This window comes from Triturus cristatus, chromosome 6 (genome assembly GCF_964204655.1).
Source record: "Triturus cristatus chromosome 6, aTriCri1.1, whole genome shotgun sequence".
Taxonomy (NCBI): Eukaryota; Metazoa; Chordata; class Amphibia; order Caudata; family Salamandridae; genus Triturus; species Triturus cristatus.
Genome location: NC_140589.1, coordinates 1,814,637,368 through 1,815,214,083, shown reverse-complemented (window position 1 = coordinate 1,815,214,083; position 576,716 = coordinate 1,814,637,368). Strand labels below are relative to the sequence as shown.

The 576,716-nt window shown below is 45.6% G+C and overlaps 1 protein-coding gene across 1 annotated transcript; it reads right to left on the bottom strand.

Annotated features, from left to right (window-relative positions):
• Positions 1 to 176,252: 176,252 nt before the first annotated feature.
• SELENOI (selenoprotein I) lies at positions 176,253 to 485,626 on the bottom strand. The gene is made up of 10 exons (XM_085613176.1): positions 485,430 to 485,626; positions 373,557 to 373,625; positions 370,357 to 370,465; positions 366,039 to 366,113; positions 364,089 to 364,351; positions 328,264 to 328,372; positions 321,411 to 321,459; positions 284,009 to 284,189; positions 225,951 to 226,133; positions 176,253 to 179,830 (listed from the first exon to the last, which is right to left on the bottom strand). The coding sequence occupies exons 1-10, from the start codon at positions 485,487 to 485,489 to the stop codon at positions 179,711 to 179,713; spliced, it is 1,218 nt and encodes a 405-aa protein (XP_085469302.1). The 5' UTR covers positions 485,490 to 485,626; the 3' UTR covers positions 176,253 to 179,710.
• Positions 485,627 to 576,716: the final 91,090 nt, after the last annotated feature.

Genomic DNA, 576,716 nt, shown 5'->3' with positions numbered 1-576,716 from the left:
CGCTTGCTGTAGGTCCCCAAGAGATTGCCAGACTGACTGTGCCCACCGGACTGCGCTCACGCAGACGGCCCTCGGAGTGCACACCACATCTACCCTTCATGACGGAGTACCGGGAGAAGGCACCCCTGGAGTGGCGTGTGAACCAGCGAATAAATGACGAAAAAACGGACGTCGACAAATATCAGCCCCGGACAATCAAGGGGATGAGGCAAGTCCAGACCAACAAGATAGATTGCTATACCCTCCCAAAGGGCTCGCCAACGGATCCGCGCCACGCCCTTACGGTGGGGGGGATTCCACAAGCCACACTTCGGACTTGACCTTACACGATGTCATGGCGGCTATAGATGGGGTCAAGTCATCCCTAGGGCAGAAAATGGAGTCGCTAGAACATAAACTGGACACGGTTTCCATAGAAGTGAACCTCATTAGAGCGGATCTTACGAAGGTCAATGAAAGGTCAAATCCCTAGACATAAAAACGGCCAGTCTGACTGACGATGTTTCACAGCTTCAACAGGAAGTACGTGATCTCAAGTCTTTTTATGAAGTGGCCGAACGTAAGTTGGACGACTACGAAGGGAGGTCCAGGCGTAACAATGTCCGCATTCTGGGAGTGCCGGAAAAATTGGAGGGTCTTGCCCCTGATCTGTTCGTAGAGGAACTTATTCTGCAACACCTCAAGCCCAAGGGACTGGGGAAATTCTTCACTATTGAACGTGCACACAGAATCCCAGGTGGGCGACCAAAGCCCGGGGCGCCCACGCGCCCGATGATTGCACGAGTCCTAAACTTTAGAGACAGAGGTGCGATCCTGCAGGCGGCCCGAATGGGTCCCCTAAAGATATTTAAAGACTGAACGCACACAGTCAGGTAGAGGGGTGATAGAACCCACGGTTGGACACAAGACTCTCTCCATACTAATGAGTTAAAGTGATCTTTAAGGGACGATTTGTTTGTGTTAAAATGGGTTTGGGGGAGGGGCTGGGCGCTGGCTTTCCTCATTTCTATACCTTTAGTTATCTAGTAGTTTTAGTGTGTAGGGCGACAGGCACTCTGGCAGTTGGAATGGGCGTACGCCCCGATCAGGGGTGCAGGGAGGGGGGGAGTTGGGAGGGATGTGAACTGTTTTTTAATTTTGAGTTCAAATTGTTTGTAACCTTAAGTTCTTCGACACCATCAGAGAAGGAAGCAGCGCTAGAACGACTTCTACAGAGACAAAATGATGAGCGATAGGCAGGGGTCGGGGTTCAGAGTGCTTAGTTGGAATGTGAATGGGCTGGGGGATAAACTAAAGCGGGACATGGTTAACCAATTTATCAGAAGACATGCACCAGAAGTGATCCTTTTATAGGAAACTCACCTGATCGGAAACAAATGCATGACTTTGCATAGGGGAGGGTATAAACTGGTAGCACATGCGGGGTTTACCTCAGGATCACGAGGGGTGGGCATACTCATCAAAAATTAATTCCCTTTCACAATACAGCCCACATGGACAGACAAACGGGGCAGGTACATAGGGGTTTCGGGGCAATGGGAAGGGAAGGTAGCTACGTTCGTCTCAGTATATGTCCCACCGGGCCTACAGACGGAAACGTTTCGAGACCTGGGCGCGATTTTCTTGACACTACTACTGGGAGTCCTGATATTGGGAGGTGACTTTAATGCAGTGATGGTCGGGGAATTAGACCAGCATCCCCCTCGTGCGATCAGACCCGCTTAGAGGTGGCTGACTGACTTTGTAAGTGGTAAATAAAACAGATTATCGCACTCCTGGGTGAGAAAGGGTCTCACAGGTAAATGGGTCAGTGGTGCAATTGGGTGAATCCTCCTGAGCGTGAGGAAGTAATAAAGTATTGACTGCAATCCTTAAAAGTAAGGAATGTCTCCCTTTTGCACTCGTAAGAGGTGTAATAATGATTCAACAGGCTTTCTTGTTGGGTTAATCCTTTGTTTAATTGTACGTTTCAATCCATTAATTATTCATGGTTAAATCGTTGAAGAAAACTTTCATTGTGTTCAAAAAAACGTATAACTTGATGCATTTTTGTGCTGCCCAATGCATTTCGGGCTTATGAGCCCTTCATCAGGGGCTGTTCAAGCTGAAAAATGAGGAAACAGGAAATCAGGCATTAATTGCGTGTGCCCACTCTGCGTTTTTCTACAATCGCGGGTGCCCACCCCGCTTATTTTCATATTCAAATTGCGGGTGCCCAGCCCGCGTTTTTCTACAATCACGGGTGCCCACCCCGCTTATTCCGATGTTTGTATGGTGGGTGCCCACCCCACATGACTGCCTTGTGCTTATTTCTTGAGGACGGGTGCCCACCCTGCCTCGATGTGCCTTTGGGAACCCCGCATAATGCCGCAGACGAGGAGAGGGGGGTAAGCGGAAGTCAGGCGAAGTTGCCTGGCATTGGGTGGGCCATGTACAGGAAGTCCTTCCCGCTCCCGGGTCCCAGGAGGGGGCCCAGGTGAAGGCAGGGAAGTGTTGTGGTGGTAGCAGCCAAGGGCTCCAGAGAAAAGAAGTGAAGCCCCGTGGACAGGAGAAGCAGCCCAGATCGCCGTGACCGGAGGAGGCACAGCCGCATTGAGACTCCGGTGAGTGGGGGCTGATTGGGAGCCCTCGCAGTGCTCCTTCGTATCCTTTGCCTCCCTATCCTTTGTTGTTATTTCAGCTGCCCCGCTTGCAGAGGGCAGCTGCACCGAGGGGGCAGTTCTTATTTAATTATAGGCTCGCTTTGGGTACAGTGTGGGGGACAGAGCGGTCCCGCCGTTGCAGGCCTCTCCACCGTTGGGCCTGATTACTTTAATAGCCACGTGTGGCTCCAGCATGGGGGCAAGTTTGTTTAAAACCCCCATGGGGGTCCTGAGTGCACCGTAGTGCCGGGCCCCTTTGAAGAGGTGTTTACAGTTACCCCGCTTGCCAGTGGGCAACTGCAACGATTGGGCAGCATTTTTGGTACAGAGTCCCAGAGAGGGACTCCGGCGGCACCATGGTGCCAGTTCGGATTTCTTGATTCTCAGCTGCACCGCACCAGCGCGGGCAGCTGCAATGTTTTGTGCATGTTTCGTCCAAGTGCACATTGAGAGCCCAGGCCTACAGTTGATCTTCCCAGCTGCCCAGCAAGTAGTCCGCAGCTGCGCCGTTTAGGCCATTCTGTCTTTGGGGCATGGTTGTTGAGTTAGGAGTATGATGCACTCCTCTGCCCCAGTACTTTCCCAGCTGCGTAGCACCTAGTGCCAGCTGCAATGTTTAGGTCAGCGCAATTGCGCACTCTTGACTTCTGCCTCCTTGGCAGCCGCCCTGACTTTTGGACATAGGGCATTTGAGCCCCTTTGAGAAGGCCAGTTGGCCAGGGGGACTGTTAGGATTGTAGGGCGCCAGGCCCTAAGGAGATTTATGTGGTGCTAGGAAATGTGATTTATATAGTGTATATAGTGTAATTGACACACCCTGTTTTATACCTTTAAATGTGGTTTTTATGATTATGAGGTTGTTTGCACATTATGGTTTATGCTAGTGAGATTACGTTCCACTGAGTTTATTTCCTAAGGTGAGTTATACTTAGGAGGTTGTGGTTTAATATGTTTAGGCTTATGTGGTTGGCGCAGAATATAATTCACGCCTAATGTGATACTGTACCTAATATGTTTTATGTTACAGGATGATGCTGAGTATAGTGTTTGCCATAAATTACTGGTTGTGCTCTAAGGTTATTATATGTCTACATTTATTATCTTTACTAAGTGATGATTCTGACAGTGGCCCATGTGGCCCTGTCATGTGAATATAATCCCCTGTTAATATTGCCCAGTGCCAGTTGGCTCAGTGTATATTGTGTGATTACTATCCTAATGGTGTTTTATTATTATACAAAGGCTATTGTTATATATAACCTTGTGTGGAGTTCCTTTTGTGGTGTGCCTAGTATGTTGTTGCTGTGTGTGTGTTGGGCAAATGCTTTACACATTGCCAATAGGATAGGCCTGACTGCTCGTGCCAAGCTACCAAGGGGGTGAGCAGGCGTTTTATTTGGCGTGTAACTCCCTTGCCCTGACTAGAGTGCTGGTCTCTGCCTGGCTTTGGCGCAAGCCTTAGCCAACCAGAGATCCCATTTCTAACAGCAACCATCTTGGAAAACAGGAATATAAATACAGCGCACTCTTATTTAGCCCTTCCGTGACTTTAAAAACTCACCTCGATTAGACCCCGCCCTACGTCTGCTGCAAAACAGAAGTTTCCTGGGAAGAAAACAACACTTATCAGATCTAGTAGGGGTCCCTTGTCCTTGCTATGCCTTGACCAGTGGGCTCTTGACTCCTGCTACACCGGCATTCCTCACAACTTCTCTCGACAACACTGTAGGAAGCTGGTTCCGTATATACTATACCAAAGCAAGGTATAGTGTGCACAGAGTCTAGTGGATCCCCAAAGGTAGACAGAGGTAAAAGTAGATAATACCTTACTCTGTATTTGTGGTAATGTGGGCGAGCAGTAAGGCTTTATCACAGGGTAGTGCTAAGCATTTATTACTGAGAACATTGATGAGCAAGGGCTGCCGGCTCTGCGATTACAAACACGAGTCACTGGCTCACCTCCTATTTTGCTGCCCCGCCCTGCGCACAGCCCGCAGTCTCTATCTACGGCCAATTTTATTACAACTGGGTACCCGCACAGCCAAGGAGGCGATTCATAAATTGTACACATTGAACACAGTAAAAGACACAGTAAAAGATATGGCCTCGTTTGGCAAATTCATGCAACAGACTCGAACCCTGCTGACGACTCCACCACTTGGAGCCTCAGTCAACTGCAAGCCTGCCTGATGCCCATGGACTTTTAACTATTGTCTTCTTTTATTAGCTGATATTTTCTGTTTTATGCTAAAGTTTTATGTTATGGTTTTAAGTAACCAGCAATAAATACTCATTCATTCATTCATTCATTCATTCATTCATTCTAAGCATTTATTATACACACTCAGACAAGAAATTATGTCACACACTCAAAGAATGAACTCAGACCAATTTGTTTGTATAAAAAAATTATTACTTAGTTATATTTTATTTTCTAGAACCAGGCCAAGCCTGGTACAGGTAAATTGTAGTACTTTGCGCAAATAATGCAATTGAATATGGTTGAAACGTAGTAGAATGCAATGGTTTGGTTATAGAGCAGGTACTTACAAATAGTCGGAATTACTTTTTAGTTACTTTTCTTACACATACAGGTATCTCTAGATACCAGGCTGGTACATTTCCTAGGAGAAAGGAAAATGAGATAATGCGTTTTGCAATATAAGTACAGTTTTGTAATATTACTCACTATACACACTTAGTCCTGGGAGAACAGAACTCAGTTTAGGGGGCCGTGAGTAGGATTCGGTCAGATGGACACTCGAGTCGCACTGCCAGCAGCACAGAGACGGTCGGGTGCAGAGTGTGGGGACCACACATTAGCCAACGGGCTAAGCACAGTCGTGGCTTGGGGACAGCAGCGAGCAGGCCACCAGGTTGGGAAAACAAAAGCTACTGGGGTTGAGGTCAACACTGTAGGGCCCAATAACCAACACAAGAACTACACCCCAGGAACAATCACCAGAACACTCTAGTTGTAAGAAGTGCACTAAGAGTTGTACTTTGAGTGCTTCATCAGATACTTGTCGCTCTTGCTTTAAAGTCCTGCTTTTTCAAGGCTTAAACTCCAACCGCCATGTTACAATGACAGCAGTTGTAGTTTAAACTGGCTGGTCAAACCAACTGGCTGCCTACAGGCTCAAGGAGCCCATCAGCCAGTAGGAAGCCGCATATAATCCAGAACGGACAGCGTTTCCACCATCAGGATTATGATGCCGGTTTCCGACAGGCTTTCCATGTTGGAGTTTGCGACATGGAAAGCTTGTCGGAAATCAACTTTGGGGGCCCCTAGCAGGGCCCTCTTCCCTCCACAGCCTATGGTTGTTGGCCTGGGGGTGCTTAGGTGCCCCCCTGAAAATTCCTGCACCGTGAGGTGCCTGCCACAAAGTGCAGGGATTTACACAAACTGCCATTTCTCTATGGGCGCTTGTGCTGTGGGCGGTTTCCGCCTGCACCACAAGCTTCCATACAGAAATGGGTGTTTGCGACTGCCCCATGTGTGGTCGCATTGTAATAGGGTGTTCGGAACCGCCAACCTACGCTCGGCCGGTTCCAACACCGAGATGATGTCAGTCAGAGGCAACTTCAACCGACATTGTAATAGGGCCCATAGTGTCTGCAGGAGTCCAGTGTCTGTTTCGCCGCAAAGGAGGCTTCGTACTCAGTCCACCTTCAGTCCTGCCCACAATCTCTATCATTGGTTGTGGAAGATTTTCTAAAAAGGAGATAGAAACATTAGGTTGTAGGCAACAAAGATGTAATCACTGCTGCATGGAGTCTGAGCAAGGCTCACAGAATATTGGTACAGTTATCTAACAATAGTTCTTCCCGTCTGTGCAACTTGACAACCAATAAGAACAGACCCGGTATTTGCACTGCCCCTTTCCTCACATACATTCCATGGGTCACTTAGTGATGACATGTTGCTCAGATAGCTGAACACAGCCAAAGAGGCATACCTCTGTGTAACTGTGTTTAACATTCTCGATCATATTTACCATTTACAACTTGCTTGCGGTCTAACAGGTCTCCTTTGCTCACATTGTGCCCCATTGTTGAACAGTGAAGCTTTTGTAATCTCCACATCCTTATCCATCTGTTCATGCTGATAACAAAACCTTATTTTTAAGTTGTTCAAGGAATAAGTCTGAGGGCATCAGCACTTAACTATTCTGCTGATCTAAAGCGAAGACATCTTCTGTGTTTAAGACACATAACCTAAGCAATGCAAGAACTGTGCTTTTATGAGTAAATATAATCAAGAATAAGCTTCCTTAATACATATAAGGGAACGACCGAACATCTACTTTTTGGAATTTGGGTCTAAAGGCTTTTAGGTATGCCCTGTGCTGGTTAGAGGGTTAAAAATCAGGCCTGGTCAGTGGGTTAAAAATCAGGCTTGAATAAAAAAAAGTCATAAATCATACAATTCTATCCATGTTTTCATTAGAGCATGTAGACTATAGTCTTTGGTAGAGTATTGGACAACATACACCAATATCAGTTGAGGACTTTCTTCCCAAGGCACATTCTTCTGTTGGTCTTGGGAGGAAGATTCTGGTCTTAGCGGGTAAGCGGCGGCTTCTCCTTTCATCTCAAAGTAACTGTCTCTCACGAGATGCTACCATAGAGATAGAACTACCATACTCAGTAATTCCAAGAATGACCATTACACATCCCCCTTACTACGGAGCATTTAACTGAGTCTACCCCAAAGAATCTTGCAGGTACTGCTTTTGTATTTTTACTGTTGATGTTGCATCCTGCACTACCTACAAGCATTAATGGAACGCTGCAGATAATACTCTTCTTCATTACTGCTCATATTGCTTCATATTTTTCTTCTGCGCTCAAGTTCTAACTCTTATCTGCATCTTTGTTAACACCGCCTTATCTACATTTGTGAACGCGTTCACTCTATTATACAGCATTATTTTTTGGGAAACTCCTTTCTTTTTAATGCATCTTTATTTGGTTACAAGCAATATTGACAATATTGATATGGCAGCTACCTCAATGAACCAACCTCCTTAATTCCTTTGAGAAAAGGGTCAACCAATTTTGCCATGGAAGAGATGGAAATTGTTATTTGATTCATACCTGGTAGCTATAGGAGGTGAAAAATTCTCGGCTCATAGGAGACAAACAATTCTTCTTCATAATCTCGGAATAGAAGGGTGCAACATATATGAGTGTATTGATGAAATTCCTGTTGGTGAAGGTGACGGAGAACCTTCTGATGTCTTTGAGATGTCCATAAAGATGCTGGAAATTTATTTTGGGCCTCGCATCAATGTTGTCTTAGAGAGGCACACATTTTTTATGAGAGTCTAAGAACCCAACGAGAAGGTTGGTAACTATATAGCTTCTCTAAATATACTGGCACGCATCTGTGAGTTTGGTGATCTTACGGACTCGTTGATACGAGATCAACTGGTCAGGTGCACCAACAGTCCAAGAGTTCAAGAAAAACGTTTGTCAAGAAATCTATCCCTCAAGGATGCAGTAGCCATCGTAGAGGGTATGGAAAATACCTCTGGTTGGGTTAAAGAGATTAAAACCCATAAAGCTATAACAGACGATGCTCCTACTCCCAGTAGCATCCATGAGTTGATCCAAAAGGATACACCCCAAGACTCTGTTGACAGTGTCTCCAAAAGTATGCGAGGAACCAAAGCCAACCCTTCCACAGAATGAAGTGTAACAGATGCGGAAGCACCAATCATTCCTCCAACTGCCCCAACTGCTATGCGAAAAATACAACCTGCCACAAATGTGGGATCAAGGTCACTATGCCAGAGTATGCAAGTCTGGTGGCAGAGTGCGCACTGTAGAGAATGTTGAGACCTGTGACACCTCAAGAACTGTGATGCTAAGTGTGCGAGATGATGGCATGGTTGATGCTGATCTCATCAGCATACTGGAATGTGAGGTGATGATTGGTGACAAGTTAGTTGTGGTTTTAGCAGACTCTGGCTCTCCTTTCACCATGCTAGGGAATGAACTGTGGGACAAAACTTTTCCTGAGTCACAACTTTCTGCCCCTGACATTAGCCCAGTCAGTTATGGTGGCTCACATATTTATGTAATTGGGTTTGCCATCACGAAGATTCATTTTAAGGGCAGAGAGACCATTGGGAAGATTTATTTCGCCAAACGTTGTGATAATCTCCTTTTGTGGAGACATCAGAGAGACTTGGGGATAATTCTTAACACGAATGCTCGTTTTCCATCTGAGCAAGTCATGTTGGTTGACCAATCAGCAACCTCCAGTAAGTTTTTGAAGGAGTTTCCACAAGTTTCCTCCGACAACCTTGGTCTTCTTAAAAACTTTGAACACCATATTGTGCTCAAGGAAAATGCAACACCTGTAGTACACAAGGTCAGAAAGGTTCCCGACATGATGCTTGAACCTCTCAGAGATTAACTCAAGAGACTGGTATTTCTGGGTGTGATTGAGGAAATCGAATCCTCTGAATGGTTGGCCCCAGTGGTTTTGGCCCCAAGGATGGAGGGAAAAGTATTAGGATGTGTGTGGACTTGAGGAGCTTGAACAAGTGGATTTGGGTTGACCGCCAACTCCTTCCAAAAATCTCCGAGTCAATTACCATGCTCGACGGTGCTAAGGTTTTCAGCGTGTTAGACTTATCCTCGGCTTACCACCAGGTACCCCTCCATCCAGAGTCCATACATTTAACATATTTTGTGACACCACTGGAGGGCTTTCTGTTTTATTTGGATGCCATTCGGGTTAGCCTCTGCGGCTGCCTGCTTTCAACGCATCATGAAGAGGATACTAGGTGAAATTTCCAACGTCATGTTCTTCCAGGACGACATCTTGGTCTACGGGAATGATGATTTGAAACATGACAGAATTTTGAGAACTGTCTTACAAAGACTAACTGAGAAAGGATTGACTGTGTATAGACTGAAGTGTAAGATTGGTATGTCTTCCGTCACTTATTTGGGACATGTTATCTCTGGGGAGGGTATTCGTCCAAAACTAGATCTGGCTAGAAGTATTGTGGATGCCCCTGCCCCAACTGATAAAGAACAGGTCAGGTCCTTCCTTGGCCTTGCAGAGTTTTACTCTAAGTTTGTTCAAGGTTTTGCTTCCACTGTTGAACCCATCAGAGCCTTCCTTAGGAAAGGAGGAAAAGGTGGTTGCATTTGCCTCAAGGGCATTGAAGAAACCGGAGCAGCAGTATTCATGCATTGTATGGGAGGCTTTGGCTAATGTCTGGGCAAGTAAACATTTTAAGTTTTACCTTTGGGGAATTCCTTTCTCTGTCAGGTCTGATCATCGTCCCTCAGTTCAAAGCTTCTTGTGTGCAGAGAGTGAAAGACTCACCCCTAGACTTAAGCGTTGGAGTGAGGGGTTGGAAGATTACAATTTTCAAGTGCAGTATCTTCCGGGTTCCTCCAATAAGGCAGCAGATTGCCTATCAAGACTCCCCATTGACTGTTGTAGTGATACATTAGACGGTCATTCTGTTAGCGTTTGCTGGGTCAAGGAACCTGCTATACAAGAACTAGAATGGGAACGGGCCTCAATGGATGATGTGTTGCTTCCCGTTGTAATTGATTTGTTGTTAAAGGGTGGCCTGATAGCAAGAAATTTGATTCACACTTATTACCTTACTGGTCCATCAGAAATGAACTCACTCTATGTCAAGGGCAACTCATGCGAGGTGAGAGAGTGATACCCCCTGATGCTTTGAGACCTAAATTGGTGAATCTCGCTCATGAGGCGCACTTAGGGAGAAATCTTACCTGTCTCCGAGAGAGGTATTGGTGGCCTAAGATGGATAGCCATGTTGAGGAAGTGGATAAGGAGTGTTGTCAGTGGGCTTCCAGTGATAAATCCCAAGTCACTAGTACTGCTCCCCTGTCACCGGTTGAAGTTCCACATGAGCCCTGGATCAAGCTTGGTTTGGACCTTATGGGTCCCTTTGAGCTCTTAGGTCCTTCAGAGCGCTTTGTAATTCTGTTGGGGGACTATTCATCTAAATGGGTATCCACCAGGTGTGTGAGCTCTATCAGCACCAGGGTGGTTATTGATTTTCTCAAAGATGAATTTGCGTGTGAGGGCATACCTAGATTCTTCATCACTGATAATGGGGTGCAGTTCATCTCGCCGGAGATGCAGGACTTTTTGAGGGACTATGGCATTACTCATCAGAAAACCGTGCTCTATGCGCCGCAAGCCAATGGACTTGCTGAACGCATGAACAGGGTAGTAAAGGCGTGTGTGCAGAGAACTATTGATAGAAAGATTCCTCTCAAGGGTGTCCTAAGGGATACTTGGTGGGCACATCGTACTGCTCTAAATGCTGTGCTACAAAAGTCTCCCTTTCAGATGTTGAGAGGGAGAATTGCTTTCTCCAAGCTCAATCCTGGGTGGCTACCTGTGATTGAAGGTCCAATTCTGAATAAGGAGGAGGTGAGTGCTAAAGTTAGGTCATACCACGACAAGTACAAGGAGAGGTTTGATTATAAGAATTCAACCAAAGCCACAACATGGAATGTGGGTGACTGGGTACTTATAAAAAAGCCACGGTGGCATAAGAAGGATGTCACAGAGTTTATGAGTCCTTTTGTTATTACTTCTGTTTACAAGAATGTAGTCCCTGTTCATAATGGATCCAAATGGAGCATGTCTCACCTGGTGAGATTCCGCGGTGACAGGTCTTCATTTTCTTTATGTTCAGACAATTTACCTAGTCCGAATTTGCCAAAGTGAGTCCCTCCTTTGAGCGTTCATTCGCGAGGCCTTTCTTCAAGGTCTCGCTGTCCTCCCAAACGTTATGAAGACTATGAAATGTATTAACTTCGCTGTGATGTTTTGAAGATTATAAAATGTTTTGATTTCTCTGTGATGTTTTCTCTGCTCCTTTTCGCTATGACTTCTTTGCTGCATTTTATTATTCTTATTCTTCCTTTGATCTTTTCTTCTTCCTTGTTCTCTTTTCTTTCTTTTTCTTTGTATTTTTAGTAAGGGGGATGTGTTATGGTCATTCTTAGAATTACTGAGTATGGTAGTTCTACCTCTATGGTAGCGTCTTGTGAGAGACTGTTACTTTGAGATGAACTAGACAAGCTGACAACTGGAGTTGGTGGCTCTTCTGTAAAAGTAATGAAAGACTTTATGACTTACCAAAGAGTGTCTTCTCAACACACTACCAGTTATTTCTCTCGTCTAAACATTCTTTAGTATATGAGATGGGGTGCAGAGCATGTACCATAGACATATCATAATCAAGATTCCTTTTATTTTTCTTCTACAATTAGTACAAAGGTTTTGTATGATTCATGAGACATTGAAAATAGCAAGTTCTTTACCTTTGGTAATACTCTTTCAAGTGGATACTCTAACTACAGGTTCCCCACCTTTAGAATATTCTCCAGCATCCAAACTGGATTCTGAAACTCTTCATTTACGTGATCCCACCACAAGGTGGTGCTGTGCAGCAAAATATTGGTTTTGTGCGCCCCAAGGTGACAGCGCAGGGCTGCATATAATCTCCACACCTGCACGCCAACGTTATGTTCTTGCTGGGCTCTTTCTTCGCCCTTACCCATGGAGCACATAACAATTGGAGGTACCCTGTGCAGATCTCTAATTTGAGACATTTTTAGATGGTAAGAAGAGACCATACCACAGAACAAGGGGGAGGGAAGGCAGTGAGGGATCTGCAGTTATACACAATATTCACCAGAAAGAGCATTACTGAAGGTAAGAAACTTGTTCTTCTGAAGGATACTTTCAACCACAGATTTGTCACCTTTAGAATAGATACCTGTTGGAGTGGGTTCTGGGTTGGGCTCGAGATTTATTTGGCTCTAGGTCCGACATTGGGGTCAACATCAGATCCTCTCTGGCAACGTCAGGACCATTGTCAATGAAAGAGGTACTGGCACAGGTATTACAGTCAGAATAAAGTAGGCACCAAAGTCTGTGAAGAATTTGAGATGGGTTTGAGGGGCTCAGTTGGTGCTGAGGAAAGATCCACTGGCAGTAACCTGACTGAAGGCTGCAGCAGATCCTGGGGGCCTGAAGGCGTTTCAGAGGGAGAGTGCCAAAGTCCACAGCATGGAGTCCTTAAAGGCCTTGCTCTGTGGCGGCGGCACTGGCGTCTCAGAGTGCTTCAGGATCAATTGTGGAATTGTCTCTTTAATTAGGTATTGGGAGCAAGATCGAGTGTCACCTTGATGTCCCTTGTGACTTCTCTTTAAATAGAGTGGCAGGATGATGTGATGACCGTCTTTGCCTTCTTATTTTTTGTCTTAGATTTTGACTTGAACGTAATGAATTACTGCCGCCGCGAAGAAGACATGCCTCATGATTAACCTCACAAGTTGGAGCAAGTCTACACCCTTGACTTGGAGTGGGAGTGGACTTATGAAAAATCTGTTACTTCTTCCTTTCTTCAGTGACATACAAGTTCACTTCATGGTCCAGGATCAACTTAGGGTGCAGGAGGGAACACGTATAGCACGACTTGGAATCGTGCCGGAGGCCAAACACCAAAGGCACACCCTGTGTGGCTGTGTTACTGATATCTATTTTTGGCAGTTCCAGCATGGTTTGAACCCTATAGTTTTAGGCGGCACATTGGTTTCTTGCACACTGCATTTCCATTCAAAAAATAGTAAATACTCGAATCTGTCTCTTTTATCCTGGAATGTGGGGGACTTAATAATCCTATAGTGTAGCAAATGTAAACATGTGCTACACTATCTCCAACGGCATAAGGTAGACATTGCCTTCCTGCAAGAAATTCATTTATCCAGGTCTGATTCAACACATTTTGCGAAAGGATGGGGTACGCACAGATTCTTTTCTAACTACAGCACCTATGCCCAGGGCACAGCGATTTTAATACATAAAAGACTCTCATTCTCCTCGACTTGCTGCCACACAGGTCGAGAGGTTTGGTACACAATAGTGGTGGGCAGACTGATGGGTCACACTGTTACTCTTGTATGCGTTTACGCCCCGAATACTGAAAGCCCTGAATTTTTCCAAGAGGTTGACGCTGCACTTTTCTGTATGGGCACAGGTAGTGCACTGATGGGTGGGGACTTCAACATACTTTTAGACCACGCTATGGGCTGCTCCTCTAGGGTGGTGGTTTCCAAGCCCAGGGCTCGTCAGGTGTTGTTGGACACGTGCAAGTCATTCCACCTTGCTGATATTTGCAGAGTCTGCTATCCGGCTAACCTGGGATACGCACATTATTCATCACAACACAACATCTGGACTAGAATAGATTTCTGGTTGCTAGCCCCGATCCCACACACATGGAATAGAGGTATTATGATTCTCCCCTGGATTTACTCTGATCATGCTCCCGTCCTGTTAAAATTATGCATTCCCAGACCGGAGGGACATGAGCGCCTGTGGTGGTTCCCGGGCAGGGCGTTAAATGATGACCTATTTGACACTGAAATTAGGGAAGCGATTGAAGATTATTTTGAATTAAATACGGGGTCAGCGAATACATGGGCTATGTTGTGGGAGGCCTTCAAGGCATACATTCGGGGCATTGCCATCTCAAAACATGTGGGGGTACTGAAAGATCTAAGGAATACCCTAGCAAATATTGAGCAGCAACTGACCGCTTTGGCCGTAAATTCCCGGACCGATTTGGGGATGTTACTCACGTACCCCAACAGGGCTATGGCAGGTGTAGGGTCCATGTCAGATCCAACCATGTCTTCCAGTGTGTACAAAATGTCAGACCAGAACCTGCCAATCTTGTGACAAGTCCAAGCCAGATGCACAAAATCCGCATGTGGAGCCTTGTATTTGGGGCAGCAAAGCGGTCTATCAGGGTCTAGTTTGTGTGACATCTCTGGTGTAATGTAAACTCTACGTAAGAATTTGAAGTGTATAAGCTTATGGCGGCTGTTCATTGAAACTTTAGTCTGTAAACAAAATGCAGCCCACTGGTCATCAGTTATTGGATGACCTAGATCTGCCTCCCAGGTGGCCCATATCCTGGCGTCCTGGACTGGAATTATCTCCACACAAGCCTTGTATAACTTCGAGACAAGGTGGACCCCCGTGCTGCTATCTATAACCGTGGACAGAGGGATAAGAGGGTCCAGTTCAATAGAGAAAATCCTCACTTCATAATAAAACACCATTAAAGTGTCATTAATAAAACAAAATGTGGAATACTACATATTTGGATTAGTATGCCCTCAAGGCGTATGATTATTTAGAACCTGTTTTCACTGTGTAGATGAATCTACATTTTCAGGCTCAGGTCTAGGTGTATATAAAATCCTTATTTTATATCTCGTTTTCAGATAATATCAGACAAATTATTTAAAGTTATTTTTTATTTAGTTTAAAAAATATAACTAACTTGTGAAAGTAAAGTTTTCTGTACTTTGTGTTGCCTGAGTGTAACTTGGTTTATGACTAGTTTGCTTCTCAGCCTTACTCCAGACATTCAATACACATTCCTGGCTGAGAGTTAGTAACTACCAGAAGAAAATGGCGTGGCTTCATTCCTGGCTGAGAGTTATCAACTCTCAGAAGACAATGACGTGGCTCCTGGCGCACGAAGGCAGGGATAATGTTCATAAGAGACCATTTAACAGGCATTTGCCACCTGGAAAGGGGACAAGAATGGTTAGCAGAACAAAGGACAACTTTAACACATCTTCCTTTGACTTGGTGATAGCAAGTGGGGCTTGAAAGGACAGGTCTCATTAATTCCCAGGGCAAACTCAGCAGGCAGTAAGCCAGTTTTGCGGTCTGACAGACGGAAGAATACCTCATCTGTGGTTACTAGAGTCCCAGAGCACTCCAAATGGATGAAGGGGAATGCATTCTTGGAATTAGGGCTTCTGGAAATGTTATTCAACAAACCAAATAGAAAGTGATGACAGGGAAGAAGGGAACTTGTGAGAAATAACTGGATTGGGTAAAGGAATTCTCCAATCATTGGCTATTGTACAGAAGTAGACTGGCACTTCCTTGGAGTAGCTAGAGCGGTTTGCTCCACTGCTCATTTTCTGGGTGGGGCGGTGAAGACTGAAACCGCATTGCAAGTGGGCTGAGCCCATAAAAAAGACTCATCAGCAGATGCAGCTACTTAAATCTTGAGTTCAAACTGGCAGAAGAAGTATTACAATTGTACAAAAAAAGGGGGTTTCCCTGTCAATGGATATGTTCCTAAATCAGGGAATAAAGAGCAATTGTATGTATAGTTACTTAGGCAACTGTTGAGAAAGTGGGCCAACAAATGGGCAAGCGAAAACCACGATCAAGATCTATATTAGGAAACTATTTATTAATATCAAAAAGGCTGAACAAACAAAAAACAAGATCAATTTATATCAAATAATTGCATAATCCCAAATAATGTTTTCAATATTTTCAATATTTTAAAAAGAGCAGTGTGTTCTTCCATCTGAAAGGTGATGGAACAAGCCTATGTATTTAATCACACTTCCACACTCATCCTTCTAATGTAAATATATAAGGGTTCATTAATTATTATAAAGAACACACCTATGGAGTGTGCATATACATCTACGTTCTTAAGTAAACAGTGATGGATACCAATGTCATATCTGATAAATTTGATTTTTATGGCCCAATTGAGATCACATTTATTTCATTTTATATCACAATATTTTCGGGCCGAACATTATAGTTCTTCATGGCTTGGAATTATAGATTATGACCGATAGTGACCTATGCGCATTTTCGGCTATACAGCCTTCATCAGGAAGCCATGATGAATGACACTTCAAAAACAATTATAGAACATGATCTGGGTTAGGGTATCTATGTCCTATATAGTAAGGTTAGATAGACAGGTTAGTCAATGTGTCACAAGGAGACATGAAGGGTCACAATTTATGGCCTGAGGAAAATATACTAAGAAATGAAGATGTGGGTAGCACCCAAAAAAACTATATAGGCCAAACAGGGCACATGGTCCAGTGCAGCCCAGTGATTATGAATTGTCGTTTGCTCACATGCACCATAGACCCGGGATAATTTCAAAGATCCCAAGTGGCCTCACCAAGAAAGTAAAGACAAGAAACCCTTCAGACAACGATAGTAAAAGCATCTCAAGTGTGAGAGGTGAGGACATCGCAAAAAAGAAGAAGAGAAAGATGTGCAAAACATACGAACCGCTGCTTTGTGATGATAGTATAGTGAAGCAGTAGAGAGGACTATAAATAGCTACCTTGAAACTCCCATGGTGGCATAGAGTTATGACGGTAGTTACTTTAGTTTATGCACAATTTACTGAGGCAGGATGGGCAGGAAATGCCATAGTCATCTCCTTCTAAAGGCATTCTGGAAGAAACAGATGAAAAATGTGAAGAGACCACAAATGCTACCAGCCTTCTAAAAAGCAGAGCATGTGTTGCATTAAATGTATACTTACATGTAGTGTTGATAGGCAGAGAATACTCGGAACAGAGTATATTTGTAGAATTAAAAATTATAGGGAAAAGATGAAGAGAGACACGTGTATTAGAAGCTAAGATCAAAAGTAAAGGTGTCCCTACAATATAACCATTATTGGCTACGCTTACCTTTATATTGTTGATGCTATACATAAAGAAGAATTCTTTTGTTGAATGAGTAGAAGATCTGGGGATTATGAGACAGTCCTAGGGTGTAAGCGATATTGTGGTGTCGTCCCAGTGGTATCCGGTGAAGACACCGCACTTTCCGCAAAGATTTCCCCGGAGCTCGGTCCCTGGGTCCCAGGGGAATATAAGGCGGTCCCGTGAAGTATTACAGACAGAGTCCAGTGAAGCACGTCAGGACAGGAGAGACAACAGGCCGGAACTGAGCCGAGGCACAGATGTTGACCAGGCACAGTGGATATCAGTGATGAAAGCGCTCCATGTGGTAGATAACCCAGATGGAAGATGAGCTGAGTGAGCGATTGCAGTGGGACACAGAGAAAAGGGGTGAGTGGGTTTTGGAGGCAGTGATGGCAAATGACAGCAACTCACTTAAGGAAGATAACACGTATTCAAAAGGCAAAAGTAAACAGGCTGCGGCAGTGGCACTGCAGGCACCGAGCGGCCCGTAACAGGCCTAATGAGATAATCAATCACTAAAACAAAAGGTGACTCAATAGAGGCCTATATGAAGCAGACACAGGCCTTGAACCCTGCTAAAACAGCCTTTAAAGCCAAAACCAATATTTATTAACGTTACTAGATCACTTGTAACTTACACAGGTGACATACTATAGCAAAGACACTAACAGCAAATATTGGAATTTGAGAAGGGACCAGAATAGAATAGAATTCCAGTCAGAAGAATACCATAACAAAAAAAAGGAAATACAAAAAGGAGGGGGGAGGTTTCCCTTCCTCTCTGGATCACTCACCCCTAACCTCCACACAGCTATTACCCCCAAATGACGTCACCTAGATAACAAAGCAGAGAAAGAAGTTCCCAACAAGAAGCAGAACAAATTTCCTAAGCAGACAAAGACAAAGCAATGTAAGGAAATCACCAAAGTACAAATGATAAATACACAAAAGGTCAGCATCAACTCCCTGACACTGAAAGAAATAGAACTATCCAAAGCAATAGGCATACAAACATTCTGACCTCAACAAATTTGCAGACCTTTTCACCCTCCTCAAAAAACATGTACACGACCCTCATCCTATCTTGATCCCTCAACACCCTCTGGCGCCACCCGACCCCCTCCCTCGCTCAGCTTTATGCAGCCCTACGGGAAAGGACAATAGCCTCCCACTTAGTCACTCTAAAGACCATACAGCTCTCCCCCGCCCACCCCCACCCCCTCCAAGGGGGCGGGCCAGAACAACCAAACCCGGGCCGTTCCCCACTCCAAACGCTTCTCGAGATTATGTCTCCCTTATCTCTGTTAGGGATTCTCCTCCCACTCCTACACTCCCTCCACCATCTCTCAAGGAGATCCTGCCAACCCCCCTCCTCCACCCAGTGTTCATACCCCACCTACACTGTGTCTCATATGCTAGACACCTGCAGGATAATAAACACCCGCCCCAACGATCCCCCGACCAACCCGCTAAGCATGCCTAGCCACCCACAAACCACCCCTCTAAGGGTTCACAACACAGGTCAACCTAGCCTCACTACCATACAACCAGTGCTTGCCAATAGAATCGCTCACAAACCATTGGCCTCCTGCCTGCAAGCAGGGCCGGACTGGCCGTAGCGGGCACCGGGCAATCCCCTGGTGCGCCGCACAGGTGAGGGCCAGTTTTGGGCCCCTGAGGGCCGTTTTTGTTACAGGGCCGTTTTTGCAGCATAGCTGCAAAATCGGCCCTGTATCAAAATCGGCCGAAAACCGGTCCTGGCAAAGAGCTCGGCGGCACCCCCAAGCCCCGGGGGGCTGGCCGAGCACTTTGCCAGGGCCGGTTTTGGTTCCCAGTCCGGCCCTGCCTGCAAGCTCTTCCCTCTGACTTGGAGATTAAAACTCTTTCAAGGGCCTAAAACACAGGTCGACCAAGCCCCTCTACAACACCACCAGCATTTGCCATTAGAATTGAGCCCGATCCACCAACCTCCTGACCACAAGGATTTTCCTCTTATATGGATATTGAAACTCTGCACCACAGAGCAGCCAAACTAACTCAGAGCATCCATACCTCCATTCTGGAACTAAAGAACTTCCTTCACCTCACTGAACTCTCCTTCTCAAATTTCAAGCTCCCGCAGAACTCCACTTCGCCCCCTCCCTCCGAGCCCCCCCATTTTCATGATTCTGCCACGTCAGTTTCCTGGTACACCTTGTCTAGCACCTGTTTACTGTTTTCTATTGTTTTTACCAATGCTTGTTGTGACTTTGCCACTTGTCTGTGTCAGTGCTTGTTGCAGACTATGATGTTATCTGTTTACTGTTTTCTATTGTTTTTGCCAATGCTTGTGATTTTGCCACTTGTCTGTGCCAATGCTTGTTGCAGACTATGATGTTATTAAGGTCTATAGTCCGTTCTCAGCTCCAGTAGTTTACCTGTAACTGGAATCTGTAAGCTCATATGAACCACACCCTGTTCTGGAAGCTTCTTCCTGAGCCCTATAAATAGGGGCCACACCCTGTTCTTATTGCTGGTTATTGAGAACCCTGAGCCTGAGCAGTAGCTGTTCCTGTTCTCCAGTTGCTGAAAGAAGATTCCGGTTGCAGCAAGAAGACTTCTATTTTCTTTTCCCTGGTTGTAGATCCCCTATCAGCTACAATCAGGTAGGATCGTTCCTTTCTTAACCAACAGCATCGTGAAAGAAACTACATGCCGTTTTTGTTATTTTGCGTTTTGAAAGGAAGTTGCATATCGTGCTGAAGTGCTTTTTGAGCAGTTACATGTTTGGTAATTTTGGCACTGTTGTACATCGCGCTGAAATGCACTTTAGTCATTTACATGTTTGGTAATTTTGGCACTGTTGTACATTGTGCTGAAGCGCTCTTTAGTTATTTACATGTTTGGTAATTTTAGCAACTTGGCATATCGCGCTGAAGCACTCTTTGGACATTTACATATTGATGACTCTGGCATTTTGGGCACATCCCGCTAAAGCGCTCTTGGGGGCATTTGCATGCCTGATGACTTTGGCATTGTGTCACAGGGCACTGTAGCGATTCCTGGACATTTGCATATTTTGAACTCTGATACATAGCGCGGATGCTCTCCTTTGGGCGTTTGAATATTAATCTGCCTCATTAGCATATGTAACGTGTTGTGTATTGCAAAAAGGTTGTTGGAAGCACCACTGTGATATTTAACAGTGGTTAAAGCACATAATTACGGAAACATTGTGTCTAAAAGCCAAGTGGCTTTTTATATGAATGTGTGCTTGGTTTTGAAACATGGTTGTTTAGCCATAACATTGTATCCTTGAGAATTATTGGAACCAAAATTGCCAGTGAAGCCTGAGAAGACGTACACAATGACTGTTCTATGCATAACCTGCTTTACTTTTACAGGAATGTTGTCATTGCTTAACCCATGTTAAATACAGTCAAAGAGTTTACGAAGCACGAAAGGAAAGTTAATCAAGGACAAGGCTCATTCCAGGTCTCCCTTACGCAGTACCCACCCTAATTCCCTTCCCCTGTCTAGCCACTTTGATACTCAGTGCAGTTAAGCTTGAGTCAAGGCTGCTGGAAGGTGGGCTTCTTGAGGGTACTGCTCCTGAGGAACCCAACAGAATTTTACCAGTTCTAACAGAATAACCAGCCCACGAAATTGGCTCCTCCTGAGCAGTATCTTCGGGATGGCCACCTTGGAAGATTTGCGTTTTATGTTGTGAACCATGCAGAAAGAACTGTCAGCTGCTAGGCAGGAAACTGCGGCATTAGCTAATAGGGTCACTCATTTACAGACGCAACTAGAGCCGTCTCATCCTCCTGAGGTAGTTGCTGCCAGTAGCACAAATCCATCTACAGTATCGGTAATGGTTCATGTGGTAGATGGCAAACAATTAACATCTGGACTGATTGCTCATTCTACTATTAAAGTAACCATGACATGTTTTACTCAGGGTCAAACGCACGTGGAGGAAATATCCTTTGATATCATTGATGCTCCCCAATTTGGTGTCATCCTCTGGATGCCTTGGTTGACCGACCATAATCCCACAATAGACTGGTCTAAGAGAAGTGTTACTTTTCAGTCAGAATGGTGTCAACAGGAATGTTTATACCCACAAGAAAATACATCCAAACTCTTAGTTCAAGATCATACCAAGTCTACTGCTCATTATATCGCTACAGCTGCGAAGCACGACATAGAATTACCTGCAGTGTATGAAGAGTTCCGAGATGTATTCTGTGAGAAAAGTTCTGAGATCCTTCTCCCCTCACAGAACATATGACTGAAATAGACCTTGTACCTGGTGCCAAGATTCCCTAAAGCAGGATCTATGCACTTACTAAACAAGAGAACCAACATCTTAGAGACTACCTAGACACATTTTTGAAGAATGGTTTCATTCGCCCTTCCAAGTCTCCGGCCTCGTCCCCTCTGTTTTTTGTGACCAAATGTAATAGGGAATTACGTACGTGCATAGACCATCGCGCTTTAAATAACATCATGGTTAAAAAATGAGATATCCTTTGCCACTTATCCCCATTCTTTTCGACCAGGTAAGATCAGCAACTATTTACACCAAGTTGGATCTGAGAGAGGCATACCATCTCGTACGTGTCCAAGCCGGAGACGAGTGGCAGACCGTTTTTCAAACTCGTTTTGGCTTGTTCGCATATTGCGTAATGCCCTTTGGCTTATGCAACGCCCCTGCGGCGTTTCAATTTTTTATAAATGATGTCTTACGAGATTTTCTTGACAGGTTCGTCATCGCTTACATTGATGATTTGTTGATCTATTCACAGTCTGTCTCGGAACATGAGAAACATGTAAAACTTGTATTAAACACCATGGCCTGTTCTGTAAACTATCTAAGTGCAAATTCCACACCTACAAAGTGGAATTCTTAGATTTCATATTGTCACCTCAAGGGATCACAATGGCACCCAGAAAAGTTCAGGCAATATTAGACTGGCCAGAACCAACCTCAGTGAAAGATATCCAGCGATTTCTAGGATTCGCAAATTTTTATCGCCGCTTCATCAAGCAGTTTTCCAGCAAAGCAAGTCCTTTAACAAAATTGCTAAGGAAACATTTTCCGTTCCAATGGACGCCAGAAACCAAATCTGCCTTTCAAACCCTTAAAACTGCATTTACAACAGCCCCTGTTTTAAATCATCCAGACTTCGATCAGCCTTTCATAATTGAAGCAGATGCTTCAGACACTGCAATTGGGGCAATTCTATCTCAAAAGGATGAACAAACTAACCAATTACATCCCATTGCAATCCTATCCATAAATGTTTTACCTGCTGAGATGAACTATACAGTGGCAGAAAAAGAACTGTTGGCTTTTTGTCTCGCCTTTAAAGAACGGCACCATTATCTTCTAGGTGCAAAACATACGGTGACTGTGACCATCGTAATCTCCAATTTTTACGATGTGCTCAAGCTTTGACACCTCCAAAGTTACGTTGGACCTTATTCTTTGCAGAATTAAATTTTTTTATAACGTTCAGACCTGGCTAAATAAATAACAAAGCAGGTGCTTTATCTTGATGTGAAACAGCAGCAGAAAAAATTAAAAAGGCAATTACACCTCCATCCATAATTCCAAAACAACAAATTATCGGAGTTACCATGTCTGAACAATTTTTTCAAGACATAATAAAAAGTATGCAGTTAAAACAGATCTTAATTTGGCAACAAAAAGACAAAGAGAGAACTATTATTCAAGGATTACCGTTTCAAAAAACACTCCTATACATTCTATCAAAATCATAAAGAAAACAAGTCTTACAATGGCGTCACATAGAACCATTAGGTGGACATCCAAGGAATAGAAAAAACCCAAGAGCTTGTCCAAAGACATTTCTGTTGGCCTATCTGGAGACAAGATGTTATCCAATATGTAACTCAATGTGACATTTGTGCTCATGCTAAAGGAGATCATAGCGCAAAAAAAAAGGATTATTGCAGCCCCTTCCTACTCCAACGCGGCTCTGGGAAGATATATCAATGGACTTTATTACGGACTTACCCAAGGATCAAGGTCAAACCACCATTTTAGTGGTGGTCGACAGACTGTCACAGATGGCTCACTTTATTGCTTGTGAGAAAATGCCAACAGCAACTCAGTTAGTAACCTTACTGGTTCAAAACATAGCAATATGGCTTGCCTCGCACTATTACTCCCGATCGAGGGGCGCAAATGTACTTCAAAAGTATGGAAAGCTTGGTGCGACACTTTACAGATACAAAGAAACTTGTCCACAAGTTTCCATCCGGAATCGGATGGCTAAACAGAGCGAGTGAACCAGGTATTAAAACAATATCTACAATGCTATTTATTTAAACAATAAGGCTCATGGGTGAATCTCCTCTGGGAAGCTGAATTCGCCTACATTAATTTAAAGCACACTTTCACGAACATGTCACCATTTTTTGCAAATCATGGCTGCCATCCACATTACGCTTCATTGCTGTTAGCACAACCTCACACTAATATACCAGCTTTGGACTCTAGATTACAAAGAATGACTGCTATTGTAAAACATTTACAAAGAAACGTACAGAAAGCAAAAACATATAACTATAAAAGATTTGCTGATAGAAAAAGACAAATAGGACCAAAGTTCAAGACTTGTGAATTCGTCTGGCTCTCTACAAGAAATTTTCAGTTAAAAAAGAAATATAAATTCCATCCACGATTTATTGGACCATTTGAGATCGAGAAATGTGTAAATCAAGTAGCATTTAAATTAAAATTACTAAGTTCCATGAAAATCTATCCTGTGTTTCACACTTCGTTGTTAAATCCAGCAAAGACCAAATGACAAGCTGGTCTACCACCTCTCCTCGTTGGAGATCATAAAGAATATGAAGTACACAGTATAAAGGATAGTAAACGCATAAAAAGAAAATTGTGGTAATGGGTTTCATGGAAAGGCTGTGATCCAGACGAAGACTCATAGGAACCAAGTGATGCTATCCATGCACCACTTTTGATACGTAAATTTCACAGACAGCATCCAGAGGCTCCCATGTGACTGGCGGTGTGAGCACTTTTGATGGGGTGGACTGTCATGATTCTGCCACGTCGTCCTGGTGCACCTTGTCTGGCACCTGTTTACTGTTTTCTATTGTTTTTGCCAATGCTTGTTGTGACTTTGCCACTTGTCTGTGTCAATTCCTGTTGCAGACTATTATGTTATCGATTTACTGTTTTCTACTGTTATTGCCAATGCTTATTGTGACTTTGCCACTTGTCTGTGCCAATGCTTGTTGCAGACTATGATGTTATCAACACCTATAGTCCCTTTTCAGCTCCAGTAGTTTACCTGTGAGCTGGAATCTGGAAGCTAATAGGGATCACATCCTGTTCTGGAAGCTTCTTCCTGAGCCCTTTAAATAGGGGCCACACCCTGTTCTCATTGCTGGTTATTGAGAACCCTGAGCTTGAGCAGCAGCTGTTCCTGTTCTTCCGGCTGTTAAAAGAAGATTCCAGTTGCAGCAAGAAGACTTCTGATTTCTTTTCCCAGGTTGTAGATCCTCTCTCAGCTACAATCAGGTGGGATCGTTCCTTTCTTAACCAACAGCATCGTGAAAGGATCTACGTGCTGTTTTTGTTATTTTGCATTTTGAAAGAAAGTTGCATATAGCGCTGAAGTGCTTTTTGAGCATTTACATGTTTGTACATGTTGTACATCGCGCTGAAATGCTCTTTAGTCATTTACACGTTTGGTAATTTTGGCACTGTTGTACATCGCGCTGAAGCGCTTTTTAGTCATTTACATGTTTGGTAATTTTGGCACTGTTTTACATGTTTGGTGATTTTGGCATTTTTGTACATCGCGCTGAAGCGCTCTTTGGACATTTACATATTGATGACTCTGGCATTTTGGGCACATCGCGCTAAAGCGCTCTTGGGGGCATTTGCACACCTGATGACTTTGGCATTGTGTCACATTGCGCTGAAGCGCTTGCTGGACATTTGCATAGCGCTGAAGCGCTCCCTTGGGCGTTTAAATATTAATCTGCATCATTAGCATATGTAACATGTTGTGTATTGCAAAAAGGTTGTTGGAAGTACCACTGTGATATTTAACAGTGGTTAAAGCACATCATTACGGAAACATTGTGTCTAAAAGCCAAGTGGCTTTTTATATGAATGTGTGTTTCATTTTGAAACATGGTTGTTTAGCCATAACATTGTAAACTTGAGAATTATAGGAACAGTAATTGCCATCGAAGCCTGAGAAGACGTACACAACGACTGTTCTACGCATAACCTGCTTTTCTTTTACAGGTATGTTGTCATTGCTTAACCCATGTTAAATATAGTCAAAGAGTTTATGAAGCACGAAAGGAAAGTTAATCAAGGACAACTTCTCTTTCCAGGTCTCCCTCCCCGCAGTACCCTCCCTAATTCCCTTCCCCACGTCTAGCCACTTTGATACTCAGTGCAGTTAAGCTTGAGTCAAGGCTGCTGGAAGGTGGGCTTTTTGAGGGTACTGCTCCTGAGGAACCCAACAGAATTTTACCAGTTCTGACACCCATCATCCTTTATCGCTATCCTTGAGACACCTTCGCCCTCGCAAGCAGCACTGCCACCTCACAGAGAAGGACATTCTAGCTCTCCCCCTCTCCTACAACCCTTCCACTGTAACCCCAAGTCAATTAGACTTCACAGAAGAGGAAATTCTAGCCATCCTCCTCACCTACAGTTCTGCCCCAGTAACCCCTAGTCCACCAGACGTGAATGTCGAACATGCTATCCACACGGTCGCGATCAATCCCAACAGATCAACTACCCTCTGCAACAGAGGTGTGGTTGATAGCAACCTAGCACTAGTACCCCTGTCTGCCCCAACTCACATCACTCTCTCTGACCCCCCTTTATCTGGCCTCTTAATTAACGGCCGCTCGGCAGTTAAGCATGCCGCTGACATCGCAGATCTCATCCTGAGCCAAAAGCTTGACTTAGCAATTCTGACCGAATAGTGGCTCAATGAATCCTCATCTTCCTGCCTCGACCTCTTAGTCCCTCCCAACTATAACATTGCAAGGCTGGACAGGCAATCTAAAAAAAAAAGGGGGAGGTATTGCCTGTATCTACCACTTTAACCTTCTCGTCACTGAACTCCTGGCAGATTCTACAGACTCCTGCAAATACCTTACACTTTCCATATGCAACACCGCCACCCAACTGTGCAGCCTGCGCATCTTTTACCACTATCCAGGCATGAGTGACACCATCGCTGACCACCTCATGGAAGTCATCACAGCCAAGGCTTCCTCCAACTCTAAAGACATTTTCCTTGGTGACTTCAATCTGCACTCGAACCACCTCAAGGATCCTCAGGTTAACGCCATCAAAGACCTCCTGGCCGACCAAGCCCTTACCCAAGCCTGCTCACCCCCAACACACTCAAAAGGCACCATTGTAGACTGGATCATCGCTAAGGAATCAGCAGTCAAGCTTATCTCTATAGACCCATGCGACTGGTCTGACCACCACGCTATCACTTTCCTATTACCTGGTACCCACAAGACAAGGGCACCGCAACCGGTGATTCCTAAACATTGGATCAGAGACACCAAGAACCTTGATCACAGGGAATTGGCGGCTCGCTGCAAGTCTGACCTTCCCCCCTCATATCACAACGGTCAATGGCCTCAACGATCATTACTCCACGACTATAACTAACATTCTTGATGATATTGCCCCACTTAAATTCAAAAGAACCCAAATCAAAGACAGAAACGGGTCCCTCAACAGTGAGAGGAGATCCCTCCGGCACACAGAAAGAAACTGGAGACAGCACCCTTCAGCCACACATTTAAAACTTCTCCGCCAGTCCAGAAATGCCTATAATAGGAACATCCTCACTCAAAAAAATTATTCTTCCGTTCGGAACTCGCGAACGCCAAGAACAGACCTCGCAAGCTTTTCAAAATCGTCAAACACCAATCTAACAAAATTGTCAGGATCCATAGACAGCGCACCGCCGGCCGTAAACGGGTAACGAACCAAGTGCGAGACAATCGCCAGAACTACAACTCCCGACGGGCGTTGCGTGAGACGCATCACGCGACTCACGCTACGCCCGTCGTGGACGTAAAAAGGGGAAGGGTTGACTCCCTCGGAGCCGATAATTCCTGAACCTGAGACGCGCCGAGGAAGCGTTGTGATATCGAGAAGGAGCACGAAGGGAGAATCAGGCAGGTCGCGGACCGCAAAGACCCCGGAATCATTTGTACCGAGGTAGGCGTGTTGTGGCATACTTCTCTACTCGGCTCCCCCCCTAGAACAGAGTTCGGAGACTCAGTCTCAACAGACACGAAAAGTTGAGGGAATCTCCTTGGAACTCGTACGAAGGAACGCCCCTCTGTTGGAGAGACCGGCCGGTCTCATTCAGAGGAGCGACAGTGTATTGTTGGCCTGGCTATCCCTGCAGGGCATGATTAAACCCCGTTCTGTCTCTCGAGGTGAGAGAGCCTATTGACTTGGAAACCTGCAGGGGGTAAAGATCATCTTTTGTGTTCACTGTTTGTAGTGGCGGATCAGTGTCGCCCAGCCACGGGTGTGCATCCCCGCATAAGGGATTGTCCGTGAAGTGTAATCCGTTGTTTCTGGCAGGAGCAAGCCGTGCTAAAAGGCACGACTCAGTAGCCAGTCCTCATTATTGTTTCTTATATTCCTCAGACATAAGAGACAGCCTCGTCAGGAAGGGGTGGAACCAACACCGGTGGCTTGGAACTAGAAAGGCAGTATACAATTGCCTGAGACCACTGACCACTGCCTATAGCTCTCCCATATATGTCTTGACGTACCTTCTTTACTTTACAGGTGAGGGGGCGGGCTAGATAAGAAAGCACTACATTTAACGGTAAAACAAGGGTAACGTGAGGTATATATATAGAACCAGGGTCTCATACGGTGTCTTGTCGTCTTTTGTCTTGCAGGTCTCCCTCCCTGCAGTCCCCACCCTTTCCTTCCCCCGCTCGATCACCCCAAAAGTCCGTGGTTACACTCAAGCCGGACTTGGGGTCATCCAGAGGTGGGCCCCCTTAGAGCATCAACACAGCCCCGGGGGCATCGGAACGGAGGAACCTGACAAAAATGGCCAAAACCTATAAAAAAAAACCCAAATCCCTTATATCTTCGAAGGAATTCTCCTCCTTCTTCTCCGACAAAATCACTGACCTGGGAAACAAACTTAGATCCGCCACCTACTCCAGTCCCAACCCCTTCCGGATCTGCCTCCTCCCTCCGCGCTGCTCCCCCAGGCATCACCCAAAAACCAAGCGCACTGGACCAACTTCAAAGTGTATGACGAACACTCTGTCTCAAAAATTTGATCGTCCTTAAACCCGAACAATCGCTTTAATGACCCACTCCCCTCTAACTGCCTAGCTGCCGCCGCTCAATCGATCATTCCTGGATGTTGGACTGCAATAATTAATGCCTCCTTTCTACAGGGGTCGATACCTGACTCTCTGAAAGCCGGCCAAGTCCTCCCCATCCTGAAAAAACACATCGCTGGATCCTGCTTCCCCTGACAACTTTAGACCTATATGTAATATCATACTCTTAGCTAAAGTCCTGGAGAAATGTGTGCAACAGCAGCTGAGTCAACACATCACCAACGTCCACCTACTAGATGACTTCCAATCTGGATTCAGGCCTGGCCACAGCACTGAAACCACCATTCTCCACATCGTGGATGATGCCCTCCAAGCCCTTGACCAAGGCAAAACCTGTCTCCTAGATCTATCCTCGGCTTTCAATACGGTCAACCATGAAAAACTACTTGAATGCCTGCCTCAAACTTAGGGTGGGACTGGATGGCCCTGTTCTTGAATGGTTTAGGTCCTTCCTCCAAAACTGGTCACAGAGATTCCTAATCAATGGTAACCTGTCCGCTCCCTCTCCGATCACTGTTGGAGTCTCCCAAGGATCAACCCTGTCCCCAACCCTCTTCAACCTTTACCTCGAACCGCTAGCCAAAGTACTACGCACTGCAAATATCTCCTATCACATGTATGCTGACAACACCCAGATCTACATCAAAATCTCTTCTCCTGAGGAGATTCTCTCCCTGAATGAGGCCTTGAAATTGACTGTCCAACGGCTCGCCTCTAACCAGCTCAAACTCAACGCAAAAAAACCGAATTTCTCCTAATCTCCCCACCCAAAACCAACACTGACATTCAGGAATGGATTAAGGCGATCACAGCTTTAAACTGCCCACCCACCATAGTGGACTCTGCCAAATCCCTTGGAATAACCCTTGACTGCAGCCTGAACATGCGTGACCACATCAACTAAATGGCCAAATCAGCCAGATTTCACCTGTGCTACCTTAGGAAACTGAAACCTTCCCTCAACACTACCGACCTAAAAATGGCAGTTCAGGCACTAGTCATCTCTAGACTGGAGTATGGTTGCTCTACCCTCTCGGGTTTACCCAAGACCTCCCTGGCCCCATTAAAACCCTGCCTCAACGAGGCCGCCAGACTTCTAACAGGCTCAAGGAAATTCAACCACATCTCACCACACCTGAAAGCTCTGAACTAGCTTCCTCTTGAGGCCAGAATCCAACTTAAATTGGCATGTATCACGCACAAGGCTCTATACTCAAACTCCCCTGCATTTCTTGCCCAAAACTCATGGTATCCGGAGGAGCCAGAAACTCCTGTTCCGCCAGAGACCTTTTGCTCCAACCAGCACACTTGTGGAAAAAAACAACTTATAGGGCCTTCTCTGGGGCCGCCCCAACAATATGGAACTCACTCCCGCCCGCCATTAGAAGAATTCCATCTTTGGCACGCTTTTAAAAGGATGCCAAACCCTTCCTAATGGGCAAATTCCTCTCATAAATTTTGCCTTGAAATCACCTCAACGACCTTGTCCTGCTTCCGTTTACTGCTTCTCATTGGTCTATCCAGATGCTATCCACCCGGCACCTCCGGGCATCCCACCCTGGGATTTGGGACCTCCTGTTTCTCGTAAATGGTTTTACTTGTGTTTATCCAAAATTTATCCACCCCCCCTCTTAGTCTATTGTATACAACCTGTGAATCCTGTATAATGCTCTTATACCCTAACGGGTCAAGTTTACTTGTGTTTATACCAAATATATCCAGCCCCGCTAAATCTCTTGTATACAACTTGTGAATCCTGTAAAGTGCTCTGATACCCTAATGGGTCAAGTTTGCACTCTATAAAACACAAATAAGTAAAAATATATATGTATATCATGCAAGGTGCTAGAATCCAAAATAAAAGATCTTACACCTTTTCGATGCTCCTGAAACGGTATGGCACTCTGTAGACAAAAGAAAATGCCTTCAACCTATTAACGACCAATGCAATCACCCTAGGCAAGAATTGCAGCAGCTTAACGGGAACAAATGACCCAAAAGACAGCGATTAAGGAATAGACGCAATACTAAATAGCAATCAGTGGAACTGTCAGAATCACAAAGAAAATACAGTCCTCAGACTCTGAAAGATAGAAATTCAACGAAAAGACAAGAAATGGCAATAGATTGAATGCTGGGAACGAGGCATCAACAATAGTAGAACCAGTTCAATCTGCGATCAAAAACGTAAGGACAGAGATAATTATCAGTAAGCTATAGCCAGGACTCTCAGTGGAGATACTTTCACATAATGATGATAAGAAGTTCTCAAGAACATGGTTAAAAAGGATGGACTGGTTGAACATCTACACTACCAATAGATGTTATCGAAGGGAACAGTTTTAGGCCCATATAGTAAGGAAAGATGTGGTTCTAGGACATGCCCATCTCAACATCTTCTGTCCTTAGCACCTACCTTACAGAGGTGAGCACCTTCCTTACAGGTAATATTTGACTGACTGTAAGAAACATGTTAATGGTTTTAGTGTTAACATATGGGATATGGGTGGGCAACAGACACGTTAAGCATTGTGGGGTAGTTCTTAAACTCACAGCAAAAAAGGTCCTGAGGGGAGGGGTTACAGGAGAGTGAATACACAAGGGTTAAACTATATAAAGTTAAATACAGAAGGTCACATAGGCAGATACACATTATAATACACAACAAAACCTGTGGCTGAGAATAGTTTTGTACTTGTACCTGTGTGAGTGCCTCACGCTGGCCTGTCCTACCTGCACTGCTTGTCTGGGTGCTTAGCATTTAAAACGCATCAGCCTACAGCAAATAAAACTGAGTTTAAAAAAAACACATCCCTGCTTTAACCATGCATTCTGCTTGGCTACTTATTTATTTATTTATTTAGTGTTTTCTATAGCGCGAACAAGACCCAATCCTGGGTGTCAGACAGCTTTACAATTCAATAGCATTCAGTTTCGTTCGTAGTTTAAAAATGTACAACTAATAAACATATTAAGTCTTACTAGGCGACAACTCGGGTTATAGTAGTACATGTCATGACATACTTGCATATAAAATGTGATATAAAATGTAATATCCTTTAAAAAAAAACATGGATTCAGAACTGGATAGACAGTTACAAGAACAGACCAATAACCATGTGTGTTGATAGATGTGCCTTTATTAGCGATCGTTATCTTGCGTATGGACTTGGGTATCCAAACAGGTTTGACTGAGGTCCATAGGTGAGGCTCGATGAAAACACACTGACTTATGCTATCCCAGGAGTCATTACTCCAATTTTACCAGTACAATCATCCTGTTTATCTCCACCTATTAGCACATCTGAAAATAGTAGATTCCGGGATGACTAAAGCTCTCAAAGGAGCCGCAAGAGGACCGTAGTTATACGGGAGGAATTTAATCATGAATTGAATTTGAATTGCGAAACAGAGGTGATTTCTCTGATATTCGGTGGAAGCGCATTCCAAATTCTTGAAGCAGCTCCCGAGAGTGCTCTATCGTAGGTTCTCTTCTTACGGAAAATTGCTGGTTTCAGTAAGAAATCTGTGCCCCCCTTATATATCTAAGGCCTCCAGAAATCGTAATTTTCTGAGCAAGGTAAAGCAGTGTTTTGTAGTGTACAGCTTTGTGTGTAATACACACATCTTTAGCTGAATTATTGCCTCCTACGGTAGCCATTTGGGCACATTCAGATGTGGAGTGATGTGGTAAAATTTTCTTGTACCCGTTACGAGTCTCGCTGCAGCATTAAGCAGGCTTTAGTGGGGCTGTTGAAATCTTAGGAAGCCCAGCTAGAGTTGTGCAACCATGCTCAATCCTTGAGATAACCAATGCTTGGACATCCGTTTTCAGGTCAGCAGGGTCTATGAACAGTTTCAATTTTCTGAGATAGCTCAGATGGAATTGGGCTGTTTTTGCCATAGTGTTGATGTGAGCTTGCATGTTTAAATCCTTATCCAGCGTGATTCCAAGAGACTTGTTAGAATCAACTAGAATCGGAGTACCATTTAGTGCTGTGATCAATTTGGTCCTTTCCTTGATCATCGTGGAGGATTTAGGGGGGGAGATCAGAAAGAATTCTGTTTTCTGTGAGTTGAGTTTAAGATGATTGCTAGAAAGCCAATGGACTGTCTTTTGTAGTGCTTGGTTCATTATGTTGATCTCTTCAAGCGATGTGATCTTCATATACAGCTGAGCGTTGTCTGCATACATGTGGAAGGAGATGTTAGCCTGCTGCAGTATATCAGTGAGTGTCTCAATGTACAGATTGAATAGGGATGGGGATAGAGTTGAGCCTTGAGGGACTTCAGTATGACTTGGGGATAGAAGGGATAGATTGGGGTTCACCAAGAATCTTGGCAATCTGTTCTCTAAGAAGTAATAAAACCATTTTAGGACTGTCCCCGAGAAACCCATCCTATTCTCCAATCGGTCTAATAATTTGCCATGATTTACGGTGTCAAATGCTGAAGATAGGTCGAGGAGGACTAGAAGACAGGTTTTGTTACATTTTTCCAACACCTTAGCCAGTAAGGGAATGTTTGTTACCGGCCTAAAGTTGTTTGGATCTGAAGGATTCTCAGTAGGTTTTGTCAGTAGAGGGATGACCTGTCCTGTTTTTAGGCAGTCAGGAAAGGAACCTTGGGAAAGCGAGGCATTAATTATTTTAGTCCAGCTAGGGATGACCATGTGATTGACCGTAGACCAACATTTTGCGGGAAGAGGATCGTTGTAATGGTTGTTTTAAGGCCAATAAGGTTTTAGCAATGTCTTCCTGATCATAAAGTTTGAAGGTTGACTAATGGGCATTATTTTTCGGCACTGTTTGAGCAGGCTGGGTTGGCTGCTTCGCTTGAGTGCTCTTTTGAGTCATTAATTTATCAGCAGTAACCTTGAGTTCACTCTCCAAGGAGCTAGGTTTGGTAGTAAAAATGCTGAAAAATCTTCAGAGCTCAGAACTGATTGAGCTGTTAGTTGAGAGGATTTGGCCAATTTGTTCGACTGATCCGTTAGTAGATTGAAGCGTTTTCTCAGTCTGTTCTTAGTATTATCAAGTTAATTTCTAAAAAAGTCTTTTTTTGACTGAAGTACGCTTTAATTGTAGGCTTTCCTAATCTTTCTTAGCTGATTTAGATGTGGGGATGATGGGATCTTTCTCCATTTTCTTTCTGTGAGTCTGAGTTTCCGTCTTTCTTCATTCAAAGAACCGTTGAACCATGGGTTTTTATCTCTGACTTGAATTCTTTTGAATTTTAAAGGGGCTATGTTTTGGATTATTTTAGACATCGTACTGTTGTAATGATCCATAAGCTCGCTGACGTCCACCACTTCAGGGGGAGGTTGCAGTTCGTTCTCGCAACTTGCTGTTAGCGACTCCATGTTCAGGCATTTAGGGGCCTATTAGGATGGCGGTCGGAAAACCACCACGACCGCCATGGAAGCAGAAAACAACCGACCACCGGCAATGTAGAAATACCAGTTGCCAAATTAGGATCATCCTCCAAAAAACACCGACCACAGCAGAACGGGGCCAAGAAAAACCGCCCATAGCGGGCGGTGATTGCCAAAATCCATCCGCGGCAATCGGGTACGTGGCGGAAAAACACCAACCCGCCGCAAGCATAGCAGAGACACCGCACAGGAATTTAGGATATCCCCGACGGTCCCGCGGGACATACCGCTGTTTCCGACCGTCGCGGTCGCACACTGGGATGAATGGGAGAGCCAGCGGATGAGCTGCAGCACAGCCCCCGCTGCGGATGATCCGTGAAAAATATGGCGGACAAAGCAAAGAAACCACAATAAGTCAAAAAAGTGCACACAGCAAACTAACCATGCCCCCCAAATACACAAAACACACCCCAATGACACAACCACATGGCAAAAAGAAAAAAACATTTCCCAGGACAACACACACACCACACCTGACAGCAATACCCCATTTGGACACACCCACATAGCTGAGTATAAAACCAATCCCATTCACTGGCCACAATACTTTGCAATACTCCAGGAGAGAAGGGACACACACCCCAGCTTAAAGGAGAGGCAAAGAACACAACACCACTAGCCACACCACACACAGCACCACCACCATCACTTCCACACCTGCACCACTAACCCCCCTGCACATCACACACCATACACATCACAACCACACCCACCACTCACACACCTACACCCACAACCACTTTGCACCACACACACCATGGCAACACATAAAATGCCCAAATTCACTGAGAGTGAGTTGACAGTCATGGTAGATGAGATAGTCAGAGTGGAACCACAACTGTTTGGTAGCCTGGTCCTACAGACACCATTAGCCACAAGGACACAAATGTGGGCAAGGATAGTCCAAAGGGTCAAAGCAGTAGGGATCACCCCAAGATCCAAAAAGAAGATCATGAAGCGGTGGCATGATCTGAAGAGGATTGTCAAAGAGAGGAGAAGCAAGAACCGTGAGCTGGCTCAGAGGACTGGCTGGGGTCCTCCCATTCCACCAAAACCATTCACACCATGGGAGGAGAAGGTGCTTGCCATACTGCATCCAGAGAGTCTCACAGGAGTAGCCGGGGAGTGAAGGCTGGTAAGTACAAACAAATGACTACCACCACACTAATATGTACTGTCTTGCACAACTATAAAACTACACCACCTAGGACAAATTCCATTCATCTGCACCACACACTCACAAAAACATGTCTCACAGATCCAACATTCACCCACTCTCATTCACCCCAAACATAGCTACCAACATTACCATGGGGGCATGTGTACAGGCAGACAGCACTACAACTCCCACCATGCCCCCTGGCCCACACCTCAGCAGGATGGAGCCCTCCCCCCCAGAAGCAAGTGTCAGCCATTACATTACCCTCATCAAACTTACAGGTAGGTAGCCATCTTCCCTGGGAGGGTATTTGTGGGCGGGAGGCCTTTACCACTACTCCCACCATGCCCCAACCCCACCCAGAAGCAGTTGGACGCCATTGCAGTACACCAAACAAACTTACAGGTAGGTAGCCATCTTCCATGGGAGGGTGTTTGTTGGTGGGAGACCTGTACCACTACTCCTACCTTGCCCCCTGTCCAGCACTTCAGCAGGATGGAGCACTTCCCCCACCGCACCCAGAAGCAGTTGGAAGCCCTTGCAGTACATTAAACAAACTTACAGGTAGGTAGCCATCTTCCCTGGGAGAGTGCTTGTTGGTGGGAGGCCTGTACCACTACTCCCACCATGCCCCCTGTCCCACACCTCAGCAGGATGGAGCCCTCCCCCACCACGCCCAGAAGCAGTTGGAAGCCATTGCAGTACACCAAACAACCTTACAGGTAGGTAGCCATCTTCCCTAGGAGGGTTTTTTGTGGGTGGGAGGCCTGTACCACTACTCCCACCATGCCCCCTGTCCCACACCTGATCAGAATGGAGCACTTCCCCACCCAGAAGCAATTAGAAGCCATTGCAGTGCACCAAACAAACTTACAGGTAGGTAGCCATCTTCCCTGGGAGGGTGTTTGTGGGTGGGAGGCCTGTACCACTACTCCCACCATGCCCCCTGTCCCACACCTCAGCAGGATGGAGCCCTCCTCCACCCCACCCAGAAGCAGTTGGAAGCCATTGCAGTATACCAAACAAACTTACAGGTAGGTAGCCATCTTCCCTGGGAGGGTGTTTGTGGGCGGGAGGCCTGTACCACTACTCCCACCGTGCCCCCTGTCCCGTACCTGAGCAGGATGGAGCCCTCCCCCCACCCCACCCAGAAGCAGTTGGAAGCCATTGCAGTACACCAAACAAACTTACAGGTAGGTAGCCATCTTCCCTGGGAGGGTGTTTGTGGGTGGAAAGCCTGTACCACTACTCCCACCATGCCCCCCTGTCCCACACCTGAGCAGGATGGAGCACTCCCCCACCCAGAAGCAGTTGGAAGCCATTGCAGTACACCAAACAAACTTACAGGTAGGTAGCCATCTTCCATGGGAGGGTGTTTGTGGGTGGGAGGCCTGTACCACTACTCCCACCATGCCCCCTGTCCCACACCTCAGCAGGATGGAGCCCTCCCCCCACCCCACCCAGAAGCAGTTGGAAGCCATTGCAGTACACCAAACAAACTTACAGGTAGGTAGCCATCTTCCCTGGAAGGGTGTTTGTGGGTGGGAGGCCTGTACCACTATTCCCACCATGCCCCCTGTCCCACACCTCAGCAGGATGGAGCCCTCCCCCCACCCAACCGAGAAGCAAGTGTCAGCCATTACATTACCCTCATCAAACTTACAGGTAGGTAGCCATCTTCCATGGGAGGGTGTTTGTGGGTGGGAGGCCTGTACCACTACTCCCACCATGCCCCTTGTCCCACACCTCAGCAGGATGGAGCACTCCCCCACCCAGAAGCAGTTGGAAGCCATTGCAGTACACCAAACTAACTTACAGGTAGGTAGTCATCTTCCATTGAAGTGTGTTTGTGGGCGGGAGGCCTGTACCACCACTCCCATCATGCCCCCTGGCCCACACCTCAGCAGGATGGAGCACTCCCCCACCCCACCCAGAAGCAGTTGGAAGCCATTGCAGTACACCAAACAAACTTACAGGTAGGTAGACATATTATTCTGTCTTGTGACCCCACTGAGCAGGATGTAAGCCTCCACCACGCACACACAGATGCGTCACATAACAAAGCCAAATGTGAGCACATTACAGGTAAGTAGCCTGTACGTGCACCCACACATTCGTCGCAAAAGAAATGGTGCCATATGACAACACCAGCCCTCTCATTGCACAAATATGCACACCTACCCCATTGCCATGCACAGTGTGCACACAGGTAAGCTAAGGAAACTGTCTCAGCTACCAAAGTGTGACACACCAATGCACATGTAGAAGAAAGTCTGGGCACAATCATGCACAGCACCTATTGACATGTGCATCGCCATGGGGCAAGTGCAACATGGACAATTCAAAAAATATGAAAGCATGTGTGGTGATACAAATCAAGATATGCACATGACAGGAGAAAGGTATGCAGGAGCTGACAATGGCCAGTCCATGGCCAGTCCATGGCCAGATGTGACGCCTGCCAGGTCAGACAAATCAACATAGAATCCTCAATGAAAAACATGTTGTGCCAGTTCCTAGATGGCAACAGGTCCCTGTAATCATGAATTATGCATGTGTCACATGGTATGCCTTGACACCTCACACCGTGGACAAGTAATGCATGTACCACTGCATCATGGACCCGGCAGTGTGTCACCAGAACCCCCATTCACACAAGTGTGGTAGTGAAAGGCATGGAGATATGGGGAAATGGCGGTTGGCATGCTCTGCCATCTATATCACAGTAGCTACCACCTGGCCCCGGCGGTGTGTCACCAGCACCCCCATTCACACAAGTCCGTTAGTGATAGGCATGGAGACATGGAAAAATGGCAGTTGGCATGCTCTGCCGCCAAAATTGCGGTAGCGCACGCCAGGTCCCTGCGGTGTGTCACTGCCATGGAGCTTGCCTTAGAACCAATGGGAACCTTGATAGCGGTGGCATGATGCAATTTTGAATATCGCGGTAGGCGTGGTCCGCTACCGCGGAGGCGGTCATTGGATGCATTTGAAAGATGCACCATTGCGGTAGCGCGCACCGGGCCCCAGCGGTGTGTCACCACCATGGAGCATGCCCTTACAGCCAATGGAAACCTTGATTGCGGTGGCATGATGAATTTTTGAAAATCGTGGTAGGCGTTCTCCGCCACCGCAGTGGCGGTCATTGGATGCATTTAAAAGATGCACCATCGCACTAGCGCACACTGGGCCCCTGCAGTGTGTCACCACCATGGAGCTTGCCCTAGAGCCAATGGGAACCTTGATAGCGGTGGCATGATGCAATTTTGAAGATCGCGGTAGGCGTGCTCCGCCACCGCGGAGGCGGTCATTGGATGCATTTGAAAGAGGCAGACCTGGACCACCAATTGCTGCAGCTTGGCACCTTTGAAACGAACCCAGGGGGCTATATATGTGTGGGAGTGAGCCTCACATTTCCACTGCTCCCAGAGCCTGATGCCAGAGACCCCTCACCTGCTGCTGCCTCCAGGGACTGTTGCCATACACCCCTCACCTGCTGCTGCCTCCAGGGACTGCTGCCTGCAACCCCTCACCTGCTGCCTGCTGCTGCCTCCAGGGACTGCTGCCTGAGACCCCTCACCTGCCGCTGCCTCCAGGGACTGCTGCCAGAGACCCCTCACCTGCTGCCTGCTGCTGCCTCCAGGGACTGCTGCCAGAGACCCCTCACCTGCTGCCTGCTGCTACCTCCAGGGACTGCTGCCTGAGACCTCTCACCTGCTGCTGCCTCCAGGGACTGCTGCCTGAGACCCCTCACCTCCTGCTGCCTCCAGGGACTGCTGCCAGAGACCCCTCACCTGCTGCTGCCTCCAGGGACTGCTGCCTGATACCCCTCACCTGCTGCCTGCTGCTGCCTCCAGGGACTGCTGCCTGAGACCCCTCCCCTGCTGCTGCCTCCAGGGACTAATGCCAGAGACTCCTCACCTGCTGCCTGCTGCTGCCTCCAGGGACTGCTGCCAGAGACCCCTCACCTGCTGCCTGCTGCTGCCTCCAGGGACTGCTGCCTGAGACCTCTCACCTGCTGCTGCCTCCAGGGACTGCTGCCTGAGACCCCTCACCTGCTGCTGCCTCCAGGGACTGCTGCCAGACACCCCTCACCTGCTGCCTGCTGCTGCCTCCAAAGACTGCTGCCTGAGTACCCTCACCACCCAATTCCACCGCTGTTGTCTCATGTCCACAGTGATGGCAAGGATAGAGAAGATCTGTGCCAGTCCCTTCACGAGTGAGGAGCTGGAGGTCCTGGTGAACGAGGTGCTCACACAGTACCCAAGGCTATATGGTGCCCCAAATATCGTGGTAAGTCCTCAACAGTGGGGAGGGGAGGGCAGGGGGAGCACACATGTAGTTGGACTGATGCAGTATGTGCCTGGGAGTGTGGGGTTGTGTCATGCACTGCCTGACATGCTGTCTCCAGGGGGAAGGTGTGTGTACCGAATGCCACAGGTTTGCCTGCCTGCACATGTATGTATGAGTGACCTTTGTTGTGTTGTCACCCATACAGTGACGCAGAAGGTTGTTCATGCAGGAGTCAGGACAGTGTTTGCTTGGCTGAATGGCTTTGGGCGCCCCTGTAATCCATCTCGGTGTGAGCCCAGCTGGCCAGCACAGTCCCCGCCCACAAAGACAAGGATACATCACTTCACTTACAGAGTATTACAGCAGTCTTTTCACATTGCACTCCAGCTATGGGCCATCGCAGCACTGTAGATTGCACACGACCGTGAAGAGGATTTTCCATTTGTGAGATCATGTCCCTCAATGTGACAACCATGACACAGTCATCTATTCACAGGGCAGGGACATTGAGGGCTGCGCAGTCTTGGACACAGTGAGTCTACCCCCAAACACAGGTTGACATGTGATGTATGTGTTGCTCAAGCCAACAATGGACTGGAGATGTGGGCAGGCTACATAGGTGTTTCAGTGCTGGCATCCTGCATGTGTGTGAGATGTGCAGGGACTGTTCCCCCTCACACCTGCATGCTTTTACATCAGCTTTTCCCATGCAGATGTACCATGTGAGATGTACTCTAGTCTCTGATAGACATATCGTTGGATATGTGATGCGTTTGTATCTTTCTGCTATACTGATAGATGTCAGTACATGACACTGTGTCACTGATCATTTCCACCTCTTGTCTCCCATGCCTGCAGCTCAAGGTACACCAGCATAAGGCCGTGTAGAGGGCCATTGCAGCGAAGGTGCGAGCTCTGGGGGTCTCAAACCGATGGCGCACCCACTGCCACAAGAGATGGGACGACTTCAGCCGGCTGGCAAAGAACGTGGCGGAGTTGATCTTGGGGCTGCTTCCTCGCACTGGGCATTTGGCACGGCGCAGCATGACACCACTAATGGGGCGCATCTTGGCGGTGACACAGCCTGAGCTGGATGCACGTTTGAAGGAGCATTAGCAGCAAGCCAGGGGTGAGCATTTGGGGAGGGTGACTTTGGCTGGGAGTGGCTGCATGTGTACTGAGCCTGTGCCAGCGCTGGCCTATGTGATGTTGGTAGTGTGATGCAGTGTCATGTAAGTGGCTGCTGGGCTGGGTGCCAGTGTCATGCATTTGTCCTACCTGTACTTACAAAGGTGATTTGGATGCTGTGCATTCACATTGCATTTTGAGTTGTGCTCTTCAGGTTTCTTCTGCATTGGGGTAGTCTTGGGAATCCCATGGGAGGGAACGGCAGTGTGCCCGATCTGACTATGCCTTCATCAATGCGTTCATTGCATGCACCCAGATTGGGGAGGCCTAGACATCTGACAACAATGTGCACCAGTCTTTTGTCCACAAAATACAACATGGTGGGTGGCATGGGCTAATGGGCTAATGGCCATTGTGGACTGTCATGTTGTAGTCTGTGTCTGTGTTGTCCCCTCCTGTTCCATCCAGATCTGTCATTGGCAACAAGTAGTGTGCCCCCATCATGTCCCTAGGTGTTGGACTTGGCCCGTTTCCCTGAATTTTTTCGCTTTCATGGGAAGCAACATGTTATGTGAATGCATGTTAAAAGCAAATGTTAAATGCTGTACAATGGTGTGCACACCTTTATCTCCCCCATGGTAGAGAAATGTATAGGCCATGTGTGGTGTGAGATGCCATGAGACGTGCTGTGCAATGGCGTGCGCAGACTGACTTTCAGTATTTACACATGTCACTTTTAAAATGGACGCCATTGCTGAGTGCTTGTGCCTGTCTGCAGAAGCTGGGTTGCCAGTCTAGTTGTTCGCTTCCCAGCAGCCCCAGCTTTTGGAGGGAAACCTAGCAGACAGGGTGCTGGATACCTCCCCCTAGGCCAGTTAGAACCAGTTTCCCCAAATGCTTCTAGAAGCTTCTGGCACTATCTGGTAGGTGGGGTGAGGGGCATATAAAAAGCGGAGCTGGGCTGCCATGTGCTCAGTCAGAGCGTGGACCTGAGAGAGAAGGGACCTGCTGCCAGGGGGTACCGCCACATGGGCCTATGTGCTGGGCCCTGAGCTTATCTGCACCCCTCTGCTGTCCACAGGGCCAGGGAGAGCCATAGCTAGGGCACCACTGGACCAGGGGAACCTCTGCCGGAGTATAGGCGGTTGGAGCTAGAAGGAGACTACACTACTGTGGCTGACTGAGCTGAGGCTCTGCTGTCCCCAAGATAGCTGAGTAATCCGGCCTGCCTGTCTGACCTTGCCCAGTGTGAGGGAAACCAGGGAGACCAACTCCCGAGTGCCTGCTGCTCTGCAGACTAGCGCCTGAGGAAGAAGAGCGCTATACTGGACTGGCCTGTGCTCCCTGCCTGCACCCTTGCGCCTCGTGGGACCCTGACTGCGTGCCCTGCGTAAGGTGAGTGCCATATTTGGTGGGCGCTGCACTTGGAGTGACTGTATCCTGCCTGCTATCTAGCGCTTCGTGTGGGCGCCGCTATGTGCTGAGTGCCCAGGAGGAGAGGAGCACTACCTTTTGCCCCTGAAGCTGGTGGGGCTGCCTAGCGCCTGGTGAGCGATGAGCTTAATGACCCAGTAGCGCTGTGTGGCCAGGAAGAACTGTTTCATACTTAAAAGCGCCGCGGGAGCCAACCCCGTGTAACGACGGCGCTTTGCTGACTGCCACGGGTGCCCACCCCGCGTGATTGCCGCCTGGAGAAATCACCGCGTTGCAAGGGAAAGCGGGTGCCCACCCCGCAGTATTGCCGCCCTTTTGCCGATTTAAAACTATAGCGGGAGCATACCCCGCGTGTGGATGCTGTGCTGTTTTAAACTTACAGCGGGTGCCTACCCCGCTTCATGCATATTTGATGAGCGGGTGCATACCCCGTGGTTTTTATGCTGATTTGGAGGGAGCCTCCTCGCCGGCTGGGATCACTGCTGCCGCCCGGGCGCTGCTGTGGAGGAAGGTGCTGGGCTCCTGATCGCCGCGGCGGCCCCCTGAGTGAGGGGAGGGCCGTCGCGGTTGGAATTAAGGCCGCGCTGGCATGGAGTGCGCAGGAAGCGTTTGCCCGGCAACAGGAGCACCAGCCGCGTCATCAGCTGCGCCCCCGCAAAAGCCGCGCATCGATTGGCTGCCGGCCGGCAGGAAGCCCGGAAGTAGACGGAGACTTCGCTCCGTGATGGGGGCCCTCCGGAGGCGGAGGAGAGCCCCAAGTGCAGCGGGAGCCCCGCCGGCTCCATTACAAAGTCCCGGGCCCCAGGAGAGGGACCCAGGTGAAGAGCGACATCGGGACGAGCCGAGAACAGGACCGGAGGAAGTCTGGCGGCAGAGAGGAAGCGGCGCGAGGAGTCCCCAGGAGCTCCGGTGAGTGTGGAGCTCCCCGGGTGCAGCGTCGGTGTTCCCGGGGGCATAGGGACACCAAGCCAGGTTGCTTTTGGCACCATTGAGCTACGCAGGCGGTGGACTCACCTGCCCAGCCCCCAAGGAGTGGTGAGTGGGGCTGGGCTCAGACTAGTGCAGCACTGGGGGATTTCAGAGTCCTGGAGGGGACTCCAACACTACGGGAACTCGCTGCACTTTGCACAGCTGCCCCGCAGGACAGTGGGCAGCTGCAATGGTTTGGGGGCATTCTGTATTGCCACGCCCTAGAGGAGGGAGCGCCAGGGTGTGCCAGTGGCCCTTTGTTATTGCCCGGAAGGGGGCCACTTTGATGGATAGAGTCCCAGAGTAGGGGGCTTCCAGGCACAGTGGCGCCAGTGGTTATTCTGCAAGTTTGGGGCAATTACTTCAGGTGGGACTACGTGTGCACCACTGGTTGTGTTTCTGCCTTATGATCAAATGATTCATGCCTGATATATTTTGGTATACCTATTGTTGCCTCACTGCTGTTGATTTTGGGCATAGGGGGCTGGATGCTATTATGATTATGCCTGCCTCATGTTTCATGCATAATGATGAACTGCATAATGTGCTTTTATGCCTAGGGAAATGCCCCACGCTAAATGTGATCTACGCCTAATGCAGAGTATGCTCACCTGATTATGCCCATGGTATTCATGTTCCAGGTCCCCTGTGATGGCCGGCATAAGGTGCTAATTCAGGTAGTATGCCTGACCACTGTGTGTTTGATGCCTAATGGTTCCAGCCTACTTTGTTTATGCCCACAGGTGGATGCCTGATGTTTTTCCCTTACAGCTTTCCTGCCTCAGGGGTTATTCATATCGTTTATGCATATGGTGATGCCATGATGTTTCATTGCAGGTGTTCCGGCCTAATGCCTAATGTTACGCCCTGATGTGTTTTTATTGCAGGAATTGAGGCCTTATCGTCATTTTCTTTGTATGTCGCAATGGTTCTGGCAGGGGTCCGATTGGCCCTGCCATGTATATACTCTCCCCTGTAAATATTGACCTGGCGCTGTTTGGCGCAGTATAGAGATTACTGAAATTACCTTGTGTTTCTACAATACAAAAGTTATTCTTACACAATCTTGTGTAGCGTCTCTTTTTGGGGTGTGCCTTGTGTGTCGCCTGTGTGTACTGCGTGGATGCTTTGCACATTTCCTCTGGAGTTTGGCCCATCCGCTCTGCACCACGCTACCCGTTTCCAACACTAGGCGTGCTCAGAACTAGTTGTGTGTCTGGTTGAACAGAGCCACAAGCAGGGTGTTGTGCTGTGTGGTCATCACATGACTCACTCATGCCTGAGTTTCCAGTTTCCACGCACTGCTTGAGTCTATATTGTGAGCTGGCACGATGTGATTGCGCAGGGTGGTGTGCAACATGTAGATTTGGTCATCTTTTGTCATGCATTGCTTGCATATGTTTGTTCTGTTGCTGCCACTGACCTGACCCTACATCTCTCTCTCTCAGGCAGCATCTCCTGTGGTCACAGAGGGACAGGAGACGGACACCAGTGGGGGTGAAACCAGCACAACAGGTGCACAGGAGCCCAGTGACACCGATGTCACCAGCGCCTCAGAGGGGGACAGGAGTCTGCTGGAGGAATCCCAGCCTGAGACGCAAAGCACCACATCATCTGATGCCAGCGGGTATGCATCCATGTTGGCGGGCACAGGGAACGGGGACTCTGCATCGTCTTCCACCACACAGCGGCCAGTGCCCACCCTCCCAGCCACTTCCTCTGGTGCTGCCTGTGTCCGCTCAGTAAGAGGGGAAGAGTGTCCTTCACCCCTAGCACCACTGCCCCTGCCCCTACTCCTGTCCCCCCTGCTGCCATCAGTGCTGAGTCTGTGGACATTTTGCGCCAGCTGTGTGTAGGCCAAACAGCTCTCCTCAATGCCTTCATTGACCAAGACAAAAAATTGGCCCAGGTGGTTTCTTTCATGGAGGGCATACATTCAGACGTGAGTGGGCTGCACCGGACTGTCCAGGCTTTGTCCTTAACAGTGACGTCTGCCCTTCAACAGGCTCATACTCACAGTCCAGCTCCGGTCCCTTTGTCCACCCCCTGGTAGTGGCCACGTCTGACCATAGTGACCACGGTCCACATACATCAAAGTCACGATACGGCACACGAAGCACACAGCAGCAGCAACGCAAGCGGTCCCGGGCGCAGACGCCATCCCCACAGAAGACCAAAGTCACCCCAGAGCACAGAGAGAAAAGCCCGTCAGGTGACACCAGGGGACAAAAAGCAAAGCAGCAGACCTCAGGCACACATGTCTCAGAGGCGTCCCCATCCAAGGACTCTCCTGCCCCTAAAGCATCTTGCAAAGAGATGCATACAGTGTCTGTGCCCACCAAGGAGGTGGTGCATGACAAGGGTTCACCTAGTAAGGGCTCCAAGGCAGATTCACCCACCACCTCGACTTCCATTCCAAGCCCAGTGAAGCAGGGAAAGGAGGGCACTGTAGGGATGACACCTAGTTAACAGGGGAAGGGGTGGCAGAGGCAAAGCCAGGCAAAGCGTTCCGCTGGGTCCAGCACATCACCAGAGGGGATGCCAGCATCTGCACCTGATGCAGCTTTGGTGGTGAGTGTTCCTGTTGTGTCCACACCACTTCCCATTGATCCAAAGTCGGTCAAGCCATTTAGGATCACAAAGAAGTGGAAAGGCACCCCTCCACAATCTCCCAGCCACACCATGTCTCCCGTCTGCATGACTCCATCTCCATGTGCCACTACACCACCTGGTCCAAGAAGCCCTCCAGCTTGCCAAGCCACTGATAGCTCTACCTCAGCTGTTCCATTCTCTCCCCGTTCAAGTGCCCTGACAGTCCCCGAGACACAGCCAGCTCCTAGTCTGCCCGACAGCCAAGTCTGAGCGTTGGTCACCCTCACACACCTGTCTCTCACACACATAGGCCAGTACTGCACATTGTTACCCACTGACTGTGTTGCTGACCATGGAAAGGTACAGTCGCACACATTCCCTGTGCAGCTTCTCATGGACCTACTCTGCACTTTGCCCTGGCCACTGGCCTTGCTGTTCTGCCCTTGCCTGTGCAGCTTCTCATGGACATACTCTGCACTCTTCCCTGGCCACTGGCCTTGTTGTTTTGCCCTTGCCTGTGCAGCTTCTCATGGACCTACTCTGCACTTTGCCCTAACCAGTGACCTTGCTGTTCTGCCCTTGCCTGTGCAGCTTCTTATGGACATACTCTGCACTCCGCCCTGGCCACTGGCCTTGTTGTTTTGCCCTTGCCTGTGCAGCTTCTCATGGACCTACTCTGCACTTTGCCCTGCCCACTGGCCTTGCTGTTCTGCCCTTGCCTGTGCAGCTTCTCATGGACCTACTCTGCACTTTGCCCTGGCCACTGGCCTTGTTGTTTTGCCCTTGCCTGTGCAGCTTCTCATGGACCTACTCTGCACTTTGCCCTGCCCACTGGCCTTGCTGTTCTGCCCTTGCCTGTGCAGCTTCTCATGGACATACTCTGCACTCTGCCCTGGCCACTGGCCTTGCTGGTTTGCCCTTGTCTGTGCAGCGTCTCATGGACCTACTCTGCACTTTGCCCTGCCCACTGGCCTTGCTGTTTTTCCCTTGCCTGTGCAGCTTCTCATGGACCTACACTGCACTTTGCCCTGCCCACTGGCCTTGCTGTTCTGCCCTTGCCTGTGCAGCTTCTCATGGACCTACTCTGCACTCTGCCCTGGCAACTAGCCTTGCTGTTTTGCCCTTGCCTGTGCAGCTTCTCATAGACATACTCTGCCCTGGCCACTGGCCTTGTTATTTTGCCTTTGCGGATTCTCATGGACCTACTCGGCACTTTGCCCTGCCCACTGGCCTTGCTGTTCTGCCTTTGCCTGTGTAGCTTCTCATGGACATACTCTGCACTCTGTCAGGTTGGGAGGCACTGCCAGCACAGAGTGGGTTTCTACACACAGTATTGCAGGCTTGCAGGCAGGCTGGCCAGGGTCATCATGTATATGTGTTCTTCCTTTATGTGTGCCCAGTGGTGTATGTGTGTGGTCATCTTGTGATGGCCAGTCAACCTGGTCCCATGGCTTACTTTCCATTTGTGCTCTTGGATGGTCAGGTAGTGTGCAGTGTGAAGGGGGTGAGTTTGTGGGGAGTGTTGATGTGTGCATGCCCCTGCATTGTCAACTACACACGTGTCACCCAGGAGTTGTATGCCTATTGTTTTGATTGTTCAGCCCTGTGGATGTGATTGTATGCACATGTGTGAGTTGTATGTTGTGCACTGTGCAGGGTGTTGGTGTGTCCTTGCAGTTCTGTCGGACTCCTACTTGTTGTTTTTGTCACTTGTGAGTATGCAGAGTGTGTGACTGGCAAGTCAGTGTTGTGTTTTGTTGCACATCCATGTGTCTTGTTGCTGTTTGTGGAGACTGTGCAGACCTGCTGTTCCACACTGCCATTGTGGTTGTATTTTCTCATTGATGTACCATGGTGCCTTCTTGCCTCCAGTGTGGCATGTTGTGTGTGTTGTCATACCATCCCCATCTGTGCTTCAGATGCCTACCCATTGTGGATCTGCACTCCCTCTCTTTGTGTATGGTACACTCCTGCCATGTCCCCTACTGACATGCAGTACACTTCACTTTGGTGTCAGCTGTCCCCTTGTTTTACATGTGTGTGTGCCTCCCCATCACTTCATTTGTGACACTGTGCTTTGTGGTGCAGTTCTTTGGCCAGGGTCAATGTGTCACTCAGGGCATTTCACCAATGGGTTCTATGTGATGTTCTGGTGCTGTTTGTCAGTCATAGTTGCTCCTATGCAGTTCAACTGTGTGTGCTGCCCAGTCCTCTGGTCAAGTTGTTTCCACCTTTGTGTCCCAGACTTGTGCATCTGTTGGTGTTGTGTTTGATGTATGTGTGTTGGCTGTGTTATTGCTTCACTTCCTGGGTGTGATGTTGTCTTTGTGCTGTGATGTATGGTGTTGTGTGGGGTGCTGTTCTGTCACTGATGTCTGTGTGTGGCTGGTATGCTTGGTGTGCACACACTGCTTGTTGTGCATGCAGTGCTGTGTGTCTATGTTGCCTTGTCATTGCCTGGTGTGCATCCCTTGATGTCCAGCTGTGTTTGCTATGTGATTTTTGTGCCTGTGCATCTGTTTGTTTGATGTGGCTGTGTTGTTCTGTGATGGTGCACTTCTTGTGTGTGGTGTGGTATGTTGTCTGTGCATTGTTCCTGGGTGATGAGATTGTGCACTCCTGTTGTGTCTGTGCTCCCATTGCCTTTCCACAGTTTGGCTGGACAGGGCATGTCTGTTCTTGTTGTGGTTCTGTGTGTGTTTCTGTTGGGTTATGTGTTTGTCTGTTGTTTTTGTGCAGACGTGTGTGTGTGTGTGTGTGTGTGTGTGTGTTGTGTGTGTGAGAGAGAGAGAGAGAGAGAGAGAGAGAGAGAGAGAGAGAGAGAGAGAGAGAGAGAGAGAGAGAGAGAGAGAGAGAGAGAGAGAGAGAGAGAGAGAGAGAGAGAGAGAGAGAGAGAGAGAGAGAGAGAGAGAGAGAGAGAGAGAGATATGTTTGTGGCTACCCCCAGGGTGTGTGATTGTGTGTGTATTGACTGTCAAGTTTTGCCAGCCTTCAGTGTGTTTGGCACTGGTGTTGTGTGCTGCTGGTGTGAGGGGGGTATGTGTGTAGATTCCTACTGGTGTTTGTCAGTCATGGAGTGTGTCAATGGGCCCTGTGTGTGGTGCTGCTGGTGTACTCCTGTGAAATAGTTGTATAAATGTGTGGCTGTTCTGTTTGACTTCAGGGCCTTTCTTTCATCCTTGTGCCTATACATGGTTTGCCTTGCTGTCTCCCTGTGTTGTTGCACTGTGATGTCTGTGGTTTGACCTCACTGACTGTACCAGGCATGTGTGCTTTGATGGTGTGAGGGTGTTGTTCTCTGTTCCTTGTATTGCATGTGATGTACAGATGCTTGTTGTGTGTCTCCATGGCCTTCCATTTGTGTGCAGCCCACTTTGGTTTTCCTATTTGTTGTGCTCCATTGCTGTTGGCATGTGGGGTGTGTATGTGTGTCAGTCTGTGGTAGGTATGTGTGACTATGCAGGCTGTGTGTCCATTTGGATGTTAATTCCTTGTATGTGTTCATTTGGTGCATGTCCTCATTTTTGTTTCCCTGAGTGTGGTGTTGTGGTGGTATGTGTGTTTCCCTGGCCATGTGCTACTGTGCTGTGTGTTATGTGTTCCGGTGCAGCCACCCCTGCAGTGTCTGTCTCCCTGATTGCTTGTTGTGTGGTGCAGGGTGTGTATTTACCTGGCTTGTTGTTGTGCATGGGGTGCACAGGAGGGGCACATGGCATGTGCCTTCATGGGGTATGCTAGTGTGTGGTGGGAGGGGGTGTGGCCCTGTGGTGTTTGTGCCCTGCCCATGCCTGGCACTGGCCCTGCCTTCTGCATTGTGCACTTGTATTCCCTTGTGTTCACCGCTGTGGTGACGTGACCGGGTCATTGCTGCATGGTGGCGGTAGCTGTGTGTCCAGGATGCAGAGGGGTGACTTGGTGGCAGGTGGGTGATGTATGGGTGCCCTTGTGGATGTGTCCCTGTCCCCACCAAGGTGTCTGATGTGGATCTGGACCCTGTGTCTGCCCATGTGTTATGTGTTGTGTTTGTGTTATTGCGTACCTGCGGCGGGATCTGCGGCGGTCCATTAGATCCTGGTGATGTAGCAGGTACAGCACCGGAAAGACGTGTAGAGCTGGATCCATGGCGGTCCTGACCGGGTGGTGTGGACCGGGACTCTGGTTTCACGCTCCGCTGTCGAGCTTCCACCGTCTCTGGTTGGGCGGTATCTCTGCTGCGGTGCGTCTGCTTGTTTGGGTCATCCTAATTTGTGGAGCAGGGCGGAAGTCATTGCGCACGGTGGAGGGTCTCCACTGGCTCGCACCACCATGGTAGCGGGCGCACTTTGATGGCGGTGCGCGTCGCACCGCAGCGGCCGGTAAATGGGCTATGTTTGGCCATACTAATATGGTGGACGTGAGGACCGCTGCTCGCGGACGGAAAAAAGCATTTTTCCGCACCGCCAGCACTGCGGTGGTGCCACCGCCCGATATCCTAATGGACCCCTTTGTCTCTTTGACCCATTGCTTAGGCTTGACTGCTTATGTGGCACTTTTCTTCTTTAAGGATGCAATTTAGAAGGTGATGATGTGGTGATCCGACCAGTCGCAGGGTACAATAGCGATTGAATCTACCTCGTTTTCTTTGGAGATGATCCAGTCTAATGTAGCCCCTTTTGAGTGAGTTGGAAGATCACAAGCCTGCACTAGAGAATGGTCTGCTAGGACGTTTTGGGAAATATTTAACCTGATTATCTATGAGGTCCTTCCAATGTAGATTGAAGTCCCCTAGAAAGATATTGTTGGAATGTGGATCAGAATTTGCTGTAATAATTTCCATTAGTTGATCTACGAATATTGCGTTTTTACCTTGGGGTTGGTAGAAAGCGTGTAGTTTAAAGTGTTGATTATCAGAGAGACGCAGAGAGAGCCCCAGGTATTCACAGGACTCAAGAGGGTCAGAGTGGGCTTTAGAGATGGAGATGTTTGATCTGTGGATACAGGCCACTCCTCCAACTGTTTTGTTTAGCCTGTCTAGTCTCACAATATTGTAGTTTGGTGGAACCAATAGGTCTAGACATGGGGACGATGCATTATTGAGCCACGTTTCAGTTAGAATAGCTACGTCAATGCCCTGGTTCAGGATTAGGTCGGCAATGTCCGCTGTATGTTTCATTGCTGATCGTCAATTCAGTAGTAAGGACAAAAGTGGTATCGGAGGGGTATTTAGAATCAAGTCTTGCCCTAACTTCCACCTTGACAACCAACTGGACCCCAGCACGACATCCCTCCTGGACAACCTACACAACATTGGACCCCGCCAGATTGTGACCGAACCTATGCACTCAGCAGGACACACCCTCGACCCCCTCTTCACAACAGGAAACTCCATCACCTTCAGCCACACCATCGAACTCCCATGGACTGACCATCAATGCGTCCACTTCACCTTCAGAACACCCACCATCCACAGACACCAGCACCTGCTCCCACAAAGAAATTGGACCAGAATCACCGACGACCAGCTAACCTCATCACTCAGCAACTCCACCCCAACCATCGCGGAAAACGAGGACGCCAACACCGCAGCCCGAACCATGCACAGATGGATCTCCAACAGTGCCAACACCATAGCCCCCCACAATGGTTTACCACCGAACTTCGAGAGTCCAGACGCACTTGCCGCCGCCTCGAAAAGGCTTGGAGGAACACCAAATCCACAGAAGTCTACAACAACTTCAGAGCCACCACCAACGCCCACCACCAACTCATCAGAAAAACGAGGAAAAAAGCGATTGAAGACAGAATCTCCACTCATGCACACAACAGAAAATAACTCTTCAACATCATCAAGGTGTTCGCCCAACCCACCAACGAGTCCACCGACATCCCTCCCTCACAAGACCTCTGCGAGAAACTCAGCAACTTTTTCCACACAAAATCAAGAGCGTCTACGACAACTTTGACGAAGACAACCAACACACTGAACCCTCACCAACCACCCCGACACTCTGAAGCCAGCGATCAACAACTGGCCAGCCCTCACCACCGAAGACACACTAAAGACGATGAAGTCAATCCACTCCAGGGCCCCCACGGACCTCAGTCCCCACCACATTTTCAACAGAGCCATTGACACCATTGCACCCATGCTCTGCCACACCATCAACCGCTCCCTGGCAACCGCCTCGTTCCCTGACGACTGGAAACACGCTGAGATTAACCCCCTCCTGAAGAAACCCTCGGCAGACCCCACGTCCTCAAAAACTACAGACCCATCTCCCTGCTCCCAGCAAAAGTCATCGAGAAAGCCGTCAACAGCCAATACGCCACATTCATCGAAGAGCACAACATCCTCGACTCCTCCCAATCCGGCTTCAGAAAAAAACACAGTACGGAAACCGCCCTCCTCGCCACAACAGACAACATCCGTACCGTAGTGGACAAAGGAGAAACAGCAGCCCTCATCCTCCTCGACCTCTCAGGGATGTTCGACACAGTCTCTCACCTCACACGAATATGCAGACTCCACGACCCAGGGATCCAAAACAAGGCCCTCGACTGGATACGCTCCTTCCTCTCTGGCAGAACGCAGTGGGTCAGACTCCCCCTTTCCTCTCGGACCCTACACCTCCCACCTGCGGAGTCCCCCAGGGGTCCTCCCTCAGCCCTACGCTCTTAAACGTCCACATGGCTCCGCTTGACCCCATCGTCAGAACCTACGGACTCAACATTGTGTCATACGCAGACGACACCCAACTCATCCTCTCTCTATCCTAGGAACCCAACACAGCCAGACACAGCTTTCGAGAAGGCAGGGAAACCATTGCCAAATGGATGAAAAACAGCTGCCTACAACTAAACACCAACAAAACGGAAGTACTCATCATGGGCCCAAACCCAGACGCCTGGAACGACACCTGGTGGCCCCCTGCCCTCGGAAGCCCGCCCACCCCCACGGACCATGCACGCAATCTGGGAATCATCCTGGACTCAGAGCTCAAAATGGACCGCCAGATCAACTCCATCTCGTCCTCCTGCTTCCACACCCTCCACCTCCTACGTAAGACCTTCAAATGGATCCCCCTTGAACACAGAAAGACCGTCAATCATGCCATGGTCACCAGCAGGCTCGACTACAGCAACGCACTCTATGCTGGAATAAACAAAAACCTCAGCCGCAAGCTACAGAACATCCAAAACGCCAACGCAAGACTGGTCCTCAACCTGCCAAGACACTGTCACATCTCCCAGCACCTGCGCACACTCCACTGGCTCCCCATCGAAGCTAGAGTCACCTTCAAGATGCTAACCCACGCTCACAAGGCCGTCCACGATACCGGACCACGCACCCCAAAGGACGCTACGATCAGCCCAGCTCTCCTACGCCGTGGTCCCCCGCACCAGAAAGACCAGATCGGGAGGCCGCTCCTCCTTCTGCGCGGCCAGAGCCTGGAACGACCTTCCGCTCCACCTCAGACAGATAAAATTGCTCCCCATCTTCGCAAGAAACCTCAAAACCTGGCTCTTCGACAGACCCCCTCCTTGATGGACTGGAACATGCGAACCCTCCCCACACCCTCCAGCGCCTTGAGACCCTTACAGGTTAGTAGTCGCGCTTAACAAACACCTGATTTGATTTGATTTGAATGTTATTTCTTTCAGGTTGTTAGCATTTAGCTTTTTAGGATTCACTTGTGTTTAAATTGATCGGAACTGCTCTAATTTGTTGATCATTTCTCTTAGGGGTGGGCCTGGATGACAACTCATATGATTGAAATAAGGATTGTGTTTCGGAGTCTGTCATATAACTTAGAATTTTGCGAGGATGTGGAATCCTATTTGACAGGGGCAATGGGGTTGTGTTAATCTTGTCAAGTTTGTTGTGTAATGAGTGTACAGATTTTTGAATCTGGATGATTTTAGAGAGATAGCTTTCTGAGAGAAGTAAAATATTCGTCATGTTTCTGAGGGCGTTTTGCATGTCTATTGCTATCCTATCAGTCTGGGCATTGAGTGATTCGAGTTCAGTTCGTGGGGGAGGGGAGAGAAGTGAAAGTTGCAGCTTGTGTGCAGTCATGGAGTTTTGAACGCTAGATGTATCTAGTTCCGCATGATTGTGGCTATTTACGGTTTCTCCCTGATAATTTTTCCTTTCACTGAAGGGATAAATCAGAACTAGTGTAGTGATCTAACCTAATGAAGTTCTGACCGTAGGAAGTTGCATCCGAGTGAGCCTGGCTACGCAAAGTATTAGATGTATTCGCCCGAAGTGTGTGAGGGATGGACAATGGGCTAGATTTTAGCTGGTTTGCTACTATGGGGTTATTGCTAACTGCTTTGGGTATGTCCAAAGACCGCTTGGAGGCTAACCTGCACGTCTTAGCACTGAATCTTGTGCTGCAGGTTAAAATATGGGGGCTATTAACTTGGAGTAGTGATACTGTCTCCCTGTGCTGTATCCTGTTGTTACTAGTTTCAGAGTTGCTAAGCAAAGATTTAGGCTCCTGGCTATCAATGTCAGTCCCATTTTCATTAATCGCCAATGTACTTCGTGATGTATAGGTGTTAGTATTTTCGGTGTGGTATTTCTGGTGTATTGAGTTAAGGTTATCCTTTAGCTTGCCAAAATAGTCATCAAATAGTTCCAGATCTAGTTGGCTGCCTGGATGAGTACAATGCCATTTTTGTAATATGCTATGTTTAGTGTGGCTCTCAAATGTTTCGAGGTTAATTTTAGCATCTTATATCCATAAGGGATGTTTCTTGACTCTTGGATGCTGAGAAATGTACCCACAGGGGTGCGCCATTTAGCCAGAGCTCTATTGAAGAAAAGTAAGTCATTGATAATTATGCCGTTTTTGGGCTGCAGGAGGGATCTGAGATAAGTGTTTCAGGGTTTTTTCTGATCAGGTTGTGTTTCAAGGTTTTGTTTGCATTCCTGGAAAGATTGAGCGGGTAGACTATAGAGTATGAATTAAAACCTGCTGGTATCAGATTAGCTCCTTTCATCTTGAGGGGCATAGGTGTAACTCGTGCTATATAATTTCCCGCCACCCTATCTAGGTTAAGGTCTAAGGCAATTGATTAGCGAGAAGTGATACTAATCAGGTCTTGATTGAGACTTGTACAGCTAAAGATCCCACACCGTGTAAATTAAATGCAACCAATGGGCCTGCAGCGTGGCACCCACTCAAGTAGCACTTTCAAGCATGTGCGAGGCTTTTCATTGCAGCCTGAATGCAGTTTTAAACTGCTGTGTCGACTTGGCATTTAAACCCCCTTGCCAAGCCCTAAACTCCAGTTTTACTACATACCAGTCACCAATAAGGTAGGCCCTAGGTATCCCATAGGGCAGGGTGCTGTGTAATTAAACACCGGATATGGACTTTTAAGCTTTACATGTCATGTATGTGAAAAACTCCAAAATAAAATGTTCACTACTGTGAGGCCTTACCCTCCTAAAGGATAACAATGGGGATTCCTTATGACATTTAGTAAGCTGTAATTCCTAATTGATAGCAGGTAGATATGTCATTATTGGTACCTATGAGGTTGCAATGATAAACTCACTTTAATGGTAACGAAGTATATTTCATCCCAATTTTGAGAATGCGACTTTTAGAAAGTTGAAATCACAGAAAGGTGTCAAGGGACGTTTATTTTAAATATTTGCGTTCAACCCGAGACCACTAATTCTGAGGTTTTTGAGCATTTATTCTGCTTAGTTTTGATAATTCAAAAAGACATTCATAAATCAATTGGACATGTCTTTTAAAAGGAAACACCACATTAGTAAATCACACAATTGCAACACATTTATATGGGTGATTTAGAACCATTTCTTTTGTGAGACAATATATACAACACATACATAATACCAAACGTTATTTATGACAAAAATATATACAGCAAACCAATGATCACAAGACAAACATCGATAAATTATGTGTGCCAGCCTGAAATTAAACGAGTCCTGCATTTGCACTGAAAACACAAGGCGGACAATTGCTCATTCAAAGACACATATCTACTGTCCTGCCTGTAGAAGGGTGGGGATGCATATCCTGCTTCAGGGTGCTCACCCCATGCCTTTGACCCAGCCAGAGTAATTCCTGCACCCCCAAGATGTGTCCCATCAGTCCCAAACCCTTGGTTGTGGTGCTTAAGGTACCCAGATGACCAAAAACCCAAACCGAGGACTTAAACAAATGTTGTCCCAAAAGTGCCCAGCAAACCAGGAGGAGACTCGGACCAACCTGCTTGTCTATACTCCTGAGGTGCAGTGCCGATTGGATTGACTTTGCGGCTTCTCCCACTACATTTGTCTCCGCAGCAGCAAATTATTTTCAGCGGTCCCTCACCAAAGAGGTACCCGACCTCATGGAACGGTCTTCGGCTACAGCCCTCTGTCTCGTACCATTGGAGATTTTGAACTTCCATTTCGGCACGTAAGCCCGAACGTACAAATCTTTATCTCAGCTTCCTTCCAAGGCCATTTGACAATACCGTTTCCTCCTCAGACACCTCCTGCAGCCTTGCCCCGATTAACTTTACCTTCTCAGACACTTTTTCTCAGAATTTCTTTTAAGTCCAAAGGTAAGCGCTGAATGGGCCCAATCCATTTCTTTTGTTTTTAAACAATCTTTATTGGTATTTCAGTGATTAATCCAACACTGTGTTTCACATGGTATATGTATTATCAGTAGTAGTCCTATCTTATCTAGTTCCAACGAAATGGGTTCTTGTATCCGAACTGTGCTCCATCACGGTTGGCCATATTTTTCAACTTTGATCGAGTCTTGAGTGACTAGATGTCCGTAGTTGGTGCTTTGATCTTTTAGGTTTTAATTTTGAGTGTAAACTTTAAAAATGCATAACTCAGGTTCTAGTGATTGGATTGTTGTAATTTTGTTGTCAAAGAATTTATTAAAATGTACTTTATTTTCCTTAATTGGTATGGAATTTTTCTTGTGTTGTGTTTTCTCCTGATTACTGTTTGTGTGCTGCATAAATACTTTACACATTGCCTCTAAGTTAAGCCTAACTACTTTTTGTGCCAAGCTACCCAAGGTTAATTACACGTTAATTTGGTAACTTTTTGTGGTTCACTTTGCAAGGGATTGCGGCTGTTGCTTCACCAGGGCTCACACCCCAGTCAACCAAAATCCCAAATTCTCACAACGTGGTTGTGCCCCAAAACATTTTTTTAAATGGGGTACAGAAATACATGGAATGACCACCTACGGTGATTGTCAAACTACTGTATGGGAGTCAGAGATATGATTGAACAATTGACTAAATTGGGAAGGGACAAGGAATTTTTCAAATAGATAATATGCCTAGTCCCTTAAGTTAGAAAAAGTGTCATGACTAAGGCTGCATTTAATGATTACATACAATGAATAACTAAGTGGGTAATTATTAGATGGATCTCTGTTTAATATCTTGACAATGACATGATAATTGTGTAATCATTACCCAGGAGTTAATAAAATGTTAAAACAAAGAAAGACTGACTCCATGCTCACACCTCCTCAGAACAGTTGTAGCTGGGAAGAACATATCGGGAAGAAGACTCTGTTGGAATAAAAAGACTCAAGGACTCATGAACACTGATTACACCCTGTTACATCCATGCCAAGATGAGATTTGAGGCTATGCATGGGATGGAGAGGAAGGAGCATTACTCATCTTATCAAGCAGTGTGTTCTGAGATGCTGCAGTCAGTTAGTGGCTGAGTGTCCGTGCAGCTAGAACTGCCCTGCTAGGTCCATGCTTGCAGCCACCCACAGTGGTATTCCATTTGATATTCAGGAAAGAAACTGCAGCAGCAGGAATGCAGAAAGCAGCGTTGGGAGGAAGCAGCCCTGGAAATCATCAAATCTTCATGGTTTCCAGGAAGTGGGTGACCAAACTAACAAGCCATCCTTCCAGGATGATGGTCTAAAGGATTAAATGAAGGTAATTCTAATGGAAGGAGGTGTTGCAACATATTTTTCCACATATTTTTCGCCTTGTTCTTCATTATTTGCTTCCATTTTTGTCCCTTAGTTTTGCTTCTGACAGCTTGATCTGCTGGTCTGTTCACTTGATATTTGGCATGGCTCTTTTCTCCTTCCTGAGCCTTCAGTGAAAGTTTGGTGTTTGCCAATTTTCACATTGCTATTCAATTTCTTCAATCAAGTTTCATAAGCTTGACAAAGAGATTTTTCACCCTTTTTGTGTTTTCCTACTAGTCGGGACATGGCTTCTGACAGGATTCTCTTTTTCTTCAGGCAGTCTAGAAGTGGACTCCGACCATTCAAACATCCAGTGTTTGTGACTCCAAGAGCTAATTAAATTTTGTAACTATAGATCCTTCTCATGACTCAAGGGTTGCAACAATTGTGCCTGGAGAATTCAGTGCTAAAGCAGACTTTGAAAGTACAGCTATTGGATACTCCTCTAAGCTCTTCAAGTGCCACAGGTTTTTCTGGGTATCCTTTGAATTTAAAGACGCAGAATTGTCAAGACTAATCTAAATGGGCTTTTTGATTGGAGTTCTTACCGCATCTACCATGGTCTAGACCAGGGTTCTACAGTGTCGGTCCTGGAGGACCGGATCCAAGTCAGATTTTTAAGATGACTACATTTATCTAAATGTGGAAAATCTATCTGGCATGGATCCGGCCCTCTCGGACTGACATCAGGGAACCCTGGTCTAGGCCTTGGCTAATACTGTTGCTTGCTTGCTGTCCTATGATGTCTTACAAGCTAGAACTCTGTCGAGTAATTGCATAGTAAGCAGTGGTGTTTATCAAAAAGGTGTAATAGATGGTTTGCTGTATCTGGCACATTGTTATCAAATGAGAGTTGAAACAACCTGGGTAGAGAGAATTCAGACAACTTTTTCAAAGTCGTTTGAAAGAGGCAATCAAGGATGAGTTGATATTCTGAATTTATTAGTTTGGTGCAGTTAATGGAACATATATTACAAGAAATATTGAAGGACATGAAGTTTCAAGGAAGTTATTTTAATTTTTTGGATTGATCAGAAGTGAGCAAACACAAGGAGATGATGGACGGAGTGCCACAACTTTTCAGACACTCCCCCCTCAGTCACAGATCTGGTTTGAATTCATCATTGTTCTTTAACTCACTTCACCACCCCAGTTTGTACCCAGCCATATGCAAATCAGTCTGTACCCTGTGCCTCATGGGAACACTCCAGCCCAAACTGCCAAAACCAGGACCTCCATGGACCAGAAACAAGCATCCTGGGACTGGTTTTGGCATAACATCCCTCATCAGCCAGGCTAGCTTGAATCCAGTGGCAAAGTAAGCAAGAATAATGACGGATTCAACCCAGATCTGTGACTCGGGGTGAGTGTCTGAAAGGTTTCAGTGCTCCGTCCATCATCTCCTTGTGTTTGCTTTGATCAGAAGTCACACTGGACTCTTCGTCTCAAGAAGTCCTATTCAAGTAGGAGTTCAGAGGGTTCCTTTGAATAAAGGCGAAATGAAGCACAAAGCTGGATTGTTGTCTATTTTCTAGCAATGCTGGACATGTGATTCAAACTTGCGCTAAAAAGCCATATTGGCAGAGTGCCTGAATTCAGTTTTCTTCAGAGAAAAATTTAGGAAACATGCCAGTTTCCCTGTGGAGTTATATCTGTTAACCAACATGATAGTCAGTTACTTCTATTAACAACTGTTATCAAGAAAGGAGATGGGAGGATTGTCAATACTTTTGCTTGTTGATTAGAGATATGTGATAAGTTCGTTGATCAGGAATGGGCCACAATGATTATATTCCTAGGAGAGCCAAGAGGACTTCTGATGAAATTTGAATTGTGGATAATTCACCACTAACTTCTGTTCTAATAAGAGAAGCCTCTTTGCCACTTCAAATCTTTTTTTGGGAGACCACAAAACAATATTATCTATTGACATTATTGCCTTTCCCTTTTCTGCAATAATATTTGGAATCCTTTGGTTGGAGAGGCATATGAATTGGTCTACACAAACACTTTCTTTATCATAACAATTTTGTCACAATTGGTGTGCTTAGGAAGTTAATGTTCTCACAGTGTTGACATAAATTACTCTACATCTAAGTTAATAGCAGCTAATCCATCTTTAGCACTGCTGCATTATTACGCTTTTCAATAGTTTTTGCCAAGCCTAAGATACGCTTGAGAGTACGACTGTGCTATAGCAATTAACTCTGAAGCAGGTTGTTTCTGTTGGACAAATTTACTCTTGAGTAAGGAAGAGAGAAATACTGAGGGACGATTTACAAGCAAATTTACAGAATGGGTTGCTTGATCCAAATTCCTGGTCTCTGCATTTTTTTTTGGGACCCAGTAAAGATCGAGATCTTCGACCCTACATTGATTATGGAAGTTTGAATCAGATTACCGTCACAGATGTATATCCTTTGCATCTTATGAAGGATACATTGGAGTCAGTTCATGGAGCGCAAGTCTTTACAAATTTTGAGTTTCAAAGTACTTACCATTTGCTATACATAAAGGAACACAATGAGTGTAAAACAATTTTGGTCACTTTTAATATTGTTTATGCTCTTTATGAAATCCATCTTTTCAAACTCTGCATCAATGTTTACTGCTTTATTTGAATGTTAATCTAGTGCTTTCAAAAACTCTTGCAAAACACCAAGAATATGTGACTCTTGTACTGACTCAACCACATAATGTGACTTGTAAGTGTAAGAAAGTGCCTCTTTTTGTATGATGACCCCCAACCCTCATATTTTTGGACTGAGGCTTCTGATGTTTTGACTCTGAAGTGCAATAAGCCCTGGCCTGGTCACTGTGCATGTGCTGTGACCCCTCACATTGTATATATAATTGCCTAATCCCTGAGTGGCATATTTAACTTACCTATAAGTGCCTACTATATGGTGCAGAGTGTTACCAGGCCTAGTATTTTAAATGTCACTAGTGGGCTGCAGCACTTATTGTGCCACCTCTGCAGTGACAAAGTAAAAACATGTCTCAAGGTCTGCCATTGCAACCTAGTTAGGCAGCATTTAAACTGCCAACTCAACACAGCAAAGTAAACCCATTGTGCAAAGTCCAAACCTTCCTTTTTAATATTTATATGTCAACCCTTGGGAAGGGCTTAGTAGTTCACAAGGCAGGGTGCTAAATATTAAAAAGCAGGATGTGTCTTTTGTGATTTACATGTCTGGGCAGTGAAAACTCAGATTTGTCGTTTTCACTGTAATAAGGCTGGTAGTCCAGTTTGCTAACATGGAGTTTCACTAGTTGAACAGCTGCATGCAACTTCCGTTTGGGACTACCAAATAGAATACTCCAAGCTATCAAATACACTGTTACATTAAACTCGACTCATTGCTGTAGTCGGATTTAAAGTACCTTTAAAAAGTCACTACATTTTTGGACTGAAGCCCTGGTAGCCCTTGCTGATTAACTAAAGCAGTGAGTGCCCGCCTGCCAGGAGGTGAGAAGCACTCCAAAGAAGGGGGAAAAGGAGTCTGCTGGGGCAGGTGGTGCGATCCCCTCCTGACTGGATGGCCCAAGAGTGGGGGGCACAGAAGGCCAAGCTTCAAAGGGGATACTGTCTCTCAAAGACAAATGCAAGTCATACCCTAGCTTGCCTATTCCTTTGTGTAGGTAGACAGGCTGGCATCTCTTACAAAGGGTGCTGCCCATAGATCCGACCAGAAGAAGAACAGTATCGACATTTTTGATTTGGGCGGAGATACACTGTGGGACTATTTAGTGCCAACCCCACTGGAAATACTGTCAGGGCATAGGATTGCCATGTTGGAATTTTAGCTCCATTCACTAAGGAGTCCTCCAGCCTCAGAACACTGTTGGACTCCGAAAGAACAGAAGAAGTACTGCACATGCTGAACTTGTGGATCTCAGCAAGAACCAAGACAGGACTTCAGAAAGAGAAAGGGCACTTCTACTATCAACTTTGTGGCGAGACTCCATGGGCTGGACATGCCCCCACTTGTACCAAGGATTTCAGAGACACAAAAGCTAAAAAAGCCTGCACCTGCAAAATACATAGCTGACCAGTAGCCACTGGACTTGCCCTGGACTCCACTGGAATAGACTGTGAGATCAAACCTCAGCCCCCTCATGCTGCCTCTCAGGTCCTGGCCCTTAGCTAGTGATATAATGTATTCTTTGTATGCACAGAGCTGCAGCTTGAAAGCCAAAGGCAAAGGAGAACTGTCTTTAGGTACAGTCAGAGGCTCATAGACTGCTGCTACTTGCCAGTTCTTGGGTAGCCTAGAAAAGCGTCAAGAACTAAGCTCTTCATCGGACTGCTGGATGGCGACTGTTTATCTATGTGGATCAAAACATCAGCTTCAAGCTGCAGAATCACAGCTGAACTTACTGTCGAAAAGAAAAAGAACCAAAAACAAGTCTACGTTCGAAGGTAAAAATCCAATGAGTATACAATGATTGTGCTTCGGAAGTAACACTATCATCAACAAAATATTATGCAGTGAATAATACCACAATTATGGGGCGTGACTTGGAGTGCGAGGAAGATGGCGCCATGAACCTGCAGCTCCGATTCAGGGAGGTAAATAAACTCTTCACACTAATCCCGTGAACAAGGGCGACAAAAATGAGCTCTAAACATCACTGGGATTAAATCGATATTGTTAAGGTCATATATTTTACCACTGGGGACAGTGCTAGCTACTTTCCACGTGGAAGGGATAGCAGAGAACTTTGGCGAACCCTATGGATTCCTAAATACAGAAACATTTTGGCAAAGACAATATAACAAAAAGTAAGTTTCCCAATACTAACTGCTCTATGCTAGATGAAGAGATCTGCACAGCAATCTATCCAGAACATAATGTCCGCAACGCCACATTACTTGCCTGACCCCAAAATGGCAGTTGATTAACAATGTACGGCTAACTCTCCATATAACGCGATCCAACCCTCATTCTACCAGCGATCACCCCTACTGCAACTGTGACCTGTTTTGTTACGATCACTGTATCACTGCAGCCATTATGCTGGTATGCTTTTCCAAGTGATACCCCAGATGTGAGCTACTGCCCATGTGGTCAGAAGAGCAGAGACCTTCAGCTAAGTACAACTAGACACAAAAAACACTTGGATCACTCCATAAATCAATAAGTGAAGGCAGCGATGCTACCTGCTGGTACTGGGTGAAACGATCTGCCAGCAACTTAACCAGAATATAATATCAGCAATGCCACAGTCCGCGTCTGACCCCAAAATGGCAGCCAATTAACAGTGCGAGTATAAGTATCCTGATGCAAGCGGAGACTATATCCTAATCAAGTTTAGCATCTGATTTGGGTTCGAGCTCAAATAAACCCACAGTAGCTCTGTATTGCCACAACTACTGCAAGTGTTATTCTTGATATGAGCAGGCCATGCCAGTACCATACGACAACCATAAGATAATATCCGACTCTGCTTCAGCCTCAAACATCCCTGTCAATAACTGTCAACGCAACGGTCCCTCTAAAAATGGTCACTGATATAGCTAATAGATAATACCAAAAGATGGTAAACATCCCTTGCTCCCAAACAACTATAGGCCAATCTCAATAATCAATCTAGATTGTAAAATATATACCATGATGGTATTTAGTCGACTACAAAAATATATATCCAAACGTATTCACCCCTCCCGAGTGGGATTCTTGAAAAACAGACTATGCAGCGATAGTAGAATTTTATGCCATATCCTAGAGAAAGCAAAAATAGTAAAATCTCTCACAGTAGCGATTACAATGGACACAGAAAAAGCGTTAGATAAGGTTGACTGGACATACTTAAACCTAGCCTTGGAGAAATTCAACTAAGGCAAACCTCTGATGTGCATGATTATGGCCCTCTACCATAAACCAGTAGCTAAGGTCAGAGCGAGTGATACTATTTCCTCTTCCCTCCAGTTGAAACAGGTAACCAAACAAGGTTGACCCCTCTCATCACATCCATTTTTCTTAGTACTGGAACCTAACTTATACCACCTGAGAGAGGAACAAAACATACCCGGCATCACATTTGGTAAAACCACAATTAAATTTGCCACCAATGAGGACGACATCTTATTTGCCTCTGAAAAGGCTCCCTCCATCATAACTGCCATATTGTCATCAATCCAGGAATTCTCCAAGATCTCCGGATACACTCTTAATAAAGACGAGTCCGAAGTTAAACTTCTTAACCGTGGTGGGGTCATATACACAAGCAACGGCGATAAATATCGCTAAGCGCGTTTAGTACTACTTCAGTTATCGCCGGCTATAGCTGGATGTTATCGCCCGGATAACTCGTTATCAACAATGCGTTTCTCCAGGGCGATAAAAAATCCAGCAAAAGCGGCGATGTGCTGGAAATCCAGCGATATTCCTGCAGCGATAGGGGAAAGCTTGATGATAGCCCCTGGTGGTTTTAGCCCACCAATCCACCCCCCATTACAAATATAGCTAAGTCTAAATTTAAGCAGACGTAAGCTTACGGCGATAACCGCGGTTAGCGTGGGTTTTAATATCGCCATAGGTGTCAGGGCACAGGCTTGTTAATACCGCGATGTGCATTTAGCGACTTTTTCCATGTTGTATTCCACAGGCATGCCTACTTTGCATCTCATTAGAGATGCGATGCAGGGAGTTAGGAAAAGCAATGCTAAGACAAGGAAACACGCGCTAGCGTGTCCTTGCTAATACTGCGATGCCATTATCGCCGCTTTTTGGCCAAAAACGGCCGCAAAAGCGGCGGTAATGGGCTTGATAATATGCCCCTTGGTAACAAAGACATACTAGGGAACTCTGGGTTGACATGGCACCCGGACTGTAATAAATATCTAGAAATAGAATTCACCAATGATCTTATGTCTAACCTGCAGATTAACAAAACCTCTTTACTTAAAAACATTAATACATTTCTGGAAGGATGGTCACCTAAATTCCTGTCATGGTGGGGAAGAGTTGAAACATTAAAATGAGGATTACACACCTGGTTAACTACCCCATCAGTATGCTACCTATGATGCTATCTGACAACTTCTTAAAAAAGATCGACAATACTTTTAACACATTTTTTTTGTAAGCGAAGAAGCCTAGCATCTTGCTTAAAAAACACAGACTGTCTAAAGACAGGTGGACTAGGCCTTCCCAACTTTAGAAACTACCAAACAACCTATCTCTTTCAACAGGGCACCAATTGGTTTGTTAATGACACAGGATGTCAACAAGTTTGGGTAGCGGTGGAAAAATCACTCATAATAGACATGCCCCTTACTGCAATCCTGACAATGCACACCTCCCAACTCCACTACTCTAAGTACATCACAAAGAATACAAAAAAAAGCTCTTTTGAAAATAGACTACCTTTCACAGATCAAAAAGTGTAACTTCAACATGGTATCCATAAGGCATAACCCCAAACTCCAAATTGATGGGCAGCTAATATATTGTCCGGACTGGGCAAATAAAGGTATCAATCTAATCAAGGACATTTCTGAGGGTAAGCTACTGCAGCCCTTCTCCACTCTCCAAGTATGATTCAGTCTAGATAACATAGACTTCTATAAATTCTTGAAACTGAGATTACAGATCACAAAGCATCCAATACAATCTGTTAGCCCCTCATTCCCCACTACCTAAATCTGGGCGCATTTTGTCTAAACCATATAAACTCTTCCTACCGAACCCGTAAGGCTCACACTCTAAACGAACAAAAGTGGGAAGAAGAGCTGAACAGCAACAATATTACATTTGACTGGAAATACATACATAGGACTCCACTTATAAATAAGATTTCACCTTTTCTATCCCAAACCAAATATGTGATTATTAATAGGGCATACTGGACCCCATCTAAACTCTACAAAAGTAACCTTAGTCAAGATCCTAAATGTTGGAACTGCGACTTACATGATGATGATTTGGCCCACATGCTCTTTTACTAACCTATCCTACAAGCTTTCTGGGATAAAATCTTCAATTGCATAAAACACACTTTCAATATTAAACCCACCAAGGAATTCTCATACGTAATACTGGGCTACCAGGACACTCAACTGAACACTGAAAATGATCAATGTTTACTAAACTTAATGCACACTCTTGCCTGAAATTTGATTCTTAACAACTGGAAAAATGTCAACATAATTTCTTTCCGGATCTGGCAAGAATGGCTCACCTTTCTTTTTGGCTCTCACCCTGGCACCCACCGAACCAGCCTATGTGGGACTTGCTTGATGCCACTTCCCTTAACTTTGATCCCCCTTGAACTCAGAGACATCTACTACAGTTGAAGTATTTTGACCCACATCCACACTATCTCGAATCACTATATGGTTACAATTCCCCTTATTGGCCCCTCCAGAGATTCAAGCACAACCCTGACACTCACCCCATTACCTGTGTGCTGATAGTTGTTTTTCTTGTGCAGTCATAACCGTGATATGTTATCTGATACACCTCTGTAAAAAAGTACTCAATGTATAAATCATGTTATTACAATGGAAATACATACATGTTGTTAAATACAGACAAGATACGTAACCAAAACAACAGATGACAGAATTTAATCTTGGTGTACAAATATGCACAATCTTGACCTCCCCCCTTCTTTTCTATACCCCTTATGTTTACGTGCATATTGATGCAAGCTATGTATACAACACACTCCCTAATGTAGACCTACGCTATTTTGTTTAATTCATTTCTGGCACTGTCTTTAAGTTTGTTATTCTTTCCAATAAAATCAATTAAAAAAACTACTTGAGCAAAAAAAAAAATACCACAATTACATTTTAGTCAACAGTTAAATAAATATTTTTTCCTTATATGAGATAAATAGAACTTCAGTTAAATCCTTCCTTGTTTTCATCATCAATAATCATTCTTTAATTACAGACAAACAAATTCATTAAACTTCATAGTTCAAAGGTCATTTATTTCTAATTATTTGTCTTGTTTCCAAATAGTGCAACTTGCACCTCATTAAAGATGTCATATATATATATATATATAATCCATTGGCCCCAAATAGAAAGCTTTATAATTTAAGTTTCACATCCTGTTCCATGGTCCGGTTCATATTATAATCACTTTGCAATTATATGTCAAATCCATAGTGTAAGTATGCTCAAAAATGACATATTACATGTTTTACGTTTATTTTTTAAATTGATATTTATAAATCTTTTACAACACCGGGAATCAAAAACAGTCCCCAAATTAAACACCTATTTGGATCTTAAACTAAGAATCCTCTAAACCAAGTGTTAAAAGTGTTTTTTTTTTCATAACAAACATGGTTAAAGGAAACCAAATTCTAAAAGAATATTTTAAAAAGCCATGATTAAAGACACAATTACACAATTATACTTTATGATAGGAGTATCCTGTTTTAAGTACTTTGCAGAAGCCGGTTTCCTATACCAAATGCATTCAGGTGATGTAAAGACTGCAAGAGTCAGTCGTTCAGTTCCTTTCACTGTGTACTGAAGAAAATGTTAAACAATAATGAAAATGTGGCAAAAAAAAGGAAGAAAAAAGAGAAAGGAAGGAAGAGAGAAAAAAGGAAAGAATAAAGACTAAGAATAATTACCTCTTATCTAATCTTAAAAGTCAGCAGCTCCAATATAGTATATATCCCTAAAATGAAAATCAATTAATAACTGTCTAGGATCAAAGTGAGTGAGTGATTGCAGATAAGTGCATGGCTAATGGTGACATGACTCAATAGGGCTATCATCAGCAACATAAAGAACTCATGTGTCAAAAGTTTTAAAATCCTCTGGATTACAAAAAAAAGTCCATTCTTACCTTTTCAGGTCGAGCCTAGGCAGGGCATGCGCTGTCTCTCTGAGACATGCTGTAATCAGTATGTTTGTTGACACCCTGCCTATTGGCTTTATATTGGTTTGTTTGCTAGTCTTGTTAAAATCTCTTTGTTCGTAGTGGTTAATCTGTGTTACAGTCCCTCCTTTTAGTACTTTAGTAATGCCTATACAGCACTGCCTGACTACCATTAACTTTCCACCAGTGGGATGAAGTATTTGGTTTCAAACTATGTCATTTTTGGTTGCTTCTTTTGAACATGCATGTAGCTTATTTTTTAACTGGCGGGATGAAGTATTTGGTTCCTGCATTGCCAATATTTATTTGTTGAAAGGAACATGCTTTTATTTTGTTAAACTGGTGTTTTTAATGAATGCTTGCAAAAATTACCGAGCGTGGTGGATAATTAGATATATTAAAGTGAAAATTTTAATAATGAGTTTTTATATTGTGTCATATTTAGAATAATCTGGTGAACGTGAATGCATCTTTTTTTGCTTATGTTGCCCTTAGTCTTGTTTCTTAACTGTACTGTTGAAATTGTAAAAGACGCCATATTTGTAATTGTATATGCAAAGTGGAGAGGATGGACACGTAGATACTTTAAAGGGCATTGTTTAAAAGAACACTGTTGTATTGTAGCGCATCTACAATAACATATTAAATGTTTATGCAGTTTATTTTTGCTTGGGACTACAATTTAACATTTGGTTGTGTGTTGCCGATTTTTTTTGGTGGAAGGAAAGAATTTGGATAAAATTGTGTGTAATGAAAGGACGTTTTTTTTGTAAACATTATGGAGTATGGTGGCTAATTAGATATATTAAATGGAGTTTTGAAAGAAAGCGCTTTTATATTGTGTCATATTCACAATAATTTGTGAACAGTGTATGCTGCTTTTTTTTTGTTTATTTAGTTTATAGCTTCGTGGGACAAGTTAAATAGCTATTTTAAAGGGAACCTTAAATGAAAGCTTTGTTATATTGTAGCATATTTATAATAATAACGTTTTGCAGAAAGTTTTAAGAATGATTTTTTTTTGCTGCTCTTTCTTTTAGGAATACATTTTAACACTAGTAGTTTAGACTGTTTAGTTTCATCCTAGGTTTGGAAGAGTTAATTTATTATTGGAACAGAGCGTGTGGGCACGTATTTTGTGAAGTTAATTTAAGAACGCTACAATGTAGCAGCTTTTTATTTATATCTGGATTGTAGTTGTGAAGGGAACCGAAAATAAATTGCTACCATATTATAGCATAGATGTATTAAATACTAAAACAAATAGCCACTGTGCCCTGTTTTGTATATAGATTCAGTCTTCCAGAGCACTTTTTTGTCCAACCATTGTAATACTCTAGTTAAAAACACTTTTTCATACTAATTCATTCTTTTGATTATATTCTAATGTTTGATAATAATTTCTGTGTCGTTTTTTTTTTAATAACACATTTTATTGATTTTTCGTGATACCAGCTGGGCAGACGCCCTACATACATACATTGGCACCAAGATAATCCGGATGTTCACAGTTGGTATACATTATTAACTGCAGTAGACATATAAAACAACGAAAACTTAGCGCAGACAGTTCCCAAACCCATACATGTAAGAAGGTGTAGATGAGTACTCAGACATGCAGTAATGGTACCTTGTGTGCGGTCTGGAATGGTCAGGAGAGTGAATTTTAGTGTAGTTTACGTTATTTTGTTTCCATTTACTATTGTATCTGTAATGATCTCTCTAAATGTCTTGGCAGCTTCAGCAGTGATCTACAGTCTGTTTGGGAACTCTGACATCCTGCTGTTTCTGGTAATTCAGCCAATGTGTATCCCAGAGATGCCATAGACAGAAAGATAACAATCTTTACTACAAGCCTCATTTGCGTTTGATTATCCCGTCCCTGTTTCCTTTCACAACACATCTACAAAACATGCTAATGTATCACACTCCTGCAAACTTTCAGGCACACTTTTTCCTTTTTTTCAAAGAAGTGTGAATACCTTACAATTCGCTTATACTGTAAAAGCAATCTTTATATTTTTAAAAAGCTTCTTTCGAGAAAGTGATGTTATTTTATATTTGGGTGGAGGGACTTGTGTTTGTGCATATAATTTATTTACTTACTTCGTTTTCAAATATAAGTACAAATTAAGTTTCTGGAAATTAAATAATAAAAAAAAACTTTGCATTTTAATTTTGTGGTGGAGAAAGCGAACACAGGATATTTAATTCCTTAACATAGGACTTGCTGAAAGCTTCACCTGCCAAAAGGAAATAAAGCAGCTGTGTACAAAACACACAATGCTGCTTGTTATTTAATTCACATATATATTTGGCTCTTCTAAGGTTAATTTATTTTTAAATTAGTGTCTGTGTGGACACAGTTTCACTATCTATTGAAGGTGCGCAACAATATAAAAAAGATTTATTGTGGAGTTATTATATTTTATATGTCTTCAAACAGAGAACACAATACTTTGCAGTTTAAATATTGCATTATAGAAAGCATAGCTCATAAACGTTTGCACTCCCAAGCACCTTCAAAAAATTGCACACAAAACACAGCTATTAACTATCCAAATCTGACATATTAATTGTGCTTTAAAGCGAGCAGTAAACATATGGCTTCAATGGTACAGCACAGATCTGCTCAGCAGGCAAATGCACCATACATTATTCAAAATCATAACTGTGACCTGCCCCGGTATATATATATCAGGATGCTCACCCACACACAGCCGTCCCCAGCCCTAAGCGCAGCTTGTTAAAACAGCCTAAAGGCAACATCACGCATTTTTATAATTAAAAGCTTAGTTCAACAAACTGGTGTTGCTTTATTTATGGAGGGTACTCACGCTTGTGCAATCAATCAATCAAGTATTTGTGGAGCTAGGGGGGAGCTGCTACTGCTCAAACAGTCAGTTCTTGAGAAGTCTCCTAAAGGTCAGCAGGTCCTGGATCTGTCGCATGTGGATGGTGGATGGTGTTCCATGTCTTGGCGGCGAGGTTGGTGATGGATCTGCCGCCGGTGGTCTTTCGGTGTATGCCTGGAACGGTGCCGAGGTCAGCGGAGCGAAGTTGGCGGTTGTGAGTGTAGAAGGTGACTCGTTTGTTGAGGTATATAGGTCCTGCTTTGTGGAGTGCTTTGTAAGTGTGGGTGAGGAGCTTGAAGGTGATCCTCTTTTTGACGGGGAGCCAGTGCAGGTCTCTCAGGTGGGCAGTGATGTGGCTGTGGCGGGGATGTCGAGGACTAGGCGTGCAGAGGCGTTCTGTATGCATTGAAGTCTTTTTGGGAGTTTGGCTGTGGTTCCCGCGTAGAGGGCGTTGCCGTAGTCTAGCCTGCTGGTGACAAGGGCCTGGGTGACCGTCTTTCTGGTACCAGTGGGGATCCATCTGTAGATCTTGCGAAGCATGCGGAGGGTGTTGAAGCAGGAGGAGGAGACGGTGTTAACGTGCTGGGTCATTGACAGTGATGAGTCCAGGATGAACCCCAGGTTGTATGCGTGGTCGTGCATACAATTCATTTACTTGTACAAATAATTTTTGGGGAAATTAAACGCAGCGCTATTTTCAACTAAAGTATTTACCAATTGCGAAACACTTTACTGGTATATACAAAGCAGAATCGCAATCTTTAGCATATTTTATATAGGTATAACAGTTTTCTGACATGCTTTACTGTCATTAAAAAGGGTGAGTGCTCTCTATTTAAGGTATGTTTTTGGGGACTGAAGGTTTAATTTCTATTGTAAACCGAGCATCACAACACATACTTTTATTATTTAGCTCTCTGTATGCAACCATATAGCAGTTTGCAGTAGTACTTTACCTTCCAACATTGTCTTACAAATGCCAGTATGGAAAGCGTGTATAGTAGCCTTTTGCCCCATCCTTCCTCTCCACAAAACTCTAACATCAAACACAGCTATTACCTATGCATTACAAAGCACTGAAAGAGTAACCGTAGCCTAAAGGCAACATTACATTTTGAGCCAATTGAAATGCACCATTAAACAGTACTCACTTCTTATTCAGTACCTGCCCGTAGCCATTGTTAAAGTGTTATTACTTAAGACCTTATTTAAGCACAAACCAGATCACACAAAATAAACAACACTTCTTCCTTCGACTACATAGTGAAACTGAATATCTGGCACAGTACATTCTGTCATACTTCAAAACTTTGGAGAGCAAATCAAATTTGTATTTTTTTCCAAGATTTTGTGACGATTGTTACATGTATGCAAGACTGCATTTGACTAGTTATAATACAAAAAAATCCTTTGTATCCCCAAAAGGTATATGCAGTCAACAACATTTAAAAAAAAACATTTTATCACCTACATTGTCTGTTTATTTGCATACATTCTGTTGCTTCACTTTACTGTTTAAACATGCAAACTCTGTTCTCTATTTGGAACGTTTCCAATTTCCTTAAAACCAGAATGTAGCCATGCCTTTTTTTGTACTTGCACTGCAATTCATTGCCTCAAAATTAATACATTTGTACTTGGACACTTACTAAGCATCGTTTTACATGGCATTTTTAATAGGAACCTTTGCAAAACATTGCTTATAATAAGCAATACTATAAAGTAAAAAACAAATTACTAAATTAAATAGCATTAACTAACTTTTCGTTAACATTATCTTCCTTTTACACTTTAGATATCCAACAAACACTTCAAGAAATTCATAACGCTAATTGCTACTTACAAACAGAGGTAAGTTAAGTACAATTTTACGTTAATACATCAGATAATTGCATATTATCAGCATTTCAGAAAATTGTTTTGCTAACTTATATGCATATTCAAAATGTAGCTGTGCATAATACAGCTAACGCAGTGTGTTTTTCTATTGTCTATTTTCGAAGGGGTAATTTAATTTTAAACTAGCGTGTGTGGGGTCAAACTTTTACTATTTATTTAAGGTGCGCACCAACGTACTCGTGATTTATACTGATATTGCCTTTCTAAATGACGCCTTACAAGCAATAACGCAACACTTTGCAGCTTATGCGCCTAATTCATGTTTTAATAGTTCTCAGCAGTCAGATGGGGCACCTTCACAAACATACCGTTAAATAAACATTGCGGGTTGCATTTTGGAACTTGCACTTTTGCTTCATATGCCTTCAAACACACAACAAAAGACTTGCCCGGAAGTAACTATATGCAGTAGTATGGAAAGTGTGAGCAGAGTAAACACTTCATGCATTTATTAAATTCAACAATATTGCAACTAAATATTACCACTGAAGTGCCGATGAAAGCTGTCTGTATAGCTTTGGAGTATTTGGGCTCACTCTTTTCAGTGTTAGTACGCACCTCATCCTGCTGGTTCATGGATTTAGCTGCACAGCTGCAGCACAAGTTACAAAACGCACAAATTGCATATGTACAACCATTTATATAAATGTAATGATCATTCACCATTCATCCATGGACGGGGCTATCTTTTGAGCGGGGAGGTGATACCCTAGCCCGGGAATGAGGTATTGCATTCCAGTTATAGCGGCCTTTAGCAAACAACAGTCAGACTGTTTTCCTCATTTGTACTAGGGTACATGTCACCCTTGCTGTGACACTGCTCAGACAGGAATATAAATTTGCAACGAGCCACACACCTTACTAGAGCTAATAATTTCCATTTGTGAACATTTCAGCACATCTAAAAATCAACATTTCGGTTCTAGGTGATTTTTTCATAGTTCTTTATAGTCATAGCTGTCCCGTGCCTCTCAATTTAAAATCATTTAGTTTTTCTTCTACAAATACTATTTGTGGTCTACAGTGTATTCGATTTCAGCCTGCCTTTAAATTGCTTTTATCACTGTCTTGAATTTGCTTGTGCCTTTGGTAATACCTCTTCTGTACATCTTCCCAAGGAGGCCTGCTCTATGCTATATAAAGCCATGTAAACAATGTGATGTGTGTGTGTATGTTGAAGGCCACAATGCCACTTCTCTGCACGCAAGCCCTCGCGCTCTATTGCTGTCACATGATGCCCACACAACAAGTCCCTCTGGCCAGAAGAAGGCAGCCCTCCTTATACCTTGCATAATTACATACTGCCCGAGTGGACGTTCCCCTTGTGTTTCCCTTCCCAAAGTGCGACTTTGCTCGCCCTGGAAGCTGCCTCGCAGCTGGTATATTTGCAAGATTGGGTTGGACAGCAGGGGGTTGCTTCTCTTCCTGTCTTTGACAAAGCAATAATTCTTGCTGCTTTATATCAGAAAAAACTCAGTCAGCCTTGCTGTGGAAATGTAAACTCCCTGCACATTCTGCTAATGCTGAATAGTGGTGTCTTTTGATTCATTGATGCAAATCATGCCACATAAACTGTTAACAAAGAACCTCTATCAAACGTATATCATTGATAAACTTGTGACTACAATAAATATAAATGTATTCCTGTTGTAGTACACATACAATTTTATTTTAAATTATCCTAATGGATGCAAACTCATACATATGCACCTGGTTTATTAAACCATGTCTGTACAAATACATCTGCCACAAGGAATAATATTACTGTTTTTCAGGTTACAGTATTTCATAGTCAATAGTACCTTTTCTTTGGTATCATATATTCCTGTGGTGTGCGTTACACTGTGAAAGGGGTATCTATACCTGTTCTAAGTACACCTGCATGTTAGGAATCTCCCATACTATTCTATTAAAATTATACTCAGTAACTAGTGTTTGAATTTCTAATCATAAGCATGTAGCCATGTTTAAGTGATGGTATGTTTACTTTTTTTTCTTTTTCATAATTTTTGTGGCAAATGCTTAACTATCACATCAGTTTTCTACATTCAGACCTGGTGGCTTTGCCACTGCTTTTTATAGCAGAAGATGCTTCTTCAATAATCGGTAAAGTAAATATAAAGTTTCTAGCTCTAGCTCCTGACAGCAAAACATAACTGCCCTGCTTCCCAAACCCACCTGCTCTCTCTGTCCCGCTTAGAGTGACCACCTTTTTGGTCATACGTGCACTGCTTCCATGTCAGATTTCTTTCAGAAGATTACTTAATCTTTAAAATATATATGCGCCTATTTCCCTCCCTCATCATCCATGCTTACTATAGCTTGCTTACTTTATATTTATCTACGCACAATTTCCATTTACCACAATACATTTTTAAAAAAAACATATAAATCAATTGTGCCTAGTCCGGTAATTTAATTATCATACAATAACCCCGGGCGTAGCACTACGCTTCGCCCACGTAGTGTACGTAGCGCTGCCTGCTTCGCACTTTCCGAAGTAGGCGAGGCAGGCAGCGCTACGCACACGCCGAGGGCGAAGCGTAGCTGCCTGCCACCCGCCACCCACCTCCCACCCGCCCTCCTTTTGAATAATATCAGCAATGTAAAATAAATTAAAGTAAAGAGACTTACCTTAAGCGCGGCGTCTCCGGGGCTCCCTCTTCCTCGTTTCTAATTTCTTCTGGCAAATGCGCATACGCGGACGCCCGCGCATGCGCATTTTCTTGCGAGAAATGCGCATGCACGGGCGTCCACGCATGCGCATTTGTCAGAAGAAATTAGAAACGAGGAAGAGGGAGCCCCGGAGACGCCGCGCTTAAGGTAAGTCTCTTTACTTTAATTTATTTTACATTGCTGATATTATTTAAAAGGAGGGCGGGCGGGAGGTGGGTGGCACGTAGTGGGGCTACGCGAAGCGCGTAGTGTGCGTAGATTTGGGCACACTACGCGCTGCTTCACGTAGCCCCACTACGCCCACTACGCCCACCCTTATCATACAATTAACAGTTGGAGGGTGCTACTAGCTACCACTCTAGTCACATTATAAATCATCTAGGCACTACTGCAGCTGTTTCTCTATTCCCAAAAGAAATGTATCATTATCAATACACTAAGTAGTGCTACTATCTGCTTCTCCAGTCCCAGTAATAATTCCTCATTCTCACTCCTTCACATATTGCTCCTACCTGCTTATTTGGTCCCATCAGTAACTCCCCCATTCTAAAACCTCTACTCACTCCTACAGCTGTATCTCTAATCACAATATTAATTCCTCATTCTTTATCCTCTAGAACAGTACTCCAATACAATACACAAAAATACAAACAACCCCACTGCAATACACACCACCCCTAGCCAATACACCACATTTCTAACTATACCACTCAATTCCAATACACTCAACCCCATTCCAACACACCCTACTAAAGTACATACCACTACAACCTACTCCAATAAGCAACATTCAATACACCACATTACATACAACCACCCCAAACCATTCAACTCCAATGCTGCTAGCTGCTTCTCTAGTCCCACTATTAATTCCTCATTCTTACTCCTCTACACATTACTATTACCTGCTACTTTCCCGTCATTAACTCCCCCCTTCTAAAACCTCTACACAATTCTACAGCTTTATCTTTCACCATATTATTTCCTCATTTGTAATCCTCTAACCAATTCTGCTTGTTTCTTTTCTGCACCTATCAATAATTCCCCATTCTAAATCCTCTATACAATGCTACCAGCTAATTCTCTGCTCTCATTGATAATTCCTCATTCTAAGCCCTCAAACCAGTGCTACAGCTCCATCTTTACTCCTATCAGTAATTCATCATTCAAACTCCTCTAAACAATGCTTCCAGCTGCTTCTCTGGTCCCATCAGTAATTTCTCATTCTAAATCATCTACCCACTGCTGCTACCTGCTTCTCTTATCTCATCAATTCTAAATACTCAAAACAATGCTACAAATTCTTCTCTAGTCCCACAATTATTCATTCTAAATCCTCTGTACAATAATGCAACTGTAGCTCTACAGCTGTGTCTCTAGTCCCAATATATACTTTAACATTCTTAATCCTTAAACAGTGCTGCTATCTGCTTCTTTGGTCCAAGTAATATTTCCTCACTCTTACTCCTCTACACATTGCTGCTACATGCTTAATCTCACACAATACCACTATATCCACTCCGATACAAAACAATATCTGCAGCTGTGTCTCTAGTCACAATACAAAATCATCATTTGTAATCCTCTAAACAATGCTGCTATCTGTTTCTCTAGTCCCACTGATAATTCCTCAGTCTTACTCCTCTACACATTCCTGCTAACTGCTTACTTGGCCCCGTCAGTAACTCCCCCATTCTAAAACCACTACACACTGCAACAGCTGCATCTCTCATTACAACATTCAATCCTCATTCTTAAATCATTAAGCAATACTGCTAGCTGCTTTTCTAGCCCTCTCAAAAATATAATTCCTTGTTCTAACTCCTCTACACGGTGATGCTACCTGCTTCTCTGGTCTCATCGCTAATTCCTTATTCTAACTCATCTAAACAGTGCTTTATGCTGCTACTCTGGTACCGTCACTAATTCCTCATTATAAGTCCTCTACACACTGCTACTACCTGCTTCTCCTATATCATCAATAATTCATAATTCTAAATCATCTACACAGTGCTGCATCTTCTTTAGTACCAAATATAATTCCTCATTCTAAATGCTCTAGCCAATACTACAACTATGTCACTATTCATACATCCACTACACTCCCCCCCAAAAAAAGACATATTTAAAAACACATCATTTACATTCTGAATAGCTCTAACTCTAAAAAAACAAAAGCTATTGCATGCCAACTCTAAAACACAACGCTCCACTCAATACACCCCAATATACCACAATACAATACACTCCAATATACTCCCAAAAACATACCACTACCTAAAATCACTACAATACTTACCAACATATTTCACCCTACTACAATTAAATACAAAACCCAATACAACACCCCGATACACCACATTCTAATACCATTCAACATACCCTACTCTAATCCAATACACGGCATCCTCCTCCTAACAATTCAATACAATACACTAACCTCAATAAAATATAATCCACCACACTCCAATGCACCTAACCCTATCTTAATCCACCCCACTACATAACACCACAAAATACACACCAATATACACCACAACTTTACAGAAAAATAAAACACATTCCAATACAAAACTATCTTTCCAACTCAATGCACTGCAGTAAAATACAAATGACCCCATTACAATTTGCCGTACCCCTAGCCAGTACACCTAATTTCTGACTAAACCACTTAAATCCAATACACTCAACCCCATTCCAGTACACACCACTAAAATACATTACACTAAAACCCACTCCAATATCCAACATTCAATGCACCACACTACATACACTCCACCCCACCCAAAACCATTCTACTCCAATGCTACTACCTGCTTCTTCGGTCCCACTAGCAATTCCTCATTCTTACTCTTCTACACATTACTGCTACCTACTTCTTTGGTCCTGTCAATAACTCCCCCATTCCAAAACCTCATCACAATATTACATCTCTATCTCACATCACAATATTATTTCCTCATTCTTACTCCTCAGTACTGCTAGCTGCTTCTATGGTCCTCTCAATAATTCCTCATTCTATGTCCTCTTCACTACTAGCTACTTCACTGGTCTCATTGCTAATTAATCGTTCTAAATCCTCAAAACACTGCTGTACCTCTCTATCTTTACTTTTTTCTCTTATCTAATCAATACTTCCTTATTCTAAATCCTCTAAACAGTGCTGCAACGTCTTCTACAAAAATAACCACTCTAATACAAATGAATATACCCAATTTCAATACAACACAATATATACCACTGCAAAACAACACTATCCTCTCCACTCACTCATTCCAATACCATTTAACGTACCCTACTATAATCTAATACACCACATCCTCGTCCTAAAAATTCAATACAATACACTAACCTCAATACAATATAATCCACCACAATCCAACCCACCAAACCCTATTTTAATTCACCTCACTAAAACGCACCACAATCCACTCAGTACACACCAATATATATCGCTACAATACAAAACAATATAACACATTCCAATACTAAACTATCTTCTCCACTCCAATACACTACACTAAAATACAAACAACCCCACCACAGTGCACCCGACCCACAGCCAATACACTTGATTTCTAACTATACCACTCAACTCCAAAACAATCAACACCCTTCCAATACACCGCAATAAAATAAATTCCTCTACATCCCACTCCAATCAGCAACATTCAATACACCACACTATATACACCACACTCCACCCCATCCCAAATCATTCTACTCCAATACTGCTATCTGTTTCTCTAATCCCAATACTAATTCCTCATTATTAATACTCTACACAATGCTCCACCTGCTTCTCTAGTCCCAGTAATAATTCCTCATTTTTAATCCTCTATACACTGCTGCACCTTCGTATTTATTCCCAATAATAATTCCTCATTCATACTCCCTTAACTACTGCAGCTACCTGCATCTCTTGCCCCATAACTAATTCCTCATTCTTACTCCTGTACACACTGCTACAGCTACTTCTCTAATCCAAATAATAATTCCTCGTTCTAATTCCTGTAAACAATGCTACAAATGCTTCTCTAGTCTCAATATTAATTCCACATTCTTACTCCTTTAAACAATACTACTAGCAGCTTCTCTGGTCCCAGTACTAATTCTTCAGTCTTAGTCCTCTATGTACTACACCTACCTGCTTCTCTACTCCCCTCGCTAATTTCAAATTTTAAATCTTCAAAATATTACTGCTAACTGATATTCTACTAACGATAGTAATTCCTCATTCTAAATCTTCTAGGCAGTGCTACTACTTGCTACTCTACTCCCATCACTAATTCCTTATTTGAAATCACCTAAATAATATTGCAGCTCTCTCTCTCTCGCCCCATAGGAATTCTTCATTCTAACTCCTCTAGCCACTGCCACAACTGCTTCTCTATTCCACTACTTATTTCTCTTTCTTACTCCTCTAAACAATGCTGCAAATGCTTCTCTACTCCCAATACTAATTACACATTCCAACTCTTCTAGCCTACACTAGATACTAAACACCAAAATATACTTCAATACAATATACCCCACTACACAATACACTACAACCTATACCACACCACTACAAACAACTTAATATACAGCATATATTTAATAATTTTCTTTTTATTCTCTTACAGAAACAAAACACATCAAAAAACATATTCAAAAACATATGTACCAATGTTATTATACATTAAAACACAAACACCACACAATAACTAACATAAGATTAGCAAACAAACACAGAACATATAAACAAATTACAAACACCAATCAGTCTTAAAAAAAATACATACTTCCAAAACAAAACATATAACATTTTCAAATTGCAAACATATTAATATAAACAAAATATTACAAGCAAACTATCATCAAAGCAATGACATTGTTAATATTAATTCAAGGGGCAAGCAATGCCTACCAAATAGTGCCTTTGCAATTTTTCATAACTACTATAAACCTGTACAACCCTGGGATTAGAATGATTTACAATATAATATGGATCTAGGGGATAATTTACATACTAAAATACATTCCATTACTAATAAAATGCATATACATCAAGAAGAATTACCTAATTATATAAAGCACAATAACACAATACATTCACTTAGACTACGGACATCTTATTATGGTGCCATTACGACTACATCGTATTGATCCTTTATATCCTGATTTTAAAAGTGCATTCAATTTTCCAACAAATTTGCATTCGGACATTATACTGTGCATGAATGTATATACTATTTCAATTTTCACTAAAGCACATACTTAGTTCATTTTTTATTCACATAGTCGAGATAACAAAGGGATGCCTCATCCAAATGGAACAAGTATTACTATTCAAATAATGAGCTCCAAAGGAGTAATACAATATATTTATCAACTTGCAAACAGTATTAAAGTTTCAAATGAAAATTCAGTAGCATTTGAACTAACCCCGATAACTACAAATACAATTAAAAAACAAACACTTCAAGATGCAAAACTAAAATACAATCTGAACAAAAGATATTTGCACATACCACACATACATATATAGATACAAGTAAGCATACAGTTAACCTAATGCACATAATACTAATACAAACACATTACTTACACATCAGACACATAAATATATACATACAATTAGCAATACAGTCATTCCAAATACACATACAGAAAATACCATACCTACCAATATTAGCTTTTAATAGGATTACAGACCTAAACGTAGCAACAATACCTATTTTCTATATCACAAAAAAATCTACAAACAAATTCATTTACTAATTCAGAAACTAGCACATTCACTAAAAAGAAAATGAAATAGTTAACCATCAGAACTATTAAGATCCCCAAAACATTACATATGTAGAATAGCGGCGTATACAACACAACAAACAATGAGTATAAAGAAACACACAAATAACATAATTAGCAACCTCCACAAAGAAATATCTTAAGGACCAGAATACATTTGTAATCAATTATGGCATAAACAATCATAAAAAGGTTTACATTTGCACAAATGGCACATTTATACAATGTAACATAATACCAAATTAAACTGACTATATATGCAATACTTGCTATGCACACATTAGCAGCAATAAAATACCACCATTGTCATTTATTAATGGAATGAAGTTTCCAAATATCCCAACATAATTACATTTGCATAATTTGGAAGTAAGATTAGTTTCACCAAGAAGTCCCTTCCTACAAATTAAGAACATTGCCATGCACCTTACAAAAATCATTATCAGGTGCTGTAGTTAATGTACCGCGTTCAAAGAAAACAAGGAACACCCTACTTACGAGGAACCAGGGTACATATAATATATAAAAAAACAATGGTCCCTGTGGAAATTATAAGACAATAACACTAATACTTATAATATTAGTATTTATAAAGCACAATGGCAATATTTAGGAAGAAGATACGTAAGTTCAGAAGAAACACTCAGAAAGCCCAGTACGTAAAATGCATTTATAATTTATTAAGAAAAATCCTGTAGCAATAGAAAGAAGGTGTACGGTGTCCCAAGTGAAAATATAACCTATATATACAAGTGACAGGTTGTGACATACAATAAGGTTTCTAAAATACAAAAGAGCACAAAGCGACCATCAAATCAATTTGCAATAATCATTCACAGCCTCCCGTAACAATGACAGAGGCCGAGTACAATGGTTTGCTTTACAAGTGGGGTATGAAGTCTCATCAGGACCTAACATTGAGGGACACCTGGGTTTAAATTGTTATTCTGTCAGAGTGGTAAAGTGCACACCCATAAGATAGTGACTCAGTAGATTTAGGGGAAAAGGGTTACTTACATAGAGCCCAGCCGGGCACCCTTTAAGTGGGAGGTGATCTGACACTCTGTACTGCGTGTGTCCAATCACACGTCTTATATTGGAAAATGGTAAACCAAAAAGTCAATTTCGGTATGTTGCTTCTCAAGTGGGAATTATAATCACTTAACGTTTTGGGACATCAGGGAAGTCGGTACAGTGAATGTCCGGCCGGCAATTGGTGGGTGAGAATACAGCTGTGTGGAGGTCCTTCTTTCTATTGCCACAGATTTTTTCTTCGTAAATTATAAATGTGTGTTACATACTGGGCTTTCTGAGTGTTTCTTCTGAACTTGTGCATCTTCTCCCTAAATATTGCCATTGTGCTTACGAAATACTAATTTTATACGTATTAATGTTATTGTCTTATTATTTCCACAGTGACCATTGTTTTTTTGATGTAGTGATGTAGTTAATGTACCAGCAAATGTTATGACAACAGCTACAATATTACCAAGGCAAATTACTGATGACATGACAATTCCTATTAAATTATAAAGAAAATTAGCTTATAAATCTTATACACATTTTGAAAATGTTAGACCAAATAGAGTCAAACTAGCAGCACTATGGTAAACACCATGTTCAAAGAATATGGAACTACTGTTAATCCAGATTGAACGTATATACCACAATAAATGACTGCTGTGAAACATCAGAAACAAATGATTCATCAGATACTTCAGAGAATATAGCAGCAGGAAATCTAGATACTATGTTAACAAATGAAACTATTACCAGTGATAGTATTAATATTTTAAGTTTAGCACCTGCAGAACATAACACACCAAGAGGTTTATATGAAAACAAAGATTCAGAATTTTAGTTTTTTCCAACAATTGTTTTGTGGAAAACGAAGACCCAATAATAAAGATAGACACTAACCTGACATTATGTCAGTGGGAATTAAGGAGCTGTAACAGGAGAGTGGCAAAATCTATCACTTATATTTATCACTATGAAAACATTTACCAATAGAACATGTATTACTGCAAAAAAACATCAAATACAATTCAGAAAACATGTTAAAATACAACGAAGGATATAAAGTGCTAAAAACTATTTGCAGTTCCCCACCATATTGGGAATATTGCAAAATCTTTTTGCTATGATATGACAACTTGGGATACCAACATTTTTCCTAAATTTATTTTCACCAGAAACAAAATGGCACCACATAATGGCACCATTTAATAAATATACTACTAAGGGCCCGATTCCGATGTGGTTAGGAAAGCATTCCCACCGCGGGCCCGATTACAATGAGGTTAGGAAGGCCTCCTTACGGCATTTACTCCTTCCGAATTGGATCGGGAATGTGTCTTCCCGACTGAGGGCCAGATTATGATGCGGTTAGGAACATATGCTCAATGGGAGTCCAACCAAATCGTATCTGGAAGCATCCGCATGCATCAGACTCGATCGGTGGGACTCTACCGTACCGAGTCGGTGGGAATCCATTTCCAAACCGATCTCATCTGAAGATTTCCTAACTGCATCAGAATCGGACCCTAAGAATACAAAATCTTAAGGAATACAAACAAGAAGAGTTTGAGAATATGCCTTGGGAAACAAAGTGTAAATTAATACAAGAAGATCCAATTACATGTGCAAGACATTTGACTTTCAAGTTCACAAACTATTTAATTGCATTTTATTGCATGACAGTAATCCAAATGCACATTAGTAGACTACTTTTATAGGGGAGAATTCCAAAAAGACGTTCACCACATGTACATGCTTTGTTATGGATTGAAAATGATCAACAGTATGGAAAAACTAAACTAGAAGAAGACATTCAATTTATTGATAAATATAGAACATGTGCTAAATCACAAGGGCCAGAACTAGATCCTTTAATACCACTAGACAGGCATGGACACACAGAAAACTGCTGCCAAAAAAAAGAACATGGAAACATCAATATCCTAAATATCCAATGTCACAATCTATGATCCTTGAACCTTTTACATTTGAAACAACAGATAAACTGTTTCAAGAACAAATTTAAAAAACTCATGACACTATGAATACACCAGATTTTAAAACGTTAGATTGTGCACAGTTTTTACAAATGATACACTTGAATAAATAACAATATATTATATGTGTAAGAAGAATGCTTTATTAATAACTATTATTTCATTCTTTTTTCACATCATTACAGTTTAAATGAGTTGCGTATGCTTGTGCTGTCTACATATTTCATATTTCAGTAAATCACAAAGAGGAATGAGCAAAATAATTGCACAGGCAGCTAAAGAAGTATATTATAATGCCAATATAAAAGAACAACTAAAGCATATAGGCAACACATTTCTAAACTGTACTAAATAAGTGCGCAAGAAGCTGCCTACCTCATTCTTCAAATTCCATTGTGCAAACGTTCTAGGTCATTTGTATTTATTAATACTAACCCGCCAGATAAAAGAACTTCTTTAATGTGCGACTTAGATTCTATAAATTCATTACCAGTTACATCAACTATTATTATTAATTAAGCTTTATTAGATTTCATACAAGGAAATCATAAAAGCACGTTCAATAAAATCAAATCATATTTTCCAAATCAATACATCAACTAACATACAATATGACAATCTCATATTAAAATATAGCAAGCGGCCAAAAGCATTAGAACAATGTACACTAGAAGATTATGCTTCAATGTATAATCATAAAACCACAAGTAAGAAAACAAAAAGTCAAAATGACAATAAAAATGTACTTACTGAAACAAATTTCTATAGCTCAGATGAGGAGGAAATTGAAATATACAACTTAAACCATTAAAAAGACAATATGGACATGGAAAAAACAGATACCTTTATTAAATGCAGAAAAAAAATTTATACGTTACTGCAGATTTAACTAAAACAATGACTCAGAAAATTATTAGAGAGAACTATTAATGCTACACTATCAATGGAGTGAAGAAAGCAAAATAATTTTAAACAACACATACCATATATGCAAGTTAAAGACATTGTTAATTAAAATCATGACAATTATAATAAACAAAATGAACCTATTTGTGATTCAAATATTAACATCAATAATGAAACAGCATTGATACCTCTATTATCACAAATAACTACTACCACTAACAACACATACCATATCATGCAACATTAAGTGACCAACAATGTACTGAATGCTAAATTTTATATGACGTGTCATTAGATTTAGGTATTAGAGACAATACAGAAGAAGAAATCTTAATTAATTCTATCTTACCAAATGATAAGTACTATATTAATATGCAAAATTTAACAACTATACGTTGTTTATCATCATTCACATTAGATCAAAAGTAACCAAACACCATGCTATACATTCTGTACTGGTGGAACAGGAGTTGGAAAAAACTATCTTATTACAGCACTTTATCAAACATTATTACTAAAAATCCAGACATTTATATATTGCTTACAACACTAACTGGTAAAGTAACACATAATATTAATGGGAAAACACTACATAGCACATTTACAATATCTGTGTCAGAAAAACAAAGTCAACTAATGCATCTTAAAATACATTGATGAAATTTCAATGGTTTGGACAAATATGTTCAATTTTATACATAACAGATTACAAGAAATAAAAGCATCAAATCAGCAATTTGTAGGCACCTCCGTTTTAGTTATTGTAGACTTGTATAAATTAAAATCAGTTTTGGAGACATACACTAGTACTAACTTATGAGTAACACATTTTAAAATATATGACCTTACAAGGATTATTAGACAACTAAATGACCTACTATTTGCAGAATTGCTAAACCAGTTAAGCAAAGGAACTCATACAGAAACAGATATTTTACACAGTAAACAATTCCAAAAACAGTCAGATGAAAATATTATCAAAACTATACCATATATCATGGCAACAAACAAAGAAGTAAATAACATTAATAATAAAGTTTTGATACAATACATATAACAAAATCCAGTCTTCACAACAGTAGCCATTGATACAGTTGGTTCTGATCTTACAGAAGCAGTAAAGGAAACATTATTAAAAAAAAATACCAACAGATCCAACAAAAAACATGGGAATTGCACACTCCTTATACATTGCTTTAAAACTACGTTATGATCTAAGTTATAATGTTTCAGTTAACAATGGTTTAACTAATGGATCAACTGGAATAGTAGAATTAGTATAACCTATCAACAATAGACCATCTATAGTTTGGATAGCACTTGATATTGAAATTCAAGAAAGAAAACAAACACATATTGCACGGACATTTTAGTTAATTAGACACACAAATATCCATTAACAAGGCAATTTCAATTCACAAAAAAAGTATAACTATAATAAGAAAACAATTTCCATTGTGCCAAGCATCAGTACAAACAATACATAGGACATAAGGTGAAGCTATTGAGCCACTTTACATACACTTTAACAATAGCAGAATACACCATTTGCATTATATAGCTTTACGTAGAGCAAAATCAATTTCAAACATATACATTCAAACTTTGATAAAAAAATAACTTTACATCACAAAGTAAAGGAAGAATTGCAACGATTACGAACACAAATGCCAATACATATATTAGTACCACAATTATCCACATACAGCAACAACTTAAATATTATCGTGCACAATTTACGCTAAATTAAAAAGAACTTCAAATCAATAACGTCAGATACAAACATCATGAATGCAGATATGATATTATTTGTCTTTATGCAATACCACAATGTCATCATATGCTCTTGGATAAATACTACAATCGACAAACAAAACATGGCATTGCAATATTCTACAAAAATATTACGTATATATGAAGTACAACAAGGAATTGATATTCTATATTTCACACTACATATAAATGAAACAAACTACTTAACTATCATATTGTATAAACCACCACATATTCCAATACAAATCCTATTACATTCAATTGCAAACATTATTAACTTCTATCCCAATTTTACATATGTTTTCATGGGAGATTTTAACACAGACTTAAACAACACAAACAGACAAACTCAATTATTATGAGATTTTATGCACACACAGTTTCAATGCAACCAAATAATTGATACACTACAAACTACCAAACAATATTAAATCACATATATACTACTCAAAACTATGGAATTTTAGAATGCTAGTACAGTGATCATAAAGCTTTATGGGTAGCACTTTGAAACAATAATTATGAAATTAACAGGTTTTTTTCTCATTCCAGATGCTTTCTATTGAAGATATTACTGAAAAATCAACAGAAGACAACAAACCTTATCAGAAAGGCGTGAAAGATATTATTGTCAAATATACAGGCAAAACATATTGCAAAACAAGAAAACAAAGTTCCATATGGCATTAGCACACACAAATGGATGCATGAAAGCTATTGCTACAATGAAGAATATCTACTCTTAACAAAAGAAAAAAATGGCATTTTAATATGCAATTTCATAGTAAAAAACAATTATATTCTAATTACAAAAGAAGCATGGGTTACAAGAATACCTCCATTTAGAATTCTGGAAACAATTGTACAAGAAGCTGAATCTTTATTGCAACCTCTAGCTCCACCAGCATCACCAATAAAGGCAGCAAGAGAAGCAAAACTTAAAACATTAATGACTGTATGTGGGACAATAACTGAGGTAAGACAGCAATACGTTTAATATCAAATATACTACATTAAATCTTCACTTTTATTTATCTATTTCTATTTCTCTATTTCTTTACATCTTCTTACAATTTTAAGTCTTTTATTTCTATTTCAAATTTCTTTTTCTAACTTATTTAAAAAAGCCCCAAATCAACATCGTTCTCTTCAGCATTCAGCATTCTTTTAAAATTCATCAATTCACTCTATTTACCCTTTAACTATCATTAACATTAACTAACTTTTTCTCTAATTCTTTTTCTCTTTCTTTTATTCTCTTCCTATTACTAATATATTTCATTTAATACAAATGTTTAGCCTTTTTAGTGTCTTACATTTTAACAACCTCTTCTTTATACTTCTTTCTTTAGAAAAAATAATTCCAAAATATATTTATATCTCTCCTCTCATTCTCTACATATTCACACACTATTTCCAAAACATTACTTGTAAAATATCCTTTATATCTTCTCTTCTTTCTTAATGTCATCCATTAACACTTTATTTTTTATTCTATCTTGACATCACTATTTTCTTCTATTTTTATACATCTTCTCTTCTCCTTCATTAAAAACTTCTAAACATCCTTTATTATCTTCAAAATACATTCCACATCTCAAAATCTCAAAAGCTTTCATTTTTACTTCATATGTAATCTCACCTCTATACCTTTTATCTTTATTTATCTTTATCTATATTTTGCTCACTTTCTTTATACCTCTCTTCTTTTCTATTCATATTTCTAATCTATTTCATTGACTTCAAAACTTTAATCACTTTACTTACATTATTTTTAGCTACCTCTTCTTTCACCTATATTTCTACAGTTTCTTCCCCTCCTTTACTTAAATACCTCCTTACATCCTCTCCTTCATCACACATTATTTCAAATACATTTTGTTAATTCTATCCTTCCTCATTTTATTTTATTTAAAACCTATCATCACTACTTTCTTAAAACTTTTCTTCATCCTATTTTTTCTTTCATATATATAACTATAACCTTTCATTACTATCTCATAAATACATTGAGCATCTCTAAATTTCAAATCAATACTCTACATTTTCAATGTTGGCATCTTTTTTAACTCTCTAAACATTTTCATTATTTATCCTTGTCTCTCTTTTGCTCTATTTCTTTCACTCTTAATTTTTAACACCTCATAATTCTCATCTATCATGTTTACTACAAAACACGCCTTTTATTTTAACAGCACAGATAGCTAAAGCTTTTTAAAGCAACAATCTGTTCTGTTTGTTTATTTTGGTCATACACCATAAAAGCAATATCTCTAATGATACAGTTTGAATAACTTACTTCAATACTGTATAAAAACAATACATAAATGTAGCATAAAATCAGCATAGTAAAAGTAAAACACTAGTCTAGACTATAAAATCATACAGTGTTGTTCTAGCGATACAATTAGGTAACCTCTGCTGATGCGTCAGATTTTATTGTGGGGTTAGTATATGATACAACATTGCAACAAATTGGCCAGATACTATATAAAAATGTAGCAATTGAAAAAACGATGGCTGGGGACGTAACAGCTCTACAGAATCTCCTAGCTACTCTGTAGTGGCGAACACCAATCGAACGGCATAATGGAATTATCCAGCGCCTTCTCTGTTTAGTGTATTTTAAACAAACAAACAATATATGTTCTGTCGTTTCCTTGGCTAAGGCATAAATTTGAACCACCATGATTAGCTTTCCATTTACAAGTAACAAATGCTAAAGGTAGGGTGCCCAACCTAAATCTGATATATGATTTTGTGGAGGGGAGAGTCAATTTCGTCCATGTATTTCTCGAAGAGGGAATATGGTTTAAAATCTAGGAAAGATTTGGTTATTTTACCTGTGTCTGCCCGGCTAATTAATTCTGAGCCCACCTGATCCCAGTACATTGCCTTCAGGTTTTTTATTTCATGGAAAGAGATTGATTGAGGATCTGTCCAATACTTTTGTAGGCCTAGTGAGAAACATGTTGGTTTCCAAAATGCTAACCATGGGAGGTTACGCCCACCTTAGGACCTATCAAGTATGTCTTGAAGGCCCTCTCTGTAGTTTGCCACTTCAGGGGTCATACAGACTCGAAACCAGTATGAAATTGGTCTGAGTTGCATTAGGCAGACAATGACCCCACAATTCTGCACCATAGATACCGGCAACTACAGTTCAAGGTCTGGAGAGACTGTATGGCTGGAGGAATCATTTGCTAATTTCAATAATTTAGCTGCCCAGTGTTTTAAGATAAGTGTGCTTTTTGTGACTTGATTTATCCAGGAGTTGGTACTAGACAGACAAATTCCGAGATAGTCAAATTCCTTCACTCTCTCTATCTGTTTCCCCTCTAGCAATATTGTTCCTTTGAAAACTCTATGCGGTGTATGGCCATGAATTTGGTTTTGATTTCGTTTATCACTAGGAAATGATCTGAGCAGAAGAGACTAAACTTGCTCAAAAGTTTCACCAGGCCCTTAGGGGTCTTTGATATTAGCAGCAAGTCATCTGCGAATAACAAAGCTGGGATCTTGCCCCCCCCCCCCCAAGAGCCCGGGAGTCATTATCGCAGGCCTGCAAGTAGTCAATGCATCCATTAATGAACAATAAGAATTGTGTGGGGGCAAGTACACAATCATGCTGAACTCCTTTTTGGTCCCCAAATGGGACAGTTGATTCCCCATTTGGTCCCCATCTGCCCTGAGCAAAATTATCATATCATTAAGGGTTCTCCACAATCTATCCCTGGGGACCATGTCAAAGGCCGCTTTAAGATCTACCAAAGCGGCATATAGACTACCATTATCCAATTCACCTCTTTCCACCTTACTAACTGGAACCTGTTATGTTATGTTAACGGGTCTTGTAAAGCGCCTGGTTATACTAGGAACAGTGTGTCCCCGCGCTGCGGTGGGGCAGCAAAAGCAGAACTCGGTCTATTTGTGGGGGAAGAGGAGAGTCTTTAGCTTCTTCCTAAAAATACCTTCCGCTGGTTCTAATCGGAGGCACACAGGTAGTTTATTCCATGCTTGAGCCGCCAAGAGCCGGAAAGACCGGCCCCCCATTCTGGCTCTTTTTATCATAGGGACACATAATAGGCCCAGTCCCTCAGATCTGAGGCGGCGGGTGGGATTGTAGGGAGTGAGAAGGTTACGCAGGTAGGTAGGAGCGGTCCCCTGCAAAATGCGGTGGCATACACATAATGCCTTAAAGCGAGCTCGTTCCCGGATAGGGAGCCAATGAAGAGAGGCTAGAGTCGGTTTAGAGGGAGCTCTCCTGGGACGCTTCAGGACTAGACGGGCTGCTGCGTTCTGGACGCATTGAAGTCTCTGAGTGCACCTTTCTGTGGTCCCCAGAAGGAGGACGTTGCCATAGTCAAGACGGGAAGTCACAAGTGCATGGACCATGGTCTTCCTGGCTGCAGTGGGCAATATGTCAAGGGTTTTCCTGAGATTTTTTAGTATTCCGTAACAAGTGCCAGCCACCCGCCTAGTGTGGTAATCAAACGAGAGGTGGGTGTCAATCCAGACCCCAAGGTTTTTAGCTTGGACACAAGGTATGGGAGTGGGTCCCAAATCTTGCGGCCACCACGCAGATGACCAGACAGAGGGGGCTTTCCCCACTATCAGCACCTCCGTCTTGTTGCCATTGAGTTTTAAGCAGTTAATATCCATCCAGGCAGCAAGTTCCTGGAGGCACGCCACCAAGTTGGGCGCTGCTGTTTGTTGGTCTTGAGTCAAGGACACCACCAACTGGGTGTCATCGGCATAAGACACCACTCCAATCCCAAAACCTTCAGCAATCTCGGCCAAGGGAGCCACGTAAAGATTAACGAGGGTGGGGCTTAAAATTGAGCCCTGGGGGACTCCCTGCTGCAGTGCCATCACTTTGGAATAGAATTTCCCCTGCTTCACCTGGAAGCTACGGTTGTTTAAGAAAGAGATGAGCCAGTCCAAGGCCTTCCCAGACACACCTCCCTTCTTCAGACGATCGGCCAGAATCTTGTGGGCCACAGTATCAAAGGCCGCACTGAGGTCGAGCAGGATTAGGGCGACAGTTTGGCCTGCGTCCACATGTTGCCGGATGGTCTCAGTGGCCAGGAGAAGGGCGGATTCTGTCGAGTGGCATGAGCGGAAGCCCGACTGGGTGGGATGGAGGAGGTGGGAATTCTCAATGTGCGTCGTGAGCTGCTGGTTGACCACTTTCTCTGCAATCTTGGCAAAGTAGGGGAGCAGAGAAATGGGTCGTAGATTCTCAAGGCGATCAAGGCCCAGGTGCGGTTTTTTGGGGAGGGGGAAAACGACTGCCTCCTTCCAGCGACGAGGGACCGTGCTGGTATTAAATGAGATCTCCAGGAGGTATCTGATAAAGGGTTCCAGAGTTTCTAAGCATCCCTCGAGTTTTCTTGGGGAGGCCTGGTCTTTGGGAGACCCTGATTTAACGCTCCTGCAGATTATTATCAGAGTTTCCGGGGAGGGAATTGAGAAGTTCTCAAGCTTTGCCTCCTGTGCGACAATAGTGTGGCGAGAAGTAACCCATCTATCTTGGTCAGCCAGAGCCACATCAGGAAAAGACGAGTAGATATTAGTTACCTTCTCAGAGAAGAATTCCGCTATTTGGTTGCAACGTTCGGTGAAGACCTGGTCAACTGTGCTAGCCTTTGGGTGAAAACCAGCCTTGAATTGGGATAGTCTTACAAAACATTTTTTGGCTAGAGTCGATGAGGCTGATTGGTTGGTAGTTTGCAGGGTCCAGTTGTGTCCCTTTTTTGTGACTAGGGATAGTCTCCACCCCTTTCCATGACTTAGGGATATCCGCTCCTGCCAGTATAGCATTAAAGATGGAGGTGAAATATGGAATCCAGATGGCTTGTTCTGAGATAAAGAGATCCACAGGAATTCTGTCCAACCCTGGGGCCTTCCCTGGATTCTGAGAGATTGTGGCAGATTTGACCTCTGAGTTAATAAAGGAAAGCCAGGCCTTGTAGAAGGAATCTGTTTTGGGAGGGGGTAGGTTCACGTTAGTGGTTTGTGATTGTCCTGATCTGGATAGGGACTCACTGTTTGGAGGGGGGAGAGGGCAGTTATATAAAGTTTTTAAAGGAGTCACCCTATCATGTGGAAGAATATGGGATTCTGGTTTCATCTCGGCTGACTTAGTGCCATGAGAGATTACATGGCAGAAGTGTGCTTGATTCCCCTTTCTCACAGCTAGTATGTGCTAGTATGTCACTCCAGTTTGCTGTGACCCAATCGGTTTAAGCAATTTTTGGGCTTTGCTTGTAATTTGATCTGGTGATCTTAACCTAATGATAAGAACCCCCTCAAGGGCACCTAGGAGATGGTTTTTTGCCACTCTACATTCTTTATTATATCATTTGGAGTCTATGGACCTAGAGGGATTCCTTGTGGTTATGAGCTTGGCAAAAAAACTGAATATATAGCTCCTTAACCCATTTACCATGGGCATCCATACTCTCTTCAGGGGTTAGAAATGTCATTGTGGGGATCAAGCTTTCATGGATGTGGGCCTCATTATCCACAATACTTCTCCACTTGACAGTTCTACGGTTAATACTCACTGTCAGCTCACCACACAGTGTTCTCTCATCCCTTTTGAACCTACTTGAAAAAAATGTGCATTCATGGGACGAGAGGAATGCTAGACTCCATCAGTAGCAGATCAAGACATGAAAATGGGGAGAAACAAGGGTCAGCGTTGGTGATAGTTTGCTATTAGTGCTCATGGTCACTAAACGTGCCAGTCAGTCTACACAGGAAAGGCAAGAAGGAGATTGGGGATACTCACTATCTTGGGGAGGGAAAAAAGCGGTTTGAATTGAATATGGGAGGTTGTGGGGTAATAAGCACGGGTTTGCCTGGAAAATAATCCATTAATAATAGAATGTTGAGTGAACTGTAATTTAATACAGTCCAAATTATTGGAGAAGGGTATGCAGAAAGCCCTTGTAATATAGGCATGAATAGCACAAGCATTTCCTCATGCTGCAGATCCAGTGGATCACTTTATTAATCAGGGGAGCCTCATCTTCTGTGGCTTGCAGCAAATGTTTTAGGAACCCAGTTATAAATATCGTATTGTTGGATGGGTGGGAACTTTGATTTAGATGCAACAGGGAATGCATTGGGTTTACTGGCTCAGCTGCGTCGGCAAGTGATGGAGCAAGGAAGGGGGACTTAGGGGAAACATAATGCGAATAAACTAATTTGGTTACATACAATTCAACATATCACCAAGAAACAATTCCAGCTTTTATTCCTTGACAAAAAATGCACAATAACAGTCAATCGCTGTTTGGAGCAATAAAATATATGTCTATAACTGAAATCTACCAAACCTGTATCTAAGGGAACATAATACATTGGTTTTATCCACATTCAGCAGAACAGTATATCTGTCTACAAATATTAACCATATCGCAATTACGAAGCAAACAACTTGCTTTCCTCCTTTTGCAGTTTTTTTTCTTTTATCCTACCATCACTAATTTACTTACTTTTTATGACCCTCCTATTCTCTTTCATTAAATAATTTTAAACTTCTTTTAATATCTTCAAAATACATGTATTTACTAATCCTCTCCTTTACAGATTTTATTTTCTTCTACTTCCTTTTCCATTCCTTATACCTTTATTTCTTACCCTTTTTTAAGAATCTTAATACATTTTATTCCATATAACAATTTTTCCTTTGCTGCATCTAGCATTTTTCTACTTCCTTCATTACTTTTATATTTAAATCCTTTTTTACATCATTTAAACTACCTTTATTATTTTACTAACTTTCTCCATTCAATCGCATTAAATGTTTTCTCTCATATACTATTATCGTCAAATAATAAACTACTACGAGTCACAAGAATTTTAACAAGAAAAAGTATACTCAAAATGGTCATAAATTTTGTGGAATAAAGAAATGAAAAGTTTTTGGACAAAACACAGTAATTAAAGTGTTCAGAAAAGAGTTTAACCCACGTCGCCTTGCTCAGTGGCACTTGTTCCTTTACCCACAAGATCGAATATCACATTTATATTAACATTTCTATTCTCATGCATTAGAACCAATTGCAAATTCCACTGGATGCCAGAAAGTCTATTTGACTTGCAATTATAATATAGTTAAACCTATATAAATAAATATATCATCTTCAATTTTAATGTTAATACAATGTTATGTGGAATTCCCTACCAGAAGGTAAAATCTTGACCAGGACCAATGCAACGCCCACATCTGAACCAGACTTCCATTGTGGTGGGTCTGAAACTTTGACATTGCCCCAGATCCTTGCGTTCAAGGCTAATAAACTACAACTAAAAATGAAAAGCAGTTATTAACAAACTTTTTAAAACTTTTTGGAGTGAGAAGCAGTGATTTATGAAAACCTTGCCAAAATCATAACTCTGGTTTACTTCATCAGATGTTTGCCATTTTGATGTCTATTTACTGATAAACATATATACTATTTATCTAAATGGGAGTGGGATTTTTATTGTTTCATGTATCTAACCTATTTACTGTTTTTTGGTACTGATAAAAGTTTGACACTTGTTTTTATTTGAGTTAAGCCTAACTGGACCTGATGCAGAAGAGTAACATTATTACTGGGCGAGGTCTCACAATGACCCCAAACTAATAATCCACTTTTCTCTCAGTAAACCTGAGGCATGTGAGTGCTACAAGAAAGAAGGGGAACCACTCCACCATGATTGCTGTTATATATTTATAGCAATGCTGCTGTCATTCTGCTACTTTTATGCGCTAATCTAATTTCAGCAACAGCTGACAATAAAACTGACAATAAAACCTATTTTGATTTTTATACATGTGGCACCCCTGCATACCTGTTTGAACCACAGAGATTATTTTCAATAATATAGCAAGGTCTACTCTTGTATGAGGCCAACCGTACTGAATAAGTCAACCCATGAAGGGTAAGTGTCTCCCTTCTAGGTGATATGATTATGCACAGCTTGCCCAGCTATCACCTGGCATAAAGGTCTCTTCGGTGACTCTTCCCTGTGTTTGGCTTTTATAACATTATTTCACTGTTACAGAAACTCTAAGAATAAAAAACTAAAAGAGATTAGCGTGATACCCTTTTACTTATTTTCATTTTGTAAAACTGTGTCTTTTTAAACAATAACAACAAACAAGACATGTAGTTATCAACCTTCTAGAAACTCATTAGAAATCAGTAACAAATATGCAAGACAACAGTCAGCACTTCGATGAAATACTGTGAACATATATTCAAGCAATGGTTGATTCTCGCTTTGAGGAACATAATATAAGCTAAATGTGCTTCCTATTTATCACACATTGTTACTTTTGATTGATTAATAAATGGAATGGAAACAGGGTAACACCCAGGGCAGAAAAGCAGGCCCGTAGCCAGGAATATTTGTTTTGTTGGGCATGGCCCGAGCAATGACAGCAAGATTGAGTGGTTCAGTGGATGGGAAAATAAGCTTACTTCTTGAATTGTTTAAAAACATTTACATTTAGGTAAGATTGAAAAGACTGCTGGAAGCAGGACAATCAGTGAGTGTAGGTGTATGCATTTTGGGATAGTGTAGGAAGGGCTCACAGACGGTTTTTGGTTTGGTTAGTGTACACACAGACCTTATCATTGTTAACCATCACAGAAACAATAGATTGCCAATCAGACAATGGGTTTAGAAATGTATACCAAAGTGAAATTTGGAAGTGGTGGGTACAGCATCCTCATTATAATGCATTTCAAACTGCTATGTAACAATTGCCTACAACCATAATTTTGGTCGCAAACCATTCTTAGGTTACCAACTCCTCAAAGGTGGTTGTAACCCATTCACAAAGGTGAAGTGGTCTTCTTAAGACACATTCACTGCTGTGAATGTAAGACAAGAGTTTGGAGTGGGAAGTGGTCCGGTGGAACTTTAAACAACAAAATTGTAAATGCAGCACTGTTTCTTTCAAGACAAAAGGGTTGCATTCAAAACAAAACAATATTGAAAACAAGATCACAGACACGGTGATCTGCTGACAGCAGGCCACCATTCCTCTAATGGTCATCCATTGGAGTAAGTCACAATTTGCTACCTACCTCATGAAGAGTAATGGGGTAAGTTGGATTGTGCCTTACTCCAAATCCTTATTGTACGAACCGACCTATTAATACATAGGTCAGTTTACCAAATAATTTAGCTGCCACAAAAATTTATGTTGCAAATTAAGTACATCTGGCCCTAAGTGTTTGTTATGAATTGCTAATAATAATAGCATAATACATGTCCTTTGCAGAGGGTTACACAAATAACAGTTTTCTATTATTATCACTCTTCTTTTTGTTTTTGGTTCAGGGAGATAGGGAAACTGTTCCTCCCCCCCTTAGATCTTAACACAACATAAGAAAGAAAATAAGCAGAGTATTTTACAATGCTCACTGTTGTTCTTTGGGGGGGTCTCTATTCTTGGGGATAACATTACTATATTTCCAGCAGCAGAAAACAAATAGGCCTGATGCAATGGCCTAATGTCTGCAACTCAGTGAGGAGGTGGTCAGGACTACCAACGGGCCCCAAAATGTGGGGCTGACTTCATTCAGTTGTGTCTTTTTAGCCAAAACCTTTTTGGTATTCTCAGATTTGCAGACTAATTTTTCTAAACAATGTACGAGTTGCTTATTGCAAAGTGTTGTTGTCTATAAGTTGGTCTGGCTAAAGATGTCAACAGTGACAGTTATTTTTAAGTGTGAAATAGTTAGGCTATCTTATTTTAATTAGACAATATCTATCCATGTGATGAACTAATCTCATAGTGGCCTCAGATTTTACTTTTGACTTGTCCACTCTTGGTGTTATGCGAGTGGTCATAGGTACCCCACCTATGTACGAGAAAGTCAGAAAGTGTAAAGGCATCCATTTGTTGCGATTGTGCATCTACAGTACTTTAAGTTTTAAAAAATAGTTTCCGCCTCTGCTTTGTGTCATTTTTCCTCCCATGTGTCTAGCATTGTGTTCAAATTATTGGGTTATGCTCATACCCTGCAGCCCCTTGCTTCCTCCCTGCCATAAGCGGACTACTTCCACATCAAGGGCTGGTCTCTTGATGTCTTTATTGACCTGCAGGTGCAGTAGTTGATCCTGCTGCACATCAGTCCCTCCATCCTCCCCCGGTAAATGTTGCTCAGCTCATTTATTTTATCTCTTCCATCCACATGTCCATCTCAGGCATCCAACTAAAAGTGTCTGTCTGTGGTGTGCTCCCTGTTTGTGCCTGATAAACACAAGGGCTTGAGCCAGAGTTTGGTTCCCTTCCATCTCTGTTCTCTTATTGTCTGAGCCCCTACCCACAGCACCCTGGGTGAACTCCATAAACTACTGTTTTAGTGGTTGCTTCTATGTCACCCCTTGATAGACTTCTTTGTAGTTTAACACTCCCTCCAATGGATTACTCTTTTGTTTCTTCTGCCTGAACATTATAGATCACTCTTTTTTTGTTTCAACAGCACCTCCAATTAATTACTCTTCTGTTTTTCCCTGATGCTTCTAGACAGCCTTCCCTTAATATGTTGAAACCTCCAATCTCTATGTAAATGACCATGCCCAATTTCTTTATAATCGTTGAGTTGGGACCCATCTAGTCAGCTATAATAAAGAAACAACATAGCTGCTCAACTATAATAAGTTACTACAGTTGAGTTCACACATCAGAATGCCTGCTGACAGCAGCCAGGGTGAAAGGCTGTTTAACCAATGAAAATGGAAGCTGGCTATTCCTTTTGATAAAAAGAAAAGGTGAACAGCATTGAAGAGCTATTCATGCCGAGGTGTTTATTCTTTTCCACACTGTCAGCCATTGCAAGAAAGTTAGAATCTCTTCAAGTTTCTTCACAATATGATCCACGGCCTTTTTAACCCGACTTGCATTAAACTGATTTGATTATATTTTTAAAAACAAATCGGGATGTGTATTTAATCTCGCACTACAGATTCTGCCTTTATACTTCTTGTCTATAATGAACATGAAGGAGCAAGGCACCAAGGCCCAGATAACCAAACATTTTGTGCTGCTTATGTGTCACAAAAGTGACGCAAACCTGTGCAATTGTTTTTACATTTACTTTCCAGCACAAAACTTGAGTTCTCTCAAAGAAGCCCTTAACTTTGCATTACCCTGCAAAGGAGGGTGTTGCATGAGTTGTAGGTGTTAAAAAGGAGAAATACTTTTATTTCTTCTAACTGTTCTCACTTCACGTGTGTGCTGCACTGCAAAGGGGGCATTGCATGGGTTGTATATGTGCGTTCTCATGCAACCACCAATGTTTTTTTTATGTAAAAACCTATCTACTAACAATATTCCTAGGGTGTTGTGCCAAAAAATAATGCCACTTTGAAACAGGTGCTAAAAAGGAGATCTTCTTTTATTTCTTCTAACGTTTCCCACTTTGTATGTGTGCTGCGCTGCACAGCATACATCCAAAGTGGGAGGAGTTTTAAAGTTTTTAAAGTTAGTCTAAGCGGGGCGTGGCTTGGACGCCGACTGGCATGGCCGCCTGACTTTGGAGCTCCGCAACACCGGGACGGACTTTCAATCCGTTCGGAGGCGCTCCTGCATTTTTTCAGTTTCTTTTGGCGGTTCCCAGCATCGGAGCGTGATGTGCACCCGGTGAGGTCTGGGGGTCCGCTCTTCTGTGAAAAATGCCTCATTTTCGCCGAATCTGCTAATTACCTCAGCGCGTCCGCCATTTTGGGATGATTTTACGATGCCACCGCGTCTGAGGGGAATGCCTCTACTGTGGTTCTCTGCTACTCCCTGAGTCTGTCACATCTGCTTTAACGCTTCAGAGAGGTGATTTAAATTGATATCTACATTATATGGGCGCATAAAGATAGATTTTGCACCAGAGACTCTCTTGCTGTGACATTTACACAATTTTAATGAAACATTGCAGAATTTGTTTCCTTTCAGCTAAATCTCATATGGCGCTAAATCTACTATTGGGCAACGTTATTTAATCACCAATCCTGCATGAACTGTTTCTGGTGGCTGCAACAGGGGGATATGTCATTTGGCTCCACGTGGTCTCTTTATTCATGCCAGCTTCTGAGACTTCTTGTGACTCCTGTAAGCGGATGGCTTCGTGCTGAAGATGTGATGGCCAGACTTCGTTTTTCTGCAAATGATTCGCCCATTCATATCTCTTGATGTAAGTCCCTCAGCACGACCGCCATTTTGTATTGTGCGCGATGTCCGCTTGTCGCTGAGGTAATTACAGTCATGATCTTCCTGCTCTTTCTCCAGTCACTGGTCTGTACTCTAGGCAACTAAGGACCTCTCCTTTGTGTTTTGCGCCCTGTCAGTGTGCTATGCTTCCAACTTACTCCTCATGTTGGCGCTCTGTTTTCTGAGACCTCTGCCTTCATGCTTTCCTCGCAATACGCCGCATATACTGTGCTCCTCAATGATAACCTACTTCAGTTCCAAGGCATAAGACTTATTTTTCTAGTTCCTTTTCTGCAAGTATGCTCACCAAGTCTTAGTGCACATGGCTTTCGCGCCCGCTGGTGATCTCCTGGTTATTACTGGAAACATCTTCTAACATCTGCTGGCATTACCTCCAGGTCCGGGGTTTCTTCATGATTTTTCCAAGTGTCCTCTGCTACTCCTGATGACCGCTGGGCTCTTTAGACTGGACATATTGACATATTGACATTCTCTGCTTTTGAGTACAGGTCGTTGTGTTGGTTTGCTTCTTTGCCTTCTGGTCACTGTTACTGGCACGTTTAGGCTTCTATGGGCAAGCTACGCAACCCAAAGTTTGTCTTTGTGCCCTCGAAGACTCCACCTTCCTCTGCCTCCTCCTCATCAACAGGTCATTCTCCTCATCCTCCCTCCACGGATCAAATGGCGACAACAGCCTCCACCCGCTCTTCTCCATCACAACTTACCTCCAGTAAGTCTTCTCCTCCTACCTCCTTACCTAAGCGCTTGAAGCAGGACTCCTCTCCTCCTCCACCCGAGTCATCTCCACCCCCTATATCTATGGAGTTGATACTTGAGGAGATTCGCGCTTTGCGCCCGTTTGTGGAGGAGACTAATACTAAGATGCAGCTTTTTGAGGCCAAATGGTCAACTATGGAGGCTCGTGTTTCTTCTGTGGAGCAGCAGGTTCCAGAAATTCAGTCAAATTCTCAACGCATCTCCTCTCTGGAAAAATCTCTTCTCGCCCTTCAACAACACACTGAAGACTTGGAAAACAGGAACAGGAGGAATAACCTACGCGTTTATGGCCTGCCGGAATCCTTGGAAGGAGATGATCCTGTCACGTTTTTCTCTTCTTTCCTTCTGAAATTGTTGGACCTTCCTGCTACTACCTCTCTCAGTATCCAACGAGCCCATAGACTTGGCCCTCGCTCCTCCTCCTCAACCAAACCGCGAGGGGTCATCATCCTCTTCCTCAAATTTACGGATCTCCTTCTGGTCCTTTCCACAGCTCGAGCGAAACGCCAAGTGTCCTGGATGGGTCAGAGAGTTTTTCTTTCTCAGGATGTCTCTAATGTCACTGCTGCCAGAAGAAAAGAATTTCTATCTCTTCGTGCTCCTCTGCGCTCTATGGGAGCTAGATATGGCCTTTTTCACCCTTGTACCTTCAAGGTAACTCATCAAAACAACACCTGGACTTTCCAAGACCCGGCTGAACTTAAGAATTTCATTCACATTCAGACTAATGCTGGCATGGACACATCCAATCCTCCTACTGGTTGATTATTTACTTGTTTGGTTTTTTCTCCTTACAGGTTCTTGCTGGAATTTTTTCCCTCCTTGGTTGATTCTTCTTCTGCCTGATGTGATTGTATAATGGTTGTCGTTTGAGTTTTCTGTTTTGCATACAATTGTTTGTTTTTGTACTGTTTACCTCCCCATGACTTCTGCATAACATGTCTCTTTTTCCCTCCCTTAGATTTTCTGTTCGATCAACCCTCTTGTAGTCCTCTTCGTATCATATGATCCGTCTTCCTCATATTCCGTCCTGGTGCGGTGTGTTGCTCTCCGGCTTGGGGGGCTGTTCTTGTCGAATCCTCCCACACCCCATCGTCATCTTGTCATCTCCCTTCCCCCTTCAGGTATGTTTTCCTCAGTCATCCGTTTTGGATATGTACTGTCTCTTCTTCTACTCCTCTTTTCCTCCCTTTTCCCTTTCTTTCCTTTTTCCTTGTTCTTCTTTACTATGTCTTCTGACTTTCTTTTGTCTTGCTCTTTTCTTTCACTCGCTTGTTATTCTCCTTTATGGCGTTTTTGGTTTTATGTCTTTTCTCTGTTCCTTGCACATTTTATTGTTATTTAATTCAAAGTTGTCTCATGGAATGTGAAAGGTTTTGTCAGCCCTATTAAACGGCAGAGAGTGCTTTCCCATCTAGCCTCTTACACTCCTGACTTAGTTCTTTTACAAGAAACTCATCTTTCTGAGGCGGAGTCTCTTAAGTTAAAAAGAGGCTGGGTGGGAACGGTTTTATTTTCTCCTACATCTAACAAAAAGAATGGTGTGGCCATTTTGTGTCACAAGAAGCTCAAATGTAAAGTTCTTTGTCAAGAAAATGATACTGAGGGTCGTTGGGTCTTAGTCAAACTGTTAATCAACTCTGTATCTCTGACGGTTTTTAATGTATATGGCCCCACTCATCCTGACTGTAATTTTTGGCCTCTAATAACTTCTAAGTGTTTTCAATACAGTGATTCCCTGTTCATTCTTGGGGGGGGACTGTAATCAAATTGTTGATCCGTTTCTCGATCGCAAATCCTCTGCCCGCTTCACCCCCCACAAATCACATACACAATTCCTTGACACTATCTCCAAATCTCACCTTCTTGACTCATGGAGACTGTCCCACCCTGACTCTTTGGACTATTCTTTCTTTTCACCTCCTCATGCCTCTTTCTCTCGGATTGACTACATCTTCCTTTCTCAGTCTCTTTCTCAAAATCTTCTTTCCTCATCTATAGAGCCGATAGTTATCTCAGACCATGCCCCCATTGTCACTGTTCTTGACCTTCTTCCTCCTCATCCCAAATCCTCCCGCTGGCGTTTCAATAACTCTCTCCTCCTGGATCCCCTCTTTTCTTCTTCTTTTCTTTCCTTTGCTACGGAATTTTTCCTACTCAATTCTGATCCTTCTTTGCCCCCTCATGTTATCTGGGACTCTTTTAAGGCTACCGCTCGCGGTTTTGTGATTGACTTTGTCTCAAAGAAAAAGAAGTCTTATCTTAAGAAACAGAAAGACCTTCTCTCCCATATTAAATCCCTGGAGCATAAATTCTACACCTCTTCTACTACAACGGTTTTACCAGACCTTATACGCGCCAAACTCGATTTTAACAAAATCTCCACTGACAACGCTTCCTCATCACTACTCCGCAGCAGCGCCCGCTACTACGGAGGTCGCAACAAGTCAGGTAAACTCTTGGCCAACTACCTTAAGTCTCGCAGGGAGCGTAATCTGATTGATTCAATATATTCCACTGATAATCTTCTCTTGCATAAGGAGCAGGATATACTCACCCAATTTCAACAGTTCTATCAATCTCTTTATACTCCTGAATCCCCCCCTTCGGCTCCTCTTATTCAATCCTTCTTGGACAAAATTCCTGCCCCCTCCACTTCTCATCTTAACTTCCCTGATCTTGAACTTGACCTTTCTATTACCGAACTAGATAGCGCCTTAACATCTCTAACCAAGGGTAAATCTCCAGGCCCAGACGGTTTCTCTGTGGAGTTTTATCTACATTTTTCAGATCTTTTGCTCCCTAAACTTCTCTCCCTCTTCCAATCCTTCTTTACCTCCGGTACAGCTGCTGGTACCTTTCATGAGGCTACGATTTGCCTAATACCCAAAGAGGGTCGTGACCCGCAATTTTGTAAAAATGATCGCCCAATATCCCTTGTCAATGTAGACTATAAATTATTTGCTAAACTTCTTGCCCGGCGCTTAGATCCTATCCTCCCACAACTTATAGGTAAGGAACAATGTGGATTCATAAAGGGCAGACTCACCTCAGATAATTCCCGCCTTTTTCTCAATGTTCTCAATAAGGTACCGTCTCTCAACTTTTCTCTAGCTGCCATATCGGTTGATGCTGAGAAGGCTTTTGATAGAGTAGATTGGTCCTTTCTTTTTGCCTCCCTTCGTTGGCACGGTTTTGGTCCTAATTTTATTTCTCTTGTTTCTTTACTTTACTCCTCCCCTAAGGCGTCTGTTCTAGTTAATGGCCAGCTATCCCCTTATTTTCCCTTGCAACGTGGCGTCCGTCAGGGCTGTCCTTTGTCCCCTTTACTTTTGTCCTAGCTTTAGAGCCATTTCTTACGTCTATTAGAAACAACGTTTCTATTTCTGGCTTCCCTTATGATAAAACTCATTTGAAACTCTCTGCGTATGCAGATGACATTCTTTTGTTTATTTCTGATCCTGACCAATCCATTCTGGCCTTACTACTTGAGTTTAACTCCTTTTCCCAAGTTTCTGGTTACAAGATTAACTCTGATAAAACTGAGATCCTTCCTCTTACTAAATTTTGTCTCCCTCATCAGTTTTCGGCCACTGGTTTTGCATGGAACTCCTCTAAAATTAAATACCTTGGAATTTTGTTCTCTAACTCTATCTCTTCATCTATTCGGTTGAACATGTCTGCTGTACTTTCCCGTATGGATAAGTTGTTCTCTTCTTGGAATCCTCTCTTTCTCTCGTGGTGGGGTCGGCTGGACTCGATCAAAATGATGATATCTCCCATTCTTATATACATCTTTTCCATGCTCCCCATTCATATCCCTGATATTTATTTCAAACGCATTGATTCCTGTCTCTCTAAGTTTCTTTGGAATAATAAAAAATCGAGAGTTGCGCTAGCTGCTCTTCGTAAACCTAAGTCCAATGGCGGAGTCAACTTTCCGGATTTCCGTCTTTATCATAAATCTTTTTCTCTTCGTCAAGCTTCTAATTGGCTTGTTCTTGCACCTTCCCCTCTTGCTCCTCTTTGGCTCTCTATTGAACGCTCACTCCTCTCCCCTTTCTCCCTATCTGAAATTGTACATTTCACTGCTAAGAATTTAACCACTCCTCTACCCCTGTTCAAGCACACTTCTTCTCTTTTACATGCTCTGGTCCGTCCTGACCCGGTCTCTCGTGAATCCTTTTTGGCCTCCCCTATCTGGTGCAATTCGCTTATTCTCCTCAATAATCGTCCTATTTGTTGGACTGTGTGGAGATCAAAGGGTCTGATGTGGGTTAACCAACTTTTTGATGGTTTTCTCCCACGTTCCTTTCCTCAATTCCAACTTCTGTTTCGCTGTCCCCAGTCTTTTTTCCACCGATTCACTGTCCTCATGGCCATCATACTTGATGTCTACTATTCTCTTCCCTTATCATCCTCTTCTGTTTCCCATTCCCCGCTTCTTCAGATCCTGTCTACTCTCCCTAAAGCCTCTCTTATTTATAAATTTTTCTCCTCCCCCAATCCGACCCGCCCGAAATCTAAATTGGAACTTGCTTGGGAGCTTGATTTGGGCTGTGACTGGTCTATAGCTGTTTGGGACAAAGTTTGGGCCAGGTCCTTAAAAATCTCCCGTTCCGCCTCACTAACTCAATCTATGTTCTTTCTATACCATAGACTTTATCTCTCTCCCGTTTCTATTTCTCGTTTTTTTCCTGATAAGGACTCTACCTGTTGGACCTGCTCTGTCCCTAATGCTGATCTTTTTCATTTATTTTTTCTATGCCCTTCTGTTCTCGCACTCTGGGATCAGGTGTGGTCTCATATCTCTTGTCTCTTTTCTATCTCTATCCCATACTCTATCCCTCTCCTTTTTTTAGGTAGTATCTCTGACACTCTTGATATTCCTTCTCGCTCCTCTGGTCTATTAGATCTTATGTTGGCTTTGGCTTTCCAACACATTTCTTTTAACTGGAAGGATCTCTCTAAGCTCTCTATACAATGTTGGTGGAATTCTCTCTGTCACTATCACAGGCTTGATGTTCGTTTTGCTGCTGCCTCCACTCCTACCCTCAATAGAGATTTATTCTGGTTGCCTCTCACAGCATATCTTGACCGCATGGCTCTGAAGTCGAAATCTATCTCTCCTTTATCCTCTGAGAATTTCAAACCCCCATGAGTGACTTTTGCTCTGTCCCTCTTCTTCCTTTCTTCTTCTCTACTCCTCTTAGATCTCCTGCATTTGCATTTTTCTTTCCTGCCTTTCAACTATTCCCTACCCTTGGCTTATTTGCTCTTTCTATTCTACCTACTTTCTCTCTGATCTCATCATCTATTCTTCTCCTAACGCCTTATTTTTACCTTTCTCTTTCTCCTTTCCCTTCCTTCCTTTCTCCTCCCTTTTTCTCCTCTTTCCCCCTTTCCCTCCTGGTGGCCTTTAAAATTTTACAAAATGCTTTTTAAATTTTTCCTCAGGTTTCTTATATTTAACGCATGATGACCCTCTATTATTTTTCTCTTTTTGATTCTGTATGACAATGTTCTATATATGACCTGTATTTTGTTGTTCACTATGCTTTTTCTTCAATAAAGCATTTCAAACATAAAAAAAAAAAGTTAGTCTAAGCATATTATTTTGTACTGGAATGGTGCCCTTCAAATACAAAACATATGCAAGACTCATGCAGACACTCTTGCACAATAGTGCAAATGTGTGTGCATGGCACTCCACGGCTTGATTGTGCATTGGCACTAGGGAGAGATAAGGAGAGTCCCATATCTCTCTAGATATGGCACTTTTTTCCTCTCTCCTTGTCATGCGACAGCGCAGCGACTTTGATTGTCTGGGCCCAAGGTTTTAAGATGTTTGCAGGAAGGGGATTTTATACTTGTCCTTTGGCTTTGCTCCTCTATATGGTCTGGGATCTCCTTGGTGACGTGTAATATCGTTTTAATGTACGGCAGAGGAAACTTTTTCCCATTTATATTACTACTTGGTGATTTAACAATGCCTCCAAAATATGTATGGTCTCCGATTGGTAGATGGTTAGTGCCGTATACCAAAATAGTCCCTTCTCATGCACATCAACAGTGGATTCCATCTATGGTGCATGCAGGTGTGGCTGAGTCTCTCTCACACCGTCTGCAACACTTATGTGTAGCTATACTCCATATGACATGTGCCCTCTATGTCATCATATTTTAAAAAACATTTTTATTCTTAAATGTTTGCAGTTTTATATCTTGCAAGCTCACCCAGAAGGTATTGGAGTGCTTTACATGAGCATCATTTTCATTAAACAATGTTCCATTTGTTTATTTGTTTATTTATTTTATTCATGGAGAGATTAAGTGATTTGCGCACAATCACAGGCAGCATATCCTCTCCTATCATACCTCATTCTCTTCACCTAACATGCCCAATAAAAATCAAACCACACAGCCACCCTTTCAACCATGCAGCAACCACTTGATACTAATTGTGTGCTTAAATATCCTTATCACTGTTATGAAGCTATGTATACATATTGAAACCAGAGCACTCAGGACTGTGATTTAGGCCCTGAGAGAGACAGGCTCTTTGTTATGTAAAAAAAAAAACACTACAATTCAATACAGTTGTTTTCCAAAATCCAAAGTACATTCTAACATTGTCCCAAACCCGGATTGATTTTTTGCTTTCATTCATCTCGTTTCTAAATCCATTTATTTTAATGTAGCCCTGCGTTGCATTTTTAATTCTAATCTGCAGTTCATGCATTACTGAAAGTGATTCCCAGGCACACCTGCATTTTAATTCCCAGCTACAATACCAATATGAACTTCTTACTCTGACTCTAGTCCAGATTGCATGTATTATAGTTGGGAATTGTACAGTTCCAAGCCACTTATTGGAACACCAATCTTCAAGGTCTGAAATCACCGTGTTTAAATGGAAGCGGAAAACTGATTCATTTACCATCATAAAAAGAATGCTAAGTTTTTTTCTTAAGAAATGTTTATTCTAAACTGTAGCACACATTAGCTTCCATTCTGTTTTTCTTTCGATGCAAAAAATGCCTGGATGGTACTGAGCATTTCTTCAAAAATCTCTTTGTCATATGCCCACTGCATTTGGGGGGCCAAGAATCAAGATGGGGGTGCACGGCCCTGCTAGGCCCCCTCGTAGCTACGGTCCAAAAGACATAACATGCAAAACATCTCAGAATAATAAAGGCATATGCGATGATTATATTTGTAAATAAATACGACGCTCCATGCACAATGATAAATGATGAGAGCTAGGCAATTATACTCATTTACTAATTATTTCAGCTAGGATGAAAAGTGTGCATTAGGAAAAGTAAAAAAAAACAACAACAAAAAGCTTTTTCTTCATATAATTTCCAAAAAAGGAAGGAGCAGTTAATCGCACATTTTCTGCAGTCTCATCTCCCAGATTATTTCAGAGCCTACATGGACCTTCCAAAAAATGTAGATGTTGAACTTGCAGATGGCAGGGGAGCCAATGATGATGGAGGAATCATATCTTGTAGAACTAATTGAATTTGACAGCATCGGTCTGGTTGCTACCATCCAAGACTGAATGTGCACAAACTGAAGCGCAGCATCAGGGAATCCAAGGATGCAGATCCTGTTTGCGGTCTGACCCATGCTACAGCAGGTCATGAGGCAGGTGCTGCTTGCTCATCATATACTGCACACTTCAAGATTTACAGCTGCAATGGAGTAAGACTGGAGCAATTGCATTGGCTGAATGACCTCTCTCATGCTTAGTACCACAATGCATGGAACTTCCAATGGAACATCCAAGCACATTTTCACAAAACAGTACAGGCACCAAAATGAAGGTTGCACTCAAAGAACCTATAGCTTGAGAAAGGTCAGGGTACAATTTGCCCTGATCTCATCCACCAATTAATCTACAAGGTAGAATGCCATATTTTCAATGCACTGTTGGGTAGCTGTCATTTCTCACTTTGGAATTCATGCCGACTCTATTTCTTTACTAGAATAACAAGCATTTGCAATGCAATAGGTCCGATTGCATTGCAAATTCTTAAGTTTAAAGCTGAGCGCGGTGCCGCTTCATGGACACCACGCTAGGTTTCTTCATATATTTCTTAACTTTAACACTGAGCGTGGTGTCCTTGAAGCGGGCGCTGCTCTCAGTGTTAAAGTTAAGAAATATATAAATAATCCGAGCGCGGTGTCCGTGAAGCGGCGCCCCGCTCAGTTTGAAAGTTAAATTTAAAAAGAAAACACAGAGCACGGTGCACTGTCATTAGTACTTCGCTGAAAATGAAAATAAAAGAGTGCTTACTGAGTTATAAAGGAAGACGTATAACTCCTCCAGTAAACGATCCAGTCCCGGGGGGGGGGGGGGGTCAAAAGTGGACAGGGTGGTAACTGGGAGGGACTATGAAGCCTCCTTTACAATAGAAAGCTAGCGTTTAGCATGAAATGACGCTAGCCAATGGGAAGAGGGGGCCGGGGCTTCAAGTCCATTTCCTCAAACTTATTGATTTCAAGAAGCCCTCGCATGGCGAGAGTAGCGCATGCACACTACTTTCGCCAGCCGAGACCTAAAAACAAGACTTGCACAACCAACTATCAGATTTGTTGAAAATCAACAAAACAGACTTGTAATAAGTGAACTGAAGAACAAAGTAATCATTCCAGAAATTGTTTTAAAGCCACTTAGTAAACCAGATCCACAGTTTTTGAATACTTTAGCTGTGCCTGGTGTTTGATGAGTGGAAGTGTAGTAAGTCCGCAAAATAGGTTGGAAATTGCGTCTGAAGAAGCCTTTTGATTCCATTTGGGCTGCTTGCAAGGCAAAGGTTTCTGCAGTAAAGGTTATAGACACCTCTTTCTGCATTTCTAATACAAGGGTATTTAACTTATCAAAGGACATATGTCTATTTTCAGTCATGAAACACTTTCAAACAATTTCGTTGGAGGAGGATACCTAGTTGCCCTTAAACTGAGTGTCAGGGAATCCTGCTGTGTCCCCCTTTAATTTGATAGCCTGCATGGAGAGATGTACAGCCTGGAAGCAGAGGTACACGGTTTGTTCTGCCTGGCCCGCAATCCGACTTGCTCTGTCATGCCTTGGAGGCATCCTGAGAAGTAAGCACTGCTTCTTGTGCTGCCTACCGGCAGTGAGAGGGGGGCTACCAGGGTCAGGCAGCTGGAACCCTGTCGTTGCTAGGACTGATACGGGGCCTTGAGGCTGTTGGTCTTTCCTGAAGGATTGTGCAGGTGAGGATGGCCTGTGGATTGCAGTCTGGGGCCCTCCATGCAGGTGGGTCAAGATATTGCTAAACCTGGCCATGTGGCACCCCATTGGGGAGAAGACTAAGTATTAGTTTGCCAGTCTGTGTGCACGGGTCCAGAGAGACTGTGGGGCCTGTCGTTGGGGGCTCTCACTTCCTGAACAGAGTGGTGCATCAGAAGGGCCTCCTCCATATGTTAAGCCTGAAAGGAGCTGGTCTCTATTGAGAGGAGCTTGGATACAGAGGGGGCCAGGCTCAGTACATGGACATCCTTTGTGGAGCAAACACTCTATGGGCAGCTTCATTTAGAAGACAGCTAAGGACATCAGTGCAGAGCTGTGGGGGCTGGTGGTGGTGTGGTGTGGAGGACTTGGGCAGCCCTGGTGCATCCTGCTCCGAACATGGCTGCCAGTAGGTGAATGAAGCCGGGAGTGTGGTGCATTGCCTGGGGCACAATTTGAACCAGTGGCGGTGGACAATACCTGGGAGCAACCAGGAGTGGGACTCCATCTGTGGTTGGAGCAGGCATTGGCTGGAGGGGAGTGGGTTCTGTGGGGCTCCAGTGCTGTGGCCCCCCCAGGCCAGTCATGGGGCAGGATAATGTACCCAAAGGACAGAAGAGCAATACCACCACTCAATACGCCTTCCCGCAGAGCCTACCACCAAAGTAGCACATGCCAGAAGTAATCTCCGATGCTGGGCCCGGAGGAGGAGCCATCGACAGCAGCATTGCTGGAAGCGATGCAGGAGACCTGCGCTGCCTTGAAGAGTAAGATTGACACTGTTGCACTTTAAGTCAGCCTTCTGCGCACAGATCTTCGAAATGTCTCGGAGGTGGTTGCAGAACAGTTGATCGACAGGATAAGCCAGGATGATGCCACTCTTAAGGAACAGGTTGCAAGTCTCAAGGCCACTGCTAAGATGCTGGAAGATAGGGCGCCAGACGCTGAGGGCGGGTCCCGTCATAATAATATGTGCCTGGTGGGGTTTCCCAAAGGTGCGGGAGGAGGGTCAAATGAGAGCTTCGTAGAAAATTGGATTCCTAAAACCCTGAAACCAGAGGGTATGTTTGCAGTTGAAAGAGCGCATCTGAGTCTGGTGATGCGCCCCCCGCCGGAGGCGACTCCTCATAGCATGGATTTATAATTATCGGGACAGAAACTGCAACCTCAGGGCTACCCGCGGGTCGGGGACTTAGAAGTATGAGTATCATAGTACTGCAGTTCTCCCAGATTATACCCGTAAGGTGCAGTTCCAGCATAAGTTGTTTATGGAAATCAAACCAAATCTAAGGAATTTGGGACTGTCAACATGCTGCTGTTCCCGACTAGACTACGGGTGGTAGCCCAAGGCAAAACACATGTTTTTTGAGAGACCTGAGGATGTTTGGGCCTGGCTTGCACAATGAGACAAGGTGCCATGCAGAGAACAAGGGATGATGTGACAACAAGCCGTGGGAGACTGATGGACCAGGAAATGCACACCGCAGCAAATCCCAGGAACTGTCTTCATCTGGCAGCAGCACTGTGTCATAAATTGTTGTACAAGAGGATGGCAAGCTGGCAGCTGAGCAGATGGATGGTGCTGGCTTGCCCTGCCATTTGAGTGGGGAGCATGGTTACGACTCCATCAAGAACTGCTGGCTCCCAGTCTGAGTGAGACTTCCAGTTGACCTTTTTGGGTGTGATTCATCATGGCCATAGTGTGTAAGTATGCTATGGGGTTGGGCAGAGAGAAGTGTTTGGCCCTGTACAGATTTCAACGTAGGGTAATGAGGTGCTATATATGGGCCATTCACTGTAACCATTCAGTATTGTATTTTCATGTCTGACCTCCATGGGGGGTGGGGTTCTTTAGGGCTTTTAAGGACAGCTGGAGTGAGATCTGGTGTGAGACTCTATCCTGAGTTGGGCAGGGGTAGCACTGGCCTGTCTCGCTCCTGAGCATTGGGGGGGATGAGTATATTTTCTTTTTTTGGGTGAATGTTGGGCTCTTGTTTTCTAGGCAGTGTGCTAGCAAGTTTGATGAGGATAGGTGACTGCATTGTTTTAGCACAGGATGGTGGGAGACCACATATTGTATGTTCTTTGATGTTTAGTGATTGACCAGGGTGGGATGGTGGTTCTCTATTTCTGAGGTGTTTTGTTCTTGTTTTGGTATATGCTATGATTTGGGGAACACAAATGGTACCCATATTGTCGCATTACAGAAAGGGGCAGGTATCAACCTTGCAGGGAGGGGGGTAGTCTCGAGGGGATGGAAAAGGTCGGGTGCTCATAGTCTGTGTGATGCGGCCATTTAAGAGTCACATGAAATGTGAAGGGCCTGGATACCTACGTGAAAAGGCACAGGGTGTTCTACTTAAGGTGCAACAATATACACACATCTACCCCATATCAAATTATTCTGACCGTTCTGTAAAGATTTAACAAAAAAAGCAATGTCCCACAGACAAATAGTTTACTTCATTTATTACCAAAGGATAGAGAAAATAATCAGACTTTTTTTTTGTCACATAAATATACAATCAACATAACATTCATTAGTTTTATATAGAATTCATATTGTACGAGAGCCCTAGTCTAATGGGCAGAGGACCATTAAATTTCAGTACATGTCTCCACATAGAACAAAAATGAACCATAAAAGGACATATAATGAAAACAAACACTGTTATAATAAACTCAAACTACAGACATAATTACAAATAACACACCATGTACAGAATACAAAATATAAAAACAACAAAAAATGCGCCGACGCGCTTTTCAGAGGTACCATGTACTTAAACCATCCTTCATCAGGGCGCTGAATTCATGAGTTGTTCAAGAGTCAGAGTAACATTATGTAGTTCATTGTGTGTAAAAGAACCATAAGTTGTAATGCACTGGGCTCTGTAGAGAATGCACACAAAACTTTTCCAAGGGTGTTGTGGTTCCCAAAAGAAGAATAAGGCTCTAAGGGGTTCTGGAAATGCTCCTGCATTCAAGCAGACTATCACAAAGGTAGAAGTCAATTATACAGACTCATGAGGGTAGTCCCAGATCACAGCCAATGGATTAAGTAGGTCAGGATCACAAACTTGAATAGAAACATTTTAAAAACTGCGGGTCGCGTGGGACAAAATTCAAGATAGTAGTCCCCGAACACGTCCTCTAGTTATAGGCGCTTTGGTGAAATAAGAAGCAATCATCAACGTGATTCGCCCCTAAAAGCGTGCTATTCAAAACAGACTCCAATCGCCGTGGGTCCAAAGTATCAGGGTAGACGCCTTAATGCGAAATAGGAATGGAGCAGAGTTTCATCAGGAATCAGAGAAAAGCCATCCAGGTCGTTTGTGGTTCATGCTCGCCACGGTGAACCACGAACGACCTGGAATTTATTTTATCCTTTGATAATAAATTAAGTAAACTATCTGTCTGTGGGACATTGTTTATTGTTGATTCTTTACAGAACGGTCAGAATAATTTGATAAGGGGTAGATGTGTGAATATTGTTGTTCCTTTCCCTGGTTCTCCCCTTATTCATTCTTTTCGCAGGGACCCTCTTTTGTGTATTTTGCTGTTCTACTTGAGGTGCACTGGAGTGAGTATAGCATGTCTACAGGAAACGCACCTCATGGAGGGGTAGGTGGAGTTTTTTTTTTTTTTTTTTAAATGGATGGGTCAGGTATTGTCCTACACTTATTTTTTCTATGCACGAGGTGAGCTGATCTGGGTGGTTTTGGGTTTCCTTTTAGGCTGATTTACTCAAAAGCGGATCCAGGTGGGCAATGGATGGTGTGGATATGACTATTTTAAACATATACACCCCCAATGTGAACAACAGGGGCGCATTCTTTCCATACTTGCAGTCTCTAGTGACAGAAAACATGGCCAAGTGCCTGTTGTGGGTTGGGGACTTCAATTGAGTTATTGACGCATATATGGACAGATGGCCCACCATGCCCTAACCAAACTTGGTATGACTGAAAAGCAAGCAGTAGTCATGCGCAACCTGGACTGTGAGAACATTTGAAAGGAATTCTACCTGGCCAAGAGGTTACTCTGACACCCATGGCACTTATAGGAGGTTGGATTGGACCCTGGGAACTTCTGACATCCAAGCTGAAATACAGATGGCTACCTATTTGGGCAGGTATTTATCTGATCGCTCCCCTCTTCGAGGAGTGGGAGGGGCAGGATTCTGGGAGGGGTGGAGAGATTGGCGACTGCCAATGGATGCCCTGCTAGATGCACCATTCAGGCAGATGTAGGAGAAAAAGAGAATCTAGCGGGTAACTGAGGTTCTACAGATAGTAGAGGTAATGAGTGGGAGGCACTCAAAGCGCTCCTTTGGGGGGAGTGTCTTGGTAAGGTGTGTGGTCTATGAAGGCAACTGCAGAGTGAACTCAGAGTCAACGAGGTCAAGCTGACGGAGAACCAGAGATGGTAGAATGAAGTCCCAGACGTCGGGGAGACACTTGTGAATCTTCGAAAGATGTTAGGGAAACTTGTGAGATAGGCTCGACAAATTCAAGTGTTGGGAATATAGACAGCAATTGCATCAGGAGGGGGATAAACCTAGGAAGTTGCAAACATGGATGCCCAAAGGCAAGGTGGATAGAACCCCTATTGAGGTTCTCCGAAGAAGAGATGAGTCATTGGTCACATCCCGACAGGTCATTAATGACACCCTGGGGGAGCAGGAGGAGGAGTGGAGGCCAATGCTGCACTGGTGGACATATATCTGGACAATGTGGAGTTGCCTGGGTTGCCTCCTGCGCTGAAAGAGGAAATAGAGGTGTACATTACCCTATAAGAGTTGAAGGAGGTTTCTAGTAAAATAAATAGGGGGAATGCTTCCCTGTGGAATTTTACCATGTTTACACGGCACAATTGGCAAAACCATTGTAGGTGTATTGGGAGGCGTGGGATTTTGCCCCCCACCCTCAGGGAGGATGTAATCAGTATGGTCCCGAAGCCGGGGAGTGACATGATGAGCCCGACCACCAATAGGCCCATTACCATGGTCAGTGTGGATGCAAAGGTGCTGTATAAGGTCCTTGCGGAACAGTTGAGTGGTGTGGTGGATACACTGGTACATGCAGATCAGTGCGGCTTTATGGCCAGGCGCAGCACAGCCCTCAACTTGCATCAGAGTGGGAAGGACCTGGCTTTGGCCTCAGTGGATATCACTGCTGGAGTGGCCTTATTTGCTGCAGGTGCTTCGGAGGATGGGCTTGGGTTCCACTTTTGCAAGTGGGTGAGCCCACTGTACACGGCTACTTGGGCCACGGTGCAGCGTGGGGGACTGGTGTCTGGCGAGTTGGATGTGAGACTGGGTACGAGACAGGATTGCCCCTATCCCTGCTTCTTGCCGAGCTGGAGCCTCTAGCTTAGAAGTGAAATGGGGGGCTTTGGTATAGCAATGGGGGATTCCATACACCTTACCTCTTGATATGTTCGGTTTTACTTGCAACATCCTGTTGAGGTGGTGTCGAAGCAGAATTGGAAGATTTTGGAGCGGTAGCAGGACTGCTCATTAACCGACGTAAGTCACTTCTTTTCCCATTGGGAGCATTGAGGGAGACCCCAGAGGGGGATCTAGATCAGCTGGGTCTGCGATGGGAGACTCGGCCCTTCGGATACCTCAGCATTATGGTAGTACACTTGCTGAATAGTGAGCTTCAATATAGTATTGAGCCGCTGGTAAGTGGATTGAAGTCAGTACAATTCTGGAACATACTGCCACTATTTATGGCGGGGAGAATTGTGGTGGCGAAGATGGTGTTCCTCCCCGGTGTCTCTATGTAGTTCAAAACGTGCTCTATACTCTGCAGTGTAGCCTTTTTTAAAAACCTTGACAGCCTCATGATTTCATTGGTGTGGGCTGGAAAGAGGAGCTGAGTGGCATTGCCGCTACTTAAGTGGGACCATCTGAAGGGAGGCATGGGCCTTGTGGATCTGGAACTTTGTTATTACGCCTCTAAATTGCAAAATGCTTCGCACTGGCCAGCTGAAGAGGACAATTGGGAGAAATGATTACTGTGAGGCACCTATGGCATGCATTTGTTGATGGCGCTGCTGATGTGTGGCTTATGCTCATGAGGTGCCCTATCTGATTAGACAGGTGGTGGAGGTGTGGGAGCGGATGTTAACTGGGGTCTTGAAGCAGCCGCCCTCTTCTAGGGATCTTGTTCTCGGAGCGATGTTGCGCTGTAGCCGCATTAGTGAAGGATACGTCAGTAGTGCGATGGCGGGAAGGGGGTATGAGACACTAGGTGATCTCTACCCGGGTGAGAAATTCCTTACTTTTAAGGAGGTGTGGGAGGTCAGTTTCTGCAATATGCCAAACTGGTGAGCACAGTGTGTGAAATCTCACCTGAATATGCCCCAACAGACGGAAACCCTACACTCGATGTGGACAGCTTGGATGACAAGACATATGGTAACGCATTTATATAAATCGCTCAAGGTGGCCAGTGTCAGGACTGAGCCTGCAGCCCATTGAGCACTGGGGAGAGGAGCTGGCAACACCCCTGACTGATGCGAAATAGAGAGCAACCTGCGAATGGATGAAAAGGGTTTAATGCAATGCTAGATTTAAGATAGCACTTTTTAAGTTATGTGCATTGCACATATTAACAACAGTTAAGCTGTCAGATATATGATGACAGGTACATGGACTGCCTCAGAGGTCGAAGTGAGGGTGCATATGGGGCAGTCGCCTCATGCACTGGAAGTTTCTACAGCTTGCTTTAGTGTTGGCGAAGAGAAGAGTGGCCATAGGGTGCTTGAGCACAAGGTACATTACATTACATTATGGTGTAAAGACATCATTGAGTGGGCGCTGGCAGAGGATGCGCATATGAAACTGAACTGTCGGGATGACAAACTGCAGGATGACTTTGAAACTTGGGCCACATTATCGGAGGATATACACATCGGGATAGTTGGGGGTATTTAGCAGGGCTCGTAACCACAAGGTACAGAACACACAGTCACATAAGAACAGAGGCTGGAAAATGCTGGGGGGAAGCAACGGTAATGGTGTCAGGTCGAGTTGTGAGCGGTCGAGCTGGACAAACACACCTTTGTGTGCAACTAGGGGCTTGGATGTACCCATGATTACGGACTGCTGAGGTACTATTTTAACACTTGCTGTGGGGGGTATTGGGGTCGAGACTGAGGGGTAGGGAAAGGACTTGGAGATGATGTGTAAACTAAATTAATGAACTGCTGGTTGTTAGTTTTTTGTTTTATTTTTGATTGGTTGTGCTGCCTTTGTAACGTACCGATTTGATGCTCTCCGTAGTCCTGGTACAGGGCTTGCGCTCAACAAATAACCAATAAAAAGAATTATATTAAAAAAAAGGATTAATTCCCTGGAATGTATGGTTAAAAGAAACATATGGAGCAGCTCAAAGTTCAAAGTATAGTTAAAATAAACCATAATCTATTAGACAGCATGACCAATAGAAGATTACAAATCCACTAAACGTGGACCAGAACTTCTTTCTGGCATAAAAAGGTATAATAAAAAAAAAAATTCTATTTAAAAAAATTGATATAAACATGCAAATGCAAGTGTGTTGGCGTGTTCATTAAAACCATCTCCAATTTGTGACGATTTGCTTAAAATAATGTTCTTTTCCTACCTCTTTCTTGGATAAAGTGCAAACATGTTTGTGCAAACTTACCTAGACTCGACAAAGTTGTTGATTTCTTAATGTGTCCCAGATTCCCTCCTTTTCTACCCTTTTCCACATTACAGTGCAGACATATTGGTACGGAGACTCTTAAAGTGCATCATTTTCCTACCTTTTCCTGGATCAATAAAGGTATTGGTTTGTTGAAAGTGAAGCAGTACCCTTCCTTTTCCTGCGGTTTCTAAATTGTAGTACAGACAAGTTCTGCAGGGTCCCTTGAAGTGCATGAGGATTTTAAAGTAAGACCCATGTGGTTAGAGTGTAGTTATGTTTGTGTAAAATCACCTAAAGTTAAGTTCGCCCGCTGCCTGTTGTGAACAAATTGTTAAAAATAGCAACATACCATTCAATTACCAAGGTACCTCTAAAGATGCAGATATCAAGTTAAATGATGTGCTGCTGCTACTGGTCGAAGTGCCAGGTCTTGAGTTGTCTCCTGAAAGTCAGCAGGTCTTCGGTTTGTCGTAGGTAGAGGGGGAGGGTGTTCCATGTCTTGGCGGCGCGGTGGGAGAAGGACCTGCCTCCGGAAGTGGTTCTACGTATGCGCGGGACCGTGGCCAGGGCGTGGTCCGCAGAGCGGAGTTTCCTGTTGCGTACGTAGAAGGAGAGTCGACTGTTGAGATAGGCTGGTCCGGTCTTGTGGAGTGCCTTGTGTGCGTGGATCAGGAGCTTGAAGGAGATTCTCCTGTCGACGGGGAGCCAGTGCAGGTTCCTCAGGTGGGGGGTGATGTGGTCGCGGGGGGGAGGGGGGGTGAATGTCGAGGATCAGGCGTGCAGAGGCGTTCTGGATTCTCTGCAGTCTGTTAATGAGCTTGGACGAGGCTCCGGCATAGAGGGCGTTTCCGTAGAAGAGTCTGCTGCTGACTAGGGCCTGGGTGACTGTTTTCCTCGTGTTTGTCGGATCCATCTGTAGATCTTGCGGAGCATGCGGAGGGTGTTGAAGCAGGAGGAGGAGACTGCGTTGACTTGTTTAGTCATGGTGAGTTTTGAGTCGAGGATGACTCCCAGGTTGCGTGCATGGTCGGAGGGGGCCGGGGGGGGGGGTCCCCAGTGATGCAGGCCACCATGAGTCGTCCCAAGCTGAGGGGTTGGACACGAGGATGAGGATCTCCGTCTTGTCTGAGTTCAGCTTCATCCAGTCGGTGACTGCCTTCATTCCCTGGTGGAGGTTGGATTTGGCAGCGAGAGGGTCCTTGGTGAGGGAGAGGATCAGCTGCGTGTCGTCGGCGTAGGAGATTATGTTGAGGTCGTGCTGTCGGGCAATGCGTGCTAGTGGTGCCATGTAGACGTTGAACAGCGTCGGGCTGAGGGAAGATCCTTGTGGGACACCGCAGATGATCTCGGAGGCCTCGGACCGGAACGGGGGAGGCAGACTCTCTGAGTTCTGCTGGAGAGGAAGGAGGTGGTCCAGTCCAAGGCCTTCTCCCGGATCCCTGCGTCTTGGAGTCGCGTGCGTAGTGTGCGGTGGCAGACGGTGTCGAAGGCGGCAAAGAGATCCAGGAGGATGAGGGCCGTCGTCTCGCCGTTGTCTAGAAGGATCCTGATGTCGTCTGTGGCGGCGATGAGGGCGGTCTCGGTGCTGTGGTTGCTGCAGAATCTTGATTGGGAGGGGTCCAGGATGCTGTTGTCTTTGAGGTGACGGGTGAGCTGGGTGTTAAATATCTTCTCGATGACCTTTGCTGGGAACGGAAGCAGGGAGATGGGTCGGAAGTTCTTGAGGTCGCTCAGATCCGCCTTGGGTTTCTTCAGTAGAGCTTTGATCTCTGCGTGCTTCCAGTTCTCAGGGAAGGTGGCAATCTCGAAGGAGAGGTTGATGATTTTGTGCAGGTGGGGTGCGATAGAATTGCTGGCTTTGTTGAAGATGTGGTGTGGGAGAGGGTCGGACGGGGATCCGGAGTGGATTGTGCCCATGGTCTTGATTGTGTCCTCGATACTCACGTTGGCCCAGGTTGTCAGGGTGTCGTGGGCGGTGGGGTGCGGTGGGTCCGGTGCGGCGAGGTCTGCAGGGGTCGTCCGGGGTTTGAAACTGTCATGGATGTCGGTGATTTTCCGGTAAAAGAAGGTGGCAAGGGAGTCGCACAGGACTTGCGATGGTGGGATGTCGTTGGCGCTGGAGCTGGGGTTGGAGAGTTCCTTCACGATGGTGAAGAGCTCCATGCTGTTGTGTGCGTTTTTGTCAAGGCGGACTGTGAAGGAGGTCCTTTTGGCGGTCCTGATGAGGTGGTGGTGGTTGCAGATGACGTCTTTGTGGCAGCGCGGCTGTCCGGCGTCTTGTCGCTGTGCCATATGTTTTCCAAATTCCGGCAGGTGTGCTTTGAGTCGATGAGTTTGGGGTAAACCAGCTGACTCTTTTGCTGGTGTCTCTGTTGGTGGGTTTTTTCAGCAGTGCTACGGTGTTGGCGCAGTCGTTCATCCAGCGTTCAAGGGTGAGTGCACCATCATCGGGGTTGGTGGGGTTGGTCGGAGGATTGAGTGCGAGGCTTGTCTGTAGTTGTTCTTCAGTGACTTTGCTCCAGCAGCGGCGGGGGGTCTGTAGGGTGCGGTGGTGTGTGAGGGGTTTTCTGAAGGAGAAGTGAATGCAGTGGTGGTCTGTCCAGGTGAGTTTGGAGGCGTGGCTGAAGGTGACGTGGGGGCTTGAGGAGAAGATGGCATCTAGCGTGTGACCGGCGATGTGGGTCGGCATCGTGACGAGTTGTTTCAGTCCGAGGTTGGCGAGGTTGTCGATCAGGGTGGAGGAGTTGTTGTCGTTGTTCTCCAGATGATAGTTCAGGTCTCCGAGGAGGATGTAGTCGGTGGAGGTCAGCGCGTGCGAGCTGATGAGGTCGGCGATGGAGTCGCAGAATTGAGGCCGGGGTCCTGGTGGTCTGTAGACAAGGGTGCCTCTTAGGGTGGTCTTGGGGTCCGTGTGGATCTGGAAGTGCATGTGTTCGGCGGTGCTGAGGGTGTCGTTGGTGTTTGTTGAGACTCTGATGGTGTTTTTGTGGGCGATGGCGATTCCTCCTCCGGCCCTGTTGGTGCGGTCTCTGTGGGTGATCTTGTACCAGTCTGGTGAGGAAATAAAAATTATGAGGCCTATGTGTCCCCCATGTGCCCCTCCCAACGGATTTTTATGCACATGTATGTATGACATGCATTCTCCCTCCATGGCCTATCAACCTGTCTATCATGATGCTAATGCTATAACGTGGCCTGCCATCATCCAGTCTCCCATGAGAGAAACGACAAATCTGCACTGAGGCCTACACGTTTTGCATCATGTTTTCCTGCATTTTCATGAAAATCCATGTTTGTGGCTCAGCCAGAGCCGAAAAGAGGTTTCAGGCCTCAGATGCTCTGAGAGCTGCAGCTGCGTATCCTTGGCCTTGCACACTTGGGCCTCAGCCAAAGGGGCCCTGTCCGAAGTGCCGAGACAGTATTGAGCACGGTTATCTGCTTACTCCTACTGAAACCACATTCCTGCCTGGAGAAGGAGGAATAAACACGACCCGTCTGCAAAGGAGAAAGCCTAGCCTTTCTGTCTCTTTTCATGTGATTACAAAGCTCACGTCAGTGAAAAGCCCATAGCCCCCATGTAAGGCCTACGCAGTAAATGAAGAAATAGATGCCACATTGGCTCTTGGTGATGGGCAACCTATGTCACAAATCAGTCCCTGCTCCAGACTTTAGATATCAGATAATACAAGATGCGCTGGTCGTCCTGACACTAAAGGCCTCACTTCCAGACTCCCCGGTTGCACAGCAACCCTTCCCCACGTCAGTTACACGTCATGCTCGAGTTGAGCACAAGTAAGGCAAAGTTCCAGTAAAGTTCCAGCTGATCACGCAACCCCCTCCAGGCATCCACCCACCTATGACACTCACCTGTGACTCATCAAGTGGACGCCCACATGGACGCCCACCTTCACGCCTACTTACACGCCCACATGCTCTTATCTCATTCTCTCTTGCTCCGCCTGAAGCACTCCTGCTTACGTATAATATCAAATGTATATATACTGTACTCTGTGAATAAAGTTTGAGAATATCCTGAGAATATTTTGAGAATGTTCTGAGAAGACCCTTCCTGATCCCTTGTGGTGATGGAACTATTCTCCCTATAACTCGAGTTATTGGAATAAAGCCCTTTTGAACCTGATACCACAGACTCAGCCTCTTGCTTTATGCATGATCATATTGATATTATAGAAATTCTTAGTTCGTAATACTTTATTTACGACATTTAATGGCGCCCGAACAGGGACGAATCTCTTTCCCCACGCGCCGGAGATGAAGGTCCAGTCTTGCCCCCTTCCACAGCCGTGACGGACTTCAAGTGCGCACGTCGCGGGTTTTCCCGCCAACTCCCTGAGGCCAACGAAGGAGACGGACTGCGACCAGGCATCCATACGAGGTGGTGAGGATTGCGGATCGTCCCGACCCACAGCCCACCCTGCGAGAGAGCTGTGGCCGAGGTTTCTAGAGATCCACCTAAGATACGCCATTCCCTGCGCAGCGTCAAGTGTCCGAGGCCTTCAAGTTCAAGTTCAAGTTCTGCTTCCCGGTGAGTTTTTCATGGGGGTTGCAATAAAGACGGGTTCATTTAATGAACACGGTAAAGACGTGTCTCACTTGTGAGACCGGTATGTTCAAGAGCATGCATCAAGAATTAAAGAATTAAAGAATTAAAGTCCAAGTTTTCAGGTGCACCGATTTAACTGTATGAATGTTATTGTCTTAGTCAGGTTCAGTTAGGTTTGAATGTGTCAGGTTTGTATGTAAGATTGTTTCATTGTGATTTTTGTTTTTGTTCATTGTGATTTTTGTTTTCGGTTACATTCCAACATGCCGTTGTTTTCGAAACTGCGTAAGATATGTACCAGAAAAGGTGTACTAGAGGAACCAGTTAACATTCCGCCTAGAGACACACCTGGACATTTCATGTACTGTAAGCATGGTTTAGATGCCGTGTTGTTTTTAGAACTATGGGTAGATTACACGAAGGATTTAGAGACACAGTATAGATGGCCTATCACGGGAATGTGGGATGCGGAATGCATTATGAAGGTAGAGGAAGGTAGAGGAAGAGCTATGGAAGTGAAAATGTAGACCTGCTCAGAAGGATGCCATTGAATTATGGCGCAAGGAGTCACATAGAAGAACAGAGTAAGTGTTTCACAAAGCAGAGAGAAGTAGACAGGAGTCTGAAAAAGCCAAAGAAAAGAAGTTACAGGAGGAAGGGGAACGGGTAAAAAGAGAACAGGCTGAAAGAGAAAAAAATACTGTCGTTGCTGGTATTTATCGCGTCCTTTCAGAGGAACTAGCAAGAGTGGCCCCAGTAGAAAGACCAGTTAGAGTGCCACCGCAAGTACCCCGATACATATAATAATGATATAGTAGCCCAAAGGTTCTTGAGCCTCCCACCAAACGAACAGCACATAGCTGGTGTTTACATGGTCCAACATTTGATTACGTTGTCAAAAGGAAAATGAGAGGGGTGTACCTAGAGAAAGAGTAACCCCTGTGATTTGATGACACCCCTAATGTACAAAGTGTTAAAATAAGATTACGACCCCCCGAGAACAAATTGTATATAAAAACGATCTTTCAATAGGGCGAATTATTGCAATTTATATGGAATTGAGAAGACTTTTTGTCTTTGACAGCTTCAGAGTGAGGAGAAGGTGGGGGCTGAATAGAGCAGAATGTGTAACAGAAATCGGAGACAGATTCTGACCTAGAAGCAAGTAAGGTGGGGGCCGGAAAAGGAGCAGAACAGAGACACTGCTTAGAAAGCCTCTCTGACATAGCATCTGTGTAATGCCTGCAGCCGGAGAGCCTTGAGGGCCAGGAGTAAATAAAAAAAAAAAAAACAGATGGCTGGCAGCCCAGGCTCAAGCCGCGCTGAGGGGCTCTTTTTAGCTTCTCTGATAAGACAGGGCAGCTGAGAAATGAAAGTCGAAAAACATTTCCTTTGTTCGATTCTGTGCAAAACCAGTGCCCCGAGGAAATGTCTATGTTTTATTTTTTAGCAAATGTTACATTGCTTCTAGACAAAAAGTAAAATGATGCTCTTGCTTGAAATTTTAAGGGCTATATGCCTATATAAAAACGATTTTCAAATTAAGACAATTTTAAACTGTGGCCCAAAGCTGCCACCAGTTGGATTGGCAAAATGATCCAAAGGTTACAAGTATGAGAAGACACATGAGATATGCGCCTTCAAATAGCAAATCAGGGTACATTGTGTTGAAATAGATGCATAACACCTTTCCAAAAAGAAATGTTTGTGTGTTTTTCATTTTTGATTATTGTTGCTGGTCCTGTGTGTTAGAAATAACGCAGTCAGTCCAGCTGACAGCTGCTCATCATTAGGATGTGCTTCTGTCAGATGGGGGTGAATAGGGCAGGAAAATCAGTTATTGATAATAAGCCTGACAAATTAAGCAGGCCAGAATGTTCGCCTCTGAGCTGTAGGTGCGGTAATTGCGCATCACTGCTCATTTATATATGTTATTGTATGTTATTGTAATTTGTCTATGCTTTCTGTGCTTGGTATACTGATGGCTTGGCATATGTATTTTATATATGTTTTATTTTTGTGTCGTATTGGCCAGTCTGTTTAGCATTAATACAAGTTCTCCTGGGCGTTACAGAGATGGTCGTGACGACGTAAATCTTTGCGCAGCGCTTGGCTGGAACTTGTTCACAATTACTAAATTTCACAGACATGATATTACCATTATCATGCTGTCAAAATAGCAGACAACACGTTATCAGTGTATGTCTAATTGGTATTGAAGATGAATAAAAGAAGAAAAAAAGGTTATGCAAGACTAAAATATGTATCACATGACTGCCCTTCTCTTATAGACAGGCAGCCTCGGTCATATGTTTCCAGATTGGACATTAAGGAACAATTATGATCTGTACACTCGCATCTTAACACTTGAAATACCTGTTTTAAATAAGGACTGCCACCCCAGAGTGACAACTCTGCCTTTTAGAATGTTGTAAATGGGCTTCCACAAATGAGGCTCGGTATTTAGGGTAATGAGAAAATATCTGACAGGATTTCCTTTTTAAAATTTGCTTTAGTAAACTCATTCTTGTAAATGGTGGCGCCAAAAGTTGACATGTTTTTAAATTAGGCTATTGGGTTTGGGCTTCTGAAGGGAGACGTTTGAATATGAAAGGCGAGGGATGCAGCTTATTGTATAGGTGGAAATTATTGCAAAATGACTGGTTTCTTTAGCAGATAAATTATTAATTATGAAATTATCAACATTAATAAATGTTCTTAAATTTGGTTTTCCAAATATTTAGGAAGCTTAGCATTCCTAGTATGGCCTCCTAGCATTAATATTGACTTCAGGTTGGTGTAGGTTCATGTAATAGGGACATTTGCATATGAGATGTCATTTGGCCAGCTTATGAGCTAACACAATGAGGTTTGTACATTTGCTAGAAGGATTTCTCGCCATTTCAAATGCGCTGTGCATCTCCTATAATTTTGCTTACGCCCAGTTGCTACACACAGGGATTAATAGTGTTGACAAGACACAGGGTTTGATAGTGTTTGACAGCAGTGAAATCTGTTTCAGATTTCCTCCTGTCAAAAAGGGGGGAAGGTGGGGAATATTGGCTTCTTGAGGAGAATATTGGCTTCCTGCTGGCCCCTGAGGAGGTTCGCTTCCCGCTAGCCCCTTAGAAATTAAGCCCCTTGGAAATTAAATTAGCCCCCTTAGAAATTAAGCCGAGGAAATAGGTATGTTGCTCTTCCCTTTTCTCATGTTTTATTGTGATCTTTCAGGGGAATTAGTTGTGGGTAGTTCTACTAAGCTTAGGCGACTAACACCGGAACGTATTCAATTGATTTCTGGCCTTTCACAGCCCAAGACACAAAAGGAGGTACGTGCATTCATTGGCCTCACTTCATATTGCAGGCAGTGGATCCCCCAGTATGCTTACATAGCCAAGCCCCTAATACAGTTGACAACACAGGAGACAGCTTCTACTAATGTCCTCCCTTGGACACAAGAACACACTGTGGCATTTGAAGAATTAAAAAGAGCTTTATGTCAAGCACCAGTTTTAGCGATCCCTGATTACAACAAATCTTTTATGCTTTTTGTAACAGAGCGGGATGGAACAGCACTATCTGTCCTCACACAAGATCATGCAGGAAAACACAAGCCCTGTGCTTATTTTTCTAGTACATTGGACCCGGTAGCACAGGCTTTGCCTGCGTGCCTAAAATCTGTTGCAGCAACAGCCTTAGCCATAAGACAAAGTGACTCGATAGTGCTGGGCCACCCCCTGACAGTACAAGTACCGCACGCAGTGGAGGTTCTCTTGAACCGGACACAAACCCAACACCTGACTGTAGCGAGATTGACAGGTTATGAGCTGACGTTATTTCAACCACACATAGAGATCAGACGATGCAACATACTAAATCCTGCAACTCTTTTGCCCTCCAGTAGAGAAAACGTTCCACCACATGACTGTGTTGAAGTAATACATACCGTGACTAAACCAAGACAAGACTTGACAGATGTTGCGCTCCCAGACCCTGACCTAACACTCTATGTTGACGGCTCATGCATGAGGACGGGGGCGGGAGAATTAGTGGCAGCGTATGCAGTGACAACTGCTACTGAAATCATAGAGACTAAAAGAATAGACATACTGTCAGCACAAGCAGCAGAGCTCATCGCTCTGACACAAGCATGCATAAGAGCTAAGCACTTGAGAGTAAACATTTACACCGATTCACAATACGCATATGGGGTAGTTCATGACTTCGGAGTACTATAGAGAGAAAGAGGTTTCTTGACCTCTCACGGGGCCAAGATACAGCATGGCCCCCTTATACAAGCCCTTCCGGAAGCAATACATTTACCGACAGCCATAGCTATCCTGAAATGCAAAGCACATACTAAAGCCACAGATACCATTTCTCAAGGCAATGATCTGGCAGACCAAACAGCTAAACAGACAGCTCAGACCCCACTAGACATGACGAACTCACAGATACCATCAATGACCAAAGCCATGACAGTTAGGGATCCTTCCAGGGATGTACAAGACATACAGACACATGCTACTCTAGATGAATTAAAGAAATGGACGGAACAAGGAGGGGTACTGACTGATCAGGGTTGGATGACTAAGGGCAAAGAAACATGGTTTCTTCCTGATTCGATGGTACAAGTGATCATAAATACCACACATAGTCCTGCACACTTAGGAGAGAAAGCAATGATAGACAGCTTACAGAATATATGGTTCAACAAGCACCTGCGTGCAGCAGCGAAACAAAAGGTCAGAACATGTATGATCTGTTGCCAATTCAATCCAGGTAAAGGCATTCCAATGGAACAAGGTGGATTCCATCCACCGGACCATCCTTTTGAAGTCCTCCAAATGGATTATATCCAAATGAACAGATGTAGAGGTTATAAATATGTCCTGAACTCATGAAACAGGTGTCCCTTCTGTTAGGGTATACCTGGAAGTTCCATTGTGTACGACATCCTGAGGCAGCAGGCCTTGTAGAAAGACACAATCAGACCCTAAAAATAAAACTAGCAAAGATTTGCGCAGACAAAGGTGTAGACTGGATGGTAGCCCTGCCGGTTGCCCTCTTTTACATGCGAATGGTAGCCCATTCTAGAACAGGCTTATCTCCCTATGAAGTGGTCTTTGGTAGACCACCGAATATGTGGGGCACTCCAATGCCTAAAAAGATCACTGATGTTGACAGTAACATGCTGACAGATTACCTGGCTTCCTTGATGTCTGCACTACTCTCTTGTCGTTCGCAGGTTGCTGCCGCCTTCCCTGACAACACCCAGGTCAGGGAACACTCCATCGCTCCTGGATGGAAGGCGCCGAAGTCAGTGCTCTGGACCACGAGGACAGCCGTTAAAGTCAAAGGGCGGAAAGGATGGTTGCACCTTCACCACTCTTTTACAAAGGAAAAGAACTTTTCAGACTTTGAGCACCCTTTTCTAGAGGAGACTCCCCAGCAGGAGTACAAAGCTAAAACTTAGATCTAACAAGTCAGAACCCGTTTGATCAATTAAGTCCACTAGGTGGTGAAGCGGTTGAACATGTATTCTGGCTTGCATAAGATCTTGAACAATCATAATGAGAAAAGGAGCAAGATGAAAAGCAAATACTGTAAAATATTACGTAGTAGATGTATAGTGACTTTGATTTTTCTATTTCTTCTGTGTATCACGATAATATGTATCAGCTTAATACTACATGCTATTTTTCCTCCTATTGCTTCACTCTTACACTCCTCCACTAATGATACCATAAAGCACACATTTAGTGATCTGCCATCCCATGAGCTATCCTATCGACTTGCCTTACGCAACAATACCTTTATTCAGATGCTGCACCATTCACATCAGACTAGCAATGCTACAGACTGCTGGGTCTGTGGCCGACTTCCCCCGTATCAGAAGGTGAAGGGAGTGTTGCCTCTTTTCCCTTTTCCATTCTCCCATAATGGTTCTTGCGGAGCATGGTTTGCCTTAATGACATCCATCAACGGTGATGCCAAAGAATGTCAAGACAAGGAGTGTAGAGGCGACTGGGTATGGGGTAACTTGAATAAAGTCATGAATGAAGAATGTTTCCGAGATGAAGAAGGTCTTCCCCCAAAGAAAAGGTACAGATCTAGAAAATGAAGAGTATCAGCAAGGAAATGCGACCCTCGACTTTATAGTGTTGAATGTCAAGACCATACACAATGTAGGTCCATCCTCAATTGCAGTCCTGCCAGTAAAAGGGAACTTGTGTGTCAGAAAAGAAGGCTCAGTACATTTGGGGCACAGCGAGTGTAATACTATAATAGTGTTTAAAGACAAAGGAAAGTCCTATTTCAGAGCATCACGACACACCTACTTTATTTGTGGCCAGACAGCCTATGTACAGCTGCCCTTAGACTGGGGTGGGACGTACTACATATCATTTCTTTTATTCCTAATAACGCACCGTCTGTATACAAAGCAATAACAAGGCTCCACAAGATTGCCCAAAGCATACACCAAGACCCAGGCACGTGGACTTGGTCCAGTTGGCTCTGGGGAATAATATCGGCATGGGGATGGAAAGTGTTGACCGTCTGTGGGTTAATACTACTAAATGATATTCAGTTGTTGTCTATGTCTGCAGTGTGGCCCGGCCATTGCGGCCTGTGTGCTACTGCATGTGTTCCACATCCCCATAGACAAAGCATTGACAATGGAAAAATAATGTTGCAAGAACAGATCAACTGTCTCATGAGAATAGATGTGACATGAGGGTCCACTAGGGGACAAGGAGGGAATGAGGAAATACAAATTATGAGGCCTATGTGTCCCCCATGTGCCCCTCCCAACAGATTTTTATGCACATGCATGTATGACATGCATTCTCCCTCCATGGCCTATCAACCTGTCTATCATGATGCTTATGCTATAACGTGGCCTGCCCTCATCCAGTCTCCCATGAGAGAAACTACAAATCTGCACTGAGGCCTACACGTTTTGCATCATGTTTTCCTGCATTTTCATGAAAATCCATGTTTGTGGCTCAGCCAGAGCCGAAAAGAGGTTTCAGGCCTCAGATGCTCTGAGAGCTGCAGCTGCGTATCCTTGGCCTTGCACACTTGGGCCTCAGCCAAAGGGGCCCTGTCCGAGGTGCCGAGACAGTATTGAGCACGGTTATCTGCTTACTCCTACTGAAACCACATTCCTGCCTGGAGAAGGAGGAATAAACACGACCTGTCTGCAAAGGAGAAAGCCTAGCCTTTCTGTCTCTTTTCATGTGATTACAAAGCTCACGTCAGTGAAAAGCCCATAGCCCCCATGTAAGGCCTATGCAGTAAATGAAGAAATAGATGCCACATTGGCTCTTGGTGATGGGCAACCTATGTCACAAATCAGTCCCTGCTCCAGACTTTAGATATCAGATAATACAAGATGTGCTGGTCGTCCTGACACTGAAGGCCTCACTTCCAGACTCCCCGGTTGCACAGCAACCCTTCCCCACGTCAGTTACACGTCATGCTCGAGTTGAGCACAAGTAAGGCAAAGTTCCAGTAAAGTTCCAGCTGATCACGCAACCCCCTCCAGGCATCCACCCACCTATGACACTCACCTGTGACTCATCAAATGGACGCCCACATGGACGCCCACCTTCACGCCTACTTACACGCCCACATGCTCTTATCTCATTCTCTCTTGCTCCGCCTGAAGCACTCCTGCTTACGTATAATATCAAATGTATATATACTGTACTCTGTGAATAAAGTTTGAGAATATCCTGAGAATATTTTGAGAATGTTCTGAGAAGACCCTTCCTGATCCCTTGTGGTGATGGAACTATTCTCCCTATAACTCGAGTTATTGGAATAAAGCCCTTTTGAACCTGATACCACAGACTCAGCCTCTTGCTTTATGCATGATCATATTGATATTATAGAAATTCTGAGTTCGTAATACTTTATTTACGACACTGGGATGGCTATGGCGATGTCTGGCGAGGAGGCTTCGTTCATCCAGGTCTCGGTCAGGAAGGAGACGTCCGGTGATGCGGTGTCGAGTAGGTCCCAGAGTTCGACGGCGTGTTTGTGTGCGGAGCGGGTGGTTTTGTTTTTTTTTGTCCACCCTTTCTCTCTTGGTGGCGCCCTAGGGTGTTACTCCTCTCATATAATGGAAGGATCTTGCTCGTTTAGAAAGCCTAAGGGAGGAAAGTTACAAGAACTTAACTCCGGCTATTCCAAAGCAAGGAGATCTGCCAAGAGATTAAAAGCAACTTAATCATAGGACCGGACTTTACCATCTTTAAATCTCAAAATTTTGTTTAAACTACTATATAACCCAGCCCTTCACCCGTAATGTTAAAAAAATAAAGACCAAAATCTATACTTCTTTTCTTTCTGAGGAACAGCCATATCTAGTTTTCCAATGGATCTCAAAGCTTTAATCCAAGTTAAGTCTGTCGGGGTGTCAGGGGAAACCCAAAGTCTACAGATTTCCCTGCGGGCCAGCAGGATAGCATAGAACACCAACTTCGTTTTATCATCCAAACCCTTGCATTGTAAATCCAATCTGCCAGTAATAATAGTTTTAGGGCTTACCTTTATTCTTTGCTTCAAAATTGTTGATAAGCAGTTACTTACAGAATCCCAAAATATCTTGATTGCCGGGCAAGCAACAAACATATGAATATCGTCCTCATTTAGACTGTTGCATTTAGGGCATCTTACTTCACCACCATTTTTAAATTTGGCCAGCCTTTTTGGGGTCCAATATGCCCTGTGGAGAGTGAACACGATTCCTTCTTAAATTTGCAGGTTTTACCAACTTATATAGAATCAACATAGTTACTTGCCATTGTTCTTCTGTCGCAATCCTCGGCAAGCACTCTCTCCAAAGGGACTCCGGCAACAAAAAGGGGCCATCTTCCAGCTCAACAATAGCCCAGTACTGCGGAGCGGGTGTTGATCAGGATGCATCTAAGTTGGTTGGGTTCCGTCGTGGCGCTTTCGAGGCAGGAGAAGCTGCAGTTCAGGCAGGTGAAGGGACCGTGGGTGCGCTTCGGGGTGGCCTTGCAGCAGGTGTGGGTCCTTACTGGGTTGAGAGCGACGAGGCTGTTGGCGTCGTAGCGGCGGCGGTCCTCGTGGCTGCTGCGGGGGGCAGGGGTTCTGGCGCTGGGCACGGTCCTGCCACGGATGGGCACAGACGGGCCTGCCTTAGGCACGACTTCGGCGCGCCAGTGGCGCGGCCACATGGCGGCCGCCATATATGGGGAGGTGGGGAGGGAGGAGCAGCTGGGAGGCGAGGGTCGGGTGGAGCAAATGGGCGTGGAGGGGGTGGGGCCGCAGGGGAAGCAGCGCAGTGACAGGGGAAAGGAGACAGGCGTGGGGCACGGACTCGAGAAGGGGGCACAGAAGTCAGCACAAGGGGTACAAAATAAAAGGGGGCACAAAAGTCACAGAAGTCAGTCGGTACCAAATAAAGGGGGCACAGAGGTTGGCGAGGGGGACAGAATTCAAAAAGGGGGCACAGAAGCAAAGCGGGGAGCAGGGGGGAAGGAGAGCACAGAAGAGGAGCGGGCAGACAGTTACAGGCACACACAACAAGCGGAAACGAACCTAAGGCCACCACTGGCCACCAGGGATGAGGCGCTGGTGGAAGCCTGCGGGTGGTGGAGGGCCTCGATTTTACCGGCGGCAGTAGAGACAGCAGGGGTGCAGGCGGAGCTGCAGTGGGGGGGAGCGACCTACCAGGGAAGGTCAAGGGTCGCTCTCCTCACCGCGCAGCGGGCGCCATATATGGGGAGGTGGGGAGGGAGGAGCAGCTGGGAGGCGAGGGTCGGTGGCGCGAATGGGCGCAGAGGGGCAGGGCCGCAGGGGAAGCAGTGGCGGGGACAGGGGAAAGGAGACAGGCGCGGGGCACGGACTCGAGAAAGGGGCACAGAAGTCAGCACAAGGGGTACAAAATCAAAGGATCAGTGAATTATGATGGAGTTGATGTGTTAGCCAATCATGTAGCCAGATGCCAAGATATTTATATGGAGCATGTAAACCAGCCATCAATACGTTACAAGTTCTGTGCAGAGTGATAGAATCATGGAGAAGCTTAAGTCCTAGAGGATTGGTGCATGGAGATGTGCTTATGAATGCTGGTTTGTGGTGAGGGTCTGTGTCTCTGGGGAAGATGACCCATGTAATGGGTGCTTGCCCCTGATTATAAATGAATGCCAGCAGCCCTGCTTAATAGGTGTCTCTAGTGCTCGTGTACAAAGATCCTCTACTGTGTCTGCAGGCATCATGTTATAATCAGCTAGAGACAAAGCAGGCTCTTCAGTCTCCTGAATGGGATGTAGGATTTCTTGGCTGTACTCTTCTTGGTATAGCTCCTGCAGAGTACAGAGAATGTGCTGATCTACTCCGGAGGCACCTTGGTGTCTGCTGAAGAGATTTGGCCACATAGGCTTCTTAAATGTGATCAATCAACACATATTTTTCTTTGTTTGACTACCTTATACCCCAAGTTCTATACCAGGCGGTCTTTAATATGACTGGAAAACTTGTTGGTGAAGGATCTTTTCTTGTACTAGCTCTCCCACTTTGGAGAGCCACCCGTCGTCAGCTTTAGGAATGTTTTTGTCTCAAGTGGCAGACTCACAGTAGATAATTTAGTTCTAGTTACTTGAACATTCTGTAAGAGATTAAAGCACTGGATCAGGTGTTTTGGGCTCTGTCACCTTTCATGGAACATCAAGATCAGGCACATCCATTGTTATTCCAAATAGTATTTTATACGGTGTGTGACTACCTAATATTTCTCTGAGCAAGTTATTCATTGCTCTCTGACTCACATACAGAATATGCAGCCACATTAATCCTGTATTCAATACCCTAGCAGTCAAGGCTTGTTTAAGCATACTATTGGTGTGTTGTAAGATGCCATTACTTTCCGGGTGTAAAGGGCGTGAATATAGCACTCGTACTGCTACAGCATTCATAGCATCCTTGACCATCTTAGCAGCAAATGCAGGAACACTGTCTGAATGAAAGGTATGAACTGATCGCATTGCTATTAGGTATAGCAAATCTTTTATGACCACTTGAGCAGTGGCAGTCGTTTGTGCCCAAACCCAAAGAAATCTACAGCATGAGCATCTGCAATCAACATATATTTCGTTTATACTCAGGATTGTCCTGATGTGGTCAAGAAAAAGGTACCCAAAGGGTTGTCAGTGGTAATAAGAAAAGTCTGTGTTGGTTTGCAACGGACGTATGTTTTATCTGTAGCGAAATAGTGTATTTCTGCATATATTTGTTGTGAACTCTGATAAATATGGCCACAGTACTGTTGCTGCAACATTCATACAGTGGCACTTATGCCAGCAAGTGTGTGGAGGCTCTCCCTTTGTGAACTTCCCCGATTAAATCTAACCTATCTCACTCATCAGTAATATGCCTATCACCAACTCTGGGTATAAAAACGATAGGTGAGCTATCTTTCGTAAGGGTGTAGGAGTTTTTGGAGGGAAAGCCATCAGGGAGCTTTTCTCCTTTAAGTGTTGCTTGTATTACTACTAAAATGTCTGCAGAATGTTGGTTTGAGATCGAGGTAAAGCAGCTACTTTACAGGTTTGGACTGCTGTTTTTTAGCCAGGTCTGCTGCACAGTTCTGTTCACTGTGAATTCCTTCACCTTTATGGGCCATAGTACGATATAGGATATCCATGGACCATCGGGTAGTAAGCAGAAAAACACTTGCATTATTACCTCCTCACGATGAGATGGATCCCTAATAAAAGCTGGAGGCCTAATGTTGTAAGCAGCTAATAAATAAGGCCAGAACACAGGTTTTATTATTCCATCATATTTGCTACCAAACATGACTGGGTTCGGTGCAGCCATTATATAGTTAGACATTCGTAATGACTGATATCCACTGTATGTTTTAAAATGGCTGACTGCATTTACAAAGCCTAGAGAATTGACTCTGGGGTTTGTAGGAGAATCCTACTCTTGCAGGGGCACCCTCACACTTATAACCAATCACCCTGCCCTTAGGACTGAAGAGGCTGCCATAGGTTTGAAGTGCAGTGACCTCAGATATAAGGAAACTTAGATCGGTCGTGAAAGGTGCAAGCATCAACTCACACAGGCTGAAATGGCAGGACAGTTGTCACAGTGTAATTGGACTCCCATTAGTGGTACAATGCATGCTGCAGCCCGTGGGAGAACCTTGATGTACCTATGTCCTGGGTACCCAAGTAGCATATACTAGGGGTTAATAAGGGTCAACTAGTAGCCAATTGTGGCGGTACCAAAGTGCATACCAGAACCAACTTAGTGGAGTAACCACAGTTGCTGGGGGTCCTGATTAGCAGGATCCCAGCAGACATCGAAAACACATTGACACCAGGCAAAAAGTAAGGGTAACCATGAAAGCAGAATCTACTTTCTACACCGCCCTTTTACTATCCCAAAGGTTCAGAAAACGTAGAGAGAGAATACTGATTTGTATTTTTATTTTTTTCACGGTCCCTTAAATTACATCCACTGTTGCTGGACTGCTGTCAAGGGAGAGACCGTCCTTTTTTCTGTTTAGCTTTCTTCTTTTCAGTCTCCAGTACGGCTAGGCGAAACCCTCAATCTCATTTTTAGTTTTGGGTTGCAGTAAGAGCCCTTAAACCTAAAGTACAAGTTACTTACCTTCGGTAACGATGTATCTGGTAGAGACGATTCTAGCCACAGATTCCTTAACGTAGAATTATCCCCAGGCGTGAGACTGGATCTGGAAAATCTTTGCCACAGCACCTCTGCGTGCCGGGGGGGGGGGGGGGGGGGGGGTACCACGCGACCCCGTTCGGACGTTGTCCGCAGACGTGACGTCAGCAAGGTCACATAAGTCCCGGCGTGCTGACATCAGTTTTCTTCGGAGAACTTTTCCGCGCCACAATGCAGAGCCATCACCAACAAAACTGTGAGGGTATGGGAACAGTGTACGCAAAATCAGTAAAACAAAAAGGAAAGAAGCGTATGGTGAAGAACAGCACCATTAGGGACAGTGCCAAGCACTGTGTTACTGATAATCATGGAAAGGAAAGAGCAGAGCACCACTGTGAGAATCAACCCCGCAAAGCGAAGGCGATAACCTCCCTGGAGGGAGAAAAAACATGACAAAAATGACGTGGCAGACGACAGAAAGTCAGCAACCACAATCTATAACAGTGAAGGGCAACAAGTCTGGAACAGAGGAGTAACGACAAAGTACTCCAAGATAATACTATCAAGGAGTGTTGTATCCCCTGTAAGAAGCTAAGGGCAGAGGCACAGCCAAGAAACCTCAACCCAGAGGATTGCGGAGGAGTAAAAAAAAACCCAAGCAATGACAAAGAGAGAAAGAGTATGAGTAGGCCCCACACTGGAATAACCATGGTGAAGGGATGCAGAATTACACATGAACCTACCGTCCAATGACCACAAAAGAAGAAACAGAACGAAGCAGCCCGCCAGGGAGGAAGAGAAGGAGGACATCCGAGGGAGACAAATGCCATCCGGAGGGAGGCGACTGCAGAAGACCAGCTGAAGGGTCCACGCAGAACGGGGAGGAAGGGCGGGTCGTGAAGAAATCTGCAGCTAGAATCGTCTCTACCAGATACATCGTTACCGAAGGTAAGTAACTTGTACATCTGATAGAGACTACTAGCCGCAGATTCCTTAACGTAGAATAGATACCCTAGCCATACCCAGAGGGGAGGAGTGTCTGCGAGAGAACCTCACCAGCTTGGAAGAACACAGGGCTCCAACATGGTGGCATGGGGACAGGAAGGACGCCTCAATGACCACCAAGCAGAAGTGAGCAAGAACAAGGAGAAGGGAAGGCCAGGATACCACAAGGTATCTACGCCCGCCGAGCTTAAAACAGGGCTATACAATAGCCAACAAATACCCCACCTAGGGTATGAATTGTCCCTGAACAAAAACAGGGAAACACCTTTTAGGAAAAACCGTAGCAGAGGTCAAGAACATAAAAGACCTGTGGGAACACCACAGAAGGCTTACCAAGCAACCAAACACCTCTTAGGGAAACCCGCATCAGAGGCCAAGAACCGAAAAGACCAGTGGAAAACACCACAGATGGCTTACTAACCAGCCAAAAAGACACAAAGGGCCCAACGAACAAGTTACTTACCTTCGGTAACGATGTATCTGTAAGAAACATTAGTTAGTTAGATTCCTCACCTTAGAATATCCCCAGGCGTCAGACTGGATCCGGAAGATTTTTCGTCAGCAATACCCCTTGCACGTCGCTAGGCGTCGTCTGCGGCTCCGCGTCCGTCGTCGGCGTCGTGCGCCGGAATGACGTCGGAGTACTTAGACGCCGCCCTCGCGCGCTGACGTCAGTTCTTGTACATAGCCTTCCGCGCCAGGAACGCAGAGCCATGCAAAGACCGACACTGGTGCCAAAAATAAAATCTAGGGGCCTGAAAAGGATAACCTTAACCCTAGATGTCAGTTCGCAGAACGGGGAGGATGGGTGGGTCGGTGAGGAATCTAACTAACTAATGTTTCTTACAGATACATCGTTACCGAAGGTAAGTAACTTGTTCATCTGAAAGAAACACGTTAGTTAGATTCCTCACCTTAGAATAGATACCCAAGCAATACCATCCCCGGTGGTGGGTCTGCGAACCAAGATCACATCAGAAAGTCCTGGAGGACAGAACGGCCAAAGAAGCCATCCCTCCGGACTTGGCTGTCAAGGCAATAATGCCTGGCAAACGTGTGTAGCGAAGCCCACGTCGCCGCCTGACAGATGTCCTGCAAAGGGACTCCTCGTCCCAAGGCAGTAGTAGCCGCTGTGGCCCGAGTAGAATGGGCGCACAACCCAACAGGAGGGTCCTTTTTTGCCAAAGAGTAACAAATTTTGATGCACAAAACGACCCACCGAGAGATGGTCCGTTTGTGCACAGCTTTCCCCTTCTTAGCACCCACGTATCCAACGAAAAGTTGGTCGTCCACCCGGAACTGCTTTGTGCGGTCCAGATAAAAGGAGAGCGCACGTTTTGGGTCCAGACGGTGGAGCCTCTCTTCCTCTTTGGAAGGATGCGGAGGCGGAAAGAAGGTGGGCAAGGTGACAGACTGCCCAAGATGAAATGGAGTCACCACTTTCGGAAGAAAGGAGGGACGAGGCCGAAGGACAACCTTGTCCGGATGAACAGACAGAAAAGGAGGCTTTGAAGATAAAGCCTGGAGCTCACTCACCCGTCTAGCCGAGGTGATGGCTACCAGAAAAGCAGTCTTAAGAGTCAGAAGACGAAGAGGACAATTGTGAAGAGGCTCGAAGGGAGCGCACATCAGGAATGTCAAGACCAGATTCAAGTCCCACTGAGGCATTACAAAAGGGACAGGAGGGAACGTGTGAGTAATGCCTTTCAGAAAGCGTGTAACCACAGGGGACTTGAAAAGAGAAGGCTGATCAGGAAGCCGCAAGAAGGCAGAGATGGCAGCAAGATAACCTTTCAGGGTGCCCAGGGCAGAGCCCTGCCGGGCCAGAGAAAGAAGAAAGAGGAGAACCTCAGAAAGAGGGGCGGAAAGGGGATCCACAGCCTTTGCTGTGCACCATGCCACAAATTTGTTCCACCGGCAGGCGTATACCGTCTTTGTGGAGGGACGCCTGGCTGCCAGAATGATATCACAGACTTCAGGAGGCAAGTCAAATGGCATCAACTGCCGCCGCTCAATCTCCACGCATGGAGGTGGAGGCTGGACAGGTTCGGGTGGAGGACCGTCCCCTGCTGCTGCGACAGAAGATCCTCCCGAAGGGGCAGACGTATCGGGGGATCGGTCAACATACTGAGTAGCTTGGGATACCAGTATCTTCGTGCCCAATCCGGAGACACCAAGATGACTTGGGCCCGGTCGTGCCTGATCTTCTTCAGCACTCTGGGCAGAAGTGGTATAGGCGGAAAGGCGTACAACAGACCCCAACTCCACTCGTGACGAAAAGCGTCGCCGAGCGAGTGCCGCCTTGGAAATTCCAACGCGCAGAACTGCTGACATTGCGCGTTCTCTTCGGTGGCGAATAGATCCAACCAAGGCTCTCCCCACTGCTGAAAGAGACCTTGCGCCACTTCGGAGTTCAGACGCCATTCGTGATCCATCATGCACCGGCGGCTGAGTTCGTCCGCTCTGGCGTTCAGAGAGCCCGCCAGATGTTGAACCACTAGGGTGACGCCCTGGTGTTCCAGCCACGTCCAGAGGCGCAGAGCCTCCTGACAAAGGGTCCACGACCCCGCCCTGTTTGTTGCAATACCACATGGCGGTGGTGTTGTCCGTGAACACCTGCACGACACTGCCCCTGACAGAGGGAAGGAAGGCTTTCAGTGCAAGTCGGATCGCCCTCAACTCCAACAGGTTGATGTGGAGACGAGACTCCGCCGGAGACCAGAGGCCTCTGATCTCCGCCTCTCCCATATGGCCACCCCATCCCAGGAGGGACGCATCCGTCACTACGACATGCTCCAGTTGGGGAAGGGAGAGGCTCCTGCCCATGACCCAATCGCGGTCCGTGAGCCACCACTGCAACTGCTGTGCAGTGCCCTCCGAGATCAAGACATGGTCGGACAGGTTGCCGTGATGCTGGGCCCACTGAAACTTCAGGTCCCACTGCAGAGCCCGCATACGCCGCCTGGCGTGATGCACTAGTAGGATGCAGGAGGCCATCAGCCCCAGAAGCCGCAACACTAGCCTGACCGAAACCCAGGATAGAGGCCGAAAGATGGGAATCAGGGCCTGTATATCCCGGACCCGCTGTTCCTGTGGATAGACCCGGAACTGCGCCGAATCGAGAACCGCTCCGATGAAGAGGAGCTTCTGAGAGGGACTCAGGTGTGACTTCGGCACGTTGATGGAAAACCCCAGCAAATGCAGGAGATCCGCCGTAGTCTGGAGGTGGGAGACGACTGTCTGGGGCGAGCCCGCCTTCAACAACCAGTCGTCGAGATAGGGGAAGACTGGAACCCCTGATCTGCGCAGATGAGCTGCGACCACCGCCATCACCTTCGTGAACACCCGAGGGGCACTGGTGAGGCCGAAGGGGAGCACGGTAAACTGAAAGTGCTCTTGGCCCACCGTGAACCGCAGGTAACGCCGGTGGGCCGGCAGGACGGGGATGTGGAAATAAGCGTCCTGCAAGTCCAACGCTACCATCCAGTCTCCGGGGTCTAGGGCAGCTAGAACCTGAGCCAAAGTCAACATCTTGAACCTTTCCTTCCGGAGGAAGGCATTGACGTTCCGAAGGTCCAAGATAGGGCGGAGGCCCCCTTTGCCCTTCTTGGGAACCAGAAAGTAGTGGGAATAACAACCACGACCTACTTCTGGGCTCGGAACGCGCTCGACGGCCCCCTTGGCCAAGAGGGCGGAAACCTCCTCGTGGAGAAGATGCAAATGATCCCCCGAGATACGGTGGTGCTGCGGTGGCATGGCTGGAGGGGTCGTCTCGAAGGGGAGGGAGTAGCCCCTTCGGACGATTTGCAGCACCCACCTGTCCGATGTGATGGACCGCCAGTGGAGCAGGTGATGGCGAACTCTGCCGCCCACTGGCGTGGAATGGGCCTGAAAGCTCGGACTAGGAAGGCTTTGAGGCGGATGCTGCCGGGGTGGATGTGGGCTGACCTCGTCGGCCTCCAGATCCGCCTCGGCGGAAACCACGTCCGCGACCGCGCGCAGGTTGGTTCTGCGGCTGGTGGCTAGGCGCACGTGAGGAGGCACCCCTTCCTTGGCCACGAAAGGGGCGAAAAGCGGAAGATTGCGAACGCGGGGCCGAGAGGCCCAAGGACTTGGCCGTAGCCCGGGAGTCCTTAAAGCGGTTCAGCGCACTGTCCGCCTTCTCGCCAAACAGGCGAGTGCCATCAAACGGCATGTCCATGAGAGTGCTCTGGACATCGCCGGAAAACGACGTGGACCGCAGCCAGGCGTGACGTCGAAGCGCCACAGTGGTGGAAATGGCCCTACCCAGCGAGTCCGTGGTGTCAAGCCCACAACGTATGGCATGTCGCGCGGCATCCCTCCCATCGGCCAGAGCCTGGGTAAGTCGTGTCCGGACCTCCTCCGGACACAGGGGCAGCGCGTCCTCCACCGCATCACACAGAGAGTGGGAATAACGGTCCAAGAGACAAGCGGTGTTCAAAGACCGCAGGCCCAAACTAAGGGATGAGAACAGTTTCTTGCCAAACTGCTCCAGTCTCTTGGAATCCCGGTCCGGCGGGGCGGTCGGGAAAGAGGATTGGGAGGTGGAGGCCTGGATAACCAGGCTCTCAGGGGTAGGGTGTTGGGACAGAAAACTGGGGTCGCCCGGAGCAGGGCGGTGGCGCCTGGCAACGTTCCTGTCCACAGGAGGAACTGTGGAGGGCTTGGACCAGGTGCCCTGGAGAACGTCAGTGAGGGCTTCATTGAACGGCAGCAGAGGCTCAGTGGAGCTTGCTGCAGACTGAAGCACCTCAGTGAGGACGTTCGTCCTCACAGCCACGGCAGGTAGCTCGAGCCCAAGGGCTGCGGCCGCCTTGCGCAGCACCACGGAGAAAGCAGCACCCTCCTCCGAAGCCACAGTCGGAGGAGAGATGAACCCAGTGTCTGGCGAGGTATCCAGACCACTGGCCTCCCCCAGTTCATCTGCCCAGTCCTGGGACAGTTGGGCCTGATGGGCCATAGGATCCTCGGATCCCTCCCAGTAGTCCCCATCATCCGACTCCTGGTGTAGAGGAGAAAGTAACGGAGCCGGGCGGTAGACAAAATGTGTCTCTAGCGGCGTCGATCTCGGCGTCCATCGACGCCGGACCGGCGCCGTGCCCGGACCGGGACTAAACTGGGGCACGGCGTCGAGCGGAGTCGACGTCGGCATCGGGGGTGGAACCGGAGTCGACGCCGGTGGAGGAGTGACAAGGTTGACCGGCGTCGACGGGGACTCGAGAACGGGTCCCTCGGGCGCTTGCGGCGTCGAGGCCGGAGCCGTCAACGGCGCCGGGGTCGGAGCCGCCGGCTGGCAAGGCAGCCCAGTCGGGTCCGCGGGGCCCGAAGGCGCACCAGCGGGCGCCGACGGCGGAGCCAGGTTCCTCATGGCCGAGAGGAAGGCACTGACTTCCGCCAGCGTCGCGTTAGTCCCAGGGACCGGAGGGTATGGGGACGGACGCGGTGCCTGCGGCTCCGCCGAAGCCGCGGGGGTGGAACCACCCTGACCCTCGACCGAGTCACGCGACCGGCGAGGGGAGTCCGATGAGCGATGTCGTCTCTTGGACTTCTTGGAATGCTTCGACTTACCCGAAGACTTTGATCCCGACGACCGATGGTGACGTCGGCTGCGGCTCCGCGACCGATCCTTGGACCTCCTCCTGGACCGGGATCGAGAGGCGCGCGGAGCCGAGTGGCGAATCTCGAGAAGCTTACGGGACCGCTCCCGTCTAGCCTTCGAGGTCAGGGCCTTACAGTCCGAGCACGACTCCGCGTCGTGGTCGAGGCCCAAACAGTACAGGCACCGGCGGTGATGGTCCGTAACCGACATCAATCGGCTACAGTCCGTACAGGCTTTAAACCCAGGCATCCTACCGGCACCGGTGTCGATAGACAGGATCAAAAAGTTAGTCAAAAATTGACTAAAGGGGTAGCTCTCCCGGATCTGCGCTTACTGGCGCGGAAAAAAGAAGAACTGACGTCAGCGCGCGAGGGCGGCGTCTAAGTACTCCGACGACGTCATTCCGGCGCACGACGCCGACGACGGACGCGGAGCCGCAGACGACGCCTAGCGACGCGCAAGGGGTATTGCTGACGAAAAATCTTCCGGATCCAGTCTGACGCCTGGGGATATTCTAAGGTGAGGAATCTAACTAACGTGTTTCTTTCAGATCTGAGGACCTATACCGCTGCATTAACAGCAAAAAACACACACCACAAGCTGAAGGGCTGAACCAGCAGCCAAAAGAATAAAGGAGCCAACTGAAGGAGCCAACTGAAAGACCCTGAAGGCACGCAAAGCCGCAAACAGCACACAACGGGCCAACCGAAACCTAAGGCCCCAAGGAAAAAGGAGGAATAACGCCTCCCATAAAGCATCGGAGGGCCGAACTTACAGAGGAGGAGGACGGAGCCCCGCAAGGAGTCTCTGAACAGCTGAGTCCACGTGGGTGTGAAATAACAGAGCTCCATCAAAGGGTAAATCCACAAAACCCTCCCGAAAATTCTCCGGAAATACATCATCCCACAGCCAAGCATGGCGGCGGAGGGCCACAGAACTCGCCATAGCACGGCAGAGGGAATCAGACGTCCAAGGCCGTATGGAGAATGAAAGTAGCTAACTCCCGACCATCCCGCACATGGTGCCGCAGATCCGCGCGGGCATCCTCTTAGGAGGCTCAAGACAGAAGGGACTCCGCGGAATCCCACAGATCGGAAGTAGCCCTGGCCAAGACACAGAGTGTTGAGTGCACGCAGAACAGCGCTAGAGGCGGCGAAAATGTTTCGCCCCCAGGAGTCCAGCCACTGAGCCTTCCTTGACGGCGGAAGGAGCACTAAAGGCAAGGAAGGAAAAGCAGCCCGCAGGACAGGGCCCTGTGCCGAGGGGTGGGAAAAAAGACAAAGCGGATTGTGCGGAGCAGGACAGTGGCGGTGAAGGAGCGGTTGAGGCATCGGATCCCCCATGGCAGGGCGCCCCCAGAAGAGTGTTATGGAACGACGCTTCAAGTGGAAGAAGCGGCTCCCTTCCACCAGAGCCCTGGTGGAGAACCTCTAACAAGTGGTCCGAAGGGAGTGGGGCAACCGGATTGCCCATCTGCAGAATGCCAGTGGCCGTGGAAATGGCCTGGACAAAGGCCACAATCGCCTCCGTAGGGCGTCGTGGGGGAAAGCAACTCCTCCGTGAGCGAAGGCTGCAAACTGAGAGGCCCGTCCCCGTGCCCCGCTGGAGGGAGAAAAGACCAGCCCCTGAGGGATGGGAAACCCACGGATGAGTGGGGGACCAGAGGGGTCTCTGGAAAGGGCGGAGAAGCCTGCGGGGCAGACAACTGCAGGGAACGGAAGAGCGGGTCCGGGGGCTGTGGACGTGGAGACGGCGTAGAACCCGCCCTGGAATCTGCCGGAGAAAGGCCACAACACAGCGTCCAGTCTCCAGCGAAGAGGAGACGAGGGGACGACAACCCTCCGGAGAGGAAGGGACATCCGGAGAAGAGTCGACGATCCGACGTCAAAGCAGCGCCGGGTAGTCCACCACAGGCACCAATGAGTCCTCGACTGGCGCCGAAGAGTCCACCAGCGGCACCGGGTTGACCACCACCACATGCCGCCTCGTAGAGGGGGGCAGGGTTGGAGCCGAAGCGGCCAATGAACGGCCCCGAAAAGGCGCTGGCACAACCCCCGATGAGGCAGCCGCCTGCGCCGAGGGGGGCCCAGGGAAGCGTCCCGAGTCCCAGCCTCCATCCACGGTGCCTCCTACGCCGGGGAAGAAAGCCGTTGACGCCAGAGAGGCGTTGGCTCGACCTGCGGGAAAACAGCCGCCTGCCCAGAAGACCAAGGGAGACTGGGGGCGAGCCCAGAGTCCCGGAGACCTCCTGCAACACCGCAGGAAACCCCACAGGGTTTGCGGCGAGGCCGGGACGCCATGGGCCGAGGAGGGGAACCCCAAAGGGCCGCACCTCGACGGCACCACACCTCCAACACCTGAAGCCTTGCTGAATTTAAAAAAACCCTGCTTTATTTAAAAGCAGTCCCAGACATGGTGGTCTGCTGAGCCCAGCAGGCCAACATACCTGGGAGGGCCTGCCATTCCCAATGGGGTCGCAAGTTGGGAAAGGCTCATTAATATTCATGACCCTCTCAATTTGCGACCCCATTCGGAGTCACTAACAGTGTGAAATACACTGTTGAGGCACTATTTCCACGGTCACACATCTGGCCCATTGTGCTGCACATGGGACGCCAAATGATAAGTTTTTTAGAAACCCAGAGTTTAGTTTTCTAGACCCTATGGCACTAAGGACTAAGTCCATGTGCCAGTCAAATTTAGAAAAACAGTTGTACTACAACCATCCCACAAGCCGCGACGAAATGTTTGTGTGAGCTAATGATCAATTCAACGGGACACTACAGGTATAGGACCCCAAGCCTCCCAATAACACACTCATGAACAGTAGAACACGAGGGATGCATTTTAAAGATTTATTTTAAATTGCACACTAATTGAACTGTAACTACAATGAAGACAATTAAAATGGCAAGAGCAACATTTTAGTAAGATGAATGACTCCAACTGGATTGCTGTTACACATTTATAGCAATTCTACCCTCATCCTGCTACGCCTATGCTCTAAGCTAATCTAGCACAGCAGGAAAGCAAACATATTTCAGATAGTGCACACTTGCATACCTGTATGAACAATAGGGCTTATGTTTGGATGAAACCAGTTGCACTCATAAGTTAGTGAGTGAAGGTTAACTGCCTCCCGTCCCGGAGGAATGATTCTGCATGGCAGGTCTGTTGTCACCTGATGCAAAGACCTTTTCTCTAATCCTTCTTTCACTTGTTCAGCTTTTATAAAATTACTTTACTGTTAAGCACTCAAAGTAACCAACATGAGATCGCCCTTGATAACCCGGACATCTTGGCAATCAGAGTTAGATCTCAGAGTGGCCCTAATTTATTCTTGCTTAATATATATGCCAGGGGCCAAGCGGGTTGTAAGAGCTCACAGGTTATCGCAGCACTTGAGACCTTTTTAGTCGAGGGCCCTTTTAATAATAACATGATTATCATGGGGGATTTTAATACTTGTTTTGAGCCCTTGGCCAGCGATGATGGTAGATTTAGTGAGGAGGAGGATGCTCATGGGGCCTGCCACAGTTGGATCTACAACCCATAAAGAAATGGACAGAGGTAGCGCTCCAGGTTAAAGGGGTGTGCCTGGAATGGGGCCTTAGAGGGGCCAACGGTTGGACCAAGTCCGATGCCTTGGGTGCAGCGACCTTCGACAACGGTCGCTCCAAAAGCAGGATCGATTATATCCTGGTAAAATTGGAAATTTGGCACATTGTGCTAGACATGGAAGTACAAATTCGGCCTGAAAGCAACCATAACCCCTTGGTTCTTACTATGGATATTCGAAGCTTTGATCCCACGACTGTCGGGAATACAGTAAGTTGTTGTGCCCCGTTAATACTGGGTAATGACTTGAGAAGGGTCAAATGGGCTAAGGTGGCACTAGACGAAATAAAGGTGTTAGAAATCAGGGCCCTGGTTTCAAGGGCCCTAGGAGAACTCAATGAGTGTAGTTCACAGGAGATTCTTAACGTTAAGTTGCCATTGATTCATATGGAGCTCATTAGTAGGCTGAAGAGCTATTTTATTAATTCTAAGCCTATGAGGGTCAATCAAAAACTTGAACCCAATTCTTGGTACAATGAGCTATGTAGGTCTACTCATAAAGCCCTTTTGACCGCAATTAAATCTAGGAATTACCCTATAATCAAACAGGCCCGGGTTTTGTATAAATCCACCTTAAGGCAGGCTAAAAGAGAGTGGGACGAGGAACGTTGGAAGGACCTGCTGAGAGCATGTAAAGGCAGGAACATGTCCCAATTTTGGGATTTAATAAAGTGGGGGAATGGGCAAAGGGTGATAATCCCAAGTAATAATGTGGACCCCCACCATTGGGTTGTCCCCTTTGAAGCCCAATACCAGCAGGGCTCGGAGAGGGTCTCCTCTGTTCCATTTATATCCATAGATGTTCCCTTTGCGGTTCAGTACCAAGGAGGTTGAGGCGGTCTTGAAGAATATTCCGAGTGGTAAGGCACCCGGTCCTGACTGTATTCCAGCTGACCTATTTAGGCAGGACGGTGATCTTTGGTTCCCTTACATAACGAATCTGATGAACTCATTGGCGGGGGGAACTCCATTTCCCAACTCTTGGTCCGGTGCGGAAATAATCCAGATTTTTAAAAAGTGGGATCGCTCCGCACCGGGCAATTATAGGCCAATCAGCCTTATCGATGCCTTGCAAAAGATCATTGCCCGTGTCATCCTAGGAAGGATCCAAAGTTGGATGGATGAAAAGAATATATTATCTAATCTTCAAGTAGGGTTTCGGGCTCACATGAGAACACTGGACCAGGTTTTTAGGTTCGTTTTACTTTATTGGAAGGAGGTCCTTTTGGGCAAGGGGCTAATCTTTGCAGCATTTGTGGACCTAAAATCCGCATTTGACCTTGTCCCCAGACCTAAACTTTGGGATGTTTTATTAGGGTTAGGGATGCCTAAGGAACTAGTGGATTTTGTGATCAAGCTTCACAGCTCCAATTATGCTCAGGTTCGTTGGGGGAAACCAGGAGAGGTCACTGAAAGATTTAAAGTAGAGAAAGGAGTTCGTCAGGGGTGTGTCCTGGCCCCAACCCTGTTTTCCCTATTTATAAATGGGGTTGTACAGTATTTTGATAACTATCCTACTGATGCTCCAAAGTTGGCTGGCCAAAGGGTGCCCCTGCTCATGTTCGCTGATGACACCCTGATATTATCCAAAACGCGGCAGGGTTTGCAGCGGGCCCTATCTCGCTTTGAGGTGTTTTGCAGCGAACATGAGCTAGAGGTTAATGTGGAGAAAACGAAATTTATGGTACTCCATGGGGATGGTGCTGTCTCGGCAAGAGTTTTTACGAGTGGGAAGCTCTTGGAGCAGGCTAAAGTCTTTACTTATCTAGGCATTACCCTTTGCGAAAAGTTGAGCTGGACTCCTCAGGTGAAGCTCCTAGCATTGAAACATTCACAGTTAGCAGGAGCCCTTTTGCGGGAGCATAGGCTCTCCCAAACTAAGCCAGTGGCTCCAGCTGTCAAGCTATATTCCCTGAAAATAGTCCCTGCTATTTTATATGGTGCTGAGATCTGGGGTTGTAGTAATCTGTCAGACTTAGTTCTGGCCCAAAACAAATTTTTAAGATCAATTGTGGGCCTCCCACGATCAACTCCACGAATCCCTCTTCTGTTCGATCTTGGTTGCAATCCCATTGAGGATATTGCACAGCTCAGAATGTTGTTCTTCTAGAGAAGGCTATGGTCTACTCCCGAACTACATCAATTAGCAAAGGCCCTGTCTGAAGTAAGGGGGTTGGACCACTCAAACAAGATCATATGGTTAAAAACTATCAAAACCCTACTTACTGATATGGGGATGAGGGATTTGTGGGTATCTCCGGAGGCGGCTGATTTTCCAACCAAATCGGAATTCAGAACAGCATACTGGAGTTTAGTAAAATTTAGGAGATACTCTACTCTGGTAGGCTCTCCATTGACCAGAGACTTCTGGGATTTAAAAGATGAACAATCCCTCGAATCTTATTGGGACCTAATTACGAAACCTAGAGACCGTAGGTTGTACCACCAGTTTCGGGTAGAAACGCTCCCACTTAGGGAATTTACCAGCAAATGGAAAACTGGTAAGGGAGATAGGTGTCCATTTTGCCCTAATTGTATAGAAAGTGTAAGCCACCTCCTTTATGTTTGTCCTGCCTATCATTCAGCTAGGAGTATGTGGCTTAAACCCCTGAGCAGAACTCTTGGTACGACTTCTGCTCTGACTGCCAAAAGGTTATTGAAAAATGGCGATAACGAAATATTTATTATAGGGGTTGCCAAATTCCTTAGCTGGTCTTGGGCTATTCGTGAAAGAAATGGTGGACTATAGTAGTTTGTGGATTTTTTTTTTTTTTTAGAAGAAATTTTAATGGCTATTTTAAAATTTTTAATGTATTGTATTGGTTGTGTAAGACTATTAGATACTATGATATTCAAACTATGGTCGTGGAATATCACACTGTTTTATCTGTATATATATGTCTTTTAAGATGAATAATCGTAATAAAGACTCTTTTGAATTGAACTAACATTACTTCACTGTTAAATGCTCAAAGTAAACAATTCAACAACAGAGAGTGGTGTGATGCCCTTTCACTCATTTTCATTCTGCAAGACTGTGTTCTTTTGAGCAATAAATGTCACAAATTAATTACAAATAATAGAAGACCAAACAGTCAAAATTAAATATTGGGAACATATTCAAGCAATACTTGATTATCATGTAGTAGAACATATTACCATAAGCTAAAAGGGTTTTCTGTTACTCATATATTCATTTTTGTTTAACTGACACATGCAAATCAAACTGGGGAATACTCAGGGGAGAAAATACATAATATTCATACCAATATTATGTGGTTTAAAAAATAAAGAAAATATAAAGAGAATATTTGGTTGGGATTTATCAAGCTTAAAAAGCTTGGAAATAAAGCAAGGGGTTCAGGGAAAGCCACAAACTCCCAAGCCAGTCCTGGGTGAACTTAGACTATTCCAGAAAGGCACTGAAGGGCTGGGTGAGAGGCGGGAAAGTGGACGATTTTGTTGGGCTGTACAACCTGATTCTGAGGGAGAGAATGCTCAATAGCTGTGTTACAGAGCTGCATCACCTGGCAGATAGCAAGCTGACTGACCTCAGGAAGCTTGCCGAGGAAGCGGACCTCTGGGTCAGCACCAAAGTGTTCAAAAAGGCATCGGGAGAGGGGGGGGCTCCCACAAAGGTGGTCAGGGTTCCCACCAGAAAAAAAAGTTTGGGGGACACCCTGAAGAGAGGGGCAGGTACAATAGTACTCAAACAAATGTCCACAAAAGCACTCCTTTTAAGTCATTCTGATACTTTGAGGTAATTCTCAGAGAAGAAAAATGGTTCAGAAAGAGTTGTTAGGGCAATTCTCTTACAAGGCAAGAAAACAATGATATCCTGTCATTTAATTGCCCCATGTCTTGAACATAATTACTTTTGGATAGATAACGTTTATCTATGTGCACTGAATGGAGGCATTTGTTGATTGTAAAAAGCCTTTTGAAATTCAAACACATCACTGTAATTTACATTGTTTGACAAATCAGTCTTCAAGCTAGATGAGCATTTTATTCTGCAAGCTTTGACTTTGCTCCTTCGTACAACCCTGGTTATAAAAATCTGTTAGCTGATGCTCCATCTTATCACAATCCCAAGTCATCACTTAACAATGATCAGCATGTGATTCCTTTTTAGTGATTGGTTGGTGTTTTCCAATACTTTTTCAGACAAGGACAAGTTGGCTGGAGAACAGATAGATCTCAGAGAAATGGAACAGCATCTCCTCAAGACTCCGTCTCATTGAAATGAGCTCTATTAGTCAATAAGCAATTTTTTAACTAAAAAGAAATTACAAATGGATCTCATAAAGATGTGTCATTATTAAGCAATTTCTGCTCGTAGAGGAGTTAAGACTAGGTTGGACTTAGTTCCTCAATCTTTTTGGTAGGCAACAGTTCATTCTAATGTGCAAGAATAGGACCTTGTCCAATATGGGCTCAGCATAAATCTCCACATTCTAACCTATTTGGATATTTCCTAGCTTTACCAGTGGCTTAGGAACCTTGGCGTACAATCTCTACAGGTTTTATAATGGATCTTCCATCCCCATAATATAGTGTGCTAATGTTTACTGTAGCTAGCGTTTTAAAAATGGCTCACTGTTCTCTTTTGCCCACACTAATATCAGCTGAAGAAATGGCCCATGTTGTGGACTTGTATTTTTTATGGATTATCTAATGCAATCATATTAAAGGTACTCAACATGCTACACTTATATAGAGAACTTTGTGCAAGGCACAGCGGGTTGAACGAGCTCTTTCTTATGGTTACCATCCTCAAAAGAATGGGCTAATAGAGAGAACAATTCAAAGACAGGAGCAATACCTAGGTTGCTACTATAAAGCTACTCAAGATAACTGGGCTCATACTTGCTCACTCTTGAATATTCTTGCAACAATCAACTCAGTGTTATCAAGGTTTTACCATTTATTCTGTAAGCAAGGACTTCATTCAAGAGTTTTCCATCTTCTCCTTGTTTTGATCCTTTTGGCCCGGTCGTTGCTGATTATTTTAATTAGTTAAAGGAAATAGTTTGTCCCTGCAAGCTTGGTCACGGTGAAGATGAAGGTGTGAGCTAAATCAAGACCAATTTCTGCTTCTATTATTCCTACACAGAACATTTGTTTTTCTTCTTGCCTGTACCCATGTTACAAGTCAAGTTTCAACCAGGTTTTTATGATTCATTTATGATAACTCATCAGATTATTCCTGTGATTTTTAAACTGAAGTTGTCTCGAACCTGTCAGATTCACCATGTATTGCATTTATCTTAATTAAAGCAATAGGTTCCTGGTCGGTATAAACAGCTTTCGTCTGCACCTATACCAGTCATGATTCAGGGTCAAGCAGAATATTGTCAGTCAGTCAGTCAAAAAGCTTTTATTTTGGTATAATACCATAAAAAGACATAAATAGCTATTTACAATAAAATTAATAGGGATGTACAGTACATAAGTACAATCCAACATAGACACCTTAATTACAATAGATTTACATTAAAAAAACGCGATTAAGAACATGATAGATAGGGGAAGAAATAAACAATGTCACGTCCCTAAATAGCCTCGTCTCTAGATACGATTCCACTACAGTACTAAAATCCACCTTAGGAGTGGGATATTATCTCTTGTTTTGCAGTTTTTTACACCTAGAAAACCACATAGAAAGAAGAAATCTAGCCGTCGCAAAGACTATCATGGGTGTAGTGTCATTTTTAAGAATTCTAAACACCTCCTGATAGTCCCTAAGACCCCTGGATTTACAGAGTTGAATAATCCATTTTGATCTTGCCTTGATGTAAAGAGGACAAAAAAGGACAACATGCAACTCTGACTCACAGGTATCCGGACATTCTGGGCAAAAGCTCGTAAGGCAAGGCGCGTTAGACCACCTATGGGTGAAAGCCCTCAGTGGTAACGAGCCGTGTCTAAACTGGATGTAAAGTTTCTTGGCCAATGGGGGCTGAATAACATCCAAGAAAACTTCAAAGTGAGGACCGGTCTTAACATCCATAAAGGTATTAGTGAGTCTACCCAGAGAAGTATGTAATAGAATTCCCTTTCGATACTGTTGTAGCACCACAGTCAATGATTTTTTGGTTAATAAACGGCAAGATTCTTCTGGAGTCGACCACAACTCTCCCTTCCCTATAGAATAGCAAAGATTCTTAACATATACCAGCCATGGAATTTTCCCCTGGTTCCCTCTTAATAAGAGATCACCAAGATCATGCCTACAACTCGTGAGCTCGGGTGTAGACCAGAGTCGTCTCCAATAAAGGAGTGGGCGGTTCAAGGCGATCTCTTCAAACGGGACTAGGCCTATATCCCATCTCAAGGGGATTAGGGGAGTACTCATAGGTAATTTCAGGAGTCTCCTGATAAAGGAATTTTCAGTTAAAGTGAGGGGTGCAATACTACAATGGCCCCACAGCTCAGCGCCGTAAAGTGCACCCCCTCTGGCTTGGGATTTGTAAATTTCCATGGGGGGACCCAAAGGTTTAGAAGATGTATTATTAAAAACCTTCTGTATGCCCCACTTCAAATTTGCCTTCACCATATGAGATCCCCAATTCATTTTATCATTAAGAGTTACCCCAAGATAATCGAACGTGGATACACGATCCAACTCTATACCTTCCATCTTGGGATGGGGACAATTGGCTGGACTGGGGCTAAAAACCATAAATTTGGTTTTAGATAAATTCAATTCCAGGCCCCTTATTTTACGAAAGGAGCAAAATGCCTCTAAGGAACGCTGGATGCCCATAGATGATTTTGACAGTAAAAGCGTGTCATCCGCGAACATTAGGGCAGGTATCTTACGCCCCGCTAACATTGGGGAATCCAGATTAGTAGCACACAATAAGTGCTCAATCAGCCCATTAATAAAAAGGGAAAATAGAGTTGGGGCCAAAACACATCCCTGCCTCACACCCTTTTCTACCGGAAATGGGGCAGAGATTTCCCCACATCTCCCATATCTCACCCTTGCATAAGTACCTTCATGCATACGTTTAAACAAGTGGCAAAGATAAGGAGGGGCAACCATCTCCATTAATATTGCCCATAATTTTTCCCTTTGGACCATATCAAATGCGGACCGAAGGTCTACGAAGATCAAATACAAATTACCAGCACCCATAGTAACTGTATTCCAGTAGACCAGCTGCAGCCTGAACAGTTGGTCAATGGTCGAGGTTTTTGCTCGAAAGCCCGTTTGAAGGGATGTTAAGATTTGGTTTTCCTCCATCCAAGTCTGCAGTCGTATTAAAAGCACACGGGCAAACAGTTTCTGTAAAACGTCGAATCAGGCTTATGGGGCGATAATTTGCCGGGTCCAAGGGGGGAAGATTTTTTATGGATGGGTATAATTTCAGCACCTAACCATATATAGGGAATCTCAAGGCCCTGCAAAATAGCATTAAAATAGGCCCGAATGAAAGGGGCTCAGATCTTTATTTCGCTCCGGTAAAGATCACCTGGGATCTTATCAAGGCCCGGGGCTTTCCCCACAGATAGGGTACTAAGGGCCATCTCGATTTCCGAAAAGGTAAAAAGTCAGCTCTCCAACTCCTCTTGTGCCCGATAAGCCACAGGAATATCATTTGGCTGGATTACTAAATCTAGTCTGCCATTGGCATTACTAAGCGAGTAGAGAGGCTTGAAATGCTCAAGCCAGACTTCCTCGCTAAGGTTAGGAATAGTGGCGGACAAACTTTCTGCCGAACCTGCTCGTACGAGATTCCAGAATGCCCTGAAATCACGAGCCTCTAAAGCTTGCTTCATACTCATCCACCTTGAGTCCTCCCACTCGGACTTTGCCAGTTTTAGCAAATTTTTATAGTACGCCCTCGCAGCTCTAATGCTTGACTGTGTACCCTCTTTTATCTCCGTAATTAAGGCAGACTTTGTCAACCTACAACTTTTATTATACCAGTGGTCCTTCATTACGGGCCTCGGCCTCTGTGTTGAGGGGTTATGAAAATAGCCAGCCAAACAGCCGAGAAATTTTGTATGAATATCCTGCAGGTCCAAAAAATAATGCTGTAGAATATCACCATTGGGACCCAAAAGGTGGGAGACTTCCACCAAAAAACTGGAGATGCTGTGGTATAATTCCGCCAGCTTCGCCTCCTCAGTCACAAACCTTGCCCACCTGATGCGTCTACCACCTGCGGCTAAAACCAGATTCTCGCTGTTAGGTATAACTATACCCCCAGGAACTTTACCACCACCAATTTTAGATAATAATTCTAATGACAATAAATTGTGGTCACTGTCAACCCTTGGTACGACAGAGAAAGCTCCCAAGTGGCCCCAAAATTCAGCATTCACCAGGATATAATAGATTGTTGAACATTTCCCGGGTCTATTAAAAGTGTAGGAACCCGGGACATCGGGAGAAAGTCTGCCATTACAGGCCCTTAAACGATGGAAGATAACTATCTTGTTAATTTCAAGGGCCAGAGGCGATAAACGTTTTGCTTGGTACATAGTACAATCAGGAATTTTAAAAATGTCATCCTCGTCGAGCGTTACTGGGGGGATCCCGAGAAGGGGTTCAAAGTGGCAATTAAGATCAGCCCCTATTATTTTATGAGACAGAGGGGCGAGAGAATGTAAAATAGCATCTAGGGCACCCAAAGTCGTTAGACCCAACTGTAGAGGGTAAGGGCGCAGGTAGACATTCAGTACTACCAGCGAATATCCTGCGGGAAAAGTAAGTAGAAGACATAAAATATCAAGGCACAGAGAGTCAATAGTTTTGACTGTACATCCTAAATGAGTGACAACCCATACAGCCAAACCCACAGAGGGTCTACCCCTGGCTCCTTGAGCCGCGGGAACAGAAAAAGATGCATAACCCACCCTCACCGGGGGAGACCGTAGCTATGTTTCTTGAAATAGACAAATATCATATTTGTCCATTAACTCTCCCCACTCAGGATTAGAAAGTTTAGACCCCAAACCAGCCACATTCCACGACCCTACCAGAGGTCTGCGTAAAGCTACTTGAGGTGGAAAATCCACTTGAACGTCATGGTCAGCAGGACGGGGGGAGGCCAATCGGTCTGAGAGACCAGACTCCAGTGGCCCTTGAGTGAAACTGTTACTTTGCGGAGATAGAGGGACAGAAGTTACGCTTGTCCCAGTTCCGTAAGCTGTATTATGGAGAACCACCTCCGTACCACAGCCAGCCTTAACCTGTCCCCCATCCCCCATCCCCATGCGTATGCCCACCTTGGATGTTCCTCAAAGATGGTGGTCAATCTACAGAGCTCAATACATCAAAGGGGTTGGTGGTCGGAATGTTATAGTGAAATTGGTGAGTAGCTTGATGAAAATAGGGTAGTTCCCTAGGGCTTGGAACACTAGGGTACGCATAAAAATACCCCAAATGACAGGTGTCAATAGAGCCTTTTTTAGTCTTCCCTCCAAAATCCAATATATGACCAACAACTCTCTGGTCCCTGAAATTAATTAAGACACAATCCCCACCTATGTCTTTGGTTCTGCTCCCCAGCCAACAGACTACGTACAAAAAGAATCTCCCCCCGACCTACTCCATTCAGTGGTCTAAATTTAGATAACCAGTGAATAACTTTGTTTTTAATTCCTGGTATGTTTCCCCCCTATCACTTGATAATGGAGGTACTCCCGTAAGCACCACCACATAGGGTGAGGCCTCAGGAGGAAGCTGCGGGAAGGGAGGAAAATCAGCCAAGCCTATTGTGCCTGTATTTCCAACTAACTTAGGAGGCAGCATGCCCACCCCCAGATTCAGAGTAGCACAAGCCATAATACTAGGAGGTTGTTCGCAAGGGGCTACACCAGTAGCAACTCGAGAGATGATAGAAGAAGTAGAAAGACCATCCATCAATGGGGATACCGTTGCCATCACCAAAGGCGGTTGGACAAGGACAGGTAAAGTAGATTGAAGAGAAACAGAGGGAACCTGTAGAGTGGATTTACTAGTCGTAATTAATGTTCCCTGACCCTCCAATCTACCCTGATCTTTATGAACAGGATTTGTCTGTTTATTTCCAACACCTTCGGTGTTAATCAAAGTTACTAGTCTGTCGATCTTAGACGACAGTGTTTTTAGAAAGGCATTTAGGGTCTGGTCTATATGGGACTGTAAATCCATTAATGTATTGGTAACCCACACCGGGGGACTTAAGGTTGGTGGATGGCAAACAGTACCCGTAGAATTAGGAATAAAATCAGAGTAAGCGGGGTTTTTAAACACTTTTTTGGCTTTCTTTCTTTTCTTAACCTTCACCCGCCTCATGGGTACCACTGTGGATACTAGAGAAGATGAAAGCGGACCAACTTCCACTTGCACCGTCTCACCTGGTGTAGTCTGAGCACATGGTAAATGTGAAAAAGAGGGCAACATAAAAGACAAGGCTTCTGCCTCAGTTTGATTAAAAGAATTTGCCGAACCATTATCCAGAGGGGGGGCAGACGGAATTGCGGGAGTAATTGACAACCGCCTTTCGGTATTTTCAATTGCCGTAGCTACCACCCCAATGGTTTTCTGCAGCATTTTATCAATAGCTGTGAGGCTCGGGAGTGATGGATTCGAGTTGGCAAGTTGCCTAGTCATTGGTCGAGCAGTGGCAGATTTACAATGTTTCCCCATATTTAAAACAACAGTCACTTAAAACAGACTCGCCTTTGAGATATTTGCTAAATGACAGGCAACACAAAAAATATATAAATAAAATAAGGGACTATGTGAACAGCTGTAGACTGAATGGTTACAATAAAAGAAAAATTAAATACTAAACATGGGAACCATATGAAACACAACTGACCCAATAAGTACAGTAAAGAGGGGTGGCCAGCCCGGCCTCTTACGGTCTATGATGGGCAAGGACAGGCCCGCCCTTGGCCCGGGCTTTGCCCGGGCGCTACCCGCACGTGTCCCGCGCTGCGGGGGCACCTGGAGGCCTATGTAGTGTTCCGGCGCTCCCAGGCACCGTCACCAGCAGGCGAGCTAGCCGGGAATGCTGGGGGATGAAGTTCGTGTTGGCCATTCCCCTCACGGCAGGATTATTCACGAAAAAAGGGCCAAAATCAATCCCGCTGCAGTGGCCGTTCACCTCACGGCAGGTCAGTATTGCAGGTTATGGCAGCCAAAGTCCTAACGCGTCCCGCGCTGCGGGGGCACCTGGAGGCCTATGTAGTGTTCCGGCGCTCCCAAGCGCCGTCACCAGCAGGCGCGCTAGCCGGGAATGCTGGGGGATGAAGTTCGTGTTGGCCGTTCCCCTCACGGCAGGATTATTCACGAAAAAAGGACAAAAATCAATCCCGCTGCAGTGGCCGTTCACCTCACGGCAGGTCAGTATTGCAGGTTATGGCAGCCAAAGTCCTAACGCGGAATATTAAGTTCAAGACATTTGTGATTCTGGGACACTTCTAGGTTAAGCCTCAATGTCTAATTACTGCAGTTTATTCTTTCAATGATTGATCTCAGTCCATGCTCCTTTGATTGCAGACAGCCTGATAAGACAGGAGTTTCTGGAGAAAGGCATACCGTTACATCCATTCCAAAGAGGGACTTAAAAGTTTACCAGTGGTGCTGCGCAGGTTGTAAACAAAAATGTACTGGCCGGGTTGGTAGCTGCCCTAGTCTGAGACTCCACCCAGTGCATGGTTGAGAGCTAGAGCTGCCCTGCTACACAACCTGCTGCCAAGATGCGGCAGCCAAGATGACTGTTCAGCAAACTTTTCAGGGCACAAATGGTGGTAGCTTGATAGTGGAATGCAGCGTCAGGAGAAAGTGGTTTCTTCTTAGCTTCCCAAGAAAACAGTGATTTCCATGAAGAGGCTGTGGTAAAGCCAAATAACAGACCCTTTCCAATAACTTGGTCAGTCAAAAGGATGTTGTCAGAGGATCCCAATCTAAGCTGAAGTAAAACCTTTTTTTCTGTTAATTCATTAGCCATCAGGTAATTTATAAGGAAGCAGTTCAAGAGCAAAAACGCACTGCAACACGTTCACGATCCTTGATTCCATCTTTTGCCCTCATTCGGGCCCCTTGCAGCTGGATCTTCTGCTTCATTATTCTCCTGATGTTTCTAAGTGTTTCCTGCCTCTCTTTTAGCAGTTTGGTGGCTGCCATTTTTAAACATTTCTGTTTATCTTTTAAAACTTATGATTCATAAGATTGCCCTTTGTTGTACACTATTCTCTGTAGAGTTGCACCGTGGCTTCTGGGAGGAGTTGCTCTTTGTTTTTTGCAAGGTAAACGTGTACTCAAAATACCATTCAGACCAAGGGTAAGTAGTTGACATCCTCTTTGCTTATTCCACGGATGAAGAGAGCAGACGTATTATTGAATTTAACAAAGTACGCCTAACCATTGCAGACTGAACCATGTAAAACCCATGTCTGGCAAGAGACCTAAGAGGGAAGCAGGAGAGACAAGGAGAAGGTTTTGCAGCAGTTGGAGAAAAAGCAGGACTAAGTAATTTGTTACCACCACCATAGGACTGACAAGGTAATGGGGTTTGCCCAAGGAGGGCATATCTTTAGCAGGCAAGAACAACAAGTTACTTACCTTTGGTAAAATTCTGTCTGGTAGAGACTATCTAGCCGCAGACTCCTCACGTTTTGAATATTCCACAGGCGTCAGCATGGATCAATAAACTTCTCAGCAGTACCTCTGTACACTAGAGGAGGCACCGTGAAGCTCTGCACTATTGCCATTTAACTTTTGCAATGACTGCTGGGGCCTTTAAAGGTTCTACTGCTGCACACTGCCAGTTGCTATCGAGACTGACTGCACCACTAGACACAGAGCTCCAAAAGCCTATTAGCAGACATTGTACCAATTCCTAGACTTGGGATCTTATTAATGGATAGAATCCAATCACAAAATGGGGAGGATGGGAGACTTCAAGCTGCAGATTTATCACCTTTTGAATAGATACCAAAGCAATAGCTAATCTGAAGTGGGTCTGTGAATGGACTCAAACCAGAAAGTCCTGCAGGACTGAGTGTTCAGGATAACCTGTTCAGGAATTAGTGCTTTGTGAACACTATGTGCGGCTCAAACGGAGTGCACATTACAAAAGTTAGACCAGATTAAGGTCCGATTGGAGCATGATAAAGGGAGAGGGGCAAAACATGTTGCAGGTTTAAAAAACAAAATACCCAAAAAATACAATAAAATCGAATCACAAGTGACTTAAACAACAGTTTATCTGGCAAATGTAAAAAACCTTAAAAGGCCGCAAGATAACCCTCAACTGTGCTCAAAGTAAAGCCTTCCGGGCAAGAGATCGAACAAACAAAAGAACACCAGAGAACTTGGCCTGGAGGGGGTCAATCTGGTGTGTGCTGCGCCAAACTATAAATTTGTCTCAACGACAGGCAAATACAGTTTTTGGTAAGGGATGCCTCGCTGTCAAGATGACATCAACCACCTCTGGAGGAAGGTTGAAGGTGTTCAACTGTTGCCGCTTGATCTCCATGCATGAAGGTGGTGATTGCAAAGGCCTCGATGCAGAATACTGCCCTGCTGCTGCAACAGCGACCTGCTGTCTCAAAGGGTAGCCTCATCGGAAGATATATGCTCAAGCTCAGTAGTGCTAAATACCATACTTTCCATGTCTAATCTGGAGCCACTAGGATGACTTTGCCCCGGTTGGTCCTGACTTTCTTGAGAACCCCAGGCAAGAGTGGTATCAGCGGAAGGCATACAGGAGTCTTGAGTTCCACTTCAGGCGGAACTTATCTTAGAGTGAGAGACACCTTGGAAACTCAAACACAAAGTAGTACTTTTAGGCAGTGGTGAACAGATTGATGCAAGGTTATCATCATTTGTGGAAGAGACCTTGCACTACCGCTTGGTGTAACTGCCATTCATGATCTGCTAGGCAATGATGACTGAGCCCGTCTGCTCTGGCATTCAATGGTCCTGCCAGGTGGTTCACCACCAGCAAAATTCTGTTGTGCACCAGCCATTTTTAAAGGCATAAATTCTCCCTTGTACAGGGTCTGTTACCCCAGCACACACAGTTTGTTGCAGTACCACATGGTGGTGGTGTCTGTGCACCTGGACCAGCCTTCCCTTGATGGACGGAAGGAAGATTAGCGCCAAACGGATGGCCAGCAGCTCCAGGTTCATGTGGAACCGGGACATAACTGGACACAGAGGCCTCTGATCTTCCTATAACAGACTGCCACTCCAACCCAGAAGCAATGAAATGGTTGCCACTGTCAGTGCTTGGTACGGAAGTTAAAGGGGTCTGCCGCTGACCCAATTGTGGTCAAGTAACCACCACTGCTTATCTTCTGCAATCTCCTCCAAAATCTGGAAGTGGTCAAAGATTCTCTTGATGTAGGGCCCAATGGGACTTCACGTCCCACTGCAGAGCCTGCAAATGTTACCGGCAGTACTCGATTAGCAAAATGCAGGAAGCCATCAGTCTCAGCAACCTAAAATTCAACCTCACTGAAAACCAGGAGTGAGGTTGAGTAATTCGAATCATAGCCTGAATGTCCTGCACTCTCTTTCCCAGAGAAAAGGCACAAAACTGAACCATGTCCAGAGTGGATCCAGTGAAGGGGTGTCTGCGAAGGAGTAAGGTGTGATTTTGTCATGTTGATAATGATGACAAAGATGACAGGAGGTTCACTGAAGCCTGGAGGCAGTTGACAACTGCCTAAGGTGAGCAGGCCTTCAACAGCCAATCATCGAGGTAGAGGAAGACTGGCACCACTGACCTCCGAAGATGTGCTGCCATCACTTTTGGGGCACTGGTGAGACCAAAGGGGAGCACAGTGAACAGAAAATGCTCCTGTCCCACCACAAACCGCAGGTATCGCTGATGGGCCAGCAGGACAGCTATATAGAAAACCAGTCTCCATGTTAGAGGGCAGACAAGACTTGAGCAAGAGTGGGCATTTTGAATTTCTCCTTCCGGAGGAAGGCGTCAAGAGGACGCAGGCCTAGAACAGGCTGAAGACCTCCATCCTTATTGGGCATCAGAAAGTAGTAAGAGTAACAGCGTAACAGGACTAGCATTCATGTCCTTCTTTTGTCACTGGCATTCTCTTAACACTTTTGATCAAAAAGTGCACTTCCTGCTTCAAAATAGAGATGGTCCTTCGTCAGTCTCTGGGGCGATGACGGAAGGTGCGGTGGGGAAGAAACGGTAAGGCATATCCCCTGCTAACAATCTGTAGGACCCACTTGTTCGATGTGATCACTTGCCATACCAGTAGGAATCGGTGGATTCTGCCTCCCACCTGGTGGCTGTGTCTCTGCAAAAGCACGCTAAAGGGGTTTGGCAGGTGGGGCTGTTTGGGGGGGGGGGGGGGGATAGACTCAGAAACACGCTGACCTTGGCTGTAGAGGTGGTGGGAACCCGAGCCAAAGCCACAAAGAAGCAATGGATCTGTTGCAGTTGGCACGGTGGGACATAATGGCTTATCAAGTGAGCTGTAGCCCTGCTCTCCTTAAAACGCTCAAGAGTGGAATCAACTCTGTCCCCATAAAGATGAGTTCCATCAAAGGGCATGTCCATCAGGGAGAACTTGACATTGGTTGAGAACCCAGCGGATCACAGCTACATATGGTGGAGGCAGAGGCAACAGCGGTGCCTAAGGCCCACCCAAGGGAAAGCCACAACCAATCGCAAACTTTGCTGCATTCCGATCATCTTTTTTTTTTAATGAAATTGTCATGGCCGTACAACATACCATAATATTACAGAGTAATGGATAATAGCATGGTTGACAAGTACTGGAATAACAAAAAGGGGAGGGGAACAGGGGGGATAGATGTAAATCACATAAGGTGGTCAATAACCCACCATCACAGCTTGGTGAAAGATAATGGCAGTCAGTAATAATATGAACAGAAATTAAATTTCTAACAACTCAGATTAAAGTAGTAAATTCTAAAATGGCTTCTGTGACATATGCACTTACCTGCAGCATACAAAATAGATGGCTGTGTTATGCCAGTTACCATTCTCAGCATAAGGAGTACTTAGCGTATGTGGGCAGAATGGCACTAAAGGCGCTACAGGCGGAGTGGAGGGACCTGACCCTCTCTGTCGCAGCTATGAATGGAGACCAAATATCTTTGGGTCTGGACATAGGGGCATTAACTCCAAATAGGTGAACAGTTATTGGCAGAATGTGATATCATTTATCAATCGTTGGTGGCCAAATGTATGCCCAGATGTGGGTCCCTTGCTCTCTGTGATACTGGATTCAAGCTAGCCTGGCCGATGAGGGGTAATACCCCAAAACCAGTCCCAGGATGTTTGTTTCCGGTCCAGGGATGACTTGGCCTGCCATTTCAGGCTGGACTGTTCCAATGAGGAACAGGGTCAAGACTGATTTGATTATGGCTGGATATGAACTGGGGTGGCATAGTGAGCAAAAGAACAATAGATTAAACCCAGATCTGTGACTTGGGGTGAGTGGTTAGAAGGTTTCAGCACGGTGTCCCTTATTTTCTGTTGTCAGTTGAGGGAGTGGAACGTCTGCCCCAATACATGTCTACTGTGCATTTTGCCAACAAAAGCATCATAGCAAGAATGTGGTGATCTGCAGGGGGAGCATCTTTATTATAACCTAGCAAGCCCACCAGCGGTGTGTGTTTCGGCTCCGATCATGTGATATCCTGGATGATGATGTTGAACACCTTACCCCAAAATCTAGCTATTGACGGGCACTGCCATGCTAAATGTAGGAATGTGACTTGTGGTGTCTGACATCTCCAACAGTTAGCATCTGCTATGAGACCCATGCGATAAAGCTGTAATGGGGTAAATGCGATGCAGGAACTTGACGTGAATGAATCTTAGCCTGTAGTTAGGGGAAAAGTGTGCTAATTGGCCGCAGCAGAATAACCACTGCTCGCCTGTGATAGGTGGTTCCAATTCTGATCTCCAGCTCTTCAGCGCCCTAGGGACGATTACTGGGGAAGTACATTGTGTGATGCTATGAAGACGTGCAATTCGTTTTTGCGGGGATAGGTCAGTTAACATGTGTTCAAGTGCAGAAAGAGTGGGGGGAGGGGCCAGAAAAGTGTTGTTTATCTCGCAACATGTGGCACGCAGTTGATAAAATTAGAGAGTATCTGAGAACTTGGGAGAAGTGTCCCCCCTCTGTTTGTGGAGGCGCGATAAACTCTTCTCTGGGGTATAGATCTGCAAAGGTGCTGAGCTTACGTGCCTGTCTGACTGCTCTAATAATGGGAGAAGTTGCGGATTATATGGTAGTGGAGCATAGAGTATAGAAAGACCTGCCCTTTTATGTAATCCATCCCATGCCGTCTCATGGTTTCCACTGTGTCTATCTTCCTTCCCGGGTTCCTGTAGGCGTGGTAGGAGGGCAGTGTGTGAAGGAGTAGGAGCGGCTCTGTCCAGTTCCACTGCAATGTGGGGCTGGTATGGGAACGGAAAGCACCAAAAATGTAGAAATTGGGCTTGCATACAGTAAGCGTATAAAGTAAGATCGGGTGCTCCTATGCCACTTATTTTACCAGAAGTGTATCTTCCAGGATATTCTTGAATGCTTACAGGCCCAGACTTGTGTCACCACATTGTATCGGACGCTTTTCAAAAAATGCGGATTTGAGCGGTATGGGTAGGTTAACAAATGGGTTTATCAATTTGGACAGAACAATCTTTTTCGCAATAGCTATCCTGCCCATTAGTGATATGGGTAGCTTAGACCAGAGGGCCACTCTTTCCTACAGCCATGTGATTGTCTGCCCAGAGTTTATATTCCAGTGTTCCTGTGTGTCTCTGCTAAGCCAGATTCCCAGGCATGTTTCCCTTAGATTCCCCATCAATGAGAGTGGATGGAAATGTGTTTGGATTAGAGCAGCTGGTGGAAGCCTGAACCACTAGGCTTTCCAGTTAAGGGTGTTGCTAAAGAAAAGTCGGGTTGCCTGGAGCAGGGTGAAGATGCCTTACAATTTGACTGACCGACCAGTGGGCCGGAGCATGGCTTCGTGCTTTGTTGAAAGGAAGAAGGAGCACCAAAGATGTCTGCCAGGCAAAATGTTGGACCTAACCACAAAGATGGGGAGCTACGAATCACCATGGCGCAGGAAGCGTATTCCTCTCTGGCTGGTCCAGGGAGAGAAAAAAATACCCCTTTCGGGGGAGTTATCAAGGCTACTAGCCTTCTGTAAGTCTTCTTACCAATTATCAACCTGGTACTGCTGAGCGAACTCATCACCTGGGTCACAGTCAGTATCTGAATCAGTCCAAAAGGGAATGCAGAGTGTGTCGCCAACCTTTTGATAATTCAAGTTGGGAAAGCGGTGCCTCAGAGAGATTTAGGCGATAAGTTGGTTGAGCTTGGACAGGCACAGAAGAGAACAATCGGGCCACCTCCTCAGATTGCGAAGTTGCCATGACCATCGAAGTTCCAGCTGCCTGAAAGTGGGGTCGAAATAAGAGCTGACTGCAAGACAGGCTCCGAGGATTCAGCTGATGTAGAGGGGGAAGCTGCCGGTGGCATCCAGGTGGAAGGCCTCTCTGCTCTTCTGGGCCCAGAGGTGCACCAAAGGGAGTCAGTAGGGATCTAAAGAGTCAGAGCATAACTGTGTGGACTCTTCAATCTTATGTGGAGTGGCTGAAGGCCCTGAACACTTGGTTGAGCCATAACGAGCTGTAGAATTGGATCCGAAGCTGTCCAATTTCAGGCGTGAGATTTAGAAAGGGCTTAAAACTTGCTGTTTTAGGGAGTGACATCCTTTGCACACTGAAGAAAATTTGTAAAAAATATCTATGGTAAGTGTCTACGAGAGACGAGATGGGGAGCTCTGGATCAGTGTCTTGTGGTGTGGAAAGAAAGGAACTGATGCCAGGGTGCGGCAGTGGACCCTGTATAGTCCCCGCACGTCATTTCTCAAGCTCAACGGTGTCAGTGCGGAGCTGTATGTTATGTTATGATGTCTTGTAGAGCACGCAGCTGCCCGGCACAAATAACAATAATATCAGCTAACAGCAAGGAAACCTATCATGCCAAAAGAAAAAAGACCAGTGGGCTGTTACAAGCCACAGAGGCAAACGGAAGGGTGTAGACTACAAGAACCTAAAGGGAAGGAAAAAGATGTGTCTTCAGTACTTTACGAAATGCCAGATAATTATCCATACTCCGGATATGGACAGGGAGGGTATTCGACAGTTTAGCTGCCAGTGTGCGAAAGGAGCGCCCCCCGGCGCGAGCCCTCCTGACCCAGGGGACAACTACCAGGTGTTGAGCCCACCGAGCGAAGATGGCGAGTAGGAGGAAAACAGGCCCGCTAGAATGCCAGGGGAATTCAGGATCCTAAAAGCAAAGCAGAGGGACTTGAACTTCATCTGTCTCACCGCCAGTAGCCAATGTAGCTGACAAATGGCACTGGAGGTGAGGCAGCGTCTAGGCATGCCGAGAAGAGTTCAGGTGGCTACATTTTGGACTCTGCAGTCTCAAAATCTCCGTCTTGTTGGCCACCAGGTAAAGCGAGCTGGCATAATCCAGTCTAGACAGCACAGATGCTTGGACGATCATCTGTCGGATGGAAGGGTAAAAACAGAGGTTTGAGCCCGCAAAGAATACCAAAGCATGTTGCTGCCACCTTCTTAGTTTGGGTTTGGAAACTAAGAGCCGATTTGACCCAAACACCAAGGTTTTTCACCACCTGTTTGGTGGCAGGTGCACGGCCCAGGGTGGTGAGCCACCACTGTTCGCTCCATAGCTCAAGATCTTTCCCTACCAGCAAGACCTCAGACTTGCTGGCATTAAGCTGGAGACAGTAGGCAGTCATCCACCCTGCAACGTCCGCAAGATCGCTCCGAAACTTAGCAGCATCATGTATGGCGATACCTTTGGATGCACAGATGTACTACTGAAAGATTTCTGAATCCAGTCTGCCTGGAGAATAGTCAAAAGGTGAGGAATCTGCGGATAGAAGTCTCTCTCAGAAAACACGTTTTTTTTCTTGATCAGAGCTTTTTGCCACACTGAAGACCGGTTTCGTGAGACCTCTCAGTAAAGGTGTCCGTGCTTCCCTGACTACAGCTTTTGTCCTTGCTCGGCTGGCGGATGTGGAGAACCAAAAACGTGACTAAGCTGAAGGCAAAACCTTGGATCGTGCGGAGACACCAAACCTAGCCCAAAGGTGAACTGCTTCATCTGGAGCTCAATGACAACACTTCACTGAGGGACCCTCGCAAGCTTCAGACTTGCCCCACTGGAAGACTTTGAGAGCCAAAAATTATACTAATTCCCATTGGGCTGAGCCTCAGGCCAACAAATATCCCAACAGTACTTCTGCACCCAGGGAGCAGATAGGAGGTATTTACCTTTAATCTTCCTCCTCCGGCGGGGTAGGGGGGGGGGGGGGGGGGGTGAAGATTGCCCACTAGACATCAGGGAGTTTTTTTTTTTTTTATTACAAAAGTAATTGGGGCCATCCTGCCTAGGCATTGGACTGAGCCCCACCCCAAAAAATACCTTAACAATCTTTCTACCCTATGAGTCTTTAGCCCCAATCTGCCCCCTTGGGCCAATTATCAAAATCGGTCCTTGAAGGACAGAAAGGCCAATAGACACCAGGGGAAAAATAGCTACCCAAAAAAAATGGGTGGGAGCGGGTCAGGCAGGCATTGTGTCAGCCCCACCCCAGAATGGGTTCATCATCGTTTGTGCCTCCCCACGGGTGGACTGGGGTTACTTCCCCCAAATCTGCTCCCAGACAACAGAATGGCCAGTAGTCACCAAGGGAAAAACCGTCCCTTCCAAAAAATAAATAAAATAGGGTTCACCCAGGCATTGTGCCATGCCCTGCCCCAGATGGGTGCAACAGTCCTTCTGCCCCCCCCCCCCCCCCAAAGTGGGTTGGGTGGACTGTAGTCACCCGAAACGTGATCCAGGAGGACAGAAAGGCCAATAGTCACTAGGTAAAAATAGGCCTAACCAAAAAAAATTACAAATATGGCCAGTAAGCCAGGCATTGCGTCAAGACTCCACCCCAGAACAGGTGCACCAGTCTTTCTGCGCCTCCCCCACCCCCGGGCATGGGTTGGGAGTGTTTACCCCGTATCTGCTCCTGGGGACAGAAAAGCCACTAGACAACATGGATTTCAACATGGCACCAAAACAAACAAAAGAATGGAAGAGACATACCTACACCCCTGAATTGGCAGTAGAGTAATTCTGCAAAGCTCCACCTGGGGCAGATAGGAAGTTTGTCCCAACTGGGAACAAACCTCCTATCTGCTAAGGGTGGATCCCTACCACACCAAATGCCCCGCAAACCTAAAATTGTGCATTTCTGTGATGTACACTCCCACAATCCGCAGGGATTCACAAGCTTTCTACCACGCTGCATTTCCATACTTGTCCTGAAAAAGAAATCGCTACCCTTTGAGTGGCTGGTCCTTGTGCCCGCGACAGGAATGGATCAAACCAGTCAATGTCTCCCAAGATCTTTTTCCTCAATTTTTCACCCAAAATTTATCTATGTTCTGGCTCAGTCTCACCCAGGGGAATTCACGTATGCTGGGTACCCCCAGGAGTTTAGGGGAAAAAATACGCAAATACGGTGTGGATAACTTATGTGAAGAAAACATTATTAAGGCATAAGTGATAATTACCCCAAACAGCAAAACAGGGCATAGCATTCTAGCGGTCAACCCTTTGTTTACTTAAAAGAGGAAAATGAATGCAAATAAAAAATTTACAGCAGGCTTAAGAGAGTTTATTTAGTCAGCATTTACAATACCTAAAAAATTAACAATTTCAGGATCCTTTTTGTCTTTGTACACCCATCATGTTTCAAAACCAAATGGTCCTGGTAAAGTTATACTTCATTTGCCCTCTGGCTCTAGCAACAATTTCACTAAGCTTCATCATACTGATGCCCCATCCTAAATATTTTATATTCATCAGGAATCTTCAGAAGCTTCATGACAGTACAGCTTTGCAACAAAGTTTTGAAATAGCAGCCAACGCTGGTTCACATTCACTGTGTGATTACGCTTCATTGTATGTGGTGGATAAATCTTAGTTCTACTGGCAAATCCAAGTACAGTTGTCTGTACTCTAAACAAAAAAATAAAAGTGACACAAACAAAGGTGGTTGAAACCTCTTCTGCTCTAATAGAGTACAATGGTACCACCATAGGAAATGGCCAATTATGTCTTTATAGCAATCCCCATACTGAAAATGTGACATTCCCTGCAGCTACGTCAGTTCAATCTGATGGAACAAAACACTGAATGCAGTGTTTAACAGGAGCAACTTCTAGGTCACGTTCATAAGTCTCTTTCTCATGTCACATTACAATACTTAGAAGGCTTCAAATACCTTGAGTGAAAGCAGCAGGTTTATTAGAATGGTATACTTAAGTCATTCACTCCGATTCACATATAGATTTACAGGAAATAGATTTTACAGACACAAGTAGTTTAGCATGATCTTTATCCAAGGCTTCTATATTAGTGTTGTCATACATTCCTGAAAGTGATCACTCTCCTATTCCTCTTACAATAAAACGTTTGAACAACATTTTTTCTAAGAAATCGGTAATGTGTGTTGAGTTTATTTCTTAAGGTTATTAGTACGAAAAGTCTATGATTTCAGTTCCAAAAGTGCCTTATATAAAGTTCAAACAGGAATGAAGCATTATCTACTAGAAGAGTAATACAACAGGATGTAACAGATATTAATCGGAAATTATTTTAATGTCCTCTAGGAAACAGGCACACAAATATCCCAAATGGGTCCTATGAGTTTGTTGCATTCATAAAAAAATATCTTTAAAAAGGTTTCAAAGGGGTAATAACCATGTGATTAGAAATGCACCTTTAAAATCAACTAATAGGTAGAAGTACCTTGGTCCAATTACCAAGGGGCATAAATGCATCACGGATGAAAAATAGATTCCTATCTCAAAAAATAAGATTGTACAGAGAAAATTGATATTCAACTCCCCTCTAAATAAGCGACCGAGAAAACTTAGACTGTGATTTACAGATAGGTTGTTCCATCACAAACATGAATAATATCCTCTCCGCCTTATAACAAGTGCATTAGATTCTTTGGCACTTGTAATAAAGCTGACCGGATATCAAATCTGTGATGGAGTAACCCGACCACCAAACTCTAAATCAGGCACTAAAGTTGAATTTTGGAGCAAACTAAAACATTTTTCTAACAGGGTCTGTGAAATAAAGACTTTTTATTTAAATTAGAGAGATAATATTTTAAAATGTATTTTTTTATTTCAAGTTCTACTGTACCAGTGACTGCACACTAAAAGTAAATCAATCTGCTGTTGTGATGAGGCATAAATATCTGTAACTGCATTTAAGAAAAATTATGTTTCAGAAGAATTATAATACACGGTTTCTAACCAAAGCAGTATGGGACCTCATTATGAAGGAAAATGTTTTCCTCTAAATTCCTCTCCAGTTTTACTACTGCGGTGTGAGAACTCTTTGTATGTGCAATCTTGTACAAAAAGCTAAAATACTTGATGTTTACAGGTATTGCTCCTTCCTCCAGAACCAGATTCAGAATTTCAGATCTGCTTACTTTACACTGCAAGCCTGTCTTTTTTCTACTTCATACTAGAATTATATCTTTTTTACACATCACCTCTAAGTTAAACACTTAGTCTGCTGATGGCAGCAGCAGATTTGAGGATAGCAAAAGGTTGGTGTTCGTGCCAGATGAAGGACTACTGGATTAAGAGTGTCATAACTATAAATCATATCCTAAACTTTATTAATAAGACTTTTTCAACTCACCACCATGCAGAAGACATTTGGGAAGAGAGGAGCACATTGGAGATAGGCAAGACAATTGGTTCAGAGTACTACCTGAACAAATTTGGCATCTGCTTACTACGAGGGCATGAAGTGTTAGCACATAAGTTCAGGCTAATACGTGGCCCACATATCTCAGAAAAGGTTATTTGTCTGGAAGGTTATGGATTCTAATACCTCTGGGATTATGTAATCACCTGGGAAACAGGGGACTACATTTTTGGAAGCACATTTTACCACACAAGTCAGGAAATAGCCTATTTTGGTGCAGCTGAGAGAAGCGTTTCCATCCGCACTGTGTTACTTCTTTACTAAAGAGTCACTGGCAAAAGAAAGGATATCTGGTTCAACATCTGCTAGTTGATATTAACATCTGAATAAAATATCACAAAGTGCCACCACGTCTGCAGAAAAACATGCACAGCTCTAAATCAGGAGTATGAAGTTGATTGACTTGATAAGCTGGTGTCACAGTTAGAAGGAGAACAGTTGTCCCCAATCTGATGTATGAGCATGTGCAAAGCTATGCACTTCAAATGGAAGATTTGTACCAACATGGATGCTAAATGATGTACCTCCTTTCATCATTTCATATATAGATGTAAAAGGTGGTGTGATATTTTTAAGCATTAAACACTACTGATTACATCTAAAATGGTTAAAATATAGTTCCAATTACTGTGTAGGAAAAAGCAAATTGGGTAAATGTCGACCTTGATTTGGCCCTTTACCCAGGCTCAGTCACTTAAGAATGCTTTAAAGATGGACATGTGGAGCCTCTAACAATCCCCCAAGTGTGATATGGTCTACAAAGTTGAAAATCACTGGACTCTCAAGCAGCACAAACAATCCAAATGCCTTACTAGGCTCTTAACTAGTTGGAGCAGAGTGTTTTTGGAAAAGGTCCCAAACTTACCTCGCTCACTTGTGAAATTATGAAAACATGAGTGACAGATGAATGAACAGTAAATGTAGGTCCCAAGGGTTCAGGTGTAAGCATAGCGATTACAGGGAGGATCAAGGTTGCATAGTTTGCCTTTGATCCAGAATGGCAGAGACAACAGTGTACTTGTCCTGATTTGGTTTGTAGGTAAGATATTGATTCAGTCAGTTTAGCTGGGAGTTTGGTGCACTTAGAAAACATTTCTTTGTAATTCAAGTGAATTGTATTTTTCAAGCCAGACAGTAATAAATATGGCATTGGTTTTGACCATCATAAAATGATAATAAAATGATGAAAGGCTTGCATCTCAAGGTGGACAAGACATAGTTGCTATTGCAGTGCGTCATCCTCAAGACAACACTACACATCATGACAAATAATCTTTTCCCACTGCTACATTCATCAAGGCGGTTACAGTTTTTAGAAGTAGGAAAGGTGAAGCAACTTACTTACTGGTGAGTAGTGAGCACAACCACCGAGGTGATACATTTTCTTGCATCCTCTTTAGCTACAGGATGAAGGCAGGATCTATTGTTTACATTCATCTAGAAAACAAATCAAACTGCCTGAAACAATTTCTTGACCTTGGCTCAGTATCTCGCCATATAATAGCGATGCTTACCTCATCATCAACGAAGTCCGAATGGGTGTGTATATCTAAGCGTCAGGGCTATGAATAATCACATATCAGACAGGATTTCATAATATCAAAACATATATAGTTGATTTAATAATATACGTATTGTCATATGAAAAATACATATATCTGCACACATCAACATGCATAAATGTGACTAAAATTCATAAAAGGATAAAGTTGCCCTATATATCAAAGATATGCCTCATTCATACTAGATTATATCTGCCTCTGATCCCCATACATTTATTCAAACCATACTCTACAATCACACCAGCAAACAATCACTGAACAAGACAAAGGGAACAAATCTACTATTGACGACAAGGTGTGCTAATGAGAACATATATGCACAAGATATCAGCACAATATCTTTCAAAATACAATTCCTGTACATAGGTATGTTTTTCCAATAATTGATTTTTTCTTTAGCTCTTATGACATTTAGAACATTGTTGTCATAATGTCTTGTTCATGGGATCTGCGCCGAGGCGCGTTTTGGTTAAAGACTAGCAGATATGATCACACCTTCAGGGCGCTTAGAGGATCAAAACTTGGGGCAACAGTGAGGGGGCTATACATCCACTGGCGTCTCTGGTTCCTGGCGTTCGATTAAATCAGGTAGGAACACTTTCACATATAGAGGAAAAAAAAGAGGGTCCGGACAAGCAGATCTGCCTCACTATTAACGCAAATATCCTCAAGTATGTCAACAAACGCATACTCGAAAGAGACAGCGTGATGAGGTAAGGGAATGGCACAACTAAGCATTATCAATTCTCTGGCGTGTAGACTCCGACTTGATTTAGATAAGTCGCACTAGAATTAAAGTATTCGCTCAAGAGTCTAGTATACGAGGTTTCCATTGCCCTGTGGTATGGCCGCTGCCACAATCCAAAAACTAGCCACTAACATCAGCCACACCACAGGGCGATGGAAACCTCGTATACTGGACTCTTGAGCGAATACTGACGGAAGGTTCATTCTGTCATTCTGGTGCGACTTATCTAAATCAAGTTGGAGTCTTCACGCCAAAGAATTGATGGATGCCTAGTTGTGCCATTCTCTTACCTCATCACGCTGTCTCTTTCAAGTATGCGTTTGTTAACATACTTGAGGATATTTGATTTAATAGCGAGGCAGATTTGCTTGTCCGGCCCCTCCTTTTTTCTGTATCAGTGAAAGTGTTCCTACCTGGTTTCATCGAACGCCAGTGGATATATAGCCCCCTCTCTGTTGCTCTAAGGTTTGATCCTCTAAACGCCCTGAGGGTGTGACCATATCTGCTGGTCTTTCACCGAAACACGCGTCGGTGTAGGTCCAACGAACAAGTCGCGATGACAACAATGTTCTAAATGTCCTAAAAGCTAAAGAAAAAAAGACATTATTGGAAAAACATACCTACGTACAAGAATTGTATTTTGAAAGATACTGTGCTTCTATATATGAATATGTTATTACATTAGTACACCTTGTAGTCAATAATAGTTTTGTTCCCTTTGTCTTTTTCAGTGGTTGTTTGCTGGTGTGATTGTAGAGCACGGTTTGAATGAATGGGGATCAGGGTCAGATATAATGGAGTATGAATTAGGTATTTTTTTGATATATAGAGGCACCTTTTCCTTTTATGAATTTTAGTCATATTTATGCATGTGGATGTGTACAGATATATGTATCTTTTATATGACAATACGTATAATAAATCAACTATATATGTTCTGATATTATGAAATCATGTCTGATATCGGATTATTCATGGCCCTGGCGTTTAGATATACACACCCATTAGGACTTTGTGGATGATGAGGTAAGTAACCCCATTATATGGCGAGATACTCTGCCAAGGTAAAGAAAGTGTTATAGGCAGTTTGATTTGTTTTCCAGATAAATGTAGTCACTTTCCACTGAATCTCTGCCTATGCATCAACCGAGGGGCCCACGTTTTTCACTTGTTTAGCAACACAGTCTGGATGAATGCTCAGAGGCACATATGTTTTTTTTAAAGATATGATGGGCAAGTGTTCTCGCTGTAGGTTTTAAGCAGAGTACAGGGTTGGCATGAATAAAGGTATTAAATCAAGACCTACACATTTGTAACTGGTAATCATTTTACACAAAGTGCTATGATGAGACCACTGAATAGATGGACAGCACAACATTTTTTTGTATGACAGAGTGGTCCCCATGGCTCTTTTTACATAAATGTGGGGAGCAATCAGACCACTTAAGGGTGAAGTGAACTAAAAGTTTTACTGGATTACCATCATTTCAAGTTAGCTGTTTAAGGAAAAAAAGATTTAAAAATAAAATAAAACACAGCAAAATAAGTAAATGCTGGCACATACTCCATCTGATTATTTTCTGCTGCCTATAAAAAGTGCAATGTTATTTATTACACGTTAATACTTGTTCAATGGACTATACTGATTTAATAAAATTAAAGGACAGTTATTGATTGCAGATTTGACCTATTCTGTGTACATAAGTGAACAGAGATAATTATTCAAATTACATTTTTTATTTTCCTAATGAATTGTTGGAATTACATAAATTGAGAAAACATGACTAACTATTCAATGCTTCAAAAAAGGAATAGGCTGTACAAGAAATGGTCTGCAGTAATATTTTAAGTTTGAGTTTCCAGTGTAGGTTAGCCCTAAAAGCAATGCGAGTTCAACAGGTCCCTGGAACCTATTAATATAATGGCTGAATTTATTTTTGAAAATGTATTAAATTTAAGTAAATGATGGATTATAAGTGACTGTCTAGGTCACCATTAAATAATATGTAAATTTAAACAATCGAAGCATAAATAAAGTGATATGGTGGTGTTGGGACATAATTTGCCCTGGAAAACTTAAATGTGGTAGAAAGCATTGCAGTGCTGTCACTCCATTTATTGGGGTTTTCTTCAGCTAGTGCATGACTATCATCAATGGTGAATTTAGATTTTAATTAAAGACATATGGATGTCTGAAACGACCCATATAAAGCCTGAAAAGCATCTCATAGACTAACATAAGTTCCAATCCCAGGCAAATAGAGTCTGAAGGATTTTAGAATGCCTGAGTGTATTAATAAAACATTTTTAAAACTATTCATTTGCCAGCATTTAGCTCCACTAACAATGTGCAGAAACTAACTACAAGTAGAAAATGCAAGTTTTATATGAGCACAAATCATGTTCCTTGCTCAATGCAAATGAGTATGCATACTCGTGTCACACATTCAGAAACTGCCATCTACACCAACAATGCCCCCATTAGACTGGAACAAACTGCTACAAGCTGTTATAAATACTGAAGTTTGTGAACCAGTTTTATACTAAAATAGGTTTTTTCAAAAGAAAAGTATGTGGAGATGTCATGAAAAAGTTGACCTTAAAAAAAATAGGAAGTAAACATTATTTTACTATCATACTTTACCATACAAAAGCACTCACACTTTCACATTAATGTATTGTACTGCTACAAACATCTTTTGCAGTGCCAACACACCTCAGAATATAGTTGCAAATATTTTGCTGAGGGAAAGTTGGTAAAGGTACATGAAAGAATACACAATCCGCTTTGTGGCATAAAGACAAAGATTACATTACCTTCTGAAACATTTGTCAGCTAGTCAATGCAATCATGATAAATCTACAAAAATTTCAAGTCATTTTCATAAATGAAAGGAGAGCACAACTGCACAATATTTATGAACATACACTTTACACACAGCTCCAACTCACTGATGACTGAAAGCGCAGATAAATGACATTATTAACGTGAATCAATGAAGACTGAGCATCACTGGGAATTCTCATTTCTGAACCATAGATTGCACAGTTATCCGTAGCAGGCACATCAATACACAGAGGTACATTTCAGGCATGTGTTTTCATTATATTATGAGCAGTTTGTTGGGGTCACAGTACACTTTTATGCACACGTGAAATGATTCACCCTCATCCTCTTTTGGTATAGTGCTAATCTAACCATTCGATAATAGAAATAGCAGGCATCTGAAAGTTGAAGATATCATGAACCTTATCAGAATATAGACTGAGTTAACCATGTTAACCACCCTGAACAGCAAACATTCATCTCATTAGGGAAGTCTATCACAAATACATTAAGGCTTAGGCTGTCTAAAATACAACACAAGCTAATAATCTATACAGTATTCATTGCAACAACTGTGAAGAAACCAGGTGATCAGCTTCATAGGAACAGTACATTGTGCAAACATAAAAGGTGCACACTACCAACAATATTATTGTTCCCTGGTGAGTAAAAACACAGAGAGCAGGCCCACAGTGATTTGAACTACATAGACAAGGGGATATTGAATGGAAAAGGGTTTAAGCTTACACACTATAATATTTCAATGAATAAACTAATTAAGACTTCTTTCAGGTAATGGTTCCACTTTTTTTTTATCTTATAGACGAACCTGAAGAACAATACACATTTTTGAAATGAGAATTGTCATTTTCCAATGCATTTCATGAACTATACTCCGTTATTCATATTGTAGCCCAAGGACATCCTGGAATCTTAACATTGACTAGCTATGTACTCCAAAGGGTAAAGAAACGGAAGAGCCGAGACTCACTGTAATCAAATTCCATTTTAAGTAACTTTTCCTTTAAGTGGGAACTCATGCTAATTTACATATGCCCAATGAATGTAGGTTCATAACTAGTTTTTGCTGTGGTAGTGAACAAATCTACTTTCAGCTGAACATTAATGGAAGACAACCTTTTTTTCAGCAATACTCCTTAACAGTGCCCTACTCTTTTCAAAACACTACAGGCATGACTGACATTTTCAACAGTGGTGGAAGAAATTCCCACAGGGAAAGTGAAACAGGAATTTTTCCCTTTTTTCTGCCCGTGGAATGGAATTAGCTGCCACAACCTGAGCGGTCAGCACAGTTACTTTTTGAAGCACTATGATGGGATAGGTAATGTATTTACCCTAAAGCTTACTGCATTAAGGTAATTACATTGCCCAGATCCTCACAGTGCACTTCTGACCAACTTCTCCTGCAACAGGAGATCTGTATACAGGATCTGCCTGTAGGGTTGCCTTGGCATATTGGCGTCACACTCGAGCTTGCCTGCGGAGGAAGTTCTTTTCAAGAGCACCGGCAGGGGCCAGCTTTTATAGTAAACATAAAAAGATTACCATTATGTAAAGAAGGCTGGCTGGCTGGCCCCTGACAGTGACAAGTGGCACAAGAATTCCTTGAACCTGACATTTCTCTAATCCCAGAATGAGAAATACTTGTTTTGCAGACATTTCTCTTGAATCCCTATCTTTTAGGAATCCATGTAGCGCAGGTGAGAAAAAGGACATTGAGATTACTCCTAATTTTCAACACAAACAAGCACAAATCTTGCCATGCAATGATTGTTTTTCCTTTTCAAGGTGGAAAAAGTGACTTTCAGCCAAAGGCTACCACCGCATGAAACATGCATTGCAATTCCATTTCCATTCGGTATAAACATGCCTTCAGAAAATCTTTTTTTATAAAATGAAATTAATGTAAGAAATGAAGAGATATACCTATTTAAAAATAATTGTGGGCTAGGCCATAGGCTGTGCTGATGCAATGTTAATAAATTTCAAGGAAGAGCCTGTGGTGGAGAGTAGAGGTTTTGACAGAAGCTACCCAATTAACCCTTTGGGAACAATGAACCTCAGAAATGCAGCACAGACTCGTCAATTAATAATTTCATTTGTAAATAGCTACTATGTACATGGCTTCTGAAATCTTTTCTGAAGAAAATGCAACCCTATAATATCAACATCTTGAAATACATTTTTAATTACACATCTAAACTATTTCAGGGATCACATTAATCTTTCCTATACATTATGGACAATCTAAAAAGAACGACACTAGAATATTAAAACTTAACATTGACAGTGTTGACCAGGAAGAGCACTTCCAAAAAGGAAACCGTACAGGAAAGGGGGTTTCAAATGAAAGTGCCTACTGTACACCAAGTAAGGTATTACTCTAATAAAAAAGATAATTTGCAAAACCATATAAAGCTATTGATCTTTGTTTAATGAAGAGGTATTTATGAATACAATTAAATGAATCAAAATATTAATGATGTCTTGTCTTTAATATTGGATTTTTCGGATCTTATCTGCCACTGAAACATTGAAATGGTCAAATCTCCCTCAACCTTGCTACGTTATGTCTAGCATATTTCTACAGAATCTCTACTGTCAATAAAAACAAAGGAATCATATTCTTAGCTTATGTTATATTTGTTTGCTTTGGTGCAAACAGGCTAAGGCACCAGTTTCTGAAACAGCAAAAGGCTTTTTCCATGTATGATTCCGTTTCCCAAAAATAAGTACATTGAGTTGTGCAGAACAGATAAATGATAGTAATGTATAAAATAGAAGACAGCCCAATAATCAGAATATAATTTATGTGTGATGCTCTCTGTACAGATTAAAGAAAAAACAAATAAATTAACGGTCTCCTACATATATTTGATTACACAAATGATCACACCAGTTTTTTAAAGTTTTTTTTTTTTTTTTTTTTACAGTTGATATTGTCTTCACAGAGTTCAAAGCTAGAATGACTTATCCAGAGTCCAGCAGGTATTTCACATTACATTAGGTAATGCATCAAGTATCACAGAAGACTCCTGGAATGGGGAAGCTTACAAAACTAAAGGATGCCTGTTCTATGTTAACAAGCAGGTCATAAATACCTTTCTATTCAGACCCTTTACAATTTGCAGACAGACAATTTAGATCCACGAACAAAACCAGCCACACACCTATGCAAGGCAAGAAGACCCTCAATATTTAAATGTGATTTTATGTAGGTGCAATGAAACACCATTTAAAAGATGCAAATGTAATCACTTGCTTCTGAATCTCAACGAAGACAATAAAATGTTAGAAAAGAAATACAATTTCCACCATTTGCAGCTAAATATAGATCATTTAGAAAATTGGTTTGATAACTTGCATTGCGCCGTTTGGACCAAGTTCCATTTAAAAATAAAAAATATTTACAGTTATTTTGAAAACTGGATTATGGATTTCATACCTGACAAACTTGAATACCAATGATTACAATTCCCCAAAAATACAACAAATATCAATTTAAATAGTACATACTGTCATCTTGCATGTCTAATACAGCAGACAGGTCCACACCAGACGAGGGAACACTGTTTCAAACTAGCAAGTATTTGACAAAAATATTAGTGGTCTGCATGTTAAATTATACATAAAATACACTTCAGAACCGTGCTTGTTACCTCCAAGTGTACCCTGTCCAAAATTAAAAGGGTTTAGATACACTCTTCATTCAAGCTCGAGGAAAATACAAATATAAAACTGAGGAAAACAAAAAATCGGCATAAGATTTGCACCACCACCACCACAGCTACCAACCTTTTAACAGAACTAACAGGAAGTTTAAAAAACTGCAAAACATCATATTACAGCAGCTTAGATAACTTGGCTTAAGACACTAGTGTGCACTGACAAAAGCAAATATGACTGACAACTAAGTGAGAAAATGTGCATAATTGGTATTTTCTGCCATTTAGGACAAATTATGGTTTATGCCATCTCCATGAGTAAGAGCAAATATTTGAGAACATGTGAAATATCTAAAATGCACAAACATTCAAGAACAGATCACAAGCTTAGAGTACTGGAGTGATCCATGCTTCATGAAGTGCTTTTTTTTTTTAACAAAAGGAACTAGAATTGGAATACCTGGAAACATGTACAATAGGCAGACAAACAGATCTGTTAGGAACCCAGTGGGTAATTCAAATATAATTACATATTTTAGATCTGGTATGTAAGTGTGTTTTCATAATCGGTCAGCCAGAAACGCAGAGCTGAGAAGCAGAAAAGGATTTTAAAAATCCCCCAAAACAAATCTTTAAATGGTTGACTCTTCATATGTCAAATGGTTGAGGTGTTTGTGTCACATATTCAACCTTTGCTTCAGTAACTTGAAATCAAAACCTTAATATTCAGAAGTATCGCACAGAAGTCGAACAGTAACCGTACTATACAAAGATGGGTTATCCACTTACCGGTTCCTCAAAAAGCACAATATGAGCATTCTCCTATTTTGCTTTCATTAGTGAGAAGCAAGTTACAGAGAAAATTTGTTGCTCTAGAATATACTTTCTAGAATGGTATTTTAAAAAAAAGAAAACGTTGACTGGGTCGCTTGCTAAGGGAAGCACACTTGGGTTTACCTGTTGCACTCTTGATGACACTGGTATTAACAATTCATTGATGTAGCATGGGAGGATAAAACACTCCTGGCTGTGAAATAGCACGTACGTGCAAGAGATAAGTGTGAGCTAAGAAGATTGTTTTCAGAAAACCTATGTATTTTTACAGAGCATTTAGCTGCTACAGAGCAGTGCAATGAATCCCATTTTGAATAGGAGAAACTCTGGGTAGTAAAAGAAGGAACAAAATGTTCAGAAGCCCAGCCAGCCAACAAAGTGTTTTTTGTTTATAAGTAAAAATGCTTTTCTATATGTCAGAAAATGCAATCTACTCTGAGGACGAACAGAAATCAAGTACGTTTCTCTTTTCAATCTGTCAAGAATTGTTAAAATGTGAGTTTTGGGAAACCACCCTTGACTTTCGAATAAAGCAACACAAGGATCAACCAATGAGCCAGTTGAGACATATACCTAGCTCATACATAGCAAACAGAGAGTGACAACCATGTTTTAATTGAAAAGGTAAGTCCTTCATTAATGTCAAAGCGATTGACTCAGTCTTAGAACTTGATTGAAGGTAAACCATACAAGTCTTATAAAAGTACATTTTCCTTTTCCTTTTTCTCCAAAAATGATAACATTTCGTATTAGAAACTGCTGTAGTTTGCAAGTAAACAACAGCTCAAAAACACAATACCTCAAGACCATAATAAATGACTACGTTTTTAAAACCATCAAATACTTCAGAAGTACTTTAAGGGTGTTTGATGGCTGGGCGATGGTTTCCTCTCTACAATACAAAAGGAAGGTGAAGTAAAAGTACAGATGGACAAGGCAACTGAAAGCCATTCTTGTGCTTTGGAAATCCTCTAATCATTCATGAATGAAATTCTTCCTTTGGCTTCTGTTATATTACATATAATTCCAGTTTATGCTGCTGGTGGTGACTTAACTGGCACATGAAACACAACTATTCTGCACGCTGAACAATGCGCTTTGTTCCCAAACCTGCTTCATGTATAAAGAAAAATAACTACACTAAGGAAAAATGCCCAATATTAATCTTCAAGAGGACATTCAGTTGGTCTCGTACATACAGTAGTAATGTATCCTTTGAAGTTGCTCCCATCAACTAATTTTGCCAACAATTTTTCATCCTTTTAAGTCCTGTGCTCCAGTGGAGAAGCATTGTGTGCACTGTAGACTAATGACTGTTTAGGGAGTATCTGGCATATGTGGTGATGGCGGAAGTATTTACAGGCATCTTCTTTTACACTTCTTCAGAAGTCTTTAGGCCGATTTTCTCCTCCTCCTCCTCCTCTAGTCAATCTGTGCTTGGTTTCTTGAGCGAGAAGGGTAGAATCTTGAAATGCTTACTTAATTGGTTCACCTGAAAATATATAAAGCAGGAGTCTTAAGTAAAGACAACTTGTCACAAGACAAAAAGTCACCAACTTCAAAGACCTTCTATATACTTTGGTCAGATATGAAAATAAACTAGTATATGCACAAAGTGAGATGTACGTTCACACACCAGAACTATCCCATTCTTCCCCAACCATGGTGGCAGTGTGTAGCCCCAGCCCCAAGCTTTGCTCAAGGGTCAGGTTTATTTCTAAAAACAAATATCACGCCTTGCCCAGACAAGGGGAGTCTTTGTCCCCCATCCTTCTATCCTCCCATCTTGTCGAGCAAGGGAATGCCCAGTTTTAAAAATAGCCCCATTGTTTAATGAGGGGGAACTGTGTGCCATCTTATGCCTAAAGTGGGTAGACTACAGAGAAGTTATCTTACAGCTACCAAAGCACTTTGATCAAAATGCAGACTAGATGATCTGAACAGATTACCCTGCTTCCCATTCTCCTGCAGTATTCTGAGGCTACTAGACGGCATGCCAGGTCAACCTGCTTTGCTGTGGCTCAAGGAGCATATGAGGGGGGCCGCTACAAGTTTTGAGGCAACTCTGTCCTACCGCCCATTTGCAAGGCAGGCGGAGAGGTGCAAACGTAGTGAACCTCATCCTTGGGCAAGATGGGAGGTACAAATAATTTTTAGTGTCTTGTACTGTCCTTTTCTTTACAGGTCACTGCACCTTTTTCCTGATAAAGTTAGATTTTTAGCCAAATGCACGCGTTTTTGTCACATAATGGCGCACTATTTATGTTTACAGGTACTACGCTCTGTTTCCAGGGACACTGAATATGTCCTTTTTCCTTCCTTGTTTTTGCAGATACGCATACATACGATTAGGTATAGTATATGAGTGCATCATTGAATGCGTTTCTCACCTCTAGTTTTATATTACTAAGCACATGCTTTCTAGTCGGGAGGGATCTTTCCCTGTCCTGATGAAGATGCTTCGCATCGAAACATGTTGACTCACAAGGAGTAACCACACATTACGTAGGCAAACTCCGCACCTTGTTTTTAAGTAGTACCAGCCTCCCATGACACATTAAAAAAATTTCTGTCTTAAGGGGCCAGGTGCTTTTTAACAACACATACTTACAATCACATCAGACCCTCCCTTTGCATCACACATAGCACTTTATCATTAGTGCTCCCACGTAGTCGTAGGTCGTAGCACGCCCCGTCCCGCAGCGGGGCGGGAAGACCCCTATGATGAAGCATGACACCATGGGCCATTCTTGGTGTGTGAGGGGTATTTAAACAACACGGTGTGTGCCCAACCATATTGGGACACGCACTTACCATTACCCCACTGTACCCAGTCTTCTTAGTACCTCTCTTTCTAGAGGTGGATCCTTTTGTTTACTAATTAACTGAGTGGAGGACGTATCCACCTCAGCGCTTACACAGGCCCCCCTCTACACTCCCCAATCTTGTTATATTTAGGTACAAATAATTGCCATCCTCAGTTTGGAAATGCAGTTGGGGAGGGTGAGGGTTGAAGCAATAGCCTCCACCGGTATAGTTCAAAAGCTCGCTCTTCTGTCTTTCGGCAAGAAAGGACAGTATTTGGTAAATGTACCAGCTCGTAGGCAAAGCTTAAAATGCACAGTGCACCCCTTAGCAGATGGCATACATATCTTAAAAAGAAAGCAGTCTACTAGGAACAGAACATGGTGAGGGCATGAGTTCTGGTGTGTACTGTGAGCCATACACTATAACGGGGGGCATTGACCACTTTGTTTTTTGTGTTTGCTGAATATATGCCCAGCCCTAAATGGGGTGGCCAACCCCTGCTGAGCACTGCCTTCAAATGTGCATAGCGGAAGTCAGCTCCTGGGCCTGGTATCTGTTCAGGCCGAACACCCACCTCCCAATGGATGGGAAAATTATACAGCACACAGCCTGGGGTGTAGCTTAGTCAATAATATTAGAGGGGTGCGAATCTAAGATTTTCCAACTAGCAAAGTGGTGTACTTAACTAAATGGCACACAGGGTACGCTGGGAACATGGGGCTTGATAATGGGTATGATTAGGGGCAGTCGTTTAGAGCTATATGTAAAAAAAGGACATTCTTTGCAGCATTAATCTATACGAAGAGGCATTTGCAAAGTAGAGTATATTATGCCCTTCATTGAATTTTCCAGCTCACAGGAATCATTCCTATATAGCCCTATTAGCTCAGCTGCATGGTTCACGGTCATGTCATTGATCGTAGTAACAAGTATAAAAGAGGTTGGACACAGCTGTCAGATGGCCCCATCGCATGTGCAACACCCGATGCTGACTTTTTAGCCAGGTGCACTTTGCATGCCGGTGTTTTTAAGTAAAATAATAATACAAATGAGATTACAAGCTGCAGGATGGGGCTTATGCTGGCTAAAAAGCCCCTTTGTGTTCTAAGTGACACAAGTCATGGTACCAAATGTCAACTATAGCTGAATAATGCAATACCGCATCATGACGCACTTCAAGTACCATCTGAATTGTGTTCTAATTTCACCAATACCTGTGGCATAACACATCGGTAATTGTATCTGGTGAAGAGAACTACAACCCACCATAATTACCAGGCACACATTATCAACCCGGATAATATGTATAATATAAATGCGGTGAGAGCTGAAATAAATGTGGACCATTAACATATTATGTAGAGCGTGTTCACTAAAGCACATTTGTATATTTTTTAGTATACTGCAAATGGTAAAAATGACGTATTACCACAATGGAGCTTACAGGAGGTGAGAAAACAGCTTTCTCTCCCTGAATGTATACAAAGAGTTCACATTTTAAATAACTAAGTAGTTGGGATACATATTTAGCGTGATTTTCCATCACAATATGAAAGTATTCACATTTTCTGGCTTTCTCATGCCATGTAGGATGTAGTTAGGTGTGTGCTCCAGAGGGATACTCAGTGTTTAATCTTATGCCTTTGTAAAGGGCACTCCTGGTATTTGCATAGTCCCAAAAAGTATTCAGAATATGGGTGGTGTTAGGAAAATGCACCTAACCCATGAAGACTCTCAGAACAACCTTAAGAAAAACACCTAATAGTTTCAAATGGATACTTCATGTACCAAAAAAGGCTGCTTACTTCACTGAACAGATTTTGAAGAGCGAGAATAATGCAAGCCACTGAGCTCAGAATAACTTGTTTATATTATAGTATTTATCTCCCATCATGTCAGTTCAGATCATAATGTACCTTCCTCCAAATCTGGTCAGTGTCACATGATGGAATCTTTCTGTGATTACATCATGAATCCGAGGGTCATATATTGTGATCACGGTTAATTATTGAACTAGTTGAATTTTTCTTTTTTTTAAAGCTAAAAAAAAAGAAAACATCAATTTTTTGGGTTACAGGATGTTGGGTATGCACACTCACATTAGGCATTTTATCTTGAACACAGAACCTCTCACTAACATACCTAAACCACTGATCCCTTTACCTCACAACCCCGCTCAGCAGGATTTCACCTAAAACACGGAAGGATAATGTTACTTACCCAGTAAGCATCTGTTCTTGGCATGTAGAGCTGTAGATTCACATGCTTTGCATACTCTCGCCATCTAGTGTTGAGTACGGATGTTTGCAAGTTGTTTTTCTTCTAAGAAGTCTTTCCAGTCACGAGGTAGGGTGCCTCCTCCTTTCGGTGATAGTGCGCATGGGCATCAACTCCATTGTTAAGATTGTTTTCCCGCAAGAGGGTGAGAATGGAGTAGATGACTGTAGTAAAGAGATGTCCCTGCGTAGATAACGTGAATGAGAACTGCAACAACTACAGGTACCCGGGAAGGAAGGTGGGCGCATGCGAATCTACAACTCTACATGCCTAGCACAGATGTTTACTGGGTAAGTAACATTATCAATTTGAAGCATGTGTGCTGTAGATACACATGCTTTGCATAGACTATATAGCAGTATTCTCCGATAGCGGTGGCTAACCAGTAGATGTTGCAGTTAGCTGGAAAAGTGTTTTAAGCACTGCCTGCCCTACATTGGCTTGTTGGCGTGCTAATACATCCAAACAAGTGTTTGGTACATGTGTGTGGTGTAGACCATTTGCTGCTTTACAAATGTCAGCTATAGGAATGTTTCCTAAAAAGGCCATAGATGCCCCTATTTTGCGAGTGGAATGCACTCTGGGGGTATAGATAAAGTTCTTTTGGCTTCTGCATAGCAAGTTTGAATGCACGTAATAGTCCTTCTTCAAAAATTGCCAGATTGAGAAATAGGATTGCCTTTGTTAAATCTTTTGTTCTTCGATATAATACAATAAAGCTCTTTTGACGTCAAGTGTGTGAAGAGCTTGTTCTGCTACTGAATCAGGTTGAGGAAAGTACACAGGTAACTCAACTGATTGGTTAATATGGAAAGCAGAAACCACTTTGGAAAGGAATTTGGAATTGGTGCGAAGCACTACCTTATCTTTATGGAGCTGAAAGAAGGGTTCTTCTAAAGTTAATGCCTGTAACTCACCAACTCTCCCTAATGAAGTGATTGCCACGAGAAATGCAACCTTCCCAGGACATTTTATAAACTATAAAGGACACTTGTGTAGCGGTTCAAAGAGTGGACCCAGAAGTCTTGTAAGCACAACTTTAAGATTCCACACTGGTGCCGGGGGAATTCTTGGTGGTATAACTCTTTGTAAGCCCTCCATTAACCCCTTCAGCGCTGCGCGGATTCCCCCGCGGTGCTGAAGGGTTCGAGCGCGGGCGGGGCCATGACGGAACGGTTCCGTCATGAGCACAGCTCAACCGATGCTCATGACGGAACCGTTCCGTCATGGGCATGGAAGGGGTTAATGCTTTGATGACAGGAACTTTGAACAAAGACAAATGTTGTCTGTTTTGCAAATATGCAGCTACTGCTGCAAGGTGCAACCGAATAGATTTGTAAGCTAGCCCACATTGTTGTAGGTTTAAAAGGTAACAGACCATGTTCTGAACAGAAGTATCTAGAGGTAAAATGTTGTTGTTGTTGATGCAGTAAACAAACCATTTCCATGTTGCTGCATAGCAAGCTCTGGTAGTAGGTTTTATTGCTTCATTCAGAATAGTCATACAGTCTAGTGGTAAATTTAAATACCTATACTCTATGACTTCTGGAGCCAAATCGCTAAGTTGAGCTCCTTGGGATTTGGATGCTTGATTTCTCCATGCTTCTGAGTGAAGAGACAGGAGGTGAGATGTAGCTTTTGATGTGAAGATGAGAGCTCTAACAGGGTGGTGTACCATGTGGGAGCTAGGAAAATAAGTGAGAGTAATATTTGCCTGAGTTTCCGAACCAGAAACGGGTTGGGTAGGAATATACTTGGAGCAGCCAAGGTATGTTAAACCCATAATAGCAAGGAATAATGAGATTACACTTAAATGGGCCACAGTAGACAAAACATCCCTTGTTCCGATCGAACAGGCAACAGACAAAACGAGATTATGTCCTGCTTCGTGTTAGATTTGAAATTCCCCTTCCTGTTGTGCACTTACACATGCTATATTGGGTTAGCAATATGTGGCTAAATAGACGCCATTGTATTATGGTATGCAATCCACAGTTATCCTTGCAACGTGTAAGCTAGAGTTAGCTTGTGTGACTCCAGTTTGTATTTCGCAATTACTAAAAGACTGCTTGGGCTGTGCTCGTACTAGGCCTTATTACTCTTCTCGCTTGCCTCAGCAAAACACTGTACTTTGTTATTATTTTCACTCCTGGTCAAGACTGTAACCCAACTTGCTAATGAACTGATATTCTTTCTCTGCATTCCAATATCAATGTGTAGCTCTGCTCCCACGTCAGGAGACGCTGAGACTTGGCACAGTGGCCTTGGAGTACTGATAGTGCGCCCATCTGACAGGTGTTAGCTCATCTCTCTGTACCTCCTTTGTTCATGCCCGGCTCAAAACGGTAACTTTCTATTAGTGGCATGGTCGAAGTCTCAAGAAGGGTTTATTATGTATTAGCATACCCTGGGGTGTCAGTCCCCTCAGCATCTTAGGGTGAAGGCCTGACTGGGCTCCTCTACAGAGCATATACTGAATAAAGTAAGTGTGCATTCTCTGTCTGACCAACTCTTCATTCCGGGGAAGGCATAGCAGGTGGTTGTATTTAACCTGTGTGGCCCTAGAGGGCCCCGTCCTTCACTAGACCCCATCCAGGTAACCACGGCATTTGAATCAATATTAGTGGAGATTAAGAATCACTTAACTAGAAAAAAAAACATTGCTAAAACTTCCTGCCCAAGATGGTATGATCGAGCTTGTACCAACCCTTATCAGCCTTACACCAGGCTCTCAAAAGCACGCCCAGAGACGCAGATTTAGTCAAGCTTCTTCGTTTCCAATACAAAGAGGCCAGGAAGATCAGAATCAAAACTCTAAAGGAGGAAGCATGGGACCAATTGTATCTAGCCGCCATCTCAAAAAAAGCTAAGGACTTCTGGAATACCATTAACGCTCCTTTTCTCAAACCAACAACAGTTCCAAGCTTGGATTCCCATGTAGATGAGGAATCCAGGGTTACACACTTCTCCTTGATATTGGATCGAAAAGCTGAGGGTGTGATAACACAGCAGGCACCCATTTCGCCTCTCATTAAACCCCTTCTGATTTTTTATTACAATGAGATCAGAGAGGCTCTCATGTAGTGCTCCAGCAATAAAGTTCCTGGCCCGGATGGCATTCCCATAGATGTTAAACGTTTATACGCAGTCGTTGAGGTGGGTACCCCAGTTTTATGGAAGAAATCTATTTTAATCCCAATACACAAGAAAGGAGACAAATCGGAGGCCAAAAACTTTAGGCCATTGTCATTGCTGGTTAGCATGGCTAAACTCATGGGCAGGGTCTTACTGAACAGACTTGAGGTATGGGCTGCTAATAACAACGTTTGATCCCAGTCGAATATGGCTTCAAAAAGGGAATGGGCATCCAGGATCATAGTCTTAATTTAAGTCTCCTAATTGCCAAGTATATTCAGGCCAAGCCTGGTAATTTATACTTGGCACTTATGGACCTATCAGTAGCTTTTGACTGCATTGCATATCAACACCGATGGAGGATAATGCAAGGGTGGAAGCTCCCCTGTCGGACTCAACACCAGACGTCCCTAAGATTAATAATGTACGTACCCCAATCCTCCTGTATGCAGATGATGCGGTGTTAATTGCCCGCACGGGCCTTGCTCTGCAATATCTACTAGATATTTATGTGAACTACATGCATAAATTAGAGCAAAAAACGAATGAGGCCAAGTCCTTCATCCTAATTACTGGCCGTAAAGATGGAAACGTCCAAAGATTTTATATAGCTGGCCAGAAAATAGCCCATAATAACGTCTTTTCCTACCTAGGTGTGACTTTTGACAGGCAATTAACATGGTCCAATATGATCATCACAAGGAGCTTACTATTAGAAAAAAGCATTATTGCTCTACACTCTCATTAAAAAACTGGGTGCAAAACCTATTATGGTTAAAAAAGTTTATACTGCCACATCTGTCTCGGTAGCAACTTATGGGGCAGGCATCTGGGGTTATTCCAACTCCTCAGTTCTCCAGACTACAGATGACATTTTCTGGAAACAATTAGTAGGCCTTCCCGTAAGATGTTCCAATTTTACATGCCATGTAGAAATAGATGTTCCATACCTCACTGATAGAATTCGCCTGGCCCTAATAATCCTATGGCATTCTATCTGGAGAAGTGAATCCATTCACGTTACCCAAAAGCTAATTGAAGATTGCCTATCTCTGGAATATGCTCATAGAATCCCATGGATTACCTATATTAAAAACACTCTTTCTTCTCTTTTGTTTAAAGTATCTATTCAATTCCCATAGTGATTGCTCGAATATCTCAAAACGGGAAATAAAATCCAGTTTTCTTAAACAAAGGGCAAATGAAAGACTGAAAATCACACGGAAGTATCAGTTAAATCTTACTTAGAGGGACCGATGGCACAGGAAGGGACATCCTCATACTTTTTTATTGGGACAAATTCATGTCACAGATTCCTTTTCACCATATTTCAATTATATTTTATCCCTCGTATGTTGGACCATCCAGCAGTAATTTTTTCTATACATGATTTACTGTTCTGTCCTTGTAAAGGTGTCCCCGCACATTCAAATTTGCACAAAAAAAAAAAAAATTTTGCAAATTTTACATGGAACACCGCAAAAGATTTATACTGCCACTAATGTATAAATATAATTTCAAACAAACAATGCCAAGTAGGAATGTATTTTTACAAGCATTACCCGATCCTCTAGTGTTTTACTCTGTGGCGTCTTTTAATTTTATCATGGAAGACTAGGCGATTGTACAACACACAAGAATAAACTGTAACTCTTGTCTTTATCAGTTGGGTCTTACTGACCACCTTTGTAATCAAGATTGTACTGAACTCTTTTAATTTAAAGTTTACTTGTTTTAAAAAAAAAGAAAATGGAATATGGCTGTTAGTACAGTGTTTATCTGTTTTTTTTAATCTTATAATATAAGTATCGAATAAAGTGGAATGACAGACTAAGACTAAATGAGAGCAAGACGGTGAGAGTATGACAGTGAGTGAAAATGAGTGTGAAGCAGTGTGAAAGAGTGAAGGCGTATGGGACAGAATTAGTTTGAGTGAATGTAAGTGACAATGTTTGAGTTGCGCTTTTTAGTCTGCCACAGGCCTGGAGGTCATTATTGGCTTACAGGGGCACCCATTGCAAATGTTGGCATTTTGGTGGTAATTCTCGTCACAAGGAGGGCCCATGGCAAAATGCTGGCACACTAGATATATTTCTTCATACATGAGACACCCATAGCAAAATACTAGTGGTGGCATATTGGATGTAATTCTTGATGTAAGGGACACCCACCACAAAATACTGGTATATAGGATATAATTATTGGCATAAAAGTACTCATGGCAAAATACGGGCACTGGCATATTTGACATAATTCTAGGAATAAGGAGAACCCATGGCAAAATACTGGAGTAGGCACACTAGAGGTAATTGTTGGTATATGGGATATCTCTGACACAATGTTATTGCTAATATACTGGAGACAATGCATGCCATTATTAAAGACACCCACGGCAGGGAAATATGATATGTGGTCAGAGAACCATGACGAAATGATGGCCCTGACGTAGTAGAGATCATTTCTACATACAGGTCACCCCTTGTGTATGCATCCAGTCAATGGAGCAATTCTAGCTCTAGTGTTGTGTATGCAGTTCTTGTCAAAAGGGGGCTCCTGTGGCATACAGAAGGCATCCATGACAAAAAGGGTGATCCTATCACAATGGATGTATAATTACTTCAATCTGCGTGGATGGGGTTCCCACTCACATTTTGAAAACAATGGGTCCAGCTTCTGGGGAGCATCAGGCGTCCGTGGCTTCACCAAACAACAAGGTGATGGCTGGAAAGCTTGAATTAATCTCTACCTCTGGGATCGCTCAGGCTGCATTTCAGTCCATCGTTTTTCGCCCATCATGCCACTCAAAAGAGAGGCCCAGCTTATGCAATTTATTAGTGATCCTGGCCCTTTCAAGCATTCCACCCATTATTTTGTGTATTACCTTGTGTGATGCCATAAGTATCCAGATGTGAGTCCCATGTGCACTATGTCTCTGAATCCAAAAAGCAACGTATTGACAAGGCTGAAAAAAATTGCAACTGGTTTGAGGTGGTTTGTGATCTAGTTCATAGGGGATCTGGCCTGGCAGTTCTGGCTGGACTGTACCTATTGGAGCTGGACCAAGGCTAGTTTACATATGGCTGTTTCCTGTCTAAAGGGGCATAGTGGACAACAAAACGAGGGACTGGGATCTAGCCCTAAATAATTACTAGTGCCCGAGATGAATTCCAACATTGCAACAATCACTGTCTTTTATTCCTCAGTGCAACGTCCTAAGTGTGACAGGTATGCCGGGACCCGGGTCCCGCAGTCACTTTGCCACTGGGACCAGGCTCTACTGATGAGCCCACATCGGCCGAAACCAGTCTCAAGTTGCTCGTATTCTGTTTTAAGTAGTTTAAAGTGTCTGGGATTAAGTCAAGCATTTCACCCATCTTGTTTGTGTATTCCATTGGCTTCATGGCTATACACACCATGAAAGAATAAACTTAGCTTATTTGAGATTAAAAAAAAAAAAAGGAAGAACCTTAAGACCTGGCTATTTGCCAGGAACAGGTAGCAATACTCCTGATTAGTAGCTCAGCCGTTCTGCTGTTACACGTCATCATGGTCTCCAAGCGACAGGATACCCGTTGGGTGATAGCTGCGCTATACAAAAGTTTATACAATACAATACATTATTTAAGAAGTATGTAACGGATAAAAAAATGTACTACAGAAAACGATTTTCCGTACGTGTTCGCTGTGTGCACACGGTACATTTTAAGGAGTTACAAACCAGATTTTGGAAGTAAAGGAAGCGCTGCAACCAAACATTTCGTGACTTTTGAACTATTTACAGAAAACATTTAGGTTAAAAATAAATCAACTCAGGAATGCGTGACTGAAAAGGACAGATTGCTTTAAAATGGATAATATTTGTGCTATCTCTCAGACGTGCCTTTACTGCACTCTAGTGGTTTTACAAATAATGACACGATTACTAGCATTACATAAAAAGAAAAATGTTTTTTAGAATAAAAACAAGCATTTGCTATGCAATAGGTCTAGCATTTGTGAGTTTAAGCTATTGGCATTGTAAATGACTATGCCTTTTATGTATCTGTTTTCAAAACCAACACTTAAATAAATGGCTTACAATGTCAATAGCTCAAACTCTTGCAAATGTGAGACCTACTGCATTGCAAATGCTTGTTTCGACATCTTGCGGAATGGTTTCTAAAGTACCACCTGTGGTAATTATCCTGTAGCAGCTGTATAGCGCTGCTATGTCTATCCCGCTCTACTTAGAATAGGAGCCCACTAGCTCCAGAAGAATGTTGTACTTCTCGCCCCAGATAAAACACTCAGTTCAATGATGCATCCCAAAATGGGACTCAATCTTTTCCATCCAGACAGCAATGTTTTTGAAGCTGCTTTCTGTTTATATAAAACAATTGTCCATGACCACCTGCTCTTTTGCAAGACATTGAGGTGTTCCAACATACCTGAGCCAAGACATGCAGCAGTTGCACACACGAAGGCTCCTATCCAATCACTGAACCTACAAACAATGAGCTTGTTGATTAGATGAGTGTGGATCTGAAGATGTGGTTCCCTGCATCTTCACAAAATATCACCAAGGAGCACACGGAGCTCATAAAAGCGCACAAGACAAAAGGGTGTATGATGTGATCCCTCGCCTTTGAATATGTGTTTTTTGCTTGCTGTGGCATGAATGTAGCACATCTCTGATTGTGGGGCAGATGACCTACACACACACAGCCCACCTCTCAGACCTTCAAACATGCATGACCAACCTCCTGGTAGCATGCCCACTACAGCGCTATGATCATCCACCTTGTCTACAGTGAGATTTTGTGACACGCAAGTGCCAAAGTGAGTTTCTGCAATCCCTTAGAAGACCGTGTGGGTGATGTACCTCTTACAATTCATGTTTCAACCTATAAAATGAAAAAAGATAGGCACAGAGTTCTGAATGCTCGCCTTTAACATAGCTTCCCTGTAAGCTATGCAGCTGCAGTTTACTAATATGCTCATCTATTTTGAAGATTAAAAAAAATAGTTGGAGGTTCAAGCCCCATAAACTTGCTAAAAAGAGTTAAATACCACCAATCATCAGCACATTCGCATTAGACCAAGCCAACGCCCTATAAAAACCAATGTCAAAGGTGAGTTTTGATGTGTGCACTTTGTCAGTGACATTCCTCTGAACATCTACATTGGCGCCAACATTGTGAGCCTAGGGTCGACTGGACTGCTCTCCTATGGGGACCTTGTATCGCTCGCCTATGTTGACCTTGTCTCGCTCGCCTATGTTGACCTTCTCTTTGGCAATGTTATGCATATGGACCATTAAACTGGTGTCTTACAAAAGCTCTCAAGGGATGGGGTTCCGTTACAGCGACAAGTACCCCTTAGTCACTCACTGTGAAAAGCCACAGTTGAGTCACCTAAGCAGGCCAGCAATGCATGCCTACATAAAATCCTACAAGTGGCCTCTATGCAAACTTCCCTCATACTTAATACCGTTGCTGTTCCGAAAAGCGCCTAGAAGCATTTGAATTACGTTGTGTGCCCATAAAGATAACAGACTTTCCAGCACACTAGTCACACATCGTGAAAAGCTGGAGTTGAACTCACCCTGCGATTCCTGCAGCCTCCTCTGACCCTACTGCATGTTTAGAGAGCCTGGGGCAAGCAGAGAGTACAGCCACGATGCCACGAGTGTCCTGTGAAATAAAGAGAGTTTACCAGCCTACGCACATGTGAAGTGCTGCTGCGTCCGGGTCCAGTGAGTGCACGCGTCCTGAGGCGCTGTGCATCTGCCATTGCTCAAGGGCAACAACCCGCGAGTGGTGTGGTGTTGGCCACCATTATTAAACAAAAACGAAACTGAAAGCATGCACGGCGCGCTGAAAATCGAAACGAAAAGCGTTCGCCACTGCTTAAGGGCAGCGTCCCGCAAGTATTGTGGTGGCGACGGCCACTATTGCTAAACAAGGGGTGGGTGGTGGTGGGGGGTGAAAACACCAAGGGTGGATGGAGGTGGAGAGGGGGGGGGGGGGCGGATAATCGGAGGGACTGCAGCCTTATTTGCCTTTTCTTGCCACATTAATTAATGCGAGCCACGGGCGCCTTTGTTATATGTGCGCACCCGCGTTTTAAAAGTGACAGCGGGCTTGTGCTGCTAAATTAAGCATGGACCCCAGGGAGCAGACATGGATGAGGCAAGAACAAACAAGGAGCGAGGGGTGGGTGGCGGTTGGGGGGGGGGGGGGGGGGGGGGATTTCAACACAGACATGCATCGAGCACTGACACAAGAATTAATCTAAAAAGAGTTCCCCAAATAACAGTTACACTGTCTAAGCGTAACAAAACTGTACTTGGTCGGTGCTGCATTGAGAAAAAAAACAGAAGTAACGTTGGCTGCCTAAACCAATTACACAGCAGCAAAGAATACCAACACTGCCCTGAACAAATAGTAAGCAGCAAGCGGGCGGGCGCTACCTCAATTTACTGAATACTTCAGGTCTTGCGACAGCGCATGCACGGTCTGGGCTCGACCTAAAAATGGCATACTATTGGTTTAAGTATTGCCAGTAGTGGTCAATCAGAAATTAACCGAACATGAAATACCCCGTATTAAACAACACGTTTCCTAAGTAAATACATCGCAATTTAATTTATTTACTATACACAAGGAAAAGGTTTTAAAGTTTGAATGAAGAGACATTCAGAGACAGCGCTGGAGTCTCAGTTCGTGTTCATTTTTGTTTTGCGTTTTTCAAAGAACTGTTAAGGATGCCATGAGTGGTGGTGACAGAAGGTTATTAATTATGGGGTATTAAAAAGGCATAACAAGGGTTTAGCTATGATACACACTATTGTTTGCGCTATGTGATATTAACCACTTGTAAAAACAAGATGCCCTCATAACGAATCTTGGCATTGGAGATCAGACTGATCTTTCTGCCAATGTAGGGCATCCCGTAGCTCATGGCTGCTACCGGGTCAGGAATGCTCACCCGGTCCGGATAGAGAACAAGAACCTCCCACTTAGAAGAGACATAGGATCCCCGGTAATGCCAACACTGTTGGAGCAAAGCGTGCGCCTTGCCTCACAGCTGCCTCTGTGTGCGACGCTGCTCGCTCACGAGGCAATACTCCATGAAAGTGAACTTATCGACAAGGTGGGACATACACCCACCATTAGCCATTTGCAGCCTCCAATTTTTACACAACACATAAAAGCCAATACAAAAGTGTGGGAGGAGTCAGACCCCACAAGTACATACAACAGATCGCCACAGTGCAAGTGCCTGTAAGCCTGACCTAAAAAGGAGAGACCAAAGGTAAGTAACTTCTTCTAGTAGAGTCCCAATTTAACTGCAGATTCTTCACCTTAAAATAAATACCAAAGCAATACCTCCTAGGAGGTGGAGCTGTGAACTGGCTCAACCAATAAGTAGTGCAGGGCAGAGCGAGGAAAATGCCCATCTCGACAGACCTAGCTGCTCAATGAATGTGTGGAGAGACGCCCATGTAGTCAATGCCCATGACCAACACTTAGTGAGCCAAATATGTGGCAGCAGCCTTGACATGGTAGGAAGAGCCCGCAAGCTTACTGGAGGCTGTTTTGCCAAAGCTTAGCAGATCTTAAAATTAAGGGCTCGATTACATGTCAGGCGGACCATCACGACAGGCCGTCGGTGATGGCCCGCCTGACAGACAAGCCATCGGTCCAACCGCCTCATTACAATGCAGTCGATCCCGACGGGGAGGCGGTCGGAATCGTACTCCCCGACAAGAAGTGGTGCCGAGGCAGGCACCATCGTCGGGATTATGATGTCCCTTTCAGACAGCATTTTCATGACGGTCCGACCACCATGAAAAGGCTGTCGGAAAGGGACTTAGGAATCCCCAAACAGGGCTTCCCACCCTTGTAGACCACTGCAAAGTGGCCCAGAGGGGTACATGTAATGCCCCCATGCACACTCTGCACCGTGTGCAAGGCATAGGGTGCATGAATGTGTATAAAGTGCTCAATTACACTGCGGCTTGTGCAGCAGCTCTTTTCCTGGGCTGCAGCGCAAGCCGCAGTGTAATGAGCCATTCCCGACAGCCACCGTGGCGGTTATATTGCAATTGGGCTGTCCGTTCACCGACTGCTTGTCGGGCAGTCTCCTGACTACCGCAACAGCAGACGGCAAAGGTATGATCCTGTGCAATATGGTCCATTTCTGAACTTCCTTGCCTTTCTTAGCTTCTGCAAATCCGACGAAGTGCTTATCGTCCAATTAGGCTTGGTACAATCCATTTTGACGATGAGAGCCCTTTTTGGATCCAACCAGTGTAGTCTCTCAGCCTCCTTTGAGGGGTGAGGTGGTGCAAAGAACGTCGGAAGGCTGATAGATAGTCAATTGTAGAAAGCAGTGTTCACCTTTGGCAAAAAGTAGGCAAGAGTTTGAAGAACTAGCTTTTCTGGGTAGAAAATAGTGTGTCAGTGTGTGTGGGGTTTAACTGATATAGCCAGATACTCGCACACCCTCGACACAAATGGCACAGCAACCAGGAAGGCTGCAACCTGAGAGGGCAGCTGTGCATAGGTTCAAATTGAGCGCACATAAAAGAGGTCAAAACTAAATTCAAGCCTCACTGACCCTTTAAGGACCCTCATTACAACTGGTGACAAAGAGGACTGGTCCAGCAAATGTAAAAAGGGACAGCACAAACAAAACCTAGGACAGCTTGGCATGGAGTGGGTCCACCTACTTGGTAGCGTATCAGGCCACAAACCGGTCTTAATGGTAGATGTATACAGACTTGGTTGAGGAACGCCTGGCTGCTAGAATGACATCTATTACCTCAGGAGGGAGGTCAAAGGCGATCAACTGCTGCTGCACAATAACCCAGCATGGAGGTAAAGAAAGCTCAGGTCAGGGTGCTGCTTTGACAGTAGGTCCTCTCTGAGGGGCAGCTTGATCGGACAGACGCTCAACACCCAGGAGTTCTGGATATCACACTCTCCATGCCCAATTCGGAGCCACTAGGATGACTTGAGCCTAGTCAGCTCTGCTCTTCCTCAGAATTCAGGGAAAAGAGGTATTGGTGGGAAGGTGTACAGGAGTACACTTTCAGCAGAATACGCTTCTGAGCAAGTGCCGCTTTGGAAACTTCAAATAACAGAAGAGGTGCCATTGCAAATTCTCTGTAGTGGCGAATAGATTGAGCAAAGGTTCTCCCCATTTGTGATCCAGCCCATGTGCCACGTTTGAATGTAACCACCATTTGTGATCCGCAATGTGTAGACAGCTGAGTTTGTCTGCCCTGGTGTCAAATATCCTGCACCACCAGGAAATCTCCTGGCATTCAGCCACATCTAGAGGTGCAGGGCCTCCTGGCATATAGTTCACAACCCCGCCCCGCCCTGCCCTGCTTGTTGCAGAACCGCATAGCTCTCCTTGATGAGTGGCAGGAAGGCTTTCAAAACCAAATGGATGGCTTGCAGATCCAACAGAATAGCGTGGAGCTGGGCCTCCGCCAGTGGCCAAATGCCTCTGATCTTCACCTCTTCCAGGTGGCCTCCCCATCCCAGAAATGAAGCATCGATCAACACGGTCAGCTCTGGGTGGAGAAGGGAGGGAACCAAGCGTTATCTAGTATCCACCACTGAAGGTCTTTTACAGTGTCCTCTGAAATGTAGACTAACTTGTAAAGATCACCCCTGTTGTTGTGCTCTCTGAGAATTCAGATCCCACAGCTGAGCCCACAAATGCCACCTGGCATTCATGACCAGCTGTATTCAGGAGGCCATCAATCCCATAAGTCTCCGTGTTACTCACACTGAAATCCAGGACTCAGAATTAAACATCCTGATCATAGCCCAAATGTACAGGACTCTGTTCTGTGGCCAAGGCACAAAAATGCATTGTGTCCAAAAAGGTTCAGATGAAAGGGAGTGTCTGTGAAGGAGTATGACTTTGGTACGTTCATAGTGAACCCGCCCCCCCCGGTGTTAGAAGGTTCCCCGTAGTCTGGAGCTGGTTTACAACTGCCAGCCGTCAACAGCCAGTTGTTGAGGTATGAAAAGACTGGGAACCCTGACCTCCAAAAATGACCTGAGACCACTGCCATCACTTTCATGAAGATCAGAGGGGCGCTAGTAAAGCCAAAAGAAACTGGATTTGTTCCTGGGCTACCATGAATCGCAGGGCTGCCTGACACGAATGAGGAAGTAAGCCTCCTGAGCAGTGGCGTAACAAAACTGGAGGGGCCCCCCTGCAAAGCACAATGAGGGCCACCCCCAGCGGCCTGGCCCACCACCTACCACTTTGCCACACTAACAAAAATAAGCAGTCACCTAAAGCCGTATTTTCAGCACTTATCTGTGCATACTTCGAACAGCAAATATAAATAGAATGCACTTTAATTGTGTTCTAGGGCTGCCTAAATGAGACCCATGACTGATAATTAAAGGGAACAAAGACAGAAAAGTCATATTACAAATGAATACATACTTTTCTATTTATAACCCTATTTAGTGCTTAGACAAGGTCTTTCCAGGCTCTTTAAACACATGGCTGGTATTTTTCTTTTGGCAACCCTACTTTACATTCCTTTTCATGAAATGCATTCTCACACTACAGCAGTAAATGTAAATTTCAAATGCAAGGAATAGGTATAGTAGGGGGCCAGGGGCTACTGGAACCAGAAAAAAACGAAGCCTCAGTAACCAGTTTACAAAGGTATGTGGACTGTGCACCTCAGATAGAGCGTACAGCTGACTGTTGTGGTGCACTGTAGCACCCGACAACACTTTTCAATAATATACATCACACGCCGACATGTAATAGCGCTCACTGGGTAAAGCTTATATAGCACATAGCTCAGAAATACAATATAGATGGATGGCACGCAGCTCCGAAGAGCATTGTAAGTAGTTTAAAACACACGCAAGCATCGAACATAATGCTATGGGCAGACCTTGCATACACCCCACATAGCGCAGATATACTATACAGCTGGCTGCAATGTGGACCCGAATAGCACTTTTCAATACTATGGAATACACACAAACCTCCAACACAACACATTAAATAGAACATTTTGCTTACATCTAACAAAGCACAGACATGGCATTTGGGCCGTGGGCCATATTTTCCAAAGAATGCATTATATAAACATAAATAACATACCATAACATGTAATTGCTGCCCCTATAGATGTGTAGCTCTTTCTATAACTTGGTCATCAGAATGTGCTACAACAAAGACGATGATGCTGGGCTGGTAAACAGGAGAGAGGGCCAACCCATCTTCGCTATTGAGAGGCTCAGAAGTGCATCATTTAATTTATGAGGCAGGCCGCCTGGCCGCAGTACTGATGTAAGGCAACTGGTGCTCGCATGCTGCAGCTGTGCACTACAACTACTGCGCTGATGGCCCGAACTCTACACCACTCTACTCTATGCCACTGCGCTTTTGGGTAGAGGTGCTTCAGTGAGTGAGGTGCCCCAGTACTAGGCTAGAAGTGCCAGCTGCAGATCAGAAACGATTGGGCACATATGCAACTCTGGGTGGATCTCTGTACTGGAATTGCAGAAGGGGGCTGTCCTACAGGCCAGACACATGCTGGGAGAGTGGCCAACTAGACGCTGAGCACAGGGGTCATCCCCAGAGTGCAAGTGTTAAGGCCCAGGCACATGCACAACGTTTTGACTTTGGTCCTCACAGTGCTGGTTTGTGTGTGTGAGTTGACAATATATCAGTGGGCTTCAAGGACAGGTCCTCAAACCAGTAAAAACTGTTTTTAGTGTTTAAAAGTGCTGGTTTTTTTTTTACAAATGTTTTAGTACACAAATATGCACTTTGGTCCCATGTATGACATTCGAGACTTCCCAAGTGGACTAGCAGTCTGGAACAGAAAATACACAATTGATAGAAGCCATAGCATGAAAGAGAGGAGTTAGGAGCGAAGGAACTGAGAGTGGTGAAGGGAACCCTTGGGTGCAGAGGGAGTAAAGTGTTGAATCACTTGGATGCTGCAAAACCGTGGGCTCCCAGGCTTGTCAAAAGATATTGTGGGATCCGGGTTTAAAACAAACTAGATATAGAGCCCTCTTTCCTTCATTTATGCCAGGCGGCACAGGAATCCGATTCAAAGTATTGAAAAAAAGGTGGTCGACGGAAATAGAACAGGTATTGTTGGTTATTATACATGATCTGATGCCATCTATTGCCAATTCGATGTCAACTGCCTCATCATTAATATTAACCCCATCCCTGCTCATGACGGAACCACTCCGTCATGAGCCACGGGCGCCGTGTGCTCATGACGGAGTGGTTCCGTCATGCTGCGGCCGTTGGCGGCCGCTCCGCCCATGCGGCGCTAATTCCCCGCCTGTGCGGGCGAATAGCGCGAGTGGGCGGAGTCGTGACGGAACCACTCCGTCATGAGCACAGCGCGCCCGTGGCTCATGACGGAGTGGTTCCGTCACGAGCATGGTGGCGCCTCGCTGCCCCCAAACCCCCCCAGCGCCGCGGCACAATTCGTGCCGCGGCGAAGGGGTTAAAAGAAATGTCAGGCTTGCTCTATAGATCTATAAATCGATTTAGAATCAGGAGAGTGTGGCCCTGGACAAATGCAGGACCTTGGGGCATAATGGGGCAGTGAAATGCGTGGCCCTCGAGAATATGGAAGTGTGGGGTCCCTGTGGAAAGGGAAACTGTGAATGTTGTGATAGCTGCATGACGGGGCAGAAGAGTGTGAAATCATAGAAGCATGGGGGTGCTGTGGAGTCTGGGCTCACTGAAGGGGTCAGTACATTTAAGGAGCCTGGTGGGATAGACGGTACAGTTGAGCCCTGGGTGCCGTTGGGGCGAAATCCCTGCAGCCAGTGGTGCATAGAACGCTAGATCTCCATGCATAGGGCTGCAAGGCATATAGGATTCAACACGATGCTATATCCATGGATAACTTTCCCAAGCATTTATTGACTCCATTAGTTGATTCTGGGAATTGCAGTCATGAAGACCGTGAGTTAAGGGAAAGCTCACGCTGGAAAAGATGTATTCTCGTGGCATTGGGTCACATAACAGAACCTGGAGGATGAGCAGTGGCATTTGGGATCCCTGGGGTAGAGGAGCGATCAGTAGAGTGGAGGCCACTGGAGTCGGGGAAGGGGGGGGGGGGGGGGGCGGGGATGGGAAGCAACTGATGAATAGATTACAAATTGAATGTATGATCCCTGCAGGGCAGATCTGGGGGGGGGGGGGGGGGAATGATTTCTGTGGGTGTTGGGGAGTAGAGAGTGCGGGTGGAAAGTTTAGGACACCACAGGTGGGATGACTGAAGAGCAGCTCAGTGAGTGCGGGACGCATGGAGTCTGAGAATCTGTGGGGGTGGGGGCCTTGGAGTGAATGATGCTCTCTGTGAGGGCAGTGGATTTTTTGGGACTGCCCTGGGGTGCTGTGGGATCCAAAGAGTACACAAGGCAACGCTCTCACTCGCCATGAATTATTTGATTGGATCTCATCTCACACTAATTAACCCGGGTCCATACCCGGCTCCTGAGACAAGTGGAACGCGCAGCGAGACCATCACTCAGCGTCATTCATCCATCCTAATGTATTGCAATGGCACCTGTGCGACGGAGGAGTAGAGGAACCGCGTTACATGTCTGACAGGTCGAGAGCTATGCAGAGTTCAGTGGGTGGAGGGGTGAATGAGCGCAAAGAGATGAAATTTGCACGGCATGCACGCCGTAAATCACTTATCTCACAGCACAAAAGAGGCACCCTGCAACAAACGCTCCTTCACTTCCCTCTCATGACATTAACACTTCCTTCTCTCCCGGTCACGCTGTCTTTCAATCTTTCTCTCTCCCTTCCATCCCTCCTGGTCTAGAACTGCTCTTTCTGCAACTCCCACCTCTACTCCTTGGCTTGCTGTCTTCTTTCTTCTCGAACATTTACCCTCTCCACCATCTACTTCCTCATCTTTACCCCCCCTTGTCCCTCCTTTCGATTCTTCTGCCTCCCTTCCTTCCCCCATTACTCCCGTCCCTCTGCTGTCCTTTCTATCACCTCCGTGCTTAACCACCCTTGCCCGTTTTACTATTTGGAGCCCGTCTTTCGCCCTTGCTTCCTTCACAACCGAGTTCCCCCTTCTTAATCATCACTTTACCCCATCTCTCCCCCCCACCCATCTCATCCATCCCCCTTCTTTCCGTATCTCTTCCCACTTTCAATCCCAATGGCGACCACCTTTACATTTCACTCTCTCCTCAAGTGACGGTTTCTTCTTTTCTCACCAATTATTTCTATTTCCTCATACCCTAGCCATTCCGCCGACCCCCCTCCCCCATCGAGCTTTACAAGCCTCCTTATTGTCCTTGTCTACATGCTACATTGCTTGCCTTTTCTTTTACATCCTTGTGGACTTTCTCCAAGAGTGTTACCACTATTGCAGTCATAGCTGAGATGGCAAAGTGTGTAGGTGCATGGACTGGCTCGGCAGACATGTAGGGCCAAGAAGAAATGCTGGGGATATGGAGTGATGACGGGGCTGTGGAGAGAAGATGGGCTGTGTAGAAATTCTGGGCTGTGGCGAGATGGTAGGGTCAGGAAGAGATGCTGGGGATGTCCAGTGATTATGGGGCTGTGGAGAGATGCAGGGCTGTGGAGAGAAGTGAGGGCCGGGAGGAGATGCTTGGATGTGGAGTGACAGTGGGGCTGTTGAGAGATGTGGAGCTGTGGAGAGAATGTAGGGCCAAGAAGACATGCTGGGGCTGTGGAGAGATGTGGAGCTGTGGAGAGAATGTAGGGCCAAGAAGACATGCTGGGGCTGTGGAGAGATGCTGGACTGTGGAGAGAATGTAGAGTCAAGAAGACATGCTGGGGATGTGGGTGATGATGGGGCTGTCGAGAGATGATGGGGCTGTCGAGAGATGATGTGGAGAGATGCTCGACTGTGCAGAGAAGGTAGGGTCAGGAAGAGATGCTTGGGATGTCCAGTGATTATGGGGCAGTGGACAGTGGCTTAATAAAACTTGGGGGGGGGGGGGGAGACTGCAAAGTACATGGTCCCCATGCTCCAGACCCAGTCAGGAGCGCTCAGGCCAGTGGGCCGGCACCCGTGAACAGTGCCGGAACAGGGGTTGTGGTTACACCGCTTGCTATGCAGAGACTGTAGGACCAGGAAGAGATGCTGGTGATGTGAGGGGATGATGGAACTGTGGAGAGATTCCTGGTTGTGGAGAGAAGTTAGGGTCATGAAGATATGCTGGGGACGTGGGGTGATGGGGAGGCTGTGGAGAGATGCTGGACTGTGGAGAAAATGTAGGACCAAGAAGAGATGCTGGGGATGCGAATAGATGAGATGGTTAAGAGGAGATGATTTGGCCCTGGAAAGGTCAGGGCATGAAGCGATACCTAAGTTGTGGAGTGATGGTGGGGCTGTGGAGAGGAGGTCGTGCCAGGAAGAGATGTTGAAGAGGTATAGGGATGCTTGGAATGTGAAGTATCCAGGAAGAGGTCCTGTGGCTGTGGTGTGGGGTGATGCTGGGGCTGTAGAGAGATACCACAGCTGTGGGAGAAGGTGGGGCTAGGCAGGGGTCATGTGGTTTTGGGGTGATGCTGGGGCTGTGAAGAGAAGGTAGGGTTTGGAAGAGATCCGTGGAGAGGAGGTTGGGAGTGGTCCTGAGGCTGTGGAGAGATGCTGCTACTTTTAAAGCGAATAAACATAAGTAGGCAACGAAGAGCTGTTAGGCTGTGAAGCGCTGCCCGGACAGCAGGAATTAGACAGGACTATAAACAAAAGCAAAGGCTGTGGAAAGAAGGATAGCGCAGAGACCGTGGAAAACATAGGACAGTGGAGAAATGCGGCAGCTGTGGAAAGGTATTAGTCCAAAAATAATCTATTAAGTTGTTGCTGAGGGCAGGTACAATAATATGAAGCCCCATCGGCTCTAAAAAGAAATTGTCACTTGACCTACCTCACACACCCTCCCCCCACCCCCCGCGACCCCAAGAGTGAACCCATATTTGTAATACAAAGCTTCTAGCAAGGAGGGGCCACCCCCACACCTGGCTGATGCTGTACGAGTGGCCCCAGCTGAGAAGGTTTATATCATGGTCTGCAGCCTCCAGCCCTCAGACTCTCCTGTATTGACCCATCCGTGCCCCTCCCCCACCCCCTTTCACGATGCCCATGTGCCTGCACTGCACAGACTTCCCAAGGCCGAACAACTGGGCCGAGGAGCGGGCCTATGTACAGGTCTCACCCAGGGTCTCTCTGGGCCCAGAGAAGGGGGCGCGGGTGCCAGCAGGTAAGAACAATTGTTACTTACCTGTAAACAGGTGGTTCTCCAGTATTGGTGTCTTTCATAGATTCACATGCTTGAATATTCCCCGTCGTCGGAGTGGGAGTCCCACGGTAAATAATATAGCAATATATATAGCCATAATATACACATATATATACATATACATAAGTAATCCTATAAAAACAGAGATATAAGTAAGTAATAACATCAAGAATGTCCCTATATGAAATTTCCATAGAGATACATGGAAAGAGAAAAAAAGACATTCGTAGTCTATCTCTGTCATTATGTTAGTCCAAACTACGGCCAATCAGGCGCCAGCTCCTCTCTAGAACCTTCTCCTCAGAGCTTCTCACCTCAGATTTTCGTAGCACCAAAGTGACTTTAGAGTGTATGAGGAGAAGAGAGCCTCTGAAGGGAGGAGGGAGGGTCGCATGTGAATCTATGAAAGACACCAATACTGGAGAACCACCTGTTTACAGGTAAGTAACAATTGTTCTTCTCCAGTATTGGGGTGTCTTTCATAGATTCACATGCTTGAATATAGAATAGCTAGCAGTAACAATCATCATTGTTTCCATGATCACAGAGCCTTGAAAATTATAATGACAATCAATCTTCTCATGCATATGACAGTACTGAATAACTAATTGTATAAATGCATCATATGTCAATTATAAATGGAAACAATATGGAGGCGGGAGGAAGAGGCTCACCTTATTTAAAAAGATTGCGTAGCACTGCCTGTCCTACTGCAGCGTCCTCTTCGCTTAAAGTTGCCAAGCAGTAGTGCCTAGTAAACGTGTGTCTGGTTGACCACGTAGCTGCTCTGCAGATGTGTTGCAAAGGTACTCCAGCAAATAAGGCAGTCGATGATGATACTGCCCTAGTGGAGTGCGCTCTCACTGAAGACTGTAGGGGTTTGTTTGCCTTTTGGTGGCAGAAAGTAATAGCTGCCGAAATCCATCGAGCAATGGTCGGCTTAGTAACCTGACGTCCCTTATGACAACGTCCATATGCTATAAAAAGTTGATCGGATTTTCGAAACGAACTTGTCCTACTGATGTAGAATTTTAGGCATCGCTTCACGTCCAAAGAGTGCAATCTTTGCTCTGCAGGTGTCTGAGGGTTGGCAAAGAAGGTCTTTAATATTACTGGCTCATTAATATGAAAATCAGTAGGCACCTTGGGTAGGAATGATGGATTGGTGCGTAACACTACAGCATCCGGTTTGAACTGCAGGAACGGAGGTTTGACGGTAAAAGCATGAATGTCACTGACACGACGTGAAGACGTTAATGCCAGAAGTAGTGCGACCTTCCAAGTTAGATATTTTAGGTCGGCCTTGTGAATGGGCTCGAACGGAGGTCTCATCAATTGCGCCAACACAACGTTAAGATGCCACAACGGAGGAGGGCGTCGAATTGGCGGGAATTTCCGAAATAAACCCTTAAAAAATTGGCGGATTATTCTTGAGGAACAAAGGGAATTTGAGCCATCCTGCCGAAAACGGAAAATTGCTGCCAAGAAAACCCGTAGGGTTGCGTGAGACAAACCAGAATTAGCTAGGTGCAAGAAGAAAGGTAGTAATTGGTGCGCCCTGGAGTGTATCGGGTGGACTCCGTTAGCGGCACACCAGTGGCAGAATCTTTTCCATTTGAACTTGTACGTCCTGATTGTAGAGGGTGCTCTTGCTTGGGCCAAAATATCCCTACAATCCTGCGGGATGTCTAGATGGGCGAACTCATGGTGTTCAGGTTCCAGGCCGATAAGCTCAGTGAGGAGGGATTTGGATGACAAATTCTCCCTTCGCTCATCGTGAGCAGATCTGTCCGCTGTTGCAGGAGGATTGGTTGACATTGGGACATCAGAAGCAGTTCTGAGAACCACGGTTGTCGGGGCCAGCGTGGGGCTATTAGAATCAGGTGGCAAGGCTGTCTCTTCATTTTCCAAAGGACCCGAGGTATGAGGGGAATTGGAGGAAAGGCGTACGCAAATAGATTGCACCAGTTTATCAAAAGGGCATTCCCCTGCGAGCCCTTGTGGGGATGCCAGCTTGCATAATTCCGGCATTTCCGGTTCTCCGGCGTAGCAAAAAGATCCAGTTGTGGACGACCCCATATTTGGAATATCCTCTCTAGAGTGGGTTGGTGTAATTCCCATTCGTGGGTCGACGAGGAGGACCTGCTTAGGGAATCCGCTAGGATATTGGCTACTCCTGGTAGATGTACTGCTGTAATCATGATTTGATGACTGAGAGACCAGTCCCAAATTCTTTGAGCTAACCTGGACAGACTTGGGGATTTTGTTCCGCCTTGTTTGTTGACATAGTGCATACAGGTTGTGTTGTCTGTTTGTATTAGCACTGATTCTCCCTGGATCAAGGGCAGAAATGACTTGAGAGCAAGGTAAATTGCCATCAACTCGAACCTGTTGATGTGCCAAGTTCTTTGCTGTGCTGACCATCTTCCTTTTACGGAGAGATCTTCCAAATGTGCACCCCATCCCTCTAATGAGGCGTCTGTCGTGATTGTCCTGTCCGGCGGCACCGACAGAAAAGACATGCCTTCTGTGAGGTTGGCTGGATTTGCCCACCATGCGAGCGCTGACCTCATTTGATCTGTGACACGTACCATATCGTGGAACGAACCCGTGACCTGACGCCACTGAACGTCCAGTGCTTCCTGAATAGGACGTGTTCTCAGCCTGCAATGAGGAACTAAGGCAATGGAGGATGACGCCATCCCCAGAAACGATTTGAACAATCTCACAGAAACTGACTCTCTTGATCTGATTAACACCACCAGCCGTAGTATCTTTTGCAGACGCTCTTGGGAAAGAAACGCTCTTGCTGATACCGTTTCCAGAGTTGCTCCCAGAAAATCCCTTTGTTGAGCAGGATGAGGTTGGGATTTTGCTGCATTTATCGACAGACCTAGTGAGCGAAACACGTTCTGGCACAGAAGTATGTGTTGTTCTAGGTGAGTGCTTGACTGGGATTTTAGGAGAAAATCGTCCAGATATGGAAAAATCTGCACTCCCTGAAGTCGCAGAAACGCTATCACTGGAGCTAGTACCTTCGTGAACACACGAGGGGCCGAGCGCAGACCAAACGGTAACACCTTGAATTGGTAATCGTGTTGACCCACTCGAAAACGCAGGAACCTTCGATGTCTTTGTAATATCGGAATATGAAAATAGGCATCCTGGAGATCTATAGTTGCCATGAAATCTTCCTGCGAGAGTAGACGCAAGATGTCTACTAGCGTCATCATACGAAAGGATTGGCTCTTTAGGTATTTGTTTAGTGCCCTTAAATCGAGGATGGGCCTCCACTCCCGTTCTTCTTTGTGATCAGAAAGAAACGGGAATAAAAACCCTTTCCCCTTTGCGATACTGGCACCATTTCTACAGCTCCCTTTTGCTGTAGAAGTCGAACTTGATGTAAAAGTTCTTTCATGTGAGCAGGTGGTGGTCCGGAGGGTGGTGTGGAAGGAGGGAATTTGGTGAATTCTAAGGCGTGTCCTTTCTTCACAATGTCCAAAACCCAACGGTCCCTTGTGATGGAGGACCATTGAGAAAAGAACAGAGAGATTCGACCTCCAATCATGCATGTCCGGAAAGAGTCACTGTCTCTTAGATGAGTTTCCTCTGTATGAGGATTTCCCTCTATACGACTTAGAAGCCTGCTGTCGGGAAGATTGCTGTTGCTGGGTATTGGAATATCGGTTGGAGCCTTGATTATAGGGTCTGTATTGATTATTACCCCTTCGAAAATTGGAGGAGGAGGAGGTGCCGCGTCCGCGTGCACCACGAAAATTCTGCCTTTGAAATTGAAGGTTTCCTAAAGATCTAGCTGTCTCAGTGTCCTTCTTTATGGATTGAAGTGCCTCATCAACATGAGTTCCAAACAACGCTTCGCCGTCATAAGCCATGTTAAGAATCATGGATTGTACTTCCTGACGAAAGGATGTCTATTTTAACCATCCTTGCCTGCGCAGATGTTGGACAGGCCACGTGAAGGGCTTGCTCCCTCCCCGCATGACAGGGCCCGAGCCCCGGCCCTCCAGGTGTTACCCACAGAAACAACCCGCACCCTGTCCCCAGACGGGACTCCTTCCCCCGGACCTCTCTGTATCATGGGGCCGAACCACTACCGGCTCCCTCGCCCGGCCGCCATCTTGGACACTGCACCACGAGGCCGCGTGGCCTCAGCTCGACCTTAACCCTGGGCCTGGCCAGGCCCCGACATCCCGGCACCACCATCCACCCAGGAGGTGAACGGACCACTTGGCAGGTCGATGGGAGAAAGAAGTGTCGATGGCTCTCCCCCGCCAGGTGCCGATCGCCCCCAGCTCCCCCGGGCGCTGGCTCCACCCCCCTGCTGGGTGTCTGGACTCCCTCATCCCGGACCTCCCGACCTCCAAGTGCGAGGGTCCGGACATCAAAGGGCGCCAGACCTATAACTGGGGCAGCTCCAGAGCAGGAAGGCAGTTGTATCCTGGAGTCGAGAGACACCGAGAAGAACTCATCCTTGACGGACTACCGGCGCTGCCGTAGCCCTGCCTTGTGAACTATCATCCTGCCTGCTGGCGCTGCCGCGGCCTTCTGCATCCTCCATCCTCGTCGGGACCGGCGGGCGCTGCCGCGGACCGTTGTAACTACCACCTTCATTGGGACCTGCTGGCGCTGCCGCGGACCGTTGTAACTACCACCTTCGTTGGGACCTGCTGGCGCTGCCGCGGACCATTGTAACCACCACCTTCATCGGGACCTGCTGGCGCTGCCGCGGACCGTGTAACGACCACCTTCACCGGGACCTGCTGGCGCTGCCGTGGCCCGTCCAGCTAGAACACCGAGCTCGAGGATTGTGAGCTATCCATCATATTATCGCATCTACCAGATTGGTAACAAGACTGTCCCGCTACCCCCTTTCCCAACCAAGAGACTAGAATCGAGGGGACCCCTGAGTCCTGACCTCCTTGTACCATTCTATCGTACCTAAAGATTGCTTATAAAGAACGTTAAACCTTATCTTTGTGTGGTGTACATCTGTGGGGGGGAAGTTACTCGTCTGTACGATCGCTGGAGACGGCTCTCCCCGGAGACCTCTCCCCTTGTCCTCGGCCGACCCTCCCGGTCCGTCTAACAGCAGAACAGCCACTCCGGCAAGCTGACGGAATCCCGTGCAGGCGATGTGTACTGCACAATCAATAATCTCCGTCGATGCTGCTTCTCCTTCTTGAAGCAACTTCATTGCTTCCCCCTTAGAAGGCTCCGGTAACTGTTGCAGTACTTCTGAAATGTCAGCCCACACTTGTCGGTCATAGCGACCCAATATGGCCAAGGCATTAGCTGCTCTTACCACAGTAGAGGCCATTGAAGAGAACTTACGCCCTATGGCATCCATTCGACGTCCGTCACGGTCCGGTGGTGCGGTGACAGTCGACGTCGGATTCTTTGCCTTACGTTGCGTTGACTGATTCAGGTTTAGCCTGTCGCGTGAGGCATGCTGGGGTTCCTATTGGTGCCTTATATTTTTTCTCTAATCGAGGCACCTGTGCCGGCAAGGTATTCGGTGCTTGCATCAACTTCTTGCCTTCCTCCCAAATAAATTCCACAATAGGAATAGCATGAGTCTGTTTAAACGGCTGACTTTTGAAATCATAGAGTAAACAATCTTCCTCTCTGCGCTCAGTTGTTAGTTTAAAACGTTGCGCCGCCCTCTCCATTAATTGATGGAAATTTGCTATGTCCACTGGAGGTGAATCCCCTGTGACTATCTGAGAGGGGGATGGTGTCTGTACTTGGTAATTGTCCCACTCCGCCATATCCTCATCATCGTCATCCACATCCCCATCATCATCTGGGAGTTCACCCTCTTCTGTTTCTCCCTGCGGAGGCTGATATTGAGGCAACAACCTCTCTGGGACCTGTCTTGGTGGTGCAGACGGCAGCAGAGGTACAGGATTCTCTATTGGTATCGGTAGTATAGTTGGAACCACAGGAGTTGACGGGACCTCAGAACCTTGTGGAGGTAGCGGAAAGCGTTGATTATAGTCATCCAACATGCGTTGGAGATTAGTTATAAGCGACAAAGGACGAGTCGCCTTTGGCTGTTTCGCAGGCACCTGCTGTATGTACACTGGATCTTCATCCTCACTGCTGTCCTGGCATTTAATTATGAGGTCGGATGGGCTTTGCGCCGTTCCAAAGGACTCCGGCAGACCCTCGGACTCCTGATCAGAATCCGTAGCAAATAAAGGCGATGGAGGCTGCGCCTCTGAAAGCGATGCTGAAGATGCGTGAGGTAGCTGTTCCCTCCTTGACTCTTGGGCAGACGCTACTTTTTTCAACCTTATCCTTATGAAAGAACCTGCCGTTGACTGCTGTATGGTAGACACTGTGGATGTCTTCGGAGAAGGCCTCGTCGACGGAGCCGTCGTAAATGGAACGATTGTCGACGGAATATGCGTCGGTGAACCTTGCGCCTTTGAAATCGACGGAACCGTCGTCGACGGAATCGTCGTCGGAATAGTCGTCGACGGAGCCGCCGTCGACGGAGTCATCGTCGTCGACGGAGCCGCCGTCGACGGAGTTGTCGTCGTCGAGGTCTTGGTCGACGAAGTCGCCGTCGACGGGGTCTTTTTCTTCTTCGACGACGGAGTGGGCGTCGACGAGTTCGACGACGCCTTAGTCGACGACGCAGGTAGCGTCGACGGTACCTTTGCCTTTTTCGTCGTCGACGATGTAATGGGCAAAATTGAAGTCACAGCCCTTGTACTAGTGATGGTCCCCGTCGACGAGGATAACGTCGACAGAACGCTCGTCGACGGCGAAGCAGCTGATGTCGTCGTCATAGTCACCGTCGACGAGCCAGATATCGCCGATCTCGTCGTCGGCAGCATCGTCGACGAGGCGGACAGTCTTTTTCCTGAGGACTGTGAAGTAGACGCCTCTTCAGCCTGAGAACTGTGTCTCTTAGGTGACAAAACAGTAGGTGAGACAGCAGAAGTGGTAGCTGTCATAGTCAAAGAAAGCTTCTTTTTCTTGAGGAAAGGAGATGGTAACTCCTGCACACTACTGCGCTTAGAGGCTGATTGAGAACGGCCAGAATACATACTTTCCACATCAGAAACTGGGTTGTCCTTATCCTTCAGTCTCTGTAGCCATATTAACAGGCGGCCTTCTCTATCCTTTAAAGTCTTTGTAGAAAAGGTTCTACAAATCTTACATTTTGCCACCTCATGGTCTGGGTACAAACAGTAAGGAATATGCTACTTACCAGTATGCATCTGTTCTTGGCATGTAGAGCTGCAGAGTTGTACACTTAGCATAGATCGCCATCTGGTGTTGGGCCCGGATGTTTGCAGTTTGTTTTTCTTCTTGGACAGTCTTTGGAAGTCACGAGTTTGGTGACTCCTCCTTCGGTCCGTACTGCGCATGGGCTTCGGCTCCATCCTCAGATTGTTTTTCGCCAACAGGGAAATGATGGAGCGTAGTAATAACAGTGAGAAACCCATGTGTTGTATCTAAATAAGATGTACTGGAACGGATACAGGTAGCCGGGGAGGCGGGTGGGCGTGTACAACTCTGCAGCTCTACATGCCAAGAACAGATGCATACTGGTAAGTAGCATATTCCGTTCGAGGCATATGAGCTGCAGATTGTACACTTAGCATACATTATATAGCAGTACCCAACCTTAGCGGCGACCACCGGTATCCGTTGCAGCTGTTTGAAAAAGTGTCTTTAGTACAGCCTGGCCCACCCTAGCTTGCTGCTTGGAATGCACATCTACACAGTAGTGTTTTGTGAAGGTGTGCGGTGTAGACCATGTGGCTGCTTTGCAGATGTCATCTAAGGGTATATTCCCTAGAAAAGCCATAGAAGCCCCTAACTTTCTTGTAGAGTGGGCTTTAGGAGGAACAGATAATGTTCTCTTTGCCTTTTGATAGCAAATTTGTATGCATTTTACAATCCACCTAGCTATCCCTGATTTAGAAATGGGGTTGCCTTTATGTGGTGGAGAGAAGGAAACGAACAATTGTTTAGTCTTCCTGAAGGGTTGCGTTCTTTGTATGTAGTATAGCAACGCCCTTTTCACATCAAGTGTGTGTAAGGCCCTTTCTGCAACAGATTGGGGTTGCGAAAAGAAGACAGGTAATTCCACTGATTGATTGAGGTGGAAGGGGGAAATGACTTTGGGCAGAAACTTCGGATTTGTGCGAAGTATGACCTTGCTGTGATGCATTTGTATGTAGGGTTCCTGTATGGTGAACGCTTGTATTTCACCAACCCTTCTAAGGGAAGTGATAGCTACAAGGAAAGCTGTTTTCCAGGTGAGAAACTGTAGCTCACATTTGTGCATTGGTTCGAAGGGCGGACCCATTAGTCGTGTAAGAACTAAATTTAGATTCCATACAGGGGAAGGTGGTGCCCTGGGAGGAATTACTCGTTTAAGGCCTTCCATGAAGGCTTTAATAGCGGGCACTCTGAAGAGTGATAAATGCTGTCTGTTTTGTAGATAAGCAGCGATCGCTGCTAGGTGTAGGCGTATGGATGAATATGCCAGGTTACACCTGTGAAGATGGAGCAGATAGCATATGATGTGCTGTATGGATGCATCTAGAGGGTTGATTGTATTGTTACGGCAGTAAATTACAAATCTTTTCCACTTTGCGGCATAGCATGCTCTAGTGGTAGGACGTCTGGCTTCCATGATGATGTTCATGCAATCAGGGGGAAGGTTAAGGTATCCGAATTCTAGGATTTCAGGAGCCAGATCGCCAGGTTGAGCTGAGCTGGGTCCGGGTGCCTGATTTCTCCATGGTTCTGGGTTAGGAGGCATGGGGATAGATGCAGTTTTTGATGTGGTACCACTGACAGTTGTAGTAGCGTGGTGTACCACGGCTGCCTGGCCCACGTCGGAGCTACCAGAATGAGTGTGAGGGAGTGCTGTTGTAGCTTCCTGACCACTAATGGAATTAGTGGGAGAGGTGGAAAGGCGTATGCAAATCTGCCTGACCAGTTCATCCATATCGCATTGCCCTTGGACAATGGGTGTGGGTATCTGGCGGCGAAGCTTGGGCATTTTTTGTTTTCGTGGGTGGCGAAGAGGTCTATCTGAGGATGCCCCCACTGTTGGAAGAATGGGTGAAGAACTTGTGGATGCAGTTCCCATTCGTGTAGTTGTTGTGTTTGTCTGCTGAGCAGATCTGCCATGGTGTTTTGTACGCCTGGAACGTGCTGTGCCAGGAGAAAGATGTTTTGGGGAATTGCCCATCTCCATATGCTCTGGGCTAAGCGGGAGAGCTGGGGAGTGTGTGTCCCCCCCTGTTTTTGTATATAATACATCGCAGTCATATTGTCTGTGCGAATGAGGACTGCTTTGCCCGAAATCTGTTTTTGGAAAGATTTTAGGGCTAGAAAGATCGCCAAGAGCTCCAGATGGTTGATGTGGAGCGATTTTTGCTGTGGCGTCCATAGACCTTGCATGGTGAGGTGTAGGAGGTGCGCTCCCCAGCCGGAGAGCGATGCGTCCGCTGTTAGAATCACCTGAGGAACCGGGTCCAGGAACGGCCGCCCTTTGGAAAGGTTTGTGGTGTTCCACCACTGCAGAGAGTGATGTGTGCGGCCGTCCACCAACACCAGATCCGTCAGCTGACCCTGGGCCTGGTTCCACTGTTGTGCTAGGCACTCTTGAAGTGGACGCATGTGGAGTCTTGCATGGGGCACTATGAAGATGCAAGACGCCATCATTCCTATGAGCTTCATAAACACTCTTGCTGGAAGAGAGTGTTGAGGAAGGAATGTTTTGCGTAAGGCTTGAATGCTTGTGATTCTGGCTGAGTTTGGATAGGCAATACCCTTGGAGGTGTCTATAGTGGCCCCGAGATATTGCTTTGTGTGAGATGGTATGAGGTGGGACTTTTGGTAGTTCACCGTGAAGCCTAGCTGGTGGAGCAGTTGGATGGTGCTGTTTGTATGTTGCACACATTGGTCGTAGGACGCGGCTTTTATCAGCCAGTCGTCTAGGTAAGGGAAGACGTGAATGTGTTGACGTCTGAGGTGTACTGCTACTACTGCTAGGCATTTGGTAAACACCCGTGGTGCGGTGGTGACCCCGAAGGGGAGAACCGTGAATTGGTAATGTTGCCCGTCCACCACGAACCTGAGGTATTTCCTGTGAGAGGGGTGTATTGGAATGTGAAAGTATGCATCTTTCAGATCCAAGGTTGTGAGAAAGTCTCCCTGGCAGAGGAGTGGGAGGACTTGCTGTAGGGTGACCATGTGAAAATGGTCTGAATGTATGTAGGCATTTAGAGGCCGGAGGTCGAGAATGGGTCTGAGGGTCCCGTCTTTCTTTGGTATTAAGAAATATAGGGAGTAGACCCCTAGATTTTGTTGATTGACGGGGACCTGCTCTATAGCGTGTTTTTGGAGGAGTGAGAGTACCTCTTGTTTGAGCAGTGTGGAATGTTCTTGAGACATTGGACGGTGCCTTGGTGGGATATTGGGTGGGGTAGATGTTAGTTCGAGACAGTACCCTGACCGAATGATTTGGGTCACCCATTTGTCCGATGTTATGGACTCCCATGTGTGGATAAAGTCTTGTAGTCTGCCCCCGACCGGAGTGGGATGGTCTGAGGGGAGTCATTGTGTGGGTGGGGTGGCAGAACGGGTGTTGTTGGTTTTGCCCCTGCCCTTATTGTTGTTGCCTCTGTAACCGCCCCTTTGATTGCCCTTTGAAAAGGTATTTTGAGGAGGGGACTTGTAGGAGGTAGAGGCGTTATCGGTGGAGGAGCCTCTGCCACGAAAGGACGAGCGTCGAAAGGAACGTTTAGAGGCTTGTGTTTGGAGTGCCCCCATAGACTTTGCTGTGTCCGTGTCCTTTTTCATCTTTTCCAACGCTTCGTCTACCTTTGGCCCAAAGAGAGTTTGTTGGTCAAAGGGGTGATTTAGTATGGACGCCTGGACTTCAGGCTTGAAACCTGAGATCCTGAGCCAGGCATGACGACGAAGCAGGACACTTGTATTTATGGCTCTAGAAGCAGTGTCGGCTGCATCGAGGGCACACTTAATGGAGGTGTTTGTAATTAGTTTACCCTCCTCTATCAGGTCATGAGCCTTGCGCTTGTGTTTTTCTGGAAGGTGCTGCATAAGAGCCTCTAGTTCGTCATAGTGTGCTCTGTCATATCGCGCAAGCAGTGCTTGTGTGTTTGCAATGCGCCACATGTTTGCAGCTTGGGAGGCGGTGCGTTTACCAGACGCGTCCAGAAGTTTAGATTCCTTGTCTGGCGGTGGGGCTTCTCCTGAGGATTGGGAGTTAGCCCGCTTTCTAGCTGTGGAGACAACTAGGGAATCTAGGGGAGCAGGGCCCTTAATGTATGCAGGGTCTGTGGGTGCCGCTTTGTACTTCTTCTCTATTCTAGGGTTCAGTACTCTGGCCCTGACAGGGTCTTTGAACACCTCTGTAGCGTGCTTGGTGACGCCCTTAAGCATGGGTAAGATAGAAGTAGATTTGTCTTGTATGTCAAATGTATCCAGTAGGAAGTCTTCTTCCACTGGTTCACTGTGCATGTCCACCCCATGATAGTGTGCTGCTCTCTGCACTAAATGATGAAACCCTAAGGAGTCCTCTGGAGGAGACGGCCTGGATGGGTATAGGTCGTCCTGAGGTATATCTGGTATATCAGGGTTATTGTAATCCTCCCATGGGTCTGGGGTCCCTGGTGGAGTGGGATCCACTGGGGCGTCCGCCGGGTAATTGTCCGGGAGGGGGAGGGGGTGGAGGTGGTGGAGGAGGTAGGGGAGGCGGTAGTGGGAAGGGCACTCTGAGGGGTGAAGTAGCAGAGTCTTTCCTTTTGGGTGGTGGAGGAGGAGCCGGAGTATCAAGGCGTCTTTTCTTGATAATTAAAGTCAATAGTCCAGTCTTTGGATCTTTGGACAGAGTCTTTTGTAGAGGGTCTGGTGTAAACAGAGCCAGTGGCGTCGAATCGTCCGTCGGCACCGGTGATTTCGGAGCCGAGGGCTTCGATGGTTTGTGTGCGCCATGCTTTTTTGGGGCCTCCTGTTTTTTCGGCGTCGAAGGAGTTTTCGGCGTCGGAGCGTCGGTGCCGACAGATTTATGTTTGTGTTTGGTCGGCACCGAGAGTCCAGGCTTCGGCACCGGTGGCTTCGGAGTCGAGCTGGATATTGCTTTCTTCGGTGCCGGATGCTGTTTTTCGGCACCGGGCGTCGGCTGGCTCGATCCCGAGCTGCCGTGAGACTTTGGATGCTTCGACACCGAGCCCGAAGGGGGGGTGATCGAAGCTTTGGTCTTGGTTTTGCCCAGGCCGGCAGGCGAGGGAGTAACCTGAGTCTCTTTGGTTTTGGGCGCGGGGGTGGGAGGGGGCACAGTACTCACGGCCCGCTGCGCCGGTGTGATGTCCTCCACGTCGGAGTCGTCGGCTTCGGAAGCGCTGACGACGTCTTCTTCCTGCTCGGTGCGGTTTGCCCCGAAGCTTCGGCGCCGTCTCCGAAAATGTCCGGTGGAGCTGCAGACGATGAGTGCGCCATGGTGCGTCGAGCTTTTCGATCCCGGATGGTTTTCTTCGATCGAAAAGACTTACAGGCGGGGCAGTCTCTGGCCTCGTGTTCTGGGGAGAGGCAAAGATTACACACCTGATGGAGGTCGGTGTGGGGAAATTTAGACCCACATTTTGGGCACTTTTTGAACGGAGTCCTTTCCATCGGCCGGGACCGAAGTCGAGGAGGGCCCGAAGGCCGGTGCCGATGTACGGGATGGAGAAAAGTGCCGCTTCGAGAGATGAAGATGATGATGAAGAAACTCGAAGATACGAGGATTTTCCGTCGAGGCTGGAACCGTAGAAGTTCGAAGCCGGAGCACGAAGTATCACATCCGAGCCCGATGGCGGAAAAAAACAATCTGAGGATGGAGCCGAAGCCCATGCGCAGTACGGACCGAAGGAGGAGTCACCAAACTCGTGACTTCCAAAGACTGTCCAAGAAGAAAAACAAACTGCAAACATCCGGGCCCAACACCAGATGGCGATCTATGCTAAGTGTACAATCTGCAGCTCATATGCCTCGAACATACACTTACTGTGTGGGTCCTCAGAAAATAGACGCAGCTTTCCACATGAAGAACATGGTCTAAACAAAGATTTCTTACTGGAAGACATTCTGACTGAAAAAACTGAGCAGAGCTCAGGGAGACTTCCTGTCACACGACGTGCGGTAGAAAATCTGAGGTGAGAAGCTCTGAGGAGAAGGTTCTAGAGAGGAGCTGGCGCCTGATTGGCCGTAGTTTGGACTAACATAATGACAGAGATAGACTACGAATGTCTTTTTTCTCTTTCCATGTATCTCTATGGAAATTTCATATAGGGACATTCTTGATGTTATTACTTACTTATATCTCTGTTTTTATAGGATTACTTATGTATATGTATATATATATATGTATATTATGGCTATATATATTGCTATATTATTTACCGTGGGACTCCCACTCCGACGACGGGGAATATTCAAGCATGTGAATCTATGAAAGACACCCCAATACTGGAGAAGACGGCCTTTACTCCAATACTGCACCGAAAAGAGTTAATTAATTGTGCACGAGCTGAAAGGGGTGACGTGACCGCGTCCCCCTTAAGGGATCGCAAACACAGCACAGAACAGCTTCAGTTAAAGGGTGCCGAGCAGCAGGCCCTTTTGAAAGGTCTAAAAGTTCATATTTTCCTACCTTCTCTCTGGGTCATGCGTTTTGGGGCTCCGACTGGGTCCAAGAGTCAATATACATTTTTTTGTATTCTTCAATGTATCCTAGCGGTTGAGATGTTACCTACACACTGAGAAGAGATGCTCGTTGCATGTTACGTTTATTTTGTCCTTCGTATCCACCACAAAAGTGAAGATAGGCACAGACGCGGCCGCGCACCATGTAATTTATGATGAGGCGGGCGGCTGGCTTGCGCGAGCGTAACGTAAGGTTGCTGTCTGCGCAGTCGCGGAGGGGGCCCCTGGAGCGTGGGCCCCCCCCCCGCACCGTGGGGTTTGCAGGGGCCTGTGTCACGCCCCTGCTCCTGAGGTCCAACACTACCATCCAGTCTCTGGAGTCAAGGGCAGATAAGACCTGGGCTAAGGTGAGCATTCTGAATTTGTCCTTCTGCAGGAAGGCATTGAGAGCGAAGATCCACTATGGGACGGGGACCTCCATCCTTTTTGGCACCAGAAACTAGTTGGAATAAAAACCCTACTGCTGATGCTGGTATACTCTCTACGGCTACTATGGCCAAAAGAGCCTTCTCTTTCTTTGATAAAAGGGAAAGATGGTCTTCCACCAGCCGTACTTGAGATGATGGCAAGGGCAGTGGGGTATCCAGGAATGGAAGGGCATAACCCAGCTGACTGATTTGTAGTACCCAGTTGTAAGAGGTGATGGCCCGCCACCCTGGAAGAAAGTGTTCGATACTGCCTTTGACTGGGTGGAAGTGTCTTGGTAAGGACATGTCAAAAAGGCTTGGGGGCCACGAAAGCCAGAGGGACGGAACCTGGGATGCACCTTGCCCCATTGTCCATGTGTTCTGTGGGACCCCCCCTGGACGCGGCCATGAAAAGGATGAGATGGCTGCTGAAATGGCAGCATCTACTGGCAATCCTGAAATCCCCTGCCAACGCCACGGAAAGGGCAAAAGTGGGAAGACAGCTGAGGTGGAGCGGCAGACAGCCAAAGGAAGTGGGCAGTGGTTCTGCTATCCTTGAAACATTCAAGCACAGAATCGGCCTCGTCCCCAGAGTTAGGAACTATCAAAGTGCATGCATATCCAGGATGCATAACAGGAAATTGTGAGAAGCTGGCCAGGTATATGATGTCCACTAATGTAAGTGGGCACCTTGCATCAGTCCAGACAACCCTTATGGTGATTTAGGAGGTCTCAGACAACCTTAGAAAGCTATCCAAGTGGTAGGTGGGGAGAGCATCCTTCAGTCTTAGTCTTGAAGGAGTGTAAAGCAGCTTGTTTTACCAGAATGCAATCTTATAGTATAGATTAAATGAAAAAACCACACAAAGTATTTACAAAAATATGTATTTATTATATACACTATCTAGTGCGTTACAGTGTCTCCTACACAGAGATAGACACAAAGCACACAATACTTAAGCAAAGAAATCACAGTTATTAGCACTAATACACAGTGGGTTCCAGGGGGGGACCAAACCATATACTAAGAAGGTGGTATAAGAACCACAACTCGAGTCAGGACAATGTCGAGAGGACGTTGAATTGCTGGAGACCCACAGAATTACCCAAGGTAAGTAGATAGGGGCCCCACGGAGAGCGTGTGCAGTGTGTGAACACGACTGCGTGCTCCATTCAAGTATATGTGCAAGTAGCGGCTGGAATTTTAAAGATTAGGGACCCTTACAGTGGACCCTGAAGAAACCCCGTGGAAGACAGAAGGTTGGAGAGCCACCCCACCTGTGGATACCGTGGTACCCAAGTTACCTATCCAAGGGAAGCCGGGTGCATAGGTGTTAAGTGGCATCGGAAACTGCCGTTGAACCCAATGGAGGACTTCAGGAAAGTGCCGCTGCTGGAAGGGGAGAAAGTGTACAGAGGAATCCAAACATGGATTCTTGACGAGGAGTACCTACAAGCAGAGGGGACAGTGTCTATGTCACTCGGGAGTGACCAGGAGACTTGGAAGACGGATGCCCTCCGATGTCTGGTGCTTCAGGAAGGATGACGGTGACATTGACTCTGCAGCTGCGAGGACCAGGGGACTCTGAGGAGGACCAAGCCCTGGATACGAGCTGTCCCACAAAGGATGTTGAGTGCAGAGGGTTCGGTGGCTGGCGGGAGCACCAACAAGCCTTTGCAAATGCACACCACGCAGGAAATCAAGAAGGTGCGCGGTTGGGGCAAACAAGATCCAGGAGACTCACCACAAGCAGGGGAGTCTGGGCAGGCCCCGAGCAATCAGGGGAGCCCAAGGAAAACAAAGCTGACCCTCAATTGGACCCACAGGCCGGAGGCACAGGGATCGCGAGATGACCTCGAGCAGCTCACCTAAAGGAGCAGGCCACGGTGCCCACGAGGCAATGTGGCTGAAGATCTTGGTGGAAGAAGTTGCTGGACGCTTGGGCTACTTGGAGCCCAAGGCACTTGTCGCAAAGTTGCCAACAAGCATATGCACTTGCAAAAGTATGCAGTGCACAGGGGTTTGGTTAATGCAGCCCCCACAAGGGATTCTGACCTCAGATTTGGTGAGAGGGCAACTCGGTCCTCGGAAGACGTAGGTAACCACGACCTGGGTTGTTGAACCCTTCGGAGTCTGCAGGAGCTCGGGATAAGCAGACCGGTCAGCAGTCCAGAGTGCCTAGACGGTAAAAGTGCAGTGGTTTCAGTTCGGAATCTTGTCCCAGACGAATCTAGGGAACTACACCTAGGTAAGCCCTTAAGTACCCTAAGGAGAGATGTGGGAAAATTCAGGGGACCCTCCCAGGGGAGGGTCTTGACAGGGGAGAGGTTACTTCATTGTCCTTTGTCCAGTTTCGCACCAGAGCGGGAGACAAAGGCTCCCAGGACTGATTTGAACTGGACTATGCACATGGACACCAAATGTGCACCTCATGCAGACTTACAGGCGCTGGCAAGCGCACCCACCCAGCCCTAATACACTAAATCCTGTCCTGTGACAGGATGCCTATTGTTCTGCCTTCCCCTGCTCGAGCTTGGCTCAGCAGCAGGAGGGCAGAAATGTGTCTCTGGTCTGCGGCAACCATTTTGTGCTGTTCGGGACAAGAAGGCTGGTACTGGGAACACCAAGAGCCTAAGGGAGGGCTCTTTCAGTGCTTGGAATCATACCTCCTACACCGTTTACGGTGTGGGAGGTAGGATTCCAACATGTTTGATATCAAACATGATAGGATTTGTTGCAGCCGTTTGAGATGGTCACGCAATGCCCCTCTATAGTATATGGCTGCTTCACTGACAACCCGGGAGAATGGACTCTAACTGCAGGGGTGTCCTCATCATGCAGGGGCACCCTCTCACTTAGAACCAAGCACCCTGCCCTCAGGATTGTAAAGGCCTGCTAGAGGGGTGACTTATAAGTTATAAGCACAGTGACCCTTAGATATAGCAAACCTATATCTTTAGTGAGTGGTGCATGCACCAACCTACACAGGCTGCAATGGCAGGCCTGTAGTTCCATTTTAAATGGTCTCTCATGGGTGGCATTATACTTGCTGCAGCCCATGGGAGACCTCTGGGGTATCTATGCCCTGGGTAAATGGGTACTATATACTAGGGACGTATAAGGGTACCCCAGTATCCAATCTGGGATGTACCCAAGTACTGAACACAACAATGTAGGGAGAAAGCAGACAGACTGGGGTCCCGATTAGCAGGACCCCAGTCAGACTTGTCAAAAACAGTATCACATCAAGCAAAAAGTGGGGGTAACCATAAGACGCAGATCCTACTTTCCTACAGAAATCAGACACAAAACCAGTCGACCACATACAAGCATGTCTTCAGATGGCAACACTGGTACCAACAGTTCTGCCAATGTGTCAGTAAACAGTGTTAAGACCACAGTGAATTGTGAATTTAGTTGTGTCACAGCCATCCTATATGGTCACAATAAAGCATGGCAGCGGTCCAAGAGTCATGTGGTATCACTGAAAGCAGGGCGAGACTGTTGGAAGAGAAAACACTGCATTCAAAAGCATCAATCCTTTTCAATTTCCTATCTGAATGGAGGTAAGGGAACACACATGTGTGTTGACTTTACTGGCCGAAGCCTGCACCACCAGGGGATGGATGTTAGTAAGAAAGTCAGGGTCCCCAGGGGCAGGATAGTGACAGCGGGCATTCTGGCAGCTGCCAGGGCTACAGAGCAGGGCTTGGCCGATGTCCCCAAGAGAATATCAATCAACTCCTCATTATAAGGAGGGGCTCTGAAGATGTTTGACCAGGGTGGAGGAACTCAGTCAGCCCATTAGTGTTGACTCCTTGTGTGCAGCAGGGTTGGGGGCCCAGTGTTGAGGGGCAGAATAAGACCGTGTTCAGAGAAGCATCCAGACTACTGGCCTCTTGGAGGCCATCATAACGTGTTGTCCTGATACGTCTGAGCAACGTCATCCCCTGCCATTGTCAGGGCCAGTACTGAATGTGTCATGAATACACTGCACCTGCTGTGGGTTAGGGAAACGGCATCCATGCAAGATAGATTACCCGCGTGGAGAATAATAAGTGGTGTCAGACAAGGTTGGCGTGATGACATCTCTGACCTGGAAAGCACAAGGGGGGTCAGCTGTCATCCTCCAGGGAAGTAGGCATTGGCATCGGAGTGTGGCACCGGAAAAGGGCTTGGTACCGGAGTTGGTAGGAAACTTGGTGCAGATTCAAAGGGCGCAACTGGCGCCGAAGGAGGACTCGCCAGCCGGAGTCCAGTTAAGAGGTGTCGGTTGTGCAAATGAGCACATCATCGCCTCGTGAAACTCCTTAATCCAGGGGTCTTCAAACTGTGGGGTGGGCCCCCCTAGGAGTGCCTCAAGTGACCCCAGGAAAAGGGGGAGGGACAGCCACTGGCCAAAAGAAGCATTATGCTGACAAGTGCATTGGTTTCAGCAGCAAAAACATAAGCAGCAGTAAGCTGCTCTGTAATGGGCCATAACTAATATCTTTTGGCATTTATATTCTGGCTGGGAGAAGGTGTCAAAGAGGGCCTCCAAATATTCTTCCAAATCCCCACCCCCATTTCTAATAATCACACTGTGGATACGTTTACACGTTAGTAAGGCCTGGTTGACCACAACAGAATGTTTGGCAACCATGTATTTGATGACATTTTTAAAACAGTAACAGAACTTAACTGCAATGTTTAAATAAGTCTAGACATATTTTAAAATTGCCAGTTTAATAGAATAATTGTGAAAGATTTTGAGGTTGTGTGTGTGAGCATATGATTGCAGGTTTGTGGTTGTTTGATTAAAAGTGTGGGAGTGTACAGTACTGTTTATGTGAAGATAATGGTTGTAGTGTGGTCAAGTGTGGTGCTGTGAAAAATGGCCATATGATGCTTTGTCAATTGCTATATGATGATGGTGTGTGTTTTTTAGAAGTGTAAGTTAGCACAGATACTCAAGAGAAGTCCTCGGCTTGTGGCGCAGCTGACCTTTAACAAGCAGCACCCTGGTGAACAGCAGTACTGAGCTGCTGCTTACTTGACTGAGTACCAACATTCAGAGAGCTGTTAAATGGGAAAGCATTTATTTACAGGTTAACTTAAGTAAAGGAAAAGAAGAAAGGAAGGTGCCCTCCACCACGAATCTTTAGGAAATTCTTTATTTTTAAAGACCATGTACAACAAATATGTAAATATACACTAAAGTCTTGTCAAACTCAAAATGTATGTACCTAACATGCAGATTGTTTTGTCCTCGTACATCAGATTACACCTCTGCATTAAGAGGCCTATATTAAAAATGTTCAAACATGAACTGCGGGGAGAGGAGTTTGCCTAACGGCTAGGGCGGTCGACTTTGAATCTGGGGAACTGGGTTCGAGTCTTGGCAATGACGCTGAACATCCTGTGATTCTGGGCAAATAACAATCAACCCGTGCCTAACAAAAATGAATGTGTCCTCATGTAACACAACTGGTGCTATGTAAAGCGGTCTGATGCCCGATACCTTCAGGTCAAGTTCGCGCTATATAAAACTCCGTAAGATAAAACAAAAAAAAAAAAACACAACTGTGTGGCCTTAGCTGTTGTTATACATGAAACAACATTATAGTCTATTAAATCAAACACAAGAGGTTTTGTACAGCGCACATACTAAACTCATGTATTGAAGCTGTTCCCATTTGTTATTTGAAGAAAGAACAGGCACAGTGAAATCAAACAATGCCCAGGGCCACACAATTTGTTCCAGTGTGGAAGCCGGGACTGATGCCAGGCATCTGGCTCAAGCTTGGCTCGAGCCTTCAGTGGCTCACTCACCTCTCTCACATTAGAAATTAAAGGGACTCCGCCATAGGAAGTATATGATGTGACCACCAGCAAACAATTTGTTGAAGCAGGAGTACGGCCACCACAGTGCAGATCTCCTGGTTTCAAGATTCATAACTTTCTTACTACACCATACGTTAATGATTGAATTTTAAGATAGAATGTTCTCCGGCGTGGGTAAAATCAAATGACTGTGGATTACAGTCCTGTTTTCTTATCACATATTTATTACCAGTGCTTAGTTTGATGTAGGTTTTTCCTATATCAGATCAAAAAAATTAAAAGAAGCAGAGAAATGTTATGTTAAAACATATTTATAAAGAGGATGTGTACCAAAAAGATTTCATGGCGCTAAGGCCTAAGGGGAAGGAAAGCTTAGCCATAAGCCTGTTTGTGGCCTATGCTCAAAGTAATTATTCGAGAGAGCACAATGTGTCACAAGTGGAGGCCACGATTAATAAAAAATGCCTTCTGGTTCCATACTTAGCATCTTGTCCAGTACTCAATAACTAGGGTGTGAGTGGTTTTGATGGTGAGACTCGGGGTCTACTCTCACTAAAGAAACGTCACTGTACAGTGGCACCGGCCCAGGCTTTAAATACAGGCTTCACAAGCAGTATATTTTGGCAAAGCGAGGATTAAACGTCAAGTCTCACAGTGCCATAGCTAAAACGTTCCCACTTGTCCTATATCTCGTGGCGGAGGTTGGGTCTTTGTGTGTGCCCCCCTCACCAAATTGCAAACCTTGTTAGGGGGTCTTTATCAAGTATATTTTATATCACTCGCTACCTTTCTACACCCTCCTAATGTTTACAGATAAGAGACTAAATGCATAAGAAGATTGTGGCCTAAGATTCTATTTAATTTAATCCAGATATGTTAATGACGTTAATTCCATTGTACACTTGACTCGCCAAAGGTAGCGATAGCATGCAAAGAAGGCTTACTCTAGGGAGCTGTAGGGGGATAGCAACGCAGATACTGCAGAACACAGTATTGTCATGTATGATTCTTCTAGGGAATAGGGGGCTAATTTAGAGGGCAGTATGGAATTAAAACCTCAAAATAAATCAGTGTCCACACCATGTACATGCGTAACTTCCTCTATTGCCGACTTTAGCATCTCACCTCCCCCTTACACCCTTGGCATATGCCTGGCAGTCATCAATGCAGCCCTCAGTCACATAACAGACTATTCTCAATGGCCCATGGGAAAATGTCTGCGAGTATCTATGAGCAAATGATATTATTGATGCTGTCGTGCAGTATATGCCAGAGGTACGAGCTAAGGGAGACGGTACAACAGGGAGAAGGCAGCACCTTGAATTGTGATTTTCTTGATTTTTTGTTTTATTGGCAAAGTCAGTTACCATTTTAATCAACCTTAGCTCCTGTTCCACTTTAATTTTGTCTTGGACTTTGTTTTCTTTATAAGTGGAGCGTTTTAAAAATACTTTAAATTGGGTCATATTTTTCCAATGTTCAGTAGAAATCAAAATTGGAGATTTCAAAGTTAGTGATGCAGTGAAATTAACAAGGTGCCCATTCTATCTCAGCAGAAACAATCAATTTACTTAATTTTCTTCCTTTTCTTGGTTTCACTTTAAAGGGGTACATACTTCGTTTCGTCTTTTTTTTTATATTTAAATGCGTTATTGGTGTAATGCTCTTCTGCACAGTAATTACTGTGAAATGAAAGTCTAAACCGTATCTGTTGCTTAAAGTGTTATATTTTACTCACAACTGAATAGCAAATGTTTTTTTGTGTATAAACGCTTGCCAACTTCAAAAGTATTGGTTGCATTTTCTAAATATGATCCCACAATTTTTGTTTGCGGTTTGTGAACATGTAGTACAGTTTAAGTCACGGGTATAGCAAACTAATAATGAATTGCTGTTTTTACAAATAGTCTTTTTTTTTTAGAAAAATATTTTCTTTGACTTACAGAAAATAGAGGATACCCGCCGTCACAAGTAACGAAACTAGTTACTTACGTGTAAGAATAGTTTTGCAGCATAGACGTCTTCTAGATTGACATACTGTGCATATTCCGCCATCTAGTGGTTGGAGTCGGATAGAGCTTTGCTTTTTTTTTTCTTCTCTTGGATGGTTGTGAAACCTGATGCCCGTGGTCAGGTGACAACCCCCCCCATGTGTGTGTGCAAGCTCTTCCATGCTTGTTTTTTCCGCCATAGAGATCGGAGGTGCACTGAAGATGTCGGAGAAAAAACAGCAGCAGAGAGGCAGACAAGGAACACCCACCAGAAACTCCGGGGAGAGAGGTGGTACCATGGAAGGTTGCATGAAATGGAGCATACCCGTCCCAAGTAAATGGTGTATTAGGGACCCATTTGATGACTACCACTTTGGATGCATTTACCATGCCAGCATATTATATGACCACTGACACTTGTTTTGAAGATAATGTTAATTTTACTGCTCGTGTTATTGCCGCATATATACGTAATCTATCCATGAAGTGCTGTGCATGGGGCTCTATAGCTGCATCTGTCCATCTACCCAAAGACTTACGAACGCTAGCAAGAAGCATGGTGGTGCTGGCCTACATTATAGTGGTTAATAAGACTGAGGACGTCAAAAGACTGGAATCCTCCTCAAGGAAACCTAACAGACCCGGAAAGAATGGCCTTAAAGAAGTAGATTTAAGCGGTGGAAGATCGGTGTGGTTCTCTCTTTTACTGGAGGTACATCTCGCGAGAATGAGAGGCCGGCGACTGGGCGTATTAGCACATGGCAATGCTTTGAGAGGGACTTTGAGGAACATTAATGAATTAGAATAAGATGATTTAGAACCGATTTTGGCTTGAGCCGCTTGTTGCAATTATGTTACACAATAATTCCAACTTGTATGGTTAGTCTATAATATAGGCCACACCTTGCTGGTTCTAAACACTTGGATGGAAGTTGATGAACAGTTTGAGGAAAGGAAGGACAAATGGAGTCGAACACATTTTGGAAAATCAAATCCACTGGTTTTACCTATAAAGAACACTATCACTCAACAAATCAATAAGTACACACATCTACAAACAGGACTAAACTACCACCAAGATCTGAAGTATACTTACCACTTGGATTCCATAGTGAATGTGTGCAACAGCAATAAAAGTAGTTATAGCGAATAGTAGAACTGTTTCGCTGTTCTGGGCAAGTCCTGTAAGGACGATGATGACGACGAGAGCCAGTGGCAGAAGCAACCAGTTCAAAGCTTGGCAACGGGTGTTACTCATCTGACAAACTATAAGCTTGCACTACAAAAAGAAGAGAAACCATGTTAAGTTTTAAAATCAGCAACAAATTGCAATACAAGGGGACTGTTTTAAATCTGCAGAGCTTCATAATTACTAACAGTGCAATCCACACTCACAATATTAAAGAAGCTTCATCTGTATTTTATGAGAGATTACTGACCTGTGGATTTGTCACTAGACTTGGATAATGAGTCATGTGATGTATCTGCACCACTAATAAATGTATGTTGCCTGGAGTGGGTCACAGAATATTCAAATCTCTTAATGTATTGTTCCAGGGTATACTTTTGTTTTTTTTTAGTCACCCATGGAAGCTTCTTCCCTATGATGATCACTATCCCTCTAGATCAGAAGCGTACATATACTATCTGCATACACATGAAAAGGTGTTCTGTACCAAGGAGTTGTGCTTTCTGCAACAGTGATATCTCTGGTAGGCATGTCTTCACCTAAACCACTCTGTTCATCTATGATGCCAGCTGATGCATTGGATGAGGAACGAAGACCCTGTAACTGCTGATGGTTTACAACAAATCGCCACAGATAGCTGGGACTTTTACTTCAGAAGATTAGTCTTAAACCTGTCATCCTTTGGGTAGCCTTCACCCAAACTTGTTGCCTGCCTACCTCCTCTTTTTGCTATATCGTTTTGCTGGCCTTAGGACTCTGAGCATTTTACCAGTGCTGACCAGTGCTAAAGTGCATATGCTTCTCCCCTAAACATGTTAACACTGGTGTATGCACAATTGGCATATTTAGATTACTTATAAGTCCCTTGTAAAGTGGCCTGTAACCTAATTGCTACTAGTGGGCCTGCAGCACTGATTGTGCCACCTACACGAGTAGCCTTTTAAGCATGTCTCAGGCTGTCCATTGCAGGGCCTGTGTGTGCAGTTTACTACCACTTCAACTTGCCATTTAAGACTACTTGCCAATTCTTAAGCGCCCCTTTTATTACATACAAGTCACTCCAAAGGTAGACACTAGGTAGCCCATAAGGCAGAGTGCTGGGTAAGTAAAAAGTAGTGCATGTACTTTTAAGTTATGCATGTCATTGTAGTGACTAACACTCACATTTATTTTTAACTGCTGTGAGGCCTACTTCTCTTATAGGTTAACATTTGGAATTCCTTAAAACACTTATTGCTGTAATTCCCAATTGGAAAGGAGTGGCTGCATCATGTTTTATATCTTTGGAAAGGTAATGAGACATCCTCTTTACTGGTAAAGTTGTATTCAACCCTACTATTTTAGAAATGCCACTTTTAGAAAGTGGAGTTAGACTAGGGCCTGGCTGTCCTAGACAAAGTGAATACTACCTGTAACACTCAGCGTTGAGTGTGGTTTACATTATACTACCATTATTATGCACTGTTAATGAATCTTTAAAAACTAATCATCATAAGCATAAATTAAATCACAGTGAATCAAACAATCCAAATAAAACTTCTATTCCATCCAACGTTGTCCAATGCTTCCTTTTATTCTGAAGCAAAATTAATAAATGATGAAAAACTTCAAAGTGCTTTATAGTCTCTTGACAGTCATTAAGAGAACCATTCCCAATGCATTTCGGGTGCATCATGCACCCTTCTTCAAGGGAAATCTACAACAAACATGTACATTGTGAATATACACAAATAACTTCACAATTAAAAATGCTGACTATATTGGCCTCAAGATGTCCGGAAGAAACAGCAAGATCTTAAATGAATAAATTAAACTGTGAATAATAGAACTTAAGAAAGTTGCTATGGTATTATCAGAAGTAAACTTCAAAGTCCGTGTGAATAAACAAAGTTAGAAAAAATAAAAAAGAAAGATAACCACACCACCCTCCTAGTGGACTGATTAACTGCTAGTACTAGTGAAATTAGTCATTGTGAGAAACGCATATATAGTGCTCATTAACTACCATAAAGGAGATTAGTCGTTGTGAAAACCGCATATATAATGTTCACTGACTGCAATGAAGTATTCTGTACCTCCACTGGCCTGAGACTGACAAACGCTGTACATAAATTTCTTGAGTTGCTAAAGTTGGCCTGTGTAGGACACCAAAAAATGTCCCTTGTATAGTCTAGTGTTAAGCCGATATTTATCGCGTCCCACCTGCGAACGCTATGAAGTTTGAGTGGCGTCTGTAACTCGAGACATAAAGAAAGGACTCGCACGTCAACGAGAAAACAAAGAAACGCGGCGGCCATATAGGCCTAATAGTGAATGTATGAAAGCCCCTAAACCACCAGGAGCGTGATTAAAAAGGTGAAGATGAAAAGAATAAGAAAAGTAGATCATCTTGTAAAATTACAATCACAAATGCAACTATCTCATGAATTAGAAAAATAACGCTGTTGTCAATGTACAAGTAGCACCAGATCTGTGCTAATCCCTCTGCATGAGTAAATGTGAGTTACTCCAAATAATGCTTGTACAGTCATCATGTGTCATATTGACTAAACAAACTTAAAAATGAATACAATGAATGAATAGAATCGGTGGTAGAGTGGAACCACCCAAGAGAGAGCACACCAACATTAATTAGTTAAGAATACTTTGTTTATTTTGATTAGCATCAAACCGAGTGCACCACAGCTGTCACTTTACACGATTTGTTACTTTTAGAAAGTGAACGTTTCTGCTTTTAATGCTCTGTGTGCCTGCCGTCTGTCTCCAATACACGTCAGAAGTAGGTGACAGCTACACTTTGTGCATTCCTTCTAGGCAGCCACAAACACAGCAAGGGTAGGTGTATCTGCATACTCATCTGCATTCTGATGGCTCTTCCTAAGCAGGAAGGGAGTGGGGAGCTGACACTTACACCTGAATAGACAGTGTCCTATATCCAACACACAAAGGGCAGTTTACCCCCTAATGATCTGGAGCCAGGGCTTGGAACAAAGGACCTGTGTGCACTTCAAAGACCCTTCTTTGGAGTTACCCCTACTTCAAAGGACCATTTGGGTAGAAGTACTGGGTCTCTCACCCCACCAAATCAGTCACTTCTGAACATACAACTGGACTCTGTCAGAAGAAATGCGGTGCTGCATCAAGGACTGACTGCGGACCAGGAAGCCTACTTTTCTCTTGTGCTGTCCTGCTGCTCTCGGACTCTGATGAGGAGAGCTGGACCCTGCTTTTACACCAAAGTGATCTCCAAGAGCTTGTTGGCGTGCCTCCTGTTACTTGAAACTCAGGGATATCCAAGTCTCAACCCTTGCTGCTGTGTCTGGTTCTTTGGAAGTGGACCCAGAAACTTGCACAAGAGAAATCAAAGCATCTCCAGTCTCCATGGAGCAGAACCGGTGCACTGATCCGGTTGTGGGAGTAGAATCGGCGAATCGCTCTCGAAACCAAGGTATCATCTTGAGAGCCCAAAGCATCTGACCTGTGCATCACCGATGCTGGATTGTGGAGAGATCGGCACATCCCCTTGACTGTGTGAAGAAAGCCGGCACCGCTGGCTACCACCTGGGAAATATACGCCAACTACTGTGCAGTATATGATTTTGTTGAAGTGATGGAGGATTTCCTAACTAGTTGGGAGTGGTAATTAGTGTCTCTTGTTTATCAGTCATTCTTCAAATGAAAGTTGGAGTCCAGTGAGGTGTGTCGACCTCGAGCCCTGATGAAATTGTCGCAACAGAGTACAGGCAATGAAACATGTTGGCCCTGCTTAAAATGGTCTACAACATGCAGTTTGTTTTAAAATTTTGATTAGGCTCACGATTTTGAATAAAATTGGAACTCGGTACATGTGAGTTTTAACTCCATTTTAATTGGAGGAATACTTTATTCTTGCACTTTATGGGGTCTTTCTTTGATATACACAAATCACTACTTACACCTCTTTCTTTTGAGACTGGACATGTTTTTCTTTCTTGGGTGATAAAGTTGCAGATGATGAGAAAACGTAGGCACACTGGTGAGAACCTACCAGTAGCCCCAGTGGGGAAGCGCACGTGAGGCACTGTCTCACCTTTACACATATTTTTTGCAAATTCTTCTTGCCTGTCTATATACACCTTTTCAGTAGGGGGTATGTTTACATGGAGCAGACTGATAAACGTATGTTTTAACACAAGCATATGAATATAACTGCTCTGGGCATTTAGGACTAGATAAGACTGGTAAATATTTATAACCAGTGGTTGGGTCGAGGTAGTAGTCCCCCGCCCCATGTCCTATAAAGGAAATTAGTTTCTGCCCTTATCAATCAGGTCTTTATTGTTTATTGGTATATTTGAGTGGTGGGCGACCTGATTGACATTTTTCCCTCTTGAGCTCCTTATTGTGATTAAATTGTGTACGACATATCAGCCGTGAGGGCCTTTAAGTATTATCTTTTTTGGAGACTTTAATTGTACCAATCTGATTGGAATCCTCCTTATTACAATCTTTACAAGGCAAGTCTATCATAAAATTTACAGAAAAATTTTCTGTTTTTAGATATACCTGTATATATATGCGGGCAATATTCTGGACAGTGGAAGTATGGACCGGAATTGTCAAGTGTTTTCAGATGAGCAAATTGCTTCAATATTATCTGGGCCTTCATTGTTCCCAGATTCCCCTCTGACAGCATAAGATCAGCTAGAGAGGAGTGGGAAAAACTAAGTAACACTAAAAAACGTCAAGTGAGAGTCGCCCTACATGGGGCGTTAATGACAGAGTACCTTTGAGCTTGTGCTGCCCCATCTAGTCTCATAGTTAGAATTGAGCCAAAAATATTTTTGGAGGATAGACAGTTGGATTTGAGTTACATCGCAAATAAATGCACCCGGGAATGGCTCATTTTAAGTATGAATACAGCTAAGAGATCCAATGTTGATTAGAAAGTGCGTCTGACGGACCCTTGCTCCTGGACTCTTGGCCTGTTGTACTGTCTCTAAGCCCACTGTTCGCCGGACCCGCTTCACGGGTCCCGCTTCACCGGAATTGCCGCTGGGGAATCTGTGGAGAGGCTGTGCAGTCTGTGTTGTGCTGGGGCTTTTGGGCAGGGCTGCGAGCGTTTCTGCATGTGTTCCGTTTCCCAGGAGTCCCTGCCTGGCCGATTGAGAACACCTGGCCCGCTCTCCCTGTCAGCCCCGCCCCCTGCGTGTCACGTCTGACCTATAACAGTGGTGCTTACTTCCGCTGCGCGGGAGCGTCCCGGGAGAAGCCCGGGACAAGGGCGGGACCGTCTGTGGCCGTCAGGGGCTGAAGGAGGCTGGGCTGGGCCCGCTCTTTGCGCCTTCTGACTACTTGTTACAGTACGTTCCCTGTATCTAGAGATCTCTGGTGTTTGCTTATATAGTATTGTTCTTTTTAAAGCTCGTTGGCTGCAAAGTATGTCTTCTCCTTCAAATACCACTGCCCAGATCTCTACTCAGGCCGAGGTGGGGTCAGCCATCTTGGGTCCTCTAGACAAATACTTTAGTCGGGTAACCCAAGATATTGACAAAGAGATCGCTTTGGCGGAGAGGCGCGCCGAGCGTAGGTTATCTATTGAACTCCTTAAAATTCCTTTGGAGAAACGGCCACCTCAGGGTTTCCCGGCATTGGTTCCTCCCCGGTCATCCCTAACCCTGCCAGCTGTACTGGAAACGCCTTATGCTTTTCCCTCTTCACTAGAGCTGTTGGCTGGCTCGTCTGTGGGTCACGACGTGCCCATTTTGCCTTCTACCTCGTCCACTATACCAACTTGCTTACCTACAGGGCAGGTGACCACTGCCCAACCGAGTGTGTCAACTCACATGGTTAAAACTAAACCAAGTAACAAAAGAAGTGCTGCCCCGAAGAAGTGCTATCTTCCCAAACATCCGAAAAAAATAAGGAAGGTTGGAATATGCCTGCGCCCTTCCTGCGAGCCTATTGGGGCTGGCTCTGGTGGGGTTAAGATTGTCAAGGACGGAGTTGTTCCGGCTAGTCCCGTATCTAACATGAATGACCCCTCAGCGATGGTATTGGCTGAGACCTTATCTTCTGCTCCACCCCTGCTCCTCGAGTTGGAGAGGCTGATGAGGTCTCTCCTGACTCCTATTGAGGAACGAGTTAAAAAATTAGCTGATCGGTTAGATCATTTCGAGCAGGCTACTCTAGATAACTTTTTTCCACCAAATCCCTAATCAAGTCCCACCCTAGGACGGGGGATAGCATCAATCTTCTGAAACCAAATGGCCAGGCAAATGGTGTGTCCATCGCTGAGCCTCCTCCCCCCGTAGTCAGCATTGCAAGTAGGCCTCAGTCGAAGGGACAAATCCCCATGACTAATTTAGATTTGTCGGACCGTCCAAGTAGTAATACCACTAAAAAAAACAAGCTGCCTGATACTGTGGCTATGGGTAATAAAGATAGCTCCAAAAGTGGCAATCCTGTATCTAATGGTTCCCAACCCTCACCAAGCATTTCAACACCCCGTCTTGGCGTTCCTGTTAGGGGTAACAAAGACAGTTCCAAAACTAAAAACACTGTATTGAATAGTTCCCAACCACCACCAAGTAGTCCAACATCCCGTCCTGCTGCTCCTGCAATTAGCCTGCCTAACACCCTCCCGATAAAGGCACCTCGTAGGATACCTCCTATGAATCTCACCCCAGATTCTTATCCTTTCGTGGCTGTCCTCACTAATGTACCACCTTTGTTGGCCGGGCAAAGAGAATCCTTCCAGATGCTAAAAAACAAGGTAATGTACTGGTTAAAGGCAAATAGACCACTGCCCGGGGAAGTGGACGGGCTGATTATTGGAGTAAGAAGGACAGACTGGATAGGTTGTACTCCTAAGCACTTGGGGGGGGGGAATGTATAGTTGTTAATTTCCAAGATCCTAGGGTGGCACGTCTGATTACGAAGCAAAATTGGGGCACAAGCAGTGGTGGAATTGGTGTTGTTGATCTCACATTCTTTTATCCAAGACCAACAGGTGTTCAATTTGGTATGACCAGTGAATTCGGTTGCTATAACAATCTCCCCTCTCCAGGGTTTGTTCCTTTCACTGTACCCTTACAATGGGAAGATCCGGGGTGGGTTCATTGACCAAAATCCGATTATTCCACGAACAGTAGGGAAGGTATGACCCGTTTGGATATATGTGGGAAGCCTGTGTTAACTGTTTTGACTAAAAACGTGGATTCAAATGAAATGAGAACTGGTTGGGAGACTGTGATTTTGGAGGAAACATGTGGGGAGTGTTTTCCAATTTCTGGGGACTCTGGAAATGAGGAACTAATTACACTTAGCACTGTTGGCACCCAGGAGTTTGATCACAACACTGAGGATACCAACCGAGAGAGGGAGGGGTATGACGGAATCTTAACAAACGACTTTGGGATGTCCTGTGTAGGAGCAGTACCCATGGACGGCCCCAGTTTAGGGAAGTTTTTTTCATGGAACATCGCGGGGTTGAGTAGCAAGCTGATGTCCCAAAACTGGATGGATTTCGTCAATGGCTTTGAAGTTTGTTTATTCCAGGAGACATGGGCTTGCGACCCTATATTTCTTCCTGGCTACTTAAATTTTTCAATCCCGGCCAGTAGAGGCGCTAGGGGTCGACCGATGGGAGGCCTTACAATCTGGGTAAGGCAATGTCTTCAAATAACAATCAAAGTGGTGGATCTGGGTTGTAAGGACATCCAAATGCTAAGAATAGCCTCAGAAAAGTGGGGAGGGATAGATATATACAACATCTACGCCAGGGGCAGTACCACTGGGAGTTCACCCATTCTAGAGGCTTTGTCCACTTTTTTGGAATCGCAGTCCCTGGGTAACAAAGTTGTAGTAGCTGGTGACCTAAATAGGACTTTCGAACCATTGGATAGTTCGGATGATCTCCTAGGGCAAGAGGAGGATACGCAATGGGGTGTTCCTACTTTAAATCTGGCTCCTGTTAAGCGGTGGGTGAAAGATATATTACAACTGAATGCCATTTGCCTGGAACATGGGTTGAGAGCCCTAAATGGGAGGACGAAGGGCGATAGGGAAGGTGCCTGTACATTAGACAATGGTCATAACCAAAGTCGGATAGACTATGTCCTTTGCAGCCTCAATTTGTGGCAGCTGGTATGCGACATGAAAATCGAGGGTAGACTGGAAAGTGACCACAATCCCCTCTGTGTGACCCATAACTGGTGGATGGCCATATCAGGGAACCCTCAATCGAGTGACGGCCTAATGCCTACCATGGCCAATGACATGCGCAGACTTAACTGGCCGAGTGTATTGGCGAATGCAGAATCTATGGACTTTATAAGTTCCGAGGTGGATGCTGCAATCGCTGCTATGGAGGCTGCAAACCCCGTAATCCCAGGTTCTAGGGAAATAACGGACATACACAACAAGCTCTTTTCCCTTTTAAAACCGCATTTCTTGAGGTCCCGCAAGATAAATAGGAAACAACCACCCAAACCAGCTAGGTGGTTTAATCATCAGTGCAGGGAAGCCAGGTTAAGCTTGGGAAGAGCAATCAGGAATAGGGACAGGGCAGCGATTAGCGAGGCTAGGAAGCACTACAAGGTTAGCGTATCGCTAGCAAAAAAAACATGGGACGAAAAGTATTGGGCAGAAGGAGTAGTTTATTTTCTGTAACTCCAGTTCTGTAGTAGGGGTATCTCTGTTATAGTCATAATCTAGTGAATAGTCCCGCCCATGTGCGTGGACCCCGGAGCAATAAAAAATAATCTCTAAAGGTGACAAATATGCAGACCTGCATACACCTTTAAGAGAGAATTTAATTTAAAGACAGATAATGCAGCCTATACCCACAGGCTACACTGTCCAGTACTTCAACTAGAATTCCACCAACATCCACAAACAGCACTGCCTGTCCAGCTTTTCTCCACATAGGAAAAAACCCTGCCTCTACCAGCAAAAGCCTCTGGAATGATAGAGAGGAAGGAGTGGACAGACAAGCCCCATAGGCTGCCATTATGTGGCTTAGAACAGGATACTGTGCCTTTAAGAAAACTTTCCAGATTTCCAGAACTTTCCCCAGTATCCCAGAATGCCCAGCAGGTCCCATTTACTTTCAGTTCTTTTTGAAGGCGTAGCACGCCAGACCTGTAGCATTCTTCATATGAATAATTATCTAGACGGGGAGGAGGGCGGGCGCTTATGACTATAACAGAGATACCCCTACTACAGAACTGGAGTTACAGAAAAGAAACTACTCCTTCTGTAGTAGGGGATCTCTGTGTATAGTCATAATCTAGTGAATAGAATGGCAAGCCCATCCCCCCACAACAACAGCGGTGGAGAACAACAAGACAAAACCACTACTGTGCAAACAAATTTCGCAGCGAAGCCTGCCCAACCTGAGCATCTGCCCTGGCATCCGAGTCCAGACAGTAATGCGCAGCAAAGGTATGGACCGACTTCCAAGTGGCCGCCTTGCAGATTTCCGCAATAGGAACATTACGCAGCAAAGCCGTCGTGGCAGCTTTGCCCCTGGTGGAATGAGCCTTAGGTTTACCCCCTAAGGTCTTATTAGCCTTTTGATAACACAATTGTATGCAGGACACAATCCACCGAGAAATGGACTGTTTAGAGGTCGCAAGACCAGTCCTGACTGATCCATAATTAAACAATTGGTCAGCCATACGAATATCCTTGGTCTTATCCAGATAAAATTTCAACACCCTCCGAACATCCAGGGAATGGAGAGACCTTTCCGCTGGCGAAGAGGGATTCTGAAAGAACGTAGGTAAAGTTATGGTCTGGTTGACATGAAAGTCAGAGATAACCTTAGGAAGAAATTTAGGGTGAGTACGCATCACAACCTTAGCAGCATGAAATAAAGTATAAGGTTCTTGACAACATAATGCCTGAAGTTCACTCACCCTGCGGGCCGATGTAATGGCCACTAGGAACGCCGCCTTCCAGGATAGGTGCTGCAATGAAGCCTTGTGAATGGGTTCAAAAGGCTCCTTCATCAGTCTGGACAGCACCACATTCAAGTCCCAGGAAGGCGAGGGAAGTCTGACGGGAGGAAACACTTTCTTCAAGCCTTCCAAAAAATCCTTGACCACAGGGATCTGAAAGAAGGAAGTCTGTGAAGGGCATTTCCTGTAAGCAGTCAAAGCAGCCAGATGAACCTTAATGGAATGGAAATTAAGGCCAGACTGCGCCAGATGTAAAAGGTACGGAAGGATGACATCTTCCTTACATGTCGTCGGATCAAAGTTCTTGGACTTACACCAGATACAGAACCTCTTCCACTTGTAAGCATAGGATGTCCTAGTGGAAGGTCGTTTAGACTCCTTCAGTATGTCCATACAATCGTCTGGTAGATTCAGATGGCCATATTGCACTATCTCAGGAGCCATGCCGCCAAACTCAAAAGACGAGAGGTTGGGGTGCACCATCCGCCCCCCGAACTTCGTGAGAAGGTCCGGCCTGCACGGCAACCGCATGTAAGGAAGGAGAGACCGGTGAAGTAGGTCCGTGAACCACCACTGCCTGGGCCACTCCGGGGCGATCAGGATCATCCGCGCCCCGGACTTGGACAGTTTGATGAGCACTGCCGGAATCAGGGGAATGGGTGGAAAAGCGTACAGAAAGCTGTTCGACCAATCGATCCAGAGTGCATTCCCCAGCGTCCCCCGCTGGTAGTACCTGGATGCGAAGTCTCGGCATTTGCTGTTTTCGGCGGTGGCGAACAGATCTACGTCTGGTGTCCCCCACCTTGCGAAGACTTCTCCTAGTACTTAGTCGTTTATGACCCATTCATGGTTTTCCTGAATCAGCCTGCTCAAGGCGTCCGCCTGAGCATTCTGCACCCCTGGCAGATGCGTGGCCGTAATCGTCAGTCCTCGGGCCAGCAGCCAGCGCCAGATCGCCTGCGCCTCCTGCGACAGAGTGCGCGATCTCGACCCCCCCTGCTTGTTGAGGTAATACATCGTGGTTGTATTGCCCGTCTGTATCAGCAGCGAGTTGGTCTGGAAGGACGGAAGGAAGGCCTTCAGTGCCAGGAAGACAGATCTGAGTTCCAGGAAATTGATGTGGTACGTCGATTCCAAAGGAGACCACTTTCCTTGAATCTGCAAGTCCCCGGAATGCGCTCCCCAGCCCTGGAGAGACGCATCCGTCACGACACTCGTCGTGGGAATGTCCTTGTGGAAGGGAACCCCCTTGAGGAGGTTTTCCGCCGAACACCACCACTTCAGAGACTGAAGAGCATGCAGCGACAGTCGTATCTTGTCGTCCCAAGAGCCTGTCCTCTGATCCCACTGATCCTCCAAGCACTCCTGCAGTGGTCTCATGTGTAGCCGTGCGTGAGGAAGATACAGGAGGCCATCGATCCCAGTAGAGAAGACACCTTCCTCACTGTCGTCGATGGAGCAGTCCTGAGGTCCTGAGCCTTCCGAAGGAGTGATAACAGTCTCTCCTCCGAAGGAGACACGCTTGCTGACCGCGTATCGATGGAGGCTCCCAGGTACTGTATGCACTGGACCGGAGTCGGGACCGATTTGGACATGTTGACGTGTAACCCCAGCTTGTGCAAGAGAGCGCACGTCCATCGGAAGTGATCTTGCGCTTCCGAGAAGGATGAAGCCTTGATCAGCCAATCGTCCAGATACGGGTAGACAAACACCTTGTTCCTTCGCAGATGTGCCGCCACCACCGCCATGCACTTCGAGAAGGTCCTGGGCGCAGACTTTAGCCCGAACGGCAGTACTGTGTATTGATAGTGATTGGCGCCGACTTGGAATCGCAGGAACTTCCTGTGCTTCCGTGCTATGGGCACATGGAAGTACGCATCCTGTAGATCTATGGCACAGAGCCAGTCACCCCGTTGCATCTGAGGGTAAATCTGGTGCAACGATAGCATGCGAAACTTTTCTCTGCGAATCCATTTGTTTGCCTGTCGCAAATCCAGAATGGGCCTGAACTCGTTCTTGTCCTTCTTGCGAACGAGGAAGAACCGAGAGTACAGACCTCTTCCCCTTTGAGACAGAGGTACCTCTTCTACCGCCTTTTTTCTCAACAAGATGTCTGCCTCCGCCTGGAGCTCTCTCAGCTGGAACTGAGAGCTGACCGGCGGAATCGCTGGAGGCGGGCTGATAAACCGAAGACTGTATCCATTGCAAACAATATTCAGCACCCACTTGTCCTGAGTAATTTTTCTCCACTCTGCCGGAAAAAGTTGAATGCTTCCCCCCACTGGAGTGAGTAACGGTTGAGGGGGAAGTAGCCGCTCAGGGCCGAGACCCGGCCGGGCCCTTGGTAGTGGTAGTCGCCTGCTGGCCTCCTCTACCCCTCTGGCGCTTCTGGAAGGGCTTCCGGAACTGCTGCTGTTGGTGCTGCTGCTGTCCCGAACCCTGCCCACGCCCACTGCCCGAAGACCCGAACCGCCTCTGGAACGGGCGCTTCTTCTTCTCGGCCTTCTCCAACCCGACGGCCGTCAGGGTTTCCGCCTCCGCCTTCATGCGGGCCATCTCATCATCCGCATGTTTTCCGAACAGGGTTTCCCCCGAGAAGGGCAGGTTGGCCACTCTGTGCTGCGCCTCTGGTTTGAGGGACGTCAGGCGCAGCCACGAATGCCGCCTCTGGTGGACGCCATGACAGTAGGCGTGGGCGGCCAACAAGGATACATCCGCCGCCGCGCCGATCACCTGATTAGAAACCAGCATGCCTTCGCGCACTGTTTCCAAGAAGTCCTCCTTCCTGTCCCGGGGCAGCAGGTCCGCATACTGCTGCAGGGACTCCCACAGGGCCCGGTCGTAACGGCCCAACAAAGCCCCTGCACTCGCCGCCTTCATGGTGGTGGCGGCGGTCCCACACACCTTCCTGCCCGCAGAATCCAGCCAGCGGCTTTCTTTGTCAGGCGGGACCGTCGATGAAGGGGCGGTCGCATGTTGTTTCCTCGCCGCCGTCACGATGACCGAATCCGGCTTCGGGTCCACCCTCAAAAAGGTAGGGTCCGACTCCGGGGCCCTATACTTTTTCATGAGCCTGGAGGGGGCGGCCTTCGTCACCGCGTGAGTGAGGAACAGCTCCAATGCGGGTTCCACCAGTCCTGGTACAGGGGGCAGTAGAGGGCGAGACAGATGTTTCTTATGAAGTGTCTCGAATATCACGGACGTCGTGGGTGTTGGAACCGTCACCGTGATACCCAACTTTGCTGCCCCTCTCAACAGCACCTCTTGGAAAGAGACCAAATCGTCCACCGGAGACACCCTAGTCCCCGGCGAGTCCGACAGCGTCGGGGAAAAGTCTCTGGTCGAGGATCGCGTGTGCGACCTGGACCTGTGCCTCCTACGGCGTCGTCCTGAGTCCGACGATGATCGTCCATGGCTCCGTGATCTTCTCCTCCTGAGAGAGCGGGAGCGCGACCTCTTCGGCTTCGGTCTGCCCGCCGGTCTAGCCGGTCCCGGTGACCGCGGGCTTCGCGGCTTCGGAGTCCCCTGCGGCGGAGTCGGGTACCTTGGAAGGGAAACCGACCGCGGGGGAACCGCCGGCAGCCCCAATGGAGTGCGTGGTAACGACCGAGGTGGGGGCGGCGGAGGCAGTGGCCGCGGCTGTGGAGGCGGTGGTGGAGGTGGTGGAGGTGGTGGCGGTGGTGTTGGCGGTGGTGGTGGAGGCGGAGTCGGAGGTGGTGGGGGAGGAGGCGGTGACGTAGGCATCCGAGGAGGCGTATACACCAGAGTACACCGATCCCGATGACTCTCTCTTCCTCGACGTCGATCTGCGCCTAGACGTCGACCTGCGCCTAGACGTCGACCTGCGCCTCGACGGCGACCTTCGCCTCGACGGCGACCTTCGCCTCGACGGCGATCTTCGTCTCGACGGCGATCTGCGACTCGACGGCGATCTTCTTGACCTCGAGCGTCTCGACGTCGATCTTCTCTTCGACGGCGACGTAGACCGTCTCCTCTTCACCGACGGCGAACGGCGATCTCCCCTCGACGGCGAGCGCCGACGCCGGGTCCGATCTCGACGCCGACTGCTGGACGTCGACGGCGTCGTCGCCGAAGATGCCGATGTAGTCGACGGCGGCCTGTTCAGGTCCCTCGACGTCGACCGTCGACGCCGCTTCTCCCCAGAGCCCTGGGGAGACGGCGAACAGATGGTAGTCATCCTCCTCGACGCCGCCGACGCCCTCGACGGGGAGTGGGAACGCTTACTGGTCTTCCTGCCCCTGGGGAGCCCCCCCAGAGGCCTCAGTATGGGCCAAATCAGCCCCTCCAGACCCACCTGGTGCCTTCAGCCTTCTCTCCTCCAGGACTTGAAGCCTGATTTTCATTCTGTCCCTCAGGGTCCTGGCTGAGAACGAGTGGCAGATATCACAGTCTTCAGGCACGTGGGACTGGGGAAGGCAACCTATACACACCTCGTGTGGATCTGTTTTAGCCTTTTTTCTACCACATTCCGGGCACTTGTCGAACAAACCAGGCATGTTGACAGTACCAGCCACTAAGCACTTGAAAAAGTGACAAAAATTTACAAAAACTACAATAAACCCTTGAAAAGGGGAGAGCTCAATGCTCCAGGGTCCTGCTAGCAGGAGCCGGAAAAAAGAACTGAAAGTAAATGGGACCTGCTGGGCATTCTGGGATACTGGGGAAAGTTCTGGAAATCTGGAAAGTTTTCTTAAAGGCACAGTATCCTGTTCTAAGCCACATAATGGCAGCCTATGGGGCTTGTCTGTCCACTCCTTTCTCTCTATCATTCCAGAGGCTTTTGCTGGTAGAGGCAGGGTTTTTTCCTATGTGGAGAAAAGCTGGACAGGCAGTGCTGTTTGTGGATGTTGGTGGAATTCTAGTTGAAGTACTGGACAGTGTAGCCTGTGGGTATAGGCTGCATTATCTGTCTTTAAATTAAATTCTCTCTTAAAGGTGTATGCAGGTCTGCATATTTGTCACCTTTAGAGATTATTTTTTATTGCTCCGGGGTCCACGCACATGGGCGGGACTATTCACTAGATTATGACTATACACAGAGATCCCCTACTACAGAACTAAAGGAGGCCTCGGGGGCTAAGGATTCCAGGTTATTCTGGAATATTGTCAAGTGGGGTAGAGGTGGAACTCCAAATAAACCCGACAATGTCGCTGAGGGTGCTTGGGTGGATTATTTCAAACCCCAATATGCTGAGACTACCGAGTTTAAGGATGTGGAAGTAATTTCAGCTGTATTCCCCACTGGGAATTTATTTTCCCCTAAAGAAACTGAAGTTGCAATATGCACTGCCCAAGGGGGAAGGGCCCCGGGTCTAGATGGGATACCCTCTGATGTTTTCATAAACGATAAGGCGAGGTAGGTTAGGTATGTATTCCTTTTTGGAAACGCTATTGCGAAGGGAACGGCAGTCTCAGAGCTATGGAAGGGAGCAAATATTATACCTATTTATAAAAAAAGGGGATCGGTCCCTCCCGGCCAATTATAGGCCGATAAGTTTGATTGCCACTATCCAAAAAGTGGTAGGGAGAATGGTGGTAAACCTATTAATGGATTGGGTAGACGAGAACAACGCCCGGTCCCCTTATCAGGCAGGTTTTCGGCGGGCTACAAGCACAGTCGACCAGGTGTTTCGCTTTGCTCTGCTGCAGTGGGGGGACGGTGGTGCTCGGCGAGGGCAGCCTGTATGTTGCCTTTGTCGACTTGCGGGCTGCCTTCGACCTGGTCCCAAGGAGAAAGCTCTGGGCAGTTCTGAGCGAAATAGGCCTTCCGGCTGAGTTACTCACCCTGATAATGAGGCTGCATGAGTGTAACTTCGCCAAAGTTCAGTGGGGTATGAATGGTGAATCATCTGCCGACTTTCCGATTGAACGCGGAGTACGACAGGGGTGTGCTATGGCCCCCCTGCTTTTTTCCCTATTTATTAACGGAATTGTGGCTCGGATGCTGGATGCCAGTGTCGATGACCCTTCGTTGGCGGGCCTCAGGGTTCCGATCCTGATGTTCGCCGACGATACGCTGATTTTATCCAAAACACCGGCTGGCTTGCAGCGAGCTTTAAACATCTTCGATCTTTTCTGTGGGGAACATGGCCTGGAAGTTAATGTGGGTAAGACCAAGCTGATGGCCTTCTCACCAAAACGTAGACCCCGGCCTAAAATACTTCTGAACAATTGTGAGCTTGAGGTGGTTACTATATTTACCTACCTTGGGGTGCAGATAGCAAACAATCTAAAATGGTCCCAACATATAGAAAAGGCGGTCCTGAGGCATCAACAGATTTCGGGGGCACTTCGGGTGGAACACAAAAAGTCTAAATCAAAGCCTATAAAACCAGTCTTGGCAGTATATGATGCCAAGGCTATTGGGTCTGCCCTATATGGGGCTGAGCTGTGGGGTTTCGAGAGGCTTCTCCCCTTGCAAATATCGGAGAATAGGTTCCTCAGGGGAATCACGGGTCTCCCTCAGAGTACACCACTAATCCCGCTTGGTCTTGATTTAGGAAGAAGATCAGTTAGTGACCGAGCGCGATTGCGCCCGATTCTCTATTGGAGACGCCTCTGGACTACCCCAGAGATACGGCATTATGCAGAGGGGTTCCTTGCCACAATTAAAGCTGACACCTTTCATAAAATAGTCTGGTTAAAAAATCTTAGGACTGCTTTAGGTGACCTCGGCCTCTCCAATCTATGGGATAATCCATCTGGGGAACCCTTTCCAAACAAAAATATAATTAAAAGCTTATATTGGGATTGGATAGATGGCAGACTCTGGAGTAGAACGAGATCAGACACAATGGCGGGGCGTTTCTTAGAAATCAAACTGTGTCCTGCATTGGAACTATACTGGGACAGTATCACTAACCCAGGGGATAGGAAGCTTTTCTTCCAGTTAAGATTAGGTGCCCTTCCTCTGAGATCACTGACGGGTAGGTGGAGGAGTTCAACCACCTCGTGCTGCCCGGTTTGTGGTGCAACTGAGGAAAATATAGGTCACTCTCTATTCTTGTGTAAAGCTTATGCCACCCCGAGAAGAGTTTGGTTAGCTCCTGTTTGTAGAAATCTAGGGACATCCAGGGGTGTTGAGGTGCTACGAATTATTTGCACCGCCACTGATATGCCTATTGTTCTAGGGACAGCAAAGTATCTGGGGTGGGCATGGTCCATTAAACGGAGGGCAATTTCTATTAATGTAATATAACTGGGGTATCAAGTGATTTCTGTGTAAATGTACACCAAAGATTTTTATTGTTTATGTACGCACAACTGTTTTAAAAGTATGTATAAATAGGAACAAATTTTAATGTGATGTATTTTAAATGTATGTTTGTGCTTTTATGAGTATATTCCTCGAATAAAGCTTTGAATACAATACTTAGTGAGGAACTATTAAAATAAATTTTGGAGCTTGAAGAGGCAATCAAGCGGGATACTACCCTCATTGATACTAAGGAGCAATTGCTGCATATTCAGGGGAACTTTGCAGACGATAAGAATTACATGGTCAACCAGAAAATCAAAAGGTTCAAACGTAACCTGGATTGGGTCTCCCACGAGTGGGCGTATCCATACGTGGAAGACAAATACTACCAACCAGGTAACGAACAAGGACAACAGTCAAATTACTAAAGGGGTGGACACCAGCAGGCTAGAACTCCTCAGAACTAGACTTTGACAACACCAGTAGTGAGGAAGAGGAGACAAGTGCACAACCCTTAAATCAGAATCCAGTGAGATTTAATCCACAGACTAGGTCCAATGAAGATCTAGGAGCTCTACTAAGGTCTTTTTTAGGGACAGAACCAGAGAGGCAACAGAGGGGGAGGACAGAGAGGCAGAGGTCGAGGACACCAGAATCAAGATCAGTCATGGCAAACCTATTGACCACGAATAACTCGCAGCCGGGGCAGGATGCCCCTACGAGTGATATTGTGGTCAATTTATCTGACCATATACTAACATGCAGTGAATAGCGGGTTTTGAATAAGGGTTTGGGGTATGTTCCCACTCCTAGACATAACTCTTTTAAATTTAGGATGGAATTCCATGAGGTTATGAGGAAGATCAAGCTCAAACAATTCTTTGCAAAAAAAAGTAGTGATCCTCCATCATTATTCTCAACTAACTTACATCGCCCCTCACAGTTTTGCCCCCCAAGTTCATCTGTAGGAACAGAGGTGGTGGTATTTGAGCAACGGGTGCTTTATGCCATTACTGAATTAGAGCAGTCTAAGGACCATGCACATTTAACAAAATGAGCCGTGACAATTGGCAGGCAATCAAATCCTTACAGGACAATGAGGCAATTACGATAAAGTGTGCCAATAAGGGCGGTGCAGTAGTTGTAATGAATACTAGTGACTATGAGGCAGAAGTCTTGAGATTACTGGGGGTGCGTGAAAACTATCAACCGCTCCCCAGAGACCCAACTAGCGAACTCCAAACCCTGATTAAGACACTGGTGGGACAGGCAAGGGAGAAAAAGTGGATAAATGGCAAAGAGGCCGAATTTTTAATGAATCCTAAACCTAGGACACCGGCATTCTATATATTGCCAAAAAGCCACAAGGCCAAACGGCCACCTCCAGGATTCCCGATAGTCTCGGGGCTACAAACGGTCCTTGAGCCATTGTCGCAATTTGCAGACTTCTTTCTAGGGGAATCCATGTTAAAACAACCCTCTTATGTCCAAGACACGACAGACATTTTGAATATTCTCAATGAGGTAGAGTTTGATTCTACAAACAATATCTTGGTAACCATAGATATTGAGTTGCTGTATACCAGCATATCCCAAGATGCCACGCTGGTGGCAGCAGCGCGTGCTCTTGGGGCCCAAGATTGCTTTTACGACTCACGCCAGTCATTTGTGCTTCAACGCATAGAGCTGGCCCTTACAAGAAACTATTTTAGCTTTAAGAACCAACTATTTTTACAAGTGTGCGGAACATTCATGGGTGCAACCTTTGCACCTAGTCTGGCCTGCATTTATGTAGGCCAGTTTGAAGAAAATTATATTCATCACACATCAAATCCCTTACAGAGGAATATTTGCCTCTGGAAGAGGTATATCGATGATGTATTGTGTATTTGGTCTGGACCAGAGAGTGACCACTTTGAATTTTTTTAATGGCTTAACGGACTAGATCAGTGGTTCCCAAACCTTTTCCACCTGCGGCTCCCTTGACCTATTGGCTGTTGACCGCGTCTCCCCATTATGTTACTTTTTTTGGCGGGTGGGGGAATGTAAGCCCGTCCTCTGGAGTACTTCCATTTTATTCCGTGAATATAACTGGCATGAAGATGATGAAGGTATTGTAATCATAGATGTAACAAAATAAAAGTATAACAGTTGTTTAATCAAAAAAAAAACTTGATTTGGTTACGTCAGAAAGAATACTCTTCAAGCACTGTGGTTTGCATGTGGAATATTTTTTTTAAATCTTTGTTTTAAAAATTTTGGCACTAGCATTCGGTGCTCTCCTACAAATCATTTTAGTTTTTTTTTTTTTTTTTTTTTTTTAAAAACCTTTATTCTTCAAGAAACTTGGACACAGCTATTCAGCCGACATCCCGGAGGTTCGGCAGCTTTGAGAGAGCAGAACAAAGAAACGTCCACAGTGCATAGAAGGAGAAGCAGAAAAGGTTCTGTTTTAAATAAACACAAACTCACACAAAACCCCAGCAAGGCGAAGGACACTGAATACCACTGGTGATTGCCCCTCAGGGGAGAGCAGACCCCCCTCGTCTAACAGTCACAATACTGTGATAAGAGGAAAAAGGGGGAAAAGCAGAGGCCCAAAAAGTCAACTAACAATCAGATACATATACCGAAGCTGGAAAGAATGTTAAGGAGAGAGCTGTTCATCAGGGGGATCCAAATCAGGGGCCAGACATATGCCCCCCCTATACTGGTTCCACCGCCCCCAAATGGCATGCCACTTCCGGGGGCGCCCTCTAGCACAATATACTGTCTTTTCCCTAAGCATACTCCAGTCCATGTTTTCTTTCCACGCAGTCCATGTGGGGGGTCCCGCAGAGCCCCACAGGCGCGCGATGTCTCGCTTAGCCACCATATTACCCAGAGTCACCCACAGGGTCTGTGCCTCATCGTGATCGGTAGGCCCCCAAACATTCAGGAGACAGCACCGCGCCTCTGGCTGCATAACAATGCCCGTCACCTCCCCCATCACCGTATGGACTCTCCTCCAGAATTCCATGATGACGCCACATTCCCAAATGATATGCATAAAGGTACCCACCATACCACAGCCCCTCCTACATAAGCCCTCCTCAGAGAATCCCATATGAACCATCCTTGGCCCCGTGACATAGATTCTGTGGAGTATTTTGAGCTGCACCAGCCTCAGACGTGATGGGATCGCGACCTCCTTAGGAGAGGAGACCGCAGACTGCCAGTCCTCGTCATCCAGTTCAAGTCCGTCCCTAGTCCATTGGTCCCTCAGCCCCAATAGCAGGTCCGCCCTAACATTTATCAATTTCTTATATATGAGAGAAATCGTACTCTCTGGCATATGGCCGTCGAGGATCCGATCCTCCAATGGAGAGGACTCAGGCACCTTCTCACCTTCTACGAGGACTGACCGCAGGGCATGACGCACTTGAACATAGCGGAAGAACTCGGATTTCCCCAACTCATACTCCTGCTGCAGCTCTTCAAAGGACTTCACCCTCCCCTTAATCAGCAAATCTCCAACCCTGGAGATTCAAATCAAGTCCCATTTAACAAAACCTTTCGTATGCCAGAGCCTCCCCCATTTGTCAGATTCAAACAACGGGGTAGCTAGGGTGAGCCTATCCTTCCAGCCCAGCGAGTCAGTCGCCAACCTCCACACGCGCACCGCCACCCCAGTGGGCCCCGTGAGGGACGAGTCCAGCGCCCGCGAGTACAACGCTCTATGATAATTACCGCCGCGCAGCAACCATCGGTCCATGGCGTAGCCGGGGCTTAGGGCCGGACCATAGAAACCATGATTAATCGCGCTCAACTGGGTGGCCCAATAATAGCGTCGGATGTCCGGAAGCGCAATACCCCCGTCGTACCACGGAAGCGTCAACTTAGCAATCGCTATGCGCGGCCGTCCATCCCACAACAACGATCGTTGGAGGCTTTCAACCTCCCGAAAGTAACTGGCCGGTACCCAGTCAAGGGTATTCTGCAAGGCGTAGAGGAACCGGGGGAGAGACATCATTTTAAACAAAGCGGCGCGCCCAACATGGGAGAGCGGCAGCTTCCGCCAGCCCGCAACATCCCGCCGCAAACGCGCCAGTGGGGGGAGCAGGTTTCTCTCATACCGCAGAGTGGAATCAGTGGAGATAAAAATCCCCAGGTACACGAAGCCCTGCTGGGCGATCCGGATCGAACAAGTTCGCGGGACAGGCGGAACATCACCGCTCAGAACATACAAATACGATTTACTCCAATTGATGACGAGACCCGAGTTCCTGCCAAAGGACGTCAGAACGTCACAAACCACTATAAGCGAGTTCTTGGGCGAGGCGAGATATAACAGGATGTCATCGGCATAGAGCGATATACGGTCCTCGTGCTCGGGCGACCATCTAAGTCCACGTATATCCGGATGCCAGCGTATTTACGCCGCCAGCGGCTCGAGGGCAAGGGCGAACAACAAAGGCGACAGGGGGCAACCCTGCCGGGTTCCCCTCCCAAGCTGGAACGGAGTCGACGCCCGCCCGTTTACCACAACACTCGCAAGGGGGCCCTCATAAAGCAACCTCACCCAGCTCACAAAACCAGGGCCAAAGCCAAACTTGGCAAGCACAGCCCACAGATATGCCCATTCCACCGTATCAAAAGCCATCGTGGCATCAAGAGATGCCACAATAGCTGGTTCTCGGAGCGTGCCCGCCCTGGCAATCACTCCATGGAGACGCCGAAGATTTAACGCAGTGTTACGGTGCGGGATAAAGCCGGATTGATCCGGATGGATCAAGTCACCAAGCACCCTGACCAAGCGGCCTGCCAGAATTTTAGCCAGAATTTTCGGCTTAGCATTAAGGAGTGATATTGGCCGATAGGAGGCACACTTATCTCGGGGTTTACCCTCCTTGTGTATTACAACAATCGTAGCCAGTCTCTGGTCCAACGGAAGGGACCCACCCCCCCGCGCCTCCACAAACATGGCGCGCAGGTGAGGGGCAACCCTATCCGGGAACAGCTTATACAAGTCAATCGGCAAACCATTAGGACCTGAGGCCTTGCCCGAGTTCAGCGCGCGGATGGCACCCGCCACCTCATCGACCGTTATGTCTCCATCGAGGTCATCTCTATCTACATCAGAAAGGCAGGGCAGAGCGATGTCACGCAGGAGGTCAAGCGAATCCTCGGTCGGCCTATCCGAAACTGAGGCATAAACCATACGGAAATAGTCCGAAAAACACTGTACTATACCCTCAGGATCAACAACCACCTCTCCCCCCTCTCTCGTCAGCTCCGGCACCACTCTATTAACACGTTCTTTTTTGTCCAGCCAAGCTAGGAGTTTCCCTGCCTTATCACCAACATCATACAAGCGACCCTGCTGTTCCCTACTGAGGGTCTTGGCGGCATTCGTCACCAGGTCCTTATATTCGGCTTGCTTCAAGCTCAGTTCATGCAGTGAGGCCGCTGTAACCTCCCCCTCCAGGGCCACCTCTAAAGCCGCGATCTCCTCCTCAACCTGCATAACCTCGCCATCTCTCCGCCGCTTGGCTGCCACTACCAAGGAGAGGGCCTCTCCTCTCAGCACGGTCTTAAATGCTTCCCACAACGACACGGCCGAGTCAACGGAACCCTGGTTGTCCTTAAAAAAGTGATCAACTGTCTTCAACAGCGCACTGCGCATCTTGGGGTCACGAAAGTACCAGGGGTTAATAGGAGCAACCCTGCCCCCTCCCTCGCGGCCGACATCCAGCCGGACCCACACTGGCGAATGATCCGATATGCCCCGCGCCATATGCCTGGCCTCAGATACCAATGAGGCGTTCGCAGCCAGAGTGAGCAGGTAATCAATCCGAGAGAGGCTACCATGAGTGGAAGGTGTATTGGCTCTGTGTGGGGTGCCGGAGCCTCCAGCAGTCTACCAGGCAGAGTGTGTCTATAAAGTCTGGAAGCCACTTCTGAGCCCCCCCGGTGTCCCTGGGCGGGTACCTATCCAGCAGCCCAGAGCCGACAGCATTGAAATCACCCCCCACCACTAGCATACCCTCCGGGAGGTCCAACAAGGCCCTACCCAGATCTGTAAATGTGGAGGCCTGCAGGGCAGGAGGGACATAGACCGAAACCAAAACCAAAGTTCTTCCTTCCCACCTCCCCGCCACCGCCACAAACCTCCCCCTATCATCAACAATGGTGGAGTTCACCTCGAACGGTAGTGAAGCTCTAACTAGGATGCCCACACCCCTGGAGCCAGAGGAGAATCCCGAGTGGGCTATGAATTTGTAACCTTTCCTATTAAGAGCATAGCAAGTATTACCTATAAGGTGTGTCTCCTGCAGTAGGGCGACATCCGGCAGAGACCGTTTCAAGAACTGCAAGACTATCCCCCGCTTAATGCGATCCCCCAAACCATTAACATTCCAGCTAAGAACATTTAAACCCCTACCCCCATCCCCACACACAAAGAGGCCCACCCCACACCCGAAGAGCCACCATGGAACAATCCTGACAATGATTACTACGCCTTGCAAAAACAAACCCCCCAACAACAATCCCAAAATCCCAACTACCCCCCCCACCCTGCACCCCTGCTGCAGCTTACAAAGCCCCCCCAACTTGCAGTGTGCCTGTCGCCCTACCAGAACCCAAATCTACAAAAAGTACCCTGAGGGAGGAAAGAGCTCCCATCGTCCTCCCGCAACCCTCCGTATTTACTGCAATCAGCTCAAGTCATTATCTGGAACCAAATCAAGTCAGTCCGGCTCCAAAGGCATCAACCCTGCCCATCCCGGCCACATTCCCCGTCTGCGGCAGCATCCTCGCCAGTCCGTCGTCGGGGCAAAGCGTCCAGCCATTCACCGGCCATAGCAGGCGACTCAAAGAAGAAAGTTCGGTCCTCGTACACCACACGTAATCTGGCAGGGAAAAGCATGGCATACTTCAGGTCCCTCTCCCGAAGCAGTCTCTTCACCCCCAGGAAGCTCTGCCTTTGCTGTTGCACCAGCTGGGTGAAGTCAGGATAGAAATTCACTGACGCGTTCTGAAAAGGGACCGGGCCCGTCACCCGCAATGCTTGCAGGATAGCGTCCCGATCTCGGAAGTGAAAGAGCCGGGCGACAATCGGTCTCGGTGGAGCTCCCATTCTGGGCCTCCCACCCGGCACTCTGTGAGCTCGCTCAACTGCGAAAAACTTCCCAAGGCCCTTAGGCTTCAGATGGTTAAGCACCAAGTCCTCCACGAGCAGGTCTACAGAAATCTCGTCCGAGGACTCCGGGACCCCGATAATGCGCACGTTGTTGCGCCTGGCCCGGCTCTCAAAGTCCTCGAGCCTACGGGCGGAGAGGTCACTCTCGGCCCGCAGCTTACGAACCTCGGTCTGAAGATCCGAGACATCATCAGCGAGGCCCGTGGTCTTGAGATCAAGGGTTTTAACCCGTTCATTAGTTTTGCCCAAATCCGCGCGGATCAGGTTAACGTCCACCAAGATGGTATCCACTTTGTGCGCCAGGGCATCGAACTGTCTCCCAATCGAAGCCTGCATCCCTTCGAGCGCGCCCATGACATCCTGCAACGAGAGCTCCGAGGCTGAAGGTGAGGCAGTCTTCTGTACATCCAGCGACTGGCTCGATCCACCAGGCGACCCCTTCTGCTGGGCATAGCGGTCCATATTATTGGATTGAGTATAGGCACCCCGGCTGGTAGCCTTGGGTTTCAGCCGATCCACCTCTGCTTTACCCGACATGTCTGGCACCAAGCAGTCCGGAGCAAAAAGACGGCCCTCTCTCAGTCAGAGGGAACAGGAGAAGTCAGATCTGCAATAGCCAGTCAGAGTAGGGCGCAGGGCGTCCAGAGGATAATAAAGCAGCCGAAGGCACTCCCGGGCCAAGGCAGACAAAGGGCGAGAAAGTGAAAGTGAAAGGACGGGGTTCTCCGTCCGACAGTTCACACCTCGCCTGGCCGCTGTTGTTCAATTAGAGGTCGGGCATCCTGCCAACGCCAGCCCCTGGCATCCCTCGGAGATAGGCCTCAATCTTCCGCCGTGCACAACTCCGGTTCCCGGTGGGCGATCCGAACTCGGGCAGCATCAGTCGCCTCCATAACGAGTCATCTGCAAGATGCCGTGCATATACAACAGGATTGAAGACAGGATAGTCGACGGAGGGCGCGTGGGTCTCGGGAGCTCAAGGCTCACGCGGCCATCTTGGTCAAGCGCTAGGCTCCTCCCCCATCATTTTAGTTGTTGAGGAGCCACTATTGATATATACGAATGCTGCTCCAGTAATCTTATTAGCCATGTGTCCACATTAGTAAGGTTTCGGTGTTCTACATATATTTATCATTTCTCTCATATCACTTCTTGTGTTGATGTCAAGTATGTTAATTAGTTCTCACTTTAAATGCGTCTTACAATTTGAGAACTCTGCAACTGTTGATTTGGTATTGAAAAATGTGAGGGATTGGATCTATAAACCCACCCAAGGGTTAAACTAGACAGAGTGACAAGGAGCGGTGTGTTTGGTGAAAGAAATAAGGCTAAAGGTATGCAGTTTACATAAGCAGCAGCTCTTGAGATTGCGAATATACACAGGAAATGCACAAGACTGCTGTAAAACTAAAACCTAAACTACAGACTTTAGAGGTTGGGGAGAAATACAAATGATCTCAAAACTTTCTGGAGCACAATCAAAAAGCATACACTTCTACCAACTTCCAGGTTTCAAGAATGGAGGTGGAGATTGCTGGAGAATGACAAGTGGAAGTACAGAGGCATCTGTACAATGCTTAAGACCGAATCTTTGTACGAGTTGGTGATGGTAAAACAAGTCATACAAGCAACATTTAAAAATATACCAAAGCAAGACAGCTATGCCAAAACGGCGCTACTTTAATAGTTTTAAACTCACCTGTGAGCCTGTGGTAGCTGCAAGCTTGAAGAAAGTCTTTTCGATCAGGTTAGCAGCAGGTCGAGGCAGATCAGGAATTACATCAGAACCTAAGCAAGATAGCTTACAAGCTAAAACTAGAGACTTAACAGGATCTGCACCCTGTTTAGCTTCACCTTAAGTACAGCTTGAGAGGCAGGTACCACTGCAACACCCTCCTTGAATCTCCACTGGAGTGCCTCATTCCATGTCTATTTAATTCTAGGTACGAGCCAGGTAGTTGGGAATTGTTACTGAGCGATCTTCATACAAGTGGGACTAGTAAGAAGACCCACTATATATGACCTCGGCTGCTCGTTGCAGGTCACATTTTCTTTTTTTTTAAAGTGTGGGTTACTATATGCAAGAATAATTAGAAATGTGCGTGTCCTTAAAGTGCAGAGATGTCTGGAACTCTGACAAAGCAAAGGGTAAATAACTTCTAGTTGCTGCAATTTTTGAAGGTTTCCAGGAAGCACTTAGAGGCCAAGTTTCAAGTGAACGCCTGCTGAGGATATTGTCACGCTCTAATCACTTTTAACCACAGACCAGGATGCAATCCAACTTGCAAATTAATTCTCAAAGCAACAGAGTTTCCAAAGGCACACGTAGCCTTCTTTTAGCTAGTGATCTCATGCGTCATTCATGAAGAGGAGACGACTAAGAATAAGAAGATATTTCCTCATCAATTTCATACGTTCGTAACTTCAGTAAACTCACTTAATGGCTCAGTTACTGGTTATATGATTTAAACAGCCTTCCCCTTGTGTGTGTGTTTAGATTTCCTCATCGCTCATAGTTTGTGTAAACTGCGTCAATATTGGACATACAGGAGCAGTTAATGTGCTATTTTGCATGTCGAACTACCATCTAGCGGTACAAGAGGGAGTTTCATCTACCTTTAACAAAACATTTTACATAGCGAGCTTACAAAATGCAAATAAGTGCACAAGCCGGGATAGTGGCGTATTGTGTCGCAGCACCCCTGGCTATTTTTGGAGGCACACCAGGGCGCCGCGGCACACAGATTGGGAACCACTGGACTAGATAACTGCCTTAAGTTACCTGGACGATGAGCAATCGGATGGCATGATATTTGGATTTGGACATCTCAGTGGTTAATAACAAGTTATGTACCACTGTCCATCAAAAAGCTACTCACAAAAATTCACTGCTCCATTACCAATCTTTTCACCCTAAGGCCTAACGGAATAATCTTCCCATGGGCCAATTTCTGCAGTACCGTAGGAACTGTTCCTCTACAGATGCATATATGGAGCAGCCTGAGAACCTGGCCAACAAATTGGTACAAAGGGCCTATCCAACTAGGGTGACAAAGAGAGACAAGAAAAGAGACCTTAATACACCTTGAGATGCTCTACTTGAAAGAAGTGTGAGACAGCGCAGTGACTGTCTGCCAGTGATCATGACTTTTGACCCCCTATCTACCAAAATAAGTCAAGTAATCATGAAACATTGGTCATTACTGTCTACATCTGAATTCAAGATGCCACCACCTAGGTTCGCGTTCAAGCGAGCGTGTAACCTAAAAGATTAATTGGTGCATACCCGTCCAGTACAGGCTTTCACAAATTTGAATATTCAGACCAATCAGATGAGTAAGAAGGGGGAGGAGATGAGCAGGTAGACCAACCTCCCCCCCACTTCATAGGGAGAGAAGGGCCCCAGTGGCCCTGACTCCAAGAATCAACCTCTAAGTACCTAGATCCCAAACAGGTGGATTAGGTACCACTGAGGATATTGAGGACAACCTCAATGAGGAGGACAGCCTTTAAGCAAGGTTGACCAAAAGACTGGATCTAGAGACCAGGTTGATGGCTCGAGAGAGAGAGACAGAGAGAGAGAGAGACAGAGAGGGAGAGAGACAGAGAGACAGAGAGAGCGCGCAGAGATGGGCCTAGCACCAATAGTGCCAGCAATTTACTCAATCAGGATAAAGAGCAATCTTATGATCCTAAAATCCCCTAAGGGATTGTCCCTAAATATGAAGAGAGTGAGATCACAAAATGGTTCATGGCCTTTTAGAGGGCTTGTGAAGAAGTCACCCTAGGGGTCACTCCTTTGGAAACTGTCCTCTAGTACCTGCAGAGACAGACTCCTGACCCTTTCTGGGGCAGATGCTGGGTCTTAGGACCTCGTGAAGAGAACTCTGATTGAGGGATTTGAACTCACAACTGAGGATTAAAGAATTAGATTCAGGGGGGCTCACACAACCCAAAACCAATCCTGGGTTGATGTCCTAGACTACTCAGTTAAAACACTAGATGGTTGGTTAACTGGACACAATGTGCATGATTTCAATGGACTTTAGAATTTGTATATGTTAGAGAATATTTTAAGTAATTGCACTAATGAAAAGTTACATCAGCATTTGGTAGACCTAGGTCTAATTTCTCCCTAAGAATTGGGAAAGAAGGCAGACTATTGGGTCAAGACAAGGTTGACAAAAACAACCACTGGGGGTGAACAAAAGAAAGGGGTTACAAAACCTCCCCAGGGGAAAGGTGGAGAGAATCCCCAAGATAAAAAGCCTGAGTCTTCAAAAGGGCCCCAAAAACCTTCACAGGGTGGTGGGTCCCAAAACTCTACCCAATCTACTAACAAGTACAGGGGAAAGAACTTTGATCCTTTGGTAAAGTATATACACAGCCAGCTTCCTAGAGGGAGCTACTAGGATTAGTGTAAGGTAGGTTTGCCTGAGCCTCCATACCACTAGTGGAATGAGTGGGAGAGCCGGAAAAGCGTAGGCAATATCCCTGACCAGTTGATCCATAGTGCCTTGCCTTTGGATAACGGGTGTGGATACCTGGAGGCGAAGCTTGGGCATTTTGCATTTTCGTGTGTGGCGAATAGATCCATTTGGGGAAAGCCCCAAGTTTGAAAGAATGGGAGGATAACTTGAGGGTGAAGTTCCCAGTCGTGGATTTGCTGCCTTTGTCTGCTAAGAAGGTCTGCAATCTGATTGTTTACTCCTGGAAGGTGTTCTGCTAGGAGACATATTTTGGGGTGTATGGCCCACTTCCAAGTGGCCCGTGCTAGGCGTGACAATTGGAGAGTGTCCCCGCCACCCCCTATTTTTGGATATAATACATGGCTGTCATGTCGGTGTGGACTAGGACAGCTTTGCCTAGAAGGAGAATTTGGAAGGCTTTCAGCACTAGAAACCCTGATAGCAGCTCCAGGTGATTTATGAGGAGCTCTTTTTGCTTTTGACTCCACAAGCCTTGAATTGTGTAATTTTGGTGATGAGCTCCCCAACCATTGAGCAACGCATCTGCTTTTAGCACGGTCTGTGGAACAGGGTCGATGAAGGACCGCCCTTTCGATACATTTTGTGGGTCTCACCAGTACAGACAGCGATGGGTGCGGCCGTTCATCAACACTAAATCTGAACATTGACCCTGCAACTGATTCTACTTACTCGCTAAGCATTCCTGAAGGGAACGCATTTGAAGTCTTGCATAGGGAACAATCCTAATGCAAGACGCCATCATTCCCAGCAGAAGCATGAACACCCGAGCTGGTAGTGAGTGGTAGGGCTGAAACGGAGCAATTAGTTCCTGACTATTGCGAATTCTGGCTGCATTGGGACAAGCTAGAGCTTTTAGAGTATCTTTAGTGGCTCCAGATAGGTTTGTGTGTTGGAAGGTTGGAGATGAAATTTCAACAGATTTACTGTAAACCCCAGTTGGTGCAGTAATTGGAGTGGCTTCTGATTCTGCTGGAGACACTTTGGGTAAGTGCTGGCTTTGATGAGCCAGTCGTCAAGTACGGGAAGAAATGAATGTGTTGTCTTCGCAGGTGAGCAGCGATTACTGCCAGGCATTTGGTAAATACTCAGGGAGCAGTGGTGACTCCAAATCGAAGCACTTTGAACTGGTAATGTTGGCCTGCTATCACAAATCTGAGATATGGAATATGGAAATATGCGTCCTCTGAGTCTAGAGTGGACATAAAGTCGCCTTGCTGTAGAAGTGGGAGCACTTGTTTAAGTGTCACCAAGCGAAAATGATCTGAATCTATGTAATGATTGAGCTCTCTGAGATCTACTATGGGTCCGAGAGAGTTGTCCCTTTTGGGGATTAGAAAGTATAGGGAGTACACGCCAAACCCTTGATGATGTAGCAGTACAGGCTCTATAGCTCCTTTTATTAGAAGAGAGTGAACCTCTTGCTTGAGGAGTTTTAGATACTCTGGTGACATTTTGTGGAGGATTGTTGGTAAGCTCCAGGCAATAACGAGATTGGATAATTGCTAACACCCATCTGTCTGTAGTTATTGACTGCAAGACAGGGAGGAATTGTGAAAGACGTCCCCGACTGGTGTTGAATGACTGGGGGGAAGCGGAGGCAAGTCACTGTTTGTTAGGTGAGGGGGGGGGTACGTGTTGCGAAACTTTTACCCCTACCCTTGCTGATGTTGCCTCTGTACCCTCCTCTAAAGAAACCTCTTGAAGAGGAGGACTGATTGTTGCCTTTGTATGGTTTAGAGGCAGTGTCTGATGAGATACTTTTGCCCCCCCTCCCCCCCCCCCGATAGGAGTGACGAAATGAACCCCTATTGGAAGGGGACTGAAGGGCTCCCATAGACTTTGCAACGTCTGTGTCCTTTTTAATTTTCTGTAAGGACATGCCTACAACGGGACCAAAGAGATGTTTGTTGAACGGCGTGTTCAAAATGGAAGCCTGGACTTCAGGTTTAAACCAGGAAATTCTTAACCAGGCGTGTCTTCTTAATAAAACACTGGTATTAATTTGGTTAGCTGCAGTGTCAGCGGCATCTACAGCACACCTAATTGTTGAATTAGAGATGGGGGTTAAAATATTTTTTTTCTCTTTAGCATGATATTTCCACCTTGCTAAATTTTAGCATGTTTTTGCATAGTTACTTTTTAGTGCTTTGTGTTCTTATGTATTGTTCTATTTGCTTTTGCAACTCTTTCTCTTGCAAGTTTCTTTTGAATTACTGTGATGTTCCTGCTTATATTCGCTTTTGCTTTGTGCATTCTGTAAAGAGGGGAGGTGTGTTATATCTTGGGCTTTGACACCATTCATCTTTCCTGTTTCTCTGCCTTTGCTGCTCAGCCAATGAGAATGTGTTAGGTAAAATGTGGGTGTGGATGGTGATGTCATGGAATGTGTGGATTGCTGCGAGGTGGACTGTCAGCTGAATCCTGGGCTAAGCAGCAGGGAGGCTGCTCCAGGTGGGACTATTTAGAATTATTGTTCTACTTTGAACTCAAAAAGGTTAACAGATAAAAATATATATAAAAATAGTACATATTTAGTTAACATTAATTTATATGTATTTATATTGTTAACTATTTTAAATGTAATTTAATTCAACATTACTTACTAAGTGGGTTATTTTAATCCTCCATTATTTTCTATGGAGGATGTTACAATAATAGTGGCTGGCCATGTGTACTGCTGAACGTACTACAAAAGTGTAAGTTAGCAGAATAGTGTATGTTAGAACAAAAGTGTAAGTTAATAAAAATAGTAAGCTAGTACAAAAGTGCAGTTTTTGAATAGCACTTTGTAGTAAGTTTAATAGCATTACAAAGTGGACTAAAAAGTGGCGTTTTGTGAATCAGACCCTTGTCCCCCAGGACTAGATTAGACTTCTCCAGGGCCAGTGGTGCTGGCTCCTTTATGCCCCCTGAGGACCAGTTGAGAGAAAGACTTGGACTCCACCCCCGCCTACTCCTCCACTGGTGCTTTACGAGACAGACAGGAGGCTCTGGGGACAGCAGGTGGGAAGGTGCTCTGCTGGCTAGTTGTGGAGGCGCTGCGCAGGATACCTTCGCCAACAAGAGAGGAGCACAAGGAGTCCAGCCGGCACCCTTTTAGAAACCTTGAGGCCTGGTGAAAATGATCCTGGTGGCTAGGTGGACACCAGCAGCAAAACTTAGAAAATTAGTAAAAAGTGGCATGAGATCTAGCTATTTGATTTATGCCTTTTACAAAAGAAAAAGATGACCGGTGCATAGCGCTCCGCCATCCTTTGAAAAGATTCCCCCAGAGGCTCCTCTGGCTTTGGGGATCCCATCTCCTAGGGCCTAGCTCAGTTACTGTTTCAGGGAGCCCCATCCCTGGGGAAACTGGCAGGGTGCAAGTGCGCTATTCCTCCTTGCTTCCAGGAAGGGCAGGGCCCCGGGAACTACGCTATGGGTCCTCTCCACCCAAGCACTAGTCAGTTTGGGCCACAAGCACACAGTGCCCAACCAAACTCGATGCAGGAGCACGGGCGGGGTTAGAGACTGGCTCAGCCCAGCCGAGCTGGAGTGGACTCCCGCACTGCCCTTTATATAAAAATAAAAAAAAGAATTACAAATCTAAAGGACATAGGGGAGCCCTAAGTGGGCCCAGCACCCCTGAAATTAAGGAACATTGTGGTGCAAATGTGCCCTATTAGCCTGCAGCCAGAGAGGCCAATCATCAAATATTCACTGCTTCTAGATGGAGCGTTCCATAATCCCCTGGGAAGAGTCTGAACTGGGCACTCTGTGTTTTGTGATACCCCAAGAAGGGCACCACCAAGTATGGTAATATGTTTTTTGGGGGCTGCAGACAGTGAAGCAGTGTGCAGTAAGGTTTGTAGGAAAAAGCAGGCTAAGTCTCCTGGGGTCACATGAGCATGACCCCAGGCAAGATGTATATTATTTAACAGGTCTCCCAGACCTGGACTGTTAGCTATTGTGCATGCAGGGACCTTTTACGGTTGGCCCTATGGCTGCATTATGTGGCCTGAAGAACGTAAGAGAAAGACTGACATATATGTTTGTGATTGTTTTGAGAATTAATCCTTTATTGACAATTGTGTTGATGAACACCGCATTGCTTATACCTATAATGGTAGTATTGTAGTATGAGTATTGTCTACATCAGTTTTAAAGGAGGCAGATTGGTAAATCAGAACATGTGTTTATTAATATGGCGACAATGTCTGATGTATACCCAACCTTCTACAGAATTTAACCAAATAAGAATAATGAAAGTGAGTTCACAAAAATACCCTATCCATTCACACACTTGAAGACTACATAGTCCCAAAAATCAGAATTACTTGTTTACTGCTCACCACGTGCTGAGTGCGCTCATCCTCTGGCGACGAAAGGCCTCCAAACTCCCCCATCATCCAGGTGACCTCCCTAGCCCAGGGATGACACATATGTCACTGAGGCAACCTTCCACCGGGGAAAGGGGAACAGCCTCTAACAACTGTTAGACTGGTGACTGCCATCCGCCACGAATGCCCTACACCAGCTTGATGGACACATGGCTCCCATTTGAAGGGCACGCCCAAGTATGGGCCCACTGCAGATGTAGGTTGCATTGAAGGATCTATATGTGCCTATGAGCAAAAGGAACCAGCAGGTCTCAAGCATGACTGCAAAACTTCACTTGCCATTTTGTGTGTCTGCAGTGTCTAAAAGACTATTCAAGGAGTAGAGAGCCAGATTAACCAAAGAAAAACTTTCTTGACCACTGAATCAATTGTTTTTGATTCTCTAGCAATAGGATGATTAACTGCTGGAAGAGGGGGAAAAAAAGCTTTGACTAAACGGTCCTGATGGGGTAGAACAAAACCCAATCCCAGCAGAGATTCTGAAGCGGAAGGGCTAGGTTGCAAAATGTTCCTCAGAAAGTTAGCCTTAATCTCTTTAGTGGGGAGTGGCAGCTCCAACTTCCACTGTACATCCAGGATTAATTAGGGCCTCAGGACTCAGTTGCTCTACCATAAAGCTTTTTAGTCCACTTAGTGCCGACGAGGAAATGTTGACCTGTGGAGCAGCTTCCCAAGCGTCCAAAGTAAGATTCATTTTGTTTTGATACAACGTCAGCACGCAGACATCACAGCAAAACAAAAGTAAACGCAGATCGTAATAAGTACTAGGGGGCATAACTCTCCTTCTGAGCACCAATCTCTGAGTTAGAGGCAGTGAAGGAAAGGGGACGCTTGTGGATCCCTCAGAGAGCAAACATCAAGCAGGCATAGACTACAATAGGACAACAGTGACTATTTTGTAGAGGAATAGCGGTGGCTTGGGGTAAGGCTAATGCTCCCCTCTCCCCAACCAGAAATAAAGTATTTTTGCCTACAATCTGTCTCCTCTAGGGGGGAAGGAAGCACACTCGACACCAGGGATTAATTTTTTCTACGGTGGAAGAGGCCTCTTGGGCAAGGACCCCCTAACCAACACCATGACAGTCTTTCTGCCACTAGACACCAGGGATTGCTAACAAAAGGGATGGGGGAGGGCCACCTTAGCATAACGACATGCCCCCACCACAAAGGGACACATTCAGTTGTTCTAACCTCTCAGAGGTAGATTGGGGGTTCGCCTCAATTTGCCCACTGGGTGGGTTAAAAGTCCACTAGACACCAGAGAGATTTTGGGTGTGATAAAAGGCCTGTGAGCTGCCCACACTGGGCTGTAGAGACTTTCTGCTCCCGAAGGGCAGTTAGGAAATTTGGCCCAATTGAGGGTTTGGCCATTATCTGCCCAAGGGATGGGAGTAGAAAGCCCAGTGGTGGGTGTCTCCAAACCTGGCATTTGGCCATACCCCACCCCAAAATTAGCAGCACAGTCTACAGCCTACCTATGGGGATATAGGCGGTTACCCAGGATTAGGGGGTTTGACTCTAATATGGCCCTTTGCGGGTAGAAAGTCCATTAGACACTAGCGAAAAATGGTCCAAACAAAAACTAAAAAAAGTAAGTGGGGAGTCTGCCTGCCCAGGCATCAGGCTATGCCCCTATCCCATTTATATTTACCTTCCCAGGGGTTTACTACAAATCTCCACTCTGGGGGCAAAAAGGCCACTAGACATCAGGGATATATTTTTCTGTTTTAGTAAAAAAACAAAAATGTCCTGGCTTTGGGACTATTTCACACTCAAAGCCCTCACACTCGTTATGCCCAAATGGGGTAGACAGCATTCTCATCCCCATGGCATGCAAGAGGAAAAGTGGATCTTTTGGGAGTAATTTTTACATATGGATCGGCGGATTGGGAGGACATATCCTCTTTCTTGCCATGCTGAATGACCACTATTTAGGCACTTGCTCGGCCTCCACCCACTAAAAGCCTACTAAACCCAGAAATTCCTGAAAACTAGATACCCAGTGGGGTCGAGGATGCATTGCATTGTGTGGATTCTAGGACTTTTCTTATCCACAATGAACTTCAAACCTCACAGTTCGGCAAAAACAAATATATTTTCCTCCTATTTCAAAGAGAAAGTTCCTGAATGTGTGGGAATCTAGAATTTTACCCACCATTCCCACCCTTCCCCTAATAAAACTCCACTCCACTTGTGTGGCACAGTCTAGCACCCGCAACACAAAAGGCCCCAAAACACAAAGAAGAGGCACTGGCATAAGGGGTAGCTGCGGTATTCTTACTCACTACGCCATGCAACTGTCAAACTCTGTGTGATGTAAACCTCTGGAGTTTTCAAGGATCCACAAAATTCCTACCACCCAGAGTTGCCGTACTTTTTCCGATAAAAACGCTACCTCACTTGTGTGTCTGGGGCTAGTGAATGCAATGAAATGAGATCAAACCAGGGACAACGGGAGTCGTTTGCATAACTATGGTTTAGATTAATATCAATTTAAATCTTTAAACAGAAAAAGTCACAGCTTCTCTCGCCTTGGGCTAAGTAATATCTATAAACCGGTCCACCAATCGCTAATGGGGTTTTCCGACATGCTGACACCCCCTTTCACCGCTTCCCCTTCTTCATAAAACATGGCTTGAGTAGCACAACAATGTTTTTTATTTGGACATAAAACTGCAAAAAACAGAAAACGTATAAATCGAAAGAATTTAGATAAAAATGAGCAGCATCAATGATGAACATTGTTCCAAAGGAAGCACAGGGCCATCCTTGCAAAAAGGAAATAAAGAGCAATACTCTCAATATATCTCAGATGTCAAATGCCCAGACATAGTGCTCTTCAAAATAGCTGAATTCTATTACCCAGCCTGTACTTCAAAACATGTAAAACATTCCCAGCAACTGCTTTCACCAAACCCTTAATTGAAGGAGCTGATCAACTTAAAAATTAAATTACCCACAAACTCAAGCTAAAAAAAGCCTTCCACCGACAGCCTTACACACGCTGGCCATTATCACTTTACCTAAACTCTGCTCCTTTTTCCTGCAAACAGACAGAAAAAACAATGATCTAATCTAAGTTATAAACTTGACAGGCTCTCCAATAGTACCATGCATGCTAACATTTTCAAAGCCATTGCTGTACTAGCGAGAGCGATCAAGTCATCATTAGCAAATGGGCAATTTCGAAGTAATTTAAAAACATCTTATAACAACAAAAAAAAATCTTGAATTAAGAAGCTAAGATTTAACAGGACTGACCTGCCGTACCAGTAACAAATGGACTATTTCCAGGTAAACGCATCAAAAAGTCAGCTGTCTACCAGATCTCAAGTTTCATCGAAAACACGAAACCTACTATCAAACAGACAGGCTTCCTTGAGGCCTAGAACAAGCACTGAATCAGCACTGATCTTTATCTGGGATTTCCTCAAGAACTCTACAGATACTAACAGAGTTACCACCCTACTCAAACTTCAGCTGTCATTACTTTCACACTGTAGACCACAAACTGCTAGCTCAAAGACTGTGTGTCACAGAGATCCAGAGAATAGTCCTTAACTAGATAAAATCCTACCTTCTGGACAGATGCTGTAATATTCAACTGAGCACTTCACTGTCTGTAGGTGTCCCACAGAGCTTAATAGTTGCCCTCCTCCTGTTCAGTGAGTACCTATCTTCTCTCTTACTGATCTGGTAAACTCCTTCAAGCTTTCCTGCTTGTCCAACAGAAGTTGACATCCAGATTCGCTAAATGCCTACCAACAGTGTGACACCAGATGCTAAAGAATCATCTTAGACTCAACACCTCTAAAATAGAAATACTCAAGTGTGGAACCTAGCAAAGCCAAGACTTTTTGTTAAGTTATGAAAGTAGTTTTTTAAAGCCCTCAGATTACTTCAACTGTAGTACACCCGCGCTATGACTGCTATCCTGTCAGAGCAGAAGAAAAAAGAAGGCTACGAAGGAAGGCTAACAAAACCCTAGAAGAAAAAGGCATCCAAGGTATGAAGTGAATGCCAGGCATCTAAAGACTAGAGAAATTAACTCTGTCTAAACAGTCAAGTTTTTAGTTTTTTCCTAAAGATAGCCTCAGCAGGTTCAAGTTTCAGGTACCTTGGAGCATTGAAAGCCACCCATTGTGGCTTACTTTGCACACTGAATTATAGCAAGTGCTGTACAGGGAGATCTAAGACTCCAATCAGGTGAATAAAGTTTTGCCAACTTGCGCACATATTGTGGACTTCTATTGTTAAAATGTTTCTGGCACTGGCACATAGCTGATGCATTTTTTCCAGTTGGAGCTAGTGAAGTTCAGACACGGTCGGGGACACGTGTGCCCGACAAGGGAGCTTTAAAAGAAGTCGGGCAGCTGCTTTCTGTACTCCTTGGAGCTTCTGGATTCTGCGCTGGGAGACTCCGATGTAAGGATTATGTTACTCACCCAGTAAACATCTGTTCTTGGCATTTAGAGCTGTAGATTCACATGCTTTGCATACTCCTGCCATCTAGTGTTGGGTCTGTATGTTTGCAAGTTGTTTTTCTTTGAATAAGTCTCTCCAGTCACGAGGTAAGGGGACTCCTCCTTTCGGTGACAGTGCGCATGGGCATCGACTCCATTGGTAGATTGGAGGGTGAAAATGGAGTGAGTGAGTGAAGTTAAGCGATGTCCATGCGTAGATACTGTAAATTATGAGAACTGCAACAACTACAGGTGCCCGGGGAGGAGGGTGGGCGCAAGTGAATCTACAGCTCTACATGCCAAGAACAGATGCTTACTGGGTATGTACCATAACCCGTTTGAGGCACGTGTGCTGTAGATACACATGCTTTGCATAGACTACAAAGCTGTATACTCCCAAAGCGGTGGCTAACCAGTAGATGTTGCAGTTGTCTGGAAAAGTGTTTTTAGCACTGACTGCCCTACATTGGCTCGTTGACGTGCTAGTACATCCACACAATAGTGTTTAGTAAATGTGTGTGGTGTAGACCATGTTGCTGCTTTACAAATGTTGGCTATAGAAATGTTACCTAAAAGGCCATAGATGCCCCTATTTTGCTAGTGGAATGTGCTCTAGGGGGTATAAATAAAAGTTCTTTTGTCTTTTGCATAGCAAGTTTGAATGCGCTTAACAATCCATCTTGAAATGTCAGATTTAGAAATAGGATTGCCTTTGTGAGGCGGTATAAATGAAACAGTTGCTTTGTTTTACGAAACTCTTTTGTTCTTTCAAAATAATACAATAAAGCTCTTTTGACGTCAAGTGTGTGAAGAGCTTGTTCTGCTACCGAATCAAGTTGAGGAAAAAACACAGGTAACTCAACTGACTGGTTATTATGGAAAGCAGAAACCACTTTGGGAAGGAATTTGCGATTGGTGCGAGGAACTTCCCTATCTTTATGGAGTTAATGCCTGTAGCTCACCAACTCTCCTTAATGAAGTGATTGCAATGAGGAATGCAAACTTCCAAGAGAGAAACTGTAAAGGACACTTGTGTAGCGGTTCAAAGGGTGGACCATAAGTCTTGTAAGTACAACAATAAGATTCCACGCGGGTTCCGGTGGAATTCTTGGTGGTATAACTCTTCTTAATGCCTCCATAACCGCTTTGATGACAGGAACTTTGAACAAAGACAAATATTATCTGTTTTGCAATTACACAGCTACTGATGCAAGGTGCAATCTAATAGATGTGTAAGCTAGCTCACATTGTTGTAGGTTTAAAAGGTAACAGACAATGTTCTGAACAGAAGCATCTAGAGGTAGAATTTTGTTATTATTGCAGTAAACAACAAATCATTTCCATTGTGCTGCATAGCAAGCTCTGGTAGTAGGTCGTCTAGCTTCTTTCAGAATACTCATACATTCAGGTGGCAAATTTAAATATCCAAACTCTATGACTCAAGGAATCAAATTGCTAAGTTGAGCTCCTTGGAATTTGGATGCTTGATTTTTCCATGGTTCCGAGTAAGGAGACTGGAGGTGAGATGTAGCTTTTGATGTGCAACTACTGAGAGCTCTAACAGGGTGGTGTATCATAGTTGACGGGCCCATGTGGGAGTTACTAAAATCAGTGTGAGTGATATTTGCCTGAGTTTCCGAACCAGAAACAGAAGCAGTGGGAGAGGCGGAAAAGTGTAGGCAATTATCTCCAACGTATTCATCCATAGGGCGTTGCTTTTGGTGTGGGAGTGGGAGAGGGTGTGGGAACGTGGAGGCGAAGTTTGGGCATTGTGCGTTGTCTAATGTGGCGAACAGATCTATTTGTGGGTATCCCCATTGTTGAAAGTATGGAAGGAGAACTTGGGGATGAAGTACCAACTCGTGTATTTGCGGTCTCGTTCTGCTGAGGAGGTCGGCAATTTGATTGTTCACTCCCGGGAGGTGTTCTGACAGAAGGTGAATCTTGTGATGGATTGCCCCTTTCCAAATTGTCTGAGACAGTTGTGACAGTTGGAGAGTGTCCCCCTCCCCTTGTTTTTGTACATAGTACATTGCTGTCATATTGTCTGTGCGGACTAGGACAACTTTGCCTGTGAGATGAGACTGAAAAGCTTTCAGCGTTAGAAACACTGCTAGAAGCTCTAGATAGTGAATGTTGATGTGTCTGTCGTCCCATAGACCTTGAATTGTGTAAAGATGGAGATGTGCACCCCAACACATATGAGATGTGTCTGCTGTTAGCACGACTGGTGGAAGAGGGTCAATGAAAGGCCGCCCTTTTGATAAATTTTGTGGGTTCCACCACTGCAGAATGCGATGGGTGTGGCTGTCCACCAACACTAGATCTGTTAATTGACCCTTTGACTGATTCCACGGACGTGCTAAGCATTCTTGTAAAGGGCGCATGTGTAGTCTTGCATGAGGTAATATTGCAATGCATGATGCCATTATTCTCAATAGCAGCATGTAGGTCCTAGCTGACAAGGTTTAGAACTGCAGCAATAGAGTATGGATATTGGAAATTCTGGCTGCATTGGGGAAGGTTGAGAGTGGCTCCTAGATAAGATTGTATCTGTGAAGACGGTAGGTGAGACTTTTGAATGTTGACCTTCTAAACCTAATTGTTAGAGTAGGTGTAGCATGGTCAGAGTGTTTTGAAGATACTTTTGGTGTGTGCTGGCTTTGATGAGCCAGTCGTCTAGGTATGGGAAGACAATAATTTGTTATCCTCCCAGATAAGCTGCTACTAATGCTAGGCACTTTGTAAATACCCTGGAAGCAGTAATTACTCCGAATGGAAGTACTTTGAACTGATAGTGTTTGCCTGCTATCACAAATCTGAGATATTTAAGATGAGCTGCATGAATGGGGATGTAAAAATATGCGTCTTTTAAGTCCAGTGTGGACAACAACAACAACAACAACAACAACAAAAAAATCGCCTTGCTGCAGTAGAGGAAGAACATGTTGAAGTGTTACCATGTGGAAATGTTCTGACAGTATGTACTGGTTTAACTTTCTGAGATCCAAAATTGGCCTTAAGGAACCGTCATTTTGGGGAATTAGCAAATAAAGAGAGTAAACCCCAGAACCTTGGTACTGAAACAGAATTTGTTCTATGGCTCCCTTTTGTAAGAAGGATTGCACCTCTAGTTTGGGTAAATGCAAATGGTCTGACAACAGTTTGTGAACGTGAGGTAGAATGTTTGGTGGATTGGAGGTGACCTCCACGCCATAACCATGTTGGATAAGGTCTAGTTCCCATTTGTCAGTTGTTATAGATTGCCAAATGGAGATAAACTGTTGAAGTCTTCCCCCGATAGGTGTTGAGTGATTAGGGGGCAGTGTGGGCAAGTCACTGTTTATTAGGGAAGGAATATGCTACTTACCAGTATGCATCTGTTCTTGGCATGTAGAGCTGCAGATCTATACACTGTGCATAGATCTCCATCTGGTGTTGGGCCCGGATGTTTGCAGTTTGTTTTTGTTCTTGGACAGTCTTTGGAAGTCACGAGTTCGGTGACTCCTCCTTCGGTCCGTACTGCGCATGAGCTTCGGTTCCATCCTCAGATTGTTTTTTGCCAGCAGGGAAAAGATGGAGCGTAGTGATAATAGTAAAGAAACCCATGTGTGTTGTATCTAAATAAGATAGACTGGAACGGATACAGGTAGCCGGGGAGGCGGGTGGGCGTGTATAGATCTGCAGCTCTACATGCCAAGAACAGATGCATACTGGTAAGTAGCATATTCCGTTCGAGGCATATGAGCTGCAGATTATACACTGTGCATAGATTATATAGCAGTACCCAACCCTGGCGGCGACCACCGGTATCCGTTGCAGTGGTTTGAAACAGTGTCTTTAGTACAGCCTGGCCCACACTAGCTTGTTGTTTAGAGTGCACGTCTACACAGTAATGTTTTGTGAAGGTGTGCGGTGTTGACCATGTGGCGGCTTTGCAGATGTCATCTAAGGGTATGTTCCCTAGAAAAGCCATAGAAGCCCCTATCTTTCTTGTAGAGTGGGCTTTAGGTGGAACAGATAATGTTCTTTTTGCTTTGTGATAGCAAATTTGTATACACTTTACAATCCACCTAGCTATCCCTGATTTTGAGATGGGGTTGCCTTTTTATGCGGTGGAGAGGAGACGAACAACTGTTTAGTCTTTCTGAAAGGTTGCGTTCTTTGTATGTAGTACAGTAAGGCCCTTTTAACATCAAGTGTATGTAGAGCCCTTTCCGCAACAGATTGAGGTTGCGAGAAAAAAACTGGTAATTCCACCGATTGATTAAGATGGCAGGGGGAAATGACCTTGGCAGAAATTTTGGATTTGTGCGAAGTATCACCTTGCTGTGATGTATCTGTAAAAAGGGTTCTTGTATAGTGAACGCTTGTATCTCGCTAACCCTTCTAAGGGAAGTGATAGCTACGAGGAAAGCTGTTTTCCAAGTCAGGAACTGTAGCTCACATTTATGCATTGGTTCGAAAGGCGGACCCATTAGCCTTGTAAGAACTACGTTTAGATTCCACACAGGTGAGGATGGTGCCCTGGGCGGAATTACTCTTTTAAGGCCTTCCATGAAGGCTTTAATAGCAGGCACTCTGAAAAGAGATGAATGCTGTCTGTTTTGCAGGTAAGCAGCAATTGCTGCTAGGTGTAGAAGGATGGATGAATACGCCAGGTTACACCTTTGAAGATGGAGCAGATAGCATATGATGTGCTGTATGGATACATCTAAAGGGTTGATTGTATTGTTACGGCAGTAAACAACAAATCTCTTCCACTTTGCGGCATAGCATGCTCGAGTGGTAGGACGTCTGGCTTCCTTGATAATGTTCATGCAATCAGGGGGAAGGTTAAGGTATCCAAATTCTAAGATTTCAGGAGCCAGATCGCAAGGTTGAGCTGAGCTGGGTCCGGGTGCCCGATTTCTCCATGGTTCTGGGTTAGGAGGCATGGGGACAGGTGCAGTTTTTGATGTGGCACCACCGAGAGCTGTAGTAGTGTGGTGTACCACGGCTGCCTGGCCCATGTTGGAGCTACCAGAATGAGTGTGATGGAGTGCTGTTGTAGCTTCCTTACCACTAATGGAATTAGCGGGAGAGGTGGAAAGGCATATGCAAATTTGCCTGACCAGTTCATCCATATCGCATTGCCTTTGGACAATGGGTGTGGATATCTGGTGGCGAAGCTTGGGCATTTTTTGTTTTCGTGGGTGGCGAAGAGGTCTATCTGAGGATGCCCCCACTTGTGAAAGAATGGATGAAGAACTTGTGGATGCAGTTCCCATTCGTGCATTTGCTGCGTTTGTCTGCTGAGGAGATCTGCCATGGAGTTCTGTATACCTGGGACGTGTTATGCCAGGAGAAAGATTTTTTGTGGCATTGCCCATCTCCATATGCTCTGTGCTAAGTGAGAGAGCTGGGGAGAGTGTGTCCCCCCCCCCCCCTGTTTTTGAATATAATACATTGCAGTCATATTGTCTGTGCGAATGAGGACTGCCTTGGCTGAGATTTGTTTCTGAAACGATTTCAGGGCTAGAGAGATCGCCAATAACTCCAGATGGTTGATGTAACCTCTGTTGTGGCGTCCATACACCTTGTACTGTGAGGTGTAATAGGTGCGCTCCCCAGCCGGAGAGCGATGCGTCTGTTGTTAGAATCACCTGAGGAACCGGGTCCAGGAACGGTCGCCCTTTGGAAAGGTTTGTGGTGTTCCACCACTGCAGAGAGCGATGGGTGCGACCGTCCACCAACACCAGATCCGTCAGCTGTCCCAGGGCCTGGTTCCACTGGCGTGCTAGGCACTCTTGGGAGTGGACGCATGTGAAGTCTTGCATGAGGCACTATGAAGATGCAAGATGCCATCATCCCTATTAGTTTCATGAACACACTTGCTGGGAGAGAGTGCTGAAGGAGGAATCTTTGGCGCAAGGCTTGTATGCTTGCGATTCTGGCTGAGTTGGGATAGGCTATGGCTTTTGAGGTGTCTATAGTGGCACCGAGGTATTGCTTTGTGTGAGACGGTATCAAGTGGGACTTTTGGTGGTTCACCGTGAAGCCTAGCTGGTGGAGTAGTTGGATGGTAGTGTTTGTATGCTGCACACACTGGTGGTAGGACGCGGCTTTTATGAGCCAGTCGTCCAGGTAGGGGAAGACGTGAATGTTTTGTCTTCTGAGGTGTGCCGCCACTACTGCCAGGCATTTGGTAAACACCCGTGGTGCGGTTGTGACCCCGAAGGGGAGAACCTTGAACTGATAATGTTGGCCGTCCACCACAAATCTGAGGTACTTTCTGTGAGCAGGGTGTATTGGAATATGAAAGTATGCGTCTTTCAAATCCAGTGTAGTGAGAAAGTCGTCCTGACATAGGAGTGGGAGAACTTGTTGGAGGGTTACCATGTGAAAATGGTCTGAATGGATATATGCATTTAGAGGCCGGAGGTCTAGAATGGGCCGTAGGGTCTCGTCTTTCTTTGGTATCAGAAAGTACAGAGAGTAGACCCCTAAATTTTGCTGATTGATGGGGACCTGCTCTATAGCTTGTTTTTGCAGGAGAGAGAGAGTACCTCTTGTTTCAGGAGTGTGGTATGTTCTTGTGACATGGCACGTTGTCTGGGTGGAATATTTGGGGGGGTAGAAGTTAGTTCGAGACAGTACCCTGACCGAATAATTTGGGTCACCCATTTGTCTGATGTTATGGTCTCCCAGGTTTGAAGGAAGTCTTGTAGTCTGCCCCCGACCGGAGTGGAATGGTCTGGGGGGAGCGGGGGAAAGTCATTGTGTGGGCGGTGTGGCAGAACGGGCGGTGTTGGTTTTGCCCCTGCCTTTATTATTGTTTCCTCGATATCCACCTCTTTGATAGCCCTTTGTGAAGGTATTCTGAGGAGGGGACTTATAGGATGTGGAGGCGTTATCGGAAGAGTAACCTCTGCTAGAGCCTCAAAAGGAGGAACGGCGAAAGGAGCGTCTAGGGGTGTGTGATTGTAGTGCTTCCATAGACTTCGCCGTATCTGTATCCTTCTTCATTTTTTCCAGGGCTTCGTCTACTTTTGGGCCAAATAAGTGTTGTTGGTCAAAAGGGTGGTTCAATATAGATGCTTGGACCTCTGGTTTAAAGCCTGAGATCCTGAGCCAGGCGTGGCGGCGAAGCAGAACACTGGTGTTTATAGCCCTAGAAACTGTGTCTGCTGCGTCAAGTGCACATTTAATAGAGGTGTTAGTAATAATCTCTCCCTCTTGTATTAGTTCATGAGCCTTATTTTTATATTTCTCTGGGAGATGTTGCATGAGAGCCTCCAGCTCATCATAGTGCGCTCTGTCGTACCGCGCCAGCAGCGCCTGCGTGTTGGCGATGCGCCACATATTGGCAGCTTGCGAGGCAGTGCGTTTGCCTGACGCATCTAAGAGCTTGGACTCCTTATCGGGTGGTGGAGCCTCACCAGATGACTGAGAATTGGAGCGTTTACTAGCTGTGGATACCACTAATGAGTCCAGGGGCGCAGGTCCTTTAATATAGGCAGGATCTGTGGGGGCTGCCTTGTATTTCTTTTCTATTCTGGGGTTTAAGACCCTAGCCCTGACGGGGTCTTTGAAAACCTCTGTCGCATGTTTGGTTACCCCTTTAAGCATGGGTAATATAGCGGTGGATTTATCTGCGATGTCAAACGTGTCAAGTAGGAAGTCTTCCTCAACTGGATCACTGTGTAACTCCACCCCATGATAATGTGCCGCCCGTTGTAAGAGGTGGTGGAACCCCAGGGAGTCCTCTGGTGGGGATGGCCTGGATGGATAAAGATCATCCTGAGGCACATCTGGGACATCTGGATTGTGATAATCCTCCCATGGGTCTGGTGTTCCTGCGGGGCATCTGTTGGATCATAGTATGGATCCCCTTGGTCATCAGGGTCTGGAGACGGGGTCGGAGAGCGATGAGGCAAGGGTGGAGAAGGTGGGGGCGGAGATGGAGGGAGTGGAGGAGGTGGTGGGGAGGGTACTCTGAATGGGGATGTGGCAGAGTCCTTCCGTTTTGGCGGTGGAGGAGGAGTTGGCTTGTCAAAATGTCTTTTCTTGGAAGACAAAGTTAAATGTCCAGTCTTTGGATCCTTTGTTAAAGTCTTTTGAAGAGGATCTGGCGTGAAAAACTCCTCCGGCACCGATTCCTCTATCGGTGCCGATGTTTTCAGAACGGACGGCTTCGTTGGTTTATCCGCGCCATGCTTTCTCGGGGCCTCAGATTTTTTGTTCGGCGCAGAGGCAGGCTTCGACACGGAAGCGTCGGTGCCGAGGGATTTATGTTTGGTCGGCACAGAGAGGCCAGGTTTCGACACCGATGGCTTCGGAACGGAGCTTGGTGTGGTTTTCTTCGGTGCTGAAGGGTGTTTTTCGGCGCCGCTAGGAGGCTGGCTCGAGCCCGAGCCGCCAGGAGACTTGTGATGCTTTTTCACCGGGCCCGAAGGTGGGGTGATGGAAGCGGTATGCTTGGTTTTCCCGAGGCCCGGAGGCGAAGGGGTAACCGGAGTCTCTTTCGGTATGGGCGCGGGAGTGGGAGGGGGTAGAGTACTCACGACCCTCTGCGCCGGTGTGATCTCCTCCACGTCGGAGTCGTCGGCCTCGGAAGCGCTGACGACATCGTCCTCCTGTTCGGTGTGCTGCTGTCCCGAAGCTCCGGTGTCTTCCCCGAAGATTTCAGGTGGAGCCGAGGTCGATGAGTGCGTCATGGTGCGTCGAGCTCGTCGATCCCGAATAGTCTTTTTCGATCGAAAAGACTTGCAGGCGGGGCAGTCTCGGGCCTCTTGTTCAGGAGAGAGGCAGAGGTTGCACACCTGATGGAGATCGGTGTGGGGAAATTTAGACCCACATTTTGGGCACTTCTTGAAGGGAGTCCTTTCCATCGGCCGAGACCGGAGTCGAGATAGGCCCGAAGGCCGCTGCCGATGCCTGGAATCGAAGAAGTGCCGAAGAGAGAGATGAAGAAGCCGATTTCGTCTGAAGAATCTCGATGGACGAGGATTTTTCGTCGAAGGTCGAACTGGAAAGGTTCGAAGCCGGAGCACGAAGTATCACATCCGAGCCCGGTGGCGGAAAAAAACAATCTGAGGATGGAGCCGAAGCCCATGCGCAGTACGGACCGAAGGAGGAGTCACCGAACTCGTGACTTCCAAAGACTGTCCAAGAACAAAAACAAACTGCAAACATCTGGGCCCAACACCAGATGGCGATCTATGCACAGTGTATAATCTGCAGCTCATATGCCTCAAACAGGGGTGTTACGTGGTGTGGCGCCTTTACCCCTGCCTTTGGAATTGTTTCCACTATATCCTCCTTTGTAGAAAATTTTAGAGGAAAAGGATTGGTTGTTTCCTTTGTAAGAGGAAGCCTTGGGGTCTGAGGACGTTGTTTTGGACCCTACTCTGTAAAACAAGCGGCAAAAAGAGCCTCTATTGGTTGGGGACTAGAGCGCTCTCATGGATTTTGCTACTTCAGTGTCCTTTTTCATTTTTCTAAGGATTGTCAACTACAGGACCAAACAAATGTTGTTTATCAAAAGGAGTGTTCAAAACGGACTGTTGAAACTCTGGCTAAAACCCCGAAATCCTAAGCCATGCATGCCTTCTAAGGAGGCTGCTGGTATTGATCTCCCTAGCTGCGGCGTCAGCTGTGTCTCAAGCGTATCCTTTTGAGGAGTTAGAGATGAGTTTTCCCTCTTCAACTAACTGCTGTGGCTTAGTTTTGTGTTTGTCTCGGAGATATTGAAGCAGTTGCTCCATCTCATCCCAGTGTGCCCTGTTGTACCTAGCTAGTAGGCCCTGTGTGTTTGTGATACACCAGTGGTTAGCGGCTTGAACAGCTACTCATTTTCTAGAGGCATGTATAAGTTTGGATTCTTTATCTGGGGGAGGAACATCCCCAAGGGTTTGCGAGTTAGCTCTTTTGCAAGCTTTGCTCACTACTAGGGAGTCAGGAACCCAGGGCCTACGTCCTTTCCCAAAAAACTGCATTCAAGCCTACACCCAATTGGTATCTCTGGCCACAGGTCAGCCCTTGGTAAATGGCACCACAGGTACCCAGGGCACTGCGACCAAAGAAGGCCTCTAAGGCGTGCAACACTTATTGTGCCATCCTTAGAGGTCCTGTACCTTCACACTCACACACTGCCTTTGCAGGCTGCGAGTTTTGGCGCAGAACAAAGTGAAGAGTCGGCATGGCACACATCCCTGTGTGCCATGCTTACAAGCCACTGCCCTGACATAGATCAGTCACCCCTCTAGCAGGGTGCACTATACCAGTGGTGAGGGTACAGGTGCATCAGCCCTGTACCCCTACAGTGTCTAAGTCCATTCTTAGGCATTGTAAGTGCAATGCTGCCATTAAGAGTATATGGTGTTGGGAGTTTGTCATTAACAACTAACTCCACAGCACCATAATGGCTACACTGAAAACTGAGAAGTTTGGTATCAAACTTCTCGGCACATTAAACCCACACTGATGCCAGTGTGGAATTTAATGAAAAATGCACACAGAGGGCATCTTAGATATGCCCCCTGAAAACTAACCTACCACTAGTGTCCAGGCTGCTTTCAGCTGCCACCACAAGACATGTTTCTGGACCCCTGGGTCGAGAGCCTGCTGCTCTCGGGGGCCTGAAACAGTGCACATCCTGGGACGAGGTGCCAAGCCTCCTCCCTCAGGATGGGCAGGGTCCATGAAGGGGAAGCTTTTAAGGCTTGCAGCCTTTGTGAGCTTCCCCAGGCCACTTGCTGCTTTCAGCAACTGGTCCCTGTGAGAAGTTGGCCTGGTATATGCTGTCCACTAGTTATAGTGGGCACCTTGCACCAGTCCAAACAACCCCTTATTGATGATAGGTTAAAGACAACCTTATTTGAAAGCTATCCTAGTGGTAGCTATGGAGAGCAGCCTTCAGGCTAAGTCTTGAAGGATTGTAAAGCAGCTTGTTTTACCAGTCTACAATCTCTTGAGTGGCTAAATGAAAAGAGACCACACCAGGTATATATATAAAATATATGTATTTATTTCTAAACACACCCTACTAGTCTCTAGAGGTCAAAGCACATATGTTACAATTCAAATATCACAGTAAATTAGCACAATATACGATAGGCCCTAGGGGCAAACCAAACCATATATTAAGAAAGTGGTAGAAGAACCAAGACTTGACTAGACACAATGCCTAGAGCCTGCAGAATCGCTGGGACCCCAAGGAACCACTCAAGTTAGTGACACAGGGGACCCACAGGGAACGTGTGCAGTGTGAGAACCCAGCCGCGAGCTCCGTCAGCTTCTATGGGGAAAGTCGCGGTTGGAAATTTAAAGTTTAAGGACACTTAGGAGTGGACTAGGAACAAACCCTTTTGGACTTGGATGGTCCTAGGGCCAACACCCACGGGAGCACCGGAGTACTCGTGTTACCTCACCCAGGGAAGCCGGATGCATAGGTGTCAAATGGTGTTGGGTCGCGTTGTCGTTTTCCATGGCAGCTTGCTGGTAAAGTGCTGCTACCGGGAAGATGAGAAGTGTCCGAAGGGATCCAAGCCTGGATCGAAGATGTGAAGAACCTGAAAGCAGAGGGGACAGAGTCTGGGTCACTTGCCAGTGACCAGGGGCATGATAGTCGAATGCCCACCGATGTCGGGTGCTTCAGGTGCGAGGAGGGGAAGCTTGACTCTTCAGCCACGAGGACCAGGAGGTGTCGAGGACGACCAGGAGCTGGATTCGAGCTGTCCCACGAAGGATGTAGAGTGCTGCAGCGCCGGTGCCCGGATTGGACGAAACAAGCCTTGGCAACAGCAACCCACGCAGGAAGAGGAAAGCTGCTTAGGTGCGGACCAGCAAGGTCTTGGGGACTCCCCAAGCGATGGAGAGTCAGTGCACGTCTGGAACAACCAGGGAAGCCCAATTAAAGTTACAGTTGCCTTAACATGGACCCACCAGTCAACGGACCAGGGATCGCGAAGGAGCCTTGAGCGAAAACACAAAGAGCGGGGCTTACGGAACACTCGCGGAGTGTAGGCCAGCAATCTTCGGTGTAAAAGGTGCTCGGGGTCTGGGCTACCAGTAACCCAATGCACAGCCTCAAAGGACGTCGAGAGGCTGATGCACTTGCAAATGTGCACGGTGTCTAGGGGTTCCAGTTCCACGGTACCCACGAGGGCTACAGGTCTCCGCTTTGCTGGGGCTCGGGTCAGCCTCTGGGAAGTGTGGAAACCCACCTCCTGTGTTGCAAATTCTTCGGCGTCCGGCGGGAGCTTCGGACATGTAGACCAGACAGATACGTCTTTGGTGCCTGCCAAGCAGGGGAGTAACTCCTTTACTCCAAGGGAGATTTTTCAGTCATCTAGTCGTGTAGATCGTCGAAGTTCCGGGATTTCTGTATCAGAGTTTCGTCCAGGTGTAATCTAAAGTCCTGTAGCCAGGGGTTCCTTTCTTATACCCAAGGAAGAGGTTGGACATACTCTGGGGACCCACCTATGGGGGGGGGTCAGGAAAGAGGGGTGGCTACACCCATTTCCTTTGTCCAGTTTCGCGCCAGAGCAGGGGCTGGTAGCCCCTGCAACCGGTTTGAACTGGGCTATGCACAGGGACACCAAATGTGCCCCCAGTGCGGACTTCAAAGCACTCTTGGAGTGCTCCCACCCAGCCCTAATACACTAAGGCCTGTCTGGGACGTGAGAACACCTCCCTGTGACGGGAAACCTATTGTCCAGGCCTCCCCTGCCAGAGTTTCGGTCAGCAGCAGGAGGCCAGACTCGTGTCTGTGGCTTGCAGCATCCATTTTGTGATGCCAGGGTTTTGTTAGCTGGTACCGGGTATACCGGTGCTGTCATGTCTCTCCCTCTAGAAGGGGGTGGTCATACTCCCACACCAGTTACTGTCGTGGAGGTATGATTCCAAGGTGCAGCCATCCCATAGTTAGCATTTACCGTTTGGTTAGAATGCACCTAAGAGTATATGATCAGGCTGCATCACAGACAACCCCAGAGAAGAGAGTCCGAAGGCTGCAGAGGGGCTCTGCTCATGCATGGGCACCCTCTCACACAAAACCAAGCACCCTGCCTTCAGGATTGATAAGGCCTGCCATAGGGGTGACTGATAGGTTTATATGTGCAGTGATAGGGTGAGATATAGTGAACCTATATCTCAGTAAGGGGTGCATGCACCACCTTACTCAGGCTGCAGTAGCAGACCTGTGGTGTCATTTTGGAGGGCTTCCCATGGGTGGCATAATACATGCTGCAGCCCCTGCTAGGCCTCTGGGGTACCTATGCCCTGGGTGCATGGTATACCATATACTAGGGACTTTTAAGGGCACCCCAGAATCCAATCTGTGGGGTACCTAAGGTACTTGTAATCAATTTAAGGGAGAAAGCAGATAGGCTGGGGTCCTGAATAGCAGGATCCCAGCCAAACTAAGTCAAAAACCAGCAAAACACCAGGAACAAAAGTGGGGGCAACCATGTAGTCAGATTCCAACTTCCTACAGTCCCTACTGGTTCTGACCACCACTTTGGGCAGGGGAACCGGCGGGAAAAATAAGTGAGGAAGAGAGGTGTGCCCACCTCTGCCAACTCCACCCCTAAGGTGGGGGAGGTGAGGTGAGGCACAAATCTGTCCCTGTCATCTTTCAGATGGAGGACCTCAGACAACAAGGAAAAAAATTGTGCCACCCTCCCACTGGAGGGTGGCATAATAGGGGGTGTACCCCCCCAAAAAAGGGAGCCATTGGTCCCAAACTTTTACCAACCTGTAACGCCCCTAAATCTAGTATTTAAGGGGCCCCCTGAACCTTACTTCCTCAGACCAGAAGAAACTACAAGAAAAGAAGAAGGACCGAACAGCCGTGCCGAAGCTAACAAGAGGAAGACGTCCACTTACTTGGCCCCAGCCCTAACGGCCTGTCTCCACTTCAAACCTGCTCCTGCAAAATCCCGCTGTGTCCTGCTGCCAGCAACCTCGAAAACCCCAGAGGACCTACCTGCCTTCAACCACAAAGACTGTGTCTCCCGTGAACACAGGATTTGTTAATCTCCAACTTCTGGCTCCGGCCGGACACCGCGAATCTGCACCTGCCATCCATGACCCAAGCTCAAGTGGGCAAACACCACAAGGAAGTCCTCCCGGCGATCCTGACCCGAGATTCGGCAATCTCTGAACTGCCTCAAACCTCCAGCCAACACCTGCAGCCTAAATTCGGTAGGTCCCCCCAACCGCGACCAGGAGGTGGTAAGAAGATCCGACCATAAAAGACACCCTTGCACCCGATGCCTCACAGCCTTGGATAGTCCAACCGACGTTGCCTAACCAACCCCCAAGATCCCAACTTAGCTCTCGAAGTCTGCAGTGACTTTGCAAACCGGTTGTTCCCCATTGCAAACAACAGGGCGCCCAACGTCAAAACAGCACCCTGCAGCCGGCCGCCCTAGTGCCACTGAGGGTGCACCTTTGATGCTACTTTGTTTCCTCATTTGCCCTGAGTTAACGTCTAGGAGCTTTGCTCCTACACCCAAGTTGCCTGCCCATCAGCTGCCATCAAACTCAGGTCTCCTATCCCCCATTGGATAATATTGGGCCTCAGCACTCTGCACCAAGCCACCCTAGTGCCGCTGAGGGTGTAACGAGTGCGCATCCCTGACCCTGGGGGACCCCTTAGTCTACCCCCAGAACCTCAACTCCCACTACCAATTATTTACCCTAAAAACGATAACACTATTTTCCTCCATAGCATAACATTGACTGTTTTTCTTGGAAAAGTTTTTAAGTGTCGAGGTGAAAACCTAAAGAACTTTTTTTAAAATTGTACTAACAAAAACGATCTTACTTACCTGTTTACAGGAAATGTTCAAGTGTAGTATCCTTGTATACTACACTGTGTAAAAAAAGTAATCTCTAAAGTAACTTACCTGTAATTTTCCTGTAATTTTACTCAAAATCCTATACAAAGTATATGTACTGTATTCTGAAAAACATTGCATTATCAGTAACACTACTGTAATCAAATCACATTTACAATTGCAATCAAAACTGTGTTATAATCTGTATATTTACTGCAAAGTGCTTACCACTTACCAGGCTTGCTTGGTTCTAGGAAATACAATAACTAAAAGAATATTTTTATACAAAAACACTTGGTCTGAAGTTCAGTCTTTGAGTGTGTGAAGTCATTTGCTCACTGTGTACAACAAATGCTTAACAGTGTCCTCTGATAAAGCCTTACTGCTCGACCACAAATAAAGAGTGAGGTGCTTTCTAACTTTACCTCTGCCTACCTTTGGGGTTCCACTGGACTCTCTGCACACTATACCTCAAGTACAGAGCCAGCTTCCTACACTCATCATGCCTTTAATCATAGGGAGTGTTTGACTTGGCCTATGTGTGGACTTAAGTGTTTCAAATAGAAAGTCCTTTACTAATGTTTCTCTATGTAATTTTACCACATGACACTCTGCTGCTCTGGCAATGAGCTGTTGTTAAGCCAAATTATAATCTGGTGGTGAAGGTTTTGCAGGATAAAGGACTGGCTCGTCTACTGGAGGGTCAATGGTGTAATCATTTCATGGGTCTACAGGCAAATAAGTATCATCACCCTGATCCACATCTGGATCTGTATGTGGACATTCCTGAGGTGTTATGTGTAATGGATCTTCAATTATTAATTGTGGAGAAGATGATGGAGGTGGAGAGGGTTGTGGGGCAGGATAACCATGTCCTCCTCCTTCTTTAAGGGAATCTTATCAGTAGTGTCCTCTTCAGGAAGCTTGTGTTTCGCTGCATTTTTGGTTAAAATGTCCCCAGTATCAGGATTAATATAAATTTGCTTTTTTTTGCGATCCAATTTGGCGTTAAGAACGTCTAAAATGGTCCTGGAGGCTCGAGAGCATTGTCCTTGGATTTAGGTGTCGAAATCGACTTGTCTTTCTAATGTTTCGGCTCCGAATCGTGCTTGAGTTTCGTAGCGGAGGGTTTCGGCTCCGAAGCATGTTTTGTGTTTCGAAGCAGAGGGTTTCAGCTCCGAACCAGATTTGTCATTTGAGCCGGCTTAATTCGGATCCGAAGCTAATTTCAGCCGACTCGATCCCGAGCCGGAAGGCTTGACGGTTTGTTTTGGTGCTGAGCCGAGAGGCGGTGCTTTGGAAACATCATCTCGGTGCCGACCTTGGCCAGAAGTGTAATCAAGCAAGGCTTGGGTCCGTAACTCCCCAGACTGGACCACCTCAATATTGAAATAAGCAAACAGGATGTCGGGGGGGGGGGGGGTTATTTTGATTAGAGTTGTGATAAACCTTAGACCATTAATTCCAAAGTTTTCAAGCTTTATTACGCTTATTTTTGATATTTCAACAAAGACATTCATAAATCAATAGAGCATGTCTTTTCAAAGAAACACCACATTAGTAAATCGCACAATTCAAAAACATTTGAAATAGAACTATATACAACATTTACATAGTGCAAAAAAAAAATTGTGAGAAAAAATAATAATATATGGGAAGTTTTTGCAAACAAATAATAACAAATCAATAATCACAAGAAAAACATCAATAACTCATGTTTGCCAGCCTGAAATTAAACCAGTCCTACATTCATATTAACACCAGACGGACAGTTACTCATTTTCTAAACACATGTTTCCTGTCCTGCCTGTGAGAGGATGTGGATACCTAACCTACTGGTGGGTGTTGTCAGAAGCTGCGGAGGGAAATATTATTTAACATGCCTCATGACACACCTCATCAACAGTCCCCCATACTCAAAGCCTGACCGTGGCCAGAAGACAGAGGTGGTGCCGTAGCCTTATTAGTTTTAGAAGGGGATTTAGGGGGCGAGGGGTCTCACGGCACCCTGTCCCGGAGGCACATCTATATCCGGAGTGTGTTGGATGCTTTGGCGCTGCATCTCTCGCCGTCAAGCCAGACGATCGCTTAGAGTCTTCTTGGACCGAAACGACTTACAAGCGTCGAGGTTGTCCTCCTTGTGCTCCGGAGAGAGGGACAAGTTACAAAGTTGATGAAGGTCGGTGTGAGGGTACTTGGCTTGGCACCCAGGACAGAAGTGGAATGGAGTCAGTTCCATCGGCAGAAGGCTGGCCCGATGTGGCAAGGCTTGACGGCCACTCACAATGTTTTCGATCGAAAATGGAGAGTTTGTTGATTGATCCGATATGTGGAGAACAAGGAAATGCATACGGAAACAATACCGTAGAGGGTAGAGTGGATTGCGCACGGAGGGGAACACTAAGAACGGTTTCGAACCGGAGCACAGCAATACAAGTCTGAACCCGATGGCGGAAAAAAAACAATCCAACAATGAAGTAGAGGCCCATGCGCACTATCACTGAAAGGAGTCGCCGCCTTACCTTGTGACTGGAAAGACTTCTTCAAAGAAAAACAACTTATAAATATCCAGACCCAACACTAGGTGGCAGGAGTATGCAAAGCATGTATATCTACAGCACACATGCCTCAAACAGGTAGTTGCAGTAATCCAGTCTTGGGATCACAAGGGCCTGCACAACTGACTTCTTAGCCGCCAAGGGAAGCAAATCAGAAATCTTGGCTAACATTTTCAGCAAGGTGAAACACTTTCCAGCCTAGCAAGCTATTTGCTCATCGAAGGAGAGCATTACATTAAACCATATTCCTAGGTTTTTCACTTAGGCAAGAAATAGGCCACGACGCTGAGGACCAGACAGATGGTTGCTTTCCAACTATGAGCACCTCTGTTTTGTTGGCATTAAGTTTTAGCCAGCCAGAGTTCAGCCACTGAGCCAGTTCTACCAGACTGGACCCTAAACGTATTGCAGATCCTCCTTCATCCTGAGCAAGCGTGATAATCAAGTGTGTCAACGGCATGGGACATCACGGTGGCATTGTGTTTGCAGATGACATCTGCCAGGGGGCGCATATAGATGCTGAATAACATGGGGCTTAGCAGAGAGCCCTGTGCCAGGGGCAGCACTTCAGAAACAGAAGGAGTCTGAACTACTTAGAAGGTGCGATCCTGAAGGTATGAGGCCAACCACTTTAGTGCCAGGGAGCACACACCACAATTCCAGAGCCGTTGTAACAGCAGGCTGTGTGAGACAGTATCAAATGAAGCACTTAAATCCAGCAGGATCAAAGATGCAGTGTGACCTCTGTCTGCAGCATATCTCAAAGACTCTAAGACAAGCAACAATGCGGACTGTGTTATATTGAGCCCGAAAACCTGATTGCGACTCATGATGCAGGTTATTAGATTCTATAAAAAGTGTCAGTTGAATATTGCCATGTTTCTCGGGGGGGAACGGCCGCAACAAAGCCGGAAGAGACTGGCCTGCCAGAACGCCGCAAGTGTAACCACACTTGCCTGAACAATGCATTTGCCTAAACCTCGCATATGCGTGGTTAAGGCAGATAGCGCTCTAGTGTTCAGGATGGGCAGGTATGCGTCAGAACAGGAAGCTCCGGACAGGTAAGTGGGGCTGGGGGAGGGGGTAGCTTTTATGGGTGTGTTTGGGGGTGAGTTTTTAGTAGTGGGGCGGTTTTAGTGCTTAGGGTGGGGAAATTCGGGTAGTTTATTTAATTAGGGGCAGGGTTTTAAGCCTCAGGTCAGTGGAAGGGGTTGGGGTATTTTTAGGAAGGGTTAGTATATGGTAAGCAGCATGGTTTTTGGCTTCAGGGCGGGGGGGATTAAGGGGTAGTTTTAAGAGCAGGGCAGGTTTTAGGCCTCAGGGGGGGGGGGGGGGGCAAGATAGGGGTTTCGAATTTTAGGGCTTAGGTCGGGGCATACGCCCTTACCATACATGCCTTTAGTGCGAGAATGTGTGGAAAAGGCATGTGTGGCAAAGGAATGCGTGGTTGAGACGCATTAGTGGTTCGGTCTGCGTGGTAGAGGCATGCATGGTTTAGCAATGTGTGCCTCTATCATACGCCCGTTTCTCGGCTACTTTCGCAAAAAAGGGGAGAAGCGAGATAGGTCTGACGTATTCCGGTAAGGCAGGATTCAACTAAGGTATTTTGAGAAGGGGCTTAACAATGGCACGCTTCCAGCTTTTGGGTATCAGACCAGAGGAGAACCAGATGCTCAGAAGATTGCCCAGTCTACGCAGTGTGGATTGCATGGCTTATATTAGGATTTTTGGGGGAGAAGGGTCCTCTGGAGATACTGTTTTAACTCTGTTAACCAGGGCCGGGAGTTCGTCCAACAAGGGACTAATAAAGCTGGAAAGATCATATGAAAAGGCAACGGCTTCCAACCAAGTCTCAGGGCATCCTAGATCACTCACCGATTCAGAGAAAGACTGGGCAATACAAGCCACCTTATCATGAAAGAAGTGAGCAATGGTATTACAGCTCAAAAGTGATGCGATCCAGAGAAGTCGGGGAGTTGACGATTGAAAACAATACCCTAAATGAATGGTGGACAGATTTGATCCTATTGGCAAAGAAATTCCTATGAGAGGCACAAATTCTTTCCTACTGGCGTCTGCACATGGGTCCATCTCCAAGGTTATCTGCACTTTATCTATTAAGCGTGATCATAGGCTCAAACCTCTCATTCAAGACCAAAGTGATGACTCATTCACTCACTCAGGCCTCTCTCAAATGATACAGTCATAACTAGCACCAGAGATGTCCCATCTACATCATGTCAATTCAGAACACTGAAGTCGGACAAGATCTATTCTGAACAGACAGGAACACATTATGCTTACTTGCGTTAAAAGCTGTACGCTTCCTTACCAGTCATAAGAATTATATCTTTCAAAGCACTTTGTATTACACAACAGGCAGTACATGGAGCTTGCAGACTGTACAATCAAAATCAAATCAAGAATGTTTCCATACCAGATAATTCCTTTTTTTGTGTGGTTTTTTTAGAAAACTGCATAGGCTAAAACTTATATGCTGTACAGACATTCAAGCTTTGGAATACACTCCCAAACAGAATTCAAGGCCAGTTAGAATTTAAAGAAGCAAGTGACTCAAACTACAACTTTGATGTATTTTTAAGCAGCATGCGAATTAAAACTCAAACTCCCTTTGACTGCAACTCCATGAGTAAGTGTCTCCTAAATTCTGCTGCAACAATCCTGGAGCACACAATCGAGCCTCACACAGGACAACAAAACTCAAAAGCTGACACTGCAATCAACATCATTCTCTCATGGAGTAACAACCTACTTAACTAACTGGAAAGCATTATAGAAATACCACAATACAATGGTCCTGGGGGACTTTGTTTTTAAGTCTATGAAAAACCCAGTTGCAGCATACTATAGGTTTTCAATAAAAGAATGGTATAAGCTTACTGTGATGTTAGCAAAGGCTGTTCCAACCATAAAGTAGAACACTCTGGGGTGAAGCTCGAGGATGTTCGATGGAGATAAGAAGACCCACAGGGTTGAAAATGTGAATAGCAGCAAGGGTGATATGATGGGTAGCATGGACTCATAAAAAGACGTATGCTTCAAGGTGTTACTTCGATATGATCTGTAAGTAAATAAAAAAACATGAATATATAAGAACGTGCTCTCTTAAAAGCCCCAATGCTGACAAATGAGGAGAATTGTTTTGAAAGCTTTTGAGTGGCTTTTGTAAGCAAACAATGTTGCTTCCCTCAAGAGTCAAAGTCGGCAGTGAGAATAAATCGCTCCAGAACAGATAAACCGATTCACCACCCATGCCTAGCTCTTCTGAAGTACAAGCCTCCTTTTCCATGCCACTGTTAAAGGAGAAACCTTAATTTCAGAAGTTCCTATGGAGACGAGTGGACAATGGTGTGTAGGTAGGAGTGTAGACCCACTAAGAAGTGATAGCGGGGTAAACTAATGTTGTAGAATGACATTCCAGTTTCTTTATATTATTAAGTGAAATCATACCTGGTTGGTAAACAGAGTGTAGGGATTTTCTTTGGCAAAGATTTACTGCAATACCTACAGCCCGTACCAAAGATTTGAGCAGAAACAAGAATGTTCACATTCTGTGGAGAAAAGGGCAGGATGTGTTGTCTCTTTAGAGTGCCCTAATGAGCAGACAGACCAATCATGACAGCACGGAGGACTGGCCCTCTAAAACACTCCAGCAGCTTGTAAAGCAGAACTACACAATATACCAGTCAAATGTTTGTTTTAAAAATGTATTTTCTAGGACCAGGACTCTGTGTGACATCATGCAACAGGCATTGAGGGGGTTTACATGAAGAGCAAGGGAACTCAAGTATGCAAGAAAACTTTTATCCCCTAATCCAGCACCATTCCACTTCCACACTGCTTCAATTCTCTACTATGTCATACCAAAGGGAATGAGCACCAGTAGAACCAGATGCCCAGAACAAGATCATTCCACCTACATTCCCCACCCAATACATGCAAAGGTGATAGTCTGAGGTGCACTTTGCACACTTTACAGCGTGTTTTTATGGTTGGATAGAATCGTACACAATAAAATTGTTTCATACTAAAATGAGCGACTTCTATAATATTGAGAACTGTCAGTGCTATTATCAGTGTTTAGTTTAGTTGCTCTGACCTGGTTTCCCCTCCTGATTCTGGTGACTGTTACTTTTGGTAGCACTGTTTGTGGCGTAAACTCAAATCATAGATTCCTCACCATGTAAATTTTCCTAAATACCAGACTGGATTGGGAAACTTTTTACAATAGCTCCTAGGCACCAGCCGCTGGCACCATCACCATCAGCCTCTATTGGGACTCTGTCCCACCTCCAGACATGACAACACAGAGACAAGGAAAAACCTCTGCAAGCTGAAATCAAATTATCTATCTTGGCTTTCGGCACCCTCAGACATGTGGCACGGTTGACGGATCGAAATGAATAGTTTTGAACCTTATTCCTTAAAATCCACTCCACACAACAGGTAGATCGTTAGGTGGCAAGCAGTTATTGCTTAGATTAAGTAGTCACGAGAAGGAATATGCTACTTACCAGTATGCATCTGTTCTTGGCATGTAGAGCTGCAGATCTATACACTGTGCATAGCTCGCCATCTGGTGTTGGGCCCGGATGTTTGCAGTTTGGTTTTCCTCTAGCAAAGTCTTTGGAAGTCACGAGTTGGGTGACTCCTCACTTGGTTCGTATTGCGCATGGGCTTCGGCTCCATCCTCAGATTGTTTTTCGCCAGCAGGGAAAGATGGAGCGTAGTGGTAACAGTAAAGAAACCCATGTGTGTTGTATCTAAATAAGATAAGACTGGAACGGATACAGGTAGCCGGGTGGGCGTGTATAGATCTGCAGCTCTACATGCCAAGAACAGATGCATACTGGTAAGCAGCATATTCCGTTTGAGGCATATGAGCTGCAGATTATACACTGTGCATAGATTATATAGCAGTACCCAACCCTAGCGGCAACCACCGGTATCCGTTGCAGTAGTTTGGAACAGTGTTTTGAGTACAGCCTGGCCCACAGTAGCTTGTTGCTTGGTTTGCACATCTACACAGTAATGTTTTGTGAACGTGTGCGGTGTTGACCATGTGGCTGCTTTGCATATGTCATCTAGTGGTATGTTTCCTAGAAAAGCCATAGAAGCCCCTATCTTTCTTGTAGAGTGGGCTTTAGGGGGAACCGATAGCGTTCGTTTTGCTTTGTGGTAGCAAATCTGTATGCATTTTACAATCCACCTAGCTATCCCCGATTTAGAAATAGGGTTGCCTTTATGTGGTGGAGAGAAGGAGACAAATAGCTGTTTGGTTTTCCTGAAAAGTTGTGTGCGTTGGATGTAGTAAAGTGAAGCCCTTTTTACATCCAGTGTGTGTAACGCTCTTTCCGCAACAGTTTGAGGTTGTGAGAAAAAGACTGGTAATTCTACCGACTGGTTTAAATGGAATGAAGAAATGACTTTGGGTAGAAACTTTGGGTTGGTGCGGAGTACAACCTTGTTCTGATGCATTTGGAGAAAAGGTTCCTGTATAGTGAGTGCTTGTATTTCACTAACCTTTCTGAGGGAAGTGATGGCCACTAGAAAAGCTGTTTTCCATGTGAGAGATTGGAGCTCACATTTATGTAATGGTTCAAAAGGGGGTCCCATTAACCGTGTGAGAACTATATTCAAATTCCAGACCGGTGAGGGTGGTACTCTGGGTGGAATTACTCTTTTGAGGCCTTCCATGAAGGCCTTGATGGCAGGCATTCTGAAGAGTGATAGGTGCTGCCTGTTCTGTATGTAAGCAGCAATGGCAGCGAGATGTAACCTAATGGAAGTATGTGCTAGGTTACACCTTTGTAGGTGGAGTAAATAACATATGATGTGCTGTATGGACACATTTAAAGGATTGATTGTGTTGTTGTGGCAGTAAACAACAAATCTTTTCCACTTTGCCGCATAGCATGCCCTAGTAGTAGGGCGTCTAGCTTCCCTGATAATGTTCATGCAATCAGGGGGAAGGTTAAGGTATCCAAATTCTAGGACCTCAGGAACCAGATCGCAAGGTTGAGCTGAGCTGGGTCCGGGTGCCTGATCTCTCCATGGTTCTGGGTTAGGAGGCATGGTGAGAGGTGTAGCTTTTGGTGTGGTACTACTGAGAGTTCCAGCAATGTGGTGTACCACGGTTGTCTGGCCCATGTTGGAGCTACTAGGATCAGTGTTAGGGAATGCTGTTGTAGCTTTCGCACCACTAATGGTATTAGTGGGAGAGGTGGAAAAGCGTATGCAAATTTGTTTGACCAGTTCATCCATATCGCATTGCCTTTGGACAATGGGTGTGGATATCTGGCGGCGAAGCTTGGGCATTTTTTGTTTTCGTGGGTGGCGAATAGGTCTATGTGTGGATGCCCCCACTTCTGAAAGAACGGGTGAAGAACTTGTGGGTGAAGTTCCCACTCGTGGATCTGCTGTGTCCGTCTGCTGAGCAGATCTGCCACGGTGTTTTGGACTCCTGGGACGTGTTGGGCCAGGAGAAAGATTTTTTGTGGAATTGCCCATCTCCACATGCTCTGTGCTAGCTGAGAGAGCTGTGGAGAGTGTGTGCCCCCCTGCTTTTGAATGTAGTACATGGCAGTCATGTTGTCTGTGCGAATGAGGACTGCCTTGCCTGAAATCTGCATCTGGAAGGATTTTAGGGCGAGGAAGATTGCTAGTAACTCCAGATGGTTGATGTGGAGTAACTTTTGTTGTGGCGTCCATGTGCCCTGTGCTGTAACAGATGAGCTCCCCAGCCGGAGAGCGATGCGTCTGTTGTGAGGATTATCTGTGGGACCGGGTCCAGGAACGGTCGACCTCTGGAAAGGTTTGTGGTGTTCCACCACTGCAGAGAGCGATGGGTGCGACCGTCTACCAACACCAGATCTGCCAGTTGTCCCTGGGCCTGGTTCCACTGGCGCGCTAAGCACTCTTGGAGTGGACGCATCTGGAGTCTTGCATGGGGCACTATGAAGATGCAAGAGGCCATCATCCCTATCAGTTGCATAAACACTCTTGCTGGGAGAGAGTGTTGAGATATGAATTTTTGACGCAGAGCCTGTATCTTTGCAATCCTAGCAGGATTGGGATAGGCTATGACTTTTGAGGTGTCTATGGTGGCACAGAGGTATTGTTTTGTGTGTGATGGTACAAGGTGGGATTTTTAATGGTTCACCGTGAAACCTAGCTGGTGAAGTAGTTGGACTGTAGCGGCGGTATGTTGCACACATTGTTCGTAGGACGTGGCTTTTATTAGCAAATCGTCCAGATACGGGAAGACGTGAATGTGCTGTCTTCTGAGGTGTGCAGCCACTACTGCTAGGCACTTGGTGAATACCCTTGGTACTGTTGTTACCCCGAACGGGAGCACCTTGAACTGGTAGTGTTGCCCGTCCACCACAAATCTGAGGTACTTTCTGTGAGACCGGTGTACTGGAATATGAAAGTATGCGTCTTTCAAGTCCAGAGTGGTGAGAAAATCGTTCTGGGAGAGAAGTGGGAGAACCTGTTGAAGGGTTACCATGTGAAAATGGTCTGAGTGTATGTAAGAGTTTAGAGGTCTGAGATCTAGGATAGGTCGTAGAGTCTCGTCTGTCTTTGGAATCAGAAAGTACAGGGAGTAGACCCCTAAATTTTGCTGATTTATGGGGACCTGCTCTATGGCTCCTCTTTGCAGGAGGGAGGTCACCTCCTGTTTTAGCAGTGCAGTATGTTCTTGAGACATAGGGCGGTGCCTGGGTGGAATGATTGGGGGGCGCAGATGTTAGTTCTAAGCAATACCCTGACTGAATAATTTGTGTCACCCATCTGTCTGAGGTGATTGTCTCCCAGACGTGAAGGAAATGTTGTATTCTGCCCCCAACCGGAGTGGAATGGTCTGGAGGGAGCGGGGGAAAGTCATTGGGTAGTAGGTGTGGCAGAGCGGGCGGTAATTGTTTTGCCTCTGCCCTTATTATTATTGCCTCTGTATCCGCCTCTTTGATAACCCTTTGTGAAGGTAGATTGAAGAGGGGATTTGTAGGACGTGGATGCACTATCCGAGGAGTAGCCTCTGCCCGTGCCTCGAAAGGAAGAGCGGCGAAAGGAGCGCCTAGGAGTCTGCGACTGTAGAGCTCCCATGGATTTCGCCGTGTCAGTATCTTTTTTCATCTTTGAGGGCTTCATCAACTTTTGGGCAAAATAGATGATCTTGGTCGAATGGGTGATTTAATATAGAGGCTTGTACCTCAGGTTTAAAACCTGAAACTCCGAGCCAGGCATGACGACGTAGAAGGACACTGGTGTTTATGGCCCTGGAGGCTGTATCTGCTGCATCTAGGGCACAGCGAATAGAGGTATTAGTTATTAGTTTTCCCTCTTGGATCAATTCATTGGCCCTGTTCTTATATTTTTCAGGGAGATGGTGCATGATGGTCTCTAACTCATCGTAATGTGCCCTGTCGTATCTGGCCAATAACGCTTTCGACACCGAAGGCTTTGGTACTGGGTTCGGTGTGGAGATGGAGGCCGATCTTTTCTTCGGTGCCGAAGGGTGTTTTTCGGTACCGATGGTAGGCTGGCTCAAACCTGAGCTGCCGGAAGGCTTAATAGGCTTCTTTACCGGGCCCGAAGGTGGGGTGTGAGAAGCAGTGTCCTTGGTCTTACCTAGGCGCGAAGGTGTGACCGAAGCCTTTTTGGGTGTCGGTGTGGGAGGGAGTATTGTACTCACGACCCTCTGCGCCGGGGTGATGTCCTCCACATCTGAGTCGTCGGCCTCGGAAGCACTGACGAGGTAGTCGTCCTCCTGTTCGATGTTCTGCTGTCCCGGAGCTTCGACGTCGTCCCCGAAGATGTCGACTGGAGCGGAGGTCGAGGAGTGTGCCATGTTGCGTCTAGCCCGTCGATCTCGAATGGTCTTTTTGGAGCGAAAAGATTTGCAGGCGGGACAGTCTCGAGCCTCGTGTTCAGGGGAGAGGCAGAGGTTGCACACCTCGTGGAGATCGGTGTGGGGAAACTTGGACCCACATCGAGGGCACTTCTTGAAAGGAGTTCTTTCCATCAGCCGAGACCGGAGCCGGAATAGGCCCGAAGGCGCCGTCGACGACCGGAATCGAAGAAGTGCCGAAGAGAAGGTGATTAAGATGATTTATTATCTGAAGGATCGCGATGAGCGAGGATTTTGCGTCGATCGGTGAACTGGAAAGTTCGGAACCGGAGCGCGAAGTATTACATCCGAGCCCGATGGCAGAAAAAAAGAATCTGAGGATGGAGCCGAAGCCCATGCGCAATACGAACCAAGGGAGGAGTCACCCAACTCGTGACTTCCAAAGACTTTCCAAGAGGAAAAACAAACTGCAAACATCCGGGCCCAACACCAGATGGCGAGCTATGCACAGTGTATAATCTGCAGCTCATATGCCTCGAACAGAGGGTTACTGAAGGTAAGTAACTTACTCTTTTGACGGATATTGTGAATCAAGACCACAGAAAAGCCCTTTCTAAGAAAGTGGAAATAAGGAGTGGGTTTTACACCAGGACGTCCTGCAGGACAAAAAGGACTTTGAAATTGATACAGTACCACATATTGAAAGTATAGACAGATGACCATGGCAGGTATCCAAAACAAGAACACCAGGAGCTAAAGCAGTAGATGCAAGACGGCCGTTTGGAAGATCCTTTCAAGCAACCCAACACTTGATCATCAAAGCAGTTCTCCTCAATTCTATCAATATGGAAAGTAAGAGCAAGCCTTGGGTCCAAATCAGTGAAGTATCAGGTGTTCTCTGGGTACGTGTGGCAGAGACAATGCTGGGAGAGCGATAGGCTGCCCACACAAAGGAACTCCATTTTCAGGCAAAAGGATGCATGCTCCCCAAGTAGCAGTTGGCCAGGCTACAAAAATACAATACAGATGCTGATGTGATGAAACTTGTAGCTTGCTGATTCAATGTGCAGAAATGATGGTAATAAGCCATACCATCTACAGTTTCATGAGCCTCAATATACAACTGTGCATAGGTTCGAAAAAAAGCACACATTAAGAATGCCAAGACCAAATGAACTTCCTACAGTGGCAAAATAAATTGAGCAGAGAGAAACATATGTGAATGCTCCTGTAAGAAAACCATCATAACAGGTGACTTGGATAAAGAGTGTTGATCAGACAATTCAAGGAAGGCTGAAGGGGCCAAATAATTGCCTTTAACAATGTTCACAGCAAAGTCTTAATTGGCCATAGACAAGACAATACAAACAGAACATAAGGCAGTTTAATGGACATAGGATCAACTTGTTTTTCTTCACATCATGTGGCAAATTTAACAAAATGGCCTGAAGATAGACTTGGTGGAGGGGCGGTGAGCCTCTGATTGACATTCACCACCTTCCAGTGAAAGATCGAAATCTCTCATTTGGTTCTGTTCAATCATCCTGCACAGAGATGTACATTTTGGAGGATGAGCACTCCCCCCCCCCCCCCCCCTGGTTACTCCATCATTAGGAAAGATGCACCCGACAGAAAGCCCCTGGTTACTCCATCATTAGGAAAGATGCACCCGACAGAAAAGGGGGTGGACTAGCTATAATCTATATAAATGAACTTCGACTCGCCCTTTTAAAGAACACAGACCACCTAATCTTTGAATACCTTGGCGCTGAACTCACTGTGCAGGGCTCTCCCCCGATTCGACTACATAATATTTACCACCTTCTGAGTGAAACCCTTCTCTTCGATGATGAATTATCAGACATTCTTACACAATCCTCACTTTGACTTGAAAAATCTCTTCTTAGGAGATTTTAACATCCACTGGAATAATGTGGAGGATCCCATGGTCATGCGCCTCATCAACCTTCTAGAGATGAATGACCTTAAGCAACTATGTCACACTCCAACTCATACCAAAGGGGCCACACTCAACGCCATCATTTCCAACATTGACTTGACCTCCCTTTCATCATCCCCATCGACTGGTCTGACCATCACCTCATTCTGTTTAAGATTGTAACTAGTGCCCTACTACCCCCTACAAATAATATCAAACCCATGAAATGGACTAGAAACCTTAAATAAACCCCCCTGGTGAACTTGAGTCTAAACTCCAAGCTCAACTTCTTCTCACTCCTCTCACCCAAAATGCTAATGAGCTCACTGAACACTTCAATAGGACTGTTAAGGATGTCCTGGACCAAATATCCCCTCTTAAACAAACAAAGAAAAATTCCATCCAAACCTTGGTTCAATCCAGATCTCAATAACGAAAGATGATCACTTAGACTAGCTGAAAGAACATGGAGACAACACCCCTCTCCCTCTCATCTCGCCCTCCTCAGACCTGCGAGATCAACTTATGAAAAACACATTTTCAATTAAATGGCAACCTTCTTTTGAGTTCCACTAGATTGTGCTAAAAATAGGCCCATAGAACTGTTTAACATTGTCAGGAAACAAACATCTCCCCCAGAGTTGACCGCTTCAACAAAGATGAGAGGAAATTGCTAACTTCCTCTTGGACAAAATCGCCAAAATAGATCAATCCTTCCATCTAACTCGGGTCCCGCCCAGCTCCCAATATGCCATTGACGTTGCCATAGACTTATCTCTCTTGTCGACTCTGCCCCCACCACCTAATCCCTCCACTCTCCTACCCGTTCCACCTTCTCCTGATGTCATCCTTTCCAACTTACAGCTGAAAAATAATGCCTCCTGGCATAATTTCCATCTATGACTGAGCTTGAAGTCTTTAACATCATTGCTAAACTCAAGCCGACCTCACACACCAAAGACCCTCTCCCTTCTAACCTTGTCCAAGATCTAAACCACATCATTGCCTGTTACTGGACTACTATCATTAATGCCTCCCTTGCCACAGGATGTTTCCATGACTCCCTCCAACTCGGACAAATCACTCCCATTCTTAAAAACCTCACTGCTGACCCTACCAAAATCTCTGCCCTATCTCTAACCTCCCACTTCTTTCTAAAACCCTTGAAAAATGTGCACTGCTTCAATTGGACAATCACATAAGTAATTTCAACTTACTTGACTCCTTGCAATCCAGTTCAGAAAAGGCTGCAGAACAGAAACCGCCATGTTAAACATAGTGGATGACATCCACTGTTCCCTTGACAATGGTGAGACCTGCCTACTTATACTCCTCGACCTCTCGGCGGCCTTTGATACAGTTAATCATTCTTCCTTACTTAATTCACTTAAAGCTCGCTTTGGCCTTAATGGTATTGTCCTTAAATGGGTCGCCTCTTACCTCCAACACAGAACACAACAAATCAAAATCAATGGCTGCCTCTCTAATCCTACTCCTGTCTCCCTGGGTGTCCTTCAGGGCTCTATTCTCTCCCCCTTTCTCTTCAACCTCTTTATGGAACCCCTTACCCTCATTCTCAAGCAAGCTGAAATCAACTATCACCTCTACACTGATGACACCCAACTGTACTATAAGATTAGATCACACTCTTATGTACTTCATCTAATCAATACCCTGAGTAAGATCCAATCCGGGTTCTACTCCAACCATCTCAAACTGAACCCTAAAAAACCTGAAATCATTCTCTTCTCTCCAAAAAACAAACGGGCTCCCCATCCAAGGCTGGATCTCGGACCTTAATGCCCTTAATTGTTCCCTCTCCTTATCCAACTCATTGAAATCACTTGGTCTCACTATTGACAAAAACCTAACTCTTAATGACCACATTAAAAAACTCAGCTAAAGGATTTCTTTTCACTCTCCGACATCTCAAAACAAGCATTAGAAATGCAATAGGTCTCGCATTTGTTCGACTTGGAGCGATTGGTATTGTAAATGTCAAAGTTTTTTTACCTATGCAACAGATATGCCCTCCTCACCTTAATAAAATAAAGAACTCAGTTGTGTATGTTTTTATGTACTATTAACATAGCTATAAAAAAATTAAAAAAATGTCCTTTCCATAATAAAACACTAGCCAATCTTGATTGGCAGTTTAAAGTAATTAAAATGTCTTCCTGGCATAAAACGCAGCCCATAACAAACTTGACATATTACAACATATGTTGTTTTGTTTCACTTATTGAATATGTTTTCGTTGTTGTTAATACTAGAATACTTGTATCCAATGTATATAGTGCTGATATGCCAAGACATCAGCTTCAAAGCACGTACATAGAACAAGTAGCAATAAATACAAAGTAGACAAGGGTAAAACAAAGGAGGACAGCAGAGTATAACAACACGTTCAGGTGTGTAACGGCCCCATTTTGTTTGTATTGTTGTGTTTTCAGCTCCTCGATGTTTCATATGTTTAATAGTAGTTATTGTAACAAATATTGTTCTCAGTAAAGCGCTCTCACCCACCGCCTGGGCCATTTATGTGCTACAAAAAAGTGTCAATAAACATAGATGCACACAAAGACTCCCACAAAAGTGCAGGCACAGATTCACAGAAACACGTATACACACACAAATGCATACACAGACATGCCCACATTCAGGAACACAGCCAGCTATAGCCTCATACACAGATACATGCAGACAGACAAGCAAACATACACACACACTCATGCACACACATTTGCAGGCACCAGCACATACATACAAATAGACACACGTGCACATAGACATACACTTAAGCAAGCAAGCACATACATATACAACATTACCAAGGGGAAATACATCGACACACACACAAATGCACACATACAAGCACATACACACACTCCTACATACCTGTGCACACTCAGACACACATGTGCAGGCATGCACGCACACACACAATTATCGTGTCATCAGGTTTGTTGGGACATGATATGACACCAGACTAACTGTTGTGTTTGGATTTCCAGGGGAGCTCTGCGGCTAGCTTTCATTTTTAAAGCAAAACAGATCAGTTTCAGGGAGTAAGTGGCCTTTTCTTGTACAGTTCAGGGTCTGCGGAAGATTAGTTGAAGACAGCAGCCTTGCAGCCTTGTTGCTGCCAGCAGGCCTGGATTCTCCTGGCTCTGGCTTTGCCATCTTGCTCAAGCATGGACATACATATGCGCACACTCACTCACATACATACGCATGCACCCACGCAGTTCTACATAGTAACCTACAGATGCACACTCAGACACACACACACACCAAAGCCCAATCACACACACATGTAAACATGCAAGCACACGTACAGACACACACAGACAAGCATGCACATACATATACGCACATACGAACACATAAGCACAAACATGCTCATCAACTGACAACATTCACGTGCATACAGAGGATCAGACATGTATGTTGGTTTTTATGGCATCTTTCTTTTGCCTAAACCGGTTTTCCTGAACGTTGTAGGTGAGATTAACGTTTATTCTTTATAGGTGATGTTTCATCCTGATGCTAAATAAGTCTTGTCTAGTAATCTGGCCAGGCCGCCTGTGAAGAGTTGAAATTGATGACAGCGTCTGTAAAAGCGATCACTAATTACTGGATTAATGGACGGGTGGGAGGACTGACATATGGAGATCTTGAACACTGGAGATGGGCATGGTGTGGGCGCTGGTCTGCTTCCCACAATACAACAAGAGTAATCAAAAATAAATCATTGTTTAGTCTTATCTGAACTGGGAAAGGGGGGGGGCATCTTATTAACCCAGGTGGAGGCCTTGGGAATATGGCAGGCTAACATTATTACATGCTCACTGAGGTGGGTGGGATGTGTGGAGGGCATACAGGTTATAGAACCAGGCACCTGTCAAAAGGTGGTTGAAAGCAAGGTGGGTACCCAGTGCAGTAGTTACACAGGTTATCAGTTTGGACGAATTTGGTCATTTGAGGACTGACCTGGCATAGTAAAACCAAGGGTGGGAGTTTGCACGTTTTAGTTATTATCGGTGATGGCGTTCAGTGTCTCATTTAAACCCCGCTCCCCAGTGAAGTTTCAAAACATTGGAGCACTTGCACGAAGGAGGGTTTTATTTGCATTTGTTCGGTTTGACAAAGACACATTTTCACACCTATGATGAGATACTGGCTGGGACTCTTCCCCGAGGGGAACTCACCAGCCTCTTCTGGAAGAGAACGGCCCACATGTCAGCAAAAGAAGATGCTCATATGAAGGACAAAATGGGAACGGTCTCAATTCGCTGGTCAAAATACAGGAAAGATGCAGCTCTATTAGAAATTCCCATCCAGATGTATGCCTCTAAGAAACGCACCGCATAAGGAAGGACCAGAACAGGATGAAACCTTATTACAATATTGCCTATTACTTATCCAGTGCATATACTCAGTATGGGGCCTCCATTTAACGCAGACTCCTTTTTAACTACACAAGACACCAAAATAGACAAGGGAAGAAGATAAGTCATACTATGGAGCAGAGTAGGAAGGAAGGGCACTCGCTATAGCTTTGGTGTAATCCCCTAATAGGGCACCAGACTAGTTTCTGATTAAATTCCTCAAAACACTGGAGGAATGGGCCAATGGAGCTATTGTCGTCACTGCAGATTTCCATTTGATGTGGGACATATCCCAAGAATTTGGGGGTGGGGGTATGCGAGAGGAACTTCATCCTTTAGGAAGGACAATACTCTTTTGCACATCCACCGCATGTATTCCCTCAGATTTACATTTAGAAAGTAACCCTCTAATGTATTCACTCTAAGTGTGAAGATGGGTACACTGGGTTTTTCGAAAACAAACACACACACACAAACAAACAAGCGCCGTGTGGCCACGAAAGTTAAAGCGATCGCGATCAAAGCGGCCGTGAGCCCGCTAAAGTGAAAGTAATCTCGGTAAAGTGTGGCGCGCGCGCCCGCGCACATGCACTGTCTCTCTAGGCTGGCCTGGTAGCACTTTTTGGAGCCCTCTCAATAAGTCTCGCCAGACCAGCGCATGCGCTGGGTCAGGCGAGACCTAAAAAGCAAACCCTTCATTCTATCTGCCGACTTCAAATGGGTTGTCCAATCACTTGTCCTCTCAAAAAATGGACTATGGCAAGGCTATCCTCAACGGAACCCCCAAAATACACCTAGACCCCCTTAGATCTGTGCTCAACCTAGCTGCCAGGCTCATCACGGACTGTAAACGACTTGACCACATCTCCCCAGCCCTTAAAGCCCTTAATTGGCTAACCGTTGAAGGAAGGTGCTTCTACAAGACTGCATGCATTACGCACAAAGCTCTTCACCAACAAACCCCGTTTTACCTTACAAACTCAATAAAGCTGGCTGCCCCCGACCCACGAGTAGCACCAATACACTCCTGCTCGTCCCCCCCACTGTTAAAAAAGAAACCCACCCGATCTCGCTCCTTCTCCGGGAACGCACCAAACATCTGGAATGCTCTCCCTAGGGAAATGCGCTGTAACCCTTCTTACCTCAGCTTTAAAAAAAGACCTTAAGCATCACATTCTCAACAAATACTGGGGTCCATAACCTTCTCCTCTGACCTTACATTCTGCTTCCCCAGCTTTGGTTTTCCTTTATTTACTTCCTGGCTCTCTCCTCTTTTTTTGTTTTTTTTTACCTATCACCCTGTTTACTCTCACCTTACCCCCCTTTTTTTCGCCTCCCCGTCTCCTACCCTTACCTCCTAGCTCTTCCTATTATCTTTCTCCGTCGATACTCTCTTCACAGCCCTAATTTGTTTTCACCCATTTATATCAACTAATTGCTCATTAACCGCTTTATTCTCCCAGAATCTTTTGTCCCCCCCTTTACTTAATTGTGAGCTATATCTACGTTTTTGTTACTGTGTAATAATCGCTCTTCTTGATTGCCTCTACTCATGTAAAGTGCTTTTTTCCCCTTTTTAACTTAATATGTATTATTCTTGCCGGTCTTCCTGAACTGCTTCTGCTCATGTAAAGAGCTCCGATACCCCGGGTCTAGCCAGCGCTATATAAAACCTTTCACATAAAATAAAAATAAAATAAATGAGGTCAAGTACCATGCCCTGCTGTTGGGACATTAGACCCTCCAGCAGAGGTAGTCAAAGTTGACGGCATAGGCTCAGAATCCGGATTTCGTAATACCCCCAGAGACAGGGGGGAGAGCCAGCAGACACGTTGCGGTGTGTCGGAAGATGCCGGCACTTTGAAGGGTAGCGATACAACGCCACGATATCTGCTTTGCGAGCAAACGGACCGACTTTTGGCCAGTGAGTCTGTAACCAAGATGGCTGACGGGCTGCGATTCATGCTGCCGTTGGTAACCTGCGGAGTTAATGGACAAGCTGCGCCAGGTGTCGGTCCCCGTGACGCTCGGAAGGGCCTTGCGGATCGCTGGACCACTGATGGGAGAGTGGAATTACAGGTGCCTGGCGGTGAGACTGGCCGCGATATCCTGCTGTTGTAGCTGGAAAGACTGGGACAAAATGGCAGTTTGACCACGAGAGCACTGAAGCTCCTGCTGTGGAACCCAATTGCAGCGGGTACCACCGTCCCCCTGGACACTCCTGCAGCCTTGTGGGTACTGTTCTGGCGTTGGGCTGTCCTGCGGCGGCCCGGGGGCGCTCACGATGCGACTCTGGTGGGGCTGATTGTAAAATGGCGCCCGCTGAGCAAATGACACGGTGGCTCCTGTAGGCCCTGGCTATCCCCTGCACAGCGCCCTATCGTGACTTAGCCTGTGCGACGGGGGACCCTACTGGGCTGCAACGGCGGAGGGAACAACAGGTTCAAGCAGTGCCCCGCATCACGGTCTCCCTGGGCTGCACTCCAGTGTACTTCCCCACCAGGAGCTCCACAACTGCCTGAGGCCCAAAGCGATTTCCACTGTGAACACCGAATTGCTGGAAGCCCCTTCAACTGCAGTGCGGCTGGAGCAGTGTGTCCACCCGCCGAGATCAGGGGTGTGCAGCGGCGGCGGGGGGGGGGACAGCAAGTAGGGGCATCTGGGCTGTCAGGGGTGAAGGTGAGCTGGCGCCTATACCAGGACTCAATAAAGGGCACTGCAGGGGACCGTCACAGCACGCCAAACTCCTCCACCCTGCAGGGCCCTGAACAGACTGGGGGACGGCTGTCCCTGCCCTCGTCGGATTGTCTCAGGGTCATGCGGGGGCCTTTGGACTAGCAGCATTAGCGGCGGAGTACGATCTGTGCCTCAATTGCCACCCAGTGAAAAGAGAGGCCTTCACTAAAAGAAGAAAGCCTGCCCCACCGACAGCGCCCAGCGGCCCGAGCCTAGTGGTGGCGCACCGATATCTCGGCGAGGCTGGTGTGGTGGAGTTGCTCCCACTGAGAGGCCGGGGGGACACAAATTATTAGTGAGCAGTTGCATGGGCTGAAGCCGGAATGAGCCTATAGTTAGTGGTTGAGAACTGTAAGGTCATCGCTGGTGAGGGGGGTGTGCCTGCACAGTGATTGTGCAAAGTGCGATGGATTGCCTTCCCTTCACATATGCCAACAAGAGGAGGCCCCAGAGAGTGACTGAGACAAACTGATGCGGACAAACGCTGGGGGCCACTACCAAGACCCGCGGACCACTGGGGGGTGTTTCCATCGGTGGGACCACTCGACCCCACAGCCCCTGCAGTGTGCAGGACCGTCAGAGGCAACAGCGGGGTCTTGTATGCGGGTTAGAAGAGCACGAAGTATCAGAGGCGACCCAGCGGAACTGGTGGCGCCCCCGACGCACTGAACACGGCGGACACAGGGCTTGCGCCAATCCCACACCAGTACGTAGTGTCTTTGAAATGGGGAGAACACAAAAGAAATGGGGGTTCGCTGTCCTTAGCGTGGATGCCCCAGGAACCCACTCTGAAGAGGAGGATGAATTGTCCGAAACAAGTGAAAAACCTACATTGGCTGACATCATGTAGGCCATAACTGCCTCCAGAGAGGCGCTGGAAGGGAAAATTGATGCTATCGGAACAGACCTCAGTCTGCTAAAGGATGAGCATCATAAGCTCAAGGACAGAGTGTCCAGCAATATAGAAGATTTGAATGGCCTGCCGGAATCTGTCCACGAGATGCGCCGCTCCCTCGCCGTCCTGGAAACTAAAGTAAAAACTCTGGAAATGCACACCGAGGATAGTGAAGGGAGGTCGTGTCGGAACAACATCAGAGTCGTCGGGATTCCAGAAAAAACAGAATGGACAAATCTGGTCCGTTACTTGGAGGACTGGCTCCGTTCTGAGGTGGCTCCAACAGGACTATCCCCCTTCTACGCCCTGGAACGGACTCACAGAGTCCCAGCTAAACCACGAAAGCCAGGGGGCTTCTCCACGTCCTGTTGTGGCCAGACTTCTACACTTTCGGGACAGGGACCACATTTTGCAAAGTGCCCGGCAAAAACAGGAACTGCGCATTGATAACAACGTCATGATTTTCCCAGATTTTATAAGGGAGGTACAACGCAGCAAAGCGTCCTTTGCTGCTGTCAAGGCTAAACTACGCCAATTGAACCTGCCCTATGCCATGTTATTTCCCGCTCGGCTTCGGGTGGCAGACCCGACGGGTACTCGTTTCTTCAACACGCTACAAGAAGCTTGGGACTGGCTTGACACTCGCAGCTCAGTGGGTCAGCATTCTTCAGCTCCTGGGACCCCACAGCAAAGTCCTCGCAGTCATAGGGCTGAAACCAAAACTCCATCGCCTAGAGAACTTAGTCTTGAACGTCGCAAGGCGCTGCAGGCGGTGATATCGCACAGTCAAAAAAGCCCTGGTTCCCCTCGGAGTGGATGCCACACTGGCAGATCGGAGACCTCACCGGACCGCAGCGACGACAGTCTAGGAGAAGACACGCCACGGGTTACGCCCCAAACGGCTGATGATCTCGTGTGAAGGTAATGAGGTGACATCCAATGTGGAGATTCTTCCGGGCCTCCCATCCTTGTCCCACTGTTGCAGTGACAGTGAACTTATGCCTTCCCTACATAGCCTCATGAGGAAGATCCAGCTGGAAAGGGGCTAGTTGGCTAGATCTGTTACGAGGGGGGCGGCACTATGGGGTACTTAACACGGTTCTTGTTGAGTGACCACCCCTTCCACTGTCACTGGACGATGGTTTGTTCTACTACGGTTTGGACGGGGATTCTTTTTTGGATACCTGATCTGGGGAGGGGGAGTTAGGGTCGTTTTTATAGTTGTTTTTTTTATAAGGGGATCCAGGCGTGTCACGGGGGTAAAGTTTTTTAAGGGCTGTAACCATAGGCCACAACAATGGGCTCCCCGTTAGGATTGACTTATCTCTCGTGGAATGTGCGTGTGAGGAATCGAGGTCCGCAGAGCCTACCCAGCGTATAGGAACTACATGTCATATCAACCCTAGAACCAGAAAGTGGGCGTCTACATCAGGAAGCCAAGCGCGGCAGAAGGCGTGCGTTATTTTGTATCATTCGTAGCTGAAGACACCACCTTGTATATTGGCAACAGCGTCCCGGAGGACTAAGAGATTCTAGGAGAAGCGGAGAGCGAGCCGTACGGAGTGACATTCAGGTGAGCGGTTCCAAGTACGCTCGGCTGAGCGAGAACCCCTGAACACCCCTGCCACTACCATTTCCTGAGCGCTCGCCTCTCCCTATGCTACCCGTAACGGCTCGGACGAGTCGTCTCCATTGCTATGCAAAACCAGTGCTCGGAGGAGCACGACTGTTGAAGAGTGCTCGGACGAGCACAACGTTCAGTCTATGCTCGGAGGAGCTAAATTCCAACCCGGCACAAGCACGGGCTAATCAGAGTACTTACGTACACATCAAACACTCCTGTGAATTGTGCTCAGAGAAGCACCAACAGTAGAGGATACTTGATGGTCTCGGCTGGGATAACCTAACATCAGACTTCCTAAGGATATAGGGACCTTAGCGTGTTGATCCTCACCCTGGTGACGGAGCGCTACATCACGTGTACCAAAAGGCGGCGGTGTACTCGCCGTGGAAGCCATCCTTAGTTACTTTTGAATTCATTTATGTTGAAAGGTGGGATTTCACCAATGGAAGGATTGGTCTGACGGAAGACCTTTGTTCCTCTCTAAGGGTGGACCAAACATTATCCAAGATAGAGATTGTGTCTGGTGTATGCTCAGGAGAAGCAATGTATAATGCGTCAGGATTGAGTATGGCTGAGAGCTGGATCTCAGATAGAGTTTCCTATACATACGGAAACTACAGGTTCTTGTCCCTGCTGACCCTTCCCCCATCCTTTCCCTAAAAAAGCATCGCCCGGATCCTGAGGAGCTCTGTAAACCCGACAGAATAACGCACCCACGTTAGGTGCTCCTCCCGGTCCGGGGGTGCGGGGTATGGCCTCCTTAGAGGATGTAGTGCAGGCACTGGCCTTAGTCCAGCAGGAACTAGTGGCATCGCGATTAGAGACAGCAGCACTGAGAGAAAGGGTGGATAGGCTGACCCGTGACCCTTTTGATGCTTCTGCGCCAAGTGGCCAACAGATCCATGTGACGGTGGCTCCGCCTATACCTTTGGCTAGCCCGGAGAGATATGCGGGGGACCCACAAAAAATTCTAATATTTCTGATCCAGGTCATGTTGCATTTTTCATGCAAGCCCTCTTCTTTCCCTACAAATCACTCTAGAGTGGCTTTCGCTATTTCATACATGGTGGGCGACGCGACATCCTGGGCGGTCCCATTGGTTAGAAACAACGACGTTATCCTGTCGGACTGGGACGCGTTCAGGACCGCTTTCGAAGGGGTGTTTGATAGGCGAACCACCACTTTTAGTACGGACAAAGAGCTGCTCTCCTTGAGGCAAGGGAAGAACGATCTGGTGACCTATCTCACCTCATTCAACAGGTTAGTAGCGAAGGCTTCGTGGCCGGAAGAAAAACTTATGTCCTTGTTTTATCAGGGGTTATGTGAAGAGCTAAAGGATGTGGTGGCTCAGATAGATCCCCAACCTACTTCCTGCGCGGCGTTGATGAATTTGGTCTTGCGACTGGATGGTCGCATGGCAGAAAGAGGGGGAGACAGGTATAAAGGGAGCGGGGGTACGTCTAGGTATACCCGGAAAGAGCAGAACTCAGCACCCCTCACTAGTGAACCCATGGAGGTGGGGGCCCTTCGAGCTCCTTTATCTCGTGCCGAAAGGGAAAGCCGCTGCACCCTTAGGCTATGTATGTACTGTGGGAAAAGAGGGCATTTCGTACGTGACTGCCCCTCTAAGCCTAAAACTCCATCAGGGCCATATAGAGGAAAAAGAGCAGCGGTATCTACCATGGGAAAAGAAGCGAGCAACCCAGAGATAGTCTCGCCTTTGATACAGGAGGACACGGTGTGGAAAATACCTTCCCTAGCCACGACCCGGTCTACGGATACAGAAGCTCATATAGTGTTACAAGCCGGATTGGAAGTGGGTATTCAGGTACACCAGGTGCTAGCTATGTTGGACTCGGGAGCCACCGGCAACTTCATTGATATCGGGCTGGTAAGCTTGGTATCAATAGGGGTAGTGCCTAGGGAATCCCCAGAGGAAGTTCTGGCGGTAGATGGTGAGCCCCTGAAATCCGGGAGGATCACTCTCCACACCGAGAACCTAATAATGACCATACCAGATGGTAACAGACTACATCTGGAGGAGATTGGGTTTAACGTCATAGAGGCACCGCAATACGAAGTCATCCTGGGGATGCCTTGGTTTGTGTGTCACAATCCAACAGTGGATTGGCAGGAAAGAACCGTGAGGTTCCTTTCGGGAGGTTGTGCAGAACAGTGCCTGCGGGTTCATCAATCACAGGCGCTAGCTCTGACATTTCCCTTTTGCATAGCCACGGCGGCGGAAAAAAAGGTGGAGTTACCGAAGGAATATACCAGTTATACCGAGGTCTTCAACAAGACGCAGGCGGAACGCCTACCCCCGCATAGGCCTTTTGATTGTAGGATAGACCTGGTGGACGGGGCGGTCGTCCCCACCTGCAGGGTATACGCGTTGTCGGAACCCGAAACCCTCCACCTAAGAGAATATCTAGATCGTTACTTGGCTCTGGGGTTCATTAGACCTTCCTGCTCCCCGGCGGCGGCGCCGCTCTTTTTTATAGCAAAAGCAAATGGGGAATTGAGGGCGTGCTGCGATTATAGGATGTTAAATAAAAACACAGTAAGGTACAGGTATCATTTGCCACTAATCAGCGTCCTGTTGGATCAAGTGCGAGAGGCGGTTATCTATACCCAACTAGACCTCCGTGGGGCCTATCATTTAGTGCGTGTCAGACAGGGGGACGAGTGGAAAACGGCGTTTAAGACCCGTTTTGGGCTGTATGAATACCTGGTGATGCCGTTCGGGCTTTGTAATGCCCCGGCGGCTTTCAAGTTCTTTTTGAATGAGGTGCTGAGGGAGTATATGGACATCTTTGTAGTAGTCTACGTCGATGATATTTTGATCTACTCTGCAGCAGTGGAGGAACACACACGTCATGTTATCTTGGTGTCGGAGAAATTAAGGGCCAACCGTTTGTTTTGTAAGCTCCGCAAATGCGAGTTTGGGGTTACCCGGTTGAGTTTTTGGGTGTGATTCTGAATCCAGAAGGATTAGGTATGTCTGAACGGAAGGTGCAAGCGATTCATGATTGGCCCACTCCAAGTTCGGTGCGGGAGGTACAGTGCTTTTTAGGGTTTGCTAATTACTACCGCCGGTTCATACAAGATTTCTCTCACATTGCGGTACCCATAACCCGGCTGCTTCGGAAAGGAGTGCCTTTCACTTGGACAACGGAGGCCATGGCGGCGTTTGAACTTCTGAAAACAAAGTTCACATCTGCTCCCATACTACGACATCCGCAGACAGATGTCCCGTTTATAGTGGAGGCAGTCGCGTCTGAAGACGCTATAGGAGCCGTTATCTCACAAAGAGACAAAATCACTGGTCGCCTACATCCGGTAGCGTATCTATCCAAGAGATTAGACAAAGCAGAGCTGAACTATACCATTGCCGAGAAAGAACTCCCGTCGATAAAGAAAGCATTCCAGGAATGGCGCCACAATCTGTGGGGGGCGCAACATCCGGTAACGGTATATTCAGATCATCGGAATTTGCTCTACCTGAAAACCGCTCGTCATTTAACACCAAGGCAAATGAGATGGACGCTTTTTTTTGCGGAGTTAGATTTTTGTATCACATTCCGGCCAGGCACAGACAACCGTAAGGCAGACGCCTTATCCAGACAGTCCCCGGGGAAAAAGACCATAACACCGGCACCGGTAGCTATCATCAATCCAGCCAAAGTGATCTGTATATTGCGAGCCGACAAATTCTTGGATGAGATACGAGTCAGCCGTTCCACAGAGGATTGGAAAATATGGGCCGACAAGGAGATGGTGCGTGCCATCAAAAGTGGTCTTCCGTTTTACGGAAACCGGTTGTTCCTTCCTACAAAGATGTTACGAACCCAGGCGTTTCAATGGTGCCATGTCTCTCCTTTGGCTGGTCATCCAGGGATCCGAAAGACAATGGAGGCAGTGACCAGGGATTTTTGGTGGAACACACTGACCAAAGACATTCGTCTCTAGATTACCTCCTGTGAGGTGTGTGCCCGAAACAAGGGAGAGCGCTGTTAGAAAAAAGGGAAGTTGCTTCCTCTACCCACTCCGTAAAAGACCTTGGCTGAACATAAGCTTGGATTACATCACCGGATTGCCAGTCGATAGTGGCTGCTCAGCGATACTTGTAGTGGTGGACAGCCTGACCAATATGGGTCATTTTATCCCCTGCCGAAATCTACCTACGGCGGGACAGACAGCGCAGTTATTGTTGACACATGTGGTACGACTGCACGGCCTGCCGGCAGTGATAGTTTCTGATAGAGGACCCAGTTTATAGCAAGCTTCTGGAAGACCTGGTGCAAAGCATTGCAGATCGAGTCCGCAACATCCACCAGCTTCCACCCGCAAACAGACGGACAGACCGAACGCCTCAATCAAACGCTAAAACAATACCTGAGGTGTTACGTGTCACAGTCCCAGGAGTTGTGGGTTTCCATGTTATGGATGGCAGAACTGTCTTACAATGCTGCGCTGCATAGTTCGATAGGGGTGTCCCCGTTTATGGCCAATTTCGGGTACAACGCCAAGACTCTACCTGTGGTTCTCCCGGGGGAGGTGGGCAACCAACCTACGGTTCAGAAGCGGTTGCAGGAACTGCAGGTTCTTCACCGGAAAACACTTCGAGCCCTACGGAAGGCCAAACAAACGTACAAGAGGTGGGAAGATCGGAATAGAATCGCTGGTCCTACATACGCAGTGGGGGATCGTGTTTGGTTATCCACCAGACACATACGTTTCAAGCTATGTAGCGTGTTCCACCCCAGGTACATTGGTCCATACGAGGTGGTGCGGCGGATTAATCCTGTGGCGTATAAACTCAAGCTGCCTAGCTCTCTTAGGATCTACCCGGTTTTTCACTGCAGTCTGCTGAAGCCTGCGGGGGCATCCAGAAGGAGAGCTCCGCCACCGGTATGAGGAGACGGGGGTTTGGAATATGAGGTCAGGAGAATCCTCGACGCCCGCTTTCATAGGGGCAAGTTATAGTACCTGGTCTCATGGAAAGGCTACACTGCGGAGGATGATTCTTGGGAGCCTTCAGATGCGGTGCACGCACCGGCGAATCGGTTCTACACCAGGAATCCGGGGAAACCTGGAGCTAGGAGGCGTTTGGGGAGGGGACCTACTGTGAGGAATCGAGGTCCGCAGCGCCTACCCAGCGTATAGGAACTACATGTCCCATCAACCCTAGAACCAGGAAGTGGGCGTCTATATCTGGAAGCCAAGCGCGGCACAAGGTGTGCGTTATTTTGTATCATTCGTAGCTGAAGACACCACCGTGTATATTGGCAACAGCGTCCCGGAGGACGAAGAGATTCTAGGAGAAGCGGAGAGCGAGCCGTACGGCGTGACATTCAGGTGAGCGGTTCCAAGTACGCTCGGCTGAGCGAGAACCCCTGAACACCCCTGCCGCTGCCGCGACCATTTCCTGAGCGCTCACCTCTCCCTTTGCTACCCGTAACGGCTCGGACGAGTCGTCTCCATTGCTATGCAAAACCACTGCTCGGACGAGCACAACGTTCAGTCTATGCTCGGAGGAGCTACATTCCAACCCTGCACAAGCGCGGGCTAATCAGAGAACTTACGTGCACATCAAACACTCCTGTGAATTGTGCTCAGAGAAGCACCAACAGTAGAGGATACTTGATGGTCTCGGCTGGGATAACATAACATCAGACTTCCTAAGGATATAGGGACCTTAGCGTGTTGATCCTCACACTGGTGACGGAGCGCTACATCACGTGTACCAAAAGGCGGCGGTGTACTCGCCGTGGAAGCCATCCTTAGTTACTTTTGAATTCATTTATGTTGAAAGGTGGGATTTCACCAATGGAAGGATTGGTCTGACGGAAGACCTCTGTTCCTCTCTAAGGGTGGACCAAACATTATCCAAGATAGAGATTGTGTCTGGTGTATGCTCAGGAAGAGCAATGTATAATGGGTCAGGATTGAGTATGGCTGAGAGCTGGATCTCAGATAGAGTTTCCTATACATACGGAAACTACAGGTTCTTGTCCCTGCTGACCCTTCCCCCATCCTTTCCCTAAAAAAGCATCGCCCGGATCCTGAGGAGCTCTGTAAACCTGACAGTGCGGGGCATAAGATACACTCTTATTTGATCCGCAGAGGCATTCAGAGCGCATTCCTCCAAGAAACTCATATGCTAGCAAAGGAAGGGAAGGCGTTGCAACGCCGCTGGAGGGGTCAGGCTTATTACACCACGTACTCCGCCTTTGCGAGAGGAGTGTTGATATGGATAAGGGCAGGTGTTCCATTCCAATGCACGTCACAACTGCTTGACCCAGAGGGCCGGTATGTGGTGCTGTCGGGGAGGCTAGACGGTAGGGACCTCACACTAGGTAGTATTTATGCGCCCAACTCGGACCAGCCAGCCTTTTTCTCTCTTCTATCAGGAAAGCTGGTGACCATCCTCACGGAGTCGATGCTACTGGGGGGGGGGGGTGGTACTTTAATTGTACCTCTGACGTTGACCTTGACCGCTCTCACCCTCCTCTCCCTAATGCACCTGCACACAAACTGGCAGACTCACACCGTAACTGGCAACAGAAATGGGGCTTTACACCTGGAGGGCGCAACACCCCATGGCCCGAAATTACTCCTTCTCGTCCCTCCACGAATTACATGTCAGACTGGATGCCATTATGTGTTCACCTGATGTCCATGAGGGGGTTGGCTAGAACGAATACCTCACCAGGACACTATCCAACCACAACCCTGTCCTGGTACAGTTACAATGGTCATGCGCGCCCGAAAATCCCCGCCTGGCGCCTGCACCCGGAGACCTTAGATGACCAAGCTTTTTGCACTACAATCGGTACGCTATCAGAAACTATTTTCAGGACAACGGGGGTACAGCCACATCCTCCCTCGTGGAGTGGGACGCCTGTAAAACCGTCCTTAGGGGGAGGTGCATATCTGGGACGGAGTTAGGAAGGTTCTCCTCCAAGATATAAAGAGATGATGAACGCCTGCGCGCCCTGGAAAAGGACAGACCCGAAAACCCAGATAAACAGGAGCTACTAGAGGCCAGGGAGACGGTAACCACACAGGTAGAGCACCTCCGATTCTAACTACATAACTCGAGCACACTCAGAGGGATAAATCGGAGCCCTACTGGCCTGGTTGGCCAACCCGGCTAGACGGGGGTCAGTCATACTGGAGATAAGGGACCAGAATGGGGTAGCCAGATATGACCAACAAGGGATCAATGACTTATTTTTGGAATATTATACTGAACTCTATCGAAGTCAGCTGTCCCCAATGGATGAGGAACTGCAGGAGTTCACGCAAGGGGTTGATCTACCTGCACTGGACGAGGATACAGCACTCTCGCTAGAACAAGAGATCGAAGTAAGAGGTGCGTGGAGCTATCAAGAGTATGGCCCGCAATAAAACTCCAGGCACGGTTGGTCTCCCGATTAAATTTTACCTCGCATACATTGACCTCTTGGCTCCCAAACTCGTACAATTATGTAATTATGCCAACAGACTTAGCCAACTCCCCGTTTCCACTAGGGAAGCGATCATCATCCCTCTGCTAAAGCCGGGCAAGCAGGCGTGGGATAAAACTGTGTACTGCCCCTTATCCATGCTCAATCTCGATTATAAAATACTAAGTAAAATCTTAGCATCCCGTTTGCTCCCTCACATGACCCCCCCTTTATACATAAAGACCAATCCAGGTTCATCCCCACTAGAAACACAGCGCTCAATATCAGAAGGCTCCTGCGCATCCTGGAAGCGGACACTTACCATGTAGATGCAGCCACGATATTTGCAGTGGACACAGAAAAAGCCTTCGACAGTCTGGAGTGGGCTTTTCTATTTCATGTAATGCGGAAAATGGGGCTAGGGTCTGGCTTTGTGAACTGGACGGCTCTTCTATACACTGACTCCACCGCCAGAATTACAACTGGGAGGCTAATCTCCGACGCCTGCGGTGTGGGGCGGGACATACGGCAGGGTTGTCCCCTCTCCCCATTATTATTTGCGCTGGCGAAGGAGCCCTTAGCAGCACATGCCAGATCAGGGCAGGCATACCGGGGGCTCGACGTAAATGGACAGGTCCATCATATTCCATTATATGTTGAGGACCTTTTGCTTGTCCTTGCTGACTCGGGAACGGAACTCTTGGGGACGAAAAACCTACTCCACCCTCTCAGCAGAGTAGCAGGATTGAAGGTGAACTGGTTGAAATCTTGCCTGTTCCCGGCGGGTGGGAATAGGGTAGGCCCGCAGCACAAAGAGGTGGTGAACTGGGAAGACAGATGCCTTCCCTATCTGGGCACGCATATCTACCACAAACAAGAGGACATTCTTGAGGGTAATATTGGGATGGCCATCAGAGGGGCAAAAACCAACTTCGAATTCTGGGGATCTCTGCCGCTGTCAGTAGCAGGCCGGGTGGCCCTTCTAAAAATGTAACCCTCCGAGGCTCTTATATTACTTTGGGACCCTACCGATCTGGATCCCGACAACGTATTTCAAGCAACTTCGCTCAATGGTCACAGTCCTCCTTTGGGGCAAGGGCAGACGCAGGGTGGCGCTCAGTACACTCATGAGACCAAGAGCAGAAGGCGGCATGGTGGTCCCAGACTACGAGAACTATTATTTGGCAGCACAATTTCACTGGTTTACGCAGTGGGTAGCGAGGGTCACTAGGGGAGTTGAGCGCAGGGAAGATTTCGGGCCCCTGTTTTTGCTGTCCCCCATTGTACTACGGCTCCCGGTTAACACCGCGTCCCTCACCCTGGAACTCACCATAGCACGAAAATGCTGGCACAGATATTTGCCCAGAGCCTCTATTAAATACCCCTATACGCCGTAAATACCGTTGATAATGTGCCCTGCCACAGAGTAGCAATTGGCAGAGATTGGAAGCTTGGGCGGAACAGGGGCTATCTACCATAGGGGACCTATACAAGGAGGGTGCCATGATCCCGTTTAATGACCTGCAAACACGCTTTAACTTACGCAGGGGTGATTTCCTACAGTACAAGGCCCTCACTGCGGCTATCATGAAGCACTGGGGTAGGGGACTTACAGGACCACCAACTTCCATGGGCTGCCAATACGTAGTGTTGGCAGCAGGCACTTTTAAAGCAGTGATGTGCCTCTACAGACGCATGACGCAGGAATCCTTACTCCCCCTGTCTATCCTGAAGCTCAAATGGGAAGCAGATATAGGGGGGACATCCCGGATAAGGCGTGGGGAGAGCTAGCGGAGAGGGCCTGGAAGAGCACGAGGAATGCAAGGTTTCAATTGGTGCATTTCCATTTTTACATAGAGCATACCTTACCCCAATAAAACTTCACGCATATTTCCCGGACCAATCAGCGGCATGCCCGAGAAGTAACACAGAAAGCGCAGATTTTAAACGCATGTTATGGGGTTGCCCGTTCCTAGACAGTTACTGGGCGGAGGTAATGACAACATGATCAGACCTCACTGATAGAGAGCTGGATACAACCATGGCTCATTGAATTTTGCACTGGTTTCCCCACACGTCCAAGAACAAAATTACTAGCAAATTTATAGACCTGAGGCTGCTCCTGGCCAAACGGAACACCACCCCCCATTGGAAGGCAAAACAGGGCCCTAGCATAGCAAAGTAGAAAGCAGAATTCCCAAAGTGGGCCGAATGTGAGGGAGTGATTAGGTTACAAATAGCGAAGAGCACCGAGAGTGAAAAGGCCCTGGAACGGGCAAGAGCGTGGGAAGCGCTCATTGTGCCACATAAATCTCCCGAAACGGAGGGGGATGACGCATCTGCAGGCGACCCTGTGGCAGCTATGGACTAACGCATAAGCAGCTCTAAGATCACTTCGATCTAAAGCCTCACGTTCAGTAGTGGTGCTCGCCAAGCAAGCCAGATGGCACTCTGGACCGCAGCCTCCTATATGAATTAGTCGCCCCACGCAGATAACAGTTCTATTGGCTTATTACAGCCTGCACTTAAGTGACACGCCTGGGTGGGTGGCGGGGGGGGGGCTGTTGGGGCTAGTTGGGGATGGGAATTTTCATTGGTTGCAAATACTTATCGTGTTGACCGTATGCAGTGCCTGAACAGTTGATATGGACATCATATGGTGCTTCAGCTATGCCAGATTTGCACTGCGACTTTGCTACCTATCTGGGGTATGTAACCGAAACCCCTTTTTGGATGTATGGAAAATCAATAAAAATGGTTTTAAAAAGAAGAATAATCAGAATGAGCTATCCTCAGTCTCGCCTTCCCTTTTTGAGGAACCATTGGATCAACAGCAGTGGGGCGAATGAGCACAGAAGACCACAGTACCACAGAAGGCGAAAGGTGTCTCTTAGAGACCCTTGGAGCAGAAATTCTAGGGCCCAGATTGGTAAACAATGCATATTTTTAGAGTTAGTCAAAAGGTCTACTAAGGAAATTCCTAACTGGATGAGAAAACTCCGAGCCACCTCTGGGTATTGCGGATTCTCATTGTTGCCAAGATAACCTCTGTTGATTTCAATTGCCATGATGCTGAGGAACCATCCTGGGTGGCCGACCTGTGAAGATCATCCACTGCCAAAGCTCGTTGCAGCACCACATGGTGGTCATGTTGTCCTCCATCACCTGAATTGTCTTGCACTTGAAGTTAGATAAAAAGGCATTAGGATCATCTGGATGCAGCTCGACAAGGTTTATAAGATGATGCTACGTCATCTAAGATCAGAGGCCTCTGCTCTCCACCCTATCCAAGTGCCAGTCCCTGCCCAGACACGACTCGTTCATATCCACTGGGAGCACCTGAGAAGGCACGGAGAATAGTCTGCCGCACGTCAGATTGGCATCCATCATCCACCAATGAAGTTCCTGGGCCTAAATGCAAATACGGTCTGAAAGGTATTCAGATTGCTGGGCCCTTATTCCACTGGAGAACCGGCATGTGCCAATGGGTGTGGGGCAATAGTAGGATACACGATGCCAATAGCCATAAAAGCCTTGCACCCATCAAGGCCATGGCAAACGCATTTGCCTGAAACATAAGGATCATAGCCTGAATATCCTGCACTCTATACAGGGCAGAATGGCCTTCAAACTCATTGTGTCCAGAACAGACCCTATAAACTGGATTCTGAACACAGGCGGAAGATGGGATTTTGGCTCATTGATGGAGAATGCCAGAATTAGAAAAAATTATACAGCTGCACGTAGGTGGTCCAAGACTAGGTGCGTTGATACATGGTGCCCAAAAGCACACCTGAGAGATCTGGAACAATTAAAAAAAATTCAGCATGGTCTCTCAGGCAGTTGCAATTTGCTGTGGAGGCCCAAGGACCTCAGGGTGGATCGGCTCAAGATTCGCCATTGTAGGTCAAAACGAGAGTCAGGTTCTTCAAACGGCGGTTCTGTGACCTCTCCCTGAAAGAACCACTTAATTTCCTTTTCGAATTACCTTAACAATGTGAGCGAAAGCAGTAGCTGCTTCAGGATTTCGAATGGGACTGATCCAGTTATTTGTGTTTAGGGAGACAGAGTTTGGTGCCCGCTCCAAAATAGCCTTATGGTGCATCAGAGAGCATCTGTTGCAGGACCTAAGTGCCTGGATAGCCTCCTTGGGTAATAAGGTGCGCCATACCAATCGATATAACATAACAACCCATGCTTGATACTCAACCACTAAAGAAAGATTTCAAACAAGTCTGTAACCAACATCTGTCCCTGAAATAGTTTAAATCTAATCCTTTTAGGGGGCGACAGAAGTACAGATGTCCTAAAGGATAGGAAAACAAGTCTTGGCAAACACAGAAATTGGTAGCAGCAGAACTACAGATTATGTGAAAAGTGTGGAAAAATAAGAACGGAGAACAGCTCGCAGTTGATGCCTATATATGGTTCTGAGTCATCATTTCCCGGGGTGGGACGAGAGTTGATGGAGCCAGTTGCCAGCATGTAAGAGATACTGCAAAGACGTTCCGGATCCAGTTTGCTGTCTGGTGAAATGCACAAGGCAAGGAATCTGTCCTTAAAAAGCTCCATTAGAAGGAACGTGAGGGACATTAAATAAGTCAGAAGCAAGTGTTGTAAATGGATAATTTTCAGTTATTTGGGAGGAGAGGGTGTTTTCCACATTTATTTTGAAAAAGATTTTTCATGACAGGTGTCAGAAGAACCATTTACTTTATCCCCTAACACTTCTCAGAGGATTCGACGGTCTGCTTGTCCATGGATGCAGTAGTCGACGTCGAGTGCTTCGACAGCCCTGCTCCCTTCGAGGACTTTGGCTCGCTTTTGCGAGTATCAGTGGAGTGTTTAGGGTTCGACGACTCTTACCTCCTTCGACGTTTTCTTTTCGACCTCGACGACCAAGACATCCTCTGGTCCCTTTACTATGCTGTCTTCCTCTCCGCTGGAGAGTCCCAAATCTCGGAGCGATGGGGGTGTCCCCTGCCCCTGCATGTTGTAGTTTGCTCTTCTCTCCCTCTCCCTTACTCTGAGGGTCTTCGGGGTGAACGCTGCACAGGCGTTGTAGTCCTCGATTCGATGGTCGAGCGTCAGGCAGAGATTGCAGACCGGGTGTTGGTCCTTTTGCGCGTACTTGTTGTGGCAGTTCGCGCAGAATTTAAACGGAGTTTTGTCCATCACCGCCCTCAGGGAGCCCCCTGTATGCGCATTCTCCTTTGAAACGTCGAATTCTTCGATGTTCTCTCTTCTGTCGTCGACCTTCTTCCTTACTTGATCTCCGGTGTCTTCCCCGGTTATATATTCTAAAGTTTTCTTCTATTTTTGTCGATTCTTCTCTCCAAAGTTCTTGGAGCTCCTTCGCTGTTGATCCAGACCCAACGGCAGAAAAAAGAATCTGAAGATGGCGACCAAAGGTGGGAGCTTCCGGAGGAAGGAGTAGTTTCTTTTCTGTAACTCCAGTTCTGTAGAAGGGGTATCTCTGTTATAGTCATAATCTAGTGAATAGTCCCGCCCATGTGCGCGGACCCCGGAGCAATAAAAATAATCTCTTAAATTGTCAAGCCATGCAGACCTGCATCTACACTTAAGAGAGAATTTCAAAGACAGATAATGCAGCCGATATCCCCAGGCCACACTGTCCAGTACTTCAACTAGAAAGAATTCCACCAACAACCACCAACAGCACTGCCTGTCCAGCTTTTTCCACAGAGAAAAACCTGCCAGCAAAAGCCTCTGGAATGATAGAGAGGAAGGAATGGACAGACAAGCCCCATAGGCTGCCATTATGTGGCTCAGAACAGGATACTGTGCCTTTAAGAAAACTTTCCAGAACTTTTCCAGTATCCCAGAATGCACAGCAGGTCCCTTTTACTTTCAGTTATTTTTGAAGGCGTAGCACGCCAGACCTGTAGCATTCCTTATATTAACATTCATCTCTCCACCGGGGAGGAGGGCGGGCGCTTAGGACTATAACAGAGATACCCCTACTACAGAACTGGAGTTACAGAAAAGAAACTACTCCTTCTGTAGTAGGGGATCTCTGTGTATAGTCGTAATCTAGTGAATAGAATGGCAAGCCCATCCCCACACAAAAACAGCGGTGGAGAAGATTACAAAATAATACCACTACTGTGCGAACAAATTTCGCAGCGAAGCCTGCCCAACCTGAGCATCTGCCCTGGCATCCGCGTCCAGACAGTAATGCGCAGCAAAGGTATGGACCGACTTCCAAGTGGCCGCCTTGCAGATTTCCGCAATCCGAACATTACGCAGCAAAGCCGTCGTGGCAGCTTTGCCCCTGGTGGAATGAGCCTTAGGTTTACCCCCTAAGGTCTTATTAGCCTTTTGATAACACAATTGTATGCAGGACACAATCCACCGAGAAATGGACTGCTTAGAAGTCGCAAGACCAGTCCTGACTGAGCCATAATTAACAAACAATTGGTCAGACCTACGAATATCCGTGGTCTTATCCAGATAAAATTTCAACACCCTCCGAACATCCAGGGAATGGAGAGACCTTTCCGCTGGCGAAGAGGGATTCTGAAAGAACGTAGGTAAAGTTATGGTCTGGTTGACATGAAAATCAGAGATAACCTTAGGAAGAAATTTAGGGTGAGTACGCATCACAACCTTAGCAGCATGAAATACAGTATAAGGTTCTTGACAACATAATGCCTGAAGTTCACTCACCCTGCGGGCCGATGTAATGGCCACTAGGAACGCCGCCTTCCAGGATAGGTGCTGCAATGAAGCCTTGTGAATGGGTTCAAAAGGCTCCTTCATCAGTCTGGACAGCACCACATTCAGGTCCCAGGAAGGCGAGGGAAGTCTGACGGGTGGAAACACTTTCTTCAAGCCTTCCAAAAAATCCTTGACCACAGGGATCTGAAAGAAGGAAGTCTGTGAAGGGCATTTCCTGTAAGCAGTCAAAGCAGCCAAATGAACCTTAATGGAATGGAAATTAAGGCCAGACTGCGCCAGATGTAAAAGGTATGGAAGGATGACATCTTCCTTACATGTTGTCGGATCAAAGTTCTTGGACTTACACCAGATACAGAACCTCTTCCACTTGTAAGCATAGGATGTCCTAGTGGAAGGTCGCTTAGACTCCTTCAGAATGTCCATACAATCGTCTGGTAGATTCAGATGGCCATATTGCACTATTTCAGGAGCCATGCCGCCAAACCCAAAGACGAGAGGTTGGGGTGCACCATCCGCCCCCCGAACTTCGTGAGAAGGTCCGGCCTGCACGGCAACCGCATGTGAGGAAGGAGAGACCGGTGAAGAAGGTCCGTGAACCACCACTGCCTGGGCCACTCCGGGGCGATCAGGATCATCCGCGCCCTGGACTGGGACAGCTTGATGAGCACCGCCGGAATCAGGGGAATGGGAGGAAAAGCGTACAGAAAGCTGTTCGACCAATCGATCCATAGCGCATTCCCCAGCGTCCCCCGCTGGTAGTACCTGGATGCGAAGACTCGGCATTTGCTGTTTTCGGCGGTGGCGAACAGATCTACGTCTGGAGTCCCCCACCTTGCGAAGACTTCTCCTAGTACTTCGTCGTTTATGACCCATTCGTGGTTTTCCTGAATCAGCCTGCTCAAGGCGTCCGCCTGAGCATTCTGCACCCCTGGCAGATGCGTGGCCGTAATCGTCAGTCCTCGGGCCAGCAGCCAGCGCCAGATCGCCTGCGCCTCCTGCGACAGAGTGTGCGATCTCGACCCCCCCTGCTTGTTGAGGTAATACATCGTGGTTGTATTGTCCGTCTGTATCAGCAGCGAGGTGGTCTGGAAGGACGGAAGGAAGGCCTTCAGTGCCAGGAAGACAGATCTGAGTTCCAGGAAATTGATGTGGTACGTCGATTCCAAAGGAGACCATTTTCCTTGAATCTGCTAAGTCCCCGGATTGCGCTCCCCAGCCCTGGAGAGAAGCATCCGTCACTACACTCGTCGTGGGAATGTCCTTGTGGAAGGGAACCCCCTTGAGGAGGTTTTCCGCCGAACACCACCATTTCAGAGACTGAAGAGAATGCAGCGACAGTCGTATCTTGTCGTCCCAAGAGCCTGTCCTCTGATCCCACTGATCCTCCAAGCACTCCTGCAGTGGTCTCATGTGAAGCCGTGCGTGAGGCGTGAGGAAGATACAGGAGGCCATCGATCCCAGTAGAGAAGACACCTTCCTCACTGTAGTCGATGGAGCAGTCCTGAGGTCCTGAGCCTTCCGAAGGAGTGATAACCGTCTCTCCTCCGAAGGAGACACGCTTGCTGACCGCGCATCGATGGAGGCCCCCAGGTACTGTATGCACTGGACCGGAGTCGTGACCGATTTAGACATGTTGGCGTGTAACCCCAGCTTGTGTAAGAGAGCGCACGTCCATCGGAAGTGATCTTGTGCTTCCGAGAAGGATGAAGCCTTGATCAGCCAATCGTCCAGATACGGGTAGACAAACACCTTGTTCCTCCGCAGGTGTGCCGCCACCACCGCCATGCACTTCGAGAAGGTCCTGGGAGCAGACTTTAGCCCGAATGGCAGTACTGTGTATTGATAGTGATTGGCGCCGACTTGGAATCGCAGGAACTTCCTGTGCTTCCTTGCTATGGGCACATGGAAGTACGCATCCTGTAGATCTATGGCACAGAGCCAGTCTCCCCGTTGCAGCTGAGGGTAAATCTGGTGCAACGATAGCATGCGAAACTTCTCTCTGCGAATCCATTTGTTTGCTGTCGCAAATCCAGAATGGGCCTGAACTCGTTCTTGTCCTTCTTGCGAACGAGGAAGAACCGAGAGAACAGACCTCTTCCCCTTTGAGACAGAGGTACTTCTTCTACCGCCTTTTTTCTCAACAAGATGTCTGCCTCCGCCTGGAGCTCTCTCAGCTGGAATCGAGAGCTGACCGGCGGAATCGCTGGAGGCGGGCTGATAAACCGAAGACTGTATCCATTGCAAACAATATTCAGCACCCACTTGTCCTGAGTAATTTTTCTCCACTCTGCCGGAAAAAATTGAATGCTTCCCCCCCCACTGGAGTGGGTAACGGTTGAGGGGGAAGTAGCCGCTCAGGGCTGAGACCCGGCCGGGCCCTTGGTAGTGGTAGTAGCCTGCTGGCCTCCTCTACCCCTCTGGCGCTTCTGGAAGGGCTTGCGGAACTGCTGCTGTTGTTGCTGCTGCTGTCCCGAACCCTGCCCACGCCCTCTGCCCGAAGACCCGAACCGCCTCTGGAACGGGCGCTTCTTCTTCTCGGCCTTCTCCAACCCAACGGCCGTCAGGGTTTCCGCCTCCGCCTTCATGCGGGCCATCTCATCGTCCGCATGTTTCCCGAACAGGGTTTCCCCCGAGAAGGGCAAGTTGGCCACTCTTTGCTGCGCCTCTGGCTTGAGGGACGTCAGGCGCAGCCACGAATGCCGCCTCTGGTGGACGCCATGACAGTAGGCGTGGGCGGCCAGCAAGGATACATCCGCCGCTGCGCCGATCACCTGATTAGAAACCAGCATGCCTTCGCGCACTGTCTCCAAGAAGTCCTCCTTCTTGTCCCGGGGCAGCAGGTCCGCATACTGCTGCAGGGACTCCCACAGGGCCCGGTCGTAACGGCCCAACAAAGCCCCTGCACTCGCCGCCTTCATGGTGGTGGCGGCGGTCCCACACACTTTCCTGCCCGCAGAGTCCAGCCAGCGGCTTTCCTTGTCCGGCGGGACCGTCGACGAAGGGGCGGTCGCATGTTGTTTCCTCGCCGCCGTCACGATGACCGAATCCGGCTTCGGGTCCACTCTCAAAAAGGTAGGGTCCGACTCCGGGGCCCTATACTTTTTCATGAGCCTGGAGGGGGCGGCCTTCGTCATCGCGGGAGTGAGGAACAGCTCCAACGCGGGTTCCACCAGTCCTGGTACAAGAGGCAGTAGAGGGCGAGACAGATGTTTCTTATGAAGTGTCTCAAATATCACGTACGTCGTGGGTGTTGGAACCGTCACCGTGATACCCAACTTTGCTGCCCCTCTCAACAGCACCTCTTGGAAAGAGACCAAATCGTCCACCGGAGACACCCTAGTCCCCGGTGAGTCCGACAGCGTCGGGGAAAAGTCTCTGGTCGAGGCGCGCGTGTGCGACCTGGACCTGTGCCTCCTACGGCGTCGTCCTGAGTCCGACGATGACCGTCCACGGCTCCGTGACCTTCTCCTCCTGTGAGCGGGAGCGCGACCTCTTCGGCTTCGGCCTGTCCGCCGGTCTAGCCGGTCCCGGCGACCGCGGGCGTCGTGGCTTCAGGTCCCCTGCGGCAGAGTCTGGTACCTCGGAAGGGAAACCGACCGCGGGGGAACCGGCGGCGGTCCCACTGGAGTGCGTGGCAGCGACCGAGGTGGGGGCGGCGGAGGCAGTGTCCGCGGCTGTGGAGGCGGTGGTGGCGGTGGAGGTGGAGGAGGCGGCGTTGGTGGTGGTGGTGGTGGAGGAGGAGTCGGAGGAGGTGGGAGAGGAGGCGGTGACTGAGGCATCCGAGGAGGCGTATACACCACAGAGTACACCGATTCCGGTGACTCTCTCTTCCTCGACGTCGACCTTCTCCTCGACGTCGACCTTTTCTCCTCGACGTCAAACTTCTCCGACGGCGACCTTCGCCTCGACGGCGACCTGCGCCTCGACGGCGACCTGCGCCTCGACGGCGACCTGTGCCTCGACGGCAACCTGTGCCTCGACGGCAACCTGTGCCTCGACGGCGACCTGTGCCTCGACGGCGACCTGTGCCTCGATGCCGATCTCCTCGAGCGTCTCGACGTCCATCTCCTCTTCGGCGGCGACGTCGACCGCCTCCTCTTCATCGACGGCGAACGGCGATCTCCCCTCGACGGCGAGCGCCGACGCCGGGTCCGATCTCGACGCCGACTGCTGGACGGCGCCGAAGACGGCGTCGTCGCCGACGATGCCGATGTAGTCGACGGCGGCCTATTCAGGTCCCTCGACGTCGATCGTCGACGCCGCTTCTCCCCAGAGCCCTGGGGAGACGGCGAACAGACGGTGGTCATCATCCTCGACGTCGCCGTTGACGCCCTCGACGGGGAGTGGGAGCGCTTACTGGTCTTCCTGCCCCTGGGGAGCCCCCCAGAGGCCTCAGTATGGGCCAAATCAGCCCCTCCAGACCCACCTGGTGCCTTCAGTCTTCTCTTCTCCAGAACTTGAAGCCTGATTTTCATTCTGTCCCTCAGGGTCCTGGCTGAGAACGAGTGGCAGATGGTACAGCCTTCAGGCACGTGGGACTGGGGAAGGCAACCTATACACACCTCGTGGGGATCAGTTTTAGCCTTCTTTCTACCACATTCCGGGCACTTGTCGAACAAGCCAGGCATGTTGACAGTACCAGCTACTAGGCACTTGAAAAAGTGACAAAAATTGACAAAATCTCCAAAAAACCCTTGAAAAGGGGAGAGCTCAATGCTCCAGGGTCCTGCTAGCAGGAGCCGGAAAAAAGAACTGAAAGTAAATGGGACCTGCTGGGCATTCTGGGATACTGGGGAAAGTTCTGGAAACCTGGAAAGTTTTCTTAAAGGCACAGTATCCTGTTTTAAGCCACATAATGGCAGCCTATGGGGCTTGTCTGCCCACTCCTTCCTCTCTATCATTCCAGAGGCTTTTGTTGGTAGAGGCAGGGTTTTTTCCATTGGGGAGAAAAACTAGACAGGCAGTGCTGTTTGTGGATGTTGGTGGAATTCTAGTTGAAGTACTGGACAGTGTAGCCTGTGGGTATAGGCTGCATTATCTGTCTTTAAATTAAATTCTCTTAAAGGTGTATGCAGGTCTGCATGATTTGTCACCTTTTAGAGATTATTTTTTATTGCTCCGGGGTCCACGCACATGGGCGGGACTATTTACTAGATTATGACTATACACAGAGATCCCCTACTACAGAACACTGGAGATCTTGAGTCATTGATTTGTGTTTCTAAGTTAATTTGTTACCTGAATTCACTATATGTAGAGTTATCAATTAAGGTTGTCAGTTCTATTAAAACGTACAGCACAACTGCTCAAAAACTGAACTAAGTTACCCACGAGGAGCCTACTGCCCCTCACATCCACTACTCTCACGTAATCTCCCCTAAAGTGAAGTCAGCGGATTGATCACTATATTTGCACACCTCAAGCACTTCCATGCATCCTCAAACCGTACGTAGGCTTGACTGGACATCCTCAAAACAGACCCCTCTAGTTCCTCAACGCATATTGCATGTACTGCAGAGTGGACAGAAGTTCAACTGTAGTGACAAGCATGTGAAACTGCAAATGTTATCGTGTTCTTCACTGGCACTGAGTGGAGCGATTATATTTAGCTTCCAACATATTGACATTAAAAATGCATTTTAAATTCAAACATTTAATGATGAAAATGTGCAAGGATATAGAAAAATACTCACTTGTAGACATTATACAAGCTCATGGGTAGAGTTACAGTAACGGCACATCCTAGAAGGGAAAAAACAAAACCATCATCTACAGGGGCAAAAAAATTACTGTTTCACTATGAATTGTAACTAATCTACTAGGTAACAGCAACACAGGCTACGATACAATACAATTACTTTGTGAAATACTAAACTGTATAATTATTTCAGCACAATATTTTAAGTCAGACAAATGGCTGCAGGCTTTGAGATGCTCAGAAACATTCAATTCCAATAGTGAAAAAGATTTAGTTGTTCTTCATGTGGTGTATGTATCTGCCAGTTACAGTACCAGATGCTTGGAAGAAGCAATTCAATGGCATTGGCTCTTTACCCAAAGTCGGGCTACAGCTGCTCCATGCATGCTTTTCAATAGCTGCAGGTGACTGGTTATGCTCCCCCTGCTAGTGTGGATACTGAGGGGGCAGAGTTAGAAACCCAGTTATTTGGTCAAAGCGGTGAGTTCACCCATCTACACGGTATGTGGTTAGCTGCGGTGTGTCCACCTACAGCACTGGTGCTTAGCTTGCTTTTTCCATAAATTATGAGTCTTTGTGGTACTGAAGTTTCTGGGTAGCTGATGCAGCTACCACAGCTGCCAAAAGGGCTACTAAAGACAACCACACCTTTCCTGAAACCTAAATACGGAGGTCTTTAATGCAACTTTATCAGCTCCAGGTCTACAACTTTTGGTGCAACTATATCCTTCTTCATTTTGTGCAGCTCATCCTTAAAGTTAGATCCAAAAAGAGTAATGCTTGTCAAAGGGAGAGTCATACGTTTTTTGCTGCTCAAACCAGTTTAAGACTTGAATACGACAGCCACTCTGTTGACTGGTGAATTGAAAATGGTTTGGCAGTTGCCATCAGCTCAAAATCCCACGATTGCTACCACAGTGCATATAACCTGGTTTAACACCAACAGACCCCACTTCACAAAGTCTTGTCTCTCTTCTCTAGGTTGGTCTTCTAAGAACCTTGGCATAGTTTACTAAAGAGTTACAACTCCCCTGGAGAACAGCTGAATTTGTAGCCAACGAGGTTGGAGAAGACTCCCATATGCTCCATCAGGCTACGAATTCCAATCTGTGTTGTGGCCAGAGTAAGGGAAATGTAATTTGTCCATTTTATGAAATCTGCCTAAAACAAGAACATGCCTGCGAAGGAGCCCTTGGTTGTACGGTCTCTACCCTTGCAAAAGATCTGGTCTGAGAGACCTCAAATACATGCAACGATTATAGCTTATGCAAGGATGGATAAGGCAGTGAAGAATACAGGCCTCCTGCTTTTTTTACGGTACTTTTAGTGTATGAAGGGTATTGGAGATTAACAGGGATAAATGCGACAGGGACACGACCGTTTGTATAATCACGGTATCAAGAGGAAGGGTAACAATTCAACCATCAGTAGAATGTCTATGGTTGCAACTTGTCACCTTAACTTGCAGTTCCTGCAGCTTGTGACACCCTGTAAAAAGGGTGCCGCGACAGGGCATATACTTACCACAGTGGAAAACAAAATATACACAACATACAATAGGAATCCGTGATTTTATAATACACACAAACTGAACAGAAGCATGTTTTTGTGGCCATCTTGCCTTCCATAAAGAGACAGTTCACCACATACAGCATACTTTCCAACTTGGGACTTTGTTTACGGTTGGTCTGCAGAATCATTTATTCTGTGTCCCTACTGTGCTGCTGCCAAGGTGATCATGATCCCTCTTTTTCACAAGAGAGGTGCTTGTTACTTTGTGGAACTGTAAAGTGACCTTAAATCTTACTATCCTTTGTTAAACTTGTATGCTTCTTTGTGGACCATTATTCTGAGTAACATTGTTGGCATGTGCTAATCATTCAAGGAATATTAATCAACATGCTGCAAACTGTAATGGAAATTTGAATGTGAAGGAGTGAGCATTCCTGCAGCAGTATACAGTTCAAATGACCTTATTTCTAGATTGTTTTATACGTTCTAAGGATTAGTATCTTAGGTTAATGGTAAAGGAGAAAGATGTGTTTTGCAAACATATTTTGAACAGCCTGCTTTATTTTCTTTCAGATACATATCCTGTCTTACATCTAATTTCAGCAAGCATCTAGGTGAGTCCACTGGAGAGCTTGAGCAAGATTAGACAAACAGCATTTATTTTTATGGCAGGTCAAGGGGTTGTCGTTTAAAGGTTTAAAACAGTATCCTTTTTAGGTCTCGCCTGACCCAGCGCATGCGCTGGTCTTGCGAGACTTATTGAGAGGGCTCCAAAAAGTGCTACCAGGCCAGCTCAGAGCTACAGTGCATATGCGCGGGCGCGGGCGCCGCGATTTACTGCGATTACTTTCACGGCCGCTTTGATGTTTGATCGGGATATCACTTTCTCTTTCGCGGCCGCTTTGCATAGCCAATAGATCTCGCTTTTGGGACCTTATAAGTATTTAGTTATGCAACTGTTGCATGGCTAAACACTTATAAGGTCCCAAAGGCGAGACCTATTGGCTATGCCAAGGCTTGTTGCATTTTGAAGGCAATGTCAAAAGCAATATGCCTGTCCAAACCCAGAGAGAAGAGGATCTGGGGTGCTTTCCTCCAAGGATCAGCTTGTGTGCTCTTCCTTCCCACTCATTTCGGACAACAGGAATTTCAACTACTTATGAACCCTAGAAATCTGGTAATAGTGTTCTCTCCCAAGATGGTGGATGAGAAAAGTTGAGGAATACCACCACCATAATAAGTGAAATGTTCTGATCCTTCTAGAGTTTTTTTTGCTAGGTATGGCCACAAGTGAATACTTCCCTGCATGATGTGTATCTGGTGTACAACCCCTCAGAAGTATAATTCTCGTACATGCAGGTCCAGGGGCACTCTTCATCAGGTGCTTGTCTGATATTTGTCAATCCTTGATGACAATTTCGATGATTAACAGTTTGAAGGCCAGTATTTCTTCAACATCAATGACCTAAATGTTATGCTCAACATCTATTGGGAAAGGGGTGGGGCAATTGTGACAGGAATGGTGTTACTGAAACTGCTTTCTAATGCCTTCATAGAGGGGGGTGGGTCAAAAGCGACCTCGCAAAGTAGTGAGGTAAACGCAATGGGTCACCTATGCTAGACAGCAGGACCAGCAGCAAACCCGGCTCTATAACTGTTCATACTTCTGAGATGATTTCCGCCCCCCCCCCCCCCCCCCCCCCCAAGACATTTCTGGGAAAGATGGATGCTCCTTTAGTAGAATTACTGACTGGGAGACAAAAGACACACAAGGTATGTGAATCCTTCTTAGATATAACTTTTCATTTATGTTCACAAAAGGAGACAGGAGTAGTTTCTTTTCTGTAACTCCAGTTCCGTAGTAGGGGTATCTCTGTTATAGTCATAATCTAGTGAATAGTCCCGCCCATGTGCGTGGACCCCGGAGCAATAAAAATAATCTCTTAAATTGTCAAGCCATGCAGACCTGCATCTACACTTAAGAGAGAATTTCAAAGACAGATAATGCTGCCTATATCCACAGGCTACACTGTCCAGTACTTCAACTAGAAAATTCCACCAACATCCACCAACAGCACTGCCTGACCAGCTTTTTCCACAGAGAAAAACCTGCCTCTACCAGCAAAAGCCTCTGGAATGATAGAGAGGGAGGAATGGACAGACAAGCCCCATAGGCTGCCATTATGTGGCTCAGAACAGGATACTGTGCCTTTAAGAAAACCTTCCAGAACTTTTCCAGTATCCCAGAATGCACAGCAGGTCCATTTTACTTTCAGTTCTTTTTTCCGGCTCCTGCTAGCAGGACCCTGGAGCATTGAGCTCTCCCTTTTCAAGGGTTTATTTGGAATTTGTTCACTTTTCAAGTGCTTATTACGTACCTTGTTGCCTTCCTTCTTGTGTGTGCTCTGTGTTGTCAACATGCCTGGCCTGTTTGACAAGTGCCCAGAGTGTGAGAGAAAGAAGGCCAAGTCAGACCCACACAGGGTGTGCATCGTCTGCCTTCCCCAGTCCCATGTTCCAGAGGAGTGTGACATTTCTCAATCTTTCTCAGCCAGGACCCTGAGAGAAAGATCAGGCTCCAAGGCCTGGAGGACAGAAGGCTGAGGGCACAAGGTGGGTCAGGACATGCTGAGGCTCCTGGGGGGCTCCCCAGTGGCAGGAAGCCCAGCAAACGTCCCCATTCTCCGTCGACGTGGATAGCTGCAGTCTGTTCACCGTCTCCCCAGGGCTCTGGGGAGAAACGGCGTCGACGCTAGCCGTCGAGGTAGCTGAGCAGTCCGCAGTCGACGACATCAGCGTCTTCGTCGACTTCTCCGTCGAGTCATCAGCGTCGAGACCAGTCCCGGCGTAGGCGCTCGCCGTCGACGAAGAGGAGAAGGTCGCTGTCGAGGGGATCCCCGACGTCGAGGACCTGTCGGAGGCGTTCGTCGACGCCGAGGCAGCGCAGGAGGAGTTCTGACGCCGGGAGTCCCTCGGGGTCACAAGGGAAGAGGACGGAGTTACCGGGCTCAGTGTACTCAGTGGTGTCTCCTCCTTCGGGCCCACCTGTGGCCCCGCCACGGTCGGTGTCGTTGCCTAGGTATCCGACGCCGCCGAAGGGTCGGTGTCGTTGCCTAGGTATCCAACGCCACCGAAGGGAACTCCGAGGCCGCGGCACCAGGTTATGCCGCCGGCGCCTGTGAGACCGGCTGGGCGGCCGAAGACAAACAGATCGCGCTCCCGCTCCCGACGGAGAGGAAGGTCACGGAGCCGTGGACGGTCGTCATCGACATCTGGGCGACGCCGCCGGAGGCGCAGAGCCAGATCCCGCACCCAATCGTCTACCAAGGACTACTCGCCGACGCTGTCGGACTCGCCAGTGACGGGTGTATCGCCTGTCAACTATGTAGTCTCCTTCCAGGAGATGCTACTGAGGGGTGCGGCCAAGCTAGGGATCACGGTGACGGTGCCAACACCTACGACGTCCGTGATCTTCGAGACGCTGCACAAGAAGCACCTGTCTCGTCCCCTGCTGCCACTAGTGCCGGGATTGGTGGAGCCCGCTACGGAGTTGTACCTCACTCCGGCGGTGACAAAATCAGCCCCCTCAAGGCTCCTGAAGAAGTATTGGGCGCCGGACTCGGACCAGACCTTTCTGCGGATGGACCCGAAACTGGATTCGGTGATCGTGACGGCGGCAAGGAAGCAGCATGCTACAAGGTATTTCTATGGAGATCCAAACTACATTTTAGGCAAAGTAGCTAAAAGTGGATAGAGCTCATTCTAGTATCATAACTGTTGAGATAACAAATGAACAGCTTCCAAACTTTGCAAACAATCTACACTTGGGCCAATGTCTGTTGTCTCAGAGAAGGGCCAGGAACTAGGATGAAGCAGACCTGCTCTAGAGGCATCTCGAGTAGGGAGCCCAGGGGCTGTATAAAGCAGAGGACATACCAGCCCATGTAAACACACATGGACTCCTAAAGGGACTCATGGGGGTCAAAGGTGAACCAGAGGGGACAGTAGACGGTCTCAAAATTGCCATTATGGCTCTGAAAAATTGAGCCATTTAGACTCCTGGAGCTAAAAACTCCAGGTACACCAGAATGGGCACCGGAGCAGCGAATGTTACATATGCGGCTGCCGCAGAAGGAACTGAATAAGGTGGATCCACAAGAGGAAGCTCACCAAGTAGAGTGATGTCCACGAGATCTGAATCTAAAGAGGAATCTGCAGTAGGCGGAGTATGGTGCGGTGACCTACCTCTCAGCTTGGATGGACGTCAAGGCGAGTTGTCATCATGCTGTCTCTTGTGCTTCCTCCTCTTTTCTTTAGAAGAATTTAATGACTACAACGGACGTGACTTCGAGGGAGACCCAAACCTTTAACGCAATTGGTGTTGAATGCGATGGCCACTGCAGGTGCGAGCCATAAGTGGTTTCCTCCCACGCTTTGACAGCCTTGAAGAGCATAAGGCTGCATTTATCAATCAACCTCAAGTTGTGAGGCGACCTCCACGCATGATTACATTTGTTAGGAAAAAAGAAAACATTTGAGAGAAAAAGGACTGATAAAAAAAGAGGTAGGAGAGCAGCTCCGGATACATGTAGAAGGGAGTGGAAAAAAGGGCATCAATATCAGTGAACCACGGTGGGCACTCTGTGGCTTCCGTGACTTTACCCTGTCATCACTTCCAGTGGCAGGATGGAGCCAGCACACTCTACCAGCACAGGGCAGGTATGGGAAAGTTTGCAGTTTCAGTCTCGTTCTTGGGAATAGTCAATAGTTGACCAATCTGCAGGTAGAAGTATACATCAAAAATATATTTGGTTGTCCACTATCTGTGGTGTACTGAGAATATGAGACAGTCCACTGCAGCGAGTTATCAAGGATAAATCAGTTGCATTTACTAATGTCCTCTGTGCACTATGAAATATCATTATACATAGGAGGGACAAGGAATTTTACTCATACTATAAGGAACTCTGTTCAATTACCTTGGACAGAAGCAAACCAGGAAATATCTGGTCTTGAACTTAGGATAGTGAACCCATACTGAGCCTCCCAAAATCTGGTGTTAATTAAAGAATTAAAAAAAAAAAAAAAAACTATAATCAAGAGTAGGGAAGATTGGGATACAATAGTGTTAAACACTGTTCCATGTATGGCTTACATGTGGTGCCACCACAGAAGCAGACCCAACATATTACTAATAAACCAAGTCTATGTTTCACTGAAGACAGTCAAATACAACAGCAGCAAAATAGATTTAGCTAGTTAAGACATGTTTTGTTGTAATGAGTAGATATCTAGGACACAAAAAATGCATATGCTGTTTTCATGAAGTTTCTTACCAACTATCATCGATGTGAAAAGGTCCCTGTATAGCAAATTGAACACAGCAGGCTTATACCAGGCTTCCACTCCAACTACTGCAGTCACCAAATAAACAATAGAAATGGTCTAGAAGATGAGAGAAGAGGAAATGTGCATTAAAAGGTTGAAGGTCCTCTTCTTTTATCCAACTACTATGTTCTGTTATCCTTAAATGTAAATCTCTTATCCATAGGTTTTTGAACTTTCCACAGTTGTTGCAGGTACTAGCGTCTCTGTCTGGGCCTGCAGCTGCTTAAACAAGCAATTAGAAAAACAGGAATCATGACTGGATCAGAGTAACTGTAACCCACTGGGTAACCAAAATCACACTTCGACAGTACACACCTGGCTTCACATCCCTGAAACAGATTCTGGGTGGTCTCCTTCGGAGCATTGGCCTGCACAACAGTTAATCAGAGAGACAGGGAAAACATGGGTTACTTACCTGCAACTGCAGTTCTACAGCAGTGGTATCTTTCATAGCTGCACAAGCTTGAATCTTCCCAGTCGCTGAAGTAACAGTCTCCAGTGCACACTGAACAGCATAGAGAACTGACTCCCATAGAAACAACAACAAAACAGTGAATGTTACACAGCCATTCAACCGGAGTTTGAAAAGACCTAACTTCTGCCAAGGAGGTTGAAGGGTCCTGAACTTCACTCCCTCCAGAGGTCATTACCTCTCAGATTTGCAAGCACATGTGATGCATAATCATACATGTACCAACAGGTGATCCAAAAGAAGTGGAGGAGGGATGGTCTCATGTGAATCCATGAGACCAAACATGGATTACTGCAGTTCTAAATATGGAACTTGTTTTTCCTCTTCTCCAGTACTGGATGTTTTACAGATTCCTAAATGTGAAACGAAACAGAAGAGCAAGTGGGAATAAGGCTCACTTTATTGAAAGAGATTGTGAAGTAAAGTTTCATCTACAGTCAAGGTAGAGGAGGAACTAGAACAAAGAGGGGTGGTTTGGACACCACTATTCTACTCCTTTTCCATGGAGGGGCTGTGGATCCACTAAGGTTTAAGAACTGGCTTGGATTGTTTCGCATTCAAATGGAATTTATTTTCTTGATGCTCCTTCAGCACCGCCTTTCTCAGTCCGTGGGAAACTGACCACCACTGTCTCCAAGTCTATGAACACAGGTGCTAAAGAATTGTCACACCTGCAAGAGTAGGGAGAAAATGGACAGGTTCATCTCTTAATCTATGTGAAAATTGGACAACCTTAAGTTCTCCAGTACTCTTAGCATGTGCGATGGCCATTACAGTGGCAGCCTCCCTGGCTCAATGGTTCATTAACAGTCTTCAAAATTCCTCAACAATGTAAGCTGATAATGGAGGACAGCCATCCAATAGTTTGCAACATGAGTGCACGAGGGAGGACTCCAGCTATCAGTCGCACATCAGGACCCTGCGCCGGAGAGGGCATGTATAGATATAAACTAGGCCATGGAGGAGATAGACCGCGTCAGGGAATCGGAAGCAGGCCTCCCTCTAAATGTGGACCACAATGCTCTGAACGGAGTAGCTCAGAGGAGACACCTTCACTGTAGGCCAGCTTCAGTGCCCTGCAAGCAGGTCTTCATCCAGAGGTCTAAATGCTAGTCCAGGAAGTAAGTCCAAATATAGTTCTATTCGCCACTGCTTCGTCATGCTGAGGCTTGTTCCAGTCAATGTTTCTGTTATTTTCAAAGTAGTTCCTCACCACCTAGTGTAGGTATGAACACCTTCTACTAAATTATATTGTTCTGGGATTTTATTCCAAGGATTCACAGTAATTTAAGCTAAAATTGTTTCCACGCATTACTCTGCTTTTCCTTCCTTACTCCACCAATGAGGTTAACCAAAACTGTTTGCCAAAATGCAAGCACTGTGAAAGTCCCCTTCTGCTTTAGTGCACCCTCAGAGTGCAATTTGTTTTGGAAACCTGCCTTAGTTTGATCCACAGGAGGCCAGAGAAACGGTGGATTCCTACAAACACAGCACCGATCGCTCAGAAAAAGCAGATTTGCTTGCCTTAACCTGTAACTGGAAAGGAAAATATTTGTGTTCTGTTTACTAAGTCACTTCTTGTGACGAGTGAGGCATGCATTACACCGAAAAATATAAAAATGGTCATGGTGAGCTCGACCCTACTCGCAGCAGCAGAAAATCATTGAAAGACAAGTGAATTCTGCAGAAAGAGGTTGACCTAAGTCCTACAGTTCCTTGTAATCAATAAGGTTCTATATCATACACCGAACGGGAAACTAATGCAGAGCTCAGAGGATGTTGCTAACATGCTTAAACCATCAAAAAAGCAGAATCCTCTAAGCACTGCTTTGGCACCAGCTGGATCGTAGTAAGTAAAGAACAGTCAGAGTTCTAAAACGTCCCTGTAATCCTATATAAGTAACACACAAAAAACATAACAAAGTTCTCCAAATTGTTATGCAGTTCACAGTAACTCGCCTAGTATTTGCGGATGCAGAGTACCATTATTTAAACTCAAAGGTCAATTATTCATTATGCCATACCGCTCTGCAGGTCTACGGTATATGTGCAACTCAAAGATTATTTTATTATTCATATTCTAGTCAAATGATGAATCATTCTTATGAACAAGTTATTTACCTTTGGTAATGGCCTTTTTGGTGGAAACTCTAGCCACAGATCCTCACCTTAAGAATTTCCCAAGCCGCCAGACTGGAGCCAGAGAATTTTCTCAGCGATGCTCCCCTCGCTGACAGGTGCACCATGTGCTCTGAGGTGATGTTGTTCAGGCCAGGAAATGAAGGAGTGGAATCGCATATTAGCCCCACCACTGCACATTATGATCAGTTTCTTAATCTTGCTCCCTCAATGCCCTCAGACGTGGAGCACCACAAACAAATTGCATCAACAGCGTGCCGAAATCCAACTTTGAAACATTTTATGTTGTCCAGGAGGCCAAAGAACGGGGAGATGGGGGCACTGACGAATTTTCAGTTACAGTACCCACTCGAGAGAGAGTTACTGAAGAGAAGTAACTTTTTTTCTCATGGATACTTCCTCACGTTAATGATACCATAGCAATCCGTTATTAATTAGGTCTCGCCTAGCATTGCAATGCGCATGCGCTGCTCGCTCTGCGAGACATATTGTGGTAGAGGAGATTTCAGAAGGGGACTTAAAGCCCCGCCCATCATTTTCATTGGCTGGCGTCATCATTTATGCTAAACGGTGGCCTCCGATTGAAAATGAGGTTTCTTTGTTACCGCCCTGTCTCCTTTTGGGACGGCCCATCCGGACTGGATCGTTTGCTGAACGGCTGTCGTGAGGGTATTACTTTTCTAAAGGAGGCGTGTAGTGACGGATCAGGTTTCCGAAGTCTGTTCTTTTTTTCTAAATGTTATTATCTGCCAGTGACGACATTACAAAACAGCACGCGCAGTCTACACCGAAATAAAACGTTCACGCTACTGTATTTTTCCTCACCTTAAATCTGATGTTTAGTTTAAACAGATTTCTGTACTGATATACATACAACATCTCCCTCCTCTGCCTCTAGAGCACACGTGTGCACCATCTCCCCCCTCTGTCAGCCGCCGAGTCTACCTTCAACCAGTCACTGCTCAACACCAGAGTCCAGCCTGTCTTTGTTGTTTATTGAGGTCTCAAGACATCCCTTCACAGCTGGATCAGGTTTCCGAAGTCTGTTTTTTCCTCTTCTAAATGTGATTATGTCTGCCAGTGACGACAATACAAAACAGAACCACGCACAGTCTACACCGAAATAAAACGTTCATGCTACAGTATTTTTCCTCACCCTAAATCTAATGTTTAGTTTAAACAGATTTCTGAGCTGATATACATACACCATCTCCCCCTCTGCCTCCAGAGCACACGTGTGCACCATCTCCCCCCTCTGTCAGCCGCCGAGTCTACCTTCAACCAGTCACTGCTCAACACCAGAGTCCAGCCTGTCTTTGTTGTTTATTGAGGTCTCAAGACATCCCTTCACAGCTGGATCAGGTTTCCGAAGTCTGTTTTTTCCTCTTCTAAATGTGATTATGTCTGCCAGTGACGACAATACAAAACAGAACCACGCACAGTCTACACCGAAATAAAACGTTCATGCTACAGTATTTTTCCTCACCCTAAATCTAATGTTTAGTTTAAACAGATTTCTGAGCTGATATACATACACCATCTCCCCCTCTGCCTCCAGAGCACACGTGTGCACCATCTCCCCCCTCTGCCAGCCGCCGAGGCTCCCTTCAACTCTTCAACCAGTCACTGCTCACCACCAGAGTCCAGCCTTTCTTTGTTGTTTATTGAGGTCTCAAGACGCCCCTTCACGCCCAAGGGGCTCCTTTCGCTTTGCCTTGCTGTAGTGATGTGCTAACAGTAAAAAGGTGTGAGATCACCATCACTGCAGATATAGGTGTGAGATCACTATCACTGCAGATATAGGTGAGATCACTATTACCGCAAATATAGGTGTGAGATCACTATCACTGCAGATATAGGTGTGAGATCACTATCACTGCAGATATACCGTCACTGCAGATATAGGTGTGAGATCACCATCACTGCAGATATAGGTGTGAGATCACCATCACTGCAGATATAGGTGTGAGATCACCATCACTGCAGATATAGGTGTGAGATCCCTATCACTGCAGATATAGGTGTGAGATCACCATCATTGCAGATATAGGTGTGAGAACACCATTACTTCAGATATAGGTTTGAGATCACTATCACTGCAGATTTAGGTGTGAGATCGCTATTACCGCAGATACAACTCTTCAATCTGTCACTGCTCAACACAAGAGTCCAGCCGTTCTTTGTTGTTTATTGAGGTCTCAAGACGCCCCTTCACGCCCACGGAGCTCCTTTCGTTCTGCCTTGCTGTAGTGATGTGCTAACAGTAAAAAGGTGTGAGATCACCATCACTTCAGATATAGGTGTGAGATCGCCATTACTTCAGATATAGGTGTGAGATCACCATCACTGCAGCTATAGGTGTTAGATCACTATTACTGCAGATATAGGTGTGAGATCACTGCAGATATAGGTGTGAGATCACCATCACTGCAGATATACAGAATACCTAAGGTGTTCGGCATACGAGAGTTTAAGCTATTGGTATTATAAATGACTATGCCTTTTATTTATGTTTTAAAAATGAAAACAAAAATTAAAGGCATTGTCATTTCCAATGTTAATAGCTCAAACTGGTGTAAATGCGAGACCTATTGCATTGCAAATGCTCGTTTATGAAAAAGTATGCCAGGACCTTGCTCAGGAGGCCACTGCAGCTTGCACCACTCACTGCCCTGGCCAGCACAGTCAATTCCAGTATTAACACAATTGCTAACCATCAAACCTCTACAAGTATGACAATTCAGGCAATTCCAGCCCCCTAAAATCTATAGGAATAGCCTGTACGATTGGTATTATTTTTTATTGAATTATAAAATACTCTGTTGATGGGCTTACCTCAATGATAGATTAACAGCACCACCAAGTGGTGGAGCGTCATAAGTGCTGGTACAGAGCACTAGCAAACTCCGGCTCAAATTAAGCACTGATAGCAGTACTCCCTAATGGTCGACAGACTGGGGAGTGGATTCAGACCAGAACGTTTTGCAGGACGAAGCAGGCAAAGTAGCCTTGCTGGCTGGCAAACCAGTAGCATTTTGTGAACGTGCACACCTAAGCCCACCCACAGCCTGGCAAATGTTCAGAACCGGCAGCCACATTGCCAATGCAATGTAGCAGCCATAGCAATAGTGGGATGAGTACAAAGGCTTTCAGAGGATTCCTGATTGGCTAATACATAGAAGATTTAAATACAGAGAATTATCCATTTTGACAAGGTTTTTTGTGTGCACTGCTTTCCCTTTCTTTGTTCCAAAAGAACAAGTTACTTCTTTCCCTTTGGTGAAGCTCTTTCTGGTAGAGACAATCAAGCTTCAGACTCCATACCTTTTCAATATTCCCCAGACATCAGACCGGATATGGAACTTTTTCAGCAGTACCCCTACGCTGATAGGTGATGCCATGCAGCTTCGCACTGACACCGTTGCCCTCCGGAAATTATGTGTTCAAGTCTATATAGGCACAACTAACGTGCGCTGACATCAGTTGCTTTCAAGACTGTGCCCATCCCCAGACGCAAAGCCCCATAACCAAATCGGTGTGACCAGTGTGCTGGGTACTGAACTTGGGGCCCTTTTAATAGATAAATATAATCACCGGGTTGGTGAGGAATCTGTAGCTAGACAGAGTATCTAAGAGAAAGAGAGTGACCGAAGGTAAGTAACTTGTTCTTCTGATAGAGACTTCTATTGCACAGTTCCCACCATTTAAATAGAAACCAAACAAGTGCATTATTGGAGGTGGGCTGTGAATGGACTCAAACCAGAAAGTCCAGTGCGTACGAGCACGTAAAATGCCCTCCTTGGCAGACAGGACTGTCAAATGGAGTGCACATTAAAAAGGCGAGGACTAACGTTTAAGTTCCCATTATGACATGACAAAAGGAGCAGAAGGAAACAAATATAACCCTTGCAAAAACCCATAACAATAGGAGACTTGAACAAAGAAGCTGAAAGATCTGATCACATGCATGGACACAGTGGTGGACCCCTCTGGGAGGTACACCTTGGTCCGGGGGAAGCTTCAGGGACAGCACGTGCTAATTGGCTCCCTATACGCCCGAACACCGACCAATCGTCGTTCTTGGATCACCTTTCTGCGGTGCTGGCACCATACGCGGGTGTTCCCTGGCTCCTAGGTGGGGATTTTAACGCTGTCCTTGATACGCAACTAGATAGGTCCTACCCGCCCCTCCGCAGCACGCAGGCGGTTTCGAATGCACGGAGCCTCACTGACTGGTTGTCGCACTGGGCCTTACGTGATGTGTGGCTCAGCCTTCACCCTGGCGACCGCATTTACTCGTACTACTCGGCAATGCACGACCTTCATGTCCGACTCGACAGGGTGGTGGGCTCTCCCTCTCTGACTCCCCTGATAGACCAGGCAGACTATTTGGGCCGGACCCATTCGGATCATAACCCTCTTAGTTTGCGTCTGCGTTGGGACCCCGGGCAGCCCCTGTCCCAACGTGGCGGCGACAGTCGGCAGCGCTGGAGGATGCTGAGTTCCGCGCCTCCCTGGGCACGGCGGTTGAGCAGTTTTTCGACCTGAATGAGGGGACGGCAGGTAGTGAACTGACGGAGTGGGATGCGCACAAATCCACCATACGGGGACACTGTCTAGGGGCGATATGGAATATCCGTAGGCGGCTTGCACTGTCGCTCGCTGCCTTGGAGTCTCGCCTTCTGTTGTGTGAACGCCACGGTGAGGGAGGAGGTCGGGACTCGATCCGACTGGCGCGGCTCCGGGCGCATCACGCTGAACTACTTGAGCGGCTGCAATGCCACAACTATGCGGCTCATTCGGCTCGGGTGCACGCCACGTCTGACAGGGCAGGGCGGTTACTAGCCTGGTTGATTCGGCAGGAGGAGGTACACGCCCCGATAGACTCTATTCACGGGCCTGACGGGGTGATGGTATACACGCAGTGGGAGATCCATCAAGTGCTGATGGCACACTACGCGTCTCTATACAGATCGACGGGGTGCAGACAGGCACAGGATCTAGATCGGTTTCTGGAGGAGGCCCAATTGCCCACGGTCCCCGAAGAGCACCAGGAGTCATTGGAATGCCCCCTAACAGTAGAGGAGATAGGCGATGCGGTGACCTCCTTGGCCTCTGGAAAAGCGCCGGGGCGGATGGACTTCCGGCGGAGTATTACAAGGCCTACCGGGAGTCCCTAGTGCCCAAGCTGCATACTCTCTATCTTGCGGCCCTCGAGGAGTCCACTATGCCTGCCTCCATGCGAGAGGCCTATCTGGTCTCCCTGCTTAAGCCTGGCCGGGACCCTACCAGCCTGGGGTCCTACCGCCCCCTTGACCTTAACGCGGACTACAAAATCCTGGCCAAGGTACTGGCGGAACGGCTGGCCCCAACGGTATCGGCGGTGGTACACAGAGACCAAAACGGTTTTGTGCCGAAACGCAGCACTTCTCTTAACCTGCGGCAGTTTTTCCGGGCGCAACACTGGCCTAGGGCGGGCTGCTTAGTCCTAGACCTAGAGAAGGCCTTCGACTCTCTTGAGTGGGGGTACCTAGTGGCGACGCTGTCACATTATGGGCTGGGCCTCGGGTTCCTTCAGATGGCGACACTCCTCTATAAGAACCCCGTGGTGAGGGTGAGAACTGGGCCTTACATCTCTGAAGCCATCCTAATTGGTCGCGGTACTAGGCAGGGGTGCCCTCTCTCGCCCCTTCTCTTTGCGCTCGCCATGGAGCCTCTGGCTGCTACGCTCCGTGGAGTACTGACGGACGGCATCCCCCTGGGCGATGCGACCCAACGGGTTTCACTCTACGCAGACGACCTTCTGGTCTTTGTCAGAGATGTGGCTTGCATCCCGGTGGAGTTGGAGCGCGCCCTGTCCGACTTCGTCGAGATCTCGGGTCTCCGGGTGAATGCCGAAAAGTCGTGTCTCTATGCGTTCCGAGCCGGGACCCGAGACCCGCATTACCGTCTTGGGGGCGTGCCGGTCAAGTGGCAGCCGGACACCTTTTGTTATTTGGGGGTTCAAATATATCGGCAACCGGCGGATCTTGTGGAGGTTAATCTGGGCAGGCGGTAACAGCGGTCAGGGCTCAGATGCGATTCTGAGGCACCCTTCCTCTCGCGGTTACGGGGCGAATCGCCTTAATCAAAATGGTGATTCTACCCAGGCTACTCTACTATTTCGCTAATCTACCCGTTTATATACCGGCATCCTTCTTTGTAGCCCTGGAACGCTCGCTTCGAGACTTTGTATGGGGAAACGCTCGCCACAGAGTTGCGTTGCCCAAGCTATGCCTCCCCTCTGGCCAGGGGGGACTCGCGATGCCGTGCTTTGCACATTACTATCTGGCGGCGCAGCTGCAGTGGGTGGCTCGGTGGCTGGTGGACAGAGAGCGCGACGACACGGCGACCGCGGCGCCCCCCATCTCCTTGGCTGGTGTCACTGAGATGTTCCACCCGGCTGCAAAGAGGTTGAGGCCGGTGCCCCTTCTCGTCAGGGTGACCTACCAGTGCTATCGGCGTGCCCTCTACCTGACCCGGAACCGTACTCCATACGCCCCAGCCATACCGATAGAGGGTTCTCCAAGTGGACAGAGGGTGCTGTGTGCTGCTGAGCTTGCAGACTGGCATGCGGCGGACATTCACACATTGGGGGACCTTTACCGGGACGGTGTTCTTCTATCATTCGCCTCGCTAGTGGAGGAGTCGGGGTTACCACCTGGCCACTTTCTTCGTCACCGCTCACTGGTGGCGACGCTGACGAGCCGGCGGGGCGATCTCGGCGTGGAACCGGAGCAGCACTTCACGATGCAATACCTACATGTCATGGGGCGCGGGAGGCACATGATCCGGTGGTTCGCAGCCTCTTTGCGTACACACGCAGCGATTAGTCTAGCTCCACTACGCCGTACGTTTGAAACGGATTTAGTCCGACCCATGGCAGACAAGGAGTGGGACAGGGTGCTGCAGGGCCCGACGAAGATCCCCAGAAATATGCGATTCCGCCAAATACAGTACTTTATTCTACATAGAGCGTATCTCACAGCCGACTCTGTCAATCGTTATTTCCACCGTGCGGATGCGGGCTGTCCTCGCTGCGGGGAACTGGATGCTGGGCTGGTTCACATGTTGTGGAGCTGCCCTGCGCTGGATTTGTACTGGCGGACGGTTCATGAAGCGCTCAATGCATGTACGGGCCGTCGACTTCCATTTGAATGGCCGGTTTACTTGTTGCACCTCTTTCACAGAGCCCCCTCCATGAGGGTTGCCTCCAGATTTACTGACCTGGGACTGGTGGTGGCGAAGCGACTGCTCACCAAGCGCTGGAAGGCGGCGGAACCGTCTCACACGCGAGCATGGAGGGGTTCGTTGCTGGAGTTGGCGAGGGCGGAGGGCACGGCCCTCCTGCGGGAGGAGACACTAGGCCTCAGGCAAACACCAATAGCGAGTCAATGGGAGGCACTCCTACAGGCCATGATGCGACTTGAGGGGGACTCTGGGGGGGGTCGACGGAGGGCGAGATGGGGGCGCCCCTGGTGTGATGCGGGGTGACACTCAGGCTGGGGGTGGGGCATGAAGTGTTGTATCAGGGGCCTGGTTGCTTAGGTGGGGAACAAGGGAAAGGAGATAGTGTTGCTCACACAGCCTGTATAGAGGTCGTGGGGTTGGTGGGTGGGAGGGGCCGGACCAGGGGACAGAATAAGGGGTTGCTGGAACGAAGGCCGGATTCTGCTGTTGTTGTTTTATCTGGGTGTCTGTTGCTCTGCCCCATTTCCTTATGGTTGGTCAACTGTTTATGGAAGCACGTAGGGGTTGAGCGGGTGAAATATTGGAGGCTTACCTTGGTGAGGCCCCTCAGCGACATGATTTCAAAGGGGACGTTGTGTTAGTATTTTAGTCATGAGGCCCGCTATGTTATTCTTTATAAAAGATTAGGTGATGAGCCCGCTCCCATTAGTTCATACATACATGGTCAGAGATACACTATTGAGGCTATTTCAAATGTATGTCATCCGGATCTCAAAATGTAATGTGTATTTTGTTTAACACTAAGAAATGCCAATAAACAGATTTAGAAATAAAAGAAGCTGAAAGATCTGAAAGGTACCGTTTAAGTGTGCCTAGGGCAAGACATTACCGGGCTGGGGAATCAAACATAAAATGAAACGCAAGATAACGTGTTCTAAAAGGTGGTCACTCTGCCAAGCCAGGGTGCAGAACCCTGCCCTGCTGCTGACAAAACAGGTCTTCCCATAAGGGCAGAGTGATCGGAGGACAGATGATGGATTCCATACTCTCTGTGTCCAATTCAGGCCCACTAGGATGACTTAGACCAGATCTGATCTTCTTGAGAAATAAGGGCAGGAGTGGTATCGGCAGAAAGGAGTACAGGATACCAGAGTTACACTCGAAGTGGGACCATCTCTGAGCGAGAAGTACAGATATTGCGCATACTCAGTAGGGGTGAACAGATTAAGCCAGGGTTTTCCCCGTTCACAGAAGAGAGCCTGAGCCACCTTTAGGTTAGTTGCAAGTCGTGATCAACTAGGTGCTGACAGCTGGTCTCGTCCGACCTGGTATTTGATGATCCTGCCAGGTGGTTCATTGCCAGGAAAATTCCTTGGTGGTACAGCACATTCCAGAGTCACAAGCTCTCTTGGCACAGAATCCATGACTCCCACCCTGCCCTGTTCATTGCAGGACCACATGGCGGTGGCGTTGTAAGCACCTGCCCCAGCCTCTCCTTCATGGATGGAAGAAAGGCTTTCAACGCCAAGTGGATGGCCCTCAGCTCCAGAAGGTTGATGTGGGGCTGGGACTCTGCTGGAGACCAGAGGCCTTTAATCTCCACCTCTCACATATTGCCACCCCAACCCAAAAGTGACACATTGGTGACCACTGTTACCTCTCTGTGGAGTAAGGAAGAGGAATTTGCCGCTGACCCCACCGCGGGCCCGAAACCACCACTGCAGATCTTCTGCAGTCTCCTCTGAAATTAGAACATGGTCAGAGAGGTTGGGCCCACTGTGGTAAATAATTTAATTACCGGTACTTAATTTGATGCGGAAAATTATTAAGAATAGCTCAGTAAAATAAGAGGCAGAATCCGTGGTATTAGAGGTTCGGAAAGGGCTTTATTCCAATAACAATTCGAATTGTGGGCTTCATATTCCATCACCACGGAGGTTCAGGAAGTGAAGGGCGATACATTATTGACAGGTAATCATTTTTATAGAAGAGGCATTACAGTGAAACAGATGCAGGAGGCGTAACAGCTGATAAAAGAGATAAAAACATACATGCGTAACTAAAATAGGCGTAACTGGGCGTAACAAAAAAACGTCATTAGGTATGATGTCACAAATGGGTGGTTCCATGAAAGAATTTCGCAATGTCAGCAGAAATACTTGGCAGAGATGCGCGCGCAGCAGCATGACGTGTGATTGACGTGCAACTAGGGGGTGAAGGGGACTCCGCCCCTATCGGCCAGGATGACGTCAAGGACAAGACGATTTTGAAGAACAACAATCCTCATCGCAGACTGCTCCTCTGTCAAGTTGCCTAAGGCGGAAATAGTTTCATTTACTACGGCTTCAAGAGTCCTAGTTAATCTACGCATCAGCTTACTATTGGTAACTGTACCTATATAGGGAAAGAGACCTTTATTAAAATCTGTATATTTTTCCCATGCCGTCTCAGTGTAGTCGACGATTGGGAGATCTCTCCGTTCTCTACTGTGTACTAAATGAGTATTTCTATGATAATCAGGAGGGGCTAGGAAAACAGGTGGCAAAAGAAATGCGATGTAACAGGTACCATCCCAATCTAGAGGCAGACGTATATATGCAGTCTGACCACATACGAAGTAGGAATGACGAGAAGCTCTAAATGTAGACTTGCCTTGGTCATTAAATTCTATCACAGTGGTGCATTTACTATGGCCCATATGTATTGAACCATTCTTTCTTACACATAATTCACCTTTAACTGGAAATACTGACATAGCGGGCAGGCTTGGTGCAGCTTCGGATTCAAGATCATGAGATTAAGCGTAAAATTCCCTAATCCATATACTTCATTTTCTAAATCAGTTCCTGTTCTTTTGGGATGTCCCTCCTTGTCAGGGTAGCAGACTGAGTAAAACTAGGTTCAGGTTTCCCCATACCCAATTGTCTTGATAAACTACTGAGTTTGAATCTAAGGAATTAATTAAACTAAACCATGCTCCACAGGAGCCATTGTGTGTGAACGGATATGGAAAGAGAGGCAGAATTCCCTTATAGTTCTGATAGAGAGGGAGTCGGCCACATATCCAACAATTGGTAGCATTGCTAGTCTGATGGGAATGATGTAACATACTAATAAAAGTGTTATTGCGCAGCGCAAATCTATAGGACAACTCATGCGGGGGTAATTCACTAAAAGAATGTTCAGCAGTAACATTGTAAACATGTTTAGAAATAGGATAATATATGTGCAACAGTATACTCGTCGCGATGATTAGAAGACTTAAGAAAAACAAAATTAATAATGTCACTGTGCAATGACTACGCAGTGATTTACAGTACGCATGCTTTTTCAACTGCATCTTTCGGTTTCTTTCTCTATTCAGGTCTAGGGGATACATGTCAGAGACAAATTCAACCGATTCACCTTGGAGAGGACTTAAACAATCAAATTGTCTGACTTACTAGACCGTAATTTTAGTTTGTATAGTTCCTTATCGCTTTGTTCAACCAAAGGGAGCTTTGAGTCAATCGGTGAAGACACGCAAGGTGTAACATTTACATCAGACGGTAGTCCATGAAATTTCTTGATATGACTTGAATGTAACCATCCTTTGCGACCTTCGATCTTCACGGCTGTCCTCGTGGTGAGCAGTACAAGTTGAGGCGATTTCCACCTAGGATCCAGCTGAGTCTTCCGGTCAAAATTCCGCACTAACACCAGGTCCCCGGGAACTACGTCATGGGGTTTCACCTCGGTGTTGTCAGGAAAGGCTGCAGCTACCTGTGAACGACAAGATTGTAGTGCAGACATCAAGGAAGCCAGGTAATCTGTCAGCATATTACAGTCAACATCAGTTATTTTACGGGGTATAGGCGTCCCCCACATATTTGGTGGTCTGCCAAAGATCACCTCATAAGGGGATAGCCCTGTTCGAGAGTGCGCTACCATTCTCATGTAAAAGAGTGCAACTGGTAAGGCTACTACCCAATCGACACCTTTCTCTCTACATATTTTGGACAATCTAATTTTCAGAGTTTGATTATGTCGTTCCACGAGACCTGCTGCCTCGGGGTGTCGGACACAGTGAAATTTCCATTGATAGCCTAACAAAAGTGAAACGTGTTTCATCAGTTCGGATGAGAACGGCTGGCCATTATCTGAGTAGACAACACGTGGTAAACCATACCGTGGGAAGAATTCTCGAACTAACTGTTTGGCAGTAGTCGGGGCAGTGTAATCTGAAACCGGGTAGGCTTCGGTCCAATGGGAAAGAGCACAGACAACTACAAGAACATATTTGAATCCTCGACATCGTTCCATCTGGATATAATCCATCTGGAGGACTTCAAAAGGGTGATCAGGAGGCTGAAATCCACCCTGTTCTACGGGGATGCTTTTACCTGGGTTAAACTGACAACATATCATACAGGTACGGACTTTTTGTTTAGCAGCTGCTCGTAAATGTTTGTTGAACCAGATGTGTTGAATGCTATCTAGCATAGCTTTCTCTCCTAGGTGCGCTGGACTATGTATTGTGTTAATGATAACTTGAACCATAGAGTCAGGAAGAAACCATACAGATTTTTCCTTCGTCATCCATCCTTGGTCCGTTTGGATCCCTCCTAATTCAGTCCATTTCTTTATTTCATCTGGTGTAGCATGTGTCTGTATGTCAACTACGTCAAGAGCGGGATCCTTAACCGTCATGCAATGTGTCGGTGTCGGAACTATTGTCTTTGTCATGTCAGCTGTGTGAGTTTGAGCAGTCTGTTTAGCTGTTCTGTCAGCTAGATCATTGCCCTGAGAAATGATATCGGTAACTTTCGTATGAGCTTTGCATTTCATAATCGATATTGCAGTGGGTAGATGAATTGCGTCTAATAGGGCATGAATGAGGGGTCCGTGCTGAATGTGGGCACCGTGAGAAGTTAAATAACCTCTCTCTCGCCACAGCACGCCGAAGTCATGTACAACTCCGAATGCATAACGTGAATCTGTGTATATGTTGACTTTTTTATTTGTGGCTTGAATACAGGCTTGTGTCAGAGCGGTGAGCTCTGCTGCTTGAGCTGACAAGGTGTTTATACAATTTGTTTCGATGACTTCAGTGTCTGTTGTGACTGCGTACGCGGCCACTAACTCTCCTGTACTTGTTCTCATACATGAACCGTCTACATACAACGTCAGGTCTGGATCTGACAATGGGACATCTGTCAAGTCTTGTCTGGGTTTCGTCGCGATAGTAATAACTTCAATACAATCATGTGCTAGTGGGTCTGTTCCGTTTACTGGTAAAAGTGTGGCAGGATTCAATGTATTACAACGTCTGATTTCTATGTGTGGCTGAAACAATGTCAGTTCATAACCGGTAAGTCTTGCTATAGTCAAGTGTTGTGTTTGCGTTCGGTTCACAAGAACCTCTACTGCATGTGGTACTTGTACTGTCAATGGATGTCCTAACACTATGGCATCGCTTTGTCTGACTGCTAAAGCTGTCGCTGCCACAGATTTCAGGCACGCAGGCAAAGCCTGAGCTACGGGATCTAATGTACTAGAGAAATAGGCACATGGTTTGTGTGATCCTGCTTGTTCCTGAGTGAGTACTGACAAGGCAGTACCTTCGCGTTCTGTAACAAAGAGTGTAAAATGTTTATTGTAACATGGTGTCGCTAAAACAGGTGCTTGACATAAAGCTGTCTTTAAGCTTTCAAAAGCTTGTGTGTGTTCCTGAGTCCAAGGGAGGACAGTCTATGTGGCCGCCTCCTGTGTTGTCAACTGAATGAGTGGTTTTGCTAGAAATGCATATTGAGGGATCCACTGCCTACAATATGAAGTGAGGCCTATAAAAGCCCGCACCTCCTTTTGTGTCTTGGGTATTGGCATGTTAGCAATTAACTGGATGCGATCTGGTGTAAGCTGTCTTCCCTCCTTGGACAGCGAGTGCCCAAGGTAAACAACTCGCTGGACACAGAATTGCAGCTTAGTAGGGGACACCTTGTGCCCCTTTTCGGCCAGAAATTGTAAAACCGTCAGTGATGCTTTTTCACATTCAGGTTCACTTCGAGCGGTGATCAGCAGATCATCGACATATTGAAGCAGTGCAGTGTTTACTGGCATATGTATACTGTCAAGTTCTCGTTTCAGTGCTTGGCTATAGATGCTGGGGCTTTCTGTAAATCCTTGAGGTGCGCGTGTGAATTTAAAACTTCGTCCATTTAAACTGAATCCGAACAAGTATTGGCTTTCCGGATCAATTGGGACGCTGAAAAAGGCATTCTTGAGATCAATTACAGTAAAGAACGTTGCTTTGGAATCAATGGCTGTCAGTAATGACGAGATGTCTGGGACCACAGGGAATTGTGGTACAATGCATTTATTTAGTTCGCGCAGATCAATAACTAATCGATATACTGGCGGGGCCTTTGGATCAGTTCGTTTAAGAATCGGAATTATCGGGGAATTACATACATTGGAGTCGGTTTCCACAACCACTCCTTGGGCAATAAGCTCGTCAATGATTTGCAGTAAAGCCACTACAGCATCTGGCGGTAACTTGTATTGTCGCATTCGTGGTAGTACCACTCCTGTCTTTAATGTGACTCGATATGGTGTAATGTTCATGCAACCAACATCTGTAGGGCCTTGTGCCCATAAATGTGTAGGTAAATTCTGCAGTCGGTGATCCATGTCTCTAGACACATAGTGCCCTTTGAAATCACGTAAAAACAATCTTACTCCTTCCGGAGAACAACATATTATAGCTCCTAGAGCTTTCAATGTTTTTATACCTAACAGGTTTTCTGGACATGATTTAGTAAGCAATAAATCTGTAGTTCGTGTCAAGGGACCAATCGTAAGTGGAAGTGGTTGTGATACTTCATTAATGATAGGTTTTCCTGAAAAGCCAAGGGAAATATTCTGTGAGCCTGAGAGGGGTGCCCCTGGAACTTCACTACGTCGTATTGTTGTTCTGCTTGCCCCTGTATCAAGTAGAAATTTTCTGTCTTGGCCTAATAGTTCACTATGTACATAAGGTCCCTCCTGATCTACAGGGACCTCGATAAGGGGTAAGCCAACTTCCCTCTCTAGGCTGTTTCATGCGTATCGTTGATAATCAGGGTAGTCATATTGTGCATACTGGTACATCTGTCGTGTCGTGTTTTGTGTTGCAGTAATAGGCTGCGGTGGTGGAGCTGGCATGGACTGTTGTGGAGCTGGCATGGACTGTTGTTGAGCTGGCATAGACTGTTGTTGGTTCTGATCCTGTCTAGGTGGCCGTGGTCTTTCCTTTGTTATACCTGTGGCAATATTATGTTTCAAGACTGGACCATCGTGTATGTAATGACCTGGCTGCATACAATAGTTGCATGTCCCTTTCACAGGACCTGCTGAATCACTGGACTGTGTCATACCCTTTTTATGACCGTCGGCTGGAACTGTCTGGGCAACTAGCATTTTCATGTCTTTCATCCGTCTTTGTTCATGTTCTTGTTCCTCTCTAATTCTATTGTGATGATACTGTAACATTTGTAACATTTGTGACGGAGTGTTACCTTGCCAGGTACTCTCGAATTTCAATACTCTATTCTTAACTTGGGGCAGGGAATTTTCAACTAATTTTGTCACAAACAGATGTGGATATGATTCGCTATTTGCTTTTATACCACTATTTATACCAAAACATTTTTCGAATCGGGCGTAGAAATCACTAGTGTCCTCATCTTGCTTTTGTTTACAGGCTGAGATTGCACCCCAGTCTTCCTTTTTCGTAGTTAATAAACGTGGCAGTACCTGTACTAGTAAACCTGGTAGCATTTTAGTCTTTTCCCCAAGCCCTGAACCTGCACCTCGGGCTTCCTCTTCGTTTTCTAATGCTGTCCAATCTATCTTTTGATCTCCCACCTCCCAATCTTTTTCTTTGAGTTTTTCGTAAATGCCAGCAGGCATTAATACTTTTAATATTTTCATAATGTCGGGGTAGGTATATTCTCCCATGAGTAGCATGTCTTTAATCTCGCGGTGGAAACCCGCTGGGTCTTTGTCATGACTGGGTACCACTTTCTTCATTTCTAATAGTTCCATTTTAGATATGGGTGTGTATACAAATACGCGTTTGAAGTGATTGTCATCACCTTTTATTGGGTGCACTTCGCGTAAGGGATTCTGTCTATCCATATGATACGTCGTTCTTTCCTTGATGGGCAGTGAGACATGTTCTGGACATACGAAAAGAATATACTGGTTTCTGGATTCTAGTATTTCTCTAATCAAATCAGTACCTGAACCTCTCCATTTATTCGTGAGTAATTCAGTCAATATATCAGGTAAAGGACCAGGATCGGAGTGTTGGCTTTTATATAATATAAGGAGATGTTGAATCATGTATATACCAGCTAAACGCTGTTCGTCTGGAGTAAGGTTCAAAAACGTGTGTGCTAGTGTATCATCACTGTATTTTCCGGGACTGTCAGCCCATAGTACTGCTGATCTAGCTAATTCCTGTTCGTCCAAAGAATCAAGTATATGATGTCCTCTTCGTTCTCGAAGTAGGTTGTCAGCGGCTTGGAATAAGTGTTCGGGAGATCTTATATTGATTATAGGGGTTTGGTAATGTCTGCTACTTTCTGGACGTGTCGGACGTACCGAATCATTACAGCATCTAGTATTATTAGAAAATCTTCCTCTACCTACATAAGCCACCGTGTCTACGTGTCCTGTTGGCGATCCTGACTCTTCCTCTTCCCTTCTGTTTTGTTCAGGCTTGTCTGTCTCTAATCTTTCTTCGTGTATTCGCTCAATTTCTTTGCGGATCTTTCGGCACATAGCTACTATACTTAACTGTCTATCATGTCTACCCTCTGATATATTCCGGCTCCATGTGGTAAGAATTCGCATTTCTTCCGGGTTTACCCCAGGCCGGTCTTGATTTCTGATCACACAATTTATGAGGAAACGTAACAGTTCCCCCTGTATCTCCACTTTCTGGTACTCCATGGCTCTGTTAATACTTTCAGAATCTCGCCCTGACTGGACAAAGTGATATATATTTTCTAAATGTGTAGTCATTCCTGGTAGCCTCGCTAAATATATTGCAGCTCGTCGGATACGCAATGATGCCAGCAGCATTTCGTCCTCTTTGCCGGGCACAGGGTCATACCTACAATCTACTAGAAGTTCCTTAAGCATGTCGGGAGTTACTAGTTTGGGCGTACGTTGGTGTGCTAATTCTTGAAAGGAGAGTTTATTTATTCTGGGTGGCGTGGAAAAAATGTTTGTTGTACCTCCTGTAGCACCGCCTGGGGTGCTGGGCGTGAAAGGATTGGTTGAACGTGATACAGCAACCATAGGTGTGGGAAGAGCTGTAGAAACAGATGTGCTTGCCGGAACTTGTGTCGGAGTTTGTTGTTGCGGAGGTACAGACGGAGGATCTTGGCGTTGAACCCCCTCGGCAGGCGGTCTATGTGCAGTATTAGCATACTCGGGAGCTGCGTCATCTAAATAAGAGGAAAGGAAAACATCTTCTGCGGTTCTGGGATGCCCTTTGGGGTGTACTTTTATTGGAAATAATGGAGGTGGCAAGTCTTTTGGTATTTCCGGAGTAGCCTTAGGTAACCCTTCGGCCAGAAGTGGATACATACCATTCATAAGGGCATTTCTTTGTCTATCTACTTGTTCTGACTTTACTCGTGTACCTTCTTCAATTAATAGATTTTCTCGGACTTTATTTGAATTCTCCTTACTTTTCTCTTCCTGTCTGAGTGCTTTTTCTGTACGTCTATGTGATTCTTTACGCCATAATTCAATGGCATCTTTCTGTGACTGTCTAGCTTTCTTTTTCCATAATTCTTCTTCTACTTTCATGATGCAATCTGCATCCCAAGTCCCAGCTGCGGGCCATCTCTGATTTTCTGGTAATTCCTTAGTGTAGTCTACCCATAAATCAAGAAATAATACGGCGTCTAGGCCATGTTTGTGATACATGAAGTACCCTGGAGTGTCCCTAGGAGGAATGGGAACAGCTTCTTCGAGTACCCCTTTTCTAGTTTTGATCTGTCTTAACTTTGAAAAGAGCGGCATGTTGAGAACTGATCTGATACTTAATCTTAAACACACTTAATACAACTATACACAATAATGAACAATAATGAACAGTCATTCACCCCACAATATGTAGAACGTATTTAAAACATTTAACATTTAACATTTAACGAACAATAACTATGGCCATTAGGGAACTAGTCACTTAGCATACTCGACATACTAGATATACTGCTAAACAGTACAGATACACTGCTGAAACAGTGCAGACCGGATTTGTGTACCCAAACCCGTCTTGACCGGCACAACCTATGTGCACGTCAGAACGCCTCCCCGGCAATGGTACTCACCGGGTAGCTCGGAACGGAAGGCCTCGGAACTGAACTGAACTGAACTGGACCGGACTGGATTCGGAACTTCGGAACTTCGGGACTTCGGAACTTGGTGGGCCTCTGTATACCTCGGATCTTGCTCTCTCAGCTAGGCTCTGGTCGGGATACTTCGCACTTCTCACCGCCTCGTCTGGGTGTTGATCGCAGCCTCAGTCGCCCCCGCTTGACCGGAGGGAGATACAGGAAATCCTGCGGGTACGCGTTGTTGTCCGTCCAGCTGTGGCAGGAGACCGGGCCTGCAACGCACCTCCGGCGCGTGAGATGAGAAAGTGTCCCTATTCGGGCGCCAATTATGTGGTAAATAATTTAATTACCGGTACTTAATTTGATGCGGAAAATTATTAAGAATAGCTCAGTAAAATAAGAGGCAGAATCCGTGGTATTAGAGGTTCGGAAAGGGCTTTATTCCAATAACAATTCGAATTGTGGGCTTCATATTCCATCACCACGGAGGTTCAGGAAGTGAAGGGCGATACATTATTGACAGGTAATCATTTTTATAGAAGAGGCATTACAGTGAAACAGATGCAGGAGGCGTAACAGCTGATAAAAGAGATAAAAACATACATGCGTAACTAAAATAGGCGTAACTGGGCGTAACAAAAAAACGTCATTAGGTATGATGTCACAAATGGGTGGTTCCATGAAAGAATTTCGCAATGTCAGCAGAAATACTTGGCAGAGATGCGCGCGCAGCAGCATGACGTGTGATTGACGTGCAACTAGGGGGTGAAGGGGACTTGACATTTAGCTCTACATGTGGAGACAGAAGTCTGGGGGGTCAAGTCAACCTAATCCCAAATCATATCTAACATCCTATGTTTAAAGAACTATGTTATCCAAAAGGAAAGGTCTTACGAACAAAATCTATTCTATACTGGCTGTGAGTGTGTGTACAAGCGTCTAAGTGTCTACATGAGATGCGAGGGGCAGAAATCTTCCATAGTAACAGGGCCATGAATTACTTGCATGAAGACAGAGAAGCCGGGCCCTTTGCTCGGTAGCTGGAAGGATGTTTACTTAAACTACTAGACAGGAATGCATTGGATGAGGAGCGGAGCAGATAATCTTGAAGGTGAAATACAGTTTTTGGCAGGCAGACAGGCCGAGTCAGGCACCGTTAGCCGCGCAGGGAGTAGGACAAAGTTCATGGATACAGATGCGAGCTCAGACTGGAGCTGTCAGAGGTAGAAAGCAGGGAAAGGCTTGATGGCAGCATTCAGGGCCTACTCGCCTGAACTGCAAAATGGAGTAACTGAGCCATATAAAGTCGGTGGCCTTTCATACTTAGGAATGGAATATCCGGCCCATCCATGGCGGATCTGAAAGAGGACATGTTGACGGTGGACGCACATGTGTTTGCGTCTTCATAACTGGAACTGGAGGGAACATACATGTACTGGTAACATATACATGGAACCGTTGGGGTCTAAGATAGGGGACAAAACTAATCAGAAAAATCCATATTTCCACACCACTGAGACTTCAGATCCCACTGCAGAGCCTGCATGTGCCACTTTGCTTGCTTGACTAGCAGGAGGTTGTCAGTCCCAACCGCCTCAGAGTTGACATCTCTTAAATCCTGGACAACAATGCGCATGGGCATCCACTCCATCGTCAGATTGTTTTTTCGCCATGAAGGGAAAAGATGGAGTGTATAGAAATGAAAGAAGGATGTCCATGTGTAATGTCTAAGTAAGACAGATGCTGGAACAGATACAGGTCCCGGGGAGGCGGGCGGGCGTGTGTGACTCTGCAGCTCTACATGCCAAGAACAGATGCATACTGGTAAGTAGCATATTCCGTTCGAGGCATATGAGCTGCAGATCACACACTGAGGATAGATTGTATAGCAGTGCTTCCCCTTAGCGGTGGTCGCCTGTATCCGTTGCAGCAGTTTGAAATAAAGTTTTTAGGACAGCCTGGCCCACTGAGGCCTGTTGTTTGGCTTGCACATCAACACAGTAGTGTTTAGTGAAGGTATGCGTGGTAGACCACGTGGCTGCCTTGCAAATGTCTTCTAGGGGAATGTTACCTAAGAAGGCCATAGAAGCCCCTATTTTACGCGTGGAGTGCGCCCTAGGGGGAACTGTAAGTGTACGTTTAGCCTTTTGGTAGCATATTTGGATGCATTTAACTATCCACCGGGCTATGCCGGATTTGGAGATGGGATTGCCTTTATGTGGTGGTGCGAAAGCAACAAAGAGTTGTTTTGTCTTTCGAAAAGGTTTCGTCCTGTCGATGTAATAAAGCAAGGCTCTTTTGACATCTAAGGTGTGTAGGGCCCTTTCAGCTACGGAGTCTGGGTTTGGGAAAAAGACTGGTAGCTCTACTGATTGGTTAAGGTGGAAAGGGGAAATCACTTTTGGGAGAAATTTAGGGTTTGTCCTAAGAACCACTTTGTTACGGTGTAGTTGTAAGAAAGGTTCCTCTAGTGTAAGGGCTTGTATTTCACTTACTCTTAGTAGGGAAGTGATTGCGATAAGGAAAGCTACCTTCCATGTTAGGAATTGTAATTCACATTTGTGCATAGGTTCAAATGGGGGACCCATAAGTCTTGTTAGAACCACATTGAGATTTCACACTGGGGAAGGTGGTAATCTTGGGGGAAGAATTCTTTTGAGACCTTCCATAAACGCTTTGATGGCTGGTACCTTAAAAAGGGACAGGTGTTGCCTATTTTGCAAGTAGGCTGCTAAGGCTGCTAGGTGTAAACGTATAGAGGAATACGCTAGATTTCATCTTTGCAAGTGTAGTAGATAGCAAATGATGTTTTGGATGGAAGCATCCAATGGATGTATGTCATTATTAGCGCAATAGATGGCAAATCGTTTCCATTTCGCGGCATAACACGCTCTAGTAGTAGGTCGTCTGGCTTCCTTTATGATATTCATACAGTCTGGAGGGAGATTGAGGTATCCGAACTCTAAGACCTCAGGAGCCAGATCGCTAGGTTCAGTGTTTGAGGATCTGGGTGTCCGATTTCTCCATGGTTCTGGGTTAAAAGATCCGGGGAGAGGCGTAGCCTTTGATGTGGAACTAAAGATAGTTCCAGAAGTGTGGTGAACCACGGTTGACGTGCCCAAGTGGGAGCTACTAGTATTAGTGTTAGCGACTGTTGTTTCAGTTTGCGTACCACAAATGGAACTAGTGGGAGAGGCGGAAAAGTGTACGCAAATCTGCCTGACCAGTTCATCCATAGGGCATTGCCCTTCGACTGTGGGTGTGGAAACCTGGCGGCGAAGGTTGGGCATTTTGTGTTTTCGGGAGTGGCGAACAGGTCTATGTCTGGTTGTCCCCATTTTTGGAAGAAGGGGAGTAGAACCTTGGGGTGTAATTCCCATTCGTGGATCTGCTGTGTGTGGCGACTCAGGTCGGCCACCTGATTGTGGATCCCTGGGAGATGTTCTGCTAACAGGTAGATGTTTTGGGGAATTGCCCATCTCCAGATTTGCTGTGCCAGTTGGGACAGTTGGAGAGAATGTGTCCCTCCCTGTTTCTGTATATAATACATTGTCGTCATGTTGTCTGTGCGTATGAGGACAGTTTTGTTCTTTAGGTGTACCTGAAATGATTTTAGTGCTAGGAACACTGCTAAGAGTTCCAGGTGGTTGATGTGGAGCAGTTTTTGTGGACTGGTCCATCTGCCCTGAGTGGTATGGTGAAGGAGGTGGGCTCCCCACCCTGTGAGAGATGCGTCGGTAGTTAGCACAACTTGTGGAAGAGGCTCTAAGAACGGTCGCCCTTTGGACAGGTTGATGGTGTTCCACCATTTCAGTGAGCGAAGTGAGCGACTGTCCACCAACACCAGATCGGTAAGTTTTCCGTGAGCTTGGTTCCACTGTTGTGCTAGACATTCCTGTAAGGGACGCATTTGAAGTCGTGCGTGTGGGACTATGGAGATGCATGACGCCATCATGCCTAGGAGCTGCATGAACACTCTTGCTGGAAGAGATGGATGAGTTTGAAATTGAGAGATGAGATTTTGTATACTGGCTATCCTGGCAGTGCTGGGATAAGCAATGGCTTTGGATGTATCTATGGTTGCTCCTAGATACTGATGTAAGTGGGAAGGTTGTAGGTGGGATTTGGGGTAGTTGATAGTGAATCCCAAATCGTGGAGAGTTTGAATCGTGCGATGAGTGTGGAGAACACATTTTTGGTGTGTATTGGCTTTTATGAGCCAATCGTCCAGATAGGGGAAGACATGGATCTGTTGTCTTCTGAGGTGCGCTGCCACGACTGCTAGGCACTTGGTGAACACTCTGGGTGCTGTTGTTACTCCGAACTGTAAATTGATAGTGTTGCCCATCTACCACAAATCGTAGATATTTTCTGTGAGCGGGATGCATAGGGATGTGAAAGTATGCGTCCTTGAGGTCTAATGTGGCAAGGAAGTCTCCCTGTTGTAAAAGTGGGAGGACTTGTTGGAGGGTGGTCATATGAAAATGATCCGAATGTATATACTTGTTTAGTAGTCTGAGATCCAGTATGGGCCTTAGTGTTTTGTCCTTTTTGGGAATTATGAAGTATAGAGAATATACCCCTGTTCCCTGATGTTGAAGGGGGACTGGTTCTATCGCATGTTTTTGTAACAGGGATTGAACTTCTTGTTTGAGGAGAGAGAGATGATGTGAGGACATTGGACGTTGTTTGGGCGGTATGTTTGGGGGGGATTGTATGAGTTCGAGGCAGTAGCCAGATTGGATAATTTGTCTTACCCACCTGTCTGTGGTGATGGAAGTCCAGACAGGTAGGAATTGTTGGAGCCGCCCCCCGACCGGAGTGGAATGGTCTGGGGGGAGTGGTGGCAAGTCACTGTTTAGTGGCTGGGGAGGTGCGGGTGTTATAGTTGTTGCCCCGCCCTCGACCTTTGTTATTGTTTCCCCGATAACCTCCTCGGAAATATTCTCTGTTAGGGGATGTTTGTCCCGAATTTTTAAAGGTGGATGTGGACTCAGTTCCCGTGTTTTTGGAGCCTCCTCTATAAAAGGAGCGACGAAAGGAACCCCGGGTTTGAGGAGACTGCAGTGCTCCCATAGACTTGGCAGTTTTATTATCCTTTTTCATTTTCTCCAATGCAGTATCCACTGCAGGGCCAAATAACTGCTCTTGGTTGAAAGGTTGAGCCAGAATTGCGGTTTGAACCTCCGGTTTAAAACCGGAAATACGGAGCCAGGCATGTCGTCTGAGTAAGACGCTAGTATTGACCGCCCTAGAAGCAGTGTCTGCCGCATCTAAGGCGCATTTAATGGAGGCATTAGATATTAATTTGCCTTCTTGGATGAGGTCAGAGGCCTGGGACTTAAAGGGTTCAGGCAGATGTTGCATAAGGTCCTCAAGTTGGTCATAATGCGCCCTATCATACCGGGTTAACAGGGCCTGGGTATTCGCAATACGCCAATGGTTCGCCGCCTGCGCGGCAACCCGTTTGCCTGAGGCCTCTAAAAGTTTAGACTCCTTGTCCGGGGGAGGCGTTTCTCCAGTTGTCTGTGAGTTAACGCGCTTCCTGGCATTTGATACGACCAAGGAGTCTAAAGGGAGCTGGGCTTTAATGTATGCAGGGTCCTGCGGGGCTGGTCGGTACTTTTTTTCGATGCGTGGGTTGAGAACCCTAGCTCGAACAGGGTCTTTAAAGACTTCAGTGGCATGCTTTATAACCCCTTTGATCATGGGCAGTATGTGAACAGTTTTTTGTGACTGCTCAAAAGTATCGAGGAGAAAGTCCTCTTCAAGGGCGTCTGTGTGCATTGTGACGCCGTGGAATGTTGCTGCCCTATTTATAAGTTGGCCAAACCCTAAGTGGTCATCAGGAGGGGAGGGCTTGGAGGGGTAGGTAGTGGGGTCAGGCATGTCAGGTATTGGATAAGACCAGTCATCTACGGGTGCTGTGTCTGGGAATGTAAAAGGGTCGTTCGGATCAACTGGATCATTAAATAAATCAGGGTCCGCCCCTCCCCCCAAGTCATCATTATCATCCTGAGGAGGAGGTGAATGATAGGGGGATGGTAAAGGTAAAGGTAAAGGAGAAGGAGGAGGAGGAGGGGGGGACGGGTTAGGAGGTAATAAAGGAGAGGAAGGACGAAGTGGTGAAGTAGCACAGTCCTTCTTCCGTATGGGAGCTGGAGGTGGTGTGATGTCCAGCTTCCGTTTCTTGTATGGGACGGCAGTCACATTTCCGGTTTCGGGATTGATGTAGATCTGCTTTTGAGTAGGATCTGGGCGAAAAAGTTCATCTGGCTCCGAAGGCGGTGGTGGTGATGACCGTTTCGGGTCTTTATGAACTTTTTTCGGTGTGGACGGAGTTTTCGGCGTCGATGGATTTTTCGGTGCCGATGGTTTTTTCGGTGCCGATGGAAATTTCGGTGCCGAGGGACTTTTAGGCATCGATGTCGAAGAACGTTTCGGCGCCGGTGGAGACTTCGGTGCCGAGGAACGTTTTGGTGCCGAAGGAGATTTCGGTCTTGGAGCCTGTTTCAGTGCCGACAGTGGAGTTTTCGGTGCCGAAGGTGTTATAGCCACAATCACATGAGGTTTGCTCGAGCCCGAGCCACCTACAGGCTTAGATGTCTTCGGAGCCGGGCCCGAGGGCGGGGCTTCTGAAGAGGATTTCCGGTCTCGACTGGGCCCAGCTGGCGGAGTCTTGACCAATGTCTTTTTGGATGGGGCAGGGGGGTTGGTACTCACACGCTGCCCTGGAGTGATGAGGTCATCGGAATCGTCGGCCTCGGACACGATCTCGAGATCTTCGGTGTCATCTTCAGGAACATCCTGAGTAAAGATGTCCTCCGGTTCTGGAGCTGGTTTGGCCATAATATGGCGTCGAGCTCTTCGGTCCCGGAGGGTCTTCTTGGAACGGAAAGCGGAACAAGCTGGACAGGTCGATTCGTTGTGTTCCGGCGACAGGCAGAGGTTACAAACCTCGTGGTGATCACTGTGGGGGAACTTCGCTCCACACCGGGGGCATTTCTTGAAGGGTGTCCTGTCCATCAGCCGCTTCCGGAACCGGTCCGAGATGATTTCGATGTCGATGGAAAGAAGATTGAAGAATTAAATCGATTGCTGAAAGTTTTCTGCTGGAGCGGAAAAAAGTTCATCCGAACCCAATGGCGGAAAAAAACAATCTGACGATGGAGTGGATGCCCATGCGCATTGTTTTCCAGGGGAGGAGTCACCAACCTCGTGACCAAAGGCTTCTTCCGAAGACGACAACAACCTGCAATCATCCGAGCCCAACACCAGATGGCGATCTTATCCTCAGTGTGTGATCTGCAGCTCATATGCCTCGAACAGATTGGTATCAAAGCCTGAATGGTTTGGACTTTCTTTCCTGGGGTAAAGGCACAAAAACGAACCGAGTCCAGAATGGCTCCAAAGAAGGGGAGCGTCTTAGAAGGCGTCAGGTGAGGCACATTGATATGAACCCAAGAGATGACAGGAGGTTCGCCCTAGTCTGGAGGTGGTTGACAACTGCCTGGGGCGATCCTACCATCAGCAGCCAATTATCGAGGTAGGGGCACACTGGCATCCTTAACTACAAAGATGTCCTGCCACTACCGCCATCACTTTCATGAACACCTATTGGGCACTGGCGAGACCAAAATGGAGTGCAGCAAATGGAAAATGCTAATGTCCCACCATAAACTGCAGGTAAGGCAGGTAGGCCGGCAGGAAAGGCATATGGAAATAAGCGTCCTGCAGGTTCAATGCCACCAACCTGTCTCCAGGGTTTTGGGCAGACAACAACTGGGCAAGTGTGAGCATTCTGAATTTGTTTTCTGGAGAAAGGCTTTGAGGCACCCTTTCAACAGCCCCTTTGGCCAAAAGTATTTGGACTTCCTGCCGCAAAACAGAAGGGTGGTACTCCATTAGTTGTTCAAAAGGAGTCCATATATCTTTTGGTGAACTGGGCGCCGCTATAAGGGACCAGCAGTCTTCACGCCACTGCAACATAGGCTAGCCAACCACGAACGGTGAGTCCAGCAGAACAACCCCAGTAACTAGCAAGAAGTCTCTTCACCAGCAGCAGTGAGTTTACGAACACCAGTGGGGGCATCTTTAGCACATTCAAGGGTAGTCATCAGGGGCGCCTGTGGTATCACAGTAACCGTTCTACCTTCGATCACCCTTAGCACCGAGTCTCAGTGCCCCACTATACTTGCCCATAGTCAAACCAGGTGCATAAATGCAGCCCTCTCCCACTGCATTGTGCGCTTAGTGTCCTTAGGCCGCTGTCCGCTTTAACGGGATCGTTGGATTCATTCTGTATATTCATTCTGGCCGGCAGAGCCTGCTTAGTTGGCGGCCGTCGTGCGGCAAGGCTCTCAAGTGCCCTCATGAATGGATGAATTTAGTTTCAAACTGTATTAATCATTTGGTCATTAACACTGTAGCTGGCACTTTATGACATTAATAGCATTGCCCAGAGCTGTCTGGTAGTAGTAGGCATAACAGTTACTTCAACCTAAAAATGAGTTTGTAGTCTGCCACAGCACATAGGTAGGTGTCAGATAAATGGCTCAGACGTCCAGCACTCAACGCACATTCTGTCTATAGGACACACCTCATAGCAACATATATTATTCGGCAGGACGGTTGCTGAATGGATTAAGTAGCAACGGCACAACGGCTGTTTGCTGCTCAGCTGGTAGCTTTCTTTTGGTAATCAGGAAGCAACTACTGTATCCAAGGAGGAAGCCACTTTAGGAGGGTTGCAAGGGGTGATGAATGTGATGGCAGGTAGGCCCTTAGAAAAAAAATGGCTTATTTCCCCTACACACAGACTTCTTTTTCCCAGGAAGGACATTAGTGTGCTTTTTCTATTGAGCATCACTATGGCTTTCACAGCAATACCATTTCTTCCTTGACTTTACGGACTTTGTTCTTAATTACGCTGATGCAGTGCAATTTGCTGAAACATAAGGTGACATACCGAACTAAAGTTGCATCACTATGAGTAGCCTGGGAAACAGGCCAATTGGTGGTACCACTATCTTTGGGGTGGAAAATCCGACCTATCATGAGTTGGACCCTCAGGGTCCGCCAAAATGAGCAATTACTTTGAGAAATTATCAGAGGAATCAAAATCTGAATTACTGATTTCCCCTTTTCCCCTAGACTTCCATATTCAATTTCAATTATTTTAAGCAGGCGAAGTTTCTGTTTTAGAGTTACAAAAAAACTAACATTCAAACAGGAGCAGTAGAACAAGTTCAGTAATGATATATCTGTAAGAGACTTAGATTAGTTATATAATCCTTACCTTTAGAATTACCCCCAGGCGTCAGACTGGATCCGGAGAATTTTTTCGTCAGCAGTACCCCTGCGCGTCGAAAGGTGGCGTCGATCGGCTCCGCGTTCATCGTTGGCGTTGTGGTCACCGCGGTAGCTACTTAAGACGCCGCCTCGCGTGCGGACGTCAGTTCTTTTACACGGCATTCCATGCCAGAAGCACAGAGCCATGCAAGACACTGACCACTGGTGGACAAAGCTAGGGCCCTGAAAGGGATTCCCTGACCCTAGAAGTCAGTTTGCAGAACGGGGAGGATGGGTGAGGCGGTAAGGAATCTATAACTAATCTATGTCTCTTACAGATATATCCTTACCGAAGGTAAGTAATTTGTTCATCTGAAAGAGACAATTAGTTATAGATTCCTTACCTTTAGAATAGATACCCCAGCAATACCAACCCCGGAGGTGGGTCTGCGAACCAAGTTCACACCAGAAACTCCAGGAGAACACAACAGCCAAAAGAAGCTGTCTTTCCAGACTTGGCTGCCCAGGCAGTAGTGTTTTGTAAACTTGTGCAGAGATGCCCACCTAGCTGCCTGACAGATGTCATTAAGGGGAACTCCCCATCCCAAAGCAGTGGTAGCTGCCGTCGCCCTAGTGGAATGGGCGCGCAATCCCACTGGAGCCTCCTTCTTTGCCAAAGAGTAGCAAGCTTTAATACACAAAACGACCCACCTAGAGATGGTCCTATTGTGCGCGGCCTGACCTTTATTGGTGCCGACATAGCCAACAAAGAGCTGGTCATCCCCCCCGGAATTGCTTGGTGCGATCCAAATAAAAGGAAAGCGCACGTTTTGGATCCAGACGGTGGAGCCTCTCTGCCCACCTTCTTTCCGCATCCTTCTAAGGAGGAAAAGTGATGGTTTGACCAATGTGGAAAGAAGTAACCACTTTAGGAAGAAAAGAGGGTCAAGTTCGAAGGACAACCTTGTCCAAATGAACCGCCAGAAACGGAGGTTTGAAGAAAGAGCCTGGAGCTCATTAACGCAAGGCAGTCCATAAAGTGAGAAGTCTGAGAGGACATTTATGTAGCGGCTCAAAGGGAGCGCAAATAGGAAAAGTAAGAACCAAGTTCAAGTCCCACTGAGGCATTATGAAGGGAACAGGAGGAAAAAGAGGAGTAATGCCCTTAAGAAAGCGATTTACAACAGAGTAACTGAAAAGAGAAGGCTGATCAGAAAGCCTAAGAAAAGCTGAAATGGCTGAGAGATAGCCCTTATAAAAGTGCCCAGGGGAGAGCCCTGCTGGGCTATAGAAAGAAGGAACAAGAGAACCTCAGAAAGAGGGGCAGAAAGGGGATCCACAGCCTTTGCTGTGCACCCTGCCACAAATGTATTCCATCTGCAGGCGTATGTCGTCATAGTGGAGGGACGCCTGGCTGCCAAGATAAAATCACAGTCTTCAGGAGGAAGGTCGAAGACTGTCAACTGTCGCCGCTCAATCTAAATGCAAGGAGGTGGAGGCTGGACAGGTTTGGGTGGAGGACCGTCCCCTGCTGCTGCGATAGAAGACCCTCCCGCGGAGGCTGTCTGATTGGAGGATCGATGGCCATGTGCAACAGCTCGGGAAACCAGACTCTTTATGCCCAGTCTGGAGCCACAAGATTGACTTGGGCCCAGACGCACTTGATCTTCTTCAGCACTCTGGGCAGAAGTGGTAAAGGCGGAAAGGCATATAGAAGACCGCAACTTCACTCACGACAAAAAGCGTTGCCTAACGAGTGCAGCCTTGGTAATTCCAACATGGCGGAATTACTGACATTGCACGTTCTCTTCGGTGGCGAATAGATCTAACCAAGGCTCACGCCATTGCCAAAAGACACTTTGCACAACCTCCGAGTGAAGACGCCATTCGCGATCCATCATGCATCTGTGGCTGAGTTCGTCCGCCCTGGCGTTCAGTGAACCTGCCAGTTGTTGAACCACCAGGGATATGCCCTGATGTTCAAGCCATGTTCAGAGACGGAGAGCCTCTTGACATACAGTCCATGACCCCACCCCACCCTGTTTGTTGCAGTACCATCTTGCGGTGGTGTTGTCCATGAACACCTGCACTACCCTTCCCCAAAAGAAGGAATGCTTTCAGCACAAGTCGGACCGCCCGGAGCTCCAGAGGGTTGATGGAGCCCGGACGCCGCCAGAGACCAGAGGCCTCTGATCTCCGCCTCTCCCATGTGGCCGCCCCGCCCCAGAAGTGATGCATTCGTCACCACTGTGAACTCCAGTTGGGGAAGGGAGAGGGAATCTGCAGTTGACCCAATCCTGGTTCGTTAGCCACCACAGAAATTGAGATCTGAACACAATTGGACAGATTTCCCTGATATTGTGCCCACTGGAACTTCAGGTCCCACTGCACAGCCAGCATATTTTGTTTTTATTTTTTTTATTTTTACAGAGTTTTATATAGCACGAACTTGACCCGAATCGGGTATCAGAGCGCTTTACATAGCACCAGTTGCATTACATGAGGACACATTTTTTTTTTAGTTAGGCAAGGGTAGATTAAGTGATTTGCCCAGAATCACAGGATGTTCAGCGTCATTGCCGAGACTCAAACCCAGTTTCCCAGATTCGAGGTCAAAAACCCTAGCCATTAGGCTAACTCCTATGCCACCTGGCATGATCCACCAGCAGGATGCAGGAGGCCATGAGGCCCAGCAGCCTCAGGGTCATTCTGACGAAAACCCAGGATAGAGGCTGAAAGATCGGAATCATAGCCCGAATATCCCCGATTCGCTGCTCGGGAGGATAAGCCAGAAACTGAGTCGTGTCCAGAACTGCTCCGACAAAAAGGAGCTTCTGAGAGGGAGTCAAGTGTGACTTTGGCACGTTGATAGTGAACCCGAGCGAATGCAGGGGGTCCGCTGTAGACTGGAGGTGCGAGACGACTGCCTGGGGCAAACCCGCCTTCAACAGCCGATCGTCGAGATAGGGGGAAGACTGGTACCCCTGATCTGCGCAGATGAGCTGCGACCACCGCCATCACTTTCGTGAACACCCGAGGGGCGCTGGTAAGGCCAAAGGGGAACACGGTAAACTGAAAGTGCTAGTGGCCTACCGTGAACCGCAGGTAACGCCGGTTGGCCGGCAGGACGGGATGTGAAAGTAAGCATCCTGCAAGTCCAACGCTACCATCTAGTCTCCTGGGTCGAGGGCAGACAGGACTTGAGCTAGCATCAACATTTTGAACTTCTTTCGGAGGAAGCAGTTGACATTCCTGAGCTCCAAGATGGGACACAGGCCTTTGTCCTTCTTGGGCTCCAGAAAGTAGGGGGAATAGCAACCACGACCTACTTCTGGGGCAGGAACTCGCTTGATGGCTCCCTTGGACAAGAGAGCCGTAACTCCCTGTTGGAGAAGGGCGAGATGATCCTCAAGCCAGTCGACCTCAACCAGGCGTAGCTTCAAAGGGCTACCGACGTTGAAATCGTTCTGCCTATCGAGTCAGCAGTGTCCAGTCTGCATCGTATGGTAAACTTGGCTGCGTCTCTCCCCTCGGCAACTGCCATGGAAAAGCACAGCCGGGGCCTTCTGCGAGCACTGGGGTAGCACCTGCGAATCCATACCCGACACTGAGTGGGTATAACAGCTCAAGAGACATGCAGTGTTTACCGACCACAGCCCCAAGCTGGAGGGAGAAAACAATCTTCCCAAGATGGTCCAGCTTTTTGGATTCCCTATCAGGTGGAGCGTTAGGGAATGCACCTTTGGACGTTGAGGCTTGGACCAGCAAGCTCTCAGGGATGGATTGTTGGGAGAGGAAAGTGGAGTCGCCCGGAGCTGGGCGGTGGCGTTGGGCAATCATCCTAGCCACAGGAGCCCCTGTGTTGGGCCTGGACCAGGTGCCCAAAAGGATGTCAGTTAGGGCTTCATTGAACGGCAGCAGGGGCTCTGAAGAGCTCGCTGCCGGTTGAAGCACCTCCGTGAGGAGGTTAGTCCTCACTGCCATCGTAGATTGCTCGAGGTTGAGAGCCTCGGCCGCCCTACGCAACACCACTGCATAAGAAGCTCCCTCCTCCATAGCCACGGTAGAAGGAGACAACATACCAAGGTCTGGGGAGGTATCCAGACCACTGGCTTCCCCCAACTCCTCTCCCCAGTCCGGTTAATCCAACTGGTTAGTTAAAGGGTTTCCAGACCCCTTACAGTCCTCCTCACCCTCCTCTGTTTGCCAATCTGGTCTGAGAGAAACACCAGGGTAGAACAGGGGTACAAAAGTACCCCCTGGCACTGGATCCGGCGTCGGTCGATGTCGGTCCGGCTCCATGTCCACGTTAGGGTGGTTGCTGGGGCCGACACCGGTTGGGGACACAACCAGCGTCGGCTGCGGACGTGGTACCGGGATAGGTGTCATCAGGTCGACCGGCACCGATCCAGATCCAGGCCTGGATCCAAGGGGATCCTGCTGTGCCGAGGCTGAAGCCGCCGGCGTCAAAGGCTTAGGGCCCACAGCAGAGTCCACGGGGCCCGAAAGCGTGCCAGTGGACTTGGGCTGCCCAAAGATGGCATGCATAGGATAGGATAGGATATAGGTTTTTAAAGCACTCGAATGCCGTAGCGTCTTGGCGCTGGTAAGTGTGGGGGAAAGGTCAGTCTTCAGCATAAGCGCCCTAGAATAACCAGGTTTTTAGAACTTTCTTGAAGCGCTGATGGTTATCTACAGATTTTAGAGAACATGGAAGCTTATTCCAGAGTCCTGCAGCACGATTTGAAAAAGCTCTACCTCCCCATCTAGCTCTCCTAATCCTGCTCACCTGGATAAGACTCCGGGTGCAGGACCTTAGCATACGGCTGGGGATATAGAGGGTCAGTATTTTCTGGATATCCTTGGCTCCACCCCAAAGACAGCTTTGTGGACCAGGCATACGGCCTTGAATTCTACCCGCTGTTGGACGGGGAGCCAGTGTAGTGTTCTAATTCCTGCCGAGAAAGATTGATCTCTGGGAATATCCAGAAGTAATTTCGCCACGGCATTCTGCAGAGCCTGCAGCCTATTCAGCTGTGCCTTGTTTATCCCTAACAATAAGGCATTACAATAGTCCAGCTTAGACTGCACGAGCGCCACCACAACTGTCTTACGTAACTCTGGCGTGATGAAGGGGAAGATCTTTCGCAGGGTCTTTATTAAGAAGAAGCAAGATGATACAAGGCTGTTCACATGGGCCGAGAAATGTAACTGACAGTCAAACAGCACGCCCAGGTTTCTCACCTTGGACACGGGGCAGGGGCACTCACCGGCCTTCGAAGGCCACCAGTTGTTCCACAGGGGATCCCCCTGGCCAAACTCAATGATCTCTGTTTCAGTGTTGATCTTCAGTAAGCTCTCATTCATCCAGATCATAATTTCCGACATCACTTCATAAAAGCTTGAAAGCTGGGCAGGGGTAGCTCCGGGTCCTGGAAAAAGAGGGAAACTCTGAGCCGACCCTTCATGCTCCGCACACGCAGCTGGGGTACGGGCACCATCCGCATCCCACGTCGCGTCGGCCGATGGACGAGGAAAGGTCGAAGAGCGACGATGCTTCTTCGACTTCTTTTTGTGCTTCGACTTACCCGAGGAGTACGAAGACTTCGAGGACGAGTGGTGGTGACTCCGCAACCAGTCCCGCGCGACCAGGACCTTGAACGGAGAGGACTGCCGGGCCTCGAGAAACTTTCAGGACCACTCCTGCAAAGACTTCGGATTCATGGTCCGACAGTCGGAGCACGACTTGGGGCTGTGGTCGTGCTCGCGGCACCATAGGCACACGCTATGGGGAGGACCCGCAAGCCTTGGAACCGGACAGCCCTATGTGCACCAGGAGTCGAAGACTAAATAACTACGTTGACAAAAGTCACAAAAGATCAGTCAAAAAGTGACTGGAGGTACCGCTCTCTCTGGATCTGCGCTGGCTGGCGCGGAAGAAGAAAGAACTGACTTCTGCGCGGGAGGGCGGCATCTAAGTAGCTACCGCGATGTCATCCCGGCGACTGCGACGCCAATGACGAACGCGGAGCCGACCGACACCACCTTTCAATGCGCAGGGGTACTGCTGACGAAAAAATTATCCGGATCAGTCGGACGCCTGGGGGTAATTCTAAAGGTAAGGAAACTATAACTAATTGTCTCTTTCAGATACTGCTGTTACCAGCCTCACCAGAGTTAGGAATACACTTGTAATGAGCGCTTAAGTGCTTGTGATCAGGTTTGCAGAGAAATATTGAAATCATAAACGTGGTGATGTACTCACCACTTGGCTGATGTCATATCCCCAGGGAAGGAAGAGAAATCCTGTGTTGTATTTTTCCCAGTGAGAGAGTATGAAGGAGAATAAAACCACCCAAAGGAGAAAGTAAAGCACAAAGACGCTGACGCCATACTCTCCCCTTCCAAAGATGGAGTAAACAGTCACAACAAAGTATATGCAAGCCCAGCTGTCCAGGCCGTGGTCAAAGAGCTCTCCCAACGGGGTGCTGGAATTTGTTCGTCGAGCTTGTTTGCCATCAACACCATCTGTAACCACAAACAAGGAGCTTAGAAAAAGCATTTTTAAAAATCAATTTGTATTAATAGTATTGAAAATGACACATAACATGCACAAGCAAGGTTTTAACTAACTACCTAAAGAATTTCTTTCTATGTTTTTCAACATTTCAAGTTCTAATCACTACTTCTCTCGAGAAGGCTGGCAAAGATCACAAGCGTTTTCCTCTTCCTACTCATCAACAATTGGTCCTTTGTACAAAAGAACCTCACATAACTAGCAACTAAAATATATCAGTTTAATATCAGGTCCCAAAAAAACACTTAGAACTATGACCTGAAATAAATACTTCTAAAAAGCACTGAGAGGTTATGTAAAATGGCACACTAGCCAAAATGATAGGAAATTCCTCATTGAAGTTGCAGAACCACAGAAGAATATAACCTCAGTGCTTAATGTTACTTCCACAAACAATTAAAAATGTGCCACATTCTGCTGCAACTTTTTTTAATTGTTCCCAAAATATACTAAACACAGGCTGTTTTCAGTAAAACAACAAATGCTTTCGATTATTAAAGCAGGAGTTGCATGCTGCCATGGGTCCCAAACATTTCCAGCTTATGAACAGCATTCTGGCAACTCAACCTACAATGTGACAGGCATGGTGGTAAAATGTGGTACTACTTGAACGGAGAAGACAAACATATCCCATACGTCGAATCTGCTGTGAGCAGTATACCAAACACACCAAGCTGGCTTAGTTGATAATAGTAACAGAACATAAACCAGTCTTCAGGTTATCCAGACTTACCTTTCACATGGCTTAAGCTTTGGGACAAGTTATAACTCTGTTCAAACAAACAAACCAATCTAAGCAAATTAACAATTTCCTTTGCCCTCTCAAGATTGAACTTTTGTGATCTCTGGAATGCCCTTCTTCCTAAATACCAAATAAAGGAATTTCAAAGAATGCAAAATAAGGCAACTAGAATGTGCCTGAACCTCAGAAAGCACAAGTTAATTTCTCCCACCCTGAAGCACTTTCCCTGAGCCAAGGCCAATGGTATTACAGGTATCATACACAAGGCAATCCACAGAAAAGACTCACTCACCTGCAGAAGCGAGTCACACAATATCACCCAATGAGAAATGGGAATTATGTTTATGCTTCACACCTCGTACCCAGGGATGTTTTCCGCACACAAATGCCTCCTGGGGATCACCCATCACTGCTTTCAGAGGACCAAACCTCAGCTATCACGGGGACTGGGCCCTAATCTCCATTAGGATTTCCCATGTACAGACTTCTGTGACCTATCCTAATGGATTTGGAGACCTCATCTTGATATCTGCTACACCTCCCCGTGTATGGCATCACCCTGATAAGATTGCTTGCATCTGGAATCCAGCACTGAGCTAGTCGACTGTTTCTACCAGCACCTAACTCAATGCAACAAGGCAATATGCTGGAATTATATAAAGTGCCTTAACTTTTTTTTTTTTTTTTTTTTAAGTCTTGCAGAACTGCCTTCCAGTCAATAATTCTTGAAAAATATGGTAGGAGTAGCACAAAGCACAAACAGGGATTCCTTACCAATTAGAAAAAGCAACCCATGCACAGACCAGTTAGCAAAAGCAGCACCAAGAACCATTCAGCTGACGTAGATACCACAGTGTAAATCTATGGTTGATGCGAATTGATGGCACATTTCTTACCAAGAGTGTAGGCAGTAAAGTTCAAGATTCCCACTACGATCCACACCCAGTTGGGAACATGTTGATGGCCTGGAGCTGCAACACAAAATCAGCCAAAATGAGGAGATCTGATCTTAAAAGAATATAAAAAAAAGACTTTGCCACTTAACATCTCTGTCCAAGACCAGTGTAGGTCAAGTGACGGGTACTGAATTCAAGTTGCCGAACATCTTAGAGATAAAATGCCACATGACTTTCTGCTCGACCCCCCCTGAAAGATCACATTTATTTCTGTGCAGTACTTCAATCTGTTCTGATCATGTTTGGTTAATGAGAAAAGCTCAGAATGAGCAGAACTGGCAAAAATAGTATTATTTAAGTAAAGGTAAACCGCAGCAGTTCACCACCCATCAAAGAGCACAAACCTGGCTCACAGCACAGCTCTTGCAGTCAACGAGAGGTTAAATAATTTGTCATCTCCATTCATTAGCACAAAAACATCAAAGACTATCTTAGTTATGATATTACTGATGTGAAGAACCTATATTTTTGGATCCTGATTGCTGTATGTCAAAACCGCCTTCCAGTGATCTGCTTCAAGAAGAAGAAAAGCTTAAATGCTCAAATAACTCAATAACAGATGCAACCAAGATCTTCGTGAACTGGAAACATCTCAAATTCGCTTGGACGAGATGCTAGATGTGCCCGTCATGCAGCACCCAGCATTTCTGTAGACAACTTACCTCTTACGGTTAGCAAAAGTACAATTTGAGGCAAACCGGTGAGCTAAGTGGAGCGGGATGAGGCAAGCTGAGTTAATTGCTTGAAGCGAAAGACCATCAATCAGCTCCTTTGAATGAGGACTTTAAGGAAATGTTCTCTATGCCTTAAAATGAGAAGTACGAAAGCAGAAGATAGAGGATAGACCCTAACGTGATGTCAGGGCCTTGTCTCAAGACGATTGAGAGAACCTAAATGAAGATCAGGTTTGCAAAACGAGACCTTAAAGACAGAACAATGAAACAAGAATCAGATTACCAACAAATGAAGACACAGCCCACTCATATTCAGAGTAAGGGCTGTGTAGGCATAATAGGCTTGGTTATGCTCGTCGGAAAAAGATACTTTCCACGCGAGGCAATGGTTTTTTGACATTGCAGGGGTTACTAAAGTGGTCGGGTACTGAATGTGCGGGAGGTAATCAGAGGAACGTATAGTGGGATGAACGTGTCTACACAATAAAGGTTACTCTGCCAACCTCGGCACATTATGCAAACTATATGATGGGGAATCTCTCTGGGTAAAAGCATCTTCACAAAATAATGCTTTAAAAAGGAGATATATGTTGCTTTCAAATGCATCATTTGACCTCTGACTAAGTAGCTCCCCAACAGTCCAAAACAGACCGCATCAGAGCCGGATTAAAAAACCCTGATGCACCTTGTGCGACAACAAAACGTTGTGTAGTTTGGAATTCATAACGTTGGTGCATGCGAAGGTGGCTTAATGGCAGAGTTGGGATTACCACTCAGTGTAGCCTTTCTGAGCTGGACTGTGAAAGATTTGTGTACTTCATTTGCACCTGCCCTACCTTAGCTGGCTTGAGGAGCATAGATGCGAATAAAATTGTTTTATGAAGTTGTGTTTGGGCGGCTGAGCTATAGAGAAATAGGTGCTCAAATCACAACATTTACAGACACTGAAACATTTACAGACTATACTGAAACTGTTTTTTGAGTGAGTAATCTCATTTTTAGAGGTAATGCAGTGACTACCATTCCTTTTAGATTCTGCAGAGACGGCATTTCTTCTCTTTTTCCTTTTATTCTTACTGCACCTATGTCACAGACCTTTGCATGCTGGTTCCTCTTTCTCGATTGCCGTATCATGTTTACACAATGACCCAAGTCAATAAAAAGGCACTAAAGGAGGGGAAGTGATCTAGTTCTAGAGTGAAGGGACCAATTTAGAAGAGAAGCTACATGCCCATGGGCTCACATATCGAATAAAGACCAGGGAAACTAAGACCTGTGAGGAGTACGACAAGGAGAAACCTGCCCAGGTCCCACAGGGACTTGCAATCCAGCTTTTGTGGCCCAAACCTCAAGTATTTCTTTATCACTGTGTTGAGTGCACCCAGGAGAGGGTTGAGAGACAGCAACAACTGAAGGACTGTGTCTGCTGACAACTGTGCCCACTGGACCCCCACCTTAAATCATGTAGTAAGTACCGGTCAGTGACAGCTCAAGATACTCACCACCTACTGGTATGGGCTAAAGCAGAAAGCGTTGCATCTGGAGGACACACTGGGCATTTGCAGACTCCCCATTGCCATAAACTGGGAAACTATAATGCTTGATCTACAAAACATGCCCAATGCGGAGATAGATGCGGGTTTGGGAGGCGATAGCACCCGTGAACACGCACTTACGGGCTGATGTAATGCTCACTGCGACTGTGGTGCAGTACCGTGGACACGTATTGTCATGACGGCACAGATCTTAGATTAAGCGCAGATTCATTCACACTGATGGATGGATAGGTCAGGTGGAAGGGCGGTGAGGGTTGAAAAAAGTGCTCCAGTTTGACTGACAGGCAAACACTGCATTATTTTAATGTTGTCCCAGTTCGTTATATTCCGCTTCCCCTGTTCATGGACCATTACTTAGCAGACGTTTACTAAAATCGCTATTAAAGTGTACCTGGATGCTTAAAACTTGAAATCGCCGTCTGCAGTTAACTGTGATATGCCTCTACTTTCATGTTGCTCACTGTGGCATACAGTTGGACAAAGATGCATGTTGATATATCTTCCTCTTCTCTGTACCACTTTACGCTATCCATCAATGCTACTTGCCCCCTATGTTTGGGCCAGCAAGCATATTATGCTGTATGAGTCTTTGTTGTTATTCGAAAAATAAAAATTCAATAAAAACAGATTCAAACAAGATAGTAGCCACCTCCCCCACAGTGTGAGCTGGTCACCCTTTCCCGAATTAACTTTAGGCATTCACAGTGTCCAGCTTAAAACTTCAGAGGTGTTCTGCTGGCTGAGGCCGGTCACTAACGATCACTAGTTGAACAACCATCATGCTATGGCCAATGGTTCATATGCTATTCAGTTTGAAGGCCTTGTTGTAACCCAACGCTAAACCAGGAGTTCATTGTGAACATGATCATATGTTCCAAGATCCAGGCACCCACATTAAGTGGAACATTAGGTACCAAATGCGAAGTAACAATCTGTCACACTGAACCTAGCATCGTGGTGTCACTACTGGTTGTTTTAAACTCCCAACACTAGGAATGAACTAACAAAGTTGTTCTTACAATCAAAGTAGTTAGTTTTAACATCACGTTACTCACTTTTTCTTTGTTTGCACAGCGTCCATTACCCAACCTGTCCTGCTTCGCATTGCAAGGATTTTAGGATATCCTTTACAATAGTAGGACTCTGAAAACATCCATGTGCCCCTCCCCTTGGAGGGGCTAGGTGTCTCCGTCAAGAGGAGAATCCCAGATGATGGAGCATGCCACTTCGGTGGGTGATGGGATTTCGCCTAAATAAAGGACTCCCCTAATAACAACAAGACTTCTTTGCCAAAGTCTCTGTTCGCTGGTTCTTCAGCCTTTTAGACCCGAGGATTATTTGTGTAATACTGGACTACTGGTTGCCCAGCTTGAGACTTTTACAGTATACCTCTACCAACCAGTAGTATCCCTTTTAGCGGTGAAGAATACAGTTCAATTTTGGTTCACTGGATTTTGTACAGAGTCTCTGGAGCAATGGCCATGCCCACTGAGCTGTCTTGCTTGATCCCCCAGCTGCACAGGTAACTAGGACAAAGGACAGACTATATTAATTTAGATAGATTGTTACAAAGCCCTAATAAATTGGCATTGATAACTCTAGCAGTAGGCCTCAGGTTACCCGAAGACACAGAACAAAATCACTAGAGTTATTGTTTACAAAAATCAATCAGTGCACTGTATAAGTCCTCTTTAGCTCTAACATAGCAGTCACTGTTAAAACTTTTAAGCACTACAGCAAACTTTGTGGTTGTATGTTTGCATTACGGTTCTATCTTTTTACGGGTAAATAAAACAGGCAATAGCCATAGCTGATAGTGTCTGTACTATGTGGGATTACGGTGTCAAATTGTGCTTCAAGTCTAAGTACCACCTCCTAAATGAAGCTTTGGCCACTCACCCATGTTTCCACTGGTTGATAAGGAACACAGAGAAGTCCCTGGCCATCCACCAAGAGTGCAACGTTATCGAAGGCCGTGAAGCAAGCCCAAACATCCACATATACACATACTCACTACCATCATCTTACCAGATGCATAGAAGTATGGGTCAAAGAAAGCCACGAGGAAGAAGTTGAAGACGAGCAGGAGAAAGCCAGAGAACGTGATCAGGTTTGGAGCCAACCATTTGGGGACAATCTATGCAAGAGAAAGAAACATTACTAATCAGCGATAACACTGTCATTCTCAGACCATAATCCCTTTTCCATTTCAAACTAATGGCACTGGAATCATTCCCTTACCCATCCTAACAATATTTCCAAGAAGTGTCCTCCAGAACCCCATATCTTCTTAAATGTTTCTGCAAGACTTGCAACTGAAAAAACAAAGTGAGATGAAAGCACTAACATTTCAGGTTGTGAATCTGGCTAGGAAGTCAATAGCAACCCATTCTCAGGATGCCTTGACTGGGTGGGTAATACAATCAACAAAGCAATGGATCGAAGCCCTTTGGAGCATTCCTACCATGCACATATTCACCTTGAATAACCAAGAGGCAAGGATTATAATTGAACTGCAATCATTAAGCAGCTGGGGTTTCAGAGACAGAACACCCAATTTATCTACAGACCCTTTTCTCATATTTAATCCTCCTAGGAGGTCATATGTTTTTAACTCATTTAGCCTGATATTAATGTACTTCGAGATGTGTTGTAGTGTTCGCCAGAAGAAATGCCTCTATTCTTAGATAACAATAAGTGTCTCTTAGATAATAGACAGCAATTTGAGAAGAGGCCTCCTAAACACAGTATGAGTCATGCCGGCTGCTAGGTCAAGAATGCATTTTCCCCAGAATAAATATTGGTTGTGTCATGGAATAATTTATCCAACTACATGTAAGGTGATTTAATCATTAATTTTCTTTTTCAATAGGTTTGTAGATATTTAAATGTTCCATATTATTAATTGAGAGCAAGTGGGAAGAAAAGCCACATTAAATTTGTGAACGGGGATAAAAGTGTTATTAGACAATATAATAAAGCGTGTGCATTTCAGCTGAGGAATATTGATGATGCAGGCAGGCCATTCAGTGACGTCTCCAGCATGGGTGGGTGGGTACCACAGGAGTCCTGGGATCAGCACAATGAAGGACCAGAAACAACCTCTCATCAAAGAAAGACATAAAAGGACAGTGGCTAAAAGCACTTGGACTAATGTTAAAACATTAATGACCACCCTCTCGTTCCAAGTGAAGGGACGAAAGATGGAATGGAGCAGGGAGTTTAAGTGGGCAGAGCTACACATACTTCCAGGTTTCTACAATATTACAAAATATACTATGCTAGGAATATTTACTCTGGCTAGTCGATATGCTTGCCGGTTACTAGTATTCTAAGGATCTGAAATTAGAGGAGACGGACAAAGCAGACACTCATATCATAAGTAATAAAGATTAAATTTAGGAACTCTGCTCATCTGATAGTGTTTTATGCTAAATGTTTACACAGCGATATTACAAAATGTTTCCAGTGCCAAATGACAGCTTCACAGTGTTGGTTCCCCAGCAGTCAGAGAACTAAGCTTTAAACCATTACCACTAAACAATTTTGGTAACCAAATATAGCTAAAGGCGCTCAACCTGTGTCATGGGTAAGTACACTACACCAATAAGATCAGGGTGGTGCTCTGCAAAAGGGAAGAAAGATTGGTTACCAATTCAACCTTATATTAATCCTCCAAAGAAAACTATTAATACATTCAAAAACTCCTCCCCGAGCACTCTGAAGGTAAATTTAGGAGTCCATAAAGTATCAGAGGATTCCAGTTGAGTTCAAATCAATGACAAAATCTTTTTTTTTCATTATTCCGATATTCAGATGAAAGTAGATAAACTCATCTAGACGCAGCTAGATCTCCAATTAACAAAACAGCAGCCAACACGTGTTTCGTCGTGCCAATTATGACTTCCTCAGGGCTGATATGAACAAATCTTGGTCGGACGAACTAACGCAATCCAGATGTTAGACTCCCTTATTGTCAGAAATCTAGTTTATCTCCTGATTCCGGTTTCCAATGTTCTAAAAGAAAAATATACCGGAAAAGGTGTCTCCAAAACCTAAGTTTACACACAAGTAAATCCTAACGCTGATGTATCAACATACAGTATCCCAGCACTCTTGTAAGTATGAGTCTGGGGGACACAAAGAGAACCCAAGTCCTGGGCCAATGTCGAAGAGAAATTATTTGTGTATAGTGAATAGCCAATGTATCCGAACTCTGTACTTTAATTTCTCTTCGACATTGGCCCAGGAATCGGGTTCTCTTTGTGTTCCCTAGACCCATACTTACAAAAAGGGCTGGGTATACTGTATGATGATACATCAGCATTAGGATTTACTTGTGCGTAAATGTAGGTTTTGGAGACACCTTTTCCGGGATATTTTCCTTTTAGAACATTGGATACAGGAATTAGGAGATAAACTAGATTTCTGACAATAAAGGAGTCTAACATCTGGATTGCGTTAGTTCGTCCGACCAAGATTTGTTCACATCAGCCCTGAGGAAGTTATATGTGCGCTAATTGTCACGACGAAACACGTGTTGGCTGCTGTTTTGTTAATTGGAGATCTAGCTGCGTCTAGAAGAGTTTATCTACTTTCATCTGAATAATGAAATAAAAGATTTGGGTATTGATTTGAACTCAACTGGAATCCTCTGATACTTTATGGACTCTTAAATTTACCTTCACAGTGCTCGGGGAGGAGTTTTTGAATGTATTAAACCATTACCAACTCACCATGTGGTGGGACTGACAACTGGCTAACAAGATGCTAGATATAAAAACAAATAGCAAATTTGGTACAGATCATGCATCCCCCTAACTAAATGTGCAACTCACTTCGGTGGTCTAGCCGAGTACACTCTAGTTCCTTTCACCCAGCCAGTTAGAGAGCCATGTTCAATGGTAAGAGGAGTATGCAGAACATCTTAGAAATAAAAGCCAAGGCTTAGCATTCAACTACTGCCAGATTAAGTTGGCGTTAACAAAAAAACCTCTAATTTGTGGAGCAGTTGCTAAATCCGGAAAAGAATCCACAGGCCAAATTTCTTCTGCAATAGGGCTAAAGCCGTTGACAGACTTACACCAGAAGATTCTCCTTCAAATTAGCACTTCCTTCAAAATGGTTTTCATTACCTCCTAACTCTAAATCAGGTTCTAGGAGTAAATGAAATGTGTACGTAATCACCTTGACCTACATCTGTACTGAAATAAAATAAAGTGTCTTACCTTCACTATTGAGTTCCAAAATGGGTGCATCACATACAAAGAGAGCGGGTTGGTGTCCACAGCACTATACTAAAAAAAGAAAAAGAGAGGAAAAGGTTTTAAGGAATGGAAAGCTGCTCATCAAATGAATCTCAAACTATGGGCACACTTGATACAAATTGGTCCCACCATACAGAGGTAAATCACAATTCAATTAGGGAGTACAGCTGCCAGCATGCTTGCACTAAAAATAAAACAAAAGTCAAGAAACATAGAAGCCAATACACTGAAAAAGGGTATGGCAGTTGAATGCGTAAAGTGATCTCTTAGCACATTCACTAGTACACATCATGGTAGCTGCTCTATACCATGTACATCCCATGATTATGAGGCTGGCTGATTCAACCTGGAATGAAGGGCATCATCATAGTCAATGCTGATGCTGTGGGGATTCCGGGAGTCCATATATCATGTTTGTTCATGTATGGAATAAGGTTCTTAACGCTGTGAGCGAAGCGGTCATCAAAAGGTGCCCATACGTTCTGTGAGATGTCAGAGGGGTAAGTACTGCCTACATGCTCAAAGGAGCTGTGCAACCTTAAATGGCATCTAGATTAAGATATCCTGCTCGCTAGAACACTTTTAGGATCATTACTGCTACATCTGAACCAAGAGTTGATTTTTTATTTTAGGCGTTACGGACCGTGCTAGCTTGCCACAGTGCTAAAACATGCACTGTATAGAAACCCGGCGCAGGCCCTTAAAGTTCAACAACTGTGTTTGTACCATCGGAGACGGTGCATCACCTCCAGGACAGCGCTACAAGCTCCTTGACTGGAATATGTTCCATTGTTGCCTTCATGCTGAAGATGTAGCACGTAAAACTCACTCTGAAGCTGGAGGTCATGAGTCCTTCCAAGCCAGCCAGGTCCCCATCTTCAGCTGACTAGCATAAGATCTGCATATGGGACTGTGAGGAGTTAAACTGCCATGCTCATTAGTGTGTGTAGCTTTGATACAGCCCTTGATCATCTGACTACTAGATCCTAATGGTTGAAGTGTGGCCATGGTGGAAAACATTGCTTGGAAGAGAGACAAAGCTGGGGAAGCTGGAAAACAGGGGCCAGGCTGCATTGGAAATGTTTTCGTGTGGTTTATTCTTTGAACTTACCCGCTTAGACACATCCTAACCAAGAGACAGCTGTGGCTACCAACAACACTGTGTTAAATATGCTAACATTATTTAACTGGAGCATCCTTGACAGCGATATCTACTTTAAATTGGTTTCTTCTTTAACTGTTCAACACGGATATTGGCTACTTTTTGTGTGTATATTTCTTATTACAATTGCGGACAATTATATTTCAGGATGTCAGTGTTTTAAGACATTTAGGAGCGGGCAAATATGTCACACCCATCATGTGGCGGGGAATTTAAGGGGGGGGGGGATTGGGATCAGTGGTGCCCTAGGAGGAATGAATGCAACTGAAAATTTAACTTATTGCATTAAGTGAGGAAAGACAGCAGGTCAATGAATGCCTAGATTCGGGGGTTTATGCGTTTTTGGAACATGCCAGAACCTTAACGAAGAGTTATAGATAATACTATATACTTCTTGGGGTAATTGGAAGACCAATTTAGGTGGAAGTTGAATACTGAACATGAAAGGTACTTATGGTTTTTTTTCTCCATTGCGCAGAACATTCGACAGGGCTGATAGTTATGTGTCAAGATTTAGAGAACTGTTAGCAGGATGCAAGTCAATGGACGTGCCTCTTCAATATTTGAACATGCCAACTAATAGTACATGCATGAAATAAACAACATACAACTGGAATGGTTACAAGAGAAAGATCCCACCCTGGCTCAAAACACCTTTTGCTCAGATCGGAGAATAATGGTAGAATTGTGAGAGCAGAAAAGCGAAATAAACAAAGGGTAGTCCTGCAAGTATATGAAGTGGAGTTACAGGACCTTGGTGCACTGTGAAAACAGGAGGGGAACAAGGGCGTGAGTACATAAAGCTGCATCTTGCTCTATCTCAGGTGATGAGACCAGGAGATAATGGAAGAATGGAGCAAAGGGCTGCAACTATCGATATCACCGGTGGTTCTTAAGGAGGCATTTAGGGAATCCTTTAGGAAAAGATTAGGTTTAAAGACTGCTGTATTGAGGCAAATCTTTATGTGGCAAGTAATGGACTGTCCATTGTGGGGTGAGAACATCACAAATATTGCTATACATGAAAACGAGACAAGAAACCAAAAACACGATTCACTCAGTGGGACATTGGGCAGGCTTGGTAGGGGTGGAGAAACTGCAGCTTAAGGTAGTGCGCAGCAGAGGGAGAGTGAACATTTTTGATGCAAAAAAAGAAAAGAAAACCTATGAAGAAACATCGGTGAGGCCAGGGGTGCATATGGTGAAAAATGTCAACAACCAATTCAAATCAGAAATAAACCACTTGCATTAAGTGTGGGTAAGTGAGAAAACAGAAGAACCACAATGGTTGGCATCCTTACTGGTTAGCCACAAACCAGAAGCTAAGATGGGAGAGCAGACTTGAAACATGCATGGGAATATTTGGAACAAGGCACAGTGGTTTACTACCCTCGATTTATTGTCTTCCTGTCACCAGATTATGGTGCACCAGTCATTCGGTCACCCAATGTCCTGTATGGGCTAGCTTCAGTTTCTGCAATATGTACGACACTAAACGCAAGGACTTGGCATAGGTATTTTTGTGAATTTGAGGTAGATTGCCGTGGGTGGGTTCAGAAAAGACTCGAGATTTGACTTAGCTAAGGTTTCTATTCTATTAAAATGGCTGGTGGTGCAATTTATAAAAATTAATACCACAGCAACAATTATTATCACAGAACAAATATTTTTGAAGTGTTTTCCTTCCATAGTTTTAACTAACAATGGTACTCAACTCACTTCTGCCGAATGCAAGAAATGTTGTCGTCAAGTGGCATTAATCACCACACTAGTATGTAACCCAAAGCTAGAGGTATTGTTGAACATGCCAACAGAATGGTTGAGGGAGACATTCAAGTAGCTGAGACATGGAGAATATTGTGGCAGAAATGGTATTGGCTTATCGCACTACCTAAAACAGTGTTACCAAAGAATCACAGTTTGTGTTGATGAGAGGCAGGAAACCAGGCACTGAAACGGTCCCTGCATGAATGAAAGAGATGGTATCCGGTGGAAATATTGAGGAGAATGTAAAGATGAATTCGGAGGACATATTAAAAACTGCTGCTTGGTTGACTGTCAAATCTGATCACATAAGAGGGGGTTAGACTAACTTCCAGGGACCATTTAAAGTTTTTTTTTTTTTTTAAATCATGTGATTTTGGAAATGGTGAGAGATGGAACAAAAGAATAGACGTATTGCACTTTACAGGCGGGGAGAGGGTGTAGAGAGTAGAGAAATGAAAGGTGACGCGGTTTCATGTTGAAGGATACCTGTGAGTTAGGTTTGTCTCATCAGGCAGGATTGAGTACGGAGGTTGAAAGTGGAGATTAGTCTCCTGGAACTGTGTAAGATTCTCACGGGGGACATGTTGAGGGTATAGGTCTGCGGATTCAAGGCAGGGTTGGAGACCACCAGGATTCGTCGAGATCTTTAACTGACTCTTTTCAAAACCATTTGGTTTACGTATTGTTCTTAGGTTTTCTCCATTTTCCAAGCTCACCTTTTCTCTTGTTGCAATACTTATCTGCCGTTTGGGCTGTAGATATAGACGGGAAGGGATGTGTTATGCTTTGGGAGCTTTATTTGTCTTTACAATGTTCTCTACAGTCAATGATTTCCCTTGCGTGAGGGCACTCGATTAGTCTGAAAACAGTGTCTCGTTTACGCAGACCTTGAAGTGCCTGAATAAATGTATGATTAAATCAATAAAATTCAAAAAAAATGTGATGCACTGGAGAAACCTAACGCGCAAGAGTGGACTGTGGACCCAATGTTGAAGTGACTGAACAGCTGCAATTACAAAAGAACAAGATTGGTAACTTGCACAAGGGATAAGTTCATAAGTCAGGGGCATGCAGAGATGGAAAATCACAGCATTTCCAACCCAGCTTCCCTGCCTCAGGAGATAGAAACAGATAATAGTGCGTTAAAAGTGTGTGCTGGAACTGACGGAAACCAAATCTGATAATTGTAAGAGGATGATAGACAGCGCTGAACAAAAAAAAACAACCACATAAAAACCACTTTGCAAATCTGGCAAGCTAACACAACAGTTTGACAGTCATCTCTTGCTGGCTAAAATACATAAGCAATCTACACTCAAAAGGTGGGAGCGTTTCATGCCTGGAGCACGGAGACACAAAGAACACTGACCACAAGGGAGAAAAACTAGGGCCCTGTAAGGGGAAAGCCCTATTCCCAGAAATCCATTCGCAGAGCTGGTAGGATGAGCAGGTCAGTAATGAATTTGCAGCTCGAGTCTCTACCAGATAAGTGGTTATCAAAGGTAAGTAACTTGTTCATCGATAGAGACTTAGGAGATGGTCCGTTTCTGCACAGAATTTCGCTTCTTTACTTCGACATACCCTGCGAAGAGTAGGTCTTCCAGCCGGAACTCTTGTGCAGTCAAGGTAGAATTGCAATGCTCTTTATGGGTCCAGACAGAGAAGTTGCTCCTCTTCATTGGAGGGATGTGGCGAAGCGTAAGAAATAGGCAGGGTGGTGGACTGGTCTACATAAAAGGGAGTTACAACTTTCCCCATAAAGGAAACTCCAGTATGAAGAAACAAGCTAGTCTGGGTAGATGTTCAGGTACGGAGGCTTGGATGACAAAGCCTGAAGCTGACTGCCCCTCTGGGCAAGTGTTACTGCCACCAGGAAGGCAGTCTTGATGGTAAGAAGCCTGAGAGGACATTTGTGCAATGGCTCAAAGGGAGAGCACATCAGAAAAGTTATGGCCAGAATATGGTCCCACTGACGCATGATCAACAGCGAAGGTGGAACGGGTTTCAAACCTTTCAAGAACCTATTTACAACAGGGGATTTGAAGAGGATGACTGATCAGGCAACACCAGAAAGGCTGAGATGGCAGATAGATAGCCCTTTAGGGTGCCCAGAGCAGAGCCCTGCTGGGCAATAGAAAGGATAAAGAGAAGGGCCTGTTAGAGAGAAGCAAAAAGAGGGTCTACCTGTTTGTTTCTCGGTACACCATGCTATAACTTTCCCTAATGGCAGGCGTATACAATTTTGGTAGAGGGACGCCTGGCTACCAAGATAACATTGCAGACCTCGGGCAGAAGGTCAAAAGCTGCTAATTGTCGCCGCACAGCCTCCACGCATGAAAGTAGAGCATGGACAGGTTTGGGTGAAGACCCTCCTCCCCTAGTGCTGCGACAGAAGATCCTCCCGAAGAGGCAGCCTGATTCGAGGACCAATGGTCATGCTCAACAGCTCGGGATACCCAACTCTCAGAGCCTAGTCAGGAGTCACAAGGATGACTTGGGTCTGGTAGTTTCTGATCTTCTTGAGAACTCTGAGCAGGAGTAGTGTGCGTATAAAAGCGTACGAGGCTTGAGCTCCACTGAAGACAAAGAGTCTCTGAGCAAGAGCCGCCTTGGAAACTCCAAAAGGCAGAACTGCTGACATTGCGCATTCTTTGCGGTGGCATACAAATCTAATCAAGGCTCTCCTCACAGCTGAAAGAGACCTTGCATCAACCTCCGGATGGAGATGCCATTCGTCTTCCGCTAGGCATTTTTGGCTGAGTTTGTCTGCCCTGGTGTTCAGAAAGCCTGCCAGCTGTTGAACCACCAGGGAAATTCCCTGATGTTCCAGCTATGTCCAGAGATGCAGGGCCTCGTGACAGAGGGTCCAGAACTCCACCCAGCCCTGTTTGTAACACATGGCAGTGGTGTTGTCCATGAACACCTGAATTAGCCTTTCCTTCATAGTGAGCAGAAAGGCTTTGAATGCCATCCGGATCATTTGGAGCTCCAGTAGGTTGATGTGGAATCCAGATTCCACCAGAGGTCTCTGATCTCCACCTCTCCCAGATGGCTGCCCCATACCAGGAGTGACATCTATTAACACTGTCAGATCTGGTTGGGAAAGGGATCTTTTGCTGACCCAATTGCAGTTCAGTAACCGGCACTGCAGATCTCCTGCAGTTACCTCTGAGATCCGGACCATGTCAGAGAGATTCTCTGATGCCGCACCCACTGGAACTGCAGGTCCCACTGCAGAGCATGCATATGCCAAAGGGCATGTGTCACAAACAGGATGTAGGATGCCATGAGGCAGAGCAGCCTCCGAGTTAGTCTCACTGAAGTCCAGGATAGAGGCTAAAAAATCAGTATCATAGCCTGAATATCTTGGATTCACAGTTCAGGAGGATAGGCAGAAGCTTCACCAGACATGAACAGCTTCGATGAAAGGCAGCATCTGAGAGGGAGTCAGGTGTGGCTTCGGCATTTTGATAGTGAAACCCAGCAAGTGCAGGAGGTCCGCCGTAGTCAGGAGGAGGGAGATGACAGCCTGGGACGAGCCAGTCTCCAAAAACCAGTTGTCAAGAAGGGGGGGAAGACTGGCACTCCTGATCTCTGCAGATGAGCTGGCATCACACCCAAGGGGCACTGGTAAGACTAAAAGGAAGCACGGCTAACTGAAAGTGCTCATGGCCCAACGTGAACCACAGGCGAATCCTGAGAGCAGGCAGGAGGGGAATGTGGAATTATGCGTTCTAAAAGTCTAACACTACCATCCAGTCTTCCAGGTCCAGTGCAGACAGGACTTGAGTGAGCGTGAGCATTTTGAACTTCCCCTCCTTGAGGAAGAAATTGAGAGGGCGCAGGTCTAAGATAGGGCGAAGGCCTCTGTCCTTTTTGGGCACCAGAAAATAGCGGGAATAGCCACCACAACCTGCTTAAGGTGCCGGCTGCCCCTCTTTGGCTCCCTTGGCACAGAAAGCCATCACTTCCTGGAAGAGCAAGAAAAGATGATTCTCCATCAGCAAATGGGAGGCATGGGTGAAGGGGTAGTTACAAAAGGGAGGGAGTAGCCCCTTTAGACAATTTGAAGAACCCAGCAGTGTGATGTTATAGACCTTCAGCGGGGCAGGTGATGGCATATCCTGAAGAAAGAACGGCAGAGACACCAGGCCTGCCCATGCTTGCTAGTTTTATCTGCATCAATCTGCAAAGCTTCTACATGGCCTTCTTTGTGCTCACTCGCTTTCATGCCGACCCAATTTAAAACAAATAACCAGCATTGGAAACACAACAGGTCTGACTCCAGCAATCTGGTGAGATAGTTATGTTTTTTTCAAATTATATTTCATTGCAAGCAGAGGCAACAAAAAAAACAACAAAAAAAACAGGCAGCAACCATATATTTGCAATACATTTTTTTAAATTAAAAACATTCACTCATGTGGCCATTTCGCTAAATATATTTATTAAATAACAAACCTTTCAGCTGTGACATGCCCTTTATTCTCATTTGTGATTGAGATTTGAATAAAACTCCACTGACTCAAGTATTTTAGTTGGATGTGAACAATGTGCCCAGGCTTTGAGCAGTCGCTTAAAGAGAAGGGAACCAATGGGTGAAGTGGGCTGACTCACTGCCCATGTTATACGATGGAGTGGGTGGAAGCAAAACGGGAATGAATTCACGAATGAAGCCCACTGACCATATGCCCCACTATGTACATATATTATATATGATTCTTTGAAAAACAATAGTCTGAAGAAACAGCTAGAGCTACCAGAAATGCCAGACCTAACCAATCCCACACCACAACCGCCAGGCACCACAAGAGTTGGAAGCTTCATACAGTGTATGGAGCCGTGGTCATCCTGCTCCAGATCGACTGCCAGGCCAGATAATAAGAACATCCAACTAGAGATCAGGGGGAGGGGAGGATCTATGAAATGATTTATTTTTAGGATAAAAGGACATGGCTCGGGGGCAGAGAGTCACAGAAAACTTCATGAGAGTGTTCATACCAGAAAGCAAGCTCCAAAATAAGGCAGTCTCATTGGCTGCCCACATCCCAAAGATCAGTACAGAGTCCACCTTCTGGATTAATACATACAAGTATCAGACGAGAAAGTAATGGGATGGAGACAATAGCCCGGGGCATATGATTCCTATGCCACTGCCGATCTGAGGCCCTGGACCCCCTTACACAGCGCCGCACACTTAGCAGCTCAACATGGAAGCGTGTACCCGCTGGCCCAGACTATATGATACCATTCTGGACACAGTGTACCCCTGTTCTTCCCCCAGTTTGAAGAGTTCTGATAGTTATCTGCAAGTATAGTAACAATTTATCCACAGGGCTGGAGCTGAGAATTCACGTCCAGTTTTCAGTACAGACCAGAGACCAGCTCTCATGGACACATGCTTTATTCCTATGTACCGCCTCACATTAGCTGTGCTAATCACTGAACTGACAAATAGGATCAGCACTATGGCATGGCAATAAATGACGCCATGAGCTGTAACCAGCATAATGTTTATTTCCTGTGATATCTGATACATATGTATTGTACTATATAATGAAATGAAAATAAAAACGATTTTTCTAAAAAAAAAAAAAAATCGGACGAGAAAGTAAGTTAATATAGTATGTCTGCATCACCATGAATTGGTATTTAATTTGTGTGTAATTTCTGATTTTAAATAACCATTGCTACTTTTATTCTTTCTGTAATTGCATTATGTTTCATTTAAAGGCATACAAAAAAAAGACAATTTCAGGGTGCCAATATACATTATTCCCACATCTGAAAAACAAAGATTATAGCTCAATTCAAACTGTTCATAGAGTTTAGCATAATAAAAATAATAATTTCCTTCCTCATCTCTCAAATTTCTATTTAGACATAAAGTAAACACTCTTGGTGCCAAGAAAACGGCAAAAAAAGGAAATATGTAAAATTAAAAACACCTTGCGTTACTCATCACTAACAGAAATGATTTCCCACTCACCTAAATCAAAGCAGGGGATGAGAGTCAGAGCATGGCCTGCAAGCCTGCAACGTGTCAATATGGGGATAAAGTTCAAAATCCTTTTGGCTTGAGACCAGGCTGTGTTGGTTTTGTATAAAATGAACACAGGAGTCAAAATCTAACACAATAGCTCCAAGGGCAACCACAACCGCAGGCGGGTAATGCTGCTTCACACGCTCTTCAAAAAAAGCAAATGCAATGAGGTCTCCCTTGGAGGAGACCACTCAAATCACCCACTATCATTCCTATGGCTAGGATGGACCAGCAGGATCCAGGCATTATATTAAAGATACCCACATTCGAATATTTATCAATTGTAGATCTACATTAAAGTGGTTATCCTAAAAACCTACCGGTATAGCTAAAGTGCACGCCCAGCTTTAAATCCATTAATCTATCTTTTGATTACCATTGAAAATTCAAACTGTATCAGGCGTATTTCTTGTAATATATTAAAGCTGAATAAAAGAAAGTAAAACATCCTGAGGCCTTGAAGCTCCAGGACAGCACAATAAAGCCCAAGTTCCCTCCTTCTAGACACCAAAATCGGACAAAAGAATGCAAAATGCTTGCAAAATGGGAGGGCGTCTTACTGCAATAAATCCTGTTTTTTGTCTCAGTGTAAGTTTCTAGTTTCAGCAGATAAGGGGACTGAGGCAAAGGAATAAAAAAGGAATTTGAATAGGATTGTCCAAGGATCACACAAATGAGTCAACTATGGTAACAAGCACCAGTACCAGATGCACAGCCGACAGTTCAGCCTTTAGGCAACACTTGCTACTGTATGGATGGGGGCATCCCGCCAAGGTCCAGGTGACAACGAATGGAAGAGGCGTTGTTGGCAATTAAAGCAAAGGAGACAGTTGTTTTCCAAAGAAAGACATGCAGGGCTCCTCAATAAGGGAAAGCTCAATGGTCTGTATGTACAGGAGGAAAAAGTAATTTCCAGACAAAATTGAAAGTAAAGCATTGAACGTTGATGTTACTCAGACACATTTGAAAGTTGGGGTTCCATCGCCCCATTTCAGAGATCCTCCTGCCACGACACAATTGCAGATCTTCCAATATTTAGAGCTTCCTCAAAGAAGGATAAGCTTAGAGATGTGATGTAAAGAGAATACGCTTCTGAGAAAAACGATGCCAGATGTGCTACGTAATCAGATTATAGTCTGCAAGCGGCTTTTCTAAACCCTGTTTTAGCTGAATGACACTAGATCTCTCTGTTGGAGGGAGTTGATGCAGAGTTAATGCGAATGTATAAACATTATACACTTTGGAAATTATCAGCATAAAACATCAGAAGGATATCCGGGGAAGAATTTATATATCTGAAGCTTCAAACTTGCCCACACTGGCTAGATGCCTACCACAGGACTGGAGAATTACAAACAGCAGACCAATAACCACAGCCTGAAAAGTAAAACAATTGTGAAGAAAAATTAACCATGAACTGTATTGGTACCACTGAAGACAACAACCTATGATCTTCATTGACCCATTAACGAGTGTTTGGATTAATTACAAATTAGGAAATATATTAAGTGTATTGTGGCATCCCATCTGCTTAGAGGACCTGGCAGACAGCATATCAGTGTAGAAAGAAGAGAGGAAGAAGGGTTGAGACACTGTTGAGGAGTGCAGAAGGTGAGCATGCAGGATGCATCACCAGGTCTCTGGATGCACAGTACAATGTAGGGAACAATACACATTTCAGCATGGGAAATGGATTGTGTACTGCTTTAGTGTTACTTGTATACAATCGTGGGGCCCCTTTGTCTCACACTAAAGGTCTAAAGTGATCATGACCCCTTGATAATGACGCTGGAAAGTATCAAACAGAAGTGAAAACTAAGAGACAATATATCACATGTGCTTTTAACAACTACATTGACTGTGTCTTGTTGCATGATAGAAATGAGATATTATCCAGAATACACTGTTAACAAGCATTTGCAATGCAATAGGTCTCGCATTTACGAGAGTTTGAGCTATTGGCATTGTAAATGACAATGCCTTTATTTATGTTTTGATTTTCAAAACATAAATAGAAGGCATTTAACAATGCCAATAGCTTAAACTCTCGCAAATGCGAGACCTATTGCATTGCAAATGCTTGTTGAAACTTGCGAGTAAATGAAAAACTATCACGCAACAGTACAGTTTTTTAGGGTTTTTTGTAATTTTGCTCATGCAGTACTTTATACATATATACCGCAACGCAAAAATTTGTAGGCGTGGCAGACTCTGTACAGGAAACTGCACTGATAAAGGGTCGGCAAAGAGCTTGTTCCTACTGAGGATTCCACTGGTCCCAAGGAAATTCAGGACTACACAGTACCCGACCACGACTATCAGCTGGGCTGCGACGGACGACACAACACTGTCTCATGAAATGCGCTCTCAGGAAGGTGGCGGGCGCAGGGAGAGGGCATGCATGAAAGCAGGAGCGGCTGTGAACAGGAATGCCAGGGCCCCTTATCGTATTATAAACGTGTATTTACGCAGCTGAGAGGTAGAATGAACAGGATCCGATGTCATGACACAGGATTCGATGTCATGACATTATCACCTTTATATACAAACAGGTGCTCTTGTGGTGAAGCGTACTTCCTTTTGTATCTAACACCCATATTGAATATCAAAGTGTACAGAAAAGACTAAAGCTCTTACCCAATTGAAATGGACAAAACACTTCTCACAAGCGCAGAGAAGGGGCATTCCTATAGTCAAACTCTAGGGAGGGAGTCAATGTGAGAAAAATTATAACATCGATTCAATAAACCCAATGCTGAATGCTCACTTGCACACCCATATATCCATATCTGTTGGATCCTCCACTTACTACTTCAAGGATCCTGGCCACGCGGCGACACCTACTAGGGTCTGCTACTCCCGGCGTGAGTGCCGGTGGGCCGGGCTCAAGTCTCTTATAAAGTGTGAGGAGAGTTAGGTAGAAAAAAACCCGCATCTGCAGGTGAATTCAATCTCACTTGACCGGCGCGCATCTACTGCGCCACGTTACCACAGGGAATACAAAACCCCGCAGAATCATGGGGGATGTATTTCCCGGTTGATAGGGATTCAAATGAAGTACAACAAGACTAAACATTAATACTGTTGCACAATGTAACCTCTAAGTCCACCAGATGTTCGGACTTGGTGGCACTGATGAATAGATAAATTCGGATTGCAACCACAGAGAACACAGAATGCACTGTGTTCGATGTGGTGATCAGAAACTACCATAACCCCAAGGGATCATGGTTAGCATGGTTCTAATCATGGCCATGCATCATTTATAGGTTCTCGGGACCAGCGATTTTGAAAGGACCAAAGTTTATTAGAATAAAACACCGTAAAAATAAGTTTTACAGTGTATGCCCCGAGACCAAATCAATTGCACAAAGTTTCCAATACGGTTCATTCACTGCAACTAGCTCACATGAGGCTTCCAGCATTCTCCTGCAGCAGGCTCTTCTCGGCTACTAGACATATAGAAACAACATCCTATGCAAGGTCCAGCAGGCTTCTCTACACTCAATATGTATGAAATTGTTTCGTGTTTCTGGCATCTACACTGAGAACTGAATCATGTAATAGGCCACAGGCGTCTGCTAGTTGTAACGCATTCTGAAACCCCATCAATTATGTTTCCTCCAGGAGTGTATACGCTTTAAAAGTTAAAGTGAACTGGCTACAGAGACTGGTGTAACTAATTCGGCACAGTATGAGTTTTTCCTGCCGTGTACGACTGTGCAGGAAATGTCACCACTTTCAAAACAAAACACTCTCACGAAGGAATAATTTACTAGGAATAATCAAGAAATTGAAGGAGGCTGGTTTCAAAAGAATACAACCAACTGGAAGGAATAGATTACACAGGCAAATAAACAAAAAATGTTGTCACAAAGTACTCTGTGTAGAACCAGACTACATACAACATAAGGTCATTATATAATGCGGATGCCTGCCAGTGCTTCTGTTTACCACGGTTGTATGACTGATTGCTTCTGGCTGTATTGGTTTTGCAAGGTTTTATTTGCCTGGCAGCCCTGAAAATTACAGTTTCTGGGGCATATTTATAATAACTGACGCATCCCTGCATATCAGCAGGGATCCGCCAGTTATTTTGCGCCCCAGCTCCGCCATCATGGATGCGCCGCATTTATAATGCGGCGCACCATGGGGCAAAAACGGCACAGACGCGTCACGCATCTGTGCCGTAAAAGTGGCGCATTGCTGGAGTTGTGTCGCAAGCGCGACGCAGCTCCAGCAATGCTCTGGGGGGCCCTATCTGCACAATGCTGCGTCAATCCTTACGCCTGCTTCAAGCAGGCGCAGGGTTTTGACGCAGCATGGGCTCAAAAGTGACTGAGTGAAATCTTGTAGATTTCACTCAGCCACTTTTAGGAGGCGTTCCTGCGCCGGAACGCCCCCACCTGCCCTGGAACGCCTACATGTGGCGCAGGGCTTTACAACGTGACGCATCTCCCAGATGCGTCACGTTATAAATACCCCGCACCATGGCGCAGGATTTGCGCGGCTGCTGCGTCACAAAAGTGACGCAACGGCGGCGTAAATGAGGCGCAAGGGCTTCATAAATCTGCCCCTCTGTGTATAAGACTAAAGCTTTCCACCATCACGTGATCTGCCGGGATCGCCGTCCCAACAACCAGACAAGTAAACAGCGCCGCCTGCACAGAGACACACAACGCGGGCGGGAGAGACAAGTGAGGCCGCAGTATCATACTGTATCAGCACTGGTCACACTTTCAAAATAAAGACAAGCTCAAGGAAACGCCGTGTGAGCTGCCGTACATACTTCAGCGAGAGGGCTTCTGAGTCAGAGGCGCATCAGTAAAGTATTACATTAAATCATTGTTGGGGAAATGCCTCACACCAAATATTACCAAGGGCCATAAGAAAGTAGTTTTAGAATCAGCCTGTTTGGGACATGGTGTCCCTTGTAGCTTAATTAAGTTGAAACAACTTCTTGGTTGCAGGATACTTTGCAACATGTATCAGAACCCGATTGGGGGGCTAGGGGACTGACCGGGGTTACTGGGTCTCAACCATGGTTGCTGAGGTTGTCCGGTTGTCCACCTTATTATAGGTCATCAAACTTGACCAAGTACGACCCTTTCCACCAATGACCTTCAGGGCAGCAAGGGTGCGCAATGAAAGACATTCACATAACTTAACACAAGAGAGGCCAGTAGGGCACACTCTCAGCGACCCTAATAAACAAGCTCTGGTCACATTATTAATCTCAAAACACGGCTATCTTGATCTTTGTGGAGAATAAAGCATGTATTGCATCTCACGCTTCAATGTTAAGGATAAACTTTACTCCGGAGAAAGATATTAAAATTTTATTGTGAACAACAGGATTGTGATGTTACTTACATTTTACATTGTAAACAGTTTTCTTTAAATGGTGCAACCTCAAAAATTACTACTAACTCACAAATAATACTCTGGACCTTTTTGGACCAAACTTGAAATTTTGAGCGCGAGTCCAAAAATACCCTCAGACTAGATGTGACAATGCAAAAAACACATTTTTAGTGGTGACGCGTTGGGGGAGTGCATCACAAGGGACATTTCATACCAGCACTATTATAAAATTTGTCAGAAGATAACACCCCCCCCCCCCCCCTCATTTATCACTTACGGACATTTATACAGTGCCTGTGCTTCCACTATGAAACATGCGCTGTACACCGGAACCCCTTATTAGGCCTCCTAAACATCACTGGAGCTGCATTGTAAATAGTGCACCTATGGCATGGAAAGTATAATGTTACAAGTCAAATGTCATACGTGGACTGCAGTGTGCATTTACACCACCCACATATATGGAAAATATATTCATGCCTAGGCTGCAGTTAAGGATTAAATCGTTTTTTATTAATTTTTAAATAAACGGGTAACAATCACTCGCCTACATCTACAGGCCCGCAAGGAAAAAGGAGTTAGGAATGGTTAAGAAGGAAGATGATAGCTGGGAATTTGAAAGTGAGGACGAAAAGTGGGAAGGAAGAGAAAGTGACAGGAAGGGGGGAATGAAAGTGGATGGGTGGATGTGCTCACAAAGCAATTGCAAATGGTCATCTCCAACTTTCATTCAACTACGTAGATGAATTAGGCTGTGTCTGATGTGTCCATTGTAAGACAGAGCAAGCGCTAGTACGCTGAGCAAGAAAATTCCCGAAAAGTGGTGTATAGGAATTTCAAACAATGGCCCCAAGTCCTTTCAAAAGTATGAATGGCGTGTTTCACGATGAACGTTAGTTTCTCCATACGGAGAGTCCCAAAGTTTGTGCAACCAGTCAGTGTGCATAGGTATGATGTATGTATCCCATTTGGATAGCAGAACATGTTTAGCCGCGCAGAGTGCTAAAGTAATGGTTCTTCTCCTCGTAAATCGTAAGAGGTATGTGTTGTATATATGTGCTTGCTGTGTTATGGCTACTTGGGGTCAGTAGTCCATTCTTTGTGTTTATGTCTCCTCAACCTTCCTCACTACCTATGAGTGTTCTATCTGGTATGTGAATGTTCTAGTCTTGGCAGTTGATGGTCTGGTCAGCTAGCGAAGTGCTTTATCTCTGCTGTGCTATCTTAATAAATCTATCTTGTAACCTGAAGACGTGTCCTGATGCCTACATAATCTACCTACAACATTTGGTCAGGTCAGCTAGCGAAGTGCTTTATCTCTGCTGTGCTATCTTAATAAATCTATCTTGTAACCTGAAGACGTGTCCTGATGCCTACATAATCTACCTACAACAGTATGTCAGTGCGTTGGGGAGACCCAGAAGAATGTAACTAGAAAAACAGGGTAGATCAGTAGGCTGTAGTTTAAATGCACCACGGTGACACATGGCAGGACAAAATGCCTTTATCAATGTAGGAAAGCCCTATTTTTATACGTCATCACTAAATTCTTCCTTGGTAAGCCCATACAGTATGTTACAAATAACTACAAATAAAACACTACATTTTGGGGTTAGTGTGCTCTCACAGTGAAATGAAGAACAAAAGCTATTTCACTTTATACGCCTTGCTAAGCTTTCCCCTATAGGTTCAGATGAAATGTTATAAAAGTATTTCCCACCTCCACCTAGGAGGCAATAAAAAATAAATACTGCTTAGTTTTTTAAATCTGATTTAATGGTTAAATCAAAAATGTTGATAAAGTAAGCAGAAAAGCAACTTTGCAAAAATGTACTTAACATTGCCTATGCCAGAACAGGCCTAAAACTAGTTCCGCACTTCATCACACCTAAAGAGCAAGAATCCACATCTTGTCTGGGAGAGTGATCAACACTGGCTCTAATGACAATGGCTAGTGTCTAGACCCAGAAAAGGCCAGCTGGTGCTAACTGCTAACCAATTTGCAGGGATTAGCTCTCTGGAAGTGAACAGGAACAGTTTGCAGGACAAAGGGCAGCTTTAGCACCAAATCATTTGGCTTTGAGACGCCAAGCGATGGCTTCTCCTATTCATCCCTGGTCAGGCTTCAACCACAGGAGGAGTGGAAACAAGACAGGTCTGCCTGGTGGCAGATGGATCCTGCCACCTTGAAATAGGGCTCCTGTGTCATTTTACAGTGAGTGAGTGTGGACTACGAGAAAATGGTTAGGACTGGGTGACAGAATTTCACAAATCACTGGCTAGTGTGGAGGGAAAAACTGCTACGTCCTCTACCACTTCCTGGGATGAACCATGGCTCTGGGAAGACTCCACCTGAAGATGAAGGACCTGCTAAAAGAAAAGTACTTTTAACTCCTAGTTCCTGCTGGAAGAAGCAGTATGTCAAAAGAACTCTAGGATGCTGCTGGCATCTAGGAACAGCAACTACTCTAAGGGTCAACTGGCTGGACTCCCATATACTTGCTTAAGGGACACAAAAAGAAGAAAAACACCTGGCTCCAAGATGGCTCAACTGAGTAAAGAGGACTAGACCATAAAGGAGATCTGGCTGGCGAGAGACTTGGTGCCAGAAACCCTGCACTGAGGAGGTAGGGTCAGCAGGGCTTACGAAAAGCAGCTTTCCCAACAGTTGCTCCCATTGAATGGTTCAACCCTCTGAGTATCGGACTTCCGCTTAATCACAGTCTGTGTGAAACTGCACCTAGGTCAATATATATCTCTGGTTCCCCGGCGATCTTGGTGTCTTTTTGCTAATTTCTGCAAAGAACAAATTACTTATCTTCGGTAACACCTTATCTGGCAGAGATTCTATCTAGCCACAGATTCCTTACATTAGAATATTCCCCAAACATCAGGCTGGACCTGGAAATTTTTGAGCAGTACCTTTGAGCGCCGATAGGGAGCATCTCTCAGCTCTGCGTGCGCCGTCCCTACACCAGAAGCATGGCGTTATACTGAGGTGACGTGACTAGTGTGCCAAAGTGTGTTCCTGAAGGACCTCTTGGGAGGTCAAATGTACAGCTCGAGAACGGCGAGGATGGAGGGGTCAGTAAGGAATCTGCATTTAGAAACAGTCTCTACCAGATAAGGAGTTACTGAAGGTAAGTTACTAGTTCACCTGATAGATAGTTCTAGTCACAGATGCCTTACCTTAGAATACATATAGAAGATCATCTGCGGGGTTCCCCAAGGATCGTCCCTCAACCCAACCCTCTTCAACATCTACATATCCCTTCTGGCTGCCACTGTCACATCACTTGGAGTCAACCAGATCTCCTACGCCAATGACACAGCTCATCCTCTCATTGTCCGAAGATCCCTCCACCACTAAAGCTAACCTCTACAGATGCATGATCAATGTTGCAGACTGGATGAAAGACAACTGTCTCAAACTCAACACAGAAAGAACAGAAGTCATCATCTTTGGGAACAACACCTCGGCATGGACTGACGCATGGTGGCCCGTTGAGCTCGGCACACCCCTGCCACAACAAACCACACCTGCAACCCCTGCATCATCCTGGATAGCAAGCTATCCATGAAGACGCAACTCAACACAGTCTCATCCACCTACTTCCACACCCTTTAGATGCCCCGCAAAATCCTCAGGTGGTTCCTGGACGACACCAGAAGGACCGTCACACAGGCCCCATCACAAGCAGACTGGACTATGGAAACAAGCTCTACGTAGGAATCACTGCACTCCTCCTGAAGAGACTCCAGATAATACCGAACTCAGCGGCAAGACTCATAATAGACCTCCCCAGAAAGACTCACAGCACACCATATCTCAAGAAACTACACTGGCTCCCGATCCAGAAGAGATGCCAGTATAAGATGCTGATGCATGCCTACAAGGTCCTGCACAACGAAGGACCAGCATACATCAACAAACACTTGACCCTCCACCAACTGACCAGACACCTTAAATCAGCTTCCTTCTCCCTCGCATACACTCCACGGATCAGTCAAGCCACGGATCAGTCAAGCTGTCAGGTGTGAGAAGGAGTGAACACCTTCTCACACCTGACAGCCAAGGCTTGGAGCAACCTCCCCCTACACCTTAGGACCGCACCGTCACTCCAGAAAAAAATTGGAAGACCTGGAAGTTTGGGTGCTCAAACCTCCATGCAGCAGCAAACAGCTCCAGCACCTTGAGACCCTCACGGGTGATTGGCCACACTCTATAAATATTTGATTGATCGATTGAGATACCGAAGCAATTTCTAACCGGAGGTGGGTCTGCAAATCTGTTCAACTAAAAGGCCCCGTAGGACTGAACGGGTAAAATCCCCATCAAGGCGAACAAGGCCGTAATGCTTGGCAAATGTGTGCAGCAATGCCCACGTAGCTGCCCAACAGATGTCCAGGACTTGGATTTCTCGAGCTAGTGCAGTGGGCGCAGCTTTTGCTCTGGTGAAGTGAGCCCACGAACCCTTAAAGGGTTGCTTCTTGGCCGTGGCATAGCAGATTTGTATATAGAGGACAATACACTTGGAGATGGTTCTCTTGTGTACTGCCTTTCCTTTCTTTGCACCTACAAATCATATAAAGAGTTGATCATCCACCCAGAATTCTTTGATACAATCAATGTGGAAAGACCATGCTCTTTTTGGATCCAGGCAGTTGAGTCTCTCGTCCTCCTTGGTAGTATGGGGTGGGAGGGTATAGGGTTGAAAGCAGGCAGCTTGATGCTTTGTTAGACAATAAAGGTTAATAACCTTGGATAACAAGGAGGTACGGGTCCCAAGGACCAGCTTATCTGGAAAAAGGGGAGTAGAATGGGGGTTGACAGAAAGAGCCTGCAATTTATTAACCATCCTAGCAGATCTTAAGGCCAAAAGGAAGACTGTTTTGATGGTAAGTAGTCTCAGAGGGTGAACACATAAAAAACAAGTGAGAACTAAATTAAGAAACCATTGGGACATAAAGAAAGGTGTAGGGGGAAACATGCATTAAACCTTTCAGGAAACGAGTTACGACGAGTGACTTGAACAGGGAGGGTTGATCCGGCAACTGCAAGAAAGCAGAGATGGCCGAAAGATACCCTTTAACTGTGCCCAAAGCAAGACCTAGCCGGATAAGAGAGAAAGCAAACAAAAATACTTCAGACAAGGATGCAGCCAGAGAATCAATAAACGTTGCAGCACACCAAACCACAAAATTGTCCGATAGGGAGGCATATACCGTATTTGTAAAGGGACACCTGGGTGCTAGAATCACATCACACAATTCTGGAGGAAGGTCAAAGGCTATCAACTGTCATCGCTGAATCTCCACGCATTTAGATGAAGGGTGTGCAGGTTTGGTGTAGGGCCCAGCCCTGCTGCTGCAAAAGGAGATCCTTCCAAAGAGACAGCTTGATCGAAGGACAGATGCTCATGCTCAGGAGTTCGGGATACCAGACTGAGGGCCGAATCTGGGAACACAAAGATGACTTGAGAGCGTTTGTTCCTCATCTTCTTGAGAACTTGGGGCAGGAGTGGTATTGGTGGAAAAGCATACAGAAGTCCTGATCTTCACTCGAGACTAAATGCGTCTCCGAGCGAGAGCTACTTTGCAGCACACAAAAGTACTGATATTGCACGTTCTTGCGGAGGCATTTAGTTCTAACCAAGGTTCTCCCCAATCTCTGAAGAGACCTTGCAGCATCTCCGGGTGGTGATGCCACTCATGCACAAGGCATCAACAGCAAAGATCGTCTGTTATGGCGTTCAGAGACCCTGTCAGATATTGAACCACCAGGAATTATGTCTGGCATTCCAGCCATGGGCAGACAAGCACTGCCTCTTGACACATAGTTCACAACCACACCCCACCCTGCTTGTTATATTACCACATTGGCAATGGTGTTGTTCATGAACACATGAACCAGCCTTCCCTTGATGGAAAGAAAAAAGGCTTTCAATGCCAGGCGAACACAAAGTTTACATGCAGTTGTGATTCTGTCGGAGACCAGAGTCCTCTGATCTCTACCTCTCCTAGATAGCCGCCCTAACCCAGAAGTGATGCGTCTGTCACCACTGTGGACGATGAAGAGAGAGGGGGGTCTGCCACTGATACAATCACGGTTTGTCAGCCATCACTGCAGTTCTTTAGCAGTTCCAGGTCGGAGAGGTTCCCCCGATACGGCGCCGACTGGGAGATCGGATCCAACTGCAGCGCTTGCATATGTCAAGGGGCATATTTTAACAGCAGGATGCAGGAGGCGAGGCGACCCAGCAGCCACAGAGTAATTCTCTTCAAAATCCAGAATGGAAGCTGAAACATCAGAATCAGAGCTCAAATATCCTGGATTGACTGTTCCGGAGGATAGGCCTGAAACTGCACTGTACCCAGAACATTTCCAATGAAAAGGGAGTGTACAAGAGAGTCAGGCATGATTTCTGCTTATTTAAACAGAGCATAAGTGAATGCAGCCCTTCAGTCAGCAATAACTTGGGAGAGCATAGCTCGGGCCACCTCCGAGACCATGGGCAGCACATGAACAGCCATATCCCATACAGTAGGGGAATAGTGTCCAAACTAGCATGCTGTGTTCACTGACCGCATTGCAAGGCTGGTGGAAGACAAAATCCTCTTTTCCAAAAGTCTCCAGCCTCTTGGACTATCCAGTGGTGTGGTAGGGAACACAGTGGGTTTAATTTCGGAGGTGGAGGACTGGACCACCAAACTCTCAGGGGTGGGGGGTGGTGGGTGAGGAAGGCTGGGTCCCCAGGAGCAGGGTGATGTCAGCAGGCAATGGGGTGCGGTGCAGAGTTTGCCCAGGCCCCGAGCAGGACATCAGCGAGGGCTTCAATGAAGAGGAACAGGGTTTCTGAGGGAGACACCCCAGTTTGAAGCACCTCTGTCAAGACACTGGTCTTGGCCTCCCCATGGGCAGCATCAGGTCCAGGACCACAGCTGACCTCTGGACCACCATTACAAAGGATCCCTTTCCTTGATAGTCACTGTGGGAGAGGAGCGGCCAGTGTCTGGTTAGGTGTCCAGACCACTGGAATCAACCAGGTCCTCATACCAATTGTCATCGGCCATGGACTCCCTTAAGGAGTCAGAATAACCATAGGGATCCCCATATCCCCTCTATTCATATTACTCAGTGGGCCCTCCATAAAAAGAAGGCTCCGTATCCAATTCAGGATGTGTGGGCCTGGTCGGTGGCAGAAACGGTTCTCAGAAGACCTTGAGAAGTTCCAACCAGGGCCAATCTGGATCAACCAATGGATCCTGAAGGCCAACTGGTGCAAAGGGCGACCCCACAGACGGAACACCAATCTGAGTCCCTCCCGAACCCATGGGATCCAAAGGAACTCCAGAGGGTACTGCTGGCCATAATGTAGGCTCATAAAATTCTGTAAGTTGGACGGGGGTTGCTCCAGGTAAGGGAAAATCTGGAAAGCGTGGAGTGGATCCAGCACAGGCTCCCTAGGAACGAACGGGGCCTGGACTTGTGGCATCATTCCCACGTATCGTCCGATGATAGTGACTGGCGTTGATAAGTCGACGAATACTCTCGACTTCCTGAACTTCTTTCACTACCTAAAGAAGACCGATGCGAGAGATCAAAGAGTGTTCCTGTGACCTTCTTCAGGAACAGAACCTGGAGCGGTGCGGTGTCTCATGGCGAGTGGGCAGAAGCTTCATGGTCCACTCACTGGTGGCCTTTGAATACATAGTCCAGCAATTCAGACAGGCCTTAAGAGCTCCAGGCACCACAGACACATCAAGTGGGGGTTTGTCGTAGACATTTGCCTGTGGCAAGCAACACAAGGTTTGATAGCAGTCGGTTTCTTGGCAGACATTCTCCAAAAAAGGAGTGTAAAAAAGGCACACTGGTCGAGTGAAGTCTACAAAGTGGTAGAAAAAGTCAGTAAAATGGTGACTGAGGGGAGAACAAATCCGTCCTGATGGCATGGAAAAAAAAGGAACAGAGGTCAGCGCGCTGAGGTGGCGCCTATATGGGCGCTGCACACGTCACTTCCAGTGCCAAAAACATCACACGGAACCTAACGATGCTACCCATCAGTGCAGCGCGCAAGGATACTGCTTAAAATGATCCGGATCCAGTTGGATGCCGGGGACTATTCCATGTTAAGGAATCTTTGCCTAGCAGCCTAAATCAAATTCATTGTTACTAGCTGTAACAGCTGGAACCCACTTCAAAGAATCATGTAACCCTAATTTGTTTTCATTTTAAGAGCAAAGAAGTTAAAAATATATATACATTTCTTGCTGGTTGTGAGAAGTTGGCCTGGTATATGCTGTCCACTAGTTATAGTGGGCACCTTGCACCATTTCAAACAACCCCTTATTGATGATAGGTTAAAGACCACCTTTATTGAAAGCTATCCTAGTGGTAGCTATGGAGAGCAGCCTTCAGGCTAAGTCTTGAAGGAATGTAAAGCAGCTTGTTTTACCAGTCTATAATCTCTTGAGTGGTTAAATGAAAGGAGACCACACCAGGTATATATATAAAATGTATGTATTTATTACTAAACACACCCCTCTAGTCTCTTTATGAGGCTAGAGGCAAAAGCACATAAGTTACATTTCAAATATTACAGTAAATTAGCACAAAACACGTTAGGCCCTAGGGGCGGACCAAACCATATACTAAGAAAGTGGTATAAGAACCACAACTTAACTAGACACAAGGCCTAGAGCCTGTAGAATTGCTGGGACCCCAAGGAACCACCCACGGTAATGACACAGGGGACCCACGGGGGCCGTGTGCAGCGTGAGAACACAGCCGCAAGCTCCCGTTAGCTTCTATGGGGAAAATCGCGGTTAGATTTTTCGGACACTTAGAGGTGGACTAGCAACAAACCCTTTTGGACTTGGATGGTTCTAGGGCCAACACCCACGGGAGCACCAGAGTACTAGTGTTACCTCACCCAAGGAAGCCGGGTGCATAGGTGTCAAATGGTGTCGGGTCGCGTTGTCGTTTTCAATAACAAAATGCAAGACTTAAATCACTTTTAGATTAAGGCTTGGGGTTTATTAAATAATACTCTCTAAACAAATTCTATCTCACATACCAAATACATAAGATTCAAATATATGTAGCAAACTTATAATCTAAAGGCATGAATCAGTAACTGAGCAAACTATAATACTGATAATAAACAAGCAATAACTGATATAAGATACACTGGACGTTCTGCAAGAGATCAGAAAGAGAGATATATATATATATATATATATATATATATATACACACACAGTAGAGGATCACTCTGGATATGCACCTCCCACACCACAAAGAAAACACCTCAAACGATCAAAGCCACTGACCACACATCACAATGGCAATAACCACAAAACGTAATACATCACCTAGCATCTTAACCCACTTCTAGCCGGGGGTTCCTTCACACAGCCGGGGATCAGAGCTTCAGAAACCACGGTCACTCCGAGATAAACACGTCTGCCCTCGCTCGGATTCCAAACTCCCAGTTTCTCAGCCTGCAACCCTCAGCTTTAAACACACTAGAAGATTCGTGAAAGACCTCCTCCCAAAGCCAGAGGAATTTTACCAGAACTGGCCAAGTTCCAAGCAAGCATCCTCATGGCAGTAAGGAGCTCTCAAGTCTCCTCCTCGACTCGCACTTCTTCCAGCCTCTGTCTTGACGAAGCTCTCACCAGGCCTTCCACAGTACACTAAACAAAAACAATCGCTCAGGAAAACAGCAAGACCTTGAATGTGAATAACCCAAACAACTTGCAAGCACTGCTGTGCACGCAGCAGCAAGGCAGAGTCAGACATGATGCCCTGTCAAAGGCAATAGTCAGCACCTATAATTCTCATCCACACAACTTACAAGCACCACCAAAAGTTTGAAGCAAGGTAAAGTCAGAAAGCAGGATGACATGAGGCCATGTCATAGCCAATAGTAAAGACTGCAAGATCACAGGACGGAAGAGAAGCAAGTATATGCAGGATCATCCTACATTAAGGCTAGGGTAATATAACACACTAAAATCTGTTAAAATGGTGGCAGTCGGAGGTCATCATAGGGTTCCAGACTACAAGAGTGGCTCTTTCACTGCAGAGGGGAAGCTTGACTCTTCAGCCACGAGGACCAGGAGGCGTCGAGGACGACCAGGAGCTGGATTCGAGCTGTCCCACGGAGAATGTCGAGTGCTGCAGCGTCGGTGCGCGGATTGAACACAACAAGCCTTGGCAACAGCAACCCACACAGAAAGAAAAGAAATGCTTTGGTACGGACCAGCAAGGTCCTGGGGACTCCCCAAGCGATAGAGAGTCAGGGCACGTCTGGAGCAATCAGGGAAGCCCAAATGTAGCGAGTTGCCTTCACAGGGACACACCAGTCGGCGGAGCAGGGATTGCGAAGGAGCCTCAAGCGAACACACAAAGGGCGGGCTCACGGAACACTTGTGGAGTGTAGGCCAGCAATCTTCGGTTGAAAAGGTGCTCGGGCCTGGGCTACAAGTAACCCAATGCACAGCTTCAAAGGACGTCGAGAAGCTGATGCACTTGCAAATGTGCGCGGTGACCAGGAGGTCCGGTTCCACGTTACCACGACAGCTACGGGTCTCAGCTTTGCTGGGGACTCGGGTCGGCCTCAGGGAAGTCTGGAAATCCACCTCCTGTGATGCAATTACTTCGGAGTCCGGCAGGAGCTTCGGAGATGCACACCGGTCAGATGCTCCGTTGGTGCCTGCCAAGTAGGGAAGTAACTCCTTTACTCCAAGGGAGATTCTTCAGTCATCTGGCGTCGTGCAGATCGTCGAAGTTCCAGGATTCAGTTACAGAGTTTCGTCCAGGGATATCTAAAGTTCTAGTTACACAGGTTCCTTCTTTATACCCAAGGAAGGGGTTAGACTAACTCAGGGGAACCGGTTTGAGCTGGACTATGCACAGGGACACCAAATGTGCCCCCAGTGCAGGACTTCAAAGCACTCTCAGAGTGCACCCACCCAGCCCCAATACACTAAAGCCTGTCTGGGAGGTGGTAACACCTCCCTGTGACAGGAAAACTATTGTCCAGGCCTCCCCTGCCGGAGTTTCAGTCAGCAGCAGGAGGCCAGACTCGTGACTGTGGCTGCAGCATCCATTTTGTGATGCTAGGGCTCTTTTGAGCTGGTACCGGGTATACCAGAGCGGTCATGTCTCTCCCTCTAGAAGGGTGGGATCATACTCCCACACCAGTTACTGGTGTGGGAGTACGATTCCAAGGTGTTTGACACCAAACACGACATGTTTCCGTGCAGCCAGTCCAAAGTTAGCATTTACCGTTTGGTTATAATGAACTTAAGAGTATATGGTCAGGCTGCATCACAGAAGACCCCGTAGAAGAGATTTCGAAGGCTGCAGAGGTGCTCTGCTCATGCATGGGCACCCTCTCACACACAACTAAGCACCCTGCCTTCAGGATTGATAAGGCCTGCCATAGGGGTGACTGATATGTTTATATGTGCAGTAATAGGTGAGATATAGTGAACCTATATCTCAGTAAGGGGTGCATACACCACCTTACCCAGGCTGCAGTAGCAGACCTGTAGTGTCATTTTGGAGGGCTTTCCAGGGGTGGCATAATACATGCTGCAGCCCGTGGTAGGCCTCTGGTGTACCTATGCCCTGGGTACATAGTATACCATATACTAGGGACTAATAAGGGCATCTCGGAGTCCAATCTGTTGTGTACCTAAGGTACTAGGAATCCATTTAGAGAGGAAGCAGCTAGGCTGGGGTCCTAAATAGCAGGGCCTCAGCCAGACTAAAGTCGAAAAAGTGTTACATCAGCAAAAAGTGGGGGGTAACCATAAGAAGCAGATCCTACTCTCCTACACTGGTTACACATGTCTGCCATATATCACTTCCTAAAGGAAACTTTCTATTTTTGTCCACGAGAAACTCCCTTTCAGCACATCTATCACACAGCCACATGGCACTCTTCTTCTGTGAAAGGGTTGCATCTCCAAAAAGTGTCAAACTACACAAGTTACTTTCAAGCCCCTATGTGCAAGGTCAGAACCATTAAGGATGATGCAAGGGATTCTCTAACAAGGAATAGAGTGTGAAAATGGAGCTAAATTAATGCCATGGCCTTCTAAAAGAAATAGGTGTCAGGGGCACAGGAGGTTTTGTTCGCACTGGAGATTTTCAGGTGGTATTTCATAGCTCAGACTCTATACCAAGACCAACACTAATTTCCAAGACAGGATTCTGTCCTTTGAGAAGACACTCGGATTTCTTGATAGTGAGAAAACAGTTATAAAAAGTAAATGAGGTGATACTTATGTTGGGGTTTGAGAGTAAATGGTTAATTAATGTGCATTAATGTTACTTCTTTAAATGTGGTTCTTGACTCTACCAGGTCTATGTTGGGAAATCCCAAAAATCTAATTAATGTTCCCTGTTGTAATGATTAAAATCTTTAACATATTCTAGGCATTTTTTCCCTTATTAACTGTAGTTCCCCCTGCATTTCTATCTTTGGCAACAGTTCAAGAGAACCCTTATCCCTCTCCCCTGCCCTCAAATGAGTGTTGAGAAGGGACACCCCAAATGTCACCCCATTCCTACTCTTAAAAGGCTTGCTTCTCTCAAACTCACTCAGGCCAAGTCCCTGCTAGTGGCAGGTGACCTGGAGCTAGTGTGTGCCCAGGTGCATCTAGCAGTTTACTTTTGACCTCAGCAGATGACCTGTAGACCAGAAGCTCAAGCCAACAGAGAACCCTTCTAGGATTTTCTTTTTAAAGCATATATATTATTTCCTTTTGACTAGGGTAAGCATGTGGCCCTGTAAAAATCCCGGCTTGACTGTCCAGCTACTGACGCTGCCCTGCATGGAAGAACACAGCCAGACAAGAAATTCTGAGAGCCTGATAAGTCCACACTACCACCGACCACAATACAAGGGCAGGCAACTGAAGATTCAACCTCAGTGTAAACCGATATCTTTGATCATCTGCTGAGCCCCTCGTGCCCCACAACACCACAAACTGGCTGAGAGATGATCCCTTGGAAGTACAGTTCTGATGGATTTGAGCTACCCTTCATGATTAGATCTTACCTGAGACAGTGCATCCTGTCTGCAGGGCGGGAGGCATCTACTAACTCGGTTTTGAAGCCCTCCTACCTCTGAGATGCCGCCCACCCCGCAAAAAACACTAAGTGCTATGACGCTGCCAGTGCTTGCTGCATTATAGCACATTTTTTATTTTAAAAAACTAAACTTTCAGCCGTGATGCACAGCAGCCACACTTTAGTGAACTTTGGCTAAAAACACAGACAGAGCCGACAGCTTGTGTGGACAAGGCCTGTTGACTGTGCCAATTCTCATCTTATCGATTTCTTATTGATCTTTGGCCTGCGTGTGAAAGGGAGTTACCCTATGGTGCATAGAGTAACTGCCTTGGGATCGCACGCAGGCCAAAGACATAACCGAGGTCAGCGTATCTCCACCATATCAAACCTCTGTGGATGAAGGTGAACTCAGACACTGACCCCAGGTATCTTTGGTACGATTAACATTGTTGATTTTGAACGCTTTAAAAGCTAGCAAACATTTAGGATTCCCATTTGGGCCACAGGGTTTCAATCTTTCGTTTTGATTATCAGTGTTTGTATCTGTAAATCATGGTGAACATTAGCAGTTTGCAAGTCTTGGAACACTGCATCATACGTTTGACACTGGTTCGGTGAGACTGTTGTTCAAGGGGGGGGGGGGGGGGTCGGGTTCTGACCCTCACAAACAATGGAGCTTTGCCAGCACTGGAGCTTAGCCAACATTTGAACTTCATAGGCACTGTCGTGTATATCGAGCCAGGGGTGCTGGTTTTATTAACTCTGCATTGTTTACCAATGCTCCCTTTCCAATAACCTCATATGAGGTAACCATTCCTATGTTGAGATTACAGCCTCAATGTACCACTACTGAATTATATTTAGGATTGTCTTTGGCATGGTTTAATGCGTTTCCATTGATTTGATACTGTAAATGTTCTAATATTTGCATATAAAAAATATAAGAGTTGCAGTCATACAACCCTTAGCTGAACATTGATAATGTATTGATGGTCAGATAACCATTGCACTGTCTAAACTCACCCCCACACACGTGTATATTAAGTTGCCTAAGTCAAAACAGAGAGTAAATGTTGCTTTATTGGGACCTACATTATTTTGCAGTTATTATCTCCTGGTCACTGGTGGCCAAGAGGCAGGTATGTTCACCTTTTGGAGGAGTTATGCGGCTGCTCTAAATGCATGGTACGTGTTGGACCCGGCCTCGTGGCGTGGTCCTGACTTCCCGGGGGTTGGGCCCGTTCCCCGCCCTAGCCTCCACGAGCTACCCGTTCGGGCCGCACGAGGTCACATACACCTCGGGGCTCCACCATTTTGTTGCCTGCCACGTGACCCTGCACACCAGTCCTCCTGACTCCGCTCAACCCGGCCTCGGCCCCAGCAAGGCCCAGACATTGAGGCACCAAGAACTGGCCAGGGGGTGTCACGTGAACACCTCATCGCCCTGGCGGAGGGCGGTATCGATGGGACCCCCAACCGTCCCCACACACCAAGGTGCGATTGGCCTCCATCTCTCCTGGGCCGGGCGCCTCTCCTGCTGGGCGTCTGGCCGCTCCCAACCCGGCCTCTCCGCCCCCCGGGCGCAAGGGTCCGGACATCAAAGGGCTCGAGACCTATATCTGGGGCGACCCCGCCACAGACCGGCAGTTGTATCCCGGAGTCGAGAGCCCTGCTGATTGAATCGCGGCCGACCCTACGGAGAAGAACTCTTGCTTGAAACCACCACGAGCCCTGCAGACTGCGTCGCGGCTCCTTCTTGCTGAAACCTTGAAGCCCCCCGGAACATCGGGGCCCTGCTGACGCTGTCGCGGCCCAACCTCGCTGAAACCTCCCTCGGAGCCCTGCTGATGACGTCGCGGCTCGAGCTGAGTAGAAACCATCTTGAGAGCCCTGCTGACCTGACCACGAACTGAACGCCAGAGCCCTGCTGACGCCGTCGCGGCTCGACCCCTCCGAGATCCGGAGGTCCTCCAGCTTGAGGATAAGAACTGGGCCCCAGGTACCCTCGTACCAAGCTCCTGCCAAAGACTGTCCCGCTACCCCTTCCCTTCTAAAGAGACACTGAGACTTTTGCGGATCCCTCGATCCCCTTTTTGTGTAAATATTGAACCCGTAACCTTTTAACATGCTGATAAAGAATTGCTCATCTTGAGACAACCTCCTTGAGTCCGGTGTGGTGGTGTTACTGTGCTAGTACCTAATAGGAGAAGGATCTCTCAGGAGGCTTCTCTGCAGCGCTCGGCTACTTCATACAGTGTGGGGGCCCCCCTGAGTGGTCTCGCCGACTCCTCGGGGTCCGCCTTCCAACATTTGGTGGCAGCGATGGGATCCGAGCCGAACGCAGTACGTACCAGCCAGTAACCCACTAGATACCCATCCAGACAAACAGAAGTCATGAGCAACCAAGAAAATAACGCGACCACGGAGTTCCAGCCCGAACGGTTGGAGGAATATACGCACAAAGAATTGAAACAGTTCTGCAAGGACAAAGGCATTGCAACCACCGGCCTAGGTACCAAAGAGGAGATGCAGAAAGCCCTGAGGACCTGGCTGGAGGGCGAGGCAGGCCGCTCCCAGGAAGAAGGTCCCCTGCCCCTGACTGTGGCCACATCAACCGCACCGACTCCGGCAACCGGAGGAGGAAAGAGCCTAGAAACCGGCCTCTCCGAAGAGGAGATACGAGAGCGGGAGAAGGTCCGGAACCACGAACTAGAGCTCGCACGACTGCGGCTGGACGGCGAACTCCAGCTGGCGGAAAAGAAACTGGCCCTAGAGCAGCTACGGCTACAAGAGGAGATAGAAGAGAAGAGACGGCACCGAGAGTTGGAGGAAAAAAAAAATGACCCTTGAGCACGAGCGAAGTCTCAAAGAGCTCGAAATCAAGGCAAAGAACGGGGGGACCGACACCCCCAGCAATAGAGACACCCTACCGCCTGCCGAGGCCAAGGTACATATCCCGAAAGATGTCGTCAAGGAGTACTATAAGAATGACGACATCCAACAATGGTTCAAGGCATACGAGGTGGCCATGACCTCCCATCGGGTGCCCCGAAAGGACTGGGGCGCCGGCCTGTGGGGTCGGTTCATGAGTGAAGGTCGAGACACCCTGCTCCAGCTGCCAGAGGAGGTGATTACCTCCTACGACCACATGAAGGAGGCCCTGCTCACCCGCTACGGGCTAACCGCGGAAATGTACCGCCAACGGTTCAGAGACCGCAAGAAGATCCCGGGTACCACCTGGGTGGAATATGTGGACTTTTTCAGCCGGGCCCTAGAAGGATGGATCAAGGGTAGCAAAGTCACCACCTACGGGCAGCTGGTCGACCTCATTGTTTGGGAACACCTCTCCAACAATTGCTTCGTGGAGGTAAGGCAACACCTCCTCGACAGCAAGATGACCGACCCACGAAAACTCGCCGTCGAGGCCGATCGATGGGTCAACACCCGAGTCCCCCGGAACTCGATGGGGGAGTACCAGAGGAACCCCACCGGACCTCCCCGCCAACGCGGTGGAGGGGGAGGGCCGAACAGGAACCGGGACCCCCCCGCCGGGGCCCCCAGGAGCCCACCTCGAGGGCCACCGCAGCAACCCCTCTCCCCGAGCCTAGCCCGAAGAGGGGCGACCCCAGCCAGAACCGGACCACGGCCCCCAGTAACATGCTACGGCTGCCAACAAACCGGACACTATGCCAGCGATCCGGTCTGCCCCCTGAACCGAAGAAGCGGGGCCGGCGGGCCCCCGCCCCGACAGCTGGCGGCCGCCGCCCTGGGGGAAGGAGAAGAAGAAGAAGAAACCCCCGACCGAGGAACCACCGAATGGGAGCCGGCAGCCATGTCCCTGGTCTGCCTGGGCAGCCGAGAAATGGTGCCCCGCACCCCCATCCCAAGCAACACCCAGAAGTACCGGCAGCAGGTCACCGTCAATGGACAACGGGCCGAAGCCCTTCGTGACACCGGCGCCAGTGTCACCGCTGTCCGCTGCCACCTGGTGACCCCCGAACAGATCCTACCCAATGTGCTGTGCCCCGTCCGGACGGCCGACAACAGCGAAAGCCTGTGCCAGATGGCCCTGGTCCACTCCGAGTGGGGAGGGGTGACAGGCCTACTAAAAGTGACTGTCCGCGACGACGCACCAGTAGACTGCCTCCTGGGGAACGACCTGGAGAGTTCCCCCTGGGCTCAAGTGGAGCGACGAGAGCACCTCCGAATGCTGGGACTATCCGAATGGGCCTGCGCCATCACCCGGTCCATGACCGCCCAGGCCCCCCGCTCGTCCTTGGCCCCCGGTGCCGCCCCGCCCGAGGGGCTCGCACCACCCCCCGCCGGCAGCGAGGGGGAGGCGGACACCGACACTGGGCCTACTGAACCCTCCTCCGAAGAGATTGCTTCCCTCGGCGCCCTACCAGAACTTGCACAATGGCACCACAAAGGGGGCCCCACCCGTGAGCAGTTCCAGCAAGAACAGCAGTCCTGTCCCTCTCTCGAAGGGGTCCGACAACAAGCATCCGCACAAGCCAACGGGGACCAGACCGGCACCCACTGGGTCTACTGGGCCGAGGGCCTGTTGTACAGTGAACAGAAAGTGGCAGAACTCGGGGCCAGCCGCGTGTTGGTGGTCCCCCTCCGCTTCCGGGAGTTCCTTCTCAACCTGGCACATGACGTGCCCCTCGCTGGACACCTAGGGCAAGACAAAACTTACAGCCGTCTGGTGACCCACTTCTACTGGCCCCGGATGCGGAGAGACGTGGACAACCTCTGCCGGTCCTGCCAGACCTGCCAAGCCAGCGGGAAGACGGGGGGTCGGGTCAAGGCCCCCCTCCAGCCCTTTCCAGCCGTCAGCACCCCGTTCGAACGGGTCGGGATCGACATTGTGGGGCCCCTGGACCCCCGGACCGCCCTGGGCCACCGCTTCATCCTGGTCCTCGTGGACCACGCCACCAGGTACCCGGAGGCGGTCCCCTAAGAACTGTAACGGCCCCCGTGGTTTGCCGGGCCTTGATGGGGATCTTCTCCCGAGTGGGATTTCCCCGCGAAATGGTGAGCGACAGGGGCACAAACTTCATCTCCAAGTACATGCGGTCCCTGTGGCAGCAGTGCGGGGTCGCGTACAAATTCACAACCCCCTATCACCCTCAGGGGAACGGGCTGGTCGAGCGCTTTAACAGAACCCTGAAGGGGATGATTCAGGGCTTGGAAGAGCCCCTCCGGCGGAGATGGGATGTCCTACTACCATGCCTCCTGTTCGCCTATCGGGAGGTCCCGCAGAAGTCCCTGGGGTTCAGCCCGTTTGAACTATTGTACGGACATCCGGTCCGCGGACCGCTCAGCCTGGTCAAGGAGGGCTGGGAGACGAAGCTCCAAGGCGCCCCTCCTGACGTCTACCGATACCTCCTGACGTCTACCGATACCTCCTGACCCTACGAAACCAGACCCGCAAGTTCCGAGCCATGGCCGAAGCCAACCTCGAGGCCAGCCAGGAGGACATGAAGCGGTGGTACGATCGGAACACCTCTACCATCGAGTTCGAGCCAGGCCAGAGAGTCTGGGTCATGGCCCCTGTTGAGCCCTGCGCCCTCCAGGACAAGTGGACCGGGCCCTTCAAGGTGGTGGAGAAGAAAAGCCCCGTCACCTACCTAGTCGACCTAGAGTCCCCCCGGAACCCCCTCCGGGTTCTACATTGCTAACAGGCTCAAGCCCCACTTTGCCCGGACCGAACTGAGCCTGCTGCTGGCGACCGACGAGGGGGGCGAGGACGACTCCGAGCCCCTACCCGACCTCTTGCAGAACAACGTCCACGACGGATCCATCAAAGGTGTCCAACTCGCCGCTTCCCTGACCCCGGAACAGCGTATCGACGTCAACAACTGCTGCAGGACTACGCAGCCCTCTTCTCCCTCACCCTGGGGGTGACCCACTTGTGTGTCCACGACGTCGACACCGGGGACAGCCCCCCCCGGGCGACACCGAGCCTACAGGGTACCCGACCGAGTACGGGCATGCATCCAGGCCGAAGTAGCGAAAATGTTGGCCCTGGGGGTCATCGAGCCCTCCGACAGCCCGTGGGCCAGCCCTGTCGTCCTGGTACCAAAGGCCGCAGCCCCCGGCCATCCCCCGGAGTTACGATTTTGCGTAGACTACCGGGCCCTGAATGCTGTGACCAAGACGGACGCCCATTCTATACCCCGGGCCGACGAACTCATCGACCGCTTGGGGTCCGCCCGCTACCTGAGCACGCTGGACCTCACCGCCGGGTACTGGCAGATCCAGCTCACCCCCGGCGCCCGAGAAAGATCCGCCTTTTCTACCCCGGATGGGCATTACCACTTTCGGGTAATGCCCTTCGGCATGAAGAACGCCCCGGCCACTTTTCAGAGACTTGTAAACAAGGTTCTGGCCGGGCTCGAGGCTTTCAGCGCGGCCTATTTGGATGACATTGCCGTGTACAGCAACCACTGGGCTGAGCACCTAATTCACCTCAAAGCCGTCCTGGCCGCCCTCCAAAGGGCCGGGCTCACGATCAAGGCCAGCAAATGCCAGATCGGCCAAGGATCAGTGACCTACCTGGGCCATCAGGTGGGGAGCAGTCAGGTGGCCCCTCTCCAGCCAAAAATCGATGCCATCCAGGCATGGGAGCCCCCCCACTACCCAGACCGCTGTGCGGGCCTTCCTGGGCCTCACTGGATACTACCGGCGGTTCATCCGGGACTATGGGAGCATTGTTGGGCCTCTCACAGAGCTCACCTCGAAGAAACAACCCAAGAAGGTGCACTGGACTCCCCGCTGCCAGTCCGCTTTCGAGACTCTCAAGGCAGCGATGTGCACTGCCCCTGTACTCCAGGCCCCTGACTACAGTAAAGAGTTCATCGTACAGACAGACTCCTCCGAATATGGGATCGGGGCCGTCCTGTCTCAGGTTGATGAGAAGGGACTCGACCGATGTGGCCTTCATCAGCCGACGGCTGCTGCCCCGGGAGCAACGATGGAGCACCATAGAGCGTGAGGCCTTCGCCGTAGTGTGGGCCCTTAAGAAGCTCCGGCCCTATCTCTTCGGTACCCACTTTCGGGTCCAGACCGACCACCGGCCCTTGCGGTGGTTAATGCAAATGAGAGGCGAGAATCCCAAGCTGCTGCGATGGTCCATTGCCCTGCAAGGGATGGACTTTTCGGTTGAGCACCGACCCGGCAATGACCACGCCAACGCGGACGGCCTGTCCCGCTTCTTCCGCCTTGACGAGGAGAATCCCCAAGAAGATGGGTGACTCTCTCCGCCTTCGGCTGGGGGGGGGGGGGGACGCCTGTTGGACCCGGCCTCGTGGCGTGGTCCTGACTTCCCGGGGGTTGGGCCCGTTCCCCGCCCTAGCCTCCACGAGCTACCCATTCGGGCCGCACGAGGTCACATACACCTCGGGGCTCCACCATTTTGTTGCCTGCCACGTGACCCTGTACACCAGTCCTCCTGACTCCGCTCAACCCGGCCTCGGCCCCAGCAAGGCCCAGACATTGAGGCACCAAGAACTGGCCAGGGGGTGTCAAGTGAACACCTCATCGCCCTGGCGGAGGGCGGTATCGATGGGACCCCCAACCGTCCCCACACACCAAGGTGCGATTGGCCTCCATCTCTCCTGGGCCGGGCGCCTCTCCTGCTGGGCGTCTGGCCGCTCCCAACCCGGCCTCTCCGCCCCCCAGGCGCAAGGGTCCGGACATCAAAGGGCTCGAGACCTATATCTGGGGCGACCCCGCCACAGACCGGCAGTTGTATCCCGGAGTCGAGAGCCCTGCTGATTGAATCGCGGCCGACCCTACGGAGAAGAACTCTTGCTTGAAACCACCACGAGCCCTGCAGACTGCGTCGCGGCTCCTTCTTGCTGAAACCTTGAAGCCCCCTGGAACATCGGGGCCCTGCTGACGCTGTCGCGGCCCAACCTCGCTGAAACCTCCCTCGGAGCCCTGCTGACGACGTCGCGGCTCGAGCTGAGTAGAAACCATCTTGAGAGCCCTGCTGACCTGATCGCGGCTCTCCACGAACTGAACGCCAGAGCCCTGCTGACGCCGTCGCGGCTCGACCCCTCCGAGATCCGGAGGTCCTCCAGCTTGAGGATAAGAACTGGGCCCCAGGTACCCTCGTACCAAGCTCCTGCCAAAGACTGTCCCGCTACCCCTTCCCTTCTAAAGAGACACTGAGACTTTTGCGGATCCCTCGATCCCCTTTTTGTGTAAATATTGAACCCGTAACCTTTTAACGTGCTGATAAAGAATTGCTCATCTTGAGACAACCTCCTTGAGTCCGGTGTGGTGGTGTTACTGTGCTAGTACCTAATAGGAGAAGGATCTCTCAGGAGGCTTCTCTGCAGCGCTCGGCTACTTCATACAGTGTGGGGGCCCCCCTGAGTGGTCTCGCCGACTCCTCGGGGTCCGCCTTCCAACAGTACGGATAACAGGGCCTGACAACTGTTATTTTTTTTTTATTTTACTTTGATTCTGGTAGTGGTTTTCAGTAGTTGCTCAAAATTTGGAAACCTACGTTTATATAGTATTCTTCCCAAAATGCATAAATGGACAAGTTACTTATCTTCGGTACCACCTTTTCTGGTAGAGACATGATCTAGCTGCGGATTCCTTACCTTTGAACTTCCAGGCGTCAGGCTGGATCCGGAAGATTTCACAGCAGTTTCTCTGCACGCCAGTAGGTGGTATCGGTCGACTCTGCATGGCATCATCATGTTCATCGTCGCCGTGACGTCCGCATAATCAATATAACCACCACGTCAGTTCTTTTCACGACCTTCCACACCAGAAGCGCGAAGCCATGAGGTGACTGACCATGGTGTGTTAAAAAATGAACAACTAGGGCCCTGAAGGGGAACGTCCCTGACACTTAAAACCAATTGCGCAGCGCGGGAAGGATGGATGGGTCAGTAAGGAATCTGCAGCTAGAGCATGTCTCTCTACCAGATAAGGCATTACCAAAGGCAAGTAACTTGTCCATCTGATAGAGACATTTAGCTGCAGATTCCTTACCTTTGAGCAGATACCCAAGAAATACCATCCCCGGAGAAGGGACTGCGGAATGGCTTGGACCAAAAAATCATGCAAAACTGAGCGACCAAACAGGCCTTCTCTGCGAACCCGGGAATATAGGCAGTAGTGTCTGGTGTACATGTGCAGAGATGCCCATGCAGCAGCTTGGCAGATATTGGAAACACCACCACCACGTTGGAGAGGCGTGGTGGCCACTTTTGCCTTCGTGGAATGGGTCCTCAGCCCTTCAAGGAGATCCTTCTTCGCTAAGGCACAACACATTTTTATACAGAGGATAACCCATCAGGATATAGTCCTCTTCTGGCATCACGGCCACTCTTTGCACCCCGTACCCTATAAAGAGTTGGTCATCCACCCGGAACTCTATGGTTCGATCAAGATAGAAAGAGAACGTTCTTTTTGGGTCCAGATGGTGGAGACGTTCCTCCTCCTGGGAAGGATGAAGAGGCGCATAGAAGGTGGGAAGGACCCGGATGGAAGTATGTTACCACCTTAGGAAGTATAGTTGCCACCTTAGAAAGTATAGTTGCCCTAGTCCAGAGTACTACTTATTCAGAAAGGTCATCAGGTAAGGAGGCTTTGAGGATAGCGCCTGTAATTCGCTGACTATCCTGGCAGAGGTTATTGCCACCAAAAAAGCTGTCTTGATGGTGAGCAACTGAAGAGGACAGTTATGCAGCGGCTCAAATGGTGCACACATCAAAATAGTGAGCACCAAATTAAGGTCCCACTGTGGCATGATGAAAGGTGAAGGGGGAAACAAATGAGTTAGCAGCTTCAAATATCTCTGAACTATAGGAGATTTGAATAGGGATGGCTGAGCAGGCAGCCGAAGAAAAGATAGCCCATCAAAGTGCCCAGAGCAGAGCCTGATGGGCAACAATAAGTAAAAAGAGAAGCACTTCAGATAGGGGAGCAGAAAAAGGGTCAATAGACCGGTCTGTACAATATTCACAAAAGTAGTTCCATCGGCAGGTGTATATTGACTTAGTAGAGGGCTGCCAAGATAACCTCACAGACTTCAGGAGGTCTAGGACCTCCGCAGTCCTACGCACCACCATGGCAAAAGATGCTCCCTCCTCCAAAGCCAGAGTAGGAGGGAAAAGCATGCAAGAGTCTGGGGAGGTATCCAGACCACTGGCCTCACCCAATTCCTCATATCAGTCCAGGTCTTGCTGCGGGATTTCTAAGGGATCCTGCTTCCTCTCCCAATCCTCTTCCTCCATCCCTAACCCTTCAGAATGGGGCAGAGAAGGGCATGCAGCCGCCCGGCTCCGTCTGTGTCTGTCTCGGCTTCAGGGGACGCCCGACCGGCTCCAGGTCATCAGAAATGAGAATCAGGAAGAAATAGTCACTAACACAGGGGCTTCAAATACTCTATCTGGGGCCGGTACACAGGGTCCAGCCCCCACTGACAGGGGTGTTGAGTGACATTGACCCCCAGACTGACTTAGCTCTCCTGTTCCAGAACCTAATTGTCACTAAGCCCTAGCAGCACTGGCTCCCCCGGCTACACTAGACGCGGCATCAGGTCTCAAGCGACTCCCTTTCCCTTCCTTGACTTATGTTGTCCTCATTTAGTTGTATCCTCTGTCCCCAGTTGGGTTTGAACTGCACTATATCTGAATCGATTACAGTCCACCCGGTGGTGAGGCTCATCAGCACTGATCCACCCTGTCTAGGGGTATTGACCCATGACTTCATGTGATCGCCACGATCTACTCACCCGTCTCTCCTTTTGCTATTGAGTACTGCACATTATGCTGTTGGCAATCACTTTTCTTTCTTTCCTTCTTGATGCATGAGCACTGCTCTAACTGTATGTTTAAAAAATGTGCAAATATGTTAAAAAAAAAGATTTAAACAAAAAAAAGGAATGAGAAATCGGGGAGATGCTGTCAGTGGGCACTGGCGAGGACCTCTGCGCTGGACGTGACGCCGGGAAGGTTGCTTTGGAGGTACAACCGGCATCGGTTCAGACCCGATGATGGGTCCACTCGGATTCCGTGGAGCCGGGGCCAGAGTTGCTGGCACGGAAACCACAGGCCCCTCCATCCTCCGAGCCTGCAGGGCCCTAAGAAATCCCAGCGCGTTCAGGCCACAAAAATATGACACACATGGCACCATAAAAATCCTTCTAAGTTGCACAGGGGTCGCCCCGGCCCCGGAAAGGGAGGGAAACGCAGAGCCAACTCAAGCACCCTCTTCGGAGCCGGGCGAAGTCGAAGCATGCTTTGACTTCGTGCTCTTTGTGGTGCCTCTTACCGGACCTCGAATCGCTAGAGCAGTACTAGCACCTTCCTCTCGACCGAGACCTGAGGCGGGATCAAGACAGACGAGGCGACGTAGGTGGTGCTAGACTCCGGGCCGCGAGAAGCTTTAGGGACCGCTCCCTCAAAGCCTTCGGTGCTATGGCCGGGCAGTCGGACCATGACTTGGAGTTGTGGTAGCGTTCCAGGCACCACAGACAAACCAGATGGGGGTCCGTAACCAACATGGCGCGGTGACAGGCGCCGCACGGCTTGAACCCCAAAGCTTTCTTACTAGACATCCTAACTCACCAATAGAGTTGACAAAAAGTCAAGAAAATTCTGTCAAACAAATGACAGGGGGTAGCTCTCTAACAGATCGGCGCTACCTGGCGCGGAAAGAAAAGAAAGGACGTCAGCGCGACAGAGTGGAGGTTTTAATGACAATGCGGATGTCACGACAATGACAGACATAACGCTGACGACGTCACGCGGAGTCGACTGACGCCCCCTACCGGCGTACAGGGGTACTGCTGTGAAAAATCTTCCAGATCCAGCCGGACGCCTGGAAGTTCAAAGGTAAAGAATCTGCACCTAGATGTCTCAATCAGACACTGTTAAAGATTACTAACAATGCTGTTTTTGTTGCAATAAATGTCCAAAAATGTTATTTCAATTAAAGGAGGAATATTTCAGGATATGTATGTGCCATTCGCTCCTAGAGCTGTGTGTGTAAGGAGCTACTGGTACACTGAGCTAATCATTGTACTGACCTATCCATCTCTCTCAAGCTTTCTGTCACTCATGCTGTTGGCACTATGGCTGGTTTACAGGAATATTATTGACTGAAGACTGCAATATTCAAAAATTGTTTGAGAAACCTATACTAACGCACAGCCTTTTCACCTCAACACTCGTAAAAATTACACACTTGTGTTTAGGTTAGCCTGACCTCATGATGGAACCTTTTGGTGGCACCGACCCTATAAGTTACATCCGGTTACTGCTCACATGCTACTTCTCATACACCTCATTCTTTCAGGATGCTCTTCATTACTTTTCTGCACTTTTCCCATACCTACACTGAAGTGGAACTGCTACTGTGTGGAAATTCTACGTTGGTAATGGGCTCCATTGTCACATATGACACAATTTAATCAACTACTTAAAACAACACAGTAGATTCTGGCACTTGTAGTTTCACTTTTACCATTGAAAGTATAGCCTTCTGAACACCAGCATGCTAAACGCTGTTGGCAAAGAACCCGGCACTGGCTGAAGGACACACGCCTGACAAAAGGCAACATGGCAGCTATGCGTACTAAGCAGTTATGGGGTGTAGAAAGTGCTGTCTCATGCTTTCACCATCCTCATAAGCAAACGTTACCAACACAGTTCCAATCGGCATTTGTCATGTCCCCCATGAATTGAATGACTAAAGCATGGGATGCTTATCATATGGAAACTGACCTGAGACCCTGGTCTTTGAGTAGCAGCTATTTTCCCAGTCAGTGACAGAATGTAAACTCTCCCAAAACATGAAATATGGTTTCCATTCGCTCGAATTTGTTACCTGGTTATAAGAAAAATGATTAGATGAAATGGGAAATATGTTGGATAGCCCTGGATTTCTGTGCTCTAAACAAACAAGAGATGAAGAAGCAAAAGGTAAAACAAATAATGCTTTAGTGACATTTTTAAAAATCAGACCAATCACCGATAGTTTTTCTTTGCTACTGTCTTCTATATTCAAGCATGTAATCAGCGAGAAATCAAAAATTACACATTCGAGGTTTATCTGGATTTAGCAGTGTTAACAGGTTTAGACTGAAAACAGGAATACTAAATTATGATATTTGAAAATGAGAAAAACACTTTAGAGAGTCTAAACGTTAGTCCAGAATACCCGGTGAGGGTACTGAACAGGTCGAAAGGAAAAGACTGGTATTTACACAGAAGTCAGAATTACTGAGAAAGGCTCCTACAATGCACTACATTTCAATGGGACCTGAGCAGAATGTTGACAACCTTTTATGATATATATGTTACACAGCCCTGTTGCTGATGAAAGACATCTTTAAAAATGTAATTCCCAGGCTAAATACCGTGGATGGTCTGGCATCCTACATGAAAAACAGGAGCTCCATCTTTTGACTGTGTGCGTGCTTAAATGCCAAAATGTGATAGGCACAGGCGGGTATTGCACATCGTGATCTAGGATTTATTTTACATGCAGGTGAAAACTAAGTTGTCAAGCAACACTGAGACCGACAGTCATTAAATCACCTTCTTATGCTACATCTAAATTCAAAAGGGGCTCAGTACATAAGAGAAAATAAACATCACAGTTGCAGGCTATGGTCCATGTTAAACGTTAATACAATGAGTACACCTCCTAAATTCCAATAGGAGAAGTAAACTAAGAGTAGCTAACAAAGCCCATGGACGACCACACAAGTCTCACCATAGGAAAGAAATGCACCTTCACCAAAATAAGCTCTTCTAAGATTTGGCTGCTGAAGCCTTCTGGAGCTCACACAGAGTGTATTTTTGGTTCATCACTGGGACCATGGAAAAAATGTGTTTCTGATGCATCCTTTTGTAACAAATCTGTTATGATAAATTTTATTTGACGTAATTCACAAGGACAATTTTTTTCCAGGGACATACCACATCCTCAACACACATTTGGATGTCGTGCAGCTGACACCTGGCAGCAGAAAGTTCATCATCTGACATCAGAGCAGCCCATCTTGCCTGTACGCCCCTTGCAGTGGCATGCCCAAAGCTGTAAGCTCCAATTCAAATCTGCAACAGGCCACCAGAAACTGGTGCTGTCTCCGTTATTTCACTGTAGTTTCTTTAATTTTTAGGTCTCGCCTACGCAGCGCGCATTCGCTGCATAGGAGAGAGACCTAATGCCATCGGCACAGCTTTGGGGTCAAAAACGTGCACGCGTTGCATTGCTTGCAATGGCAACGCGTGCACGTCTGGCGATTTCCTTGCGGGAGCGTGCGACGCCATATGGTGGCGCCATATGGTCGCACGCTCCCGCAAGGGAATCTCACAGGCCCCCTCCCCTGCGCGATTATAGCAAAAGTAAACAAGCATTGGCTTAGACAATAGGTCTCGCTTTTGGGACCTACTAAGTATGTTTACTTTTGCTATAAATCGCGGCACGTAAAAACGCGGGTGCCGCGATTATAGCAAAAGTAAAGAAATAGAAAAAAACATCTATTTCTTTACTTTTGCTATAATCGCGGTACCCGCGCTTTACGTGCCGCGATTATAGCAAAATAAATATACTTATAAGGTCCCAAGAGCAAGACCTATTGGCTATGCAATGCTTGTTTAATGGATGTATTGTGGTTAACGTGGCTGTGGGATATCAACACTATGTTGCAGAGCTGACACTAGGCACCACGAAGCCTATCCTCTGGGGCCGGATGTTTTGCCTATGTTCACCAGCACACACCTCGCCTGGCCTCGGATCTCATAGCACCTGATCTAGCCTTCCTCCTCAAGCTTGAGGTGCCAACTTCCTAAGCACTTTGGCACTTGCTAACTGCTCCATGCAGCACAGACTCCAGCCTGCAGCTGCTCTGGTGTCCTTTCTTGTATTATAGTTGTAACAAATTATTGTTTCAGGCGTATGTCGTTAGTTACCTTTATATTTTGTAAGGTCAAATAGGGCCGATCTCACACCAGGTCTTAAGCTATGTCAGGTAACAGAGAGGAGCGTCCTTAACACAGAAGTGGAATCTTACAGGTGGCCCCTCAGAGCATATGAACTAGGTATTGGGATTTGCTGCTGCCCGCACTGTCCAATGAAACCAGAGCCTGTATTCTGCAATGACCATGTTAGGCCGACTAGTTAAGGACATGGTAAATATATATAAGGCTTCAGGGGTGCCCACTGCTACTTTTGCGGCAGGATTGTGGGGTTATACAACTAGAACCCTGCCCTGGTAGAGGAAAATATTTTCCTAAAATGTATGTTAGGTCTACCTGTCTCGGCTTCATCCCAGATTGCCAGGTTGATCTGCAATATCTGGAGGATCTACTTTCATTACAACCTTTATTAGTTTGGCCTTTCATATGGTCTAAAGAGGAAACAAGTTTTACGAAATCGATTATCTTATCTTAGATGGTCTTACCTTGGCCAAGGTCTCCAATACCCCTTGACTTTCATAGATGAATGCATCTTTTAGCAGTTTATTGAATGTCTGTTTTGCACCATCTACGTAAGTTTTTCTCTCTCGACAAGAGTTTTATTAAAGGTACCCGTAAACATATATATGATCGCAGAATGTGTGAAGAGTTGAAGTAACCCACTGTTGCCTTTTATATGTCGTTCAACCCTTTTATATGTTGTTCTGACCAGATTACGAGCATGCACAGTTCATCATTTGGTTGCCTTTCCTTATATGAAGATTCCCTAACCAGACATGATGCTTGTCCCTGTGACGGTTTGTCTAAGCAGAGCACCCAGTTGTTCTGTGACTTCTATAAGTCCCTTAGGTGTAATTACCTTAAACCAATTTTTCTTGCACAGAATATTAGAGATTATAAAAATGCACTGAGTTATCGGTTTGCACTTGGATAACCCGTTGTATGTTTTAATGTTGCTTTTTTTTTTATAAGGGGGGGCATTACACCTCAGGAAAAGTATTGTGTGTTAGATATGACAATGCGAGGAGTGTAGAGTTGTCTTTTTGCCATATGTTTTTATGCATCTGTGTAATTATGTCGTACATTTATTGTATGTGCTTTTATGGATATTTTAAACCTGCTAAATAAAGTTTATCGAACCGACATTGTTATGCATCTTTTGATGGAATAGATGGCAGATGCTCAAAGCCACAGTGAAGCATTTTTTAGAAGAAAGTTACAACGTTTTCACTTTAAACTAACACAAACAAACAAAGGACAAAACGATAAAAAAGTTCCATCAATCTGTAACTCCACTTCAAACAGGCTAGGGGTTTGGACCCCATAGACTTGGTGGACCAGCAATGCTGACAGGCACTGAATACTTTAAAGCCTTTGGCATTACCCTACTCTTGTCACGATTAAACCAGGCACATGATGAGCCTCAAAATACTCCTGAGGCAAGAGAACCTGCGTCTCTGGATATCCCATAGGAAAATCAAGAAGGGAAAAGGTGAAATCACAAGGTTGTGTTCATTCCTAAAACGGTGAGGCGAGGGAGGGGGAAGTCTCGATGGGGCCTAGTGGGATCCGCGATTCCCTATCCAGGGATGAAAGGGAAGAAAACCGAACTGGATGAGGTTGGGGTCTCCTGCAAGGATGCTGGGGTAACCTTGGTTTTACCCACAAACTAGCGCCAAAACAGTGTGCTATGGATGCGTTTGGAACCATATTCAGTTTCACTGTGGAAAGGAACACACTATTGCATCATTTTGCAAGACACCTTTACACATTTTAACAGAATTCAGAGGTGGGAGACGCAAAGGAACCATCATTTGCGAAGCACTGATTTTGTGAATTTAACACTTAAATCTGCCATCATAAAACACAATTAACTGTGCATTTTCCATTCCTAACCCTTTGCATCTCGGCTTAGAGGTAAACACTGGTTGACAAGCCTGCGCTGTGTCATTCATACTGGGCCACTGTGGCCTTGGTTGTGCACTGTTAAAGGTTGTGAGCTTTAAAGTATCTTAGCCTCTTCCGGCTGATGCTCTCATGCCCTAAGATAGCAGTCTCTAAAACAATCAATCAATCAATGCCTTGTAAAGCGCGACTACTCACACATAAGGGTCTCAAGGCATTTGGGGTGGGAGCTGCTGGTCCAAAGAAGGCGCTTTGGTTCAGTCGAAGAGCCAGGTCTTGAGGTTCTTCTTGAATTGAGGCAGTGGCGATGACTGCCTGAGGTGGAGAGGCAGGGTGTTCCAGGTCTTCGATGTTAGGTAGAAGGATCTTCCTCCGGCTGTGGTCTAGCGGATATGTGGGACGATAGCCAAGGCCTTTTGGGTGGAGCATAGGTCTCTGGTGGGTACGTGGAATGCGAGGCAGTGGTTGAAGTACTCAGGCCATGTCTCATGTAGGGCTTTGTAGGCGTGTGTGAGGAGCTTGAAGGCGATTCTTTTATTGACTGGGAGCCAATGGAAATCTCGGAGGTGGATGGTAATGTGGCTGTGGATGTTGAGGAGGGGTCTGGTGGAGGCCTTCTGGATATTCTGCTTTTTCTTGAGGAGTTTCTGGGTAATGCCGGGGTACAGTGCGTTGCTGTAGTCTATTATGCTGCTGACGAGGGCTTGGGTGAACATCTTTCTGGACTTGGTGGGGGATCTGTTTGAAGATCTTTCGGAGCAGGCGTAGTGTGGGGAAGCAGGATGAAGAGGCGGCTTCAATCTGGCGGTTCATAGTGAACGAGGAGTCCAGGATGATGCAAGACTCCGCGTGTGGTCTGTGGGAGTTGAGCTTGAGGCAGCTGTTCTTCATCCAGGCGGTGACAGTCTTCATCCCATTGTGAAAGTTGTTCTTGGCGACTGTGGGTTAGTTGGTGAGGGGGAGAATCAGCTAGGTGTTGTAGGTGTAGGAGACTATGTTGAGTCTGTGGTTTCAGATGAAGGCTGTGAGCGGGGCTATGTTGAAAAGCGTGGGGCTCAGGAAGGAGCCTGGAGGTACTCCGCAGAAGATCTCGGTGGGTTCTGAGCGGAACGGAGGTAGTCCGACTGTGTTCGGCCAGTGAGGAAGGAGCAGATCCATTCCAGGGCTTTGTCGCAGATGCCAGTGTTGGGGAGTCCTGTGCATAGGGAGTGGTGAGAGATGGTTTCGAAGGGTGCCTTTGCTTGCGCCTTCCATGTTGATACCGCTCAGCTGACCTAGTGCCTTGAGGTATTCTGCTTCTGTGCGTAATACACACAATTATTTTATCATTTCACATGGATTTAACAAGGGGATATGGTGAGGAGGGATGTTAATGTGAAGATGCTTGTTAGGGTCTGGCAGCAAAGCACATTAAGGGTGCTGCAGTGAAGAAGAGTCTAGGCAAAAAACATTCTTCAAACACACTACAAGTAAAATACATTCTTAGTGATGTGTCATGGTCTTAAAATGTACAGGTGTTTCTATTCCACAGGGGAGAGAAGGTGCACGTGTGATGCTTACACACCTTATCCACATCCCCACATTGTACAGCATCATCAACACAGACTGGCTCAGTCTTAAGCAGACTGAACAGATTGCACCAGATTTATTTCTACGGCTCTCAACACTGACGATCATGCAGTCTCCATGGGACCCTCCCCCTCGCCTCCATTTTGGGGGGAAAGCGACAAGAAAGTATAAGGTATGTGAGAAGTTGGCCTGGCATATGCTGTTCCTAGTTATAGGGACACCTTGCACCAGTCCAATTCGACTCCTATTGATGATAGGTTTAAGACAACCTTTAAAGAAAGCTATCCTAGTGGTAGCTGTGGAGAGCAGCCTTCAGGCTAAGTCTTGAAGGAGTGTTAAGCTTATTGTTTTACCATAATAACCTCTTGAATGACCAAATGAAAGAGTAGCCCACACAGGTATATATATAAAATATATGTATTTATTCTAGACAGAATCCCACAGTCACTTTATGTGGCTAGTGGCAAAGTTACACTTCAAACAAGCATTTATAAACACAATAAATAGCACAGAAATCAATGGGCCCCAGGGGGGGACCAAACCATATACTAAAATAGTGGTATAAGAACCACGACAATTCTACAGGCAATGCCTAGGGCATTCAGGATCGCTGGCCCCTTAAGAATCCACCCACAGTTAAGAGGAAGGGGACCCACGGGGGGCGTGTGCAGTGCGAGAAGTTGCTTTCGGGATCGCAATGTTAGCCTATGGAGAATGTCGCGGTTGAATAATTAAGGTTTAAGGACACTTCTAACAACAGTACAAAGTTAAGGCTTGAGACTTAAGGCTTTGGAGAGCCCACCACCACGGAAGTACCGAAGTACCACTGTTACCTGCCCCAGGGAAGCCGGGTGCATAGGTCGATTCTGGTGTCGGGTCGCGGGCTGATTTTCTATGGAAAAGGAGTCCAAACTGCTGCTAGCTGGAAGTGTCGATGAAGTCGTGAAGATTAAAGTTGAAGAAAAGACAAAGATGAACCTGAAAGCAGAGGGGACAGAGTCTGGGTCACAGCACAGTGACCAGGGAGCTCACAGGAAGGAGCTCGTGGATGTCGGGTGCTTCAGGTGTGGAAGGTACAGCTGGGCTCTGCAGTCACGGGCTCCGGGAGGCTTCAAGGAAGGCCAGCTTCTGGAGGGCGACTGTCCCACGTCGGCTGAGGGTCGCTGCGGTGTTAGTGTCCCGATTGGATCCACTAAGCATTGGCAACCGCAACCCACGCAAGATGAACAAAGCAGCTGCTGGTGCAGACCCACGTGGTCTGAGGGTGCTCTCCTTTGCAGGGAGCGTAGAGCAGGCCTGGAGCAACCAGGGGAACTCTTAGAAAAGAAGATTGTCCTCCTTCAGGGCCCACAAGTCGAGAGACAAGGGACCGCGGAAGGCAGCAAAATGGAGTGCGTAAAAGGGCTCCCACGGGCCACCGGAGCGGGCCAGGGAGCTGAGGGTCGGCACAAATGCTGCTTGAAGGTTGGCTCAAGAATGGGCCAAAGCACAACTTCCCCACTGGTCGGGGTCGTGTGCTGGACAAGAGGTGGCCGGTGTCTCGGGGTATGCGGGGATCTCGACACCCACGTGGTCCAGGGTGCTCAGACTTGCTGGGCACACTCACAGGACGCTGGGATGCACTGGAGACCCACCTCGAGGTTGCTGGAAGGCGTCGAAGGTCGTGAGAGCAACGAAGTTCCAACCGGGTATCTTGTAGTCTTTTAGGTGCCTGCCAAGCAGGGGGATAACTCCTTTATCCCAAGGGAGATTTCTTCAGTCAGCTGGGCAGCAGCTCGTCGAAGGTCAGTTCTGTGAAGTCCTGTCCGAATCTAAGGCTCTAGGGCAAAGTTATTCCCATATATCCCCAAGATTAGGGGATGGTCCAAGAGAGAGCCTACCAATCAGAGTAGAGGCGGGAAAGGGTGGCTACACCCACTCCCCTTTGTGTGTTTCCCGCCTGGGCGAGGGGCAGGACGCCCCTGAACCGGTTCCAGGCGGTGTATGCAGAATTGGGGCTCTGCAGCTGCCTACGTGCAACTCTGAAAGGACATTTGGTGCACCCACCCTGTTCCAATCCACATATCCTGTCTGGGGAGGTGCTGGCACCTCCCTGCCACAGGAGCCCTATTGTCCAGATGGCGAGGCTGGGGTTTTCCCCAGCAACAGCCAGCCAGAGTCGTGTAGGTGGCGAACAGTAGCCATTTTGTGGTACATGTGCACTTTTAAATTGGTGTCCAAATTCTACTGCTTTTCCCATATCACCCTCCTAGCAAGGGGGAATCGTGCCCCCATGCCCATGGCTGGACTGGGGGTATGATTCCTTCATGTTTGACACCAAACACGATATGGTTCTGTGTAGCCATTCCTAAGTTACAGCGATGACGCAATAACTTATAATGCGGTTAAGAGTATATGGTATGGCTACACTACAAACAACCCAGTAACGATTTTACGAAGGTTGCAGAGAGGTCCTACTCACGTAGGGGTCCCCCCTCACACATACCTCAGCACCCAGCCCTGTAGGATTATCAGGGCCTGCCATAGGGGTGACCTATGAGAGTATATGTATTGTATGGTATGGGACATAGGGTACCTACGTCCCTGTAAGGGGTGCTAACACCACCTTACCCAGGCTACAGTAGTGGCCTGGTGGTGTCAGTTTGGGTGGCTGTCCCAGGGTGGCACAATAAGTGCTGCAGCCCTGGTAGGCCTACTGGGGGACCCATGCCCTGGGTACCTAGGGTACCATCTACAAGGGACTGGTAGGGCATGCCCAGCATCCAATTATGTTTGTACCTAGAGTACTCAACAGTTTTAGGGAGGAAGCAGATAGGCTGGGGTCCTGGATAGCAGGATCCCAGCCAGACTAGTCAAAAACCACTTAAATACCAGGCAAAAAGTTGGGGGCAACCATTAGTCAGATTCCACTCTCCTACAAGGTATTGCCCCGGATCACACCTTTTCATCACAGAGGGTGAACCAGAATTAGAAACAGAACCAAGGTCTCCAAGTCAGCATTTTAGTTACACCACCTCCTCTTTCAATAATGCATCACTGAGGCTCTGCTCTACTACTTCCCATATCACCTCGTTTTTTTCATGGGAATTAGGTTAAGGGATGGGTGGTTGCACTCATTGTAAAAAACGAAATATTTAGTAGTGAAGGTCTGAGTGTGCGAGTGGATAAATGAACATCTTCCATTCATTCATTCATTTATTCAAGGCTTTCCCACCCTATTAAACAGCCGCCCTGATCAACAATTCGCATGTAATGGCAATTTCAACACTGCATTTATTCACTTGATGGTATCAAACAATGCTGCAAGCACGGCCAAATAAAACCTAGACACACCTTTGCCAAAAACAGCAAACCACTAAGATAATCTCTTCCCAAACTAGGACATGGCTGGCACACAATGTTAAATTCAATGCACGATTGTTAACGCAAAAGCAATAGATAATTTTACAACTCTGTTTTATGGCCTGAACCGCCAGCTGTTATTGTGCAATAAGAAACCTAAGCGTGCAAGAATTCAGACCGATGCCCCAACCCTTGTACAGATTGTTCGAGCCCAGGGGAACCACTGGCACTATTACAGGAGGTACCGACACGGTCCCAAGGGGGCATGCAGTTGTTTGCATAGGGGAATGCCCCATGCCTCTGAGAAAATCATTTGCCTTTGATCCCATGCCAACCTACAAGCGCAGAGGCAAAGGCCATAGAGTGCACTGACTGTGTGCCACATACGCAGAGGGAAGGTACCGTCCGTTCACACACCCCCAAGGGCGCTTCTATTGAGTAGCCCCTGGGACCCCAACAATCCCAGCATCCCCCTGCAGGCAGCCGTGATTACTCACTGCACCTGCCTGGTGGCGCGTCTCTTCCCCTTTGAAATAGAGGCTGGGCCACCACCTCCAGTGAAAGACAGACCAGCAGCTTCAAACAGCCAGTTCGCCTTTCACTAATGCATTGCTCCCTTTGCATCAGTGGGATCACGCCTGCACAGGGACAACACATTTTCTAGGATGTGGTGCACTGTCCCGGTCTGCACCTAGCGCACAGCAATCTGTAAAGCAAGCGCTTTAAGTGAGCCTGGTTCTGCCGGTGCTGGGCACCGGCTGTTCTCAAAAGCAGGTGCTGAGTCGGGACCCTATGGGGCTCTCCATTTTTGCTCTCGTCCTCGGGGTGAAATCTAAACTGTGCAGCAATACCACTCTTCACTGCCTTTGATGTAACGTCAAAGAGGATAATTTCAGACCTGAAGCAGTTTCAATGTGCTGTACAATGAAGCCATAGTTGTTGCTTATTTATCTCATACAACTAACAACCACTGACAAAGCCAATAGTCCTGGCTTGCTGTAGGTGTAATGTTACTTGTTGTATTATATAGATGGGTGCACTGACAGAAGCAGCAAAAGACCAGTCTAGCAGGACACTTTGCTAAACACAGATTTTTAGCCAACATGTTTTGAAGACACACCCTTAATAACATTGGCTATGACCCTTTAAGAGACCCCCCAGTTTTTTTCATCCGACTTAAAGTCCTGTGCAAAGCAGTCCCAGATGGCCATATCATTTACACTGTTGTACCCAATCCATATTTTGTAAAACTCAGGCTATGTTATCTACCCATTGTGACTGTCAGAGTCCAGTAACCATGTGCGCAGGTGTCCTGGTGCCCACAGCCACATCATGGGAACAGATGGTCTTACACATATGTTTCTTTCATGTCCCTTCTAGTCAGTAACAAGTAGACCGTTGTTGTTTGGTCAAGCAAAAATATCTCTTAGATCTTCTCCCAAAAACTATTTTGTCGGGTCGGTTTAGTAAATTGCCCTAATTGTATGTACATGGTAATGGAAGATGTTGCTGCTTACCGACAAATTGTTATGGCTTTTAGTTAAAGTAATCTTGTAAATAAAAATAGTGTGTGTTGTCCCAACTAGGAATCTGTACTCATAAGTGTATGAGAAAAACGAAAGATTCAAGAAACATAAAAAACTGTGATAAGCATGTATGTATTGTTATTTATATAGTGCAAACCTAGCTGGGAGGAAACGTAGAGCTGTACACTACATGAGGGGTTGACAGGAGATCTTATGTGGTGTACATCAGTGGGAATGAAATACATTTTAAACACATTTAGAATAAGTGATTTGCCCCCACAATCCTATGATGTTGGGTCTAGTAACAGACGAGAATACGAACCTGGGTTGCAAAGTTCCAAAGGCGGCACCTTGAGCTGCTATGCCACATCTCTGACAACAGCAGTATTGCCTTAATGTTCATATCCTTGTCTTTAAAGTAGTGCTGAGCTGTTTCTAGCTACCTTTCTACAATGGGTCACTCCCATTATTTATAACCAAGACTTGCTGTTTTTAGGTCGAGCCTGGGTAGCGCATGCGCTGCTCTGCGAGGCATGCTGTATTAGAGTATGGACTTTAAGTCCAGCCCACTCTCCGCCCATATTTTTCATTGGCTTGTGTCTTTATCCTTCGTAAACGCTGGATTCTGATCCGTAAATAGGCTTGTTAGTACCTCCTATCTACCGCCTTGTCTTCATTTGTAACCTTCCATGAGGACACCCCCATTTACATGTATTGTTGCTCTGTAGGCTTTAATTACAGTCTCCGAGAACTATTTCGTTTAACGATTTTCTCCTGCCTGCAGCAGGCAGGAGGCTCTCCAGCAAAGCTTTTTTTTTTATTTTATTTTTTACATAGCACGACATACCACGCTGATAGTGGCGGCCATGCCTTTGCTTGCTGCGCCAAACGTGGCTGCATGTTTTTTTTTCCTTACTATTTGATTCTATTTTTTCTTTTTTTTTTTTTTTAATTGCCCCATGCTGCACTTGCACTATAATGTCAGCCGCACCCCTTTGCTTAGATGAGCCGTGTCTATACAAAGGGGCATGGCTGGCATTAAAGTGAAAGCGCAGTATGGGGCGCATTTAAAAAAAAATGCATTTGTCTGTCAACTTAGCAAACAAATGCTTTTTTTCCTGTAAAAGCGCCCCATACCACGCTTTTACTTTAATGGCGGCCATGCCCCTTTCTTTAGACAGGACATGTCTAAAGAAAGGGGCGTGGCCGACATTAAAGTGCCCCATGGGTTTTTTTACAAACTAGCATTTGTAATGCAGTAGGTGTCACATTTACAAAACTCTCGTAAATGTGAGCCCTATGGCATTGCAAATGCTTGTTATTCATTGTTCGGTGGAACCCTTGTATTCACAAGACAATGCTTTAATTGCAATGTTTTCCTTTCGCTCCTTACACCCACTGTTTGCGATACAGAAATCAAGTTTTATTTATTTTTAAGGATCTACTGTTCCTGCTTGCCCATGTTACAGTAACTTACCAGTCCAACAGTCATTTCAGCGATTCTGCTTACAAATTTAGGAATGCAGAGGATTCTCCTCTTCACAATCTATTAGTCTGGGAGTCACTTCAGTGGCTTCATCTGGGCATTAGTCACCGAAAGAGATATGTCACCTCCATTCTGTGGCAAAGGCCCAAGTTCAAGTAGTCCCTCTTTTTATAGCCTTCTCAAGATAGCCCTAGCAAGACCATTGCATTTTTGTACATTACTGTTGACTCATGACTTCATTTCTATCAGCTATCAGTGGCTAGAAAAAGCCAATTGTAATGTTTTGGTACATTCCAGCTTCCCTCCTGCCCAAAGACCCGCCTTCTTACACATATGCCATGTTTGTCAAAAAGGTGTTTCCAAATCACCACACAATATGATCATCAACACCGGTTTCAATCGGAAGCTCTTTCACTTTACTATCTTGATAATGATATCCATCCCATAGCAGCCAGTGCAGCTGTGGCGAAGATCTGACCGACGTACTACTAAATTCCTGATGGGGAGAATTCGAGCACAATCCTAGTTCACCAGTTGAAATCCACCATGGCATTACAAGTCATCCATCCATTTTGACCTTGGATTTGTGTAGAAGTTACAGCCACATTAAAATTGTTTCGGGATCATCCACAAGGCCCTCTGCATTAGCGGAAAAGTCTAACCAACAATAAAGGCCTAACCAGTAGAAAAACTCAACCCACTTTTAACCAGTGGACAAACAACTCAATTTCCAAAAGACCCACTTGGGGGCCAGAGAAAGAGATTCCACTTCGATCCCTCACCATAAATTGACGGCACAAGGAAATGTGTGTTTCGGAACGTTTACTCTCACTAAAGAGTGTACCCATCTACGACGATTGTGAAGTTAGACTAGCTGAAGCTTTGCTCTTCATCCTCAATGGAAACATCCCTAGGCAGATTTACTAAACTCTGGACAGCTTCAAGAGTTAGCAGTACTCTGCATGGAGCCGATTTCTTCACATCGTTTTACACAGTTCACGATCTTACCCAGCTAAATCAATTTGATTACCGTGGCGCCACAATGTCCATACTAAAAATAGCAGTATAAATTAAAGCAGATGCTAATAATTCACTTTTTATGTGTAGTATTTATTACCCTCTCCACTGCAACCCTTCCTTCTGCGGCTTCAAATGGGACCTCAAATTTCAACTACTCAACAACTACTTCAACATGCACACAAACTGATCTACGGTTCACAAAGATTCCTCCCACACCCAGTTGACCCGTCGAGGAGGTCCTATGACTTGTTCAGTAACTAATGAGTCTCCAACGCAATCACCTAACGCATTAGTGGTACATACTTTTATTAATATCCTTGACTACCTCAATGCTGCTTTGTTTAATACTTTTTCTATGACTGTCTGACCCTTATGAATGACCCCACATGCACTTCGAGTCGACACATGCTCATAACGTGTAAAACGCTGACACCTTCGGGTCTAGCTAGTGCTAAAGAAAAAGCAAAAATAAATAAATAATACAGTTATTTATTTAGTTAAAGTCGAAAGCCTGAAGGACTTTTGTCGTCCCTGCCAGGACTTGAGCCAACGCCCACAGATTGAGCTCAGAATTCACGGCCCTATCTCAAAGGGTTATAGCGTAGTCTACATTAAGTTATGAGCACGCGCTCTACTTAGAGAAGGCGCACGCGCTCCTCGGAGAGAAGGCGCATGCGCTCGCTTTCAGTGGCATAGACAGCAGTGAAGGAAAGCTCCGAGTAACGCAGCCAATCAGAAGGAGGTGTGAGTTGCGTTCCAAGTGGGTGGCACCGGAGGGGCACAACGTGCCTATACTTTAATGTAAGAAAAACAGTTCTCTGCTTTTCATGCGAACGCAACCATCCGGGGGCGGTTAATTCCGACAGTTGAAATGCTTTGGCTATGTGTAAGGCAGGTTGTCTCTTGGGCTGCGAAACCGAGGGAGGGGCAAACAGCTTGAAAGAAGCCTTCCTAGCAGGTGCCGCCTTGCCTGAAAGGAATGTAAAGGAGTACAACTGGTTACTCTGCAACTGTAAAGGGTGCCTGGAAGCTGGCATGGGCCAACTGAGGTAATCACTTGAAGCTTCCGGATGACAGATGTGTTCTTTTTTAGTAGAATGGCAAGGTAGTTACCAGCTGAGCTGTCAAGTGTGTGCTTTAAAAGGATACAGATACAAATAATTCACTTTTGTACCGTCTGGGCGTTACTAAAATCTATATTTTAGAAGCCCTTTTTATCTTAAACCTTTTTGCCCATTGCATAGCAGCCTATATTGTACGGTGTGCATTGCAAGAATAAAATAAGGACTTACATATTCATAGTGCTTTATGTCACAGGCTGGGACCTCCTAGCACTAAACATACACAAGTCACTATTCTCCACCGCACCGACCAGCGTCAATGCTGTGGCTCTATGGTGACAAAGACCTCTGTAGTGCGTTATCTAATAGATGTTTGATCGTGTACCATAGTGCATTTCCCACTAATTAACTTAACTTGCTTTTCTTTTTTTCTTTTAAACGGTGCCTTATTTTATAGCCACGCCTTGAACGTCACGCTCGCTCGCTCCCCACCCCCCTGGAGTTCAAGACTGGATGGGATAACAGAAGCACACAAAAAGAGGCCTCTTGTTAAGGGCTGAGTTAGTCGGATGGGAAAGAGATAGGATTTATAAGCACAACATGTGCTGCCTCGCAGAGGAAGGCACATGCCGAGGTGAGTGGGAAGGGGCAACAGGAAAAGCTGGTATCTGGGGAATGTGAGCAGCCAACTTGTGACCTGGTGGGCGGGCCTGATCTCCAGGACAGAGCTGCCATGTCTCCAGAAGGAGGGGGCTGCACTACTCGTCCACGTCACGGAAATACGGTCCTTTCGGCAGGGTTTAGACCACTCACTTTTTTCCCCCTAGATAGCAGATAATCTGCGCTAAAGTACGCTCTCATAACCGTTTAAACAAACGTATAGAGCGTGACGCAAAAATGAAATGTATCATCGGGAAAAACCTTTTACGTTTTTTAAACAATGGCCGCAAAACTGGCTATAATCCACAGAATAATAATGTCTGTACGTGTTAAATCAGGAACATGAGCTGGTTTTTTAAACCAAAGACCGGAAGAGAAATGGCATCTTAATTCGTTAAAAAAAAGTTTATCCTGCATTCATTTTTTATCACAACTGCCAAACCTGAGGTCGCACCTATATACGTTTACTTTCTTGCACCGTGCACGTGCACTCCTGTATCCGTGGAGCTGGGAGCCGCACAAACACAGGAAAGATCCTGTGGTGAACACCCCAGGGCCCCGTTTACAAACTAATTTTGGAACGGGTTAGGTTACTCCACAAGCTGCAGTGGCACATTTCACCAGATTTTATTTCTGTTAATCAGCCACGGTGCTTTGTTTGAACGCCTCGGTTCCATCATACGTTTTCTATTTCCTGAATACCAAGTGCACACTTTTCTTGGCTACACACTGAGAAGTATTCAAGTTCGTTTTGGAACACTTCCTACAGGTGATTCATTTTGTTTATGACATCGCCTTGATTGAGCGCCTCCTGTTTAGCATCTTGTGATTAGTGCTATACACCACTCACCGGCTGCCATCTTGGTTTTAGCCATGTGAAGACCTCTCCGGGCTGCCATTTTGGTGTAAGCCATGTGAAGACATCCCCAAGCTGCCGTCTTGGTGTAAGCCATGTGAAGACATCTCCGGGCTGCCATTTTGTTCAGTGGTCTAGGCTTCCTTCTCCTGTAACGCCCAAGCGGCTGGTCATTACCACTAAGTACTCGCTCGACATCCATGAAAAGCACCCGGCACACATCGAAGGCACATCTAAGGAGAGCCTATCTATGACCAATGCTGCCAGCCATGCTTTACAACCAGCTCCACTTACAATGCACAGTTAAGATGAGTCTAGTAGGCGTAAATACCGCATAACTTCATAATCCTGCCATTCCTCAATGATGTTAAATAGCCAGCAGCCACCACTGCAGTTCTTGGAGCTCATAACTTTTATTACTCTATCCTCTTGCAAACAGCTTCCTCTACCATTTGAAGGCCACGTTGTCATGTATATTCAACAGTTTAACACAAACATAAACAAGCATTGAAAATGCAATAAGTCTCGCCTTTGATTAAGTTAAAGCCATTTGCATTGCTATACAATACCATTAGCAAAGCAAATGGCTTTAACTTAATCAAAGGCGAGACCTATTGCATTTTCATTGCTTGTTTCATAAAGTGGGGGGGACAGCAGAGGACGTACCCATCCATAGTGCAAGCACATTTTGGGCAGAAGTGATGCAAACTTCCTTCGGTCAGCAGACAGGTACTGCTAGGGCAGCAGCAGTGCAAGCCTTGCGTTCTCAGGGACTGGTACAGCATGGCAGTAGCAAAGCAAGCTTCCCTCTCACAGAAGGCCGCAAGTACAATTTTCCATTCCCTGTAAAACGTGTTCAGTAGGGCAGACGGGTACAAGCTTTCATCGCTCTCAGAGCATGTATTGTTGAGGCATGAGTGACGTGTAAATTACAGACAGATCTCTGCAGCTGGTGATGAAATATAGATGGGTGACAGAGTGAGTAAATATGTGGATTTGGACACCATTTTCACTTAGGTGATATTCCACGTCAGGTTCTTAAAAGCCCTCCTGCTGTTCTTTTTTTCCTTTGTTTAGAGGGTCCCCTACAGCTTTATTTAAGATTTGCGCAGCTGTTGCTCCTAAGAGTGGAGTATACACGTCACGTAAAGCACAGATGCAGAGGATGAAGCTGCAAGTGATGGGCGGGAGGAGGGGCTCAGCCCAGCAGATCCCATTCATGCAATGAGCACAGACCCCGCTGCATGCAGCTCAGAGTGCAGTTCATTCAAGTAAAGCCCGGGGGTGGAGCTCTCCTGCAGGCACGGAGGACCACAAGTGGGCTGGCGGCAGGGGAGGGGGGTCTGCTCCTGCGTGAATCCAGCCAGGGGCGTCTTTGCTTCAGTTGTGTACAGCTGTGCACAGCGTCTTTAAGAAAGCCCCATACATGCACAGAACTAGGCACTCTGAGGCGGAATCAGACAACCGTCATGGGAAGATAGGAATAAAATCTGGTCAGCCATTGTTAGACTGTGCGGTTCCAGCTCCTTGACGCGCAGCGCCATTCATTCAAGGCTAGCCCAGGAACACAAAGAATGAAGCTGTCCGGGCACACACTGATAGGTTGGGGGCAGGGAGACAGGTTGGGGGCAGGGAGACAGGTACACGGGACTGGGTCACACACTGATGTAGGGCTGGTTAGGGGACAGATGGAACGTGCTGTGTCTCACCCGACGGGAGAAAGGGGTAGTAGGATGAATCATGGGTCATATACAGGTAAACCCAGTGAACGTAGAGATATGAGGGCTCATGCACAGAGTAGCACACAGGGTGATTTAAGGGAGATCGGGACGGGGACAGACGTACAAGATGTGGTCACATACAGTTGAAATACATGTGGCCCAACGGCAGAGCTGCCGACTTCGGAACTGGGGAAACAGATTAGAGTGCTGGCGTCAGCTCAACATTTTGTGATTCTGGGCAAATGCCTTAATTTCCTTGTGCTTAAAAAACAAAAAAAAGCCAGACATTCTGTAGTGTAATCTGGTGTTCATGTAACGCGCACTTGAGCCAAGTCTGCGCTACATAAAACTGCAAAAGAAACAAGGAAGGGATTGTGACAAACCTGGCTTTGAAGGTTAGGACATAAACTTAAGAGTCCAGAAACGGGTGTGTGGGGAAACCAGCTTTGAGAGATAAGGTGCGTTGATGCAGCAGAATTCCACATTTTGTGAGGGTGGGGGGCTGAAGTAGGAGAGGCTGTACGAGCGGCCTTTACGAGCATGTGGACGGCGCTGCAAATGAGAAAAACAAAGTGCTTACTGTCCTTTAAAGGAAAGAGTGTAAATCCGCCCATAAAAGATCCAATCCCGGTGGGCGGGGCCAAACGCAAGCAGGGTGGTAACCAGGAGAAACTGAAAAGCCTCCTGAACAATCAGTACACCCCGTTTAGCATAACTGGTGACGTCAAATGACGCACACCAATGAAAACTACGTCCGGAACGGAAAGTGAACTTCACAAACCGTATCGATTCCAAAAGCCTTGCATGGCGATGCAGCACATGCGCGCTGCTAACGCCAGCCGAGACTTAGAAAAACACCGACCTCGTTGACTTACATGGCTTAGATCCTCGGATTTTGACACAAACAAGGCTCTTGAAGGACAGTGTCCCTATGTTGAAGATCCTGGCCATGTAAGCTTCAACATTTAAAGGAAGGACAGGTCAGATAAAAATTGAGACTAGATGGTAATTATTTCCCATGAATCAATCAACATTAAAATTCTCCAAGGACAGTCTGACACACAGAAAAGCTTCAGTCAGTGTCACCATCAAAACCTCGATAATAAAGTTCATACTGGTTTACAGACCTCCAAAACCCCCAGAGACAAAGCTCGCCTCTATGACAAGAAGAACTGCCAAATTTACAAATAGAAAGGCACAATGTTGTCCTTCTTGGAGATTTAAATCTGTGGATTAAGACATCCATAAGCATTTCCACTAATTTTATAATCAACGTCCATTCTAAACCTAGAACTGTTGCACCACGAGACCACCCACGCAACTGGACATCGGCTTGGTGACATTTTCAGGTGACTTGATCAGGGTGGCTAAACCTCTCCTTTTAATGTGGACAGATCTTTGCAGGTTCCCGTTCCACATTAAGATTCCTAACCACTCTTGTGACTGGAGTCCCCTCTGATTATTAACAGACAAAAACTGAGATTTTAAACTAGACCTGGCTGCCTTAAAGAAACGAAAACTAATCCAAACGAACATATGATAGCTCAGCTCACTTACTGCAACCCTAATGCTTTGGTAGAACACATTAATTCTCATAGTGATCCCAAAATAGAGCCTACAAGCTAAGACATAAAAACTCCCCTCCCTCGCCCAGCCCCCACAAAGGGGATACATTGAATGTGGTTCTCTCCCAATCTAAAAATAAATAACTAATTGGAGATTCAGAGATGTAAGAGAAAAGATTCAATTTCACAAAAAGAGGGCTATTCTTTCCACCAAAATGAAATCTGCAAAAACGTTCTTTTACTCTGAATAGATCAAAAATGAACACCCAGTCACTACACAATCAAATATTTCCTTCTCATGTTGAAAAAGTAAAAAAAAAAAATAATTAAGGAACTCAGTTTTCAACAACCTGGCCCCCAAACCTTCACTTGCCCTAGAGTGCCATGCAGAGGCAAGCCTAGAATATTTTATAACCCTCATCCAAGAGCATCCTGTGCATGTTATAAACAGTAGCCACTCTTCCGGCCTACCACAACGGTGTTGAAACAAATGGTCTGCTCGATGGGCCTTGACCTCGCTTTCGACCAGGTCATAACACCAAGCTGGTGGGTTTATCAGCTCTTAATGATCTCCACTTGTACTCTGAAGGGGAAAATTGGTCTGCTTGTCTTCTTAGATCTGTCAATTGATTTCAGTACCAATGATCATTGCATCTCGATAACACAGTGCAGGTAGCTGGCGTCCTAAAGTGGATTAAGCTCTTTATCTCTGGGGATCTCAGGGCGGCTGCTCTTCCACCTTATACCTTCATGACAAACACTTAGCTGTGGTGTTAAGGAGGTTATATTCTTTCTTTATTGTCGATAATCTGGACATACGGCCATTGGCTCAACTACTCCATTACACGGATGCCGCAAAGATTATTTTCAGATTGCCTTGTATCCAGCTCCAGGACCCTCATAGCCAAAGTCCTGCACCCCTACATACATTTCTTGACATAGAATGGTAGTGGGTGGCCAACAATTTTCTCAGACTACATCCGGCAAAACCGAGATTCAATTTAAATATAAGAACTAAAAATCCCCGTTGGATGGGGGTGTCCCAAGCTAACATCAATTGGGTCCCTCTTGCTGTATTCAGCCCATGACTGGCAGTTGTTTATAAATGTATATTTGTTAATGTCTTTTGATGGTGTAAGTCTGGTAAATGTTTTTTATGTAACATTGTAAATGTTGATTCGTGCCTAATTGATTCACGTTTTAAGTGATGTGTTTCAATCATGTGTGTAGTTGTAAATAGTAGAAATTGTGAAGTGTCGTCCTTTGTCTTTCATTGAAGTACTTTTTGTATATCAAACCAAAATCGTCTTTTTCAAAAAATGAAATGATTAAATAATCGGATGAAAGTATTCATTGTTTTGACTCTAGTCTGCCATATTAGGGACAGCACCCAAATGGTCAGCTAGTTATTTTTGTGTATGCATGGTTATTAACCCATTCTAGCTGAGTGATATAGGATCTACCCCGTGTGGTGTATAGTTAAATTGAATGGTGGCAAGACAGAGGTCATGATCGTCGGAAATCCCACTCCGTCTGGGGTGCAGCCTGGTGGTCCCAAAGACTGGGGCCTGTCCCTGCGCCCAAAACAGAGGTAAAGAACCTGGGAGTGTGGCTCGATCCTAAACTCTCCTTCGAGTCTCGAACTAGAATGGTGGCAGCACCCTTAAGATGCTAAAAAAAAAAAAAACTTAAGTTATCCTTCCCGTATCAGCAAGGAAAACCATAGTTCATACTTTGGTGACCTCGCAACTTGACTACAGGAATGTCCTATATCTGGGTGCGCAAAAAAACTGCCTGAAACGCCTCCAACTAATTCAAAATGCGGAGGCACGCCTTGTTCTTGATCTACCTAGACGTGCTTCAATGACGAAAGCCCTTGATTCCCTTCACTGGCTGACAATTGGGAGATTTCTTTTCAAAGCCCTGTGCTTCCGTCATCGGAGCACACAGGGGAAAGGCCCCAGCTACCTGCAAGACTTTCACCCCGCACAATCCTTGTCGACAGCTAAGATCGACAGGAGCGCATTTACTCAAGATACCTAGGATAAGAAAGGCAAGGATGGGAGCTCCCTCATTTGGCTATCAGGCGGCCAAACACTGGCACACACTCATGCTTTTGCTATGTGCAGAGAAATCTGAACCCACCTTTCATAGAGGCCTGAAAACCTGGCTATACCGACTCTAGTCCGGTGTCTTTCTCCCACTCCTGCTGATGTACTTCTAGCACGGATACACACCTTTGGGGGTAGACAGGCGCTCTATAAATGAACTATTATAATTATAAATGATGCTCATTAATGTTCCCTGGCTCACTAAAAAATGTTAAGGTCACTTCACTCATACAAAAAATGAATTAGTACCTGGACACTCTTGCCAATTACAGACCAGTCTTTGCTCTTCCCCAGCAGGGTAAAATAATTGGGAAATGTGTCTCTCTATAATTAATTACCTATATCAATAATAATCACCTGCTTGTGGCTACCGGATCCGTTTCCTCTGCAGGCTGCATTGACTGGAAATGCACATAGCAGGCTGGTTCCATAAATTGGCCAGCGACTAAATGTACTTAAGAGACAGATATTCAAATAAAACTTCAACTTATAGACAGACTTTATCAGTCACACCACATTCATCCCTCATATGTGAAAGAAAGCATTTTTCACCCTAAGTCCTCCTCAAGTTACGACCTACGACAATTCTGGGTGCAAGCTTCCGATATAGGCTCTTTTCCTAGGTACATACTGCAAAGCATCACTAAGTGACATGCTAGGTGAGATACAAATCATAAATGTAACAAATAAAATGTAGTAGGGAGCCGCAATACATGACACAAGGCATGTGTCTCCGCCATGGTTACATTCTGGAAGAGAGATGAGGAGAATATTAGGTCCAGCAGTGAACATCTCAAAAAGTTCCCTTCCTACCTTGGTCCATAATTAGTCGAGGAAAATGTGTCATCAAGCATAGAGGCCACTAACCCCTTTGCTCTTAGGTAAAAAAATAATAATCTACTTTTACCTGTACTGAGAAGGGGCTGTGGTAAAACAACCTGTAGTGCATTTCCTTCTTTAACCAGAAGTGTGATCCAAGTACATAGAGATTGGAGTAAATATGTATTACATATAAAAATATGTGTCTCCCAAAAACACAATCATCTTATAGCAACTCCAGCTTACAATTTAATGCCTGGGAAAAGCTGGTTCTTGCCTAAAATTATGGGCTACTCTCTGCTCTTTTGAAGCTGCCATGGATCGAAATTTAAGAAAAAAGTGGCCCTAGACAAACCTAACTATATACAATTTGTGTCTGAATTACATTCAATCTATACAAACAAAAATACGTAGTCTAGAGGCACAACAAAAAGGGCAACACAAAATTATCAAGTCATAAATGGCGGGCCACCAAAGGTTCATTGTGTTTGCAAGCATCAATGTATTTCTCACACTGAGTATACTTCATAGAATGAAATGCATATGTTACGGCATAATATGCATTTTGCCTCTGACACCATTGATCACAACATTTGTTTTATCGGCTAGTCTGTTTAATGACTGCGATCTGAAAAGCAATTTTTTCTTTTACTTATCAACTTTTTGGCTCGATGAACACTACTCGTTAGACATACACTTGTTATATACAAAAGACAGTGACATATATATTTACATTTATACAGTGACTTCAAAACATGTCAAAAATACCATGAAAGCTATCAAATAGATCTATTTTACATAACCATAGTCATTTGTCCGATACTATTTGACCTGTGGAACTTAAGCCGGTTGGCTCCTATAGTTCTAGCTGTTGTTGCGGTCCTGAGCAGAGTCGGATACTTGTGGCTATAAATAGTTTAAACAAGAATGCAGGTTGTGGTCTTTCTGTGCATTTGCTTGTGTGGAGGAGCTGATTCTCGATTTGTCTCCTACAGAGGTGTTCACGATCTCTGCTTGTTCGCCAACGCGTTTCGACCTGTGTAGCTAGGGACCTGTGTAGTGTTTATAAGGTCGTCTTCAGGGCAGATGTAAGGTTGGAATCGGACTTCTGTTCGCTCACTCCGAGACAAGGTGGCTTGTCTTCTATGTGTTGCCGTGTTCTGTGTGGTGCCAGCTGATAGGAAATGACTTGCCTCGTATGTATCTTGATGGTTTCTTTCTTTTTACTTGTGCGTTATCTGTCCCATCACTTCGAGAACGCCAGAAGAGTGACAGCAGCCGGAAAGGAGAGAGGAGACCCCGGAGCACCGTAGAAGCGGACCAGATAACGCACAAGTAAGTGCTCGTGTGAAGAGTAGAGAGGGGGAAGATGGAAATCATCAAGAAGTATACACAAACAGTAAGCATATATTATGGTAAGAGGGATTCAGCAAGTGATCCTGACAGGGCTGATATCCCTTCAATATTTGGGCCTACCCATATATGCAATTTGCAATCTCAGTAGTTATTTGACAATCTTTTGCCACAGAGTAACTTCATCTAAAGCTGGGATACGAGGGAGGTGAAAGTTGGGTGTAGGCCCACTTGGGGGGGGGGGTGTTGATGTTTCGACCCTAATCGCAAAAGGGCAAGTAGACTCCTCTGCATGCGGGTCTTCCTCAGAACAGGGAAGGGGTCCAGAGGAAAAGTCGGTGTCTCTGTAGCTGCCGACAGATGTGGCACGTCTCTCTTCCCCCTTTCTCGTCTGGATTCTAGAACACAAGAATTGAACGCCCTCACTACAGTATCTGGCTTGAAGGCTTTCACACCGCTACAACCCAGCGGCGCTTCAAGAGGATTTAATCCAGACCATGATAATTGCACATGGAATTTATGAATTATTATCCACACGACTATGAAGTAGTCTCTTCACTACGACTTTTGCTCTGGTCCCCTGGCCTGTCCTGAAGAAGACACGCATGCAGAGGAGTCTACTTGCCCTTTTGCGATAAGGGTCGAAACGTCGACAACAAACCCCACCCAAGTGTGCCTACACCCAACTTTCACCTCCCTCGTATCCCAGGCTTCTAGCTGTCTTGCTTTTACTGTTGCTTTTCTCTTTTCCCTCTTTGTGCATTTCTTGATAGACCATGTTGTTGTGTGCCTAATTTCAATCCATTATTATAAATGGGGCAACCCAGTGGAAATTGTCAAAAGGACCTGGGTATCGATCAATAAAGAAAACAGTGGTCCTAGACAAACCTAACTATATACAATTTGTGTCTGTATTACATTCAATTTATACAAACGAAAACGAAAGTTAGGACCTTTTCAGTATATAATAATGCCTTTGTACGATTTTCTGTGTAGGCCTTAACATTCATTTTCATATTTTCCTACGAATAAGACTAGAAAGAGCAGACATGACTTCACTACCAGTGTGAGAAATTATGCCAAAGTTTTTGTCTCTAGTTTTGAATAAAGGACACACTCTCTCTTAGTACAAAACTGTGTTGACTTAGTTGCAAACCCAGAAGAGAGTGCTTGGGAGTGGACATGATAAGATACAAATGAATTTCCTAGTTCCGAGGAGGAATGAAATTGAATTTTTAATAAAAAGATGAACATCTGGCAATGGTATTACGTATAATTTACAGATCAATTTGGTAAGGTGACAATCACCCCATGGGCACACCACAAATATTGACCAATGGAAATCGTGCAAAACTGCGTTAAGGATACTTTTGTGGGATGGAACTATGCATAATTGGAAGTATAACTGCCCTGTGGGAAAAGGACTGCGGGCTTGCTAAATTTGAAATTTCCTATATGCCTGGCATGCTGTCGGACTGAACTTTATTGATTTCCTGCACTTCGCCAGCTGGTGAAGTCGAGCAGGCAAACCTTTCGGCTATTGCAGGCTGTGCTCTAGCGGCTATTTGGGCTCACCTTTGGGTCACTGAATTCCTAACAATCTGCAACTGATCTTTGGTTTGTATGATTCATATCTATATTCTGACTTATCGTGTTTATATTCTCGCTCTCTCTCATTCTCACCAGGTATTTGAAATTGAAATGTATTTGACTCTGAACTGTATTGTTTTGTGATCTTAGCTGTACTAAACCGAAAAACGAAATTAAATGATTCTAAATGTATTTTTGTGTTCACTTCGCGTGTCTGGAAATACTTCATCATTACGCGTTCTGAAGTTCAGAAAGGGGAGAACATGGCAATTTTGCTTCTTTTACCCCATTTTGACCTGCAAAACCCTAAATATAAATTCTGTGTTTTTTATTGTGCTGCAGAGACTATGCTGTAAATTAACAAATTACAGCCCAAATGGCGGCCAAAACTGCTGTTTGCGCCAAAGTGGGGTTCCCGGGTCAAACAGAATGATGTTCTTAGAAGAAGCTTGTTGGGCTTTCCAGCTCGGTTTGTACTGCATGAAAGTGCATGAAATAAGTTACATGGGATTCATAAACATTTTCCATACACCAAACCGATCAGACTTGAAATGCTAGAAGAAAGGCCTTCAGGTAAACATCATCCAAAGAAGGGAAGCTTTGATGTTATGAAATGGACGACAAATCACAAGCATCAATTTTTCAATGTATTAGAAGTCCCTCCGTAGTTCTGTTCCAGCTATTTCTGGTTCAGTCTCCGCCCAACTACCGATTCACGTTTACATTTAGTGCTGGACATTCAAGGTGTATCTCTTCTTTTAACTTTTTTAACACAACTTTAAACCTGTATGTTATTACCTTAGTGTCATTATCTTACCTTTTTATTGTGGGCTGCCTCACTGCCCTGTGATGGGACTGCTTAAAAGGGCTAAGGTTGAGCTGAGGAGGGAGTGGGTGTAGGAACAGACTTAGGCTCCAATGCCCTTTCATTCTGGACAGGATGCCAGGGCAGTCCTTTACCAATGTCATTCCTCTGTGCCATCTTTTCGTGCACTCTTATACTTGCTTAATTTAGAATTGCCATATTAGATAACAGTTTGCAGCCCCCTGACCCATGACCTTCGGCGAGTACTAGTTTCTCACGCTTGCCGAGACCTCAGCTAGTTCTTCTAAACATTGAGACAGTGGAAATAAAATGCCTGATACAACTTGTTCCTAAATCCCAGGGCGCTCTCGTTCCAAGTAGTTGTACACAGATGAGCCGGAATCAGAACATTCTTGGGGAGATCAAACTAATGAATCAGCCAGTAGCTGATCTGAATGGTTTGCTCAGATCCCTCCCTGTGGCATGACTGACTCATCAGGAGGGATCTGTGTGTGGGTGTGGCCCTCCGTTTCTACATATCCTTTATCCACGGATCCTTGTGATGGTGCAACCGGGGCCGCAACTGTGCAGTGTTTGCATTTAGTACAATTTGGTGTGCCTTCCTTCAGTCTACAAACCAGCATAAAAACAAATTTACTCTAACAGACATGACAAATGAAAACAAACGAGGTACTCTGGAATTAATTAGGAATCAATATAGGGGCGAGGGTGTGAATAGGTTAATGTTCATGGGATTAACAGCTAAATAAAACAAGTATCCTGGTTGGTTCATATACTCACTGGGACAAAATGTATCCGATTGGTTTCACCTACAGGTCCATCTGCTGATAAATGTAACATTTACAACAGAGCAGCCAACAGTACCCGCTGCACTTGGAAGGCCAACTGCAAACCAAGCAGCACAAGGGTCAAGTTCTAGTAACCTAGCCCCTTGCAAAACTTAGATGGGAGTTTAACACCCAATGCAAACCTCCGAGTGACTAGGTGGAGGCAGCAAAGAAGAGGAATTAAAGAGCTCATCCGAGAAATAAAACTGCATTGGCACAACAACTAGCTGCACTCCCTATTGTCAAGGGCATCCACAGCTGCGGGGGAAGAAAACCATCCGAGCATGGCTTCCAAGCCTACGTTCAGACCCAGATTTTCATTAAGTAAAAACTTTATACAATTGTCTGCAATTATCAAGTGGATCTACGAAAAGATCTAGCTGAAACTGCAGAGGATACAACTCACAGGCTGTGGATGAGACGACCCAAGTTCCTGATCGGATTCTTTGGACCACGGCCAACCATCACCAGGGCATTTACTTGTACATAAGACAGGATTGCTCATGGCATCTGCAGTTGGGAGGATGGGCAGAAGGCTACACTTCTTTCCCATAAAGAGATATGACCTGTTCGAAGTGACTGCTCAAGATAAACCCACACCCTGCTCCCATGGCAGCCCCAAGTGTTTCCAGGCACTGGGTTTGTTCTAGATACGAGAGCGCCATTGCTGGATACCAGAGCCTTCTCACCTCTCAAGCAAGAACGATGCATTAGCTGACATACCAGTTCAGAGCAGAGGAGTTGGCCTAATGGCTAGGGCGGTCAACCTCAAATCTGGGGAACTGGGTTCGAGTATCGGCAATGACGCTGAACATCCTGTGATGAGAGGATACTTGCAGAAAGTCAACTACTGGCAATCGTTCGGGTAGGATTTCAACCCATCATTAAATTGCCCACTGTAGTAAACTACTTCTGTACTTTTCCCCATTGTACTGCTCTGTTGGAATGTACCATGACATCATAGAATGCCCGAGTGCCTCTCTGTGCTGAGATTGTCAGTTGGTCATCTCAGGCTGAGCTGCTAGGAGCCTGCTTCTGGTGGGGCTGGCTTTGTACCATCTATCTTCTCCTACTTTCCTGATCTCCTATTCTGGAACCAAGCTACAAATAAATAAGTACTCTACTTGTACAGCTGGACTCTGTATCTTTCATTTACCACACCCACCATGCCACCTCGAAATAGACCCAAATGAAGTGGCCCTGAGCATGCTCACACGTGGGTCCCTTGCTCCTTCTGTCACTGGAACCAAGCTACACCTGACTGAAGAGCCCTAATCAGGGCAAAAACAGTCTTCAGTTGTTTGTGTTTTGGTTCGGAGAGGACCTGATTTTTCAGTCTGAGCTAGACTGTTTCTACTGGAGCAGGGTCAAGACTGATTTCCATATGGCTGGGTCTAATGTGAGGTCCAATGGGGGCTAGAGCCCTTCTGTTGATTGATTTGTAGCATTTGCTTGTTTTAGTTGACCAACAGTCATGATTCCTCTTTCTATCCACAGGTTCCAGAAAGAGCAGTGGACGATAGCCTTTAGTTCGTTGGTGTACCATATGCAGTTATGAAGTTATACTTCTTTTAACGTTCCTCACAGCTTGATATATCTGTTGATAATGTTCTTGGCGTGTGTTACACTGCTTTCAGCATGCAGGCGTTTGTGCCCGTAAGCAGTAAAAAAGATTGAAAGAGGGTCAGTTAGGGAGAATTCTAGATTAATCCACCTTAGGGCTGTTTTGCCCCTGGAAGACTTGTGATATCTTTTCAGCATCTAGATACATTTAGAAGACTGAGAAGTTGACTATTCCTTCATGTTTAGGCCATTGCAGTCTTTGTATGGAGAGGTTGGGTTACTTGCCCTTTCATGGTAACTTATACTTTTTGTTGAGCTCTTTCAAGAAGGTAGGGGCCAGAGGAGGGAACATGATACCTGGGTATCGAATTCTGAAAATGTACGGCATTGAGAGACTTTCTTGTCCCCTGCAATGAGAGAAGATGTGATAGGATTTTTGATTTTCTACACTCTATTGCTTGCAATTATATTTTGTGAAGGTTGTAAATATATGGTTTGTGAACAGGATCCTTAAAAAGTAACATGTGAGAGATCCACTTAAATTTGTATTTTGCTTTACATTTTTATACAAAGCCTGTAATACTTCTGCTTTGTCCTCACTGAGTTTGTAGCCTGATGTGTTTGCGAAGGTAGATATCTTGCACAATAGATTGATTCTGGAATGTTCTGGATGATTGAGAAACAAATATGTTATCTGTGCATGCTGCTCACGTGGGTTTATTGTAGGGGACCTGGCTGTCTTATCATTTATTGTTTCTCACTGTGCAGTGCAGACATTATGGGAAGGATAACAAGTGACGATAAAGGGAGTCCTTGTTGCGTGCCTCTTTTAGGTCAGACAGCTGGTGAGATTAGTCGTGTTACTTGTGTGTTTGCTTCAGTTGTGAATATAGGAGTTTTACAGCCATGCTATTGCAGCAAACAAAATATATTTCCACTCTACTCGGTTTAAGGCTTTTTCAGCATCATGGGATATTTCATACCAAATGTTATGTTCCTTTACATCCGAGAGAGTACACCGATGAGTCTAGTGTGGGAGGTTGATATTCTTCTTTTCATAAAGCCTATCCAATCTGCATTTACTATCCTCAGTATAAAGGCTTCTAGTTAGGATGCCAACATTATTGCAACAGTGCTTATTGTGGATACCAAGGTGTAAAAATAATTGTTTTTTTCACTTCAGCAAATGAGCCGTGTGGTGGCTGAGTATTTGTAGAGTGTTTTAGCAAGGCCCTAAGTGTTGTTGTCCATTTCTCCAGGAAGTGTTGCTAAAACATTGGGGATAACCAATAAGGTATGAGGCTTTTGATGACTTCAGATTTGTGATGCTTTACCCAGTCGCATATTTTGTCATGTTTGGCTCAAGAGTTACTATGTCTTGACTCAATAATTGTTGGTGGGGCAATCTGTTGTGAAGTGTTTCCAATTGATCTCATTGGAGTGTAGTTTTCAGTAACACACTTGGATAAGTTATGTTTAGTTTTAAATTGGCCGTTTTGGTCTGTAAATGGGGTGATCATATCCTTCCCTTTCTTGGTATTAAGACTTAGCTAGAGCCATCTCACTGTGGCTGCCTGCCTTGGCTTTTATTGCAAGTAGTACATAATGTGCAGAATATACCATTTTCAGCTTTGATTGTTGGAGTGTTTTTGTGTCATGATTTTGAATGTAGACGATATCCAGTTTCCTGGCTAAATCTTTTTATTTCTTTCACCAATAATAGGAATTATTATGTCCTGGAGAGAGGCTTTACAAGCGCTGCAAAGGGGTTGGGTAAACGTTTCTCGAGAGTCATTCACTTCAAATATGTATGTAAAAGATTTGATTTGGGATATATGACTCTAGGTTACGCACAAGTGATGCACTAAATCTCCGGTGTGGTGTTTTCTCGTAAATTAGGTTTGATTCGTGATTTTGACAGGACTGTGGTGCAAAAGGACAACTGAATTCAATTCTGCTTTGGTTGTGGAAGTAAGTAGTAATGTATTAACAACTATGTATTCACCTAGAGAAGGAATTGCTATAGGTGGAGAAGGAGAATTTCTTTTGATCCAAGTTCAAAGCTGTCCAAGTGTAAATGATGTCTCTTTTTCAGTAATTTTTCTGAATGTTTTATGAAATTGATCTGGTTTCCGACTTTGGTCAAAAAAGCTTGACGTCACCACTTAGGATCATGGTGGCATTTTGTGGTTCACCCTGGAGGAGCTCTTATTTATTTCTCCAGAATTTTGGATCTCATGATGCAGGCTCACAAATGTTGATCAGGACATAGGTCATTCTTAATGTCGATAAATGCTTTTAACATCCACCTTGATCATCAGAGGAATGCGAGATTAGTTTGGCATTTAGGTTCTTGCGTATTTGGCTGGTGATTATTTTTCATCTCTTCTGTTATCGAGAATTTTACATCGTCAGCCGATCTTTGTTTTGGATTGACAAACTTCTATCATTCAAATGTGTCCCTCGTATGAAAGCGACGTATGCTTCTAACTGGGTTAAACATTCTGCCTTTTAAACTTTATTACTTCTCTTCACATTGTAAAATACAGTGTAGGCTACATCTTTTTTGATCTTCTATTATGTTTAGGATGCGTAGGACTGTCAAGCATTCCTCTTCTTTTACTCTGATATTTTTTGGCATTTCTTTCTTTTAGGTTGCACCCCCTTTCATTTGTATATGTTTTAGTGATATCTCAATGCTCTGTTACCTTACTTCCACTTCAAGGGTTGACTTACAGTGAATATAACCTAGGAGCATGCTTTTGTTTTTAGTATACGTTTTATGGCAAGTTGATATAGGTTATCTGTGTTCAAGAGAGAACTTCTTAGTCAAAAGTGCTTTAATTGTAACCTAGGGATGGGTTAAGGGAGAGACATATTATACTCCACCTAGTGCACAGTAGGCGTAAACAGTCCACTTGGTCAGGCATCTTACTAAATCCTGCCAATAAAACTTAAATTCCCCAAAATGTCTATGAGTTCTATGGCTGTGGTGTCCAACTAGGCTTATGCTGGCTTTTATACATTTCTAAAAATGTAGTCTCAGGCACAATTCTGAGAGAGTGACACTCTAAATCCTGTTACATATACCACGAAGTGACAAACTGATTAAATGAGATCAGTTTTCTATTGTTCCATATTAAAAGCATATACGTAGAATCAAATTAGCCCCTAAACTAAGTGAACAACATGGGGGCTAGGCTTTGTAGCCCCTTCAGATTTTATAATGTTGCACACCTGCTCTACGGCAAGCCAGACTCCACGTTGAACCCTATTAAGGGCATCCTACATACTGCAGTATGTCGCATTAGAGGCCTTAAGAAATATGACCGCATCACCCCACCATGAGGGAGCTTCCATGACTCCCCCTTGCCATTCCACACAGTCACAACCAGCTCCAATGTCTACAAAGTCAACAGGACTGGCACTTCTGCTTACTTGGCTGACAAGTGACAGACACTGGCACTGTGTTTGTAATGATGGAGAGCCGGGTCTGGTGGCTAAGTCAACTAATGTCTACTGCAGGGGCCTGTGTTCGACCTCATGGTCACAGGTTCAAATCCCGGTGGGTCCACTCAGCTTTTCATCCATCTGCGGTAGATAAAATGAGTACCATTGAGTTGGGTAACAACAAACATCTGTTATTCAGCGCCAAGATACCCGTAGTGGTGAACGTGTGCTTTACAAATATACATGTTACGTTCTGTTATTACCAGATGCCTGAACGGGCAGAGTACTGTAATTAATGTACGGTAGAATCCTCCCAGAGCTCAGGGGGTTGCTCGAGAGCAGCACAGGCAGCTTTCTATTTGCCAGTGTGGTTGATAATGTTGGTGAGTCTTTCACAACTTCTCAAGCTAATATCTCACCAAGTTTCCACTGCTCTGTTGGCATGGGCACAACGGGGACGTTGGGGTGCTGATTATGCTACAGGTATTTGGTCTGGTGCAAAGTTGCCAATGGGGGATCTGGGGTGGCTTCCACATATCTACTCTGGTGGCTGCAGTAGGAGCCTATTTTTTGTCTCTTAGGCCTCTTCCTCCTCTTTAGACTTTTCCCTTTATAGGGTGTGGGATCTTGGACCAACCGAACTGGCAGCAGTCAGGATCTTAAAGACTTTTCCTAGTTCCTCAGCAGAGAGATGTATGCTACCTGTAACACAGTCACTTTTGGAATGAACCAGAATACCAAGTTTAGACCAATGAACTCCCTAACTTATTTAAACTAGTAGGATACTCTGCCTGCTGCTTTACTGTACGGCCTGTTGTGGAAGACAGTAGTGTCTAGAGGTCCATGTGACATGGTAGCTGCAGGGCCTAAGGAGAACAGACAAGCTATAGACCACACTGGAGGCTTCTGATGCTGGATTGCCAGAGCGAGTCTTCTGTTCTATGTTTGGGTCTGTGCGGCAGAGGTGGGTCTGAATTTTTCTGCCTAGTTTGCAGGAATAATAGTTAGCAACCACCCCATGACTGGATTTCTCTAGGCGGTATATAGTACTACAAAGCTATAACGAGCAACTGACTGCCAAAGAATGTTCAGGGATTATTATTTTGTCTTAATTTTCTATGAAGTTAGTTTAAACTTTCGATTTCATAACATTTTAAAAGAAAGGTGGTTAGATCTGCAGTATCTTTGCACCCCTGACAATTCCTGAGAAGACAGTGACATCCACTCACTCTAATAAAGAGACAAGAGATACATATTTGCTTCTAGAGAGTCCGTGACCAAAGAACACACATGGCAAACTGTGCATTTACTGTTGAACTATCGGATTATTTGTCACAAACACACAAGACTTGTTTGGCTTGTGTTTCTTGTGCCAAACGCAGATATGCCCTACTAAGAAAGCGAATTAGGAATGGTAAATACATATAGGAATTAAAAAATGACAGCCCATTGCTCACACAGTTCCAAAAATGCAATAGATTCAGATCACCTAAAGATCGGAAATTAATGAAAGATGCTGTTACCGGTTTCGACTTTCTGTAAGGGAACGCAGCATTCCTTAAACTGCCGATGTGAAGCATACTGCACATTCCAATACGTCTATTCATAGCACCCACGTGGGGAGAGCCTCTCAAGTTCTGCAGATCTACTTTTGGATACAAATTCTCGAAGAGACAGAAAGGAGTTCCCCAAATGGCAGCACTCATTCACTGTAAGTGCATTGAAGTTTGAAAATATGGATTGATGACCCCGAGGAAAAGGCATCAAATATCTGTCCGTTACAAGCACATTGTCGAAAAACATAATAGCTACCAATGCATCCTCTTTTGAATCATTATCCAGAGTGCATACTTACATTCTCTAAATATGACAATATTATTGTGGATGCAATGACAATGTTTTATAGTAAATATTTCTTATCTGCAGATAGGGAAATAAATATTGGCCATAAGTATTTAAATTAATCACAGAAACCACTCATGTTCTAGTTTTCTTTTAACAGTTCATGAATTGCAACAGAAACATGTAAAGATGTAAGGATATTTTTATGTGTTATTGCTTTTACACAAAATGATCCCAAAGATATGAGCTAATGAGAAACATCAATGAAATCTTCGGCAGACGGCACCAAGCATCCTGTCCTCACCGCCAAGCAATGTCTCCATCTCATATGAAAGCATCACTCATTTGATGTCAGCTCACTAAATCTCTCAAACCTGACATCAATATCCTCCTAAATACAATTAACATCTCAGGAAGAAAACTGCCTCTGAACAAACATCTAAATGGATCCAGGTCAGCTCAGGATAATAGGAGGCAAGATGCGCCATGAATCATTTCAAAATCAGAAACCTTGCAGCGTGGTCCATTCTCTTCAAGCTACCAGTACTCGGAGCCCTCTGACTCAGTGGCATAGGTGTTCCAAAACATGACCCTCGTAATCATAACACATTTAAATGAACACACATTTAAATGAATGCTTCTGTATTTGCAGTTGCAGACTCTGCTGCCCTCTCAGCTCTACTAAACTAAAGAGCCCTCAACCACCTCGACTCTCACTCAAAAATGGTTCAACCTAGCATCCCGCTTTGTAACTGATGGTACACTACATTGCAGATACAACGTTCTATGAAGGACAGCCCTCCCAGAGTCAGGAGAGGCCAGGGCACGTATTTACAAACAACACAAACTGCACTTCCATCTTCCTCCTTTAAGTGCATAACTACCAGCATTCCAACCAAAAAGAACAAACTCATCAGAATACACATAACTTACCACCCTGTATGAAACCCATCACCTTCATGGAAATTCTACTTGGCTTTATCGTCGACCAAGTTCTCCCCCCTCACGACAACTTATTCATCAGTGACGTCACTTTTCATTGGACCAAATACAATCACAAATCATCCTGGCAACTGCAGTCATTCATTTCAAATCCTCTAAATCCCACACCCTTGAGAAAGGATACACCATTTCTTTTTTTAATTTTATTTATCAAGTTTGTTAATACAACATACAGTCACAGTATCATCTTAAAGAAGAAGACTGCCTGTTTCATAACTACACTTCGGCACAGTCACTCAGCGATTACATGTTTGACCTCCTAACATCCCGACCACCCACGAGTTAGAGCATAGCACTTTATACAGTGAACTCAAATATGAAACATCGGAAGAGGATAACAGCTTCATATGTCCTTCGGTAGGGAGGATACTGGCAGTTCTTCTGTAAATAGTTCCAGTTGTTCTTAGGAGTACACCTTATCATCAATCGAATGCTTAAACTTAGGTGCTCGCCTGTTCTACCCAATACATAGTCACTATTTATTTGGCAAGCAGACGCACCACTGCAACACAGCGCTTGCTTACCGGCCAAAGCACTATAACACGGCCTAGTAGAGACAGTTTTGGAGCATGTGGAACGGACGCGGATATCATAACCGTGAGGGCAGTTGTCATCTTAATTCAAAAGAAGTGAACATGAGGGCACAACCAGGACAATCTAGGAAGTTTGCTCGATCAGCTCTGCAGTGTATACAGGGTGCATCTTTGCATAACCCGTACCTGAAGAACCTATCTGGCGTGTAGTACATATGTTGCAGGTATGTGAAGTGTATGATGCAAAGATTGCAATTGGGAGTGACCATCGCCATCAGCATACATCAGAAGTCCTGCTCATCTAATGTTGGGGGGTGTATCAAACACAGCGTTCCATCTATCAAGGGCCAGTTTGTGTCAGTGCGTCTCTCTCTTTTTGTCGCTGTGTATAGGATGGTATTGAGGCGCCTGCGTGTTGGATTGATAAGTAGAGCTGGGAGGGGTCCAAGAGAGGTGGGTTCGGAGGGAAAGGATGGATATAACTTTCTCATAGCCACTCGCAGGCGGGAGTATATGAAGGTAAGGAGTGGGGTTTGCGGCTGTGCAGCAGGAAGCTCCAAAAATGTTATGAACGACCTGCCCAGGAACATGTCTCCTAGTGTCTGCAGGCCAGCACCATTCAGGGCAGTAGGGCAAGGGTCCTCGTATCATGTGTCACCGATAAGTCCTGGTTGTGCATGAAAGGGAGGGCATGTGCATAAAGTAGTGTCTTTTGAGCCCAAGCCCCTAAAGTCTGCTAAGCTAATGTTGTACACTTCACAGTGTTAATCTCTGATCGAGGAATGTTGGAAGGATACACCACTGACGTCCTCATCACCAGGTAAAATCTTGTACAGGCTATTGATACCCTTCCTGCACACTGGTCTGATCATTTGTAACACCCTCTTCTCCGTGACTGCATTCCTCTCAAGGAGAACAGCCCACCCAATAGACTCATGAGAAGCACCAGAGATTACAAATTCAATTGAACACCCAGAAGTCCATCTCTACAGCAACTGAAAGAAGATAGAGAGTGTTGGAAACAGCCCCACTCCCACTCCGCAGGGTGGTGGAGGGCCTTCCCGACACAATGGGGTAGCTTGGCTCGAGTGGTCAGGTAACAGGCGCAGTGCTAAGCATACAATATACCCATACAATAACCATGCGTGCATCCGTTCCAAAAACGACTCTACACCGTAAAAAATTATGAAAATATTCTTCTTTATCTTTTTCTCTTAGTTGCTGATTGGGAAAATAAATAACAATCACAATATACAAATTCTTAAATAGAGCAGGTCAAATAAATATTTGCTGTTTGCTGAAATAAATAGGGGTGATCATAAATAACAGGGCATAAATACAAGTGCAATATATATACAGACAATTAAATACTTTGAGGTAATAAATACTGTACCAATAAATACTGTACCAATAAATACTGTACACCAACAAGTCCTGTGGACCTATAAATACAGTGCAGCATTAAATAGATAAGAATTTAATAAATACAGTTTCCCCAATAAATAATTAGAAGTATACAGTAACACTCATGAATCAGATGACACTTCAATACTTAAGGGCTGATTTGGCCCAGGCACAGCTTGTAGGGTGTGGAAGGCTTGGGGGGTCCTACTCCCTGGCTGAGGCAAAGGCTGAGGCCTAAACTGAGGTAGATCAAAAGGGGGGAATTCCAATGCCCTGGCTTTCCTCTCCACACAACCTCTCTAGGTTAGTCCCAGTTCACCCCAGGCACAGTCGGGGGGGTTTCAGCACCTCCCTAGCCCCTTAGAGTAGTCTCTCAGGTCTCCACAGGGCCTTAGGCGCCCTCTACTCCACTTACTGCCCTTTTCTGATGTTCCGACGCCGCTGGAGTCGTGTCGACGCCGTGAGGCGGTTCCGGTCCGGTCTCGGTGGCCTCGGCACAGTGTCAGTTCTTTGTCGACGCCGGTAGGCGGTTCCGGTCCGATGTCGGTGGCCTCGGTTCGATCTCGACCTCCGATTCGAGGGCGTCGGGCAGTCTCTTCACGATGTCGACTTCGGGCGGCTCCGGTCCGATGGCGCTCTCGGCTCCGATGACGTCGGCCGGCCTGGCCTCGCTGTCGACTTCCGGCGACTCCGGGGTGCGATCCTCACCCCCGACCTCCAGTGCTCTTCCTCACAGGTTCCGGGCGACTCCGGAGTGCGATCCTCACTCCCGACCTCCGGTGCTCCTCTACCTCGGTCTCCGACGACTCCGGAGGGCGGACTTCACTCCTCCGATGACGCCGCTCGCTCGACCTCGGTTCACCTCCTTCTCGACCCTTGGTATTCCTCTCGACCTCCGCCGGCGCCCTCTTACGACCTCAGGCGGCTCCGGGTACGACGTCTGCTACCTCAGTCAGCGCCGCTTCTCCACCTCGGGCTCCAGGTCTTCGGCTACTCGACGCCAGGCTCCAGGGAAACCAGTTCTCAGGTCAGAATCTTGCTGCTTTCTTGGTTCCAAGGCCTGTTCCTGCTGTCCAGGTCCTTAGGATGGTTTTCTTCTGACTTCTTCCCACACAGGGCTATAGGCTGGGATCCATCAGTAGGGACAAGTATCAAGGGTGGGTTTATGGACCCCACTCCAGGCACAAGTTTCCACCCCTGCTGCTTCACTCCTTCCTCCTTCACTGTTGAGCTCCTCTCTCTTCACTAGTCAGGTGCCAACTGCCAGCTCCAACTGCCAACTGCCTCTCTTATCCTCCCAACATTCTAAACGGTTTCCAACTGTCACACAGTTCTGGAATCTCCTGGAAGGTTCTGGAAGGTGCTGGTAGGTTCCAGTGGATGCTGGTGATGTCATGGGAGGCCACCATTTTGTGCTTCAGGCCCTCAGACAGAAGTTTCAGGGGTAGCCAAAATGGCTCCCTGAATCTGCAGCAACACGAAAAAGTCTGGTGGTTCCCAAAAAGGAAAAACTCAAACAGGGTTTGAGGCAAAAGTGGGACAAAATAAATAATGATGAGGAGGGACCACCCAAAGGGCTGACAGGTCTAACACGCGTCCCCCCCAGCTGAAAGTGGGGAGAGCTACCCAACCCCTTGGGAGTTCTCATCACTAAGGCGGAAATACCTTGAGAGACCGTCTGCATTGGCGTGGTCCACTCCAGGCCGATGTTCCACCTGAAAGTCCATCCCCTGTAGGGAAATAGACCACCTCAACAACTTGGGATTCTCCCCCTTCATTTGCATCAGCCAACGAAGGGGTCGGTGGTCGGTCTGAACCAGGAAGTGCGAGCCAAACAGGTATGGCCGCAACTTCTTCAGAGCCCATACCACCGCAAAGGCTTCGCGCTCTATTGCACTCCACTTCTGTTCCCTGGGAAGTAGTCTCCGGGATAGGAAGACCACGGGTTGATCCAGACCCTCTTCGTTGAGTTGCGATAACACTGCCCCAATGCCATGTTCTGATGCATCTGTCTGGACAATGAACTCCTTGGAAAAGTCTGGGGCCCTTAAGACCGGGGCCTCGCACATGGCTTTCTTCAATTTCTCAAAGGCTTGCTGACAAGCCTCCGTCCAGACTACCCGTCGAGGTTGTTTCTTGGACGTGAGCTCCGTGAGAGGGGCTACGATGGTACCGTACCCCTTCACGAAGCGGCGATAGTATCCCGTGAGGCCCAAAAATGCTCGGACCTCAGTCTGTGTCTTGGGGGGTTCCCAGGCCATGATGGCCTCGATCTTCGCCTGGAGGGGTTGCACCGCTCCCCTACCCACCAAGTGTCCAAGGTACACTACCGACCCCTGCCCGATCTGGCACTTGCTGGCCTTGATCGTCAATCCAGCTTGTCTCAGGGCCTGGAGAACAGCTTGCAGGTGACGCAAGTGATCCTCCCAGCTGTTACTGAAGACGGCTATGTCATCCAGATAAGCAGCAGAGAAACTCTCCATTCCGGTGAGGATCTGGTTTACCAGGCGCTGAAACGTGGCAGGTGCGTTCTTGAGCCCAAAGGGCATCACACAGAACTGGTAGTGGCCATTGGGCGTGGAGAAGGCTGACCTTTCCCTTGCTCCATCAGTCAACGAGATCTGCCAGTACCCTGAAGTAAGGTCAAAGGTACTTAGATATTGGGCAGCTCCCAGCCGGTCAATCAATTCATCCGCCCTAGGGATCGGATGTGCATCAGTCTTTGTCACTGAATTCAGTCCCCGGTAGTCCACACAGAACCTCAGTTCTGGTTGGGCACCCGGTGGTGCAGCTTTCGGTACTAACACCACCGGACTAGACCAGGGGCTGCTAGAAGGTTCAATCACTCCTAGCTCCAGCATCTTAGTGACTTCACTATGAATGCTGGCCTTCACCTTGTCTGACATCCGGTAGATCTTGGACTTCACAGGTGGGCTGTCTCCTGTGTCCACGTCATGGACGCACAGGTGAGTCCTACCCGGGACAAGGGAGAACAACGAGGAGTACTGCCCCAGGACCTGGCGACAGTCCTCCTGCTGTTCAGGAGTTAGAGATGGGGAGAGAATCACTCCCTCCACCGACCCATCCTTCTCTTGAGACGCAAACAGATCAGGGAGAGGCTCGCTTTCCACGTCCTCTCCTCCGTCAGTCACCATCATCAAGATGACTTCGGGCCTCTCGTGGTGGGGTTTGAGGCGGTTGGCATGCAGCACCCGCAGGGGCTGACGAGGGGTCTTCAGGTCCACCAAGTAGGTAGCCTTACCCTTCTTCTCCAACACCTCAAAGGGTCCTGACCAGCGATCCTGGAGGGCACTAAGCTCTCCGGGTTCGATCACCCACACCTTCTGGCCAGGCTCCAACTCCACCGGGTGAGCGTTGTGGTCATACCACGCCTTCATCACTGCTTGGCTGGCTTCCAAGTTGTCAGAAGCTTGCTTCCACAACTTAGCCATTTGGCTCCGGAAGGCCAGCATGTAGCTCACCACATCCTGGGGGAGCTTTCTGGGAGTTCTTTCCCATCCGTCTCTCACCAGGTTGAGAGGTCCACGTACAGGGTGCCCATACAGAAGCTCGAAGGGGCTGAAGCCCACTCCCTTCTGTGGCACTTCCCTGTAAGAAAAAAGTAAACAGGGTAGGAGGACGTCCCATTTCCTCCGCAGGCTTTCAGGCAGACTTCTGATCATGCCCTTCAAGGTTTTATTAAACCTCTCCACCAGACCATTTGTCTGGGGGTGGTAAGGAGTGGTGAACCGGTATGTCACTCCACACTCCTTCCACATTGCCCGCATATACGCTGACATGAAGTTGGTCCCCCTGTCGGACACAACTTCCTTGGGAAAACCCACTCGGGTAAAGATTCCCATCAGGGCCCTAGCCACAACAGGTGCTGTTATGGTCCTCAGAGGTATTGCCTCTGGGTACCGTGTGGCATGATCCACCAGAACCAGGATAAACCTGTGACCAGCTGTAGTCGGTGGATCTAATGGACCCACAATGTCGATGCCCACCCTTTCAAAGGGGGTGCTAACGACAGGAAGTGGTTCCAGGGGAGCTTTCAGCTTCACCCCTGTTTTCCCACTGGCTTGGCAAGACACACATGTCCGGCAGTAGGTATCGGACGACACTTTCATCTGAGGCCAATAAAAGTGTGGGACAAGACGGGCGAAGGTCTTGTCTTGCCCCAGGTGTCCTGCCAATGGTATCTCGTGAGCCAACTCTAAAAGGAAGGCTCGATAACGTTGAGGGACTACCAAGGCTCGTGACGATCCATGTAGGGGTGCCTTGGGTTCACTGTAGAGGAGGCCATCCTCCCAGTTAACACTGTAGTTCCCTTCAACGTTCCCTGCTGCCTGGGCTTCGGCCTGTCGCCTCAGCCCCTCAAGGGTAGGGCACTCCCTCTGGCCCTGGCAGAATTCCTCCCTGGACGGGCCTCCCTCCACGTGCCACTCGGCCGGGATGGGTAGGTCCTCCAGGTTGGTAACGTCCCCCTCCGCAGACTCCTGGTCCACCACCTCCGGTGGCCTATCCGTCCTACGGGGTGGAGACGCCGAGGCAGGCTCCTCCTGTCCTCGGTTCTTCCCTTGACTGGCAGCTGGCTGGGCCTTTGTTCCAGGCTCCAGCCGGAATGAACTCCCTCTTCGGGTAGTCACGGACCTTGTGCTAACACAGGCCCAGTCAGGTGTACCCAGCATCTCGGTATGAGTCCGGTATTCCACCTCCTTCCAAGCGTTGTGCTCCATGTCATTGCCCAGCAGACAATCGACTGGCACGGCAGGGCTTACGGCAACTCGAAGTGAACCTGCAACCCCCCCCCCATTCAAAGGGAACCTCAGCCACGGGATAGTGGCCGGTTCTGCCGTCAGCCATCGCGGCTGGGTGGAGTACATCGGGAATGACTTGCTCTGGAGACACCAGTTGGCTACGTACCATAGTCATACTGGCTCCTGTGTCTCTCAGAGCCTCCCCTCTTTGGCCATTGATGGTGATCCACTGCCCATACTTTGCAGTATTTGCGGGCACCTGGATCTTAGGAACCATCTCCCGTTCCCCCAGGGACACTAAAGTGACACCCGCCCACTCCCTTCCCTTAGTTAAGGGCATCTCCTCCCCGAGCACTACACTAGCTACTCCGGGGGGCTTTCCTCCAGTGGGAGGGGGTGAGCGTTTCTGACACTTCGGATCTCCTTTATAGTGTCCAACGCCACCGCACTCGTAGCAATGGACAACCCTTGGCTGCTGACTCTGGCCAGGATTAGGGTTTCTGGGTGGGTTAGCCTTAGAGGTGAATCCTGTTCCCTTCCCTTGGAAGTTATTTTGGGGGCCTTTGGAGAACTCCTTTTTCTTTTCCCCTCCTTCTTTCTTCTGGGGGGCGCCCTGTCCGGCCTTTTGAGTATCCCCTCCAGTCCCCCTTGTGGACACCCGGGTACTAGCCCAAATGTCCGCCTCCTCAGCAAGCTTCCGGGGGCTGGTCAGCTTGCTATCCACCAGGTGTTGCCGCAGTTCAGGGAAACATTTCTCGAGTAGGTGTTCCTTCAGTACTAGGTCAAACAGCTCCTCGTAGTTCCTTACTTCACTGCCCTGAATCCAACCTTCCATTGCCTTCTTCGCATAGTCCAGGAAGTCCACCCAATTCTGTGTGCCCAGTTTGTGACTACCCCTGAACTTCTGTCTGTACTTTTCCGGAGTAAGTCCAAACTTCCTGATGAGCGCCAGTTTCATGGTGGGGTAGTGGGTTTGCTCATCCTCTTCGAGGGCCAATAAAGCATCCCTACCAGCTGGAGGCATGTACTTATACAGTCCCCCTCCCCAATACTTCGCTGGAACCCCATGGGCCCTCAATGAGACCTCATAGGCTGCTAGCCACTTGGCGATGTCGTCCCCTGCCCCATAGCTCGCTACAATGTCCTTTGGCAGGTAAGGTTTGGATTCCCTGGTGGACTCTTGGTTTTGGCTGCCACCATTGGGAACAGGTTGTGCCCCGATTCGCAAAATCTGAAGATCTATTTCTTTCAGGCGCAATTCATGGGCCATCCTCTGCTCCTCCTTTTCCTTCTCCAGCTTTGCTAAGTCCCATGTGAGCTGTCTTTTCTCCCTCCGGTCTGCTAACTCCACTTCAGACAAGCCCCCGCTAGAGGCACGGCTGCCCCCCCTAGAAAGTGTCCTGGGCCCTGCGGACAGGTTCCCCACCTCAGGTTGGTACATCTCAGCCCCCTCGGGGTCAGGCTCTCCATCCCTGTCTTCTTCCTCAGCCTTGCTTTCCCTGCGTGCCTCCCCCCAAGCCCTTAAGCTGGTTTGAAGTGCACCCTTCTTTGCTCCTGGGGGACAGTACACCCCCTCTCGCTGGCAAAACTCCCTGAGTTGGGCCACAGTGTACGTGTCTAGATTTTCAAGAACAAACTCCATCTTGCCCACTCAGGTTAGAGGACAGGTTTTGTGCAGTAACAATGCAGGGGGGTACCTTTAGTAATACCTCCTCCCACCACCAGAGTAAATTTGGAAAAAACAAAAACCCACAATTAGGAAGGCCGCTGTGAGAAAACTCCCGGTGTAGGCCTATGGACTACCCACAGTTATTGTTGAGTATATGTAGGCACAGCTCTATCCCACCGCTGAACACCAATTTATGTTGGAAACAGCCCCACTCCCACTCCGCAGGGTGGTGGAGGGCCTTCCCGACACAATGGGGTAGCTTGGCTCGAGTGGTCAGGTAACAGGCGCAGTGCTAAGCATACAATATACCCATACAATAACCATGCGTGCATCCGTTCCAAAAACGACTCTACACCGTAAAAAATTATGAAAATATTCTTCTTTATCTTTTTCTCTTAGTTGCTGATTGGGAAAATAAATAACAATCACAATATACAAATTCTTAAATAGAGCAGGTCAAATAAATATTTGCTGTTTGCTGAAATAAATAGGGGTGATCATAAATAACAGGGCATAAATACAAGTGCAATATATATACAGACAATTAAATACTTTGAGGTAATAAATACTGTACCAATAAATACTGTACCAATAAATACTGTACACCAACAAGTCCTGTGGACCTATAAATACAGTGCAGCATTAAATAGATAAGAATTTAATAAATACAGTTTCCCCAATAAATAATTAGAAGTATACAGTAACACTCATGAATCAGATGACACTTCAATACTTAAGGGCTGATTTGGCCCAGGCACAGCTTGTAGGGTGTGGAAGGCTTGGGGGGTCCTACTCCCTGGCTGAGGCAAAGGCTGAGGCCTAAACTGAGGTAGATCAAAAGGGGGGAATTCCAATGCCCTGGCTTTCCTCTCCACACAACCTCTCTAGGTTAGTCCCAGTTCACCCCAGGCACAGTCGGGGGGGTTTCAGCACCTCCCTAGCCCCTTAGAGTAGTCTCTCAGGTCTCCACAGGGCCTTAGGCGCCCTCTACTCCACTTACTGCCCTTTTCTGATGTTCCGACGCCGCTGGAGTCGTGTCGACGCCGTGAGGCGGTTCCGGTCCGGTCTCGGTGGCCTCGGCACAGTGTCAGTTCTTTGTCGACGCCGGTAGGCGGTTCCGGTCCGATGTCGGTGGCCTCGGTTCGATCTCGACCTCCGATTCGAGGGCGTCGGGCAGTCTCTTCACAATGTCGACTTCGGGCGGCTCCGGTCCGATGGCGCTCTCGGCTCCGATGACGTCGGCCGGCCTGGCCTCGCTGTCGACTTCCGGCGACTCCGGGGTGCGATCCTCACCCCCGACCTCCAGTGCTCTTCCTCACAGGTTCCGGGCGACTCCGGAGTGCGATCCTCACTCCCGACCTCCGGTGCTCCTCTACCTCGGTCTCCGACGACTCCGGAGGGTGGACTTCACTCCTCCGATGACGCCGCTCGCTCGACCTCGGTTCACCTCCTTCTCGACCCTTGGTATTCCTCTCGACCTCCGCCGGCGCCCTCTTACGACCTCAGGCGGCTCCGGGTACGACGTCTGCTACCTCAGTCAGCGCCGCTTCTCCACCTCGGGCTCCAGGTCTTCGGCTACTCGACGCCAGGCTCCAGGGAAACCAGTTCTCAGGTCAGAATCTTGCTGCTTTCTTGGTTCCAAGGCCTGTTCCTGCTGTCCAGGTCCTTAGGATGGTTTTCTTCTGACTTCTTCCCACACAGGGCTATAGGCTGGGATCCATCAGTAGGGACAAGTATCAAGGGTGGGTTTATGGACCCCACTCCAGGCACAAGTTTCCACCCCTGCTGCTTCACTCCTTCCTCCTTCACTGTTGAGCTCCTCTCTCTTCACTAGTCAGGTGCCAACTGCCAGCTCCAACTGCCAACTGCCTCTCTTATCCTCCCAACATTCTAAACGGTTTCCAACTGTCACACAGTTCTGGAATCTCCTGGAAGGTTCTGGAAGGTGCTGGTAGGTTCCAGTGGATGCTGGTGATGTCATGGGAGGCCACCATTTTGTGCTTCAGGCCCTCAGACAGAAGTTTCAGGGGTAGCCAAAATGGCTCCCTGAATCTGTAGCAACACGAAAAAGTCTGGTGGTTCCCAAAAAGGAAAAACTCAAACAGGGTTTGAGGCAAAAGTGGGACAAAATAAATAATGATGAGGAGGGACCACCCAAAGGGCTGACAGGTCTAACAGAGAGAATATCCAAAGGAGCGACACCCTTAGTAAACGTAAAAATCAAAATAAGCACTCAACAACTTCTGTACAAAGCCGGGTGCACTCTGAAAACAGGCTACAAAGTGCTACAAATCATAATAAAAAGTAATTAAGTACCCCAAAGCAGTGCTTCCCAAACTTTGTAAAACCATGACACACTTTTTTGAACATGAAAAATAACAATATCTCAACTGGTATCAATCTGAAGGACAAATAGACATGTATGTATAAAACAATACGTGAGAAAGAAAACGGGAGACTCTGGAATGTTTTTAGAATGTGCACATTGCATAATATATTTGTGGACGAAAATTCAAGAAACAGGAAGATACAGTTGTAGCAGCACTGTAGGCAAATTAAATGCGAAAACAACCCGAATTGGACTTGGTGCTCGGAATGCGTAAGTGACACAGATAGCGACGCAAGTGACAATTGTGAAGTCAGCGAAAACGGCGCATGGTGCAAATGTGAATAGTTATATACAGTGAAAATTGTGGCTCTAAGCAATGATTTACAATTTTGATAATGAATGATGGAGGGTAATTTTAGTAGAGCCACAGAAGGAAATGCGCCATCATTTGCGCTGAGGGGTCAACGACGTTTTGATCCTATCAATCAGAATCATCATCAGGACCGGGTTGTAAATATTTGTGGTGCTGGGAGAATAATTAACGAAAAACTGGTCCACAGCGGCGTGTGACCGGGATGGCTGCAACAGTCTCAGGGGATGAACGGAGATCCAGTATGTAGAAAACTTCACGTACAGATGAAATGCGTTGTGCCGTATAAGGGATCGGCGGGCAAACAAGTTACGGCTCCTTGGTGTCCCTGGAGATGGGTACACGAACGTGGCGAGTCCGTAAATGATTTCCCACATAATGTTTTATACATACATGTCTATTTGTCCTTCAGATTGATACCAGTTGAGATAGTTATTTTTCATATACCTACCCTAATCTCAACGTGGTTTATGGGATATACTCCTGTGGTTTATTACAACACTTTTTAGAACAACACACTCTCGCGACCCACCTAGTTTAAATGGATATGAGGAGGTGATGTACTAAAGCATCGTGTGGTAGTGCATTTACAGACAGCACAGTTTCCTTTGAAAGGGTCTCTAAATTTGCACAGACAGTTTTACTGATCCAACTCTTCTGCACACAAATTATAATGTATGGAAATTGGGATCAGTGAATATTCATCATTTGTGCATCACCACATAAGGTATCTCGATTTGTTTCAATCCTAATCATTGGTTCCATCAAACTTCAGAATCACAAAAATGTGCTTCACTTTTGCAACTGCTGAATGTGTGCAGTTCAATTAAAGGTATTTAAATTTTATTGTGTGCTACGAAAAAATTGAGACCCTACAGTCATTCCTCTCGCACTTCATGTACCCCTGCAAGAGTGTCACATAATTCACTTTTCTTTCTCGGACAGCAAAGTGAGTGGAGTTTGTAAACACCAGACCCCTGTTAAAAAACATAAGGAGCAAAAGACACAGCCTAACATTTGCCTTCTGTCTCTGAAGTGCAGCAAATGTGGCAAGATAAATACAGAGTTTAAAGGCATCTTCATTTATTTTTTTGACTTTTGCAACCCAGCAAAAATCGGCTTGTGACTCAGTTTGAGAAACACTGTCTTAAATCAACAGTCTTCCACCTGAATCTATTTTGCTATTCTCAACTAATATCCATTCAGAGGTGGCTGCCTACGCAGGAGCATGAATGTGAACGGGGCAGCCATCTTGAAACTGTTTTAAAATCCACTTAAAGATGGGATCGCTAGTAGTGCTTGCATGGAGATGGAGCACTGTAAATTGCAGCAAGAACCCGATAGCAGTGTATGGGGTGCTGATGGGTCCTTGCAACAACAACAAAAAATACGTTTACTAAAGGGAAATCACATTGGCACAAGGCTTGGGGTGAAATTCTAATTACACCGAACTAACTTTGATAATTTCACGTTACTCTTTTAAACCAAAATTACCAACAAGTATGTGATTACACTGGTTTGCTTTATTGTGAGTAATTTGGCACAAAAATCAACCACTAGAATAATCAACTTTGCAAGCACAAGCTGCTGCTCCTGTTTGTGTTGTGTTACATTTAGTGCTATTTTCTTAGCACACAATGCATCCTGTAGTCCATTTGGGATGAGGGGTGTATTTTACCCTAAGAAAATAATGTGAAATAGTGGGTTACACTTTACGTAATTTTACCCAATCTCACTTAAGTTTGCTGTAAATTCACGTAATTACGCAACAGCACATTACGTAAAATACACCCACCCTTAATTGATACACCAGTTTCTTGCACTGAATGGTAGCATTTTTAAGGCATGTGTCTCTAAAATGCCATCACTCACAGATCGGGGACACAATTGTGGAAGTGGCCTGACAACTGTTCTTTGGGGTATGTTGTGGTGGGCATAAGCAAAACGTGACTGACATTATCACAGACCAATAGAGAAAAGGCTGACAAAATCCCTCTAAATAAATATGTACATGAATGCATTTTTTTAAATAATTTTGGGGAGAAAGACCAAAGGTGTCAGATAAAACCCTACCTTAAAACAGAGAGCCTCTTTTTTTGCTCCCATACAAAACTGTAATGAGTCTGTTGAATGAAACAAACTTCCTAACAGATCTAAAAGAATCTAATCTGCTAAATCTCTGTGCATCATTCGGGATTTGATTCTCAACCTTGGCATGCGAGTCTATAGAATAGTGACATGAGGCACTTTCTGCCCTGGGACACATAGAAGAATCTTGTTCACATAATGGTCATAGCAAGCAAGAATTTATTATGGAAATGCTCTGTTCACGGGCCTCAGGGCCTGACTTAAAGTTTGGCGGATGGGTTACTCAGTCACAAATGTGACTGATAATCCATTCGCCATATTACAAGTGCCTTAGAATATAATGCAGCTGTGATACGGTGGGTGCAATATCCGTCACATTTGTGACAGAGTAACACATTTGCCTAACTCTAAATCAGTTCCAAGTGACAAACTGCACAACTAAAAGCGGTTCTTTACTCTGTTGCATAACTCCTATCCAAAACAGAGAAATATAGCAATACGGACACAGCATTTTCTACACAGTCTACATTGCCTGCAAGGCACTGCAGTTGGAAAGGTGAAAATATCTTGTAGACAAACTGAACTGTGTGAGAAGGAAGTTCTATAATAAGATGGAACTTTTCAAGAAAAACCCCAAGATCTAGAACACTCTTCCAAATAACATTATGTATGGCCATTTATTTTATCCTGTTCAAAACTGAACTGATGAAGTACCTACCTACTAACCACTCTAGCTACCCAAAAGGTTACCCACCAGCGAGACAAATATGCTTCAATATTAACAATCTATCCATTTTAATGTCATCAACACATGAACAATATGCTTTTCTCGTTTTACGCTTCATTTTGCACCTCTAGTAGGGTAATTAAGATTAGTCTGCTGACAGATGGCCCTGCCAATGCTTTCCCTTAAAGAGGTTGAAAACTGCTCCCAGAGCAGAAACAATGGATCACACCTTTTCACAGGAATATCTGAGAGGTCGCAATGTGAGACATATCAGCTCAGAAGAGGCCACTAGGAAGGAGTCAGAAACTTGTATGACTTCAAAGGGACCAGTAAGAGGCCAGTCCATTCAGAATTAAGTGTAAACGAAGGTCTAGGAAACAGCACACTTTTTATTTCATATAGCCAATTTGGCACCAGCCCAGTGGAAGCAGTAGCTTGTCACAGAAGCAGTTTGGTGTAGTTGAGGAGGGAAATGTTTGTTTCCTTAAACACACCTGTGGCAGGTACAAAAGTTTTGTTCAGGGGAAGAAAGCTTCTTCCATGTTGGATTTGCCTCATAATAGTGCACTGTGGGATAGTTTGCAGCATGGGAAACAGAATGTGTTGCAAAAGTGGGAAGGGTTGCCCCTGGGAACTTTTTTCTCATCGGTTAGGTAGTGTCCAGGAGTTACTCCCACCAACTGGCCAGTGAATTCTACAAAAGTGGCACCTTATCAATTGCCCATCAGAATACTTTCCGGGCCAGCAGAAAAACAGAAGAGGACCTGCCCTGCTGTTCTAGACCAGTGTGGGGATCTGAAAGGCTGGACCTGCTCCCAAGTGACTAAGAAGTGGACTTAAAGGGTCAGTTATCTGACATTCTGTGTGACTACAGGGGCACAACAAGCTGCTAGATGCCTTTATCCTCAGACGTACCCAGCTGACGTCTAGCAACTTGACCTGAAGAGGACCCCACCTATGGCATCTGCTGAAATGACTCCTGGTCCTTAAATGCCGTCCGTATAGTTCTGGAAGCTTTAGAACTGACCAAGAGGATCTGCTCCAGAAACTCAGAACAGTTGGGACTTTTTGGACTTTCAAGAACTCAAGAGCTTCAGTCGGGTCTTGCAACAAAAGTGGCTGTTTTCAAGAGGATTTTGTGGGATACAGCTCCAGGATTGCCCCACTATAGGGTGTAGAGCTCAATAAAAAAAAAGTCTAAGTCTGAAGGTAGAAATCTTAATAGGGTATAGGCATGAAAAGCATCTGCCAAACACAAGGACTTTGGAGAACAACATTTTGAATTTCTCCTGCTCTGAACTTTTTCTCCAAAATCAACGGACCACATCCAGCAGCTATCTGCCTCTGAGAAGACCAAAGCAGATACAGCCTGCAACTGTGTCCCTTGCAATAGGATTTTGACTTCCATGAGGTAAAATGTTTGGCCAGGACGAACCGCTTGCAGTATCTGAACCACGCTTCATCACGGTCTGCCTATCTGCGTCTAGGTCCCAGTCTTTCACAAAGTGGCTGCTGATTGACTCTTTACTTATTCTTGCCGCTTTTTGCTTTAAATCTAAAAAAAAAAAAATGTTTTTTGCTTCTTTTGCCTAGATTTGTGTCATTTTGCTCATTATTTTCCATTTTTAGAAATGGATTGTGGGACTTTTATTATGGTTTGACGTTTTAGAGCTAAATGCTTTGCACATTTCCCTAATTTAATCCTGTCTGCTCTGTGCCATAGCTACCCCACTTTCTTGCAGTCCCATTCAGTCTGCCTGAATTTAATAAAGCATATTGAAACAAAAAGAAAATGGGGGAAAACGTCACATCTTATCAAAGTGACAAGATGTTTGCAGAAACATAGGTCTAAAACTGTAGTGACAACCAGCATAATGGCTATCAGCAATTCTTCTTCCAAGCCTTCAGAATTAGTATTGTGAAGGCTGAATGAAACCGTACCTCTTTTTCTAAATCCTGCACCAAAAACCTATAAAAGTAGAAAATGTAAGCAGATGTAACATACCCAGGCAGCTTAAAAAAAATTAAAACACAAATATTGGGATATGAAAAAGTTACAACTGCATTGGTGTCAATTGTGATGTTGCACACATAGTTTCAAGAGAACACTTTTTTCCATGGCCTTACACACAGAACCTATAAAAAGCCTAGATTACTGAAAATAAACCATCCTTACAAGCAGAGACTTAATGGCTAGACATGATCTTGAACGTTTTCTTACAAAAATCACCCAAGGATCACAACATCTGCATACTTCAATGTAAAGTGCACAAAACAATTATCAGCTAAGTAGGTCATAGATGCCTACATTAGCTAGTATACCTCTATATGCTAACATTTGGAGGGTCATAAGAGACATTTCAAACTGTGCCGAGAACACATAAAAGCCTTGCATGCAGTTTATTTAAAGGAGGGAATACAGGCCTTCCAAAATGAGCATCATCTCTTAAAAATGTGGAGTTCAGTGATGTAATCAGAACTGTACACTGCTGGTAGGGCATTCAGGGCACTGTGACGAGGGGAGAAGGTGGCAATTGCAATAACCAGCAAATTGTTATTGCTCCTGAATCTTGGCTACATACAGGTCTAATAACTAAGAATGAAACAATTGCTCTTTAATTATATACACACCTCCAAATCAATAGTCAAAACTAGGATAAGACAATATTAAGAAAGTCTCTATTATTGAGGTTTGGATGAGAAGCCACCACTATGCTAAATAGACAGCGATCTTTCGAAATAAATATCTCAATACTTCTTAGAGTGGGCTTTATGTTTGCTCATAAATTAATGGACTATCTGGCTATTCAACTTTGCTGCTTCAAATGCTTTTCTCCCAGGTTTTTGTTGTCCTACCTCTGGAACATTTAGCTTTCAATCTTGTTTTTTTGAATAGGTAAGTTGCTGATGAGTTCAAGTGATGCGGGTCCAGTCTATCTCACCCAGTCGTTCGAGCAGCAGGACTGCTCAGCACAGCAAAGCAGGGCAGAGTTCAGCAAAGCAGCGGTATGGCAGTGTATCAGTCCTTTTCAACTCCTTCCCCTCCTACCGCTCGCCCTCCTCCTCCTCTCCCTCCTCCCGCTCGCCCTCCTCCTCCACTCGCCCTCCTCCTCCGGCTCACCCTCCTCTTCCACCTCCTCCAGCTCGACATCCTCTTCCTCCCGCCCTCCTCTTTCTCCTCCTCCTCCTCCTCCTCCTCCTCCTCCTCCCGCTCGCCCGCCTCCTCCTCCTCCTCCTCCCACTCGCCCGCCTCCTCCTCCTCCTCCTCCCACTCGCCCGCCGCCTCCTCCTCCTCCTCTTCCCACTCGCCCGCCGCCTCCTCCTCCTCCTCCTCCTCTTCCCACTCGCCCGCCGCCTCCTCCTCCTCTTCCCACTCGCCCGTCTCCTCCTCCTCTTCCCGCTCGCCCGCCGCCGCCGCCTCCTCCTCCTCCTCCTCCCGCTCGCCCGCCGCCTCCTCCTCCTCCTCCCGCTCGCCCGCCGCCTCCTCCTCCTCCTCCTCCTCCTCCTCCCGCTCGCCGCCTCCTCCTCCTCCTCCTCCTCCTCCTCCTCCTCCCGCCCGCCGCCTCCTCCTCCTCCTCCTCCTCCTCCCGCTCGCTCGCCCTCCTCCTCCACCCGCCCTACTATTCCTCCTCCTCCCGCTCGCCCTCCTCCTCCACCCGCTCGCTCTACTCTTCCTCCTCCCAGTCGCCCTCCTCCTCCTCCCAGTCGCCCTCCTCCCCCTCCTCCCGCTCCCCCTCCTCCTCCCACTCACCCTCCTCTTCCACCTCCTCCTCCCGCTCGCCCTCCTCTTCCTCCCGCTCGCCTTACTCTTCCTCTTCCTCCTCCTCTTCCTCCCGCCCTCCTCTTTCTCCTCCTCTTCCTCCTGCTCGCCCGCCTCCTCCTCCCAGTCGCCCTCCTCCTCCCAGTCGCCCTCCTCCTCCCAGTCGCCCTCGCCCTCCTCCTCCCAGTCGCCCTCGCCCTCCTCCTCCTCCCAGTCGCCCTCGCCCTCCTCCTCCCAGTCGCACTCGCCCTCCTCCTCCCAGTCGCACTCGCCCTCCTCCTCCCGCCCTCCTCTTCCTCCTCCTCCTCCTCCTCCTCCTCCTCTTCCTCCCGCTCGCCCTCCTCCTCCTCCCTCCTCCTCCTCCTCCTCCCCCCTCCCGCCCTCCTCCCCCAGTCGCCCTCCTCCCCCCAGTCGCCCTCCTCCCCCCAGTCGCCCTCCTCTTCCTCCTCCCGCTCGCCCTCCTCTTCCTCCTCCCGCTCGCCCTCCTCTTCCTCCTCCCGCTCGCCCTCCTCTTCCTCCTCCCGCTCGCCCTCCTCTTCCTCCTCCCGCTCGCCCTCCTCTTCCTCCTCCCGCTCGCCCTCCTCTTCCTCCTCCCGCTCGCCCTCCTCTTCCTCCTCCCGCTCGCCCTCCTCTTCCTCCTCCCGCTCGCCCTCCCCTTCCTCCTCCCGCTCGCCCTCCCCTTCCTCCTCCCGCTCGCCCTCCCCTTCCTCCTCCCGCTCGCCCTCCTCTTCCTCCTCCCGCTCGCCCTCCTCTTCCTCCTCCCGCTCGCCCTCCTCTTCCTCCTCCCGCTCGCCCTCCTCTTCCTCCTCCCGCTCGCCCTCCTCTTCCTCCTCCCGCTCGCCCTCCCCTTCCTCCTCCCGCTCGCCCTCCCCTTCCTCCTCCCGCTCGCCCTCCCCTTCCTCCTCCCGCTCGCCCTCCTCCTCCTCCTCCCGCTCGCCCTCCTCCTCCTCCTCCCGCTCGCCCTCCTCCTCCTCTTCCTCCCGCTCGCCCTCCTCCTCCTCTTCCTCCCGCTCGACATCCTCTTCCTCCCGATCGACATCCTCTTCCTCCCGATCGACATCCTCTTCCTCCTCCTTCTCCTCCTCCCGCTCGCCCTCCTCTTCCTCCCGCTCGACATCCTCTTCCTCCCGCTCGACATCCTCTTCCTCCCGCTCGACATACTCTTCCTCCTCCTTCTCCTCCTCCCGCTCAACATCCTCTTCCTCCCGCTCGCCCTCCCTATCCTCCCGCTTGCCCTCCCCTTCCTCCTCAGGCTCACTCTTCTCCGGCTCGCTCTCCTCCTTCTCCGGCTCGCTCTCCTCCTTCTCCGGCTCGCTCTCCTCCTCCTCTTTCATCGGTTCGCTCTCCTCCTCCTTCTCCGGTTCGCTCTCCGCCTCCTTGTTCTCCTTCTCCTCATTTTCCTCCTCCTCTTTCTCCGGCGCCCTATTCCTCCGGCGCCCTATTCCTCCGGCGCCCTATTCCTCCGGCGCCCTATTCCTCCGGCGCCCTATTCCTCCGGCGCCCTATTCCTCCGGCGCCCTATTCCTCCGGCGCCCTATTCCTCCGGCGCCCTATTCCTCCGGTGCCCTAGCGCGCTCTCCTGCTTCTCCCATGGCTCGCCCGTGCCCTCCTCTTCCTCCCTCACCCTCCCTGGAAGTGTTTGTGCTGCTCAGAGAGCGTCTTGGCAGGCACGAATCGCTGCGCTCTCACAAGAATGAAAACAGCCTAGACGGGCGGCGTGTAATAACTTTGGATCGTGCTTAGAACTGAATCCGTCCCAGGTCTCCACACATCTGCCTGGCACCTCATTCAGGTGATGGGCAACACCCCTCCCTCCATGTGCACACTGTATGGCTAACCCCTTTCTGTTGACTATGTGAACACAAAGTGCCTCACATTGCACCTCTCATGGCCCCCTTCCCCTGCGCCAATGTTCCGATGCCCAGGCTCAGGACCTAGCAACTCTCTAGCCCTCCCTCCCACTCCGGTTCCACTGCACCAGACCAGTGCATAGTGGGTGCCCAAGAGCACATAACAGATGCATTCCTCACTTAGTGTCTGCCCCTTCTCTGGATCACTCTCTGTGTGTCTCCTACGCGCCACAACTCAGTGTCCGGCACCTCTAAGTACCACGGTCCTTCAATTCGTATGCTCATGCACAGCAGACCCCGCGTTCCCGTGGGCGCACTCTCGGTGCCTGGCACCCCTCCAAAAGTGGATTGAAGCGTTTATGGGCAGCACCCCCGTCCCTCCATGTAACCATTCAGTGCCCATCATTCTCTCAGACCGCGGTCTCCAGCTATGCACACACTGCCTGCCACCCATATTATCTACCTCCCCCATGTCCCTCTGCTCCCACACAGGCTGGCACTTCGATTCTCCTCCCCTTGACCTTTTAGGTGCACCCACTCACTACGTGGTACCTCTCCACGCTCCCCTTCCCCAAGCCCCTCTTGTCAGACACTATTCGCTGGCACCCCTATTTCCTCCCTAGTCTCCACGCAAGCACACTGTATATGGCTCCTTTCTTGCCATCTGTCCTTCCACATGCACCAATCTGTGAGCAGAAAGTGCCCGGCACCTCTCTCGATCACCCTTAGTACACTGTTTGTCTTTGCCCTGAATCTGATGTGTTTTTTCACTGCTGTTCTGGTGCGGGGTTCGAATGGGGGGTCAAGGTTTTCTGTGTGACTACCTGTGTGCACTCTGTATCTGTACTGTGTGTTTGCCTGTAGCCTTAGACCACTGGTTAATAAGCTCCCAAAGGACCGCCATGCCCCCCAATATCACCTCCAAAGATTAACCTCTTTCAGTGTCACTTAGTTTCATATCCTCCAGTTACAGCCTGGGATTAGGGTGAGGAACCTCCACCCGTCCCATAAAGAGGTTTTGAGGACAGCTATGGGTCACAGGAGACTTGACAGATGTGAAGACAAAAGATAAGTAGTGACAGTATATGCTGCAGCTCCTGGGATAATGTATTGCACGGTGAAACACAAGGTCCCAAACACAAGGCCTATTGGCTATGCCAATGCTTGTTAAATAAGCGCAGGGTCACATTTTTGTTTTAAAGTTAAGGGAAAGCTATGTTTATTTTACATTACTATCATAAGGCTGCAGATAGCAGGGTCTGATAATGATCAGTGCTCAGTTAGATGTATGACCCAGTCCAGGCCACACAGGTGAAGAACTGGAGCACTGTGGTATTGTATTTAAGTCTTAAACAAATGTCCTTGTCAACTCAATATTGAAGCTGAGAACAAAATTAGGTGTCTGGACGTTTTAAAATGGGAGCAAATTAAAATGTAAAGTTACCTTTAGGATTAAGTTAACTCTTCATTTATATTTTCCTCCATTTCAAAGTGCTGTATTTACAAACAGCAGGCATCTTGCTCCCAGTGGCGACTGTGCCATATGTATAACTGAAAAATACAGTATTTTTTTTTTTTTTAAGTGGGAGAAATTAGAAGTACAGAAAAATGTTTCATACTTTTGCAGAACATTTTTCAGCACTTTAAATTTCTTCCATTTAAAAAAAATGGTTGTATGTTTGTGCTACACATGTAACAGTGCCACATATGGCAAAAAGGTACATCCAGTGCCACAAGTACATCCTACACATGCTCTTAGTCACCCATAGAGACATATCCCATTCATGTGCACACGTTTATACATCCCAAAGAACATGCTCTCACTGATAAACAAGGCAGCCCTGTCATAGTGTCCCTAGTAAAAGTATTTTTTCAAACCATAACATCTGGCTCTAGTGAAATTAGCCTTTAAGTCAATGAAGCTGGCCGTGGGGGTGTCTGGTAACATTGCACAAGTTGTTTAGCCTTTAGTAGCTCATGATGATTTTCACTGATCAGAAGTAGCCCTCACTAAAGAAAAGGTGGGTGACCCTTAGTCTAGTACATCCTTCTTGGTACGGAGGGAGACAAACTCCGGAGAATGAGGTGGATTGTCTGCAGAACTCAGATAATAGCAAAACATGACGGTCGGCTCAAGTTAATAAATCAATGGCAAATTCAACAGCTGAAAAGAAAACCTAGAATTGCAGAAACAAGACCAACTGGCGTTGCCAATGCTTGTTACTACAAACTGTGGAACCCCAATGGCACTTTGTTCTTATGTGTTCCGACTTTTAATAAGGACGGTCATAGACATTTTCTTTCTCTCCCTCTCACACACACACATTATTGCCCAAAGCTAAAAAAATGCAAGCAATATTTGCAACGATAACTGCATTGCCAAATAAACAATATGATGAGCAAATTCTGCGGTGTGCTCTATAAATATTACTGTATTCGTTCACCAAGATTATACAAATTAATTCAGTGTCAACCCAGCTCAGTGTTCAGGATGTAACTGAAAGCTGCTGTAGCTTAAGTGAATTGCCGGTGAAGCCAAAAATTGTATTCAATCTTAACAGTGGTATATTTTTTGTCTAAAACTCGATTTATAATTTCAGTTTTGATGTTTATGCCTCATTCGTCATGGTAATGGTAAAATGCAGCTGAATACGGCTAAATGCCTCCACGCTTGACCTATACCTGCTTATCTGCAAGCCCGTCATACAGGTGCCTCGCTCAGCGAAGGCTTGGAGCTCCAAGACATTGAGAAGTCACCAGGCCTTAGAAGACTTACATGTTGGCATTGGCATGTTCTCTAGCGAGGGCCTTTGCAAGCACACTCTAAACAATATATGCACGACATTTTGGCTGCACACTGTGTTCTGGGTGGAATCTAAAGCACAAAGGTGTGTAGTTTGGAGCTTAAATTAAACACGAGACTGAACAGTAAATTATAACGGCTAACACTTTAACCATCAGTCGACCATCCTAATGTATGCAGACCATCCTAAAGTATGCAGACCATCCTAAAGAATACAGACCATCATCTATGTACCAAAATGCCTTATGGGAGCATAACCAGGGCGAGAGCTTAGAGAGGATTTCTCTCGCATACTCTGCAATCCGATTCCATACTCTGCCATCCAAATGCTACAGGAACATTTAAAGAACAATAGTATTTAGGCCACATTTGGCAATGGCTAGTAGGGCTGCATGTTCCTAGGGGGCAAAGACCATGCTCACCGCCCCATCAAAACCCTATCGCCCATTATGCAATAACAGCGATGAGGAGTGGTGTGTTCTCTTCACTGTGGATTAGAAACAGCTGCACACAAGAACTTTGACTACCAGTACACTAGTGTGGCAGCTCCTTTTCATTTCCACGAGAGTAGGGGTAGAGACACTGGATACTTGTTCGGCACTGACCATCTTAATCCAGCTAGCATCACTGTGAGCTATCTGCAAAGAAAGGGGTCATCTCTAACGGCTGCTTCCCACTGCCTCCACAGTAAAGGAATTCTCCACATGAGTCAGAAGGAGTCACAAGGGCCAGAAGACAACAATCCAGAGAAACGTGCCCGAAATCTTGAGTTCATTCCCCCCTGACCTGAGATTAGATGGAGAACTAGCCCACTGCAGGGACGATTTCCGAGCATTTCTCTAAATAATACTCCAATATTAAGGCTTGACAACCAGGAGGCCATTGAGACGAGTCATACTACCACATTTACTTTGAAGCAAAGTCAACTACAACCAAAATGAGATCACGGATATAGTCTGCTCAACTAAAATTTCATGCATAGATAATTCCATTGCTAAGAAGATATTTCCCTAAACTGATGCATGAGGACTGAAATATATGCTCATCACACAAGACACTGTTCAATTTCACAGTAGCACAATGTCTACGGATGGATAGCGGTAAAAAAAAAAAATTGATTAATGAGGTTACTGATACCAATATCTGTCCCGCCTTTAATAATAAAGGTGAGGTTGGGGGGGAACACACCTGTTTTAACCATTTTCTCAAGCGAAACCGCTTAACTCAACTTGATCACCAAATGGTGCTACTGTGCTACACTTGTTGTCATACCAAGTCTTGAATCAAAAGCAGCTATTACAAGTTTAGTAACTTGAACGCCTTTAATAACACACAGAAGAACACTGTGGCTACTTCAAATAAAGACAGTAGATACGAAACTTAACTAAAGGACAACTGTAATGTTCTCTTAGTAGTCACAGAATGCAGGAAGATGTATCAGTTGATGGCCAACCCTTCATGAATTACAAGTGATGTAGCTATTGTGCATTGTAAAACGACATATATATGCTGTGCAAAATAATGTACGAGCACTCTTACAGATGCATAGTTCTTAAAAAACAATGTATGCGTGTTAAAATAAATGTCTCAATTTGACAATGGAGGTAGGAAAATTATCAACATGGTTGTGTCATCGGTTTAGAATAAACGGTTAGTACTCGGACACAGCGAGTGTCTGTATGTAAAGAGCAATAAACTATGTGGTTAAAATATAACATAAATCTATAGTAAGGCTCACTGATAATATGCAGCAACTAAGGATCTAATTATGTAGCAAGGAAGGCAAAATATGTTGCATTATGCAGCACAATCGTGGCCTTATTGCAATATTTTGATATTTTAGCACTCATCAATACAAAATGGATCCCGATCTATAGAACTATATTCATTCAACATCCCCGACTAAAGATATTTATCAACAAGTAATGATTTTGTTTTGCATGGAAGCATAAAAACAGCTAACTCCTACAGTAACATTTCTTCTATAAAACATACCATGTTTAACACACACACACACACACACACAGAAGAGAAACTATTCACACAACTGTAGTCACAATTCAAAGTGATCACCTCTCGATCTTCACCAAAAGCCACTGCTACAGCCTAACACGAGTGAATCAAGCCACCCGAGAATGCACCGGAGTCATACGAAATATTCTGCATTAGGAACAGGATCACGCGCCACAGCATAAAAAGGTGCAATCAACCCGTGGCTGAGGTCCTCAACATACCCTATTAAAACAGAATCAAAGGGAAATGTCAGAAACAGCTGCCAATTCTTGACATTTCTACTCCAAAAAAAGTCCTTCATCCTCTCCATCTCACTCTTACTGTACTCCAGCTACTGTGGCAATTGTGAAAATATATCAAAGGCCTGATAAAAGACTATAATCAGTGCTGATTGTTACACTCTTATTGGAACAGTGTTTCAATGGAAATCATTCACATCAACATCACCGATTACGACCAAGGCACTAAGCAGCTTTTTATATTTCGCATCCAGAGTTTTAGCTGCTATTGTCGAAGACCTATTGTGACCAATACAGTACTTCAAGTGGGCTTTGGGCCAGCCCCTTATTTATAATAGGCTGTTTTTGTCTCACTTCCCCGTTACTGATTCAATGTTTTTTTAGCTATTCTTTTATTTGTCTTGCCCAGGAGTATTACTGTCTCACTGTCTTTTTTTGACTGAATGATATCATCCAACTATAGACGTCAAACCATGCATTGCAATTCATAGGATTGATTATTTTTTCACCCTCTCCTTCTCCTCCCTCATACCCTCACTCTCCTCTATTTGTTAAATACTAACCCCCAGCATCCGCTCGCCCCCAGCCCAGTCACACAATAAGCACCGCTCACATCTGCATCAGCATAGAGCCATCTTAAACTGTTATTTATTTTTTTGTGTTGTAATTTTTTATTAAAACTTTTACATAAAATCTCATCATGAAAACAATGACTTCCGTCGCATTTTACAATAAATAGGTAGGTAGATTAATAAGAAGCAAATGTGACTTAACTCTCTTAAAGCATTCCAAGGAGGCTGCACATGCGCACATGAACACAGTGGGCATCATTGAACAATTTTACTAAGGCTTCAATAAAACGCATTCAAAGATGGCCGATGTGCATGCACACATCTATCTAGGGGAAAACATTGGCAAAGCCAAAAGGTTTCAAAGACAAGACCTACTGGCTTTGCCAATATTGGTTCATTCAGAACATCAGGCTAATCTGCCTATACCCAGGACAATAGTTGAACTTTTTGATGTTGTATTAGGAATTGCGATACAGAAAATAGCGGCCTGTTGGAAATCTCCTGATCCACACAGTCACCCACCCGGTGGAATACAGTTATGTTCCAAGAAAGGATAACGAGATTTCTGACAACAAGCTAACAGATTTGAATTTGGAGATTACATGTACACAACTGACAGATGTTCCAAAACAACTGCATCATGTTCAGAAAGGAAAAAAAGCGACAAACATGAAGCTGAAGACATCAAGTGCCAACACCAACTACATCACAAAATGGAACTCTCCTCGTTTCTATGGCTTGGTTTGACAGGGCAGCTGTCACAGAACAATGAGACTATCACTATAGACAGGCTCTGGCTCCGCACACTTGTTGGGAGTCAGGAGTACATGTTTTGATTGGGCAGAAGTTGTGTGCTTTCACAAAAAAGTGCTTCCCCTCCGGAAAGCTGTCATGATTTTGATTATTTCTCATGCAGCCCGAGGATGAACTTTCATGCAGGCATACACATGGTAAAGTGTCTTAAGATAACTAGATCATTTATGGTGTTGCTCTTTCTCTGGCAGCAGCACAGATGGGAGGGCAGTCATTAACTTACATAGATTTGTAGGTCTGTCTTAAAAGAGCAACTGTCACCTGACCTTTTAACCTGCACCACTATTATTCTACAGTTCTTTGCTTTCACAGAGATACATATTCATTCATATGTTATTAACTTGTAATGCTTCACATTACCATACAACGTTCCTTTAAATCCAGACCTACTTCCTTACCAATTCTTGTCTTTCAACCCATCTTACTCACTCTACTACACGCTCCCTCGATACAGTACCATAATGGAATAACCACCACATGCTCAATTACACCTCACGGCAATCGAACAACCCCCATCCCTTCCACCCGTCACCACACTTATGGCTTCTGCTCCATTTGTATGGTCAAGTGAAAAATTATTTTAAACAATTCAATAGAAAAACAAAACGTTCAATGTTACAATGAGCAGAAAACAAGCCTACATCTACATTCTACTTGCACTAAATGCTGTGCCCAATTTATTTTCCATGTCCTGCTTTTGTTTTATAATTGGTTTCTATTTTGCTTACTCCGTGTGCACATCATAGGGCCTCTGGAAGCACCTACCTCAATGAAAACAGTAATCTACATTACAAGTGTAGTATGTAGAATTAGAATCTCATTAGGAATATTAAAATTGCACCTGTAAGGACTGCTTGAACTCTGCAGACAAATCTCTTTATTCAGTTCACCAGGAGGGGACGTTAAAATAATCTGAGAAAAATGTAGGCTCTTTGGTACCTGCTTTGTACCTGAATTCAGCATTCACTCACTTAAGGACCACTTAACTTTTACAGTCTGCCGCTTCGTTGTAGCCAGTGTGATAATTTTTTGTGATTTGTGGCCGGTGAGATCTGGAAACAAGTTGTCTTTAGTGGAATTCTGAAAAGTATGCAGGAGATGTTGGATTATGTAGCAAAAGTGATAAGCCCATAATGTGGGATAACACAAAGACACAGCATTGGGTAATTCGAGTGGCTCTGTCTGAGGGAGCGCTAAGAGTTTGTACCCTGCCCTTTAGATAGCCTCCATGTTAGTTACTTATTGTGCATTGCAATGCAATTTAGAACAATCATACACTTACCCCTTGCCAGCTAATTACTGTCTCCAGACAGGACATTTTCCCTACGTGTCCACATCAATAAATGTGGGAAGATGGACCTTAAAACTGACCAGGAAACGTTCCGGTTGCTCAGCTCACACCAAAGTTTCACTCCAGAGAATATATGTTTCAAAGCTTACATTGGACAGATAATTATTGTCACTGAAGTTCTGCCAGGGACTTCAGGATGAGCCTACCTTCTTCGAGCCTGGTTAATGAACAAACACATACAAAAATCGCTTTCGGTCTCAGCGCGACACTTCAGATATCTATGTGGAGCCCAGAGCACTAAGGACCGTGCAGCTGAACCTTGATGTGGCGCCCTGTGCCCTTTCGCAGACAAAGTTCTCTACTGATATTCAGTTTCAGTTAGAAAAACTAGCTCTGATCAAAGAGGACCATGCTGCAAATGTTAACAAAAAAAAGTGCCCGTATGATAAAGGTGAGGTGTTCCTTAATAGGTGCTCACAGATCCAAAATAACGACAAAACGTGGGTGCGGTGTTGCTGATTGACCATTTCAAAACGAGTTTGAAGTGAGTAACTGAATGAGTGCAGTGGTTGTAGGGGCAGAAACAGAAGAGTGTGAGGCAGTGATGTGCCATAAACTCAATAAAAGGACTCGCCATCAGCCCAATGAGATAGCGCAGTGGATTAACGAATGAAGTGCTTACATTACTTACAGGATTGACTTTTAGGAAATCCAGTCACCTCTCCTCCTTCATAGATAAAGTGGAGTTCTATGGACATGGGTAATAACACCACCTATTATTAAAACACTTACAGCCATTAATATTGTGTGCTATAAAGGACCAATATTTTGAGTAAGTAGGTTCTGAAAAGGAGCATACAATTGAACGTAATACATTTGTTAATTATGCACAAGCATGTATAAACATCTTTTTTTTTCTAAATTATACCAAATGTTAAGGGATCCACAAAATACATGCAAAAATGGAGTGCAAGGAGTCTTGAGATTTCTTATTTTCAATTATTCTTTATTTGTAGTCAAATGCATCAGCCCAGCCAAGGCGTTTCATCCAACATGAACTTCATCAGGGTGGAATTGTCTTTTTGAAGATCACCAAGATGTTTCTCTATTATAACCACTGTAGTGTCTGTTAGATAAAGACTTTGAAGGAATTAATGCCTTCGATTCATATTGAGATTATCAAATTGATGATCACCCAGAAGCTTAATTTATTGCCAGATATTGAGCTCAACGGATAGACAGGCGGCCTCACATACCTGAGCGGATAACATGCTAGCAATGATCTAAGGCAATTATCCTATTAAGACTTTATTGAGCGGACGCGACGGTGGTCACCAGCGCATTGACACTACATCTGGCAATAAATTAAGCATCAATACGATAATCTCAATATGAATCGAAGGCATTAATTCCTTCAATGTCTTTATCCAGCAGATGCTATGGTGGTTATAATAGAGAAACATCTTGGTGATCTTCACAAAGACAATTCCAACCCTGATGAAGTCCATGTTGGACGAAACGCGTTGGCTGGGCTGATGCGTTGAAGTACAAAGAAAGAATAATTGAAAATAAGAAAACTTAAGACTCCTTGCACTCTATTTTTGCATGTATTTTGTGGATCCCATAACATTTTGTATAATTTGGAAAAATAGTTTAATTACATGCTTGTGCATAATTAATGAAGGTATTACGTTCAATTGTATGCTCCTTTTCAGAACCTAATTACTTTGAGAGAAAGTCTTTTCTCTTATATAGTTGTGACTTCTTAGCGGGTGGGGTCACGGGAAGTTGAGCATCTCTACTATACATATATGATAATTAAATACACTAGTGCAGCCCCTATTGCCCACACTGCTGTTTGCATAACTTCAAGTACTTTGAGTAAGTAAACAAGTGAGTGATAAACTTATAGGGAATGACCTACTTCCTAACGTATCACTAAGGAAAACAATTGAGCCCTAAGTGCCCTATGCGAAGACTGCGGGGTAGGGAACCATTCTCAAGCGCCTTCCTCCAAGCCATGCAAATCTGAGCCAGGTTACTGGATAGAGAGAAGTGTTTTTCAACGCAGCAATGAGGTGGGGCCTACCAGCTCTGTCTCCTGTGACTACAATGGTACAGTTAATAATAAAAGAGCCTTCCAGTGAGGAGCCAATCGCGACTGTGCCTAGCTTCAGAGCTATGTAAGCTGAAAACATGTCTAATCGCAATGTTTTGGGCAAACTAGCTTCTAAATAGTCCAAGAAAAAAAGCCCTAAAGATTAGAGGGTGGCATGGTTCAGTTTAGAAGAATCTTGCTGCAAAACTAGGGCTCCCAGATAGTAAAGTACGAAGAGAAGAAGCTTTCCCAACATCCTCATGGAATAACACCAGTGAGTTAAACAATTACACAAAACGCAGCTTTTTGTCAATCCAGAATCCTAGGTGTTTGACATTAGCACTCTGAAGGGTGCAGCTCCACAGCAGGGAGCCAAAAAAAGGCGTTCCACAGGCTGTCCTGGCAAAGGATCAACACAAGCCTCTTGCTAGCAATAAACTTCAAATGTGTGTATTTATAAATATCTTTAGTTAATGGTTAATTAAAACAATTCTAAGTTTTGTAAAACACAAGCATTACGTATATCACAGAAAGATGCTCATATAGGACCAACAGCATACCTCAAATCTTTAAACTTAGAAGGATAAAAGTCCACAAGATAGACAAAAATGCAAGTGCCAAGAGTGTGGTGGGAAAAGTCACCGATGTACTGCGCCTGAGGAGATCCTAGAGTTCACCAATGAAGCGGTTCCAGCAGCCAATCTTCCCGTGAACTTAACAAATGACGCGGTGAGCCTGCAGTACCCATCCTGAAAACAGTGTTCAATTGCCTCCTGACATAGACAAATATTCAATTCTCGAAATAATTGCTTTAGCCCAAATGGCCTTTCTACTCAAAACCGGGGCATGTGCACAGTATTTGTGCCAGTGATTCCTTCTGGCACAGGCAGAAGCGACAAGCAGCGTCTGCTTGTGTGAATATCCATCTTTAAGCTACTCCCTTACCCCCATCCGTGATCTTAGGAACTTAGTTCGTAGAGTTTTGTCAAAAAGAGCATCAGGCAGGGTTGAGAGTTCAGCTCACCATAAGACACTAGTGCAAACCGGTCGAGAGACTTAGATTGTAATGTTAGGGTATCATTTTTTGCTGACTTGCTTTCGAAGATCCTCAGTGAGAGACATCTGAATGAGCCATGTGGAATTTTCAAAGCCTAAGGGAGGGTCATTTGCAGATCAATCTAATTCTTCCGTATAAAAGCTTGCCAGGGTGTGACGACAGATTGAACATGCATTCACCAAAGGCAAGTCGAATCTGAGAATAAGCTTCAACATAATTCTACTATTTTAGGCCTGGATGGCAGAGAAAAGGGACTTGAGATTAAGGCACAGGATCTGCTCTGTATCATGCGCACAAGAAGATTTCTCCAAAGTGAAATATCTTGAAATACAGGTGTTTGCATGAATATGTTGAATATAACTAGGGACAAGAAAGACCCCTGTTGAACTCCATGCAAGACAGGTGAAGGTAGGCAGCAAGAGAATGACTACACCCAAACAGGAAGCATGAGAACCAGTACAAAACAGGACCCTAAAATCCAATCTCTGCCAGATGGTGGATTACAATGGCATGGCCTATTATATCAAAGGTTGCAGGAAGTTCCAAGAGGATGAGTTTAACCAGGCATAAAGAGTCAAGGCTTTTTTAGGTCATCCAACACTCTTACCAAATTGTTTTGGGGCCGACTCCTGGGCAGACACCTAATTGAGTAGAATACTTCAGGTGAGGTGTGGTTCGAAAGCCAGTGTAGTATTTTCCTCCCAACCTCAGTAACTATCTGTACTAGGTAAAGTAAGATATAATCATATTATGTACCAACATCCGGATAGACTTCTTGAGCTGCTGATGGATAATTGGAAACCACCAAACAAATGAGGCACAAACTGTATTACAAAAAGTGTTCACATGGTCAGTTTTCTGCCGAGCCCTATATTATAAGTTTTACTCAAATCTTTTTTGCTCTTAAATGAAAAAATGACAACCTATGGGACTTGCAAAAAAGATAAAATTATTAAATATTAGTGAATTCATTTTGAATAGGTTCTGTTGACAGTCTTTCTCTCTACTGACAACTGGAACCTTTTTTTGTGGCAGTGTATGCTAAACAGTAAAATGATTACGCAGCAGAATATGTTGCATAATCTAGATGTTGCATTTTATTGATTTACAGGCTGCATTTACTTTTTTGCACAAGGTTATTGAATGTTGGCCAGTTAAAAAAAAAAATAATAATAATGACAGAGTGAAATTTGTGTTTGTTACATGAGGTTAGATGTATCCTCTGTAAGCTTTGATAAGAGCTAAGTGAAGGTTAAATGTGCCTTGAGATGTAAAGCTATAGAATTTTAAGAGCGTGCTTACCTTTTTCACATCACTGAGCATACAGATACACAGAATCCGCTATCTTTGTGAAGATTTAATGTTAAATATACATTTATTTACTTGCAAATGTCTTTCACCTAGTTACAATAGATAGCTCTTTCAGGTGAGGGAACAGCAGTTGGGTCGGGTTTTGGTGCTTGTATTGGTTAAAATTCACAGTTTGCCTGTAATGTCATAGAACCCAACCATGGGGCATCTGGTGACATTTGGTGGTACTGGGCCATTCTGTGTGGTAGACTCCTTCACGGGATTTGATGGAGTTGGGTAAAGCCATAGCCACTCCAATTGAGGCAGTTGTGGATCAGTTAAGCTGCAGGGTTGAATAAAGCTTAAGGCAATGAAAAGCAAATTTATTTATTTTTCAGTCATTAAGTTTGAGTTTTAGATGTGTGTTTTATTTAGATCACTGTCACAATGTTTTTCTTAAACTATTCCTGAATTAAAACAGGAGTTACAGGGCATAGTCAAACACCAAGAATAATCATTGCGGTAAATTCGTTTTTTTGTTTAATACGGATATGTTTCATTCTGGGAGGCTGTTTGTGAAGAAGTACGGATTATCTGCACGGATTTTCTTTTTCAATCCGGGAATTAAACTCTTTTATGATTGGGAGCAATCTGAATAAAGATAATTTGTCTTTGGAGATACCCAATAAACCTTAAGATTTAGTCAGGACTCATCAAGACTTCGTATCATGATATTCGACTATGGTCTGTGACTGTTTTAATTCAGGAAAGGTTAGAGGTAACACACTGAATTTGTATATACATTTGGAGCCTGTCCAACTGCGTGACCCTGTGTCGATATTGATGCTTAGAACATCTTTTATGGGTGGACATAAGAGTGAAAGGTATGAAGTAGTTTGATCCTAATATAATGGTGAATGACGTTCAACAATTTATTTAGAATTGTAAATGGAAGTTGTAAATAAATAACAATGTCAACTTACATCGTAGGTTCTGGGTGAGGATTACTCACTTCTGAAGTAAGGAATCCTACGGTGCTACAGTGATATATGTTTTTGAATCAATAACCTATAATTGATTGAGCAACTAGCAGATTCTAGAATAACCTGAAATTAAAAGTGGCATGTCAGGTTTGTATTCTATCTTCATAAGTTGCATGAAACTAAAGTCAACAGTTCTCTATTTAAGTTATAGTTGACAGTTCTAACATCCTGCGTATCATTAAACAATCTGAGGAAACTGAGTCGGTCTCTTCAGTTGTAATTTTTTGTTAAACATGGTGGTTATTAGATTGTTTATTTTTAATAATTACAGTTAGCCAATAAGAAACAATAGTTTATGTATCCTAATTCAATGTGCACTTTAATATATATTTAATATGCTTTTGAATATTAATATTCTTTTTTTCCTTTTTGTTTTTCTTTTTTTTGCTTTTGACTTATCGTGTGATGTTGTCTTTTTACTTTCTGTTTTTGTTTGTGAAATTCTATTCATTTTCCTCCAATTAGTGAGAATCACACTTAAGCCCTGAAGATGAGTACACATGGAAAACACGAGTCGGCTGTGGGATCCTAACATTTTTCGACTGAGGGATTTCAAAGTCTTGCAGAATGTGACAATGTGCACAGGATATGTATTAAATGGTGTTAAACATTAAGGGAGTCTTTGTGGGGGAAAAACTGTTTGAATTTGTGTATCAAACAACTGTAAGTTGTATAGTTACACTTGAAGAATACATAAATTTGAATGTCTGCAAAAGCTTTAAGACTTTCATTACTTTGTTGATGTTGCTCCCTAAGAATCTTGCGATCATTTTGTAACTTCTAAGGTTGAGTTTCACAGGGCCAATTGGATCTGAAAGTATATATTTGTTAATGTGTTGGTTTGTTCCCTGCAACCCCGACCTTTGCCCATCCACATGGAGCATGGATGTGGCCTGTGTTTGCATTACTTGTATATGTAGAGGAAGCATGCAGAGCACATATGACTTTAACTACACTGGGATCTGTTTTATATTTGCCTCATTTTAGTGATACCTAAGACAGATGATAGGAAGGAGAACCGGGAAAACAAATGATAATTACAGGGTTCTACTGAGGACATTCCAGGAATCATTTGCAGAAAGTCAGACTGAGGATTATAAAAGAAAAGACAGAGTGCACATTTGAAAGGAGGTAGCTTCAACCTGCCATTTCCTTGGCCATTGTTCTCAGGAACTCTGCCCTCCTCCCCACAGGTTAACAGGTAGTGAGTGATCAGGACACCTCCCTTGTCTTTGTTCCCTTGTTGTGGGTCTCTCCTGAAAGGAGACTTCGTCTCCACTCCACCTTCCCACTAATCCCTGCAGGCACAGGCTATGGCTGGATGTGTCTAAGAGAAATAAGCAAAAGGAGAAACTACCTGAAAACAGTCTCAGAGTGGAACACTGAAATCCACAAACCCTGTTTGCAAACATGGTACGAGGATGGGACAGAAACCTAAAGTCAGTGTGCCAATATTTATTTTTACTGAATCCAGGGTCTTCACACTAGTGGTAAACGAGAAACCTTAAGCTCAAGGACTAGGGTAACTACCGCCATCTTCCCCTACCAGAATGAGGAGAAGTAACCTGTGGAAATTCACCCAGACTGGCAGGCAGTGCTGTCTGGAGCCTGCTTCAAGGGAGAGAGCCGAGTGCCCAGGAGGTGCTCTTACACGAGAAGAGGCTACTCTGAAAGAGAAGTGCTGCAACAGAGCTCAGGGAACACCAATTTCAAGGGCCTTTAGGTTTCCACCAGAGTACTGGCAGCTGCATCAACATCTGAGCATGAGGGGGTTTTGAAAATTCTTCACAACCATACAGCGTCCAGAAGCAGCAGGGCAATAAAATGTTGACCATCTGTAAACTACGAAGAAATGTACAAAGTGCCAAGAGAAAATCGCCATCAATAGAGGACACTGCACCAACAAGAAGTATTAACAACTGTGACCCAAGGTGAACTTGTTTGGGTGGAATATTGTGTGACAGAGGCTAAGGAAATGCCCAAGCAACTAGATCCTGAGGGCCGCAAGCACGGCAACACCAGTGAAACCTACTATCAATTGCTGCTGACGCTGTTTACCCGAGCCAATGAATGAGTGATGGCGCTCTCATACCTAAGAGCAACCACGTTTGCTGGGTTTTGGCAGGAGCCTGGACGTCTTTGCTTCATGGGCCAATGAGGATGTACCCCACCCCCAGCGGCACTGCTCCCAGCAATCAGCCTGCCAACGAAAATATTGAGCACAGCTCGGAAGGTATTGTGCACACAGGCGAGGGAACCTACCTACCAGGAAGTAGATTGGGTGGGGGGGGCCCATGTACTGGAAACGGATAAAGCCATCATAGAACTCCATGGACAAATCCCTCAGAGATCATTTTTGTCTTATACAAAGAATACCAGTGAGAACTGGCCCACTAAAAACTGCTGCACAGCCGTCCAAGAACCTTTAGTAGTTGTTGTCATCTGATAACATGTATAGTATTGTGCTGTATGAAAAAGTAAAGTATGTTTTCTTCTAAATTTAAAGCACTTGCAGAAGACTGATTTGATTGTTGTTCAATGGCCCTGGAGTTCTAACTCCACGCTACCTCCCCTGAGTAAAGCTTGAACTGCTCAAAGTTGCTACCCTGGGAGTCAAGTGCTAAAGGCATATGCCTTTGTGCTCAGTTTTTTGGCTCAATAGAATTAGCATGCCTGAGGACACCAGTGGTAAAAGAATCTGATTATCACAATTTGAGCCAAGTAATTCATGTCTATCATGAGACTACTGATAAAAAAAAGTTCCCACACCAACAATACTTGCCAAAAAACAATACACAAAACCAGACCCATTAAACAGTTCAGTTACATCAAACACAGCTGTGGTGTGCCATATACGTGCTTCAATTAATGACCGATGTGACATCAAATAAACAGAACTACATAAACATAGACAATCTCTTAAACAATTGCCCACGTGCATATTATTGACCTAAGATTCAACTAGGAAAGCCCCCCTGCCTCTTGATCTGAGACCAACAACTTACACCCACAGTTCAGTGATATCTGGCTACTTCCAATCTAACAGAACAGTTAGGGATCTCTTCATATCAACTGAGGCTCCCAGCTCATACCCGATCAGTACAATGTGTGTGGTCTTGGCATAGAGGTAGACAAATTGTATGGGCAGATGTTAGTGCCATTTGGGTCCAAAAGAAGTCCTAGTCCTAAACTACTGGATGACATGAATAAAGGGATTCCACACATTACACTTTCAATGGCATGTGGGTGTAATATGCCTGGCCTTTCCCATGTGAATAAAGGGTATGTGCATGGGAAGTGGTGTCCATCAGTGACATATCCAACCCCTTGAATGACTACCAAATTACTCCATGCATCAGGGACACTATTGTCCATCCCAGAGCTTTCTTCCACATTCCCCTCCAATTGAGTAACTTTGAAGAAGGATCAGTTAATTAGAGAAGACCCAGTAATAGAGCTGCCAGAATACGGTAAATAAACAACTTTAGTATGGAGTCTCTGGCCTGGTGACAGAGTCAGCCATCACCTGTCAGTGACATTAACTGGAGACCTGGCTTCTCTTGTGTTAATGACGTGTGCAAGGCTTTAAGTGAGCCGGGGCTTGCCAGTGCTCAGCACCAGCAGTTCTAAAAAGTAGGTGCTGAATTGGTCCCCAACGGACTCTCAATTTTTGCTCTCACCCTCAGGGTGAAAAAAAAAAATCATCTTTACTGTGCAGCAGTACCACTCTTCACTGCCTTTGATGTAACTTCGAAGACACTTGTTATAGCTCTTTCACAGTCTCATCATTTCAGAACTGAAGCATTTTCAATATAATATACAACAAAGCCATCGTTTTTTTTATTTATCTTATGCAACTAACATCCAGTCCTGGATAGTTATAGCTTTAATGTTACTTGTATTATATATCTGGATGCAATGACAGAAACAGCAAAATACCAGTCGGGCAGCACACGATGCTAAGCAGATTTTTAGCTTAGGCGTTTTAAGCCGCGCCCTTAATTATGGCCATGCTCCTTTGGAAAAAAAAAACTAGTTTTTACATCCCACTTAAAACCCTGGACGTGCAGCAAAGGGTCCAGGTCCACCTGTCTGAAATTATTGTGAATATAAGAAGCTCCTACCGTTGACAATGTGTGATCTAGTGCCACCTAGATGTCAAAGTTCTACTCAGTGGCCGCTGATGTGCATACAAATGTCCCCACTCACCTATGCAAGTAACAAAGATTAACCTGTGATCTGGCACTCCTATGTGTAATTTGTGAAAACTCACCTATGCAAGTAACAAAGATTAACCTGTGATCTGGCACTCGGCACTCCTATGTGTCATTTGTGAACACGCAGTTTAGTGTTTTGTGGTAATTATAAGCATACTCTGAGCACCATCCTTTGCCGGCAGAGGAATGTGTGCCATTAAGACACGTGTAGATGTTCTGCCCATCTCCTATCAATGGTGTTTCTGTGCCCAGGTTCTCAGCACCCTGCATGTGTGTCCTGTGTGTACATGGATCTCGTGTGCAAGTGGCTGCATCCCCTGACAGAAGGCTGCTCCCCGTCACGTGGACAACGCCCCGGCCGCTCCCGTAGCGGTTGGACGGAGCAGCTACCGCCCCGCAGGCGCGCGCCCCTGCACCCGCCGTACCTTATACTTGTCGAACCCGGCCAGCTGCTCGGGCGTCACGTACTCGTAGCACGAGGCCATGGTTCCGGTGCGGTGCAAGCGGACGCGAGACGCACACCGGGCGCGAGGCACAGGCGGCAACCGTCAATGGAAGAGTACTGTCAGTGTCGGAGCCGGCACGAACAGCCGGCGTAAGCCGCCCAACACAAGCCCCGCCTACATATCGGTGTGGATGGGCCAGGAAGGCACCAGCTAACGTGGACTCATACCACATCAGGCAGAGTACTATACCATAGAACCCCCAATAATATCCCTAAAGCTATGAGTTGCGACTTTAATATAAGTGGCGTGTATAGAAGAGGGATACATTACACTCACTCTTTAACCTCTCGAGGAAGACGTCAAGGCACGGGTTATCCTTGAATGAATTTGCATAATTTACCGTTACAATATGTAGAGCCCTTTTCGACAAAAACAAACGTATTTTACCATTTAAAATTAAAACGTAAAATATTTTTTTAGTAACAACGTATTTCAGGTTTTAAAATGTCGTTAATCTCTAAACTAGACGCTAATGTTTTGAAACCAAGGAGCGTCACTAGATGGTCGGTGCCAGGATACACTGGCATTGACCATCAAGTCAGACAGCAAGTCGTGCTTGACGGACAATGTGTTCTCTTCTCACGGCGGCTGGTTCTTCCTGCTTTAAAGATGGCAGCGGTTCTGTGCGTTTGATGGGGTACAGCCCTGACCGTCGACCATCTTATCGTCAGGCATAGAATAATTCACACTATTCTATTCGCTTAGATAACGATGGCGAGTCAGAGCGGGTTCAACGATCTGACATTTTTATTTACAAACTGATAACTTGGCAGACGGATAGTTACTGTTGGCACAATACAGAATCAGCTTCTTAACTACCTTAGTAATGGGGTTGTAGACACACGTCGTTTTTATCAGAGAAGAGGAAGCCAGCGGAGGTGTTACTTCCGGTTGTCATTTCCTACTATTTGCAGATTGGTGATCGAAGTTCAACTGCGTAGTACGTTGGGGTGCGCAACAGAACATACAACGTAGATAGGATTTTTCCATCTATGCAGTGTTTTTCTGCTTGGTAGATTAGACTTCTTTCTAGCTCAAGTCTTGTAAGAATGTTTGAGGCACCTAGTTTCCCACAATAAGGAGATGCAGTAAAGTGGATGGGAATAGATAGGAAGGAGCAGCCAGGGCTTCAAGTGGGATGAATAAACTGAGCTGGGGGGTTTATAAAGGGAGCGTGGGCAATGTAATTAAGGACGTGGCAAAAAACACAAACTAAAAATCTATGCTTAGCTTAGTGAGCTGCCCGACTTGTATTTTGCTGTTTCTGTAATTGGATCCAGATATACGATACAAGTAACATCATACCTACAAGTCAGGAGTATTGGCTTTGTCAGTGGTTGTTAGTTGTATAAGATAAATAAGCAACAACCAGGGCTTTAAGTGGGCCGGGTCTCACCCGTGCTCAGCACCGGCAGTTTTTAGGTCTCGCCTGACCCAGCGCATGCGCTGGTCTGGCGGGACTTTTAGTGAGGGCTCAAAAAATGCTACCGTGGCCAGCCTAGAGCTACAGTGCATGTGCGTGGGGCGCGTTTAGGAGCAGAGGCACCATATGGCAAACCTCATCATGCTCATTAAGCGCCCGCGATCACTTTTCACTTTTGCCCGCGATCACTTTCGCGGCGCCCCTTTGATGTTCTCGTTCAAAGAACATCAAACATCAAAGAACATGTGTTAATGCTTTGCTGCGCCCATTTGACTTACAATGTGCTTACTCTTTCCGCAAACTCGACGTTTGTGTTCCTTTATTTTGGTATGCTTTTAGTATTACTGTCACACACACAACCACACACACAACCACACACACAACCACAACTACACATACAACCACACACACACAACCACACCCACAACCACACACAACAACCACACACACAGCCACACACAAAACCCCACACACAACCCTACACACAATCACACACACAACCAGAACCATACACACAACCAACTGCACACACACAAGCACGCCCAACTGCACACACACAAACACAACTACACCCACAACCACACACACACACAGCCACACCCACACACACAACCACACACACACAACCACACACACAACCACACACACACAACCACACACACACAACCACAAACACACACAACCACACCCACACAACCACACACACAACCACACACAACCACACCTAACCACACATCCACACCCACAACCGCACCTGCACCCACAACCGCACCCGCACACAACCACACACACAACCACTCACAACCAGAACCATACACACAACCACACACACACAACCACACCCAACTGCACACACACAACCACACCCAACTGCACACACACAACCACACACATAACCACACACACAAACATACACACACGCAACCCACACACCCACACAACCACACCCACAACCACACACAACCACAATCACAAACACAACCACTCACAACACACACAACCACACAAACACATACACAACCACACACACAACCACACCCACACAACCACACACACAACTACACACAACCACATACACAACCACACACACACACAACCACACACACACACAAACACACATACAACCACACACACACAACCACACATCCACACACACCCACAACCACACCCGCACCCACACACAACCACACACATAACCACAACCACACACACAACCACACATACAACCACACACTCAAGCACACACACACACAACCACACACACACACAAGCACACACACACACAACCACACCAAGCATTGGCATAGCCAATAGGTCTCGCCTTTGGGACCTCATAAGTGTTTAGCCACGCAACAGTTGATGTGGTTGCACCAAGGATATTGTGCTGCATAACTAAATACTTAGAAGGTCTGTGGTAAATAAAATTCTTTACCGGGACTTAATTTGATACAGAAACATAATAAAATAGCTCAGTAAAATAAGAGGCAGAATCCGTGGTATTAGAGGTTCGGAATGGGCTTTATTCCAATGATCGATTATAATCGGTTGCTCCAAGTTCCATCACCACGGAGGTTCAGGAAGTGAAGTACATACTTTATTGACAAGAAATGACTTTTATAGAACATACATTACAATGAAGCGAATACGGTAGGCGTAACAATTGATAAGGAAAATGACGATTCATATGCGTAACCGAAAATGGGTGTAACAAGGAGTAAAAAGAAACATAATTGGTTATGATGTCATATATAGGTGGACCTATAAGATAATACTTGGCATAGATGCGCGCGCAGCAGCATGACGTGTGATTGACGTGCAACTAGGGGGTGAAGGGGACTTGACGTTTAGCTCTACATGTGGAGACGAAAAGTCTGGGGGGTCAAGTCAACCTAATCCCACATCATATCTAACATCCTATGTTTAAAGAACTATGTTATCCACAAAAGAAGGACTCTCGGACAGAATCTATTCTATACTGACTGTGCGTGCGTGTACAAGCGTCTAAGTGTCTACACTAGATGCGAGGGCAGGAATCTTCCATAGTAACAGGGCTATGAATTACTTGTATAAAGACAGAGAAGCCGGGCCCTTTGCTCGGTAGCTGGAAGAATGTTTACTTAAACTACTAGGCAGGAATGCATTGGCTGAGGGGGAAGCAGATAACTCGAAGGTGAAATACAGTTCTTGGCAGAGAATAGGCTGATGTCAGGCTTCGTGAGCCGCGCAGAGAACGAGACAAAGTTCATGGTCACAGTTGCAGGCTCAGACTGGAGCTTTCAGAGGCAGAAGGCAAGAAGAGTTTTGATGACAGAATCAGGGCCTACTTGCCTGGACTGTAAAATGGCCTAAGTGAACCATATAAAGCCGGTGGCCTTTCGTATTTAGGAATGGAATATCCGGCCTATTCATGGCGGATCTGACAGAGGACATGTTGACGGTGGACGCACATGTGTTTGCGTCTTCATAACTGGAACTGGAGGGAACATACATGTACTGGTAACATGCACATAGAACCGTTGGGGTCCAAGATAGGGGACATAACTGACCAGAAAAATCCATATTTCCACATTCCCTCCTTGTCCCCTACTTGCCCGTCAAGAGATATCAATCTTCATTAATTCATTGATCTGTTCATATAGCATCATTTGTTCTTCTTTCTTCTTCCGGGATCTTGAATGAAAATCTTGATGTGGAATGCACGATGTGGCACACAGACCACAAATCGCTGGTCCACATTGTAGACATAGACAGCAACTGAATAATATGAGAAGGCCAATACCTAGGAAGGATAGAACTCTCCATCCCCAGGCTGATATCACGCTCCAAAACCAACCGGACCAAGTCCAGGTGCCTGGATTCTGGTGTATCTGGCTTATAATCTTATGAAGGCGGGTTATGGCCTTATATACAGATGGCGAATTTTCTGGTATGAAAATGCAACAGCTTGATCCGATGACCCTACAAGCTCCGCCCCTATCAGCCAGGATGACGTCAAGGACAAGACGATTTTGAAGCACAACAATCCGCATAGCAGACTGCTCTTCTGTTAAATTGCCTAAAGCGGAAATAGTTTCATTCACCACTGCTTCAAGGGTTCTAGTCAATCTACGTATCAGCTTACTATTAGTAACAGTACCTATATAGGGAAAGATGCCTTTATTGAAATCTGTGTATTTTTCCCATGCTGTTTCAGTGTAATCGACTATCGGGAGATCTCTTCGCTCTCTGTTGTGTACTAAATGAATATTTCTATAATAATCAGGAGGAGCTAGGAAAACAGGTGGCAAAAGAAATGCAATGTAGCAGGTACCATCCCAATCTAGGGGTAGACGCATATATGCAGTCTGACCACATATAAAGTAGGAGTGGCGATAAGCTCTAAATGAGGATTTGCCTTGATCACTGAATTCTACTATAGTAGTGCATTTACTATGGCCCATATGTATGGAACCAACTTTTCTTACACACAATTCACCTTTCGCTGGGAATACTGACATGGTGGGTAAAACTAGTTCAACTTCGGATTCGACATTTAGAATCATGAGATTAGGTGTAAAGTTACCTAATCCATATACTTCATTTTCTAGATCAGTTCCTGTTCTTTTGGGGCGACCCTCCTTGTCAGGGTAACAGACTTTAAATAAAACTAGGTTCAGATTTCCCCATACCCAATGGTCTTGGTAAACTGCTGTGTCTGAGTCTATGGAATTGATTAAACTAAACCATGCTCCACAGGAGCCATTATGTGTAAACGGATGTGGAAAGAAAGGCAGGACTCCTTCATAATTCTGATAGGGAGGGAGCCGGCCACACACCCAACAATTAGTAGCATTACTAGTCTGATGGGAATGATGTAACATACTAATAAAAGTGTTATTGCGCAGCGCAAGTCTATAAGACAATTCATGCGGCGGTAGGTCACTAAAAGAATGTTCAGCAGTAACATTGTAAACATTTCTGGCAATAGGGTAATATATGTGCAACAATATACTTGTAGTAATTATTAAAAGACTTAAGAAAAACAAGATTAATAATGTCACTATGCAATGGCTACGCAGTGATTTACAATACGCCTGTCGTTTCATTATTTTTCGCGACTGTCCATGATTCAGGTCTAGGGGATACATGTCGGAGACAGATTCAACCGCTTCACCTAGGAGAGGACTTAAACAATCAAATCGTCCGACGGTCTAGGCCTTAATTTTAGTTTATAGAGTTCTTTACTGTCGGCCTCAGCCAGAGGTAGTTTTGAGTCAATTGGTGAAGACACACGAGGTGGGCTATTTAGATCTGCAGGAAGTCCATGAAATTTCTTGATATGACTTGAATGAATCCATCCTTTTCTGCCTTCAATCTTCACGGCTGTCCTTGTGGTCAGCAGGACCAACTGGGGTGTCTTCCACCTGGGCTCCAGCTGAGTCTTTCGGTCGAAATTTCTCACAAGCACAAGGTCCCCCGGAACTACGTCATGGGGTTTCACCTCAGTGTTGTCGGGAAAGGCTGCAGCTACCTGTGAACGACAAGATTGTAGTGCAGACATCAAGGAAGCCAAGTAATCTGTCAGCATATTACAGTCAATATCAGTTATTTTGCGTGGCATAGGCGTCCCCCACATATTTGGTGGTCTGCCGAAGATCACTTCATACGGGGATAGCCCTGTTCGAGAGTGTGCTACCATTCTTGTGTAAAAGAGTGCGACTGGTAGTGCTACTACCCAGTCGACACCTTTCTCCCTGCATATTTTGGACAATCTAATTTTCAGGGTCTGATTATGTCTTTCTACGAGACCTGCTGCCTCGGGGTGTCGGACACAGTGGAATTTCCACTGATATCCTAACAGAAGTGAAACATGTTTCATTAATTCGGATGAGAACGGCTGGCCGTTATCTGAATGAACAACACGTGGTAAACCGTATCGTGGGAAGAATTCTCGAACTAACTGTTTGGCAGTAGTCGGGGCAGTGTAATCTGAAACCGGGTATGCCTCCGTCCATCGGGACAGAGCGCAGACAACTACGAGAACATATTTGAATCCTCGACATCGTTCCATCTGGATATAATCCATCTGGAGTACTTCAAAAGGGTGATTAGGAGGATGAAATCCACCCTGTTCTACGGGAACGCTTTTTCCTGGGTTGAACTGGCAACAGATCATACAGGTACGGACCTTTTGTTTGGCTGCTGTTCGTAAATGTTTATTGAACCAAATGTGTTGAATGCTATCTAGCATAGCTTTTTCTCTTAGATGTGCTGGACTATGTATAGTGTTAATTATAACTTGGACCATTGAATCAGGAAGGAACCACACAGATTTTTCCTTCATCATCCATCCTTGGTCCGTTTGGATCCCTCCTAATTCAGTCCATTTCTTTATTTCGTCTGGTGTAGCATGTGTCTGTATGTCAATTACGTCAAGAGTAGGATCTTTAACTGTCATACAATGTGTCGGCATCGGGACTATTGTCTTTGTCATGTCGGAAGTTTGAGCTTGAGCAGTCTGTTTAGCTGTTCTATCGGCTAGGTCATTGCCTTGAGAAATGATATCAGTGACTTTCGTATGAGCCTTACATTTCATAATTGATATAGCAGTGGGTAGATGTATTGCATCTAATAAGGCATGAATGAGGGGTCCGTGCTGAATGTGGGCACCGTGGGAAGTTAAATAACCTCTCTCTCGCCACAGCACGCCGAAGTCATGTACAACTCCGAATGCATAACGTGAATCAGTGTATATGTTAACTTTTTTATTCGTGGCTTGAATACAGGCTTGTGTCAGAGCGATGAGCTCTGCGGCTTGAGCTGACAAAGTATTTATACGATTTGTTTCAATGACTTCAGTATCTGTTGTGACTGCGTAAGCAGCCACTAACTCTCCTGTATTTGTTCTCATACATGAACCATCTACATACAATGTCAGGTCTGGATCGGACAATGGGACATCGGTTAAGTCTTGTCTGGGTTTCGTCGTTATAGTAATAACTTCAATACAGTCATGGGATAGTGGGTCTGTTCCGGTTACTGGCAAAAGTGTGGCAGGATTCAATGTGTTACAGCGTCTGATTTCTATATGTGGCTGAAACAATGTAAGTTCGTACCCTGTAAGTCGCGCTATAGTCAAGTGTTGTGTTTGCGTTCTATTTACAAGAACCTCTACTGCATGTGGTACTTGAACTATCAATGGATGTCCTAACACTATGGCATCGCTTTGTCTGATTGCTAAAGCTGTCGCTGCCACTGATTTCAGGCACGCAGGCAAAGCCTGAGCTACGGGATCTAATGTACTAGAAAAATAAGCACATGGTTTGTGTGCTCCTGCTTGTTCCTGTGTGAGTACTGACAAGGCAGTACCTTCGCGTTCTGTAACAAAAAGTGTAAACTGTTTTCTGTAACATGGCGTTGCTAAAACAGGTGCTTGACATAAAGCTTTCTTTAGGTTTTCAAAAGCTTGTGTATGTTCCTGAGTCCAAGGGAGGACAGTTGATGTGGCTGCCTCCTGTGTTGTCAACTGAATGAGTGGTTTTGCTAGAAATGCATACTGAGGGATCCACTGCCTACAATATGAAGTGAGGCCTATGAAAGCCCGCACCTCCTTTTGTGTCTTGGGTATTGGCATGTTAGCTATTAACTGAATGCGGTCGGGTGTAAGCTGCCTTCCCTCCTTGGACAGCGAGTGTCCAAGATAAACAACTCGCTGGACACAGAATTGCAGCTTAGAAGGGGACACCTTGTGCCCTTTTTCGGCTAGAAATTGTAAAACTGTCAGTGATGCCTTTTCACATTCCGGTTCGCTTCTTGCGGTGATCAGCAGATCATCGACGTATTGAAGCAGAGCAGTGTTAACTGGCATGTGGATACTGTCGAGTTCTCGTTTCAGTGCTTGGCTATAGATGCTGGGGCTTTCTGTAAATCCTTGAGGTGCGCGTGAGAATTTAAAGCTACGCCCATTTAAACTAAATCCGAACAAATATTGGCTTTCCGGATCTATTGGGACGCTGAAAAAGGCATTCTTGAGATCGATTACAGTAAAGAATGTCGCTTCGGAATCAATAGCTGTCAGTAATGACGAGATATCTGGGACCACAGGAAATTGTGGCACAATGCATTTGTTTAATTCGCGCAGATCAATAACCAATCGATATACTGGCGGGGCCTTTGGATCTGTTCGTTTAAGAATCGGAATTATCGGTGAATTACATATGTTGGAGTCGGTTTCTACAACTACTCCTTGGGCAATGAGCTCGTCAATGATTTGCAGTAAAGCCACTACAGCATCTGGCGGTATCTTGTATTGTCGCATTCGTGGTAGTACCACTCCTGCCTTTAATGTGACTCGATACGGTGTAATATTCATGCAACCGACATCAGTAGGGCCTTGTGCCCATAGATGTGTTGGTAAAGTCTGTAGTCGGGGATCCATGTCTCTAGACACATAATGACCTTTAAAATCACGTGAAAACAATCTTACTCCTTCCGGAGAACAACATATTATAGCTCCTAGAGCTTTCAGTGTTTTTATTCCTAACAGATTTTCTGGACATGATTTAGTAAGCAATAAATCTGTAGTTCGGGTCAGAGGTCCTATCGTAAGTGGAAGAGGCTGTGATACGTCATTAACAATAGGTTTTCCTGAAAAACCAAGGGAAATATTCTGTGAGCCTGAGAGGGGTGCCCCTGGAACTTCACTACGTTTTATGGTTGTTCGACTTGCCCCTGTATCGAGTAAAAATTTTCTGTCTTGGCCTAATAATTCACTATGTACATAAGGTCCTTCTTGATCTACAGGAATCTCGATAAGGGGTAAGTCAACTTCCCTCTCTAGGCTGGTTCATGCATACCGTTGATAATCAGGATAGTCATACTGTGCGGTCTGGTACAGTTGTCGTGTCGTGGTTTGTGTGGCAGCAACGGGCAGCGCTGGTGCAGCCGGCACAAACTGTACAGACTGTGGTGGAGCTGGCATGGACTGTGCATGCTGCGGAGCTCCTTGTTCATTCTGATCCTGTCTAGGTAGCCGTGGTCTTTCTTGTGTTTTACCTATGGTGATATTATGTTTCAAAACTGGACAATCGTGTACGTAATGACCTGGCTTTTTACAATAATTGCATGTCCCTTTTACAGGTCCTGCTGAATCACCGGAATGCGTCATACCCTTTTTATGTCCTTCAGCTGGAACTGTCTGAGAAACTAGCATTTTCATTTTCGTGTCTTTCATACGTCTGTGTTCATGTTCTTGTTCCTCTCTAATTCTATTGTGATGGTATTGTAACATTTGTAACATTTGTGATGGAGTGTTACCTTGCCAGGTACTCTCGAATTTTAATACTCTATTCTTTACTTGGGGTAGGGCATTTTCTACTAATTTTGTTACAAACAGATGCGGGTATGATTCGCTACTTGCTTTTATGCCACTATTTATACCAAAACATTTTTCAAATCGGGCATAGTAATCACTAGTGTCTTCATCTTGCTTCTGCTTACAGGCAGAGATTGTACCCCAATCTTCCTTTTTCGTAGTCAATAAACGTGGCAGTACCTGTACTAGTAAACCTGGTAGTGCTTTAGTTTTATCCCCAAGTCCTGCTCCTGCAGTTCGGGCCTTTTCTTCTGCTTCTAATACTGACCATTCTATCTTTTGGTCTCCTACCTCCCACTCTTTTTCCCTGAGTTTTTCATAAATGCCAGCAGGCATCAATACCTTTAATATTGTCATAATGTCGGGATAGGTATACTCTCCCATGAGTAACATGTCTTTAATTTCTCGGTGGAAACCCGCTGGATCCTTGTCATGACTTGGTACCACTTTCTTCATTTCTAACAATTCTATTTTCGATATGGGCGTATATACAAATACGCGTTTAAACTCATTGTCCTCGCCTTTTATTGGGTGTACTTCTCGTAAAGGATTCTGTCTATCCATGTAATACGTGGTTCTTTCCTTGATGGGCAATGAGACACGTTCTGAACATACAAAAAGAATATACTGCTTTCTTGATTCTAGAATTTCTTTAATTAATTTAGTACCTGAACCTCTCCATCTATTCATGAGCAATTCAGTCAATATGTCAGGCAAGGGACCAGGGTCCGAATGCTGACTCTGATATAGTATGAGGAGTTGTTGAATCATATAAATCCCAGCTAACCGCTGTTCATCTGGGGTGAGATTCAAAAATGTGCGTGCTACTGTATCATCACTATATTTTCCGGGACTGTCCACCCAATGGACAGCTGCCCTAGCTAAATCTTGTTCATCCATAGAATCGAGGAAATGATAGCCCCTTCGTTCCCGGAGTAGTTTGTCGGCGGCTTGGAACGAATGCTCGTTAGACCTGATGTTAATTATAGGTATTTGGAAATTCCTGTTATTATCTGGACATATCGGACGTATCGGGTTAATAGGACATTTATTACTATTACAAGATCTTCCTCCACCTACATAGGCTATGGTGTCTGACTGTCCTGCGGGCAGTCCAGACCCTTCCTCCTCGTTTTGTTCGAACTCGTCTACCGCTAATCTTTCTTCGTGTAGGCGTTCGATTTCTTTACGGATCTTTCGGCCCATGGCTATTATACAATTTTGTTTATCATGTCTTCCTTCTGATATATTCTGGCTCCATCTAGTAAGAATTTGCATTGCTTCCGGGTCTACCCCCGGTCGGTCTTCATTTCTGATCACACAATTTATGAGGAAACGTAACAGTTCCCCCTGTATCTCCACTTTCTGGTATTCCATAGCTCTGTTAATACATTCTGGATCTCGCCCTGTTTGGACAAAATGATATATTTTATCTAGATGCGCCGTAATTCCTGGTAACTTCCCTAAATACACTGCGGCTCGTCTGATACGTAATGATGCCATGATCATTTCGTCCTCTTTGCCGGGCACAGGGTCATATCTACAATCTATAAGAAGTTCCTTAAGCGTACGGGCATTTATGAGTTTGGGGGTACGTGAATGTGCTGACTCTTGAAACGTAAGTTTATTTATTCTGGGTGGCGTAGAAAAAATGTTGCTAGCACCTCCCGCAGCCCCATCTGGGGTGTCGGGTGTGAAAGGATTCGTTGAACGTGACACGGCAACTATAGGTGTGGACACAGCTGTAGAAGCAGCTGTGGGAACAGATGTAGAAACAGATGTGCTTGCCGGAACTTGTGACACGATCTGTTGCTGCAGGGATACTGGTACTGGGTCTTGGCGTTGAACCTCCCTGATAGGTGGTCTATGTGGGGCGGAATTAGCATACTCGGGAGCTGCGTCATCTAAATATGAGGAAAGAAAAACATCTTCTGCGGTTCTAGGATGCCCCTTAGGATGTACCTTTATTGGAAATAATGGGGGCGGCAAGTCTTTCGGTGTTTCTGGAGTAGCTTTAGGTAATCCTTCGGCCAGAAGGGGATACATACCATTCATAAGGGCATTTCTTTGTCTGTCTACTTGTTCTGATTTCACTCGGATACCTTCCTCAATTAATAGATTTTCTCGAACTTTATTGGAATTCTCTTTACTCTTCTCTTCCTGTCTACGTGCTTTTTCTGTACGTCTATGAGATTCTTTACGCCATAACTCAACGGCATCTTTCTGTGACTGTCTGACTTTCCTTTTCCATAACTCTTCCTCGACTTTCATGATGCACTCTGCATCCCAGGTTCCCGCTGTGGGCCACCTCTGACTTTCTGGTAATTCCTTGGTGTAGTCTACCCATAAATCAAGAAATAATATAGCGTCTAAGCCATGTTTATGATACATGAAGTACCCTGGAGTGTCCCTAGGAGGAATAGGAACGGCTTCTTCGAGTACCCCTTTTCTTGTAGTGATCTGTCTTAGTTTCGAAAAGAGCGGCATATTGAGAACTGATCTGATACTTGATCTTGAACACACTTAGTACAAAAGCACAATAATGAACAACCATTCACACCACAATATGCAGGACGTTTAACACATCAAACATTAAACATTTAACATTTTTTTTCAACCTTTAAAATAACCAACAATGATGATCGTCTGCATAACTAATCACCAAGCATAATTCTTGACAATAACTAGATACTTCGGAATACTTGATATACTGCTAAACAGTACATATACACTGCTAAAACAGTGCAGACCGGATTTGTGTACCCAAACCCGTCTTGACCGGCACAACCTATGTGCACGTCGGAAATGCCTCCCCAGTAATGGTACTCACCGGGTAGCTTCGGAAACGGAAGGCCTCGGAAACTGAACTTGGACCGGACTGGACTCGACTCGATTCGTCGGAAACTGGACTCGACTTTGGACTGGTGGGCCTCTGTATACCTCGGATCTTGCTCTCTCAGCTAGGCTCTGGTCGGGATACTTCGCACTTCTCACCGCCTCGTCTGGGTGTTGATCGCAGCCTCAGTCGCCCCCGCTTGACCGGAGGGAGATACAGGAAATCCTGCTGGTACGCGTTATTGTCCGTCCAGCTGTGGCAGGAGACCGGGCCTGCAACTCACCGCCGGCGCGTGAGATGAGAAAGTGTCCCTATTCGGGCGCCATTCATGTGGTAAATAAAATTCTTTACCGGGACTTAATTTGATACAGAAACATAATAAAATAGCTCAGTAAAATAAGAGGCAGAATCCGTGGTATTAGAGGTTCGGAATGGGCTTTATTCCAATGATCGATTATAATCGGTTGCTCCAAGTTCCATCACCACGGAGGTTCAGGAAGTGAAGTACATACTTTATTGACAAGAAATGACTTTTATAGAACATACATTACAATGAAGCGAATACGGTAGGCGTAACAATTGATAAGGAAAATGACGATTCATATGCGTAACCGAAAATGGGTGTAACAAGGAGTAAAAAGAAACATAATTGGTTATGATGTCATATATAGGTGGACCTATAAGATAATACTTGGCATAGATGCGCGCGCAGCAGCATGACGTGTGATTGACGTGCAACTAGGGGGTGAAGGGGACTTGACGTTTAGCTCTACATGTGGAGACGAAAAGTCTGGGGGGTCAAGTCAACCTAATCCCACATCATATCTAACATCCTATGTTTAAAGAACTATGTTATCCACAAAAGAAGGACTCTCGGACAGAATCTATTCTATACTGACTGTGCGTGCGTGTACAAGCGTCTAAGTGTCTACACTAGATGCGAGGGCAGGAATCTTCCATAGTAACAGGGCTATGAATTACTTGTATAAAGACAGAGAAGCCGGGCCCTTTGCTCGGTAGCTGGAAGAATGTTTACTTAAACTACTAGGCAGGAATGCATTGGCTGAGGGGGAAGCAGATAACTCGAAGGTGAAATACAGTTCTTGGCAGAGAATAGGCTGATGTCAGGCTTCGTGAGCCGCGCAGAGAACGAGACAAAGTTCATGGTCACAGTTGCAGGCTCAGACTGGAGCTTTCAGAGGCAGAAGGCAAGAAGAGTTTTGATGACAGAATCAGGGCCTACTTGCCTGGACTGTAAAATGGCCTAAGTGAACCATATAAAGCCGGTGGCCTTTCGTATTTAGGAATGGAATATCCGGCCTATTCATGGCGGATCTGACAGAGGACATGTTGACGGTGGACGCACATGTGTTTGCGTCTTCATAACTGGAACTGGAGGGAACATACATGTACTGGTAACATGCACATAGAACCGTTGGGGTCCAAGATAGGGGACATAACTGACCAGAAAAATCCATATTTCCACAGGTCCCAAAAGTGAGACCTATTGGCTATGCCAATGCTTGTTTAAAGAAGGCCTCGAAACGGGTCTCTATCGGGCTCTGTTTTGTGCCCTGGCACAGGTGGCCCGTTTTTTCTCGGGCACTTAAAGCCCTGGTGACACCACAACAATGTTGCTATTTCTGAGTTTCAAAAAGAAAAGGGAAATCCAGAGAGAAAAGGACTCTCTTTAAAGGATTTCCCTTCCCCTACAACGCTTACCTGGCATGACGTTATGCCGTAACTTCTCCACTAGTGAGAAGTAAGCAGAGTGAACACACGCACATCGATGTGCCTGCTGTCACTGCAGTCCGGTAAAAAATGGATCGCCTGTGCCAGGGCACAAAACAGAGCCCGAGAGAGACCCCCTTTAAACAACTGCCAGTGCTCAGCACCGGTGAGATCCGGCCCACTTAAAGTCCTCGGACAAGCTACTGTGACACATCATTATCACGGCTCTGCCAAGTGCCAAGCATCACAGGTTAAAGTAAACCAACCAACACATTTTAGCTTAATCCCCACGTTACCACAGGGTAACATGTTAGTCACGTGTATCGGATGCCCCCTGACCAGCATAGCATTTTTTTGAACTGCAGTATATTTTTATTTTATTTATATTTGTGGATATATTTAGCACAGACTTGGCCCTGAGGCATCAGAGCGCTTTACAACAGAACCGAAACATATCAAGCACTAATAGATTATACAAAGATACAACCCAGGAGGAAAGAGCACCAGTATACCCTTCCCGGGAGGTAGTGCGCTTTACAAGAACCCATAACTTAAAATTGTGATGAAAACAAGTGATATGAGTCAATGAGCACAGACTTACAACATAAGGGTCATCACTAGTTGGTGCAGGGTGAAGTTGAGATTCCACAGAGAGCGGGAGAGGCCAGAGGCGTTTAACCCTGGTATCTTTCAAAATGAAGAGCTTTGAATTTCTTTTTTTTTAAGATGTCATGACAGGTGGAGGCCAGGAGGGAGGGAAATCCAAATTTTTGTGGCGCATCCTGAGAACGATTGGCTCATGCAGCGCTTCTGGTTTTCGGTGGGAGTGGTGGAGGGGGGCATTCAAGAAGAACAGTTTGAGCGTTTCTTGAGTGCCTGTTGGTGCCCACAATTTTCAATTTCTCAGTTAAGTATGCGGGTGAAGAGGAATGAAGTGCTTTGTGAGAGGTGCAGCCAGATTTAAATTGAGCTCTCGCCTCTATTGGAACATGAAATAAGATGGCCACTGGTGAAGAGCTCTGGTAGGGAGCTCCCGGAGAGGGATGGCCTTTTTGGCTTCTAATCCCTTGTTATCCACCACCGACTAGGACCCTTTTTCACTCACCTGGGGTCATGTTCGACTACTGCCCTCGTCGCTCCAATCTCCTGCTTTTCAGCTCGAGATCTTCGGAGTAAGGCGTGTTTGATGTCCTAACCGCAGAGACCGAGCCATCTTGGCCGATGCCTGGTGGAGCTGCTTGATCGGCTAAAGGGGAGATTGGCTCCGGCTTCAGTGCCTCAGCCGTCACCTACCCAGCCGGACTTCGGACTGAGCTCACCTCGTCCCTCTGTGGTGTCGCTCTCTTCCCCCCTCCTCCCTGATGAGATACTAGGGAAAAGTGGGTCCTCTTCCCGGGAGGCTGCTGGGGACATGGTGGAGGTTCTCTCTCCCCTCTGGCTTTTGCCTGACTCCTCCGGACCTGAGACGCGGTTTCTGGGCGTCCTGCTGCACAGGAATCTAAAATCGTGAGACCTCTACACGATGCTTTTGTACTGCTCCATTGAGCCTGCTTTCCCTTTTTCCCGAGATTCTCGCCCTCTGGGCTCAGCCACTGCCTTCCTCGTCCAGGACGGCTGCCCTGATCCCCGTGCCGACCTCCCCGGTCTTGCAGGACCCCGAGAACGATCTGCGACCGTCTACCATTTCCTCCCTCCTGAACCGACTGCCGCCTTCCCCACTCAGCTCCGCTTTTGGGGTAGTTTTTTTTTTCATTGCTGGTTTTTTACTCGACTTTTTTTGTTCTACCGGCATTCCCGCCATCTTGTTTTTGGGGTCTTTGTTCTGGTCCACCATCTTACGGATCCTTGCCACAGGTCAGTGCCCTCAGTGAACATTCGCCCTTTCTTGATCCCATTTGAGTCTCCGGTCTGTTTCGACCTACCTTCTCAAACTTTTGCTATCCACGGAAGTCCTCTACATCACGACTGGACTACCAAGCCTTGATACCTATTTCTACCCCCTTGTTTTCCCCCATCTTCCTTTTGTGCTTCTCAGGACTTGTTTTTCTATTTTACGTTTTGCTACCAACAGATGTACTTATTTAAAATGTCTTTTTGCTATGTTACGCTCTAGAAACTACTGTAACCTTGTAACACTGTTCGTTTTGTAACCAATATCCTCATGTAAAGCACTCTGATACCTCCGAGTCTAGCCAGACCTAAATAAAACTTTTTTCAAATTCGAATCCACTGAAGGGAGAATAGTATAGGGGTGATGTAGTCAGATTTCTTGTGTCCAATCACAAAGTGAACTGCAGCATGTATGACCGCACTGAGCGGTCCCAAGTGGCCTTTGGGTATGCCTGAGTGGAGTGCGATTCCACAGCTTAGACTGGAAAGAATGATCGCCTGGAAAACTGATATTAGGTCTTGTTCTGGGATGAGGTGCCTGATTCACCATAGCAGCCTTAGCTGGAACTGGACACTCTTAGCCATGGATATGGCTCTGGAGGTTAAGGTGTCTGTCAAGAGTGAACACTGACTGGTTTTGAGGTCTGAGACTGAACGAGTGGAACTCAGTAATCAAAATTTAGTCAGTCAATCATGAGTTTATTCAATACTTATTGGGTCAAAAGGTATTCTTCATAGGCCAACACATGTTTCGCGACATGTCACTTCATTAGGGTATAGAAATATGGTTATTCATATTTGCTGTTTAAACACTTGGCGAGGCGCAAATGCTCAGACGGTACTATGACCATTACCAGAAGTAATGGGAAACGGCCAATCTCGTCACTGTGGGGCCCTCTTCTCTTGCAAGTACCACCAATTTGATTGACCTAGGCCTCACAACTCTATGGGAGAAAAGAATCACACAATCCGTAACAGTGAAATTGTAATGTGTTTAATCATGTTGGTCATGTGGGCTTGAGTGTGAAGGACATACAACATGCAAAGAAATGACAACAACTCAACATAAAATCATCATTTGGTCTGCTGCCTAAGCACAGATTTAGTAATTCACTTCACAGAACAAGCATTGGCAATGCCAATAGGTCTCTCTTATGAATGCACTGTCAAGCCAGACCTAAAAATTTACGTAGCGTTATGACTGCCTCCTCTCACCTGTGCTGCTGCCAGGGAAAAACACCACAAAAGATCTAGTTATCTAAGACACTTTAATAGCATTGCAATGCCAGGTGCGTGCCCCTGAAAGTTCAACCTCAGGCAGCTGGATAAATAAACAAAATGATCACATCTGTGTAGCGGGCTAGCACTTTTTTGTGGATGCACACATCTTGCACTCCTGGCACCCAACATGTGGGCAGAACCAAAGCCCCTCTCTAGTGATACTCTCATAATTGTCTGGCAAAAGCTGCGATGTCAAGCCAGACCATAAAAAGGAGACTCTGAGAATGACTTAATATGAACAGTAATTGAGAAACTAAGAGTGGGAGACAACTCAAGTAGTGTGACACAATTGTTACTTAGGAAAAACATAAGTACACATTCAAGCTAGCTATACATATCAGGGCCTTAATGATGAGGTTGAGTGTGGCCAAATGTAGGGAGCACTTTGGTTCGCCAGTAAACTATACACAATACTGCAAATAAACATGTTTTCTCCTTATATTTCTGGGGAGTTCCAGTGACGCTGAGCCCTCCTCATACAAATGAATGGTTCTGGCAGAGAACAATCTCTCTAACATATGCACAGTTTGTGATGAACCAAGAGTTGCTTAGGCACATCTTGTTTAAATGTCTCTGTATAATGGATCTGTGTAAAATGTAAAGGGTATGATGGTGACTAAACTTGGAGATGGGCACCATCAATAGGAGCAACAAAATTATTACAATATACCTTGCTACTCCTTTAAACAGATAGACAAAACCCACATTTCAAATGTATACTTTATTGTTTAATTTAATAAAAAGCATAACAATATCCTACAGCACTGAACATCAAGACAGAACAGCTTTCCAGTACTACATCAGACACACAAATAATCAAAATGGACCAATGGTCTAACTAACCGGCAATAACACTGATATTAATAAATGTTTACATGCCTCCAAATCCGAGGAAAAAAGAATTACAATATGAAAAACTTCTTCCAATATTAACTGCAATTATATTTGAGAATCCTGTTTAGGAAATAATAATAACTGGTGATTTTAATTCAAATCTAATTTACAACCTGGACGAAGATTATCAATTAGCAACGGCCTATGAGTTCTGGTCAGTCCCTCCACAATCATCCTCAGCAGCGAAACAACAGGATTTGAAGGGGCAAAAGATAGTTCTCGCCTTGGAACATCTAGGCCTCAGAGTAATAAACAGCAGAACTAAAGATGATACCCCCCCACGATGGACCTATCAGGGAGTAAATACCCAGTCAATAATGGACTATACAATCCTAACGCTCTCACTACTGAATCATGTGGGGAAATATACTATTTAAAAAAAAAAACATTTGTATTGGCATTTTATGCTGAACATTAATTGGTACAATACAGTAGTATTTCAGGGTGTACACATGGCGTTACGTGATGTTATATATACATTGTATATTCGACACATCTCTCTATGAATGTGGTTCGTATTTTAAACACAACATTGACAGAGAATGACATCACAAGTCACAGTTTCTCCTTTTACGTCCATTATTCGCTGACATCTGACAATGAGTCCTCTTGCGGGGCCCCACAAATATTGCCACGATAAGCATTCCAGCTGCCCCATATCTGAGTCCATTTTTATGGGACATCCCCTATGAATATATACCGATTTTTCTGTTATCATTACATTGTCCATGTCTCAACACCATTGATGATAGTTCGGTGCCTGTCGTGCCCCCCAATGCTGAGCTATATTACGCTTTGCTAATGTCATACCCAGTATCACCCAGTTCTGGGTCATGTGGTTGAGATCTGTGGGCTCCCAAATATTAAGCAGGCACCTCTTTGGTTCTAGCAGAACCTCAACTCCCATGACCTGCGACATTGTCTGCATAATCGCTTCCCAATAAGGCGTGATTTCTGGGCACTGCCAAAGCGTGTTAAGGAATGTGCCTGACGAACCGCAGAGTCTCAGGCAGTGCCGTGTGTCCGCCCTACCTATTTTGTGTAAAAGTGTTCGTGTGTAATAGGTGCGGTGTAGAATCTTCACCTGTATCAATTTGAGTTTGGATGATATCGCTACTTCCTTTGGGGATGAGAGAGCCTCCTGCCAATCTGCCTCATCTAATTCACCCAGTTCCGCCTCCCATTGTTCCTTAAGGGCCGTTATTGGGTCCGGCTGATTATTTATTATTTTCGGTAGGTTTGGGATATAGCTTTCTTATACAAGTGATCCGTCAGGAGTCTATCCTCCAGCGGAGATGCCTCAGGGAGCTGAGTGCCCGGCGAGATTGCTCCCATCATTGCGTGTCTAATCTGTATGTAACGGAAGGTGTCCGTCTGCGCTAGTTCATAAGTGGCCTGCAGTTGTGCAAATGGGAGTACTTCACCTTTTTTCCACATATCTCCCACCTGTGAAATTCCTATTAAATCCCATTGCTGAAAGGGAAATATACTATTAAGCATACAACTCGAAGTGACCATTCATACGAGCATTTTGAGCTAAAAATAAATCTTCCAAAACACCAGCTAGCCCCCATAGAGATGGGCCACTTGACAACAGTAAATTTGAAATTCATTCAATCGTCCACAGTTACTCTCCCGGATTTAACACGGCTAGCTAAAGAGATATAGGAAACAAACACAGTCCCAGAAAGTATTCGAGTAGAGAATTGGACAACCTTCACTAAAAACATACTAAAACAGGCACCCAAAGATCAATTATGCGCGGAACACAAGAGACAAGCACACTTCAAGCCTCTCAAAAAAAGCTTATATGCTAAGAAAAGAACTAAGAAAAGCAGTCAGAAAAAACAAGACTCCCAAAGTCTCAAAACACATTTGGGATCTTATAAAGAATTTCTGGAAGCTTTATAAAAAAAAGCAAATTTGGAATGATCAAAAAACGAAACTTGAGATGTTTTGGACAAAGCCATTTTTTTGTGCGAAACAAACCATCAACAGGCTCTTTTGGGAATTAGTCAATGGGACAACTAGATCAACTCAAATTATAAATTATGCATGTGTGACCGAGCAAGCATGGGTAGCTCACCTAAATAAAACATTCAAAGATGCTACTCCACTCATTAATAGAGAGATGAACACCAGCCATAATCCCTTGGGGCCCAAACAATTAGGAAACATCACAATTACAACCCAAGACTCCAGCCTCACCCTCCTATCGCCAACCACCGAGGTTGACCAATGCTATGTGGTAGAAAAAGTATCCAGAATAGTAAAAGAGGGGTGAAGGGATGGGACCCTTGGGCCAAACGGCATCCCGAAGATCATCTTTTAAAAAAAAAAACTTTATTCATTTTCAAAAAGAAATGGACATTGTACAAACAGAGGTACAATCGAATCTCACATTTCCCTTATCTGCATAATTACAGACATATACTTGTACATACAACTTGTTCCTTCTCCTGTGCCGCGGAAGTGTCCATCTTTTTAGTTATTTTATGTATTTATGTCTGTATCCGACTGGGTATCACTCTGCCTCGTGACAACATATGACCTAACGGGCTCCCATATGTCTTTAGGCCTCGAAGCTATTGGGAGTTCCTCTGCATAGCAGTTCAGCTGCTCTTTACAATACGCTATATCAGCTATCCAGCACACATATTATGGTGCCCTTCTACCACCCCAACATTGTGCTACCTTTTGCTAAGCCAGTAGCAGCGCTATAGCCACCAGCTTCCAACTCTTCGGCTGCAATTCTGGGATCAGTTCCAGCAGGTAAATGTGGTGTGCACTCTACTTTCTCCATCACCATTTCAGTAACCGCTTGTGTGACCTGCTCCCAGAAGCCATGTATCTTCCCACAACGCCACGCTAAGTGCAAAAAGTCAGCCTTAGGTGTACCACACCTTACACAATTGGCTGAGTCTCGCAGGCCATATTTATGCAATTTCTGTGGAGTGTAATATAGCTGCTGTAGATACTTAAAATGTATTATGCAGAAATTACAATTTGCTGTCAGCTGCCCCGTTAGCCTCCAGCAAAATTCCCAGTCTTTCTGTGTAAGGGAGCTATCCAGCACTGTGTTCCATTTCTCCATGCTTTTATCATGTTGCAAGATAATCTCGAGCTGTGTTGCATTATATAGCCGGGTAATGAGTTTTGCTCGGGATGAGATATCCAGCATCACTTGCAATGGCTTTAAAACTTGCGGTGCCTCTGGATGCTGTGGGTTCGCCGCCTTCATCGCTACCTGGAATCTGTGGTATGTAAACCTGTGTACAGGAGGTAAAGGAGTAGCAGCACTTTTGCTAGTGACAGCCTCCATCGTAATGAACATGCTATTTGGATATGCATCCCGCCATGTGATAATCCCCATGTCTGACAACAGCTGTAGCGATTTGGGTTTGCTCGCCACAGAGACCTCAGGATAGTGCGCCAGCTGCAGCGCAGGTGCGAACAATGGAACTATATCCACCCATCTTGCTATTGCCAGCCAAGCCTTAACCGTGCTACTGGCAGGATTCATTTCCCCGCTAGGGACTAATCTGTATGGCTTTGGCAATAGCGCAGTGAGTGGCAGGGGACTGACCCTGACTACTGGGTGATTCAGTTGTCAGCGCTGTATAAGGAGATAGGTACGACTGATATCCTTCCCATGAGCTGGAAAGGGTCTATAATCAATTCGATTTACAAAAGGGGCAATAGATATGATCCAACAAATTATAGGTTAATTGCACTCGTTGATGTTGAAGCCAAATATTACGCATCACTAATCATGAAGGACCTGGTAGAATGAACAGACAATAACTTGATTCCATTCAACCAAACAGGATTCTGCAAAGGGTTTGGCACTACTATGAACATTCTATCCCTGGCCATAATAGGGGACAAGTGCAACCGCTTGCAAAGAAAGTTACAACTCTGTTTTATAGACTTTAAAGCAGCGTTTGACCGTGTCAATCGTGGCTAGCTGTGGTCTAAACTAAAGAAATGAGGACTTCCTGAAACAATACTATAAGCCATAATACAACTGTACATGGGCACTTGGGTCCTTGTAAAAGTAGCAAATGGCACAAGACTGTCAAGGGAAATACAGACAGAAATAGGACTAAAGCAAGTCTGTGTATTACCACCCCACCTATTTCATTTGTTCATGATGAACCTCTCACCAAGATTGAATCAGGTTAATTCACACCCCTGCGCCTGGCCCCATTACCTATAACTCACCTTTCGTGTGCAGGCGACATAGTTCTGCTCAGCTGAACAATAATTTGCCTCCAAAGAGCACTCAATGAGTTAACAACGTTCGCTAAGGACAACGCCTTGGAAATTAATGTCACAAAAACAAAAAGCATGTCAATCATGAATCGACCTGGACATCAACATCCAATAAAGCCAGTGCCGGCTTTTGGGGCGGTGCGAGCGCTGCCACCGCACCGGGTGCCAAGGTCAGGGGGGTGCCATTTGTGCTCTGAAATCGGCACCAGTCGCATTGCCCAAAAGCCTGCACTGCTGAACACTGTTGTCCCTCTTTCTTTTCCACGATGTTGAACTTCGTAGAAATAGAAGAGAGAAAACAGTGTTAAACAGATCAGGAGGCACACTTTTAAGCCCACCCATACGCTGCAGCTAAATACTTGCTTTGTTTATGACAAAGTGTTAGACCTTGCACCTTGGCATGAGTTTCCCTTCCACTTTTTGCTGATGTGCCTCATGTGTTTTGTTGGTGTTAGCTGCTCAGGGCACTGTGCCACTGCCAATCAGTGCCACAGTGCAAGTGCGTCCTATGAAAAGTGTATACATTGATTGGTGTCCATGTTTGGCTTATTTGGTTTACTATCAGCCCCTAGTGAAGTGCACCAGGAGTGCCAGGGCTTGTAAATACAAATGCTGCTGGTGGGCTTGCAGCACTGGTTGTGTCACCCACGGAAGCGGCCTAGCAAAATATGTCTAAGGTCTGCCATTGCAGAACCTGCGTGCAGTCTGGTACTGTCATGCTGACTGTGCAAGTGCACCTACTTGCCAGTCCCTAAACCTTCCGTTAACTACATATTAGTCACCCCTATGGTAGGCCCAAGGACAGGGTGCATTGTAGGCATAAGGTAGGACATGCCCTGATGTGTGTGGCATGTCCTAATAGTGAATTACAGCCATTTTCGTTTTTCACTATTGAAGGCTACCTGCTCTCCATAGGCCAGAATGGGCTGCTGGAATTATTACACGCTATAATCCCAGCGGACTCAGAGAGCATGGTAGAAAGTCAAGTTTAGTATGCCTGAACTCAGAATAATAAAATACTTCTTTTAGTAAAGTTTATTTTAATATCCTGTGTTTGTAAATACTAATTTCAGAAAGTTAGTATTTACTTGCTTAGCCATTTCAGTCCGCCTCTGCTTTGTGTGTGTTTGCTGCCTAGCTTCAGTGAGGGGCAGGGCTGGGGAATTCCAGGAGACAGGCTGGCTGCCAGGTGGTGGGTAGAGAGATTACACCAGGATGGGTGGGAGGAGTACACCTTGACTCTGAATAGACCTGTGCTCTGCCACCACAATGCTGGCTCCGCCCCCTGTGGAGCAGCTGATGTCTCTGCCCTGTGCACTGAAAGGAAAGAGCAGAGTCACCACAACAAAGTTCTCCAAAACCGGACTGAGCCAGGCACAGGCCCCCTGACGACAAAGAACAAAATAAACTGTTTATAAAAGAAGGAGCCCTGCTCCTAAGAAATCAGATCCTGTTTACGCCAAGAAGAAACTCTGCCTGAAGAGAAGGACCTGGGAAAGCTGCATGGAGGAGTACTGTCTCTAAGCCTGAGAGACTGGCCTGTGGTGGGTGCCTTGCTGCAAGAAGGAGAGGAAAAGACTGGGAGAGACTTTTAAATCCACTTGTGCTGTTTGAACAATCTCCAAGGGCTTGCTGGTGAACTTGCCCCCTGAACTGCGCCCCAGAAACAGTTGGCGCTACCCCTCCCTGGAAGAAAGGAAGCTGCGACTGGTGATTTGCTAAACGCTGACCCCAGAGTACTTGTGTGGCCTCATCTCGCTGAGCACCGTGACCTCTGCCCGCCTGTGCTGCTGTGAGCACCGTGACGACCTGCCCTGCCTGGCCTGATCAAAGTGAACAGCTGCCCCCTCGAGCCGGAGCTCGCAACGTAAGGAGAGACTGCCTGCGTCCAAACCCCGAGCCTCTGTGGACCCGAGCCATTGAGACCACCGTGAGGAGCATTGCCACGCCAGTTCACCCCATCTGGCCGAAGCCGACAGCGCTGCGCGCTGAAAATCACCCCCGAGCCGCCCCTCCTGCTTCCTCCCTCGAGGCAAGCTGTGGAAGTCCCGAGGCGCCCTCCCCAAGCAGCGTGGTCCTCTGCAAAAGAAGATTGCACCTGCGACGTGGGACGCCCCTTTTGTGACTGCTGTGGCTGCCCCGAACTCCCTGCCAAGATCCAAGGTACTGTGCGCCCCGTCCCGCCATCCGTACGGACTGTACGACCCTGTACGGAGCGTCCCCGTAAGCTTGCTCACGCCGGAAGTGTGATCTTTTGGAGGGAACGTCCGGTGAGTGTTCGGCTCCGTACGAAGCGTACCGACGAAGGTACGGCCCGTTCAGCTTTAAATAAATATACGCTGCTCACGCGGGAAGCGTGAGGAGTGGCAAGAGGCGTACCGGACTCGTACGACGCGCACCTACGAGGGTACGGCCCGTACGGCTTGAGTCCCCGTACGCGTGCTCACGCGGGAAGCGTGAGAAACAGCACGAAGCATACCAACGCCGGTACGACACGTACAGAGGGCCCTACGAAGCGCACAGACCCCCAGAGAGTGCAGATTGCACCAAAATTGACCATTTAAAGAACTGTGGCATCATGAACATTAATCACAAGTAACTGGAACCCTGTTTACAAGTAAAAGACTGTATTTTGAAGCCTGCTTAAAGAACCTCTATATAAAGTGCTTTATTTTTATAAATACAGTCTGGTGTCTCTGTGTGGTGGGTTGGTGGTTATTGTGTGACGCCTTAAATGCTTAACCTAATGCCCTCTGGAATCTAGCCTGACTGCTCGCGCCACGTTACCTAGAGGGTGAGCAGGGGTTATTTTCTTAGAGTAATCCTTTGCCCTGACTTAGAGGAAAGGGTCCTTGCTTGACGCAAGTGCATACCTGCGCCAACCAGAGACCCCTGATTCTAACACAAAGAAAATAAAAGGTTTTGCGTGAACGTTTCGGGATTTTATTTAATTGATCTAGGCACATAGAGCCGAGCTCTGCTCTCTAATAACATATCAGTACGTCTTATTACCGCCTTGATTACTAGAGACATTCCACACCAGCTTAATTTTGTGTAATTCACTTTCAGTTTGTTAATCAAAAAATGTAAGTTTTTGGCAGCTCTGTGGGGTGAAACATATATTATGATTTTAAAAGCACCTGCTGCTCCATTATTACCTTTCAGCAATTTTCAGGCTACAATAAACATGTCACAATAACTCTGGTGAATAATATTCTTTCTGGAGAGAGAGAGATTGGAGCTTTGTTAACTGGAAGTTTTGAGTCATTGTAAGGTAGCACAGAGGGTTAAAATGTGTGCTGCAAAGAACATGTACCACGCACATTACAAAGAGCATATAATGTAGATAAGTCAGTAGGTTACTGCTTTTGTCAGAGAGATCCTATTATTACTTGCAGTTTGTAAGTTAAAATCCTAATGTAGAACAGGGAGCTATTAACTGTCATCAAAGAGCTGAATGAAAACTGCATGGTATAGGTTAGAGTGTTATGATTTTTCCCTAGTCTTTCATTATCCTAATGTTTCAAAATGAGTTCATTTGGGCAGAAATCAAAGAGAACCCCCATCCACAGTGTTAATTTTTATCTTCTAAGTTTGTTCTTCTCCAGACCAAGCACTCTTAAGTTATACTGCCTACTAGTATGGATGATATGACTTCTTTTGTAACGTTTCCCATACACTGATTTACACACGTATAATTGTTTCAGTGGTGTAGCAAGGGGGAGAGGTGTGGGCAGACCACCCCAGGCGTCACAAGTTTTGGCAGCTGCGGCCTCCCCCCACTATTACCTGTCGTCTCGGTGTGGAAATCCCACCCCACTCTTCAATCATCCGCCGCGGGGGATGGGGTTCTAGCTATGCCACTGGATTGATTGTGTAAAATTTGTCATGTAAAAGGGTCTGACACACTAAACTGGTATGAGTGGTGCTATAAAACTAATTTAAAGCATCTGTGAGAGAATAGTTATGGAGACTTGAGTGCCACTGTTGAAGAGTGGTAGTGAGGGAATCCCTGACGAAGGCGGTCATTGGGGGGCGCCAACAAACATTGTTGCACTGGGCGCTACCAGCGCTAAAGCCGGCCCTGAATAAAGCTGGAAGAAACAGCCTTATTTATTTATTTTTATTTAAAACACTTGTAAAGCGCAACTGTCACCTGACAGGTATCCTGGCGCTGAAACTCACTCCTTAAGAAGGAAAAGGGATGGGAGGCTGATTAGGGAGATTAGCAGTGAACGGGATTGGGGAAGAGCCAGGTTTTGATTCGCTTTCTGAAATGCAGGAGTTTTGGAATTTGGCGAATATCAACCGGCAAGCTGTTCCAAAGTTTGGCGGCGGCCACTTTGAAGGATCTTCCCCCGGTCCTTACCTTGTTGAATCTGGGTACCAACACCAGGCAGGCTGAGGTGGATCGGAGAGTTCTGATGGGGGTGTACCAGGAAAATAATTTTTGTAGGGATCTGGGGCCCGTTCTGTGTAATGCCTTGAAGACAAGGCAGAGTGCTTTGAAAGCAATTCGCTGCTTCAGAGGGAGCCAATGTAGTTCGGCTAAGGCTGCTGTGGCCGAGGATCTTCTGGTCCAACCAAGGGCCAGTTTGGCTGCAGCCGACTGGACTCTTTGGAGTCTGTCCAGTAGAACGGCTGGGGACTCGAGCAAAAGAGCATTACAATAGTCAAGGCGATTAAGGATAGTACACCTGACTATTAGTGCTCGGGCCTGGGCAGGGAGTAGTGGCATGATTTTACGTAAAAAACGCAGTAGGGCCGAGCAAGTAGAGACTGTTTTAGTTACCTGCGTTTCCATGCTGAGGTTGTTGTTTAGCATAACACCCAGATTGCGGACACTAGTGACCGGCTGTGGTTTTTCTGGGTTTTCCGGGGGCCAGAATTCTGTAGGAAATAGACAAGGAATCCGGCTCCCAGAGCAGAACAGGACCTCGGTCTTGGAGGAATTGAATTGCAGGGAATTCATGTGCAGCCAGCCGGCTGTGTCTCTCAAGCAATCATGGAACGATTCCAGGGAGATTGAGTCCTCCCCCTCCCAGGAGAGGATGAGCTGGGTGTCGTCCGCGTAGTTTACAGTTTTCAATTTGTGGGATTTGATTAACGTGATCAGTGGTTTTAGATAAACGTTAAAAAGGATCGGGCTAATGGACGAGCCCTGGGGTACACCGTGAGGTACTGGGGAAAAAGCTGACTGAAAAGCTGACTACCTTAGAGGTAGTCAGCACATATAACTATCTGGGGGTATTTATAGAGGATCGATTGAACTTTCAATTTCAAAAACAATATCTTGAAAAAAAAGGAAATGGCCTAAATTACGCATTTTGTGCCCTTGCAAAAAAATTACAAGGCCCATCATTTAAGCCGATAGTGGCTGTGATGGCTGCCAAAATACTGCTGATGGTAACTTATGCAAGCATAGCTCTAAATGGCAAGGATGCATACGTTTTAGACACTCTACAAATGCAAACGTACAAAAAAGTTTTTTGTCTTCGTCAAAATGCGTCTCCGACTCAGGTACGATTGGATTTCAGTCTCACCCAACAGGAGATCGGGAGAAAATACGCTGCACTCAAAATCTGGTACAAATTTTGACTAAATTGAACCAATGTTTTACATGATGCCTTGTGGTGGACCCAGGAAGTAGATCCCAGATCTTGCTACAGTCATTTCTTGAAAACAGCATTGAAGGAAACAAAAACAACCAAACTCTGGGCTCAGAATCCATACTTCCAAATCTTTCGTAGGGTGATAAACAAAACGGCCATGTCCATTCGTTTCTAGAAGATAAAAGTACATTAACAAAGAGGTCCCATGCCTGGATGGCTCTCCAATCATATACAACAATACGTCCGGCAGGATATCTAAACTCAACGTACTCACTTTATCTGAAACGAAAGCTTATGGCTATCAGATTTGGGGCATTACCAAGTTTGGCAGACCAATGATCATCGAAGTACAACTGACCCAGAACTTGTAATTTATGTGGTGCAGAACGGCAAGATTTTAACCATCTGATCTGCGTTTGCCCTTTTTTAAAATCTAACTGGGTTCCGCTACTGAAGAAATCTTTCAATGACAGGGGCATTCGAACTTGCAGATCAGCCATCATTAAAGGTCTGGATTCAATAGATTCAATACTTAACTGTAAGATGATGAAATTCCTGATACTATATGAAAAGATAACACTCCCCAAAGAATCCCCGGACCGTACCTAAACCATAAGCTAACTGTACACATGCACTTTATATTGAGCACTGATGTGAAAACGATATTGCAGACAATTTTTATGACACCTGCTATTTAGTTTGTTTTATATGATATGAAATTGTCTTTTAAACAATTTAAAAGCTGGTTAATTAACTTAACCTCATTTTAGGATATTGTTATAGTTTTTATTAACTTAAACAATAAAGTATAAATTTCACAAGACACATTTTAGAAGGCATCTAAATTCCTAACACAGCTAGCATTCAGTGACCAAAATGCTTTACTTTCTGTTTCTGGAGGGCTTGAAGCTAGTCTCCCATTTGGTCTAGATTTCTTTTTTTAATATGAAGATGTATTGGATTCCTTTGAAATATTATTGGCTATATGCATAATTATTAGCTAATTTTTATTAATTATGTGTTTTCAATGTTTCTTTGCTACGTGTAAATGTTTGTTCTGTTAGGTTCTACCTAAATAGCATTGATAAAACATTCATTTGAAATACAACTAACATCAGAAGAGACCAAAACCAAAGCGTCCCCTATGGGAAAAGTAATCGAGAAAACTGATCGTGTACAATACCAAGAATAATACATGTAAATTTACATCGTATGGGCTGAATAAGGTTTTCCAGAGGGAGCACATAAAGTCGAGCCCGGATTGCCATTTTATACTTTATGATCACAAATATCATTCCAGGTACCATCAACCTTCAAACATGAAATATTGAAGACATCTGTAAAGGATAAGAAAAGAAATAAGCATATGTTGCGCCATACAAATCGACAAAACATAACATGACTATTAGGTCTTCCTTTGATGCGCCAAAATATATTATCACACAGGCATACACAAATGTTATTTACTGTGTTGCTTGCACAAATGCCATTTAGCAGAATAATGCTTACCCTATTGGCTTGCCAGTACTGGGGAAAACAGTAAAAAAGGATTGCTTTCTGTATTGAATGCACACAAAAGATAAAGAATAAAATGGGACAGAGTGATGATTTAGTTCACTTTTCAGTTGTAAAATATTACCTGATGCAGTCCAATGGAAGCACTGCCTGGAAGTCGGTCTGATACTCCAAAGCTGATAGGATGATGTGAGAGAGTAAAAGTCTGCGCTGAGCCAAACTCCACTTTATGTATATTTTAATCAATTGGTATTGGACATGGGCCTCACTGCTGGGTCACCCCAAACCTTTTGCCCTAATCCCTCCATTTTTGGCTGAATTAATTTTGTTGGCGTTACTCTCCACTGCTGACCAAAGCTATAGTGCTTTTGATCTCCCCCTAAACATGGTTTAATTGGCTTACACCTGAGTGGCATATTTAATTTACTTGTAAGTCCCTTGTAGAGTGGTATAGCATATACCCAGGGCTTGCAAATCAAATGCTACTAATGGGCCTGCAGCACTTATTGTGCCACCTACTTAAGTAGCCCTTGAAAACATGTACCAGGCTTGCTATTGCAGCCTAAATTCAGGGTTAAACGACCATGGCGACTTGGCTTGAAAACCCCCTTGCCCTTCCTTAAACTCCCTTTTAATACGTATGAATCACCCCAAAGTAGGCCCTCGGTAGCCCATAGTGCTGTGTAATTAAAAGGTTGGGCATGTACTTTTAAGGTTCACCTGTCCTGGTAGTGCAGAACTACAATTACATTTTTCACTACTGTGAGGCCTACCCCTCCCATAGGTTAACAGTGTGGATTCCTCATTATTATAAGCTGTAATTTCCAATTGGGAGCAGGTTGCTATGTCAAGTTTGGTGTCTTTGGAATTGTTATCAAAAACCCTATTTAATGGTAAAGTCAGATTTGTGATTAGGATTTTGAAAGTGCCACTTTTAGAAAGATGGCATTTTCCTTTCCTTAGCCCTTTTGTGCCTGTAGCCTGTATTGGGTGACATGACTGGTTGTAGCTGACAGACTTTGTGATTTCCTTCCAGACAGCCACACAATAGAGGAACTTGATGTGCCTCAATGGGCAATCTGCTGGCAGGATGGGGGGAGTGAAACTGAGTACAGCCCTACTTGCAACTGAATGCTCTGCCTTCACGCAAAGGACCTAATTGCTTCACATTGTCACTGCTTGGAGCCGGGGCAGGGGAGTCAGGAAATTCCATGCACTTCAAAGAACCTTTTTTAGAAGCTTCTTCTACTTTCCAGAAGGACGGCACCAGGGTATAAAATATGACCATCAGACCCACTCTTCAGTTCACTACTGGACCTGAAGAAGGACTCTCAGAGGACTGCCTGCTGCTGTGACCTGCTACCAGCTTTGCACTCTGCAAGACTGCTGCTGCTTTGCTGTCGGGACCCTACCTTAAACCCTCAGGGGAACAGCCCTGCTGTTGAGCCCAGCATTTTTACCTGAACCCATTACTACCAGAGTGACTCCAAGGGCTAGTTTTCTGGCCTCCAGTTCAGAGCCAGAGGGACACAGATAGTCAAGTACCATGCACCTTATGACTTGGTTTCCACAGGAGCAGAAGTGAAAATCCGAAATCCCAGATTCCACTGCCAGCGAAAGATTCACTTGCAGTAAAGGGGGGGAAAGGGGAATGGGAATAACAAGAGAGACTGCCACTGCTGTGTTCACCTCACCGGAACCCCAGTTAGGATTGTCACGAACACCTTTTTTAAATACAAGAAAAAAGTTACCTTCTCTACACGACTCTTTTTCTGTAACCTAACCAACATCCTCCTCCTACTACACTAAATTACCTTTTAAACACAGTGGTTTAGCTGCTCTCCTTAGCCTTGCTAGTGGTGATAGGCCTGCCTTCAGCAATGCTTGGTATGTTTACGCTCTGCCTCGTGTGCACAGTATTAGATGAGTTTGCTGAATCTTATTCTTGTTTAAAGTCTTTTAACACTTGTCCTTTTCTTTTTCCCTCACAGGTAGAATAGCGCTGAATAGAGATGGTAAGTACAAATATATATATATATATATATATATATATATATATATATATATATTTACTGAAAAAACCATAGGTTTCACACACGTTATAGTTAGGGATTGGCATTTAAAAAACCTTGCAAATTCACTGAAAAAACCATAGGTTTCTCACACGTTATAGTTAGCTGGACATTTCACTCGAAAAAAACCATTGAAATTCCCCCGTTATAGTTAGTTCAGCTAACTATAACTCGCGCGCCCGCAATTCACTGCTGATGACGTCACGTATTACATCACTCATGACATGGTCAGTGACATCACTGATGACATCACTGATGACATCTCAAATGACATCACTGATGGCATCACTGATGACATCATCCAGTGACTGTGTGTTTCTGTAAAATTTAAATATGTTTTATATATTTATAGTGAAAGGCCTGTAGAAGAATGAGTGGCTGTACAAGTGTGTGAATGTATGATTTTCTACGTGCGTAATTGACTGGAAAAGTGAGTCATTAAATGTATCTTACTGCAGACTAGTGACTAAACTGTGTGAATGTCTTCATGTTTCTGTCTGTTGGTGTATAAGTGGCTGCATGGTTTTGTGAATAGCTATATGAGTGTCTATATGGATTATCGATTGGTTGTCTGAGTATCTGTATGGGTGCTTGAGTGTTTGTGAGGGTAGGCTGTGTGTGACTGTGCATAGATGTGTGAGTGGGTGATTCCATGGGTGCATGGTTTTAACAGTGCATCTGTGATGGACTGTATGGTTAAGTGAGTGTATGTATGGGTGTGTTAGGGATTGAATGTATATCTCAGTGGTACATTTGTGACTAACTACATATGTGAAAGGCAGTATATATGCGTGTAAGAGTATATAAGTGGGTATATGTGAGAGTGTGTGATTGTGAGAGTGGCTGTATGGATGAGTGTGTGCTTGTATCAATGATTGTATAAGAGCGTAAGAATGTGGTACTATTTTTATGAGTAAGTGAACTTGTGTGTGTATAACTGCATAGGTGAGTAAATGGGAGTGTGATTAATTATTTGCATGACTGACTAGGTGTGACAGTACCTCTATGGATGATTGGTGGTGTGTGAGTGTCTTTGTAGGTGCATAAATGCATATGATAGTCTTGTACGGAGTGACTGTAAGTATGAGTGACTGTACATATGAATGAGTGGAGGTGTATGTAAACCTAAGAGTTAATAAGTGGGTATGTAGTTATTGGTATTGGAGTATCTATGGTTTTGAGAATGGACGTCTGAAATTTTGAGTTCGTGTATCATCGGTTAAATTAGGGTGTGAGAAGATGCAGTAATTTATCACATTGATGATGTCATCAGTGATGTCATTTGAGATGTCATCAGTGATGTCATCAGTGATGTCACTGACCATGTCATGAGTGATGTAATATGTGACGTCATCAGCAGTGGATTGCGGGTGCGCGAGTTATAGTTAGCTGAACTAACTATAACAGGGGAATTTCAATGGTTTTTTACGAGTGAAATGTCCAACTAACTATAACGTGTGTGAAACCTATGGTTTTTTCAGTGAATTTGCAAGGTTTTTTAAATGCTAATTCCTAACTATAACGTGTGTGAAACCTATGGTTTTTTCAGTGAATTTCCAAGGTTTTTTAAATGCTAACTCCTAACTTTAATGTGTGTGAAACCTATGTTTTTTTAAGTGAATTTGCAAGGTTTTTTAAATGCTAATTTATGAATGTTTTATTATATTTTTTAATTATTTATTTTACAATACGCTACCTATGTATATAATTATAGATTTACTGTATCCTGCAATATGGAATGGCTCAGCTTTTTTTATTTTATTTTGGATATAGTTGAACAGCATAGTTAATATCTTCTATAAACCTCTAAACATATATATATAGTTTTTTTAAGGGTTTTTGACCGTGCGCGCACCGTACGCGCACGGTGCTTGCATGCGTACGTGCTCCGTGTGCGCATGTGTACGTGCTCCACGTGCGCATGCGTACTTCGTGCGTGATGCGTACGCGTGTGCTCCGTACGCGCATGCGCGCGTGCTCCTTTCGTGCCTGCGCGCGTGCTGCGTACGCGCGTGCTCCATATGCGCATGCGCGCGTGCTTCGTACGCGCTCCGTACGCGTGTGCTCCGTACGCGCATGCGTGCTTGTACCGTGCATGCTCCGTGCACGCACCGTACGCGCTCGGTGTGCGCACGGCAAGTCATGTGATCAAGAAACAACACTTTTCATTGGTTTATAGTAGTTTCAGTTCCAGAAACTTCCAAAACCACACCCACTCCCCTCATTATTACTTCTGATTCCCTGAGAGAAGGAGCTGAGCAACTTTTCTAGTACTTCAGTACTTCAGAATGGCAGAGCAGCAGTCATCTTCTGGGAGTGAGCAGGAGACCCTTGTGAGACAGAGACAGAGGAAACAGAAAGACTCTTTTATATGGCAATTTTTTACATTTCCACTGGGGCAGAAGAAAGTGAATGCTCCCAAAGTCACCTGCACTCTTTGTGATCGTGTCTTATCAAGAGGAGATCCTAAAAAGAAATACTCTTTTAGTATCTTCACTATGATCAGGCACGTTAGAGATGTACATCCTGTGGCTTATGCTCGAGCTGCTAGAGAAAACCCTCCAGCAGCTCAGCCGAGCACATCCGCAGCAGCTCAGCCGAGCACATCATCGGCAGCTCAGCCGAGCACTTCATCTGCGGCGGCAGCTTCACCTTCTTCGGTTCCTCTGGATATACACCCTCTGTTTAAGAGGGTGCATATACGGTGCACTGCGTGTAATGCTCTTCTCTCTTATGCGGACACCAGCATTCCGCTAATAGAGAGGAAGATACAGCAGCACACGTGCGACACCCTATAATTTTTGCCATGTCTTTTTTTTTCCTCTGTCCCTCAATTAACACAACGGCTCTTTTTAGAGCCACCTAACATGTAAACACTTAAATTTGTTTTTTAATTCCATTTTTTTAATGGTTTTTTTCCCACCGTGCGCGCACCATGCGCGCACGGTACGCGCACCCCGCGATTTAAAAAAAAAAAAAATGTTTTTTCACCCTTCATGGTCCTTCAGGGACCCCCTGACAAAAGCTAGGAGGTCAGGAACTCTGTACCCTGCCCCCTTTTCACGTTCTCCACCTTTCTTTTAAATGGAAACACACATTTCTTTTTTTTGCATATTTCAACCCTTTCCAAATGATTTCTACCCCCAACATGACTTCTGCCTGCTAGCATAGCATTAGATCATGGCACACTGGTGTGAGCAGAGACGTCAGAAGTTCAGCACATAATGTTTCTAATCCAAAGAGCAAGATTGCTTAACTTTTCAAACCTAACAGCAAATCCAAAGTAATGCTCCGTGGGAACACATTTTTCTGGACCAATACAAAACATGCTTTTAAAAATTTAAACATACAGCCTAGTTTTTATTGTAAAATGGTCTGAAACAGCCAATGAGTTCTTTTTTTGTTTGTTTTTTAAAAAGTATATAAGCCTCCATTTTACAACTACCTTTCTTTTCATTTTGTCATTCTACTGAAAGACACCTTCAGAGTGCATCAGGTCTCCTCCTCACTCCCTGAAATACACTGCTATTCTACCATTTTCAATTAAAATTGATTGCTGCTCAGCTCCCTGTCCCAGGTAATAAGAAGAAATAGTGAGGGGAGTGGCTATGGTGTATGAAGATTCTGGAAGAGAAACTACCATGAACCAATGCTTCTGAGTGCATCCAGATGTCCTCCTCACTCCCTGAAGTAGAGTGCTCTTCTGCCATTTACAACTAAAATTGATACCTGTTCTGCTCCTTGTCCCACGAAATAAGAAGAAATAGTGAGGGGATTGGCAAGGCATTTATAGAGTAGATGGTGTACATTTCACAGATGAAGGGAACAGAGTCTTCCTCTTGATCTTTAGACTCTGCATCGATACTTACTTATAGGTACCAAAAAACACTCAATTAACACAATGGCTCTTTTTAGAACCAACCAACATCCAAACACTAAACTTTATTTTTAATTCTATTTTTTATACGATTTTTTTGTCGCATCTCTATGCTTCCCCTGCGCAGGCGTACAAACTGCAGCCATGCGCCGGCGCAGGCTCCCTTGCACCATGGTTCAAGGATGCCTGCGTGGTGGGGAGATTGTTCTTGTGCAGGAAGGGCCCCCTTCGTGCACAAAAACAATCAAAAGAGGCTTTTTCCTCTTTCAATGCGTGCTGTAGAATGGAGGACGCACTAAAAGAGGAAAAAACGAGGAGAAATAAAAACATTTCTCCTCGTTGTGCCTCGCAACACCACCTCTAGGGTGGCGTAGCATTAACACGCATCTCCAGAGTTAAGATTTCTCGTAAACCTGGAGATGTGTCTAGTTCTTTGTGTGTTGCGTGGGAACACCCACAACAACACCCATGGAACGCCCCTTCAACGCACAGTGCTGCGTGTGAAGTGGCTGTATTTATGTGGAGAGGAAAAGTCACGCAGGTTGGCTTTTCCTCTCCTTGAAAATATGGAGGAGCTCCCTGCGCCACCAGTACGTTATGAAAAGTGATGTAGTGGTGGCGCAGGGGCCTTGTTAATCTTCCCCAGAGATGTTAAGCAAATTAAGGGTAAGACAGTCAAAGGGAGAGAGACAGAAACAGAGACAGAGAGCAAGGAACTGAGAAGGAGTAAGTCAGTTAGAATGACTAAGACACATGGAGACAAGGAGAGATACATGGTTGAAAAAGTAGTGATGGAGGCAGTAAACCTAGGGGAGTAGTATAGAAGGAGTGAGAGAGTTACGAAAGAGAGAGAGAGAAGTAGAGAGAGAGAAGGGGAATGAGAAAAGCAGAGTGAGGAGAAGTGAAGAAAAGGGAGCATGAAAGTGAAGGAGTGAGAAATACAGATATTTAAACTTACCTGACCAACAAAATAACTTAATTATAAATAAATGTTTTTTTTTAATTGCTAGAAAAAAGGATTACATTTCCTAAATTTTCTTTCTCGATCTGAAAAAAAAGAGAAAAAGTAGTAATATTTAACAATACATTTTAGAATACAGTACACATATTTTCATATTTAACAAAGTAATTTGTTGCCCTTTTTTTGCTGTTTTCAGAATATATTGAATTTCACTGCAAATTGTGAAGTCAATTGCATTCATCACTTAACAGCGGGCAAAAAAATTAACAATCTGAAAGATTGTTTAAAAAAAGCCCTGAATCTCTCCTCAGTAAAACATACCTTGATAGAAATGTAACATATATATTAAAAATATCATCTAAGAACAATAACTATTTGCAATAAATAACGTCTGTAAATCTTGTTGCTTAAGCTCATACACCAAAATAATATCTGTCAAAGAAGTCCACAATAGAAACAGTTACCTTTCCATGGGGCCAAATGGTAATTTTTAAATTCTTTTTTGGTGAAATATCCAATGGTAATCCTATAAAATCAAAATAATGGTTTCTTCAGATGCTGCAATTTGTATCTAAAATTTTGGTTTTAGAAAAATTAAGTAGGAATTTGGTAATTCTGCAGGCAAACGTTGCTTGATAATCAATTGTGAATCATTACACAGTGTCCAGCCTTTTTCACATTTTAGATAAACTGTGTAATGACCAGAAGTTATAGAAGGTCCATTATGGAAAATTATTGCAACTGCAACAAAAGTTTTTCCTGATATTGATAATTGATTTCCTGTAAACTTCTTTATTAAAGTGTCCAATTTTGTTCCATCAGCTCTACAACGTGGCATCATTAAAATTACATACTGTCCATATTTCTTTAAAAATCACGTTGATAACATTTCTGATATACATTGAGAACATTCCATGTTGTGATTTGCATCTTTAACTAATTTACTAAAAGTCACTGATTTACTCTCTGGTAATGTTAAATATATGAACCTTTCAGAATCAACATTAGAGCTGCATGTGTTCAAACAGTTTTCACAACTATGTTTCCATTTATAAGAGAGACCAAACATATTTTCTACTTCTACCCCTTCATCTTCCAGTACCATAAGCATATACATTTAGAATTCCTGTGCATCTTGCTGGACATTTTGAGTAAACTGTGTACATCCAGAACATACATCTAAAAGATTTCTAACATCAGAAGCACTTTCTATTTTAGTTTTATCATTACTCAGCTTCTCATAAAGGAAACTCAGCAGAGAACAGAATCTTTTTTCATGATTTAGTATTATCTGCTCTTTTCAAACTTTCAAGATAAAATACAACATTCAGCACTACATTAGCGTAGCAGTTGACACCAGAGCTATTTTCAAAATGACAACCAACAACCTCTTCAGCATTGTCCTTTTTCTTTTTACTTGCAATCACATCAGTCTCTATTTGTTTACTCTTCTGTACATCCTCATTACAGATATTCTCAATTCTCCTTTTCTGACAAACAACATGTTTTTCAAACACAGGATACTGACCTAAATGAGGAGCATAGCTTCTTCTTAATCTATTATATTCCTTTACACAGTTTGCATCAGCACTAACTTTTGACTCATCAAAGTCTATCATGAATAAACCAGATATTTTTTTCACGCGTGACAAAGCAACATATGCCATACCTTCTTTAAACACACTAGATCCAATGTTTACAAAAGCACTATCTACAGTTAATCCTTGAGATTTGTGAATAGTTACAGCATATGCTAGAGAAAACGGAAACTGCTTCCTACGTACATATAAGTCTTTCACAAGCAAGAAACGAACTGAACAACGACTAATGTCTTTAACCTCTTCAATCTGATCAAATTTTATTTTTAAAAATTCAATTCCATCTTTTTTCTGGTAATTAACAAAACCCACAACTTTACCCATTGCTCCATTCACTAAACCTTTTTCTACATCCAAATTATGTCTTAAAACTACTCGACAGTTCATACATACATAAAGATTCCTTTCTAAACCAGCTGTTTTTTATATGTTTTTCTCTAGAGAATCCAATTTAGTTGTCAATTTGCTTGTCAATATAATAGTTATTCCTTCATGCTGTATTTTATCCACAGCTTCCAGTTTTATAATCTCTTTATTTTCGAATTTCAAAAGTTCTTGATTGAATATAGAGCATTCATGTAGTGTTGGCATTAAGCAGATTACAGTATTTTTTCCAGCAATTTTCTTGTATATTTTCTCTGGAACTATTTGTTCTGTTGGAAACAAATTACATAGCAATCGACTCTGTAAAGCTTTTCTGCCATGTTCTGTGAGTAGTCCAATTCTGATATCTTTGAGAATACTTGCATAATCATCATCATTTGCTTGCCGCATATTGTTAATGAGTTCTTTGTACTCAAAGTATGTCCAAATATTCACATTACCTATACTTCCTAACGACTTTTTCGTGTCTTCATGTGTAAGAGTATGAAATACTGGTTGTCCTTTAACTGGAGTGAGCTGCAGTAGATCCCCAAAAACTATAACATGTTTTCCTCCAAATAGCACGTCATAGTTTGTCTTTAGAATTTGCTGCATTCTTAAATGCACAAAGGCAAGCATTAAGTTTGATACCATGCTTACCTCATCAATAATGTGAACTTTCATTTTTTTCAATACTCTTGAAACTTCAAAACATGCTTCTCCTGTTAGCTTGTGGTATTGTATTTTGTTCTCATGCTCTACTGGTAACATTAGCAAACGATGGTGGGTAATTCCTTTTATGTTATATGCTGCTAACCCAGTTGGAGCAGTAACAACACAAGACAAAGTTGAATCAGTTTTTTCTGTAGGTAGCTTCTAGTTACTTTAATTAAGAAACTTTTTCCAGTTCCAGCTTGTCCACTCACATAGATTCTGATTGGTTCAAATGATGTGCACGAGCACTCTTTATTTTCATGTAGTAATCCATGATCAATTTGTTTTGTGACTTCCTCATAAATTTGTTGTTGTTCATCATTCAGTTGTTCTTCCAAATTTGGTAAGTTTATTAAATCTTCCTGAGCTTGATTCATAGCTGTTTCCACTTCAGTCATGGCTATTGCAGCTTCATTTTCTACGATTGGTTGACCTAGAGGATCTTGACTGAGCGTCCCAGAACTTTGACTGTCTTGAGAACTGTCTCTAGATACTTCAGCTGCAATTGTTGCTTCTTGTTCAATTTTTTCCTTTAACATTTGTACATAAGTTGTGAAAGTACTGCATTCTATGGTATCTTTGCATGCATTAAAGGAATCTTCATAGCTTTGAAAATGTCCAAGTAATTCATCCTCTGAACGCCATGGTTTAAACAACTGTAAAAGTGCTAAGTGGTAAAATTCCTTCTTGTCAGTAGTGTCGCAACTCAGCTTTCTGTGATTAATCAAACTTCCTTTTGTTTGTTTTACCAAACATCCTTCCTCACCAATGACTTTATATTTTCCATTGTTGATGTCTTCTGTGGTATTCCGTTTAAAAATGTAGTTCTGCAGCACTTCATAGAGACACATGTTCTCAAGATGATGACTTCTCTTTGGGTAATATGTGTCCAACATGTTTGTTCTTAAAATGTCTGTACTTTCTTGTTCGTACTCTGCTAAATATTCAATTTCTCGAATAGATTTCAATACCCGATTTCGCATTCCTGCAAGGCCTAAACTTACCCAAATTATTCTTCTGGATTTGAAGTACAGACTTGCAGATGATAACCTATCTGAGCATTTGTATGACCCAATTTCTCGATGCGATAACATCTTTAAACTGAAACTGTATAGCTTTTTACTGACAGTCTTCTCGTGAGAAATCTCTTCCCACATTTCTTTCAATTCCGTTTTCTCAGATTTAGTGATGTAAGATGTGACATACCGAGCAACAGCAATAGAATTGTCAGCTACATACTGAATATCCATGTTAGCATTCCACATGGATAAAATGACTGGGTTGTAGTCATTTATATATTTTGACTCTTCTTTTCTTCTTAGGTTGTAGGTATTTTTAGGCGATTTTCTTGTAATAGTATGTCGCACAGCTGACTTAAAACTGTTTACTCTTCCTTTTGAAAGAACAGGTCGTGGAAATCCAAATCGACATTTTGTGTAGAATTTATCTTTACTCTTGTACTTTCGTCGACAGTATTTTCCACACCGATGACTTTGGAAACGTAAAACTTGCTCTTTTAAGTTTTTTTCTTCTGTGCTTTTAGGTATAGCACATGTTGCATATCCTTCAATGAAAGATAAAACTGCATCATCAGAATCAGTTCCAAATTTTGGGGCATCCTTGATCCACAACAGCATAAGTATATGAGGAGCACCTCTTGCTTGGTACTCTTTTCTCCAAAAGAAATCCACAACTTCTCCAAGAGGTGGATTTTTTTTTATTGCAGATGAAGGACATCATAGCCTCAAATCTATGATTGAAATATCTGCAAACATTAACCGGATCCAATGAGCACAATTCTCCTGCTGTCTTGTATTGGATGTTTTCAATATTTGAATTTGCCTCTCGAAGAAAATCCAGTAAATCATCCCAAGCGTACTCAGCACAGCTTAGGGTAAGGAACCATGTAGGAGTTCCTAAATTCCGTAACATACATTTCAATTCTCCATGGCGTCGGTACCAATATTCATTAGTCCCACGCTGACAAGCCATCAGATTAATCAATTGAGATTCCAAATGATCATCTCGCTGTTGCACTTTGTTCAGAAAATCCTTTGCAGACACATTATGTAGATGTACTCCAGTTTTTAAAATGTGATTTACTGCATAAGATAGTGCAGATAAGTCACTTTCAAATAAAAGATAGAACAAATAAGGAATACTTTGATGAAATATTGGATCTTCTGCATATTATCTTGTAGTCCGATACTCAGAAGCAGGAATCTGTACTGGACGTTCATCATATCGTCCACCTTTTCATGTAGGAAACAGCTGGGGAAAACAACGAGCTTCCAAGCTCTCCTCCCATACACTCACGGAAGTTCCTTTTGCTTTTTTCATCTAAAATAGATCAATAGTGTTTCCCATAACTTCTTTAGAATGAAGAGGATGTATGCTGAAATGTTCATAAGTTTCTTCTTCTTTTGACTTATCCACTTTTTCAATTTGCCCAGTTGGTATTCCTGTGTCTGCTACTAAAACTTCTTCATCTTCAACCATATAAATTGATTCATACCATTTATTATTTCTTTTCAAATATAAATTTGCTCTTTGTACTTTTCGTACATCTACCAGCTCCTGCCAAATTTTCTTATTCTTTGTAGGTACACCATTAACCAGAATAACTAATGGTTCAGTTTCCAAACTATCTGCATCAATTGTTTCAATATTTTTTTTCAAATCTAATGGCAAATAGACAACTCTTCCTTTTAAACCTCTTTGTAAATCTGAAGGAGGTAATTTACCTGTTTTGGGCTCCATACGGACTATAGTCTGAAACGGATGGACACATTGAATGAGTATAGACTCATACGTATTTAAATCACTAAGTTCTGCAGGAATATCAACCAATTCTAAATTATTATGTACAGCTCTAGCTGGAATTTTATTTTCTTCTAACTTGTTATAACAGCATTTACAAATCCGCTGATCTTCACCCAAATCGAAACAATTTTCCAGAAACAAATATGTAGCAAAATCCTTCCACTTAGAATTATTTTCTTTTTCACTTTTTTTTATAGAGATCAACATTCTTTGTTTGAGTTTTATAATGGCTTCTCCGGCAACAAATACAAGTAATATTTGGTCTTTCATTAGAGATGATAGTAAATTTTGTCATTTGATCTTCAAATGTTTTACTAACAGTGGGTTCTACATTCTCTTCCACATTTTCTTCAATAACTGTGTCATTTCTTGCACTTTCTTGCTCTGGACCAAAGTAACAAAACTCAATATCCTCACAAACCTTCTTCACATCTGATACAGATCCACGGAACAGAGCACTATTCAACTCATGTAACTTTAGTGCTGGACTTTTAGCAAAATACAATCTTCTCACAAACTTTCTCATTTCAGTATGATGAACTGCCAGCATCCTAAAATGGTGAAAAACACTTTGACAAACTTTCCTAGAAAGACAAGCCAGAGAATGTCCTTGCAAACCAGTATTCTCTCTCACTCTGCATGGATCTAGTCTTTGAAGCACCTTAATCTTCTGTTTAACACTTTTTTTGACTATATTCTCTTAGAAAGTCACGAAATTTATCAATAGATTCCTGTCGTACAGTACAAATACTACTACAATTCCAAGTGTACACTGGGGCTTTAGGACGTCTCCCCATAACCTCATCAGCTAACACTTCTTCCTCATTTCTTGGAACCATTTTCTCCTTTTCCATTACACAGCCATCTTTAACTTCATATGCTCGACCACTGGTGTCAACTGCATGCAGCAAACTATTACTTTGAAGATAACTCTCTTCATTAAAAAATGGTTCAGTACTTGAACCATGCTTCCATTCTCCTAAGAACACTTTACAAAAGTTTGGTTTTTTTCACTTCTCTTTTCCAAAGCCTTTGCAACACTTGATTCAATATGTTTCTTTTTCTTATAACATTTGGCTTTATTCCTATATTTTTTCACATCCTTTAACAAATTGAACATCACTCTTCTCTGAAACATTTTTCTACGAATGTTTTTAAAATCTATTTTTCTTTTTAAGTCATTCTTTCTTACTTCTGATTGTACATTAGCATTTAGTATATTCTGTTGATCGTCTTGTTGTTTTCTACTTGAAACACTATTTCCAGTGGATATATTTTTTACATTTTTTCTTTGCTTGAGGATATTTTTTATAAAATCCTTAGTCTGCTTATCAGAAGGCTTTTTCTTTTTTCCAACATGAGGTTCTTCAACTAATTTTTGTTGTCCAGTTGTCTTCAAATATAGATGTTGTTGCTGTTCTTTTCTCTTTCTTGATTTTGTAGGCATCTTTAATTTATTTCAGTGTTGTTCAGCAATACCTGAAAGAAACTAGAAAAAAAATACCTTTATGTAATTTAAATATATTACTATATTTTTTATGAGCTTTTCAAAACCTATCATATAAGCTGTCCCTTTCCTACGACTGCAAGTCTTACACAATAAAAGCTACACAAATTAAATCTCTGACAACAATTCCTGTGTGCACACAGACTCATGGTGTGATTCTAGGCAGAAAACGATATTTGATTGGCAATTTCAAAGCACATTTACTACTGTGGTCTTGCAAGTGATAATTACTGTAACAGCCCGACACATTTTCCTTATAGTTTAGAGAGGCAGAAAAGAGCACATGTCCTAACAGCTATCTGAGAGCATGAGCATGTGGAACCTGGGTGAGTGATTAGACTAGAGCAAAGGAAATGAGCCTTGGTGATGTTGAATGTGTTAGCGTTACACACTACTATCTAAAATACCACACAGTGCTGAATAGTAAGCATGGGAGTGCAGGAGATGCAGCTGCCTGTGTGCTAAGAGTGTGTTTCTGGAGACTGTGTATTGTGAGGTGTAAGAGAGATCTGCATGGACGCTTGCACAACTGCATGAAGACTGCAGAGATGTATGTAAGAGTACATGTATGGTAAGGGTTAATTGGAGTTTGAAACATGTAGGAACTACCTCACCCATGGCAGGAGTGGAAGGAAAATCTACCCTGTTGTTTTCAAATGTGTTTGCATTTGCCTTTCATCTGTGAGATAGTGTTGTGTGCTGAATGCTAACCATCACTGTTCAAGAAAACAAGCTGCCCCTTTCCTACGAGTGCTAGTCTTACAGAAGCACAGCAACACAAATTAAATCTTTGACAACAATTCCTGTGTGCACACAGACTCATGGTGTGATTCTAGGCAGAAAACGATATTTGATTGGCAATTTCAAAGCACATTTACTACTGTGGTAGAGCAAGTGATAATTACTGTAACAGCCTGACACATTTTCCTTATAGTTTAGAGAAGCAGAAAAGAACACATGTCCTACCAGCTACTTGAGACTATGAGCATGTGTAACCTGGGTGAGTGATTAGACTACAGCAAAGGAAATGAGCCTTAGTGATATTGATTGTGTTAGCATTACTCACTGCTATCTGAAATACCACACACTGCTGAGTAGTAAGCATGAGAGTGCAGGAGAAGCAGCTGGCTGTGTGCTAAGAGCGTACTGCTGGAGACTGTATTGTCAGGTGCAAGAGAGATCTGCATGGACGCTTGCACAACGGCATGAAGACTGCAGAGATGTATGTAAGAGTACATGTGTGGAAAGGGTTAATTGGAGTTTTGAACATGTAGGATCTACCTCACCCATTGCAGGAGTGTAAGGAAAATCTATCCTGTTGTTTTCAAATGTGTTAGCATTTGCCTCTCATTTGTGAGATATTGATTTGTGCTGAATGCTAGCCATCACAGTTCAAGAAAACAAGCTGCCCCTTTCCTACGAATGCAAGTCTTACAGAACCAGACCACCACGAATTAAATCTCTGACAACAATTCCTTTGTGCACACAGACTCATGGTGTGATTCTAGGCAGAAAACGATATTTGATTGGCAATTTCAAAGCACATTTACTACTGTGGTTTTGCAAGTGATAATTACTGTAACAGCCTGACACATTTTCCTTATAGTTTAGAGAGGCAGAAAAGAGCACATGTCCTAACAGCTACTTGAGAGCATGAGCATGTGTAACCTGGGTGAGTAATTAGACTATAGCAAAGGAAATGAGCCTTAGTGATATTGATTGTGTTAGTGTTACTCACTGCTATCTGAAATACCACACAGTGCTGAATACTTAGCATGGGAGAGCAGGAGAAGCAGCTGCCTGTGTGCTAAGAGCGTGCTTCTGGAGACTGTGTATTGTCAGGTGCAAGAGAGATCTGCATGGACGCTTGCACAACTGCATGAAGACTGCACAGATGTATGTAAGAGTACATGTGGGGTAAGGGTTAATTGGAGTTTTGAACATGTAGGATCTACCTCACCCATTGCAGGAGTGTAAGGAAAATCTATCCTGTTGTTTTCAAATGTGTTAGCATTCCCTCTCATTTGTGAGATATTGATTTGTGCTGAATGCTAGCCATCACAGTTCAAGAAAACAAGCTGCCCCTTTCCTATGAATGCAAGTCTTACAGAACCAGACCAACACGAATTAAATCTCTGACAACAATTCCTGTGTGCACACAGACTCATGGGGTGATTCTAGGCAGAATACGATATTTGATTGGCAATTTCAAAGCACATTTACTACTGTGGTTTTGCAAGTGATAATTACTGTAACAGCCTGACACATTTTCCTTATAGTTTAGAGAGGCAGAAAAGAGCACATGTCCTAACAGCTACTTGAGAGCATGAGCATGTGGAACCTGGGTGAGTGATTAGACTAGAGCAAAGGAAATGAGCCTTGGTGATGTTGAATGTGGTAGCATTACACACTACAAACTAAAATACCACACAGTGCTGAATACTTAGCATGGGAGTGCAGGAGAAGCAGCTGCCTGTGTGCTAAGAGCGTACTTCTGGAGACTATGTATTGTCAGGTGCAAGAGAGATCTGCATGGACACTTGCACAACTGCATGAAGACTGCACAGATGTATGTAAGAGTACATGTGTGGTAAGTTTTAATTTGAGTTTGTAACATGTAGGAACTACCTCGCCCATTGCAGGAGTGGAAGGAAAATCTACCCTGTTGATTTCAAATGTGTTAGCATTTGCCTCTCATTTGTGTGATATTGATTTGTGCTGAATGCTAGCCGTCACACTTCAAGAAAACAAGCTGACCATTTACTACGAATGCAAGTCTAACAGAACTAGACCAACACTAATTAAATCTCTGACAACAATTCCTTTGTGCACACAGACTCATGGTGTGATTCTAGGCAGAATATGATATTTAATTGGCAATTTCAAAGCAGATTTACTACTGTGGTTTTGCAAGTGATAATTACTGTAACAGCCTATCAATCAATCAATCAATCAATGACACTTATAAAGCGCGCTACATACCCGTAGGGTCTCAAGGCGCTGGGGGGGGGGGGGGTGCCGCTACTGCTCGAATAGCCAGGTCTTCAGCTTCTTCCTGAAGGAGAGGTGGTCTTGGGTCAGGCGCAGGTCGGTCGGGAGGGAGTTCCAGTTCTTGGCGGCCAGGTAGGAGAAGGACCTTCCTCCTGTAGTCGCTCTTCGGATGCGGGGGACGGCGGCGAGGGCGTGGTTGGCTGATCGGAGGTGGCGCGTGGGAGCGTAGAAGTTGACTCGGCTGTTGAGGTAGCTCGGGCCTTGGTCGTGTAGGGCTTTGTGTGCGTGGGTGAGGAGGCGGAAGGTGATTCTCTTGTTGACGGGGAGCCAGTGAAGGTCTCTCAGATGTCCGGAGATGTGGCTGGATCGTGGGATGTCGAGGATGAGTCTGGCTGAGGCGTTCTGGATCCGCTGGAGTCTCTTCTGGAGCTTGGCGGTGGTACCGGCGTAGAGGGCGTTACCGTAGTCCAGTCGGCTGGTGACGAGGGCCTGGGTGACGGTCCTCCTGGTCTCGGTGGGGATCCACCAGAAGATTTTCCGAAGTATGCGTAGGATGTTGAAGCACGCCGAGGAGACGTTGTTGACCTGCCTGGTCATGGAGAGGGAGGAGTCCAGGATGAAGCCCAGGTTGCGTGCATGGTCTGTCGGTTTGGGTGCGGTGCCCAGGGCGGGAGGCCACCAGGAGTCGTCCCAGGCGGAGGGTGAAGAGCCCAGGATGAGAACCTCCGTCTTGTCCGAGTTCAGTTTCAGGCGGCTGGTCGTCATCCACTCGGCTACCTCTTTCATCCCTTCATGCAGGTTGGCTCTGGCGGCGGCGGGGTCGTTGGTCAGGGAGAGGATCAGCTGGGTGTCGTCGGCGTAGGAGATTATGCTGAGGTTGTGTTTGCGTACGATGGCCGCGAGGGGGCTCATGTAGACGTTGAAGAGGGTGGGGCTCAGAGATGATCCTTGTGGGACGCCGCAGATGACTTCGGAGGCCTCTGACTTGTACGGTGGTAGGCGGACTCTCTGTGTTCTTCCGTCGAGGAAGGAGATGATCCATTCCAGCGCCTTGTCCTTGATTCCGATGTTGCTGAGGCGCCGTACTAGGGTGCGGTGGCAGACCGTGTCGAATGCCGCGGAGAGGTCTAGGAGGATGAGGGCCGCTGTTTCTCCATTGTCCATCAGGGCTCGGATGTCATCGGTGGCGGCGATGAGGGCGGTCTCGGTGCTGTGATTGGCTCGGAAGCCGGACTGTGAGGGGTCGAGGGATCCGTTCGTCGCGAGGAAGGCGGCCATCTGCTTGTTGACGGTCTTCTCGATGACTTTGGCTGGAAACGGGAGAAGCGAGATGGGGCGGTAATTCTTGAGGTCGGTGGGGTCCGCTGTTGGTTTCTTGAGTAGAGCGCTGAGTTCGGCGTGTTTCCAGCTCTCGGGGAAGATGGCGGTGTCGAAGGATGTGTTGATGATGTCTCGCAGGTGGGGTGCGATGACAGCGTCGGCCTTGTTGAAGACGTGGTGAGGGCAGGGGTCGGTCGGTGATCCGGAGTGGATGGAGTTCATCGTGCGGGTGGTGTCTTCGGTGCTGATCGGGGTCCAGGCGTGGAGGGTGGTGGTGGGTGGGGGTGGTTGGACGGTCATGGTGTGCGTTGGTTGGTTGTTGAAGCTACTGTGTATGTCCGTGATCTTGTTGTGGAAGTATGAAGCGAGGGAGTTGCAGAGGTCTTGCGATGTGGTGATGTCGTTGTTTCCTGCGCTGGGGTTGGAGAGCTCTTTCACGATGTTGAAGAGTTCCTTGCTGTTGTGTGCGTTGTTGTCCAACCGGTCCTTGAATGCTGTTTTCTTGGCGGCGCGGATCAGCTGGTGGTGTTTCCGGGTGGCAAGTTTGTAGGAGGTCCTGTTGTCCGGTGTCGGTTCCCTTTTCCAGACTTTCTCGAGGGCTCGGAGGTTCTTCTTGGAGCACTTGAGTTCGTCGGTGAACCATGGGGCCTTCTTGCTGCCGGGTCTGCTAGGCGGGGTCCTCAGCGGGGCGAGCTCGTCCGCGCAGTCGCTGATCCACTTCGTGAGGTTGTCGGCGGCCTGGCTGGGGTTCGCTGAGCTGGCAGGAGGGTGCTGGCTCAGGGAGGTGGCGAGCTGGTCTGCTGTGATCTTGTTCCAGCTTCTGTGGGCGGCTTGTTGCTGGTGTTGGTGGGTCGTCGTTCTCTTGAAGGTGAAGTGGACGCAGCTGTGGTCCGTCCATTGAAGCTCTGTGGCGTGGCTGAAGAGGATGTCTGTGCTGGATGAGAAGACGGCGTCGAGTGTGTGTCCGGCGAGGTGGGTGGGGGTGGACACCAGTTGCTTGAGTCCCAGGTTGGCAAGGTTGTCGAGCAGGGTGCTGGTGTTGTGGTCGTTGTTGTTCTCCAGATGGTAGTTGAGGTCTCCCAGGAGGATGTAGTCAGCGGAGGGGAGGGCATGCGGGCTGACGAAGTCGGCGATGTCCTCGCTGAATTGCGTGCGTGGTCCAGGGGGTCGGTAGATCAGGGTGCCTCTGAGGGTGGTGTTCGGGTTGGTGTGGATCTGGAAGTGCAGGTGTTCGGCGCTGGTCAGGGTGTTGTCGGTGCTGGTCGTGATCCGGATGGTGTTTCTGTGGATGATGGCGATGCCTCCTCCCATCTGGTTGGCGTTTCGGTCCCTCCGGACGATCTTGTAGCCCTCTGGGATAGCGGTGGCGATGTCAGGAGCTGAAGAGGCGTTCATCCAGGTCTCCGTGAGGAAGGCAACGTCTGGGGCTGTGGCGTCTAGGAGGTTCCAGAGTTCGATGGCGTGTCTGTGGACGGAGCGGGTGTTGAGCAGGATGCACTTGAGGTGGGTGCTGCTGGTGTTCGACTTTGCGGGTGCTGGTGTGCGGCTGGTCTGGGTGCAGGAGAACTTGCAGGCGTGGCAGCTGAAAGGTCCGTGGGTGCATCGTGGTGTGGCTTGGTGGCAATTCGGGAGTCGGCCGGTGTTGAGAGCGATGAGGGTGGCGGCGGAGTACGTCAGGCGGGTAGGTCGGGGTCCTCGTGGGCCAGGGGTCCTGGCGCTGGACGCGATCCGGTCGCGGACGGGCGCAGACGGGCTTACCCTTGGCGCACCTTCGGCGCTCAGTCGGCGCACCCGCTGCGCGTGGCCGCTGCGCGTTCGCACGGTCGCCATTTAAGGCGGAGTGCGCGGGTGGGCGGAGCAGCTGGGAGGCGGGAGCGGGGAGGGTTACAGAAGGCAAAACGGGGCGGAAAGCAACACGGGGAAAATGAAATAACCACAAAGCAGGCAAAAATACGATAAACAAGGGGAAAAAAAGATAATTAAACCAAGCAGGCACAGATTCACGTCAAGGCAGGGGCACAAACAACTGCAGTGGCGGCAGCCGGCGGACGAAGCAGCAGCGAGGCAGAGGGCAGGCAAGGGGCACACGCAGCAGCTGGTGGCCGTGCGGCGCGGGGGTGTCCCACAAGTGGGTCACACTCACCTGCGTCGCACGGTCGCCATTTAAGGCGGAGTGCGCGGGTGGGCGGAGCAGCTGGGAGGCGGGAGCGGGGAGGGTTACAGAAGGCAAAGGGGGCGGGGACAGGCGGCGGTGGCGGGAGCGGGGAGGGTTACAGAAGGCAAAACGGGGCGGAGAGCAACACGGGGAGAAGAAATAACCACAGAACAGGCTAAAATACGATAAACAAGGGGACAAAAAGATAATTAAACCAAGCAGGCACAGATTCACGTCAAGACAAGGGTGGGCGGAGCAGCTGGGAGGCGGGAGCGGGGAGGGTTACAGAAGGCAAAACGGGGCGGAAAGCAACACGGGGAAAATGAAATAACCACAAAGCAGGCAAAAATACGATAAACAAGGGGAAAAAAAGATAATTAAACCAAGCAGGCACAGATTCACGTCAAGGCAGGGGCACAAACAACTGCAGTGGCGGCAGCCGGCGGACGAAGCAGCAGCGAGGCAGAGGGCAGGCAAGGGGCACACGCAGCAGCTGGTGGCCGTGCGGCGCGGGGGTGTCCCACAAGTCCCACAGCCTGACACATTTTCCTTATAGTTTAGAGAGGCAGAAAAGAGCACATGTCCTAACAGCTACTTGAGAGCATGAGCATGTGGAACCTGGGTGAGTGATTAGACTAGAGCAAAGGAAATGAGCCTTGGTGATGTTGAATGTGGTAGCGTTACACACTACTATCTAAAATACCACACAGTGCTGAATACTTAGCATGGGAGTGCAGGAGAAGCAGCTGCCTGTGTGCTAAGAGCGTACTTCTGAAGACTGTGTATTGTCAGGTGCAAGAGAGATCTGCATGGACACTTGCACAACTGCATGAAGACTGCACAGATGTATGTAAGAGTACATGTGTGGTAAGTTTTAATTGGAGTTTGTAACATGTAGGAACTACCTCACCCATTGCAGGAGTGGAAGGAAAATCTACCATGTTGATTTCAAATGTGTTAGCATTTGCCTCTCATTTGTGAAATATTGATTTGTGCTGAATGCTAGCCATCACACTTCAGGAAAACAAGCTGCCCCTTTCCTACGAATGCAAGTCTTACAGAACCAGACCACCACAAATTAAATCTCTGACAACAATTCCTTTGTGCTCACAGACTCATGGTGTGATTCTAGGCAGAAAACAGTATTCCTGGGTGATACCAGTACACCTTAACTTATGGTGAAGACATACTCCATAATATCTTACAAGTTCAAGGCAGTTAAATATCTTCCAAAACATAAAATGTAATACACAACTTTAAAACAAGAATCACATTTATATTTTTTATATCAAAATGCACCACATACATCCCATCTCAAATTCATAACTCACCTTTAAAAGTAGTTAGTTGAGAAAGAAATGTGGCACTCACACAGCAGATTATCAGAGCCAGAATCTCTGAACTGTACACCTCTCAGCAGAACCAGTAAATGGCAATGTTTCCCTCTCTTTTTTCACACATATACATGTTATCTTCAAATCACAGTGCTTCCCACATTTTTTCAAATGGAAACACACATTTCTATTGGTTGCAAATTTCAACCCTTTCCAAATGATCCCTACCCCCAACATGACTTCTGCCTGCTACAGGTCATGGAACACTGGTGTGAGCAGAGAGGTCAGAAGTTCAGCACACAATGTTTCTAATCCAAAGAGCAAGAGTGCTTGACTTTTCAAACCTAACAGCAAATCCATAGTAATGTTCTGTGGGAACACATTTTTCTGAACCAATACAAAACATGCTTTTAAAAATGTAAACATACAGCCTAGTTTTTAGTGTAGAATGGTCTGAAACAGCCAATGACCTCTTTTTAATTAAAAAAAAGTATGTAAGCCTCCATTTTACAACTATCTTTCTTTTCATATTGCCATTCTACTGAAAGACACCTTCTGAGTGCATCCAGATCTCCTTGAAAGATGTTCACAGTGTGGATTGTAGGTCATAGCTATGTCTTCTGGAGTGAAAAGTATGCAGAAAAAAGAGATATTTTGAAAGACCTTGCTTCGCCAAATGTAGACATTAAATGGATTGGTCAGAGAGGGTTAAAGTGGCACCAATTAATGCCTTTGGTGAAATCCTTTCTACATCTCCCACAGCCTGACCTTATAATTGTGCACTGTGGTGGAAATGACCTAGGCACTTTAACTGGGGTAGGTCTGGAAATGCTTGTTAAGGACACCTTTGTATATTCGAATATATGCCAAAGGCAAAAGTGGAACTGGTCCAACCAATATTGTCCGCAGATTGACAAAGCAAGAAAGCACGTCAATAAGTCTGTTTCTGCTTTCCTCAGAGACTATGGTATGAGTTCTATATACCACAACAACTTGCGTTACAACATGCAAGGCATTTATAGAGGAGATGGTGTTCATTTCACAGATGAAGGCAACAGAGTCTTCCTCTTGAACTTTAGACTCTGCATCGGTACTTACTTGTAGGTACAAAAAACACTCAATGAACACAACGGCTCTTTTTAGAGCCAACCAACATCTAAACACTTAAACTTGATCTTTAATTCTATTTTTTTATGGTTTTTTTGCCCCCGTGCGCGCACCGTACGTGCACCGTGCGCGCACCCCGCGATATTTAAAAAAAAAAAAAAATTTTTTGTGACCTAAGGTGTCTTTCATGGTCCCCCTGAGAAGGCCTAGGGGGTCAGGGACTCTCTACCCTGCCCCCTTTTCACGTTCTCCACTTGTGTTTTTAGCTCTCTTCTGCCTCTAAAACTCAAAATGGCGGCTGGGGGGTGCACGCACCCCGCGATTTTTTGAAAAAAAATAAAATGTTTTTTTCACCCTTCGGGGTCCTTCAGGGACCCCTGACAAAGGCTAGGGGGTCAGAAACTCTCTACCCTGCCCCCTTTTCACATTCTCCACCTTTCTTTTTCCCTGTCACACACACAACACACAAAATGGCGGTCGACACTTCCTGATTTCGACCGATTCGAATGTTGACTGTCATGAATCCATCAGAATTACGCTCGCGCACGGTGCGCGGCTGTAGATATGTATGTGCTTTTAACTGCAATTTTCTCAGGAACTACTGAACAGATTGACACCATATATGCAAAAGGCACATCCCTGACCTGAGGACTACCTCTTTGCCAAATTTCACGTAATTCTGTTCAGCCGTTCGGGCTGTAGCTGCGACTAAAGTCCCTATGGAAAAATCCATGGGGAAAACGCGTTTTGGGACCCCCCTTTTTTCTCGGCCCCCGCTTGACCAATCACCCCGAGACTTTCAGGGTAGGAGCTGAGCGGAGCGCCCCATTAGTATTGAAAATTTCCCGAGGATTCGTCAACCGGCGCCAAAGTTATTCAAAATAGAATTTTGAGATTTTGATTTTGATGACGTCAGATATTACATCCTCTCAAGCAAAAGGAGGGAAAGAAGGGCTTTAGATAATAATGGACAATCTTATTATCATCACAGGTCCAGCATACATGCCCGTCAATAATAGAAACAAAAGGGTATGCAGTTCCTAAAGTACGCGCAAGGTGTGTTAGATTCACTAAGAGGTACCAAGGTGGGGGTGAGGAAAATAATGTGAAGGACAGGAGTCAGGTTTACTCCTTTTTTGGAAAAGAAGACCCTCACACACCCAACAAGCGGGTGTCTTGCTTCATCACCGGGTCTTTGCTCCTTATCGGGCCGGCAGGTGCAATGCCCGATCAGGCACCTAATGGGGCCTTCCTAGCGGAGATCTTTATTTCCAACGCCGGTGAATACGGTGTGTGTGGGGGGAAGATATTAATCACAACAGTGAGTGTAGGTGCAAGTGAGGTGAGGTATGGTGTGTTAAAACAGGGGTAGGTGATCCACTAAACAATTTTAATAAAGCATGGTCACCATCCTGATTAAAACAAAAAATAATCCGCACATGTCTCACCTTAAGCTATGTGAGTGAATGTGCTAGGAGGATCAGTTGGTCAACATGTTTCTTGCCTTAGATTATATTAAATGGCAATTCTTCAGGACCGGGGAAGTGTACGGCTACCTACACTTTTTTGGTGGTGCCCACAACCTCTAAGAGGGAACAGTGGTGGACACACGTACAGCACCCTAAAAATGTGTGGTACCGTGAATAAATGAGCACACCCTACTGGGCTGTGCTGCTTACAAGGCCGGGGTGAGAGAGCACTAAATTTTAGTGTCAGTTCCGTAAATCTGGAAGCACCGTCCGCCTATAATCTCGCCAGCCATTGGAGTCTGGTAGGTAGCCGTACACTTCCCCGGTCCTGAAGAATTGCCATCTCCTTCCTACCATGCTGGAAAAGGAGCGCGCCCACTGTGGATAACTGATAGCGCACTACGAGACCCAGAAGGCCGTGTTTTCGGCCACGCCCACTGAGGCAGGTTTTGAATATATTGTGCGCGAGTCAATAGCGCTACCATTCTCTGCTGACAACACGCCACAGAAGAAGGGTCCTTTGATTGCCGAAAAGCGTCTGGCGTATGAATGTTTGATGCGGGACTTTGTTTAACCATCTGCTTGCATGCTGCCATTAAATGCGATGGAAAGCTGATCTTCCTGTGGCCTTTTTTCAAATGGGAAACCTGTAAGTTTGGATTTATAGACGGCTGTCTCCGGTCGTGAAAATCGGCCCACCGCGTCAAAGCGGATCCTTCGAGCACAAAGCTGTGGTTTGAATAATAGGAAGGAAGAAGTGCTGGCGCCATGCAGGATGGTGACAGCGCACTCACAAATGACAGCAACAAAGCGTGGCAGGTGGCAACAGGCTCTCACATCTACCCACTTGGTGAATAATTTGTCTAAATTTGGAAAAGGAGCGCACCCACTGTGGATAACTGATAGCGCACAACGAGACCCAGAAGGCCGTGTTTTCGGCCACGCCCACTGAGGCAGGTTTTGAATATATTGTGTGCGAGTCAATAGCGCTACCATTCTCTGCTGACAACACGCCACAGAAGAAGGGACCTTTGATTCCCGAAACGCGTCTGGCGTATGAATGTTTGATGCGGGACTTTGTTTAACCATCTGCTTTCAAGCTGCCATTAAATGCGATGGAAAGCTGATCTTCCTGTGGCCTTTTTTCAAATGGGAAACCTGTAAGTTTGGATTTATAGACGGCTGTCTCCGGTCGTGAAAATCGGCCCACCGCGTCAAAGCGGATCCTTCGAGCACAAAGCTGTGGTTTGAATAATAGGAAGGAAGAAGTGCTGGCGCCATGCAGGATGGTGACAGCGCACTCACAAATGACAGCAACAAAGCGTGGCAGGTGGCAACAGGCTCTCACATCTACCCACTTGGTGAATAATTTGTCTAAATTTGGAAAAGGAGCGCGCCCACTGTGGATAACTGATAGCGCACTACGAGACCCAGAAGGCCGTGTTTTCGGCCACGCCCACTGAGACAGGTTTTGAATATATTGTGCGCGAGTCAATAGCGCTACCATTCTCTGCTGACAACACGCCACAGAAGAAGGAACCTTTGATTCCCGAAACGCGTCTGGCGTATGAATGTTTGATGCGGGACTTTATTTAACCATCTGCTTGCATGCTGCCATTAAATGCGATGGAAAGCTGATCTTCCTGTGGCCTTTTTTCAAATGGGAAACCTGTAAGTTTGGATATATATATATATATATATATTACCTACTGGCGGTCGCCAGTAGGTAGTTATAGTTAGGACCGTGTTTCCATAGGAAATCTCAAAATTCTATTTTGAATAACTTTGGCACCGGTTGACGAATCCTCGCGAAATTTTCAAAACTAATGGGGCGCTCCGCTCCGCTCCTACCCTGAAAGTCTCGGGGTGATTCGTCAAGCGGGGGCTGAGAAAAAAGGGGGGTCCCAAAACACGTTTTCCCCATGCATTTTTCCATAGGACCTTTAGACACAGCTACAGCCCGAACGGCTGAACAGAATTACTTGTAATTTGGCAGAGAGGTAGTCCGCAGGTCAAGGATGTGCCTTTTGTAGGTCTGGTGTAAATCTGTTCAGTAGTTCCTGAGAAAATAGCATTTAAATCAATATATATATCTGTAAGTGCGCTCCGTGCGCTTACCGTAAGCTTACCGTACGCGTACGGTGCCGTGTGCGAGCTCAAATCTGATTGGTTGTCACATGACTGTAAACATTCGAATCGGACGAAATCAGGAAGTGTCGGCCGCCATTTCGTGTGTTTCACACAGAAAAAAAAGGGAGATAACGTGAAAAGGGGGCAAGGAAGAGAGTTACAGACCCCCTAACATTTGAAAGGGGGTCAAAGAAGGACACAAAAGTACGAAAAAAACATTTATTAATTTTAAAAAAAAATCGCGGAGTACGCGTACGGTAAGCTTACCGTACGCGTACGGTAGAAAAAAAAAATAAAAAAAGAAATACAATTCAGATTTAAGTGTTTAGATATTAGGGGGCTCTAAAAAGAGCCGTTGTGTTTATGAAGTGATTTTTTAGTGGTACCTACAAGTAAGTACCGATGCAGAGTCTAAGGTTCAAGAGGAAGACTCTGTTCCCTTCATCAGTGAAGTGTACACCATCTCCTCTATAAATGTCTTGCATGTTGTAACGCAAGTTGTTGTGGTAAATGGAACCCATACCATAGTCTCGGAGGAAAGCAGAAACAGATTTGTTGACGTGCTTTCTTGCTTTGTCAATCTGTGGACAAAAATGATTGGACCAGTTCCATTTTTGCCTTTGGCATATGTTAGAATACGCAAAGGCAGTTTTAGGGAAAAGTGAAAACAGTTGTGCAAAGGTCTCCTTCATAAGCATTTCCAGACCTACCCCAGTCAAAGTGCCTAGGTCATTGCCACCACAGTGCACTATTATGAGGTCAGGGTGTTGGATTTGCATGAAGGATTTCACCAATGGCATCAATTGGTGCCACTTTAACCCTCTCTGACCAATCCATTTAATGTCTACATTTGGCAAAGCAAGGTCTCTCACCATACCTGTTTTCTCTGCATACTTTTCACTCCAGAAGACATAGCTGTGCCCTACAATCCACACTGTGAACATCTTCAAAGGAGATCTGGATGCACTCAGGAGGTGTATTTCAGTAGAATGGGAAAAAGAAATGAAAGACAGTTTGGAAATGGAGGCATACATATTTTTTTTAAATAAAAATAACTCATTGGCTGTTTCATACCATTCTACACTAAAAACTAGGCTGTATGTGTCAATTTATAGAAGCATGTTTTGTATTGGTACAGAAAAATGTGTTACCAAAGAACATTACTATGGATTTGCTGTTAGGTTAGAAAAGTCAAGCACTCTCACTCTTTGGAAATGAAACATTGTGTGGTGAACTTCTGACCTGACTCCACACAGCAGTGTTCCATGAGCTGTTGCTATGGTAGCAGGCAGAAGTCAAGTTGGGGGAAGGGTACTAGGCAGAAGTCAAGTTGGGGGAAGGGTACTTTTGGAAAAGGGTTGGTTTTCAACCAATAGAAATGTGTGATTACATTTGAAAAAAAGGGGGAAGCACTGAGATTTGAAATTAACATGTATATGTGTGGAAAAAGAGAGGGAAACATTGCCATTATCTGGTTCTGCTGAGAGGAGAGAGGTGTACAGAACAGAGATCCTGGCTCTGATAATCTGCTGTTTGAGTGCCACATTTCTTTCACAACTAACTAATTTTAAAGGTGAGTTATGAGTTTGAGAGGGGATGTATGTGGTAAATTAAGAAATGAATAATAGAATTGGAATTCCTTTTGTTGAAGTTGTGTTTATCATTTTGTGTTTTGGGAGAAATTTAAATGTAAGGAACATGTAAAATATTATGGACTATGTTTTCACCATAAATGAAGGTGTACTGGTATAAATAAGGAATACTGTTTTCTGCATAGAATCAGAAGATGACTCTGTGTGCAAAGAGGAATTGTTGTCAGAGATTTATTGCGTATTACTCTGGTAATTTTAGATTTGCATTAGTAGGAAAGGGGCAGCTATTTTTCTGCAGAAGCAGACTCTTTGCACACACCCAGCTGCTTATCCTGTAGAAACATGCATAGTATTCACAACCGAATGGGGTTTGAGGTTGCAGTGAGTAATGCAAATACATTCAACATCACTAAGGCTGGTTGCCTTTGCTGGAGTGTAGTCATTCACCCAGGTTACACATGTTCCTGGACTCAAAACGCTGTTTGGACATGTGCTGTTTTCAGAATCTGAAAAGTGGATTGAAAATGTGTCAGACTGTAAAAGTACTTATTACTTGCCAAAAAAAGAGTAGTAAGTGTGCTTTCAAATTGGCAAAGAAATTTCGTTTTCTGCCTAATATCAAACCATGACTCTGTGTGCAAAGAGGAATTGTTGACAGAGATTTATTGCGTATTACTCTGGTAATTTTACATTTGCATTAGTAGGAAAGGGGCAGCTATTTTTCTGCAGAAGCAGACTCTTAGCACACACCCAGCTGCTTACCCTGTAGAATCATGCATAGTATTCACAACCGAGTGGGGTTTGAGGTTGCAATGAGTAATGCAAATACATTCAGCATCACTAAGGCTGGTTGCCCTTGCTGGAGTGTAGTCATTCACCCAGGTTACACATGTTCCTGGTCTCAAAAAGCTGTTTGGACATGTGCTGTTTTCAGATTCTGAAAAGTGGATTGAAAATGTGTCAGACAGTAAAAGTACTTATCACTTGCCAAAAAATGAGTAGTAAGTGTGCTTTCAAATTGGCAAAGAAATTTCGTTTTCTGCCTAATTTCTAACCATGACTCTGTGTGCAAAGAGGAATTGTTGACAGAGATTTATTGCGTATTACTCTGGTAATTTTAGATTTGCATTAGTAGGAAAGGGGCAGCTATTTTTCTGCAGAAGCAGACTCTTAGCACACACCAAGCTGCTTACCCTGTAGAATCATGCATAGTATTCACAACCGAGTGGGGTTTGAGGTTGCAGTGAGTAATGCAAATACATTCAGCATCACTAAGGCTGGTTGCCTTTGCTGGAGTGTAAATTAGACGAAACTAGTTATGGTCAATTGTGCACTGCTGTGCTTGGAAGAATTTTCAAACAATTGTGCCGTGCTCCAGGGTATCACTCCCTGCCAGAGAGTGTGTAAAACTCAAACAATAGGTATGCCAATCTCTTCATGAATTCCTTTGAAGAAGAACACATCCTAAACACTCAACCCTGGAAGAATCTGACACCTTTGTACCTAAGATTCATCGATGACATCTTCCTATTATGGAAAGGACCCTATGAAGAACTCGAAGATCAAATCAAACTACTTAACCTTATTGATGACAGGATTCAATTTACCTACGAGATCAGTGAACATACGATCAACTTTTTGGATGTAAAAGTGACTAAAACCATGAGAGGATTCGAAACCAACCTGTATAGAAAATCTTCAGACAGGAACAACACCTTAACATATGACAGCTTCCATCCCCAACCGCTCAAACAACATCTACCGTATTCTCAATTAATGAGGGTAAAAAGGATTGTCTCAGACTGCGCTGAATCTTCCAAACAACAAGAAGACATGTTACAGCGATTCAGACAGAGAGGATACCCAGAACACATACTAACAGAAGCTAAAGAACGCGTTAGCAAATTTTCAAGACAACAACTACTTTTGACAAGACCCAAAACCACCGCTGAAAGAATCACATGCGTCAGCAAATTCTCTACCACGAGCCAATACTTAAAAAAGGCCGTTAAAAAACATTGGCCATTGTTACAACTAGAGCAGGATTTCAAAAACACCTTCATCCGTGAACCGATATTTGCCTATACACGAGGCAAAAACCTCGGAGAGCTCATTAAATATTCACCCACTAAGTCTCCAGAAGCTACCTACAAAGGCACGATACCATGTTTAAATTGCAGCAACTGTCACAACATCATGAAGGGGACGTACATCATGCACCCCATGAAAGGACATAAAATCAAACTACAGGTGACAGCTACATGTGATACTTCTAATATCATCTACATGTTAAAATGCCCATGCGGAAAAGTTTATGTCGGACAAACAGAACGTAAATTAAAAGTTCGATTGAACGAACACAAAAGTAACATAAGAACCAAACAAACCAAATCAATGGTAGCTCATCACTTTATTGAAGCTCAACACCACAACAGTCAGTTAAAAGCTTGCATTTTAGAAGTAGTGCAAAAACGAGAAGGAATTGATAACCGCACAGCATTGCTGCAAAGAGAAAATCATTGGATTTATAATTTGAACTCTCTACAACCGCACGGAATGAATGACAGGGTGGAATTTTCTTGTTATTTATAAACATTTAACCTAAACAGATCACACTGACTGCGATATTCAGCCTTGGGTACCGTATCGGAAGGCTGCCGTTTTCTCATTGATTGACAATGTCTTAGAATTGATTAGCTGTATTCACAATATAGACTGTCGAACAACGTTTGTTCATCACATACCACACAAACAGCATGCCCTGAGAGTTTAATTTAATTCTTTTTTAATTCTTTTTTAGAAATTTTTTTTCCTCTCCCACACGCACACTCCAACAGTCCGCTTTTCACCTTTAGTAGCACGTCAATTACGTTTAAATACCACACCACACAGCCAGTCACGCAGTAGCAGCACACTCATGGAAGGTACCTGAGTGAACCGACGGTTTCAGCTCTGGTAAGATCTTGATATTAGCTTCCGTAGTCCCCTCCAGCTTGTATATTTACTCTTCAACGCCCATATTATACCTATTTAGTCACTTCTATATAGTGATTTCAGTTACAACCTCCACACATCTTCTTTAAGCTTTTTAAGTTTTCTTATGTGAATTAACCGCCATGTGGCACGATGTTCACCCACACGGTCCCCTTACAGCCTCTTTTCGAGTCTAAAACCACGCTTGATACATTAACACGCCATTTGTTTCACATTTGTTACAATGTATGTGACTAGTACTGTGTATTGTATATATCCATCTGGTATCATTACAGACAGTTTAAATCTTTTGTTCTAGATGTTCCCTGATGAAGGCAGTTTGCCGAAATGCATTGGAACACGGATTGAGACAACTTTGTGATAGTAACATGTTGCATTTTGGGAAATGAAGTTTTCCAACGGATTAATGAAAAATCAAGTGAAAAATTAAAAAACTTTCAAGTGCATAATTGAGCAAATTATTCATTGATAACCACGAAAAAATTTGTTACTCCAGTCCAGTGCCCGGGGATGCACATTAATATGGTTTCCTCTTCCGTGATGTTTGTAAGATTGAGTTTATTGAGGAAATCTGTTGTGTCTTTGAGAAAGCTAAAGAACGCGTTAGCAAATTTTCAAGACAACAACTACTTTTGACAAGACCCAAAACCACCGCTGAAAGAATCACATGCGTCAGCAAATTCTCTACCACGAGCCAATACTTAAAAAAGGCCGTTAAAAAACATTGGCCATTGTTACAACTAGAGCAGGATTTCAAAAACACCTTCATCCGTGAACCGATATTTGCCTATACACGAGGCAAAAACCTCGGAGAGCTCATTAAATATTCACCCACTAAGTCTCCAGAAGCTACCTACAAAGGCACGATACCATGTTTAAATTGCAGCAACTGTCACAACATCATGAAGGGGACGTACATCATGCACCCCATGAAAGGACATAAAATCAAACTACAGGTGACAGCTACATGGGATACTTCTAATATCATCTACATGTTAAAATGCCCATGCGGAAAAGTTTATGTCGGACAAACAGAACGTAAATTAAAAGTTCGATTGAACGAACACAAAAGTAACATAAGAACCAAACAAACCAAATCAATGGTAGCTCATCACTTTATTGAAGCTCAACACCACAACAGTCAGTTAAAAGCTTGCATTTTAGAAGTAGTGCAAAAACGAGAAGGAATTGATAACCGCACAGCATTGCTGCAAAGAGAAAATCATTGGATTTATAATTTGAACTCTCTACAGCCGCACGGAATGAATGACAGGGTGGAATTTTCTTGTTATTTATAAACATTTAACCTAAACAGATCACACTGACTGCGATATTCAGCCTTGGGTACCGTATCGGAAGGCTGCCGTTTTCTCATTGATTGACAATGTCTTAGAATTGATTAGCTGTATTCACAATATAGACTGTCGAACAACGTTTGTTCATCACATACCACACAAACAGCATGCCCTGAGAGTTTAATTTAATTCTTTTTTAATTCTTTTTTAGAAATTTTTTTTCCTCTCCCACACGCACACTCCAACAGTCCGCTTTTCACCTTTAGTAGCACGTCAATTACGTTTAAATACCACACCACACAGCCAGTCACGCAGTAGCAGCACACTCATGGAAGGTACCTGAGTGAACCGACGGTTTCAGCTCTGGTAAGATCTTGATATTAGCTTCCGTAGTCCCCTCCAGCTTGTATATTTACTCTTCAACGCCCATATTATACCTATTTAGTCACTTCTATATAGTGATTTCAGTTACAACCTCCACACATCTTCTTTAAGCTTTTTAAGTTTTCTTATGTGAATTAACCGCCATGTGGCACGATGTTCACCCACACGGTCCCCTTACAGCCTCTTTTCGAGTCTAAAACCACGCTTGATACATTAACACGCCATTTGTTTCACATTTGTTACAATGTATGTGACTAGTACTGTGTATTGTATATATCCATCTGGTATCATTACAGACAGTTTAAATCTTTTGTTCTAGATGTTCCCTGATGAAGGCAGTTTGCCGAAATGCATTGGAACACGGATTGAGACAACTTTGTGATAGTAACATGTTGCATTTTGGGAAATGAAGTTTTCCAACGGATTAATGAAAAATCAAGTGAAAAATTAAAAAACTTTCAAGTGCATAATTGAGCAAATTATTCATTGATAACCACGAAAAAATTCGTTACTCCAGTCCAGTGCCCGGGGATACACCCCACAGGGGTGGGGTCGTTACCTATTGTTTGCTGGAGTGTAGTCATTCACCCAGGTTACACATGTTCCTGGACTCAAAAAGCTGTTTGGACATGTGCTGTTTTCAGAATCTGAAAAGTGGATTGAAAATGTGTCAGACTGTAAAAGTACTTATCACTTGCCAAAAATAGAGTAGTAAGTGTGCTTTCAAATTGGCAAAGAAATTTCGTTTTCTGCTTAATATCAAACCATGACTCTGTGTGCACACAGGAATTGTTTTTAGATATTTAATTTGTGATGGTTTTATTGTGATTTTCACTTGTAGGAAAGGGGTACATAATATTTTAAGATTTGAAAAGATCATAAAAAATATAGTAATATATTTAAATAAAATAAAGGAATTTTTTTTTAGTTTTTTTCAGGTATTGCTGAAAAGCAGTGAACAAAATTTAAGATGCCTACAAAATCCAGACTAAGGAAAAACCACAAAAAAAATCTATATTTGAAGACAACTGAAGGACCTAAGTTAGTTGGAGATGCTCATGTTGGGAAAAAGAGAAAGTCTTCTGGTAAGCAGACAAAAGATTTTTTTTAAAATATCTTCAAAAAAAGGAAAAATGTACAAAATGTCTGTACTGGAAATAATGTTTTAAATAGAATACAACAGGAAAAAATTGAGCATTTAGTTAATGCAAATATACCTTCAGAAACAATAAAGATTAACTTAAAAAGAAAAACAGCGTTTAAAGAGATTCGTAGAAAAATGTTTCAGAGAAGAGTTATGTCCAATTTGATAAAGGATGTGAAGAAATATAAGAAAAAAGCAAAATTTTATAAGAGAAAAAAAGAAATTGAAGCCATTGTAGCAAAGGCTTTAGAATTAAAAAGGAAACTATTCATTTTAATTTTGAACAGGATGCGTACATTAGATAAAATGGTCAATGTACTGAAATCACAAAGCAAAAGGAAAAGACTAGTGAAAAGAACAAACTTTTGTAAAGTGTTTTTAGGAGAATGGATGCATAGTTCAAGTAGTGAACCTTTTTTTAATGAAGAGAGTTATCTTCAAAGTAATAGTTTGCTGCATGCAGTTGACACCAGAGGTCGTGCTTATGAAGTGAAAAATGGTTGTATAATGGAGAAGGAGAAAATGGTTCCAAGAGATGAGGAACAAGTGATGAGGTTATGGGGAGACGTCCTAAAGCCCCAGTGTATACTTGGAATTGTAGTAGTATTTGCACTGTGCGTCAGGAATCTATTGATAAATTTCGTGAGTTTCTAAGAGAATATAGTAAAAAAAGTGTTAAACAGAAGATTAAGGTGCTTCAAAGTCTAGATCCATGCAGAATACTGGTTTGCAGGGACATTCTCTGGCTTGTCTATCTAGAAAAGTGTGTAAAAGTGTTTTTCATCATTTTAGGATGCTGGCTGTTCATCATACTGAAATGAGAAAGTTTGTGAGACGATTGTATTTTGCTAAAAGTCCAGCAATAAAGTTAGATGAATTGAATAGGGCTCTGTTCCGTGGATCGGTATCAGATGTAGAGAAGGTTACTGATGAAATTCAGTTTAGTTACTTTGGTCCAGAACAAGACAGTGCAGGTAATGACACAGTTATTGAGGAAGATGTGGAAGAGAATGTAGAACCCTCTGTAAGTAAGAAATTTGATGATCAAATGACAAAATTTGCAATAATCTCTAATGAAAGACCAAATATTACTTGTATTTGTTGCCGCAGAACTCATTATAGAAATCAAACCAGGAATGTTGATCTCTACAGAAAAAGTGAAAATGAAGATAATTATAAGTGGAAGGATTTTGCAACATATATATTTCTTGAAAATTGTTTTGAATTGGGTGAAGATCAGCGTATTTGTAAATACTGTTATAATAAGTTAGAAGAAAATAGAATGCTGACCAGAGCTGTACATAATAATTTAGAATTGGATGCTATTCCTGCCGAACTTTCTGTATTAAATACATATGAGTCTATACTCATTCAATGTGTTCATCCGTTCCAGACCATAGTACGTATGGAGCCCAAAACTGGTAAATTACCTCCTTCAGATTTACTGAGAGATTTAAAAGGTAGAGTGGTGTATTTGCCCTTGGATTTGAAAAAAAATATGGAAACTATTGATGCAGATACTTTGGAAACTGAACCATTAGTTATTCTGGTTAATGGTGTACCTACAAAGAATAAGAAGATTTGGCAGGAGCTGGTAGATGTACGGAAAGTACAAAGAGCAAATTTGTATTTGAAAAGGAATAACAAATGGTATGAATCAATTTATATAGAAGAAGAAGAAGAAGATTTACAAGAAGACACAGAAACACCAACTGGACAAATTGAAAAAGTGGACAAGTCAAAGGAAGAAGAAATTTATGAACATTTTAGCATACATCCTCTTCATTCAAAAGAAGTTATGGGAGACACTATTGATCTGTTTCAGATGAAGAAAGCAAAAGGAACTCCCGTGAGTGTATGGGAGGAGAGCTTGGAAGCTCGATGTTTTCCCCAGCTGTTTCCTACAGGAAAACGAGGACGATACGATGAACGTCCAGAACAGATTCCAGCTTCTGAGTATCGGACTACAAGACTATATGCAGAAGATCCAAGATTTCGACAAAGTATTCCTTATTTGTTCCATCTTTTATTTGAAAGCGACTTGTCTGCATTATCTTATGCAGTAAATCACATTTTAAAAAGTGGAGTACATTTACAAAATGTGTCTGCTAAGGATTTTATGGAGAAAGTGCAGCACCGAGATGATCATTTGGAAACACAACTGATCAATCTGATGGCTTGTCAGCGTGGGACAAATGAATATTGGTACCGACGCCATGGTGAATTAAAATGCATGGTACGGAATTTAGGAACTCCAACATGGTTCCTTACCCTAAGCTGTGCCGAGTACGCTTGGGATGATTTACTGGATTTTCTACGAGAGGCAAATTCAAACATTAAAAACATCGAATACAAGACAGCAGGAGAACTGTGCTCATTGGATCCGGTTAATGTTTGCAGATATTTCAATCATAGATTTGAGGCCATGATGTGCTTCATCTGCAATAAAAAAAATCCACCTCTTGGAGAAGTTGTGGATTTCTTTTGGAGAAAAGAGTACCAAGCAAGAGGTGCTCCTCATAAGCATATGCTGTTGTGGATCAAGGATGCCCCAAAGTTTGGAACAGATACTGATGAAGCAGTGTTATCTTTCATTGAAGAATATGCAACATGTGCTATACCAAAAAGCACAGAAGAGAAAAAGTTAAAGGAGCAAGTTTTACGTTTCCAAAGTCATCGGTGTGGAAAATACTGTTGACGGAAATACAAGAGCAAAGATAAATTCTACACTAAATGTCGATTTGGATTTCCTAGACCTGTTCATTCAAAAGGAAGAGTAAACAGTTTTATGTCAGCTGTGAGACATACTATTACAAGAAAATCACCTAAGAATACCTACAACCTAAAAAGAAAAGAAGAATCAAAAAATATAAATGACTACAACCCAGTCATTTTATCCATGTGGAATGCTAACATGGATATACAGTATGTAGCTGACAATTCCATTGCTGTTGCTCGATATGTAACGTCTTACATTACTAAATCAGAAAAAACTGAATTGAAAGAAATGTAGGAAGCGATTTCTCACGAGAAGACTGTCAGTAAGAAGCTAAACAGTTTCAGTTTAAAGATGTTATCGCATCGAGAAATTGGATCCTACGAATGTTCAGATAGGTTATCTTCTGCAAGTCTCTACTCGAAATCAAGAAGAATAATTTGGGCAAGTTTAGGCCTTGCAGCAATGAGAAATCGGGTACTGAAATCTGTTGGAGAAATTGAATATTTGGCCGAGAATGACCCAGAAAGTACAGATATTTTGAAATCAAACATGTTGGACACATATTACCCAAAGAGAAGTCATCATCTAGAGAACATGTGTCTCTATGAAGTGCTGCAGAACTACATTTATTCACGGAAAGCCACAGAAGACATCAACAATGGAAAATATAAAGTCATTGGCGAAGAAGGATGTTTGGTGAAGCAAACAAAAGGAAGTTTGATAAATCACAGGAAGCTCAGTTGCGAAACTACTGACAAAAAGGAATTTTACTACTTGGCTCTTTTACAGCTGTTTAAACCATGGCGTTCAGAGGACGAACTACTGGGAGAATTTCAAAGCTATGAAGATTCCTTTAATGCTTGCAAAGACAGCATAGAATGCAGTACTTTCATAACTTATGTCCAAATGTTAAATGAAGAAATTGAACAGGAAACTACAATTGCAGCTGAAGTAGCTAGAGACAGTTCTCAAGACAGCCAAAGTTCTGGAACACTCAGTCAAGATCCCCTAGGACAACCAATCGTAGAAAATGAAGCTGTAATAGCTATGACTGAAGTGGAAACGGCTATGAATCAAGCTCAAGAAGAATTAATAGACTTACCAAATTTGGAAAGACAACTGAATGAAGAGCAGCAACAAATTTATGAAGAGATCAGAAACAAAATTGATCACGGATTACTACATAAAAAAAAAGAGTGCTCATGCACATCATTTCAACCAATCAAGATGTATGTAAGCGGACAAGCTGGAACTGGAAAAAGTTTCTTAATAAAAGTCATCAGAAGCTACCTACAGCAAAAAACGGATTCAACTTTATCTTGTGTGGTTACTGCTCCAACTGGGTTAGCAGCATATAACATAAAAGGAATCACCTTACATCGTTTGCTAATGTTACCAGTGGAGCATGAGAACAAAATACAATACCACAAGCTAACTGGAGAAGCATGCTTGGAAGTTTCAAGAGTATTGAAGAAGATGCAAGTTCTGATTATTGAGGAGGTGAGCATGGTATCAAACTTAATGCTTGCCTTTGTGCATTTAAGAATGCAGCAAATTCTAAGGAGAGACTATGACGTGTTATTTGGTGGAAAACATGTCATAGTTTTTGGGGATCTTCTACAGCTTACTCCAGTTAAAGGACAACCAGTGTTTAATACTGTGACACATGAAGACACAAAGAAGTCATTGGGAAGCATTGGTAATGCAAATATTTGGTCCTTCTTTGAGTACAAGGAACTTACTACTAATATGAGGCAAGCAAACGATGAAGAATATGGAAGTATTCTGAAAGATATCAGAATTGGACTACTCACTGAAGCTGGCACGAAAGCATTACAGAGTCGGTTGCTACATAATTTATTCCCAAAGGAAGAAATAGTTGCAGAGAAAATATACAAGAACATTGCAGAAAAGAAAAGTGTAATCTGCTTAATGCCAACTCTACGTGAATGCTCAATATTCAATGAGGAACTTTTGAAATTGGAAAAGGAAGAGATTAGGAAATTGGAAGCAGTGGACAAAATTCAGCATGAAAGAATTACTATTACATTAACAGGCAAACTGAAAAATAATTTGGATTCACTAGAGAAGAACATTTCCAAAACTGCTGGATTAGAAAAAAATCTATATGTTTGCATGAACTGTAGAGTATTTTTAAGGAGAAATTTGGATGTTGAAAAAGGTTTAGTGAATGGAGCTATGGGAAGAGTTGTGGGTTTTATTAATTACCAGAAAAAAGATGGAATTGAATGTTTAAAAATAAAATTTGATCAGATAGAAGAAGTTATAGACATTTGTCGTTGTACAGTTCGTTTCATGCTTGTGAAAGACTTATATGTACGTAGGAAGCAGTTTCCGTTTTCTCTTGGCATATGCTGTAACTATTCACAAGTCTCAAGGATTGACTATAGATTGTGCTTTTGTGAACATTGGTTCAACTGTGTTCAAAGAAGGTATGGCTTATGTTGCTTTGTCACGAGTGAAAACATTATCTGGTTTATTTATGATAGACTTTGATGACTCAAAAGTTAGTGCTGATGCAACTTGTGTAAAGGAGTATAATAGATTAAGAAGAACCTATGCTCCTCATTTAGGTCAGTATCCTGTGTTGGAAAAACGTGTTGTTTCTCGAAAAAGGAGAATTGAGAATATCTGTAATGAGGATGTAGAGAGGAGAAAAAAAAAGAAGAGTGATGTAATTGCAAGCAAAATGAAAAAGGAAAATGTTGAAGAGGTTGTTGGTTGTCATTTTGAAAATAGCTCTGGTGTCAACTGCTACGCTAATGTAGTGCTGAATGTTGTATTTTATCTTGAAAGTTTGCAAGAGCAGATAATAGTAAATCAGAGAAAAAGATTCTGTTCTGAGTTGAGTCTCCTTTTTGAAAAGCTGAGTAATGATAAAACTAAAATAGAAAGTGCTACTGAAATTAGAAAACTTTTAGATGTATGTTCAGGATGTACACAGTTTCTTGATGTATTTTCTTCAGGTACTGGAAGAAGAAGGGGTACAAATTGAAAATATGTTTGGTCTCTCTTATAAATGGGAACATAGTTGTGAAAACTGTTTCAATACATGTGGCTCTAATGTTGATTCTGAAAGGTTTATTTATTTAACATTGCCAGAGAGTAAAACAGTCACTTTTGCTAAATTAGTTAAAGATGCTAATCATAGCATGGAATGCGGTGAGTGTAAATCTGACATGTTTTCAACGTTAATTTTAAAGGAATACGGACAGTATGTAATTTTAATGATGCAACGATGTAGAGCTGATGGTTCAAAATTGGATACTTTAATAAAGAAGTTTACAGGACAGCAATTATCAATTTCAGGAAAAACTTTTGTAACAGTTGCAATAATTTTCCATGATGGACCTACTGTAACTTCTGGTCATTACACAGTTTATCTAAAATGTAAAAAAGGCTGGACAATGTGTAATGATTGTCAATTGGTTTTTAAGCAACGTTTGCCTTTTGATTTAGCAAATTCCTATCTAATCTTCCTGAAACCTAAATTTTAGAGAGAATTGGCAACATCTGTACAAAACAATTTTACCATTTTGTTGGATTACCATTGGAATTTTCAAATAAAAAGATTTTTCAAATTACCATTTGGCCTAAAGGAAAGGTAATCAATTGTATTGTGGACTTATTTAATTCCTAATTAATCTTTCGGAAACCAAAATTTTAGAGAGAATCGGTAACATCTGTACAATTTAAATTTTGGAATTTTATTGGATTACCATTGGAAATTTAATCAAAAAAGAATTTTAAAATTACCATTTGGCCTAAAGGAAAGGTAACCAGATGTATTGTGGAGTTATTTGAGATATATTATTTTTGTGATTATGCTTCTGTAACAAAATTGTCAGACGGTATTTTTTAGAAATAGTTATTGTTATTAGATGATATTTTTTTTGAATATTTTGCATTTCTATAATGTTATGTTTAAGTGAGAAGAGATTCTGGGCTTTTTTAAAACAATCTTTGAGATTGTTATTTTTTTTTTACCCGCTGTTAAGTGATGAATGCAATTGCTTTCACGATTTATAGTGAAATGCAATATATTCTGAAAACAGCAAAAAAATGGCAAAAAATTGTTTTTGGAAAATATGTAAATACGTGTACTGTATTATAAAATGTTTTATTAAATATTAATACTTTTTTCTTTTTTTTCAGATTGAGAAAGAAAATTTTCGAAAAATAAAACCATTTTTACAAGCAATTTCAATTAAATTTACATTGATAATTACATTTTTGGGTGGGTCAGGTAAGTCAGAAATTTGATGGTCCCTTTTTTCCACTTCTCCTCAAACAGATTTTCAGTATTTCGTTATTAATCCCTCAAGGACCTTGTAATGTGGTAATTGTTTTTTAGTGTTTTTAAAAAAGAAAAAAAAATACGCTTACGGTGAAAAAAAAAAAAAAGTTTTTAAGAAAAAATTTACAAAAGTTGAGAGGTAAGGTTGGCTCTTAAAAGAGCCGTTGTGTTCATGCAGGGACAGAGGAAAGGAAGAATGGGAATATTAGCTGGTAGGACAAATGTGCTGGTCTATTCTGTTAATTAGGGGAACACTGGTCTCCCCACGAACAATTAGACCATGGCAATTTGAGCACCGCATTGTAACCCTCGCAAATCGATGGTTAGTTTCCAGAGGACCAGAAAAAGGTGAATCTCCCCCCACAGATGAAGGGCTCAGCTGAGCTGCCGAAGATGGACTGCTGTGGATGTGCTTGGTCGACTTACTGAAGGGTTTCCTCCAGTATGTCGAGCATGTGTCCTAGGGTGTACATCCTCAAGGTGTCTTAACATAGTGTGATTCCCGAAGGAATACTTCTTGTTAGGATTACCTCTAGAAAGTACACGCTGGCAAAGCTTGCAAGTCACTAAAGCAGCATTTACTTTTTTCTGGCCCTCAGGAAACGTAAAATACTCCCATATAAAAGAGCTCTTCTGTTTCCTCCTTCTCTGCCTGATGGTGGTGCTGCTAGCCTCACTCTCAGAAGAGGAGTGCTGGTCTGCCATCGTATCCCAAAGACAACTCAGCTCCTTCTCCTAAGGGATCACAAGCAGAAATGAGGGGAATGGGTGTGGTGTAGGAGAGTTCTAGAACTGAAAGTACTTTAAACCAATCAAAAGTTTTGTTTCTTGATCACATGACCCACCGCGCGCGTACGTTACGCTTACGGAGCGCTTACGGTAAAAGTACGCATGCGCATATAAAAGACACGCGCACGCGCGCATGCGCATAACAGGCACGCCCCAACACTTCCGCGTAACGTACGCGTGTAACGTATGCGCTTACGCGCCGCGTACGCAGTACGCACGTCTACGTAAATTGCGTAACCATACACAAAAAGAGTAGAAATATTACGTACATTACGCAAAACGTACGCTTACCGTAAGCTTACCGTACGCGCACGTAAAAAAAAAAAAAAAAATTGGAAAAAAAGAATCACTATGTTATACTAATATATCTTACCTGTTTGGTAAAAAAAAAATGAGAAAAAATAATATATTGCAGAATTTTTACAATTTAAGCATAGTGTTTAAAGAGAATATAAAGTAAAAATAAAAAGATGTAAAAAACCATGCAAATAAAAAAAAAAAATCACACGTTTAATATAAGAATTTGTATTTAAAAAACCATACAAAATCACTGAAAAAACCATGGGTTTCACACACGTTATAGGTAAGAATTAGCATTTAAAAAACCATACAAATTCACTGAAAAAACCATGGGTTTCACACACGTTATAGTTAGGAATTAGCATTTAAAAAAACCTTGCAAATTCAGTGAAAAAACCATGGGTTTCACACACATTATATTTAGGAATTAGCATTTAAAAAACCTTGCAAATTCAGTGAAAAAACCATGGGTTTCACACACGTTATAGTTAGGAATTAGCATTTAAAAAACCTTGCAAATTCAGTGAAAAAACCATAGGTTTCACACACGTTATAGTTAGCTGGACATTTCACTCGTAAAAAACCAATGAAATTCCCCCGTTATAGTTAGTTAAGCTAACTATAACTCGCGCAACCGCAATCCACTGCTGATGACGTCACATATTACATCACTCATGACATGGTCAGTGACATCACTCATGACATCACTGATGACATCATCCTTGTGACAGAGTGGCAGACCTCCTCTCACTCTAATATAACCTTTGAAACACACATTCAAAAATAGAGACTAAAATTTTCAAAAAAATGGACATACCAATACCAGTTACAACAACCTCTTGAGTAATTCTAAGATCCACATACACATCCACACATTCACGAACAGTCCTGTACAGTCACTCATACATGTACTCACTCATCATATGTACTCATACACCTATACATCCTGCTACACAATGCCAGTCATCCACAGAGTTACTGACACACATACTCACTCATGAAAATAAAGAATCAAACATAGATGTATTTGCATATACAGTTATACACACACCACCACACTTACTTCTACGGAAACTTACACATACTTAGTCTTTTAAACAATCACTTATAGAAACACATACTTATTCATACAGGAACTCTTTCAATCTCTCACTCTCACATATACTCACTTATATACACCAATAGTCACATATACTAGTTTAAAACATATGTAGTTACTCATAAAGACACTATTGAGACAGTCATTCACTCACTAACACACCCATACACACACTCATCCACCCATACAGTCCTGCACACATGCTGTCTTCAACACATACAACCAGTGAGTCACTCATTCATGCACCTATGCACTACGTAATACCCCCCACCGAACCATGCAGACACTCAGACTGATACTCAAAAAACCACCTAATATCCTATATAAACACCCATGTAGCTACTCACCAACCCATGCAGCCACTTATACACAAAGTGAGAGACTGATACAGATAATTACATATTTAAACATTACTCAGTAAGCCATATATTCACTAAGATACACTTAATCAGTCAGTTATACAATCAATTTTTCAAAAACAAATCATCCATTTAGACACTTATAAACCCATTTATTCTTCCATCGTCCGTGAGATATACATATATAAAACATATTTAATTTTCAGAAAAATACACATTCACTGGATGATGTCATCAGTGATGTCATTTGAGATGTCATCAGTGATGTCATGAGTGATGTCACTGACCATGTCATGAGTGATGTAATATGTGACGTCATCAGCAGTGGATTGCGGGTGCGCGAGTTATAGTTAGCTTAACTAACTATAACGGGGGAATTTCATTGGTTTTTTACGAGTGAAATGTCCAGCTAACTATAACGTGTGTGAAACCTATGGTTTTTTCACTGAATATATATATATATTTTATAAAGCCTTACGCTCCTGCAGCATAAGAGAAAAGTCGCACTCAGGATTCCAATCAGCGAACAAGTTTATTGACTTTGACGCGTTTCAACAACAACTGTCTTTGTCAAAAAGTCATTCAATGACCCGGAAGTGGTCATGGGCTTAAGAACACTCCCTCAGAAATGAGTAGACATAGAAAACAGAGTGTGTTGTAATCAATACAAAATACATTTCCAATGAAAGACAGACTGTCACAATAATTGTACATAAAATCAAACATTGAATCAAATTAATGCAACATACATATACAACATTCTGCAAAGCAAAATACAATGACAAAATGTATATATAGGACCAAATCGTATGTGATTGATAAAAAGCCTACACATACTAATGTCCTACTCCGGGCAAAAAGAATTCAACAGTTTATAAATTAGAATAAATGCCAAGTGGCAAAAATGCTCTAATCTTGAATTCATATCTTGTTTATAATAATATAATGCTCCGCTTGTGTATAAATTTTATACTATAACACACTCTGTTACAAAAAATTGTGGCAAGTGCCACTGCTAACAAGAAAAAGAAATCTTTTTCATTACCATCTACTATGGGAGCGAAAAGCCACTCAATATATAAAGTTCCACAAAGCTCCCAAAAACAAGGCTCACTCTCAATGCGGCATTGTCGGGTCAGGGAAAGTTCCTCAACTGCCTGCGTCCGCAGTTTCCTGACGCGTTTCGGGCTTCCGCCCATAATCATAGGTGTACTGCTTGCTGCAAAGAAAACCAACAATAGACTAATCAGCGTTCTCCCTTTTAATAGACTGATGACAATCAGGTAAATAACATCATAAAGCATTCTGGGGCTGGAAGTCCAAAAATAACACCACCGTGGGCTGCTGGCCTCTTGCTGCACAATGTCATTTAAAATATATTCAGGCAAGTCAAGACACTTTTCCCCTGTTCCGCCACTCACCAATTTAGATTCGCTCGCGCTGTCTCACAAGGGACTGCAGAAGAACCGCTGAATATGTGGCGGTGCGCCTCCCAGCCGAGACAGCCACATATATAAAGTTCCACAAAGCTCCCAAAAGCAAGGCTCACTCTCAATGCGGCGTTGTTGGGTTAGGGAAAGTTCCTCAACTGCCTGCGTCCGCAGTTTCCTGACACGTTTCGAGCTTCCGCCCTTAATCATAGGTGTACTGCTTGCTGCAAAGAAAACCAACAAAGGACGAATCAGCGTTCTCCCTTTTAATAGGCTGATGACAATCAGGTAAATATCATCATAAAGCATTCTGGGGCTGGAAGTCCAAAAATAACACCACCGTGGGCTGCTGGCCTCATTGTTGCACAATGTCATTTAAAATATATTCAGGCAAGTCAAGACACTTTTCCCCTGTTCAGCCACTCGCCAATTTAGATCCGCTCGCGCTGTCTCACAAGGGACCGCAGCGGAACCGCTGAATATGCGCGGTGCGCCTCCCGGCCGGGACAGCCTGATATATAAAGTTCCCCAAAGCTCCCAAAAGCAAGGCTCACTCTCAATGCGGCGTTGTCGGGTCAGGGAAAGTTCCTCAACTGCCTACGTCTGCAGTTTCCTGACGCGTTTCGAGCTTCCGCCCTTAATCATAGGTGTACTGCTTGCTGCAAAGAAAACCAACAAAGGACTAATCAGCGTTCTCAATTTTAATAGGCTGATGACAATCAACTAAATAAGATCATAAAGCATTCTGGGGCTGGAAGTCCAAAAATAACACCACCGTGGGCTGCTGGCCTCTTTGCTGCACAATGTCATTTAAAATATATTCAGGCAAGTCAAGACACTTTTCCCCTGTTCAGCCACTCGCCAATTTAGATCCGCTCACGCTGTCTCACAAGGGACCACAGCAGAACCGCTGAATATGCGGCTGTGCGCCTCCCGGCCGGGACAGCTGAAATATAAAGTTCCACAAAGCTCTCAAAAGCAAGGCTCACTCTCAATGCAGCATTGTCGGGTCAGGGAAAGTTCCTCAACTGCCTGCTTCCGCAGTTTCCTGATGCGTTTCGAGCTTCCGCCCTTAATCATAGGTGTACTGCTTGCTGCAGAGAAAACCAACAAAGGACTAATCAGCGTTCTCCCTTTTAATAAGCTGATGACAATCAGGTAAATAACATCATAAAGCATTCTGGGGCTGGAAGTCCAAAAATAACACCACCGTGGGCTGCTGGCCTCTTTGCTGCACAATGTCATTTAAAATATATTCAGGCAGGTCAAGAAACTTTGCCCCTGTTCAGCCACTCACCAATTTAGATCCGCTCGCGCTGTCTCACAAGGGACCGCAGCGGAACCGCTGAATATGTGGCGGTGTGCCTCCCGGCCGGAACAGCCGGATATATAAAGTTCCACAAAGCTTCCAAAAGCAAGGCTCACTCTCAATGCGGCGTTGTCGGGTCAGGGAAAGTTCCTCAACTGCCTGCTTCCGCAGTTTCCTGACGCGTTTCGAGCTGCACAATGTCTGGACTTGCCTGAATATATTTTAAATGACATTGTGCAGCAAAGAGGCCAGCAGCCCACGGTGGTGTTATTTTTGAACTTCCAGCCCCAGAATGCTTTATGATGTTAGTTACCTGATTGTCATCAGCCTATTAAAAGGGAGAACGCTGATTAGTCCTTTGTTGGTTTTCTTTGAAGCAAGCAGTACACCTATGAATAAGGGCGGAAGCTCGAAACGCGTCAGGAAACTGTGGACGCAGGCAGTTGAGGAACTTGCCCTGACCCGACAACGCCGCATTGAGAGTGAGCCTTGCTTTTGGGAGCTTTGTGGAACTTTATATATCTGGCTGTCCCGGCCTGGAGGCGCACCGCCACATATTCAGCGGTTCCGCTGCGGTCCCTTGTGAGACAGCGCGAGCAGATCTAAATTGGCGAGTGGCTGAACAGGGGAAAAGTGTCTTGACTTGCCTGAATATATTTTAAATGACATTGTGCAGCAAAGAAGCCAGCAGCCCACGGTGGTGTTATTTTTGGACTTCCAGCCCGAATGCTTTATGATGTTATTTACCTGATTGTCATCAGCCTATTAAAAGGGAGAATGCTGATTAGTCCTTTGTTGGTTTTCTTTGCAGCAAGCAGTACACCTATGATTAAGGGCGAAAGCTCGAAACGCGTCAGGAGACTGCGGACGCAGGCAGTTGAGGAACTTTTCCTGACCCGACAATGCCGCATTGAGAGTGAGCCTTGCTTTTGGGAGCTTTGTGGAACTTTATATATCTGGCTGTCCCGGCCTGGAGGCGCACCGCCGCATATTCAGCGGTTCCGCTGCGGTCCCTTGTGAGACAGCGTGAGCAGATCTAAATTGGCGAGTGGCTTAACAGGGGAAAAGTGTCTTGACTTGCCTGAATATATTTTAAATGATATTGTGCAGCAAAGAGGCCAGAAGCCCACGGTGGTGTTATTTTTGGACTTCCAGCCCCAGAATGGTTTATGATGTTATTTACCTGATTGTCATCAGCCTATTAAAAGGGAGAACGCTGATTAGTCCTTTGTTGGTTTTCTTTGCTGCAAGCAGTACACCTTTGATTAAGGGCGGAAGCTCGAAATGCGTCAGGAAACTGCGGACGCAGGCAGTTGAGGAACTTTCCCTGACCCGACAACGCCACATTGAGAGTGAGCCTTGCTTTTGGGAGCTTTGTGGAACTTTATATCTATATATATATTCACTGAAAAAACCATAGGTTTCAGACATGTTATAGTTAAGAATTAGCATTTAAAAAAACCTTAGAAATTCACTGAAAAAACCATAGGTTTCAGGCGTGTTATAGTTAGCTGGACATTTCACTCGTACAAAACCATTGAAATTCCTTTGTTATAGTTAGTTCCTCTAACTATAACTCGCGCGCCCGCAATCCACTGCTGATGATGTCACATATTACATCATTCATGACATGGTCAGCGACATCACTGATGACATCACTGGTGCGCACGTGCAAAGTACACTAAACAACGATCTCGGGCATGACTTGGCGTAGCACAGATGGCGGCCGCTATCTTGGAATTCCGCTGCAATTTGAGAAGACAACTCCTAGAAGACACTAGGAAGAACCTCCCAGGTATAAAGTGGTATCTCCGACTAAGTAAGCTCCCAAACACCCTCTTCTTACTTTGCCCTGAAAGTGGTTGTTTACCCACTAATCGCAAATTAAATTAGCCAGACCTGACAGTACCCCCCACCAAAACCCCCTCTCCTCCCACAGTAGGCTTCTTGGGATAGGTCTTGTGAAATTCTCTAATCAATCTTGGGGCATGAACATTAGTACTAGGCTCCCAGGACCCCTCCTCTGGACCAAAACCCTTCCAGTCTACAAGGTAAAGTAGTTTCCCTTTAGAATCTAGGATTCATTTCACTTCAAATTCTTCTTCAGACTAGAACTGAACTGGGGCTGGTGGAAAAACCTTTCTCAGATCAGGTGGATTTCTCTTTATCAAAGATACTTGGAACACTGGGTGTATTCTCAACTTAGAGGGGAGTTGAATCTTTACACTGACTGGGTTAATCATCTTTTCTACCTGAAAAGGCCCCAAAAATCCAGTTTGGAATTTCCTGTTCCCTTTTAAGTGCATATTGTGAGTGGAGACCCACACCAAATCACCTGACTTATAAACTGGATTCTCTCTTCTTGTCAGCCTACTTCTTAAATTAATTGTTTGCCTTCACAAGATTGTCGGTGGCAAACTGATAGGCCTTCTTGGAATTCCAAAAACAACAGTTAATGGACAGAATGTAGAACAATGTCATGCATTCACCCCAGCACAGAGATCTGGGCCTAAATCCATCGTTTTTTTGCTCACTATGCCGTTCCAGTTTGAACCCAGCCATATGCTTATCAGTCTTGACCCTGTGCCTCATGGGAACAGTCCAGCCCGAACTGCCAAGCCAGGTCCTCCCTGGACTGGAACCAAGCATCCTAGGACCGGTTTTAGGGTTTCAACCCTCTTCAGCCAGGATAGCTTGATTCCAGTGGCATGGAGAGCAAGAGACCCACGTCTGGGCATACCCTTCCCAGTCGGGATGACAAATGCAAAAACAACAGTTGATAGACAGAATGTAGAACAATGTCATACATTCACCCCAGTACAGAGATCTGGGCCTAAATCCATTGTTTTTTTGCTCACCATGCCGGTCCAGTTTGAACCCAGCCATATGCAAATCAGTCTTGACCCTGTGCCTCATGGGAACAGTTCAGCCCGAACTGCCAAGCCTGGTCCTCCATAGACTGGAACCAAGCATCCTAGGACCGGTTTCGGGGTTCACCCCTCTTCAGCCAGGATAGCTTGATTCCAGTGGCATGGAGTCCATCAATTGTGTGTCTTTTGCTTTCTCGCCCTAAGTGCGCCAGGTATGCTCAGACGTGAGTCCTGGCCTCACTGTGCCACTGGAATCAAGCTATCCTGGCTGAAAAGGGGTGAAACCCCGAAACCGGTCCTAGGATGCTTGTTTCGGGTCCAGGGAGGACCTGGCTTGGCAGTTCGGGCTGCACTATTCCCATGAGGCACAGGGTCAAGACTGATTTGCATATAGCCAGGTCTAAACTGGGGTGGCATGGTGAGCAAAAGAATGATGGATTTAACCCAGTTCTCTTGACTGGGGGTAAATGTTTTGATTTGTTCTGCATTTCGTCCATCAATTGTGTGTCTTTTGCTTTTTCGGCCTAAGTGCGCCAGGTATGCACAGACGTGAGTCCTGGGCTCACTGTGCCACTGGAATCAAGCTATCCTGGCTGAAGAGGGGTGAAACCCCGAAACCGGTCCTAGGATGCTTGTTTCCGGGCCAGGGAGGACCTGGCTTGGAGTTCGGGCTGGACTGTTCCCATGAGTCACAGGGTCAAGACTGATTTCCATATAGCCAGGTCTAAACTGGGGTGGCATGGTGAGCGAAAGAATGATGGATTTAACCCAGATCTCTTGACTGGGGGTGAATGTTTTGATCTGTTCTGCATTCCGTCCATCAATTGTGTGTCTTTTGCTTCTTTGAATTCTGCCGCAATTTGAGAAGAGAACTCCTAGAAGACACTTGGAAGAACCTCCCAGGTACAAAGTGGCATCTCCAACTAAGTAACCTCCCAAATACCCTCTTCTTCCTTTGCCCTGAAAGTGGTTGTTTAACCACTAATCTCAATCAAATTGGCCAGTCCTGACAGACACAAAGGCTCCCACCATCTTGAGCCCACACTTAGACCCAACCTGAGTGAGTCCTGAAACCCCAAGAGGCGTTGGGCCCCTTGTTGTGATGCTAAAGGTGCCCTGGTGGCCAAATCCCAAAACTGAGGACGTAGAAAAGTTTTGGCCAAAAACTGTTCTGAGAACCAAGAGAAGACCGGGACCAACCTGCTCGCCTATCCGCTCGATGTGAATTGCCAGTCGGATTGATTTTGTGGCTTCTCCTGCAACGTTCTTCTCCGCAGCAGCAAATTCTTTCCAGTGGTCCTTTGCCAAAAAGGTATCCGACTTCATGGAACTGTCTTCAACTGCAGCCCTCTGCCTCGTCCCGCTGGAGATTTTCTGACTAAGTATGAATGTAGAAATCTTCACCCCAGCCTCGGCCCAAAGCTATCTGATGACGACGCTCCCTCCTTGGACACCTCTTGCAGCCTTGCCCCTCTGAACTTTACCTTCTGAGAACATTTTTCTCAGAAATTCTTCTAAGTTCCTAGATAAGCCCTGACCAGTCCCAATCCCCTTCTTGTATCCAAACTGCCCTCAGCCATATTTTTTTACTTTGACTCAGTCTCGCACAAGTAGATGTCCGCGATTGGTGCTTTGATCTTTTAGGCACTCGTTTTTACTAAAAAATCAATAAATTCACAACTCTTGTTCTACTGGTTGGATTTTTGTTGTTTTGGTGCCAAATAATTTATTAAACTGTACTCAATTTTTCTACATTTATTTGGGATTGTTCTTTTGTTGTGTTATCACGTTATTACTGTTTGAGTGCTGCATAAATACTTTACACATTGCCTCTAAGTTAAGCCTTACAGCTTTTTGTGTCAAGCTACCCAGGGTGACACTCAAGTTAATTTAGTGACTTTTCGTGGTTCACCCTTCTAGGGGTTGTGGCTGTTGCTCGACCAGGGCTTACACCCCAGTCAACCAACAACCCTATTTCTCACAATTGGTAACAATTTTTCTTTCAGGTAGCAGTGTTGTCAAGCCAGACTGAAAAGAAACTCAGAACACCATGAGAGGTAAGGTTGTATCAGCACAGACAAATATCTCTGCGGCTCAGGGACCCTACACTACGCACTATCCTTGCACCTGAAGGCAACATTTGTATCAGCTCGAACAAATATTCATATGACACAGGTACTCTACACTACACACTACCCGTGCAGTCTGGAGGCAGGTACTCAGGAAATGAAACACACATTCCAAAGCACCCCATTGTAACAATACGTAAATCACCATAGTGTGTACCAAATACATTGGAAGTGGAAGAAATAGCAACAAAGTGGTATTACCTGTCCGGACCACCTGATTAGGAATGGGGCATTTAAATATTTTGCTACTTTAAGAACAGAATTCATTCTTCCTATATCATGTCACTGGCAATGTTGCCAATTTACATCTGTCTGCACAATCGATTTCGAGATTCAAAATGCCGCTGTAGCCACCTCCCATTGTAAGCACAATTTCTACTTTAAACATACCCTATTCCACACTAGGGAGTTCTAGCAACCCAAACTGAATGAGGATTACATGGAGGAGGAATTGTCTTTGTTAGAAACACACAATATGTTCACCAGAGAAGCAAATGAAAAGTCTTTGTTGAAAATACACAATATTTTCATCCAAGAAGCAAATTAAAAGTTTGATATTTCAAAATCATGCATGTCTGGTACTGGGTGCCCAGCAAACTACACAAGACACAGCTATGGCCCTATTCAGACTGCTGGCGATGTCGTGTCACTTATCATGGCCTGAATCATATTCTATGGCAAACCTAGATACCTACTGGATATCTAGATACCTTCTGGCCAAGTGTATGGAGGAAATTATCAAACAATCCCAAAGTATCCATGAAAGCTTCTCTATACCTATGCCTTCTGCAGAATATAAGCAAATTGAACAGAACTTCAAACCACAGAAAGCACTGATTTGCTACAGCATTGGTAGTTGCATAGTTCTACATTCTGAGACATTGGTGGAATGGCACATAGAAATTATTAGAATCGCACACTGTTAACTCCTGGACAAATTAAGCATATTAATGGAAGAGTGGGGCCATTATCTTCAAACGCTAATACCACAGACACAAAATAATGATTACGCTCTACAGTCGCGACCAGTGAGGGCAAATATACCTATACAACACAGACAGGGCCCTATTTCTTAAACAGACGTCAATGATCGGAATGGAACGATTGAAAACATTGCTACCCTTAGCCAGCCACAATTTAAGCCCTCAAAATGCTACACACCACTCCTGGAACATAAAAGCATACATACAGATAGGAGAGACACTACTGGAAGATCACCTGCACTTCTTGTCTCTTCACCTCCACTTTGCACTGTCATACCCACTGCTCCTACACCCACCACAATTACATAAACAACACCCAACACCCCACACACCTAAGCACCTACGAACCAACATTCACCACACTCCAATCCTCGATATCATGTATGCTCCTCAGCAAATATGCCTCAGAGATCTAGGTACTCCTGAATGATACCACCCTAGACCTCCTTTACCTCAATGAAACATGGCGGACTGTAGAATTAACACCAAACATCGCCACAGCCATCTCTACTGGTTACAATATCGTCAAGCAACACTGCCAACTCTGACCAGGAGGAGGAATTGTCATCATATTCAAGCACACTATCAGCTACACCATCACCGCCAGACACATCCTGGAATCCATTTTCACCTCATTCAACATCACTTTCAAAAGACCCGCTTTCTATCACCTGGACCGACCATGCCATTGTCAGCTAACCAATCAACATTCCCTACCACAGGATAACCAGCACAACAGGCTTTGACTGCTAACACTGGAACAACATATTTGAGGTGGTCTGGGCTTTTGCCATCCACAAAAACCTACAAAAGCATACAGGCCACCTACCCAGTGTCATCAACAACTTTAGTGACTGTATCACGTCCTGCGCTGATACCCTGGCCCCTCAGAAAATAAGCCAATTTACTACATTGCACATGCAGGCCAGCTGGTACAGGGAGGAACTCAGAATGAGCAAACAGCACTGCAAGTGACTAGAACGGAGGTGGAAAGCGAGCCAAGATGAATCAGACAAGTAAATATTAAAATCCACCAAGAGACAATACCACAGGCACAGGGTGTCCTACCTGCTGGTCACAAGAGCGCCCGGCGAACTACGAAGATGGGCGGTCCCCGCTAACATGAGTTCAAATCCTCTCTGATCCCGAGTGAAGACGCTTCACGTTCCAGCTTTGGGATAGAGTGTTCCTCTTTTGGGTCACTTACCGTCTCTTCCGGGTTGTCGTCCATCCTGCGTCCGGCGTCCTCCCTCGATGAGCCGTTGTCTTCAGCTCTGCAGTTCCCTTCCTTTCATTCCTGGCAGCTCTCCTGAACTCGACATTACGCCGGCAGTAATCTTCAACTCCTGGGGATTTTTTACTCCTGCAGAGAAAATAAAAGAGAGAAGGAAAAGCTGCATTACTCTTCAACGGTAACAGTGCTTTTAGCGCTGAATTGATGGTATAATCTTCTACATTATTTATCTGATGCAGGCTCCATGTCTGTGGAGATCTGGTTTGTTCCAGCTGCTGTTAAGCACAATAGTATTCCTGAAAGTTAAGGAATATTGTTAGGTCTGTCTTAAGTTAAGGTGGATATTATACAGTGTACTATAGTGTATCACATGAACCTTATGATATTTTAAGTTGGAAGTCACTTTTTATTCAGTCATAGGTGGGTGGTCTGCCTTATACGTTTTCCTGTTCATAACTGAACACTATTTCTCATTCTTCCTTTTCCCCTTTTTAGACAAGAATACCCCTTTGCCCACACCAGTTGCCAGAATTCATGGAAGAAGGAAATTATTCAGGTAGTTTACAAACATGCATAGAAAAGCTTAGACTTTAGGATTAGAATTTTCCTGTATACTTACCATTTTCTGTCCTTTTTGACAGAGATCTCTGTTGGCTGACTGGTTCTGTCCCAGAGTGGGTTGCGCCGTGTGACCTTTTGTTTCCTTCCTTGTTTTCCCTTCTTCCCCGGGTTACTGTTGGTACTTTGACTCAGTTGGGTACAAGAGGTGACCAGGAGAGGTTGGGGACCTTTTATCTTTTGTATGACGTTCCTGTGGAAACTTGAGTAGAATCTGACATTGGGGAACCAAAAGGAAGATCCTAGCCAATCGCATTGACAATCATCAAGGACTTCACCACACCAGCAGCAACCACCAGCAACATCACCCACACCCAATGAACCAATCAGTACTTGCTGGAATGGCTCAGTTGAAATGCCAGGTCTTAAGTCTCTTTCTGAAGTCCACTAGACAGGGTGATGTACGGAGGTGGTGGGGGTGGCCGTGCAGGACTTTGTGGCAAGGTAAGAGAAGGAACGGTCTCTGCTGTGGCTTCAGCAGATGCATGTTGCCTGTGTGTGGCGAGGGTGGCAGATCAAAGATTTCTGGATGGTTGGTGGAAATGCATTCAGTGGTTGATGTATGCTGGTCCTAAGTAGCAGAGGGCTTTGAAGGTGTGTCAATAATATTGGCGTTTTTTCTGGATGTGCAAAGGTTTCTGAGGTGTGGGGAAATGTGGGTCTATTTGGGCATGTCGAGGATGAGCCTTGCAGCTGAGTTCTGTATCATCTGTAGTCTCTTCATGAGTTTGGGGTGGTTCCTGCATACAGTGAGTTGCCGTAGTCCAGCCGGCTGGTGACAAGCGCTTGAGTGATGGTTTTGCTCGTGCTGAGGGGTAGCCATTTGAAGATGCTTCAGAGCATGCAGAAATTGTGGAAAGAGGTGGAGGAGACCACGTTGATCTGCGGCTTCATAGTGAGGTTGCTGTCCAGGATGATGCAGAGATTTCGGGTGTGGTCTGCAGTAGAAATGATGCCAAAGATCATTACTTCGGTCTTGTCAGTGATGACTACAAGGCACTTGGTCTCAATCCAGTTTTTCATGCAGTTGTGGAAATTGGTCTTTGTGGTATAGGGGTTTGCTGAGAGAGAGAGTGTGAGAAGCTGGCCTGGTATATGATGTACATTTATGTAAGTGGACACCTTGCACCAGTCCAGACAATCCTTATGGTGATTTAAGAGGTCTTAGACAACCTTAGAAAAGCTTTCTAGGGGGAGGAGCCAAGATGGCCGACGGGACGGACGCTTGAGCTCCCGGCTCCGTGGACCGTCTGGCTTCCTTTGTTAATCCTGATCAATTCTCCTGACCTGCGCCGCTCTACCGCCGCGGATTACCGGCACTGAAGTGACTGGCGTTCTCCTGACACCTTTGTCGGCGGGTTTGGTAGCAGACTCGGTGTTTACTTCGACCTCCGGCGCTCCCCCTGGTCCCTGCGTAGATGGCCGCTGCTGGACGCCGAGGGATGTGGACGGGGTGCTGAGCTGGAATACTGCGGGTGGTCGCGGGGGTGAAAACGCTGGCTGTGTGACTGGAGTCGGACCCTTACGTCCGGGTCGGACTCCCCCTCGCGCTGGCAGTGGTGTGGACGACGTTGGAGCCCCCTAATACTAGCTCTCCTCCGCCACCCTGAAGAAAAGCGAGCGGACTCCATTTTGAAGTGTCTTCCTGCGGCGAACGGCCGGTCCTCACGGCAACCGTGGGGCACTCTCGCCCTGTGCAGTTCCCGAGTGGAGCACGAAGCTTTTCCGGTGTCTACATCCTCGGATCTCCGGTATACATAGTCACTTTTGTCCCGCCACTAATTGCCTGCAGTGGAGATGACAATGGCGCCTGCTCTTCTTGCTGAGACGCTGGCTGACCCTGGACTCGCAGTGTCTGCGCGCCCATGTGCCCCGGAGCTGATTGCCGCATCGGAGGAGCAGCGGGATAGGGCGGACCGATGCTTGGTACAGAGAGACCCGACCTGTGGGGATGTATTGGCCGCCCTCGTGGCGTTAAAAGTGGCAATGCAGAGTACTTGCCGGGCGCTGACCCGGAGAATCGATGAGGCACTGTTTGCAACGGGACGTTCCCGGCTGGAGGATCCCCCGCCGCCCATGTTTTCTCCTGGAGGTGAAACAATGTTGCAGAGCGGAGGGACGGTGGCGCGGAGTCCTCCTGGCTACAATGTAACGCGTCAACCCATCGACACGGATACAGTTGCAGGGACACCCTTCACTTTGAACGCTGTGACTCTGCCTACGAACTACCTGTTGAGACCTAGCCTTTCACTTCCCTTGCCAGATGTTACCCTGAATGCACCTATCGCTGGAGCTTCTGTGGCATGTTACTGCTGCGTTTGGGATCCTGCGGTACGATACGGCTTCATTGTCCCCTTTCCTCGAGAGCGGCCATCTTGTCTCTTTGTCCTGGCTGAAGGTGACTCGCAGCAATGGACGGGCCTGAACCACATCTGCCGGTCCGGACAGGGGTGATGGCATGCTCGTTGTCGCTTTGGTTGGATCGGCAGACGGGGACCTGGACTGATACACGTTTTGCAATATTGGCTGAGTAGTTTTTAATGACCTGTTTTTTGCTACATGTCGCTGTGATTTCGCCTCCTGTTTCCTTCTTCTGCCGGGGGGAGGACTTGTGAAGTGCTGAAGTGCTGGGTGGTATTGATTCGGGACCACCGGGTTTACGTGGGTCTTTTGATACTGTGCTGTACATGGCGCAGGATGTATGGGCGGCGCGGGAGTCCGGGAGTTCGGCAGTGGGGTGGGCTCCTCCCCGCTTTTCCTTTTCCTGGGAGTAGTAGGGTAGTGCACTCTTCTTTTTCTCCCTGGGTTCAACCGTGATTTTATGGTCCTTTTTCCTTTCTTCTTTCCTTAATTCTACATTTCGGGTTCCTATGGGGCGACAGACACGTAGCTAGGGGGGGGGTAGGCCATAGCCTCGGCATGCGTGTAGGGTGGGGGGTCTTCTTCGGCACGTTTTTTGTTTCTATGGGCCTTTTTTTTCTTTTTTCCGTCCTTTTCTTACGTCTTTTTCTAGGGTCAGTGGGGGGGACTGGTGTTAGGAGGGTAGCGCCTGGGAGGCACACTTCGCTGCGTATCTATATCCTGGTATTATAGTTTCGTGCCGCCATTTTAGATGTGTTCACTGTTAGTTGACTCTCCTGTTGGCTGTTACCCATTTATCATATGATCGTCTGTTCTGTACACTGATCCGTTCTAGTTTCTGTATCTCCTTACATAAAATTTTTTAAAATTAACCTTACTGTCTCCTGCCACTCGGTGCACGTGGATTTATTGTAACATAGGTCGTATGCTTTTATGTGCTGCCGTGCCACCGAGTGGACATATACTTTGCTATCAAGCTTCAGAAGTGTCGAGGCCGGCCGGATGGTTGTAGGCCCGTATTTGTCTTGTACACAGTGCTAAATAAAGGTTTAAAAAAAAAAAAAGAAAAGCTTTCTAAGTGGTGGCTGTGGAGAGCAGCCTTCAGGCTTAGTCCAGAAGGTGTTTAAAGCAACTTGTTTTACCAGAATGCAATCTTATAGTATAGATTAAGTGAAAAAGAACCACACAAGGTATTTATAAAAATATGTATTTATTATATAATACTCTCTAACACATACAAATATCTCCTACCCGGAGATTTGCACAATGCAGACAATATTTAGCAAAGAAACACAGTAAATAGCGTGTGTAATACACAATGGAACCCAGGGGAGGGTCCAAACCATACACTAAGAAGGTAGTATAAGAACCACGACTAGGGTCAAGACAAAGTCGAGGGGATGCAGAAGTGCTGGGGACCCAAGGAACCACCCATGGTGAGTAACTAGGAACCCCACAGAGAGCATGTGCAGTGTGGAAGCACGACCACGTGCTCCGTACAAGTCTACGTGTAACTCCCAGTTGGATTTCTCAAGATTAAGGACCCTTCCCAGTGGACCCTGAAGAAACCCAGTGGAAGACAAAAGGTTGGAGAGCCACCCCACCCATGGATACCCTAGTACCCACGTTACCTACACCAGGGAAGCCGTGTGAAGTGGTGTCGGAAACCGCTGTCGAACCCAATGGAGTACTTCAGGAAAGTTCAGCTGCTGCTGAAGGAGAAAGTGTCCAAAGGTGGATTCAAGTTGAGAAGTACCTGCAAGCAGAGGGGACAGAGTCTATGTCACTCAGGAGTGACCACGAGACTTGGAAGACGAATGCCCTCCGATGTCAGGTGTTGCAGGATAGGTGAAGAGGACCTTGACTCTGTAGCTGTGAGGACCAGGCGATGCTGAGGATGTCCAGGAGCCGTGCATGAGCTGTCCCACGAAGGATGTCAAGTGCTGAGGGGTCTTTGTACGGCAGGAGCACCACCAAGCCTTGGCAAATGCAACCACGCAGGAGCTGAAGAAGGGGCAACGTCCGGACCAGCAAGGTCCAGGGGACTCACCACAAGCAGGAGAGTCAGGGCAGGCCCCGAGCAATCAGGAGTGGCCAAAAGAAGCAAGGATAACCCTCAAATGGACCCACAGGCCAGAGGCACTGGAGTCGCGAGAGGACCTCAAGCAGCTCAACAAAGATGCAGGCCACGATGCACACAATGAGGTGTGGCTGAAGATTCTGGCCACAGAAGATGCTCAAGGTTGGGGCTACTTGGAGCCCAAAGATCTTCTTGGAAAGAAGGACATTTTCTGCCAGTAAGCCAGTATTTTAATCAAGTGCACAGTACTAAGGTATACAGGAACATTTTTACCTATGCTATGATTCTCACACCATAATGTTTATTGTTTTATTATTTTAATCACCTATTGTGTTCACCTTTGCTAGCATCTGTATTAAATTAATAACAATTCTAATCCATATGTTCTGCAATAGGTTAGGGTTTAATAAACCCACACTAATTGCTTGCAAAGTGTGCACATATTTGGAAAAGTGGAAGGTCCAAAACAGAGTGGGCTCCTTATAATTTCCGCAGACTATGTTGCAGGCACCTCCAAGACCTATCCTCCTAAGCCCTGAGGGAGTGGTTTGAGATACCTGCCTGTTTTGCCTTTCTCTGCAGAGGAATGGCCATATTCATAACTCTGGGGGGCAGGGAAATCTAAAGGGTGTACCTCAGAGGGGTATGCAACCCTTGCATGTGACCCCCAGTTTGATCTCTAGCTTTCACTTAGTCACTCACATTTCTAAATTATGTTAATTGGCAATTCATCCTTGCAAGAACTGAGAGAGCAGGATGCTGCACTGTTGCTGCTTGCAGCCAGGCAGCAGTAACTCTTGAATGCATATATTTGGTTACACAGGCGGTCCTCATAGGTATCTTCATTTCAACTGCATTGCATTTAACAAGGCATGTGCAGACCAATGGGAGGAACTCCAGCACAACATTGTGGTGCTTCAGACAGTATATCAACAGGTCTAAGCATCCAAGATGGAGGGCAAATTCTACTGCCGGGCTCTCTAGATGACTCGCTAGGCATGGAAGACATTGGCAGCAACATACACCGACTGAAACTGGAGGAAGAGCCAGGGCCAGGTGGCTATACACATCTGTGTTACTAATTCTCCTGCAGACACCTGGCCCCAGTTTTCAAGAAGCTTTTCAACGCCTTTGGAGGAAATAGGTGGAGTATCGCGATCACTGCTGAATGCCTAAGTTGGTCCTAACCAAAGCAAACACCAATTTCATTGTGCGTCCCATAGACCACCTCCTTCTTTAATCTTGATGCTAAACTGTTCACAGAAATCTCAGTGAACTGACTATATCCCCATGATGCCAGGACTGGTCCCCCTGGATCAATCCGGCTTCATCTTAGGCCACCAATGTGGTGGCAATACAAAAACAAGCATTGGCATAGCCAATAGGTCTCGCCTTTGGGACCTTATAAGTGTTTAGCCATGCAACAGTTGCATAACTAAACACTTATAAGGTCCCAAAAGCGAGCCCTATTGGCTGTGCCAATGCTTGTTTTAACTGCTGCAATCTATGGAAGCCTCACGGAGAACATCAAAGCGGCCTGTGTGGCCGCGAAAGTGATCGCGATCAAACATCAAAGCGGCCGCGAATGTGAAAGTAATAGCGGTAAAGCGCGACGCGCGCACCCGCGCACATACACTGTAGGTCTAGGCTGGCCTGGTAGCACAAAATGTCTCGCCAGACCAGCGCATGCGCTGGGTCAGGCGAGACCTAATAATGATGCATCTGTTATGTGAATATAAAATGTCTTCCACCCAAGGTCCAACCTCTGGATGTGGAAAAGGTGTTCAATTGAGTTGGACAAATATGAAACGCCTAGTGCAAGTTTTGGGCAAAAAGTCCAGACGGATGGCTAGCTATCAAAATCCAAAGGCACAGAAAAGAGTAAGCACCATCTCTTCCCAGGCACTCATAATTGAGAGGAGCACACATCAAGGTTCTCCACTATCAATTCTCCTATTTGCTCTAACTCTCATACCCTTTGCTAAATTAATTTAAAAGACAAGAGGACTTTGGATGGGTCAAGATAGGTGTAGATACTGTTAAAATGACATTATTGGCAGATGACATTATTCTGTTCATCAAATACGTTCCCTACCTCACCTATTGCCAAAATTGGGGAAGTACAGTGCAGCCTCCAGGTTCAGAGTCAACATTGCTAAGTCTGAAGCTTTGGTTCCTCGCACCTGGGACGCAGGATCTCCATGCCTTTATCCATGTCAGATGGGCCTTTAAAGTGGTTCCTCAATACAGCATAAGTTACCCCCTAAACAACCTACTGCTGCTACCATCAATCCGAAAAGAACCACAACAGTGGCACATGGGACATTGACTGCCGCAGTGAAGATGTCGATTCTGTCACAAATCTAAGCAGAACAGCAACTGAGGACGAATGGGGAAAGCTTTGGACAAATCTAGAGTGGCAACAAGAAATGTAACTGTATCTTACAACTAACAACTGAAAAACTGGATGGATGGGTTGATGCCAGGTCGCCCCTTTGTTGGAGAGGCTGTGGATAGACGGGATCAATGCCTCACCTGCTTCATTGCTCTCAGAAGCTAGAGGTATCTTGGGAGGCAACACTGCAGGAGGCTCAGTGTTCAGAACTCTATCCCGGGGGCTACAGGGTTGGTGCTCTTGGTCCTCCCTACTGTAGGGCAAAATCGCCTTAAAGTGTAGGTGGCGAGGGCAGGAGTGGGTCCCTTAGGGGTTCCTAGTTTATTATCAGTTTCTCTGCTCCTCGCCACCCTGGTAGTTGTAGGCGGTGGTATGTGCCAAATCAAGCTGAATCTAAATAAAAGCACTTTGTCCTAGGTTGTCTGTCTGGCCAGAACAGCTGGATAAAGGTGTTTGTATCTTTTTTTAGTATTAAGTTTCATTGGCAGAGATGTCCTCTATGCCCCTCATTGTTACTTGCTTCTTTTGTTCTTCAGAAATTGGTGGAATCTTAAAAGCAGATGGTAACACCGA